At 46.3% G+C, this 542,468-nt stretch overlaps 4 protein-coding genes, 1 long non-coding RNA gene and 1 pseudogene across 46 annotated transcripts in view; 3 read left to right on the top strand and 3 right to left on the bottom strand.

The window, feature by feature from the left end:
- Positions 1–21,501, bottom strand: part of PTPN20 (protein tyrosine phosphatase non-receptor type 20) — a 66,580-nt gene extending 45,079 nt beyond the window's left edge. The window contains exons 1-3 of the mRNA XM_070519473.1: positions 21,460–21,501; positions 19,236–19,333; positions 16,331–16,440 (exon numbers count right to left, since the gene is read on the bottom strand). Of these exons, the coding sequence (XP_070375574.1) occupies positions 16,331–16,440; positions 19,236–19,333; positions 21,460–21,501 (250 nt within the window). The remainder of the gene's footprint in view (positions 1–16,330; positions 16,441–19,235; positions 19,334–21,459) is intronic.
- A 58,158-nt stretch (positions 21,502–79,659) lies between these two features.
- FRMPD2 (FERM and PDZ domain containing 2) lies at positions 79,660–198,883 on the bottom strand. Of its 2 annotated transcripts, XM_070493502.1 has the most exons (30): positions 198,592–198,883; positions 167,695–167,820; positions 165,938–166,095; positions 162,027–162,092; positions 159,766–159,957; positions 158,117–158,249; positions 157,032–157,119; positions 155,179–155,314; positions 154,113–154,184; positions 151,857–152,031; positions 148,730–148,880; positions 147,937–148,075; positions 139,483–139,638; positions 135,164–135,349; positions 129,719–129,866; positions 122,724–122,934; positions 117,716–117,816; positions 115,888–115,980; positions 115,090–115,197; positions 114,881–114,997; positions 111,761–111,966; positions 108,046–108,150; positions 106,897–106,990; positions 105,991–106,076; positions 104,019–104,166; positions 101,888–102,102; positions 100,872–100,970; positions 95,760–96,106; positions 89,110–89,387; positions 79,660–85,922 (listed from the first exon to the last, which is right to left on the bottom strand). In XM_070493502.1, the coding sequence occupies exons 1-30, from the start codon at positions 198,614–198,616 to the stop codon at positions 85,867–85,869; spliced, it is 4,215 nt and encodes a 1,404-aa protein (XP_070349603.1). In that variant the 5' UTR covers positions 198,617–198,883; the 3' UTR covers positions 79,660–85,866. The 2 variants fall into 2 exon arrangements, with proteins under 2 accessions (XP_070349603.1, XP_044615527.2); XM_044759592.2 differs by lacking the exon at positions 79,660–85,922 and having other exon boundaries at positions 89,252–90,344; positions 198,592–198,882.
- Positions 198,884–213,275: 14,392 nt separating this feature from the next.
- Positions 213,276–214,018, top strand: LOC106831400 (small ribosomal subunit protein eS6-like; annotated as a pseudogene).
- A 6,890-nt stretch (positions 214,019–220,908) lies between these two features.
- On the top strand, positions 220,909–320,985 carry MAPK8 (mitogen-activated protein kinase 8). 23 transcript variants are annotated; one of them, XM_070493406.1, is made up of 16 exons: positions 220,937–221,118; positions 238,739–238,811; positions 243,543–243,634; positions 259,511–259,605; positions 281,678–281,836; positions 283,256–283,426; positions 287,219–287,348; positions 291,608–291,666; positions 291,753–291,891; positions 303,665–303,830; positions 307,368–307,439; positions 308,764–308,946; positions 309,242–309,366; positions 309,931–309,994; positions 312,900–312,977; positions 316,452–317,973. In XM_070493406.1, exons 6-16 carry the CDS (start codon positions 283,305–283,307, stop codon positions 316,595–316,597), a joined length of 1,284 nt encoding a protein of 427 aa, XP_070349507.1. In that variant the 5' UTR covers positions 220,937–221,118; positions 238,739–238,811; positions 243,543–243,634; positions 259,511–259,605; positions 281,678–281,836; positions 283,256–283,304; the 3' UTR covers positions 316,598–317,973. The 23 variants fall into 23 exon arrangements, with proteins under 23 accessions (XP_070349551.1, XP_070349586.1, XP_044615498.1 ...); XM_044759535.2 differs by lacking the exon at positions 259,511–259,605; XM_070493422.1 differs by lacking the exon at positions 281,678–281,836 and having other exon boundaries at positions 259,528–259,605.
- Positions 320,986–331,865: 10,880 nt separating this feature from the next.
- ARHGAP22 (Rho GTPase activating protein 22) lies at positions 331,866–523,329 on the bottom strand. Of its 18 annotated transcripts, none has more exons than XM_044759462.2 (11): positions 523,208–523,328; positions 520,135–520,297; positions 458,349–458,548; positions 428,351–428,438; positions 361,357–361,533; positions 345,983–346,190; positions 340,428–340,560; positions 339,395–339,468; positions 338,742–338,863; positions 336,041–336,926; positions 331,866–332,403 (listed from the first exon to the last, which is right to left on the bottom strand). In XM_044759462.2, the coding sequence occupies exons 2-11, from the start codon at positions 520,184–520,186 to the stop codon at positions 332,175–332,177; spliced, it is 2,169 nt and encodes a 722-aa protein (XP_044615397.2). In that variant the 5' UTR covers positions 520,187–520,297; positions 523,208–523,328; the 3' UTR covers positions 331,866–332,174. The 18 variants fall into 18 exon arrangements, with proteins under 18 accessions (XP_044615397.2, XP_044615412.2, XP_070349405.1 ...); XM_044759477.2 differs by having other exon boundaries at positions 361,405–361,533; XM_070493304.1 differs by lacking the exon at positions 523,208–523,328 and adding an exon at positions 520,792–520,993.
- On the top strand, positions 346,222–361,350 carry LOC123281136 (uncharacterized). Of its 2 annotated transcripts, none has more exons than XR_011496594.1 (3): positions 346,222–349,134; positions 350,214–350,268; positions 352,556–361,350. It is a non-coding gene; the product is annotated as an uncharacterized lncRNA (long non-coding RNA). The 2 variants fall into 2 exon arrangements; XR_011496595.1 differs by lacking the exon at positions 346,222–349,134 and adding an exon at positions 349,567–349,691.
- Positions 523,330–542,468: the final 19,139 nt, after the last annotated feature.

Here is a 542,468-nt window from a genome sequence, read left to right as displayed (position 1 = left end):
ACATTCAGTTAAAAAGATCCAAGAGACGCAGAGCTATCCATGTTAGTTGACAAGATGGAAATAAAACATGAGATGCAGAAAAAGAAGAATAATGCAATATAATATGTAAAACATTTTTAATACACTATGAGTCAAACATAACCTAAATTGTAGCTCCATCATCTGTAGGAAGAAGTAATAAGAATATGAATTATTTTCAATAATAAAAATATCTCAAAAAGTGAGATAAAACAACAGAATGAGGTGAAAAATAAGTTTATAGGCCTAAGAAAATAAGGCCAAAAGTACATGATTATAGAGCTAATAATTAAATCAAACACTGCAAGAAACAAAGCAGACAGTTGAAAACGAACTGGTTCTTGGATAAAGACATGGATACATACATCAATGAGGAGAAGAAGAGGTTAAAAAACAAAAGCTAATGCACAGAAGGACCGCATCAGAAGCTCAGGAGAGAAACTGGAGACAAGGGGAGGAACTGAAGAACTCCGCCCTCGTGGTGCAAGCTTGCAGAGGGGAGCAGCAGCTTCTGCAGGAAAGGTATGAAGCCTGCCCGGCTCCTTTCTCCCTCTCTCCCCTAAGGATTAAAAGCATAGGAAGTTGGGAAAAGGGCAGCAAACTCTAATCCCCTCAAGACACAGGATAAGACCCACTAACACTGGAGATAGCGAGAGGAGGAAAGCATCCTGGGGTCAGACCGTAACACATCCCCCACCCCTGAAGAAAGGGCAGGATAACTGAGACCCAGGGACACTGCATCTGCCTGAGACTCAGGGCAAACAAGGACAACAGAGGATGCCATTCCCACCCCCAACCACGTTAGCAAGCAGCCAAATTACAAATGAGAGCACTCCACTGCTGGGGATTGGACAAGATCACAGAGAGGAACCTTCTCTGAGGTGCAGGCACAATGGGGGGAGCTAGTGCAGGGGGAAGGGCAGACACCGAGGTCAACCCTTGGCACACCCTTTTCCACTCCAAGCACAAGGTAACAACACAGGCACATGAAGCTGGCGGTGCACTGAGAGCAACCACAGCAACACCAAAACCCAAACTGTCCAATCCTCACAAACCGACTCAGCTCCTCACGCTGAAGCTCCCAAAGGAAGAGGCACGTCCATCCCTATCCACCTCAGTCTCCAGAACATGAGATCTGCAGACTGCAACCAAAAAACTATACAGTGACAGAGACGGAAGACAAAGGAAAAATAAAACAAAACTGTCAAGAGACAAAGCAATCAACAGAAGTAGACAGAGATATGACATAAATGTTAAAACTCTCAGACAATGAATTTAAAATAACTAAAAGCGATGCTGAAAGTTTAGTGGAAATAGTAGACAACATGCATGAACAAATAGGGGATTTCACCAGAGAGATGGAAAGCATAAGAATCAAGCAGAAATGCTAAAAACGAAAAATACTGTAATGGAAATAATGCCATCAATGGGCTCAATAGGCTTGATGTAGGCAAGAACAGAATCAGAAAACTTAAAAATAGGTCACTAGGCATTACCCAAACTGAAAGAGAGAAAAGAGTGGGGGTAGAAGAGACCATCCCAAAGCTACTTACCGGCCAGTATCAAACAGACCACATCATTCCTGTAAGTGGAATCCCGAGACAGAAGAGAGAGACAGAACTGGGCAGAAGAGATGTTTGAAATGATAATGGCTGGGAATTTTCCAAAATGAATGAAAGGCACCGAGCCACCTCAGAGCCAAAAGCTCATCATAGACAAGACAAGACAGAAGACGACCCAGAAACCTATAACCAACAAAAACATCTTTCAAAAAAATGGAGAAATAAACATTTCTACAGACAAACAAATACTGAGAGAGCTCATTAGCAGCAAACTTGCACTACAAGAAATGTTCAAGGAAGATCTTCAGGCAGAAGAACAAATATATTCCATAAATGTAGTTAAATATAAAAGTCTCTTTTTTATTAATTTCACTTCTCTGGAGAATAACTGGCTACCTAAAACAAAAATAATGAATACGCATTTCATGCTTATTATGTAAAATTAAAATGCTGGCAATAATTTCACAAAAGATGGTCAGGAGAAATTAGGAAGACACTATAAGGTCCTCACACCACATGTGAAGTGATATAATGTTATTTGCAGATAGGCAAGACATACTGTAAGAAATTAAAGATGCATATTGTAAATCCTAGGATAACCAAGAAAACGCTTGTTTGGTTTTTCATTTTCTTTCTTTCCTTGTTGTTTTTGGTGAGGAAGATTGGCCATGAGCTAATATCTATTGCCATTCTTCCTCTTTTTGCTTGAGAAGACTGGCCCTGGGCTAACATCTGTGCCAATCTTCCTCTGTTTCATATGTGGGATGCCGCCACAGCATGGCTTGATGAGCAGTGTGTAGGTCCATGCCTGGGATCCGAACTGGTGAACCCCAGGCTGCTGAAGTGGAGCATGCAAACTTAACCACTATGCCACTGGGCCTGCCCTAAGAAAATATTTTTAAAAGAGATATAGGAGGTCGGCCCAGTGGCGTAGTAGTTAAATTCATGCCTTCTGCTTCAGAGGCCCAGGGTTCACATGTTCGGATCCCAGGCACAGACCTAGCACCCCTCATCAAGCCATGCTGTGGCAGTGTCCCACATAAAATAGAGGAAGACTGGCACAGATGTTAGTTCAGTGATGATATTCCTCAAGCAAAAAGAGGAAGATTGGCAATAGATGCTCACTCAGGGCCAATCTTCTTCATCAGAAAAAAAAGAGGTATAAATAATAAGCCAATTGGGAACATAAAATGGAATCACAAAATAATCCAAGAGAAGGCAGAAAAATGGGGAAAATGATAAAGAATAGAAGGAATAAATAGAAAACAATTAGCAAGATGGTCGAGTTCAATCTAAGATGGTAGATATAAATGCAAACAGTCTACATACACCAATTAAAGGACAGAGATTGGGAGACTGGGTGAAAAAGCAAGGCCCAACTATAAAATGCCCTCGAGAAACCACTTTACATACAAAACACTGGCAAGTTAAAAGTAAAAGAATAGAAAAATACATACCATGGGAACACTCATCAAAAGAAAGTGGAGTGGCTACAGTAACATCTGAGAACATCTCGACAACAAAGTAGCCTTCAGACCGAGAACGCTACCAAGGACAGAAAGGTCATTAGCAGGCGAGGGAAGGATGAATAAGCAGGGCAAGAGGGATTCTAGGGCAGTGAAACTATTCTGCTTGACACTATGATGGTGGATACATGTCATTATACAACATTTTGTCCAAACCCACAGCATGTACAACACCAACATGAGCCCTCATGTAAACCATGGGCTCCGAGTGAAGACGTGTCACGCAGGCCCACCAAGTGTCACAAATATACCCCTCCAGTGGGGGATGTTGGTAGTGGGGGAGGCCGTGCATGTGCGGGGCAGGGGGCACATGGGAAATCTCAGTACCTTCCACTCAGTTTTGCTGTGAACATAAAACTGCTCTAAAAAATAAAATCTATTTTTACAAAAGATCATTACTAATGAAACAGGGATCAATTCACAGAGAAGACATAACAATGCTAAGTGTGTATGCTCCTAACAGAATTTCAAAATAACATGAAGTAAAAACTGATAGCGCTGAAGGGAGAAACAGAAAAATTCACAATCATAATTGAAGACGTCAATACTCTTCGCTCAGGAATCACTGGAACAAGTACAGAGAAAATCAGTAAGGACACAAAAGAACTGGACAACAGTTTGACCTAAGTGACCTTTATAAAACAGGCCTTCCAACAACAGAATAAAAATTCTTCTCAAGTGCACATGGAACCTTACCCAGATAGACCCTATACTAGGCCAAAACTCAAACCTTAATAAATTTAAAAGAATTGATATAAAGTATGCCCTTGGGGGCTAGCCCTAATGGTCTACTGGTTAAGTTTGGCGTGCTCTGCTTCAGCAGCCCAGGTTTGGTTCCCGGGCATGGACCTACACCACTTGTTTGTCAGTGACCATGCTACGGTGGTGCTCACATTCGAAAAAAAAAAAAAAAAAAAAAGAGGAAGATTGGCAGTAGATATTAGCAGGCAGTGGATATTAGCTCAGGGTGAATCTTCCTCAGCAAAAAATAAAAAAATAAAGAATGCCCCTGGACCATAATGGTATTAACTAAACATCAATATTTGGAAAGTAAAAAACATACTTCTAAGTAACCCAGGAATCAAAGAAGTCACAAGAGAAATTAAAGAACATTTTTAAAAAAGAGACTTCATTGTTTGGAACAGATTTATATTTACAAAAAAAATTAGTAGATAATACAGAGAATTCCCATACATCTGTTGCTACAGTTTCCTGTATTATTAACGTCTTACATTAGGATGGTCCATTTGTTCCAGTTAATGAACCAATATTAATACATTATCGTTAACTAAAGTCCACTCTTCATTCAGATTCCTTCAGTTTTCCTCACCATCTTTTACTGGTCCAGGATCCCATCTAGATTCCACAGTACTTTTAGCTCTCCCGTCTCCTTAGGTTCTTCTTGGCTGTGATGCCATCTCAGACTTTCCCTGTGTTTGACAACTTTGTCAGTTTGAGGAGGGCTGATCGGATATATTCCAGGATGCCCTGCTATTGGAATTTGATGTTTTTCCCATCATTAGCCTGGGGTTATGGGTTTTGGGGGAGGTCACAGAGGAAAGTGCCATATTCATCACATCATGTCAAGGGTACAAACTTGTCAACATGATTTGTGACTGCTGATGCTGGCCTCGAACTCCGGCTGCAGCCGTGCGTCAGGCTTCTCACCACACAGCTCTTCTCTATGTGCAGACCCTTTCCACGCTGCACTCTTTGGAGGAAAATCACTGTGAGCCCACACTTGAGGGTGGGAGTAGAGCTCCTGCTCCTTTAGAGTGGAGAATCCCCATCATTTATTTGGAATTCTTCTGCAGGGGAGATTTGTCTCTTCTCCCCATCTATTATTCTATCCAATAATATACTGATATCAGTATGAACTCACAGATATGTATTTTATACTTTGGGTTATAATCCAAGCCTACATTGTATTGTTGCTCCAATTCTTCCAGCTTTGGCCACTGAGAATGAGAAACATTTGGAACTGAATGTCAATAAAAACATGCAAAAGTCTGGAAAGCTGCTAAAGCAGTATCCACAGGAAGACTTGTTGTCTTATATTAGGAAAGAAGAAAGAACTCATATCAACGAAGAAATCAATGAAATTGAAAACAATAGGGAAAATAAATGACACTAAAAGCTAGTTCTTAGAAAGGATCAATAAAATTGATAAATCTCAAACCAAACTGGTCAAGAAACAAAGAGAAAAAACACAGTTTACCAAATCAAGAATAGAAGAGACGGCACCAATTCAGACATTACAAAGTTAATAAGGAAATATTATGAACAACTCCATTTCCATAAATTAGACAACTGATATGAATGGTACAAATGCATTTAAAGACACAAACTGCCAAAGCTCATTAAAGAAAGAGCTAACCTAACATTCCTATATCAATTAAAGACATTGAATAGTGTTATGGGCTGAACTGCATCTCCTCAAAATTGTATATGTTGAAGTCCTAACCTCAGTACAGTAGAATCTGACTGTATTTGGAGATAGGGTCTTTAAAGGGGTAATTACGTTAAAATGAGGTTATTAGGGTGTGCCCTGATCCAATATGACCAGAGTCCCTATGAGGAGAGGAGATTAGGACACAAATACACATAGAGGAAAGACCACTGAAGATTTAAGAAGAGACCACCTATAAGCCAAGGACAGAGGCCTCGGAAGAAACCAAAACTGCTCAAACCTTGATCTTGGACTTCTAGCCCCCCAGAAATGTGAGAAAATAAATTTCTGCTGTGTAAGCTACCCAGTTACGGAAGCCCTAGAAAATGAATACAAATATGTATTTTAAAACCTCACAAACACACTCTAGAACCAGATGGCTTCATTGGTGACTTCTACCAAACATTTAAGGGAGACATAACAGCAATTTTGTACAAACTCTTCCAGAATATAAAAGAGGAGGGAACACGTCCCAGCTCATTTTATGAGGACAGCATTACTCTGATACTCAAACCAGAAAAAGCCATCACAGAAAAGATAACTACAGATCAACGTCTATCATGAACACAAATGCAAAAAGCCTCAGCAAAATACTAGCAAATCAAATCAAGCTACATATTAAAAGGGTAATACACCACGCTGGGCTTATCCCAGGAATGCAAAGCAGGGTTAACATTTGAAAATCAACCACAGTAACTCACTACCTGCAGAGAAAAGAGAAAAAACTATATGATCATCTCAGTAGATGCAGAAAAAGCACTGCACAAAATTCAACATCAATTCATGATAAAAACGCGCAGCAAACTAAAAGCAGGGAGAATTTCCTCAATCTGATAAAAGGAATCCACAAAAATCCTACAGTTAACATTATATTTAATGATAAAAAACAGAATGCTTTCCCTAACATGGGATCCACTTGTGTATTCTTATTCAACATCCTAGCAAAGGTCCTAGCTAGTGCAATCAGTTAAGAAAAAGACATGAAAGGCATACACATTGGAAATGTAGAAAAACAAAACTTACTTCACAGACAATGTGAGTGTCTACATAGGAAAATTCCAAAGAAGAAACATATAAAAACACTCCCAGAATTAAGAGTGAATTTAACAATGTAAAAAGACAGGAGGGCAATATCCAAAAAACAATCATATTTCTATATACCAGCAATGAACAAGGGAAGTTAAAGTATTTTCTAAAAGTCCCATTGACAATAGCACCAAGACATATGAAATACTGAGATAAAAATCTAACAAAATACGTACAAGATCTGTACATTTAAAACTACAAAACACTAAATACCGAGGAAAGAAATCAAAGTACACCTAAACAGAAAAAGGAAAGCTTCCATCAGGGGACACGACAATGATCCCATCGAGATACATGCGGGGAACGCCACCAGGCCATTCTGGGCTCCTCACGCTACTGAATTAACGGGCAAAGGGGGTTACTGTAATGCATGATGTGGCTGACTCTAAATTTCAATGGGAAATTGGGTCTCTGCTGAACAATAGGAGTAAGAAACAGCGTGTCTAGAACGCAGGTGAGCTTCTAGAGGACTCCCAGGTGATTAAAGTGAATGGAAAACTACAACAATGTAATTTAGGCACGCCTGCTCTTAGCCCAGACCCTTCTGGAATGAAGGTTTGTGTCACTACCAGACAAGGAACAACGACCAACTGAGGTGCTTACTGAGATCAATGAGAATATGAAAGGGGTAGGAGAAGGGAGTTACAGACGCCAGATACAACCATGTGACAGGCTGCACAAACGAGCATGTAATAGTTACGAGTATTTCTTCCTTTTTCTATATGAATATCTGATATGTATATGTATCAGATAAAATATGCATACATAGCAGATATTCATATACATTCACATATATATATATATACACACACACCCCCCCCAGATCTTTTCATTTTCTTTCACAGGATATTGAAGGGGAGTGTGAATCAGCTGAAGAAGAAAGACCATCACTCAAAGACAAAAAAAGAGACTTTGCATCTTCCTTTGGGACAGGGTGAGTGTGTGTTTCCAGTTTCACGCAGGATAGTTGTTACTATCACAGATGGAAGCATAATTTTGTTTTTATTTGAAGATTAAGTGCAATTTAAAGAGATGTGTCTGGGTGCCAAGTTGACAAGGGATGAACTGTGGTGCCTTTGCAATATGTCAACACGGCTAGGCTGAGCTACTTTTCCCAGACCTCCATTTCCTGAATGTTTCCATTTAAGAAGGTCCACAAGAGAGGCTCTTGTGTGAGATGCAGAAGGAGAACGGGAAATAGCCATTTTGCAGACTGGACACACTGTGGCTGATCTTCTGACTCACCTCATTCTTTACACAGAGGGAAGAACTTAATATCATAAAAACGCCAATCCTTCCCAAATAAACAGACATGGCATGCCACTCTAGTCTGAATTTCACAGTGGATTCCACGGGAATGAACAAAATAATTTAAAATTACATAGCAATAACTTGCCCAAATAGCCTACAAATATTTATTTTTTTTAAGGTTTTATTTTTTTCCTTTTTCTCCCCAAAGCCCCCCGGTACATAGTTGTATATTCTTCATTGTGGGTCCTTCTAGTTGCGGCATGTGGGACGCTGCTTCAGCGTGGTCTGATGAGCAGTGCCATGTCCGCGCCCAGGATTCGAACCAACGAAACACTGGGCCGCCTGCAGCGGAGCGCACGAACTTAATCACTCGGCCACCCGGCCAGCCCCAGCCTACAAATATTTATTTGTAAAAAATCAGGGGGAGGATTTGCCTTTTTAGATATTGCTTAGAACTATGATAATCAAAACAGAATAAAATGTCCACAGGAACAAAAAAGTCAATCAGGGAAAAAGTGTGGGGAAGAGAAAGGGATCTAAACACTTTGGGGAACTTAATATGTGATAAAAGCAAATTTAAATTCAGTTGTGAAAGGTGGTTTATTTAGTGAATGGCGCTGGTATAACCGTCTGCTTTTCTACACTTCTGCCATATTTAGCAATTAACTGCCGATGGATTAGTGATCCAAGCAACGTGAGTAAATGAATGAATGAATGAAAATTCTGGGGAAAATTCAGGAGAGTATTTGTATATTCTTCCAGAAAAGAAGATCTTTTTAAACATTCTAGAAACCCAGAATGTTTTTGAAGGTTTCCCCTCTTAAGGTATGGAGTGGGAGCAGAATTTAAAATATATTTGTCAGACAGGCAAGGTGTTAAGATTTCAAACATGTGAAGAGTTCCTATAAATTAATAAGAAAAAATGGGCAAAGGATATAAATATGCAAATGAAAGAAGAGGCTAACAAACATAAAACAAGATACTTGCTCTCACTAGCAATCAGGACAAGGTGAATTAGAGTAATAAGGAAGTGTTACTTTCATACATCAAATTGGCAGACATTAGAGAATTATCCAGTGACGATAAGAATGTGGGAAATTGGAGCTGGCCTGGTGGCACAGCGGTTAAGTTCACACGTTCCGCTTCTCAGCAGCCTGGGGGTTCACCAGCTCGAATCCTGGGTGTGGACATAGCACTGCTTGGCTTGCCATGCTGTGGTAGGCGTCCCACATATAAAGTAGAGGAAGATGGGCACGGATGTTAGCTCAAGGCCTGGCTTCCTCAGCAAAAAAGAGGAGGGTGGGCAGCAGATGTTAGCTCAGGGTTAATCTTCCTCAAAAAAAAAAAAAAGAATGTGTGAAATTGGATGCTTCCAAACAGCTACAGCAAGAATAAATTGCTCTAACCTTTTGGAAAGAAATCTGATGTTATCTATTAAAATATAAGTTGAACATATACTTTGACTTAGTCATGCTACTTCAGGGAATCTAACCCAAATAAAAGCACCAGTACCTGGGAAATGATGTGTGGAAGAACATAGTGCAGGTGAGCAATGGGGAAAAGCCACATGGAGAATGGCTCAGTTTATTACAGGATTTCTACAAAATAGAATATTAGGCAGCCATTAATGTCATGTTAGAGTATGTGTTAACCTATATACATGATATAGTTTAAGTTTCAAAAAATAAGCTTGCAGAGTAACGTATAGCACAATTTTTATTTAAACTTTAAACAGAAAATCTATGTTTTTATACCCTTATGTGTTCAGAGAGAAACTATCAATATTGGTTACCTCTGAGTCAAGATTTCTGATGATGGGAAGAAATTACTAACTTTTTCTTTATATTTCCTTGCATTGATTTTTAATAATATAATAAGCATATATTAAGTATGTAGTTTAAATTTTTTTTAATTGGGACTTTTAAAATATTTTATCAAGGATTGAGTAGGTGAAAAGTAATACTTAAATATCTTTAAGGTATAAAAATAACAACAATCCAAATTAAAAGAGAACATTACTGGAGGGCGAGCACAGGGGGTGAAGGGGAGCACCTACGCGGTGACAGACAAGAAATAATGTACAACTGGAATTTCACAATGATGTACACTATTATGAATCTCAATTAAAAAAATAAAAATAAAATATAAGAGAGCATTACCATTGCCTCTGATGTCCCCACTTGCCCCCCACCCACTCGCTCCCTCAGGAATAACCACTCTTCTGGGTTGTGTTATCATTCCTTTGATCTTGTCTGTTTTGTTGACCACATATGCTCTTTTGCATATTTTGCAAATTTATGTAGATAGAATCATATTTTCTTTCAAATCTTGGCTTTTATGCTGAGATTACATCTAGATGAGTTTGTTCATTTTCAAATTAAATGAATATACTACAACTAATGCATCTATTCCTGCGTGAAGGACATCTGAGTTGTTTACACTTTAAGGCCATTACAAACAAGGGCAGAATGAAGACCTTTGCATACATCTTCTGGAGCAAAAGGGAAAGCTTTCTCTAAGCTAACAACTAGGAAAGGAACTGCTAGGGCACAGGGTGCACGCGTATTAGAAAATGCCAAGCTGCCTTCCATTGTGCCCCATACTCACCAATGTTGACTACCATCATGTTTTTAAATTTTTCACAATCTAGTCAGTGTAAATTGTTCTTCCACTGTGGTTCAATTTTCACTTCCCTGATTCAAAGTTAGGTTGCACGTCTTTTCATATTTCCTCTTCGGTGAAGTGCCTGTTGATGTCTGTCTTGGTCAGCTCCGGCTGCTATAACAAATGGCCGCAGACTAGGCAGGCCAGACAGCAAACATTTATTTCTCACAGTTCTGGAGGCTTGAAGTCTAAGGTCAGGACGCCAACATGGTCGGGTTCTTGGTGAATGGCCTCTTCCTGGTTTACAGATGGCTGCTTCCTTGCTGTACCTTCACATGGTGGAAAGAGAGAGCTCTAGTTCCCTCGTCCCTTATAAGGGCACCAATCCCGGCACAAGGGCTCCACCTTCATGACCTCATTCACACTCAATCACCTCCCAAAGGCGCCACCTCCAAATGCCTTCACACGAATTTGAGGGGGACACATTCAGTCCATAGCACTCCCCCTGGGCCCCCAAAGTTTATGTCTTTCTCACATGCAAAATACCTTCATTCCACCTCAACAGCTCCAGAAGTCTTAACTTGTTCAGCATCAGCTCTCAAGTCTAGAACCCAAAGTCTCATCTAACTATCACCTAAGGCGGATGCGGGTGAGACTGGAGGGACGCCTCGTCCTGGGGCAAAAGTCCTCTCCAGCTGTGGAACCAGATAACTCATGGGCTTCCAAAGATACAACAGTGGGACAGGCGAGGATAAACATTCCAATTTCAAAAGGGGAAATGGGAAGAGAAGGTGATTGTGGTCCCGAGTAAGTCCAAAGCCCAGCAGGGCAAACTCCATCAAACCTTAGGACTCAAGAACAACCCTCTTTGACTCGATTCTCTGCCCTCCAGTCTCACTAGGGCAGAGGCCCGTCCCTAGGACTCCCTGGGGCAGCAGTCCCACCTCCGTAGCTCTGCTGGGCAGTGGTGTTGGTCCTGCCACCATGGCTCTGGGCAGCCCCGCTGCACCCGACACCCCACAACAGTACGCTCTGGGCCTGTGGTGGGAGTGGCAGCCCCAATGGTCTCTGATTCACCCTGGCAGTCATTCTTTCTGGCCCTTGAAGAATAGCGCCTGGCTTCCTGTTGAGATGGCTGATCAGGTCCCTGGCTCATACCCATACTAATACCCCTATCAAACAGGCCACACTCCTCAAGTTCTCTTTTCTTGCAATATGGATCAGCTGAGAATTTTCCAAATCTTTAAGTTCTGGTTCCTTTTTGCTTAACAATTCCATCTTCAATTCATTTCTCTCTTTTCACATTTTACTATAAACAGCTGGGGGAACCAAGCCACTGATTCAATTTGCCAGAAATTCCCTCACAAGTTCTGTCTTCCACAGACACTAGAAGACAAACACGATTCAGCCAAGGCCTCTGTCACCTTATAGTAAGGACCAGCTTTCTCCACTGCCGTATAACACGTTCCCCACTTCCATCTGAGACTTCATCGGCCCTATTTCTGTCAATATTCTTAACATGATTACTCACCTCTTCTCTAAGAAGATGGACGCTTTCTCCACAGCTTTCCTCTTTCTCTTTTTGAGCTCTCACCAGAATCACCTTAAAAGTCTCTGCATGACAATATCAGCTTTTTCCAGCATGCGCCTCAAAACTCTCCCAGCCTCTCCCCATCACCCAGCTCCACCGCTGCTCCCACAGGCTCAGGCGTCTGTCGCCGCCGCACCCACTTCTCAGCACTAATTTCTGTCTTAGTCATGCTTCTGTAACAGACACCACAGACTGGGGGCTTCACGAACAGACACATTTCTCACAGCTCTGGAGCCTAGAAGCCAGAGATCAGGGTATCAGCACGGCCGGGCTCCTGGTGAGAAGCCTCTCCCTGATCTATAGATGGCCGCTTTCATGCTACATCCCCACATGGTGGAGGGAGCAAGCTCTGCTCCCCTTGCCCTCTCATAAGGGCACCACTTACTTGCGTTAGGAAGGCTCCACCCCCATGACCTCATTCAAACTCAGTCACCTCCCAAAGGCCCTGTCTCCAAATGCCACCACTTTGGGGATTAGGATTTCCGTGTACGGATTTTGGGGTGGCAGAAAAGCACAGTCCACAGCAACGTTTCTGCCCAGTTTTCTCTTGAGTTGTTTGTCTTTTACTTATTAATTTGCAGTTCTTTCTATTTTCTGGTCATTAATCCTCTGTTAAGGCAGATCTCAGTAACAGACCCCAGAGGAGCCCAACCATCACCCTAAAGGAAAGTGAAAAGCAGGGAGCTGCGAAAGAAGAGCAGCTGCTGTCTGCTTCCCCCGAGACCAGGCCTTGCTTCTAAGAGCTGGGCCACTGCGTGCTCCTGATGTACAGAAGCAAATGTCATTTGCCACCAACACTAGTTGTCACTAGGGGACCATACAAAGCCACACAAAACCATCTAGTTCTCATACCTAAACACAGATAGAACTCAAAAGAATAACCCTAGATATACCAACTGCAAGTTTCTTGTTCTTCTGTCACTCAGAATGTCACCTCTTTTCCTTTAAAACCCCTCAAAACCACTTGCTTGGCTGGCACTGATCTGAGACCACGGGCTTCCTGCTGCTGCTACAGCAGTAGCAGCTTCAATAAAGCTTTCCTTCTTTCTTTCAACTCAATCTAAGAACACGCCCAAAGACTTAGTTCCACGGACGTTTATCACATCAGCGTACAATATAATAATATTTTAACAAGAACTACCCAAGGTGAACAAGAAGAAGAGACTGACTATATAGATAATTGTGCATTCATACCATGGAATATTATTTGGCTTCTAAAAACTGTAGTGTAAATATATGCTTACTAAAAAGATATATTTACAAATGAATATGCTCTTGTTTTTATTCTAAAAATACATTTACATTCAAAATTCCACTTCTGCCTAAAATGTAGAAAGTTTGTATGAGCACTACTCATACACTAACAGCATACAGAAGTAAAAAAAAAAAAACAAAATAAAATTTTCAAACCCATCAGAGAGCTCTGGTTGCAGGGCAAGCAAGCAGTCTGAAAACTAAGGAAAGACAGACTCCTCTAAGGAGAGACAGGTCACGAACACTGGCTCACTCATGGCAGCTGGTGGGAGAAAGATGTCAGACACTATACAAGTGAGAAAGCAGTATTCCGATGAAAAGCTGAATATATTACTGAAGGCTGAAGGGGGGCTAGTGTGAAAGTATAGCTCCTCAGGAAGCCACAGATGCAAAGAGAGTATACACCCCTCGCAGACTCAACAGACCTGGAGCAAGTACTCAGAAGGAGGACTGGAGACAGGGTGGGAAATGGAAGGAATCCTCCGTTCAGTGGTGTGGGCGCGGAGCAGAGAGTCACTGCCCCTGTGGTGAGTGCACGAAGCCCCACTTGGACCCACCTCTGGCATGGAACAGAAGTCTAACTGCAGAGGAATAGCAGCCGAGCTTGCTGTGCACAGGTGAAGACCCACGTCAGTCGGGAAAAGGGCAACAGAAAAACCCTCTGCTCCTGGAGGAGGGGCAGGAAACAGTGAGCTCAGGATCCTTACCAATCCTATTCCGAGTCTCCTACCTCTAGGTGAGGGACAGGAACCCTCTCCCACAGTAGACCTGCTGCAAATAGAAGGCAGAGTGAGGAGGCCAGAGAGGAGGGCAGCATCACAGGAACCAGGGACAGAGGACCTGCCTGAGGCTGAGACTGGGCCAGGACAACAGAGAGCTGCCCTGCTCTCCTCTCCAGGCTGGCAAGCTCCAGTCTCCTGCTGGAGAAGGCACAAGTGTGGAGAAGACCCCTTCTAAAGCATGGGCACAGGGGGAAGGCTAAAGCCAAGGACAGAACTGGGATGTTAAGAGAAACTCTCTAGCGCTCCAGCTGCCACCCTAAGCACAAGCTAAATCTTGAGGGATTATAAGTCAATGGGTCATCGTAGGTAATGACAGTGACACAAAACCAAAATCCAACTCACGTCCTAATCATGCTAAATCAAGAACCAATACCAATGGCCTAGCAGAGGAACAGGTATGACTATTTCCAGGCATAAATTCTATTTACCTCAATCTCTACTTTTCTATGACCGACACCAACACTCTATCAAAACTTACGAGACACACAAAGAAGCAGCAGCAGCGACAACAACAAAAATCACTGTCAAAAAACAAAGCAATCAACAGAAAAAACTCAGAAATTACCCATCTGTTAGATTTATCAGAGAGGGAATTTTAAATAACTATGATTAATATGTTCAAGCTCTTGTGTAAAAGGTGAACAAAAATGCATGAACAGCTGAGGAATTTGAACGGAGACAGAAACCATAAGATAACGTCAAATGGATGCGTTAACAATAAAAACACTGTAAAGAGCTACAGAATGCTTTCAATGGGCTATTAGTAGATGCAACACAGCCCAGGGAAGAGTCAATCAGTGAAGACGGGTTGATAAAAATTACCTTAACTGAAACACAAAGAGAAAAAGGGGCTATGAGGGAAAAAAGTAAAAAGCCTATTGTTACAGCGTGTTTGGATAACGGTTTGACAGTGACATACTTATGAGTCAGAAATACACTTACGACTTATGACTCCCACTCCTACATATTCACCTTAAAGAAATGGAAACTTAGGTTTATACAAAACCAGGATGTGAATGTTTGCAGTGCTTTTATCCATAATTGCCCAAATCTGGAAACAGTCTGAATGTCCCTCAGCTGGTGAATGGAGAAACAAACTGGTGTAGCCACACAATGGAATACTGTTCAGCAAACAAGATTAAATACTGATAAACAGAATGGTGTGGATGAATGCCAACAGCACTACACTAAGTGAAAGAAGCTGGACTCAAAAGGGAACAAATTTATGCTCCCATTATAAGACACCTTGGAAAAGACAAAAGTAGAGAGAACAGAAATGGTACGGGTTGGCAGGTGCTGGTGGAGGGGTTAGAAGTTGACTGCAAAAGAGCACAGAGATAGCGGAGGGGTGAAGGAAACGCAGTGCATCCGGATGGCAGTGGAAGTCCTTGATCTAACCTCACAGAACTGTAGCTAGAAGGGTGAACTTTACCATATGTAAGATATACTTCAATATTTTAAGAGTAATTTTCTTGTAAACTCTTTCTGTGTGAGACCTCTATTTTAATAATTTCACAGGGTGATATTGCCTTAATTAGATTTGACATTTTTCAAATTAAAAAAAGTCCCTAGAGAAGATGATTCTGGCACATGACAGGAGGTTGAAATGGGGGATCTCTAAGGTCCTCTCTAGCTCCAAGGTCTTGAGGTATGTGATCCCCCAAACTCACACACCCAAATTATACATATACATACATATTCATGGTTATATTTATATTATATACAAATGTAAATACATATACATAGAAAAAATTTAGAACATTCTTCAGTATTATTTATTATACATATTTGTATTTTCCTTTTTCCCACAACCTGTGATTACGTGTAACCCCAAAAAAAGTTATTATTTAACTTAGAAAGAATATACTGTGCAACAAATTAAAATTAAGGAAATGAGGAAGCAGGTCATATTTAAGTCTATACAAACCTATAATCCCTAGTTTAAGAAAATAATAAGAACTCATTTTATTAAATTGGCATGTTTGATATAGTAAAATATTTAAAGAAAGGGTAGAAATTTGCCCTTATGCAAGTGGGGTGTGGAGCATATTCTTCATTTTCAAAAGAAAATCCTAGGAAACCATGTTTTCCCCACTTTACAAAGTTCCTCCGAGCTCTCGCCTGCATCTGTGTTAGAAATTCCCTTCTGCTCCCTCTGAAGGATGGCCTTTCCCAGAGTGTGCTCGTAGCCCAGCACCAAGCCCTACCGTGAAGCCGAGTGGAGGCAGGCTGGGACGGGCCCGCCAGCTCTTCCTCACTGCTCAACCTGTCCCGCAGGAAGGAGCTACTGGTTGACCACATGATGCGTTCACTCTCACTAGAAAAGAAATGGCTACATTGGTTCCTGGTTTCAGAGCATGTATACATTCAAGAAAGGATCCCTGAGAATCTAGACTAATTATTCAATTGACATTCGCCTCCATTTCAGTTCAGCCACCCACTTCCATTGTCAACACCTGGAACTGGTCCACTTCCAAAGAGAGAATTCCAAAGTCCCAATGTCTGCTCACAACTGCCTCCCACTTTCACCTGCCCTGCAAACTGGCCACCTTGAATGAATCCACCTACCCTCCTCTTCCCTCCTTTGCCTCGGCTGTGGGAGAAAAGCACAGGGGGCACTGGGGTTTCTGGCAACAGCAGAGAGGCATTTGGAAAACACGGGCAGGTACCTGTTGGCTTTGCCTAAACCCATTCCCCCACTGCAGCCAGTTCTGAACCAGCACCCTCATGCAGTCCCCACCTTAACTCTCTGCCCTGGTAACAACGTAGGCCCTTCTGGAAAAATGCAGCCAGAAAGCAGGAACTTCAGCTTCCTCTTTTACAGTGTATTCTTAGATGCATCAGCCTTCTTCACTACTCCTCGCTTTCTCCCGGTCCCGAATTAATCCCTCTACGTTCTCAACTCCACGCCTCCTGTCTCCTCTGAGACATTTTTCTAAAGTGCTCTTTTCTTACATATGTATAATTAATCTCCTATCTACAAACTCTTCCACTTTACAAGAAGACTCGATTCTCTCTCCTCTTCAAAATAGAAAACACTTTAAACTTTCTGTCTTCATCTAACTACTGTTCTAACTCCAACAGATTTTTAAAATAGTGGCCCACACTTGCTTTGTTTCTTTTTTAAAGATTTTATTTTTTTCCTTTTTCTCCCCAAAGCCCCCCAGTACATAGTTGTATATTCTTCGTTGTGGGTCCTTCTAGTTGTGGCATGTGGGACGCTGCCTCAGCGTGGTCTGACGAGCAGTGCCATGTCCACGCCCAGGATTCGAACCAACGAAACACTGGGCCGCCTGCCGCGGAGCGCGCGAACTTAACCACTCGGCCACGGGGCCAGCCCCTTGCTTTGTTTCTTTTGCAACCTCTCAGTACTCCACGCCCTCATTGATATGATCTGCTCAGCTCCTGTCGCACTTTCAATTGCAACCCCACTTAACAAAGCCTCCTCATTTGATTTCTGGGTCTAATCTCCAATGTCTGGAGAAAATTCGCCCTAAACTTCAAATTTAATTACACCTGCCCACCAACTTCAGGATGAAACAAGGCTCCTTACTGGACACTTACGTTTTGGACGTTAGCAACCTGGCTCCTGCCTACTTTTTCTTCGTCTCTCTACTAATTTCCTTCATGCACGTTATGCTTCAACCTTAACAAAATAAATGCCCTTTTTTGGTCTCTGTGGGTAATTTCAGGTTTCTTAACTCTTTCTCCTTTTCATCTTTTCTTGACTTACTATAAGTGTTGTTGTTCTCCATTTCCTACCAGCTAACTTTTACCTTGCTGCCAGCAATCTCCCTTCTAGATAATGGATAAAGATAGATAGTCACTAGACACGCACGAATAAAACAAAAAGACTCCGTCTGTGCTTCCTCACAGACAATAAAACGTATAGTCCTCGGTTTCACATATATTGAGACCCTTCACACCCTGGCCCACATTATAGTTTCAGCGCTCCCTCTCATCTTCTCAAGCTCCCTGACCTTCCAATTCACACATAACCTACAACTCCCAACACATAACACCTCTCACCGTTAATAAGGATTTTCACAACTCCTTACTTTTGCTCAAACTGTTCCTCGCATCTTGAAATTTTCTTTCCTCCCTTTTCACCTGCTAGATTTCTATTTATGTGAGACCCGAAATTCAACCAAGGTATCTTTTCTTCAAAGAAGCTGGTGAGGAGCTCCCCCCGTGCAGCTCTCTGCCTTCTGTACCCAGTCTGTGGACTTTGACTCTATAATAATATTTACTACACTGTATTTAAATTTGTTTTTCAACGTCTCTTTCCTTAATTAAACTGTAAACTAAAAGGCAAGAACTATGCAATATTTTGTATTTGTATACAATGCTTAGTATATAATTAGTATCTACTGATTATACTATAGTTTATACTATTAGCATAGAATAGGACCTCAAAATGCCCTCTGAGCCACTATTATTTGTTCATTTAATGCACTTCTGAAAGTTGTACAGACAAGTTTTATACTATACACATTATAATTCAGTGCTATCCCAGGACTGTGGTTAATATTACTTATAAATATCTAAGGAAATATGGCTCAATAAAATGTTTCCTTATTCGATATGTTTTTCATGTAGATCATAAATTTGAACATTTTATAAGCATGTAAGTTGCTGATCTATTATTATTCGAACGGAAATTTACTTTTCTCCTGATCCTTTAAATTTTTCCATATATAGAACCGAGAATTCACCATGCTAACAGTCCTACTGTTTCTAGGGCATTAGTTTCTCTCTGGAAACAGATATAATTTCTAATACCATTTCGCTGTGTACTGAGCTCTACCACATCTAGGTACCCCGCCCTCTCCAAGAGCTCCAACACGTGCAGAAGGCCACAGAACTGGGTAATGGTTGACATGACAGAGAAGTTGAATTCTTTAGGAAAATCTTTTTCTTGTGTTAATACCATACTTATGAGATCATAAATACATCCTAATTCTAGCCAAATCAGGCTGTACTTACTACAAAGAGCTGCATCTTGAACAGTTCATCGAACATTTGAGGGCCGTTATTGGCCGTCTCCGCTCAGAGGGCTGGCTCTGAACGTGAGCGCACGCAACACTCCCTCAAGCAGCACGGGAGTCATACCTGTCTTCAGCGTCTTCAAAAAGATCCTCATAATCTCTGTGGTGGAAATTCTGAAGAGAGACTCCTACTTTCTCTGGGCGAGCTTCATTTTCAAAAACCTACATGCATAAGAAAAAAACAAAATTATGGCCATGATTTTAGGAACATAAGAGTTTAAAGGAAATACGACTTCTCTAGCTTACGAAGAGCAATCAGGTCTTAATAATAGAATTAAAACCACAATCACAGTGTGATTTCTACTCCTGGAAACTCACTCAAAATGTGTAACTCCCTATTAAGTATTTTCCAATCTGTCAAAACAGAGTATAGAGGATGATACATACACAAGTGATTTTTATTGAATCACCCAAGTTATTTTCCAAAAGTTGGTAAAAATAACCTTCATTTTTCTTTAAAAACAACACCACATTATTACTGCAACCCAGAGGAAAGCTTATCACTTTTAGGGAGCCATGAATAGCAAGTTCCTAGCACGCTATTTATTCGTTATTTTAATACGTGTATAACCGATGCAGTGATTCTAGTCTGTCTCGACCGTGAGGTTTTGTCCTGCCCGAGGAACTTCCGTCCACTGTGTTGCACGTGCAGCCTTGTCCACAGCACCTGGCCCACTGGTAAGCAAAACTGAACACAATTAGAGGGGAAAAAATCACAGTCGAATAAAGATTTAGTAAGCGATATCTTAGCCCTCAATTCTGCTTCAATTAATCCATTCATTTGACAATTCTTTCCTGGGGGCCTAGTATGTACAGATACAGTTCTAAGTGCTACAGATAAAACACTGAACAAGAGAGGCGTGTGTCCTAGCCTCGTGGAGCACACATTTCTCATGAGAAGAGAGAAAACATGCAGCAAGCACATGGGAATTACAGCCGGCAAGAAGCATGAATGCAGTGACAGAGTATGCTGAGACACAGCTGCCAGGACTTGAGAGAGAAAAGGACAGCTGAGCAAGGAGACAGGGAAGCATCCTGAGCAAAAGGAACAGCAGGTCACCAGGCCAGGTAGCCTTCCGCGGTCTGGCCCCCATCTCATGCCTCTCTGTTTCTCAGGCAGCATCTCCAGACACAGCCTACGTCCTGTCTTTTCATCTTTTAAAAGTATCTTTTGATGACCTTGATCTTGTAAAACTTATTAATCTTTTCCCCTCTGGCTAATGTGTGTGTGTATGTGTTTTGCTTAATTCCATGAAACTTCCGAGACCTGGAATACCTCGTGTGGGTATATATACAGCTGTCATTCCAGAACAAAGACCCGAACACAATTTTAAAAACAAGCACGTTAATGGAAAGATGTAAACAACCACCCAGTACTCCTATCAAGCATATTCATTTTGCTGAACAAGGCAAAACATATAATTTGCTATATCTTTAGCCTAACATGAGTAAGCACTGTCTGAAATATAAGGTTAACTTATATTTTAGCAGTATGAATTTTAGAATACACTGAATTCTAATGGATTAGCTAGCTGCAATTTTGAATAATATATAAAACATACATTTAAAAAATTCTTTCCCAAGAGAGTAAGAAAAATAACAATTCTCACATATTTTTCTAAAATTTGTTAAGCTTTGCTTTTACTACTTGAGGATTTAACTCACCTAGAATCAATCTGAGTGTATAGCGTAATTTGCTCACTGTGTCCAACCACCACCAACGCTCCTGCTTTCACCTGGACACTCACAAGATCCAAAAGGCCACGCCTGGCGCCAGATGAGCTTTGCAGAAGGATATAAGGAGGGGCCACAACATGTCACCAGGACAGTCTTAGCCTTGCCCTCCTCCGGGCCCCAACAGCATTCGAGGGTCAGCTCAGGGGTAAGGCGGTCAGCTACGTGGGCAGGTACCTAAGGCCCCCTGGCTCAGAAGCTCAAGCTACACAGGAACCAGTATGTCTTGTAACAACCCATGAACCTAACCTCTGGGGATCACAGCAAGGACTTCCCAAATTCACCCCATCTGTACATTTGACCAGACGTTTATCGCCCTCGTCATAACGCTTCTGGTCCAGGAGTCATTTTTACCACAACCAATGCTGCCCAGTAACACAGCCGACATTCCACCTTTATCAGGTTTCCAGAGAAAGAGGGTGCTAGGCCAACGCAAGATTATTTTCTCATTGTGAAGGAAAAAAGGCTGTGTTGACCTTTCCTCACAGGTAGCAATGCAGCGTATTTTTCCTATTAGAACAACCGATTGTAGCAGCACCATTAAGTGAGCAGACTACTCCATCCACAGTACCACCCATCACACAAAGAGTTCCCATAATGCACGAGTCTTTTTCTGGACTCTCCATGCAGTTTCATTGGTCTTATCCGCCACTTCCCATACTATCACCACATTTCCTTAATTCCCACAGCTTTAGGATAAGACTTTTTTGTTTTAAAGATTGGCACTCAAGCTAACGTCTGTTGCCAATCTTCTATTTTTCTTCTTCTCCCCAAAGTCCCCAGTACATAGTTGTATATTCTAGTTGTAGGTCCTTGTGGTTGTGCTATGTGGGACGCTGCCTCAGCGTGCCCTAATGAGTGGTGCCATGTCCACGCCCAGGATCCAAACCAGCAAAATTCCAGGCTGCCCAAGCAGAGCTTGTGAACTTAACCACTCGGCCACGGGCCGGCCCCTAAGATAAGTCTTGATCACCTGCAGTGCCAGCTGCTCCCTCCTCCACACACACACTTTTCCTTCATTTCCTAATACTGTCTTGCCTATTCTTGGCCTTGTTTTCCCAAGTAAGTTTTTGAATCAGCTGATCAAATCTCACAAATATACACACACACACAAACTTTAAAATTTTAATTGAAATTAAATTAATTTTGTAGTTTAAATTAGGGATAACTGTTATCTCTGTTATACTGTCTTATTATCCATTAATATGAACAGTTATCCATCAAAACATTTTGTGATATTCTCGATAAATGCAATTCACACCTTTTCTTAGATTCACTCCCATGTGTGCTTATATATCAGTATCCTTGTAAATGTGACAGTATAGATTATACCATTATATTTGCTAACCACTGCATAATGAACAAACCACAGGTTTTTATACATAGTAATTTAGTATTTAATCTATTCTAAATCCTTTGACTGACTCTTATCGTTTCTTCTTTGATCCATGAGTTTAGAAGTATGTGCCTTTAAATTTCAAATGTATGTTTCATCTTTTTGTATGTTTCACCTTTTGTCTTTAAATTCCAAATGTATGTTTCATCTTTTTGTGACTTCTAACTGAATTTCTTTGTCAGAGACCACAGGCAGTACTAGAAAGATTATTTGACATTGGTTGAGGTATATTTTGATTTGGTACACAGTAAATTTTTATAAATGGTCTATGTATGCTTGAAAAAAATGTGTGTTCTCTAATTTTGGGATACAAGTTCTATATATGTTCGTTATATCTAGCTTGCTAATAGTGGGGGGTTTTTTTTGGTAATTTCTATACTCAACCATCTAATCTATTAATCTATTAATCAAAGAGATATTTTAAAATGGCTCACTATCATAGTGAATTTATCAATTCTGTCAAATACTGCTTTATATATTCAGAAGCTGTTATTAGGTACTTATAAACTTAGAATTTTATATCTTTCTTGTGAAATAAACCTTTCAGTATTATTTGGTGACCTCTTACTGGCCCATGCTTTTTGCTTTTAAGTCTCTTTTGTCTGATAGAACTATAGTTACACTAGCTCTCGTTCGTTAATGCTGCTCTGCGTATTTTAATTATTTAACTTTAAAACATCAAGGGAAAATGTCCCCCAAAGATTCCTTCTCATTAAACTACATGGATAACCAATAAATTAAATGAAATGTGTTCTACAGAGTTGATCTAGTCCTGAATATTAGTTTATCAACACTTATTGGTAAAACAAATCCTAAAAGTTAATTTCAGCAGAATTAAAATAGGAATGTGGAGATTGTGACTGAGATGGGATGGAGGAAAAGAATTTGGGTAGTGCTATCAAACCCACAACCCCTCCCATCTCCAATGAGATGGGTCTACAGCGCCATTTGCACGTAACTCATTTACCAAGAAAAAGTGCCCTCAGCTGAGTGAGAAGTCTGAGCGTAATTAAACCCGAGGTATATTTTAAGTCACGCTTCAAAATCCACTTGATTACATTTCTCAAAGAAGCAAACCATTCTAGACGGCTGCAATTCAAGTGAAAGGCTCCCTTGGGACTCGAATATGTCTGTGACTAAATGAAATGTGTTTTGGCTAACAATGTCAAGAAGGCACAGGAGAAATATACTAAATTATCAAGATGCCAGGTCTTTTTGGAGATTGTTCACTGAATCAAATTAATGTCAAATTAAAGAAAAGGCTGGATAAATTTTTCCGAGAAGCCTCAGTTAGCTTTTCTGCCCTGCATATGCCAAGGATTTTTGAGGACAAAGTGAAAACAGTAATACTAGGAGATAGGAGCCTGGTTCCCAGACTTTTCTCTGTGACTAAAGAGCTGTATGACTGCAGACAAATCATCTCAGCTCTCTGGGACTTAGTTTCTTCACCTCTCAAATGAGTGCTGGAATAAAAATTTCTTGATCTGTCTTCCAAATCTAACCATTCACAAGGCTATGAGTCTAGACAATTCCTAGGGACAGCATCATAAATGAAAGGGCATCAGTGGCCATAACATCAAATTAATTGAGCCAGGAAACATAAGAAAAGTAAATTCTGATAAAATCAGCTGATTTTCCCAACATACGCTAAAAATCATCCAGAAATGTTCCAAGATACTCTTTTCTAAAAGGAAACTTTAAAGCACACCAAAACTCACCCTAGATAGGTCAAGCCACAAAATACAGGGGGGAGAAAATCCCACCCCAAACCATAAAATGTACTCAGTTCTAGAAGGTACTCAAGTAAGGTTACATAAAGGATCTACTCAGGACATGCGATCAAGTTGCTCACTTCTAAAACGTCTCTCCTTCAAGTAGAAAATCATTCTGTTCAGAGAAGAGTATCAACAGTGGGGCTGCGAGCCCAGCAGGATGCTAAGAATTAGAGACTGCTGTGTCACAGAGGAACGGACAGCCTCCTGTATGACAGACAACAAACTACAATGTCATTTTTCAAAGCAGCAGCGTGACTGTCAGCCCTGGGGGTGGGGGCAGGGGCGGCGGGGTGGCAAGTGAACTGGGACGGTGGGGGAAGCAGTGCTTGTTTTGGGCACTGATTCCATCTTACTAATGCTGGAACTTACAGGAAGTGAGGATGAGGACAGCAACATGATGGAAGTCCCAAAGCTCCAGTAGATTAGATAAGAGAAAAGAATGGAAGGCACCCACCAGATGAAAATGCATTTCCCTTTTTGTGCTCTACTCTCCTTGTGGAGACAGTGCCAGGGGTAATGTGTCAAGGTGAGAGTTTTTGCTCTGGATTTTTTGCAACCCTCTCCTTTCCCACGGTTTGGAGACACTGCCCCATGCTGTCTCTACCCATTAAAAATTCCACCATCAGTATATCTAAAGGTCCTTCAAATTTTATGTGAAATTTATTTTTTATCTCTGTTAGTAGTACAAAATGAAATAGGTGCCAAAATAAGTAAAATTTCCCGAATAGCATCAAAAGGGGTTTTCTTTAGAGTTACAAACTGTTCCACTCTTTCAAATCCCTATTTTGGTCATCTTCAACATCAGAGTAACCCAGAACTGAGAATTCCTCGTGGTAAGGAGAGCAAAACAGACGCCTGTTCCTCGGAGAGCTTGGTCAGGGATCCAGGTATCAGCCAAATCGGGGATTAGTCAACCAGCAGAGGTCCCTCTTCTTCCAGTTTTACCTGCTGAGGCACTGTGCTCCGCGTCCTTTCCTGATTTGATGAAGACGAAGACACCCAGAAGCTCAGGTCGTCCTTGTCACGCTCATCTCGCTGATTCTGAGCTTTTCCTGAACAAAGAGAAGGAAAGAATGCATCAAAGGCAAAGGGATACACAGAAGGAAGGGCTGAGCCTTCCTGAGACAAGCAAAGCTACAGGAGGGAAATTTGCACTCACTTTCCCTGTTTTAGAGTCACTTCATCTTTATTTCCTATATTAATCACTGTTCTCCCTGCTTGGAAAAAATAACATAGCACACATGATCTTTCTTCCAGGACTATCCTCAGGAAGTTGATTTTTAAGCAATCTCTTTGTTCCTACTTACATGTTATTCAAGAAAGTACTCTTCAGGCAAATCCTAAATATACACTACCTATATATTTAAATATAGAGATATATAGTGCATATAGAACCTGTATACTGGGATCGACAGAATACAATTCTTCTGTGTTTCAGAGTCTACTTCTTGGATAAACCATAGTGTTACATGAGTCTCACTTTAACTCCTTGCATTAATAATAAACAAATCAGCAAAATGTTAACAAATGTAGAAAGTTGTTTTCGGCTCTACTGAAGAATGTAACATGAATCATTCCTAGGAAACGCACTGCTGGCTTTATTATAGAATTGATGCTAACTACTCTGTTAATTTCACTGCACAAAAGCTTTCAGGCAGAAGCCAAGGGAGATATTTTTCTCTAATTTTAGAATTGAGCATCAGTACTGTTTCCTGCATCATGGCAGCCTTGAATATTATAATTTAGAAATTTTGTGACATGCCATATTACAAAATCAACAATAAAAAATATAGTGAACAAGCACTTTAGAAACTAAAAAGTGCATTATTGAATGTGTTAAAAACGAAATCAAGTAGAAATTATGAACTATACATATGAATTAATTTTATAAGTACATATTAAGAAATATCAATGAAAGGACAACATATCGAAACTAATGTGAAGTGCCTAAAGCACTGTTTAAGGGGGAAATGTATGATATTAAATACATTAATCACAAAAAAATGACACAGATGAATTCTGTATTCAATCATAAAGGCCAAGAATAACTGAGGCAGCACCAAAAAAGTAGAAAGGAAGATACGAGAAAGAAAAATAGCAAATAGAAAATAAACTAAAACATTAGAATAATCAACAAAATCAAAGACTGGTTCTTTGAAAAAGACTTAAAAATATACAAACCACTTTCACTACTCAATTAGCAACATTAAAAATAAAAAAGGGCACAGCCACAGATCCTACTATCATTTTTAGAAATAATAAGCAAATATGAGCACCTTTAGACAAATCTGATGAAATGGAAACTTTCATAGAGAATTATAAATTATCAAAATCTACTCAAGAATACGTAGAAAGACTGAACAGTATAATAACCTTTAAAAACTTAAACCAATAATCGAAAATCTCACCCTCAGGAGGAAAAAGGCATCTGCGCCCCAACAGGTTTCCAGAGGAGATTCTATTAAACTTTCAATCAGCAAAAATCTCTTTCTTATGCAAATTGTTTTAGAGAACTTTTTAAAAAAGTACAGTCACCTAATTTATATAAAAAGGTTAGTAAACTCTTGACATGAAAACAAAATAAGTAAAATACAAGTAGGAAAAATTATAAGCCAAACTCAAAAATGAACATAGATGCAAAAGTCCTACATAAAATATTACTAAATGGTACAAAGAAAAAATGCATAGACTAAGATTTATCGCAGGAATTGAAATATCAATATGCTCAGTATCAGAAAAATCTATCAATGTAAATTGACATATTAAAAAATGTCAACAAAATAAAAGAGAGAAATCCCATTATCATTCGAACATATAAAGAAAAATCATTTGAAAACTTCAATAGTCTTTCAAGGAAGAACCAGAAGGGAATTGCTTTAACTTAGAGAAAAGGTTACCTATTCAGAATATTAAGCTGACATTATACCTCATGGTAACATTTAAGACATATTCTCAGAAATTTAAAGAAAACCTAAGAACACCTTCGGGGCTGGCCCGGTGGCACAGTGGTTAAGTGTGCATGTTCTGCTTCTGCGGCCCTGAGTTCACTGGTTCGGATCCTGGGTGCGGACATGGCACCGCTTGGCAGGCCATGCTGTGGTAGGCGTCCCACATATAAACCAGAAGAAGATGGGCACGGATGTTAGCTCAGGGCCAGTCTTCCTCAGCAAAAAGTGGAGGATTGGCAGATGTTAGCTCAGGGCTAATCTTCCTCAGAAAATAAAAAAAAAAAGAATGCCTGCTATCCCTACCCTTACTGACCATTACACGAGATACAGGGCCCAAGCAATGAAAAGAAAGAAAAAAGAAAAAAGAACCTCTAAGGACTGGAAACAATGCAAGAAAACTGTTGTTTGCAAATATTGTAACTGTCTACATAGAAAATCAAAGAGACTCTATCGTCAAACTATTGGAAATAATAAGAAAGATTGACAAGAGAGCTAATACAACATCAATAAATTAGAAACATTCCATATACCAACAATAACCAACCAGACATTGCAACAACAAGAACATGTCATTCACAATAGAAACAAAAATATAAGGTAACTAGAAATAAATTGAACCAAAAATATATAGTGGAAAATTGCAAAATTTTACTGAAGCTTACAAAAATAAAGATCCCACACTCATAAGGGAGAAAATTCAATAACCCAATAACGGCAAGTATCCTCTAAATTAATCCACAGATTCAATGCAAATCCAATCAAAACTGGAGCAGGATGTGTGGGTGGATGTGTGTGTGTGTATGTAAGTGTGCAGACAAACCAGACAGTACAAGTCTAAGAACAGCCAAGACAACTCCAGAAAAGGTGAACTGATTGGGGCATCTGCCCTATCGATATCAATACTTACTATAAGTCAAAGAAATCCAAAGAGTGTGAATTGGTGTAGGGATAGGAAAATAGATCAATAAAACAGACTCAAGCACGTAAGAGCATTTGCCATTTGACAGCGGTGGCACTGTAGAACAATGAAGAAAGTTCTAAGACACATGGGGTTGGGACAATTGCTTTTCCTACCAGAAGAGAAAAGGATTATATCCCTACCTTGCAGCATGGTAAGGTAAAAGGTCAAAATATGCAAAGCAAAGTAAAAGAGGCTATTATTATTATCTCAGGGAAAAAACGGATTTTTCAATTACAAAAGTACAACTTCTAGAAGAAAACATTGATAAATCTGAGCATTCAATTAAAAGATACTATGTGGGGCTGGCCCCGTGGCCGAGTGGTTAAGTTCGCACGCTCCGCTGCAGGCGGCCCAGTGTTTCGTTGGTTTGAATCCTGGGCGCGGACATGGCACTGCTCATCAAGCCACGCTGAGGCAGCGTCCCACATGCCACAACTAGAAGGACCCACAACAAAGAATATATAACTATGTACTGGAGGGCTTTGGGGAGAAAAAGGAAAAAAATAAAATCTTTAAAAAGATACTATCAACAAAGTTAAAAAAAATAAGCATTCACCAGAGAAAAGTGACATAACAGACAACAAAATCTATCCAGGATATATAAAGAATGCTTAAAATTCAATAAGAAGACAAGTCAACAGAAACAAATGAGTAAACCATCTTAAACCAGCTGATATGCTTAGTTGCAAGTAACAGCCACCAACTATTGCTGATTTGAGAACAAAGAAAATTGACCACATATCCTCTGGGCAACCCCTTTACCGTGAGAAAACCTACACAGTGAGGCCCGGCCCTGGATGCTGCAGGGTGGAGACCTAACACTCCTGACATTGAATGTGGACCTGGTGCCATGTCCCCCACAGCACTTGACACTGAGCATCACGGACTGTTGCCTCGTGCAAGGACACAAAAGACAGGGAACTCTGTAAACCTAAGAAGGAAGTTCCAATGCTAGGGAGGCAAATTAAAAGAAAAAAATAGACCATTAGAATTATACACAGGCAACAAGCAACTCAAAGAAGAAGGAAACTTACTTGCCACTAATACATTTTAAAAAGTCCAGTGTCACCTAACAAAAAAACAAAAATTAAAATAACCTACCACTGGCTTTTGCTTCTGCCCATGAGGGATTTACTGTGGCAGGATTTAATCACACCAGAAAATAGGACAAAACACATGAAACGACAATTTTCAGACGCTGCACAACAGACTGTGATCCCTGAGTGAGGGAAGACAAACAAGGGGAGGCCTATCATGGCCCCAGAGGAAGGCCTCAAGGAGTTTCCAGGCTAAGCTCAGGGAGGGGAGCCAAACAGAGTCCGTGACCCCACTGAGCTGAGGAGAAAGAGATCAAAGTTCAGAGAGGCTCAGGCAAAGTCTCAAAAAGGATTAAGTTACTTGAACTTCAAGTAACATAACTGCAAGGCAGAAAGTACCCAACATTTTTTAAAGGAATACCAAAAAAATCCAGCACCCAAAATCATGTAATTCACAATAGCCAGCATCCAGGAAATAATTAACAGGCATGCAAAGAAACAGGAAAATATAGCCCATAACCAGATAAGTCAATCAATGGAAATACACTTAGAAACAACAGATGATGCAATTCGTAAACAAGAACCTTTAACAAGCTATTATAAATTTTATAAGGGTGTTCAAAGAAATAAAAGAAAACACAATATAATGAGAAGAGAAATTAAAAATGTAAAAGTGAGGCCCAAATGGAACGTCTAGAGATGAAATACTGTCACGCACCACATAGATGTTTCGGACAACAATGAACTGCATATATACAACGGTGGTCCCGGAAGATTGGCACACACAGCCTGGGGATGCAGCAGGCTGTACTATCTAGGTTTGTGAGAATACATTCAATCATGTCCACACAATGACAAAATCACCTAAAATGCATTTCTCAGAACATGTCCCTATTGTTAAGCAATGCATGATTGTACGCAATATGTGAACTGGATGGAATTAATAGCAGATAAGATAGTAGAATAGAAAAGATCAGTGTATGTCAACACATAGCAATGGGAACTATCCAAAATGAAGCACAGAGGGAGGGAAAAGAGACCGGACAGAGATTGGGCAAACTTTAAAAGTAAAAGGAAGGAAATGAGACACCAGGCTAACACTAGTCAAAAGAAGTTGGAATAGCTAGATGAGTATCAGACAAAGTAGACTTCAGAAGGAAGAATGTTACCAGGAATAAAGACATTACACAACGACAAAGAGGGTAACATTAGAAACAATTCAAAATATATATACAACTCATGGCAAAACCTCAAATTACAATAAGTAAAAAACAAGAATTGAAAGGAGAAAGACACATATCCACAAAACTCTTTCAGAAATTGACAAAGAAAAAAAATCAGTAAAGATACAGAACACTGGAAACACTGTAATTCACATTGTCCTAATTTAAAAGTTTAGAACACTTCACTCGAAAACAACAGAACACACATTCAAGTGTCCATGGAACATTCGCATACACTGGGCCATACAATAATTCTCAATAAATTTATAAGCATGAAATTATAGAGATTTTATCATACAAATTATAAAAATATATAAATGCCCTCAGATCACGATGGAAATAAATTAGAAATCAATAATAATAAGATATATGAGAAATCTCCAAATATCTGGAAACCAAACAACAAATTTCAATTTAACCAATGAGTCAAAGAAGTCACAAGGTTAATCTAGAAAATATCTCAAACGTTGGCGGACATCCATCATCTGGTTTCTAGATTTATGATGCAGCTATAATAATCAAGATACTATGACACTGGAATAAGGATAGAACAATCTGAACAATAAAGTAAATAACACAACAACTGGACTACAATACCAAGTATAAATAAATACACATGAGTCCATACTGATATAAACAAGTGACTGAATAAATAAATAAGTAGGGGAGAAGAGATAAATCTTCTTTATAGAATAATCCCAAACAACGTGTACATACTCACCCCTCCAGGCGGGAGAGCTCAGTCCTTGCTCCCTTCCCCACCTAGGAGAGCGGGCTACACTTAGTGACTCACTTCCAAAGACAGGACTAAGGAAAGGGAAACACAGCACCTTCACAGCAGAGGAAACACCACCTCAACCAAAGGATGAGGAGGGCTAACATTATCAGAGATGTCATGTGCCCCCTGACATGATGTGACAAGAAGGGCACTTCACTTTGTGGTATTCCTCCCCAAACTGCTAACTCCAGTCTAATCAAAAGAAAAACATCAGACTAACCTAGATTGGGGTCCACTCTACATCTGGCCACTACTCCTCAGCCTGCTGAGGTCATGAAAAACAAGGAAAGATCAAGAAACTGTCACAGACCAGAAGAGACTGGGGAGACAGACACCTAAATACAATGTGATATCATGAATGGGATCCTAGAACAGAAAGAGAACATTAAGGGGAAAAATGGTAAAATTCAAATAAAGCCTGGAATCTAGTTAGTACTTATAGACAAAGGTCAGCTCCTTAAAGGTCAGTGTTGACAGACATCTCATTGTAATATAAGATGCTCACAACAGGGAAACTGGACGAGGGGACTGGAGATGCTCTGTACTACCTTTACAACTTGTCTATAAATCCAAAATTATTCCAAAGTTTTTTTAAACAAAAGAAAAAACAAATTTCCTTCATACGTTTGCCCTGCCATCTTCTAAAGTATAATTTGTGTAATTATTTGCCTTTGGTTTAGTAGTTTGCTAGTTTTTTTATTGAGATAACACTGGTTTACAACATTATATAGATTTCAGGTGCACACGACTATAATTAGACTTCTCTATATACTACATCGTGTTCACCACCAGAAATCTAGTTTCCGTCTGTCACTGTACACATGTGCCCCTTTACCCGTTTTGCTCTCCCCTTACCCCTTTTCCCTCTGGTAACCACTAATCTGTTCTCTGTATTTGTTTGTCGTCGTTGTTGTTTTTATCTTCCACATATGAGTGAAACCATATTTGAACGACAGTATTTGTCATTCTCCATCTGACTTATTATACTTATCATAATACCCTCAAGGTACATCCATATTGTCACAAATGGCAAGATTTCCTCTTTTTTATGCCTGAGTAGTACTCCATTGTGTATATATACCACATCTTCTTTATCCATACATCCACTGATGGACACTTAGGTTGCTTCCAAGTCTTGGCTATTGTGAACAACGCTGCAATGAATGTGGGGGTGTGTATATGTTTTTAAATTAGTGTGTTTGTATTCTTTGGATAAATACCCAGAAGTGGAATAGCCGGATCATATGGTATTTCTATTCTTAGTTTTTTGAGGAACCTCCATACTGTTTTCCATAGTGGCTGTACCAATTTACATTAGATTTTTTCTATTCTTTCAAAGAAATAGCTATTAGCTAATTTCTCTAGTTTTCTGTCTTTAAACTCATTTATATGATATTAATACCTTCAAATTCTTCATGCTTTTCCTAAATCTTGAGATAAATAGTTAATTTATTTTCTTTCTTATTTATTAGTAAAAGCATTTAAGGATACAGATTTACCTCCGAATATACCTTAAACTATATCACATACGTGGGATTCTTATTTTCATTATCTCCAAAATTGTCTGTTAACGTACTTTACCCATCTAATTGTTACATGAATGAATTTTATTTTTATTTATTTATTTTTACTTCTAAGTGGTCAGTTTTTCTTTTTTTGGTTTGGGGTGGTTGTCTTAAAACCTGAAACAAGCTCATTACCTTTGCTTCGCTTCATTACCCACCTGGCCAAACCTCAACACTGAATGAACTCATCAACCCACTTTCCCTGTGCCTTGGACCCAAGCATGAATCCACAGGGCAGCTTCAATTCATTAAAAATTCATGATCACTTTGGCAGACACAACTAATTATCCCAGGATAGCATTCTCTCCAGAGTTTTAGCTGGGCACATGGCCGCCTAGAATAAAGAGCATATTCCCAGCTTTCCTTGCACTTAAGAATGGTTTTATGACCAAGCTCTGGCCAGTGGGATGGAAGGAGAAGTATCCTAGAAGCTTCCAGGAAGCTTCCTTAAAAGACAGCTTGTACTTGCCCTTTACCCTTCTGATCTTCTGCTTCTATTATGCTTCTGGGAATTACAGATGTGCTGGCTACAGCCTCATTGGGACCACGAGGATGTGGACAACATCCTAAGGGTGATTAAGAGGAAAGCTGGAAGCAGCCTTGGTCCTCATACATCTTCAGAGGATTAGATAGATGTTGTTTAAGGGTACAAACTTGCAAGAAGAAGTAAATAAGCTGCAGAGATTTAACATACAGTGTAATGAATATAGACAATATTGAACTATAATCATCAAATTTGCTAAGAGACTAGAACTTAATTATTCCAACCATTAAAAAGAGGGGACAATTATGTAATGGGATAAGAGTGCTAAATATCGCTACAATGGCAATCATACTACAGTATATAAACATATCAAATTAACATGCCTACACGTTAATTTTACAATGTTATATGTCAAATATATTCAATAAAAAAAAAAACTTCTTAAAGCAGAGCTAACATTCTAGGCCTGGACTGTCTACTGCAGACTTTTACATGGGAGATAAATAAACTTACAACTTTTTAAAGCCATTGGTATTTTAGTTTTTGTGCTGTTCACAGCTGTACCTAATCCTGACCAATACACATCAACTGCTAATGGGCTTTCCATGTGGTCTAGTAGATGTGGGGATTAACTTCCTCTCCCACTCCTCCCAAAGTTCATTTCACATTCATTCCGATCCTCCTAAGCCTCCAACATTTCCATACCTCCCCCTCCCTCTCCGCAGATGACCAGCCTGCCCTTCACAGACAAAATAAAGCCATCAGGTAGAATTCTCTTGTATTCTTGCTACAGAACAGACCAATCCACCACCTCAGCACATCTGATCTTCTTTTCCTAGTGTGATAACACAGGAACCATTCCTTCCATTTGATACCGGCCCTGATGTCAGCTTCCCTACATTAAACCCAGCATATATGGGGTTAAAACCAAAGCACTCATTCCCTGCTTACTCCCTGGCTTCCTGGTTCCAGAATCCATTATCCTCCATGGAGGCAGACACCACCAAGGACAAGCACCTGGATTCATTATCTCCTCCTCGCAAAGTGATAGAGGCTGGTGGGAAAGCTGCTGACCAGCAAGGCCATATGCTCCCCCTCCCTACCTAAAACCCCAAATAAAAACCCTTACTTTTAGCTTTTCGGGGAGTTTGGGTTTCAGTGTTAGCTGCCCTTTCTTCTTGCTCAGCACTGTGCAATAACAAAATTCCTACTTTCTTCCACTACACCCAGTGTCAGAGATAGGCTTGCTGCGCAATGGGTGAGCAAACTCACTTCAGGTTCGATATCACATTTAGGCTTTGGATCCATATCCCGACCCTGTCCTTTCTCTTTCTAGCCTATTCAATTTCTCCCTCTCACATAGATCTCACTCACGTTTTAGAAAGTAATCCTTCATCCTCACAATCTCCTCGAGATGGCAGCCCATTTTCCTCTCTCTTCATAGAAGCATTTCTTGAAAGAGCTGTCTCAACCGTTTACTGTCTTCATTTCATCACCTCCCACTTACTCTTCATCCCACTCCAATCGAGATTCTGGCCCCAACACAGAAATAAAATGGTTCTCCCCAAAGTTACCAATGACCTCAGTGCCACTAAATCCAACTAGTTTTTTAAAAATTCCTTTTTTTATTATCTCTCAGAAGCAAGCAGATCACGCTGTTGACCAACACCTCCCTATTAAAATAGTCCCATCTTGGTTTCCATGGGACGCCACTCCTGGAGTTTCTCCAATCATCCCATAGCTCATTCTCTATCACCTTTGCCAGATCATCTTCCTCCACCTAGATATTAAATGCTGCAATTCTAAGAACTGTTCTCTCCTCAAGATGGACAATTTCCCCCTGGGTGATCTCATCCATACCCAAGTCTTCAACTATATTCATACACAAATGAACCACAAATGTATATCTCTGGCACAGACATGTCAACTATCTCCTGCAGAGAAAACTTCTTACCCTATAGCTCCACTTGGCTATCTCACAATCATCCCGACTTTATTATAACTAAATTTTAACTCATAATTCCCCTCCAACAACAACTGATCCTCTCCCGCTGTTCTTTCCTGAGTGAAAGGTCATGACACCAATATGCAGTTATGCAACTTGAGAACTAACTAATCTTCTTTTACATATGGCTCTCACTTATCCCTGATGTGTGACTCATCAGCAACCTCACTGTTTTGACCTCCTGATACCAGTTTCCTTTTCTACCACTGTCCAAGCTACCACCATGTGTCTTAATTACTGCCACAGCCTTTTCACAAGCCTCTCTATTTTCACTCTTATTATCCATCCAATATATTCTCGACACTCAAGCCAGAGAAACGACATGTAACACAAACAGACAGATAGGAGTTCCAGATATTGGCATTAACAGATAGAGACTTTAAAAGTTCTATGTTTAAAGCATAAAAAACAAATTGAAAATTTTGGAAAGGAACTGAATGAAAGACTTCTGTGATTAAAAAGGAACCCAATAGAAAGACTAATACTAAAAAATATAACTACTGAAACTAAGATATCAGTGGTGAGTTTAACAGCACATTGCATAGAGCTAAACAGAAAATTAGTTACCTGAAAAAAAGTCAGAAGAAACATGGAGTGACAAAAAATGGAAACTACAGAATAGAAAGGAAGAAATAGAGGATAGAGTAAGAAGGTCTATATGGGTAAAATTGGAATCTGAGAAGGAGAGGACAGAGACAAGACAGAAATAATACGTGAGTAGATAAAGACTGAGATTTTTTTCCCCCCAAAGAGGACAAATTACCTTTAAAGAAGCAACAATCAGACTGAAGTTGACCTCTCAATAGCAACAATGGAAACCAGAAGACACTGTTGAAATAAAATAACTGCCAAACTAGAATTCTACGCCCAGGGAAAATATCCTACAAGTACAAAGGTGAAAATATATATATATTTGTAGACACAGCAAAACTGAGAGACTTCATAAGAAGCAGGCCTGCCCTAAAGGAAACAGTAAAGGGTATTTTCAAGCAAAAGGAAAAAAAAACTCACATGAAAGGTCAAAGACGGCAAAAGGCATACAGAAAAACAAAAATGGTAAATACGTAGGTCAAGTCAATTAAATGTTGATAGTCTGAAAGAATGATAATAACAATATACATGTGGAATTAAGACAGCACATATACAGGGCATGAAAGTCAGAGGAATTTGGTGAAGAAAACAGAGTTAAAAGTTACCAAGGTGTGCACTGCCTGGGAGGAAGGTAAAAGAGGAGACTTCATACAGATCCTACAGACATTAAATGGACAGTGAAGAAATACTATCGAAGACTATGCTAACAAAATCAACAATTTAAGGAAATAAATTTCTTCAAAGACAAATTTTTTTTTGGATATAGGCATTTTAATAAAATACAGTCCTTCTGCCCTACTGTTTTTTGATTTTAACAGAATGCTCCTTATTTTAGTTTTATCTGAGGTCTTCTCACGAGTAAATTCAGGTTAGTCATTCTCAATTGGAGTACCACACAGGCGATATTCCTTTCTCAGGGTTTCACATCTAAAAGCTTTCACTGTCCATCTCTACCTCACTGGTGACAGGAATTTGGACCACTAATGGGAGGTGCTGTCCAACTTTTCTCCTATACAATCACTGTTTTGTTTCATTTTATCCTCTCTCACAATTAACAAGTAACTGTGGGGAGAGACATTCAACCATACACACTTCCTGCTCTTCATCAAAATTTCCACCTAGATTTAGCATCTATGGTTGCTTTTAGCCTGAGTCAGTCTTTTACCATGGATGCAAAATGATGATTTTCCAACAACAGTATTTGCTCCACAGTTTTTCTTTATTGTGGTAGTGGAGTGGAAGCCCTGACAGATTATTTTGTTCTTTCTAATACAAGTGCCTGACTTAAGCTTTGACTGTCCAGGCATCCACTTCAAAGAGGCATCCATTTCAGAGTGACGTCAGCATCACAGCAGCATGAGCTGTTCCCTTTGTCTCTCCCCTCTAAGCTACAACAAGTAAGACATCCATAGAACAATAAAGGTTCCTCTGCAGAGCACACCAAGAGTCCCAGCCAGAGCAATCAGGCAAGAAAAAGAAATACATAGCATCCAAACCAGAAAGGAAGAAGGACAACTGTCACTATTTGTGAGCAATATGGTTTTATATACAGAAAACCCTAAACACCCCACCAAAAACTGTTAGAAATAATAAATGAATACAGCATAGTTGCAGGGTACAAGACCAATATACAGAAATCTGTTGCATTCCTATACACTAACAACAAAATAGCAGAAAGAGTAATTTAAGACACAATGCCATTTACAATTGTAACAAAGAGAATAAAATAGCTCGGAATAAATTTAACCACTGAGGTCAAGGACCTGTACACTGAAAACTCTAAGATTTTACTGGAAGAAATTGAAGAAGACACAAAGAAATGGAAAGATATTCCATGCTCATGGGTTACCAGAATCAACATTGCTAAAATGTCCATAGTACTTAAAGCAATCTACAGATTCAATGCAATCCCTATCAAAATCCCAATGGCGCTTTTCACAGAAATAGAACAAAAAAATTCTCAAATTTGTATAGAACCACAAAAGACCCCAAATAGCCAAAGCGATCCTGATAGAAAAGAACAAAGCTGGAGGTACCACACTCTCTGATTTCAAACTATACCACAAAACTATAGTAATGAAAATAGTATGGTATTGGCAGAAAAACAGACACACAGATCAATGGAACAGAAATAAACCCACACTAATCTGTGACAGTTAATCTATGACAAAGGAACCAAGAACATACAACAGAGAAAGGAGAGTCTCTTCAATAAGCGGTGTTGGGAAAACTGGACAGCCACATGCAAAAGACTGGAAGTAGACCACTATCTTACACTATACACAAAAATTAACTTAAAATGGATGGAAGAGCCAGACCACCTCCCCCACAGAGGCTCCTTTGTTTTAGAGACCTTGGTTGAGTTTGATAACTATTTGAGACACTTTTTTCTCTTCTTGCACTTTAAATTCCCACTGCTTTGTTTTAAATTCAGCAATAAGGAGTGCGTTCGAAAAACCATAGGCTCCCACCCTCAACCCTGACACAAGCAGAGGCCCAGGCCTGTGCACTCTCTCTCTACATGCGACCTCACTGGGTGGTCCCAGGAGCGCTGTGTAATTTCCAGGTCCTGTAAGTAACAAACCTTTACTTTGCCAAAGTTTCCTGAAGGTTATTGTTAAAGGACGTCTTGCAGTCATAATAAGACCACAAGGGCCAGTACAACTACAACATGGGTTATCGATAGGCTGAGACCAGCACAAAGCAAGTAGAAAACATATAACATAAAACTTACCACCTGAACCATTTTTAAGTGTACAGTTCAGTCGTGTTAAGTATATGCACATTGCCGTGAAACAGATCTCCAGAACTTTTTCATCTTCAAATCTGATACTTTGTACCTAACTTCCCTTTTCCCCTCCCCCTACCCCCTGGGAGCTACCATTCTACTGTCTGCTTTTATGAAATTAACATTAGATGCCTCATACCAGTGGAATCCGACAGTATTTGTCCTTTGTGACTGGCTTATTTCACTGAGCACAATGTCCTCCAGGTGCATCCATGCTGTAGCAAGTGGCAGGATTTCCTTCCTTTTAAGGTTGAGCAATGTTCCATGGCATGGTATGCCACATTTTGTTTATCCATTCATCCATTGATCACATTTTCTCCAAGTTTTATTGAGACGTAATTGACACACAGCTCTGTGCATGTTTTTTTGATGCTAGCGATTCTGCGAGGCATGAGGTGCTATCTCACTGTAGTTTTGCTCTGCATTTCCCTAATGATTAGTGATGTTAAGCATCTTTTCAGGTGCCTGTTGGCCATTTGTATCTCTTCTTTGGAAAAATGTCTACTCAGGTCTTTTGCCCATTTTTTAATTGGATTATTTGGGTTTTTTGCTATTGTTTCCATGAGTTCTTTATACATTTTGCATATTAACCCCTTAGCAGATATATGGTTTGCAAAGAATTTTTCTCATTGCAAAGGTTATCTTTTCATTTTGTTGATCATTTCTTTTGCTGTGCAGAAGCTCTTTAGTTTGATGTGGTCCTACTTGTTTATTTTTTATTCTGTTGCTTGTGCTTTAGGTGTCATATCCAAAAAAAATCATTACCAAGATCCACGTCAGGGAGATTTTATACTATGTTTTCTTCTAGGAGTTTTAAGGTTTCCAGTCTTACATTTAAGTCTTTAATCCATTTCGAGTTAATTTTTGTGAGTGGTGTAAGATATGGGTCTTGTTTCATTCTTTTACATCTGAATATCCAATTTTCTCAGCAGCATTTATTGAAGGAACTGTCTTTTCTCCATTGAGTATTCTTGGCTCCCTTGTCAAATATTAGTTGATCATTTATGTGTGAGTTTATTTCTAGGCTCTCAATTCCATTCCATTGATCTATGTGTGTGTTTTTATGTCAGTATCATACTGTTTTGATTTATACTAGAGCTTGAAATAAGGAAGTGTGATGTCTCCTGCTTTGTTCTTCTTTTTCAGGATTGCTTCGGCTATTTAGGGACTTTTGTGGTTCCATATAAATTTTAGGATTGTATTTTCTACTTCTGTAAAAAGTGCCATGGGAACATTGATAGGGATTGCATTGAATTTATAGATTACTTTGGGTAACAGAGACATTTTAACAATATTAATCCTTCCAATCCATGAACATGGCATACCTTTCCACTTATTTGGGTCCCCTTTGATTTCTTTCATCAATGCAAACACACAAATTTTAAACACAGACACAACAATAAATAGAAAATCCAAATAAAGCAATTGAATTTGGATTGAAAATCTTGCAAGAGACATACAAATAACCTCCAGACCTATATGATTTCACATTTATACTAAACATTTCAGGAATAACGCCAATTCTACACAAACTATTTCAGAAAATAAAGGATAAAGAATACTTCTCAAAATATTTTATGACACCAGAATTATTCTGCTATCAAGAACAGACAAAAATATTAGAAGAAATGAATATCAATATGCCTCATGGGCCATAGTAGGGAGCAAAATGGTGGGGTGAGCTGACCCGGGATTCTCTCCCCTCCAAAATACAACAAAAGATTGGAAGAACTGAATCAGAGAATAAACATAAGGCCAGCTCGTTAGAGACCTACAATAACAAGAAGGCAGAGATCATAAACCTTGCAGACGGCCTCGGAGGCGCTGGAACGGTAGGAGAGAACATCGCTCCCTCCCCTAGAGTCTGCAGAGATCGCTGGGCAGGGGTCAGGAAGGAGAGGGGGAGGGGCCGCGCGACGGGGGATCATCCGGGACTCCTGCCGCTGATTCAGTGGAGACCCGCTGATGGGGGGAAAGCTTCTGTCCATGGGGACCCTATAAATCAAGGGCCTCGGGAGACCAGAGAACAGAACTGATCTGAACCCAGACCAGCGCGTGTGAGTAACAGCCCCTCCCCCACAGCAAAGCCAGTGGGCGCAGCCATCTTGCCCCAAGGCGGAGAACTAACACGCCACTCTCGACCCCCATCTAGTGGCGACAGGCTGTAACTGCAACTGAATTCTACCACCATGAGAAAAAACCGCTCCTCTACCATCCAGCAATTTATAAAAGCCCCAGACCAGAAGGAAAACAATAAAAACACAGAATTAAGTCCTGAGGACTTGGAATTAGGTAAACTAAATGAAAATGAGTTCAGAGCAGCTATAATCAAAAAACTCAATGAGGTAGAGAGAAAGATAGAGAAACAAGCCGAGTTCTGGAGTTACTTCACAAAAGAGATTGAAATCATAAAGAAGAATCAAACACAATTACTTGAGATGAAAAACACAATGGACCAGATAAAACAGAACATGGATTCCCTGAATGCCCGTGTAGACAACATAGAGGAGAAAATTAGCATAATCGAAGATAGGCTGAATGGCACCACACAGAGGAAGAAAGAGAACTAAGAATTTAAAAAAATGAGGAAAATCTCTGAGAGATGATGGATTCAATGAGGAGTAAGAACATAAGGATCATAGGAATTCCTGAGAATATGGAAAAGGAAAATGGAGCAGAAAGTGTGCTTAATGAAATTATTGAAGAGAACTTCCAAAATCTAGGGATCAACGGAGAAATGTGTGTAGAGGAGGGTTTTAGATCTCCTAGATTTGTCAATGTAAAAAGACCTACTGCAAGGCACATAATAGTAAAGTTGGCAAAAAGGGAAGATAAGGAAAGAATACTCAGGGAAGTAAGAAAAAAAAGAGAATAACCTATAAAGGAGCCCCTATCAGACTGTCAGCAGATTTCTCTACAGAAACCCTACAAGCTAGGAGAGAATGGAGTGACATATTCAAAGCTTTAAAGGATAAAAATCTTCAGCCAAGAAGACTCTAACCAGCAAGAATTTCCTTCAGATATGAGGGAGAAATTAAATCTTTTCCAGACAAACAAAAGTTAAGGGAATTTGTAACCAAAAGCCCTCCATTACAAGAAATCCTCAAGAAGGCTCTCATACCTGAAAAAAGAAAAAAGGGAGAAAGCGGACACAATCCACAGACTAGGGAGACCGATGGATAGAACCAGAACAGGATAGCAAATATTCAATTATAGCATTAGGATAAAGGTAAGGAAACTACCAAAACAAGGATGATCTTAGCACTCTAACTACCAATTAATAAGATGAGTTGGAATAAAAAATGAAAATAATTATTTAGGAGGGGAAGAGCAAAGGGTCTAAATCAGTACTGGTCAAGTAAGTAAGAGACCACTAGAGAATAGACTATATTATACACGAGATTCTAAATACAAACTTCAAGGTAGACACTAAAATAAAGTACAGAACAGAGTCACAAATCATAAATAAGGAAAAATCTAAGAAACCCAGCATAAGAAATTGCAGTATTAAATGGGTAGTCTAAAGCAAACAGGAAAAGAAACGCAGGAAAACAAGATAATGAGCGACAGATTAACAGCACTAAGTCCACATGCATCAATAATCACTCTCAGTGTGAACGGATTGAACTCTCCAATAAAAAGACACAGAGTGGCAAAATGGATTAAAGAACATGATCCAACAATTTGTTGCCTCCAGGAAACACACCTCAGCCCCAAGGACAAACACAGACTCAGGGTGAAGGGGTGGAGGACAATACTTCAAGCTAATAGCAAGGAAAAAAAGGCAGGTGTTGCAATTCTCATATCAGACCAAGTGGATTTCAAAATAAGACAGGTAAAGAGAGACACACAGGGACAATATATAACGATCAAAGGGACACTTCATCAAGAAGAAATACTGCTTATAAATATCTATGCACCCAACATAGGAGCACCAAGGTTCATAAAGCAACTATTAACAGACCTAAAGGAAGATGTTAAGAACAACACAATAATAGTAGGGGACCTCAACACCCCACTCACATCAATGGACAGATCATCCAGACAGAAAAATCAACAAGGAAATAGTGGGGCTAAATGAAAAACTAAAACAATTGGACTTAATAGACATACATAGATCACTTCACCCTAAAAAAACAGAATACACATTCTTCTCGAGTGCACATGGAACATTCTCTAGGATAGACCATATGTAGGGAAACAAGGCAAGCCTCTACAAATTTAAAAAAATTGAAATAATAACAAGCATCTTCTCAGATCATAGTGCTATAAGGCTAGAAATTAATTACAAGAAAAAAGCTGAGAAAGGCACAAAGATGTGGAGACTAAACAACACACTACTGAACAAGCAATGGATCATTGAAGAAATTAAAGAAGAAATAAAAAAAAAATACCTGGAAACAAATGAAAATGATAGCATGCCATACCAACTCATATGGGATACAGCAAAAGCTGTATTAAGAGGAAAATTCATCGCAATACAGGCACATCTTAACAAACAAGAAAAATCCCAAATAAGCAACCTTCAAGCACACCTAACTGAACTAGAGAAAAAAGAACAAATGAAGCCCAAAGTCAGCAGAAGGAGAGAAATAATAAAAATCAGAGCAGAAATAAATACTATCGAAACGAAAAAGGCAGTAGAAAGGATCAATGAGACAAAGAGCTGGTTTTTTGAGAAGATAAATAAAATTGACAAACCACTAGCCAGACTTACAAAGAAAAAAAGGGAGAAAGCTCAAATAAACAAAATCAGAAATGAGCGAGGAGAAATAACCACAGACTCTGCAGAAATACAACAGATTATAAGAGAATACTACAAAAAACTATATGCCAACAGACTGGATAACCTAGAGGAAATGGATAAATTCTTGGACTCCTACAATCTCCCAAAGCTTAGTCAAGAAGATGCAGACAATCTGAACAGACCAATCACAAGGAAAGAGATTGAAACAGCAATCAAAAACATCCCAAAGAGGGGCTGGCCCCGTGGCCGAGTGGTTAAGTTCGTGCGCCCTGCTGCAGGTGGCCCAGTGTTTCGTCGGTTCAAATCCTGGGCACGGACATGGCACTGCTCATCAAACCATGCTGAGGCAGCGTCCCATGTGCCACAACTAGAAGGACCCACAACAAAGAATATACAACTATGTACCGGGGGCTTTGGGAAGGAAAAAATAAAATCTTAAAAAAAAATCATAATAATAAAATAAACCTGTTTTTAAAAAAACAAACAAACAAACAAAAAACATCCAAAAGAATAAAACCCCAGGACCAGATGGCTTTCCTGGGGAATTCTACCAAACTTTCAGAGAGGATTTAATACCTATCCTTTTCAAGCTATTCCAAAAAATTAGGGAAGATGGAACACTGCCTAACATTCTATGAGGCCAACATCACGCTGATACCAAAACCTCACAAGGACACCACGAAAAAAGGGAACTACAGGCCAATATCACTGATGAACATAGATGCAAAAATTCTAAACAAAATTTTGGCAACCAGAATTCAGCAATTCATCAAAAGAATCATACATCAGGATCAGGTGGGATTCATACCAGGGACACAGGGATGGTTCAACATCCACAAATCAATCAACGTGATACACCACATCAACAAACTGAGGAATAAAAACCACATGATCATCTCAATAGATGCAGAGAAGGCATTTGACAAGATCCAACAGCCATTTATGATAAAAACTCTGAACAAAATGGGCATAGAAGGGAACTACCTCAACATAATAAAGGCCATATACGACAAACCCATAGCCAACATCATACTCAATGGGCAAAAACTGAACGCCATCCCCCTGAAAACAGGAATGAGACAAGGATGCCCTCTATCACCACTCTTATTTAACATAGTACTGGAGGTCCTGGCCAGAGCAATCAGGCAAGAAAAAGGAATAAAAGGAATCCAAATAGGGAGGGAAGAAGTGAAACTCTCACTGTTTGCAGACGACATGATCTTATATATAGAAAACCCCAAAGAATCCATTGGAAAACTCTTAGAAGTAATCAACAACTACAGCAAAGTTGCAGGGTATAAAATCAATTTGCATAAATCAGTAGCATTTCTATACTGCAGTAATGAACCAACAGAAAAAGAACTCAAGAATACAATACCATTCACAATCGCAACAAAAAGAATAAAATACCTTGGGGTAAATTTAACTAAGGAAGTGAAGGACCTATATAATGAAAATTACAAGGCCTTGCTGAGAGAATTGGATGACGACATAAGGAGATGGAAAGACATTCCATGTACATGGATTGGAAGAATAAACATAGTTAAAATGTCCGTTCTACCTAAAGCAATCTACAGATTCAATGCCATCCCAATCAGAATCCCAATGACATTCTTTACAGAATTAGAACAAAGAATCCTAAAATTCATATGGGGCAACAAAAGACCCCGAATTTCTAAAGCAATCCTGAGAAAAAAGAACAAAACGGGAGGCATCACAATCCCTGACTTCAAAACATACTACAAAGCTACAGTAATCAAAACAGCATGGTACTGGTACAAAAACAGGTGTACAGATCAATGGACCAGAATTGAAAGCCCAGAAATAAAACCACACACCTATGGACAGCTTATCTTTGCCAAAGGAGCTGAGGGCATACAATGGAGAAAAGAAAGTCTTTTCAACAAATGGTGCTGGGAAAACTGGAAAGCCACATGTAAAAGAATGAAAATTGACCAAAATAAACTCAAAATGGATCAAAGACCTAAAGGTGAGACCTGAAACCATAAGGCTTCTGGAAGAAAACGTAGGCAGTACACTCTTGGACATCAGTATTAAAAAGATCTTTTCGGACACCATGCCTTCTCAGAGAAGGGAAACAATAGAAAGAATAAACAAATAGGACTTCATCAGACTAAAGAGCTTCTTCAAGGCAAGTGAAAACAGGATTGAAACAAAAAAACAACCCACTAACTGGGAAAAAATATTTGCAAGTCATATATCTGACAAAGGCTTAATATCCGTAATATATAAAGAACTCTCACAACTCAACAACAAAAAATCAAACAACCCAATCAAAAAATGGGCTGGAGACATGAACAGACGTTTCTCCAAAGAAGATATACGGATGGCCAATAGGCACATGAAAAGATGCCCATCATCGCTGATCATCAGGGAAATGCAAATCAAAACTACACTAAGATATCACCTTATACCCGTTAGAATGACAAAAATATCTAAAACTAATAGCAACAAATGTTGGAGAGGTTGTGGAGAAAAAGGAACCCTCATACACTGCTGGTGGGAATGCAAACTGGTGTAGCCACTATGGAAAACAGTATGGAGATTCCTCAAAAAATTAAAAATAGAACTAGCATACGATCCAGCCATCCCACTACTGGGTATTTATCCAAAGAGCCTGAAGTCAGCAATTCCAAAAGTCCTATGCACCCCAATGTTTATTGCAGCACTGTTACAACAGCCAAGACATGGAAGCAACCTAAGTGTCCAGCAACAGACGAATGGATAAAGAAGATGTGGTACATATATACAATGGAATACTACTCAGCTGCAAAACAGAACAAAATCATTCCATTTGCAATAACATGGATGGACCTTGAGAGAATTATGTTAAGTGAAATAAGCCAGCGAGAGAAGGATAATCTGTGTATGACTCCACTCATATGAGGAATTTAAAACTATGGACCAAGAACAGTTTAGTGGATACCAGGGGAAAGGTGGGGTGGGGGGTGGGCACAAAGGGTGAAGTGGTGCACCTACAACATGACTGGCAAACATTAATGTACAACTGAAATCTCACAAGATTGTAACCTATCAAGAACTCAATAAAAAAAAAAAAAACAGCGCCATAGTAAAAAAAAAAAATATATGGCTCATGAATATACAATAAACAGTCTTTCAATATGTGGTGCTGGTTCAATTGGATATCCATAATCAAAACTGAATTCCAGAAAGATCATAGATGTAAATTTCAAAGGTTAAACGAGAAAGCTTTTAGGAGAAAATACAGGAAAATATCTTCATGACCTTCGAGAAAGTAAATATTTCTTAGATAAACGCTAGCCATAAAGGAAATATTGAAAAAGTGGACTCCCTTAAAATTAAGAATTTCTGTTCACCAAAAGACACCATTAAGAAAGTAAAAAGCCAGGGGCTGGCCCCATGGCCCAGTGGTTAAGTCCGTGCGCTCCGCTGCAGGCAGCCCAGTGTTTTGTTGGTTCGAATCCTGGACACGGACATGGCACTGCTCATCAAACCACGCTGAGGCAGCATCCCACATGCTACAACTAGAAGGACCCACAAGGAAGAATATACAACTATGTACTGGGGGGCTTTGGGGAGAAAAAAGGAAAAAATAAAATCTTTAAAAAAAAAAAAGAAAGTAAAAAGCCAAACCATAGAGTGGTAAAAGATATTTACAACACACATATCCTATAGCTGACTCATGTAAAGGATATATAAAGAACTTCTACACACGAGTAAGAAAAAAAAATCAGACTACTCAATAGAAAAAGTATTTGAACAGACAAAACAGAGAAAAGAACAGATAAAGAAGGATATCCAAGTGGCCAACACTCATATGAAAAAGTGATCAACTTCACCAGTCAACAGGGAAATAGAAATTAAAACCACAATGTAATACCACTACACAACCAGTAGACTGACTAAAATGAAAAATACAAATAATACCAAGTTTTGATGAGGATGTGGAGCAAAGGAAACTTTCAAATACTGCTGGTAGGTTAATCACTTTGGAAAATTACCAGGCAACATCTACTAAAGCTTACCAGATGCATACTTTTTGACCTAGCAATTCCACTCCTATGCATATCCCCAACCTAAATAAGTGCATATATTCACCAAGACACTTACAGGAATGTTCACGGCAGTACCATTTATAATAGCCAAAGACTAGTAACACTCTGTGTCCACCTAAAATAGAATGGATGAATAACCTGTAGTATATTCATTAAATAGAATATTACTCAGCCATAAGAATGAACAAATCGCAACTAGATACAGCAACATGTTTGAATCTCACAAACATAACCTTAAGCAAAAGAAGTCAGACTCAAAAGAGTACAATAAATATGATCCAATTTATATAAAGTCCAAAAGTATAGAAAACTAAACTATGGTATTAGAACTGAGGTCAGGAGTTATCCTTCAAGAAAGGGATATGATTGAAAGGGGACATGAACGGTATACTGGGATTCTGGTAATGTCCCGCTTCTTGATCTGGGTGCTGGTTACACAAGGTGCAGTCACTTTGCAAAAATCTCTTGAGCTTATAAACTTATGAGTACTTTATTACATGCATATAAAATAAACTATATTGGGACAGTATTTCAATAAAAATACAAAAAACAAAAAGACAAGCTAGAGCCTGGGAGAAGACCTTAGATTTATCAAAGATAAGATTATTAGCTATAATATATAGAACCTACAAATTAAAAAAAAAAGCAAACAATTCAATAAAAAATAAAGCAGAAGATATGAACAGAAAATTCAGATGAAATGGAATGGCCAATAAACAAAAAAGCAGACAACCTTGCTGGCATTCAGGAAAATGTACATTAAAACAATGGGATATCACTTTAACTCATCAGGTGGAAAAAACCATTAAAATGGATAAAATTCACTGTTGATGAGGGTTTAGGGAAATAGGCTAAAGACTATAAACTGAAATAGTTTCAATCCCTTTTAAACGTGCATAAACTGTAACCAGAAATTTCTCTTCTCGATATCTCTCATACAGAAATACACATGTAAAAACTGATCAAAGAACAAGGATGTTTATTGTAGTACTGTTTGGGACAATAAAAATGGGGGAAAAAAACAAAATGTCCTTCAATTATCAAACAGTGAATAAATTAAGGCATCTCCAGCAAGGGAAACAAAAGAAAGAATAAACAAATAGGACTACATCAAACTAAAAAGTTTCTGTACAGCAAAGGAAACCATCAACAAAATGAAATGACAACCTACAAATTGGGAGAAGATATTTGCTAACCATATATCTGATAAGAGGTTAATATCCAAAATATATCAAGAACTCACACAACTCAACAACAAAAAAACAACCCAATCAAAAAATGGGCAGAGGATATAAACAGACATTTTTTCCAAAGATATACCAATGGCCAACAGGCACATGAAAAGGTGTTCAACATCACTAATTATTAGGGAAATGCAAATCAAAAATGAGATATCACCTCATGCTCATCAGAATGGCTATTATTAAAAAGATAAGAAATAAAAAGTGCTAAAGAAGATATAGAGAAAAGGGAACCCTCAAACACTGCTGGTGGGAATATAAACTGGTGCAGCCACTATAGAAAACAGTAGGGAGATTCCTCAAAAAAATAAAAATAGAACTACCATATGATACAGCTATTCCACTTCTGGGTATTTATCCAAAAACATGAAAATACTAATTCAAAAAGACATATGTACCCTTATGTTCATTGCAGCATTATTCACAATAGCCAAGACTAGGAAGCAACCTAAGTGCCCATCAACTGATGAATAGATAAAGAAGATATGAGATAGACAGACAGACAGACAGGTAGATAGATGTATATACACACACACAATGGAATACTACTCAGCTATAAAAAAAGATGAAATCTTGCCATTTGCAATAACATGGATGGACCTTGAGGGTATTATGTTAAGTGAAATAAGTCAGACGGAAAAAGACAAATACCATTATGATTTCACTCATACGTGGAAGATAGACAAACACATAGATATCGAGAACTGACTGCTGGTTACCAGAGGGGAAGGGGGCGGAGGGAGGGAGAAGGGGTATGGTGACGGATGGAAACTAGACTTTTGGTGGTGAACACTACACAGTCTATACAGATGTCAAAATACGATGTACACCTGAAATTCATATAATAAGCCAATATACCTCAATAAAAAGATTAAAATTAATTAATTAGGGAACATCCATAAAATGGAATTCTAAGCAGCCTCCCAATAATTCTCTCATTCCAGCAGTCCATCTCTGCCTGTGTTCACCACTGACTCCTGTCCTAGATTTTCAGGGGCTACCCTATATCCCCTAATTTCTATCCTGATGCCCTTTCCAAGGCTTTCAAACTTGAAGAAGCTGTACCCAGTCAAAACAGCTGGTGAGGAACAACACAATTAGGTATAAACAATCTTTAAAGAACCAAAGTGGTGGGCCATATGTTTGTTAAGTTCTATCAGAAGTAAAGTTATTAATTTAATAATATCATTTTGTTAGGATGTCTGTGTGACAGAAAAGGTCACCGCTTCAATGCCCTGTAGAATATTCGTCAGTTTTATTTCTAATTGAGCAAACTTATTTCAGAACGCCTTTGCTAGTGGGTAATACATACTCTGTTCCTCAAAATGTTCTTTCAACCAGCTTTATCCTCTCACTGTTCCCTGATTATTTAATGACTTGAATAAACTATTTGAGACGGGTCCTTTCTACATTTGTATGGGTTTTCTCTAATATAATGTAGCTAAGTGAACTGACACTATAATGCAGAGTGATTTTTCAAGCATATACGATTTTAACCTTTAGAAAAAAAGGATTGCGTCTACTTGTCTATGATGCTTTTGAGAATTGTGTCAAATTTTAAGCTTTCAAAATTTGATCCGAGTAAATGAAGAACCCTCAAGTTTACTAGACGTTGCACTTTTTAAATAACCTACCTTCTCTAAAGGAAGGCAGGGCTCTGTTTAGAGTATTTTTTACTAAAACAAAAACTTGCCAGACTTACTGACCCTTTTTTTTTTTTGCTTATGCCAGACAGCTTCCTCTCTAGTAATTTATACAACAAAATGCTATTTATTATCATAATGGCATCGTATTGTCCTGTTAGATTTTGCATTAAATAGTCTAACAATCCCTCAAGAGATTTTCTTAGATAATTAAATTCAAAGCTGACAAGTTTGTATCGGACAATAATGACCATCAGGGAAGAGCAGAGGCCGCTAACAAGCTCAGACGGTCTCGCTCTGCATGCCGGATCCCACCTCTGCACTCTGGAGCACCACAGAACGGGTCCTTTCACCAGTGCTCTTGGCACGTTTGTACACAACTACAACATCCGCTGTTAGCTTCTCTTCCCCAGGGTAACCATCCCTCGTTCCTCATCCCCTCCCTTAGAGTCCTTACTTGCTCTACACTGAAAATCAACGTGACGGATTCACTTCATGTCTGGGAAATGCTTTATTCCAGCTTCCAGTGACATAGTTTGATAAACTGATAATTTGATGCTATTCTGATTCTAGAAAACATGTGACCTGTTTTATTCTCCCTCACTGGAAGCTTTAGGATCTTTTCCCTTGTTTGGAACTTTCAAAATAATGTGCGGTGTCTCTTTTTCCTTTCACTTTGTTGGATACTTCAACTTACTCTCAATCTAAAAACTCATTTCCTTCAGTCTGGGAATTTCTCTTTAATAATTAGCTCCTCAAAAAATAAAAAGCTCCAGGTTTCTTCTCCTCCACTCTGCAAAAGTCATTGTCCATCTGCTTTCCATTTCCCGAAATGGTGAGCCTTTTTCATCAGCTGCTGTCTCTTCTCCTACTAGGACGTTCTGCTGGGTTTACATCTCTTCATTCCTTCATTAGATTTGGAGAGGCAGCGCGCACTAAAGCACATGCTCGATCTGCCCCGTTTTAGTGCAAGGATCTCTTAGGTCCTTGTCTCCTGAATATACTTTAAGCACAGTTTACCTGGTCATATCCCTCTAGAGCTGAATTTTTAATATACAAACAAAAAGGTTTAATTTTATTCCTACTATATTTCACCTTGTTTAGTTCCCTTTCCAGATCTGCTGAGATTACTTTACTATAGCACTTTCCCCATAGGACTATTAAAGGATTACCATTTGTATTACAATTTACCTACATACAAACTTCCACAGTATATTGTAATCTCCTTGGAGAGACTATGCTTTATCTAATTCCCTATTCCCAACCCAGAATACAGTGCCCAGACCAGAACATGCACTAGATAAATGTCTATGAAATAATGAATTTTGTCATCAACAATCGCTGTGTGATCCATCGTACTATTTGCTTCTCTAGCAGTCAGAGTACTTTTCCCAGGTTTGGACAAATGCAAGGTGCTGGACAACGGGGAAAGCTTTTCTGTTATGTGGATGGGGAGTACCCTTCCATCATGGATTCTAGATTAATAGACTAGAATGAACAAGGTATTTTCTCAAAATCATGACAATCACTTGGCCAGAAGAAGAGTCCAAATCAGGATCAAAGAAGGAAAGTAACAGGTCAAAGCTGGAGATGGGGTGCTAAGCATCAGTTCAAGGAATGAAATATGAAGTGGAAAGCTAGGAGAGCAGGACTAAGTCATACAAGGTGTATAAGGCCATAAATTAATGGGATCCATGAAAAATGAAAAGACATCCAAGACTCGTGTTTATGTGTCCACATGTGTGGCTTAGAGGCAGACACGAAAGTTTAAAAGCACCAGTGTGGACAGAATAGTCCCTTCTCCCATCCTACTCATTCCTAGATCCCTTAGCCTTGGGAGAAGGCAAGGGTGTTCCATTTTTGCACAATCTGAGATCCTGCCCCCAAGAAATTCTCCTTGAGCCTCAAGTTCCTAAGAACTCCTCTGGTGTCTAGCCTTTCTCCTTGGCTCAGGCACTGAAGCAGCCTTGGTGCGGGCTCTTTTGGAGCATATCCCAAAGGTCCTGGCTGCATGGCAATGCCCCATGGGCTGGGTATGGTCATCAGGGGACAGTAAAGAACAGTGAAAGATAAGGAGAATGTTAACAGATGAAGTACTGGTTGTAGGAAGGTAGCAAACTTCATAACTTCAGTGATTTTGGAAGAACCCAGAAAGCAGTCTTCAAGTGTCCTGAAGGGTCTGGTGAAAGAGATTTCACTGGAGTTGAGTGAGTCTGGGTTGCCTACAGGATGCTTCCTACTGGTGAGCAATGCTGTACCAGTTGAGCCTAGTAGCAGCCCCTGGTGTGGTATCCAGTAAGTCTTTCTTGTGGATTGGGACTCCCTGACCAATGGCCAGAGTCAGGATGGCTCTAGATAGAGCACAGAACTAGGAGTGAAGGACATGACTGCCATGAAAGATGTGTGGGCTGATTGTGTACCTGTTGTACGTTAATACAGTATTTGGGAGCTAGGTGGCCTGTCACTTTGTCCACACAAGGCACAGTAGCAAAAGTATTTGCCAGTGAGTCCTTTAAATACCCCATCCAGCTTAGTGATAGGCAGACATGAACTTAGAGGGCCTTAAAAAGTACAAGACCCAAATGTGGCCCTCTTTCCAACACATGAGTGGGAAGGTCAGAAAGAAACATCCCTCAGGAAAAAGTGGGGTTTACTGGAAGAAGTAAAGATGAACCAGCACAAAGAACCTAGTGGCCTGTCCTGTCGTGGACATTTACTATGAGCATTGTGTTCTCTTCCAGGACACTCAGGAATTGACAGAGAGTAGCACAAACCCTGGGCTAGCTAGCTCAGGTCCTAATGGTTCTGTGTAATTCAGAATACCTGTCCTGATGCTGTAAGATCACCAGAAATTTCAAGTCATCATGGTTAAGTTTCAAAGGAGCCTGAAACATGAAGAAGGCTGAGGATGTTCATATACATGGACGTTGCCAAAGGCACATCTAGGTGACTAGTAAACTAGGTAAACTAGTAAATGAGTCCTCTGTGCATTCCACCATTTCAGAATCGTAAAAGGATGATTTCTGATTTCAGCAACCATTGCTAAGCTCAAGCACTTATTTTTCTGGTCTTGCAATAAGGTTCCAGGGGAGGCTTTGGGGCCACCAAGTGTTCCAAGCAAAGAATTCCCTGCGCTCTGGTGGTTTGGGTCATCCTAACCTTAGGGTGGCCAGGAAGAAGAGTGCCTACCCCGTCAGGATGAGGAGGGCTTCCTCACAATCCGGGGCTGCTCTAGCCAGCTCCAGTTAGAGGCTGGTTTAACCCGTCCTGTTCTTAGTGAAACTGTCAGTTCTTAAAGATCACTTCGTTCCTTCCTAAGGGCTCACAAACCATCTGTTTGGTAATAGAAATTTTCCGTAAGGCAAAACTGCTAATCTCTCTATTCTTAAAGGTCAACATATTGTAAAAACTACAGATGAGTAGCACCTCTTCTGTTCTCCCCCACCACTAAGAGCAGCTCTGAGATAATGTTCAACTCAACAGTTACTAAACATCTGCAACTACAAGTACTGAGCTTGCTCAAGCAAAGAGGCAGAAGGCACTTTTTTTTATCCTCACGGAGTCTGCAAGAAATAGAAAAATAGGGGCCAGCCCGGTGGCGCAGCGGTTAAGTTTGCACGTTCCGCTTCTTGGTGGCCCGGAGTTCGCTGGTTCGGATCCCGGATGTGGACATGGCACTGCTTGGCAAGTCATGCTGTGGCAGGCGTCCCACGTATAAACTAGAGGAAGATGGGCATGGATGTTAGCTCAGGGCCAGGCTTCCTCAGCAAAAAGAGGAGGACTGGCAGTAGTTAGCTGAGGGCTAATCTTCCTCAAAAAAAAAACAAAAAAAAAACAAAAAAAAAGAAATAGAAAAATAACTGTAATATGAGACAATAGACGAGCACTCTAATAAAGACATAAATAAAGTGTTGTGGGAGCCCAGACAAGAGAATACAATTCCAGCTGGAAGTGCATGAAAACTATAAATGCTTTTAATAAGTGATTTTGGAACTGCGTGGCTAAGAATTTTAATTCATTTAAAGTAATCTGGGGCTTGCTCTGTCTGTCTGTTTCTCTCTTATTTTAGATTTTAAATTCATCCATATAGCTAACTTTTCAATTTTGCAAAGCATTCTCTTTCCTTGAGAAAAGAGACCATTCACTAAGTGGCAATAAAGAACAAAACTATAAACTGCCGTAATACAATGTAGTACTTTTTGAATACAGAAAAATATATTTAGGATCTAAAAAGTTCTTCCAATAAAATACGAAAATTGCTACTTTCATTGCAATGTCTTATAAGGAAACCCATCCAGTTTGGCCACTTGCATATTAATTTGCGAGTGTCTAAAGAAAATGAGTGCCTCAACTATCTTTTTGTGTGCTGTTTTGATCCTTTTCACGGAAGCTAAAATAAAGGCATGGAGTGTTTAGGGCATAAAATAAGAAAGAAGCTGAGTCAAAATTATATTTTAGAAGACTCCAGTAAAATTTACAATTTCATCAGATTCTTGAGTAGAAAGTCAGACAATAATTAATTGACAGAACTGTTAGTGCACAGTTAGCTCAAAAAGGAAAAAGCGTCAAGCAGATTTCTTTAAAAATCAAGTTACACAAACAGAAATAAATAATCCTGGATAGTAACCAGAGAAATAAAAACTAAAGAAAGCTCAAGGCACCATTTCATAATGACTAAGTCAGCATCATTTCTTCCTGCCTCGAACTAAGTCAGCATCATTTCTTCCTGCCGCGATGATACCAGATGCCGGGGAGGTTACAGTGTAACTGGTACACTGCCTGGCGTGCTTAGCCTCTTCTGGAAAATAATACAGTAACAGAGAGTAAAAGTAACACAAAACTCAAACCCATTAGCTCTAGGATCCCAATCCTGAGAATTTGTCCCAAAGAAAGAATTCAACCAAAGCATAAGATCTACAAATAGTAACATCTTGTCAAGAGTAACGTCTATAATAGAAGGAAAAAAACCTGGAAGCAACACACGTGCTGTAGATAAGTAGCATCAGAGTGAGAAAGCAAGCTGCCTCCAGGCCTTGCAGAGCGAACACAGGACCAGGACTTCTGGAGTCGCAGTGCAGGCCAGAGAAGGAGCCTGGCTGAAACCTCCAGAGGAGGGAGCAACACTGATTACAAGGAGGGTAGGGGGACAAGGGACCAGGATGTGAGCACAACGGTATAAAAGAAACGTTGAAGAATGACGGCAAGCTGTTAATGCTTGAGGCAAGACAGTGACAATATGAGTCAGCTGGGAGACAGCCGGCATCTAATTAAAACACCCCATTAGCATTAAGTACCAAAAACCTTCTTCTCTGTATTTTGTGATTTCTAAACTCACCTCAATAAATATATATGACATTTATAATTGGAAAATAATGCTATTCGAAAAGAGCAAAATAAAACATGAGGCTGATCCTTGCTTCTCTAAGTGTGATGGTTTGTTGGAAATGCAGGGTCTTGGGCCCCGCCACGGACCCGGTGAACCCAAATCTGCAGGTCAGCAGATCCACAGGCAGTTCCCATGCAGTCTCTCAGTCTGAGGAGCACTGCTCCAGCTCCTTCTGTCCCCACAACCCCTGCTAGAGTGCGATGCTTGAGAACTTACTAGAGTCTGCTGCAGCTTTCCTGGGTGCAGACATGTTGTCCCCATGCCCGGAAGGGATGGCTAGAAGGCTTCCGCAGGTACTGAGCCTTGTGTCCTGGGAGTCAGGTAGAAGGTCTGATTAGTATCTCGGGGCCAGCACACAACTGCTGTTCACCTGGTCAAACACACAACGCAAAGGGATTTCTATTAGACAAACGGAGTCTTCACAGCTCTGACATATCATGACTCATTTATTCACTCACTGTCACCCAGTCACTCAATTCTGTTAATGCTACACTTCTGCTGGCTTAGGTACGGGGGCTTCAATATCAAATGGGTAAGAATTAACTACAGAGCCTGTCTTCAAAGAGTTCATGTTCAATCTACAGAAAGTCCTCCCATAGGATAAACAGTTTTTTTCTTTTCTAATCTTTGCCATAATAGGCCTGTAAGGTCATGTAACATTCCTCTCACTGGTTAAAACCTAGAGTATTTTTTATCTGGTCTTTCCATTAGCTACCTGCAAAAGAAATGGGCTTACCATAATCTGAATCTAAAAGTTAATGTTTTATATATTTTAAAGCTTTGAGATACAGGATGTTAGGAAAGATTATTTGAAACACAGAAGTAAGGCAGAAAGGTAGGTGGCATGTCCTTTCAATGTTATCTGAGGATGATATTTAACAGGCCCTCCCAAGGATTATTTATGTAGAGAAACTGTACTTTGTTCAAATCGTTGTTTAATGTTGATTAAAAGTCTTCGACTTAGTAAATTATGTGTTAATTTACATTTCCAGTCGTGATACAAATAATTTCTGTCTGATAGAAAAGGTAACACCAAAGATCCTCGTTATTGCCTGTCGGACACTAATCAGGCTCATTCAACCCAACCTAGGATTCTTACTCTATTGGTCCAAGATGCCCATAAAAATCTAGACCCCCAAAATGTTCTCTGAATGACCTTTGCCACCTTCCTGGTTCCTTCATTAATTAATAAGTCGAATAAAATCTTTGACATGGTTTCATGTTTTGAAAATTCTACTTTGACAAAGGGAAAAACATCTCTTTTTTAAGAGAAGGACAGCAGTGGCCTTGTGACTGGTACTGAGGTGACGGACGTCAGTGATGGAAGTAGACTTGAGAAGCTGAAGGCCTCACTGTTCACTGAGAACCACTAAGAATGACGCCCAAGCTTCTGCCTCCCAAACGCATGCTTGAAAATGTTTAAAGTGATACAATCCTAACTAAAGACAATTTAAATGAATTTCCTTTAGAAATGTTGTCAGATAATTCTGAGATACCCCTCAATAACTGAAGACATTCTTATTTATTTAAATATGCTATCACTGCATTCCACCAAGTAAACATGTGAATGGCCCTGCGCCCAAATGACCTATTCTCTTTATTAAACACACACACACACACACATCAGTAAGCTCTCCCCAGCACACAGATGAGTAGACTGAAATCCATATTAATCCCACCAACAGTCACCAGTCTCAAATCTTCCATAAAGCTCAGCAGTGCTGCCAGAGCAAAGAGCTTGGACCAAAAACAAAGACCATTTCTGGTCTTTGTCAGTACAGAGAGCTTGAGATAACCCTACAGAAACACAAAATCGAACTGGGTGAATTTCTCTTCTCTTACATTTTATCTAGTGTTATCATAGAACAAACAGAAAAAAGAATATCAATATTAAGCTGATTAACGTTGAATTCAGTTTCTGAGTTGTAGCCACTGTAGTAAATCAGTAATAGTGACAAAGGTAAATTATATAATAAAAACAGAATCTTCACTCACTATAAAGCAAAAGAAAACTCTTCAGGAAATACAGCGAAAGCTCCCGCTGTGTCACCCACCTCCACCCATGCCTGGCTGAGGAAGCCCCGTCACTGCTTCCCCTATAATTTCCGGTTTTTATAATGATTTCTGGACTTGTCTCCCATAGTTGGACCATAGGCATCTTGAGGGCAGGAATTGTAACTTTTTCATTTGTGCATCTTCAGTGACTAGCACAATCTAGACACTCAAGAAATGTTCAATGGATTAACTAGGTAGTTAATTCCACGAAAGATGTGCGCGCATCGCCAAGGAATCTGCACAACCATGGCAAGACCTCTAGGAAGTCGTGGAGGTCAGAACTCTAAATTAAAGGCTTCCCTCTGACTCCCGGGGAAGGGGCTGCATTGTAGAAAATCAGGGAATTAACTCTGAGGGGGGGAAACCGAAAAAAAGCATTACTTGTTTTGGGATACAGTGCTGAGGACAGAAAAATCTCCAATACGGCACAAAGCGGTCCCATCTGATCATAGGAGGAAGGAAACACAAGGACTTGGTTCGCCCAGGCCACAAAGGCAGGACACTTCTCTTCAGGGGTTACAGTGACATAAAGAAGAGCCAATTAATACTGCACACAGTCTCAAATTCTCAGTTGGGGTGGTATTTTCAGTCTCTCTCAAACTCTCTCAAAATCAAAGCAGATGCTAACAAAGACCATTTCTTGGACTTTATGTAGGATGCAAGATGCCAAAATAGAGAATTTGAAATGACAAGCTCAGGACCTTCCCTAGAAATTCTGACCTCTAGGCCTGAGGCTGTTTGCAACTCTTTTGCAAGTTCTCTCATGCCTCACTCTCTGAGACCCATGCTGGACAGGAGAGAAGGGAGTGAAAGAAACCCCAAATGCCCGACAGTGAGCAATCCTGCCCTACCTGAATCCACCTCAAGGAGAAGGGTTCCCTCCTGTGACATCAGTATTTCCTGTGGCTCCCAGTACAAGCTCCTTAGACTATTATTAATTATTTAGCATGTTTTACACCTTTTAAGAATTGTTGTCAGTTTCAAGCCAGCCCTGATGGCTGAGTGGTTAAAACTCAGCATGCTCTGCTTAGGTAGCCGGGGTTCAGTTCCCGGGTGCAGAACCACACCACTGTCTTGTCAGTAGCCATGCTGTCGCAGTGGCTCACACAGAAGAACGAGAAGAACTTACAACTATACGCAACTGTGTACTGGGGTTTTGGGGGAGGAAAGAAGAAACAAGGAGGAAGATCGGCAACAAATGTTAGCTTGGGGCAAATCTTTCCCTGCAAAAAAGAAAACGAAAAGAGTTTCTCTTCATCCTAAATGTTCTTCCATTAAAAAAAAAAAATTGTTGTTCGTTTACTTGTTTTTTAAAGGAATAGCGTCATTGCCTTTTCTGATTATAAAGATAACCAATATTCATGTAGAAAGTAAAGTTACCATTGAGAAATTACATTTTGATCAGTGGTTTATTGATCATTCTCTATAATATGTGTGTGTGAGGGCTGGAGGGTGTGAGGCAGGAGCAGTGAAGTGCTAAAGGGCTGCTTTAAGAGCCACTGGCAGTCCTGGCCCACACAATCAGGCAAGAAAAAAGGAAGAAAGGTATTCAGCTTGGGAAGAAAAGAATGAAACTGTTTTTATTCATGAGATTAAAATTTTTGTACATAATTATACTTCAATAAAGCTGATTTTTAAAAAGCCATAAAAAGATAAATAATCTACCTTAATAAAAGTAAAATGTAAAAACAATCAAGTTATTAATGAAAGTTTAAACATTAAAAAAATAGTTGCTACCCACCAACCATAGAAACGAGAGAGAGCTGTCACCCCTCACGGGTCCACATCATGCTGCTGGTGTTAAAAGCCTTGGAACCTACATCAACAATGCTTGTCACCCAAAGCCCAGGGGCCGACATAGTTACCATGAGCCACACTCTGAGCAAACGTTTTTTCAGTTAGTAGAACGGCATTAGTAAAAATAACTACTCGCTAAAAATATCGTCTTAAAAGGCTTCCATTTTCTGGATGCTTCTGCTATTTTGGTGCCAAGATAAACAACTGTCTACTGTTTGTTTCATTCATGACATAAATTGCTTTGGCATGTTCCCTCAAACCTCCTGAACGTCCATCTGTCTGTCCATCTGTCTTCTTCCTTTCTCCTTCCCTCCTACCTCCCTCTCTCTCTTTTGGAAGTATGCCAGTAAAGGCATGAGAGTCTTATTTCAAAATATACAGTTCTGTACCTCTACTCAGTAGGCCTTCGCTTGCATAACCTGAAGAATTACTTATCCATAGGGCAAACAGCTGAATCTTTCCCATAACTGAGATCACGTCGCTCAGGAACAAACGCACATTACATATGTGTGCAGACACGAGTAGACAAAGCAGGCCTATGAGCTTGCCACGCTCAGAAAGCCCCAGTTGCAAGGCTGACATCTGGGAACATGCCCAGTAAAACCTTTCCTAAATGATGTGAGTGGCTCACTGTGCCTAGACTGTGAAACAACGTGGCACATGCTGAACGCCTGCTTTCTTCTGGGCGTCTAGAACTTCAGGGACTGCCAGCAGTCACACAGGCTCTGTGGGCCTCCATGACTGACTCCCGAGAAAGACCCTGGACTCTTAGCCTCGGGTGAGTTCCCTGGTAGACAACACTTCACACAGGTTGTCACAACTTGTTGCCGGTGAGATTAAATGCATCCTGTGTGACCCCACTAAGAGAGGGCTCTGGGAAGCTTGCACTGGTTTCCTTCTGCAAAGGACTGAATGCTGCGTCGCTCCAAAGTCCATATGTTGAAACTCTAATCCCAGTGTGATGGCATTTGGAGGTGGGGCCTTTGGGAGGTAATTAGGTCATGAGGATGGAGCCCTCAAAAAGGGAATTAGCGCCCTTCTAAGAGGCCAGAGAGCTCGCCAGCTCTCTTTCTGCCATGTGAGGACACGACAAGATGACAGTAGTAGTGTGCAACCTGGAAGAGAGATCTCACCAAAACCTGGCCATGCTGGCACCTGATCTTGGACTTCTAGCCTCCAGAACTGTGAGAAATAAATGACTATTGTTTAAGCTACTCAGTTTATGATATTTTGTTACAGCAGCCCAAAGTGACTAAGACAAAAGTTGGTACTGAGGAGCCAGGCTGATGGCCTAGTGGTTAAAGTTCAGCACTCTCACCACTTCAGCAGCCTGGGTTCATTTCCCAGTCACAGAACCAGGCTACCTGTCTGTCAGTAGCCATGCTGTGGTGGCAGCTCACACAGAAGAATTAGAATGACTTCCAACTAGAATATGTAACTACATACTGGGGCTTTGGGGAGCAAAGAAAAAGAGGAAGACTGGCAATAGATGTTAACTCAGGGTGAACCTTTGCTGGAAAAAACTTCGTCCTGAGCAGTGGGGGTGCCGCTGTAACAAATACATGATGCAGAAGCAGCATGGAGCTGGGTGCCGGGAGGCTGGAAGAGCGTTGGGTGCATGCTGGAAAGGCCTAGATTGCTGTGAACACATTTAAAGGCAATTCTGGTGAGAGCTCAGAAAGAAACAAGGAGAGCTTTGGAGAAACCTCCCGTCTCTTAGAGAACGTGTAAGTAACCATGAACAGAACGTTGGTAGAAATATGGACGGTAAAGGCGATTCTGATGAGGTTTCAGACTGAAATGAAGAACATGTCACTGGACATTGGAAAGGATCAAGTACAAAAAGTGGACATATGCAAACATGTGGAGCATTTAAGAAGAGTGACAGAAACTACTTTAAAACGTCAAATGGAAATGCTAGGAATAAAAAATAATATCAGAGATGAAGAATTTCCTAGATGGGCCTATCTGAAGACTGAACACAGCTGAGGAAAGAGACTGTAAACTCGAAGATAGGTCAATAGAAATTATCCAAAATGAAACAAGCAGAAGATGGGTGAAAATCAGAAGATCATTCAAAAGTTATGGAACAATACCAACTGGCCTAATTTATGTATAATAAATAATAAATCAAAGAGATAATAAATAATACAAAGAGATAACTGAGAAATTTCCAAAATTAATCTATGATAAAAAATCACAAATCTAAGAAACATACAGAATCCCAAGCAGGGCCAAAAAAAACCCAAAAAATCCTACATACATCATAGTCCAAATGCTAAAAAACAAAGATTAAACAACTTAGGATTCTGTACCCAGTGAAATTATCCTTCCAATGTGAAAGAGAAATAAAGACTTTTTCAGACTAACAAAAACTGGGGGACTTTGTCACTGGCAGACCTGCCTTGAAGGAAATGTTATCAGAAGTTCTTCAGAGAAAAGGAAAATTCAGAAAATCTTGGTCAGAAACCAAGATCTACATAAATGAAGAATATCATAGAAGGAATAAATGAAGGTGCAATAGAATCTTTTATTTTTCTTATTCTTAACTGATCTAATAAATAACTTTTCAAAGTAATAGTAGAAACAATGTATTGGGTGATTATAGCATATGGATGAGTGAAATGAATGACAGCAATGTTGTACGGGACAGGAGGGAAAAAGTGGAACCCCTGCGTTATAAGGTAACTGCAGTACCCATGAAACAGCACAGCACTATTTGAAAGCGTACTTACACTAATTGTAAATATATACTGCAAAAACTAGGGTAACCAATAAAAAAATTAATAATTTTTTTAATTAAGAGGAGAGAAAATGATTTAATTGATTGTAAAAATAATCAATTAAATCAGTGAAGGCAGAAAAATGGGGGAATATAAAGAAACAAAGAACAAGTACAAGAAGTAGAAAACAGTTATAAATACAGTAGACATTAACCCAACTATGCTAATATCACTTTAAATGTGAATACTCTAAATATATTCATGTCAGAGTAGATTTTTTAAAAAGACCAAAATATAGTTGTCTATAAGAAGCCCACTTTAACTATAAATACAAATATAGATTAAAAGGTAAAGAAACAGATGTAGCATGGTAACACTAATCAAAGGAAAGCTAGCATGTCTATATTAACCTCAGGCAAAGCAAATTGTAGAACCAGGAAAATTACCAGGGGCAACAAATGGCATTACATAATGCTAAGTGATCCATTCTCCAAGATGACATAACAATCCTTCACATGTATGCACCCAAGAACAGAGCATCAAAACTTGTGAGGTCAAAAGCAAGAGAACTACAAAGAGAAATGAACAAACCCATTATTACAGCTGTAGACTTCAGCACCCATCTATCAGTAGTGGACAGATTTAGCAGGTGGAAAGTCAGTAATGACACAGCTGAAGTGATCAACACCAGCAATCAACTGTATCCAGTTGATGTTTATCAAATACTTCATCCCACAACAGCAGAATACACACTCTTCTCAAGCTTACATGGGACATCCACCAAGACAGGCCACATCTCAGGCCTTAAAGCACACTCTAACAAATTTTTAAAAAACAAAAATCATACAAAATATGATCTTAGACCAGAGTGAAATTAAACTAAAAATAAAAACAGAAGGATAGCTAGGGATTAAACAATGTGTGACTAAATAATACACAGCTCAAAGAAGTCCCAAGAGAAACTGAAAAATATTTTGAACTAAATGAAAATGGAAATACAACTTATCAAAATTTGTGAGGTGCAGCAGAAACAGGGCTTACAAAGAAATTTATAGCACTGAATGCATATATTAGAAAAAAGAAACATAAAAGCAACAACTAAGCTTCCACCTCAGAAAATTAAAGAGCAATGTAAGCATAAAGAAAGCAAAGAAAAGAAATAATAAAAATTAGAGCAGAAATAAATGAAATTGATAATAGAAAATCAATAGAGAAAATCAATGAAACCAAAGTCTGGTTCTTTGTAAAGATAAATATAATCAATAAACCAGGGAAACCAAGAAAAAAGTAAGACAACACAAATTACCAATATCAGAAATGAAAGAGAGTTCATCAGTACTGATTTCATGGACATTAAAAGGATAATTAAGGAATATTATGACGCCCCAACATTTAGTAACTTAGATTAAAGAGACCAATTCCTCCTAAGACAGAAACTACTAATACTCACAAAAGAAAAAGCAAATCATCTGAATAGGCCTATGTCTATTAAAGAAGTTGAATCAATAACTAATAACCTTCTAATATGAAAGCACCAGATCCAGACAGTTTCACTAGTGAATTTTACCATCATTTAAGGAAAAAAACATACCACCCCTCTCAAATCTCTTCTGGAAAATAGAACCACAGAGAACACTTTCTAACAATTCTATGAAGCCAGCATTGCCCTACCACCAAAACCAGAAAAAGACATTAGAAGAAAGAAAAACTACTGGCCAACATCACTCATGAATAGAGATACAAAAGTCTTCAAGAAAAAGATTAACGAATCCAGCAATGTATAAAAAGAATTACACACCATGACCCACAGACTTTATTACAGGGATGCGAGGTTAGTTCAACATTTGAAAATCAATAAAGGTAATGCAACAAAACAAAATAAAAATGAAAAATCATATTATCATATCGACATATGCAGAAAAAGCATTTGACAAAATCCAAATTCCATTCATGATAAAAAACTCTCAGAAAACTAGACTAGAGGAGAGGAGTTTCCTCAACTTGATACAGAATATCTACAAAAAATCTACAGGTAACTTAATGGTGATAAACTGGATGCTTTCCTCTAAGATGGGGAACAAGGCAAGGATGTCCTGTCTCACCACTCCTATTCAAGATCCTATTAGAAGTCCTACCTAATGTAGTAAGACAGGAAAAGGAAATAAAAGGCATATAGATGGGGAAGAAACAAAACTGTCTTTATTCTCAGATGACATGATTGTCTATGAAGAAAATCCCAAAGAATCAACAACAACAACAAAGACAAAGTACAACAACAAAGACTCCTGTAACTAATAAGCAACCACAGCAAGGTTGCAGGATACAAAGTCAATATACAAATCTCAATTCCCTTCCTATATACCAGCAATGAACAACTGAAACTAGAAATAAAAAAACACAGTACTATTACATTAGCTTCCTCTAAAATAACGTACATAGATATAAATCTAACAAAATACGTACAGGATATATATGAGGAACTCTACAAAACTGATGAAAGACAGCAAAGATCTAAATAAATGGAGAGAGATTCCATATTCCTGGAGAGACAGACTCAATATTACTAAGGTCTCAATTCTCCTCAATGTGATTTATAAAGTCAATGCAATCCCAATCAAAATCTCAGCAAGTTATTTTGCAGTTATCAATAAATTCATTCTAAACTGTATGTAGAAGGGCAAAAGATCCAGAATAGCCAGCACAACACTGAAGAAGAACAAACTTGGAACACTGACACTGTAAGATTTCAAGATTTACTACAAAGCTACAGTAATCAAGACAGCATGGTTCTGGTGAAAGAACAGATCAAGGGAACAGAATAGAGAGCCCAGAAACAGACCCACACATGTACAGTCAACTGATCTTTGACAAAGGAGCAAATGCAATTCAATGGAGAAAGAATATTCTTTTTGACAAATGGTATTGAAACAATTCAACATCCATATGCAAAAAAAAAAAATATATATATATATATATACACACACACATAAACATTATGCTTTCACAAAAATTAACTCAAAATTGGATCGCAGGCCTAAATATAAAACACAAAACTATAAAACTTTTAGAAGATAACTGTATCAGTGCCCAACAGCTACCATAACAAAGTATCACAAACTTCATGGCGTAAAAGCAAAGAACTCTTAAAGCTCAACAATTAGAAAAAAAAAAAAAACCTGATTTAAAAATGGAGCAAAGATCTAAACGGAAAAGAAATGGCAAACCAAATGGTTCACCAAAGAAATGGCAAACAAACATATGAAAAGATGCTGAACATCATATGTCATTAGAGGACAGCAAATTAAAACAATGAGATGTTACTAAATACCTATCAGAATAGCTAAACTCAAAAACACTGACAATACCAAATGCAGGTACGGATGTGGATTCATTGCTGGGAACACAAAATGGGACAGCCACTCTGGAAGACAGAGCAGCAGATTCTTACAAGTTAAACACAGCACAGCTCCAGCATCTGTACTGCTGGGTATGCACCCAATAGATGTGAAACTGATGTCCACACAAAAACCTGCATTCAAATGTGTACAGCTGCTTTATCCACAATCATCAAAAACTTGGGGGAAAAAAACTGGAAGCAACCAAGATCTACTTCAACAGTTGAACAGATAAACAAATTGCAGTATCCACACAAAGGAATATTACTCAGTGATAAAAAGAAAAGAGCTATCAAGCCATAAATAGATGTGGAGAAACCTTAAGTGAAAGGAGTCAGCCTAAGAATTGACCTGTACGAGTCCAACTTTATGACAAGTCTCTTATCAGATACATGTTCTGCAAACATTTTCTTCTGGTGTGCGGCTTGTCTTTACTCTCTTAACAGCATCTTTCACAGAACATAAATTTTTAATTTTAATAAAGACCAACATAAATTTTTTCTTTCATAGATCATCCTTTTGGTGTCGTATCTAAAACTCACTGCCAAAACCAAGGTCACCTAGATTTTCTCCTGTGTGATTACTGTGGGTCAATTCTGCACCGAAAAAGATATTTTGAAGTCCTAACCCCAGTACCTGTGGATGTGACCTTATTTGGAAAAAAGGTCTTTGCAGATGGAGCCAAGTTCAGATGAGGTCCTAATCCAATGACTGTTGTCCTTAGAAGACAAGGGAAATTGGGACAGAGGAAGAAATCCATGTGATATCAGAGGCAAAAACTGGAGTGACATGCCTCCAAGCCAAGGAACACCAAGGACGGCTGGCAACCACAGGAAGTTAGGAAGAGGCAAGGAAGGGTCCTTCCTGGACCCACCTCTGTTTTTTAAGCCATCCAGCTTGTACCTCTTGGCTATGGCAACCCTAGGAAACTAATACAATTTTTGGTGCAAGAAAGTATAGTGCTGCCCTAATAAATACCAAAAAAAGTGTGGAAGTGTCTTTGGAATGAGGTAATGGGTGAGGCTGGAAGAGTCTTTAGGCACATGATAGAAAAAGCCTAGATTGCCTTGAAAAGACTGTTGGCAGAAATATGGACGTTAAAGGCGTTTCTGGTGAGGGGTCAGAAAGAAAAGAGGGAAATGGTGGGAAAAGCATCTATGGTCTCAGAGAATACCTATACCATCAAGAACAGACTGTTGTCAGAAACATGAATGTTAAAGACTCATCTGGTGAGGCTTTAAAAGGAAACGATCACTGTCTCACTGAACACTGGAAGAAAAGCGATCAGTGCACTAACTTGGCTGAATTACTTTCTCTTATTGGGTAGAAAGTCAAACTTGTAAGTAATGAACTCAGATATTTAGGGGAGGAGATTTCGAAGCAAAGTGCAGAAGATGCAGCCATGGTTTCTCCCTGCTGCTTATAGGAAAATGCAAGATGAAAGAGATAAACTGAGGGAAGAACTGTTAAACAAAAAGGAACCAACACTTGATGATCTGGAAAATTCTCAACCTACCCAGGACGTGCTCTGGAAAAGGACTAAGGGTGTGGCTGGACAAACTTCAACCAAAGAGATTGTGTGTGTGACTCATGGATCCAGTCAGCCCTCAGGAGAAACACTGCCAGCTTGGACTGAAGGGGACAGAGCCAGGACGAAATGAAGGAAGGCCATCAGAGTTTTGGTATTGCTGTGTTTAGGACTTTCTTGGGAACTGTGACCCCCTTTATCTTTCCAATTTCCCCTTTTGGAAGAGGAATGTCTATCCTACCCCATACCATTGTATTAAAGACGGAGATAAAATGTTTTCTAGATTTCAAGAAAAACAGATGGCTATGAATTTTGCCCTAGTAGACACCATATCTATTTCTCATCATCTAATTTAGATGATTTAGAAGATGAGCTTTGGGACATTTTGAGTTGATATTTTGAAGAGATTTTGGACTCAGAGTTGATGCTGGAAGGGTCAAGACTCTGGAGGATGTTGAGATGGAGTACATGTACTCTGCACACGGCAAGAACGTGACTTTGGGGGGTGGAGGGAAGGCTGTTTTGGTTTGAATTGTGTCAACCAACTGAATTGTGACGCCAAGGACTGCCAGCAACCACCGAAAGATGGGACGAGGCGAGGAAGGACCCTCCCCATAGCTTTCAGAGAGAGCACAGCCCTGCTGACACCCAGATTTCAGACTCTAGCTTCCAAAAGTATGGAAGAAGACATATCTTAGCACACTAAGTGCTCAAACCACAAAAGAAAAAACTGGTAACTGGACTCATAAAAATTAAAAACTTCTGCTCTTCAAAAGATAGCATTAAAAAAACACAAAGACAAGCCACAGAATGGGAGAAAACATGTATCGGAAAAAGGACTTGTATCCCAAACATATAAGGACCCTTATAACTCAGACAGAAGAAAAACAACCCAATTTTTTTAATGGGCAAAAAGACTTGAAAGACACTAGATCAAAGAAGAAACACAAATAGTAAATAAATATATGAAAAGATGCTCAGCACCACTGGTCAACAGAAAATGCAGAAGAAAACAATAATGAGATATCACTACATACCTACTGTTGTTAGTGCCCTTGTGTTGACACCAACTCCTAGCGACCCTGTGCCCAGGAGAGCAGAGCCCTGCCCGGTCTTTCCGCACCATCCTCTCACCTTCTGGCGCTGCATCAGATAATGCTCCACTGCTGTTCACAGGGTTTTCACGGCCATTGATTTTGGAAGTGGGTGGCCAGGTCCTTCTTCCTAGTCTGTCTTAGTCTAGAAGGTCTGCTGAAACCTGTCCACCAGGGGTGACCCTGCTACTATTTGAAATACTGGTGGCAGAGCTTTCAGCATCACAGACCTATTAGAATGGCTAAAATGAAACACACACACACACACACAATACAAAGCGGTTCTGGCGAGGCTGTGGAGCAACTACAACTCTCAGGCATAGCTGTTAGGGTCACTCTACTCATTACCCTGCTTTATTTTTCTTAAAAGCACTTTTCACTACCTTCAAGTTTGCTTATGTATGTAAGTTCACATGTATCTGCTCCACTGCTCCATATGTACCCTTACTGTCGGTCTCCCTCAACATAAGTGCCATGAGGCTGGTGACTTGGTCCGTCTTGTCACCATCTGTCATCTCAGCACCAAGAAGAATGGCACAAAGTAGGCACTCGACACATATTTATAGTTAAATTTGAAGGCAGGAAGGAGCAGAAAGGACATTAAGATAATTGAGTATATGGAGGCAAGGAACCCACTCACCGCCCTCTACAGAGGGACAACCTGCTGTTGTAAAAGAAAATGAATTTCGACCACCAGGAGGCTGCATGGGGTAACGCAGGGAGTGCCCATTTCAGATGCACATCAGAATTACCTGGAGAGCTTCGCAAAGTCCTGATTCCAAGCCATACCACACCAACGAAGTCAGAATCTCTGAGAATGGGGCCCAAGCAGTGGTCCCTAAGGTCCCCCAGGTGATCCAGCTGTGCAGCCAAGGCTGAGAGCCACTGAGGAATGGAAACTGGGCCTCGAAGCTGTACACACCTGTGTGCAAATCTTGGGCAAGCTACTGACATCCCTCAGCCTGAAAATTCTCACCTACCAAGTGGGGATGATACACATCTCCCAGAGTTGCTGCATGGGAGGGAGGGAAATCTTTCTGATTATTCATACCAGTGACTCTCAAGCCTGGCTGCAGGGTAGACTCACCCAAGAAGCTTTTTAAAAAATACCAATACCGGGGCTGGCCCCGTGGCCGAGTGGTTAAGTTCGCGCGCTCCGCTGCAGGCGGCCCAGTGTTTCGTTGGTTCGAATCCTGGGCGCGGACATGGCACTGCTCGTCAGACCACGCTGAGGCAGCGTCCCACATGCCACAACTAGAGGAACCCACAACGAAGAATACACAACTATGTACCGGGGGGCTTTGGGGAGAAAAAGGAAAAAATAAAAAAAATAAAATAAAATCTTTAAAAAAAAAAAAAAGTCATTAAAAACTACCAATACCAAATATCCAGACCCTGCCCAGCCCAATTAAATCAGAGTCCCCGGGGTGGGTCCAGAGCATCAGTACTTTTTTAAAAGCTAACTGAACAGTCAGGGCTGAAAAGCACTGATTTGCACTAATGATAACCCACGCTAGCTGCTCATCCAAGCCACTCGGGGAGCTCCTAAAAAATAGATTGATTCCAGAACCCTGCCATGACTTATTGATCCAGAATCTGTGGAATTGGAGCCGGTCATTTTGCAAAGCTTCATAAAACTCATAAAACTCCCTCCTGGTGATTCAGCTGCAAACCCAGTGGGAACCACTCCTTTATACCATGCGTTTACTCTCCCTGTCCTGGATCATTAGAACTTCCACTGGCCTCCTGTGCCAAGTCTGTCCAGTGGCTTTTAATCAGTAACTGAAGCCACACATCACAGTACGTCTAAGTTTTACAGATCTTTTCAGAGCATCTTCACGTGCAGCCCACTGACCCACATCATTTACCATACGCTGTGCCCAGCCCCGGCTGTGTAGTTCATCGGCCTTTCTCCAAATACCTCCAAAGGGCTGCCGATTTGGGATTGGCAAAATGGTGTCACACTGCTCCCCAAACCTTATTTCCCTTTAAGTGGTAGGCAATGCCAGGGCTAATGAAATGAACCCCACTGGTCCAGTGACTCTGAATGAAGTCCCAGTTGTTTTCCGCACAGAGAAACAAATTGTTATGTTTGCTTCCCACAGAGAGAGAATAGAATTGAAGGAAACAAAAGTGACCCCTGAGTTAGGAGCATCCACAGAGCGCCATGCAATTCTCAAACTCTGCCCAGACACCGTGGCAGGACCCTCAGGGAATGATTTTAGGGGAGTCAATCAGTACACCGTACCACCACGGCTGCACTACCAGACAGCGGACAACAGCAGCACTGAAAGAACCAGGCTCTAGTTCAGGCTTACTGAGTCTATTAACTCATGGGATCTTCACAAGAACCCTAGCAGGCAGGACTGTTACTATTCCCATCTCACAGATAAAGAAACAAAGGCATACAGAGATTATACGATTTGCCCAAAGTCACATAGCTAGTAAGCGGCAGTTTTTGAACGCAGGCACTCTGCTTCCATTTGTTGCCTTATCTACTCCAGTAGAGTGCAGACGAGTGACAGCCAAGCAGTCTTTAAAAAAAACTTAAAGTCAGCAGCAGAAATTGGAGATCAGGCTATGCGTACCCTGGGCAAGTTACTTAACCTCTCTGAGCCTCTTTTTGCATCTGAAAAACAAGGATAATAATAGTGCCTGCCTCACAGAGTGGAGGTGAGGGTTAGACACAATTGTGCATGCGGGGCACTTTTAAGAGGTGTCACTGGGAGCCATTATTATTATTTGAATCATGACACAGCCCAACTGGTCAGGAAGAACTAATAACCTTTTAAACTGAAGATTTCCCCTAGTGATCTTAGATCTGTAGATTCACAGTACATCGGGTGCAATATGAAATGCGGTAATAAAAGATTTTCACGGAAACTCAAGAACTGCCACTATGACAAACCCCCCCTCCCCCCGCCCCAAGGCCATCCAGTCCAAGACTAGGAATTCGTCTGACAATGGAGAGTTCTATTTGCTATAGTTTGGCTCTTTTAGCAAACATCCTCGATTATCAAGCTGTATGAATGTAACCGCACAGGAGCCAGACTTCCCAGTAGCTGCAAACGGCAGCAGCCGAAGGTTTGACTGGAGAACACGTCACAGGAGATCCTGTCTAGCAGTAAATGTCAGCCCTCCGCACTGACATTTATACAAAAAAAAAAAGAGAGAGAGAGAATTCAAACAAAAATGGTAACATCCATCACGTGCTTGCCACCGTCTTAAATGTTTTCCATGCATGATCTCACTTAATCCTCAGGACACCCTTCCAAGCTTGAACATTCCCACAGAAAACCACACAACCCCCTGGCTGATCACGCTTTAAACTCATGATGACACATCCCACATGGGTAGTCCACACTGCCTGGCAATGCCACCCCATTCCCTAGTGAGTGCGCTTTCCCACTCTCCAGAAGGACTCTGTCACATGTCTCTCCTCCCAGTTCTCACAGCTCTTGTCCTCTCCCCCACTGTCCTTCCTCTCAGCCAGTGACTGCCTTCACAGACAGACGGTGCCTCTATCCCTGTCTGCCTCTGCACCCACTGACTCAGCTTCCCCGCTACTGACAACACAATAGGTATTCCTGCTCATTTCAAAGCCAGCTACCCTCCCGTTCTGGGGTCTCCTCCCCTCTCAGTTGTTCAAGGCCCTCCACCTACAATGCTTCCTCCTCTCATCTGCATTTCTCCCTTTCTATGAGTTCAATCCCCCTGGCATATAAACATATTCTAGTTTCCTCTATCATAAAAAAAAAATAATAATTCCACTTGACCTTAATGCCCTGCTACTCCATCAAAGTTGTTAAAATTATTAAAATCCTCCTAATTGCCAGATCCATCTTACACAGTAGCACTCACCACGGTGGCCCACGACTTCCGCCTTTTTTGGCTTCCCCTCCTCTTGTGTACACTCTCAACCAAGGTGGTTTCATCCAGACCCTTAGTTAAAATACCATCTCTGTGGTGATGATTCTAAAAACCAGCTGTAGCCCTCACATTGCCCAGATCTTCACACTCAAATTTCCGAAGGCCTACTTGACATCTCGACTTAAAAATCCACTAGGTGATTTCTGTCACGTATATTTTACCACAGTCAAAAAACAAATCTACCAGATGATTAACAGATGGAGACAGGGATGGAGAGAGGAACAGATATATGAAAACACAAGTGTAATTAAGCGTTAATGGAAGGATCCAGGTGGCGAGTGTAGAGTTAACTGTAAAATTCTTTCCAACTCTACTGTTCGTGAGTTGTGTGCTGGAAAAAAACCCACTAGGCATCTCAAACCTGACATATTCAAAACATAATTCCAGATTCCACCCCTTCCAAAAATGAAACCCACCCCCCAGCTCCGGTTTCCCCCTTCTCGTTAAAGGGCAAGGCAAAAGTCCAGGACTCAGCCCTGAATGGCCATCTCCCACCTGGAATATAAGTCCATGAAGGCCAGGACCTTGCCTATCTTGTTCATCGATATTTCCAACTTCTAGAACAGTACCTGGCACGTAGGAGGTGTTCAAAAACAGCTGTTGAATTAAATGAGGAATTAATGCTCTGTTTCTCTCTAGGCCTCTCAATCCTCACCGGTCCTGAGAACGGACTTCTCAGCCTCCAAGCCTCCCCAGCCCAGGCGAGGGGAGCCCACGTCTTAGGACCTGCTTACGGCTTCTTACCAATCATATCAGCTCCATGCTCCTCAACCAGAGTTCAAGGCCTTTCTTTACCACAGAGCCAAGGTGTTTCCTGTCCAGACCTGTCACACACAGGGACCACAACATATGTCACAGTACGGCCGGGCATCACACTGCCCAGGCCGAGTCTGCCCCCAGGCTTCAGCAGACTCCGGCCTCACTCCGCCCAGGGCTCGCCCGACCCCAGCCCAGGCAGGCCTCCTGATGTCCCGGGCCCCGGGCCACTCCTTCGTCCCCTGGGCATCAGCGGCATCTTCCTCTCGGGACCACTGCCCGGGCTGGGGTCAAGTCCGCCCTGTCACCCCGCAGCGCTCCCCTCCTCTGTCTCACCTGGCCGCTCCCCCGCCACCTGCCGGCCCGCCGGCCCCAACCGCCCATACCCGCCCGCCGCAGCCCACCTGGACAGTTGGGTCGTCCAGGGAGCCCGCAGGCCCGGCCAGCCGGCGCCGTCCAATCCCCGCGGGGCCCGAGAGCCTGCGCACTGCAGCTCTGCTTGTCCTCCGAGGCACCGCCCCACCCACTGCGGACCCAGAGGTGGAGCACATGTGGCCGCTGGTTCCCCGCCCTGTCCGTGCCCCTCTCCCAGGCCAGGCTCATAGTGCCCCCCACTCTCTGAGTCATGCCTAATCCTGAACCCCTGAGGACTGTGTCCTCTGGGGGTGATCACCTGGTTCACACGTGTCGCTAAGCCCCCTCCTGAGTCCCAGAGGTGCCGAGGTAGGAGATGGGTTTGCAGTGTCCGGGTAGAGTAGGCACTTTGGACAGGATAGACTTTTGCAGAAGGAGTCACTTGCCTGTGCCAGACTGTGAGGTCAGTTGGCTACCAGGTCCGTTGAGACAGTTTCAGCTAAGGTGGTCAGTGTAGGGGGATTCCAGGGGGTAGACATTGCCTCAGTACCTGAAGCCAGAATCTTTTTATCTCGACCAGCACGCCTCTCTTCATCTGGTCCTACCGGAACTACCCTGGTGGGTCCAGTTCCCTTGAAGGCATAATGAGACCTGCCTCACTCAGCCCACGGCCTTCCGTGTTGCTCCAAGGAGAGACCATATTCTTGAGCTGAACTGGAGCTGAGCACCACGCAACCCCAGGCCCATGCTCCTCAGTGCAGGCCTGGTCTCACTCTGGTCCTCCAGCCCAGGCTTCAGCTCTGCCTCTCCTTGTCCATCCTCCAGGCCCCCTTTCTAGCCCAGCTGAGGAGTCGCTCAGTGGTCCCCTCCTTGCTGACCCCAGACACCACCTCCTGGTGTCCTGTCTGGCCCTTCCCTCTCTGAAGATCCCTGGGGAAGCTCAAATGGGGAAGCAGAGTGACCAACACAGAGAAGTCAAGCTGATTCTGGAATCTCACGGTCTGCATCCCTGCCCCTGGTCTGTGCATCCAGCCTCCCTCTGGGATGGACCCTGAGGGCCAGGCAAATGCCTGCTCTCTGCTGAGGTGGGGCCCATCTGCCCCTTTTCAAGTGCGGGAATTTACTGCCAAAATGGCCCCTCATCCCAAGCCACGGGTCTTAGACACAATCAGAGAGGACTCATGAGGGCCTCCCAGACCCCAGTGGACAGCTCACACCCAGGATCTCAGGACCAAAGTCACTTCTTCACAATCCTCAAGGCCCATGATCAGTTCAGGGTTTTCTAAACCTGGCTTTGGGCCCGGGAAGAACAGATAACTAAGAACAAGAAACACTGACAGAAAGAAAAGAACCCCGTCAGTGACAGCACCCTTCCACAGGATCCACCATGGTATGGGCCTCTGTTTTGCAGCCCGGTTTATTTTTGGTTGGTGTTCTTCATGCCTGGCACCACCAAGTGCAAGTGGATAAGGACCGTGAGCTTAGAAGCAGCTGTGGGGCCTTTTCTGTGTGTTACTTTCTCTCTGCTCAGCTTTGAAACACTTCACATAAAAGACTCTATAAAAATAAATTGTGGAAAGTCAAAGGCCAATAAAAATCCCAGTGGAGGCCAAAAACTATTTTATTTAAAGAGCAGAAGGACATGCAATTACCTCGTTGTGAATTCCTGGCTCTCTAGTCCCTCGGCCTGGTACATGGTAGATGCCCAATAAATATGAATTGATTGGTCCATTTGCAGAGCTTCAACCAGCCCATCGCTCTGCATGGGCACACCACAAGAAGCAGACTCCTTAGCCTTCCATGGGAGAGTGCTGCTAAGTCGGCAGGAGAGCCTGCCACAAACTCTTGTGTGTGAATGTCCTGCCTTCCACTCCCAGCTCTGCTTATTAACAGTAAAATCATGAAGTGGCGGAAAGCGAACTGCAAACACTGCCAAATGCTAAGAGAGGAGCTGGATTCGTGCCTTTCAATCCTCCTGTATTACCAGTTGGTCTCTGCGAAGCCCTGGGTTTTGCAGCAAGAATACAGATGTGGCCATCTTATTGCGTCTGCATGCGGGAGATGACTTCTTTGTTTCGTTCCAATGCCCTTCAAACGCAATGCCCAGGTGCATTTTTTTCCTGGACCCTTGCATGTAAAATCTTGGACAGGTCCATAACTTTGAGCACCTGGAACAGTCTCATTTCAGTGTAAGACTCCCTCTGACTTCTTATCTAACTGTTAGGTTCTCTCGGCCTGGAGGCCAGGACTCCTTTGGGCTGGAAACAGGCACAGGAAATGGGCATGTCAGTTTCCCCTTTCTCACTGAGCATCACCCTCACATCCTACCCTCCAGACTCAGCGTCTGACACCTCTGCAATGGGAATCCAGTACTGGGCCCTCTGTGCTCGGCGAGTATTTCCAGCTGGCTGTTTGTCCTGAGAAAGGATCTTGTGGTTTCCCCAAGAATTCTCCTGGGAGAGGTCTCCAAGTGCAACCCCATTGCCTGGGTGATGTTGCCTCTGGCCAGCTGTTTACAATGCCCTCCTCTGCTCCTACCTTCCATGGGCCCACCCCAGGGTACCAATGTGTTTATGTAGTTTGGGTCATGAATAAAGGTTCCAGGCAAATGGGTAAGTGGAGGCCAAAATGCAGACTTGGTTTTGTGCCCCAATGAGGGGCTTCTCAAAGGGAAGAAGAGCCTTTTACCTTCTACCTCCCAACTCAACAAGGAACAATTACCTTCGTGTAATTCATTAGCCACGGGAAGGTGCCTATGTGTGATTCTCGCCAATGCATCCTCTGTGTGTGCTGAGGCTCTGGATCTCTCTCCCTGTGGGTCCACACCATCCCTGCTTGTTTTTGGGCGGCTCCAGGCTGTGCCCTGCCCATAGGTCCACCTGGCTATAAGAAAGGCTTACACGTCCTTACTCTACCAAGGGTGTCAGCAGTTCGCCCTTGGGGCAGTCCTCGTTCTCTCTGCTCTCCCACCAGGCATGTTGTTTCAGCCATCACCTCTCACCTTTAGATTGCTCAGCTACGGGTCAGACACCAAGCCCTTGTGTTCCCCACCACCACCGAATTGCAGGAGACACATGTCAAGCCTTATGAATTCTTCTCTTCAAGTTCGTCTCCTGTGGGCAGAAGTGAAGGAGAAGCATTACCCTCTCTCTCCCCTTCCCCCACCAACGAGGGGAAACAGGTGTGGAAGGGAAATACCGTGGCATTCCAACAACTCTTTTCAGAGGAATTCTCCATTCCTGGCTTCCTTACCCTCTAAACCCTTATAAGACCGTGGGTGGGTGATCACCAGTGCTGCTGGCTTGCCAGAGGAGGTGACTCTTAAAGCATGAGTAGATGTCAATTGAATGAAGACGGGAGAGTGTGCTACATGGATATGACTGGCACAGAGAAGCATAGGAGGGAACGTGAGAGAGCATGGCATGTTCTGGGGTCCTATAAGCCGCTCCAAAAGATGGCATGAGATAGAGTTTGAGGGATAGTCAAGAGATGGAATTGGAATTGGAGAACCGGGCTGTAGCCAGATCCTGGGGTGTTTTGTGTACTATGCTGTGGAATTTGAATGCTGTCTTATAGGATTAGCCATCAAAGGATATAAACAAGGGAGTCCATGTTTTTATTTGTCTCTTAGCATGCTGTCTTTGGGAGTGGTGTGGAGAGGCACGATGAAAGAGGAGACTTTTTTGGTGAGAGATAAGAACGTTGATATGCAATGTTTAGAGAATCTTCCAGAGTAAAAGAATTTCTCACTTTTTCTCGTCTCTCAAAGTCTTTCTAATACAATCTGGAAAGCCACTCATTCTCCCCATTCTGTCAAGTCCTTAAGGAGGCATCGTGACTGAGAGAGAAGGGCATGGGCTTGATTCCAGAGTGACCCGAGTTTCAGTATCACTATTGTGACCTCAGACAAATTACTGAATCCTCTCTGAGTCTCAGTTTCCTCATATATAAAAATGAACCTAATAATATGTGAGTCAGAATAAACCGGATTACGCTGCTAGGATAAATGAACCTCAAATCTTAGTCACTTAGAGCAGTAAAGGTTTGATTCTTGCTCTCAGGACATATCCGGTGCTGGTTGGCTAGAAGCTCTGCTCGCACCCCCTGACTTCAACTCGCAGGCTGGTGGGGCACCCAGATTCTCCCACATTGTGATCACTGTGGCCGATGGAAAGGGAGCTGGGAGGGCTCCACAGTTAAATGCCCCAGTCTGGAAGTGGCTCACATTACTTCTGCTCACAGCTGTTTGGTCAGAACAAGTCACATAGCCCCGCTCTACCACCAAGGAGCCCTGTGTGACCACCACAGATACCCAACCCACGGGGCTACGGTAGAGGGTAAACGTGGTTTACAAACACAAACTTCCTGGCACAGAGCTTGAAACCTAGCAGGTTCTGACAAAGCTCTTCCATCAAGAGTAGTCTCTACCCACAGGTATAGTTAAGACTCCCCGCTTCTCACTGAGCACTTTAGGAAAAGGATTGTATCCTCACTAACACAGGTGGACAGTCAGGCTTCTGGTTCAAAATGATAGAAGGAAATTTCAAAAATTCCAGTAAAGGCAAGCCTGGTAGGGAAACAGAAATGCAAAAAGATCGGGTTTGGTGAACGTCTCTGTCTTTGAGTCATAGACTTAGAGGGCCCCCAAGGATAGAATTGGGAGAAAGGCAGTTAATTTATATAAGTTAGGAGGTTTTGGCTGCAAGTCAGACCGGCTTAAACATGAGTAGATTGATGGCGTGAGAACGCCAAGTCCCACTGTAGGGTAGGGTTCCAGGTGGATCCATTCAGCAACTCAATTATGTCAATCAGGACCGAGACTCGTTCCATATTTTTGCCCTGTTATCCACAATGTTGATTTCATTTGGCTTCATCTTAAGACTGGTTCCTCTTGCAGTCAAGGTAAGGCTTTCAGAAACTATCCAGTGGAGTAGATAAATAACCGCTTTCTGGAAACTTTCCCAAAGATGCATGGGGAACTACTTGAAAGTTCCTGCAAAATATCTGCTTATATTTCACTGGCTTAAATTTAATCATCAGTTCTATCACTAGCAAAAAGAATTGCCTTTAATCCAACTGGGTCTTACCCTGGCAGAAAGGAAAGGATGCTGAATAAACAACTAATGGTCTACTCTGTATGCATCGAGAATAAGGAGGTTTGGTTTTAGGAACTGATTCGGAGATAGAAAACTTTGACTGCTGATCTCAGTAATTTCTTATCAAAGAGATGGGGCGTGGTGGTAGGGCGTGTCTGTCAATCAATGAGGAGTCTGATGAAGAAGGACAGAGGAGACACCACATCCTTCTCTCTCCTTCCCTCATCCATCCACACCCATGAGATGTGTCCATTTACACTTACCTTTAAACTGCCCCCCACCTGCTGCTCCCTTTATGTGTTAAGAGTTTCATAGCATAGCTGTCTTTAGGGTCCGTTTTGCAGAATCTCTCATATAGAGAGTCACACCTTAGCATTATTTTGAGTCCCCGTAACTGTACCCCTTGCAACGGAATTCAAGATGACCCTGCCTTACTGAAAATATCCCTCTGGAGTACCTCATATCCAGAGATGTCTCAAATTCAAAATATACAAAACCAAAGTGATCATCAAATGTGATACTCCTCGATAGTCCCCATTTCAGTCGATGGGCCCACCATTCCTTCTGATCTGGGAATCGGCTGTGGTCTCCAAGGTGACCTGATTACTTCTTGGCTCTCCCAGCCCCTAGACCAGACTAATCTTTCTGATGAGAGTTCTGATTACAACAAATACCTGCTGAAAAGCCAAGTTTAGTTCACACTCTGTGCCCATCCCATCTCTTGGCTCCTTCCTGCCTCTCTGCCGCCTGCTCACTCTGTCACACGGGGCCGTCTTCGTTGCCTCCTCCCCGTGCCCCTCAGTGCTTACACGACTCCTCTGAGAGGAAGGCCTTGATACCCCATCCCCATCCCTCCCCTCAGGCAGGATTAATGTTTCCTCCTGGGAAAAACCCCTATTTTCTCTACACCACTTACCTCTATACCATCATTACAGCATTCTTCCCATTGAGTATAGCGATGTGTTTGCAGTTTTCCTCCTTCACAGGTTGCAGGCTGCTGGGGGCAATCACCATCCACACCCATCCTATCCCCTGAGCCCCACCCAGAGCCTGCTGTGCAGTAAGTGCTCGGTGAATGGGTGTCAAACTGAAAACAGGGCAGAAGCATGTAGAGCTGTTCCAGTAGTCTTCTCGTTTTCTCCATGATGGACTCTGAAGCTGAGTTCTTCATTCTGCAGCAGAGACCTGTGTAGCTGAAGGACAGAGCTGTAATTTATGAAAAAATACTACAAGTGCCACGGTCGTGGCAGTGACTATGTAGATGGGCTGCCGTTCAGACACAGTGGGCAGCGGAGGCTGAGCACGCTCACTCTCGGTCAATGGTTGGGTCCCTTTCTGTAGACCCCGCCCTGCCAATGTGTGGAGCAGCCATGATGGTGGAAGCAGAGTACGGAGGACCATTTTTTTTAAATAAACTTTTTATTTTGAGATAATTATAGATTCACATGCAGTTATAAGAAATAATACAGATGACTCCCTGTCCCCTTTACCCAGTTTCTCCCAATGTAACATCTTACAAAACTAGTACAATACCACAACTGGGATACTGACATTGATGCAATCCCAGCCTCTTGTGCAGATTTTCTGTTTTACTTGTACTCGTGTGTGTGTATTAAGTTCTACACAATTTTATCACATGGGTATTCATGTATTAACCACCACAGTCAAGATACAGAACAGCTCCATCACCATCAGGATCCCTCCTGACGCCCTTTTATAACCACACCCACTTCCGTCCCACCTGCCCCCCCCCCCCCGCTACCCTGCTCGCTCCTTAAACCTACAGTAACCATGAACCTATTCTCCATTTCTATACCTTTGTCACTTTGACTTCCTTTGATTTCCCCTTTAGCATTTCAGACAAGTCACCAATATGTGAGCAACACAAGTCTATTAGGTATCTCCTTCTTTCATAGCCAATGGGGAGGGAGTATCAATTGGAAATTAGTTTTATGATCAAAGAAACATATACTATATAGTTTGGGTTTTTACAGTTTAAATCAATTTTATTGATATATGATTTACATGTAATAAAATACATTCACTTAAGTGTATTGTTAGGTAAGTTTTGACAAAGGGGTACCCGTGCAACTAGTAACCCAATCAAAATAAAGAAAATTTTCATCACCCCGAAACATTCACCTATGTCCCTTTGCTGTCATTCTCTCTCCACCCTCCATCAAAGGCAAATGTTATTCAGCTGTCACTATGTATGAATTTCTCCTGTTTTGAAATTTCATATAAATGAAATCATATAGCATGCACTCTTTTGTGTCTAGATTTTTAACTAAAAAATTAAAGTTTTGAAACGCCTCTTAGATTGATGTGCATAAGTAGCTCCTTCCTTATTATTACTGAGTAATTCCGATGTAGTTCCAATTTTACTAAAATTTGTTTATACATTTACCTGCTGATAGATTCTATTTCCAATTTTTGCCCATTATGAATAGAGTTGTTATTAACACTCATATTTAACTCTTTGTATGCATATATGTTTCATTTCTCTTGGGCAAATACCTAGATGTAGAATTGCTAGATTATATGCTAAGTGTATGTTTAACTTTATAAGAAACTACCGAATTGTTGTCCAAAGTGGGTGTGCCATTTTATATTCCCACCATGTATGAGAGTCTTGGCTGCTCAAAATCCTTGCAAACACTTGGTATGCCCACCTTTTGGAATGTTAGCCCTTCTAGTAGCTGTGTAGTAGTACTGCATTGTGTTTTAATTTGCAAGGCTCTAATAACCAGTGATCTTGCGTGTACTGTCATGTGTTTATTGGCCATTTGTAGATCTTTTGAGAAGTGTCTGTTCAAATAATTTGTCCATTTTTAAATTGGGTTGTTTGTCTTCTTCTTATTGAATGATAAGCATTTGAGATATAAGTTCTTTATCAGATATATGTATTGTGAATATTTTCTCCCAGTCTGTGGTTTGCTTTTTCATTTTATTAAAGGTGATTTTCAAAAAGCAGAAATTTTTGTTTTAATAACATTCAATGTATCACATTTTTTAATGACCAGAACTTTAGGAACTCCAGCTTAAGAAAATGCAAGCCTCAGCTTCAATGTTCTACCTGTCTGTTATTCACTTGAGATGCTTGAAAATTGCAGAATCGGGCTAGAATCTAGGCAAATCTTACAGAAGTCCATGAATGTGACAGCCACTTTTGTTTATATTAATAGCTATAATTTTGTGGGTATACTATGCAATAAGCAAGGTGATAAATACTTTATATACAGTCATGTATATAACGATGGGGACATATTCTGAGAAATGCATCATTAGGCGATCTCAACATTGTGCAAAAATCATAGAGTGCGCTTACACAAACCTAGATGGGATAGCCTACTACACACCTTGGCTATATGGTAGTAATCTTATGGGACCACCATCGTATATTCAGTCTGTAATTGACTGAAATGTTACACAGTGCATGACTGTGCGGTATTTCATTTAATCCTTATGAAAAGCCTTACTGAAGAGGAAACTTGAATTTAGTGTAATAAAATAAGTAGACTAAAGGCTTAAATATTATCAGTGCCAGAACTCGAGTCTACCCGACTCCAAAGCCCTTTGAATTTTAAAATCTAGGCAGTATCCTGTGTAAGAAATCTTTGTATTTGTCACAGTCATGAAGATATTTTCTTTTCTTCTAGAAGTATTATATTTTAGTTTTTACATTTGTGTTTGTGATCCATTTGAGTTCATTTTTATATATGGTATGAGGAAGCACTGAAATTCATTTTCCCCCTCTATGGATATCTAGTTGTTCCATCATAATTTGTTGAAAGGACTATCCTTTCCTCCACTGAAAAAAAAAAAAAAAAGAATGTTGTATAAATGGAACCATACTGTTCACACTTATGTGACTGACTTTTTCTCAGCATAACTCTCTAGAGATCCACCCACAGGGGTATTAAAGGTTCACTCCTCTAGATATGGACACACCACAGTTACCTTGTTGAAGGGCACCTGGACTGTTTCCGGTTTTTGGCTATTACAAGTAAAGCTGCGATGAACATTCAAGTACAGGTTTTTGTGTGAACATGTTCCCATTTCTCTGAGATGAATGCCTGCTATGCAACTGCTGAGTCCTGTGGTAATTGCACATTTACTTTTTCATAAGAAACTGCCAAACTTGTTTTTCCAGAGTGACTGTGCCATTTTACCTTCCTGCCAGCAATGTTTGAGTGGTCCACTTCATCCACATCCTCACCTGCATTTGCTCTTGTCACTGTTTTTTATTTTACCATTCTGATACATGTGTAGAGATAGCTTATTGTGGTTTGAGTTTGCATTTCCCTAAAACTAACAAAATTGAACCTCTTTTCATGTGCTTACTTGGCATCTGTGTATCATCCTCCATGAAATGTCTGTTCGTGTCTTTTGCCTGCTTTCTAATTGGATTTTAGGTTTCCTACTGTTGAGTTTTAAGAGTTCTTTATATATCTAGATATTACTCCTTCGTAGGGCATGTAGTTTACAAAAACTTTCTCTCAGTTTGAGGTCTGTCTTTCCATCCTCTTAATAGCATCTTTCACAGACCAAAAGACCAATGTATCAATTTTCACTTTTATGGATTATGTTTTTGCTGTCAAGTCTAAGGCTCTTTTCTTAGCCCTAGATTCCAAAGATTTTCTTTCCTTTTTTTTCCTACAAGTCTTGCAATTTTACATTTGCATTCAACTCCACGATCCATTTTGAGTTCATTTTTGTAAAGGGTGTGAAGTTTAGGTCCATTTTCATTTTTTTTTTGCCTACGGATGTCCAGCTGTGCCAGACCATTTGTTAAAAGGCTGTTCTTTCTCCATAAAATTTTTTCTGCACCTTGTCAAAAGATCAGTAGGGAATATCTGTGTGGGTCTTGTTCTGGGTTCTTTATTCTACTTCATTGATCTGTGTGTCTATCCCTCTGCCATGTTACCCGGTCTTCATTACAGTAGCTACATAGTAAGATTTAATATTAGGTACAGTGATTCCTCACACTTTATTCTAGTTTTCAAGATTTTTTAGCTATTCTAGGGCTTGTGCATTTTCCTGTAAATTTCAGGAATATTTTTATTTATATAAGGTAAATTATATTTAAATATTAAATAAAAATTATAAACTGAATTTTAGAATAATCTTGTCTATGTCTACAAAAGATCTCGCTGGGAATCTGATGGGAATTGCATTAGACCTAATTGTTATTAGACCAATTATTCTAATTGCATTAGAATAGTAAATTAATTTGGGGAGAACTGACATCTTTACTTCATTGAGTTGGGGAGCCCACTTTTGCTCTACAATTTAGTGGTGAACATGATTGTGTTTGAGCAACCCCATACAAAAAAATAGTGTGCTGGCACATAGTAGGAGCTTTGTAAATATTTATGGCAGAGAGGGAAGACAGGAAGGCCAAGCAAAGTCTTGAAGAGTCTGGATCAGTTATTCTCAAATCTGGCCTCACGTATAATTCTCTGCTGAGTTTGGTAAAAGCACAGATTTCTGGGCTTCCCCCCAGCCCTGCTGATTCAGGGCCTCCAAGGGTGATGTCAAGGAAACTGTATTTTTAACACCCTCCATAGCTGATTCTCAGGTACAGCCAGATTTGAGAATGTACGATGTGGAAGCCAGACACGGAAGCAGTTTGCAGGCGATGAGCCGAGTCCCTGAGGACTGCACAGTTCTTTCTGATATTTGCCCTGGAACAAAGCAAGTGGCAGCTGCAATCAAGGCCATCTAAGACAAATTAACATGCTCCAGATGACATATGGCTCAAAATGAGTAAGCAAGCCTGGAGGAGGGTGGGGGTCCTCTCCTATAAGGAGGAGGACTAGATTCATTTTGAACCTGCAGCCACCCATTTTTCTGCCAAAGAGCAAATAAGCAACCAGAGTTCAGCAGAGGGCAAGCAGTTCCGGAATTGTAAACACTGTTCTTTATTCACTTCATTGCCTACGTGATTAATTCCCTAACCTTGAGGCCCAGGAAATGGTGTAAGGGCACGCCAGGGGAGCTGGCTCCAGCCCTGACAGCATTTGGAACAAGACGGCTAGATGCCTGAAAACTTCTTTTTCATTACCAGCAGAACAAGCCAAATGACCTGTAAGACTTTTCTAGCGTAAAGAGACCAGGAAATTAGAAATACAAGCACACAGAGAAGAGCTCACAAAGTAGGTTTTAGAGCACAGGCTTCTTGAAAGCTTTGCCTTTGTTTTCCTTTCTTTATTGTTGCTTTCTTTCTTTCTTACTTTTTTTTTTTTTTGCTGTTTCAGTCTCTTTATTTTCAATATAAAATTCATTATTTAAGTAACAAATTTATAAAGAATTTTTAACAAAATAAAGTCTATTCTCCTAATCCTATCACCAAACCCTAGGTGATTTCTATTCCACTGCTGAGCATCCCCCTGTATTCATTGCACATCTCTGTGCACACACACTGTTCTGTTGCTGTGATCAGTGTACAACTTTGAGCTATTATATCAAACACTTTTCTAAGTTGTGATTTTTTTGTATTTATTTTATTGTTTTCTTGTCTGAATAATATTCCATTACGCTACTGCATCATAATTGTCTTTTTTTCACACCATGCTGTCTTTAATATTACCATATTTATTTTATTACTATTTCTATTCTACTCTATTAATTTTTTCACCATGTTGACATAATTGTCTTTAATATTACCATATTCTAAGGTGTTTTTAGCCATTTTCAATTTATTGTTTTTATCAAGAACACTGCAATGAACATCTTAAAATATACAAATTTTTTTCTTACTCTGAATTCTTTCTTTGGGATAAATTCTCAGGAATAGCATTGTTAGGTCATTGGGCATAAGCATTTTTGTGGCTTTTGATATTTCTGTGTATACTAACTTCAACAAAATTTTGCCAAAGTTGGATAGTATTTTTCAAAATTTTGCAAATCTGGTGAACACAAATTAGTACATTGACGTTATTTTGATTTGATGAAGTTTTTGTCCACCATTTGTATTTTTATTGTACACAATGTCTACTGAAATCCTTTATTAATCTATTATAAATTACAATGGGCTTTCTAAATATTATAGATATTAAACTTTACTCACAATTATATACATTTTTCCCAAACCATTGCTCCTCTTTTTACATTAATTTTGTTATTGTACGGAAGTTTTAACTTTTTCAATATTGTCAACTTCGTAATTCTTCTTTGCTGTGCTTTTTATCTATTGCTATGAGCCAGAGGAAGCTTATTTTTCCTCTATAGATATGATAAAACTAGAATCTCTTTTTTACCAGCTTTTCTCGGATGTGTTTTTTTTTTGTATTTAATCAATCTGTGTGTGAGTTTAGTAAGTGAAGTGAGCTTTGACTCTATATCATCTTTTCCAACTACCCCAGCTCTGGCTATGAAGTTGTCCCCTCTCCCCCATGTTGAGACACTCACTGCCATGTGACCCCCATTAAACAGCGCCGAGTGGGTTCCTTGGCTCACACTGTGGTCCATCCGGTCTATTTCCTTTGCACATTTGCTGATCCCACAAGGTTGTAGTTTTTTGTCATGGCGGTGGCTATGTGTCCTAAGATCTGGCAATGGTGGATCTACCACTTCACTCTTCCTTTTTTTTAGCTGTTTCCATCTTATTTTTCCTTAATATAATCTTTACAATCAGCTTGTTGAGTCCTAAAGGAAAATCCTTTTAAAAGAATGTATAGTCAAATGGAGTTGCATAAGAAGATCACAAAAAGATGTCAAAACACATTACTCCCATAGCCTTTGAGCCAAGTCCCTCAGCAGATTCCTTCGAGGGATCTGGGGGGCACTTTGAAAACCATGGAAACTCCTTCAACAAACGGAGATCTAAAAAGCGCAAACTGGAACAGTGCATCTGTCCCAGAAATTGTGCCCCAGTGCAGCAGCGAGACCCCACTCTGTCTGGTTTACCCTGATGTAGGAGGTTGGTTCTCAAATTCCTTCACCAGAGGAAGCCCCTCACCCCCCAGCCGTGAGTGCAAGGGTACGCACACACCCACACAAGCTTTACTGACATACACCCCAGAACTGAAGAGAGGTCATGGCTACTGTTCAAAATGAGTCTCAGAAGTGACAGGCATGATCTTTTTGAAGTTAGTTCTTAACAAGTGGGCCAGACCCTCCATCCCAGGTCACCTTTTCAGGGACCCACAGGCTTTTTTCCTGGAGGCAGAGCCTGTGGGTGCATTCTCTGGACCAGGGGCATCTAAAGGCGCTCCCACGTGATCACAGTCTAAAGGACATCCGTGCAGAAACCCTTGGGTTCTGCCTCTGGAGAATGTGTCCACCTAAAACAATAAATGGCTTTTATTGGGTCACCTCACCACTTGGCCAGCAGCCGTCCCTAAACAGACCAGTTGGATGGCCTTCTTAATCTCAGTGGACAGTGAGAGTTGTTTTAGCCTCATTAGAGAGAAATATTTTGTGAGGGGAAAAATGTAGGACTCATGACATGTGATGGAAGGACCTGTATGTTACACAAGTCCATGTGGAAAGACACACTGTAGGGGAAATGTAAAAATGCACCAAAAGTAGAATCAGACAGATGCCGTGTGAATCCGCCCCTCCTAGCTGTATGATCTTGGACAAATTTAAAAAACCCTCTAAAAGAGGAATAAGAATACCATTCAAAGTTGATGTGAGGATTAAATTAAATCATTTATAGAAACTACTTGCATACTATTACTGTCTTAATGTTTAAAATGACCAAATAAAATAATTTGTTATATAGATTTAAAGGATGCACCACTCCATCCATAAGCAAAGTCCTCTGCATACCCTCCGAGACTTCTCCCCGCTCCCAGGATGAAAGAGGGCAAATACACAACAGAGATCCTTAGCTTTGGGGGGGCTTGTGGAACTCTCAGAGAATTTAAAGAATGTCAAGAGCTGCTTTTTCCAAAAGAAGCATGCAAGTCAACGCTCTAGGTGTGGAGGTCCACGATGCCTCGAAGCACAGCTGCGGGCTGCTCCGTGGAGCCAGGCTAAGAACTCCCTCCTGAGTGCTCACACCTGCCACCCGCCTTCTACCATCAGGGAGGATAAGCGACTGTGACAGGTCTCTGTCTAACTGCATCCGAAGCCATCCTCCATAGCTGAGGGCCATTCGGTCCACCCCAGACCCGACACTCTTGCCATAAACCAGTAGTTCCCCCCACCCCACCCACCCCTCATGTTAGAGCCCAGGTCTGACAAAGTTGCTCAGCTCCTTTGTCTACATGGAAAAACCCAACAGGATTAAATGCTTTAAAAAGGCTGCATCATCTCACTGAAGTCATTTCTTCCTTTATGATTTATGATAAAAATAGCTAACGCCTCTTGAGTCCTTACTATGTGCCAGGCAGTCTGCTAAACACTCGACACACATTGTCCTCTAATTCTTGCGATAACAGCATGGGTGGGTTTCATCACTGCCATTTGGCAGTCAGTTAGCTGAGTCAGACGGTTGAAAAGCTATTTGCTGCAGGTCACCCAGCTAGTAAGTGGCAGAGGCAGGCTTGGAGCCTGAGCCCCTCCTACTGTAAAACCTTGTTTCATTACTCTGTTCTCTGCAGCCCCACTCCGCGACACTGCAGATCTCCTGGGACATTTCATAAGGACTGACACTCATGGTCCTTAGTTGCTTCCCTGTGGGTCCCTGAAGCATTGCTGAGCCTATCTTCTCTTAGCTCCCCAGCCCTGAGGAGCCCCCTCTGGGAAGATCGCCCTCCACATATAAGCCGCTGCCTGCTTGCTCCACACTTTTGCGAATCCATAATGCATCTTTCCCAAAGCTGTCAGCGTGTCCGACTTCCCCTGAAACGACTCGCACGGTCCCCAAAGCTTCCATGTCATCCCCTCTAGTAACTTGTTGCTTCCTATTTCAGATAAGAACCAGCCCGTTTTTTTTATATTTGAATTTAAAATATCCACCCACCTCATCAGCTCACCTGCCACTCTCCTCTAAGAATCCAGTTCAATTATTTGTGGGGAAACGTAGCTGAGACACGAGAGAATGAAAGTGAATGAGTGTGTTTCAGTTATTACTAAGTCTTCACAAGCCGATGCCGTGGTCAGTTTCAATTCTCCCTGAAAATGCGTTTATGTGAACGTTTCTTGAACATTCAGCCCTTTTTAAATACTGCAACTATGCATGTTGTAGGCACTTTAACAGAAAGTTGGGTGGCTCACCAACCCGTCAAGAGTTTCACCCACTCTATTTCCAGTCTGACGGTTTTTGTTTTCCCTACTCCTCTCACGTCTTCTTCAGTAGGACCCGACCCTAGCCTGGCGACCCAGTCCCAACTTCTGTGGCATCTTGTGTCAACAGTTTGACTTTCTTGAACAAGAAAGAGCTTACTGTGTGGAGCCACAGTGGCTCAAGAAGGGCGCCATTACATGATGCCATGAGTCGTCTCTGAAATATCAGATCTATCCCAGGGGTGGGCAGGGGCAGGCAAAACAGGAATCAGCACTTCACAAGCAGCCTGCCGAATGAGAGAGGCCCGAGGAGAGATGGTGTCCAGCCAAGTGCTGGAGGCAGCAGAGGAGAGCAGTGAACACGTGGTCTGTGGAGTGGGAGACCTGGGGTTGAATGCCAATTCTGTCGCTTACTCACTGTAGGACCCCCAGAAAGTCCCAAATGTGTCATCTGTAAAAGGGGGATGGTGATAACTCTATCTTATAGGGTTGTTATCATGGAACATGGACCATGGTAAGTGCTCAGCGAAAACGCCGGGTGTGATGATGTGTGACCCCTAGGGGGAAACGCATGATGCCCATGAACCATAACCTAGCCAAAGTGGCCTCTTGTGAGTCCCACTAGAGGAACTCAGCCCAGCCTCATTCCACCCAGACAGAGTGATACCCACCCGAGGCACCATCATCTGGGTCCACGACCTCCTCTAGATCTTGCCATTCGCTCTCACTATCAATGGACGCTTCCAGAGGCAAAGACTCCCAGAGAGCACCCCAAGAACAGAACTGTGGCAAGGGGATGGTCTCTGAATCTGCCTCCAAGCATTCTCCACAGGGTAGCCGGCCTTCTGACGCAGAGTTGATGGTAGGATACGCTTCATCCTCCGTGGTGGGAGAAGAGGCTTCAGGTGGATGGCACACGTCACCTTCATCATCCACGTCCACTTCTGGACTAGAAAACAGAAACCCGTGCATCTTCCAGCATCGATCAGAAATTCCTCTCCCCGCCTTCCCTTGCCTTTGAGGATGCTCATCATGACACACGATGAGAGCCAGCTAGGGTTCAAACAGTTCTTGCCAGAGACATCTCTGGGACCAGGAAATGAACAGTGGATAAGGCATGGCCCCTGTCCTTGAGGAGGCCCGATTCAGTGGGAAGAGCCAGCAGGGAACAAATGCAACAATCCAGGTAGTAAGTGCTATGGTTGAGGCAGCACAGCGTTATAGAAGCAGCGCGAGATCCTTACCAAGCCCAGGAGACTGTGGGGGACCTGTCAGAGGGCACAGCATCGAACCAGAGATATGACCCAGTTCTAGGACTCCCCTTCATGTGGGGAGTCGGTCAGACCTCGGGCAAGTTTCTTAACTTCTCTGGGAGCTCAGTTTTCTCATCTGAAAAAGGGGAGGGTCAAGAAACTAACAAGATTGCTGGGATGCTTAAATTAAATCATTCTGACACAGCCGTCCATGGCTCCTGGTGCAGGGTAAGTTCTCAGTAAGTAGGAGACGCCATCATTACCGCCATGATCATGATCAGCATTTCAACAGAAGAATTACATGGAAAGGGCTAGAGCAGGAGGTTGGGAGCAACTCAAGCAGGTGACCTTCACAGCACTTGGTGCAAATATCAGGTCCTTTTCTGAGCGCTGAAAAAGTGCCTGATTCGGAGAGACAGCCAGCTGGAGTGACATTTACTCCCTGTGTGGCACAGGAAGCAGATGAACAGCAAGGTTCCTCGTCTGGCGATGAAGATGCAGATGCCACAGCGACAAGATCAAGCCTTCCAGGGGCTGCCTGGAGGTCGTCACGCACGCGTTGATTGGAAAGAGCAGTCCATGTAGATGGCAGAGCATTTTGCACAGAGCTTCAAACATGCGGAGAAGGTGCTCAGAAAATATCTGTTGAGAGTCTGATTAGAGAGGATGAGCAGGAAAAGCTAAAAAAGTGCACATAGATGAAGCTTTTTACTAAACACCCAGATCCTTGATTATTAGCCTCTTCCCCACCCCCAGATCAATGGGCTGGCTTTGTTATGTGGCCCCTGCCCCCGACCCCCTTTCCTGAAATGCCTCTTTCCCTTAAAATCAACTCTGGCACCTCCCAAACCCCACACAGCCGGCCCTCTTCCTCAGTAGAGCCGAAGCACCTGTCCCAACTGAATTTTGCTGCAGAAGAAACATTATTTCTGCTCATGAGAGCCACAGGGTACGAGTAAATGTGCATTTCATGTAAATATACCAACACTCGTGCCAGTGAAAAGGAGACTGTACGCTCCAGGGACACTCACTTTAAGAAAAAAATATCTAAAAATTGCTAAGCACTTTGAAGGAAAATTGGTTTAAAACCTTAGAGCCGTTGACCGAATCATGTAGAAAGTGCGTTTTCTTATAGAGAGGGGAACACCGTGGAAGTTTTGTCAAAGAACCAGAAATCCAGCCTGTCGCCCAGGCCCACCTGCCCCCACCCCCGACCCCCAGCAGGAGCCTGTCCCTCCCTCCCTGCCAGGGAGAAGCAGGAGGCATCACGTGCAGTCCGCCAGGGCAGCCCCTGATGGTCCACGCCTCACCTCCCACCACCAAACTCCTCCGACCTTTCCAACGAGCTCCTTGCTCTCTGGGTTTGATTTGGGGCTCTGGCTACCCGCCCTGCCCACACAGAGACCCGTCAGCCTGAGAGGCAAGAGACAAGGGGCTCAGATGGTCTGAAGAGGGCTCAGTGGTCCCCACGGTGAAATCCTGGCCATCATCTCACCACAAGTCAGGGAGGACGGCCTAGGCATTCCTTCCACACATGCCCCCAGCTGCTCTTGGAGATCTGACCTGGAGTTTGACTGTGGGCGTGAGGAAAAGTGAGCAAGGAAAGAAGAGGTACCAGAAAGCCCCTGGGAATCCCCAGGCAGAACCTGCTTCATGGAAGGGGCAAGACTTGCAGATTTGGGGAATTTGATGAGGACAGTGGCATGGCTTTAGAGCAAGGCCAGATGTTGTGGCAGGTGGACACGCCAGGTAGAGAGGAAGAGTCCTTCACCAAGGGCTCAAGGCCAGCTCAGGGCTTCTGGGAATAATGCAGCAGGACTGCCATCTAAAGCCAGAAGGGGTCAGGCTGCTGGGAGCTCTCTGCTCGCCCCCAAGAACACTCAATGACCTCAGCTGCTCTCTGCCCTCATTCCCTCCCTCCCAAGCTATCTGACAAAAGGAGCCTTGTACAGACAGGTGGTACCCCGAGGAGACCCTGGAGACCCTACTCGGGCTCCCTGCCCAGCCGCCTCCCCAACACAAGCTGGCAGGGCCCCAGAACCAGGCCCCCCAAATCCTGCAACTCTGCAGCAACCGCTTTCAAGGAAGGAGCCAGGTCAGCTCTGAGGTCAGTGAAATCCTTGTGAAGCCTCTGCTTGCTCCAGGATATTAACTGAGGATGGAAGACCCTGTGCCAAACTTTCCTGGACATCTGTCCTTTAGGACTTGGGCCACCAAAATCATGTCCACCTCCAAGGAAGACAAGGCAAATGAGTAGATAGCCTTTCAGGCCTGAGCTGCTAGGTATTGTAACTGCCCTATTGACTGTGGGTAAACTCACAGCAAAGTTCAGGTTTTGTCTCCCTTCACGTGAGGCTCAGCCTTCTCCAGTTCCCCAGCATCAGGCCCCACCCGACGTCCCTGTCAGCCCCGGCCAGTGCAACCAGGAGCTGGGGGCCTGTGCTCCTGCCAGTGCCGAGTTGAGCATCTGGCAGGCCGAGTTTGCCGTCTCTCTAAGACATCAAGTAGAGAGGTCCAGTGGACTGTTGGGTTTGAAGCTCAAATGATAGTTCTGAGCTGGAGATCAATATTTAGGAGAGGTCAGAGTGGTGTGCCTGGCTAGATGTGTATTGGGGGGGAGGTTTCCCAAGGAGCCCACAGGCGTGCGGAGAGAACCATGCTAAAGATGGCGCCCAGGCCCCAGCCTGCTGCGGGCTCTGCTCTGCCACACTGACGACCATAGTGCCTGGCGGGCATCTGCCTCACACACTCCCCTCAGTCACGCTCCGACTTCAGGTGACCTCCCACCTGAGTGACAGCGCCACTCACCTGGCAGCCTCATGCCTCGCCCAGCTACTCTGATGTCGCAGCTGGTGGGCAGCTGCAGCTGAGTTAGACCCTTAGCCTCCTAATCATCCTTTGCTATTCCAGGAGCAGCGCCTCCCAGAAGGTCTGCAGTGACTTCGGTTTCCTTTCCAGGACTCCACCTTGGTTTTGCATTCTAAATAACCACAAAGACTTCTATCATCACTTTCACCAAATGCTACTTGCTGAAACTACACGTAATTTAATAACACAAATTTAACTGCATGTGCTAGTCAAAGAGAGAGAGAGAAATAACCTTAAAACTTCTGCAATGACTGACTTTCCACTCCATGAGTGTAAGTGGGAGACTTGACTCTGCCATCCCCTCATTCCAATGAGGCCAGTATTTAAACGTAAGCGTTTTGCAGACAGCATGGCCCATAAACGCAAACCACCAGACTTCATCTGAGGCTCAGCCAAAGAAAATGCGACCTGCTCCAAACCAGGGGTCAGAGAACATCACATCTTCCGAAGGGATGTCCGAGGGTCATGTGACTTGATGTGATTTCTGCTCTATGCCCTAACTTTAGAAACTAACCCTGCATAAGATGTCACTCAAGCCAAGTGCCAAGTCCTCCCTTTGGCAGGCACACAATCCCAGCATCCCTCCATGAGAAAGTACTGTACCACTTCATCATAACACACTTCATAAAGAGCTACTATTATATGGTACAGTCTCTAGATATGCAGTGTGGTAAGAGAAGAGACCAAGGAAGGAAAAGTGGCACTCATCTTCTCCGTGAACACTCCGGGTTTGCTGGGGTGCTGGCAGCCACCCGGCTTTGGGAGGTAGCCACCTGGCAGATGGCAAATTCTGGCAATTTGCTGGGAATTGCAATTCATGGGATCTGTCCTTTAGTTGGAAATAGCTCAGGAAAGGGAAAGAAACCTGACTTGTGTTGCATTCCTGCTGTGTGCCAGGCTCTGTGACAGCGCTCTGCACGTCATCGCTGTTGACCTGCACGGTGCCCTGTGGAATTGTTGGGGTCTTCGTTTACATTTGCGAAGCCTCCAGCTCAGGGAAGTCTACTCTCCAGGGACACTAGTAAATGGGAAAGCTGAAACCAAGGTTGTAGGATCAAGAAGTCCGTGTTCTTTTTGTTCCAAAGTGCAGAAAGAGAGCTTGACTCCCGGATGCGAGAAGCAAAGAGGCAATTGCCTGGGACAGCCACCTCAGAAGGGAGTTGCAGACACTTCTAAGGGAGGGTCTGCAAAGAGCCGCAACCCCACCAGGAATAGGGGGAACTGTGTTCAGAGATCGCTGGGCACGTGCTATGCGTTTCTTCCTGTAGGGGGCAGTCACCAACTATGTGTGATTAAGGGCAAGCTAACGTCCCGTTGGAGAAGATGCTAACATGGTTTGAGTCCTTCCTTCAGAGGAAAAAAAGGTTCCTGAGTAGGGGAGAGAAAATACAGCAAAAACGTAGCCCTGAGGACTCTTGTGTAATTCTAGGAGGGGGCAACCGCCTCCAAGGATGGCAGATTTGGGACAACTGGTCTACCCTTGAGAGTAGAGATATTAAGCCAAATTTAGTTTGATTCAGAAAAGTAAAATAATGTGATGTTTCTTGCAAAAAATAAGGGAATGACAAAAACGTCAGAGGAAACAGGGGTCTATTTACAAGTAGAAGACAGAGAAAGGCACATTTGACCTTCATATAAGGAAGTACTTTTTCTCAAGAACTCTGTGAGGATGAAACGGGCCACCATCAGAAGCAGCAAGTTCTGCACCCATGAAGGTACTCAAGCAAAAGCAGCCCCTACTTCGGGGATGTTACAAAGGAGATTCCACATGGGGTATGAGTTGGATTAGATCTCTTTTCTTATTGGATAACCCTGAGATTCTGTGAGTCCATGAATGAAACAGTGACTATCTATACTAATGATTAATATAATAATAATAATAATATTAACTATTGATCACCAAATTAGATTAAAGGCACATGACAAGTCAAACTCCGGGCTTGTACCTAAACCCAGAGTCACTTTACAACCCAGTATTCCGGGTCTCTGTCCGTCACCCCAAACTATCTGGCAGTAAAACCTTTAAAAATCTGAAAGAGTGGCCCCATGCCTACAGGGAAGCACCGCCCCTCTTATATTCCCTACAAGATCGCAGTAACAGTTGTCCTTGGATAAATCTCGGAGGGCTATTTCCTTTATCGTCTGATCAAGTATATCGATTATTGCCTCGAATGCATTGTAAGGAACTATAAATACACTGTGTTTATGCATTTTCAGACAATGAAAATGAATCGCACCCATGAACATGCTTGCCCATTCTCTTCTACTTGCAGCCTTGCTGGGTTTTGTTTGGCTGTGCAGTATTCTTTTCCAAATTCTATCTGAACACTTTTCAGGAACGTATGCCCGGCTCCCAGGTGTCACACATCTCATCCTGCCTAATTGCATTTCACTGGCTGCTTCCTCCTTCATGTCACATGCCAGTCCCTATAGATCTGCCCTTATCGGTCTCCTAGATGACCAACAAAAAAGGGCCATCTAATCTCAACGGGTTTTTATAGCGCCAAACACAAACCAGTGTTCTTGGTTATTGGCTGCTTTGTGCCCGGGCATCCAGGCAGCACACGCCTAGGAGCAGTATCTTACCCTCTCAGTATTGGTCCCCTGCTCTCTGCTCCTCACGGTGTCCACACACCTTGGGTGTGTGTAATAAATACTGCCAAATGGAATCGAAGAGTATGTTTTCCATCAGAAGAAGACTGAGAACTGAAAATACTTGGGTGGGGAGAGGGGGCACAAAAATGAGGCCAAGTTAAAAATAGCTATTAGAGTGAATGTTTCAGTCTGGTTTTGAAGATGCAGATGTGTTTTTTCTCTAAAGCTGATGCTGATTGTAAAGCATTGTATTAGCAGTAGAAATGAGGATGCATACAAGGGGACTTCTGTCTCACCACAATGCTTTGAGGGGCCATGCGGGGTGCAGGACAAAGGTTTGTGCGCTGGGAAAACCCCGAGGCCTGCCTGTAGGCTCGAGGGGCATCCGAAGACCACGGGGTGGGGTCTGCTTTCCCACAGGCTCACAAGCTGTGGTTACAGCAGCCCCAGACCTTACACTCCTCTTGTCTCCGCCTCCCCTCCCAGTGGCGAGAACAGTGCTGGGCCCAGGAAGCAGTGAGCGCCGTTACTGATTGCTCGATTGTAATTTCCAGCAATAAAATGCATACAGTTTACAAAATGTCTGCAAGCATGGTGATTCTTACCTTTCAAGTCTCCTGATATCACAAACGGAATAGCAATTTTGCCTCACGTCCTTTTCCAGAGAGGTAGGCAGAGCCGCTGCATCCAGTTCTTGGTGGAGTCTGCATAAGTGAGGGTGGGAGGCCTGAGGATGACGCGGCAAGGAAGTGGCCAAGGGTCTCTCTACATCTTGGTCCCATTGGGCCTCTCTGATGGCCTTTTGGAAAGACTCTGGCTTGAGACCCAGGCCTTCCCCTGTGTCCAGGGAGGCACTGTCCCTCTGGCTGTCCTCTTGATCCAGGCTGGGGCTCTGCTCTGAGTCAGTGCCTGCTGCCCTGGTGAATTCTTTGTCTGCTGAGAGCACGGGTATCTATTCAAAGAAATGCCAAGGATTACTGGATCCATGATGCACACCGAACAAGATGTAAAAATTGCTAGTTTAAAAAGTAATTTTTTTAATATGATTATACAGCAGAGCAGTTAAGAGATGGGCTCTGGGGTCAGTCCCCTCTCGGCAGGACCCCAGCTCCCACTGGGCCCTAAGCAACACACTTAACCATCGCCAAGCCCCTTAGCTTGGGGACATTAGAAGCTCTCAATAAACGTGAACATTATTTTTTTTAATAAAAAAAATTTGGAAAACTTAGAAAATATGAAAACAGAAGTAACAATGACTCTTTATGCCACTTTCCAATAGGGAATTCTTTTTAGTCTCAGTGTCTTCATCAGTCCCCATCCAAGATGGCCCATTTCCATAGCCCCGTCGCCCCTCCCATCATGATGCCCGGTCCTGGCTCTCCTCCTCACTTCTCCAGACATGACTTGATTCTCCTCAACTGCTGCCATCCCTGTTGGGCCTTTTAGGTTATGACTGATGGCCCGCTACGACGTGCTAATAATGCTCAACTTTTTACAGGAAAAAAAATCTATGCTTCTGTAGGAAACTGTGCACTGTCTACGGCACAACCTTCTGGTTATCTGCTTCTAGCTGCATTCATTCCTATTGCTTAACTCTGTAAAAATAAACACGTCATTCTTTGAAATCCCTTTTGAACCTGTTTTAACGTCTGCCTGGTTTCCTCGCTGAATGACTTGTATCAAATCATCAACATGCGTTCATTTTTACATCTACGTGAGAGTCAGGATCTTATCTTTTCCTGAGAGTTATCTTTTAGCACTTCCACTCCATGACCTACATCCCTGTGTAAGGGAGCGTGTGGACTTTCAAGCCGTCAGGGCTGAGCTCCCACCCCAGCCCTCACCTCTAAGAGGGGAACCTTTCTCTGCCACCCAGCACACAGGTCTCCTCACCTTTCTGATTGCTACTCCCTGCAATGAGAGGGGATGCACACCAAATAGGAACTTTTACTTAATTATAAACCATAAACACTTACAACGCTACTGATACACAGTGTACTTTATAAAGGGCATGCCAAAAATCAAAATTCAAAATGGATCAGGTAAAAAATCAACAGTAAGCACAGTTATATTTTCTCTTATGCTCCTTGGGAGACCTCCAAAATCTCACCTTTAATTATTCCTCTCCTTCGGGCTCATCATCCCCAGTACACACTCTCCAGCAATCCTGGACCTCTCCAAGGTTCCCGTCGATGGACCCGCCATGTTTTCACCATGCCTCCCCCTCCCCTACCACCAACGTCCTCCCTTTCCTTTCACTCTGCTGAGATTCCATGCTTCTGCCCCACCAACGCTCTCATAAAAACACTGGAAACTCTGAGCTCCCGCCTCTTGTCCCTGTCTGCCTCCATCATTTGTTACTCCCAGGCGCTGTATTTTAACTCCAACTCCTAGTGACAGTAGATGTGGACTTCACAGTGGCCCGCTTCTGAGCCACAGACTAATGTCAACTGTGTGAGCGCAGATGTCGAGTGGGCACTCGAGACTGCCAGATAATCTTTCTCTACTTCCTTAGTAAATTCGGCTTCCTGTTCTCTCTGCCCTCTAATTATCTCTCATCTTCTCTCTCCTCAAGTCTCCAACAATCGCCCCACCCCAGCCTTGCCTCTTACTTTACAGTGAGAGTGGACACATTCAGATAGAAGCCTTCACCTCCCCATAGCATTTCTACTGACCAGCCTGCATGCCCACCCCAACATCCTCCTCCAACTGCCAGCCACCCAATTTCTCTGCTCTTCATCTCCCCCTTTCTCCCTTGTGCCCACCCCAACCAGGCTTCTATCCCCATCATTCAACTGCAAGAGCTCTAATCAGGGTCTCCAATGACCTGCATCTTTCTAAAGCCAAAGGACAGTCATCCGTCCTCATCTCATTCAGCATAGTTGGTCCCTCCCTCTGTCTCGAGAGCATCCTTTACTCACTAACTCACTTAAGCATGGAGTTTACTCCAGACTCTGCCCTTGCCTGGTTTTCCTACCACTTCCCAGGCCCCTTGTTCTCAGTCTCATTTTCTGGCTCTTTGAACCAGACCTCCCCACGTTGGGGTGTCCCGCGGCTCACGTCTCAGCCCTCCTCTTGACTTTATCTGTACTCTTCCCCAAGATGATCTCCTCCATTGCATGGCTTTAAATGACGTTATTTGCTGGCAATTCCCAAATCCACTTTTTCCAGCCCTGACTTCATGCCAGTTCTCTGCAGACAACAGCCTGATGGACATCTCCATTGGCTGTTGCATAAACTTTCCGGGTTGGCGTGCTGTCAGGAACTCCTGCTTCTTCGTGGACTGTTCTAAACTGCGCCCTCCAAGCACGCCCTGTCTTGGTAAGTGGTACCGCCATTCCTCCAGTTGCTCGAGCCAAACTTGGATTGCTCTCTTTCCTCATACCCACATCTAATCCAAAAGTCATCCTATGGGCTCTGCTTCCAAGATCCAACTACTTCTTACCAACTATTTGTTACAACCTGAGTCCATGCCACAATAATATCTTGCCCAAATGGCTGCTGGCTAACTGGCTCCAGTCCATCTCCACCAGCAACCAGAGTGATCTTTCTAAAGTCTAGACCAGACGAGGGCACGTTCCTGCTAACCCCTCACCCTCCCACCCTTCCCAGCCCAATGGCTTCCCGTTGCAGCCAGGATAGAATCAGCATATTACCAAGGCCTACAAGGCCCTGCATGATGTGGCCCCTGACTCCCGCTACAACTTCCTCCCCTTCCGCGCTCCCCTTCAGTAACTGCAGTCCAGGCACATCTGTTATCTTCTGTCTCTCAACGTCCAGGCTCATTCCTGTCTCAAGAGTCTTTGCACTTGCGATTCCTTCTGCCTGGAATGACCTTACTCCAGGCATTTGCATGGCTGCCTCGTTCTCATAACTGTTCTTCTACTTATGAACTAAATGCCTCTTTCCTTGGTCTTCGATCTGACCTCTGGAGCCGCATGAATGAATGGCAATTCCTATTCCATGTGGTTGTCAGGTAGGAGGAGAGAGAAAGCAAGCTCATAGTACCTCAACCCAAGCCCTGCCCAGCAGGCTCTTCTGGGCTCTCCTGGGAGGAGCTATTCTCTAGGCCAGAAGGACAGCGTCCCTGGCCTTTCCCGTTGGCCCGATCTTCGGGTGTGTGAAACTTGACCTGCGCCCACCCTGTTCAGTTACTTAACACATCATCTACCTTCTTTTCCAAAGTGGCAGCTTCTGGATTTCCTTCCTATAGCTCTTTCCTCACCTAAGTCTGTATCAAATGAACTTTTCAAGTCCAAGAATTCAGAGGATCTAGGTCACCAAATCCCCTATGCCGTCTCCAGTGACTGTCACCCTCAGTGATGATAAGTGATTGATTTTATCCGCATCTTATACCTAAGGAATCATGAGGCCTAGAGACGGTAGACGTGTGCCCAGGGCCCAGCAAGCGAGTGGCAGAGCAGGTGCGGGTGATTCTGGGGTGCCCACAAAGACCCCTCTCCAGGACTGAGGCTCTCATCCGCCAGTTGCCAGGACAGCTCACAGCTAGCCCCTCCCACGGGGACCAAAGGCATGGGCTTTCTTGCCCCAGGTCAGGACAGCTCCCAGGGGCCATCCGAGCTCCAGAGCTCCCTGTGTCAGCCACAGCATCTGTGCAGCTGTGCCTCATTCACCTCCCTTCCACTCAGCCCTGCTCCCTGCTCCCGTCACCCTCCCCAGGTGCTCCCAACATCTGGCTCCACAAACTTCCTGTGCTTGAATCTCTGCAACAGAGTCTGTGTCCCGGGCACCCAACAGGTGGTACTGTGATGGTTAATTTTATGTGTCAACCTGGGCTAGGCCACAGTACCCAGATATTTTGTCAAACACTAGTCTAGATGTTTCTGCGTAGGTATCTTTTAGATGAGATTAACATTGAAATCAGACTTGGAGTAAAGCAGATCATCCTCCAAAATGTGGGTGGGTCACATCTAATCAGTTGAAGGCCTTAAGAGAAAAAGACTGAGATCTCCCAAAAAAGAACAAATTCTGCCTTCAGACTGTCTTAGGACTCACACTGCACCATACACACCTCTCTGGGTTTCCAGCCTGCCAGCCTAGCCTGCAGAATTTACATCAGCCAGCCCCCACAATCCCACAACCACATGAGCCAATCACTTAAAATCGTTCTCTCTATGTAGATAGAGATAGAGATACAGAGTTAGAGACCCTGTAGATACACATACACATTGCTCTGGATAACCTGACTAACACAGGCATCAAGGTAAACATCCTGAATTTTCCTGATTCTAAAGCCTCTTTTCTTTGCACCAGACCATGCGTGTCTAATTCATGCTTTGGGAGGGTGGCCATGCAGCCTGTTCTCCACTTCACTCCTCTCAATGGAAATTCCTACTTTCCCTCCCTCTGGTTTCACACCTACTCCCCTTGCTCTGGGTTTCCCCTCTCTGATCCTTGGGCTGCCAGGGAGCCTGGCTCTAGAAGTTTCACAGCCACGTTCTAAACATGTAACCATTTTCAGAAGACCCCAAGCTGGAAAGAGGCAGGAGCAAGAGGGGAAGGAGAAGACAGAGACAGGGCCTCAGGAACGGCCACAGACTGATGGAGGCTGGGGACCAGCTATTTCCCCCGCCCCAGCAGGCAGAGGTCGTGTTGAGCCCGAGCTAACGCCGAGCTGGGCTCCTCAGGACCCAGCAGACAAGAGCAGGGTGCCTGAGCACGAGGCGTGCTGAGAGAGCGGAGGGCGCCACCCTTACCTGCCATCCCTGGTCCATCTCAGGCAGCGCACCTGGGGGTGGGCGGCACAGCAGGAGTGTGACTTCCTTCGAGGGCCCTCGCAGTAAATGGAGCACCTCCTAGGAGAAACCACACTCTGCGGTTAGAGGTGGGGCGGGCCCAGCGCTGGGCTCCTCCTCTGTGCTCCCAGCTATCTCGTTGGCACTGGCCCCTCCACCCCTCACCTTGATCTGTTTCTCTGCTCCAGAGAACTTTGGAGAACACCACTGTGGGCCTGACCTCCCAACGTGCAAGGAGCCAAGGCCGCCGGCATGCAGCTCCCACAAAGGCGATGCACAGTGCTTGGCTGGAAATGGCAGGGTCTGCTCTGCCCAGCTCTCAGTTGCTGGGGTTGGCTAATTTCCCCTTCCCATACCCCTTTGGACTTGAGGGGCGTGCAGAACTGCAGCCACTGTTCCCAGCCCCAGGGCTCTACTCTCTCCCCGAGCTTCCCAACTACTGTCCCACACCTGTCTTAAACTCTCCTCAAATGACTCCACTTTCCGCCAGGACCCTGACTGATAACGTATAATATTTCATTGCGATTTTGTGCTATAAACATTGAGAAGTGCCCTTTTCGCTCTCTTTTTTTAATTATATTTTTTATCACACACAGGATAACCAGTGCAATACTATACATCAAAAGCTGTAAACTTAAACAGAGACGTGGGACGAAGGGCAGAGAGGGACCCACTGCAGTCCCTTCACCCTGTCAGCCCCCTCGGAATGTGTGTGAGGAGACCCTCAGCCGGCACAGAAGCCAGGGCCTCAGCTGCAGTTTCATTATGAACCGAATTAAAAGCAAAGCCCACTCAAGGTCAGACATTTAGGAAGTGGAATGGAAAATTAAATGAGAATATTCTGCCAATGGCATTCAAAGTCTAGGCTCCAAGTACAATTTTCAAGAACCTGGAGCATTCCCTGCGGGGCGAGAGCCTGGGTGCAGCATGGTTGACCTCAGCTTGCACACGGGGCTGCCTCCCTCCTGGCCCCCCACCTGGAAGACGAGGCCTTCCGTGGGCCTCCCGTTCACGGCCAGGATGATGTCGCCAGCCGCGATGGCCCCGTTCTCCTCAGCCGGCTGCCCCGGGAAGAGCCTGTTAATCCTCACGAGATCGTTCTTGAGATGGCTGCAGCGGGCTCTCTCCATCTGCGTGAAGCTGAAGCCCAGACCACTGGCGTTCTTTCTCAGCGTGACTTCAAACGTAGGACCTGTATCGTGCGGCGTGAACAAGATAAATCCTTCAGTCGATTACAAATGAAACGGATCAGCCTCCAAACGAAAACTTTCCAGTAGCTGAATTATTTCTGTTTTACATAAAGAGATTTCATGCTGCTAATTTTTATGACAGAGTCCGTTATACATGCTCTAGATCAGTGCCGTCCAGTAGAAATAGACTGTGAGCTACAAAGGCAAACCACACGTTTTAAATAGCCATGCTTTAAAAAGTCAGAGCAGGGGCCGGGCCGGTGGCTCAGTGGTTAAGTTCGCACATTCGGCTTCGGCGGCCCGGGCTTCGCTGGCCCGGATCCTGGGTGCGGACATGGCAGCCCGTGGCAAGCCATGCTGTGGTAGGCATCCCACATATGAAGTAGAGGAAGATGGACACAGATGTTAGCTCAGGGCCAGTCTTCCTCAAAAAATATAAATAAATAAAAATAAAATAAAAAGTCAGAGCAAACAGGCAAAGTAAACTGAATCTTATATTTTATTTAACCCCATATATCTAAAATATTACCATGTCAACATGTAATCAATATGAAAAAAATTATTGAGATATTTTACATTCTTCTTATGAACTAAGTCTTCAAACATCAAGTATGTGTTTTACCGATTTGGACTGGCCACATTTCAAATACTCAGTAGCCATGTGTGGCAAGTAGCTTCCACATTATAGGTAAGTGGACAAAGTTTACATGTAAAGATACAGTTTATAGACATACACGTTATGCCAGCATCATTTAGAAAAACTTGTATCACATATATTCCTATTACTCCTTTGCACCTCAATCATTTTTTTAGCATACTTGAAACAAAGTTTTGTTTGATTAGACCATGGAGACAATTATGGTCAACTCTGTGGAAACATTTTAGCTGCTGTTTGTTCAGCCGCATGAACTGACCATAAGACAAAGCGGCTGCCTCTGGGCACCAGAGATGGGCACAGCCTCAGGAACCTCGCTCATCCGACAGCCCAGGAGGCCTCCAGGGCCCCCGCTAGTCCGCCTTCACCAATTCAGTTGGCAATCAGTCAATAGAGGGACAGAGCCCTGATGTACACTTTGATTCAGGACAAGAACAAAAGTGTCAGAAGCTTTTAGGTCCTGCTGTGTCGTATGACCAGTTTCCCCATCGCTGTCATCTAGGCTTATTTTATAGTCAGTTGCCCAAAGGCCCTCACTGCAGTGAGCAGAAGAGCAATGAAATAGGAAACAGACTTGCTTTATGCACGTGTCCCTCCTCCACCCAACTCCGTCACTCGCCGTGGCATGTCACTTGCATTCTACCTGATTTACACCTTCAGGAAAATCTCTATAAAGACACTGAAAAATGGCTAAGCTCCAAATCATGATATGCTAAGGGAACAAAGGTTTTCCTAGCAGGAAGCAAAATCTCAGGGAGATGCAGAGAAGCACCCCATCAGGAGATGCACAATGACCCCCCATAAACAGACTGTAGGTTTGCTTTTTTGAATGAAGCTAATAATAAGCCTTATTTCTGAGCACCTTCCTCTCCCAAACTAGCCTCATCGGTCCTCGGATCTTTTGTTAGGAGTGTCTTGACTGGAATGTGGAGCTTTGCTCAAAAACCGCATGACACTTTCACTCTGATTTCATCCCTAAATACTTAAACAGAAACATTCTGGCAGCTGAGCAGAAAACTTCAGAAGGCTTGGGGGCAGAATGATGCCTGGTGATCATTTTAGGACAATGCATTTTTTTTTCCAGAGACATATTCCATTAGATTGACTTTGACCGTGTCAGAAAGGCGGCCACGTCACGACCACCACTGCTCACTATCCTTTGAGAACCCAGAGGAAGCCTTCCTGCTTCCCGTTTGACTTGACAATTCAAAAGGCGCGCAGGATGACACGACAATAGTAACACTCAATTCTCTCTTCTCTCACCATCTGTTGCCAAGACACAGCTTGCGGGCCTGCCAGGCAAGGCTGTTGCCAAGGAAACAGCCGTGCAGTCGTCTCCCATCCTGTCATTAGCAGAAGGACACTGCTGTGCGGTCCTGGGGCCTCTTCTCTCTAAGACCAGTCTTACCACCTAGAAGGATGAGTAGACAGACTCAATTTACACTTCATGGCAACGTGGAGGCTCTCCCTTCACCCAGTAAATGCTTCTTAATTTTCTGATACTTCCAGCAGCTGCTTCATTTGAATGTCTAATCAAAATCTCCAATCTAGCCTATTTTGGGGGATCCAGAGCTATATTTCCAACAGCCTGTTGGAGAAAGGCTCCTGGAAGTAACACATGTACCTCCACTTCAAATTCATCTTCTTCCTCTCTCTCGCCCTCACTTCCCCATCTTCTCCCCATCCTGCCTAAAACACTCCTACCTTGCATTTGCTCTCATAGAATATGGAACCACCCCTCAACTATCCTCCCAGGGGCCACACTTGCAGTGGTCCAGCTCTCCCCCTTCTGCCCTCCAAATACCATCTGGTTTCTAAGGCTTGCATGTTCTCCATCAGGAACGTCTCCCCAGGGCTCCCCCCTCCTCCGTTCCCTCATCTTCTGCCAGTGCCCAGCTGGACTGTGGCAAGCTGCAGCTAACTTTGCTTCTTGGACCTTATCTTCTCCTCCTTTGGTCCACTCCCCTCCTGGGTACCCGTGGATTGATCTCGGATACACATTGAACATGCAACACTCTTGATTAAAAGTCTCCAATATTTCCCACCACCTAAAGCCCACCGCCCTAGCATGGTACCCCAGGGCTGTGCCAAGCTGACCTCGCCCTTTCTTTTTGCTTTGATTTCCCATCCTTCTTCCCCACACACTGTACACTCTTGTTACCCAAAGCATGGTTCAACAACCAGTGGCTAGACATCAACTGGAAGCTTTTTAGGAATGCTCAGCTTTCATTCAGGGGACTTGGCCTTGTCAACATCCTTCTGCTGCAACTGTCATTCAGCACCAAGCCACCACCCCAGAGTGACAATTCCTACCTGTCATCACTGCCAGTGGGCTGGCCAAGGACCTTCTCTAACCATGTTCATTAGCAAAGGTCTAAAGAACAGAGAGGACTAATAAATTGTGACTCTGTTCTCAAGATACGTCAGTGAAGGTCACCAGCGTTAAGTAACTCCCACCACAAACCAGAAGACCGCTTTGGGAAAGAAAGCAAAAAGGGGCCCTTCCGCCCCTTGGTTTGCCAGAAGGCCTCCAGGAGTCCCTTCTGTCTCTGCCGACTTCCCTGTTACCAAGAGGGTGATGCTAGGCCTGTGGCTTAGGACACTGGGGCAAGTAAAGGCTCCCACCCCCGGGCAGAGGTCGGAAAACAGCATGATAACATCCAGAGGCTGCCTGGGCTGCACAGAACAGGGAGAACAGGATGGGTGAACGCCACTGGCTCTTGGCGTTTGAATTTCTACCTCACTGGGATATGAATCCCAGGACAGTGAGGCCTTAATCACACAGGGTGCTGGGAACGGCATGAACTGGGGGAGGGGTGGCAGCACGTGCAAAGGCAGCTGGGTGACGGGGCCTGGGAGCAGAAGGCAGCACTGGTCAGATGGGGCTGCAGCAGAGAGCATGAGCGGGCGGCCAGAGCCAGGCCAGAGAGGTCGCTTCCCTCCCTCAGCCCTGTGCAGCTGTCTGATTCCAGAATGCAGGCAAGTGACAAGTAAGCTCTTCAAGGCTATTTATAGAGGGTAAGGCTTTCTGCTTGGGACTATCTGCTTCCTCCCGCGTTCAACAGCCCCATAGAAAAGTGTTAGTAAAAGGAAGAAGGGAAAGAGAAGAAAACCAAGAAAAATCTTGTTTTGTTTCCCACCTACCTCCCCTTCTCCCCACCAGAGGCAACTGCAGTTCTGAAGTTGTTGGGAAATCTCTAGAAGGAAGAGCAGCTCCCGGGAACGGTGCACTCACCTGCCCAGAACCCTTGAGGCGCTGCACGGCCTGCCTGTGGGTGAGGCCGCACAGACTCACTCCGTCCACCTGCAAGAGCCGGTCACCTGGGAGGGGGACAGACGTCATGTCCCCGGGCTCCTGGGCTGCAGGAAGGACTCTCTCGGGAAGCCCCTGCCCAGCACCCCTCCGTGCAGCCCCGAGGAGAGGCAGGAAGCAGAGCTGCCAGGAGCCCTGCCTGGGCCTGAGGGCCAGGGCCTCTGGGAACCCCTTCACATGTCAGCTATCTAGAAGTCCCTCTATTCCTGGCTCACAGAGCGGTCGAGCCAGCTCTGTACAACCTCATCCTTTCTCCTGTTTGCCTGTGAAACCGTTTTTTCAAGTCGCTCAGGAATAATATTTATATCTCCAGGATCTCGTTATTTCACAAAGGTCCAGGAGACCTGGTTGATGCCAGGGACACTGGAATACTAGGGGAAACGGAGATAAGATCTTAGGTGCCCTTTTTAGCTCCATTCTGGCTGTTCTGGAAAAGAGTAAAAATAACCCCCTTCCTTCTGAGCAGTAGACATGAGGAAGGGCAGAGAGGAGGCTGGCGGTGTCGCCCCCACATACTAGTGGCGGCCACCGACGTGTGCTCTGTCCTCCACGGGAAGCACGACTTTCTCCCACAAAGGCCAAACAGCAACAAGCTTACTGAAACTCTCATATTTCTAAATCACCTTATGCTTCCCAGTGCGCCACGACAAACCTGTGATCCCCACGTTAACCTATCAAGGGGGCGGGCCGGGTCAAATCACCCTTCTCCAGGTGAGGAAACCAGGACCTGGAGAACCACCATTTGTCCGAGGTCTCAGGCTGCACCTCCCAGGCCAGGGCTCGTCACACCACAGAGCACAGAGTCCCCAGCGGGACGCCATGCCTCACCCCGCAGGATCTGCCCTTCCTTGGCAGCCGGGCCTCCAGGAACGATGGATTTCACGTAGATACCTCCATAGAGCACGCTTGTGTTAACGCCGCCCTGGAAAACACAGTGAAAAAGTCACCGCCCGTCTGTCCCGTCCTGGGAGGGCCACTCCCACCCGCCTGCCACTCCATCCATCTCCATGCGACACCATCTCATATATCCACTTCTTTGTTTGGGCCATATTATCCCCTGAGCAGGAAGGTTCGGTGCTCAGGAGAAGTATTAACAAAACGAGCTGGGCAGGGGAGCTGTGCCTTCTCAAACCCCAGCATGTGCCCGTGGCAGGTGCTCAGAAGGCAGAGTCACAGCAACGCACCACACCGTCTCTCCACAAGCAGTGACCAGCATTGGTGGATCCGGCCACAGGCCCAAAGGCTGCTGCCTGGCATGTCCTGTATGCTCATGTGTTGATTTGTGGCTACAAAAGTAGAATTAAACTACACAACATTCTGCCACTTCCTTCCTATTTTTTTTTCCTCTTAATAATAGATTGTGAACATCCCTACAGGTCACTAGATAAAGATCTCTATCTTCTGACTTCTAATTTCTTCATGCATGTATACACACAAAACTACAGATTTTTTACATTGGTGGGATTATATCGTTCTTGTACAGGGTTTTTCCTCCTTCCTCCAGGGTCTGCCAGATAGAGCTCAAAACCAAATGCAAAGTGTTCATCCTGAACGGAGGTCTTGCCAACCTGACCTTGTCCTGGTCTTGGAGGCATGAGCACCAGATTCCATGGTGACCGCGCTCGAGATGACCGTGGACTGCTCCACTCCCCTTCAGCCTCTGTCCCTGCAGCCCTGCTGCCCTCTCCCTGTTGTCCCTGGGAACCGCAGAGTGAGGACCCATCACCCAATCCCAGCCCCACTGCTTGCACTTCCTGCTCGTCCCACATTTGCCCTGTGTCTCCCAGTTTGTCTTTGGACTCCCATCTCCCATGCAGGCCCCCACTGCTTTTCCTGGTTCACCCACTTCCCACGTGCTGCTTGCACCCAGGGAGCACATTATCAAGAGGCTGTCACCATATGAGTGGCATGCCCACCAAGGCTCCAGTGAACGTCTTTTCAACTGTTTACTTTCCAAGCTCTCCTAACAACTCTTACAGTCACGCTGAATCCAAGCGTCCCGTCTTCTTTAATCAGTTCCACGAAGTAGATTTCACTGGCATTGGTTTCTGAAGGTGATGGAGGACAAGAAGAACCAGCACCCTGCCCCAAACAAACAAACAAAAGTAAGGAAGGCATAAAGGTACCCACTATGCCTTAGCAGACGGCTCCTCATAGCTCTCAGCTGCTCTCAGGAGCTGGGAGCATTGCACACCACAAGGCACATTACTTTGAGGGCTGGGCCAACAGCAGATTCATTCCCAGCTTTATCAGCTCCTCCCTGTGTGACCCTGGACCAGTCTTCTGGTCTCTCCAGCCTCAGTTTCCCAATCCACAGAACTAGAATGAGAGATCTCCTTCTAACTGTGGCTGTGAATGATGCCCAGCACACAACAGGGCTCAATAAATGGAGGTCCCCTCCTGTTTCCACTCAAGATGCAAATATCATCATGAGACATGAAGTCATCCAGGCACTTCCCGGTGGCTTCACACATGTCACCAGCCAAGTGATAGCATGCTGGACACCAGACACACAGCAGCTTCTTAATAAGAAGAAAACCTCAGGAAGACCTTCAACCACCCCTAGCAAGAGTAGCTGCACTGGGTTTCCACTTTCAGTGGTTGAAGGCTTGAGGGCAGGACAGAAGAGAAGAATTATCTACCACGTGCCAGGCATTTTGCTGTGAACTATGACAATAACCGTGTAGGATCTGTTTATTCATTCATCCAATCACGTGACAACGTTAGTTGAACACCTATTCTGTGGCAGGCACAGTGCATGTGCGGGAGATGGCAGTGGTAAGACAGACCTGCCCAGACTGACCCACTGTCTAGTGGGGGAGAGACTTTTAACGAGCTGTGCCCAGAAGATGCAGCCACCCATACTCCCAGCGTTGGGCCCTATCTGCCTTTGCTTAGCTGCTTCCTGGTCCACCATGTTGGAAAATACAATAACACACAGGAAAATAAACAGGCTAGAGGGAGCCAAAAAATTATCAACCCCACAGAAGAGGTTCCAAAGAGACCGGTGTAGTAACAGACAAGTCCCCGATTGTCCAGAGACACTCCACACCCACCGGCCGGGCAAGGTGTCTTGTCCAAATTTTAAATTTCAAAGAGTAAAGCAACCACTGAGGGTGAGGTCCCAAGTGTGAGTGTACACTGGGCTATGCCATCAAAGGTGACCTGCCCGCAAAGCGGCCACGTGCCCCAGCAGAGCCTGGATTGGACAGGTTCCGCATCCTGTGCCGTGGTCAGCTGTGACCTTAGAGTACCATTGTTCCCCTCAACTACCCATCAAAGACCAGCTCACAGGTGCGCTGCCCCAGAGGCCCCCACGCAAAGCCATCTGGGCCCTGATTCCTGCAAAGGGGGCCTTCTGAAGGGCCACCCTGGGGCGGAGGTTGCTGCGTGGAGTCCCACTCCTTGGGTTGGAATCCCAGCTCTGCCACTTACTCCCCGAGAGACCATGGGCATGTTCTTCTCCTCTCTGTGCCTCAGGACCCCACCTATGAAAAGGCTTGATGACAGTAATTATCTCAGAGGCTCGTAATGAAGCTTACATGATGTAACGCATACAAGCGCTCAGGACCCTGCCTGACACCCAGTTAATTACTCTATCAATGTCTGCTTTTAGCGTTATGCTCTTGCTGATCCCTCATCCGGCTCTTCCTGGGATGCACCATCCAGCTGAGCCCCGTGGCCAGTTAGAAAGGAACTAGCATTCATGGAGCCTTACTGCCAGCCAGGTGCTGGGCACTTGCATCTCCACAGGTCTGTGGACAGGCATGGTCACCTCTATTATAAAAGATAAAAATGAAGTCGAGCGAGGTTGGGTAACTTGCCTGTGTGAACCAGAGTCCCAGCAAGAAAGAGAAAGCGCACACAATCAACCTGGGGGGTGGAGGAGAGCTCGTGTGAGGCCTGATCTCAAGGGTGCTGGCAGCATTTAGAGAAACCAAGGAGGAGAGCCAAGTAGCCTAGGTCTAGAACAGTGGGTGGCTACCTCCTCTGAGCCTAAGGAGTGAGCGGAGGGAGGGGCCGATGCAACCCAGAGAGCAGTCCTACAGCAAAGAGCAGCTGATAGGGGCTCTGCTCTTCGAGAGAGGGACACCGCCAACCTGAGCACGGGGAGAGAGCAACAAGTCTGTCCCTGCTCGTCCCCCAACTTCAGGCTCCCACCAAGGTGTGAAATGATAGAAAATATATATATTGGCCTCTGCCCCCAGTCCTGGCACACGGCTCCTTAAACCCTTGTCATTTCCTCAGAACTAAGAGCACTGGGAGCATATTTTTTTCTAGTATTTGGTCTTTGACCATGGTGCCTGACACAGAGCTCCCAAATCCCTTGGAATTTCCTGAGTGATAGCAATGCCAGGAGCATCTTACACAGAGCTCCTCAATCTCTTGGAATTTCTTGGATAACAGGAGTGTTCTTTGTTCTAAGGAGACAACTTTTGGTGGGCTCCTCGACAGCTTCGGGATGGGGGCCAGTCACCAGGAAGATGAAGCCATGATTAGAAGCTTGGAACTTCAGCCCTCTTCCCCATCCTCTGGGGATGGAGTTAATGATCGCTCCTGCCTACATGATGAAATCTCCACGAAAATCCCAAAAGCAGAAGGTTCAGAGAGCTTCCTGGTTGGTGGACACATCTACGTGCCAGGAGGGTGGTGCACCCCAGCTCCACGGGGACAGAGGCTCCTGTGCTCAGGACCCTTCCAGACCTCGCCCTACAGCTCTCTTCATCTGGCTGTTCACTTGTACCCTCTAAAACATCCTTTGTAATGAACCAGCAATAACAAGTTTTCCGGAGTCTGTGAGCTGACCCAGGAAATCACCAAACCCAAGGAAGGGGTGTGGGAACCTCAATTTGTAGCCAAGTCAGAAGTGTGTGTCACCTGGGGACCTACCACCTGCAGTTGACATCTGAAGTGGGGGCAGTCTTGAGGGACTGAGCCCTTGCCCCGTGGGATCTGGCGCCGACTCGCGTCAGCTAGTGTCAGAATTGCTTGGCGAGGAAAGCCCACACATCTGGTGTCAGAAGTGCTGTGTGTGGGGTAGTCGTGTGAGAGGAAAGGAAAACAAGGAGTTTTTTCTAGGCACAGGGCTTCTGGGGGGCAGAGCCAATCAGAAGACAGAGAGCTGACACAGTCCACGAACATCAGCCTTCAGGGTCCCCAGGCAGAAAAAAGAAAGGTCTGAAGGGGCAAAAGGAGACCATTCCACCCCATGTCTAAGGAGACACAGCTGGAGGGGGACGGCCCGGGACTGAAGCACACAGCTCTCTGCACACCAAAGCCAGCCTCTGTCTTCTTCCTCCTCGGTCAACAGCAAAGCCATTGAGTTGCAGTCAAGGACCAACTAGATGCCAAGAATATGAGATGCCTGATTGTCCCTGCATTGCCCTGCAACCACAGTTATTACCAGTAATAATTGTAATCAGCTGGTAAGGATGCTGGAGGCTCAAACATGGAGGCCTGTGGCTGGGAGCCTGCCCTTTTCCCCTTGATGTTCTTCTCAACAACCATGCAGTGCAGGCCTTTACGTCCGTGTTTCAGACGAGAAAACTGAGGGCCAGAGGGGTTTAGTCCCCTCTATCCACCCGACATGGCAAAGAGAGAGCAAAGAGGGACTTCGATGCCAGGGTTCTTGGGCACCATGGTCTGTTCTCTCTCCTGCAGATTCTAGAAAGTGAACCAAGGGGAGGATTACCTTTAATGGCAGAGGGGAGAGCTGAGGGCTCCGCCCGGGCATCGAGCTCTGAGCCAGAGCTGTTTCTAGTTCTTCAGTATTTCTCTCCTGGTCTGGTGTGCGTGATGAACAGCCTCCCTGGTGCCCATTGGTCAGGCTGTCTGTAGAGAAGCCCCCAGAGTGGGCTGTGCTATTCTTCTCCTTGCTTGGGGTATTTCCACAAACACCTATAAAAACCACCAAGAAGAAGTCAACAGCTCAGAGAGGCTCACATCTCGGTGGCATCTCTCGGTGGGGCGCACTGTTTTCCTCCAGTGTTGCAGTGATCTTTTATAGCTGCTGGCGACGATGTGAACTTAGCCCCTCCTGAAGGATGACGCAATTAGAACAGAAGAACGGAAGATTCTGGATGTGATTTTGAAACTGAAATTGAGTTTGCACAACCCAATTATGAAAACACAGGAGCAATTACATGAGTTAATAATGCCAGTTCCCCTGTATTAAGTTCTTGCCATGTGATGGGCACCACACACATGCTCAGATACACATACACTCACACACCCAGAAACACACATATTCTCACACACACACAGCGATACAAATGCACATAAACACACATATATGTATCTTTCCATCTTTTCAACATACCCACCAGGAAGGTCTTATCCCAGTTCAAACATGAGAAAGCAGAGTCAAAAGGATGGAGATCCTGCCCAAATCCCACAACCAGCGCGTGGTGTTGCTCTTAAACTCAGCCTCTTCCAGAAACCCTGCTGAGCACGCCTGTAAACACCACAGCTCCAAAGACCAACATGTCAGGTCCTTCTGGGGTACCTGTCACTAACCAGACTGTGGACTCCTTGTGGGTGAAGGCTGGGCCACTGATCCCCATCAACCCTATGTCTGACCCTTGAGCTGGCACAGATCAGAGGAAAGAACATGAGGTCAGGGATCAATAGGGAAAGCCTTGGGAAAGGTAGTTAATATTTCTGGACCTCAATTTCCTTATATCTAAAAAAGAGATAGTATCAACTACCTTGTAGGGTTGGTAAGGATTAGAGATCATACAGAGAGAGATTTTTTATATAGGTAGAGAGAGAGAAAGATAAAGAGATTACAGTTTAGTAGAGAGTAGAGCCTCAATAAATATATTTACTGTTAATGTGTTAATATTAGCTGCTCAACAAGTGTACATGGGAAGAAGGCATAATAGTTAGATTTTCTTTAGATCTGGGAATATAAACACACGAGTAGGTTTACTACTTTTGATACAGATTCATTAGCACCCAGGTAAGTGCCCAACTCACATGTTGTGTGAACTTAATTTAATGAATTAGATTTGGAATTATTCAAACCTAAAGGTATTTAGTAGAGAGTGTTGAGGCCACTGTTCCGTAAGACCTTATTCATTTCACTCACAGATTCTACTGCCACTGTCCTTCCGGCAATGTTGTAAGTATCTGTTCATTTTCTCTCCCACAGCCTCCACGAGAGATGAGGATGGGGCTGGCTTACGATTGAATTAAAAAGTCAAGCTGTGCAACTTGTGTCCTGCCTAATGGAAATGCAAGCTAGGAGACCTTCCGTGGGTACTTAAAACTCCACCTATCATAGACAGTGATGGCTGCTCATGATGAGAATGTTATCTGTCTTCTCCCTGACCTCCAATCTAGATGGCCCGCCCAAACAGCAGCCTAACCAGATAGAAATTCATGGCGGTCAAGCCTCTGCCCACTGTGATCCAGCCAGCGTCACTGTGGAAATGACTTCCTCCAGCAACGGGAGCAGCTGTGTAAGGAACCCCAACTGTGATGAGGCAGCATTGTGAGAGGACACCTGATTTACAGGCATTGTGGGAAATCCATCATCTAAAATTCCAAAGTGAGACCGTGGTTTGAGTTTCGCAGAGCTTGGGTGCCAATTTTTGACATCCGCCATCACACAGGCCATCCTTGAACAACACTGAATTGATCCCAGCTCGGCTGTATTGTGTTTCCTGATGAAAACGGATGCTCCTTTCTGTCCTACCTGAGCCAAGTGTGGAGGAAAATGCAATAAGAGCTAAAATATTGTGGGAAGAACAGTGACAATGCTGGCAAACTCAACAGAGACAGTGCACAGGGGCTGGTGTTGCAAAGTGCTAGGGCAGGCCCCCAAATCAGTTCCAACCACAGGATGAAAGGTGTGTGGCTGAGGCCCCGGCTTTGCCATCTCCTATCTCCCCACGGCTTCTGGACCAGGGGCAACTACAACACATGGGAAAGCCATCTGGCGATGGCGTGCACATGTGAAAGAGTGCATGGTTTTCATCAGGCAAGGCAAATGGGGTGCCCACATTTAGGATCTAGAAAATGCTAGCTGGTGTGACGTGAAGCATTTCTATACATAAGGGGAAACTGTACAACAACCCTGGAGCGTGAAGAGGAAATCCACAAGCCTGGATTGCAGTAGTCTGCTGTTAAACACAGGATCATCCAGTCAAAAAGCAGTGGCGGTGCCCAGTAACTGGGAGGGAAGGGGAGGTTAACATGCCCAATCATCTCCATCAACCCCCTAATCCTGCCCCAAATAAGCATAATAATATTATGTTCTGATATAGGCGATTGTTGCTCTTATCTAAAGGATGAAAAAAAGCTTCTTAAAAAAAAAACACAGCTTTACTCTTAGTTGACCTTTCATGCCCTGTCTTAAGTAAGAAGAGCATGCTTGCTATGCGAGTTCAGCTCAAGAACACTAGCCTTGTCTCCTTCCCACCTGATTGCCACACCTAAGCCCTAGCTATTAGAAATGCTGGAGCGGTCACTTTCAAAAGGACTTGCATGACAAAGAGTGTCATGCAAGACATGTAGACAAGAAACAATACAACGGTTGCACTGGCCACGTCTAATCAAGAACCAGAGCAGGCTGCACCCATTCGGAAGGACAAGCAACGGGAGAGCCCACTGGCCCCTGAAATTGCTGAGCTTTCTGATCTTTGCCACGATACTGCTTCTCAGGAAGCCACCACCACGAGGAAAGCAATGCAAAGCCCTTCATGGACTTAAAAATCCATTACCCATCTTACCACTTAATCCAGGGGTAAAAATGCACCCCTGAAGATAAGGGAGACTCTCCAGCTTCTGAAACCAGGTTAGGACATACCTTTTGACTGAGAAATGATTAACTCTATGTTGTCAGGAGAATTCTGAATCATTCTAACAACCATGTCGAACGTGAAGCCCTCCAGGCTGATGCGATTCAAGGCTAGTATCTGCCCTCCTGGAAAAAGAAAACATCTCAACAATGCCATCAGGGAAATAAGAAAGAGCCGTTCCTCAAAGCAGTGTCTCTGGCAATTCAAAAAGATGTACCTGGTTTGATCTTTTTAGCTTTTTCAGCTGGTCCCCCAGGTATAATAGAAGATATAAAGATGCCAGGGTCAACTTCATCTGCATCTTCTCCCTCATTAATGACAAAACCTGTAATCCAATGATGTTTCATAAGATGGGAATGATTTCACAGCTCAGAGAGGTTAGGTTATTTGCTTGAGATCACACAGCTACGACGTGGCAGAGCTGATGTTTGTACTAGGCCCTCTGATCCTCTAACAGCTCTTTCTACTCCTCCATGACACACGGACAAAAATGGATTGCCCCCCATTAGTCAGGACAGTTAAGGCCAGGAACGCAGCCCATCAATGGGCACTGGAATTTTCTCTAGCAGATAATCAGAGATAGGAAAGGGTTAATTTTTAGTCACGTATCTTGTCTCAGTGTCTTTTTTTTATGTGTTTTTAAAAGTCTTCAAATGCAGTAAAGAGTAAGAAGTGAAAATATCGACTCCTCCTCTCCATCACTAAGAATCTAAAAATACTAAGGAAAGGGTATTACATGATACGAGGGGAAAAACATCTTTTTCTATCTTGTACTTACACTCTCAAGATATGCACCCCTGTTATCAGGTCTAAAAGGAAAACGTGGACCCCAAAGTCCCATTGTTCTTTGTGGACACGTAAAGGGAGGAAAAAGCAGAAGTGATCACTGAGAAAGACAAGTTGGGAGAAGTGAGGCAGGAAAGGGGAGTAGAAAAGTCGGCGGGAAGACAGCACACATACACCTGCCTCCCCCGCCGCAGGGAGAGGCTGGGGCTCACCTGCCGGGCCCTCTTACCAAAACCACGCCGCGGATCCCGGGTCAGGGTCACATGCACGATTTCTCCGTCCGGCTCTGCTGGGAAGCTCTTTCTCCTGTTATTCTGTGGCCCTGGAGGGAAACAACATCCTGCATTGTGCTTCTCCCCCAAATTGTCTGAGACCTGATACAAAAGGGGTGAACACTATGTCACACACACACACATGCATGCACAACCCTGGGGGTGGATCATGCACACATGCTTCTCGTGAGCCTCACTGGTCAGAGCTGGTCACGTTCGGGCTATGAGAGCAGCGGCAAGTGCAGGCGACAATGCTTGTTTTCTGACAACTTGCTACAGCCATTTTTTTCTGCATTGGTCTTGGGACAAGACAGAATTTGGGCAGAGAGGTACTTGCTGGCAGTGAAAACTAAAACCACAATTAGAGCACAGAGATGAGACAGCAAAGCCTTCTCCTCTAGGGTCTCCAATAACCAGAGAGTGATTTGGCCCCACAGCCCAGCACCGATGCCCGGAAGGGCTTCTCCCAGCTTGGGTCGTGGCGGAGACCCACAGCAGAGCCCTGAGGCTGTTCCAGGCCAGCTGGAGCCCTGGGGTGGGGCACTTCAATGCTGCTCATGGAGCTCATGGGAAAACCCAAAATGGTGACCCACTACCCAACACTTTCCACATTTCTCCTTCCCCCAGGACCATGGTGGAACTGGCAGACAGTGGATGGTAAAGAGCCACCCAGTGGTATTCCAGACCCAATGCCCAGGCTTAATGCTCCTCAAGTGTAAATATTTTCTCCAGTTCTGGAATCTCTTTGTCTTTCTGTTCCATTGGGGGCTTGCCTGGAGGATTAGGAGAGGGAAATGCTGCCACCGTGTTTTCTGGTGGTTACTGGGAGATGATATCTGGGCATGCATGAAGAGTTGTAACTAAAGTAGGTGATGCATTTTTTTAACTGTCACCAGACATGGACCCTAAGCCACTTCTCCTGTCCTGCCTAAACTCTAACCTCTGTGTTTGACCTAATTCTCTTGCCTTCTTGCAAGGTGCAGGCGTTCCTTTACTTAACACCTTGGGGCCTTGAGTTTATGCAGTTTCAGCTCTATTCCAGGAAGACGCTCTAAGCGACAACTGCCTAGCACCCAGATGCTCTGAAACTGACCAGACTGGCCCAGATCGCAACCACGAGACTGACACCTGCACAGACAGGTGGGGAGTTGGACTAAAGTAACCTGTGCTCATTAACATCATAACTTCCCCTCCTCTGGGACGGGGTAAGCAGCCATTTTTAGATCATGCGACATATGTAGAAGCATGATTTCCAACCACGCATGTGCAAGCTTACGCCTGCCTCTACATGCGACAATGAAACCTCCCCTTTGAATATTCATCCTTTACCCCGAATAAAGATACCCACCTCCCTGTGCTTGGGGGGCCATAGCTTTGTGAAATTATTCCCTACCATTTCCATTTTTCTTTGCTGCATGCTGCAAAGAAAAAATCTGCTTTGGGAAACAACTACTTCTGGTGCAGTTTGATTTAACTACCCAGAAGGGACCCACATCTGGTCCGGTAACATAATCACACTTCTGCACAGCAGGCATTCCTCATGCTGGATCAGAGCACTGGGAATCCCCACCAGCGCTGAAATATTTCAGATCCACATGCCCAGCCCAAGCTGAGGGTGCACTGTATGCACTCTTCCTGACCATAAGGAGTTTTGAAAATAACTTTAAAAACCAAAGGATTGTGAACACTATCAGGGAAACAAAATGAAGTGGTGGCAAAAGATTTAAAGCAGCATCACATGTAAGGTTTCCTTTACCCCACACCTGGCCCACAGCCTGGCCCCACCTGTGCACGTGCTCTGAACAGATGGCCCAGAGAGAGGGTCACAAGTCGTTGGCTTCTGGATCAAACAGATGCTCTCCAGCCGCTCCCAGCCAGTGCAGGGGCTGCAGGGAAAGGCGACAAGATGAGATAAGACGTCCCCTAAATGTCCTGGCATTTCTGAGTATGGATGGTGGCCTGTAGAAGGCAGCCCCAGGCCTGATCAGCCAGCAGACAGATCCCATGAAGGGCTGATCTGGTCATCAGGAGTGGATCAGGAAGAATGGCTTTGGGGTCTTTCTGCCTTCACAGGGACCCCGGAGTCAGCTGGGCCTCCTAGGAACCTCCCACTCTCTTTCCTTCGGGCTGAATATGTAGCCATTCAAAACCTCAATTTCCTTAACCATAAAATAGGAATAATATTCCTATTTCCCAGGCTTGTGACAGCACCAAAAGGAGGCAGAAAGTGTAAACATCGACACCTTTAGTGGGTCCTGGTTTTTCATTGTTTGCTTTTGATTTAGCTGGGCTGGGTATGCCCCAGAACCCCCACCTAAGCTGAGAACAAGAACCTTTCATGCAGGCATTCAAATGGTCATCTAATAAACAAAGAATGTTCTAGGCCCTAGGATAATAATCAATTAAGCAAGAACTCTGTCCCACCCCCAGGGTCAGCTCTGCACAAGATAAGCTACATTAGGGATGAGCAAAATAGGGAGTGAGAAGCAAGAAGCGATGCAAAGCCATGGGTGCTCAGAGCCCTGGAAAAAGTGGGCACCAGGTCTCCAGGGTGGCCAACCATTGGGACAGGTTCAGCTGCCCTTCGTTACCCAGGCTGTCCCCAACCTCAGTGTGCCCACATCCACCCCATTGCTTCAGGCATCAGGACCACGGCAGGGGATGCTGGCACGTGCCCCTTCCCACGGAGACTCTCGCTGTATCCCTGGATCGGTGATGCCAGTTGCTCTGGGTACGGAGCCTGGCACTGTTAGAGGGTCCAGAGCCAGAAAGGGAAGAACAGGAGCAATGGCGGAGGGAAGGCGGGTGCAGAGGCGAGGCGCGAGCACAGAGCCATTCTTTGGAGACTGGGGAAGCAGCCGCACTCTGACTTGGCTCCACTTTATACTGAGCACCTCAGAAGTTCAACCCAAGTTGACTGAGAACCCACTAAGTGTCAGGTCCCGGGCTGGCAAGGCTCTGAGGGTGAAGGTGGGGCAGAGGTGGGCCCCGCCTTCTGGGAGCTTCCAGCCCATTGTGGGATTTTGAGGGGTGGGAGGGTGCCATTTGCGCCATGCACAGCTGACCAAAGGAGAGGCGTTGGCAGAGCGCTCCAGGGTTCAAGGAAGGAGGTACCCCAGCAGTCCGGGAGGGGCCAAGAAAGGTGACGGAGACAAGTGGCATTTGGGTGGGCCTTTGGAGAGAAGGGAGGCCTTCCGTCTCAGGTTCCTACGGTCCATGTGATCTGGGCTACACATGCAACCCTTTATTGTTTAAAGAGGATAAGGACTGGCATTTACTGCAGTCACAAAAGGACAGACACTGAAGGATTCCACTCGTATGAGGTTCCTAAAGTAGGCAGATTCAGAGACAGGACGCAGGAGCGTGGTCATCAGGGACTCGGGGACCAGGAACGGGGAGCAGCTGTTTGATGGGTATAGTTTCAGCTTTGCAAGATGAAAAGTTCTGGAGACGGGCTGCACAGCAACATGAATACACTCAACACGACTGAACTGTACGCCCAAAAATGGTTACGATGGCAAATTTTATGTTGTATGTATTTTACCACAATTAACATAAGCTTTTGAAAAGCTAAAACAGAAAATGGCATATGCTGAAAGCCGCCACATGCTGGCCTCTGGCGTGTAGCTGTCCTTTGGAAGTTCGCTGTTTAACAGGACAGACAGATAAACGCATGGGGACGTTGGGGAGGAGGGGGCACAGGGGGCGCTGCTGTAAATGGAGTCAATGGCATCAAGGAGCCAGCCCTTTTCTGGGGCAGTCGGTGGCCAACTGCTCAGTGGAGGAGGGAAGGGCAGGGATTTCTATCAGGCCTAGCACCCCACTGGCACCCCTGTCCTGAGAGGTGCTGAGTAAAGAACCGCCCAGGAGTGACACTGGGGGTGCAGCCCCATCTCCTCAGTGTCAATGTCTGCGTGAGCTCCCACCCTTCCTGCCCTGGCTCTCAACCATCCAGTCACATGCCCTGGGCTCCAGGCCAACAGCACGACGTGCTCCTGCCCTCACAGGCCCTGTGCTTATCACCTCTGTGAGCACCAGGAGGCAGGGTCTGCCTGTCCTGCTCACCGCTGACTCCTCAGCACCCAGTTCAAGGCTGGGACACAGCAGCTGCTGAACTGATTGCTTTAGAAAGATGAACTGGGCCTTTCCATGGAGTTCCTCCCTCTCACCATGCCCACAGCCTGCTGGTGTCACCTCCCCCAGGCAGCCCTCCCCCCTCCCTTACTGGAAATAATAACCTCACCCTCAAGGGAGCCGCAACGCTGTGTCTGTGCCTGCCTTCAACATTGAACCCACTCTAGCCCCCTAACAAGGGTTGATACTCCTGCCCTAGAGACTAGGGGCGGGGGCACCAACATTGGGACACCCACCACAGACTCAGCCCAATTGGGGTGGGTATTACTGTTATCACCACTGGACAGACGAGGAAACTGAGGGACAGGCCTGTTACACAGCTTGCTCAAGATCACACAGCACTAGACAGCTGAGCAGGTATTGATCATGGACTTCAAGACCCGGGCTCACTCCGGAACCCTGTCTGAAGGGGATCCTGGGCTGCATCATCTTTGCCCCAGCCCCAGCAGAAAGGTCAAACATCGTATCCACGTCACAGAGATCAATGGAGCCCAGCGGACATTAGGCCGTGGCCCACCCCAGACTTGGCCACCGCGATGGTGGGTGGTTCCATGTGAGCCCAGGTTCAGTTCACGCTGAAAACATCCTGCCTCAAATTCAGTCCTCTTTCTGCCCTAGAGCTTCCTGTCCATGTGGGGTGCCCTGCAACCCCACTACCCTCACCTCCCCCAAAAGTATAGGAGAATTAGTATCTCCCACCAACAACCTTCCTCCAGGGGGATGGGAGCTGGTACCCGAGTGTCCACTCTACTGTCCTTCAGACGGACGATTCTGGAAGGCCTTCTACACACCTTTCATTGGAACTGAGCACTGATTTCCCAAAACACTTACCTTGAGGACAGCATCCCCCGTTTCTTTGACTTTCCCTCCTTCCCCGTCTCATCTCCCTGCTCACTACGCTTCCTGGCATCGCCTCAGCAAAAACCACCTGCACCCGAGTCGTTGTCCCAGGCTGTGCTTCTGGGAGCCTTCCAGACAACTAGAGACCCCAGACTCCCCTTTCTATATGAGGGTTACTAGTAACCCCTGAAGTGAGTTAGTGAGGTTGTGAAAATTGGGCAACCGTAAAGTAAAATTAGAGCAGAGCTTACTGAGCTCTCCAATTCAGCTTTCTATGGAGAAGGCTGGCCGCCAAGCAGTGCCGCAAAGCCCCCACTGTGCACGCCCAGTGGCAGGTCACGGGAGCCCCACCATCCTCAGGAGGGATATTCTGTAGTCAACATATTCTCAAGGTGGCCTTGAGTCAGTCACGGCTTTTAAATCATAAAGTACTCTAAGTTTGAATGACAGATCAAAGAGATGGTCACCAATCCTCTGACCCTCCTACATTGGGAGGTGGAGTCTGTTTCTGCTGCCATGGAATCTGTGCTGACCTGGGACGACTTTGACTAAGAGTATGGCAGATGTTGACGGTGTGCCAGCTCCAGGCCCGGTCTTTAAGAAGACTGGCAGCCTCCCCTCGTGCCCCTAGAGCCCTGAGCCGCCATGCAGAAGCCTAGCTACCTGCCTGGAGGCACCATGTGGAGAAGGCCAGAGACTACACAGGGAGTGGAGGAGCCCAGCTGAGCTCCCAGCCCAGCCGTCCCCACCAAGGGCCCAGGCACATGAATAATGCTGTCTTGGGGTCTCCAGACCAGACTTGCTGAGTGCCACCACACGACCCCACTCCATACCACATGAAGCAGAAGAATCACCCAGATAAGCCCTGGCTGAATTTCTCACCCAGAAAATTGTGAAAGAGAAAAACAGAATGGTTGTTGTTCCAAGCCACCGTGCTTTGGGGCAGTTACACAGCAAGAGACAATTTCGCTTCATCACTATTGACTGAGTCTGCAGTGTGTGCTGATACATATTTACATCAAAAGAACTTGAGGCAACGATCTTCTAAGAATTGCTTTAAGATACATAGATATCACAGTTCAAATGAGTCATCGTACCCTCTCATCAAAGCAGACGTATAACTCGCCCAAAAAACAGCTCCTTCAGCAGCCCTCACTGGTCACGTGTCATCTGTGAACCTGTGCTATTTATAGAACTTGCAGTGGAAGTGTAATCCCACTTCTAGGCTATTTTGAAATCTATGGATCATCGTGTGATAATGCAAAGTTGTATTTATAAGCTCGTTATTTTCACTTGCAAATTAAATTACAAGCACCCCATCAAGAGAGAAAGTAGCACAGTGTGGAGGTTAAGAGCAGGGGCTCCAGGGCCAGCAGCACACGTTCGAATCCCAAACCCTCCATTTCTTCCCATGCGGAACTGGGAGAACAGTAGAAGTACTTCCCAGGGATGTGAGAGTTAAATTAGTTGATGTGTGCAGGTGCTTAGGACAGTAACTGGGCTGTGATAAGACCAAACAGGCCTATCGCAACTTGTGTATTTTGTCCTCCTCAGTTTCGTGTTATCACCTAGTTCTTTCTCCACCAAAACATAGAAGCCACGTAGGAGCGAGACGGGAAGTCTGCCCTATAGCAGTTAGCAGAGATTTCACCCCTAGCTTGCCTTCAGGAAATCTCTGGAAATAGCTGATAGTTATCCAATGAATGTATACTTCCCTTAAAGACCTGACATCCTCTAAACCATTTCTTCAGGTACAGATGGCTCCAGAGCACCAAGTCCCTGGCGGTTTGGGCCCAGAGAGCAGATGTGTCAAACTCACCTGGCGCCAATTCCTCGCACCCCTGTCTCCTTGCTGGTTTCCACGGCGAAGTCATCCAGGGACGCACGCAACAGGCCTCCTGTGGCATCCTCCAGCCTGGGTGCAAAGAGTGTGTTCTCAGAGCGTGACAATCTCTGAATCCAAGAAAGAGGCTTAGGCTGGGCCAGGTGTGCAAGACTCAAGTTGGCCATTTGCACATGCTTATCATGGTCTGAAATTTGGGAGATGAGACAAACATAAATACACAGCCGAATGATGCTGGCTCCCTCGCTCTCATGGCAGCAACACATCACAGGCTCCCAGGCTCTGTTCTCGCTTTCCTTTCTCTGCCCTGAGAGGCCTGCTATTTTTCCTCCTGCTACCTCGTGGCGTTCCTGTGATTAGCCTGAGAACACAAGTCTTCCTAATTTGCACTCGCTAATGAAAGAAACCTCAGAAATACATGAAGGAAGAGACGAGATGCTCTCCCTCCGCCTGGAGCTGACAGCACTTGGAGGCAAGGTTGTGATGGTGCTAACCCAAGATAATTCCCGGGAATGTCACAGCGCCAGCACAGCCTTGTATAAAATTAACTGCCACCATCGGCTCTGCTCGCTGCCTTCACAAAACTGTCCTCGCAAATCCTCTGTAACACACGGGTCTGAAATTTCCAGGTCATGCTCTGCCCCGTGGAACACAATCTTTCCTCTCCACACAGCTTAGTTTCCCTGGTAATAATACTTAAGTTAAGGTCCAGTGTTCTGACATATCAAAATGTATCAGATGCCTGGAGTCCTCCAGCGTTGACGCTTCCCTCTCTCCCTTCATGCAGGAGACGTAATAAATGACTCTAACCCAGTCCCTAACTTGAGACTATGGACGTGAGTGACTCTCACCACTACTACCCATGTCGTTCATAAGAACTTGGGATCTGATGGAGTCTATAAATTAACTAGCTTTATACAAAGCCCAGTTTGCATTTTGAAGAAGGAAAATGATGACTATCTTGTGACCATCTGTTCCCTGCTAAAAGTGAGAAGGAAAGAATGCTCGGGCAATGGTGCCTGTGCGGCTGCAGATTTGTGTGTGTGTGTGTGCATGAGCATACATCCAAAGCGCGAGGAGCGTCTCCACTGCGAGCATGCCTGTGGGCATTTATTTCCTCAAGCAGACGCCCCCTCTCCTACCATGGTGGCTGGTTCATTGCCAAGGCTATGCCCACTGAAAAAGGTAGGCTTTAAAATACTTCTGAGATCTTTCTGCATCTATGAAGCATTTGGTATCATCACTCACATATGGTGGGCAAGGAAGTAAAGAGCATCTAAGGAATCTGAACACAACCCACAGCTTTTGCACAAATTCCACAGCATCTTACTCCAGAGCTTGGACCCGTTCAGACGCAGAGCAGCAGCAACGGTCACATCGACACTGATAGCTCATATGGACTGATGCTCATTAGGTGCCAGGCCATGGTAGGCACATTTTCTGCACTGTCTCATTTCATTCTCACAATAACACTGTGGAGTAGGTATTATTACACCCCCTTTATAGATGAGGAAACGTGAGGCTAAGAGAGAATTAATTTGCTCAGTGTCCCAGGGCTAGTGAGGGGTCCAGCAGGACTCACACTCAAGCCGGCTGACTCCACAGTCCACACCCGAAAATCAAGGTGCCAAGGACACGGAGACAAAGACAGCAGCACGGGAGATTCACCTGAGGCAGGCTCAGCCTTCTGATTGCCAGGGCCCCAAGGGACAGTGACCTTGCGCTTAATTAGGTGGATATTAATACCCACGGGGGACATTCTGGGGAGAGATGGCAGTGGCAGGGTCTCAGCTCAGAGAGGTTTAGTGGGTTCGAAGGAAGCCTTTGTTCAGAGGTTGGGGGAACAGAAAGAAGGAGCTGTCCCCAGGGGAGGGGGGCTCATGGAAGGTGGCAGGGGATGGAGAGCCCCAAGGGCCTGGGTTCCAGGCAGGACACTGTCCCCAGCAAGAAGCTGGAGGGCATCAGGGCTGTGAGGAGGAAGCCGTGTTAACAGGACAGGGGCCACCCGGCGAGGTCAGGTTATGAGGGCACAGATGTCAAGCACTTATGTCAGGCACTCAGCAGGGGGCTGGCCAGCCTGGTGGGGAGCGCCATCATCCTCATTAGGCCTCAGCTTAGTGGGCCTCAGCTGGGGGGACAAACAGTGATGGAAAGATCAATCAGCACGTAGGAGAGGCAAGAGTAGATAAGCTTTCAGGAAGGGAAGGAAGAGCTGCCAAGAATATCCCAAAGCCACTGACGCACTGAGGGCAGTGGATGGTTTCTGTCCACTGGCCATGGTGACTCACAGCATAGCTGCGGCTCTGGGGAGGTAGCTGACAAATGTCCGAATCGGTCTGGATGGCGAGGGCTAAAGTCTAAATTAGTTACAGCGTTTCAAGGGCACATGAGCATCCAGAGCCAAGGGCCGTGAGGAAAAGGAAAAGGGAACCAGGGGGAGACCGGGGCAGCCCACTGCAAAGCTGCAGAGTCTTACAGCTCATGGAAGGGCTGAAAGTGTTCCTATAGCCCTGGGCCGCCATCTGAAAGAGCCGAGCACTGGCCCCTGGGCCCCTCCCCAATGCTGACGGATCCTGCCTGGTTTAGTCCTGAAATTACGCACTGCTAAAAGCTCGGTGATTTTTCTCTCTCCCCAGGGAACCAAATATAACCATAAAGTAATATGTTTGTTGAGGCAATTCACAGAAGAATGACTAAGAAACATTTGGAAAATGTTCACCTTCTCAATGATAAAGAAATGCAAAATGAAACAACAGTGCAAAATCATTTTTATCTATCCAATGAACAAAGATAAACATGATATTATCTATCCCAGCAAGGAAGCACCGAGCCAGCAGGAGATCCTGGCATGTGAATGACGCTCAGGGAAATACAAGGGGCTTAAAAAACCCCAGCCTGTGTCCCAACAATGACATTTCTGAGATCCAGCATAAAAAAATAATACAGAATACCGAAACATTTTTTTCCAGTGACGCAAAATTATTTACAATGTTAAAAAATGAAAAGCAAACTTAAAACCAAAATAGGGGAATGATAAAGTAAATGACTGTATTTCCACACTAGTCATCCATTCATTCATTCAAAAGACATGTATCGATCACCTCTCATTCTTGCAGAATCAGGCTTATCTTGGTGGTCTGAGCCTGGAAAGGGACAGGAATAGCACTGCAGGCAGAGGCCACACTAAGCACAGGGGTCCCAGAACCTGAGCTGTCCTCATGTGTTCAGCAGCCTGCAAGCCAGCAGGCAGTGTAGCTGGAAGGCAGAGTGGAGGAGTCATAGCAAGAAGTAAGCCAGGGTTGGGGCCAGACGCGCCATCCTAAGAAGTCTGGGCCTGTCCCTGCAGACAGCAGAGAGCCACTAACACATCTTCAGTGTGGAAGAACATGAGTGTATCGGTGCTTCTGAAAGGTCACCGTGAAGGCTGAGAGCAGGGTGAGTTAGAGGGCACGTGACTCCCAGCAGCAAGCCCACTGGAGAGCATTTGGTGACAGCTGAGGTGGGCAAAGAGGGTGTAGGTTCACACTGTCCCAGGTTCTTGCGGGGGGGGGGGGTCTCAGTTGAACAGGCCAAAGATCATGGAGGAGGGAGTTATAAGAGAGGATGAGAGCAATCGTGGACATGCTGAGTTTGAGGACGTATAGGGCCATCAGATGGAGGTGGCCAGTTCTCAGCTGGATGCAATTACTAAAAATGGCATCTGCAAAGAGAGTTTGCAATATGAAGAAACTTTTTAAGAGGCAAAGAAAAATTGTCTAATTTTTCCAAAGAAGACATACAAATGGCCAACAAGTACATGAAAAGGTGCACAACGTCACTAGTCAAATGCAAATCAAAACCACAACAAGATACCTCACACCTGTTAGAATGGCTGTCATCAAGAAGACGAGTAACAAGCGTTGGTGAGGATGTGGAGGAAAGGGAACTTTTGTACACTGTTGGTAGGAATGTAAATTGGTGCAGCCACCATGGAAAACAGTTTGGAGGTTCCTCAAAAAGTTAAAAATGGAACTTCCATATGATCCAGCTATTCCACTTTTGGGTATTTATCCAAAGGAAATGAAAACACCACCCCAAAGAGATATCTGTACCCCCATGTTCTTTGCAACATTATTCACAACAGCCAAGACATGGAAACGATCTAAGCGTCTATCAACAGATGAACAGAAAATACACATATACACAATGGAATACTATTCAGCCACAAAAAAGAAGGAAACCCTACCATTCGAGACAACATGGTTGGCCCCTGAGGGTATTATGCTAAGTGGAATAAGTCAGACCGGGAAGACAAATACTGAAAGTTCTCACTTATATGTGGACTCTAAAAAAGCTGACCTCATAGAAAGAGAGAGTAGAGTGGTGGTTGGCAGGGGCTTGGGGAGGGGGAAATGGGGAGATGTGGGTCAAAGGGCACCGACTCCCAGCTGTAAGATGAATGAGTTCTGGGGATCTAACGTACAGCATACTCATCCTAGTTAACAGTACTGTATAATATACTTGAAAGTTGCTAAGAGAGTAGCTCTTAAATGTTCTCAGCACAAAAAAATACGGTAATTATGTGAGGGGATGGAGGTGTCAAATACCTTATTGGTAATCACTTTACAATATATAAGTGTATCAAATCATCACATTGGACACCTTAAACTGACATATTTTGTATGTCAATAATATTTTAATAAAGCTGGAAAAAATAAAATAGCATCAACCCAGCCAAAGAAAAATTGTCTAAAAGAATCCTTTTACTGGCAATGTTAGATGCCTGAAAATTCCTATAATGGTGGAATTTGCAGTGTGAGAAAACAGTATATTATGAGCAAAATAGGCTGAGAAGGACTAATTTCACAAGTGGGCCTGTGGAGTCTTTATAAATATTTTATGATCGCTGATAGCAGGCGATAAAAGCAATAGTGATGATGTTTCACACTATCTCGCCCATAGCAGGTAAGATATAGTTGATTTACATTTATCATCTCCAGCTCCCTGGAGACATCCTGGAACCGCCACCCTGAGGTTCAATGAAATATTTAGATACTAATTTGGTTTTACTGCAAATAATACGTCACCTTTATTTTCTGTGTTTGGTTCTGCATCCGAACGCTCAGAGATGTTGCTTCCTGGTTGAGGCCCCATCCGGGGACCCCACGTGAATTGGCTGCCATCAAACAAAACCCCCACCAGCAGGAGCTGCCGTGACTACTCACACCAAGCATCGAACGCCAGGCAGGGAGCTAGGAACATCACACACGCCGTCCCGCTGGAGCGCAGTGCACGGCCAGGGTGCTCAACGGAGGACACCAAGCTCAGAAAGGGCAAGTGAGTTGCTCAAAGTCACGCAGCAGGTAAGTGGCACTGTCCCAAGTCTATTGGACTCCAGGGGCCACATTCCAAGCCAAGGGTTCTCAAACTTTTATGTGCGACCAAATCACCTGCGTTCTTTTTCAAATGCAGCCTCTGGTTCAGTAGGTCTGAGATTCTGCATCTCTAGCAAGCCCCAGGTAACGTGCATGCAGAGACCGCTCTGTGAACACGAAGACTGAAACTGCTGTGTTATATTCTGCCCTTTTATAACCAAAGAAGATAGACTGCTTAGAGATCAACAGCCCGTGTGAGAAACCTAGCACTCAACGCCAAATCTCTCTGAAGATTTGGCGCATGTCCTAAAGCGCATGTTCCGGCAAGTTTCGGAAGGCGGTCCGCACGGGTGAAGGGCGCAGGCGCCCCGCCCACAGAGCTGCAGGTTCAAATCTCAGCCCCGCACCAACCCGCCAGCGCGTTACTTCTCCAAACTTCAGTTTGCTCCGCCCACTAATAAGGGTCCCTGCCTCCTTGGGCCGCAGGACAACTGCCGTGTGAGAAATCAGTATATCACGAACATAAATGAGATAATTTGCGTAAGGACTTGGTGTAACGCCTGGGAAGAGTACCAACAACAATGACAAATAGTTCCATAGCACTTTCTAAATACTCAAATCTTAACTCTCTTATGTAATGCATAGCCTCATTGTAACTAATAGTGTCTTTCCTAATTATATCAGTAATAGATGTTCACTGTTGAAAGTTTGATAAATACTGAAAAAATACACAGAAGAACACACAATCACCCTGGCACACCTAACTCACAAAGGTGGGAACAGACCCACAAAGGTGTTTTGTCTCCTTGTGATGCCCAGTCCTGGACCCGGTGTAGCTTATTTGCATATTCTTTCTTTCCTGTTTTATAACGTTAAAATTAACCAGATTGCTCTAATGGTGTCCATACTCGTGCTATCCAATGCAGGAGGTACATGTGGCCGTTTGTATTTAAATATGTTAATCAAAATTACAAATTTTGTTCCTCATCGGCACTTACCACCTTTCAAGGGCTCAGTAGCTACAGACCGGTAGGGACCCCACCCTGAGTGGGGTAGATATTTCCATCATCAAAGCCAGTTCTGTCAGATGGTGCTAGATATGGTTTCATCTCATGCTTTTCCTCACTTAGCACACCTTCATGTCATCATTCTCCAAAAACTGATTTGCATGTCTCAACTATATAGACGCACTGTGATTTATTTCACTAGTCCTCCTTTTGGATATTTATGTTGTTTCAAATGGTCACTGTTATAAATAATGTTCTAGTGAACACTCGTGAGCATAAACTTTTGTGTACTTCTCTATTTATGACCTTTGGATAAATCTCTCTCTACAAGTAAAATTAAAACCCAAAGGACATAGATTTTTTAAGGCTTTTGAGATATATGCCCAATTGCCCTCTAGAAAGATTGTATCAATTTGCCCTCTCAATATTTTTAGTTTAGCATTTACCAATCTAAGAAAAAATATATATTTCATTTTAATTGTATTTCTTTAGTCATTAGGGAGATTTAAAACTCTTTAAATGTGTCTGGGTCAATTATATCGATTTATACAAACTATTTCATGAAATAACCAACTTGCCACACTGGAGGTTGAGAATAATGTCTACTTACCAGCTACAACACGGGGCGAGCTCATCTTAGCATTGAACCCGTGCTGGGCAGAGCAGAGGCCCAGCAAATATTTACAGGTCTTGCCCGAGTCAGTGACAAACGTGTGCTTTTTCCCCGTGATGCTGCTTGTGATGGTGAACTTCTTTCGCTGAAAGAAACAAACACAGACTTTCCTGTTGAACGTCCATATCCATCCCGCTGCAGCACACACTCCAGAGAGAAAGCGAGTGCAGGAGCCCCAGTTCCATATCAATTACCAGGCATCCAGCAGTGTATGACAGATGTTGTCTGACTCTGGACCAATATTTTTTCTTAAAGAAGATCCCTCTTTTTATTTTTTCCTTCATTCATAAATTGAATGTTTGTTTACGGGGCAACTGCTATCTGGGAAGGAGTGTGCTGGGTGAAAAGAATATAAACTGAGTCAGGTGCACACTCGGCCCTCAGCAAGCAGTGACCAGAATCCTGTGTCATTTTGAAAGGCTCTTAAATATACCTATAGTTTTCAGTGTACAAATTCCCAGAAGTTGCAGACAAACCCTCAGCTGGCAGGGTTGTAGGACAGACAGAAGCACTGCATGTATACTCCCATTTCTTGCTATATGTGCCAGCACATAAGAGCTTTCTGGGTATTAATTCATTTCATCTTCAAAGCTACAGAATGAGGCATGTCCTGTCATCATCCTCATTCTGCAGATGAGGAAACAGACCAAGAGCTCTCAGAATACAGCAGGAACTGAGGTCACATCACCAAGAAATGCTTCCCACATTTATACCTCCCACATACACAGTGATAATATCTGTACAGCTCACCGGGATGAGCCAGAAATTACTGTCTCTATGGGGTTATCTATATGGAGCTTCATGGAAAAAGTCCATAACTTTTTGCCATATGTAATTCTAATAAGAACAATCAAATATAAAGTAATAGAGATGATATTAAATATGAATTTATTTATAACTTTCACATAAAATCTCTATTCTAGATATTCTAGATATTTCAATAAGAAACTTGAGCTTACTCCTATGAAGATCACTTTATAAATACAGGATTTATGCCTGAAACGCCTGATTTTCTTTAATGCTGATCCCTTTTAATTCGTGAACATCACCATTTCTAAGAAACTCCATTCACACAGTCAGATATTAACAAAAGGCAGCTAACCATTCACTGCTTTTCCTCTGAAAAACACCTTTTTACCATTAACCTAATTTTAGATAATTTGAGCATTCTCTAAATATTCTTTTCTTTTATTGACAAATGTAATGTTGAACTTCCTTCCACTAACCTAAACAGATCGTGGATCCAATTGAACTATACTATATCCAGCATTTTTTAAAATAATGTATTTTTTCAAACATTCATAGAAGCTACCTTACTAGCGTTAATAATTCTTCTTTAGTATTCAAAGTATAATAATGCCTGAACTCCACTATAGATCATTATATCCACCCATTTCTAAAGTTGAATGTTTGCTTGGAATCCATCCACTTTGTCAGTACACACTGATACGCTTTCATACAGTCTTGACAATTTCGTTCTAAGTTCACTCAGGTATTAAAAAATTTTAGATAAGTTTTTAAAAACCTGATAACTATTTTTTAACAAATCTTAAAAGAGAGAATCATTCACATACACACGCACATCCCAATCTTTCTTCCCGCTCATAAACTCTTGACAAAACTCTCCTTTTGGACACCAATGCTCTAAGGTATTAAAGGCCACAGAGAATGGAATTCTGATCCCATTTCTTGCCATGAAGCTGAAAACAGTGTTGACTGCAGTGGTTTCAATTTTTTTCCACTTTGATAACATCATTTAATGGGAAATTCGTATCCGCAGGCAAACTTTCCCATAGGCAAGCCACTCGGTGAATAAGACAATGCATAACCTGAATATCAGGGTTTTCAGCACAAACATGAAGAATTTATTTACATCTCTGATGTTATAGTACCAACACACTCAGTGCTTCTGGAACATCATGTTTGTTTCAAAGCATTGGTTTCCCACCTCAAATATTTCATCCCCAGTGGTTTTATCGTTGTTGTTGTTTGTTCACATGCTAATTTGTTGGTTTGGTTTGAAACATCTTTTTGCAGAACGATAATATTCTTCTACAGGCAGATTTGCCGTAAAGCTAATGAAGCTGAAGGGACTCTGGAAATGTCTTCACATGTTTTTATAAAATGTGGAAAGTAAGATGCTTAATCACTTAAGACCACTGACTCTTCTTTCCACTCCAACTCCTTCCCACTTCTTCTCACCATAGACAGTGTTGCATGATGTGGAAGCAGATCTCGCTAAGGAGAAGTTGAAATGGGGATACATTTAGTGTAGATTCAGTAGGGTTTATTTACGGGGTTTGAAGTCTCTTCTGTATTAGTTCCTCGCCAGCCATCCCAGAATACTCCGTCCATTGGGCCAATTCATCAAAGTCTCAGCATAAAGGTATAGGGCCAGTGGCCATAGGAAATTGACCATGCCTACAATACCTGGCACCAGGAGTACGTGGGGTCAGCGCTGGAGGGGAACAAGGTTTGAAACGTACAGAGCCAGAGGCCAGTCTGTGGGAAATTTCTTCAATCATCAAAAATGAAAAACTGTAATTTAATTCTCAAAAACACCCAGACAAGTGGAAGTTCTGTTCTAACACAGATATACTTTGTAATTGCACATACTGCATTATCAATGCACGATGCAATACCTGTCTTTTTCTTGTGGGAATCACACGAAATAGAATTTATTAGGTTTCCTGTGTTAGCAGCACGGAAACCTATAGGGTGCCACGAAGAGCAAGGATGTCTGTGCAAAGCTGTATGTTTTATGCATCTTATCAGTAATAAAAACAACTTTCAATCAGTCAGGCTAGAAGAAAGACTAAATCATATTTCTATCCTCTCTAGAGAAAATGATATTACAAAAGTGTCATCACATGAAAAAGTAATCAGAGCATACGCCACCAAAAATTTGAAAGGAAAAAAGGAATCATAGAGTTTATCAGGGAGTTAATTAATAAAAATACTTTTGCGGGTATTTGTGATTTCACAGTATTTGCTCAGCTTTTTAAAATTCACAAGTTGTGGTGATTTCCTTTCTCATCTTGAGTGAATATTCACTTGCAGGCTGCCGTTCATAATTGGAACTTTGTATTCTTTTCCTTAAAGAAAGCCATGCAGAGCCCCGCTTTCCCCCTTTGCTCCCCAGACATTTTTACTACTGCTAATAACCGAGAACAGTTGCTAACATGGGGGGGTTCATCTTTCAACAACGAACGCTTTCTCGATTAACTAATCTGAATTGATGTCGTCTCTGTTGCAGACAGGCTGCCGACGCATCTACAAATCACATTCTTTGAAGGTAGCATTCTTCTTCATTTCCTTTGCTGGTTCTCTCCAGGCTGGCAAGATGAATGTCTGCAATTGTTCAAAGCATTTTGGTTTCCGCTACTAATTAGGCAAATTGAACCCAGCTTTCCGAGCTTGCTCTTGTATCATTCACCGAGTTCCCCGTTTTCTGTTTGCAGAAGCATGACGAATTCAAGTCATTTTCTGTGTAAGATGCCTGGCTTGTTTTGTGGCAAGAAGCTGGTGACATTACTTCACATGATGACTTTTCCATAAAAAGAGACATTCATGCTGAGGAAGAGGATGGTCATGAGGGCATGGCAATCCTAATTAGTGACAAGGGTCTTTTTAAGTTTGTCTTATGAACATGATGACTTTCCAGCTTTAATCAAGAAATTGTCTGTGGTCGTGGGGAAAAAAATATCTGTAAAAATTAAACCAACTTAAACATAAAGTACTTACTTAAGGGGACTGTTAAACTTTATGGCTTCAAAGAATTCTCTTTTTCAAAATTACTTTTTAGGTTACCTGCATTTTTACAAACATTTTGAAACAAATTACTTTGGAAATTGTGAACAATTAAACATGAGATAAAGAAAATAGGAAGCAATGCAATAGTATTGAATAAATTCAATAACTAAAATTCTTCAAGTAATCTCAAATTGAATTCAAGTAATTTGAGCCATTAAAATTCTGAAAAATTCACAAATATCAATATCACTTACTTTAAGCTATGGTCAAAAATATTTGGGAAAACGTCAGTTTGCTAATATTATAAAGCCTATTTTAATGAACTCAATTAAATTATACTCACTTATTTTTAGATGCAAGCTTTTTTTTCTAAATACAAAAAACACTTTAATATGAAATTCTATCAAGAATCATACTTTAATAATATAACTTCAACAGCACAGATGGAAGAAACAAAAACATTGAGAAAATGAATAAAACCAATTATGTTCAACTTCAGAAATTCTAATATCAGATAGTGATAACAAAAACAGCCATCTAGTCAGTAGGAAACATTTTAAAACCATAAGAGAAAATTAAATAGAAAGAAAAACTAAGTTTTTTCCTGGGCCACAAGTTGAAGAACTGCATGTTTTATAATGAACTCGTTGCTGGAGTGATAGCTTCGTGCCTGCGATGGTCCACAGGACAGGCAGGCAATGGAGCTCCTAGTTACCACTCTCTGCAGTGGGGACACACACAATGTTTTGTTTTGGGTTGTTGTTTTGGTTTTTTTGGATTTTTTTTTTTTTTTTTTGCTGAGGAAGACTGGCCCTGAGCTAACATCTGTGCCCATCTTCCTCTACTTTATATGCAGGACACCTACCACAGCATGGCTTGCCAAGCAGTGCCATGTCTGCACCCGGGATCCCAACTGGCAAACCCCGGGCTGCCAAGAAGCAGAATATGAGCACTTAACTGCTGCACCACTGGGCCAGCCCCTGCACACAATATTTTTGATGCCAAATTTATTGTAACTAAATTCAGGAAGTATAAATACTCCAGGAAATAATGTTCCAATACAATTTCAAACACTGTACTTTAATAGGGATTTTTTTGTTGTTGTTTTTAAAAGGCTTTTAAACTTTCAACAGCTGTCAAAGGTTGGCGGTCCCCAGTGGCCCGTGGCTCACCTGAGGCCCATGGGAGACAGGCCAGATGCCTTGGCACACTGTGCACAAAGGGAAAATGAAAAAATATCAGGAAAATGTTTCCAAACCATGCAGACTCCACAGCACCTACAGTACGCTCTCCTCCCCCATTTCCCACTCTGACCTCGCTCTCAACTTCTGTGGCTTCTCCAAATTAAGAGAATTTTACCCAGAGAGAAGTGTAGCTCTCTAGAGTGATGGCTGTCCGTGGGAGTGTTGGGGGACTGCGCGAGGGATGGTTGAGAAGAAATGGCCTCCTGGGGACTCTCAAGTCCCCTGGTAGACTTCTTCCAAATACGCCACAGTGCATCGGAGTAGGCTAGCTGACGGGCTGTGAGCCTGTCTGGTTAGGAGGAGCTCTCCTGACTCATTGCTCTTTACAGGGGCAACAGATCAAAGGACAATGAAACACGGTCACTGATCAATGAGCTCCACTCACGCAAGTCGAAATCTTCCAGATTTCTCTCCACTGAAACCGCAAAGTTGTAATTCTGCTGTTGTTTTTCACCTCGTACACTATGACACCCTTGGCACAGATCCCCAGGGCCATCTCCCCTTCTGGCCTTGTCTTCTCTGGGAGAACTCGATGAACCAGCACACCGTACTCCGGGAGCTGCTGAGTGACCTGGAGCAAGAAAAAGGCCAGTTTAGAAAAGACTGGCACACTGGTCTGAAATAAAGGGCTTCAAACTATTCCATGAAAAATATCTTCAGCTGTTCTAAAAAAAAAAAAAAGAGTATAATTGCTAAATAAGTTTAAGAAACACTGAGCTACACAGATCTCCTTACTACAGAAATTCTTGGAATCTCTAATACAAGAGCATTTTTCTTTTTTTTTTTTTTGAGGAAGATTAGCCCTGAGCTAACATCTACCATCAATCCTCCTCTTTTTTGCTGAGGAAGACTGGCCCTGAGTGAACATCTGTGCCCATCTTCATCTACTTTATATGTGGGACACCTGCCACAGCGTGGCTTGATAAGCAGTGCGTAGGTCCCACACCTGGGATCCAAACCGGCAAACCTCGGGCCACCAAAGCAGAACATGTGAACTTAACCGCTGCACCACCAGGCAGACCCCATTTTTCTAATTTTTTAACCCAAGGAATCCTCTTTTCATGGAGTGCCTAAAACAACATCCAGAATACAGTTATTATGAATATGATGCAACAGCATAATAATATTGTGAACAAGTTTTTAGAGTTCAGACTCTTCTTGGTCATCTCAGTGTAAAGGCTTCCTTTTCCCAATCACGTCAATCAAAGTCTACTCCAATATTGTCAGGTCCACCCCTTCATTTTACAGATGGAAAAGGCCCAGGCACAGAAGGCAACCTTTCAGATGGTTAGCGTCACTGCTAAGTGAGATGAGCTGTGAACATCCTGCACAGAAAATGACCAATCACTGGCATTTCCTACCATGTGGCGGGGCCTCAGTGGTCCCCACAGCCCAAGGGCTGTCCTGAGCTTATCAGGTTAGGAGACTGAATTTTGTCAGGGGCCTGAGGGTCAATCAGAGTTGAGGACTGCATCAGGCCAACCAAATTCGTAAGAGAATATTGTATAAACCTAACACAAATGCTGTTATGTCTGGATGGTAGTCGCATCTCTATCTTGGTCTCCACCATCTTCATCTTCACCTGTAAGACGCCAGTCCTCATCAGAAGATTGAGGCCCTTGGACTCACAGCAGGAACATCTTGCTCTAGGCATCTGAAACCCTCTCAGAAGGGTTTCATTGGTGAGACCAGGTGTCCCATCTCTACACGTCCACGTCTCCATGCTCTGCTGGGGGCCTCCTGTGTCCCCCTCCTCCTCCATTCTCTGTAGCTGTTGCTGGTTTTCCTCTTGGAGGGTCACTTCCTCTCCAGGCTCTTAGGGCCATCTCCCCATTTTCCCTTCCCCCTGCATTGAGCAGCAAGGTTTAGACGGGACCCAGGCTTTGCCATCTTCCAGCCCACGCAGCACCCTCCCTGGACTGAAAACAGTTGCAACAAATGGCTGGTTTCTAGATATTCATCAAGAGGGTCACAACAATTCATATCCTTTGACCCTAAAATTCCTCTCCAGGGACTCTGTCCTACAAAAATACACTGAATAATCAAGACAGACCCTTCTCATAGTGACGTTCAGAGCAGATCACAGTGTTGGGTTGGGCGACTAGCCCCGGGAGGTAAATGATTTCCTAAAGTCAGTACCGTCTTAAAGGGGATTATCAGGAAGCCTTTACAAAGGGTATTTTCAAAGCATTTGTACTCATCTGGGGAATGCATATGTTATAATGCTAAGTGGGGAAAAATACCGGATACAACCAGTATGATTTCGACCACGAAAAAAAGAAAAGAAAATGTTTTGATAGAATAGCTCACCTCCTACTTATGTGGAAAAAATGGTTCCATGGTTGAGAAGTTTGGAAAACACTGAGTTAACCTGAACATGCTGTTCTGGGATTAATATGCTAATGTATTTATGAATCTTCCAGACAGAGTATGTTATTCAGCGTTACCCAAACTGGGTTTCTGCCAAGCCTCCATCTAGTGTGAGATGATGAACTAGCAAAATTAGTCATCAGTGAACCGCAGGCCAATGGGCACCATCTGATAACGACAAAGAGGAGCCAGGAGGAGCTATAATCAAATGATCCAGGGACTGTTTATGGAGTAACTGGGGTCTGTGATGGGGTCCAAGGATTCAGGGCCCTCCCGACATTTACAACCTAGTAGAGGGGACAAGGAATGTACAGAAATGACTATAACAGAGTGTTTTAGCAATCTGTGTCAACAACGCTTGAAATATTGCCACCTCTTCTCCCGGTAAATCCACTCATGAGATTCCATCCCCTAGGAATTCAGTAGAAACGCAGCTCAAGATTTGTGTAGAAAAAGTGCTAATCTCGGGATTGTTTAAAATAGTCCCACACTTAAAATAATTTATGTGCCAAACACCAGCGTATTGAGAAAAAATTTAGGGCACACCATGTGTTGATTTAAAATAAACTTTCAAAACTTTAGTGAGATGGGATTATAAAAATACACAAAACTGCATATATAATGTAAAGCCAGTTTTAAATCCCTATGCATATACACATGTGAATGCACAGAACAAAGAGAGGAGGATAAATACGCCAAAATGTAATTGGGCTATTTCTAGGAGGCAGAATCATGAGCAAACGGTTACTTTCTAATCACGGAAGAAAGGACTCTGTTTAAGGAACGCTCACCCTAACGAGAAGGGTCACAATGTGCTCTGGGGGTTTCCAAGCCCCCTCCAGTTCCTGTGTCTGTACCCCAGGCGGTACATAGCATTGGCAAGCCTGACCAGCCACCAAGAGGAACCGAAAGAGGAAACTGATAAGATTGCATGCAAATGAAATCAAATCTATTCAGTGTTCTCTGTCAAAGACTGAAAAAACGTCTCCTGCATTTTTGCTTATGAGATGGTGACTTCCTTTGCAATCACCATGGGAGGGAGGGATACTGTGAGCCTGGCACGCAAAGCAGGGCCCTGGGGAGAGGTGGGCAGGCACCATCAGCCCTGCCGGAGCTTCCAGGAGGGCCAGTGGGCCCCTCCACTGGCTCTGTGGTTCTGTGGCCACTCTCCATCACATGTGTGCTGATGGCTTTGAAGTTCCCACTTGTCCCTTGTCAAGGGGATGCTGCATTCTCTTGACAAGGAACACACGTGGCGGCTGCACTGTGGGATGCAGTGCGCACAGTTCTGCTGGGGCTTCTCAAATGACACGCTTGCAGGTTTATAGCGTGCTAGGTATTGCAGACAGTTCTAAGCTACCGACCGAAAGGAAAGGCAGACCTCGCCTTGGCAGTTCTGATTTCAAATGCCCGCCTCTAATAAAGACAAGAAAACATGGACGTAATATTTCTGTCTGTCTTGGGAGACTTTTGTACAGAGAAATGTATAAACCCCCGAGCTTCCTTTTCAAACTGTTCCCCAACTCTAAAGGCCAGCCGGGTATCCTGCCCTGGGGATGCTGGAGACGCCTCCAACCATGTGCCCCCAGTTCCATCTGCACGGGCAGAGCGGCCATTCCCTCCCGTCCTGATATAGAGTAACAGCACCATCCTGGTGTTATCATTCTCATCAGGCAGTTATCACTGTCTTACACACCTGTCTGTCCTCCCTGGGGGCAGGGAATTCGTCCTTTCTGTCTCCGATCCCCACAGTGCCTGGCCCACAGCTGGCGTAAGCTGTGGAGTGAGCAAAGTCTATCCATGGGGGCTCTGTGTGTGCCCACTAACATGGGGGACTGAAATGCCGCTGCTTTGCTCGAGGGTTGAAGAAAGAGTGGACCAGAGCTGGACCCACCCGCAGGGACCACACCATCTGTGCTGTGCCTGGATAGCTGCCCGGAAGCTGCAAACTTGGGGTCTCTCAGTGGCTTTGCCCTTGGCTCACGCCCCAGTTTTGTACTTCAGTTGTCCCATATGTCGTTTGTGAGAAATGTGGTCTCTCTACTCACAGAAAAGTAACTGTGAGCTTTAGGGTGGGAGAAAGGCCGGCCATACCCATGCTAGACCACTAACCCCTACCCGTCTTTAGGGATCATTTCCAATGCCACCTGCTTCCAGAAGCCTCTCCTTGCCCCTCAGGGCAATGGAGCTTCGTTCCTCCCCGAGCCTCAAGTCCCTCGCTCGTACCTCCTCACCGGTCTGAGCACATCCGACCCAGAGAGAAGGCTCTGGAGGGCACTGCTGACTACATCGCCTTGAACACCAACACCCCTCTCAAAGGTACGGAGGCCTCACCCTCAAGAACTCCAGCTCAGCATCCTCTCCCCAGAGCACGGGGCTCAGACGGTGCATCTCTGAGACTTCGACCTGGACCCGGAAAGCGGTCATCCTCTCAATCAGACTTGCTGGGACGTAATCTTCAACTCGAAAGTAGGCTTTACTCTCTCCCTGCTGGAAATAAGATGCAGAAGAGAAGGTGATGACCAAGATGCCTTCTGGAGAGCTCTGAGCAGAACAGAAGTCTGTGTGCTGTCAAAACTCAGGCTGGGGCCCCAGGGCAAAGATGCTCCTCTGAAGGGCCCACCCGGGATATCTTTTTCCACTAAATTAGAAGTTGGGCCAAACCACATGACATGAATAGGAGGGAGAGAAGAAAGGAGCCACCCATTTTTGAGACCCTTCTGTATGCCCACTGGTCATCAGGATACTCTTTTGATCCTCACAGTAATCCTACAAGGACAGCATTATTATTGCCATTGCCAAGAGAACAAGACAAATAAGGAAGGATGGCATTCAACAGAGCCAAGGTCACACTGCTTGTAAGTGACAGACACAAGATTTGGTCACCCAAAGCCCTCACACATTCTATGGTGCCACGCCACTTCCCAAAAGGTACAGAAAGCCCTGGCCCTAAAACTTTGTTTCTTTTTATTCCTTTAGCTTTCCTGTCTGCTTGTGCTCCTGGCACACTGTCCCCTCTGACCAGGGAGGTCTTGGCTGCGGGACCATTTCTCCATGAGAAGGTGATCAAGAAGTAGCCCCCTGAATGAGAGAAGATCTGACACCCCCACCCCGCCCCAGGCCTGAACCTTCACCAGGTCTGCTCTTCAGGGAACCGGAGGCTGTAGCCCCACCGGGAGCGGCTGGAAGATCAGCATCGCTCGCAGCCTGATGCCGGGTTCCCGGATGCAGGCTCTGGGGCAGAGAGAGGAATGCAGACATCTTGGAGGAGTGGCGTCAGGGTCACCTGTAAAGAATGAGAAAGGCAGCACTTGGCAGAGCGAGTAGCTGACCCTGCCCCATATTCCTGAATCAGCCCATCCCGGGCTCAGGCAGCCCCTCTTGGCCTAATCTCAGGCAAGACATTTCCCCACAGCTGAGGACAGCTGCCCACGAGAAAAGCAGCAGGGAGCCTGGAGCATCTGAACTTGTCAAGGCTTGGGGTGGGTCACTTGGCCTGAGGAAGGGATCTCAAGGGGACAGCACAGCATCCACTATATACCCACGCTCCTGGTGTGGCACAGGCCTGTCCCCATGTGGCTGTGGACTGAACTCCTCCAGCCTAAGGCTGGCCGGTGCCAGTTCTGAGCTCAGCTCAGAGACGCAGAGGGAAAGAAATTGCTCAGCAAGCTAGTACACAAAAATGCATTTAGTATGGCCAAAATCCAGAACACTGACAACACCAAGTGCTGATGGGGATGCGGAGCAACTGGAACTCTCATTCATTGCTGGTGAAACCAGCAACAAATTAGCCATTGATGATTAAGTAGCTAGGAACTGAAGGGTTTTTTTCCTTTTTGCAATTACTGATTACAGCTTTTAGCTGTTTAACTCACCCATTGTTAACTGTGCTGCTTAGGCAAAATGCTATCTGACTCCCAGTAGGCTCCTACAGAGAACATCTTCCTGGAGCCTGGGTCACCATGGTAATGGGTGTGTGAGCTGTTTTTCAGGAAATAGAACCCCTTTGTCCACTCCAGGCTGGCTGAGTCCACCAACTCATCAACCGGGCCAGTGCAGATGTCCAATAGGCAACCTTTTGACGTTGAGAGGCTAAAAATTTCACCTTCAGATCATACTCATGCTGCCATTTTGTGAGCATATGTCCTATGAAGAGGCATGAAGTCTGACTATGCTTGCACAGATCATCAATGACCTCACCTTCAATCCCCTCTCTCCACATTTCTGACCACCTTGCCCCTCATCCCATAAATATCCCTGAGTCCCTATTTTTGGGGAAGTGGATTTGAGGCTCATGCTCTCACTTTCCTGCATGGCTGCCTTGTGAGTAAACTCTCTCTCTGCTGCAATCTCGTCGTCTGGGTGTTTGGCTTTCCGGGCAGTGGGCAAAAATGAACCTGGCGCGGTAACACTGGTGGGACTGCAAAGTGGTACAGCCAGTTTGGAAGGCAGTGTGTCAGTTTCTTACAGAACTAAACTTACTCTTACCATACAATCCAGCAATCACACTTCTTGGTATCTACCCAAAGGAGCTGAAAACTTATGTCCACACGAAAACCTGCACACGGATATTTACAGCAGCTTTATTCCTAATTGCAAAAACTTGGAAATGAAAGATATCCTTCAGTAGGTGAGTGGGTAAATAAACTGTGGTACATCCAGACAACAGAATGTTACTCGGCGCTAAAAAGAAATGAGCCATGAAAAGACATGGAGGAAGCCTAAACGCACATTACTAAGTGAAAGAAGCCAATCTGAAAAAGCTATAAACTGTAAGAGTCCAACTCTATGACATTCCGAAAAGGGCAAAGCTATGAAGACAGTAAAAAAGATCAGTGCTTGCCAGGGGGTAGGGAGGCGGAGGGGTGAAGAGGTGGAGCACAGAGGGTCAGGACGGCAGTGAAACCACTCTGTATGATTCTATAACGGCGGGTACACATCATTGTACATTTGTCCAAACCCATAGCCTGTACAACACCAAGACTGAACCCTAATGTAAGCTGTAGACTCTGGGGGATAATGATGTGTCAATGCAGGTTCTTCAGTTGGAACAAAGTAGCCCTCTGGTGGGGGTGTTGATAATGGGGAGGCTATGCATGTGTGGGGCAGGGGTTATATGGGAAATCTCTGTACCTTCCCTTCAATTTTGCTGTGGACCTAAAATTACTCTAACAAAAAAGTCTATTTAAACATTTTTAAAAAGTATTTAGGACCTTTGAGCCAGCATCTCATTACTAGGAGTGTAGCCAAGAGAAGAAGTCAATGTCGGCCTAAAAAAGCTCCAGCGCAAACATTTATTTCCATGTCATTTATGAAAAGGAAAGATCAGAAGCAACCGGAACGATAATAATAGTAGTTACCACGTCCATGGCCCTTCTGGGAGATCCCGGACGCTGAGAGAACACACAAGTGAGGGAAGCTCCAGCCCTGCTCCAGCAAAACGCCTAGCCATCCCCAAAGATGGTTAGGAAGGCCGTGGGAAGACACAGACCATCAGTGAGAAGCAGAACGCGAACCGAAGGTGGCCACGTTTACAGCGGGGTAAGGCCGCGGGGGTGGGCAAAGGATGGAAGAGAATGCGCCCAGAAGAAAGTCGTCTGTTGCAATGATGTGATTAAGGATACTAACTTTATACCAAAATATCTTTGTCTCCCTTGTTAAACTGCAAATGTATTCACTTCCCTGCTTAGAATTCTTCAGTGGCTTCCAATCTTTCACTACAGTGGTTTCCAGATTCTTTTTCTGTTCAGCTCCAGAACCATTTATCACACCATATGTTAGCCCCTGAGGAGGGCACACGAAGCGCCTCCCGCATCCCACCAGCGTGCCCGCCCAGGCCGACAGCCGCTTTAGCCAGGGCTGCAAGGACACACCTGCAGCTCCCCGTACCGGCCGGTCCCCCTTCCTGCCACTCACCGACGCAGACGCAGGAGGGGCTCTCCTCTCGGAGCCTCCCCCATCGCCCTTTGACGTGCCCACCACCGCGCCTGGCACATAGCGAAGCAAAGCCTTAGATGTGAGTCCTGGCCGTGCTCTCATCAGCTCATCTAACCTCCCAGAGGCACCATTTTTCTCAAATGGAAATAACCCCGGCCCTGCAGAGTTGAGGCAAGGCTCAGACGAGGCCGAGCCTGGAGCAGGCCCTCCAGGAAGTAGGGCTGAGTGCGCGCATGCGCAGAGGAATCCGTTTGCGTAATCTGCCTTTACGCGCACACGGGGTAGAGGAAAGGTCGGCCTATGGGAGCAGCGGAGAGCATCTGGAAACCGCGCTGGTCCCCAGGGCAGTGGGAGAGGTTGAGGCTGGGCAGGACCTGGGGGAGGAGCTGGAGGTGGAGGATGAGGCCGGAGCTGGGTAAAGTGGGTCAGAAACTGGACAGGCAGCGGGTTGCCAGAATGGGGCGCCCAGACACACCTCTGGGCCCCTGGGGCTTTGGGGCAAATGATCCCACAGGAAGGAGTTGGAATGAGTAAGGGGTCTTACTCAGGCTCCCCAGCTGCCTTCAGTGGACCTGGCCTGCAGTTTCCCCTACTCTAAGCCCTAGTTAGGGTCTCAGGTGTAAGATCGTGTGTGCGAATCCGTAGACTGAAAGTTAGTCTTTGGGTCGTTTTATAATAGAGCACACTTCTAATCAGAATGGGGGAGGGGGAGGGAAGCCTGCAGAGAGCAGTTATCACGTGGGTGCCATACATATGTACATATGTTACCACCTTCCACCCTCATGGCAGCTTTGCAAGGAGCCTACTATTGTCTCCATTTTGAGGACAAAAAAGCCAAGGCTTAGAGAGATAATGTGCCCAAGGTCAAGCACAGAGCCACTGAAAGAGGCAGGGTTTGGACCCAGTTCTGTCTAACTCCAAAACTCAGGCTCACTCCTCTGCTCCATGGAGCCTGCCAAGGACAAACTAACACTGCCCCCAGAAGCCCCCCTACCCTGTCCACATGAGCCACACGCAGGATTGGACTAGAAACTGTAGCAAGGATGTCAACTGATGTGCCGGGGCACCTTAGAACACCCTCCAATGTCTTCTCCTCCAAGACCTTCAGAAGGAGCAGCACAAGAGCAAGAGAGAGCTGGCCCAGGCCAGGTAAGGCCCCCAGCCCTGGTGCCTGAGGAGACAGGAAGGAGCTCCCAGAAGCAGCAGCAGTGACTGGGCTGGAGGCCTGTCAAAGGGGCAAGGAGGAGGTTATGGGGCCAGACCAGCTCTAGGAGACTGCCCTCCCAAGCTGGGGTGCTGCCAGGAGGAGGTGGTAAAGTCCCAGGCCCCAGGAACTGAGGGAGGTGCAGGGGAGTGGGGGTGGGGGCGTTGGGATTTAACCCACTGTTCCGTGACAAGCAAGCTGCTGGCTTCCTGATGGGTGACTTTTATCCACGGTGTCATCCAGTCCAGAAGCCAGCGCTCCATTCATTCATCCATCCACTCCTGAGACCAACAGCTCTTGAGCAAACTCCCTGTATTTCAGGCACCACTTTGGTGCTGGGGAAATGACAGAACAAAACAGACAAACCTTTTCTCCTCAGGGGGATTCCATTCTCACAGAGAGGACAATAAGATTGATAAATAAATGAATATACTGTGCCAGGTGGTGAAAAATGCTGTGAAGAAAAACACAGCAGTGTGTGGGGATAAAGAGGGACTTTGAAGACTCCAGACATGGTGGCACCTTTTGAAGATCTCATGGGAAGAAAGCGAGATGATATTGGTATAGTCTGAAAAGCATTTTCCAAACTGAGGCCTGCAACCCATGAGTGACTATGAAATCAATTCTGTGGTTCACGGGCAGTATTTTTAAATTGACTAGAATAGAACAGGAAATACCAGTGTACGTCAAATATAGAAAGAGTGCATCTCACCTCCAGAAACTTCTCTTCAGTTCTGTAATATGTGCGTGTGTGTGTGCTGGTTATAATGTCTGTCACTTTTTATCATGAGTCATGGGACAAAACATTTGAAAGCCACTCTTCTCAAGAACCATTCTAACTCTTGAGCCTGTCCTTGCTCTTAAACTCAGATGGGGGGACAACACAGGCACTGTGACTGAGGCCACACCTTTGCCCTCTCCACCCTACACTGAGGATGAAGAACACAGCCCCCTCCAGACGTCCACACTCAGTGGGGACCACAGCTTCTCCTTCTCAGACTCAAGGGACATTAGTTTCCTGGGGCCGCCATAACAAAGGAGCACAGACAACGTGCTTTAAACAACAGAAATTTATTTTCTCACAATTCTGGCGCCTGGAAGTCCAAGATCAAGGTGTCAACAGGGTTGGTTTCTTCTGAGGCCGCTCTCCTTGGCTTGCGGGTGGCCACCTTCTCGCCGTGTCCTCATGCGGTCTTTCCCCTGTGCTCCTGCATCCCAGTGTCTGTCTGGGTGCCCCAACCCCCTCTTCTTATAAGCACTGCAGTCATATTGGATCAGGGCCCCCCCAGCCTGCCTCATTTTAATTTCATCACCTCCTTAAAGACTCTATCTCCAAATACAGTCACATTCTGAGGTACTGGGGTCAGGGCTCCAACACATGGATTTTGGAGGACACACTTCAACTCACAACACAAGGCCAGACCCAGATGACCCCAGCAGACTCAGAACTTCAGCCTAATACATCTCCTCCTAATACATCTCACCAAGGATGTAGCTTTACTGACCAATAAGTGCCCACTGGTGGGGGACATATATTTTTGGCCATGTGCAACTGTTCCCTTTCTTTCTGGAAATGGGAACCATCCCCACTCCCCCTCAGTCCCCCCTCAGTCAGCATTTTGCATAGTGTAAGTTCTACCTGTGGCTCCCAGGATGGACATGTGAGTCAAGTCCAACCAATCAGAACATGGCATTTCCCTGCACAGTGATTGGCGTAGTGTGGGCACACGACCCTATCAGAACCAAGGAGACAGGACCTCAGGATTTCCATGGCATTACTGAGAGGGTCTCTCCCTTTGGTGCTGGGGTGCAACTAGGAGGGTGGAATCCAGAAGCTGCTGAAGGCAAACCTGACTGAGGAGAGCACACAGCCTGGAGACGCAAGAAGCATAAGTCCTGCTGGTGTCTTTGAGCCCCTGCACCCAGCAAGCCTTAGGCACGGTTAGGATCCCAGCCCTGGGGGCCGAGGAGACAGGGAGAAGCCACAAAGAAAGCAATGACAGGCCCAGAGACTTGTCAAAGGGGCAGGGAGGGCCTAGACACTTCAGTTTTGCAAGCCAATAAATGACATGTTTTATCCAAGCCAATCTGAGCCCGCTTTTCTGTCACTCGCTATCAGGAGAGTGCTGAGTAATCACGTATTTTGGCCAAGGGATGTCGGGGAGACGTTCAAAGGGTTCAGAGGGTGGAGGGAGGGTTTCCTTCCATTTGCAGGGAGACCAGGAAAGCTGTGTGGTTGGGGTTGGTCTTGGAGGGTGGGTGAGATTGTGATGGACGTGCAGACACTGCTGGGAAAGCATTCAAAGGCCCAAGGACATATGGGTTAAGGCTTTCCATTTTTCCTTTGAGCAGTGGACTCCTTCACACAGCTCTCACGTCCTCTCTAGAGCATCTCTTCTCCAAGTTCAGCACTCCCTAGAGGCACCCAAGTTTTTGTCATATGACGGTGGCGATGCTCTCCAAGATAAAAGCCAGTGCACTGTCTGGGAGGTCACCTGGGAAGAAATCGTGGCACCCTCACCTCCCTGGCTCTTCCCTCTCTGCTTCTACTGATGCAGCCAGAGACGAACTCCGTACTTGGATGCCATGTCACACTGCTGGGTCACATTGCTCAGTCTCTGTTGAGGTCTGTTGCTAAGCCCCTGCCCCCTCATCTTGAACATGTGTCACGGGAGGTGCTCATGAACCTGAGAGCAAAGCGGCACTGCTCTCTGTCACAGCTCAACTGGTTGGTCCCGCCTTCCTGCCTGGCCTCCTCATTTTGAATCCTAATTAAGTAAATAAATATATTAGCATCATCTCTCCCTACTTTGATGCATCTGCAAATTAAATAACCAGTAGCCTCTACTAACTCCCCGGGGACTATAACAAAGGACCATCCCAGGCAAACCAAATTAAAGAAACTTACATGTGATTCTGGGGCAGGGACAAGGGCTTGGTCAACAAGCTTAGAGCTGCCATCTGAGAGGCAGTGTGTCCAGCAGAATCAGCACTGGCCTTGGAGTCAGACACACCTGGACTCAAATTTGGACTTACCATTTTCTAGCTACATGGGTCTCAGATCGCTTTTCTAGAAAATGTGAGCAATAGTATCAGCCTTGCAATGTTGCTGTGAGGGTCAAAGGAGTTAGCACTGTGGAAAATGTCTAGGTCAATGACAGGTACAGAGTGGTCTTTTAATAAAGATTGGCTATTACTATTGATGATGATGATGATAATGATAGGAACTCAACATATTAGTAAATTACTGTTTTTAGGAGGGATCTTAGACTAGAACTACCTTACAACATATAAACTTGATTGGTTCATCTTTGTACCCCCAGAGCCTAGCAAAGAGCACTCAATGAATGCTTGTTGGATGGATGGATGGATAGACAGATGGATGGATGGATAGATGGATGGATGGATGGATGGATGAATGAATGGATGGAAGGATGGATGGATAGATGGATGGATGGGTGGTTGGATGGATGGACGGACGGACGGATGGATGGATGGATGGATGGATGGGTGCAGTTTACCCCATCTCAGTGGTAGATGTTAACAGCACTTCTCAAAGGCTCACTCTCCACATTTCTGACAGATCCGCCTTGTCTCATGACTGCTTCTCCAGTGACCCCACCAAGGGCCCCAGGTTTCCACCCTACCTCCTCAGGGTAATTGCCAAACTCGGCCTGCAAGGCAAGGACCCCCAGCTGCAGCAGCATCTCATCGTTGCAGTACAGCTTCTCCTCCAGGATGTCCTTCCGAAGCTGTAGGTAAAATTGGTGTCTTGTCCGGCTCTGCCTGGGAAAGAAATGCAGGAATAAAGGCCACTGGAATGCTGAGGGGAAGGGAGGACGCCGAAGCCAGAGGGTTTTCTCAGTCTGGGAAGCAGGGAAAGGAGAGGAGACGGGATACGACCCAAAAGAACCCAGACGGCAATGCCAATAAGACAAGGGTGGTCTTTATCACACCATGCCTCCCACCCCTAGTGGAGGGCTGCTCTGTGCCACGCACTTCACCCAACGCCCACGGAGATGTTTGCTGCTGTGGTTCAAGGGAGAAAACTGAGATGCAGTTAGATGGTCCTTTTAGTGAGCAAAGGATTGAAGAGGCAGGGACCCCACTCTGAAGTCATGACCCCCTCTCTCCTCCAGACTCCTCACTGGGCTGCCGGGGGAGGGGCACATTGGGGTCAGCGGGAAGAGAACTTTGACCTCAAGTGGAGTATGTACCAAACAAAAGGGCAAGCTCTCATTTTGACCCGGGCATGCCCCCAAACACTGATTTTTCCCCCCTTTTCTGTCATATTGGAATCCAATCAACAAGATCAACCACAATAACTGTTGTTATTTACACATAATTTGCAGTTCTCCAAGCACTGGCCTATCTGTTGTCGCTAACTTCAACCTGCACACAGACAAAGGCCGAAGGAACAAAGGCATTTGCAGCACTCACTGGAGCAGCCCGCAGTGGCCCGCAAAGAACTTGATCCTCAGGAAGAGTGTGAAGGCGTCCGAAGACGTCTTCTTCCGGGGCTGCTCGCTCCAGCCTTCGGGGGCTATCTTGCACAGCCGGGTTTCAGGGTCCAGGAAAAAGAACTCTTTGCCTGAAATGGAAGTAGAGAGCGTTGGGAGGGAAAAGCAGCGGGGCAGGCGGCACCCCTCAGCCACACAGCCCTGAGCCCTGTCCAGAGGGTCAGACAGCAGCCCTGGGAGTACCGGAGGGAGCAGGAAGCAAGCCACCTGCATACCTGCCACCACAGCGTCTGAGGGGCCAAGAGCAGGAGGCAAAGAGGAGAAGGTGGAGGAAGAGAAACTCAGCACCAGAAGGAGAAAGTGTGGTTATTTATCTTAGAGAAGATATTACTTAGTATCTGCCTTCCAGCTCCCATCTTATGGAGATGAAATGAGAAACAAAGGGATGAGAACGTCGATCTTGCCATGGGCCAAGCGTTCTGCATCAAATGGACCATCCCAAGCCTCCCCAGGCACGGGCGTGTCAGGGACTGAATTCGTGCATTGACGCCCTAACACTCCCCCCCACCCCCCCCACCCCCCCGCCATGGGATGGTATTTGGAGGCAGGACCTTTGGGAGGTAAGCAAGTTTAGATGAGGTTAATGTGATGAGAAAAAGGAGAGACCAGAGCTTGCTCGCTCTGCTGTGTGAGGACTCAGTGAGAAGGTGGCTGTCTGCAAGCCGGGAGGAGAGCCCTCACCGAGAACCTGCCCATGCTCACCCTTGACCTTGGATTTCCCAGCCTCCAGAACTGTGAGAAAGAAATGTCTGTTGTTTAAACCACTCAGTCTATGGCATATGGTTAGAGCAGCCTGAGCAGACTGAGAAAGGGCACAAATGCATTCACCTTTGTCTTTGCACCTGCACGTTGCCCGCTTGAAAACTCCAACAACCCAAGCTCAGGACTTGAACTCCTGTTGAGTTTGTCTTCAAGCACCTCTGGGAGAGAGGCTGAACAAGCCCAGCCCCTGAAGGCACCACCTTCACGCCCTGCTCTCTTCAAGGTAGGGCTTGACCCCCTCCCCATCCTGTGTGGCCGCCCTTGGCCCTCTCCTGGGACCCCTGCACTCTGCCCCAGCCTTGCTCTCCCCACACCCCTCACCATGCTCCACCCTCGCAGCCCAGAGGCGCTCCATAGCAGGCTGCCTGGGCACAGGAGTCATGCCAAGTTTTGGAAGGCAGAGGTTTTACATGGGGAACCAGCCTTTTCTCCCAGAGGCATATGCAAGCTGGGGCGAGGGAAGGAGGTGTCCAGAGTGGTTCAAATGGGAGTCACCACATGGTGCCTGGACCTCTGCCCCCTGTGCCCTAAGCCCTTGCTGCTGAATCTGACTCCTCACACTGACTCACCTTTCGCTTAAGGTCACTTCTCCCCAGGGAATGGGCAGGTCCCCATGACAGTGTGACTGGCAAACCCTCCCACATGGGCCTATATTTAAACCCAAGACTGGTCACTTTTGAATGATTTACCCAGGATGCCCCAGCTAAGTGGCTCTAGAATGTCCACCCGGGAGGGGTCCGGGATGGGACCTGACCCGGAGGAGGCAGCAGGAGATAAGCCTTAAGCCTGTACTCCTAGAGTCGGCATACTGGTTTTATTTAGATTGCATGTTTTAGATCAATAAAAATACAATGTTTCCTAAGGATTCTTCTATTCACATTTTACAAAAGATGGAGCCAACATCCACTGACCACATCCAAGCAGATAATGCTTGTTCTTTCTACTTGGGAGAGAGCTCTTTCCGAGGTCTGCTGAGAACTATGGGGAGACAAGGACACCCCCAACCCCATGGCACACGGAATGATCCCACGATAGGCTTGTGAGCTTCTCCCATTGGAGATGGAAGAATAGAGGAAAAGCGAGATTATGACACCTAAGCAAGGTGGGCTGCGAGATCCAGGATTTAACCTGAAGGCCCGTGTGATCCCACCACGGCCTCCTTCCCATTACTCCTCACAGTGGCTAAAGACCACAGCAAAGAGATTCGCAGTAGACAGAAATACAGAGCCTTAACGGAAGGGCAAAGATGGAAAGAAGTTGTAGACCCACTTTCCTTCAGGATATTGGGAAGGGATTGTTAACTTAGGCTCCTGGGGTGGGGGTGCTGATTTCCCATTAGTCCTATGTGATTAGATGGAATTTTTTTTTTATTGCGGTAAAATACACATAACATAAAATTTACCATCTTAACCATTGTTAAGTGTATAGTTCAGTCGTGTTAAGTACATTCACGTTGTTGTGCAACCATCACCACCATCCATCTCCAGAGCTCTTTTCATCTTGCAAAATTGTAACTCTGTACCCATTCGACAGTCTCTCCCCTTCTTCCTCTCCCCAGCCCCTGGCAACCACCATTCTACTTTCTGTCTCTATAAATTTGACAACCCAGGTACCTTACATAGCGGAATCCTACAGTATTTGTCTTTTTGCAACAGGTTTATTTCACTTAGCACAATGTCCTCAAGGTTCATCCATGTTACAGCCTATGTCAGAATTTCCTTCCTTTTAAGGCTGAATAATATTCCATTGTATGTATATTCCACATTTTGCTTATCCATTCATCCGTCAATGGACATTTGGGTTGCTTCCACATTTTAGCTCCTATGAATAATGCTGCTACAAACAGGGGTATATAACCAAGATCCTGCTTTCAATTATTTGGGGTATGCATGCAAAAGTGCAGTTGCTGGATCATATGGCAAATCCACTTTTAGTTCTTTGAGGAACTGCCATACCGTCCACAGTGGCTGTACCATTTTACAGTCCCACCTAGATGGAACTGTTTTAAACATTTGCCTGTCTCACTTGAATGCACTGAGGTTGATCAACCAGACCCAGCAAGTCACAGAAGCCCACATCTTCCCCGCACTACTTCATGACAGTCTTCTGCGCCGACTTGACACTGTGCACATGACCATGAAGGCTTCACCACGCCAGTTTCCAAGAGTGGAGGGTGAGGTGTCCTAGCCTCGAGCAGTTTTCGTAGAAGGAATAGCACTCAGGTACCTGGAGACCTGGGTTACCTGAGGTACCAGGCCAGCCGTCACCTCCCCGGAGACACTTACCTTTCATGTAAGCCAAACCAAAGTAGGCGAGCTCCCCAAGGTTGGCGAAGGACACGACAGCGTTGAAGATGGCGCCCGCTGTCGACGTGACGTCACACTTCACCTCCAGACTCTGCCCGCTCAGCAGCACCACACAGAGGTCCCTGAGAGCCAGATAGGATTTCCCTTTCTTGGTCTGAAAACAACAATAAGAGTATCAATTATAACAATAACTACGAGACATGGCATCTTTACCCCGGGCTGGCTGCTATGCTAAACATTTTACATGCATTGTCTCATTTAACTGACAACCATCCCTCAAAGATAAGAACGTTTCTGATTCGTGTTCGGCAGAGGAGAAACAAGGCTCCGAGATGGTGAGGGACTTGCCCTCAGTTGCTGAGTTAGTAAGCGGTGGAACCGGACTCAAATCCTCACCCTCTGCCCGGCTCTGGGGGGCCAGGAGGGCTGGGAGGCAGGTGGAACGGACATCTTTCCCCTGCAGAAATCCCGGCTCTGTTTCCCAAGAGGACTAATCAGGGGCTTCGTCAGTGAATCCTCCACTCCCGGGGGGTGTTGGTCAAGCTGATGCTGTCCCGCCAGGCCCCCGCAGAGCACAGCGGAGAGAATTTGGGCTGGCACAGGTGACAGAGAGGGCTGCAGCCAAGGGGATTAACTCGTCCAGAAACAGACCCATGGCAGCCTGCCTCTGCCTCTTCCTCCTGCTCAGATTCATTCCAGATTCATCTCCACCCCAATCCCACCCCGACCACCACCACCTCCACTCGGCAGCCCAGACCGGCTCACCATTCCACCCCCTCACGGGTTCGTCTGCCTGTGTCTCTGCACGGCGCCCACTGCCTGGAAGGCTCTTACCCTCCTTCTCCGCACGGCAAAATCCTGAGAGCCTTCCAGGTGGGCTCAGGACCCTTGTCTGCGGCCACAGCACCTTGTGCCTCGAAGCCCAGCCTGGGGGCTGGCCCAGACCTCCCCAGGGAACTCCTCCTTAGATGACAGCCATGGATGGACACCGGTCACCAGTGTGTATGGTTTTACTGCCATCGAGGCCATGCCTGCAGCCATACGTTGGACACCAAGGGGCAGCCTTGCAGGGGCCCGTGCAGGTCTGAGGACCCTGTGGGAGGGGTTCCTGCAGGGTCCCTGGAGGAGCTGATCATGTGGCCTGCTCCAAGCCCCCTGGCTCCACCCCCGCTGTGTGCCTGCCCCCCCAAGGGGCTGTCTCACATGCAGTGTAGGGCCACTCCTGAGAGAGAGACAAGTGCAGGGGCCACCCCACGGGCTTTGAAGGGCCCTGTGCTTGGGTGTAATGCTCTGCAGTTGCCCTCTTAAAATTCTTAATACAGGAATTGCATCTTTGAATGTGTGTTTTCTAAGAGAGGTCCAGTGGGATAATGGAAAATGCACATGGGGCTTCAGCTCACAGTGGTCCTGCCTCCCCGTCTCTGGCCATGGGTTCTGGCTGCCAACTCCTCTGCTCCCAGGTGCTCCCCGCCCTTCCCCGCCTCCCTCTCCCCCTCCCTACCCTCGGACCTCTGCCTCCCTCTACCCAGGGCGGCCACCTGCTCCCAGTCCACAGTCATTCCCCTCCTCTGCAGGGGACTGGCTCAGGAGGGCCCCAGTCAGGCACACAGACATCCCAGAGCAGGGCCTGCAGTGGCTGCCCCCATGCTGGGCCAGCAGCACCAAAGCTCTTTCGGTGAACGGCTCAGAAGGGACAAGCCTGTCACTCACTCCCAACCCAGGTACCAAGTGCCTCTCCATAGACGGGTTGCACCCCGTGGGGGTCTGCAGCCTTCCTGGGCTGGGGCAGCAGGGCTAAGGGAAGGGAGAGTGACTTTTCCACCCCTGAAATCAGACAACTACACAAAGGCTAGAATGCAAGCTCCAGGGGAAGGGGGCTCTGCTTTGTTCACATGGCGGATCTGGGGTCTGGAGCAGTGCCTGGTGCCTACTTGATGCTTGAACAAGACTTCCTGACTGAATGAGGGGATGGGCTGAGCTGAGTCTGGAAGGACAAGCAGGATTTAGGCAGAGGTCACAGAGGGTTCCTCTTAAAGGCACAGGGAAGGGCTGAAGGACGTGAGTGGCACGTGACCCAGCAGAGGGCTCTGGCAGGGGTCTGCAGGGGGGAGAATGAGTGTCCCCAGGCCCTCCCAGCCTGAGAACCCAGTCAGAGCTCAGGCGGCCTCTGGGCCTGCTTACCTGGGCGGTTCCCTCGCCACCCTCCACCCCTGCCCAGTGTAGCCCAGCAGTTACCACAACGGATCCAGGCAGATGCAAAGTCACAGGGGCCTCTCTAGCCAGCAGGACGAACTCCGGCCTGGAGAACTGGGGAAACACTCAGAGTCACTCAGTAGAGAAGGGAAGTCACGTTCCATGGGGCTGGACCCCCAGCTTTGGGACTGGGCTTCCCCCACGGGCTCACCTCCCTCATCCCCGACCAGCACTCTGTCCCCAGAGCCAGCAGGAGACAGGTTTCAGCGAACGGGACATGAACTGGGCCCAGCTAGGGGGTCATCGCAAAGCAGAAGCCTTACAAGGGGTGTGGCGGTTTTGGCGTTGTTCTAGCTTTTAAGTTGGGTGTCTACTTCATGATGAGTTTCATAATTCACACATCTTTTGTATGCCTCAAAATTATAAAACACATTATATAGTACAAATACATATTTTATGCAATAAGATTTTTTAAAAATAAAACTACCGTTAGATTCAGATCAGATGAACCGTTTTTCTAGCTCTGGATGTTGAACCAATAGCGTGCATGGGCAGCTAGTGTCAATTTCACGATGCCCACGTTTGAGTCACACTTGTGACCAGGAATCCTGCCAGGAGCCGGGGGTCCCCGGAGGCATGTGCACACTGCAGGGGCCACCAGACATCGCCCCTCCTGTTAGCCAGACTTCACGGCCAGGCAGACTGGCCTGGCTCCTCCATAACTCACTCCTCACACCCCAAACCCGATGACCCTGAGTACCAGCGGGGATGGACCCTCTCCTCCCCGCCTGTCCCACCCACACATTTTCTCTGCATTCTGTCTGCTCTGAAGGCCCCTTCCGAGGACATGCAGCCTCATCAGCTCTCCCATCACCGCACACCAACCAGGCCTCTTCAATCTTCTATCCTGCACAGCATACAAGGCCACTCGATAAACACCCGCTGCGCTGAATTGCAATTTCCAGATTTATATTAGCCCAATTCTACAAACCTCAGCCCAGGGAGCCTAGACCTCCAATGGGTGCTGCCCATTTCAGCACCACGTCGGCCACCCCAGCTCCCCGCTCAAACCTCTCCTGGGGGTGTCCTTCGGTCCTGTTTTGCTCACCTTTCCCTTTCTCTGCACGAAAGCCCTTTGAGAAGGAGTTGCCAGCTGCGAGTTCTCTGCTGCCACAGAGGGAGCTGACCCGGAGCTGAGCCACCAGCCCTCCTGAAGGTTCTGGGGAGCTTCCGCCGGGAGAGTGCTGGCCAGCGGTCAGAGGAGCAGAGAAAGTGTTAACCGTGGAAGGGGCTCCCGTCCAGGAGAAGCCAGCGCCTGCAGGGGCTCAGCTGGATGGGGTGTACCCACCGCGGCATCTTCACCCCGTGCCTACGAGGGTGTTATCATACCCACTTTCCGAAGGAGGCAACTAAGGCCTCATGGCCACTGGGGGGCAGTGAGGGGATGCTTGAGGCAAGGCCACAGCGGCCTCTGCTCCACCAGGACCCTCTGCTCACCGTGCTCAGGACAGGCAGGTCCTGCGACCCCAGGTCCCCAACACCCCAGAGCAGCTGATGAGGTCACAGAGGGTTCTGATTTTCTTCCTTAGAATTTTACATAGTGTTCAAAACGGTTTTTTGGGGTTTTGGGGTGATTTTTGCTGAGGAAGTTTCACCCTGAGCTAACATCTGTTGCCAATTTTCCTTTATTTTATATGTGGGTGGCTGCCACAGCGTGGCCGGTGAGTGGTGTAGGTCCAGCTCAGGATCGGAACCCACGAACCAGGGTCGCCAAAGCGGAGTGCGCCAAACTCAACCGCTATGCCACCTGGCCGGCCCCTTGTTCGAAATGTCTTGACAATAAACATACATTGTTTATGGAATCAGAAAAAAAATTAAAGCTATATTCATTGGGAAAAATGGAAAACAGAAAATAGAGTTTTAAATGGCAGGAAAATCATTGTGAGGTGGACTGGCCAGCAGCCAGCAGAGGCCTCAGCTGTGTATTTGACCTCAAGTCTGGCCGCAGCCCTGGGCTGAACTGTGGAGGCACAGCCCTTAACAAGTCAACATGTAAATAAATAAATATCTGAGCTTCACAACGTCCAAGATTCCAGGACCAGGAAGATATGAGCCCATGTGGGTTTTGAGCAGATTTAAGCATCTAGTTAGACTGATTGCAAAAATAGCCACGGTTCTGCTCGCTGACCCGTGCCCTTTGCAGTTGACTTTGCCCCAGCTGCCTTCAGGAGATGGAGTCTATTCCCCTACCCCTGGAAGCTGAGCTGGCCTCCAGGCTTGATGTGGCCAGTGGAATGAGGTCCAAGTGGTGGAGGGCTAGTTCTGGAGGTTCTGTGCACGTCTCTCCCTCTCTCTCTGTCTCTGTCTCTCTCTCTCCATCTCTGTCTCGCTCTCTGTCTCCCTCTCTGCCACTGTCAGGGGCACAATCCCAGGCTAGCCTGCCGGTGGAGAAGAGCCAGGGCTCCCCCAGACAACAGCAGCCTCCCCCTAGAAGCGAGGGCGCCCAGGCAAGCTGAACTGATCACAGACGTGCAAGGGCACCCAGCAGAGTCCAGAAGAGCCCCGCAGCTGAGCACAGCTAAATTTCCAACACGCAGAATCGAGAGCTAAATCAAACACTGTTTCCAGCCGCTGGGTCTCGTGGGCGATTGTTACGCAGGCTCGTGTGGCAACAGATGCCCACGACAACACGGAAGCATGTTGTCATTCCATAGCTGAGCCTGGACCTGGTTCCCAGAGGAGACAGGACGCCCTGACCGCACAGCTGCCATCGGGCCCCTCGTCATCTTGGCTTCGTATGTCCTTAAATGTGGCTTTTTCATCTGCCAACGGAATAGGGTCAGCTTCTTCTGCAGAAGCAAGAGGCTACTCCTCCTCGGCAATAGTAAAGCAGCGGGATACAGAGGCCCCCACACCAATGTCCCACATCAAGTTCACAGCCCCATGCCCCTTGCTGGTTACCTGTTAACAGAGATGCTGCCGCGACTATGTGCTGAGGAGCTCAGACCGGGCTCCAGGGAGCTCTGAGTCTCTGTGCTTCTCTCTGAAACTAACCAAACAGCAGGGTGGAGGGCATGGGCAGAGGCAAAGGGCATGGCATTCTTGAATCAGGCAGCCTGGAAGGAGGATTTCAGCATCACGACTTACTAGCTGTGTGACCTTGGCAAAATTACTTAACCTCTCTGAGTCTGTTTCCTCATATAAGAAATGGAAACAAAATGACGGTTACAGAGGTTGAGGGAGGTCTTGGGGGGAAGATTAAGATTAACAGCAAAGAGTAACTTGTTTCAGGGACAACAAACCAACGTTAATTTTTTTAATCTCAGATTCAGTTGAAAAGTAGAGCACAGAAGATCTGAAGATTATTTTAAAAGTCAATCTGTTAACTCACCTGGAGCAACAACAAAAACCATCTTTTACAATTATTTTTCCTTTTGCTCCACCCAGAACCCCATCAAGAGAGATTTTTCTTTGCTGCTGTTTGCTTTATTTTGTTTTATCAGCGTGGACAGTGAACTGTCCAAGTTAGAACTCAACAAGAAAGAGTTCTCCTTGGATAGGAGTAACTGTTAGCTTAAAGCTTTCCTCAGAACGCAGAAGAGCCCTAAACTTGGCTCTCTGCGGGGCGTCTGGAAGAGCGGACTCTACGCGGGCTTCTCTGCCACTGCAGCACGGACCTCGGGCACACGGGGGGCGGGAAACAGTAGACAGCACCCTCCGCAGACCCGGGAACAATGCCGGGGCCCATGCCTCCCTCTGCAGGGACGCGAACCCCCAGGACAGTGCCTCCCTCTGCGGGGAGGAGGACCCCCCGGGACAGCGCCTCCCTCTGCGGGGACGAGGACCCCCCGGGACAGGGCCTCCCTCTGCGGGGACGAGGACCCCCGGGACAGGGCCTCCCTCTGTGGGGACGAGGACACCCCGGGACAGGGCCTCCCTCTGCGGGGACGAGGACCCCCGGGACAGCACCTCCCTCTGTGGGGATGCGGACCCCCCAGGGACAGGGCCTCCCTCTGCGGGACACAGACCCCTGGGGCCGTACTTACCTTTGGAGGGGTGCAGACCGTCCGAGGCCGGCGCCACCGAGCCCTCGCAGCTCGCCTGATGCAGCCTGTTCCTGAGCTGGCAGCTTCTGTCTTGCTGCACAGAGGAGCTTTCCTCCACCTCCTTCCTCCCCACCTGAGGGTCAGGTGCAGCACACAGCACATCCCCGTGTCAGGAGGGGCATTCGAACAGACACACACAGACTGTCCCTTCTAGTCAGTGTGGACCGTGTGTCCCACACAGGAAGAGCTCACACCATGTTCTCTAGAAGCCAGGGGGTGCTCTGTGCCCATTGTGCCCATGCACCCTGGGGTCCTCCATGCCCCCGAGATGCCTGCCTCTCCTGCCCATCTGTGTTTGCTCGTGCGCTCCCTCCACCGGCCAGGCTCTCCCTGTCAGGTCCTCTGGGCCCCAAGCCCCAGAGCCACATCCTCCTCACTTCCAGTCCTCTCAGCCTCTGCGCTCAAGGCAGACGCCAATGCCCCCCTCGCGGTTCCTCTCTCACCTCCCTCGGTGACACCACAGAACATGAGTCTGCTTCCTTGTCTGTCTCCTGGACCCCACTGTGCGTGTCATGCCCCATTGCAGCTCCCCCAGCTCAGGGCCTGGGTGAATGTCCAATGAGGGATCCAAATCTATGTTATGGGCTCCTAATGGAACGCTGCGGGTCAATGCCGTGTCCATCATGGGACAACGACACACCACTGGATCGTAGGCGCTAATGTCTTTCAAACAAATAGAATCCTCTGGATCAATGAACAGGAGCAACATGCTCACACACCAAGAGAGAAAGGGGACAGAACGGGAGAGGCATTTTCTGATTGACCGTTGGCAGCATCCCACAGCTGTCCCCTCCTCTCCATCCACACGGACCCTGAGTTAATCGTGGTCTCAGTTCTCCAACCTGCCCCTGGACAAGGGCAGCAGCCGCCCACCAGCCTCCAGCTGGCCCCCCTCTGGTTCCTCTGAAATGCAGACCTCCTCGCCTTTGGACCACGGGCACCGAGCTCACCATGGGATCAGGCTAAGGCTGTATCCACCTTGTACCCCATCCTGTCCTCCTTCCATCACGCCCTCTCTCCCAGGAGTGCTTCCCCAGTACGTGACTTGCATAAGCACCCTCGTCCCTGGCTTTGCTTCAAGGGAACCCAGCCTAAGTCAATGCCCACCACGTGCCAGGCCCCTCACTAGGCACCAGGGAGGGCACAGGGCAGCAAGCAGATAGTGTGACAAGCGCAACAAGGGGACCCTCTGCAGGCACAAGGTGGCAGAGGGGAGGGAGCGGCCAGGCACTGTGCAGGCACGGAGCTGAATTTTGAGAGGGGAACTGACACACGGGTTGTAGACACGACTGCTTTTATGTAGAGAGGCTCTTCCAAGATCCCAGGGGTCTTAGCCACATTAGAAATCGGGGCTTGCCCGAAGGTCTTCGCCAGCCCTGCCCAAGAGAACTGCACTGACAGGAATGTTCTAGATCTGACGTGTCTGATACGGTCATTACCAGCTCCCTGTGGCGACTGAGCACTTGAATAGAGGCAGGTGGGACTGAAGAATTGAATTTTTCATTTGATTTCATTTTCACTAACTATAATTTAGCTAAGTCAACAGTTTCCCACGGCTCCTGGGTTGGACAGCACGGATCCACACTGACCTGAGAGCCGGAGCCCAGAACCACGCTGACCAGCCGTCTCACATGCACATTGGCAGAGGCTGGGTAGATGGCCGCGTCGTCCTGGTGCAGCCGGCAAGCTTCCAGAACGGCCGGCAGCGGCAGCCGCCTGCTGGGCTGGTCCTCACACATGGTCAGCAGCAGCGAGTGCAGCGGCTCCCGGAGCTGCAGAGGCTGGGGACAGGGGCGGGCGGGAGGCACAGGGCTCAGCCCCTGGGCCAGCGCCTCGGCAGAGCGCAGTGGGCTGACCGAAATGGGCGTCCTCGTCCCCACTAGACGGATGCCTGCTCCTCCCCGAGAGTTAGGGACAGGCGGAAGACAGATCACCGGGGCCTCAAGATGCAGAGCAATTATCTGCACCTGCTGTGTCGTTTGCTGCTGTCTAAGCTGGAGCATCCTTTGTGCACAGAGAGCCCCAACATGTGCTTGGGATACTCCCGAAAAATACATCCTCCGCACCACGGATTTCCACCTACGCCGAGCGCCCCAGATCAACCCAGGGGTTAGCCTGTCGCTCACATTCACCTGGGCGGCCTGTCACTTTGCCAAATTATTTAGGTGGGTCACATGGGCCCTTTTTCCCTGGACTGTGAGCTCCAGGAACACACCGACTGTGGCTTTTGTCGGCCCAAGTGCTCAGTAATCTTGGCTGAACTTGACGTAACGTGTGCACATCAAGCAAAAGAGAAAATCGATGTTTTCTTGAGCATGACTCTCATGTGTTTAAGTGGCCACCATCTATATCGGGAAGAGCTCAAAGTCAGACTCAAAATCCGGCTTTTTCTCACACCCACCCATACTGAAGGCCCTTTTCCGGGTCAAGGCCGCACTACCATGTCTGGCCATGGAGCATCAGCTGTGAATTCCTCTCTTGGCATGTGACCAGGCCAATGAGTCCTGCCCTGAACAGCAGTGCCCTTACGTGCCCGGGACTGCCCAGCTCCTGGGACAGGGGTGGGAGACAGGCCCACCTTCGGGAAGTTCACAGTCTGCTAGGAAAGGCGGTCACTTAAAGAGACAAGGACAGGACAGGGTGATAAGTGCTCTGGTCTCGGGAAGCACAAGACATGGAAATAACACAAAGGAAGGAGCCTAACCCAGGCTGGGGAGGGAGGGAGGAGCTTGGACTGTATTTCAAAAAGTATGCTGGGGTTAACAAGGAGAAAGGTGGAGGAGCGGGCCTCAGGTGGAGGGAGAAATGTGCAAAGGTGGGCGTATGTCTGAAAGGACGTGGCCCATGGGCAGGAGTGGGGCCCCTTGTTCAAGATTGAGAAGGATTTCAAGACGGTGACAGCAGAGCATTAAATCAAGCATGGGGCCCTTGTAAGTGCAGGCCCCGTGCTGTTACACAGGCCACATGCCCATGAAACCAGGCCTGATACAGCAGAGGGCCAGAGAGAGACCAGCCCCACAGGGAGGAGCCCAGCTCTGGGCTCCAGGTGTGTCCTGCTGAGGAGTGGGAAGTAACCTCGTGGGTCTAGGGGAGCTGAGGAAGAAGTCACAGGAGGAGGAACATGAGCAGGTGTCTGTGTTAGAAGGAGCACAGAGAAGCATTGGGATGTTACATTGGAGAGAGCAAGGGTGGGAAGGAAGGAAAAGAGGAAGACAGGGAGGGAGGAAGGAAGGGAGAGAGGGAGGAAGGGAGGCAGGGAGGAAGATGGGCAGGCCAGGCAGGTCTCCAGCGTGTGCTCGTGTTTCACTGGTTTCTAAGGAATTCGTACAGCATCAGATGAAAATTTTGCACACATATTCTGTCGTCAAAAATTTTGTAAAATACCATGATAAAGTTTAAACCTTTCTGTGCTTCAAGCCTTCCCAGCGTCTCTAAGAAAACCCTCTGAAAGATCTCAGAGAGGAAGATATCCAGGGAGCGCTGTCCCGAATCGATGGGGCACCAGACCCTCTTCCGGGAGGCTTCCCACTGCAGGAAGGGGCGTCACCCGCTGTCTGACTCGCGTCGTCAGCATCTGTAAAACTCTCCTGCTCGCTAGTCTCTGAGCGGGAGTGGCAGATACGTCATCTCTCGCTTGCCAATCCCAGATCGTGGCTGCCTAGGGTGCCACGTGGATGGATTCGGAGGTTCCTCCTGGACTGGGCAGAAGGAGGTCTGGCATCGGTTGGCAGTGCTTTCCCAGAACCCGGGAGCATGGAGCGGAGGCCCAGAGTTCCCCTGCCCCGGCCAAAACCGCTAAACCAAGCCACAGGCACCACCTGGCGAGGCGGCGAGGATCGTGGGTACAGACCTGGTTTGGAGGAACATGGAAGCCCGCTGACCAGTAGAGGGTCATTCCTAGAGAATAGACGTGCATCTGCCCGAGAGAAAAGCATCTGATTAGACTCCAGTCACCTCTGCTGCTCCACCATCCCGCAGACGACATATGACGCAATTCCCATGTGGGATAATTCCCATGCAATTCCCACTGCTGGCTGGCTAGCTCAACAGCCATCTGCAGCTCCCTGAAACTTTGCTGCCTCCGACTCTAGAGGCTGAAGACCCCAGTCACCATGACACCCAATTTTGGCGAAAGACATCTGAGAAGTCTGTTAGGGGACTTCTGAGAAACCTTTTGCTTCACTGGCAATAGGAGCACATGGGACTGGTCCCATGCTCTCCCCCTTGTTCCTGCCTTGAACACTGATGTGATACCTGGAATCATGGCAGCCATCTTGTGACCAGGAGGCAACAAGTCTAAGGACAAAAAGGCAGCAGCTAATGAGAGTAGAATGGAAATATACACCTGGAACCTTGATGACATTTACTGAGCTGCTGACCAATCCTTAAACCTCTCATTAAGTAAATAATAATTATATCTGTGGTTCCAGCCACCATGTTCTAGGCTATCTTCTTCTTGATACACTGTTATTCAACCTGATTAAAAAGCATCGTATGTTGTCACAAAGCAACATGGTGTCATAGAAGAGCACTGACTTCTCTGAGCTTCAGTTTCCTCATCTTTGAAGTGAGTATTCTGCCTGAAAACTTAGGACGATTGAGTAAAAAGTACCTAAAGATGGTATTAATAATAATAAGTGTTATCATTATTATTGGACATGGAGCTCTTATAATATACCCAGGCTTGCCCTACGTCTTTCACTAATATTAACTTATTTTCCTCACCACAGTCCTGGGAGGCAAGTATTTTAATCGTCCCCAATTTACAAAGAAGGAAACTAAAGCAAAGGCAAGTTAGGGAACTGGCCCAAAGAAGACATAAAGTCTAGACTTGAACACGGAGCCAGAGCCCCTGCCCTGAGCCACTGGGCTGTGTCGCCTCTGGGCTACACGCCGTCCTCACTAAATGTCAGTGTGTATTATCGTGAGGTTTCTATTATAACCGACCAGGCACAGCCCCCTGAGGTCTCTCTCCAGACCTTAAGGCTTGTGGGGCTCTGGAAGGAAGAGGCTGGATTAACAAGCACGGTATGTAAACCACGCAGTCACTTGGGCCACCTGTGGAGTTCAACACAAGCGGGCTTGGTTCCGGCGTTCACATCTCTAGATCAGGGGCTCGTGTCCCGAGCCCCATGCGCCCGTTAGGCCTCTTCTTCGTCTGAGACTGTGCCCCTGAACCAGTCAGTCCCCCATCTGGGTGACACCTGCAGGAAGGCTCGCAAGCTGCACCCTCATCTGGAGAAATGACCCCGCAACTGGACGTCCTGAGCCCCACCAGAGGCATCATCTATACCTAGGCACCTACCTGGGTTCCCAGGGCTCTAAAAGTGTCCCAGAGCAAAGCCCAGGGCCACAAGACAGCAGGCTTCACCCCAAATCCCAAATCTAGCCCATTGGTGGACACTGCCTGGAGAAGGGTGGTCAGAAGGATTTTGAAGGCCACTCCTGGCTCAGTGGGAAAGAAGCCATGATCGATTGGTGATGTCTGCCATGAGCATGGGGTGGGTGACAGTGGAATGAATGACTTGTAGTTAGAGACCAGCCCACACCTTCCCCTGCACCTGGGCCTAACATCCCAAGGAGTGGGGGAAATGTCTTAATTTCCCCCGTGTTGGCCCGAGGAGAGGTGTCAAGATGCACCCTCCAAACCTCAGAATGGGGCCCAGGGCCGGGGAGGCTCCTGAGCACAGCCTCTCCTGGGACCACCTTCCTGATCCTCCAACCCCCACCCCCCCACCACGGGACCTGAGCCAAGTGAGACAAAGAGAGGAGCCTGCGATGAACAGAAGGGAACGATAATTAATGGAACTGAGGGGCAGGGAGGCTGTAAGAGAGAGAACGGCCAGGTAACCCTGCCCTCCGGCTGCAGGAACAGGGCCCAAGGCTGGCGGCTGCGCCCCTTAAGCCACACCCCCACAACACGCCTCCCCAGTTGTTAGCTCAGCCTATTCCTTCACCCTAAGAACTCCTGGAGCCCTCATTCCTCTGCATGGAGGAACATGTGCAGGAGGATGTTTTCCTCCCGCTCAGCTCAGCTCAAGGATGCTCTGAGGAGAGGAGCCACTAGGCCTTCACAAGACACTCAGTGGAGGCCAGGTTGAAGCCAGGAGGGCAATGTCTGTTCCTCACCAGGGATGCTGGGAGGGACGGGGAAGGACCCCAGGGGCACTCAAGATCTGTCTTAGTTCAAGTCCTGTAGAAAGCAGAGCCTGAGGCAAGGATTAAGTACTGATACTTCATTCAGGGGCTATAAACTCAGGGCAATGAGGGTGAAGAGAAAAGGGGAAGGGAATCAAAGCAGATGTGATGGCTGGGGTCACCATGCTGGCCATCTCCTTGCAACAAGCCACAGAGCACAGCAGGAAGGACAGCAGACCTAGCTTCCTAGCACTCAGAACTCCTCTGGAAGCTTTTGAGACTCACCCATCTCGAAGCAGTTCAGAAGGAAAGATATAGGGGAGAATTAATCTTCTCAGTTCCCTCCCAACTCTCATTTGCCATTGGTTAAGGCTCACCCCCTGGGAAACTAGGTCCCCTGCCCTTTCACGCTGCACCAGCAGGCCCCTCAGGTGGTGGCTCAGAAAGTCAGATCCCATGGCTCAGGATGTGGCATCTTATCTGAGTCCAGAGAGTAGGAGGCAACTTGGTGTGAGTGGAACTTCACCAGAGAGGCCTGAACAGAGGGTATCTGAGAGGCACCCAGTCTGCACCCAACACAGGAGCCCCGGGATCCTGGCCGTGAGGAAAGGGTGCATGGGCCAGGAGTCCCGGGGAGGGGGGGAGGGGGGGTGATGGAGCCGGGGCCACTGCAACTGGGACTCCAATGCTTTCTCTATTGTCATCCGACTTGGAGACACGTGGGCCCAGACCGACCAAACCTGGAAGCCCCTGGTGCCCTATTCTCCCATGAAATGACAAGGAAAAAAGGAACAGAATGCACCGAGGAAATGCCTACCGTGCGCCTGCCCTCCACCCTTCTCTCCTTGGAGTTCCTTCTCTATCAAATTGAAAATAATGTTTACTAGAACTTTCTGCTATTCAGAAGCAAAACATGTCCATGGAAAAAACAAAATTCGCCACTGATGTTGCCATCCAGAAATAATCACTCAGACACCTTGGTGCGTATATTTTTAGAACTTCCGCTCTCTCTCTCCCTCTGTGTGTGTTTACACAACTAGGATCACATCGTAAATGCATATATTTAATTTCTTTTCAGGTTATTCAACAAGCTTCTACAGCCTCATTTTAACACTGTCTTGTTTCACATCCACTCTCATTGAACATGTAGTTGGTTTCCAATTTATCACCAATGTCAACAATTCAACAATAAACATTGCTGCAGCTAAATCAATCTTTACTCATGCCTTTGGATAAATTCCTAGTTGAGGGCTTTTTGGGTCCTTTTGAGGGGTTTTGCTACATGTTGCCAATGGAACCAATGTGCCAGACCATCTACCCACAGCTTTCCCAACACCTCTTCTTGAATGTTAACAACAAGCTCGTGGATTAGGTCATATTAACCCCACTTAAAAGATGCAGAAATTAGGGCTCAGAGAAGTTGACTTGTCCTCATCTAAGAGCTAATAAGTTACTGGCAAGACAGTCTGGGAATAAAATTCTTTAAAACTCATTCTGTCCGGTGTTCCTCTGGGCTGAGCTGGGAGCAAGGGGATGCCACCCCCAGGACAGGTCCGAGGTCCTAGACACAGGCCTTCCTGGAGGTGGGGCCGGAGGCCGCTGCAGAGACGCCACACGCCTTACCCGAGACGCATCCGGCCGCTCCTCGTCACTCTGTCCCTGAAGCAGTTCAGGGGCCTTGAAAGGAGCAGCCTCTCCGTGGGAACTACGGTCTTGGAAAGAAAGACTTCCGGCCGCAGAAAGCAGGGTCGACCAGGGGCAGACCACATAGTCCGAGGAATCTGAAACCAAGGCAGTGATGGGGGAGTAGAGACAGGCGGCTGTCTGGAGGGCCAGCATGGGACCATGCCTGGGGTTGGGGTGGGGGGGGCCCTGCAGGATCCTCCTCTGGGAGGGACAGCGAGCAAGACCCGGGGAACCACAGAGCGGAACAAACTCAGCCCTGATGCGTGTGTGCCAGAAGCAGGTGTTACAGAAGTTGGGTGCAGAGGTGGCCGGGATAACCACACCTGCATCAGAGGTCATCAGGGGCCAAGAGTCCCAAAGTAAAATGTAAAGAGGTCAGATCCACCTGGAAATTAGCACAAGTCTGAGCGGCCTGGGGCCAAGCCAGGGACCAAGACAGCTGGTCTTCTGGGCACACTGTAGCTGTTCATCGGAACCTCCAGGGCGGGGAAGAGGGCGTGAAGGCTCAGGGAGGAGATGGAGCTGTAGGTAAGGGTGCGCAGCCTCCCTTGTCTCCCCAGCTAGACCCTCACCCTGACTGCGCATGTGTGGTCTCACATGGGGGGAGCACGCGTGACTTCTGAGCTGACCTCTGAGTATGAGCACCCAGTGTTTGTTCCAGTTATAGATTTAATGCCTCGCAGCTCCATCTTTCAGTACCTGCTCCCCCCTCAGCATCTCTCCTTCTCAGCGAGCGCGATGCTCAGCTTTCTCAGTAGAGGGCGCCGGAGAGACACCGCGGGGGGCGGGCTCTCCCGCCGTTTCTGGGGGGATTAGCGGTGTGTGCTGGGGACACCGGGTGACGCTCCGCCTCGACACACGTCCAGGACGCGTGATCCCTCAGCCAAGCGATCGCCTTCTTGCGACCCCGTCTACACAGACGCTGCGGGCTCCAGGCCTCCCGCGCGCCCCGGCTCCGGAGCTGGGGCTCACCTGTGTTGGCCTGTGCCCGCCTGCGCCCGGCTCCACCCAGAGTAACCCCGCCCCTATTGGCGATCGCCTGCGCCCGGCTTGTCCAGTGCCTGCAGACCACCATGGCCAGGCAGAGCAGCTGTCATCACGGGCTGCAAACACAGCAACTCCGGCACATCTGAACCCCAACCTGGGGAGGGGGCTTCCCTTCAAAGTTTTTCACTCATTGGGTACAGCCCTCAGCCCTGGGGGACCATGTGGACTTTTCTTATATCTTACAGTTATTCTTCGGTCGGAGTTTAAGAATTCTTTATATTAACACACGCTCATCTCGTTTAGACCACTGAGTGTGCAGGTTCTCTCCTGATGGGACTCAAGCTGGCGCAGCATCTCACGGAGGACAGTATGGGGTGTCCGCTGATCCCGTGGCTACCTGCTGCCTCCCATCTCTGGTTATGCGCAGACTGTCCAGGTGGTGGGAGAGGCCCACGGAGCTGCCCCCACTCTCTCCCTAGTGACCAGGCCTAGACATGTAATCTCAAGGCAGAACGAGGCCACTCTTTCAACTCTGGGTCCAAGAGACGGGCCCGCCCTCCCAGCACAGCTCCATGGTGGGTGTCATTTGCCTACTTGCCCTAACACTTTGGACTGATAACAGATGGAGAAGCAGCAGCCAGAAATGTGCTTGTTTGAGAAGCTTCGCATCATCCCCCGTGACTCAACGGCCGCAAACACTCTCTTACCATCACGGAGGTCCTCCAGGAGCCTCTCAGCAGCCAGGGACAAGAGGGCCCAGATCTCCTCCTCAGACAGAGCTTCGCCCCTGACCTGCAGGGCACTGGCCAGAGTCACAGAGGTCGGGCTCATGCCTGCAAAGACACGCGTGTGGCAGAGCCCCTGCTATGTCCAGGAGCGTGCCAGGGCCAGCACTCGCCGCTCTGGCCCACAACCGGTCCAGCCTCCTCCGCAGCACAGCGGCACCGTGTTTTTATCACTTGTGTCCCCAGGGCTGGGCACCGGGCCAGGTACACAAGAGAAGCTACAGAAATATTCACTGGGGGGCTGGCTGGGCCAGCTGGTTGGTCCCCAGTGAAGGTGCAAATAAGTAAATAAACTCCCAAATGTAGGGTTAAGGGAATCAATGAAGAAACGAACAAATGAACCGCGAGAATGGCACTGCCCTCAGTGCTGGGCATGCGCTGTTGCGAAGAGCTGCCTACACCTGCTGGGGTCCCTTGACTGCCCTCCTCCTATGTCTGGGAAAGTAGATTAAGAACCTTCTATGCTTCCAAGACATGATTCGCGTCTTTCCCTCTCTGACTGCTGCCTCCAGCGCTGCATTTGGGGCCAGCACCTGCCCCATCTCTCAGGGCCACCACACCTGCCTGCAGAGCGAGGCTCCTTAGAAGGAAGAGTTAAGGCGCCAGTTTGGAGAGGGTTCGGACGCACGGGAAAGCACGGGACTGATTTGCTGGAGGAGGCGGGGAGGAAGGCTTATCTTCTCTTCCCTCTCATCTTAGACCCGCTCCTTTAAACGAAAGCTGACATTTAAATGTCTGTCCCCTGGCAAAGCTGTCACCCACTAATCTCCAAGGCGGAGAGCCCCAGGTGCGGGGGCAGCAGGAAGAGGCCAGGCAGACTTTTCCTAATCCCCTACGTCACTGATCTCCTCTACAGCCAGGGCTCCCAGAGGCGGATGCGCTGTGTGGGGGGCGGGGTGGGGAGCACATTATGGCACCCCCATCCCTGCATCCTACATAATTAATCTCCGGCCTCAGAAGGAGAGACAGACCCCCCGGAGAAAGACCTTTGCTCTTCCATCCATCCCCTGGGGACCAGAAGCGTGCTGCAGCCGGCCGGACCTGGACCGGAAGCTGTATGCGTGGGATGTTACTATCGCAAGGCGTCTGTGGAGAAGGGACTGTGGTTCCCATTTACAGACAGGGAAGCAGACGGAGGCAACGCAGGTAAAAAGTGACCAAATACAAGCGGAAGTCCAGGCCCTCTCTTGTTTTTCTTTTCTTTTTTTTTCTCCTGCTTCTTTTTTCAAACTCTGCTTGAGGTTTCTGGATGAGGCATTCTCCTTCTGCCACATTTTTCTAAATCTCTATGACCACAATAAAAGGCTACTTATTGAAGCAAAAACAAAGGGACGAGATTATGATTCTTGAGTAGGAAATCTCTGAATTTCAAAGTAAAATATCTCACCAAAAAAATGAAAGGTAAGGGTTTTTCCAGTCACTTTATGACTAGAAAAAAAGTGGCACTAAAATCTTCTAGGCTGGTGTGGCTGGCTGAGGCCATCATTTCTGTATAATAGTTCGATGAAGGAGGGACACCCTTTTCAACAAATAGTGCTGTATCCATTATGAAAAAAACCTCACACCTTGTTCAAAAATTAACTCAAAATGGATCCTAGATTTAATGTAGAACATAAAACTATAAGTTTTTTGGGAAAAAGTGGGAGAAAATATTTGGGATCTGGGATCCAGGACTAGGTAAAGTGCTGTTAGGCCTGACACCAAAAGCACAATCTATAAAAGAAAAACCCAACAAATTGGACCTCATCAAAATTAAAGACTTTTGCTCTGAGAAAGATGCTGTTAAAAAGATGAAAAGACAAGCTAAAGACTGGGAGAAGATATTGGAAAACCACATATCTGACAAAGTACACTTATATAGAGTATTTATAAAGAAATCTCAAAACTCATCAATAAGAAAACAATGCAATTTGAAAATGGGCGAATGATGCAAACAGACATTTCACCAAAGAGAATATACAAATGACAGAGAAATACAGGAAAAGATGTTTAACATCACCAGCCACTAGAAAAATGTGAATTAACATCATCATAAGATGTCACTACACACCTACCAGAATGACTAAAATAAAAAATTGAATGGATATAAAAATGTGGTATACGCATGTCACAGAATATTATTTGGCTATGAAAAAGAATAAAGTACTGCTACTTACTGCAAGGAGATTGAATCTTTTTTTTAACCACTTTATTAAGGTATGATTGACATACAAAAATCTGTGCATAGTTAGGGCTGGCCCTGTGGCCTAGTGGTTAAGTTCAGCGTGCTCCACTTGAGTGGCCCAGGTTCAGTTCCTGGCATGGACCTCCACCACTCACCAGCAGCCATGCTATAGCAGCAATCCACATACAAAATAGAGGAAGATTGGCACAGATGTTAATTCAGGGTAAATCTTCCTTGGAAAAAAAAAAATCTGTACATATTTAATGCATACAACTTGATGAGGGTGCAGATAAGTATATACCTGTGAAACCATCACCACAATCTATGCCATACAAGATTGATGAGTCTTGAAAATGTTATGCTAAGTGAAAGAAGCCAGTCACTAAAGAACACACATTGTATGATTTCATTTATATGAAATTTCCAGAATAGGAAAATCAATAGAGACAGAAAGTAGATTAATAGTTGGCAGGGGTTTAGGGGAGAGTGGAGTGGGGAATGACTGCTAATGGGAATAGGATTTCTTTTGGGGGTGACGACAATATTCTGGAATTAGTGGTGATGATTATGCAACATTATGAACGTACTAAAAACTTCTGAACTGTAGACTTTAAAAAAGATGAATTTTACGGTATGTGAATTGTATCTCAGTAATTTTTTTAAAGAAAGAAAGAGATGAAGGGAACTTGTAATTAAAAGACATATCAATTTTTTTAAAATGAGCAAAACTAGATATAGTGTCTAGAGATGTATATCTGAGGGATAAAACTATAATGAAACAAAAAGAAGGAGTGACTCTAAAAGTCAGGATAATGGTTACCTCTGAGGAAGTAAGGGGACTGTGAGAACAGATTGAGGGGGTTCTGGAACCAGGGGAAAAGTTCCATTTCTTGGCCTCAGTGATGGTCACAAAGGTATGAGCTTCATAATGACTCATCAAGCTACACATTGGCTGTAACGGTTCTCTGTGTCTGTTCTTTCACAATAAAAAGTTTTAAGCAATTTCAAGCATTGCTCCGTTAGAAATATTTTTAAGCAAATCCAAAAAGAACGTATTCCATTTCTACCTCCTTTCTTGAAATATGATGCCAACAACTTTCATGGGTTGTTAGACTCGTCTGAAGAGAGTTATGCAGAAATCCTGCCCACAAATGCTAACAGTTGAAAGTCCCAAGCATCATTTCCTTCTTCCCAGGGTAGATAAGGGAGCATCCAACATCTAGAAAACGATGTAACTGACCAGGATGGCCATCAAGGACCCCTTGGCTGTCAGAGCCAAGAGCTCCCTAAGACCTAAAGTTGCCATTCTCATTGTTCAGAGTGTCAGGATCACAGCTTCCACATGGAATGCAACCTGAACTCACAAGCGTGTGGCAGCAAACTCTTCATCACCCTTTCCATTAACAAACAAATAAACAATTGTCACACTTGTCCCAGTGCACACGCATGATCCTACTGCAGAAAGAAAGGTGTACCTTCCACTTTTTTGTACAAACTCCCTTCCTGACTGGCCCCAGTGTCAAAGCTGAATGTCATGATCTGCCAACAGGGTTGAGTTGGTGCCTGGGAACCAAGCATGAGGGGTTTTGAATTTCTCTGGCGGCCCTAGGCACACCCCTCCACTCAGATGGGGAATAGCCTACTTGGATCGTTCCGGGGACTTCTCTCCAGCCCACTAGCCCTCAAGAAGCAAGTGGGCTCGGCATTAACATTGTTCTCTCTGTGTAATACTGCGAATTCCATTTCACAGCGGAGTGATAGTTTCTCCGATAACAACACAAGCTCCATGGCGTTTACTGTGTGCCAGGCACTGTTCCAGGGCCTCACGTGCATTAACTCAGGCTATGAAGCAGCCATCATCAGCCCTTCACCAGCATGCCGTGATGCCTCTGGGCTTCTCTCCAAGCAGTGGGCGAGGTACTGCTGTACCCTGGACTAAAAAGGGAATCGTTAACTATCTAAAGGATGGAGGGATCCCACTGCACAGATAAACCTGGTCCTCCCGCTACTGAGGATGCTTAGGGAAAGTGTGCAGCCAGTGGACACGCCTTTTGGGGGCAGCTCGTTGACACACCCTTGAAGATCTCTCATGCACCTTTCCGGGTCTCACCTCCATGGCCCGAATCCTCCGTATTGACTCCCTTCTCTGAAGGCTTCTGTGGTCATGTAATAACCTAAGAGTCTCCTTTTCCATCTGAGGCCCCATTGCACACTCAGGGGTTTCCTCAGGCTCCCTTCCATAAGCCCCCAGGCTGCGGTGCATCCTGTCTGCCAGGGACCCTCACCTATTGACCTCTGGCATCCGGCAGCCACTCACCCAGGTCTGGCTCCGCCTACAAGCTCCGCCCACACTCTTGCTCCTTAATGCTTCTGCTTGAACCGCCCTCTCAGTGGGCCACATGGCAGCTGCCCTGAGCTTTATCCCTGAGGTTGTCCCCACACGCTTTCCTCAACCTTCCCTTTATTTACGATACTTATCAAGGACTTAGTATATGTTAAGCTCTGGGCTACAAATAGAACGGAGAACAATGTAACATCCTACACTTGTGAGGCTTACATTCCAGTGGGGACAGGCAGAGGGGGACAGACAACGAACAGCTAAACAGATAAACACAATAATCCGACAGAGAGAGAGACTATGAAGACCAAGGAGACACCGCGATGCGCTACAACACGCCTTTGGAGTGGGGGCCACTTGAGCTGGGGAGGTCAGGGAAGGTGCCCCCAGGAGGTGACACTTGAGTTGAGACTTGAAGGTTCAGAAGGTGTCAGCCGTGCGAAAAGCTTTCCAGGAAGAGGGAACAGCAGGCACAACTCCCTGGGGTTGGCTGATTCCAAGAATAGAGAGGAGCCAGAGGGGGCAGGAGCATGGTGAGGGAGACGAGAAAAGGGGCATAGAGGTGTTGGGCGGAGTCCCACAGCCCAGCAGGGGACCATCTGCCATGCCTCTTGCAGAGGAACGGAGTTCGCATTTTTGCCTAGGAGCAATAGGAAACTTAGCCTACCTGCCAGATGCAGAAGAAATGCGCCCACACCGTGCACAGCGGGCAAAAGGCTTTTTGACAGTCCCTCTGCTGAGATGGAGCCAAGAGGGAGCAATGGTGCTGGAGGGCTGGCGGGCTAGCCCTTCTCTCACTGAACCCCTCACCAGTCCTGTACGGGGAGATGGTCTTTATCAAGGACCAGGCTCACGTCTACCCCCGCCCCCTCGGGAAGAACCGTGTCATGTCCCCCGGTCAGCTGCTGAGTGACAGTCACCAAGCGCCCACTGGTGGATCAGGCTACCTCCCGGAGGGCACGCCACGTGCATTTGTCGCCCTGATACTTTACAGGCTTTGTCAGGTGCTGGCTTCTAGAGAAGCGAGTGTCTCTGCTGGTTCTGACCGTCTCTTGACTGACTATCTGATGGCTTTTGAACTGTGAGGTTTTGGTCACGTTCCAGTATTTTGCCCTCATTTACCTCCCCTTTCTCTCCCTCCACCGAGGCACCGTTGATGGTCTTTGGCCTTAAACTGTGGGTGGTTAGTGTGGTTTATATCCCTTTGGAACACCCTACGAAACGCCCCTGCATTGGGACAGAATTTGGACCCAGGTCTCTGGGGCCTCCCAGGCTCTCCTTGGCTCGGGAGTTCAAGGTGCTGCTGCCCAGGAATAGAAGGCGTGAACGTGGGATCCAGGGACGCGGAGGAGGCCTGTGGTGGGGACAACACACACAGACCCTGGTCCCTCGGACAGGCCAGCAGGCAACTGCTTCCTCCTTGAAACACTCCTTGTTACTTCAGACTCCCGGTCCCCCCAACTTCCTCGGTATTCTCTCTCCCTCTCACAGTCCTTGAAATGTTATCCCCCAGGCTCCTATCTCAGGCCTTGTAAGAGTTTCCTGCAGCTGCTGTAACAAATACCACAAACTTGGTGGCTTACAATGTGTTCTCTCGGAGAAAACAGTCTCGCTGGGCTGAAATCAGGGTGTGGGGGGCCGCACTCCCTCCAGAGGCTCTGGGGAGACTCCATGCCTTGTCTCTTCCAGTTTCTAGTGGCTGCCAGCATTCCTTGGCTTGTGGCCATGTCACTCCAATCTCTGCGTCTGTCATCACATCACCGTGTCTTCCTCTGTCTGTTTTAATCTCCCTCTGCCTGCCTCTGATGATTGCATCTTGCCATTCAAGACTTAATCGCATCTGCAGAGTCTTTTTTGCCATAGGAGATAATATTCAGATCAGGATGTGGGTATCTCTTTGGGGGCGGGGGACACCATTCAGCCTACCACAGTCTCTATCTGTTGGATAAAAAAAGACAAGAGCTTTGGGAAGTTGAATCCCCAATCCTTACCTTCCTGGCTGTGTGAGCATGGGTACAGGGCACATATGTCACCTCTCTCAGCCTCAGTTTTGTCATCTGGGAAGTAGGGTTCGTCACAGCGGCTGCCTCACAGAACTGTTGGCAGATTATATTAAAGCGCTCGGTATGTAAAAGGTACCAAGCATATCTTGCCTCCCTTCTCTTTCTCTGCTCCAACCACCCAGAGAGAGAGTTTTAAGCATCAGGCCTACTGAGCAGCTTCCCACATCGAGATTTTTAAGACATGGTGTTAATTGTTTCCATCTGTCTGTCAGGACTGAGATGCTATAAACTTCCCACTTTCAACCTTAACAAAATGCCTAGAATATCTCAATATCCCAAAAATAGGCACCCTGGGGAGCAACCAGGGAAGGAGGAGCTCCCAAGGAATCAGAGCTCTCAGAACGATCCTTTTTGCCTCCTCCTTTGGTTCCTTCTGTCTGCCTTCACTTCCTCTCCATTTGGACATCCATTAAAAACCATCTGGGGGCCAGCCCGGTGGCACAGCGGTTAAGTTCGCACGTTCCGCTTCGGTGGCCTGGGGTTTGCTGGTTCAGATCCTGGGTGCAGACATGGCACCACTTGACAAGCCATGCTGTGGTAGGCGTCCCATGTATAAAGTAGAGGAAGATGGGCATGGATGTTAGCTCAGGGCCAGTCTTCCTCAGCAAAAAGAGGAGGATTGGTAGCAGTTAGCTCAGGGCTAATCTTCCTCAAAAAAAAAAAAAACCCACCATCTGCCTACACTCAGACAAAACTCTGGTCAAGACTCTCCAGAAGGCAGACAGCATCCTTCTCCTCAGGAGGAAACGACAGCTTCTTCCTTATCTTGGCCTTGATTAAAGAGGTAAAGATGTCAGAGTCTTACCTTCCAGAACTCTCCCCCAGTGAGACCTGCCCCGAATGACCTCAGATGGGTAGCGGACGAAATTGCACCACTGCCGAATTCTCCACACAGACCCTGCCCCACTGCCCGATTGAAATCCTGGCTGGAGCACTGACATGGTATGTCCTTAAACAAGTAAACTGTCAAAACCTCGTTTTCTCCGTCTATAACATGGAGGGGCTGTGAGAAGCAGAATAAGCTACTGGGAGAAAGGCGACTAGCAGAAGGCCTGCCCTTCTTCAGTCCTCCAAAGGGGAAGTCGTGCATTTCTGGATGAGAAAATGGATACTAATGTACAGGGAAATATTCAGAGTATTTCAGAGGAGGATTCCTCCCATCTTCAATCTTTTACGTACCATTTTCCCAATATTGGTCACATTCCTATATTACCCACACTAATAAGGCAAGTCTTTTTATTTAAGTGCATTCATTTTAAAAGGAAACTGTATGTCGTCATAGTAAAGGGAATATTAGTAGTATTGGATACAAATAGAAGGTAACTATAACTCATTTTTTTCAATCATTGAATTCTTGCCGGATAATATTGCCTTCCAAGAGCCCTGAGCCCGAGTCCGGATCTGTCCTTGCGAAAGGAGCGGCTGGTTTGAGAAATGTGCAAAGGCCATGGTTCTGAGCAGACTTCTTGACGTCAGCTGAAGAATTGAAGTAAAAGGTCAAAAACGTAATTCAATGTTATTAACGCAATTCTTCGTGATCCACCTTTGTTCCGTGGTCCTGCCTGTCCTTTGGAAAGCATGGTTCCGTCCTTTATTAAGGCCCTGGGGCCAGTTATAATTTAATGCGCACTCAGAGCAGATTGACGGAATCCTCGCCAGCTACACGCTAACGTCTTCTAAGGAGACTAGCCCCTTACAGTGTCCAGAGTCTTCATAAATTTTTGTGATTCCCACAAAGATCTTTCAAAGCAGGCAAGGCAAAAATGACCCCCATTTCTAGACGAAGAAGCTGAGAATTTAACTGACTTAAGGTCACAAAAGCCACATGGCTAGTAAGTGTCATTTAAGTCTCTAAATGGGGGCGGGGCAAGATTGTAAGCTAACAAAACCAATTAACTCTACCTGTGTAGAGTATTTGACTTATTAAAGTTGTGACTTTAGAAAGCTGCTTCGTCTTGACCTTTTATATTCATCCCTAAAGTATTATGCTCCATCAATCTAGTGATTTCTATACAAAAAGAACCATTTCACGTGATATTTGATTAATGTTCGAGTAATTCATGATATATCTGACAGGGACTTCTCCAGAGAAACAGAACCGGTGCGGGGAGAGGGGGGGAATATATATATATATATAATATATATATAAGCCAAGAATTGGCTTGTGTGACTGTCGGGGCTGGCAAGTCTGGATTTCACGGGACAGACTAGCGAGCTGGAAACTCTGGAGCAGGAGCTGATGCTGCAGTCTTGAAGCACAATTTCTTCTTCCTCAGGGAAGGCTGCTTTGCTCTTAAGGTCTTTCAACTGATTAGATGAGGCCCATCCACATTATTAAGGATCATCTCCTTACTTAATGCCAACTGATTGTAGATGTCAATCCCATCTACAAAACACCTTCATGGCAACACTCAGATTCATGTTTTATGGAAGAACTGGGTTCTAGAGCCTATCCAAGTTGACACATGTAACTACCCATGACAGCCCAGCCCTTGTTAACTTGGCCCTCATACCTATCTCCTTAAACCATACTTAATGTCCAGATAAAGACAATGACTAAGTCATCCCTCTGCTTAAAATGACACTGCTGTCCTGCATACACCTGACAACACGCTCCCTATCCGCAGAGGAGGAGGCCGAGTTCTCGCGTGATGTTCACGCTCCTTGACAGCGTCAAACTGAAATCCCATCATGTCAAGTTAACTAGTATTAACACATCATATCTTCGGGGATGAGAGAGGCAAGAAAAAAGATACTTGCCTGATTCAAGCATCTCCATAATAAACTAAAGAAGAAACACTCATCTCAATTACAGTCCTTATTTCTGCAGCTGGTCATGTGGTCATGGGTGGTATTTGTAACTCCCTTCTTCAACTACCCATTTCCTATTTCTTTTGCCCTCAGCAAGCGCCTGGCTGGTGGTAGTTCTTTGCCTGGTGGGGTCACAGAAACCTTCCTTCCTGAAGAGTCTGGGCCATTAGTAGTCCTGCCTGACTTGGGTTGTTGTAGTTTCCCATTGAATTCGATCACAGGTCCTGCTAGTACTAAGAGACACCCTGAGGGATCTCCTGTATTCCAGACATACTATTCCTTCCCTCCATTGTGCGGGAGCAGCCCAATTTCACCTTGGTAATCAGGCTCAGTAACTCTCTACTTTGCCTGTTGAGTTAGAGGCCCGAGTGGCCTGGAAGCAGTCTTAACTTCCAGTTCAACAGAATCCTGTTATGTCTCCTGTTGGAAGTATTCCTCCCTCTGGAACTGAGACCTCTGGACCAGCAGAGTGTAAGGTCACAGAGATAGGAAGCAAAAATTTTGCAAATGGATCACTGCGGGTAACAATGACTGATCATGCTCCCATTTCCAGTCCTTGATTCCTGGACTCATGAATCCTGGCTACAGGAGAAAGAGCACCATACATTGGACACTGATTTGGAGCATACACAACTTCCTAGAGAACATGCAGGATCCCTGTGAGGTACTGCCAATGAGCTAGCACTGTACTGAGTCTTTGAAAGGTCATTCAACAATTCTATCAAGCCAGCTGCTTCAGGATGATGAGAAATAGGTTAAGACCAGTGAATTTCATGAGCATTGGACCATTGCCTCAAATCATTTATACCAAAGTGAGTTTCTTGATCAGAAGCGATGCTGTAAGGGCCACCATGACAGTGGATAAGGCATTCTATAGGTCCACAAATGGTAGATTTGGCAGAAGCATGGCATGCAGGGGAGGCAAATCCATTTCCAGAGTAAGTAACAATTTCAGTAAGAACGCAGTGCTTCCCCTTCCGTAGTGGAAGTGGTCCGATGTAACCGACCTGCCACCAGGCTGATCACCCAAGGGAACGGTGCCATATCAGGGACTCAGTGTTAGTCTGTGGTGCTGGCAGGTGGGACACTCAGCAGTGACTGTAGCCAAGTCAACCTTGTTGAGTGGAAGCCTGTGAATGACCTCCATCCCTGCCACCATGGCCACTTTGTCCATGAGACAACTGGGCAATGACATTCTGTCAAGGCTCGGGAAAGAGGCTGACTGATATCTACAGAATGGGTTATCTATCCACTTGATTATTAAAACTCTCCTCTGCTTATGTCACAATGTGGTGAGTGTTCACATGAGACACAAATTTTGCCCATTCAGAGACGTCTGTCCACATACCACTTGCCCAGACCAACTGGTGACTAAGTATCCAATCATATTTCTTCTAAGTCCCTGACCATCCAGCTAAACCACTGGCCACAGCCCACGAATCAGTATATATTTGACCTCTGGCCATCTCTCCTTCCAAGCAAAATGAACAACAAGGTACACTGCTTGACATTCGGCCCACGTGGCGGATTTCCCCTGACCACTGTGCAAGGATGTCCCGGGGAGGAGCTGTAGAGTTTGCGGCTGTTCCCTTTCATGGGGTGCCTGCATATCATGCAGAACCATCTATAAATCACCCTCAAATTTTCTCTTCTTCAGCCGACTACTTGTAGGGAACTCCTCATGAGGCCATAGATGCAGAGAGTGAGAGAGATGGTAGTGTAGCAGGAGTGGGGGCCATGGCATTATGGGCCACTTCCTCGTGTAAATTACTTGTGCCTTCAGGGGCTGCTGGAGCCTGATCTCATAGCTACCACTTCCTGTGCATGACCAACTTTATAAATAAAGTTATTGAATTCTAGTTAATGATATGAATGTTGAAGTGTTTAGGGATAACGTCTGCAACTTTCTTTGAAACGCATCGAAAAATATGCTGGATTGATGCATGATAGAGGGATGACTAAAGGATCAATTTGCAATCAAGCAAATATAAGAACTATTATTTGTAGAATCTAAGTGGTAGGTTATGGGTGTTCACCGTATAATTCTTTCAAATTTTCTGAATGTTTGAAAATTCTTACAATAAAATAATAGAGGAAACATAAAAATCTAGTCTGTCTAGCTCTTAAGCATACTTTTTACTAGACTGTGCTTCCCTGAATATAAGATGATTGTGTTGAATTATGTGATCTCTCTGTACACAAATTTAAAATAAGAGATTGATGGAACTCACACACAGTCGACGGAACTGAAGTCACAGACATTCAGAAGACCATCAGATTACCAGCCAAAAGGCATTTTAAAGTAACTTGAATCTTTATTGTAGATTCTTTCAAAAATATCAAACCAGGGGGTGTGATAAAGGCCAGAAAAAATCCTCAGCATTCTCCCCTATTTCTCACATTCTTGGTACCTTTCACGTTTCATAGCTAATGTCCTCTCTCATCCAACCTGTAAAGGCACTGTCTCCTCTAAACCCTTTTCCCTTTTCTGCTTACTCTATTATGTTTTCTTATTATCTTCTTCTCCCCTTTGATAATCCTTGTAAGAAAAAATAATTCCAGACCTATTGAGACTTAAAAATCCTTCAGAGGGATTATCTCATATCAAACCAACCCTCCCACCCAAAATAACTAAAAATACTGAGTAAAATTTTAGAAATCTATTCGAAGGCATCAAAGAGCAAATGATACAGTAATGACTTAGGAACAGCAAAACTTAAAAAGACGGATAATTCCTAGTACCGGTAAGAATGTTCGGTTGCTGGAAATCTTACACACTGCTGGTACATGGGTAAACTGGTACAACCACAGTACAACACTAGTTTTCATTCTCCACTAAAGCTGATAAACACATGTGCTATGACCCAGTGATTCCACTCTTGGCTTAGACTCAATCAAAATACGTATGTATGCACCAAATGATGCATACAAGCATGTTTAAGTAGCACTATTTGGAATGGCCTCAAAATGAGAAACAACACAAATAGCCATCAATTGTAGAATGGGTCAACTGTCATCTCTAACAATAAAATACTATGCGGCAAAGAAAGTCAACTACTACAGCTGCAGGCAACAACATGGATAAATCTTATAAACATATTGTTAAGGGAAAGTATCGAGACAGAAAATAATGTGTGATTCCATTTATACAAAGTTTGAAAAGTAATCTAGGTGCTAGAGGTCAAAATTGTGGTTACTTTTGGGGGAGGGGTATATTGACTTGGAGGGAACATAGGAGGTAATTCTTGGATACTGTTAATCTTCTATTGGTTGATTGGCTTGGTAGTGACATGACTGTGCTCACTGTATGTTATACTTCAACTAAAAGTTTATTAAAATACCAAGAGAATACCAAATCCAGCTTAATTATGTCGTTCATTCAGCTCGTGAACATTGGTTGAACATGACTTACGTGTAGGGCGCTGAGGATATAACAAATCCTGTTCCTCAGGAAGCTTATGTTCCAGCAGGGAAGACACTAAATAAATGAACAAATAAACGACAAGCTACAAAAATGGAGACAGGGAAGTGCTCTGCAAAGAATTAAGATCAACGCATGACAGAGAACAGCTAATTACTTTACAGAGAAACTTCTCTAAGGAGGTGATGTCCAAGCTGAGATCTGAACAAGAAAGAATTGGCCTTGCAAAGATGGAGGAAGAGAATTACTGAGGTAAAGCTTCATGGTCATGATTTGAGTTGGTATTTGAGGCATTGGGGGCGAGGAAGAGATTATACTATCTTGATTCAGCCTTACTAAAAATTGCAATTGAAATCATGACAATATCAATGGTACTTAATGAAAGACTTTGATTAAAGAAATTGTTAACACAAGTGTTTGAAAGCTCAGGGTTAAAAAGATAAGGAAGAAGATCGGTGAAAATTTACTTATGAGGTATTGTAAAATTTAAGTTAAACCTATCTATGCTATATCTTATTGTAATTGAGGTTCCAACAAATAAGTATTTGTTTATTTGCTTTAATAGTTTACAATCTCTGTGACTTGCAGCCTTGAAACTATGTGTATTTGGGACTGTAAACCACAGTTGTTAGAAACTTACTACTGCCCAGTGGTGCAGCGGTTAAATGCGCACGTTCCGCTTCTTGGCGGCCTGGGGTTCGCCAGTTCAGATCCCGGGTGTGGACATGGCACGGCTGGGCAAGCCATGCTGTGGTAGGCATCCCACATATAAAGTAAAGGAAGATGGGTACGGATGTGAGCTCAAGGCCAGGCTTCCTCAGCAAAAAGAGGAGGATTGGCAGCAGTTAGCTCAGGGCTAATCTTCCTCAAAAAAAAAAAAAAAAACTTACCGTACAGAAGCATGTTTATTTCACCTAAAGCAGTCAACAAGGTTTGCCGTAGTAAGTTTGGTCTGTCCAATCCTGTAATGACTCATTCACTGTGACTGGACTGCTTCTTTGTACTTTGTGATGCCTGTGTATCTATTAAAAACATATTCACATAGATTCTTTGAAAGGTAAAAATGTAAACTAAAGGTTTTGTCTTTATGAAATTTGCTTTCGGAAATAATATAAGTGATGCTAACAAATTCCTTTAAAACACTATCCAAGCTCTCATTCCTCCACAGATCTCCAAGGTGTGGTTGGGTTCCCAAGACCATCCCAGGTTCAATGATTCAGTAGGAGGACTCAAAAGACTCAGCATATAGTTATATTCATGGTTATTACTTATGACAGAGAAAAGATACAAAGCAAAATCGGCCAAAAGAAAAGGTATACAGGGCAAATTCGGGGAAAACCAGGCATGAGCTTTCCAGAGTTCTCTTCCAGTTGAGTTACACAGGATGGGCTTAATTCACCCAACAATGGGTTGTGACAACATGAATGAAATATTGCCTACTGGCAAAGCTCATTAGATTCAGCATCCAGGGTTTCTACTGGGGGCTGGTCACCCTCTGCATAGTCTGTACCAAAATTCCAGACTCCCAGAAGGAAAACATGTATTCAGCATAAACCATATTGTTTGCACAAACAGTGTAGGCACAGAGAGCCACTCATGTCAGTTAGGGTGGGGGAACTCTCCAAAAACTAAATTCCCAGGCACCAGCCAAAGGCCATACTTTTAAGTAGACCTTTCAAAGGATGGCAGTCGGGCCTGCTGTGTTGTCTTTTCTGCACAGAAAGTTAACATGGCTAGTGCATGGTGAGGGAGAGGAAGATGGAACAAGATGAGACTGAGGAGGTAAACAGAGGTCAGATCACAGGGGAGTGTGGAGGCCACGGTGAGGCATTTGGAATTTGTTCCGGATAAAGTCATAAATCAATGAAGAGTGCATCTGTCAGGGTTTAACCAGGAAATAGGAACTACTTTAAGTTTCTCAAAAGGAAGAAACTTAATACAGGAAATTGATTGTACAGGTTATGGAAGAGCAGGGAAGCCCAGACAGAAGGTGGTAAGGAAACTGTGCAGCACATGACCAACACGATGGGATTCATATTTTCGAAAGGCCACTCTGGCTGCAGGGTGCATGGTAGAACTGAAAGGCTCCAACATTCTTCTAGTGGAAGTTCCAGAAGAGGGTGGAGGGATAAGTGGGTGGAGGGATAAGAGGGAAGGAATATTTGAAGAAATAAATAATTACTGAGGGTTTTCCGGGACTAAAGGAACATGAGTCTTTAGATCCAAAGTACATTCAAGTACTGAGCAGGAGAAATGAAAATAAATTCACACCTAGCCACATTGCAGCAACACTGAAGGACATCAGACATGAAGAGAACATCTTCACATTACCGGATATAAAGACAGATTACATAGAAAGCGATGACAAACATCTGACAAATGATATCTTAGCAGCACATAGCTAAAAAAAATTAGGGCAATCATTTCAAAAGTAGAAATCCAATCTAAAGTTTCCAAATCAGTAGGGGATTATAAAAAGAATATTAAAACTTTCTCAATTCAACAGAAGGCAGGAAAAGGGGAAGAATAAGAAAAATAGTGGTAACCAAAACACAAAAAATAAGGTGGTATAACTAAGACCAAATACGTCATTAACACATGAGAAATTAATCAACGCAATCAGATTAAATGCTCCTATTAAAAGACTGAATTTACTCTGTTTAGCAAAAGACATCATTAAAAGCAAAATGACAACCCAGAAGAGGAGGATACATATAGCCAAAAAAGGACCCCTATCCAGAATATATTTTTAAAATAACTAATCAATTTTAAAAGAACAGACCCAATAGAAAAACTGGGCAAAAACTTGAACATCACATCACAAAGAGAATATCTAAATAGCCAATAAACATAGAAAAAGGTGCTCAAGTTTATCAGTTATCTGAGAATTTGAATTGAAATCACAATGAGATACCACTACACACCCACCGGAAGGACTAACGTGAAAAAGATAGAAAATACCAAGTGTTGGTGAAGATACAGAACAACTGGTACTCTCATACCTCGCTGGTAGAAGTGTAAATCGGCACAACCGCTTTCGAAAGCTGTCTGGCAGCGTCCGCTAACGCTAAGCACTGGCCTGCTCCGTGAGCCGGCAGTTCTACACTTTGTTCTATACCCCACAGAAATCCCTCCACATGTCCACAAAAGGCATGTACAAAACGGTCATAGCAGCATTATTCACAGTGTCACCGAATTGGAAACTGCTCAAATGCCCATAAACAGTGGGACAGATCAATATAGTATATACACGACCCAATAAAAGACTATACAGCAATCAGACTGAACAAACTATGACTAAACGCATCTGATAAATAGAATGCGGAGCAAAATAAGCCATGCGCAAGACTATATTCAGTCTGATTCCATTTATTTAAAGTCAAAAAAAATAGGTGAAACTAACCTTTCCTGTTAGAAGTCAGGATAATGGTTACCCTTTTTTGTGTGTGTGAAAATTCATCAAGACGCACACTTATGATTTTTGCAATTCTCTTTGTGTATACTTTATGTCAATAAAAAGCTTTTTATAAATGGAGTTCATCAGATTAGAGGAAAACCCAAATCCTACTGAGTCTGCTTAAAAGAAACCATCTAAACAAAAAGATATAAAAGAATTGAGAAGAAGAAATTGAGGATAGGAGCACCATGGAAGCACAACCAAAAGAAAGCTGCATAGCAATATTAACAAAAGACAAAATCAACTTTTCTGTCAAAATAATAATGACAAAGAAAACCCTCAAGAAAATCACCAGCATGAACTTAAATACACCAAAAATAGAGCCACAAACTCTATAAAGAAAAATTGACAGTATTACCAGGAGAAATTGACCAACTGGCAATCATAGTAAGAGATGATAGCACACTTTTCTTAGAAATTGATTTGCCAGATAACATAATAAGGATATTGAAGACTTGAACAATAACATTAACATATTTTTTCTAATAAATCTAAGATCAAGAAATGTATGTTTTTGTTACATGAAATATTTCTTACATGATTGGTAAATAGGGGAGTGAAGTCAATACAAGATGGAAGTCACATGGGTTACCATTTAATGAGTGTTTTTCTTAGAACAGAGATGTTTTGCACTACCAAGTAACAGGAAATGAACACCAAGTTGAACTGAATTCAGCAAGCCACAGAGACATGGGGACTGAGCTTTCCCCATTCACTCCCCGTGCTTCATCTTCATCCAGAAAGTTCTTTTACTCTCCTTTGGAAATATTCTGTCTTAAAGTTTTCTCTGATCTTTGTGCATTTAGCCAAACATTAGATTCCAAATAAATGAATGCAAATTGACTTGAAAGCGCCACAGAAGCATGCCATGAAAAATTTCATCCAGCAAGTGTAAAAGAAGACACGTTTTAACAATGAAAGACAAGCATTAAATTATAAAGCATTTAGAAAAAATAAAAGAACGTGGGCCATCCCTTGAGCAAAGGAATCAAGGGCATCACCATTATTTGCACAATTAGAGACAGTGCTAAAAATAAAAGAGAGTTATCCAGCTGGAACAGCTGACTGCCAGTTCAAAACAGAATCTGAATGAAGGCGGGAAACAAGAAAATAAAGGCAATGGAAAGACTGAAGACTGAACACAGACATCATCAGGGGAAAACTTTTCCACAATTTAAGAAAAAGCCTTGCCAATCTATAGAGACCTTTTTTAAAAGCTAAAATTCTTCACGTATGTCATTCTTTGATGTTCACAGTGGCTGGTTCAGTGGCTTCGAGACGTGGTATGTTTTCTGCAACGTTTAACTCTCTGTTGAAGCCAAAAGCACAAATGGAGAAGCTGTAAAGACTTTTGATGTGGTGTTAAAACAAAAAATAATTGTATTATAAAACCCTTATGAATAAAACAGTGTGCTATTGGCGTATGAACAGACTAATGAAACAGAATAGAAAATGCAGAAGTAGATTAAATTGAATAGGAAATGTAGTAATTTAAATCAGTGGGGAAAATGCATTGATTAATGCATGGCATTGGGACAACAGTTCTCCATTCGGCAAAAAATAAATTTGGGTTCCTACTTAACACCACAGAAAATTTAAGATTGATTAAAGTGCTAAATATTATATATCTATATAGGAGAGGGAGAGAGCAGGCAAAGAAAGCAAGAGTGAGAGGGAGAAAGACTTCGCATATAATAATATTGAATTTATTTATAACTGAAATGGTGAAAGACTTCTTCAGCAAGCTAAAAGATTCAAAATCCACAAAAGAAAGTGATATTTTGGACCACATTAAAAAAAATTAAAGTGCCGTATGACATTCATCATGAATAAAGTTTAAAAATATGTCACAGGCAGACTTCCAGTTTCCGCTCCAACTTGTAAAGAGTTTGGGCATCGTCACCCCCTTCCTCACAAAAAGATAAAATGTAAAATAAACTGCAAATCCAGTACCGTTCTTAGCTCTATCAGAGAACTGAGATCACAGGAAAAATTGACGCCTGCAAACCGGAGAGATGGGCGAATACAGAGCCACAGTCTACCATGAGGAGAAGTGGCTAGAGTCCGTTCCAGGGAGGAAAACTTAGACTGCAACTGACTAACTGCAGAGATTGGGTGTGGACCAGCCTACCATGAGGAGAAGTGGCTAGAGTCCGTTCCAGGGAGGAAAACTTAGACTGCAATTGACTAACTGCAGAGGTTGGGTGTGGACTAGCTTAACAGGTAAAACTTCCTGGGGGCCTAGTCTTAGGGGGATCCCACACTTCTGTGAGTTTTACTTCCAGCAGTCCCACCACGTTCTCATGGGGAAGATCTGAGACAATCCCCTCATGATTTCCATCAGGGGAAGAAAAACAAGTAACCATCTTGAAGTAAGCCAAGAGTATTCTGTTCTCCCCCCGCCCTCAAGGGACACTACTTTCCCGAAGTCTAACCAATGTGAGGAAAGCAAAATGCCCAAATCCAGGGCTTCTAGCCTTCCTGTCTCACTTCAGGGGAGAAGGAAGCTGAGAAGCACATGTGAAGGTCACAGCCCAAGGGAGCAGCCTCACTAAGAGGCAGAGACGTTGCCATGGGATTACAGAACACAGCTTCTCTCCCGACACCTGACCACCACACCGACAGGACGCTGTGTAATAACAGAGGACGACAGCTCAAAGAACGGCAAGGGGTCTGTGGAAGAAGGAGTTCCTAGAGAAATCCAAAGACAAAAACAAGGACACTAGAGGAAATTGAAGCCTCAGACACCTACAGCTACAGCAAACAGTAAATCCCAGCCATATAATCACAGAGGTTCCCACCAAAGGCCTATTTATCTCAGTTCCTAGTACCCAACACATGATGTCTGGCTTCCAACAAAAAATTACAAGTCACATATAAAAGCAAGAAAAACAGTCTGAAGAGACAAAGCCAGTGACAGAACCAGATTCAGACGTGGCAGAAATTTTGAAATTATTACACTGGGAATTTAAAATAACTATGATTAATATGCAAATTGCTCTAATTTTAAAAAGTGGACAACATGCAAAAATAGATTGGTAATGTAAGCAGAAAGATGGAAATTCTAAAAAAAATAATCAAAAAGAAATGTTAGAGGGACCAGCCCCGTGGCCAAGCGGTTAAGTTCACGTGTTCTGCTTCGGTGGCCCAGGGTTTCACCAGTTCGGATCCTGGGTGCGGACATGGCACCGCTCATCAGGCCAGGCTGAGGCGGTGTCCCACATGGCACAACCAGAAGGACCCACAACTAGAATATACACTATGTACTGGGGGGCTTTGGGGAGAAGAAGAAGGAAAGAAAAAATAAAAGAAGATGGGCAACAGATGTTAGCTCAAGCACCAATCTTTGAAAAAAAAAGAAAAGGAAATGTTAGAAAGCAAAACTATTGTAAGAGAAATAAGAATGCCTTTGATGGGCTCATTAGTAGACTGTACACATTTGAGAAAAAAAATCAGTGAGCTTGAAGATAGATCAATAGACATTTCTAAAACTGAAATGCAAAGAGAAAAAGAATGAAAAAAATGGAACAGACTATCCAAGAACTGTGGGACGATCACAAAAAGTGTAACACACGAGTAATGGCAACACCAGAAGGAGAAGAAAGAGAGAAAGGAATAGAAAAAAAATACTTGAAGTAATAATGGCTGAGGATTTTCCAAAATTGATATCAGACATCAAACCACAAATCCAGGAAGCTCAGAAAACACTAAGCGGGATAAATACTAAAAAACCAACACCTAAGCTTATCATATTCAAACTCCAGAAAACCAAGCATGAAGAGAAAATCTTGGAAGAAGCCAGAGAAAAAATATAACTTACCTATAGAGGAAAAAAGCTAAGAATTACATTAGACTTCTCTTCACAAACTCTTCAAGCAAGAAGATAGTGGGGTGAAATATTTAAAGTGTTGAAATAAAAAAACACTTATCTAGAATTCTGTATTCAGCAAAATTATCTTTTAAAAATAAGGAGAAATAAAAACTTTCTCAGACAAACAAAAACTGAGGAAATTGGTTGTCAATAGGCCTCCCTTGCAAGAAATGTTTAAAAAGTTCTTCAGAGAGAAGGAAAATTATATAGATCAGAAAATCAGATAGACATAAAGAAAAGAAGAGCATCCGAGAAGAAATAAATGAAGGAAAAGTTAAATCTTTTATTTCCCTTATTCTTAATTGATCTAATAGGTAACAGTTTGCTCAAATGATAATAGCAACAATGCATTGGGTGATTATGCCTTATGAACAAATGAAATGAATGACAGCTAGTCATAAAGGATGGGAGAGACAAATTGGAATTACCCCACTGTAGGTACCTACACTACACATGAAGTGGGATTGTGTTATTTGAAAGCAGACTTAGGTTAGTTGTAAATGTATTCTGCAAACTCTATGGTAACCACTAAAAATATTTTTTTAAAAAAGAAGTATAACTGATACACTGAGATAGAAAAGAAAATAGAATCATATAAAATGGTTGATGAAAACTTGAGAGGGCAGAAAAATTGAAGGAAGATTTAAAAAAGAAACAAAGAACAGGGTCCGGCCCCATGGCCTGGTGGTTAAAGTTCCGTGTGCTCCACTTTGGCAGCCTGGGGTTCGCAGGTTCAGATCCCGGGTGCAGACCTACTCTGCTCATCAGCCATGCCGTGGAGGCGTGCCACATACAAAGTAGAGGAAGACTGGCACAGATGCTAGCATGGGGAAAATCTTCCTCAAACACACAGACACGTACACACACATACAAAAAGAAACCTGACCAGAAAAACATTTTAAAAAAAAGGAAACAAAGAACAAATAGAAAATAGTGATAGATATGGTAGCCATTCATTCAACTATATCAATAATCACTTTAAATGTAAACATTTTAAAGATACCAACTAAAAGACAGAAACTGAGAGTGCAGATTAAAAAACAAAACTCAACTGTGTTGTCTACAAGAAATCCACTTTAAATATAAAGGCACAGATTGACTAAGAGTAAAGGGGTGGAGAATGATGGACCATACTAACACAAATCAGAAGAAAGTCAGAGTGATTATCTTAATTTCAGACAAAGCAGGCTCCTGAACAAAGAAAACTACCAGGGATAAAGAGGGGCATTACATAATGATAAAGGAGTCAACATCCAAGAAGGCATAGCAATCCTTAATGTGTATCCACTTAACAACAAAACATCAAAATACCTGAGGCCACAACTGGTAGACCTGTAAGGAGAAATAAACAAATTCGCTTTTAAAGTTAGCAATTTCAACACACCTCTGTCAGTGATTAACAAATCCAGCAGGCACAAAATCAGTAAGAACGTAGTCAAACTGAGCACACCATCAATCGACCGGATCTAAATGACATCTACAGTCTACTTTATCCAACAACAGAATACACATTCCCCTCAGGCTCACATGGAACACTCACAAAGATGTACCACATTCTGAGCCATAAAATAAGGCCAAGAAAATTGTCCAAGGTCATTTAACTTTCCTACAAAGATTCTCCAAGTTAGTGGAGGACAATAGAGCTGTCACAAGGTTGAAGGAGTGGGGGACATTTTCCCTGAGAAAGAGAAGACTCATGAGTGCATGTCCCGTGTGCCCAGGGAATAGCTGACCCCCATGGGTGGAAGCTAAAAGGAGGCACATTCAATTCAAATATAGTCAACTGATCTTTGACAACTGGAATTTGAAGTTATAAATACAATATCAACTGCATTAGCACCAAAAATTATGGAATGCTTAGGAATAAATCTAGGAAAATATGTATAAGATCCTTACAAGGAAAAACACTAAATTCTGATGAAATAAATTTTTTTAATCTAAATAAAGGGAGAGGTATTCCATGTTTATAGATAAGAAGACTCAATAGTGTTAAGATGTTAATTTTCCCCAAATTGATCTAAAGATTTAATGCAATCCCAATCGAAATCCCAGCAATTTATTTTGTGAGTATCCACAATTAATTCTAAAAGTTATATGAAAAAACAAAAAACAAGAATACACAACACAATACTGAAGAAGAAAATAAAGTTGGAAGACTGACACTACCAGGCTTCAAAAGTGATTATAAAGCTACATTAGTCAAAAGAGTGTGGTATTGGTGAAAGAACAGACAAATAAATTAGTGGAACAGAATAGAGAGCCCTAAAATAGACCCTTACAAATGTAGTCAGCTGATCTTCGACAAAGGAACAAAGGCGATACAATGGAGCAAAGATAGTCTTTTCAACAAATTGTGATGAAACAAGTGGACATCCACATGCAAAAAAATGATTCTAGACACAGACCTTACACCTTTCATAAAAATTAATGTAAAATGGATCACAGACCCAAATGTAAAACTCATAGGAGATAACACAGAAGAAAACCTAGAGGACCTTGGGTATGGTGATGACTTTTTAGAAACAACACCAAAGACATGACCCATGAAAGAAATCATGGATGAGCCAGAGCTCATTAAAATGAAAAACTTCTGCTCTGCCAAAAACAATGTCAAGAGAATGAGAAGGCAAGCCACAGACTGGGAGAAGATATTTGCAAAAGACACATCTAATTAAAAACTGATGCAAAATATACAAAGAACTCATAAAATTCAACAATAAGAAAACAAACAACCCAATTGAAAAACAGCCAAGGACCTTAACAGACACTTCACCAAAGAAGATATACAATGGCAAATAAGCACGTGAAAAGAGGACATCATATGTCCTGAGGGGAATACAAATTAAAGCAACGAGATACCACTATATATTTATTAAACTCACCAAAATCCAGAACACTGACAACACCAAGTGCTGACAGAGATGGGGAACAACAGGAGCTCTCAATCACTGCTGGTGGGAATGCAAAATGGTACAGCCCACTTCGGAAGACAGATTGGCAGTTACTTACGAAACTAAACATACTCTTACCATGAGATCCAGCAATCATGCTCCCTGGTATTTACCCAAAGGAGTTGAAACCCTATGTCCACACAAAAACCTGCACATGGATGTTTATGGTCGTTCTGTTCATAATCGCCAAAACCTGGAAGCAACTAAGATGTCCTTTAGAAGGTGAATGGATAAATAAGCAGTGGGACATCCAGAGAGTGGAATATTATTCAGTGCTGAAAAGAAATGAGCTACTAAGCCGTGAAAAGACATGGAGGATCCTTAATTGCATTTACTAAGTGAAAAAAAAATCTGAAAAGGCTACGTACTGTAAGATTCCAACTATAGGACATTCTCGAAAAGGCAAAACTATGAAGACAGTAACAAGATCAGTGGTTGGCAAAGGTTGTGGGATGAAGGGTTGAGGGATGAACAGGCCGAACACAGGGGATTTTTAGGGCAGTGAAACTATTCTGTATGACACTGTCATGGAGGATACACATCATCACACATTTGTCCAAATCTTTAGAATATACAACACTGAGTGAATCCTAATATAACCTTGGACTCTGGGTGATAATGATGTGTCCACGTAGGTTCATTGATTGTAACAAATATACCAGTCTGGTGGAGGATGTTGATAATGGGTGAGACTATGCATGAGTAGGGGCAGGGGGTACATGGGAAATCTCTGTACCTTCCACTCAGTTTTGCCGTGAATATAAAACTGCTCTAAAATTACGATGTACTTAAAAAAAAATTTAGTGAGCAAAAGACATGAAGAGACATTTCATTTCACTGAAGTAGATATACGCATGCAAATAAGCACATGAAAAGTGTTCAACATCACCATCCATTAAGAGGAAGGGAAATTAAGGTTACAATGGATATCACTGTCCACCAATCACAACAGAAAAAAAAGTAGTAATACTAAATGCTGGTAAAGATGCAGAGAAACTGGATCTCTTACACATTGCTGCTGGGAAAGTAAATGGTACCGTCATCCTGGAAAATAGTTTGTCAGTTTCTTAGAAAACTAAACACACTCTTACTATAAGACCCAGCAGTTACACTCCTGGGCACTTATCCCAGAGAAATGAAGACTTACGTCCATGCAAAAAGTTGTACACAAATGTTCATGCTTGATTTGTAGTAACCAAAAACTGTTAACAATCAAAATGTTCTTAATCTGGGGAACAGTTAAACAAATCGTGGTATATCTATACCGTGGAATAATACTCAGCAATGAAAAAACAAGCTACTGATACCTGCAACAGCTTGGCTGGATCTCAAGGGCCTTATGCTGAGTGCTCTAAAAAGAAAGTCTATGAAAATAAAACATAAAATAAGCTAAAAATTAATACTAAAAGTTCCTGGAATGGGCATTAGCAAGCTAGGTTTCTGGTCTTGGTTCCTCCAGACATTTGCTTTGGTTGGAAAGATTGCACAGGACCTTGCATCTAAACTCAACCATTTCTGCCTGACAACCCAAGATGAAGCATTCATGCCTCCTGCTGGTTGCATCGCCCAGTCGGAGAGAGGAAATGTGAAACAGAGACAGGTGGGTGTATTGGGTAAAATGGTCTGTGAAGGCCAGTTATCGAGAAGAGGTCTGCTGCCTCCAGAGGGGTCCAGGAGCCACACGGGCCTGGGAGGGCCCCTCTTTACAGAGAGCTTAATCCACTCTTATCCTGCAGCAACAGCTAGGGGATAATCCTCTGCTAGAGGGGACCGGGCAGGGCAAGGCCTTAGAGGGTCCCCAGCCTAATGAAGGGTGAGAAGTGGCTCAACTCTGTCACCAACCCCACAGATCGAATACTCTGTTTAAAAATTTCCTCTAGAGGTGAAGCTGTGTCATCCAGTCAAATTTATCCATCTGGAGCAGGTCATTTAAAATAATGGCCAGAGAAGAGAAGGTCCTCAACCATCTGTGTCAAGCTTAACTGATCCAAGAGACCTCGCATTAGCAAAACAAAGAAACAGGGTTGGAGAAGTGAAGGCATTTCCTCACAAGACGAGCCCAGTGGTTTTAGGGAGAGAACTAGTCTCAAGCTCCTTGCCTGGGCTTCACTGACCAGATTCCCCTTCTAGGTTTCTCAGTTTAGAAATTGCTTCCCACCGTGACATTTAGAAACTGCAATACAATGAGCTGGGATAAGGGATGAAGATCAAGCTGAAAGCGACTATTTCTGTCTAAAGAGAGAGAAAAAAAATCCTGTGGTTCCCAGCCCTGGTAGATACGTGGAAAGTGAGATTGAGAAAAATCATAAAAGAAACTGCAACTCATTATTAAAGTGTATGGAAAGCTGTCCACCCATCCATGTAGCCAAAGAGATTCAAATGGAAACCATGAGGAGGCCCGTTTTTCATCCATCAAGTTGGCTTCAACGCTGAGCATGTTCGGTGCTTGGGAGGTTGCAATGACACTGTTCTTCTCAGAGACCTTACTTAGGGTGTGGCCAGTTTGAGACAGCTGATCCATAAAGCAGTTTAGCAAGAGTTATCAGGAGCCAAGGGATGTCCACCCCTGTCATCAAGCTATTCCTCTTCTGGGAATTTACAGTAGGATATCACTGGGAAAGCTGCATACTCAAAGAGATTTGCCACGGCATTATACAGAACAATGAACAAAGGAAATGCCAAATGGTAGTGGTCTTCGAGGTGCTTTCTGCCCCGGCCTCTCTCCTTGAATCACTCTGCACAAGTACCAGCTCTCAACACATCACCTCCAGCAGTGTCTCCAGCTCATACTTCTCTCCTGAGCTTGGTGTTCCCAGCTGCCTACTAGACAATGCCACTTGGCTGCTCAACACTGAAACCGTCTCTCCAACTCCTCCTCCTCCAACTCCCTATCCAGATAAATCATACTACCACCCACCCAACTGCTCGGGCCAGACCTCCAGGTGCCATTCTCGTCTCCTGTCCTTCAACTCCCCATCCTCTTAATCACCACCCCCAAATCTCTCTGAAATCCATGCATTTCTTTCCAGCCCCCCGACACTGGCCTGGTCTGAGCTACCAGCGTCCCCCTCCACCTGAATGACCACTTATTCTCCCCAATAGTTTCCTCACTCCAGTCTTACCACCACTCCAATCCATCCTCCGTCCTACAGAGGCCTCTTCCTAAAACACAAATCTGCCTGTGTTACCCCTCCACATTTAAACCTTCAGTGACTTTCTATTGTCCATAGGATCATCTCAGGCTCCAAACTCCTGAACATAGCTATTGAGACCTTCAGTCCACCCCTCCGGACTGATCTCCAGCCACTTCCACTTGCCCTCATAGCCTTTCTCCATGCTTCAGATGCACCACACCCCTCACCCCCAGTCCTTCCCACAGGCTGTGTTGGGACACTCCCACCTGGAGCTCCTTCTTCTCCATGGGCTGAATGACTAAGTAAATCAGTGAGTAAGTTGGAAGCTACCTGTCGTCAGTGGCGCATCATGCAGAAATGATACTGACACAAGAAATAAAATACTCGGATGACACTTTAATGCCCAACACATTTCCTACCAGCCAGACACTTTCTTACACCTCTTTGATCTATGGAAGAGTAAGTTCTGACAGCTTAGTCTCAGAATCTACCCCTTGACTGGCACGAGCCCACTCTGAACTGGTCCTTACCCACCGTTCTGCAGGTTTCCTTCCTGCCTTCCTTCACTACCTACTCACTTTGCTTCACCACCTAATTTCCAGTGACAATGGGCTATTACAACCATTTTAACTCTTGGAAATATAGGGGAAAAGAGCTGTACAGCCAAGGCAAGAAAAAAAAAAGGCAATTCACAATAGAGCTGCCAGTGACCAAGAACAAAATGAAGACCAAGTCTAGGGGAAGGGAGTTAGCCAGACAGGCTCAGGGAGGAGAGGTCTGTGGGGAGCACAGCTAAAACCACTGAGCTCGGGGCCAATAAAACTCAGAAGGAAAATGTGAATAGCAAAGCATAGTGGTTGAGAGGGCAGGTCCTGAGGTCAGAGTTAGACTAACTCTACCCACCATGGGCAAGTTGTTTTTTTCTCTTTACTCATCTGTGACATGAGTCATTGTGTCTGACTCACAGTAGCGTCTCAATAAATGCCAGCTAGTCATACGATTAATGCTGAGCATTTCTTGAGGGCAGGGGATAGGGTAGGGACAAACCCACAAAACATGGCTTCACGGATGGGGCTGCGGGTGGCGTTGGCCTACTCTGTACCCTCCAGTCCTTTCCACTCAGAGGGTGGTCCCCTGGATAAGCCACATTGGCATCACCTGGGAGCTTGTTAGAAATGGAGACTCAGGCCCTCCCCAGGCCTCCTGAGTCAGAATCTGCATTTTACCAGGATCGCCGGGGGGTCCACCTGCACATTCTGAGCTACAGATGGTGCTGCCCTAGACCCCATTGGCTCCTTTGGGAGAACCAGTTACAGGCAGGCAATTGCCACAGCCAATTAGAATTTGGAGGTAGAATTGCTGTGTTAGGTAACTAGGGAGACCCCTAACTAGGGCTCATCAACACTCCAGGAGACTTGGGTAACTACTCTCTGAGATCAGAGGGGAGGAATTTGGTGGAGGACTCATCAGAAGATGAACTGAGGCCATAACCCAGGACCAGATGTCTGCTGTCAGCCTGTGTCGCCCGAATACAGAGGCTGTGAGTGGAAGGGACCTGCGGAAGGGGATGAGGTGGTGGGGAGGAGTCAGCACTGGGGCCAGAGACTAGGAAGATGGAAAGGGGGAGAAATGGTCAGCAGTGCTGCTTTCACACATGCTCTCATTCAGGCTGTGTGCCTGGCCCACCTTGAACACTCCCTTGGTTCATGGCCCCTCTGAGCAGGCCTCCTCCTTCCTCCATAACCTCAAGTCCAATGAGCGTGACCGACGGAGAGACAGCATGGTAGCGGACAGCACCCAAGAGTCTCTCCAGGAAGGTTGACATTGCTTTCCAGTTATTCCCTAAGGCTTAAAGCACACTTTGTAGAAAGTAGCATTACATTCATTTCATAGAAAGGCAAAGCAAACAGTACTTTAAAAATGAAAGGATTAATACAGAATAATTTAACTAAAATAAATTCCATTGAGCACCGATGTGCTGGGCCTGGGGGTTTTGACACTGGGAATTCAAAGAATAGGATCCCGCCTCGACCCCACAGGGGCTTACTGCCAGGAGTGAGCACCGTGTCTGCAGGCATCTGAAGAAATCCAGCGACTTCTCTTGAAGCCTGCAAACAGCATTCAGCCTTCTCTGTTCTGTATTTAAATTCATAATTCTCTTCTCACATTGATCTTTTCAAAGAGCCCAGCACTGACGTGCACCCCGGAGTCCAACCCTGTATTTCCTGTTTTGGTGAGGGATATATTTGTCCACAGAGAAAAGCGAGTATTCTTCTTAATTCCTTTCTTTGTCCCCCTTTCTCTCATCCCCACTAATCATACTCCCATCCCCATGGATTGTGCCTCTTTAAACTCTCTCGGATCCTGTGATGTGCTGAAGAAGGCTCCTACGGACCAGCGAGAGCCAATCATTAAATCTCCAGGAATTTCCCAAACTGGTTGTTAAACATAGCCATGGCAAAAAATTGTTATAGGAATTTCCAGTTAAAGAAATTGTATTAACAGAATATTCAAGACTCACTATTTCCTAATTATTTCACTACGTTTTACTGTTGTCTGTGACCTTAGGCTTTTTTAAAGCAATCACATGTGTGCGGTGGAAATGCCATCCAATGGTGTGCTGGTGCGTATCTCTTCCAACTTTGTGTTCAGTGATATCACACTGAGGGCTCAGAATTGGCCACAGTGGGAGCATTTACACCATAGAAATTGGCAAAAGAGTTAAAATCAGGGCTTGGTTTGCTTTCCGTTGACTGTCTACACTTAAAGTGATGGAAAAAAGGTTAATAATGCAGATTAAACCTAAAAGTGTATCATGTCTGTAGCTGTTACACTGAGAATAGCACAAAAATTGAGGAAATATCCTTCCAGAGTTCAAAAGCTGTTATCCAGTTCAGCAAAGAAGTCACTCATGTCATTGACAGACAAGTGAAGCTAAGACATCCACCTTCATGGCTTAACTTTCTTCTTACTTGTCAGCGTAAGCAAAAATATCAGCCAGCACTCATGTTGGAACCACATTCCTTGATCAATTGCAAACATGGGCAGACTAAGGATACAGCAGTTCAGCAAAAATCAACTAATGCGTTCTCTGTGAGTCAATCGGTTATACGGAATTTGCAGTAAAGACTATTATATATTTTATTACTTGTAGACTGTGAATACACATCCTTTGTATCAAAAATATTCATAATGAACTTATGTACGTATATATACAGGTTTGGTTTATTTCACAGCCTTGGCAGCACCTGCTTGGAGGCCCTCTATGTCCCCACTGTCGTTTCCTTAGGTTGGGCCATCCATCACCGTTCCAGGCTTCATCCCCTCCAATCCCATACCCATACTGCTACCAAAATAATCTTCCTAATATTTAAATGCAATCATAACATCCCCCTCATTAAAATTATCAGTGGCTCTCCGGGACCTTCTGAACGAAATGCAAGCTGTAGAAGGCCATCCTTGCTCTGCCCTGTTCACCTCTGCAGCCTCCTTTCTTATCAGACTCCCACACTCACGTTTCATTGAAGTTATGCCAAACTTCCTGCTGTTCCCAGAGTGTGCCTTATTTATTCATGCCACTGGGCCTTTGCATGTGCTTTTTTCTGCCTGGGATGCCTTTCTCCAACTCCTCCCCTCCCACCTCCTGCTAGTGCCTACCTAGCATTCAAACTGTGCTCAGATATCATCCCTTCCAGGAGCCTGTGCCATTTCAGCACTTGCTCCCACCACAATTTGTCATGCAGGTCTGCCTCTCTGGCTCCCTCACTCACCTGGAAGATCCTCTGAGCAGAGAGATGTCCCCAGCACCTAGCACCTCACTTGGCACCCAGGAGATACCCAGCAGGTGCTTGTTGAACTGAGGAACTAACTGATTAGTTTCAGCTACAGCCTATAGCGAACCACAGGATGTAGCCCAGAGAAATAGACACATCTCATCTCTGAATTCAATTGCTGCTTAAAAAAAAGTTGTTTAAAGTATTGAAAAGCTCAGGTGAGTTTTTTCTTTCCTTTAAAGATACATATAAAGCCAGGTGAATCACTGACACTTTTTTTTTTCCATTGTTTTCCGGAAGTCAACTAAACATGGCCTGAGACTCTATCTTAAGCCACTGACCTTCTTTAAGCAACAACTTTCATGTCTGAAAGATGGTGACAGCTATCACTTTTGGGGCTAGTCTTATGCTCCAAGCACATGCTAAGTGCCTTACATATGGCACCCCATGCATCCTCAGCAATGCCGTAATGTGGGTCCTATTATCCCCATTTTACAGATGAGAAAACTGAGTCTCAAGCAAGTTAAAACGTTTGTTTGAATTTGAACAGATGCCGAATAGCAAAGCAATGATTCAAACAAGCGTTGGCCTGACCCTAAACCCCATGTTTTCTCCGCTGAACCCGTGTTTTACTGCTGAAAAACAAATGCACCGTCTGAACCAGGCCCTACCAGTAGCCTGGGACAAATAAAAGTCTGAAAAATACTGCAAAGACTCATTCACACAGGTCCTAGCCCAGCCGTGGTATCCTTGTTCCCGATACCCAGACCCCTGAATGGGTTTGCCCTTCCCTGGTCCAGATTGACAGGAGGAAAGGGAATGATGCCAAGGAGTACCTGTGTCCTGTGTCAAAGGCCGCATCCGAGTCTCCCGGACCTGATCTAGGGCTTCATCATGAAGGACTTTCCAACCACGAGCAGGGACCTCTTGCTCGTCTCTCTCCTGAGCTGCCACTGTCGCCAGTGCCGCTGCCTTTGTTTACAGTTTGTTACTAAGCACTTGGCCGCCCAGGATGGAGCCAGCAAGGGCCCTTCCCTGTCCTGTGGCTTGCTCACAGGCCCTGAGCCCTGCGCAGTCTCTGACCTTTCAGAGGCAGAGCCCCCTCCGCAGCTTGCGTCCTCAAAGCCGGTGACCCGTGAGAGAGCCCGTAAGAGCTCAGTGGATTAGGGGCCACCGAACGCAATGGGATTGCAGCTCAGCCAGGGCTTTGACACTGATGTCACTTCATCTCCTGGTCCAATCAAAAGAAGAGTCCTGCAAGGGACCGGGGCTGGCCACGAGTCGAGCCTTCTTTTCAGTAACTCAATGGCCTCCACGCCCTTTAATGGAGTCAGGCTTTGTGCCTGCACCCGACAGAACAGAGAAACATGCAAGATTGTAGTGAGGAACGATGACCTGGAGCTGCCCGTGGGAAGGCAAGAGGAGCGTGGCTGTGAGCCATACACACACACAAAATTCAGAATAATAATGAAGAGGGCAGGGAGAAACGTTTGGAGGTGATGGATATGTTTGTGGCATAGACTGTGGTGATGGTCTCACAGGCATATAGTCATCGCCAAGCTCATCAGGTTGTAGACATTAAATATATCCAGCTCTTGTATGTCAATTATACCTCAATAAAATATGTTGTTTTTCTTTTTTTTAATAGAAGAGGAATGTGGTTGGAGAAAGCGGAAAAGGAATTCTCATACCCTCTGGTTCTCGGGTTCAGAGAGGAGCCAGCGGAGAGGGGAACAGCAAGAATCAGATCATAGCTCTCTAGGGCGGGGGGTGGAAGGACAGAACTTTGGTGCCCTTTAAATCAGCAGCAGTTTCAAAACTGAGAGACTTATGAAAGGAAATATGTATCTTACTTCATATATTGACCATTTAATAAAATGCCATTTGATGAAACCCAGTGCTGGAGAGGGCGTGGGGAATGAGCAGTCCCACACGCCAGTAGTGGGACTGTGGGATCGCGCAGCCTCTCTGTGGGGCGTTTGGTAACATTCATTAAAATTTTAAATGCACATATCCTCTGCGAACCCAACTGCGGGGAACTGACCTCACGGACATTCTTGCAAAAGTTTGCACAAGCATATGAAAAAGGATGCTCGTTGCAGCATTTGTTTTTGTAATAGTGAAAAACTGAAAGGCACCAGTGTCCATCAGTAGTGGACAGAGAAATAAATTCAGGTTCCCACACAGTGGAAAACCAACTACACAGCTGCGCACAGGAGGGAGGTCGACCCCTGTGGGCTGGTGTTCAAAAACTGCCAAGAAGATTTTTTTTTTTTTTTTGGAGGAAGATTAGCCCTGAGCTAACTACTGTCCATCCTCCTCTTTTTGCTGAGGAAGACTGGCTCTGAGCTAACATCCATGCCCATCTTCCTCTACTTTATACGTGGGACGCCTACCACAGCATGGCTTTTGCCCAGCGGAGCCATGTCCGCACCCGGGATCCAAACCAGCGAACCCCGGGCCGCCGAGAAGCCAAATGTGTGAACTTAACCACTGCACCACCGGGCTGGCCCAAAGATCTTAAATAAAAGGCATAGAATCACCCTGTATCACCCCTCTTAGTCTAAACAGATATGTAAAGAATATATATCTATTTTTATGTTATAAGTACTTGTATTATATATGTTATATATTCTTACATATATATTCTTTATCTACAAGGAATCACTAGAAACTTGATATTTATTATTATTCTTTAATCATTAATTAGCTGTTATTATTTAGTCAAGGAAATTATTGTCGATTTTTGGGTTTTCTGTCCTCTTATACCCTTGTGTTATATTGCTTTAAAAAAACTAATAAACATCATACAATATTTTACATCTATCTTTTTCCTGCCTAAAGCTACTAGCATTCCACACTAGCCGGTAAAGCATTTTACAATAATTGCAACCATCTTGTGCTGTTTCTCCCAAATTTGTACTCATCAGATTCAAACTGGACCTCCATAAGACGTAGGTTCCCAGCTCCACCCCAGCCCCGCTGAGGCTGAATCTCTGGGGAGAGAGCCATGGGCATCTGCCTCTTAGCAAGGGCCCAGGTCATTTTTATTTAGTAATTTGTTCAGGCTAAGCATGTACAACTAAAGAAACTGAGGCCACGAGGGAGAAAGTGAACTCGTCGGGATGTGTGGCTGGTTCATAGGAGAACAGAGAGCAACGCCTGAGTCTCTGATGCCCAGAGCCGTGCGGGTCCCCTTAAAGTCATCACTGCCCTCACCTTGTTTGTTACAAATGTCAGCACACAGCAGCAAGCCCCTTCTGTAGTCATCTCTGCTAAGATTTCATTCATTCAAATGAAAGCAAGGAAAAATCCTAATTTAGCATTGAAATTTTCCAATTTGAATCTTTTAAGTAATCGTAATTGTTTCTCTTTCAAGAACCACGTTTATTCATATTTACATACAGCTCTTGAAAGGAGGATATATAATCAAGTAGAACGCAGCACAAAAACCAATCCCCAGTCACGCCCCTTATTTCGTGCTTTATACCAAGGATGTGTCTAATGTTTAAACTGTCATAAATTGCAAAGGAATTAAATCTAAAACAACAAAGTTTTATTATTCTAAACAGAAGCCAGGACTTCTCAGACTTGGCTGGGGAGAATATAAAAATGGCGCACACAGCCACCCTGGGAAAGTTTGACAGTTCCTTTGAAAACTAAACGTATCTTTGCCAGGAATTGAACTCCTGGGCATTTATCCCAGAGGAACGAAAACGTCTGTCCACACAAAAACTTGTCCACGGTTCTTTGTCAGCCTTATTTACAGCAGTCCAAAACTGTTAACAACCAAATCGTCCTCCGGTAGGTGAGTGGTTCAACCAACTGTGGCACATCCACACCATGGAATCCTACCCAGCGATAAAAATGAATGAGCTGGTGGCACACATAACACTTGGATGGATCAAGGACACTACAGTGAGTGGAAGAAGCCAGTTTCAAATGGTCACATATAGTGTGACGCTATTTATATGGCATTCTTGAAATGGCAAAATTATACAGAGGGAAAGCAGATTAGTGGCTGCCAGAGGTCAGGGATGCCAGGGGTGGGGTGGGGTGACTATGAAGGCAGATCTTTGTGGTGATGCAATAGTTCCTTCTCTGGCTCGAGGTGGCGTTTATGTGAATCAAGTGATATGACACAAGTGACACAATGGCATAGACTTACACGCACACGTTGTACCAACGTGAAGTTTCTTGTTTTGCTATTGTATTGCACTTGGGTAAGATGCAACCCTTGGGGGAAACCCCTTTCTGCACTACTTTGGCATAATTGGGACTTATTTTGAAATAAAAAGTTACACAATACATAGACTCCACGGGAGAGCGGGTGACTTCCTGCTCTGACTACCTGCCTGTAGGACTGAATGGCAGCAGCCTGGGCGCTGGCCCAACAGTCACGAAATGTGCCCGGCCCTGCAGGAGTGCAAAGATGAATGAGGCACAGGTCACAGCCCTCAAGGGGCCTCCAGGGCGGATCCCGATGACCCGGGGCGGTGACTCTGCTTCTGTGGTGTCTCGCACAGATATAAGCCCTCTGACAAATCAGCAGGGTCTGATTCCAAACTACCCAGGAAGAAAGGTAAGACCTGGGAAATATGCCAGGCAGGGCCGACGCCAGAGGAGGAAGTATAAGCGTGCTGGATTCTGGCACAGAACATGGATGTGCAGCTCCGTCCATCCCCAAACCCCTCATCTGAGGCTATCTCCCATGGCCTCGGCTCACCTGGCTGCCTCCACACAGTCCAGGAGGCTTCTTTCTTGCTCTTCTTTTTTTTGGTGAGGAAGATTATCCCTGAGCCAACATCTGTGCCAGTCTTCCTCTATTTGTATACGGGACACCGCCACAACATGACTTGATGAGCGGTGTGTAGGTCCATGCTCGGGATACAAACCCATAAAGCCAGGGCCGCAAAAGCAGAGCACAGGAACTTTAACCACTACACCACGGGGCCAGCCTCTCTTTCATGCTCTTCTAACCATTTCTCTGACATTCTCCCTCCAAACCTGGGCCTCCTTGAGACACATGACAAGATGCCATCCCATTCTTTCCACCATCACCTACTGACCCCTTAGAAGTGCCCCCCTCAGACCCAGGCAACAAGGCCCTCTCTGCCCTCTTCCCAAGGCACCTCTCCCAGTGGGTGAGAAGTCCACGGGCCAAGGATTCATGCTGACCCAGCCCCTGTGTCCCTCTTCTGGGCATTGTTCCAGGTGCCCTGCCCAACCAGAGCTGAGCCTGCTCCAGGGCCTGCACAGGGCTCTCCCCTGGGTCGGTCCTCCCAGTGTGGGTGTGGCTGGAACTTAGACGTGAGGACCACAGTGTGGGGCAGAGCCGGAAGAAGAGCGGCCACAGCCTGGGGCTGGAAGTCCAGGGCAGTTGTTCATAAAATCCTGACTCAGAAGTTTCATTTCAGATTTAGTCTTGTAGAAAGTTACAAAGGAACCTCTGTCCAGATAAGAAGATAGACATACTTTTTGAGGAAGATTAGCCCTGAGCTAACATCTGCTGCCAATCCTCCTCTTTTTGCTGAAGAAGACTGGCCCTGAGCTAACATCCGTGCCCATCTTCCTCTACTTTATATGTGGGATGCCTGCCCAGCACGGCTTGCCAAGTGGTGCCATGTCCACACCCAGGATCCAAACTGGCAAACCCCAGGCCGCTGAAGCGGAATGTGTGAACTTAACCACTGCACCACCGGGCTGGCCCCTTGACCTATAACTTTTAAATACTTAGACTTTATTTAAATAAAGTTAATTAAAAATTAACTTTTAAATAATTATTGAAAATATTTAGTTTTAAATATTTAGAACTTTTAAATAATGTTAAATACTATTAAGGAGTGGGGTCTCCATTTGTCTTCTTGCCCTGGGCCCTACAGCAGGCAGGCCTGCTCCTATTCATTGCCCGTGTCAATTCTGGGCTCCCTGGGGTCTCTCCCGCCATCTTCTCTATGACCTCAATACATCCTTGACCACCTCACTTCACCTTCCTCACCCCATCTCAGCCGGCTACCCCTGTGTTCACACCTTAGCCTTTGTCATTACAAGTAACTGCCTCACCTCCAAAATTTACATTTCAAACATCCTAGGCTCAGACAACACACCAGTTCCTCTTTTTCCAGCTTATTCCTTCAAGTGACCCAACTCAACTTTTTGTGCCCATCAAGATCTCCTATTCACGGACCCTGCCAGTTTTTCACTGTTCATCATCCACCCCCTATACTTCTTTCCCTCATTATCTAGCTTAGAGTCTGTGGGCCATGTGGCAGAAACTGCTGCTAGCCATCCACCAAAATCTCTTCTCCTCTTCCTCCTTGGCATACATCCAGACTACACTTCCCAGCCTCCTTTGTGGCTGGGTGGAGCCATGTGACAGAGTTCTAGCCGATGGAACGCGAGTGGACAGGACGTGTGCACCCCACAGGAAGGGGTGAAGAATGACAGTGAAGATGACCTCGCAGGGACCTTGGAAGTCACATATAGATAGCAGAGCTCCCTTCAGCCTGGGACCACAGCTTCCACTTACCTAGAACATTTTCTCTGGACTGTTAAGTAAGAAAGAAAAAAGCAATCTATGTTGTCTGAGCCATTGCATTTTGTCACATCAGTTACAGTGGTACAGCTGATCACTAAAATCGCTCACCTGCACATAAGTGGGAGTGGGAGCTACAGCATAGCATAGTGGTCAAGAGCAGGATTATTGAGCCAAGACCACGTAGCTTCAAATCCTGGCTCTGCCACATACTGACTTTGCTACCTGAGCAAGTTACTTCCCTCTCCGTGTCGTGTCTCCACATCCGTGAAATGCAGTTAATAACACCTACTCACAGGCTGTTTGAGAGTGAAGGAAGTTAACACACATAAAGGGCGGAGGACAACGAGACCACTGCCTGTTGCCGTGAGCACTTCGCATCTGCTGCCATTGCATATACCCCTCCGCCTCATAATTACCTGAGAAACCCCCATCCTGGGTAAATTCAATTTCCCACCCACTGTCCCCTTACAGCCAAGCAACCGAGCCAGACTGGAGAACAGCACAAACCTGCACTAACTGATCCCGCTCTACATTCGTGGCCACGCATCTCAAGCGGCTTTCACAGAGCCCAGCAATCCCTCTACATTACCCTGGTCAAGTCGCCCCTAACTCTCCCCACGCTCAGCTGATAACGTCAATCTCCACCAAGCGGGGAGAAGGCATCCAGGCAGAAGCGCTCTGGGGGCCCAGCGTCCAACCTGCCCGCCTCTGCTCTCTGCGATTTCTTTCCTCAACCTTCTCAAGTCAAGCTTTGCCCCCCAAGAGCCCTGAAAGGCTGTTTTTCAAAGGCCAAATCCAAGGGTCAGGTCTCAACGCTCATCTTACTTGACCCGCAGCAGCATTGGACCTGGAACAGCCCCTCTCCCTTGAGATGCTTAATTCCCTTGGATTCCAGAACGAACCCTGCTGACTCCCCTTAAATCTTGCTGGCCACTTCTTCCTCAGTCTCCGTGCCCGCTTCTCCCCCTTCTACTGACCTCCAGATGCTGGAATGCCTGGGGATTTCCTCCTCAGGCCCCTGCTCTCCTTCTACACTCATTCCTCACATAAAACTCAACTCCCATGGCTTCACCTACCTTCTATAGGCTGATGAATCCCTAATTCCTATTTCTGAAGAGCCCAGACCTCACCAATAAACTAGATTCTTTTATCCAACTACCCACACATCTCCACTTTGAGGTCTAACAGGTAACTCAGATTTAAGCTGATCTGAAAGAGGATTGCTGATTCCTAAGTCCCCTTCTCCCCACAATAGACCCTTCCTCCCTCCTCAGTAGAAGTATGTCAGTAAATGCCGCCACCACGCACCCAATTGCCCAGGCCAAAAAACTGAGTTACCTTCCATTCCCCGGGTCCTTCACATCCTGTATCTCATCAATCAGCAGGCCTTGTTTAAAACAAATGCAGGATCTGAGAGCTCCTCACCACCTCCGCCCCACCCTCCACTGGAACTACCATCCTCTCTCACCTGGACCACTGACTAGCTCCCTGGCTAGTCCTACTCCAACAACTGGCCCTCCCACCATGGTCTCCCATTCGCAGTCACAGTTGTCCTTTTAAGCCAAAGACAGAGCATGTCGTGATGGTTCAACATCTTCCTATGTATTCCCATCACACCAATCCCATAAAATCTGAGCATCTTTCCGTGGCCACAACGCGCCGTCTAATGCTGGCACCTCACTCTCCTCTCGATTTCTTGTACTCTGGTCAGACATTGGCTGTTTTTGCCATTTTTCAAACTGGTCCAGCTTGTTCCCGAGCCAAGGTCTTTCACATGCTGATTCCTCTGCCTGGAATGTTCTTCCCCCAGATCTTCAGATACTTACTTCATTCAGGTCTCTGTTCAAGGGTCGCCTTCTGGGAAAGGCTGTCTCTTAAATAGCATGCCTTCATCATTCTGGATCTCCTTGCCTTCTTTAGTTCTCTTTACAGCAATTATCATGTTTTTCTTTAATATTCTGGATTTATTTGTTGACTTGTTTACTTTCTATCTCCCCAGTGATAGATATAAGCTATAGGTGGGCAGGGACTGTATCTGTCTTTCCTACTGCTTGCAGGATGTTTTCAAGTGCATGTGACAAAGGAAACAATGAAAAGTGACTCAGACAACCAAGGACACCTGTGTTCCCACAGAAATGTGCATTCAGCAGTTCAATAACATCAGAGCCCTGGGGTGACATTTCTATTCTTCTCACGTTGAAGGGTGGCTGCTGCAGCTCCAGCCCTCATGTCCTGACCCAGTCGTGTCAGAAGGGAGAAAAAGGGCTTTATCCTTTCATGTCTCTTTGGAACCTTCTTCAGAATCCTAGCTAGCTTCCCCTTTTATATCGTTGTCCAGATGAGATCATGGGCCCACCCCTAAATTGAAGTAGAATAGGATGACAGTAATTGGCTCTGATCAGTCATGATTTCTCCCTGGAGAGGAGCATCAGCCCATCTTTCTGGAGTACCTGCTTCCTGATGTATGCACAAACTGGGGCCCTGACATCAAGGAAGAAAGAGGTGTGTGTCTATTGGATGAACAGTGAAGAATGTCTGCCATGATGCTGCACCCCCGGAACCTAGAAGGGGGCCAGTTCAGAGCAGAGGCTCAATAAACACATGCTGATTGAATGATGGAGTATTTGTGCCTTTATAGACTAAAAGCGACACAGACCCAGGACCCAGACAGCACCCACGAGGACACTGTGGACATGTGCTTTCTCTGGCCTAGTCTCGCTTCTCTCTCACAGCGGCCCTGTGAAGTCAATGCCTTTTTCCTACTTTTCAAAGAAGAAGATTAGAGCTCAGAGAGGTTGACTGAATTAGTCAAGGTCACCCAGCCAGGAAGCATATAAGGTGATCAAACCCGAGGAGAAGTTCTGAAAGTGGCAGAAATTGCATTCAGGAGCAAAGGAATGATTGACACTGAGAGGTCCCACAGGGAGCAGCACCAGGCACCACTTGCTCTAATGAGGGCCTACTGTGTGTCAAGGCTTTTCACACATAGTATATGATCCCATATGCCCACACACTAGGAAGTGGGGAGTGTTATCCTCATTTTACAGATTAGGAAACTGAGGCTCAGAGAAGCCAAATAATTTGCCCAAGGACACACAGCTATAACAGAGAGTAGAGTTAGGATCTGAATCCAAAACAGGCAGACTTGAAAACCTGTGTTCCTTCCACTAGAAGAACTAACACAAGGGAAAGCCTTAGAGAGGTGGTTCTTTCTTTGGGGTGGGAGAGAGAGAGAAAGGATGAGAGAAAGGGTGTAGAAATTTTGAAGCCAATGGGGAGAATTTGAAAAACCTCATGTCAGGTGGCCTCAACCTTTTCAGGAAAGTGGCACTCAAAATTATCTGCATGATGAGGTTCAGGCTTAAAAAAGGAAATGATCTGGAGGGAACACTGCGAAGACTGAGACGGTGATCGGTTTGAGGGGAACAGCGAAGAGGATGAGCAGCACGTGGGCTCAAGGGGCGGGGGCAGCGCAGAGGGTCAGAGAATCAGGAAGGCCAGAGGGAGGCCCAGTGCGGGAGAGGGTAATAGGGACGAGGCAGGGACAAATGCCGAAGGCTGGCTCCGTGCCTGATCCTGCGTGTCCTGTTGATGGCCAGGGCAGGGATTTTCAAAGACCAGACACCCAGGTTTCTAATCTGGAGCAGATGGTGCCTGGGTAGTTTTTGAAGATTGAGCAGAAAGGGGGCTTTGTAGACAAAGGAAGGAGGGTCCTGGGAAATATCAAAGGAGGGGCTGTTCCAGAGCCTGGTGGTGCTGAGCAGGGCAGGGCCAGGCTGGACTGGATCTGGATGTGACCAGAAAGCACAGAGAGGGCAGGACGCTGGAGGAGGGGGACAGAGCCGGCTGAGGCTGGCAGATCAGCCAGACATGTCAGGGCAGGGCCTGGGACCTGCCTCAGGGCTGCAGTTTCCACTTCACCAAGCTTCCCTGTCAGGTGCACGGGCATGTGACAGATGTGAGTGATTTGGAACGACCCACCTTGGTTAGTGTGGCTACCACGGCTTAGATAAAATCTGGGCCATAACTGAAAGGAAGGCACACACTTTACTAAGATTCCCATGGCAAGGTCCTCTGGTCCAACCCTGAGAGTCCTGAAGAGGAGGCAGAGGGAGGGTCCTCAGGGCCCGAGCAGGACCACCCAAGTCAAGATCAGATGCTGTGCATGCAGACACCATTCCCCACCCATGTCGGCTTGCGTGGCTCTCTTTTTAGGTGCAAGAACTCACTGGAACACTCTAGCCCAGGTGGAAAAGAAGACAAGTCTGCTACGCAGAGACAAAGCAACAGGGCGTTGGGGTCAGAAGCCACGGAAGCCAGGTCTGCAGACAGAGGAGGAACAACCAAGGCCCTCAGGATGCAGAGCAGAGGGAGATGAATACAGGTCGGGACCACCAGGGGGAAGCTTGAAGACACGGAGCTCTTGTGTCTGTTCTTCTCGTGGCAACATATTCCAGTTCCTGGCAAGGTGCTGGGAAGAGACAAACACCCTCTTAAGTGCTCAACTGAGAAAGGAAGCGTGAAATCCAGGAAAGGGACCCACTCTTTGATGGTCTGCCCATTAATACAGGGGCCGGACACGTTACCTTCCCACCATTTCTCCCTCGAGCATTTTCCCTGATGAGCATGACAGCTTTAACCCATTAATGCCCCACGATGGCTTGGGCTCACACTCATCCCGTGCTGGGAGTGCTGCTCTCGGGTCTTTAGATAGGAAGGTGGTGCTTTGTCACCTTGCCTTGCTCCGGTGCTCTCAGCCACACACAGCCACACCCCCACCCTGACACTCCTTCCTCTGCCTTTCATAGCCTGCCCACCTGGGGAAGAGAAATTCGGCCTCTCCAGGTCTTCCCTCAGCTCCTGCTTTGGCCTCCATTCTGCCTGAGTTTTCCATTCCGACTGAGGCCTGGCCTGAAAGCACATGACAACAACGAAGCTTGTCTCCATCGCTCGCTCACTCATTCATCCGTCTCTCCCACCACTCAAAGGCCATGGGCACTTGGAATGGAACGATTGTGAAAATTAAATGAGCAAATACATGGAAATCCCCGGTATGTTTTATGTGCTCAATAACGTAAATCATTATTGTTATTATTGTTTACATTATCAACTTTATGACCATTTATTCTAATATTTACTGAAATCAACTCTGTGGCAGGAAGAATGCTAAACGAGACCCGTGTTTAAACAGCTTAGCACTGGAGGGGTCTGCAACACCAACCCTCTGTATCTACCTCTATGGTCCATGACTTGTAAAACATCTTTTTAAATAAAGCATTTTCTTTTAGAAATCTAGGAATTATTTATACTCTCTTGAGTCATGAGCTCTACATCAATATTAATACTTGCCCTGGCCTAAAGGGTTCATACATAGGTGGGAGGAAGCCGTAAGGAAAGAAGAAATGGTGTGCATTGTCTGGGATGTTTTCTTTGCCCTTGTCAAGTTGCTGCAAAGCCAGACTCTCCAAGAACAATGGCAGGGCAGTCCCATTGCAACAACGTTGACCCAGCAGGCTGTGACCGTGACACCTGGTGGCCACCACTGGACTTACACCCAACCTCCCAGATAGTGAAATGCCAGAGTTCCTTGTCAGCGTGGCCGTGAGGATTGCTAGCTGAGCAACACATGGCCACCTCTCTGGAACTGTTGGTACCTGTCACCAGCACATCCCCAGGCCCTCTGGCCACTGGATTCAGCATCATTAATAAACAGTCCACTCAAACACAAGCCCCCTCCTTGCTTGGGTCCTTGAAAGTTGATGTCTCCCACACATTTCTGGGACTGCCGAAGACAGTCTCCGTGTGCCCACAAATCAGTCCTGACATGACTCCCCAGTACCATCACAGCTGGAGGGTGCCGCTTTCCAGGAGGGTAGGCATGGGAGTTTCAAGGCCTCTTGAAGCCTAGAGTCAGAAGTCATACAATGTCACTTCTGCATTCTTATTGGTCAAGGCAAGTCACACGAACAGCTCAGATTCAAAGGAAATAAACTCCTGGGCTAAGAGCAAAGAGACATCTCAAAGAAGCATGCACACAGGGATGGGGGACGTTTGCAGCCATCTTTGCAAACAGCCTACCACGCAGTTGCAGGTTTGTTTGCTTTTACTCCTACAGCAGTTGGCCCCTCATCCTTTGTGGAAATCAGTAGATACAAGTTAACACTCAGGGGCGGAGGAGGGGAAGGACTTTAGCACCAAAACCACCTTTCGACTTCTTTTGCCCTCCTCATTGCTTGACCTTGTCCTATTTCTGCCCCATTTCCTGCAAGCGTGTGCTTCTTAGACCCTTCTTTCTCCTCTTAGCCATAAGGACAATCATTTCTAAGCCAAAGGCACTGTCTCCATCTCTCTGAGAACCTCCCTCCATCTCTCCAGGGGCCAAGAATCAATTTGACAGGAGCAGGGACTGGACGTGCCATGGTGGCCGAGTGATGGCAAAGAGATAACAGATGTGGGAGACAACAGAAAGGAGAGGAATCCTGTTTGTGCGAGGGAGGGAGTCTTTCAAAGGTGTTTAAGACACCTTATCTGTTGGACAGAAGGTAAAAGAAAGATGGGAAGAACCTGAGGCCAAGGCAGAATACTGGGTTCTAGTCCTATTGAACAATTTGATAGTGATTACATTAAGTCTTTAGATAAATCCAGGGGGAAGTGACATCTTTGCAATACTGAGTCTCCCAATTCACAAACGTGGTATATCTCTATGTTTTTAAGTCTTCTTTACTGTCTTTCAGTCAATTTCGTAATTTTTTCCATAGAGTCCTTTTCATAATTTGTTAAATTTATACCTGAATCTTCATATTTTTATACTATTTTTAAATACCTTTTAACTCATTTAGTATCTATTATCTGTTGCTGGCATATATAGAAATGTAATTAATTTTTGTGTATTCATTACTTTGCTAAATTTGCTTATTAGTTACAATAATTTATCTGTAGAATCTTGTGGATTATCTACATACATCATCTTATAGCTTCTGATTCATTTCCAATTCTTATACGTTTTATTTCTTATCCTGAAGTTAGGAAGTTTGACATAATATCGATTAGAAATGGAGGTAGGCTTCCTCATTTGGTTTCTAAATTCAAGGGAGAAAGTTTTCAACATTTTGCAGTTAAGGGTGATATTTGTTGTTTTGACTAGATACATCATAATACTTGAGGGAATTCTCTTCTATTCAGAATTACCTCAGAGTTTTTACTATGAATGGGTTTTGAAAAATCAAGCACTTTTACAGAATCCATTGAGATGATCATATGATTTTTTTCCTTTCATCCGTTACTGTAGTTAATTTTTTTTGATTTTCTAATGTAAAGCCAGCATTCCTGAGAATGCTCAACTTGGTCCTGATGAATTATCCTTTTTATATATTACTGGATTCTGTTTGCCAATATTTTAGAAATTCTGTGTTTATATTTATGTGAGGTTAGCTTATAATTTTCTTTATTAACCTTCTAAATTATAAAGGTTACACTAGCCTCATAAAATGAGTTAGCAATGTAATGTAAGAACTATTGGTTTCCTGAATTTTAGATAGAACTTGCTGATAAAGCTTTCTGGGTCTGCTAAAGGTTTATGGAAATATTATTTTTTGATTTATTCAATTTCTTTAGGTTTAAGATTATTTAGATTTCATCTTTCTTGAATTAATTTTGATGTTATATATTTTTAGGAATTTGTCTCTTTTACTTAATTTATTTTTAATAGCATTGCATCTGAAATTGTGTAACTTTCAAAAAAAAATTCTGACATTTATTATTCATCCTCCCAATCTTCCTCTATCTCTCTCTCTGTTTTTTCTTTCATTATTTAACTTTTGTTTCTATATTTATTCCTGTCCTTCTACTTCCCTTGGAATTATCTTGCTGTTCTTTTTCTAACATCTTGGGGAGGATGCTTAACTTGTTTGTTGCAATAATAAGTCTTCCAATCCATGAACATAGCATATCTTCCCCTGTATTTGTGGGAACTTCTTTAATGTCTCTCAACCAAGTTTTGTCACCTCCTCCTTTTGAATTTAAGGCATTTGAGGCTATAACATTTTTTCCTCTAAATACGGCTTTGATTTCGTCTCACAAGTGTTATGTGTTTATTTTTATTCTTATTCAGTTTATAATGTTTTCTTATTTCTGTTATGATTATCTGACTCAATAGATTATTTACAAATGTGTTTCTTAATTTCCAAATATAAGAAAATCTTCTAGTTGTCTTTCTGTTATTGATTTCTTATTTAATAGCAGTGTGTCAGAGAACATGCTCTGTATTACTTAGTCATTTGAAAGTTTTTAAGATTTGCTTTATGGATCATTTTTATAAATGTTTCTCTGCATATGAAAAGAATGTGACCTCTGCAGTAATGGCGAGCAGTGTTCCAAATATGGCCATTTGGTCAAGTTATTTATATTTTATATACTACTGGAATTTTTGGTGTTATTACTCTATGAATTGCTGAGGATAGTATTAAAATCTCCCACCAGAATTTTTTTTCTTTTCAACCTTTTTAAGATAAGTTTATCAATTATAAATGGTTTGTAGCTGTTTTTCTGTTTCAATTAAATTTGATAATTCTTGGTTATAACTGGAGCTTTTGTTTTCTTACATTTAAAAAAATATTGACATACACAGATATATTAAATCCACCACCTTAGTTTGTGCTTTCTATTCATCCAGCCTAGTTAACATTCCTTTTTCTATCCTTTTTGGCCTTAGTTTTTATTTGTTATTTTTTATCATTTTTTTAGTCTTGTAGTTTGAAAAGTATATACCCTTATATACCCTAGTTTTATTCTTTTCCTGGTTAACCTATGAATTGTGACATAAATACTGACGTTATCAAAGCATAAAACTAATCAATACCTTTGCCTTCCTTCCATTCAAAACAGGGACCTCAGAACACAAAGTCAGCAGTAGAAACAACAGACGAAGAAGAAGACACACAAAGCTGTTTTTTGTGGTGACTCAGAGGCAATCAGCTGCTTCAGATGAAGCTGAACACCTTCTTGCAAACCAGTGGCTGCCAGAAACTCATCGAAGTGGACGATGAATGCAAATTCCCGACCTTTTATGAGAAGTGTATGGCCGCAGAAGTTGGCGCTGGTGGTCTGAGTGAAGAGTGGAAGGCATATGGGGTCCAAACCAACAATGGGAATGACGAACAAGCTTTCCTCATGATGGATGGCCAGGTCTGCTTGCTCCTGAGCAGGGGATGCTCCTTCCTGTTACAGACCAAGGAAGACGGGAGAAAGCAAGCACAGGTCTGTGTGGGGTTGCATTGTGCATGTCAACCTGAGTATTCTCAACTTGGTTATTGTGAAAAAAAAGTTAGGGGCAGGGGGAGATTTCTGGATGGATTGATGCTGCCATGCCTGTGGCCTGAGGCCCAAAAGAGCTGGAAGAATCTGCAAACTTTCAATCTCCTAAATAAGATGATGCCCACCAGTGTGTTGTGAGAAAGCCCCTGAACAAAGAAGGTAAGAAACCCAGAACCAAAGCGCCCAAGATTCAGTGTCCTGTTACTCCACCTGTCCTGCAACACACATGTTAGCATATTGCCCTGAAGAAACAGCATACTCAGAAAAATAAAGAAGGGCACACAAAATATGCTAAACTTTAGGCCAAGAGAATGAAGGAGGCCAAAGAAAAATGCCAGGAGCAGATTGCCAAGAGATGGAGGCTGTCGTCTCTGAGAGCTTCCGCCTCTGAGTCTGAGTGCGGTCAAAAATAAGATTTTCTAAGAGTAATCAATAAATAAGATTAGATGTCAAAAGAGAGAGAGAGAGAGAGGGAGAGAGAGAGAGAAGGAGAGAGCATGCCTCATAAAGATTTCAGATATTGGAATTCTCAGGTATTGATTATAAAATTCTTTCTTTCTTTCTTTCTTTCTTTTTTTTTTGCTGAGGAAGATTGCCCTGAGCTAACATCTGTGCCACTCTTCCTGTATTTTTTTTTTGGTATGTGGGACACCTCCACAGCATGGCTGATGAGTGGAGTAGGTCTGTGCCTAGGATCCAAACCCCTGAACCCGGGCCGCCGAAGCAGAGCACATGGAACTTCAACCACTTGGCTACCAGGTCAGGGCCTAAAATGATCTTTTTATTTGATTTAAGTAAATTAAAGACAACTTAAAAGTATCTACAGGGAACAGTAAACTATTTAAATTTCTTCGTAAATTTGAAAAAGAAACAAACAAAAGGTCTAAAAATTTTAATAATGCAATAATTGAGCACATATGCTGGAGTTCGAATGTGAACAGTGTCCCTAACACAGCTGTGTAACGTGGTTACCCTAATGGAGCCTGGTACGAGGCCCATGACTTCATCCACCTCCAAAGGAAGCTTTCCACTCTGCACCCTGTCGCTTGCCCTGTAGTTGGGGTGAGGGACAATCGTCCGTATGGACTGCATCATTGGGCTCCCTGGCCTTCTGCTTGTGGCTGTGTTTGGCCAATGGCAGGCAATGAGCAACGGCAGGAGACAGAAGGATGGGAGGTCAGGGTATTTACTCCCTCCCTGCCTATTTGTTGAGGGCTATGTCCTTCCAACACTGACCACAGGTCCTGACGCCCCACCCTGCTGTGAGGGCAGAATGAGCCAAGTATTTGAATCCATGCCCGCTGGTGTGGTACCATCTTCTCTAAGTACATGCGTGTGTATGTGCCCTCACAAGGGGATCCCAACGAGACGGTCCACATTTCTACATGGGCACTCCCCTGCTTGATAGATCTTGCTTGATTGCTTGGTGATAGACGAACCTCATGCCAAGGCCCTACCTTTGAGAAGACGATATTTGTGACATCCCTGTTATTACTGCTGACTCCAAGGGAAGTCTTGCTCTCTGCTCTGCATATGCTGACAGTTACCAACCACACTTTGGCTTTCCAAGGAAATAGAACGCGGCAAGGGGCATGGGGAGGGGTGCACTGGGGTCTGGGTTTGAGACCTTACCCAGTCTTCACCCCTGGAAATGAATTTCTCCTCTCTTTCCCCTGGATTTTTTATCCCTCAAGCACCACTTGGAGTGTGGACTGCCTTGGGTTCGGGAAGGAATGCTCACTTTCTCCCCTGTGTAGTTGTCCTTCACATAGGAGGACCACACCTTGTAGAGTTATGGCACTTCCTTCTGCCTTTTCCCAAGTATTGAAACCCTACTCTCCTCTGCCCTCATTCTCAGTCCCACAACAAGCCCCCAGCTGGCCAGGCTGATGCAGCTGTGTCAGCTCTCAGCTGAGAATCAATCCTGCTGGGTTTTGGCAATAGGGGCAATGCAACTTACCCTCAAAAGCAATGCTGTCTTTGTCTGGAAATCTGCTTCAGGAACAGGATAGAGAGACTGTTGGAGGTAGAGATGGAGGTGGAGATGGAGATGGAGGTGGAAATGGAGATGGAGGTAGAGATGGAGGTGGAGATGAAGATGGAGGTGGAGATGGAGGTGGAGGTGGAGATGGAGGTGGAGGTAGAGAGAGAGATGGAGATGAAGCTGGAGGTGGAGATGGAGATGGAGGTAGAGATGGAAATGGAAGTAGAGATGGAGGTGGAGATGAAGATGGAGGTGGAGATGGAGATGGAGGTAGAGATGGAGGTGGAGGTGGAGAAGGAGGTGGAGGTAGAGATGGAGGTGGAGATGAAGATGGAGGTGGAGATGGAGATGGAGGTAGAGATGGAGGTGGAGGTGGAGATGGAGATGGAGGTAGAGATGGTGGTGGAGGTAGAGATGGAGATGGAGGTAGAGATGGAGATGGAGGTGGAGGTAGACATGGAGGTGGAGATGAGATGGAGAAGGATCCTCCCTAAAGCTACTAAGGGCGAGGAACCAGTAATGAGGAGCTGTCTTCTTTCACCACAGGGCCTGGAAAAGTGTTCTGTAGTACAGGAGTTGTAAATGGAAAATTCCACTGGGCTGGAAAGAATTGTAGGCAAAGGAATTGTAAATGGGGCAGAGCATCCATGCTGAGATGTCTGGTGGAAAGTCTTCTTCCTAAATACACATTTATTTAAAACAACAATAAGGATTTTATTTATTGCTTACAGGACTTCAACAACTTATTCTTTACCTCTCATTCAATTCCCTGCATCTTTTCCTCCAGAGGATAAATAATGAATATCTTCAATATCTGGGTGTGGATGGAAAGAGGACAATTTAGCCGAGGTATCTCTAAGCTGTGGGAGGGTGGGGGCAGAATATTAGAATAAAAAGCCAGTAACGAAAGGAAAGATTAAGAGAGAACTTGAAACACAAAAGCTAGTGGGGGGCAGGTTGTCCTGTACCGTTTGCTCTGAGACTTTAAAGAACAGACAATATGCTGAATTTCTTAGGACACTGCTCTCCATCTGGGCTGCACACCAAAATCACCTGAGGAGTTTTTAAAACACTACAGAAGCCTGGCTCCACCCCAGCCCTCTGAAGAAGGATTACCAGAAGTGGAGCCCAGGTACGGATAGTTCTGAAAGCTCCCCAGGTGATTCGGATAAGCAGGTGGCCTTGCGAACTAGTGTCTTCGGGCAGTGGTTCTCAAACTTGAGTGAGCATCAGAAATACTTGGAGGGCGTATTAAAACACAGATTGTCGGGCCCTTCCCTCAGGGCTTTTAATTCAGCAGGTCTGAAGTGATTTTGAGAATTTGCATTTCCCATCAGTTCCCAGGTGATGCTGATGTTGCTGTTCTGGGGACCACAATTTGAGAACCATCATTTTAGAAGAATAAATGCTGACCATTTTTTTCATGAAAACATGTGTGTGTACTCAATCTAAAGGCTTGAATAGCTGGGTTGTCTCTCTTGCATGTACCCAGAAGCCATGTGTACACAAGGGAGCGGAGGAAAAGAGGAAACCCAAGAGAAGAGGCGGGTACTACTTATAAGTTCAAATTAGAGTACCACCCACTTGTCTCTCCACTTTGTTGTGTTCAAGTCGTGACTGAGCAACTCTGCTCATTTTTGGTCCCGTCCTATCCCCGAGAAAATAAGCCACAGTTCTTGCAGTTGGAGACATCAATTTGCAATATGAACACTCATCTCTCCTTTACTCGTCCTACCAGAGCCTGAGCCGCCCCCTCTGCAGCCAGCAGGCTCTCCTTTGACAGAGCTTCAAAGAGCATCCTAGAGTCAGGGGGTGACTGACGGAGGTGCTGAACCTCTTCCCCCTGTGGAGGGGGCCGTTGACTTGACTAAGGGCATGGTTGGGAAACCAAACTGGGGGGCTGGAAAGCAAAGCTAAAGGAGAAGGGCTGTGGAGATGGGGTCACGAGTGAGGGGGTGTCCCTAGAGATGTCCTTCTGCAGGCCTTAGTCAATAAGCCCCCTCCCCCCAACTCCTCACACCTGCAGCGAGGTCAGGGGACTAGGAAGTGACATCAAGGCTCAACTTTCAGTTTCGGTGCCCTTGAATAGCTTGGTGAGGTTCACCCGACACCTTAGCCAAAGGCCCAACTCCATCACAATCCAGCATGTGTGTGTGGGCCAGGGAGAATGACAAAGAAAGAGGTTGTCTGGACAGGCTGCAACTTCTTTCTGACCATTTCTCAGGGCTCCCACGGAGGCTGGATTTAAGGGGCCTGCAGCCTCCCCTTCCTTCCTTCTCCCATCCCAGTCCCAGAGAGACCCAAGGACCCGCTGTCTCCAAGACAACTCCCCTGGGACAAGAGGCAATAAACCTGAGTTCCTTCGCTCTTTGTCTTTTTCTGAGTCAGCCCCCAATAGGTTCACAAGGAACCATAATAGATTAACAAGGAAAAATGCATTGAGAAGAAGGAGGCCCAGAGCCACATCTGGGTTACAAAAAGCATTTTGAATTTGCAGAATATCAGAGATGACTACATTCAATACAAGTAATGAAGTCACACATGCTCACATATACAACACGCAGGGCGTCCTTTCTAGGTAGAGATAATTGGAAGCTGACAGTGGCAGGCTGTGCTAATAAATCACAAGTTTTCCCTGTGGAATGAAAGAGAGACTGTTAAAGTATTAAAGAGAATAGGGCACAAAACTCTGGAGCTCTGTTCCGGCAACATCCTTCACTTGACAACTACTCTGATTATATTGTCTTTTGTTACCTCTAGGTCTTTAATTTGTCTGGTGAGGAGTAGGGGGTACCTGCCAGTGCTTCCACCTGTGTGTCCAATGAACCCTCCCCTCACCCCGCTCTCTTAGAAAACTTACACTCATGTTTATTCCCTTGATTCCACCTCTTCCTCTCAACGGTCTTCCTACCATATGTAAATCATTCTGGTGCCCTTCTTCACTGCCTGACCCATCGTTATCCACCACCTCCATTTTCTCATCTCCTATTCATTCCTCAGCCCACTGTAATCCACTTTTGGCTTTAACTATTCCAAGATTTCAAGCCTCTTCTTATATTTGATATTATTGATCACTCCTTTCTTCTCGAATCCCTCTTTCCTTCTACCTCCCTGGCGTGTCATTTTCAGGCTCATCCTCTTCATGGCCATTCATTGCTGAAGTTCCTCAAGGCTGGTTCCCGGCCCTCTTCTCTTCTCACTCACTACCCTCTCTCTCTCAGGCCTAGGCTCATCTGTACCCAAGACTTCAAGTCATCATTATCTGTCAATGATTCACCTCTTAACTCCCTGAGCCCAGCTCTGTATATCCAAATGCCAACTTGGCATCTCTTTTGGGCAGATCAAAAGCCTTCAAACTACCAGCTCTCATAATCTTTCCACTCAAGCTTTGTCCTCTTCCAAGATTCTCATTTCGGTGAACCAACACCAACATCTATCCTTGGCCACAAGCCAGAAACCTATGAGTTTTCCTTGATATCTCCCTTTCCTCCACTGCCCACATAATCCATCATCAACTTCTGTGCTTTGGATCTCCTAAAGGGTCCTCAGATCTTTCCCCTTACTGTTTTCATGACCATCACCATAGATCAAGCCTCCGCCGTCTGCTATCTAGACTATTCCTAGACCATTCTAGATGTAGGAATAGTCTACTTGGCCTCCTTCCAATAAGGAATCTTCAAGATGCCATTCTGACCATGCCCCCCACCTTTGCTGAAACACGTCAGGGGCTTCCCATTGCCCTTAGGATAAAGACAAGATTTTCAACATGGGTAGTATGACTGCACTAGGTTTGGTCCCTTTCCAGTCTTCCCAACCTCATCTCATAGCTCCTTCTTCCTTGTTCTTCCAGTGGCACTGGCTTTTCCTCAGTTTGTCCAACTCTGCCTGCTCCCTCTCACTCCAGGACCCTTACATTCTGAGTTGCTTCTGTCCAAAATACTTTTAAATCTATTCTCAGTTCAAGAGGCAGTTCCTCAAGGAAGCCTTTCCTGGCTTTACTAATTCTATCAATTGGTTTCATAATACTGTGTGGCCACATCAACCTGTATTATAATGCGGTGATCATTTTGCATTTGTTTACTGTTACTATTTCCATATTACAGTGATTAAGTCTGTAAGCTCCATTGTACTATTGCCAGTGCTAGCACAGTGCCTGGCACAGAATGGGCATGCAATAAATATTTATTAGAGAAATGAAGGAAGGAAATAAAGAAGCCTGTGAGGGAGGGAGGGAACCAGGAGAGAATGAAGGAATGAATGAATACTCACACTTATGTTCCATTTCAGAACCACCGGAAACAGGCCAACCCACGCTGTTCCCAACATGACATGGGAAGATAGCCTACCTGAATTCACTCATTTATTCAACAAATATTTATGCATTCATTATTAAAGTAATGTATTTTTTTCTGATATGAACATAACTGTTCCATTTGGAAACAACAGAAAAATACCCAAAGTATAAAAGAGAACCAGTTCACCCTTCATTCCACAGTCTAATGATGAACTACCGTTAAAATAATTTGGCATATTTCTTTCCAGGTTTTTTCTATGTATATATAGTATATAAGTAGGATCATTCTCTATATATAGACTTCTTTTTCTTAATAACGTATTATGAATATTTTCCCGTGTCGTTAAGAATTCCTTCAACATATGGCATTTAAATTGCTAAAAAGTATTCCATCGCAAAGACGTATTTAACTTAGACACCCTTCCACCCATTGTTGGATATTTAAGGACTTGTCAATTCCATAACATTCACGCTTTGTGGGGTCCAGAAATAAACAGCATAATACCTGGAATCTGGTAGGGGGTGGATTTTGGGAAAACAAGAGGCAGCTTTTTCCAGGTGGCCTAAGAGAACATTTGTTTGTTGTGGGTTGCTGGGCCCACGGCAGGTGTCCTCGGAATGGAACGTATTGTCGGTCAGGGTATTGAGTTCTTCGTCTGTGAGGCGTGTCCCCGGGCCGGGACGCCTGGTCCCCGGGCGAGTTGGGTCTAAGCGCAGATCTCCTTCCACCTCCGCGTCGAGGAGCCCCCCGACTTTTGGCTAGTACTAGCGGACCGCTCCGGGCCAGACGCCGGGCGCTCACGCCACGCGCCGCCACGTGCCAGGGCCAGGGCCAGGGCCAGGGCCCCGCCCCCTCCGGCTCCCGGCCACGCCCCTCGCACGCCGCCCTCTGCGCTCGCGCCGCAGGTCCGCCTCCAGGCGACCTCCGCCAGTCCTCCGGGTCCATAAGTAGCCCCGCCCCCGGACGGCGGGCCCCGCCCCCGCAATCCGGGCCCCGGGGCTGCCCCGCCCCTCGGGCCGCCGGCGAGGCGTGGGGGCGGGGCCCTGCGCGATGACGTGAGCGGGCGTGCGCCGTGACGGCCCGCGTCCCTGTTACTCAGCGGAGCGGCCGAGGCCGGACGACGCGGCCCGGATCGCGGAGCCGCCGGCGACGCTGGGTAACGGCCGCGGCGACCGCCCGGACGGCGCCGGTCCCCGCCGGCGGGCTCTCCCGTCGCCGTTCGCCGCGCGGCCGGGTGAGTGCGGCGGTCGCCGCGGGGCGGGCGGCCGGCGCGCCGCCGTGTTTATGTTATTGTGCCGCCGCCGCCGCCGCCGCCTCAGCCGTGCCCCCTCCCGTGGGGGCGGGGGCGCGGAAACAATAGCGGCCCGGGCGGCGGGGTCGCGGGGCTGCGGGCGGCCGGGCCCCCTGCTCGCCTGGGTCCCGCGTCCGGGTCGGCGGGGAGCGCGGCGGGGGGCGAGTTGGGAGGCGCTTCGGCGGAGGTCGCGCGGGGCCCGGGCCGCCCGCCGCGCCCTGCTGCCTCCCCGGCGGTGCACCCGCGGCGAGCGCCCGGGCCCGTCCCGCGCCTGCGGGGGCCGCCTTTTCTCTCTCGCCGGCTTCTTTGTGCTGACGTTCTGGGCGAGCGCGGCGGCGGCGCCAGCACCGGGGCTGGGGCGGCCTGCGGCTCCGGGCTGCGACCGACCGCCGGGCCCGGGGCTCGGGTGACGGGGGCCGTCGGGCTCGGCGCGAGCGTGGGGGTCCGCGGGCGCGTCTCTGGAGGGTCCTTAGGCGGTGACCTTTGGACTCTCTCCCCGCACCCTCCCATCTCTTTGTCTTGCACTTGTGTTCCTAGTCCTTGGGTGGTAGAACCGAGTCCATTTTAAAGTACTGCGATGAGCACTTTTTGTTTTGATTTCTGGAAGTTCCCCATCAGACGTTTGCTGTGGACTTGATAACATGTTGCCTGCGTGGTATCGGACAGTGTTGGGTGGTTACTATTTTTACCTCCGAAATTCAGTAATCGTTACAGTAGCGTTCTGGTGTGTCAGTCCATTGTGTTTTGAGATAAGCGTCCGCAAGTACCTCCTCTGCAGTTAGGGCATCTGTTTATTTCATTCATTTGTTCATTCATTCATTCGTTCAGCAGCTGTTCCGTGCGTGTTGTACTCAGATGGAGAGTTGGAACGTAAAGAGGAATATCCTTTAATGGAAGAGGATGCTTTGAGTGAAATATGGTAGATATGTCTTTAAATGAGAAGATTATATAAGTGATGTGTGTTAAAGGAGGTGTAGGTATTCTCTGGGTCATTTTAATGTTTTTTAGCGGTACATCTGGAACTTAGAGTGTAATGTTAGGTTAGGAAGTAGACTTAGAATTGGTCTAAATGTACAACAGCTTTTATTTGTTTCCACCTTTAGTTTTTCGGTCTTACGGCCTTATAGTCCTTTGTAGTGTTTACCTCCTCTTCGCCTGCGGTGGGTTAAGCCCAGGAGGTCAGATGCTGGAAGGGACGTGTTTAGTGCTGGGCCTGACAAAAGCAAGCGGTCAAAATGGGACTTCCTTGAGGCCAGACCTGTGTTGCATCTGCGTCTCTGGCACCTAGCCTGGGATATGGCAGGTGTTCAGTAAAAGTCAGATTGATGAAAAGCTCTTTACAATTGATAGTATTTAAAATCAAGCCTTAAAAAAAAGTTTAATGTTCTCTGTAAAGTTTCGAAAGCCTCATGCAAACTGTCACTTCCAGATGGCTAAATGATCAGTTCATATGTATTATCTGTCACAACAGTAGGAGCTTTTGAATCACTTCAGTATCAGTTTTTTTTTTTTAAATCACTTCTATGCTTATCACTATCCTAAAATAAAACCTTGCCTAAAATGTCTTTTTAATGTATGTGTGTATCTGTGTGCGATGTATGTATATCATATGTATACATATATGTATTGCACACAGACACAGAATGATAATTCATTAGGGGTCTAAAATGATTGCATTTATCCTTTTGTGAATATTAATTGAAAAGTTTCTGACGACTCCTTCATTTTAAGTGGAAAGGCTAGAACAAAGAAAACAAGTTGCATAAAAGTTAGTGCGGCCGGCCGATGGCGTAGTGGTTAAGGTCGTTCATTCCACTTCCGCAGCCCTTCACACCGCTCCTCAAACCATGCTGTGGCGGCGTCCCACACACATAATAGAGGAAGATTGGCACAGATGTTAGCTCAGCAAACAGTCTTCCTCAAAAAAAAAAAGTTTGGGGCCAGCCCCGTGGCCGAGCGTAAAGTTCATGTGCTCCCCTTCAGCAGCCCAGGGTTTTACGGGTTCGAATCCTGGGCACCTTCATGGCACCACGCATCAGGCCATGTTGAGGTGGTGTCCCACATGCCACAACTAGAAGGACCCACAACTAAAAGTATACAGCTATCTACTGAGGGGGATTTGGGGAGAAAAAAGGAAAAAGAGATTGGCAAGTTGTTAGCTCAGGTGCCAATCTTTAAAAAAAAAAAAGTTTTATTGGAAATGTTTGATTTCTAATAACATTTTAGAAATGTTTGGAAATGTTTAATTTTAAATCTTCATTGTACTAATACTACTGATGAAGCATATGGGCCTAAAACTCAAAATAATATTGATTTATCCAAGTTACATCTCTTTTCCACTCACTGCTTGACGAATTTTGGCTTTTGTTTTAGATGTGAAAGGCTTTGAGGTGAGCTCAGTATTATCTGACCTAGAGTACAAATAAATAAAAGCGTGATATTTTATTGAAATGAGGGATGAAAATCTTGAGATACCAAACTTTTATTGCTTTACCCAGTTAATTAAGGTCTGTCAGATTCTAGGAAGGGTTCCTGACACAAAAAATCCTTGGATCGTAGCTCACTGTCAGGCTACCTGTCAAACCAGAGTTTTTTTGTTTTGTTTTCTAGATTATGTTGGTTTTTAAAAATAACAGCTTTATCGAGATGTAATTGATATACCATAAAATTTACCGTTAGATGTGCATCAGTGGGTTTTTAATTTATTCACAAATTTGTGCATTGATCAGCACTGTCTAATTCCAGAACATTTTCATCAGCCCAAGAAGATGCCCCATACCCATTAGCAGTCACTCCACATTCCACTCTAAATTATGTTTAAAGGAAGAGAGAGCACTGAGTCTGTTAGTAAGAACTATATTATTCCATTAATGAGTTTGAAAAGGGCTCCCTTTAAGTGTCCTGGAGAATAGGAAACTGTCCCCTTCATACTACTTCAGATCCTAGGAGAAAGGTCACTTGGAAAGGAAATTAGCTTAAGAATAAATCTACCAAAATTCATGAGGTTAGACTCTTAACTATTTGCTCAATGCTTAATATTATGGAAATGACCTTGGGAAGATATTCACTGCTCAGTGAAACAACTTGAAGTAATTTGTTGTTAAGTGACTAGACACACCTATCCTGGTGGTTCTTAAGAGGTGGTTGAATAGAAGCCTGACTTTTGTTAGTCTGCTTTGCCAGTGAGTTGTTTGACACATTTGAGTCATCTAGATAGTTGAGATGCTTTGTTGCACGTGTAGAAGTATAAAATGTCTGACACTGAGATGCCAGCTCTCTCGAAGTCTCTGGTCAAGTAGTAGCTTTTCTGATTCATGTAGTGCAAGGAAGTCATTGTAACCACATAACTTTAGATATGAGTCGTTTGCCTATTTCAGTGAGCTGTGATGCTTACTGTCTTAGTCATGAGCTCTTTACATGAACATTTAGAAGCTTTGCCTTCTTACTCTAATGCAGATTAACTTGAACTTTGATTTCAGAAATGAGTTTTGAGTCAGCAGACTTCACTACCTGGAAGGTGACAGAAATATTGAAATAAGAGCTGTCATATCCTTTGGGGCTGCAGGTGGAACTAGACTGTCCAGCAGTCAGACCTAGGTTCACTTCTCACTTCTGTCATCTGGGCTTTGTCATCAGCAAGCTCTAGAGCCTTGGACCAGTTGCTTAACCGTTTTGGATTTAGAACTGTAAACTGAGGCTGTTGGAACCCTTTTTATAGAAAGCTTGTTCCCCAGGCAGGTGCTTCTTCAGAAAACTTAGTGGGACAAAAAGAGTCCTTCTTGGGTGATAATCAGAATCCTCTGTCAAGAACAGCAATGAAAGTTAGACTTGTAATTTTCAGAAGCAGAGAAAATTGTTGGGAGTCAAATATTTTCTGTAATACCCATACTTATAAAACAAAAAGCTTCACGTAAGCTAGGAGTTCTCTGAATGGTAGATTTTATTTATTCCCCAGCACTGTGATTACTAAGGAGGTTCTGTGCTCTCAGAGACAGTGGAAGATGTGAAAATGAAGTTTGTTAGCTTCAAGAAGCTTATGATCGGGGATGGGATATCTAAACTGTAATTTACGTTCTTCTGAAAGATTTATGAGAGGGCTTCCCCCAAAGAAGCAAAAGCCCATCCCAGATCTCTGGGCAGGCCAAATTTCATTGAAATCCAGTTTTTAAAGTTACATGTGAGAGTGTATGTGTATAATGCCTTTTAGAAAACTTATTAGCTGCCATTCTTTTTCAAGGTGATAGGTTATATCACAAATACACGTTTGTGTCTCCTGTTACCCAGTAGTAGTACATCAGGTTTGATTAAAATCTGCCGACTCTTTAGAAAGTTAAGGAGCCCAAACTTACTAGTGGTTGCTAGCATGGGCTTTAGGGTCAACCCTGAGTTCTAATCCATGCTCCAAATCTGACTATATGGCATGGGCTAGTTCAGGTTATGTAACAGCTTTGGGCCTGTTTTATTATCTGTCAAATGAGAATAATCTCATAATAGCACATAACCTCCTAGGGCTGTGAGGTTTAAGTAATATACAGCATATAAAGTGCCTGGCGCTCTAGTACAGTGCCTGGGACACCGGATGTAAATATTCAGGAAATTTTAGCTATTGTTGTCACTTATTATTTTTAACTTGGAGCAAATGCAAAACACCAAGTTAATTTAAAACCAATTTGATATACAGTGTACATTCAAATTCTCCAAAATACGCCTGTTGTTTCCCTCTGCATCTCTGGGGGGTTTATTTAAAATTCGATTGTCTCATCTAAAGTTGATTGACTGAAATGATTTAACATTTGGACTAGTAATCTCCTCTGCCTTAAAATTTGGAAATATTCCAGAAGCAAATGTTAAAGGGAAGTCATTTTCCACATTCTCTGATACAAAGTTGTTTTACCACGGTCACGTTTCCCACTGTAGAGAATTGCCTAAGCTTTTATTTTGACAGATATCTAAAAGAGTAGGAATTCAGTAGCTGGGAATAGCTTTATCATATACCCATAATTGAAGAAAATGGAATGCTGTCAAATCTTTAATGTTATTGAGATCTTTGACTCTATGTGATGATGGCAAATTTGTCAGAGACCGGGTAACCACAATGTTCATTAAACATTTTTAACGGTCTCTAGCAAAATGAGGGAGGTTATTTAATATTAGTAGCATCTGGAAATACTGTCTTTTCTAAGTTTTCTATGTAGTGTTTCTGTGGTTATATTGGTACGTCAAATTTCTTCCTCCTTCTTGAAGACAGCAACTCTGAGATGACGCTGGTTTTGCATAGGTTTGCATTTCTTGAGAAGCCGCTCTGTTCCAGTCCAGGTATTAAGTGATGTGGGAGCCACAGGAAGTAGAAATCAGTCTCTTCTTTCAGTGAATAGAAGGCAAACCATAGTCACCTCGAATCCATTTTGGAACACAAGAGGGTATCAAAATAAGTATAAGGAAAATATGAAAAGCAGATAGTAAAAAAGATGCTACTCAAATGGTAACCAGAATCCTCAAACTCTTCTGTATTGAGCTGTGAAGACTTAAGGCTAGATCTGTGCTAGGAGCACTTTCTTAAGTCTTTTCTAATACTGAGAAGTGTGGGCTTCACTGCTTCCTGTTGGAGAGAGGCCCCGGCCCCAGCGTGTTTCTGGGGATACCAGAAGAAAGCAGCCACGTATACCTGCTATGCTTGGCACGAGGCATGGCAAACATCGCGAAGTTGCTGTTTCCTAAAAGCTGTCAAGGGCAGTGGATATACTCTGTTCCCTGACTTGCTTCTGAGAGGGTGAAGCTCTGACTGTCAGATGCCATTTGAGTCAACTAAAAGTGAGATAAAGGAAAGCCACCGCTGTATGGATTCCCCTGTGACTTAAGAAAAGGTCACTTTTCAGTCAAAACAAAACCAAAACATCTGGCTTTGTCTGTTACTATTGAGAATTAAAAAGTTTTAGTAATTTTATTTACATTTTGTTTATATTTTGACTAAGTACTGTATTCACTTTGATTCAAAATTCCAAAGATAGAAAAAGATGTACAGTAGAAAGTCTCCTTTTCACTTGGTGCCCCCACCTAGTTCCTCTACATTGGAAATAGTGTTAGTTTCCTTTGAATCCTTCCAAAGATAGTTTACGTATGTGCAAGTAAATACAGACTTATAATTCCTTGTCCAGACCCCTTGATCCAGATGTATTTCAGAATCAAGGCTTGATTTTTTTGTGGGAGAGTGTAGAAAGGCAATACAGTACATCTGCTGTATTATCCCAAATCCCTAGCAGGAGGTGTGGTAGCATCCCATAATCAAACATTAATATTTCTGTATCAAAGGCCTAAATAGTACAGTAAGAATAAACACAAATTATAGAAAGCCTTATGGAAATTTTTGTCAGATTTTGACATCAGATAGGTTTGTGCTAAACTTATAAAAGCTTTTTATTTTTCAGAGCTTTATGGATTTCAGAATTGCCAATGAGGGATTGTGTGTTTTGCGTATATAATGTGTGTCCTCTGCCCTACCCCCTTTTTTATTTAAGTTATTGCATACTGTGCACATTACCCTTTACCTTTTGGTTCAACTTCACACTGTAGTTTGGAGATGATTTCCTATTAGTCATGTCAGTACAGAAATAGCATACGTTTTTTTTCTTTTTACCACCTTCCTGGTATACCATTTGTCTTAGTCAACTTGGCCTGCTGTAACAAAATACCATAGACTGGGCGGCTTTACCAACATTTATTTCTCTCAGTTCTAGAGGCTGGGAAGCGCATGACTAAGGTGCTGAGAGATTTGGTCCTCCTCTCCCTCCCTTGCAGACGTCTCTGTGTCCTCAGTGGAAAGAGAGAGGGCTCTGCTCTCTCTTCCTCTTTGTCCCATCGTGCGGGCCCCATCCTCATTACCTCTTGTAAACCTAATTACTTCCCACAGTCCTAACTCCAAATACCAGGGGTTAGGGTTTCAGCATATGAATTTTGGGGGGACACAGAAATTCAGTCCATCATTATAACAGATGTAACATTCATTAAGCCCCTTTTTGATGTACATTTAGGTTGTTTTCAGTCTTTTGCTATCAAAAGCCATGGTGCAATGTATTACCTTGTACATACATTGTTTCATACTTGTATAGAAGTGTATAGGGTACATTCCCAGAAGTGGAATTGCTAGGTCAGAGTCTCTGTGCATTTATTTTTAATAAGGTATTGCCAAAGTGCCATATGTAGAGGTTGTTCCAACTTGCACTCTATCAGCACTGTGTGAGGATACCTGCTTCTGTCCTCAGCACCATCAGGAGTGAGATTAAACATCTTTCATCTTTGAAGGACTGTTTCTACTTTTTTTATTCTGAACTCTTCATATCCTTGCTTGGTTTTCTATGGCTTTGTTACTCATTTTCTTAGATTTGTAGGATTTATTTTTATATTATGGAAAAAAGCTCTGCTGTTTTTTGGAAATATTTTCCCCAATTTGCTGTTTGCCCTTTATGTTTGTTCATAGTGGTTTTGTCATGCTGAGTTTGTTTTCAGTAGTTAAGCTTACCAATTTTTCCTGACTTCTAAGTTGTATGTCACAGTTAGGAAGTCTTTCACTAATTCAAGATTATACCAGAATTCTCAAATGTTGTTTCACTAATACTTTGATGCCTTCTTTGTTCTTCTCTCTCTCTGTGTTTTTAATTCTTTTACTTGTTTAGAACTTATTTACCCATTTCTGAGATAAGGTATGATGTATGGGTCCAACCTTATTTTTTTCACTGGATGACCATCCAGTTGTCCCGACATCATTTCTTAAATAATCCATTTTTGTTTTACAGAGCTGAAATGCCACTTTTGTAATTTATTGAATTTGTGTGTATTTGGGGCCATTTCTGGTCCACTGATCCTTCTGCCTATTTGGAAACCAAACCATCCTGTTTTAATTATTGTATTTTATACTGTGTTTTCTGTTAGGGCTAATTCCCTTTCATTTCTCTTCTGGTTTTTTTTTTTTGTTTGTTTTTTGTTTTTTTGTTTTTTGGCGAGAAAGATGACCCTGAGCTAACATCTGTTGCCAGTCCTCCTCTTTTTGCTTGAGGTAGATTATCGCTGGGCTAACATCTGTGTTACTTGTCTTCTATTTTGTATGTGGGATGCCTCCATGACATGGCTTGATGAGCAGTGTGCAGGTCTGCACCCAGGATCCTAACCCGCAGACCCCAGGCCACTGAAACAGAGCGTGCTAAACCTAACCACTTCACTGCCAGGCCAGCCCCCTCATTTCTTTTTCAGAATCTTCTCTGGCTTTTATCTTGTTAGTTTTATATGAACTTTTAGAATCAACCCTTGTAGTCTAGTTCCCATTTCTGTTGGGGTGAATTAATTTTTTATTTTATTGAGGTAAAATTCACATACAGTGAGATGCACAGACCTTAAGTGTACAGCCAATGAATGTTTACCTCTGTATACACTTGTGTAACCCCAGATCAAACTGTAGAACATTACCGTCGCCCAGAAAGTTTCTTCATGCCGTTTTCAAGTTAATATCTCCTTCTCCCCACCCCCACCTTGATTATCACAAAGATTCAGTTTGCCATTAGGATTTTCTTTTTATTTATGGGGTAATTGACAGCTTTATGGTGTTGTGTCTTTCTAGTCAAGAATATGGAAAACTGAGGGGCTGGCCCCGTGGCCGAGTGGTTAAGTTCGCGCACTCCGCTGCAGGCGGCCCAGTGTTTTGTTGGTTCGAATCCTGGGCGTGGACATGGCACTGCTCATCAGACCACGCTGAGGCGGCGTCCCACATGCCACAACTAGAAGAACCCACAACGAAGAATACGCAACTATGTACCAGGGGGCTTTGGGGAGAAAAAGGGAAAAATAAAAAAAATCTTTAAAAAAAAAAAAAGAATATGGAAAACTGAACCTTTTCATTTCTTCAACTCTTCTTTTGGGTTCCTAATAGAATTTTTAAGTTTTTGCATTAATTTTATATGTTTGTTTTTCTATTACTTATTTTTCTTTCTGTTAGAAATAGCATCTTTTCTTCCATTTTATGTTCTACCTGGTATATAAAAAACTGTTTATTTTGCATATTAGTTAATATTTGTATGTAAATAAACCTCTTTTAAAATTTTCTGATTACTTGTAATCATTCTGTAGTTGAATTTTTTATTTTTCACATATAAATGATGCCATCCTTTTTTTTTTACTGCCTCCCATTTTTACCTCCCCTCTCTCAGCTTTTACACCTCTAGTTTTTTGTCTTATTGCATTGATAGTAGTGATGTTTAAAACATTATGGTTTTCCTCCACAATGTGTAAAACAGGACCCAAAATATCTGTATATCTGCTGAGTATTTAAAAGATACGAATAATAGGTGAAATTGGGGAGATATAATGGGAGTAGTGAGAGTAGTGTGAAGTTTCATCTCTAATGTTAATGTAAATAAACTTGAATTGTTGTTTTCAAAATGTGGAATAGACAAGTTAGTGATCATTTGACAGTGAATGCAGAATTAGTAATTAACTTCCTTGTCTCTGATTTGATAATACATATAGATTGCTGTCTGTGTGTTTAGTATCCAGAGGCAATTCCCAGAAATATAACTTAGTCTGCTCCCTGGAAGCATATAATCAAGGTAGAGGGTTAAGCTATATAGGAGTGAGAAGTGAGTGAATCTGGACAGGAAGGACTTATGCTTAGAAGAATGATATTGGCAAAAATCTTCAGGTCAAGAAAGCATGGGGCTAGGTGAGGGAGTAGGGGAGTGAGTTTGGTTTGGCTGTTGGGTTTAAGGTAGTTCATCCTTATGAAATTATGTGGTAATTGATTGAAGAGACTTGGCTGAAGTTCAGTAGGGATCTCATTGTTTAGTGGAGATTTTGTAGTTTATTTTTTATTTTCAGCCACATCTCCGTGCCCCCCAAAATTTGAGGCAGTTTACTACTCCAGAACTCACACACACATTGCTGAATAAACTAGAAATAAAAAATCAGAACCAAGGGCAAAGAAGATCCAGAATATCCTAATAATTTAATAGCTACTAACTTATTAAGTGCTTATCATATACCAGGCACTGTTCTAGTGCTTTCCATATATTAAATTGTTTAAGCATCACACAGCAACCCTACAAGGTTGGCACTGTTACACTGTTATCTGCATTTTATAGATGAAGAAGCAGGCACAGATAGATTATGTGGGAAATTGTTCGTGACCTTGATGAGTTTTATTAAAGTGAAGAGAAAGAAGCCAGATTGAAGTTGGTTAGAAAACACTGAATGAAAAATTTTTGAAAAGAGTGAATGAGAAATGAGCCAATGCAGACACAGTGTATGAAGACAACTTTTTAAAGACTAGCTGTGAAGTAGAACAGAGAAGTGGGTTGGTAGGTAAAGGAAAATGGGGGATCCAGCGAGTGAAAAGGAGACTGTGGGAAAGGGGATGGGGGGCACAAGTGGAGAGATTGGCCTTTGTTAGAGATCCGGCCTCGGTCAAGCAGGAGGGAATGCAGAGAGCTGTGGCTCTTGGGAGGAAGTGTGGTGGCTGGGAGATGAAGGCCTCTTCTCCTGGCTTTCGTCTCGTGGTTTCTCTTTTCTTCCTCAAGTACGAGATTGGTATGGGCAGAGGGGGACTGGAAATGGGGGAAGTTGGAAGCAGTTTGCCAAGAAGTATTGATTGTTCTTTTACAGTTTGAAATCTTGAATTTAAAGTGCTATCAGTCAGCCTGGTTTTGTGATTCTTTTTCCCCCAGCGTTATTTAACTGGTTAGATACAAGCACAGATAAGGCCCATGGTTGGATTCCTCTGGGGTGAGGTTTTGCCAGATGTGTGAGAGTTCTCCAGAGAGACAGAATCAGTAGGAGATATATATGTAGGTATGTGTATATAAAGACTTTTCAAGGAATTTGCTTACACAGTTATGGGGGCTGACAAATCTAAATGGCAGGAGCTGATCCTGCAGTCTTAAAGCACTATTTCTTCCTCAGGGAAGGCTGTTTTGCTCTTAAGGCCTTTTAACTGATTGGATGAGGCCCATCCACATTATTGAGGATAATCTTACTTAAAGTCGACTGTGAGTGTTAACCACATGTAGAAAATACCTTCACAGCAACACTTAGACTAGTATTTAATTGAGTAACAGGACTGTAGCCCAGCCAAGTTGACACATTAAACTAGGTCAGTATAATAGAAGGAAGAAGGACAAGGGAAATGAGGGCTTTTTAAAGGGAGTGGTTAGAGGAGTGGTGATGAATTGTGAAATCTGACATGAACAAGAAAGGAGCTGAAGTCAGGATGAATAGTAAGGAAGTGGTAACATCAGTGTATTGGAAATTTCAGTCAGAATTGTTGCAGGGGAGGTGGAGTGGGATGAAGTAAGTGAACTAGAAGGGTTGAATGTGGTGGTCAGAGTGCGATGCTTGAAATAGATTTGACAGGTGTAATAGTTTCTGGCAATGATACCACCCAGGCTTGGCCTTGGGAGTGGGCAGCTGACATAGAATTGAGGGAAAAGTGTGTAGATGAGGATGCCAATGAATTAAAGAGGCTGAGGTATTAAAAGGGTCAGTGTGTCTGCATGAATGGTGAAGTGAGCAAATCGTGAGGGGAGTGAGGGTACATACTGTGAACCAGTTGCTAACGTCCTTACTCAATGAGGGAGAACGATAGGGACGGTAGATGATGAGGAGGAACAGTAAAGGTAGTATAAGTGGCCAAGTGTGCTTGTCACCAAGTCAGAATTTCAGAAGGCCCAGTGAAGGACTTAGGAGGGCTCAGGAATTGAGTAAAAGGGAGGATGTACACAGAGTGTGGCCGTGAGAACTCAGGGAATAATAGATGGCCAGGAGGAGTTGGACTTTTTCTGGGATGTGAGGTGTGATGGAACTAATCCTGAGAATAGGAGAACGTGGGTATCAGTTCTCCTGTTAGAGGACTTCATGGCAGTGTTTTTCAAATTGCCAGTCATGACCCATTAGTGGGTTGTGGAATGAATTTAGGACATCACGACTAGTGTTGTATGTTTAAATGAAATGAAATAGAAAATATCAGAGTATATCACAAGTAATAAGGGGCTAAGAATTTAACAGTTTTGTTGAGATTTAATTCACATGCCGTTGCAGTTCTCCTATTTGAAGTATACAATTCAGAGGTTTTTTTTAGCATATTCATAGAGTAATGCAACGAGCACCACAATCTAATTTTAGAACATTTTTGTTACTGTAGAGAGAAACTCCATACTCATTAGTAGTCTCTCCCCATTCCTGTATATTCTTCCAGTCCTGCCCCAAACAACTACTTATCTTCTCCTTTCTGTCTTTGTAGATTTGCTGTTCTGGGCATTTTGTGTAAATGGAATCATACAGTATATAGTTTTTTGTGACTGGCTTATTTCACTTAGCATAGTGTTTTTAAGGTTCATTCATCTTGTAGCATTTGCCAATACTTCATTTCTTTTTATGGTCTAATAATATTCCATTGTACAGATATACCACATTTTGTTTATCTACTCTTCAGTTGATGGGCCTTTGGCTATAATAAGTAATGCTGTCATGAACATTCCTGCACAAGTTTCTGTATGACATAGGTTTTCAGTTTTCTTGGGTGTATAGCCAGGATTGGAATTGCTGGTCACATGGGTAATTCCCCATGTTTAACATTTTGAGGAACTGCCAAACTGTTTTTCAAAGTAACTGCACCATTTTACAGTCCCACCAACAAGATATGAAGGTTCTGGTTTCTCTACATGCCGTCAACTCTTGTTATTGTCTTTCTTTTGATATAGCCATCTTAGTGGGTGTGAAGTAGTATCTCATTGTGGTTTTGATTTGCATTTCTCTGATGGCTGATGATGTTGATCATTGTTTCGTGTGCTTATTGAGCATTCGTATATCTTAGGAGAAATGTTTATTCAGAACCTTTGCCCATTAAAAAAATGGGTTATTAGGGCTAGCCCCTGTGGCCTAGTGGTTAAGTTTAGCGCACTCTGCTTCAGCAGCCTGGGTTTGGTTACTGGGCGAGGACCTACACCACTTGTTAGTGGCCGTGATTTGGCGGCTCACCTCCAAAAAGAGGAAGATTGTGAATCTTGCTTGGCAAAAAAACAAAGAAAAAAGAAAAAAATGGGTTATTTATCTTTTTATTATTAAGTTGTGTTTTTTATGTAGTCTAGATACAAGTCTCTCATCAGATGTGATTTAGAAGTATTTTCTATTTTGCAGGTTGTCTTTTCAATTTCTTTCTTTCTTTTTTTTTGGTGAGGAAGATTGGCCCTGTTGCCATCTTTGCCAACATCTGTTGCCAATCTTCCTCCTTTTGCTTGAGGAAGATTCACTCTGAGCTAACATCTGGGCCATTCTTCCTTGTTTTGTATATGAGATGCTGCCACAGCATGGCTTGATGAGCAGTGTGTAGGTCCGTGTCCAGGATTCAGACCTGTAAACCCTGGGCCACTGAAGCAGAGCATGCAAACCTAACCACTACACCACCAGGCTGGCCCCTTCAATCTTGATAGTATTGTGGCAGCACAAAAGATTTTGATTTTAATGAAATAGAATTTATCTGTTTTTTCTTTGTTGCTTGTGCTTTTGGTGTTGTATGTAAGAAACCATTGCCTGACTCAAGGTCATGAAGATCACTCTGTTTTCTTCTAAGAGTTTTATAGTTTTAGCTCTTACAGTTAGGTCTGTGATCCATTTTGAGTTAATTTTTTTGTGTATGATAGGGAAGGGATCTGACTTTAGTCTTTTGCATATGGATATGCAGTTGTTCTAACACTGTTGAAAATACTGTGCTTTCTTATCAAACTGTCTTGTCATTCTTGTTAAAAAAAGAAAAAAAGAATGTTTTTTTTCTGGACTCTTATTCCATTAATCTATATGTCTATCCTTATGCCAGCCACCCTGTCTTGATTACTATAGCTAAGAATTGTTTTTTGAAATTTGTGTTTCAATTAAATTGAGTGTGCTTATGTATAGATAGACACAGTGTATGTATGCTGTATACATACACTATATAGATGTAGTGTATGTAATGGGTTATGATGTAAAATGCTTGGAAACCTTTGATTTGAGTTCTGGTGGCTCCCTGCAACAGTTCACTCTCGTGGCAGCTTCATGGAGTGTGTTTCCTCTCAGGGAATGGACCAGTAAGGCTATCAGAGGGCATGTCTCTTAGTGTGTGAATCCTTTTAGATTGAGTGACTGGTTTTTCTTACTTTAGTGGGTGAAGTGTTCTCTTTGGGTGTACGTGGACCGAAAGGGAGTAAGGAGGTTTTAGACTAGCTGTAGGAATTCCTAAGGAATCAGTCAGAGATTGATTTAAAGATTAGGAAGTGAAGTATGATTTGGAATTTTAAAGTTAGTAAGGTTTGGTATGGGACCAGTCTTTCTTGACTCTCAATTTTTAAAACAAATTTCTTTGAATATATTAAGCATGTCTATATTGGATAACTTCATTTCATTATCTTGATCCACTGTAGCTATTTTCTTGTAGGTTTTGAGTCACTTAATTTTTTTTTTCTCATGTTGTCTTAGTCTCGTATACCTGGATTTTTTTTTTTTAAAGATTGGCACCTGAGCTAACAAGTGTTGCCAATCTACTTTTTTCCTGTTTTTTCCCCCTGCTTTTTCTCCCCAAGTCCTCCCAGTACATAGTTGTATATTTTAGTTGTGGGTCCTTCTAGTTGTGACATGTGGGATGTCACCTCAGCATGGCCTGACGAGCGGTACCATGTCCACGCTCAGGATCCGAACCAACGAGACCCTGGGCTGCCCAAGCGGAGCTCGTGCACTTAACCACTTGGCCACAGGGCTGGCCCTACCTGGATATTTTTTATTAAGACGTTATATATGAAAAATTATAGATAGAATTTAAAGTTTAGAAATATCTCCTTCCCGAAAGGATTTTTCTTTACAGTCGTGTGCCACATATGACGTTTCCGTCAACAGTGGACAGCATATATGACAGTGGTCCCATAAAATTAGTACCAGATAGCCTAGGTGTGTAGTAGGCTATACCATTTAAGTTTGTGTAAGTGCACTCTGTGATGTTCGCACAATGATGAAGTTGCCTAAGGACTGATTTCTCAGAATGTATCCCATCCTCAAGGGACACATGGCTGTGCTTTTGGTAGCAGGCTAGCTAGTGACACTAGCAATCCTGGATCACCTTAATCCAGTCAGACACTAACATGTTTCAGAACTGGGCTCCAGAGTCTGCAGAGGCTGGTCTAGTGTACGTTTTCTTTACTCCTACGATATGAGTGTTTGGGGTCCCAACATAAAACCAGGGGTATCAGACCCCCATTTCCCTACCCCGGTATTGTGTTGGTCCCTTATCTCCAGTATTTAAACCTCACAGCCTTGTGGATCTTTGAAAAGTTCAGCCCAGCTTCTCAGCCACCTTTATGGAATTGGCACATGCCCCCTGGGAAAAATGGCCCCAGAGGCCCAGCTCACTTCTGAGGATTTCCTTACCCTCCCAGATGTTAGCCTCCATACCTTTTTACTGCCTTGTTAGCACTCTGATGCCCTCAAGGAGGTGTTTTTTGTTTGTTTGTTTCTTTCTAATTTTGCCTGGGCAAGGTGGGGGGGGGGGGGGTCCAGTTTTCTGGTTACTGTCAGTGTTGGTCTGAATTACCTAGTTCACCATTATAAGGGAAAGTAGTTTAACTTGATGAAGGCTTATCTCGTAAGAGTCCCCAATTTGAAATTTTAGTGTACATAGTTTTAGTGTTTCCTTAGGGTGAGATTTTGAGTACCAGGATCATCATATACAATATACATTCATTTTATATGCATAATAGCAATTATTAGAAAAAAGGAAACAGGATTACGAGTAGACAAGGGAGGAAACAAATGGCAGAGAAAACAATATTTTTGCAGAGTTTAGGGGAAAGATACGGTAACATTTTCATGTCTATCAGGAGTCTTAGAAAGGGCAGTCATATATGAAAAGAACTGATGTATTTGTTGGCATGATAATTGTCATAGTTATAAGGCTGTAGAATCCTAGATATTGTGGAAGAGGCATCGAGAATTATCTACTGAGTTATGTTGAGAAACTCCAGGATAGCTTTCTAAGTCATTAAATGGAGGGGTTGACTTTGGGGCTGGCCTTAGGGTTGTGTCTTAGAGCAGTATATGTCTACAGCACAGCCGCTAGTATAGTAAGGGATTGCAGGGAGCTGAGTGCGGTGAAACCCAATGTTAATATAAGATAGAAGAAATGTGACTGACGTTGATTTAGTGTGCTATCTTCATATGTGTATGTGAATTAATTTATGATCTTCATGAGTTCATTTATGTTCTTGACCCTCCAACTAATTCCTATATTTCTGAAATTTCAAAATTGCAAAAGTTTCTGTCAGTCTTCAACCAATGCAATGAAAAGCAAAAATGACCTCTCTTTTGTAGCCCCTTGTTTCTTCTCCTGAAAAAATGAGAGATATTAGAGATGTTCTGTCTTGGGTGATTTTACCAGCAGAGTTTTGGTTCATATTTTAAACTTTTGGAAGATAGGAATTGTTGCTTAAACTGATTCCCTCTCTTTCATGCCCCTACCTTCTTGATGTTTATGCAGTGTATGTGTTATGGGAGACCAGTTTAAAATCCGCATGTTTCTTTGTCACACCTCTCCATAGAATCTTCTATTACTGTTTTCTGGTGCTTTACAACTCATCATTTGACTGGCTTTTTTTTTTTTTTAATGATGTCATTCTTCCACACCACCCCCAACTTTTTACTGAGAATGTTCAAACCTACAGGCAAATTGAAAGAATAGTACAGTGAACACCTATATACCTCTACTGCTTGGGTACAACAATTGTTAACATTTTGTTACATTTGTTTATATCTCTCTTAATACTCTTTTTTTTTCCTGCACTTGACTCCTAAATGCTGCAGCAAGTGTCTGCTAAAATACATTCTCCTAGAAGTGTCATACTTCCAAAAAATGTAAACATTTTAAAAAATTTAATATTTAGTCTGTATTGAAGTTTCTCCACTTGTAGCTGGTTTTCTCAAATCATGGTTCAGTCAAAGTTCAAGTATTACATTTGCTTGTTGTTGGTTTAGACTCTTCTAATGTACTACAGTTGTCCCCACCTCCACTTTTTCCCCCATGCTGTTGACTTTTTGACGAGATGAGGCCGGTTGTCTTGTAGAATGTTCCCACGTTCTGGATTTGTCTGATTGTGTCCTTACGGTATTTAACTTGTATCTCCAGCCACTGTGTTCCCTAAAAACAGAAGCATGGATCTAAAGGCTGGATTATATTTAGGTGTTTTGGCTTAGATGCTCCTGTGTACATTATGTTGATTCATAACACACAGCATATAAAATCAGGTTGTCTGCCTCAAGTGTGGTCGTTTGGTTAAGGTGGTATTTAACAGATCTATTCATTATAAAGATGGGTTTTTTTCCCTCCTGTGCAATTAGCAGTTGATCACTGAAATGATATTTTGGTTTCCTGGAAGTGTTCTGTTTCCCAGCAGCCTTTTGCCTGATGTTTCTAGCATCTGTTGGTGAGCCTTGTGTAAATCAGTTATTTCATTTGGGCTCACAAAATAGTACTTTTTCTAACCCTGTCATCCTTCTGGATCTATTCTAGCCAACTGTTCTCCGTTAAAAAGACCTTTCCTTTGTCAACTGGGATGAACTACAGTTCTTCCAAAAAAGATGAGGTAACTGCTTATTTTCCTTTGATATATCTACTCTTTAACTCTGAAAACTCTTTAAACTCTGAAAATGACTTCAACTCCAAAAGTTCATTACTAGTCTTCTTCAGTGGTGGCAAATAACTTTATTTCTCTCTCTCTCTTTTGATATCACAGAGATTTTTGTTTTTTCAGTGTTTTTATAGTCAGTTTAGTCACTATTCCTTTTTTTAGTCGATTTTACTTTTTATAAATTTTACATGTGCAGAAAAAATGAGAACGTGTTATAGTGTTACCATATATCCTGCACCCAGTTTCTCCTATTATCAACATCCTACTTAGTATGGTACATTTATTACAATTAGTGAACTAATGTAATATTGATACGTTATTATTAACTAAAGTCCATAGTTTATCCAGCTTGCCTTAGTTTTTACCTAATGTCCTTTTTCTGTTCCAGGTATCCCATCTGGGATACTACATTACATTTAGTTGTCATGTCTCCTTAGGATCTTCTTGGCTTTGAGTTTCTCAGATGTTCCTTAAATGTTTTTGATGACCTTGACAGTTTTGAGGAGCACTGGTCAGGTATTTTGTAAGATTTCCCTTTATTGGAATTTGCCTGATGTTTTTCTCGTTTTTAGACTGGGGTTATGGGTTTTGGGGAGGAAGATCCCAGAGGTAAAGTGTCGTTTTCATCACATCCTATCAAGGGTACATGGTGTTAACATAATTTATGACTGTTGATGTTGAGCTTGGTGACCTGGCTGAGGTAGTGCTTGTCAGATTTCTCCACTATAAAGTTAGTCTTACTCCACACCCCTTTCCCTAGTGTGGTATTTGGAAGAAGTCACTATGTGCAGCCCAGACTTAAAGAGTGAGGAGTTATGCTCCCCGTCCTTGAGAGTGGCGTACATAAATTATTTGGAGTCCTTCTGTGTAAGAGATTTGTCTCTTCTCCCACTTACTAATTTATCTAATCATTTATATCACTATAGCTTCATGGATATTTATTTTATTCTTTGGGTTATAATTCAATACTACTTTACTTTGTTGCTCAATTGTTCGCACTTTGGCCACTGAGAGATCTTTCACTTGGCTCCTGTGCCCCTTTGACATACCTCCGTCAAAGTGGGTGTTTTTGTTTTTGAGGACTTCCTTACTACTTTCTGGCACTACAGGTTGCTCCCAGCTCATCTTGTGTATTTTCTGCCTCAGTCCAGAATCAGCCACTTCTCCAAGGAACCCTTTTTCCTTTTATTGGAGAATGGTGTTAGAAACCAAGATCTGGGTGCTAGCTGTGCTTGTTGCTACTGGGATGTGGTTTCTTTTAGGCACCCTCAGCAGACAAAGCAAAGAAAGGAATGTGTCCGTATTAATAGACATGTCCATAATTATTTTTCTGTGTAACCGTCTGTGTCTATATTAAGCTAAGTATGAGTTTTTAGTCTTCAGCTCTAACCCGTTAACCACGTGGATCATTCTGGCGTTCTCCCCCTACTGAAAGTAAATTTCCTCCAACAGTGAGAAACCTGCCTCCCACCATATGTGATCCATTTACTTAATTGTTCAATTCCAGTATGTATACATGACATCTAGCAGTATCAGAATTGCTAACCCATACCCAAATGGAAACTGTATCAACTAAGAGGTTGGTTTTGTTGATTCCTTGGAAATTTCAACATACATAATCATGTCGTCTGCAAACAAAAAGTTGTGTTTCTTCTTTCAAATTTTTATTTTCTTTTGTCATCTTACTGCAATAGCTAGAGCTTCCAGTATGGTATCGCATAGGAGTGGTGAGAGCAGACGTCCTTGCCTTGTTCCTGAGCTTAGAGGAAAAGTATCCGGTTTCTCACCATTAGGTATAATGTTAACTGTGGGGTGTTTTATGGGGTTTTTTTGGGTAAATTTTCTTTATCAAATTGAGGAAATTCTCCCGTTTCCGGTTTGCTGAGAATTTTTATCATGAATGGGCGTTAGATGTTGTTGAATGCTTTTTCTTTTTCCATTGATATGATCGTGTGATTTTTCTTCTTTAGCTTGTTGGTGGTGGCTTACATTAATAGATTTTAGAACCAGCCTTGCATACCCAGAATAAATCGCCCTTGGTTGTGGTTTAGAAATCTTTTTATACGTTGTTAGATTTGATTGCTAATATTTTGTTGAGGATTTTTGCATCTGTGTTCATGAGAGATACTGTTCTGTAGCTTTCCTTTCTCGTGGTATCTTTATCTGATTTTGGTATTAGATAATGCTGCCCTCAGAGAATGAGTTAGGGAGTGCTTCTGGAAGAGATTGTAGAGAATTGCTGTCATTTTTTTTTCCCTTAAATCTTTGGTAGAATTCACCAGTGAAACCATTTGGACTCGGTGCTTTCAGTTTGGGAAGGTTAATAACTATTGATTCAGTTTCTTTAATAGATATAGGCCTATTCAGATTATCTGTTTCTCTTTGTCTGAATTTTGGTAGATTGTGTCTTTGACAGAATTGGTCCATTTCATCTTAGTTACCAAATTTGTGAGTATAGGATTTCCCATAATATTCCTTTATTATATACTTACCATCACTAGTGATGACCCCCCCTTCTTTTATTAGGAATTTGTGTCTTCTCTCTTTTTTTCCTTGCTTAGTCTGGCTAGAGGTTTATCAATTTTTTATTTTCAGAAAAACAGCTTTCCTTTTTGATTTTTTTCTATTTTCCTGTTTTCAATTTTATTGATTTCTGCTCTAATTCCTATTATTTTTTTCCTTCTGCTTGCGTTAGGTGTCATTATTCTCTTTGATGCTCAGATTGTCCCATATTTGGCCATTGGGGCTTTCTCAAGGTGACTGCTCTATCATTTTGATCTGACCTGGTTGGTTGTTGAGTACTTCCTTGTTTTGTGGCAGAACAAGATGTCTGTGTTTCAAATTTTACTTACCCTGCTTCATCCTGGAATGTTCCATTTCTTTAGGAAGTTGATTTCAGTCTTAATTTTACATGATAGTTCATTTCTTTCATTCAAAGTTTGAAGAGGTTTGCCACACAGGATCAGCCTTTTTGCTTCTCTTTGGTAGTCTACAGAGCAACTGAGGCCTCCTGTCCGTGCTAGAATTTAATGTATCCTTCCTTATAAAAACAGAACATTTTCTTGTTCAGTTTACGTGGGCATAAAGACATGTGAAATTACACATAGCCGCACTTCTGTGAAGTCCCTGAAAGTGATTTGTACTTGGGCAGTTTGGACTTCTGCTGTGTTAAGAGAGAATCGAACCCCACATGGCTCTCTATACCTTTTTTAAAAGCTAGAAAATTGAGTTTGCAGTATTCTGGATTATCTGATTTGGTTTTTCTGCATCTCTACAATTATTTCATCATTTAAGTATTTGAACTTTAGGGTTTTTGTTTCTTTTTCTTTAACAAATATTTATTATGTGCCAGAACTTTATAAATATTAACACATTTAATCCTTCTGTCAACCTTGTAGGTAGATATTATTTATTATTCTACCCTCTCTTCCATTTTATAGATGTGGAAACTGAGGCAGATGAAGTATTAGTTACTCAAGGTGGTAGGGCTGAATCTGAATCCAGATAATCTGCCCCCGAGTTTGAGTTTTCACCGCTGCTTTGTGCCACCTGTCCTCTGCTGGTTAAGGGGAAGGGTGGTTTGTGAGTCAGCATCATGTTCTTCCCTTCTCTTCATGTTAATTACGGTGTAATGGGTGGCACTTGTGCTACCATAATGGCTTGCTGTGGCATTGCAGGCACTGGTTATTTAAGCCGTAGAGTTTTGAGATCCCAAATTGGGAGAATTCAGAGCCTCATATTTCATTGCTTTTGAGTTATTGGCCCCTTGCTGCAGTTCTTTTTGGCCAGAAGACATTTTCATGAATAGTGATAATCTCCAAAAAGATTGAGGCCTCCTTTGAAAAAAAAGTTTATTAAATGCATATGAATTTTAAAGTACTGTATTCTGTGATGATATAAGAGCAGAGGAGAATAAGTGAAAATACTTCAGAAAGTACAGAGAGCTAAATATTTGTAGCAAGTTTATTAGTGTATGTAGTTCCTGCTGGCACTGTATAAGAAGGATCATTATTTTATGAGAAGAATATACTTTACGGGAAATCTTAGATTCTTGGATCAGAATTCTAAGTTTCAGTTCTTTGATATGTTAACACGGGGTCCACTGCATCCTATTTCCTGGTGTAGTTTTCTTATTCTCTGCCTCCTTGTCCTTACTAAGCCCTGCGGGTTCCCTAAAGTCAGGGCATACTCTTTTTGAAAAGAATGTTATCCAGTCTTAATGAGAGGAAGAGAATAGTGGAAAACATTTTTTTATTTATTTTTAAAAAATTAAGTGCAAATAGCTATATAATATGGGGAAAATAAAATAAAGATAAAAAGATAAAAACTACCCTTAATCTTGCTAATAATATTTTGACATATTTTTTCCATGTATTTTGTGCATGTGTGAGACATACGTGTGACGTTTATAAGGGATCCAAAAGTAGTATTAGCAGATATTAATTGGGGACTAGAGTAGTGATGACTGCTTTGATTTGATTAGGGATGAAGCCTAAAAAAATGGATTTTGCTTAAAAGAAACGTGTCCTTAAAGTAAGAATTTTTATAAAATAAGAGAAGATTTGTAGCATTGATTGTACCTTAGCAGTGGAAAATATAGAAGGGGTTTCAAGGGTTCTATGAAGTCAAAACTGTTTTCATAGTAATACTAAGATGTTATTTGCCTTTTTCATGCTTGTTCTCAAGAGTTTTCCAGAGGCCATGTGACCTGACCTGTGATGTGGCAAGAGTGAATGCAGAAGCATCTAAGAGAACCCATCTGTCTGGAATTAAGCCAGGTAGGAAAGGGATTGATAAAAATATAGAGCAGTGGCACTCTTCTCACTAAAGTTTTAAAAAAATAGTTATTTTCCATCAAAATGCTAGTTATAAGTTTATTTTAAAATAAGCTTAAAATTTTTTAAATGCTCGGTTTTTAATAGCTAATATAGTAAATATTGATAGGCATAATCCACATAAATAAAAGTACTTTGGGATCCTCAATAATTTTAGAGTATAAAGGGATCCTGAGACCAAAAAGTTTAAGAGCTGTTGCATTATACGATATCAAAAAATCATTAGTTAATGTCACTATCTAGCTTATCAGAAAAATCTTGGGAAGCTTCCAAGGTTCACAGGGACAGGTATACATTTACCAGAATTTTAATTTTCACTTGAAAAATTTGAATTTTATTATTGGCAGTAAATATTGTCATTTATTTTCCTTGAAGTAATAAGCTTACTTTGTTAATTTTCAAGAAAATGTCTTCCAAATACTACCCTAGTCCAAATAATAGTAAATGATGTTCCGTGAAAAAGTGGCTCACAACTCAAATAGTTAGAGTGCTTTTCTTTGAGACAACAGTTAGTTTTCAGTATGCAGCAGAAGTGCTTACTGTGTCCTTCCCATTTCATCATACAGATAATTTGGAATAGTCCTCTTTTATACTACATCAGAATTCAACAATTTAAATGCAATGTGAGATCTGAAACTGTATAAATAAGTTTTTCATGCCTTGTTATATTAAAATCCATTGGTCTATCTTAACATTTAAATGAATCTTTTGCCCACACAAAATACTGATGCAGTGAGGTGTGCAGATCTTTTAAATGTTGATTTAAAAGCAGGCAGTTAAATGTTGATTTATTTTATTATACCGACATAGTGTGTTATGAGACTCAGAGGGCCATCACCAAAAGCCCATCTGTGTCAAGTATTTGAGAGTCGAAATTTATACAACTAATAGTTTTTGGGGAAAAAAAGCAGTAAAATTCTTATCTCTAGCCAGACTGATCAATACGAAAAAAGAGAAGTGAGAAATTGTCAATTTCTAGAGTGAAAGAGGGACATGACAACATATCCTACAGACTAAGGAAATGAAATAAACAAGTATATACTAATAGTTAAACAACTTAGATGAAACAGACAGGTTCTTTTTAAAGATGTGTATCACCCAGACTGACATAACAAGAAAGCTGTGTATTTATTAGGGAAATTGAATTTGTAATGAAAAACTTTCCCTCAGGCTCTGTGGCATCACTGGGGAACACTAATTCACGGGGGCCACTATTGCTTAAGTGGTGATTCTCAAAGTCTTTGGTCTTAGGATGTCTTTACACTCCTGCTAATTATTGAGGATCTCAAAGAGGTTTTCTTTATGTAGGCAATAGCTGTTGAAATTTACCTTATAAGAAGTTAAAATTAACTTTTAAAAAATATTTATCAGTTTATTTACAAAATAAACCAATTACAAGTTAACATAACTTTTTTATGAAAAATAACTATTTTCCATAAGAAAAATAATATGGTCTGTTGTGATATCACAGGTCTCTGAACCTCTGGGAAACTCCTGTACATTTTTGAGAGAATGAAAGAGAAAAAGGCTAATGATGTGCATTTCTGGATTGACAGTTTTGTCTTTCAACACTTTGAAGTTGTAGTTTTCCTTGTCTCTGACTTGCACGGTTTCAGAACAGAAGCCTGTGGTCATTTTTCTCCCCGTTTCTGAATGAGTTCTGGGAATCGTTCGTCTTTCAGCTCCCTGGCAGTTGTCCTTTGCTTTGGACTTGTGGAGTTTTCCTCATACATGTGTAGACTGGTGTTCAAACGAAGACTCACGAGGACTCGCTGGTGATTTCTGGACCTCTTTCTCCTCTGAGTGGCTCTCTTCTCTCTACCCCACCTTCAAGATTCCAGACACCTTTGCCTTCCTGATCTGGCTCCTCAACTCAGTGAAGCTGCCATGCTGGGTTTGCTGTGGGCCTTGCTGCACTGTGGTCTGGAAAAGGCCCCCAGGCAGGATGGCAGGGCAGTTACAGGGCTTACCTAATTTGTTTTCCTCTTTTCAGGGGTTGCAGACCTCGTCTCTCTGTTGTCCAGTGTCTGATAACAGTATCATATTTTCTCCACTTTCTAGTTACTGAAAGAGGGTCAGTCTGTTTCCACTACTCCACCATGCCAGAAGCAGAAGTTGGCTTTATTAATTTTTATTTTTAGAGTTGCTTCAAGAACTATTGTTTTAAAAGAACTGAACTATATTTAATATATAATGGGTGATGCTTGACAAAGGGGTATGTTTTTCTTTAGAAAAATCAAAAAGCTGTGGATCTGGGTTAAAACCTGTTAACAGCCTCAGCACCAAATGGAAAAAGTAAAGAAAGAAAGCTTAGGCAGCTTCTAGGACATTCTTAATTTTAGTAATAGATCCCATTTTTCAGTTGTTATTTGACAAATATTATTTTGTATTTTCTGTATGCCAGGCACTATGCTTAGGCTTTCAGGCTAGAGAGTGAATAAAACAAGCATCCTCTGCCTTCTTGGAGTTTATAGTATAGTGGAGAAGAGAATTAATCACAAAAATAAGTGAACAGTTAGAACTCTGATAAAAACAGTGAAGGAGAAGAACGTGATGTCATGAAAGTGTTTCAGGACACCCAGTTTAGATTGGAGAGTCAGGGAAAGATCTGAGAAGGTGGCAGCTGAGCTGAAATTTGAGATTTGAGAGATGAGCAGGAGCTCAATGGTAAGGAGAGGAAGTAGGCTGAGCAGAAGTTGTGCAGAGAAATCTAGACTGAGAGAACGTATATGCAGAAGCTATCAGGAGAGAGTCTTGCATAGTCCAAAGAACTGAGGGAAGGCTAATATGGAGTTTGGAGAGCAGAGTACCATTTGCCGAGACAAGGAACGCTGGAAGAGGACCAGGTTTAGTTTTTGGAGATGTTGAATTGGAGGTGCCTTTGGAACATCCAAATGGAAATACCATGGAGGCGATTGGGTTTGAAATCAGAGGAGAGATCCGAGTTGAAAATAGAAAGTACAGATTTGGATCTGTTGTATCAATGTGGTAATTGCTGTGGCTGTGAATAAAATTAACCAGAGCAAAGGAATATAGAAAAAGAAGAGAAATCCTAGCCTTTGAAGAATTCCCTTTTTTAAATGTCCAGGTAGGGAAGATGATACCCGGCCCTGGTGGTCTAGTGTTTAAAATTCAGCTCTCTCACTCCTGCAACCTGGGTTCATTTCCTGATCAGGAAACCACACCACACATCTGTTGACTGTCATACGGGGGCAGCTGCGTGTTGCTATGATGCTGAAAGCTGTGCCACCAGTATCTCGAATACCAGCAGGGTCACCCGTGGTACACAGGTTTCAGCAGAGCTTCTAGACCAAAACAGACTAGGAAGAAGGGCCTGGCCACCCATTTCCAGAAAAATGGTCATGAAAACTCTATGAATAGCAGTGGAGCATTGTCTGATATAGTGCAGGAAGGTGAGAGGATGGTACAAAAAGACCAGGCGGAGTTCTGCTCTGCTGTACACGGGGTTGCTGGGAGTTGCAGTTGACTCAGTGGTACTAACAACAAAGAGAAGATGATGAATCATTAAAGAAGGCGAAGAATTGATTTCAGCAAACCAGGACAGTGAGTTATTAAAGAAGCTACAAGGTATTAGTATTCTATGGCTGCTTTAACAAATTACCACAAACTTAGTGGCTTGAACCAACAGAAATTTGTATTCTCTCATAGTTCTGGAGGTCAGAAATCTGAAATCAGTATTATTGGACTGAAATCAAGGTGTTGGCAGGCCCATGCTCCCTCTAAAGGCTCTTCCAGCTTCTGGTGGCTGCCAGCATTCCTCAACTTGTGGCCACACCACTCAGTCACTACCTCTGTGGTCACACTGCTGCCTCCTTTTCTGTGTGTCTCATCTCCTTCTGCCTTATAAGGACATTTGTGATGGCATTTAGGGTCCACCTGTATAAATCTCACCTCGAGATCCATTACATCTACCAAAACTTTACACTGTCCTGTTTAGCCACACAGCACTTCTCACCCCAAATATGTGGTTTTCCCCTCGTACCAACCAGTTCTCCAACTCTCCAGACAGCAACTGGGTGTCCTACAATTTAATGCTGATGCTAACTACTGGAGTTAGTGCAGCCTCACAAGATAAGGGCTCAGTCCCATGAGATTGCCCCTACTTCAGATGCCAATTGCAAGTCTGGGCCACCGATACTTCTGACCAAATGGCTGTGAAGTTGGGGTGGGGGTCGTTTCACAGCCCCTTCCTTCAGCTTTGATAATTTGCTAGAAAAGGCTCACAGAACTCAGAAAAGCACTTTACCTATTACTGGTTTATTGTAAAGGGTGCAGCTCAGGAACAGCCAGATGGAAGAGATGCAGAGGACAAGGCATGGGGAGGAGGGGTGTGCAGAACTCCCATGCCCTCTCCAGGTGCATTACCCTCCCAGCTCCTCAGTGTGTTCACCAACCCAGAAGCTCTCTGAACTCCGTTTTAGGGTTTTTGTGGAGGTTTCATTCTGAAGGTGTGGTTGATTAAATCGTTGGCCATTGGTGATTAACTCAGTCTCCCTGGAGGTTGGAGGGTGGGGCTGAAAGTTCCAACCCTCTAATCATGCTTTGTTCTTTCTGGCAGCCAGCACCCGTCCTCAAGCTACCTATGGGCCCCCCAGCCACAAGTCATCTCATTAGCACGTGAAAGACACTCTTACCACTCCAGAGATCCCAAGAGTTTTAGGAGCTGTGTGCCAGGAACCAGGGACTAAATCAAATATGTATTTCTTATTGGGTTGCATTCAACATATGACATTCACAGGTTCCCAGAACTAGAACCTGATATCTTTAGGAGAGCATTTTTCAGTCTATCACACAAGGGAAGAGAATGCTTCAAGGATTCAAGTAATCAACTATGTCAGGTACTTCTGAAAGATTAACTTAAATGTGGATTGAAAAAATGTGCCATTGGTAGTCTCAGAGACCTGCTGATGGAGGCAGAAGCCAGATTGAAGAGTGTTAAGTGTATAGGGTGTTTGACAGCCAGAAGTTGCAAGTATTCTTGTTTGATATCTTCTCTTGTGTGAAAAGAAGGATATGTTGTGGATTAGAAGTTGGAAGAGAATGGAGAAAATTTGAAATAAATGTAGAGAATGGAAAGCAATTTTAACAGAGAAAAAAGTGTTATTGTACACTCATTGAAGTTGATCGTGACATGATAGTTGTATCTATCTGTTCTGTTGTGTTAAACTTTTTCTGTTTGCCCTTGAGCATAAGTATGGAAAAATCAGATGGCAGGATTCATCTGGGCTTGGGATTTGTAAGACAGGACTGTAAGGAGCTTAGGGTATTCATAAGAGTATTTTTAATAGGATGGAGTATGGAATTTAAGTTGCCTAAGATAATAAATGAATATGGTAAAAGGAAGATAGATGGGGAGAAGGTAGAAAGTTAAGGTACTAGAAGGCTGTCTGGCATCAAAGAATGTTCATAGTGAGGGTGGTTTATAAGCAAGCTACCAGGAGAAGAGATTGTGGTTAGAGTGGGGTACCTGAACTATGTTTTCTACAAGTGGGTCGGTTTCAATTGATGACTAGATCCAGGTAGTGACTGTGGGAATAGGTGGCTAGGGTTAGGTGGAAAGGTAGGTTACTGTAGATGAGGATGTCAAAGAATTGAACTGTCATAGTTCTGGAGAGTTTGGTCTCAGGGATGTTGATGTCACCCAGGATAATAGCAGGGCTTAGGGTAAGGGAAAGACTCCAACTAGATGTGAAAGTCCTCAGTGCATGTAGGGGGTGACTGGGAGGCTGATAGATCATAGCAACAAAGAGGGCACTTGGTGTTATAGCCGAGTAACATGAGCTTCAAAGGAGCAAGTTTTTCTGTGTGTGTCTTATAAGAGAGTTTGGGAATGATGTTAGCAGAAAGGAACAAGCCATATATCTATGCCACCATTTGAGAGAGCAGTTTGAGAAGTGGTGTTCTGAGACAAGATTTCATTCAAGGCAAAGAAGCAAATCACATGCTTTGAAGAAAGATTGAGGTTATAGGGGAATTTAGAGCTGCAGTTTCTAGAGGCTCTGGAAAGGTTTGGGAGTGTTGAGTAGAGGCCTTGGTTAAGGTCAGGGAGGTGTAAAACTCTGGGGGGGCTGATGGTGGGCCTTTAGTTGGGCATTAAGGTGTTTGTTTTTTTGATAAAATGAAGAATGAGAGCCATGATAAATTCTGTCTCTTTTCTTTGAGATGGTGGGCACTAGCCCAAGTTCCCAAAATAATGGACTGAGTTGACCTGACATGAAAGCTTCAGTTGATTGCAGTCTTGACTTGCCTCACAAGGCAGGCACTGCAGCTTTTGTAGGTTTTTGTTTCTGCTGTTTTCAAGAGAAGACAGTAGAGGAGGTCAGGGAGCCAGAAGTGAAGGAAACAGAGAAAAGATGATAGTACCATGCATAAAAATATATGGAAATGTTTGCTATAAATTTATCAGTTACAAACCTAGACTGTTTGATTTGTGGTTTGTAGTATTTGAATCCAAGACTGATTACCCTCTGAACATGGCACATTTCTGGTATACCCCCAGTCTCTTCCATTTAGCTAGCATACATTTAAGAAATGCAAATTAAATCATTAGTAAAATAGAGCAATATCAGAGTAGATAAAGATCAAGCTCCTAATTGTGGGTTCTCTCAGTGACCAAAGATAATTAAGAAGCAGCTATAGTTGGTCACCTTTGAAACTTATAATTATGAGTAGATATGGTTCAGATGAAGCTTAGAAAGTTTAGGGTAACAGATTTGCTTCTCTGTATACATTTTTAAAACTGCACAGATTTTCTGAGCTACTTTTGAGTTTACAGATTCTGGTACTATTTATAACACCCTGTTGTCTTTATTCCTAAAGAGCTACCCCTGTTTAAGATTGTTGCCAGATTGACCATCTGCTGTTTTTCCCACTAGTCATTAGTTTTTCATCATGTACTTAACCAAAGCAATCCCTCTGTTCATTACTGCTTTGGGGAGTTTCACGGCAGGTCACTGTGCAGAAGCTGATTAATATCTTGTTAGTGACCATTCTCCAGCATCCATTTCTCAGCTGGCAGACTGTTTGCTTATTGCTAGGATCTCATTGTTGATATATTCTCCAGCCTCACACTGCTGCAAGAAGAATCTTCCAGGTTAATTTAAGTTCAAAATATATTTGTGAAATATCTTCTATAAACCAGACAGTGTGCTAAGTACTTTGGGAAACTTTTAAAAAATTTTCTGCCCTCCAAATGCCTCCAGTCCATGGAGAGAGAGCGTGTATGTAAATATGCCAAAATGATGTAGTTATAATTGCTCTGAGACAAGTAAAGTTAAAATGCAGTAGGAGTTCAGGAATTCTAGGCAAGATTGTGATATGATCATGCATGTCTGTCTGTTTTCCGCTGTGCCCACTGAAATCCAGATAGAGTCTGAAAACAAAATCTAGGTAGATACTTTCTTAAGGAAAATCATCTAAAACAAAGTGATACAGAAGGGTTAAAAACAATTCATGAATTTTTTTTTAAAGCTTATGAAATTATAAAGGAAATCAAGAATAATGTATCAGATGTGGTAGAATTCTAGGCATAAAACATTAAACAGAACAGAAAGGGTCTTTTTTTTAATGGATAGATCATAGTGGGAGACTTTACCATACTTATCTCTGAGAGTAAAGTGTGCAGAGAATAAACAAGACCATAGGAAATATTAGAGATTTAGATAAACTTGTTCAGAATGTCCAGTTTCAGGGCTTGATCCAATATTTCTGTGAATTTATGTCCTTATGGTTGACTCTCTCTCTTAATTGCTGGGTTTCTTCTCAGTTTGGCTTTGAGTCAGCCGGGATACAAGCCTTGGGTTCTTTATTATTTTCTGCTAGAAAACCAATCCTAAATATTTTGTGAAATGAGTAAAATTACCAAGTGTTTGTAGAGTCATATGAATGAAATGAATTAGAAACATTTCTTTGAGTCCAAGATCTGATTTTTTTAACACACACACCTAGACACCCCACATTCCAACACATAGACACACACCTCTCCCTACCAAGCCTAACCCTGAGAAAAATCTAAATGTAAACTTGAATGATGCAGCATAGACTTCCGTTTCTGAAAAAGTTGAATAGATATACTTTTCCCTTTTCCTCTTGCTGAGTACAGCTAAAAGCCCTGAACATTATGTGTACAACAAATACAAGACTCTGAAAAGTGGAGAGAAGGTGGGTTGGCTTAGGACCTCAGCATCCAAATAGCATGATGGTAGAAATCCTGGGTTTTCTTATTGCTTTATATATTCTAGAATGGGTGTGGAGAAGCTGGCAACCCAGAAATGTTGGGTACAAACAAAAGCCCCAAGAAAAGTCTGTCATCTTTAGTCAAGGACCAAGAAGGGGATAGCCTAGAAACTTTTAGACAGTAACCACTCCACTCCAGCCAAATACACAGAAAAAATAACCCTGATTAGCAAAAGCCAAATGGGGACCTGGGTTTTCACCCTCTTCAGGCATAACAAGGCAATCCTTCCCCCAGTGGTGTTAGTGGAGGTGATGTGGGGAGCAATAAAAGCATACTCCTTCCAGCCGGAGCCGTGTTAGTGAGGATCCTAAACTCTCAGCTTCACCCAGTATAACGAGGAGTGCCACCTTCCCTTCTCCACCACCTGTGGTCAACACAAACCTAGGGAGGAACCTGCACTTCTCCCCCTGCCAGATAATATGCTGTGTGCTTCCGCCACCAGAGCAGTGTCTGCTACAACAGAATATTTAAAATCCAGAGTCTCATAACATAGTACTCCAAATATCCAGGTTTCAATTGAAAATACCTTCTATCAAAAACCAGAAATGTCTCAACTTGAATTAGAAAAGACAATTAATACATACCACACCAAGATACACAGATGTCAGAATTAACTGACAAGGATTTTAAAGCAGCATCAGGAAAATGTTTCACCAAGCAATTACAAACACACTTGGAACAAATGAAAAATAGAAATTCTCAACAAAGATAGAGTAAATCTCAGGAACTTCGATGAAATGAATCAGTTGCTCAGAAAGCACAAGCTACCACAGCTCACACGGTATGATCTAATTTGAACAACCCTGTAACTATTAAGGAAATTAAATTTGTAATTTTAAAATGAAAACCACACTGAGGTGGTTTCACTGGAGGATTCTACCAAATGCTTGAAGAGGAATTCACACTTTTTCTACACAATCTCTACCAGGAAATAACGAGATGAAGGAACCCTTCCAAATTTGTTTTGTGAAACTGGTATTAACCTTGCTACCGAACTGAGACAAAGACAGTATGAAAAAAAGAAAACTATACACCAATATCCGTTATAAGTATAGATGCAAAAATTCCTTAGCAAAATATAAGTAAATACAATTCAGCAATATATGAAAAATTATACATTGTGACCAAGGGGACTTCATTCCAGGGATGCAGGTTTGGCTCAGTATTTGGAAATCAGTCAGTGTAATCACACACATTAACAGGATAATGAAGAAAACACAAGATCATATCAGTTGTGGCAAAAAGGCATTTGACAAAGTTGAACCATTCATGACTAAAACTCTCAGAAAACTAGAAATAGGGGAGAACTTCCTCAACTTGATAAAGAACATGTACAGAAAACATAGAGTTAACATTATACTTGATGAAAGAATGAATGTGTTCCCTCTATGATTGGGAGCGACATGGCAAGGATGCCCATTCTCACTACTCTTATTCAGCATGGTATTGGAAGTTACAGCCAGCACAATAAGGCAAGGAAAAAGAAGGCATACAGACTGGAGAAGGAGAAATGAAACTGTTTATATTTGCCTATAGTATGATCGTATGTGTAGAAAATCCCAAGTAATTTGCAAAAAAACGTGTAGAACTAATAAGTGAGTTTGGCAGGATCACAGGATACAAAACCAATATAAAAAATCAGTTTCTATACTCTAGCAATGAACATGTGGAAACAAATTAAAAATACAGTACCATTTGTAGTTGCTCAAAAAAATGAAACAGTTATGATTCTAACAAAACCTGTATAGGACTTGTGTACTGAAAACTATAAGATGCTGATGAAGGAAATCTTAAGACCTGAATAAATGGAGAGACATGCTTTGCTAACAGTTTGGAAGACTCAACATACTGTAGAAGTCTATTTTCCCAAAATGGGTATACAAGTTTAACAAAATCCCTCTCAAAGTCTCAGCAAGATATTTTCTAGGTATAGACAGAATTATCCTAAAATTTATATGGGAGAGCAAAGGAACTACAGTAGCTAAAAACAGTTTTCAAAAAAGAAAAGTGGAAAGTATCACTGTACTCGATTTCAATACTTATTATATAGCTAGAATAATCAAGACAGTGTAGTATTGGCTGGCAGACAGATCTGTAGGTCAGTGGAACAGATTGGAAACCCAGAAACAGCTCCATACAAGTAAGTCCAATTGATTTGTGATAGAGGTACAAAAGAGAATGGAGAAGAATGATCTTTACAACAAATGATGTTGGCACAATTGGATATCCATGGGCAACCAAATGAACTTCAACCTAAATCTCACACCTTATACAAAAATTAACTGAAAATGGATCATAGATTTAACTATAACTCTACAACCATAAGACTTTTAAACGAAAACATAGGGGAAAAATCTCTGGGACCTAGGGCTTGGTGAAGAGTTCTTGGAAATGACCCCGAAAGTACAACTTCTGTAAGAAGAAAAAATGAATGAATTGTCCTTCACTAAAATTAAAAGTAGTTACTTTGTGAAAGATCCTGTTAAAAGGATGAAAAGACAAGCTACATCCTGGGAGAAAATATTAGCAAACTGCCTATCTGACAAAGGATTCATAAATAAAGAATTCTTAAAACTCAACAGTAAAAAAGCAATCCAGTTAGAAAATGGGCAAAGACAGGAAGACACATTTTACTGAAGAGGATGTATGAATGGCACACACATAGGCACATGAAAAGATGTTCAACATCACCAGCCATCAGGGGAATGCAAATTAACATTATAATGAGATATCTCTATACACCTATCAGAACCATTAAAGTGAAAAACTGACAGTACCAAATGCTAGCAAGAATGCAGAGAACCTGGATCTCTCATATATTGCTGGTAGGAATGTAAAATATATACAGCCACTCTGGAAAGCAGTTTGGCATTTTCTTAAAAAGTTTATCTTATGACACAGCCTCACACTCCTGGGCATTTATCCTAGACTAAGGAAAACTGTCCACACAAAAACCTGTACATGATTTTTCACAGCAGCTTTATTTGTAACAGCCAGAAACTGTTAACTAAAATGTCCTACAGTAGGTGAACGATTAATTTATGGTGCATCCATACCTTGGAATCCTACTCAGCAATCAAAAAGGAATGTGATATATGCAACAACTTGGATAGATCTTAAAGGCATTTATGCTGAGTGGGAAACGCCTGCCTCAAAAAGTAATTGTGTGATTCCATTCATATTACATTCTTGAAAGGACAAAATTATAGAAATATAGAACAGATAACAAGTTGTTGCCAGAGATTAGGAGTCAGGGATGGGGGTGGAGAAGGAGGTGGATGTGGCTATAAAGGGGGCTAGTCTTTGTGATGATGGAATAGCTTTGTGTCCTGATTGTGGTGGTGGTAGTTGCACAAATCTACACACGTGATAACATGATGTAGAACTATACACACACATTGTATCAATGTCACTTTCCTAGTTTTGATTTTATAGTTCAGTAAGATGTAACTTTTGGGGAAACTGGGTGCAGGGTACATGAGACCTCTTTCTACTACCTTTACAACTTCCTAAGAATCTATAATAATTCCAAAATAAGTTAAAAGGAAATCCTTGCTAAAGCATCAAGTAAAAACTTCTCAGAGAAAAAAAACAAAGTGAAGGCACAGGATCTCTGAGAAGTTGTGTGTGACGTTTAAACTGACTTTCATCCAGAGGGCATTTGTGAAACCTGTTTAACTTGAGTTTTCCTTTCCTCAGCCTCAGGCAGCATTGAGGAACTTGAGGAGATAATAAGGTTTTGTTGAGGTGACGAGTCTGATAAGTCATCCTCTTCCCCTTAAAGCTGAGTCTCAGAGGGCTAAACTAGAAAGCCTTATCAAACCCACCGTCCTTCAAGACTGCAAGGGAAATTGATTTTCTCTAATGCTTCACAGTTGTATATGCAGCAGAATCACCTGCAGGGCTTTTTCAAGCACAGAGTGCTAGGTGACTCCCCAGAGTTTATGATTCAGTGCATAGGGGGTGAAGTCTGACATTTTACATTTCTAGCAAGTTCCCAAGTGATGCTGATTTTGCTGATTGGGGACTACACTTTGAGAACCATTAATCTGGGTATGTGGGGACAAGATCATTGCTGAGAATTTTGAGCAACCAGCTGATGCTCATGTGATTTGCAGTTGAAATTTAACACCACCTAGATGGTCTAAAAAAATTACCCTAAGATAATTTAATTTGGATTTATTCCCATAATGGCAATGAGTATCTCCAGGCTTTTGGTAGAAGCAAGTACTAGTTCTCATTGGAGAAATGCATCTCTATCCCAGGGCTGAAAGTTTTCCCAAATAAAATTCCAAGTAAGTAGAGCAACGGACAGTCAAAAATAAAAACATAAGGAAACCAGGAACCGTGAGCAGGAGTCTGCAGCAGACCTGATAGAAAACGGGAATGATCAGACATAGAATATAAAATAACTGCTTACTAAGTTTAAACAAAAGACATGTTGAAAATGTATTCCAAGGTTAAGAAATTATAAAGAACATCCGAAACGATTTTCTTAAAAACCAGCTAGAACTTATAGAATTGAAAATTGTACTAATTAAAACTTTAAAAAAAATCTTCAATGGATAGATTTAACTGCAGATTATGTAAGTTTGAAGAAGGGAATAATGAACTGAAAGATACATCTGAAGAAATTATCCAGCATATATTCAAGGGAAGCAGATGAAAATTATGAAAGAAAAGTTGAGACCTAAGAATGTCTAAACGTTGACTTGAGTGGCCTTTCGTAAGAGGGGCTGGGGAATAGACAATAGAGAACGAAGAGAGAGATACCTTCAATGGTGTCACACCCAGAAGACATTGGAACATAATCTTAAGTAAAAAGAAAAAACAATCTAGAGTTCTTCACCAAAGAAAAAAAGTGAGGGGAAATTCAGACACTTTACACAGACAGAATGTTTGCAGTTAGGAAGTCTTTGCTAAAGGAGATTTTGAAGAATGTACTCTAGGCAGGAGGAAAGTGATTCCAGATGGAAGGCCTGAAATGGAAGAATAAGTGGAAGCACGACAAGTAGTGAACAGCTTGGCAAATCGAAACCAGCCATGCTTTGTATAAACAGTAATTGTCTCGTAGGCTTTTAAAAATGTTAATACATATGCCAGTAATAGCATGTAAGTCAAACAGGGATAAACGGAGTTAGTGTTCTAAGGTACTTGTTGATGAAGAGAGTAAAGATGTGACGTTTCAGAATCTGGTCAGCATGTATGTTATAATAAAGAATAGCAATTAAAAGAAATGGAAGGGAATAAGGAAAAGTATGAAATCCAAAAGAAGAAAAAACAGGCAAAGATATAGTTCACAGAATAAGTAGAAGACATAAAATGGTGGACATAGATCTAAATATATTAGTAACTGTTAAATATAAAATAGACTAAGCCCCAAATAATTTGAGTGTCAGACTGGAGTTTTAAAAATTCAACTATGCAGTTTACCAAGAAAAGCTTAAAAATTTATAAGTTAAGAGGCTAGAAAAAGATACATCATGCAAATACTAATATAGATTTGTAAGGCACAAAGCTTCACTCTAGAGATAAATTGGGTTGTTTCACAGTGATAAAAGATATAATTTAATAGGAAAGTAAACAGTACTAAATTTTACATGCCTAATACTGTGACCCCAAAATATGTAAAGAAAAAACAAGGATAAAACACATCCATAAGCATAGTTCAAGACTTTTCACCTTTCTCTTATTAACTGATAGAACAAGCAGACAAAACGTTGACGTAAAACTTGTTTATAATATCCTTTTATCTGTTTCATAACTCTAGCATCTGTAGTCACATCCCTTTTTTCACCATTCATAATGGGGAGTTTGTGCTGCTTTTTACTTTTTGCTTGGTCTCTCCAGAAGTTCATCAATCTTCTGTCCTTTTTTATTTCCATTTTTTTAATTTTTAAAATATGCATAACATAAAATTTGCCACTAGTCACATTAAGTATATTTACAGTGTTGTGCAACCATCACCACTGTATAGTTCCAGAACATTTTCGTCACTCCAGAAGGAAACCTTGAACCTGTTAAGTAGTCACTCCTCATTTCCCCTATTCCAGCCCCTGGCAACCAGAAACTACTTTTTGTCTCTATGGATTTCTGTTCTGGATATTTCACATAAATGGAATCATACAGTATGTGGCCTTTTATGCCTGGTTTCTTTTCGCTTACCAGTGTGTTTTCAATTCAGGCCGTTCATGTTGTAGCACATATCAGTACTTCATTCCTTTTAATGTCAGAATAATGTTCCATTGTGTGTATGTACCGCATTTTGTTTATTTGTTCATCACTTGGTGGACATTTGGCTTGTGTCCACTTTTTGGCTGTTGTGAGTAATGCTGTTACGAACGTTCACGTACAAGTTTTTGTTTGAGTACCTATTTTCAGTTCTTTTGGATATATGCCCAGGGCTGACATTGCTGGGTCATATGTTAATTCTGTGTTTAACTTATTGAGACCCCCACCACCTGCTTTCCACAGCACTTGCACCACTTTACATCCCTACCAGCAATATGCAAGGGTTCTAATTTCTCCATATCCTCGCCAGTGCTTGTTATTGTCTGTCTTTCTGATAAGCCATCCTAGTGGATATGAAGTGGTGTCTCCTGGTTTTGATTTGCATTTGCCTGGTGGTTAATGATGTTAAATATCTTTTCATTTGCTTACTGACCATTTGTTTGTATATCTTCTTTGGAGAATTGTTTTTGCCCATTTTTTAATTAGGTTGTTTGTCTTTTTGTTTTTGAATTGTAAGAGTTTTTTTTATATATTCTGAATTCTAGACCTTTGTCAGATATGTGAGTTACAAATATTTTCTCCTGTTCTGTGGATTGTCTTTTTACTTTTTTGATAGTGTCCTTTGATGTACAAAGTTTTTAATTTTGGTGAAGTCCACTTCGTCTGTTCTTTTGTTTCTTGTGGTTTTGGTGTCATATCTAAAAAAGCTATTGCCAAATTCAGGGTCATGAAGATTTACTCCCCTATTTCTTCTTCTAAGAATTTTGGCTTTTAAATTTAGATCTTTGATACATTTTGTGTTAATTTTTTTAATATAGTATAGGTAGGAATCCAATTTATTCTTTTCCATGTGGTTATCTAGTTGTCTAGCACCGTTTGTTGAAGAGACTCTTCTTCACCTATTGAATTTCTCTTTGCACTTTTGTTGAAAATCAGTTGACCCTTGATGTATGGGTTTATTTCCGTACTCTGATCTGTATGTACAGTACTATACTGTTTCGATTACTGCAATTTTGTGATAAGTTTTGAAATCAGGAAGTGTGAGTCCTCTAACTTTATCTTTTGAAAAATCTGACTTCTGGTTTTAGCTGATCCCTGTACTGTTTGTTTTGTTTCATTAATTTGTGCTCTCATCTTCATTATTTCTTCCCCTTTACTGTATTCCTTGAGTTTATTTTGTTGTTCTTTTTCTAGCTTTCCTGGATTGACATTGGCTTATTTTCCCTTTTTTAAAAGTATGCCTTTCTATCAATATACTGCATTAATTTATCTCACAATTTTTTGTTATTAATTCAGTTCCAACTGTCACTTTAGTAGTTTTCTGTTTATAGTCTACTGTTCCATGCAGATATTTTCAGTTTTGTCATTTTGACATCACAACCACAAATCAACTGGGAAAAGGCTTCAAAAAGAGGAAAACTAAAAGGTAAGTAAACGTGAAAAGATGCGCGGTCTCATTAGTATTTAAAGAAGTACAAACTAAGTGAAATATTCTTAGTTTATGTTGAAAATTCTATTTCGAGAGTTGGTGTTAGCACTTTGGAAAATAATTTGGTGTCCCGTAGTAAAGCTGAACATGTGCTTATCCTATGACCCAGCAGTTCAGCGCCTAGGTAGATACCCTCGAAAGGCATAAGCACACGTGTGTGGGTGAGATCTACAAGAATGTTCATAGCAGTGTTACCAAGCCCTAAGAGACTGGTGACTGCAATGGGTCTTGTTGCCTGAGGTTGCTCACGCCAATAGAACGAGACTGGGTTTGGAACAGGAGAGCAGAAACTCTAATCACTGGTCAAGGAATGGAGAAGGGAGAGCTCGTGCTCTAAAACACCTTCTCCCTGAAGGGAAGGTGAGCAGGGTTCTCATGGGATGTGAAGTCGGGAGAGGTCTCCGCATCATCACGTGGGGCCGGGGACGCTCAGGGCATGTGCGGATCTTCCCTTCTTGTGCATGGCACCTTTTGCACACGTTCCTTTTGTGCACGGCACCCCATTGCCATCTTGCGCCTTTCTGGTTTGGGCCAGTTCTGCGGTTTCGCCGTCTGGCAGTGTTCTGCCTTGATTCCTGTAAGCAAGCACCACTTAAAAACAACATTAGACGTGGGAAATGTTTTCAGGGACTTCTCTGGGTGACGGCAACACTTTTCATCATAGGTCAGAAGTGGAAACAATCTAAATATCCATCAGCAGTAGATTGGATAAATAAACGGTGGGATTCATACAGTGGAATACCTTTCCACAGGGACAGTTAATGGACTACAGCTGCACACGCTTGCTCTCTCATGTCATAGTTACAATAGCAAATGGAAGAAGCAATCCTCAGAAGAATATACGCACCATGATTTCTTTTCTATGAAGTTTAGTAAGAGGCAAAACTAAAAAATATGACTAGGATAAATGCCTAGATTGTGAAGCTGTAAAGAAAAATAAGTGAATCATTGTCAGAAACTTTAAGATAAATGGTTACCTCTTGTCGGGGAGAGAGGGAGAAGGTGTTGGGGAGGAATTTCAAGGTACTGGCGGGTGGTTTCAGGATACTGGGGGGTTTTACACTGAAGTTCACTTTATTCTTTCTTAAAGCGTATTTATATACTTAATACATTTTTTTCTTCTTTCTTTCCTTCCTTCCTTCCTCCCTCCCTCCCTCCTTTCCTCTTTCCTCCCCTCCCTCTCTCTCTCTTTCTTTCTTTCTTTCTAAAAGATTAGTGCTGAGCTAACATCTGCCACCAATCCTCCTCTTTTTGCTGAGGAAGGTTGGCCCTGAGCTAACGTCTGTGCCCATCTTCTTCTATGTTACTGTGTTATAGATGGGATGCCTGCCACAGCATGGCTTGATAAGTGGTGCTAGGTCTGCACCCAGGATCCGAACCGGGGAACCCCAGGCCACCAAAGTGGAGCACGTGAATTTAACCACTACACCACTGGGCTGGCTCCATTAATGCATTTTTTGATATATTATAAATTTCACAAGATGAATTCTTTGTACACTTCTACACCAGTAAATCTATAATCTTGATGAAATGTTTGATTTTTTTTTTTTAATTGGTCAAAGGTTAACCCTTCCCAGCTTCTTTTTTAACTTTTTTGGTTAGGAAGATTGGCCCTGAGCTAACATATGTTGCCAATCTTCCTCTTTTCTTTTTTCTCCCCAAAGCCCCAGTATATCCTAGTTGTAAGTTGATTTTTTTTTTTTAAGGAAAATATCAATAACCAAAATGGGGACAAAAGAAGTGAAAGACCTGAATTGATCAATATTATGGAAATGGTATCAGGCTAGCTGCTTTTATATGTGAAATGGAAACCTGACCCACTTTTTAGAGTTCCACTTCTGTATTTCTGCAGCTCTGTTAGATGACACCACCTGATCACATTACTAAGATCTCAAAAGTGTCATGTCTAAAACAATCTTTTCATCTCTCTGCTTTTCCGGTGTTGTAAGTCTCTGTTTATTCTGGTTGACTCCCCTTAGTTGCCTTTGGATCACTACTGCACTTATTTTTATAATGCTTTCATTTATAAAAAATGCCTTTTTATAAAAGAAAGGAAGTTTTCACCTCAATGAGGTCACGACAGAGCCTCATGTCGTTTTTCAATGCCAAAACAGAAGCCACTGAGCATAAGTCCTCTTAACCTACCTTTCCTAGGCTTAAATGCTTCCATATTGCTTATAGAATAATGCTTATACTTTTCGAAAAGGATGCATATTATAGATATCACCACTTTCCCTTTTATGTCCCTTTCCGTTTTCAACCCAGTATAGTTTTTGCCACTGCACACGAACATTACTCTCTTGTGGTATTATACTTCTCCAAGTTTTCCTTCTTACCTTGATTGCTGTTGTCATTTCTTCCTTCCTCCTTCTCTCTCTCCCTCCCTCCTTTCCTTTCTTCCTTAAGTTTCTCTTTTGAAAAAAAAAAAGAAAACTTAAATTTAGATCTTCCCTAAGATGCTCTCCTTAGCCTGCATCTTTGGTCTTATGAATTCATATGTAAAACAATAACTTACATGACGTAATAATTATGTTTTCTACTTGGGTTAATAATATCACTCTCCGTCCTGGCACATAGACTAGAATGTCTTCAGGTCTAGCTTCTTGTTCATCACCTGTATACCCAGCTGGTTCACAAATCCTGTTGATTCTCTTTTTAGTACTTGTCACGTCCTCCCTCACTTCACTGAACCCACCCAGGTTCCTTTGTCTTGCTTGCAGTCCTCAGATGATTCCTCATGGTCTGTGGTGCAAAAATACGTTCATCCTGCCTTTCTAGCCTTATTTCCAGCAACAGGTCCTTCGTGAGGCTGGATGCCCAGCAAAATGAGCCGTTGTTTACTCTTTCTTGGCGGTTGCTAGTTTTATCTTTTGTTTTGTGTTTGTTTTTTCCCTTGCTTCCTACTGTGCCTTCTCTTCACCCACATTCCCATCCCCTCCCCCTCCTCTCCCTCCCTACGTAGTGAATCTCAGAAAGAATGGCACATACTGATAGGTAAGCAAGTCTTTTTTCAGGCTAAATTCTTAGCCTCAAAGATTTCTGTAGCATCGCATTTGTATCTTTTGTGACCCTTGTTTCTGCCTTGGTTAAAATGAACTTGAGCGAGTGTCTTATTCTGCTGGCTAGTGTCTCTGCTTCTTGGGGTCAGGGAGTCATCTTTATTTCTTCTTTGGAGCTTCCAGCATGGTATCTATTGTTTACGTGAATTAACGGGAAAAAGATACCAACCCTAAAACCACGTGTTTTTTTTTGTTAACCTCTTTATTTGGGGAGGGACACCTAAAAAACCATTAAATTTTAGAGTTAAAAGTGGTCTTTCCACTAATTTCTTCCAAGAGCATAATTTTATGGTTGAGAAAAATGTACTTCTAAAATTTAAGTGAATTGTCCAGTATCACACTACTCAAGTAATTTGTGGCTTCTGAAATTTTTAAATTGCACATTCTGACTTTCAGAAGCAATGCTGTTGATTTGAGGGCTGTGAAGAGTTACATCTTCTTATCCTTCCTCAGGCTGGAATTTGTCTTCTGCGTTCTCCCAGGCCCTCCTGCTCTGCTAGGAGTGGGGGTGGTGGCGAGTGAGAGGAGATCCTAAGTGAGCTGGGTTGTCATAACCCTCACTGGATGGGAATCCCCAGGTAGAAGGGTGGCGTCATCACTTTCTTTAGTCCAGTAGAAGTTCACTGCGTCCCCAGTTCCCTTCTTTCTGACCAGAGGCTGCCACCTTGTTTCACTGCCTCTAGACCTTCCTCAGACCTTTGCAGCCGGTAGGAAACCTTTCTTATTTTCTGTAATGTCATTTACAAACTTACATGTAGTCCGATCCTTATATGATTTTAAGAAAAATATCAGGAGGAGTGTTCGTGTTTGTTATTCATCTTTAATTATCCATAAAATCTGAATTCCATCCAAATTTGTCACCACTTTATTCTTCATCTTTCCTCAGTACCTACTTCTTAGTTCTCTACTGTCTTTATAGATTGTAATTTACTATTCTGAAAAACATACACCTTATTATTTTCAGAGAGGAGAATTGGAACAATAGGACATTTTTTTTTTTTACAGAATTAAACTTTTTTCGCTTACCCACTAGATGGCTCAAGTACACCACTTCAGCAGCTGATGTCGACATTTGCCTACTTTGCCTGTGATTTCTGTGTTCTGAATACTGCTTACTTTTAAGTTGTCTAGATGAACTCTTATCAGGACCAGTTATTCCATTGTTCACAAACGTCTGAAAAGCAGCTGAAGTCTTCTGCCTAAAAAGTAAAGATGTTGTGTTACAATGCTTAGAAAATTTTTATTCTTTGCTTTCAAGAGCTGTTTTGGACTTGAGTTCACTTGCCAATAAGCTATATAAAGATTCCCTCAAACTGGACAGATCATCCTTTTCTTTCCGACTCATGGTCATTTTGAGTCACTTTGCAGAATGTGGTGGTATTTTAGGAGTTTTTGAGGCACGTTGGGACTGTTTGCTTCAGTTCAGTAGCAATATGTATTGAGTGTTTGTGTGTTTGGCACTGTACTAACCAGTGGGGGAGAACAGCAGATGAATAAGCAGGACATGTGTATCTGTAGGGAGCCGACTGCGTTAAGTTTTTTCTTTGAGTTTGTGAGGACAAGTAATAGGAAGAATGAAATGGCCAATGGAGGTTATGTTTGTAATCAGTGATGTGGACAGCATGAGGAGAATTTTATCTCTTTTTAACATTGTCCCTTATGAAAATAAGAAGTTTTAAAAATTGTATTCTTTAGAAATATTTTACACTCATGGTTGGTTGTTGTGTTCATAAGTAGAAAGGAAAGGGAGCTGAGATTGGTTGAATGCCGGTTTCTTCTATCATATGCCAGTTTCTTACTTAATATACATTATTTAATTGATTCTCCCAATAACCTGAAAGGCAAATACAAATATCTCCATTTTACAGATGAAGAAACTGAGGAATCAAATGGGTTAATAAGTCAGTTGTCCAGGATCAAACAATTAGTAAGTGAAGAGGCAAAAGTGGAGAGACCTCCTTCAAAGCTCTCATTTGCTCTAGGCATCCCTGTGGTCAGTCTCTTGGGAAGATGGTGCTTGTGTATCCAAAAGGGTAATGTGGGCCTCTTTGGGATATCAAGGGTTGCTTTTATTCTTTTGACCAAGAGAGAACCATTATTTCCATTAAGTCTCAGAAGAATTCTTAATAATTATTTTAACTGGTTGGACATTTCCGTATTCTAAAGACACTAAACTCCAAACAGTGGTTGGATTGCCTTTGACAATTGATTTTTTTTTTTAAAGCCCTTTGATATTATAAACCAGTGTTCTTGGCAAACTAGAACAGTCAGATACTTAGCATGATAGTAAACTTAGGTAAGAACTGGTTTATTCAGAGAAGTTGTTTGCACCCAACCTTATTCTTCAGGCATTGTGTATGTGTATGTATGTATTTAGTACCCATGGTAATAACTCTGAATTCCATCAGTTTGAAAATATTTGATTTAAAGGAAAATGACAAGTTATTGATTAAAAATACACAAGATATTAACAGTATTGTAAGTAGATAATTTGTTTCTTTTCATAAAACTGCCTTGTGTTCTCTATTGTTTAAGGGTCCTGTAGCTAAACTGTATATATAGGAAATATAGTTGCTATCCAAGGATCTTAAGGAAGCAAGACTGAAATAAGGTGAAACAAACAATTGAAAAAAACATTTAAAAGGGGTGCTTAACTTCTCTGTGGCTGTGGTATAATTTGTCTTGGCTCTGTAGTCTTTGTCCTTTTTCACCATGTTAGTAAACAGTCATTAGGTACTTATCCTTCAGAGTTTTGAAAGTTGATATTGTACCTTCACAACAAAAATAATCAGTACTGCCGACTTAAACTCACTGATGTCGTTTTGTGTCATCAGATTTCAGTTAAACAATGTCATCCTCCCATGACCATGAGTAAATTTATAGCTCTCATGTCACCTTATTAATTATCCCACACATTGCCTAGATATACTGAGATCTTTATTCTTTTTAATGTATTATTGGATATTGACAGTGTTATTACCATATTTACAAAATGTTGCTTTGTATGGAAATTCCAAAGCTTTGTCAATTCTTGATAACCAAGATAATGATAAACTAAGGAGATTGTTATTCCATCTTTTGAGGGAAATGTAAAATTATTCATCTGTCTGTAAAGGTTTTTTTCAAGTGTTAAATTCCTAGCCATTTTATTATTGATAGTTATGTATCTGAATGATATTTTACGTATCTGAATATTTTACATGGGAGAATGGGGAAGGAACTCTCCGTGTCAAGGAATAAGCATGTTCAGTGAGTTACAAATGTGGTATGACAATTGGATAACAATTATATCTTGCTGAATCAACTTCCTCTAAACCTTAATTGCATATTGTATTGTTTAGTCACTTCCTGATTCAATGAGAAGTCACAATATGTAATAATCTAATAGCTAGCATATTCTGTTTCATAGTTTGCAGAATGTCCTTGGCAAATAAAGAAAAGTCCACAAGAAATCAAAAACAAATGAGCATTCTTTTAGAATACAACTTATCTAGTCTGTTTCCTGTAACTTGAAGTGACTGTGAATGAATGTCTTTATGTAATAATAGAACCCTAGGGATATTTAAATATTTAACCCACTATAACTTACTGTTAGTTGGAAATGAAGCAGGTTTTTTAAAAAAGAATATTTTTCAGTGTGTATTTTAATTCCCTGTGTCTTGTAAATATCATTGGTTTGCTATTTTGACCAGTCCATAGGAAAGAATAACTTTTATAGTATGCGGTACACACTCTGTGTTTGTGTGTGAAAATAGACAAAAGTTCCACAAATACTTATTAACCCATGAGCTGCATTCTGATATTCTCTATTCTATTTCATTTTAAAAAAAGTTCTAATCCACTAAATTGATTTCATGATCCATCAGTGGGTTGGGATTCATAGGATTGAAAAGTAAATTGCTTACCCTAAGCATTAGCAGCTGACTTGTTCTGGAGCAGCTTGGATATTTGGAAAGCTTTATTATTGCAGTGTAATAGCTGGCTTCAAAAAAAAAATCTTCTTTAAATCTTCTCTGCTGCATGATCACCAAATGTTATTTTACTTTTGTTTTCCGGACTTTTATTTAACTGAATGATTAGAACATGTTAGACCAAGAACCACCTGAAGTACCATGGGCCACAAAGGAAAGTTTAACATTGATTGAGATACCTTGGTTATTTGTGCACCTTTACAAGCAGGACATTTTAGTTAATAGAAAATAAGTTTCAAGTTAATTGTTTAAAGGGATGTCATTAACCAGGACAGAGCATCCAGTAATAAGAATATTCTAAATGTGAAAAGTCTATATTGTAGAAAAATGCAATTTTATTAATTATAAGTAACCATAATTATTATTATGTTTGGAAACAATAACTCAAGTCACATCATTTATGTGGAATTGCTTTACATGTTTTATCTTTGCATAACCAAGAAATTTCACATTTCTTGGTTGACATAAAAGTTTATACTTAGGTAACTTTTAGTACGATATAAGAAATATTGTGTCATGAGAAGTATAGATAAAATTCAGATGAATAGTACCGTTTCCTGGCCTTATACGATGGCTTGTATTTGAACACTTAGAAATGGTGGAGAAGGGCACTTCACAAGAGGAAACAGAGGCATAAAGACAGAAGTTTGATATCTTCAAGCAGTAAAAAGTCCATTTGGATAGATTTCGTTCTAAGGGCAGTTTTTAAGCAGAGGAGAAAACTAACATCTCTTGCAATACCTACTTGCTACAAGAGATAGTAGGATGAATTTGAATGGGGTGAAGTTAGGCAGAGAGATGAGATAAATATTGTTGAAATAGTTTAGAGAAAAAGAAATGAGATTGAGTAGGATACTATCAACGGAAATAGAAAATTTTATCAAGATACCAGTAAAATCAACATGATTCGGAAACTGATTAGATAATTTGTTCAGAAATATTTGGGTCTCTGTTGTGCAGTTCTGGGAACGCAGCTGTGAACAAAACACATTTCCCTTTGCCCTTACAGAATTTTTAGTCCAATGGGAATTTTAGACATTTACAATTCAGGGTAATCCATATGCTGCCATAGAAGAAAGCTAGTATGCCTTGGGAGCAAGTGCCCTGAGCGCTAAACTTGAAGCCTTATAGATGAGTAGGTCTTGACCAGGGAAGTGAGTAGGGAGAAGTATGTTGCAAGTAAAGGGAAACCGTGTGTCAGCTCAGAGGTCAGAGGGGTTGTGGTCCATGGGGGAACTACAAGAAGTTCCTTGTGGCTGTATCCTGTGATGGGAGAGGAGGCCAGGGCCAAATCGTCCAGAGCCCCACTACACCTAATGAAAGGTTTGGGCTTTATCATCTGAGCAGAAGGGAGCAAAGAAGATTCAGGATCAAATGGGCATTGTAGGAGGATTTTAGTGGAAGATGTTTTAGTTATAAGTAAGAAACTTAAGCAAAAGAGAAAGAAAGTGATCCAAGGAAGTTTGGCACATGCAGGGGTAGGAAGTGCAGCTGGGCCTCACAAAGGCCGGGAACCAGACGTGGTCATCAGTTACTGTGAGGCCCTCTTGCTCTCCCTCTGCCTCACCACAAGATGTCTTGTATCTAGCTTCTCCTTCATTGTTCTTTCTTTGTATACTGGCCTCTCTGCTTCTCTAATTACAAAGCTAACCCACAGCCTCTTAGTTTTGCTCCCAATTCCAAATCCCCTGGAGAGAATCTGGTTGGCTCATTAAGTCAGTTGTCTCCCCTTGGTCTAATCAGCTATGGCCAGGAGAGCATATAGCCTAAGATGACTGCTTCAAAGCCCACCCCTCTCATAATTAAGGGGATGCAGTGAGTGCTGGGCTGGGCAGATTTCTCAGAAGGAACCAACTTCAGGAGATCACTCTGGCATCAGACGGAAGAATTGGGGCAGGGGGACTAGTGGCTCCCTTTAGGAGAATACAGTAATCCAGGCAATAGTTAGCCTGAGTTAGCGTGGTGAGTAAGAAGAGAATGAATTTATGGTAGATTAAAGATTGAATCTCCAGAATTGCATGGTAAGTTGGGTATGGGAGGATGAAGAATCAAGGATAATGTCTGTGTTTCTGGCAGAAATAACTGAGTGGATGGTGATAGCAGTCCCTGAGATGGAAGAACATAGGAGAAGCAGATTTGGTGGTGATTGAAGGAGATGGAATGAATTCTTCAGTTTTGTACGTGCAGAGTTTGAGGTAGCTTTAAGATATCTAATTGGAGATGTCTCAAAGACCATTGAATATCTGCATCTACAGCAGAGGAAAAAGCTCAGTGGTAGATAAATGTTTGAAAGCTGGTTGTAAGTATTAATTGAAGCCATGAGAGTGGATGAGATTGCCCTGGGAAAGTATAACAAGAGAGGAGAGCCAGGACAGCCCTGAAAAGAATCATATCTGAGGGCTGGTGAGGGAAAAGGAGCCTACAAGGGTAGACTGAGAAGGAACAGAAGGTGAGAAAAATCAGGAGTATGCAGTGTTTTAGGAACACAAGGAAAGAGAGTGCTTCACAGGAGACTGGTGAACAGTGCTAGATGCTGCTCAGCAGCATAAGAGTGAGTCAAATTTTGTTGGGTTTCAGAGCGAGGAGCTTGTTGATGACCTTGGTGAATGAGTTTAATGGAAATGGTCAAAATGGAAGCAGAGTTGAGGACTCTGGGAGGTGAAGAGATTGAAATAGCAAATATAAACAATGCTTGAGAAATTTGGCTGTGAGATGACAGAGAAAGAGGAGCTTATGGCTGGAGATTGTTATTGACAGTGAAATAGGGTTTTTAAGTGTGTGTGTGTGTGTCTTTTTAAAATTGCAGGGTCTTAATCATATTTGAGTGCTAGGAGAAAGAGTGATAATTATTTGAACAAGGTCAGGAGAGTTATTCAGAGAGCTGTTACATTGTCATGGTGAAGAATGAAGCAAAAATAAATATGTGAACACTGGTTTAGTAAAAGGAAATTGAGGTATTTCCTGACTTTTATTTTCTCTAGAGGGATTGGTATTATCTACAGGTAAGGTAGGGTTGAAGATTTAAGGAGCCGGGGGACTATTTGAAATAGATAGTGTAGAAGTCAGAGAAGATACCTAAGTAGGGAAACCTAGGATTTTCTTCCTGGCTTAGATTGGAGGCCTTGAATTTAAAAGCAGCACCAACATGCACCATTGTGTTTTTTTGTTCAGCAGCCTAGATATAGGCTCCAAAGGAGGAGACAGCTGGTTTGGTCCGTACTGTGCATCAGGACAGAGCAGAGCAGGGATATCGGCTTAGTGATGGTTAACTAATGGACCATGGATTGTAAGCTGAGGGCAGAAAGAAGTAAAAGTGTGAGAAGACTAATGGGAAAATAAGGTTGTTAAATGCCTGGGGGTCCTCATGTGCACAGAATAAGGGAGAACAATTCAGTGTGAGAGATTGATCTTATGATGAAGGTGACGCTAAAGGAAAACGAACCACTAGTTTTTTGGAGAATGGTAGTGCTGATAAAAGAAATAGATATGGAAGGAAGGAGTGAATCTGGGAAGGAAGAAAAGTTCTGTTTTCACTATGTAGAGTTTGAATACCTAAGGAACACCCAGACTCAGATGACCAAGAAGCAGTTGAAAATACAGAAGAGAGGTCAGAGCTGGAAACCAAATAGGGAGATCATAATTGAAGCCATGAATTTACCAAGAAAGGGAAATATCTAGAGTTATAAGGTCTTCTTAGGTACTGTGTACATTTAAGGAGTGGGAAGTAGCAGTAGAGAAAAGTTGCTTGCAAGGTTTGAGCAATTTGCAAAGAAATTCGAGAGGTTAAAGAGGACTTGACTGAGCAGGCCACTGGATCTGGGAACTTGTGAGTGGCTCTCCAGAGAATTCAAGAAGGAGTGTTGCATGCAAGTAGAGTGTAAGGATTTGAGTGACTTTTTTGCAACATGTTTATTGCCGATGAATGATGTGTATTATATGTGATTTTTTTTATCTCCCCAATATACCAACATTCAAAAAATGTAACTTTGATTAGCTTCTTTATAAAAATGTATTAGCCAGGTTCTGGCTTTCCGAAATGGAATACACTAGGCATTTCATTTCTTAATGCCTCGGGAGTATCATAACAATTGATTTATTACTCAGGGCTGTCATGCTGCTGGGGCCTTTTGAGCACTGTTGGGATCATTCGTTCTCGTACTGAGTGGTTCCCGCAAGCTGTGTTTTTCTAGCCTTCCTCTGTGTCATTTGTTGCATTAAATCATTTGACATTATTATTCAAGGATCTTTTTCCTTCAAAGAACTTCACTATGTTATGGTTTAAAATTGTTAGAGGCCCCTTTAGGAACAAATAAATACATTTAAGTTAGCACTGTTGACATTTGTGAGACAAAAAATCCAAAGAAGAAAAAAACACGCCATTTTAACACTTCTGCCACTTGGACTGTTGGATGCCCGTGTTATGTTTAAATTGTCTTTTAAGTGATTTCATGAGCTTTTTCTATATATAGGTTATTGAACTACTCCAGAAAGCCATAAATCTTTTTTGAGGGTGTGAGGAGGGAGAGGATTAGTGGAGAAACACTTAATATATCTGCTATATATTTTTACAGGAAAAAAAGTCTGTGTCTTTAGTCTCTGGTCTTTGTTGCTATTGGTATGTTGGTAGTAAAAAAAGAGATTTTTATGCCACAAGCTATAGGTCTTATCAAGTGAAGGCAACATGAAGATGAGATAGAGCTTCATATTGGAGCTGTTTCTGAGTGATTGATTATTGGTTTGCAACTGGACAATTAAACCTTTTTCCTAGTCTTTCAAGTCTTCAACTTAGATTTGTCATATCTAGTTATTGCAATCAAATTGAAATGCTCTTTTTCTCTCCATATTGCTGAGCTTTCAGATTCTGAAACATGGTGTAATTTACTCTGAAATTCAGTGATTATTTTATTTCTTCTGGGAGTGGGCACGTTTAATTACAGAAAGCTGTTTGTCATGGAATAATTTTCTTCTAATATCTACCTAGCACTTTTTAAAAATTCTCATAATTATGTTGCTGGCGAGATAAACTAGTGGTAATTATATGTGGAATTAACTAATATGAATACAATTCCCTGTAAGATGCATCTGGGACGCTTCCCATTTGCTATTCCCAATTTGTGGTTTTAGGAAGTGTCTCTGGTAGTGATTGAATGTCATCAGCATTTTCTTCTCTTGTGAGCCTGAGAATCTTATTGCTAAATGACTTGACAAAAGTTATTATTAGAAAATGTTTGGCATTTAAATCTTCCTCAAGGAATGAGATATTTTGTATCATCAATTTTTTAGATAGGAGAAGAGTTAACCCAAAGTGCTGCATTGTACGAAGGTGCCCTTAAAGTGAGGTGTTCCTTCTCACATAAGAACTCATTAAAATTTTATAGGAATTTACAAGTATGAATTTTTCTTAGCTTTATAATGAAAATATCCTTTGGGTGCCTTGGAAATAGTATATTCTTACAAATTAGATTACTTATTTTTATTGAATTGAATGTCACTGAGAAAATTGGCATTGCATTTTAGCCACTAACATTAATAATCTAGGTACTGTTGAGCAACCCAGAAGCAGCTTTTTAATATTTTGTGATTTTTGCTATTTCAACTGCAAAGTATTTTAAGATCTTGGATACCAACTAAAATGTTAATGATAATAGCATGCTCATATTGGGTTCCGTTGCTTAAAGTTTGTCATCTTTGTTCTTTAAAAAGTAGCCAGAAGCACATTACTTTATTGCTGAGGACCCTGCTATAAAGTCCTGAGATCTTTGAATAAATAACTGGAATGTCTGAAGTCTTGGAAACTAGTTCTGAGGCTTACGGTGTTCATGTGGCTGCCACTGTTTTAGTTAAAGGCAGCATCCTCAAAATAGAGAAAGTGTAAAGGGACACCTGTCTTATCATTGTTTTGTGGTTGAAATGTAATAAACCTCAACCAAGCTCAACTAAGAATTAAATGGGGGGCCCGGCGCGGTGGTTAAGTTCACACGTTCTGCTTCTCTGCGGCCTGGGGTTCGCCGGTTCAGATCCCGGGTGCAGACGTGGCACCACTTGGCATGCCATGCTGTGGCAGGCATCCCATGTATAAAGTAGAGGAGGATGGGCACGGATGTTAGCTCAGGGCCAGTCTTCCTCAGCAAAAAAAGGATGATTGGCAGCAGTTAGCTCAGGGCTAATCTTACTCAAAAAAAAAAAGAATTAAATTGGTTTTATGAATAGATCCTACAAAACCCAATTGCACAAGTACAAACCAGGCCTTCTTCCTCCCATCCCCTTTGTGGTGGGGGTCAGATTTTCCTAGAAAAGAGCGAATACTGGGCGTGATTGGTGTACGTAGTAGGAAGAATCGATGATGGCCCAGGCACCGCGGTTATCTCTAGGCTGGAATAATTCCTTTCTGCACTGATGGGTACTAAAGAAACATGCTGATTATACTTAGGTTTAAAGGATTTGCCCTCTACTTTTTTTACAGAGAATCTGTGGGAGTAGATTCTAACCTCCTCTTTATAAGAGAGTAGTACAGAGAAGGAAGAGAAAGAAGAGTCAAATTTAGAGAGGCATTATTTCAGCCCCCATCTCGGCTCATTTAGGCTCTTTAATAAAGTGTAATTCAGATGAATTAATTTTTATAAGATTCTAACTTCTTCCTAGAAGCTTCATTATTTTAATGCTTATGGTAGTAACATTTTGTCTTACATGACTTTAACTTTTGAATATTCAGCTATGCTTGTCTTGCAGACAAATAAAATGAGAGAATGACCATTTAAATAGTATAGACAATTCTGCCTATCCCAGTGAGCTTATGCCCTTGGAGACAGGAATCTGCTGTTCTCTCAATCTTATTGGTTCTTATATGTCTCCCATAGGCTGAGCATCTCATATTTAGTGGGGCACTATGTGTTACTATACTAAATGTTATTCTATTTTATGATTTAAGGAATTTTCCGGAATGATTTTGACTGCAAGTTTTATGGATCATTTAGAAGAATGGAATCTTGTGCTCACTGGAGTTAGAGTCTAAAGTCAGTGTGTAGAGCCAAACTCAAAATCACTCTTTCAAGTTCCTTAACTTGTAAAAAGACAACATAAATAAATCTTTTGTGTGCTCACACATGCTCCTGAACATTAGTTCTTATACACAATTATATTGTCCTAAGTAAAAGATAAAGAGGGAAAAGGCAGCATGGAGCCACCATGAGGTAGTAGAGGCCAAGAGTTAGACAGAAGAAATATTTAGAGCAAAGAGTGAGATGGTTTATTAGTCAGGGTTCTATAGAAAAACAGAACCAACACAATGGATGGATAGCTAGATTTGTTATGGGGAATTGGCTCCCATGATTATGGAGACTAAGTCCCAGATCTGCAGCTGGCGTGCTGGAGACCCAGGACAGCTGATGATATAGTTCCAGTCCAAGTCTAAAGGCCGCCAGACTCGAGACCCGGGAAAAGTCAATATTTCAGTTTTGGTCTGAAGGCAGGAAAAAGCCAATATCCCAGTCTGAAGGCGCTCAGGCAGGAGGAGCTCCTTTCTACTTGCAGGTGAGTTGTCAGCCTTTTTGTTTTATTCAGGCTTTCTGTTGATTGGAGGAGGCCCACCCACATTAGGGGCAGCAATCTGCTCTACTCAGTATATTGATTTAAAATGTTAGTCATCCAAAAACACCCTTACCGAAATACCCAGGATAATGTTTGACCAAATCTCTGGGTACCCCGTGGCCCGGTCAAATTGACACATAAAATTAACTATCCGAGATGGGGTGTGTTGGTAGCCACAAAAACAGGATGAGTAAAGATAGATGGGCTACAGATCGTGCCAGTGACTTATTGCCAAGATCACTTGATGATTAGAGCCGTCTCGAATTCTGAGTCTTGTTGTAGAGCCTGAGTTATTATCTTTTGTCTGTCAGGCTTGGTTGTCTGGCTGCATTGAGCTCACTCTTTTTTTCCCAGAGTACTTTTTATATAATTATTTGGTTTAACTTGTTTGTCTCCATCCTCAGGTTCACCAGACCAACCATTTTATGGGGGCCAGCCTGATAGCAGTAGTCTTGTTCCTTGTATAGACGTCACAGAAATAAGCCCTGAGTTATAAAAACCCAATTCAGTCACTTTTTTTTCCTGCTAATGAAGGAAAACACTGGTGAATATAAATAGAACAATTTATTAGGTAATTTGTGACTTTACGAAGATTTACATTCTTGGTTAACCTTTTTAGCAGTTATTTATTAAATTATAACTCTGAAGAGCTGACTTGTGTTGGGAATCTGGAGATGTAGGAGACACAGTTCTTGCCCTCAAACAGACCACAGTCTGGTAGTAAAGTCTGCATGTTTAGGTATACAGCAAGGTAGTATAGGTGAGAAATTAGGTTCCAGCTGGCTTGAGTGGAAAAGGCTTCATGAAGATCATGTTTAATAAAAGAGGTGAAAATATGTCACAAAAAAGAAAGAGAAATGGGCAAATCAGGTGCGTGAGTTTTGGGGGGTGATAAGTTAGCCATGTTGATATGAGTGTAGTTTTCTTGCCAGAGGAATGTTGAGAGGTGAAATTTGAAAGCTAGAGCTAAACCACAATATTTCCACGACATTCAGTTGCATATTAACTCCTTTGAGCCTCAGTTTGCTCCTCTATTAAAAATGCCTGTCTTTTCTCTTATTCCTGTGGGTCCCGTAACCAGTTACATCTAAATTCTGTAGCTGTAGTTGATTTGTTTTTAATCCAAGAAGAGGCCTTTCTCAGTAGGGAAATGAATCATCAGGTCCATACCATTTTCTTCTCACACTCTTGCTGTTCCAGCTTCTTCACTGAGAGAACAGAACAGCAAGTGCATCCTCCATACATCGTATCAGTGTCCTTCCTTCCCTTGTCTTGGAAATTGCTCCTTCTGTCTCAGTCTCTTGCTGGTATTTTCTGATGGCAATGCTACACCAATACCTCCATCTGTATGGCCACACATGCTCTGGATCCCATTGCTTTCTACCTTTTCAGAGATATTATACTATCTGAAACCTCTCTTTTCTTTTTCACTCCCCTATTTTCACGCTTTTCCTCTTTATTGGACCCTTCTCTTAGTAGGTAAGTATGTTCAGGTTGTCTCTATGTTATCTATGCTATGCTATGCTATACCATGTTATATATCATGTATAATGTAATTATCCTCTCATGACCATTTACCTTACTCCATCAATTTCCTCTCATCTTCTTTGCTAAGCTTCTCAAAAGAGGTAGCTACACCCTCTTATCCTGTTTCTAAAATCCTGTCCTACTCACACCTCAGCCCATTCCAGTCTAGTTTCTGTCCCCTATCACTTTACTCAAATGACTTATTTGATAGTTCTTTACCATCCGATACTATTGACCACTCTCTTTAAAACTCTTCTTTTGGTTTCTTCAATCTGTTCTCTTCATTTTATGTGTCTCTGGCTATATCTTCTCTGACTTCTTTGTTGGCTTATCTTTCTCTAATTGCTCATTGTATGTGGGTCTTCACAAAGCTGAATCTTAGGTCTGTCTTTCCTTACTACTACACTCCTCGAGTCATGTCATTCTCTCTTGTTGCTTCAATTAACAACTCTTAAATTTGTATCTTTCTCCCAAACTTCTCCTCTGAGGTCCAGTTCCGTATCTAGCTACCAATTTGATATTTCCATTTGAGTGTCTTGGAGATATCTCAGACTCAGCATGTTTATAACTTTTCCTCTTCCTCCATATCCTCTTTAACACTAAGATTTGCTTTATTTTGGACTCAATATAGTGTACGAATGAAAGACTCAAATCTTCACTCTACCTCTTACTAACTTTGTAACCATAGGCAGTCCTTTTCTAAGACTTAATTGCATCATCTCTAAGATGGGAAAACAATAGTTCGTATCTTAACATAGGGAAACATCAGACAAAATGATATATATGGGACTTATACTTCAGCCAAGGTGTAGTAACAGGTACTGAATTTACTCTCTAGCCTAAAACAACTAAAAAACCCTTATAAGACTACTGTGAGGATTGAAAGAGTGTTTACAAAGCACTTGAAACAAGACTTAGCAGAAAGTAAGCTCTATATAAGTGTTTACTTTTATTATTATTAAATATGGTTATGATAAAAAATTGTGGGATGAAACTTAAGTGGTACTTAAAGAGTAAATTACACTATTAAGTGCTTATATTATAAAAAGCAGTTCTCAGATCAGTACTCCTAAGCTTCTGTTTTAAGAAGCTACAAGAGGGGCCAGCCCTGTGGCTGAGTCATTAAGTTCATGCACTCTGCTTTAGCGGCCCAGGTTTCCTCCAGTTCAGATCCTGGGCACGAACATGGCACTGACATGGCACTGCTCACCAAGCCATGCTGAGGTGGTGTCCCCACATAGTGCAACTAGAATGTACAACTATGTACTGGGGAGCTTTGGGGAGAAGAAGAAGAAGGGGAAAAAAAACAAAGAAGATTGGCAACAGCTGTTAGCTCAGTTGCCAATCTTAAAAAAAAAAAGAAAAGAAAGAAACTAGAAGAGAAGAGCAGTCCCAAGATGAGCAAAAGGAAGGAAATAAAGACAAGAGTACAAACCAGTGAAAGAGAAAACTACAAAACAGTTGAAAAAATCAAAAATTAAAATCCAGTTTTCTGAATGTTCAATAATAGTGATAAAATTCTGACTAGACTGATCAGGAAAAAAAGAAAGATGGCACAGGTTACAATAACAGGAATGAAAGAGGACACATGACTGCAGTTCCTGTAGACATTACATTGGACACCTTAGATAAAGTGAACAAATTCCTTAAAAACACAAACTACCAAAGCTAATTTAGAAGAAATAGTTAACCTGAAGAGCCTTATACATACATATAAAAAAAAAACTTTTTAATTTGCGATTGAAACCTTTCCTCAAACGAACTTGTCCTAGGACGCTTCACGGAGGTGTTCTGTCAAACATTCAAAATAAAGTTTTATCAGTTCTGCACAAAGTCTTTCAGAAAATAAAAGAGGAGGGAACACTTCCCAACTCATTTTATGAAGTCACTATTACCCCATCATGAGAGAAAACTACAGACCAACATCCCTCATATAAAAATAGATGAAAAAACTTTTAGTGAAATTTTAGCCAACTGAGTCAATAATAGTATATAAAAAGGATAATACTTTTGACCAAGTGGGATTCATTACAGGAATTCAAGGTTGGTTTAACATTGGAAGATCAGTGTACTTTATCATATGAACTAAGAAAGCAAAACTATACTGTCTCCTCACTAGACTCAGAAAAATCACTTGACAAAATTCAATACTCGTTAATGATAAAAACTCTCAGTAAACTAGGACTTGAAGAGGACATTCTCAACCTGTTGAAGGGCATCTAGTAAAATCCTTTAATTTACAACATACTTAGTAGTGAAACACTGAATGCCTTTCCACTAAGATCATGAACAAGAGAATGATGTTTGTTCTTACCACTTCTATTCAGGATTGTATGAAATTATAGCTAGTGCAATGGGGCAAGAAAAGGAATTCAAAGGCATCCAAATTGGAAATGAAGAAATGAAATTGCTGTGTGAGTAGAATCTCAAAGAATCCACAAAAGAAGCTATGAGACTAATAAATGAGCTTAGTACAAAGTTATTTAACAAAAAAATTATACTTCTGTGTATACTAGCAATTAACAATTGAAAATATAAATAAAAATAAATTAACATAAAAAAATTTACAATAGCATCCAGAATATCACTGCATCCAGAGAAGTTGAACAGATTTTGCCTGTATATTGGAAACTGTAAAACATTGCTGAGAGAACTTAAAGGAGAACCAAGTAAATGGAAATGAATATCATGTACATGGATCAGAAAACGGGCAAAACACATGAACAGACAAATCATCTAAGAGCATCTCCAGATGGCAGAAAAGCACATGAAAAGATGGGTTCAGCACCATCAGCTATTAGAGGAGTACAAGTTTAAAGCCATGCTCAGGTACTGCGCACCTGCTAGAATGGCCAAGCCAAAGATACTGGCCTGAACAGGTGTTGATAAGGATGAGGAGGAACTGGCTCTTTCCTACACTGCTGGTGGGAATGCAAACTGATAACAGCCACTCTACGAAACAGTTTACCAGCTTCTTAGAAAGTTAGACATGCCTTCATCAAATCCCATCCTGGAGATTTACCCTAAAGAAATGAAAACTTATTTTCACACAAAAAATCTATACACAAAGGATCATAATAGTTTTATTTGTAATAGCCAAAACAACATGTGAATGGATAAAGAAACTGCTGTACATTCATACAATGGAATAATAATTGGCAAGAAAAAGAATGACCTATTGATTTATATAGCATTTTATAAATGAAAAAAATTATAGTGATGGGAAAAGATCATAGTTGTCGGGTAGGCTTGGTGGGAGGGTGTGATTATATAAGGGGATAGCACGAGAGGTTTTTCTCCGGTAAGATGAAACAGCTCTGTATCCTGATTGTGGTGGAGATTGCACTCATATATGTATATAATAAATTTACATAGAACTATACATACACACACACAAAATTGGTGTGTGTAAAAACTGATACTATTTTTGCATCTTCAATGTGAGTCTAAAATTATTTCAAAGTAAAAAGTTTTGCTTTTTTACAGTCATACTTTTTAAATGAGCAAAATAATTAATTATTTACTTCACCAAAAAAAGATATATGAGTAGCATATAATCCCATGAAAGATGTTCAGCATCATTAGTTATTAGGAAATGCAAATGTAAACCACAATGAAATACCACTGTACTCCTACTAGTATATGTAAAATTAAAAGCACAAGAACGTGGGGCAAGTGGAACTCTCCTACATTGCTGGTAGGAATGAAAAATGGTACTGCCACTTTGGGAAACAGTTTGGCAATTTCTTATAAAGTTAAACATAGAACTCAGAGATCCCCCTCCTACGTATTTACCCAAGATGAATGAAAGAAAAATGTGTGTGACTATTTATAGTAGCATCATTTATAATAACCCCAAAACTGGAAACAATCCAAATGTCCAAATGATAGATCCATACAATGGAATACCACTCAGTAATAAAAAAGAATGCAGCTTAGATAAATCTTAAAAGCATTAGGGCAAATGCAAGAAGCCAAACACAAAAATTATATATCCTGTATGATTTCATTTATGTGAAGATCTAGAAAAGGCACAACTAAGCGGTTCATTGGTTGCCAAGGGCAGGCCGAGGGTAGAGGGCAGGGATTAACTGTACAGGAAACATTTTGTGGTGATGGAAATATTCTATATTATGATTTTGGTGGTGGTTACAGGGTCGTATACATTTATCAGAACTCATCAAATTGTACAGTTTAAGTTGGTGAATTTTTTAGGACTTTTGCATGTACTGTTTTCTTCTTCCTAGAAAGCTCCCTTCTCTCCCTGCATAGTTAACTCTCAGTGTTCAGTAGCATCCTGCCCTCTTCCTTCCTTGCTCTTAGCACAGCCGTAGTTATGGTCAGGTGGGTACTACACAATGTAAGGTTTCTTTTTCTGTCTTAACTGCAGACTCCATGAGGGGCCAGATGCTGGTTACTATTGCTTTCATAGTGCCTAGCATAGAACTTAACCCAGGTACTCCAGTAAATAGCGCACCACTGAGCATCAGTAAATAGTGCACCACTGAGCGTGAGTCGAGTGCTCCGTTTGCTCTTTGTAGGAGTGGTAGCTGTGGCTTCTGCAGAGGGTGCCACTGGCTCGGGCTGCCTACTTAACCTTGGGTCCTCTGTCTGCTGCCCCTGCACTGTTCCTGGGCAGTTGTGATGGCTGTTGCTGCTCAGCTGCTACCACAGCTTCATCCAGACTTCCCTGTGGGTACAGTGGGACCCTACTCCTGCTGCTGGGCCACTCTGTTCCGAAATAGAGAGAAGCCTTTCCTTGCTGTTATTGTTTTAGCAGAAAGGGAAACCTGTCCTTTGTATGTTCCTGGATCTGTTCGGCTTTTTCTTTGATTTGCAACAAGTTGGGAAACTGAAACACAGCTTTTTTGTCACCTGGTTTGGTAGCAGTAAGTAAACTCCTGTGAAGCATCACAGAGTACCCCTTTCTCTCCTGATCCTGCGTCTTCCTAAGGAGTAGAATATCAGCCCTCTCAGTAAGCTTAGGAAGTTGCATCTGCAGACGCAGTTTGACTACCTGAGGTGCAAACACTGTCGCCTCTGTGCTCAGCCTCTGAGCACACGTGCAGGTTACCAGAGACCATTATTGTCTGCAGGCCCTGTGCAGACTCAGTTTCTAGGATAAATGTGTAGAATATTTGATGAGGACCTGACACCTAACACTTCCCTTTCTTCCTCTTCCCACTTCTCCTCTTCCCTATTTCCGTAGTCTGGTAGGCAAGAGGAAGTTCAAGTTAAGGTAGGACATTGGTCTGGATGTGTATTTGATCATCCTTTGAGCGTAGCTGAGTGTTTAAATCATTACCAAACTCTTTTCTTTCTTTCTTTCTTTCTTTTTGTGAGGAAGATTGTCCCTGAGCTAACATCTCTGCCAGTCTTCCTCTGTTTTGTATATGGGACGCCGCCACAGCATGATTTGATGAGTGATGCATAGGTCCACACCCGGGATCCAAAGCCGTGAACCCCAGGCCGCCAAAGCGGAGCATACAGACTTAACCATTACACCACCCACCCGGCCCCACTCTTTTCGTTAACTTACTGTGGTCTATCCACTTAGGCAAAATCAATGAGACTTGTCATTCAGACAGTCCTCTTTGGAGTATTACGTGACTAGTTTAGTTACTATTTTGGAAATGTTTCCCTGGGCCTTTCTTCAATTTATCCAAATCATTTCTGTAACTCTTCAGTTGCTTCCAGTTTATTTGTCTTCTCTTTTAAAGCCTATACTATTTGGAGTTTTTGTCTAGTTTTTAACTCCATCACACCTAAGAATTCTCATTAATTTTAATTTTGTCGCTGTCATCTGAATTACTAGAATAGCTCACTACTTTTTCTGTTCTAACTCTTGCTCCCCTCCTCTTGCAGTATAATCTCTAAGTAGCAACCAGGGACCTGGTCAAGGCACTCTCTTGCTCTCCATTGTCCACTGGCTTCCATCCTCCTCTAAGAATTCAGCTCTCAGAATCCAGTTCGTGAGCCTCTGTATGATCTGGCCCCGGGGCACAGCACAGTACCTGGCACATGGTAGGCACTTAATATTTGTTGAATTAATTCTTTGTGTTTTCAGTCTTATCAAGATTTTGTTTTTTATTTTTTTAAAAACTTAACATTTCTTTGTGTGTGCCTGTGCTGGTTTTTTTTGTTTTGTTTTGTTTTGGTTTTTGATGAGGAAGGTTGGCCCTGAGCTAACATCTGTTGCCAATCTTCCTCTTTTTTTTTCCTCCCCAAAGCCCCAGGGCATAGTTGTATATCCTAGTTGTAGTCCTTCTGGTTCTTCTATGTGGGATGCCGCCACAGCATGACCTGATGAGCGGTGTATAGGTCTACACCCAGGATCTGAACTGGTGGACCCTGGGCTGCCGAAGCAGAGCATGCAGACTTAACCACTCAGCCACAGGGCCAACCCCTTGTTTTTGTTTTTGTTTTTGTTAGTGCTGTGTTACAGCCAGACACACGAAAAACAGTAATTCTTTAAACCTAACTGATTTCTCGGTTAACTGCAGAATGTGGGGAGCAGATTGGAGCTGTCTTGCATGCATTTCAAATAGGCCACTTTCATCTAGTAAGGATGGATAATAGATTTGTTAATAACCAATTCTCAGATGAGCAGAAGAAGACTGCCTTGGCTTTCAATCAGATGGGTGGTAAAGAGCTGTGGTCAGAACTTAGGTCAGGCGTTGAGGCCCCAAACACTTCACAACAGTATTGTTTTGTTTCCTATCCTGAAATACTAAATGCCTCTCTCTTATATTTTCTTATTTTTTTTAAATAACTTTATCTTATATCTTCTTATTTTATCTTATATTTTCTACCCTGCTTCTCATTCTTTCAACCTTTACAACCTCAACATAAGCATTCCACCCAGATCAAGTTGCTGCTGGGGGTCTGAGTGACAGTCCTGTGCTGCGCTCTGTTTGTTAGGTAGGGGTGGTGTGTGCTAAGCAGCTTACTGGCCTGTCAGTTTTTTGTTCCTTCCGTGTGACACTAACTGAGATTGTGAATTATTTTTGAGTGAAAGTTTATCAGTTTCTTACAAGAATTAAGGTTTCTATACTCTATAATAAACATATAAAAAGGACTGGTTTTAATTTTAAACTATGGAAGTGACCTTGAAAACATGTTTAGTTATCATTATTTGCTTTTTTTTTTCTTCACTGTCTTCCAGTAAGTTTAGACATGTATGTGTTAATATCAGTTCTGTTCTTACTTTGGAGAAACTGTTTACCCTAGTAAAAATTTTGTTTTTAAACTGTCGGTCATTTCCTTAAGTATGGAAGATGCTACCCAGGCTCTGTGGTATTTTTCTTTCTAATTGTGTTTTTAATGAAGCAGCTCTTTTAACATGATCTAGCAATCTGTGTTACTATCAGTGAACAGAGTGAGGATGCAAATTTTAAGATTGAACCAATTCATTTTGTTAACATCACATTTTCCATTTTGCAGCTTCGTGGTGAATTTTTGGATGAAGCCATTAAATTAATTGCTTGCCATCATGAGCAGAAGCAAACGTGACAGCAATTTTTATAGTGTAGAGATTGGAGATTCTACATTCACAGTCCTGAAACGATATCAGAATTTAAAGCCTATAGGCTCAGGAGCTCAAGGAATAGTATGGTAAGTGTTTACTTCCAAATATTAAGCATAGAATCACTAACCGCTGTCTTTTCTCCTTTCATGGTATAGATACCTTGGTAAATAGTTAACTTGCCTCAAAACATTAAAATAAAACTATAAAATTTAAAGCTATAACAGTAAATTGTTTTGTTCTAGGATTAATGGTCTTTATTATTATTTATAAAACATAACTATAAATCAGCACTGCCATCTTTAAGTATAAATTATGATTAAATACTTGGTCTTAAGCCATATAAGATAAATACCTATATCAGGAAAAAATAAATGGCTTGCTTGTTAATTCCTCGTATATATCTATTCCCATAGCTAATTGTTTAATAAAAAGCTCCACTTAGTCATCACTTTCATACTATGATGAAACTCGGGAAGTTCAGAAATCTCATTTTACACTGGGGATTGAAGTCAGCTAATATCATTTCACTATGTATGTTTCAAAACTCAACTATATCTTTAAAATTGATTTACAAGCTAATTTCTACAAAAGACCTAGGCTTTTATAGATCAGCATAATTCCTCATACACCGAAATGCAAAACATTCTTTGGGACAGTTATACTAATGATTTTAGATTACTAAGTTAGCATAATAAGCTAGTGTTTTAGGAAATTCTAAGCCTCATTCAAGCATGATTATATCTTTGTTACCTCTTCTTGAACCAGATTTGTTTCGGAATCTATTAAAAGATTGTAAGTGTTTACCATTCTACAATTCTCCCAGGTTCTAGAAAAAAATATTGCACATGTATGCAAAGAGACTATACATAGGGCTATTCTTTGCAGCACTATCTGTAATAGCAAAATTGGTAACAGCATCAAATCTATCAGTAGGAGAATAAAAAATTGTCATATATTCATATGATAAAATACAATATACAACATTTAAAATGAAGTGGAGCCAAATGTATCAACAAGGATAATCTCAGAAATGTAGTGTTGAGTTTTAAAAGCAAGATGCAGAATATACAAACATTACCATTTATATATAGTTTAAAATATGAAAACAATACTCTATATTTATAGATTCATACGTATGTAGAAAAGTATAAAAACATTCATAAACACCAAACTCAGGATAGTGCTTACCTTTGAGAATATAGAGAAGGAAGGGGGCTTTACCTCTGACAATAAATTTCTTTTAAAAAAAACTCAGAGCAATTATGGTAAAATATTAAAAATCTAACAGATTTATCTAATGGGAACAATAGCATTTGTTTGCTTCTGTATTCTTGAAGTGATTTACAATATTAAAAATTACAGAAGTTGCATTGTTTTATAAGCATTATTGGCTGGCTGGTTGTCATTTTAACCAACGACAGATTAAATTTAGAGAAAATAATGTGGCAAAGTCAATATGGAAAAGATTCTGAAAGCCAGCGTTTGGTTCAGAGTCCAGCTCTTTGATTGACTAACTTTGTGACTCATGGCAAATTAACACTTCTAAGCCTGTTTTTTCACTTAATTTACCTGGTGGTTTTGAGGGATATGTTGTTTATAAAATACTTAATAGTGTTTAAAAATATGTTAATGTTCCTGTACCTTCACTTATCCTCAGGTAAGTGCATTTTGAAGTGTGTATAACAGAATTTAAAAAAAAACTACTTTGCAAGGGACCTTAAGCCATCTTAACCAGCCCCAGGATTAAGGAATAAATATCTTCAAATTTTTGGCTTTTCTTTCATAATCGACTACTATGAAATGACTACTATGAAATAGACAAATATTAAACAAAAAAATTTTTAAACTCAGCATTGTGTTACTATCCATATCAACTGAAGAACTTAATTTTTTTAAGAAAGGCATTATTTTGGGCCCCAATCATAGTTAATAAGATTCACTGGGTCTGGGGGCCAGCCCTGGTGGCCTAGTGGTTAAGTTCAGCGTGCTCTGCTTCAGCAGCCCAGGTTCAGTTCCTGGGCATGGACCTCCACCACTCTTTTAGCTGTCATGCTGTGCTGGCGGCCCACATGCTGAAAAAGAGAGGAAGATTGGCATGGATGTTAGCTTCATTGGGTCTGGATTGTGGTCTCTGAATCCAAAAACAAAACACGTATTTCTAATATATGTACATTTAAGAATCAATAATTAGAAGTCTAAATAACTTGGATACAAAATACTGTAACCTACTCAGATACTTTTGAACTTTTAGTTGAAATATTACTTTGATTTAGCTAAAAGGAATGAATTTAATGGTTAAAAATTAAACGTAATTGGGGCTGGCCTGGTGGTGTGGTGGTTAAATTTGTGTGTCCTGCTTCGGCGGCCTGGGATTTGCCGGTTCGGATCCTGGGCACAGACCTACACCACTTGTCAGCCATGCTGTGGCAGCAACCCACGTATGAAATAGAGAAAGATTGGCACAGCTTTTACCTCAGGGCCAGTCTTCCTCACCAAAAAAACAAGCAAAACAAAACAAAAATAAAATAAAATAAACATAACTCATCTGAAACAGTCAAAACTTCTAATCATTTTGCATGACTCCTAATGTTTTTGGGCTTTGGTTTTTTTTTTTTTTTAATTTGGGAAGGATATATCTGTAAATATGGCATTTTCTAAGTAAAGGTTATAGTATATAAATATATATATATTTCAGTATGTATATGTGTGTATATAGGGAGTAGTTAGTAGTATATATAGAATATGTAGATGTGTCCATTTGTGCCGATTCAGTACCAGTTTCTTAGTACATATATTTCTTCGCTACATTTGATATAGTGAGATAGCTACAAAACAAACTTAAGCGTCTAGTTTGGTGAGAGAATCATTTTAATCAATATGCTAACTGTCCAAATATTACATGAACAGAAATAATCTTTTATAGTATGTTAGGTGGTCCAGTATGAAAAGCATGGCCTCATGTCTTAGTCTTCTAGTCTCAGCTGTGCTTTGTCTGGTTCACCTTGGGCAGATTACCCAACCTCTGGCTCTGTATCAGTCAGTGGTGAGTCCAAGTGATTTTTAAAATCTCTTTCAGTCATAATACTCTATAATTTTAAGACATTTTACCTTATTCGTGCTTTACTTTCTCTGACCTGTCGTTTGCAAAAGGTGCCATTTGGTCAACATCGTACAGTAGAGGAAGATATGAAGAGTGATGAGTATAATGACCTATTTCCCGGAATTATAGGTGTTTCATTCACAGTTATGAAGCAGCTTTTGATGTCCTGAAATCTAGCATTCATGTTTATAAACACCTCGATTTTTAATTCCTCCTCCACAACAAATTTTTAAGTGCTTACTTTTCATATTATAAAGTAATCTTTCATGTTGATACCTCTGTATGTACCTTCCTCTTTCTGTATTGGTTTTGTCGTATCCAAAGAGGGTGGAAGTGACGTACTTACGTAGAATTCTTCAGCAAATATTTTGAGTAGAATGTACGACCACCTGTATTCTTTATCTTGTCTTCATTGGTATAGGTGCAGGGTGAAGGACTCCTTTAAGCTTTAAGCTATCTGTTGGCTCCGGATACTCATTAAACGTCTGCATTGAGTGCCCGTTGAGTGCTAGGTGAATCTTGGAGGCACCCAGTGAACAAGCAGAGTCTGTGTCCTCACAGTCCGTAGTCGCTTGGATCCATTAGCATTTTAAGAAACAGTTAACATTGTTGGAATATGCTGTAATGGGTATGGAAGAAACATGTTGAACATCAAAGACTGAAGGTGATCCAATTGCATTTATCTTTGGAGAAACTGAGGCATCTGCATGAATGTTCATAAATTTAGTTTTGCAGATTTTTAAGGTTTTTTTTGTTGTTTTTGAATTTCTTATTGCAGTGCAGCTTATGATGCCATTCTTGAAAGAAATGTTGCAATCAAGAAACTAAGCCGGCCATTTCAGAATCAGACTCATGCTAAGCGGGCTTACAGAGAGCTAGTTCTTATGAAATGTGTTAATCACAAAAATGTAAGTCAACATTTCAGAAAATTTCTTAAGTATAGATGAAATCAAGATTTGTTCATGATATATGAATATCAAAACCTTTTAAAATATTAAAATTGTTTTATACAATTAAAATACTTAGATTGTTCTTCTGGATTAAAATATTGTTAAAATGGGATATATACCTACAGTGTGAGTTTTTTTTCAGCTTTATTAAATTATATTAAAAGAAAAATGGCTTCTGAAATTTAGATTGTGTAATTTTCTGACACTTAATTTGCTAAAGAAGTTTTAAAGACTTAAGAACTTTATTTAGGCTTGATCTCATCTTCTACTTTTTGTTTTCTGTCAGGCTCACAGAGATGAAATTGTTCCCATTATACTTTGACACTGGAACTTTATTTGATAATATTGGATGTAAGATTCAAATCATTTCCTCCTACCCCACTCCCTCCTCTTTGAGTGATGCCAATATTCACTGGTCACTTTCTGTTGAGGATAGCGTAAGAAAAGGCATGGAGATAAGGATTAAAGTCAGTCAGTGAGGGGAAGAAGTCGGCTCAGCCGTTCTTGTTCTAGATAGGAGCCAGGCATGTTGCTTATGCTGGTTTTGCTGGTGGCCTCCTGCCCCCACGTAAAGCTGCTCATGCCCTTTGTAGCCTGTTTCATAACGATGGTGGGAATTTTGCATTGAGGAGATGGCCAGTGACTCCTACCTCCTGAGCCTGGGTGACTGCAAGGATAGATGGTTTCATTGACTAATTGGAGGGCGTGGAAAGCTTGTTTAACGTGCTTTTAATCCTCTAGTCAGGGTGGGCACAGATCCATCGAAGGACTATGCTTGGCATGTAGAAGAGTGCTGGCACAGAGTAGGTGCTCAAAACGTATTTGTTCAGTGAATGAATGTAACGTATAGGGAAACCAGGATTGGTAATGGAAATTTTCCGCTCCCTGACGGATGGATGTTTTTGTAATTTCTCACCTTTTCAGGTTTTGTGTTCTGCACAGATCATCTGTTCATTGGTCTTAAATATCTTTGTTTTTTCTCACTGTCTTTTTTTTTATTGTAGTAAAACATACGTAACATAAAACTTAGTATCTTAACTATTTTTAAGTGCACGGTTCAGTGGTACTAAAGTACGTTTATATTGTTTTGTGGTTCCCACTCTTTTCATAGATAGTTTTGAGTTTCTTTTTCACCTCGGTCCCTTATCTCTGAATGCACTTAGATCTGTCACCTAGCACACAGTGCTGCGTGTCTCACTGAATCCTGTGAGAGGAACTGAGACATGTCATGTCTTCTTAACTGTGGACATTATAATCCTATTTGGAAATCAGGTCACCATTTGACTCACATTGTCTAAGCAAGTTTTTCCTTGTCACAGGCCTACTCACAGGCCACGTCTTTCCCATCCTTTAGTTTTTCTTTTTCTTTACGTTTTGGAGAATAAGTACAGTACTTTGTATTTCTCCCTATTAAATTTCACATTTGAAATTTTGTTCCCCTTCCTGAGCTGTTGGGGATTGCTTTTTTCTTCTTTGTTCTGATTTTTCCCTTGTGGGCTTCTCTTCTCGTTTTCCTCAGGATACCTTCATAATACCTGGATTAGTTCGTTAGCAACCTTTGAGTATACTGCAGAAATTACATGTCTAACTAGAAAAATTATCCAGCTCTCCCCAGTTCTTCTTCATGTGGATATTACTACTTTTTGAAATCTTCATATACTATTATATCTGGTTGCATTTCTCTGATCTGCTGCTGCTGTTCATTGTTATAATTTTCTTCACCAAAGGAAGTAAAGTTCCCAATGAATTTTCACCTGTTCCTAGTAATTGTTTCTTCTTTCAGAGTAGTCATACACCACCCTCTCATTCAGTCCTTGACATTTTTTTTGGTTGTCCAGTCTATGAATGATATAATTTCCTTTATTTCCCTTTTTGGGAAATAAGACGGATGTCTGTTTTAGTCTCTTTTTATAACAGCTTTATTGAGATACAAGTCATGTACCATACAATTCACCCATTTAATGTGTACAATTCAATGGTTGTTAGTGTATTCACTGATATGTGTGACTGTCATCACAGTCAGTTCTAGAATATTTTCATAACTTCAGAAAGAAACTATATCCTTTAGCTCTCATTCCATCATCTTCCATTATTCTCAACTCTAAGCAACCACTAATCTCCTTTCTGTCTCTATCTGTCTTTCATCTTTAATACCACTCTTCTACACTAGGATTCCCCAGATAGTAAAGAGAACAGTTTTACTGTTTCTCCAAATCTCTAAGTGTACAGTTCGTCTGGTTAGGAGATATGAATCCATTTAGAGCAGCTGGGTGCTTGTTTTATTATCACTTCCTCTATCTTAAACAAACTTGTTTTACTCTTTCAGGTCTGTAAATTATTTTTCTGAATTTATTCACTGAATAAATATTTGAATGTCTCCGATAAGCAAAGTTTTGTGCTTAAATTAATAACATACATTCTGCCTCATGAATTTTAAGTGTAAAAAACATTCCCATCCATAAGTATAATTGTTAACAAACATTTTAAAAATGTATGTCAGTATCTTCCTATATGCCAGTGCTGTAAAAGGAAGTAAGACATCACACTTCTTTCTAATAAGGATTCTGGTGTGGTTGGGACAAGGCTGTTACGAAAATGAGACTATACTACAGTGTGTTAAATGCCATAATCACATGTAAGATACAGTGGGGACAAAGTAGAGAGAACATTCAGCTCTGTCAAGGACTAGGGGTTGTCAGCCTCTACAAAAGAGGTCTATTTTGAAGGTAACTGAATTCATTAGGTAAATGACAAGCATAGGGAATAGTATGTTTAAAGACATTGAGAGTCTTTAAAAACATTCTTTAAACTGATTTAGTATGGCTGAAGTATCAAGTTTAATAGAGGGCTTAGCAGGAGCTGAAGTGGGTTGATGTTCTGCAAAGAAGTTTGGGAATCTTTTCGTTGGCATTAAGTTTTTGAGGAAGTGAGTAATATGATCAAGTCTTTGTTGTACCATATTATAGGCAGTAAAATGGTAGCTAGATTTGCAGAAAACCATTGTTAGGGAACCTAATGTTAGCAGTAATTATAGCACGAACAGTCCAGATGAGATGTTCGAATCCTCAACACATATAGTAGCACAGGGAAAGGAAAGAAGAGGTTGAAGTTCAGACTGACGATAGAATGGGATAGCATTCTTTTAAATGGCTGTTATGCTGCAAATGCTGAAAAAGGAGTCAGAAATCACTCTGAGCCTGCTATTGTAAAAGAGAAGGCACTCTGGAAAAGTAAGGGGTTTGAGTGGCAATGATAATGAGTTCCGTTTTATATTTGTGAGACTTCCATGTGAGGTGACAGTGTATGTCTGAGACTCATAGGCTAAGCAAGGACTTTTAATGCATATTTGGAAATTACCCACATAGAGATATTTGAAGAAAAAGACATACATAATATCATCCATGGAAAGGGTGCAGATGGAGAAAAGCAGAGGATTAAAGACAGAGTGGTGGAAAGAGGGCATGCCTGGGGACGAGCCAGTGATATGCTGGAAATGAGGAAAACTGGGAAAGGGCAGTGTTGTGACAAACCGGGGGGGAAGAGCTGAGATTATACAGGCCTGTTGAGTTGGATAAGAACCGGCAGAAGCTATGTAAGATTTGCTTACAAGTTATGTAGAGGATTGTTTGATATAGGTCCTTGATAATTGAGTATTCATAAATGGAATGGATTGTGTAGAGCTCTTCTGTTGATAGTGTTGTTTGTTTTAAGGTTTTATTTTTTTAGAGGAGTTTTAGGGTCACAGCAAAATTGAGAGGAAGTTACAGAGATGGTTCATATGCCCTCTGCCCCTATACGTGCATAGCCTCCTCCGTTATCAACATCCTCCACCAGAGTGGTACGTTTGTGACAATCAGTGGACCTATATTGACACATTCTTGCCACCCAAAGTCCGTAGTTTACATCAGGGTTCCTTCTTGGTGGTGTACATTCTATGGGTTTGGACAGGTATATAATTACGTATAGCTATCATTATAGTATACAGGCTATTTTCACTGCCCTGAAGATCCTCTGTGCTCTGCTTTCCTCCCTCCCCCCAACCCTTGGCTGTAAAGTTTTAATATATGAAATAAAAGTGACTACTTGAGCTTAGAACATAAAATTTGAAAAATTTTACACTCATTGTGGATTCTTTGTAAACCCATGTATTTGCAGTTCCCAAATGAAAGTATTATTGAGCAGTTTTTAATTTTTCTCTCTCTCTGCTTTTGCCATAGATAATTGGCCTTTTGAATGTTTTCACACCACAGAAGTCCCTAGAAGAATTTCAGGATGTGTAAGTGTGACAATTAAAATGTTATTCTACATTATTCTGAGATTGTTGCTGTACACTTTAGCTGTCATCTTTTTTCACCCATGAAGTTACATAGTCATGGAGCTCATGGATGCAAATCTTTGCCAAGTGATTCAGATGGAACTAGATCATGAAAGAATGTCCTACCTTCTCTATCAGATGCTGTGTGGAATCAAGCACCTTCACTCTGCTGGAATTATTCATCGGGTTAGTAAAAAGAACTATGATCATATTCTTTTTTTAATAATTCATGTAACATAAAATTAACCATCTTAAAGCGTATAATTCAATGACATTTAGTGCATTCACAACATTGTACAACCACCACTGATATCAAATTTCAAAATATTTTCATTGCCCCGAAAGAAACCTCATACCCATTAAGCAGTCACTCCCCATTCACCTCCCTTCCGAGCCTCTGGCATCATACCAGTCTGCTTTCTGTGTCTGTGGGTTTCTCTCTTCTGGATATTTCATATAAATGAAATCAAATAGTATGTAATCTTTTGTGTCTGGCTGCTTTAACTTACCATAGTGTTTTCAAGTTCCTTCATGTTGTAGCATGTATCAATAATTCATTTCTTTTTTGTGACTGAATAATATTCTGTTATATATATTTACCACATTTTGTTTATCCATTCATTTGTCAATAGACATTTGGGTTATTTCCACCTTTTAGCTTTTTGGATACTGCTGCTATTAACATTCATATTCAAGTGTTTGTTTGAGTTCCTATTTTCAGTTCTTTTGGGGGTCAACCTAGGAGTGGAATTGCTGGGTCATGTGGTAATTCTGTATTTAACTTTTTGAGGAACCACCAAACTGTTTTCCACAGTGGCTACACCATTTTACATTCCCAGCAGCAGTGTACGAAGATGCCAGTTTCTCTGAATCTTTGCCAATAGTTAGTGACTTTCTCATTCTAGTCATCCTAGTGAGTATGAAGAGATATCTCCATGTGGTTTTGATTCTCATTTCCCTAATGACTAATGATATTGAGCATCTTTTCATGTGCTTATTGGCCATTTATATATCTTCTTGGGAGAAATGTCTATTCAAGCCCTTTGCCCATTCTTTAATTAGGTTTTTTTTTCTTTTTCTTGTTGAGTTGTAGGAGTTCTTTATATATTCTGGATACTAGACCCTTATCAGATAGATAATTTGTAAATATTTTCTCCCATTTTGTATGTTGTCTTTCTTGATATCCTTGGGTGCACAAAAGTTTTTAATTATCATGAAATTCAGTTTATTTTTTCTTTGGTTGCTTGTGCATTTGTTGTCATGTGTAAGAATCTACTGTTAAATCCAAGGGCATTAAGATTTACCCTTATGTTTTCTTCTCAGAGTTTTATAGTTTTAGCTCTTACATTTAGGTATTTGACCCATTTTGAGTTAATTTTTGTATATAGTGTGAGAGAAAGTTCCAACTTCATTGTTTTGCTTGTGGAAATTCACTTGTCCCAGAACCATTTATTAGAGAGACTATTATTTCCCAATTGAATGTCAAGGCACCCTTATTGAAAATCAGTTGGCCATAGATATATGGTTTTATTTCTGGACTCTTATTAGTTCTATTCCATTGGTCTGTCCTTATACCAGTACCACGTTATTTTGATCACTCTAGCTTTTGGTAAGTTTTGAAGTAGGGAAGTCTGAGTCTTCCAACTTGATTCTTCTTTTTTCAATATCGTTTTCACTCTTTAGGGTCCCTTGTGATTCTGTATGAATTTGAGTATCAGCTTTTCCATTTCTATGGAAAAGGCCATTGGGATTTTAATAAGGATTTCATTGAATCTGTGGATTGCTTGGGTAGTTTTGCCATCGTAACCATATATAGTATTCCTATGCATGAGCACAGGATGTCTTTCTACTTCCTTAGGTTGTGTTAGTCTGCTTGGCCACTATAATAAATAGACTTGGGTGACTTAACGCAACAGAAATTTATTTTTTCAGAGTTTTGGAGTCTAGAAGTCCAGCACCAAGGTGACAGCAAGTTCCTTTTTGGGTGAGACCTCTCTTCCTGTCTGCGGGAAGCCACCTTCTCTCTGTGTCCTCATGTGTCCTTTCCTCTGTGCATGAGCGGGGAGAGAGAGAGAGAGAGAGAGGTCTGGTGTCTCTTTGTCTTCCAAGAACGCTAGTTCTTTTGCATTAGGACCTCACCTTAGGAGCTCATTTAACCTTAATTACCTCCATCAGGGCCCTGTCTCCAAACAGTCACATTGAGGGTCAGGGCTTCCACATATGGATTTGGGTGGGAGGGACTCACGGCAGTCTAGAATATAGATCTTCTTTAATTTCTTTCAGTGATGTTTCATAGTTTTCAGTGTGCAAATCTTTCACTTCCTTAGATAAAATTTTTCCCTAGGTATTTTATTTTTTTGGAAACTATTATAAATGGAATTGTTTTCTTAGTATCCCTTTCAGATTGTTCACTGCTAGGATATAGAAACACAACTGATTTTTGTGTGTTAATCTTATATCTTCCAACTTCGCTCAGTTTATTCTAATAGGTTTTTGTTTTGTTTTGGGTTTTTTTGCCATTTTCTGTATATAAGATCATACCATCTGCACGATAGTTTTATTTCTTCCTTTCCCTTGGGTGTCATTTATTTCTTTTTTTGTTTTTTTTTGGCCCAGTTGCTCTGGCTATAACTTGCAGTAGAATGTTGAATAGAAGTGGCATAGGTGGACAGAAGAGGTTTTCAGTCTTTCACCATTGAGTATGATCTTACCTGTGAGGTTTTTCATGAATGTTCTTTGTCTGCTTGAGGAAGTCCCTTCTGCGTTGGAGTGAGTCACTTTGTACAGGCAGGGGGCACAGACCCGGCAAGACTGCCCTCACTTCAGATACCAACCGCAAGGTGCCCAAGACTACCCTCACTTCAGACCAGCTGGCTACAAATTTGGGTTCCCCACAGCCACCCTCAGGATCAATAATTCACTTGAATGACTCACAGAACTTCGAAAAGCACTATGCTTAAAATTATAGTTTTATTACAGCAAAAGGATACAAATTAGAACCAACCAAAGGAAGAGATACGTAGGGCAAAATCTCAGAGAGACCCAACATGGCGATTTCAATCAGTCGTCCTCTCTCAGCCACAAAGTATGAAAATGCACACAGAGTATTACCAACCAAGACAGCTCACCCAGGCCTTTGGTGTCCACAGTTTTTCTTTCTGCTCAATCACGTACTGCTTGCCTGGCTAACCTTTAGTCTCCAGCTCTTAAGGTTCACACTAGTACCTTTAGTCTCCAGTTTCTCCAGAAGTTGAAACTGACGTGTGTCTCTAAGCCCCAGTCATAAATCACATTGTTAGGCTGGACTGTGGCCAAAACCCCCAGCAAACAAAGACACTGCTGTCAGTCAGGACGTTCCAGGGGCCTAGAGGTCACCTGTAGCTGAGGGCAAAAGCCACACTTCTCTTTACATAAGATTAATTTTTCACCACATACCTTCTATTCCTAGTTAATTGTTTTTATCATGGAAAGGTGTTGGATTTTGTTAAGCACATTTCTGCATCAATTGAGATGATCATGTTTGTTTTTCCTTGATTCAGTTAATGTGGTATATTACACTGATTGATTTTTGTATGTTGAAGCATCTTTGCATTTCTGGGATAAGTCCTACTTGGTCATATTGTATAATCCTTTTAATATACTATTGGAATTGCTTTGCTAGTACTTTGTTGAGAATTTTTGCATCTCTGTTTATAAGTGATATCGATCTGTAGTTTATTTTCTTGTGATGTCTTTGTCTGGATTTGGCATCAAGGTAATGCTGGCCTCAGAATGAGTTAGGAAGTAGTCCTCTCCTGTTTTTAGGAAGAGTTTGAGAAGGGTTGGAGTTAATCTTATTTAAATGATTGGTAGAATTTGCCACTGAAGCCATGAGCTTTTCTTTTTTGGAAGATTTTGATTATGATTCATTCTATTATTGTAGGTATGTTCAGGTTTTCTGTTTCTTGAGTCAGTTTTGGTAATATAGTTTGTTTCTAGGAACTTGTCTGTTTCATCTAGGTTATCTAATTTGTTGGCATACAATTTTTCATAGTATTCTCTTATTAATCCTTTTTGTTTGTATAAACTCCATGGTGATGTCCTCACTTTCATTTCTGATTTTAGTTATTTGCATCTTCTCTCTTCTTTTTCTTAGTCTAGGTAAAGGTTTGTCAATATTGTTGATCTTTCAAAGAACGAACTTTTGGTTTTGTTGATTTTCTCTATTGTTTTCCTCTTCTCTATTTTGTTAATCTCTACTTTAATCTTTCTTATTTCCTGACATCTTGCTTTGGAATTAGTTTGCTCTTCTCTTTCTAGTTTCTTAAGGCAGAATGTTAGGTTATTGATTTGATATCTTCTTTTTTAATGTAGGTGTTAATAGCTATAAAACTGCCCTCTGAGCTCTGCTTTTTCTGCATTCCCTAAATTTTGGAGTGTTGTATTTTCATTTTCATTTATCTCAAAGTATTTTCTAATTTCCCTTGTGAATTGTTCTCTGATTTATTGCTTGTTTAAGAGTATGTTGTTTAATTTCCACAAATTTCTGGATTTTCCAGTTTTCCTTTTTCTTGATTTCTAGCTTCATTGCATCGTTATCAGAGAAGATATTTTCTATGATTTCACTCTTTTAAAATTTATTGAGACTTGGTCTGTGGCCTAACATATAGTCTGTCCTGGAGAATGTTCCATGTACACTTGGGGAGAGTATGTATTCTGCTGTTTTGGAGGGAGTATTCCACATATATCTATTAAGCCTAGTTGACTGATGGTGGTATTGACATTCTCTCTTTTCTTACTGATTGTCTATTTGGTTATTTTGTCCATTAATGAAAGTAAGGTATAGAAGTCTTCAACTATTATTGTATAACTGTCTGTTTCTCCCTTCAGTTATGTCAGTTTGTGCTTCCTGTATTTTGTGTCTTTGTTGTTAGGAATGTATATGTTTATAATTGCTATATCTTCCTGATGGAGTGACCCTTTTATCAGTATTTATTGTCTTCCTTTGCCCCTTATAACAATTTTTGACTTATAATCTGTTTTGTCTGATATTAGTATAGCTGGTCCACCTCTTTGTGTTTCTATTTGCACAAAATACCTTTTTCCATTCTTTCACTTTCAACCTGTTGTGCCTTTGAATTTAAAGAGAGTCTCATAAATAGGCTATAGTAGGATCATGTTTTTTTCTTTCTTTCTTTTTTTTGCTGAGGAAGACTAGCCCTGAGTTAACATCTGTTGCCAATCTTCCTCTTTGTTTGCTTGAGAAAAATTGTCCCTGAGCTAACATCTGTGCCAGTCTTCCTCTATTTTGTATGTGGGTTGCCGCCACAGCATGGCTGATGAGTGGTGTAGGTCCCTGCCCGGGATCCGAACCTGTGAACGTGGGCTGCCAAAGCCAGGCATGCCAAACTTTAACCACTGCACCACAGGGCCAGCCCCAGGATCATGTTTCCTTTAACCCTTCTGTCATTCTCTGACTTTTAGTTAAGAGTTTAATCCATTATGTGTAAAGTGACTACAGATAAGGAAGAAGTAACTTCTACTGTAGTGCTGTTTGTTTTCTGTGTCGTATCTTCTTGTCCCTCAGTTCCTCCACTACTGCCTTTTTTTGTGTTTAATTGCTTTTTTTGTGCTGTGCTATTTGATTCTTTTCTCCTTTCCTTTTCTGTATAGTTTTCAGTCTTTTTCTTAAAGGTTACCTTGGGGATTACAAGTAACCTCTTAAATTTATAACAGTATGTTTTGAGTTATTACCACCTTAGCTTTAATAGTAAACAAAAACTCTGCTCATATACAATCTGTCCTTCCCCCTTTATCTTGTTGTCGCAAATTACATATTTATATGCTGTGTGCCCATTTAGATAGATTTGTAATTACTGTTTAATGTATTTATGTTTTAAATCATATTGGAAAAAAATAGGAGTTAGAAACCCAAAATACAATAATACTGACCTTTGTATTTACTTAAGTAATTACTTTTACCAGTATTCTTTATTATTTTTTATATGGCTTCAAGTTACTGTCTAGTGTCCTTTTATTTTCACCTAAAGGACTCCCTTTAGCATTTCTTATAGGGCAGGTGTACTAGCAACAAACTCCTGTAACTGTTATTTATCTTAAAATGTCTTAATTTCTTCTTTATTTTTGAAGGGTGGTTTTGCTGGATATAGAATTTTTGTTTGGTGTTTTTTTTCTTTCAGCACTTAAAATGTGTAATTTCACTGCCTTTTGGCCTCCATGATTTCTTTTGAGAAGTCAGCAGTTAATATCATTGAGGATCTCTTGTGAACAAGCTGCTTCTCCCTTAACGCTCTCGATTCTCTTTTTGTCTTTGGCTTTTGACAGTTTGATTATAAGGAGTGTCAGTGCACATCTCTTTGCTCTTCTGTTTTCTACAGAAGAATTTCACAAACACAATAATACTGGGATAGTCTAACATACTCCCTTAGTGTAGATAGATAAAGTGGTAAAAATACAGTGTAACTATGGAAAGTTTACATGGTAAGTTTGAGCTAATAAGAGACATACTAGGGTCTGTTACCTATGATGAATAATATGGCTTTATCTTAGGTCAGCCTATCTGGGAAACAAACTCGGATGCAGATATACGTGTTAGAAGTTTACTGGGGAGTCTCCTCAGGATCACCATCTGGGGGGGAGTAAAGGAAGTAAAAATGGACAAAGGAAGAAACTGAATTAGGTGCAGTCACTCCAGAGGCATCAGCTGGTGACTCCACCAGACTTTTGCCCTGGGGAGCAGCATGACCTTGGAAAAGGTGGCTCGCTGTAGCTGAGGGCAGTTCCTAGAGAGAGATTTGTCAGCAACCAACACTGCCAGCAGCTGGAAGAATGAGTGCCTCAGTCCCCAACAAGGAATTAGAGCAGGCCTCACAGCCCCCACTAGAGCATCCCTGGTGCTCCTTGTTCCTGCTTCCTGGACACAGTAAGTTCTGGAGACTCTTCCTCCAGGATTTTATTTGATGTCTGTTCCACGAGTTAACTTAGAAGAAGTTTAATGGGATAAACTATAGCACCCACTTCTGCAGCTGGTCTTGAGGCCACAATTGTTACTCAGCTCTGCTGCTCCTTCTAAGCTAATCTCTCTGTTGGTCTGAGATGGCCGCTTGGTAAAATACCCGCAACTTTCCTCCCTTAGGGGGTCACTGCAAGTCCTGGTGGGGGGTGGAGTTCTACATAGTTACTCAGTGACCCAGCTGAGTGAGGCTCCACTGTCTAGATCATTGCTGGCCACGGTGTCAGAGGAAGAGAAAGCTGGGTGGTGTGGACTGGCTCCTCTGAGCTTTGGCCTGGAGGGGACATGCATCCCTTCTGCTCTAAGCCCATTGGCAGAGCTAGTCAAGGACCTGCCTCATTGCAGGGGAACTGGGAAACAAGAGGAGGTTGACTTCAGAGTGGTGGTGAGCACCTGGCTCTGCCACGGTCTCCCTTTTTGGTTATTAGCCGTTCCTGCACTCCTTTTATTCCACACCTACTACATAGTCACCCCTCCTTAGGGGGGATAACTCCAAGTCCTTGTCCGTCAAGGTATGGAGCTCGAAGTAATACATAGTAATCTCTACATCAAATCCAGACGTTGTTCCTTTTCATCCCAAAACATTGGAACTACAGTGACCAAATTATCTGCCCCCCGCCACCCATCTCTTTCCCTTGCACCCATCCCCCAGATGTGGTGATCAGATAGGGCCAGGGTAATCGCAACAAGCAATCCTATTTGGGAAATTGAAAAATACAGTCACTGGTTATTTATGATTTGCACTTTTATTGGGCAGATGTTGTGAGCATCCCCTGCCCTGGGGCTGGAGAATATTCCTTGGTGAGGCCCCGAATCTGATCTCTGCAGGAGCACTCTGTCCACTGTTCTCTGTGGGACCGGCCGCCCCTGTGGAGAGCCTTTCTTTCCCACTCTCCTCCTTGAATATGTCTGAAGTAGGTAGTAGAAAATGTGTTCTCCTTGGGGGCTGCTCAGCTTTCTCAGCTTCCTATCTGAAAAAGACTGGGGGCCCAAGTGTCATTTCAAGGCAGTCCTTCTCAACCTGGACACTATTGACATTTTGGATGAATAATTCTTTCTTTTGAGGGGCTGTCCTGTGCATCGTAGAATGTTTAGCAGTATTCTTGGCCTCTACCCACTGGATGCCAGCAGGCTTCCCCAGTTGCGACAACCAAAAATGGCTCCAGACATTACCAAATATCTCCCAGGGGCAAAATTGCCCTGAATTGAGAACCACTGGTTTAAGGCTAGAACAGTCGCAGAATTAAGATAGTACGGCGCTCTTAGAAACTATGGAGGCTTCTTATCTTTTTAATCACAGTTCTTTTCCAAACACATTTGTTAGCCCACTGGCTATATAGTCTTGGACTCAATGTCTGCCTTTAAGCTTTCAGGCTTCTAGTGGCAAGTCTGAGGCATTGTCATTAATTGAAAGAGTCTGCAGGTTTTTTTCCCTCAAAGGCTTTCAGAATTATGATGTGAAAATGATGCATAAGAAACAAGTCCAAGGTATCAGTGGCTTAAAACAGCATTTATTGCTCACTCGGGGTCTGCAGCTTGGCTCTGTGGTACTGCTGCAGATCATGGAGTCCGGTTCAGGGTTTGCTCCGTGTTCAGGATTTGGCATGCAGGCTGAAGGAGTACCTGCCTGGGGTGCATCCTTTCCTCACGGTGAAAGAGAAGAGCAAGAGCCAGGCCAAATCAAGCAGCACCTTTAAAACGTCTCTTCAGGTTCGGTGAACTCGCGTTCCCTCACATTTCATTGGCCGAAACAAGTCATCTGACCAGGCCCATCATAGGCCCATCAATACGGTGAAGGAGTGTACTGCGCTGGGAGGGGGAGATATTGCTGAACAATCCATCTGGTTTTTTTGAAGGGTCTAGTAGCATTTAGCTTTCCCAGAATGGCAAGGCCCCGAAATTCTAGACTCTCTGTTCCCTTTCATTTCTTCTTTTAAAGTGGCCAGTTCTTTCAAATGCAGCCAGTAGCCACCAACACACTACTAAAGTTTTGCTTTACAGTCTCTTCTGTGATCCTGTGTTTATAATAGTAACACCCCACTCTTGGCACCAATTTTGGTGGTCAGGATAGACTAGTGTAAAGGAAAAACATTCCTATGTGTCTTCTTTACTGTCACACTACTACCGTATTACTTCTGACACCAGGTGTGTGATGGTTTTTCACATACTGAACAATTCTCAGATTCTCTGGGCACCAACTGTGTGTCCTACAATTTAACTCAATTCTGACACTGTCTCCCTTGAGATAGCATCAGATCCCACACGGGAAGGGCTCAGTCCCACAAGACTGCCCCCACTTCAGATGCCAATCACAAGAGCAGGTTGTTACCTGTGTTTCTGACCTACTGGCTATAATTCAGGTCCCATGACCCTCTTCTCAGGTTTAATTAATTTGCTATAGTGGCTCATAGAACTCAGGAAAACATTTTACTTACTAGAGTACTGGTTTTATTACAAAGGACTTAACTCAGGAACAGCCAGATGGAGAGATGCGTAGGGCAAGGTATGTGGGAAGGGAAGGGGCACGGAGCTTCCATGCCCTCCCTCTCTGGACGTGCCACACTCCCAGCACCTCCATGTGTTCACCAACCTGGAGGCTCTCCAGACCAGTCCTTCCAGGTTTTTATGGAGGCTTCATCACGTGGGCATGATTGATTAAATCGTTGGCCATTGGTGATTGAACTTAATCTCTAGCGCCTCTCCCCACCAAGGGAGGAAGTCTGGGCTCAGCAGTGGCACGGAAAAGTTCTAACCCTCTAATTACTCTGTTGGTTCCTCTGGCAACCAGCCCCCCATCCTTTGGGGCTCTCCAAAAGTTAACTTATTAACGTAAACTCAGTTGTAGTTGAAAGGGACTTCTTATGAATAACAAAAGGCTCTCCTATCACCTATATTGCTCTTATTAGGAAATTCCAAGGGTTCTAGGAGCTCTGTGGCAGTACTTGGACAAAGACCAAGTATATATTTCTTATTATAAATCACAATATCACAGCTAGGCCATGCCAAGGTAACAGATAAACCCTAAATTCTCAGTGGCTTAACACAACTAAGGTTTATTTCCCACACTGCATGTCCAGTGCAGGTCATGGTGGGTTGAGGACTCTGCTTGACAAGGATGCTCAGCAGCCAAGGCTGACAGAGAGTCCAGTGTCTAGAATGTTACTAATCCCCAAAGCAGGAGAGGAGACAGCAGGGCCCACTCATACCCCATTGACTAGAACTAAGGCTGGAAAAATGGGGGAGAGAGGATGGCCTATTAGGTAAGTTCCACTGCCTCTGCCACAAATTCATACAAATTCGATTTTTCGCCTCTTATATAGTTAGCAGTGTTACTAACATCTGTAGAAAGGTGTATCTTGATATATAAGGATGAATGTCAGGTAATATTCTTTGAGGCAGTTTTTGACAATTTGTTTTTTCTTAGCAAAAAATACCTACTCCTAAAAAAAATTGCTTTTGCTCTTGATTTTTCCAAAATAACATGTTTAAACTTGGAATCTTTATTTCTAGACTAGAATGCAGTAGTATGAAGAGCCCTTAATCTTTAACCATCACTGTAGACATTGAAGTAGTGTCAGAGCTTTTGATGGTTATTCTTGAACATGAAGAGTTACTTTGTATTTTAGAAATGGTGGCGACGTTGTATTTGCAGAATGGCAATAATGAAAATTTTAATCTTCTCTTTCACTAAGCCTTTTTCTTTTTTTTTTTTGAGGAAGATTACCCCTCAGCTAACTACTGCCAATCCTCCTCTTTTTGCTGAGGAAGCCTGGCCCAGAGCTAACATCCGTGCCCATCTTCCTCTACTTTATACATGGGATGCCTACCTTGTCCATGTCCATACCTGGGATCTGAACCGGTGAACCCCGGGCTGCCAAGAAGCAGAACATGCAAACTTAACCGCTGAGCCACCGAGCCGACCCCTCACTAAGCCTCTTGATATCTATTTTTAATTTGATAAAGCCCTTAGATTACGTATCTTCTAAAGCCACCCATGATTGCCTATCAAAATACGCTCAAGACAATATACATGCATTCTGAATATAGATGTTACAAAAGTAATCATTGTTTCAGGCCAGCCTTTTTTTCTTTTGTATTAATCACTGGTATTCAGTGTATGTACTGCACATCAGTACCAGTAATGGACTGTATGTGTGTTGTGGACATATGCTTGCTTTCCTTGGTCTCTTGGTTCATAATAGGATTCGGCAGAGCTAACAGGCAAAGTATGTTGAACGTGCAGCCATATGCTGCTGTCTTCCTTTTAATGATCCAATAGCAGAGATCCTTAAGGTCAGGGTTAAGTGGAAAATTCTTCACAAAGACATTATTTAGTAGCATCAAAAGTAAGTAATCGTGTGGATTTGTGGCGACAAGACTAGGGTGTCCTATCTCTACTGCAGACAAAAATTTTATGAACAAATTTGCGTGATTTTGTGTGGGAGATCAGTGATGGAAAGATTGATGGTGACTATTTCGGTCTTTTAGAATTGAATGTCTGCCCATTTCAAAGGTCAAATGCCATTTGCTTGGATGGACATAGAATGGCCCATTGTTGATTTGTAATAGCTATATAAAGCTCATTGTGACTTTAAAATGAGATTTTTTAAATGCTGATAATTCAGTATACAAGTGAATATAAATGCTAACTTAGGATTCTCTTTCTTTTGCCATAATAGTTATTACCAAAAATTTCTAGCTAATCATAATTTCTAGCAGGTAAAACATTACTAACTTGTCTGATAACTGTGTATATTCATAAATTTAAAATGCCATAAGCTAATTTGTCAGTTTTGCCTATTATGATGTTTCTGTGTAGTGATACCAGTTCTAGTGAGGGAAATGAACACTTAGCATGAATTGTTTTGCTGGTGATCTGATAACTTGTGAACTGCAAAATACTTACATGTATCATAGCAGTGATTTTTTATTTTTACTTTTTTGAAGGACTTAAAGCCCAGTAATATAGTAGTAAAATCAGACTGCACTTTGAAGATTCTTGACTTTGGACTGGCCAGGACTGCAGGAACTAGTTTTATGATGACACCTTACGTAGTGACTCGCTACTACAGAGCACCTGAGGTCATCCTAGGCATGGGCTACAAAGAAAACGGTCAGCAAACACTATTTACTTGAAATACTGTTCTGATTTATTTGCTTTTATCAGATTTCTTATGTAAATATTTAAGCTGAAGTGCGTAGAGTTAAACGTGTATCACTGTTTGAAATGTTTATCAAGAGGTTGAAAGTATGAATTTTGTCATAAATCTTTGGAAAAGCTTGAGGCCCCTGTTTGTTTAAGTACAGATACGTAACCATCAATAGTACCTTTGGATAAAGAATTTGTTGCCATGGCCCCTGAGCCAAAATATATGCCATTTGCTTGCCTGTAACTTGAAAATGAGCATTTCTAGCATGGGTTCAAGGAAGTTTATACTGGACTGACAGTTGATCTTTAGTAGTAATCCTAGTTTGCCTTAGTGGTATTTGCACATATTTCCAAACTCATGAAACTAAAGTTAATAGCAGTAGCACTTAGTGTAAACTCTAAGAGCTACTATAAGGCCCCTCTGCAAAGCTGATGGATAGTTAATTAAGGTGCCCTTTTGGAGGAAAAAGTGTTTCATCAAAGCATTGTGTCCAGCCTTAAAGAAACGATATTATGTGTGAGTATATTTACATATATCAGCTTTAGAGTTAAGCTTGAAGAAAATTACCAGGCATGCATTTCATGAATTTAAAAAACTTTTATACTTACATATGTTTATACTTAATTTAAGAAATTTTGTTCGATCTCAGACATTTAGGAAGTGAATAAGTCTGCATAGGATTTTGTTGACTTAAACTATAACTTTTTAAGTGCAGTAACTTTATTCAAAATACTCCCTGAAAAAAGACCTAGACGTTTTTTTCCACAAGGAATGTGGAGCAGCACTTCACTCTGAGTCAGGAAACTGTATTAAGTCAACTTGCAGGATTTTTTGATAAAATATAGCATTGAGGATTTTAGCTTAATTTCCTTTTCTGAGCTAATTAAAAAAAATGCTTTAAATATTTACTATCATTCTTCTTAAATAAACATGCTGTTCTTTTTTCTTACTCTACCTAAAAACGTCTTATACCCTGTAGAATCCAGTAGGTTGGATTTAGTATTAGATGCATTCTTTTTCTTTGAGAATTGATACTTCAGGTGACCAGCAGGAAGGTTACTTTTGCATTTGCTGTGAAACCACTTATTGTCACAGATACTGTATAGTGTCACTCAGTGTCCCATAAATGTGATCTTGGGAGATAGCTCTCTACCAGAAATTAGCACAAAGAAAAACTGTCATATATAAAGAATTGACATGCTTTCCTGTCTTAGGTAAGAATTACGTAGATCACCTTAGTGCCTTTTTTCTTTGCCCCAGGAAACTGAGTCAATTGTCCTACTTCGTCACGATAACTCCATTAGCCAGTGAGGTTAAACATAAGAACTTTTAGTGACACACCCCACACCCCCAGCTCCTCCCCACCCCCACCTGCTTTAACACTTTGTTTTATCTATCTTTTATTACAAGCTCCCTCAAAGCTTTTTGGAAAGTGTGATATAACAGAATATATTTAAAGTGCATAGACTGAACAGTTAGACCTTCTGAAGCTAGTTTCGTGTATGAATCAGGCTCATTGTGTTCCGAGAAAGTCTTCACTGACCCAGACAGGATCTTCTCTTGTGCTTGCAGCTTTCAAAATCTGTTTAAAAATAGGTTTTTTGTAAGGTTACCTGCGTAAGTTGTGTCCTGGATTTAACTAAAGCTCTCTATAACATCTCTAGGGAAAATTATTGTATTAGAGTTTTGCCAAAAATGAAAACCCTGGAAAAAACTTTTCTCTGAATCGATTTATGAATATTAACTTTTCCTCTAAAATTTTGTCTTTGAAAATTGTCATACCATAATATAAAAAGATTTGTATGTATTTTAATATGACATTTTAGAGAAAATTTAGTTCCAAAGGATTTCCAAAAATATATTCCCAATTTAGCTCCTAAGATTCTCTAATGAACTGGCAGTCTCCTTGTGAGCGTATTAGAAAGTACAGGCTTTAATTTCCTAAGTCCTTCAGCATGGATAAAGGGTGTATCTCTCTCTCCAGCATCCATTCCTGCCCTTTTCCTCTTTTGCTCTTAAAGAATTAGGGCCTTCAAACTTCAAAAACAAATTAAGTTTCTAAGGCTTTCCTTTCGAATTGCTCATCCTTCCCCTCGTCCATGAAACTGCAAGCCTCCTCTTATCTGATTTTCAAACCCAAAGATACAAAACGTTAGGGTGTGTGTTAGTTTTAATGAAACAGGTGGGGATCCCCAAATCGCCTGGTTCTGTGTCTAGCAGATTCTTTTCAGCATTGATTAGAGCTCCCATTTAAAGTTGATGAAGTCAGTAAATAAGACTCTTTGTAGATAAGAAATCTGTGGGCGTTTTCATCCTGTCTCCAGCCAAAACTAACTTCTTAAACCAAAAGCACTTGGTTTTATGGGCTTAATAAACTTTAGGTGGAAAACATCTGAAAATAGATCTTTCAGTAAGTTTTCTTCATTGAGTGTTGGTTTGCTCTGTATGCATTTGTTCATTTTGGATTAGTTGGGTAAATGTAGTGTGACGTTGCCAAGAAAATAACGGGCTTTCAATTCAGAAGAAACAACACTTCTCGAATCAGTTTATGAAATCCAGTTTGAAAATTTCTGAAGAGCTTCAGATTAGCTTTTTAACTGTAATTATTCATAGAAACATATTCTGTTAAATATTTTAATATACTAAATTGTTTCTGCTCATGCTTTTTTCTTTTATTTGACTTAAAGAGAGGGTATAATGCACAGTTGAACCTCAAAATAGTATCAAGATTTTATTTCTTAAATTGTGCTACCTCGTATACATTTTCCCTCTTATTTACAAAGTTTGTGTTTGATTCTATTTCATGTTTTATAAACAAATTTTCAGTGACAAAATGTATAGGTTTTTAAATTATGTGATTTCTGTGCATAGCTCTCACTTTAAAATTAGATATGTAGTTAAAAGGCCACACTTCACGTTTGCTTTTGTGAATCAAGCCTTTTGAAAAATATTTTGTTTTAAATTATTCCATTAGCTAAAGTTCAAATCACTTTTTTCTTTTTGTGTATATAATGCAGTCATATTATGCTTCTTTGATTTTAACGACCTTTTGCTTTGCTTTTCCTTTTGTGCTGCAAACATAGTGGATTTATGGTCTGTGGGGTGCATTATGGGAGAAATGGTTTGCCACAAAATCCTCTTTCCAGGAAGGGACTGTATCCTTGTGCTGCTGCAGCGGTTTGACAGCCAGCTGCTGCGCTTCCGCGTGCCCTCTAAGGAAACGAGTGTGCTGCGTTCACACATGCGGGTTTCTTTGTGGCTGTTAGAGTCCAAAATTGCTGAGATAAGAAGCTGAACTATCCGTAGGCTGCATCTGGCAGTAGGACATACAGTCTCTGCTGGTAGTTAGAGCACATTCACTGTCACTCATCTTTATTTTATACTGCTTTCTATAATTTTAAAGCATACATGGTGTGCGTTTTTTTTTTTTTTTGATGTTTATATATTTTTTTTATTTTAACCAAAATCTTTATGTTAATGTCATTGCATTTTGTTTTCAGTTGACATTTGGTCAGTTGGGTGCATCATGGGAGAAATGATCAAAGGTGGTGTTTTGTTCCCAGGTACAGATCGTATCCTTATCTTTGGCCTAAAATGTAGTTTCTGAAGGTCAAAAAATGTATGAAAGCACTTCAGCTTGGTCAGGTATAATGTATTTTGTCTCTCCCTAATAATATGTATTATTGTTAAATTACTCTTTCAAAATACCACCTGCTATTTGACATAGACTTGCCTTTCCCTCATTTATTGATTGTTTCATATGTTAATTCTGACAGCTGCTGAAGCTCATTATTTGCAATTACTTGCTGGCTTTGAGTTGATTTATTTAACCTAAATCAAACATCATGGCTTGCATTAAAAATTTCTAATAATTATTCACTTGAGTAAGTCTAGAAGTACTTAGGACTTAATATGAATTTTGGAATTGTTTGTTGCTTCTGGTCATCCTTTTGTTTTGTCCCCCCACCTCCTTTTTTGTTAATGTTCTGTGTATTTTCTGTCTTTTGGTTGTTGTCTCATTACTCGACATAACATACTCATCTGAGAATTTCAGCAGTTAATAGTTTTATATGGTGATGAATAGATTTGGGTTCATGCTTTTTGTTCGTCTGACTGTTTTTAATATTTACATTAGTGTGACCTGTCATGTGTGTATCAGTCAGTAACGCTGAGAAGTGTTGGAGGAGGAGTGGGGAAGCCATGTTCACTGGGTGGCCGTAAGGAAGTTTGAGATCTCAATCTGCAGGGAAGACTTGGAGCGTAAAGTCCAGGAGGAAGGAGACCAGGGAATCCTAACCTTACAACTTACAGCAATACGGGATCATTTTCCTAAAAGGTTCAGAACCTTAAAAAAATCTTATTAACCTAAGCTAAACAAAGAATAGCGAAAGAAAAGCCATCATTTTTATTGCTACTACTTATTTTCCGTTAGTATAGAAAGCTCAAAAAAGCAGGGCAGATTATAAGAAATATTTCTTAGCCTCTAGGAAATGCATTTACATTTTCTGATAAGCTGGGAAAAAAGGTTAAGTTTGTATTCTAGAATTGTGTACAGTTTACGTTTAGAGTCCCTATGGGTAGTAATTGTCATTATTGTTTGAGTCACTTATCATTTGTATTTACAATTTGTGACTTTAAGCTTCTATTTTTATGATAAAATCAGTATTAGCAGACACACACACACAATAAGCAAGATTAACAAAGTTTGTTTATTGATCCTTTCTGTCCACCTACAGTCATTGCCTTTTGCAAGGTGCCTGTAAGATACAAGATTTATAGCTGCCACATTCCTTCTTAGGATTTTTTAAATTGCCATTTTCTTATTATTTTAATATGAACGTGACTAATGTGTTGAACATTAGATACAGAGTATTTTTCTTAGCTACTTGCTATTAGATATTGATCAGTGGAATAAAGTTATCGAACAGCTTGGAACACCATGTCCTGAATTCATGAAGAAACTACAGCCAACAGTAAGGACTTATGTCGAAAACAGACCTAAATATGCTGGATATAGCTTTGAGAAACTCTTCCCTGATGTACTTTTCCCAGCTGACTCAGAACACAACAAACTTAAAGGTACTTTTTATAAATATATATATTTAACTCCATTTGGTGTGTGTGCGTATGTGTCCATGTTCTTATGAAACATAACCCAAAGTTATCTCTGGGTGGCGGAACGAAGTGAGGTTTTAGTTATTTTTTTCTGTAATTTTATGTTTTTTAATCATATATATGACCTGATTTTATAGCAAAATCTGTTTTTCTTGAAACATATACTTTTTAGTAAATGATAATTTCAAGTTTCTAAAATTTGTTAATAATTTGAAAACCTTCGTGAAATGCGTGCACATTAACGTCATTATTTTTGCAGCCAGTCAGGCAAGGGATTTATTATCCAAAATGCTGGTGATTGACGCGTCTAAAAGGATCTCTGTGGATGAAGCGCTCCAGCACCCGTATATCAATGTCTGGTATGACCCTTCGGAAGCAGAAGCTGTAAGTTCTTTTCTTAATGTTTGAAGAATGTATTGTACTCTCAGAGTTAGAATCAAAGTTAGGTTTTGGAGGCAGCTTTTTAATTTTAAATTAAAATATAGATAAATGATGATGGCCTTTCACTGTTTTTACATGAAAAGTACCTTAAGTTCATGAGCACATCTAAGCACCTTTGATACAAAATAAAATTACCTCCCACTGTTTCTTGCCTTCTTTCCTTGATAGCTGATCTGATGAGCTACAGTGTGGAGTGCTTTCAGAAAACATCCTAATTTAGCTATAAAACAAATTAGTGTGTCCAATGCATAGCACAATTCTGTGATACAAACAAAATGTGGCAATTTCAAAAACTGGAAGAAAAGAAAGACAAACTTAAAGTCTTTTTTCTGTCATGAAGGAATCTTTCAAAACTCATCTCTCTACGTAAGAAGATGGTTGATGATGGATCAGTCTTGGTCTACGCTGTATTTTTACAAGCCTTCTGTCTGGCTAATATTTCAGATAATTATGAGAGTTTATAGACTGCCAGTACACTGACAATTCTTGTTGCCTTATGTTTTTCAGCCACCACCAAAGATACCTGACAAGCAGTTAGATGAAAGGGAACACACGATAGAAGAGTGGAAAGGTAACACTTACCAGCTTCTTAGAGGGGAAGCTGAAAGAGCTTCTGGGTTTTTATGTGGATTTATTCATCATTTTAGGGAAATTATAGATATTTCCTATTATTCGTAAGTGATGTTTGGTAATGTGATTGTTAATATTTTTACAAAAGTAGAAATTAAGTCTCCTTCCCTCCCTGACTTAATCCTGATCTCTCATGTTCCCCACCCCAGACACAGACACATTTAGCGCTTTCTGGAATTTTTATGTTCTTCCATAGTCTACAAGTATACAAGTGTGTTTAGTGTCTCTCCCTTGTCCCCTCCCACCCTGTTTTAATCACAAATGGTTTTATACTGTGCACACTTGCTCTGTTGGTATAATCACGTCTTAGAGATTCTTCTCTCTCTCTCCACGTATCTGGCTCATTTGTTTAATAGCTGGTTAGTGTTCTGTTGTGTGGCTGTGTCACAGGATCTATATCCAGTTCCCTCTTGAAGAGCGTTTAAGTTGTGTCCAGTCTCTTATTGTTACAAGCAACTCTATAATGTTCTTGTGCATGTGTGAGAACATGCCTGTAAGAACAACCCTACAAGAAGATTTGCCAGGCCGAAGGATATTTTTAAATTATTTCCTAACTACTCTTAAAAGAAATTCTAGCAGTTTACACTGCCCATCAGCATTGTGTAGGAATGTCTCCGTTACCCCTACCCTCACCAACAGAGTGAGTTAAGTTTTAATCTTTGCAAATCTAATATAGTAGTTTTATTTTATTTTGAGAATGTGGTTGAACATTAATAATGCTTGGATAGTCATGGAAATGTTAAAATATCTCTTTCTTTAGAAGATTCCCTGGGACATTTGGGCCAGGTAATTTTTAGGTTCTGTTTACCTCCATTTGTGGTATTGTCATTTAGTGTTTTGACCACTTTTGTAGCTATGTGACTTTGGGCAAGTCACTTGACCCCCTTGTTCACCTAATCTTAAAATGGAGAGAAGGCATGTTATTAAGAGCTAGGTGCCTAAATACTTGGAAGGCTGGTGAGCTATAAACCTGAACAGATAATCCATCTGTAAATTTAATGGGAGGAATGAATTTGATTCTTTCTTCTGAGGGGTAACCTGAGATCAGTTTTCTCTGAGTTGACTTTGGAAGACATATAGTTAGATTCTGTGGAGCCCACCGGAATGATAGGACTGGCAAGAACCTAGTGCATCTGTATATGTAATAAGTAACATACAAGGGTATTATTACTGAGAACCAGAGTATGTATTAACATATCTAACCTGATATTTTTATATATCATTACGTTTACAATAGACAGTTATGGTGTTTCATGAACTCTTAAAAGGCCACCAATTGTAAAACACATCATTATGTACCACTAAGAGAAAACACTGCCAGTTACACTGCGTGATTGATAAGATGCAGCCCAATTTCAGATACTAAACTGTGAAAAAAGCACATCTTAAAGTCAGTGAAACATAGTATTTTCCTTTGTATAAGGATAGATAGATCTGAGATTTTTGGTTACTCTGAACATGTTTACCTTTATTCTGTATCTTTTTCTCCTAGCCCCAAGTGCAGTTCAGTAATCACCCACAAACTGCCTTTTACAAGATCTGCTTAAGAGTTTTATCATAACAGAAAGAAAAATCCATTGCCAAAGCCATTAGCTACAGATTACTTTGTCTAGTTAGTTCTCCTAATTAGCTTTGGTTCTTCTGCCTTAATCCCTTTTCACAAAGGGGTGCTGTTTTCTCTCTTCTCTTTTTTTTAGTCCTCCTATCTGCAATGCCTATCATTCCGTTTTGTTTCTTTGAAGAAAAACATCTCCCATTCTCTCCTCCATCAAGACTTCCTGTTTCTCCTTCCAAGCCCAAGGAGGTTACCATAGCAAGCAAACTTAGGTGTCTCTAGTTCCTGTTCATTCCAACATATCCACTTGTCTACCTTATTGCCTTCGTCGATGTTGTCATCCCCTGTAATCAGAGACTCTATCAGAAGTTTGAAGAATACGCAGACTTCTTGACATTCTGCACAACATTTTTTTCTTGTACCTTTTTTCTCAGAGGAGGGTTCGTTGCTTTTATGCAATTCTCAGAGAATTCCATGACTGAAAGAAGATGAATAATGACGATGTAGTATCCACTAGAAGGTTCTTCTCGAGTAGACATTCAGACTCACAAGGTGCATCACACTTTACGTTAGATCACTTAGAAGAATATGAGGCAGGAGCGCATGCTCCAGCGGGGCAGCCCCTGGGCTGTCTCTTCAGTTGGAACAGTCCTCACAGCAGGCCCCCCACTGTCCAGAAGCCTAGTCAAAGAGTAGGGTTCCCATGGAGAAAGCTTGACAGTGACAGCATGTCATGCTTCAATTTATAAGGAGTTGAAGCTTCCTTTAATAAAAATGTATTTGTATTCCATTCTGATTAAAGAAGCTTCCACACACTCTTGCACTTAAATCTTTTAACAGGTATCTAAGTAATAAGCACCTGCGATGTACCAGGTACTATGTTAGGGCTTAGGAAATAGGAGTTAATAAGACAGATGTGACTCATGCCCTCACTGAGACAAAATTAAGCAAGCGTTTGTGGTACAGAATGATGTGTGGTGTGATAGGGCGTAGTACAAAGTGCTGGTGAAGTCAGAAGGTAAAGCTAACTGTTACCAGCTCTGTCCTTAGTCTGACTTTAGGAACATTGGTTACAGCAGAGATTTTGTTTCGTTCAATGTATCATTCATGGTTGAGGATCAAGGAATTATTATTAGCACCTTGAATCTTAGGCTGACACTTAAGGACCCTCTGCCATTGTAAGGACACTATTCAAAGTAATGTGTGTAAAAATGTTTTACTTAAAACATCTGTATCTCGTGAGATTGGCTGTCAGACTTTGAAAAGTTTGTTTTGTGCACCTCTTTTTCAGAATTGATATACAAGGAAGTTATGGACTTGGAGGAGAGAACCAAGAATGGAGTTATACGGGGGCAGCCCTCTCCTTTAGGTTGGTTACAATATGAGCTTGGTTAAGGTTGCGGTTGACTTCTTGTGTTATAATCTTCAGTGGCCTGAACCCTGCAGTTCTTGCCATGTTTATTACCATTATTATTCAAAGTTTACTGAGTGTAAGGAATACAATTTGGGTGGTTAAGTTTGAAAGCACTGGTACACTGTTGTACCCGTACGTCATGCTAATATTTCAGGAACTGACATCATAAAACACACATCTTTTCTTATGATGCTCACATGCCATTGAAGAACAGAAATTTAAAACCTTTTTCTGTTGGCGTTGTGTTTAAAGAAGAAATTTCTCAGTTTAATATACTTACCTTCTATGATTTTAATAGTCTTTACTTTGAATAAATAAAGTTTCATTGCAAAATCCAGGTTACCATCTTTCTCACTTTGGTATTTTTTGATTTGTTGAACTAAGGCAGTAACATTAAAACTGCCATTAGAAAGTGTTCTGTCTCTAAGAAGAAAACTGGTTTGCGGGAGATAAACGTTTTCTTATATGATAAGCTCATGTTATGTTTAATTTTAGTACTTGTAAAAGCATAAAGAATTGAGGGGCAAAGTTGAATGGCAGGTACATGTACATATGAAGTAGACGCTGCATGACAGACACTGGTGGTTTAGGCACTTGTAGTCACTTCAGAGGGCGTGGTTTCCCAGCATCTCGTGGAGGCCTCTGGCTGGCGCAGACTTGTGGCTTCAGAGCTTAAGACACTTGGATGGCAGAGGTGAAATAGGAACTGAGCCTTGAAGGCTGAGTAGTGTTTCAACAAATAGGTCTTGAAATTTGAGTAAAACTGTGTCATTTTAATTATTTCTTTAAAACTTTTCTATAGTCTAAGAAAAAAATTGGATATATCTAACATCTTGTTCATGGGTAAGATTTTAACTGTAGTTTCAGATGCCCATTTTGTTGTACTATAATCATATATTTGTTTAGATAATTTTTGTAGCTTCCTGTGACTTTTTGGGTTATATTTTAGAAATTTAAATTTTTTTGTTTTTTAAATTTTTGATTAGGAATGCAGTCTTCCAAATTATGTAGATCCTGTTGAAAATATAAATTGATCTCAACAGCTTTTACCTACAATTTAGTTGGGAAAAAAGCTGTATTATAAATGCGTTAATAACTGAATAATTAATGAGCTTTGTGTTGCTGTACAGCAGTAGGATAGCTGAATTGTTCATGATAGAGGCTGGAGTGGCATTTGAGAAGTCCCTTATTTGGGAGAGTTTCATACTTGAGCATACTGTCTAGGGAGTGGCACCTTCTGAGTGTCCAGTGTTTGAGTAAACTTAATAAGCTCCTGAGATAGATAGAGCAGCAGGATTTGTTCTTAATTTATAAGTGAAAAATTTGGATCCCAAACAACATTTGACTACGGTTACAAAATAATTCAGTGGAAAGGATAGGACTGCAGATTTCTAGACATTTTCTGGGTTCTCACTTATAGCTTACAAAGAAGAGTATTAGTAAATTAAGCTGTTAAAGAAATACTCAGTTCTTGATTATATGCAAAAACAAAGGAGCAGTCTTTGACAAATCAAAATATCAGATCATCGCAATACCATTTTGACTTGATTTTAAAAAATAAAATATATTATTTTTCCTACGAATTGCCTTCCTATCTTTATTTTGGTTTGGCTAGTATCAAAATGACTTTGCATGCCTTTGAGTGTGTAGAGACTCACGTGAGACGGAGGTGACCCGTATACCTGAAATTAAGGATTTTTTTATTATATTATTGGTCATTCAGATATTTGCGAATTTGCCATGTTGCTTTCAAGTTCAGAAAAATCAAGTGTTTTCTTAGGTATTTGATTTTCAGATTAAAAAGTTAACTATGTAATTATGGTACATTTAAAAGCTAATTTCTATCAGATTAAGAAATCTGGAGAAAATGAAATTTGGATTAAAAACTAGACGCATGAGAAAGTATATATGGCGGAACCCTTTCATGATTTGAATGTTTCACTGCAGGTCTTTGAGTCTAGCCATGGTATCATACGATCAAGACAGGCATATTCTATATGGGTTGAACTTAAGAAAGTGTAGTATCTTCGTTTCCCTTCGTCTGGGAGCCTGCAGGACCTTTCCTGGGTCTAGAAGGTCGATTTCCTTTCTCCTTGTCCTCCCTCCTGTCAGTCTTGAAGGGCTCAGTCTGCTTTCCTTTCCCATTTCACCTCCCATCGCCTGCTCTATTTCTGGTGGTTTCTTTCCTTTCTGTCTCCCAGGGCCCTCCCCAGTGCCCTGAAGATTTGCCTGTTCCCACTGCCCCGGCTGTTTTCCTTGTTGCCTCTGAAGGCAGGCTCTCAGAGGACCTTTTATTCTGTAGTGTTTTTATTGCTCGTCATGGGACAGAAGGGAGGGGGAGTTTCAGATGCTGAGATGCTGGGTTCTGGAGCAGTGGCTTTCAGCCTGCTTAGTTTTCGCTCTGATGGATACCTGAAACTCACCCCAGACATTCTTTTTGCTCAGTTTGGAAACCATTGTTCTGTAAATGTGTTCTTAAGAACTTTTGTATAACTTGCGTTATTTAACATACTCAAATTTGGATTCACCCTTAATGTAGTGATTAAGTAGTTCATGAATCACCTAGTGCCTGAATCACCTGTAACATCTCCGCCTCTCCCACTCCCCATGTCATTCCCTCCCCCTTCCTGGTCCGACCCCGTGAGAGGATTTCTCTGTAGGTTAAGGAGTCCTGTTACTTTTTAAAATCCAGGAAATGTTTGTTAGGCTGTACTTCGAGTAAGGGATACAGTCTTCCCCTACTTTATCTGTTTAATAAATCCATACTTACCTTATCAAGTATTTATTAGAATAGAAATAACAAGACCTCTGTTTACCTAACTAGGACACTTGTGTGACTGTGGCAAGTCCTGTAACCTATGTAAACTGGGGCCCTTGAACTGAAGGCTCTTCCAATTAAAATGACTTTGTCTTTGTTTTGGCTTTTACTTTAAAGCAAGTGTACCAGAAGTATTGTTTGGACTTTACCTTGAGAAGATATCACAAATCTGTTTTTATTAGGGCAGTAGTTTTTAACTTTTTGAATTATACATCCCTTTTGAGATTCTCTCTCCAACAAGATGCAATACAGGTAGTTTTGCATGTTTTATCAGTATTATTCACACACAACCTGAACTCAATTCATGAATCTTGCGGTAGGACCATTTCTAAGTGTGTCTTGAACTTAACAGTTCTTGTCTTGAACTGAAAAACAAATTCGTGGAAGGGTAGCACTCCAGGTTTCCAGACGTTTTCTGAATTCTCTTTATCATAACTTGCAATGAAAAGTGTTTGTGAATTAGTGTTGCCTATCACTTGTGATTATTATTGGTGAGGCTTTCAAAGCCAAGAGAAAAATTATTGACCACTGAGGGTAGTCAGTACAGTACCAGTAGCTCGGTCTGCAACTCTGTCTGCAACTGATTTGCTGTTTTGTTTCTCATAGCACAGGTGCAGCAGTGATCAATGGCTCTCAGCATCCATCGTCATCATCGTCTGTCAATGATGTGTCTTCAATGTCGACAGATCCAACTTTGGCCTCGGATACAGACAGCAGTCTTGAAGCATCTGCTGGACCTCTGGGCTGCTGTAGATGACTACTTGGGCCTTGGGGGGTGGGAGGGGTGGGGAGTCGTTTAGTCATTGATAGAACTTCTTTGAAAACAATTCAGTGGTCTTATTTTTGAGTGATTTTTCAAAAATGTAGAATTCATTTTGTAGTAAATAGTTTATTTTTTTTTAATTTCAAGTGATGTAATTTAAAACTTAAGTTGTGTTTTAAAACAAAACTGTATTGTATTTTTGCTGTAATTAACTGTATAATGTAAACCTAATTATTTTATCATGGTTTAAAATTTTTGCATATTTGCTTTATCTTATGCTGCTGATTTTTTTTTTACTGAATTTGTAAGATTTTGTTTATCAAAGCAACTATTATGTGGTGACTTGCCTATATCATGAATTATTTAAGACTTTTATAGTTTTTTTATTAGAATTTATTTCAGATGTTTTGTTCATGATGCTATCCTTCAGGGTTATGTGCTTATCAATGAAATAACCCCAGAGGAGTGAGGGAAAATAACCCATAGCCAGTTATATTCAGGAATAACTACTGTAAATGATGAACGTGTTAAAAAACCTCCAATATTTGCTACTTGCCAATCCTAATTTAGTTATAACAATTAGTAGGTAATCCTACCTGAATTTTGGCAAAGCCCCATCGTCTAAATGGCAGAATAACTCAGAGCATGTCTTTGAGGATGCTGGGTGTCTACCACCACCCTCCCATCCCCCCCACAAAAAAAGTAAAGTAAAAACAATCTGGTGTTTTCTGCAGTTTGTGGCATGCTCAAAGCTTACGATCACATAAGGTCAAGAGGATTCTTCATGAATAATACATTTCAATGCAAATAAACAGATGGTTCACTTCTACTAGCCATGAGCCTGTTTTTGTACACACTGAGTTAATCTAGGCTGCAGGTCCCAGCAGTGGTCTAGAGTCTGGTCTTTCCCTTTCCTGCAGCCTCCGGCCCTCAAACCTTTCTGGTTTCCTATTAGAGTGTCAGCTGAGCACCAGTTCTCAAGGTGTTTCTGGCCATTTTGTCTTACCTGTAGCATAGTCCTATTCACACTAGCTGTCGGGAGGTTTCAAAGCCTACTTCGATTTCTGTAGGTGATTATCAAATGAGCAATATACCGTTCATCTGAAAATAGTAGCACACAGCCATATATAGGATATCATTTTCTAAGGACTGTTTCTTCACATTGAGCAGAGCAGGCATAAGTGATGGTTATTTAGTCGGAGTCTTTTGTTTTTTATATCTGATTTTCGATAAAACATGCACTGTGGATGTTGAGTAGGGTAAGAATGGTGCTGCTCCTGACAAGTGTATGTTAACTGTTTACATTTTATATCTGCAGAATTATTTCTCTATAACTGAATCTTTCTTAAGTAAAATGTCATTGAAGTCTCCTTATCTCTGAAATATATTGTCTGTAATGCCCCAGGCACCTTTTGTTATTTTTGGAACAAGAGGGATTCCATGTAATGAACTGGGAAATGCATACTTAAATAATAAGCGACAAGGTTCCAGGCAGAGAGCCCGCTGGAACTAACGACCAACAGGAGCAAGAGCTGGCGCAGCTCGACATGCAGTGTCTGAAAGTTTGCTTGGCATGTTGTTTGTATATTTAGTGCGAAGTTCCTTTTGAGTAAGATACTTTAGGTCATTGTTAATGTGCAATATTTAGGATTAGAATACATTAACCTTTTTATATGCTTTGAAATCGCAAGTTTGTTTTTGATGGTTTAAAGTCACGATTTCTAGCCTCTTTGAAAGTTGTCGGCCTTTTTACCAAGCCCTTTTCTACTCGTACAACATGATGTGTTAATTTTGGGCAAATTAGAGTTTTGAGACGGTCACACCTCTTGAATTATAGAAACAAGATTGGGTTTATGATTTCAGCAGAAATTTGAGCATGAGCGTGTTCCTAGTTTATATTAGTTTGACAGTTAATTAGCTTTATTTTCCCCAGGATAGATTATTTCACCATTGCACTTTAACAACTGACGTGCTTTCAGGAGATTCCCATATTTTATGTTTGATTGCAGATAAGCCGTCTCTATTGATACAGATTTCGGTTAAGCAAGGAAAAGCAGATGTTCTTACTGTATGGTTTGTTGTAAATGCCAGCTCCCACTTGCCAACCAGCATGTTTCAGTTGATTCAGATAAAACAAACTCTTATTAATGTAGACTAAAATACTTAACAAATTATATCCTGAAAACAAAGTCTGTTTGTTAAATGTCGCGTGCCCTTGGCTTTTAAAATGCAGTATCTAAGTACAACTTTCTCTCTTCTCTTAAATCTGTTAAGCTAAAGATATACTAGTTCTTGTTATTTTAGAAGCTTTTTGAACCTTTAAGACATCTTAAACATTTGTGTTTTCTTTTTTAAAGAGAAATTACAAGTAAGATTTCTGTCAAGCAGTACTTATGTAAAGCCATCTGCTTATCTTAGAACTTTGGTTTTTCAACTTTCTATGCTTAATATACCCATTGTCTTACTGTTAGAAAATTATTTTGACCAAGATTTATTATTCAACTTAATAGATTAGGAAAGAGACACTAATTCCTTATACATATTTCTTCCTGGTTACTATTCTGTTACCCTCTAGTGTGTACTGACCATTTGTGAAATGATCGTGTTGTTGGGATTGCTTAATTATAATATACATAAATGGAGCATCTCAACTCTTGCATACTGTTTGCTGAACATTTCTCATTTTGTCACACGCCCGCGGCTGCTGGTTGTTCCGGGTATGCACTCTTGCAAGTTGATAAAGACACTGTGCATTCACGCCAGACTTCCTGAGAGAAATGCCAGCCTCTTAAATGAGAAGGCTGCCACACAGCCCCCTTAACAAGACGGAGAAGCGTGATTGTATGTAGTGCAGCACGCTTTCCTGTACGCCCTTTTGTTATTCTCTCCATGCCAGTCCTGCTGTGTTTTCTAAAAAGATAAAGGTGAAGAGGCCATCCGTGTCTGATAGTGATGTAGTGAGGTGAGCAGCAGGCGGTGCAGCTGTTTTGGGGTTGCAGAGAAGGTTTGGTCTACACTATCGGCCAGTGTGTGCTACACATGTGAAGACCTAACTACTCAGTGTTGCCTAGGCACAAGCCTGCACAACACTTTGAGGTAAAGACATAGTCTCTTTTCAAAAGTACTGTTGTAGTTTGTTTGTGGGTGTTGTCCATTAGCCACTCATTAGCTGTAGAGTGAATGCATGAAGCCCCATGACCCCAGTAAACTTCTCTTACCGGTAGAAAAACCAGACACCACCGTTCTGTCATTAGCGGCCCTCCCAAATGTGGCCTCCGTGTCCTTTACATGTTAGTATGTGTTGTCCTTCTCCTGATCTCGCTTAGGTTTTTCCTGAGTCAGAGGAAACTCATTTTTCCTTAGTAGCAAGAAAGATGAAGAGGTAAAGGGCATTGAAGCAGGAATGTGTAGTTTGGGGTATGATTGGAAAACTTAAGGAAAACAAACGTCCTGATGAATTTCAAACTAACTGCTCTTAGTGAAGTGCTCTTAAGGAGAGTCTAGTAAGAGTCACACTTTCTGGCTGTTTCTGGTTTAGATTCTCTTCGTTACTGAAACTTTTGAGAACTGTTACCTGTGGATTAGTTTTGCACAATGTTCTGTTCTCACAGTAACTGACAAATTAAACTAGGTTTTTATTGAACTACCTCACACTAATTTTCTATGCTTTCCCAAGTGAGCTGTTGCCCTTCCTGTTAGATCTTTACTGAGTGTGAATTATAAATGTGTGTTCAATACTTTATAGCCACTGTCGACACAATACCGGAAAGTATGTAAAAGAAACCCCTTGCCTCGGTAAGAGAGACTCACATGGAAACTCTGTCAGTATATATCTGGGAAAATTGTGTTAGCTGTGCTCGTTGCACATTATTACTGTCTGTTTTTGTAAGTAGGAACCTGCTCATGATATCAGTCCATTCTTTACATTTTGCAAAAGGAATAAATCTTAGTAAATTTTACGAAGAAATAAATTACTTTTGTAGGCCCGATATTTGGTATATTTTTGAGAAGCTCTTAATCTTTTAGCCGAATGATGAAGTTAAACTGAACTAGCTGTCTTCCTGGACTGTGACATCTCCTTTCTCATTGCAGTTCAATAGGTTTTAAACCCTGAAACCCTCAGGATGAGAGTTGACGTTTGCTTTTCTCCTTGTGACGCCGTTCCTCCTCCGTCCCTGTCCCCGTCCTGTGTTTTGTCCCCCTCTCCTCTCCTCTAGACAAAACGAAATGGGGCACTTCGTAGGGAATGCTGAGATCATTACTGTGGTTTTCAATCATTCATGCCCTAGTCATTAAACACACACCACTGGAATGTAAACAATGTTATCTAGTATGTTCATGGTTATAATATTTTAAATAAAAAAGAAAAAAGTGGTATGAAATTAAGAGTTTCTTATTGAAAACAAAACGTAAATTTGTGGTGAACTTTTCTGCAGGCGTTTCTAAGATTTCCCACGGATTGGGAGTAGAACTAGGCAGGTTTCTTAGGTTTGGGTTTTACACTAATTGTGAAGAGCCTAAACTGTTGCCCCGGTTTTCTGGTTTATCTAGTCTCGCTCCTCTGGTGTTTGAAGTCACTAGAGAAACTTTTTTCTAAAAAGGAAGTTTTCTTCAATGGCCTTAACCTAGTTCTTGGTAGCCATATGAGCGGCTGTCACGGCCACTTGGCAAAAATAAATATTTAGAAAAGATCTGTTTCAAAACAAAGCGGGCATTTCGGCTTTGAGCGTGTTCCCGGCTTTTGCCCTGCGTATATTCTCTTTGCCCGTAGTGGGCAGGCTGCCCGCCGGGTGTCAGGGTCACTCGCTGCGTGTGTCCAGCCTTCGTGTGATGACATTCCTCTGTTTTGCTCAACTCTTGCTCCAGGTAAGCTTACGTGCCCACCGTCCCCACCCTTACCTGCACTCATCCTTCTGTGCTCTGAGGAGCGGACGGGACCCAGCCAGGTCTTCACCTGACCACTGCGCCATCAGCCGAGGTGCTTGCCGGCCCACAGCGTCCTGCTGCATCGTGGTGTGGGAGAGGCCACCAGGCAGAGACGGCGTGGCCAGAGCAGACAATGTGGGGTTAGTCTCCACCCAGTCGTAATACCCCAGTGATACCGAATAAAACGGAGTAATTTGGTCTTGTCTAGATAGTGCACTTATTTCAGTATTGTTCCTTAAAAGGTCCTTTATTACTCTATATAAATGAATGTTGATTTGTTGGATTTTGTGGTTTAAAAAATTCTTTTTAGCTTTTTTAGTTAATACACCAGTATGTCTCTGGAATTCATTTGAAACTGAAAGATACTTCAAATATGCTTTCTAAATGTTAGGCTTCTAACATCTTTCATTTAATTTCATCAGTTAATGAGCGTATCTATGTCTAAGATGCTGTGTTGGAAGCTGGGAGTGAGGAGAGAAAAGTGCATGGCGTGGTCAAGTCAGCCCAATGGAAATAAGTGTAGTGTGGAAGAGCAAGGACCACGCTGAAGGGACACGGGCAGGAGGGATGAGAGAGGAAAGGAGGAAGATTTTGCAGAGGAGGCCTTTTTTGAGCCTTGGAATAAGAAGCTTTGGAGAGGAAGGGTGTTCCCAGGATAGGGGGAAGGCAAGGAGGTTCAAAAGTGTGTGCCTGGGCAAGGGACGAGGAATGGCCTGGCGTGGGTGTGGGACTACCAGAAAGAGGAGGATGGGAACTAAACATGGAGGGATTGTCTTCGTTTTAAAGGCAGTGGGAGCTCATCTGTGAGGAAGAGGCGTAATATGACCAGACCTGTGTTTAGGAGGGTCACTGACAGTGGGAGCAAGTCTGGTTAGACTGGAGGAGTGGACATCGGTGACTGGGAAGCTAAAGATACTCATGAGAGAGATGAGAGAGCTGAGGTCCTTTTTGCACGGAGAGAATGGGAAACGGGACTCAGGTTGCCATCACAGAGGCCACGTTGCCATTTGGGGCTGCGAGAAGGTTTCAGCCCCAATGATTGGGCAGCACACAAGAAGTTGTGCAGGGGAAGTGCATCCCATGTGTGTTCCCCTTTGTCCATTCCAGTGTGATGAGTCTGTGACAGAACATGTCAGGTATGGCATCAGCTTGCCGCTTAGCGTTGCAGGCGTCGGGGGAAAGGCTTGATTGCTCCCTGACTGCCTGTGGCCCTCTCTGGCGTAGGCGCCTCCCTCACGAGGTCTGTGTCATCCGCTTGTGTGGCCCTTGCACCGTTTCCCTTAGTGTCATTTTGTGGACAGAGGAAAGAGACGGGATTCCAGTTGGATGTAATGTATGTAAGACTTTCAGAGAGAATTACCTGGGCAGGTGAGGGCGTAGTTCTGACTGCTAAGGACTGAGTGAGTGGTGGAGCGGTAGTAAAAAGTACTCTTGAAAAGTTGGCAGGAAATCATGATGATGTCTTGGGAGAAAAGGGGGAGGCCAAGGGGTCAGAACAGGTTAGAAGGGAGAAACTGAAAGCACACGTGCCTTGGCAAGACCAGGTCCCAGGGAGGGTGCCATCTGCTGACTCCTCTGGACATGAGTCGGCCTGAGCTCAGGATGGGAGTTTGGGTCATCTTGGGCAAGTGTCCACTTTGCTGAGCCTGGAGCTGCTTCATCTGTCACACAGGGATGGGAGATCGTCTCTCGCAGGGCTGCTGTCATGGTTGACGTCATGAACTTTTATAGAAATAATCAGTGTAAAGCTAATGTAATTGCTAACTTTAGCCTTGGAAAAGAATAGAAATGATTTAAGATGGGGAGGAATTCTGTGTGGTCTCACGTCTGAGAACTTGGGTACCCTCTGACCCCCAAGCCATCTCCTCCATTCCCAGTAGTCCCGATCTTCATGTAGTTGGTAAGTAAGAAGAATTCTCCATTTGAGAGAAATGCCTCAAAGCCAGTACTGAATTTCTTTTGGGAATGAGAGCAGTGAAGCATTCTGTTTCGTGGATCATCCTGCCGTTCAGCCCGTTGTAGCTGAGCCTCCCCCATGGCACATACTTCACATGTTTGTGCACAGCTTGGGTTGATTACTCCCGCCTTTGCCTGTTTGAAGTCCATTGCTCAAGGCCCAGCTCAGATAGCTCTTCCTCTGATCAGCCTTCCCTCCAGGGCCTTTGTCCTTCCTGTGTGTGCTGCACGGTTGCTCACTCCCTGTGTTCCTTTGTTCGCTCCCTCTGCACTTCCTTCCACGGCGGGCGTTGCGCAGCAGCGTGTGGTGTTCCTCTTCGTGCTCTGTGAGCGCATCCGTATGCTTCCCCTACTACGCCTTTGCTCCGGAATCCCTGGGATGGGAGAACTGGCTTACTCCCAGTTAACAGTGCCGGGAAGGAGGCCTTCCATGCGTGTTGGGCTGGGTGAGCTAGACCGATCTTCTCCACTGTGACTGTCCTCTCAAGTGCAGTGTTCGCGGCCCTCAGTGTGGTACGAGGGCACTGCATGCCGCGCTCTGAATGGTTGGAGTCCAGGAGCGCAAGCTCTGACACCAGAGACCTACAGCAGAATCCTGGCTTCACACGTGGTCCCTCGCCTGCAGCAAGATGCCCAAACTCTGCGTGGCTCTGTCTTCTCAGAAGGGGTTAGAGGGAGAAAGTGATTCTGACACAGAATTAGAGCCATGAGGAGGCTGGTTTTCTTGCTATGCCTCCTCCATTCGTTATCAGCTGCCTTAGAGAGCTAAGTACCCAACTGCAAGCAGTGATGAATAGGGAGCTGGGTGCAACAAAGAATGAGGTAGGCTGAGCTCCACTTGTTACTAAGAAGAGAACCAGGTAGACCACAGGAGATGGCTAGTGGAGGCCAGCAAGGGATGAGGAAGTAGAAGAGGGGCACATGGTGCAGCCCTGGCCCCCACGCTTCCTGAAACCCTTCAAAGACTGAGTATCTGGTAACATTTCCCCAAGTTCATCGCACAGAACGCTAGTTCTGAGTTGAATTAGTGACAGCATTCATTGAGCGCTCCCTATGCCGGGCACTAAGTGTTCTGCCTGTATGAGCTCACAGAGCCTTAATGACGACTTGACGAGGAAGGACTGGTACTCTCCCCTCTTATCAGGTCATCAAACTGAGGCACAGAGGAGCTGAGTGACTTGCTCAGGGCTACGTGACCGACACGGGGTGGGGCCAGGCTCTGAATCCGGGAGGTCTCACTCCAGTCCTCACTTTGTAACCAGTGCTCTACTGCCTGAGAAGGTTGATGTGAATAAAGGGTTTTGTGTTCAGCTAAGGTTGGGGCTCCTTAAAGTAAGCTTGCCCATCATTTCTCAGGACATCTCTAAGATGTTGGTGGGCATTTCCATAGACCTGCTGCAGCTCTGTCCCTGTCTGCTCTTCTCTCTGAAGCCAAGCCTTCCACTTTGTCTTGTCTTTTTTCAGAGTTGCCCTCTTTTCTTCATCACCATCTCTCCCTTTCTACTGGATCATTCTTAGCAGCATACAAACATTCTCTAGTAATTCCCGTCTTTGTAAAAAGCTCTCCCTTGCCCCTTTCGCTCTATCATCCTATTTCTCCGCTCCCACCCACATTGGGAGAGCTTGATCTGGGCACAGTGTCTTCCCTTCTTTGGCCCCAAGTCTTCAGCCTATTCCTGTCTGGCTTCTGGCCTGTCGCTCTCCTACACGTGGCTCGGACCACAGGGATAGCTCCCTGACTAGTTTCCCTACGGCCACTTTGTCGCCCTGTCCTCCCCCGACAGTTCATCTGCTCTCCACCAGTGGCCACAGGAGCCTTGTTGAAATGCAAGCCAATTCATGTCTGTTTTGAAGCTCTCGAATGCTTTCCTGTCTCCCTTAGAGTAAAACTAACTCCTTACCATGCGTGACAGGGCCCCAGAGTGCCTGGCCCCTGCCTGGCCCCGCCCATGTCCGTCTGCCACCATGCCCATAAGGGTGCTGGCACTCACGTACTTCCATAGCTCTCCCCTTTCTGCCTGCAGCTGGCTGGTTGCATGGCTGCCCCGTCCTGTCCGTCAGTCTCAGTTTAAATGGCACCTCCGCGGAGAGGACTTTCTCACCAACTTGTCTAAAACATGCCCCCAGGATCACCTCTTTCAGAGCACTTACTAACAGTCTGAATGTATCTTGTTTATGTTTACTTCTGTTAAAAAACACAATTCAGGGGCCAGCCCAGTGGCATACCGGTTAAGTTAGTATGCCCCGCTTCTGCGGCCCGAGGTTCGCCTGTTCGGGGATCCCTGGCAAAGACCTTTGCACCGCTTATCAAGCCATGCTGTGGCAGGCGTCCTACATATAAAGTAAAGGAAGATGGGCCCACATGTTAGCTCAGGGCCAGTCTTCCTCAGCAAAAAGAGGAGGATTGGCAGTGGATGTTAGCTCAGGGCCAATCGTCCTCAAAAAAATATTCAACTGAGTAAATTTTTACGATCTTATTGGCTTCATTCAATGATTCATGAATTGGGCATCCTCCAATCTAGCAGATAGAAAGGAGCTCCAAGGAGCTGTACAAAATGAAAAACTTTTATAGGCCAAAGGGAGCAGAACAAGGAAGTTATACTAGGCAAAAAGCAGGTCGGTTACTGCGAGGTTACGTTCCTATAGGGCGTGGCAGGGGTTTTACAAACACATTACAGGCCTACCTCCTTCCATTGCACTTGACTTTATTGCGTGTTGCAGATACTGTGTGTTTTACAAATTGAAGGTTTGTGGTACCCCTGCACTGAGCAAGTCTATCAGCACCATTTTTCCATTAGCATCTGCTCACTTCGTGTCTCTGTGTCACATTTTGGTAATTCTTGCAATATTTCAAACTTTTTCATTATTACTATCTTTGTGATGGTGACCTGTGATCAGTGGTCTTTGATGTTACTATTCTAATTGTTTTAGGGCACCGCAAATCGTGCCATATAAGACGGCACACTTAATGAATGTGTGTGTTCTGACTGCTCCACTGTTTGGCCATTCCCCGTCTCTCTCCCTCTCCTCGGGCCTCTCTATTCCCTGAGACACACCAATATTGAAACTAGGCCAGTGCATAACCCTCCAATGGCCTCTAAGTATTCAAGAGAATGGAAGAGTCAACGTCTCTCACCTTAAATCAAAAGCTAGAAGCGATGGAGCTCAGTGAGGGAGGCGTGTCGAGAGCCGAGACAGGCTGAAAGCTGGGCCTCTTATGCCAAACAGTTAGCCAAGTTGTGAATGCAAGGGAGAAGTTCTTGAAGGAAATTAAAAGTGCCGCTCCAGTGAACACACGAATGAGAAGAAAACAAAACAGCCTCATTGCTGATAGGGAGACAGTTGTAGTGGTCTGGACTGACGATCAAACCAGCAACCACATTCCCTTAAGCCAAAGCCTCATCCCGAGCCAGGCCCTCACTCTCCTCAATTCTGTGAAGGCTGAGAGAGGGGAGGAAGCTGCAGAAGAGAAGCCTGAAGCCAGCAGAGGTCGGCTCATGCGGTTTAAGGAAAGCAGCGTCTCCACAGCATAAAAGTGCAGGTGAAGCAGCAGATGCTGATGCAGAGGCTGCGGCAAGTTCTCCAGAAGCTCCAGCTGAGATGGTAATGAAGGGGCTGCACTGAACAACAGACTTCCAACGCAGATGAAACAGCGTTCTATCAGAAGATGCCATCTAGGACTTTCATAGCTAGAGAGGAGAAGTCAGTGCCTGGCTTCAAACTTCAAAGGGCAGGCTGACTATCTGGTTAGGGGCTAATGCAGCTGGTGACTTTCAGTTGAAGCCAACGCTCACTTACCATTCTGAGAATCCTAGGGCCCTTAAGAATTACACTAAATCTCCTCTGCCTGTCCTTCATAAATGGAACCACAAAGCCTGGATGACAGCACATCTGTCTACATGGTTTACTGAATATTTGAAGCCCACTGTTGAGACCTACTGCTCAGAGAAAAGATTCCTTTCCAAATATTATTGCTCATCAACAGCCCACCTGGTCACCGAGGAGCTCTGATGGAGATGTACGAGGTTAATGTTGTTTTCATGCCCGCTAACACGACATCCACTCTGCAGCCCATGGATGAGGAGTAATTTCAACTTTCAAGTCTTATTATTTAAGAAATATGTTTTGTAAGGCTATAGCTGCCATAGATAGTGACTCCTCTGATGGATCTGGGCAAAGTCAATTGAAAACCTCTAGAAAGGATTCACCATTCTAGATGCCATTAAGAATATTCGTGATTCATGGGAAGAGGTCAAAATACCAACATTAACAGGAGTTTGGAAGAAGTTGATTCCAACCCTCATGGATGACTTGAAGGAGTTCAAGACTTCAGTGGAGGAAAAACTGCAGATGTGGTGGAAAAAACAAGAAACCTAGATTTAGAAGTGGAGCCTGAAGATGTGACTGAGTTGCTGCCATCTCATGATAAAACTTTAATGAATGAGGAGTTGCTTCTTATGGAGGAGCAAAGAAAGGGGTTTCTTGGGATGGACTTTACTGGTGAAGATGCTGTGACGATTGTTGAAATGACAACACAGGATTTAGAATATGACATAAACTTAGTTGATAAAGCAGCGGCAGGGTGAGAGAGGACTGACTCCAATTTTGAAGGAAGTTCTACTGTGGGTGAAATGCCATCAAACAGCATCGCATGTTACAGAGAAATCATTCATGAAAGGAAGAGTCATGATGCTGTGAACTTCATTGTTGTTATTTTAGAACTTGCCACAGCCACCCCAGCCTTCAGCAACCACACCCTGATCAGTCAGCAGCCACCAGCATCGAGGCAAGACCCTCCACCAGCAAAAGATGATGACTTGCTGCAGGCCCAGATAATGGTTAGCATGTTTTAGCAATAATGTATTTTTTAATTAAGGTATGGACATTGTTGTTTTAGACAGAATGCTATTGCCTACTTAATAGACTACAATATAGTCTAAACGTAGCTTTTATACACACTGGGAAATCAAAAATTTGGGGTGGTTTGCTTTATTGCGATGTGCTCTTTATTGCTGTGGTCTGGAACCGAATGCAGTTTCTCCGAGGCGGGCCTGCACTTGACTCGTGCTGACTCCTCCAGTGAGGTGACTCCTCACTGACTGGTGCAAGATTCCATTTCTGGGAGAATTAGAGCAGAAACCGTAATGAAGCCTCAGTTTGGTGACATGGGGCTTAGCATAAGCAACTCTGTTTTGGGCCTGTTGTCTTAACACTTCTTTATGGTCTCTCTCACTCCACTAGAATGTGCATTCTGTACAAGCCATGACTATGGTCCTGTTTCCTCTATCGTCACATGAATGGAGAGCTGTCAATGTGGACAGTGGACATAACATGCGGTGGGGAAACCCTGTCCAAAAGCATAAAGGTTAACAGCATATTCCGCCCTCCACGACTGGGTCCTTGCCTCCTCTGGCCTCCATCTCCTCTCTCTCTCTCTCTCTCTCTCTTTATGTCTCTCCCTCTCTCTCTCTCTCTCTCTCTCTCACACACACACACAAACACACACACACACACACACACACACCCCTCTTGCTGTAGCTACACACATCAGCATATGAAACCGAGTTTAGGTGTTACCATCTAGCCAGGAGCCTTCCCGGAGCCCTGCCCTCTGCTGATTTCGAGTTCCCTTTTACACTCATTTTGCACCCTGTGCACAACCTCCATTAAAGCATGACTGGGGCAATGTTTTAAAAGTAGCAAACCAGCGTCTTTCCAACGCAGACTAATAGTTAAGAATACAGGCTCCGAAATTAAGATGCCCTAAGTAATATTCAGTGATGGCAGCCTGACGCCTCCCCTGACTTGTGTATGCTGTGACCAGGTCCTTAACTTCTCTGCAATTCCAAGTGCTCGGCTGCAAAGTGCAGAACAAGGCGCCCTGCACCCTGAGGGCTACGTGAGACACACACGCGGGGCGCTGAGACCCGCGGGTACCACCACTGTCTGTGAGGCTGTCCCCACTCCAGACGCGGGGGACCTGGGGCCCACAGAGCTGCACACCCCAGGGTCTGACAGCCGGGGCGGAGCGAGCCCAAGCTCCTGGCTCTATGCACAAAGCTCTCTGCGGCGTTCTCCCACTGCGTTCCCACAGACAATGCAATTCCGGCACCTCGTGGGCCCAGCTGTCGCAGGGCGTGGCCGGCGCGGAGGCAGCAGCGATGTGCCCGGCAGGCGGGTCAGCGGGTCCTGGGGGAGGCGGTGGCTCTTGGTGGATCCCTGAGTCTGGAGAGGCGGCAGCAGCGGTGGGGGGCCGAGCTGCTCAGCTGTGAGCTTGTACAGCCAGGACCCCGCACCTTCGTGACACAACTACGGAGGACCCTGCGGGGACTCCCCAGGGCCTGGGGCCCTGCGTCAAAAGGAGTGGGAGTCTGTGAAACACGTGGTCGTTACCGTCTCCATTTGTGACCCACGGGCCGGGGAACACAGAAAACACTTCGGAAGTACTCTGAGAGCAGAATCTTAGATTTTTACCCATTTCCCACTACTGCACGGTTCTTTCATCCATCGCTTGACAGATATCTTTAGCAACTTGCCTTTCCTGAGTCTTTCTAGAGCATTTGGTTAGGTTTTTGAAAAACTCATTCCCTGCCTTTTCACATTCATAATTCATTGGTTTATTTCCCATTAAATGAGGTCATTACAATAACAGGTACAACTTGAATCCTCGGGTTCGGGAACTGGTTCCGTGAATGTGACTCAGCGGGAGAGACCCCAAGCGGACGGGACGGGTGCGGGGCCGGAGCCGCCAGCCTGGGTGCTGAGCTGCCTCACAGGCGGATGGAGGGAGCGGCTTAAACCGAAATCGGACAGGACTTATGCTGAACGTCGCCGACTCATTTTCAGAGAAAAAGGGCACTTGCAGATCCTGGTTTTGCCAGCAGGTGGCAGAGGAGGCCCATGAGCGGGTTTTGGCCAAAGACGTCGCTGGAAGCTGAGCCCATATTCCTGGCTGAGAGAGGACGGACGACCTCACTTCCATCACTCGAAACCACTTTGGTCTTTTTTGCTCCTTTCCTAGCCTGGTGGCATCTTCTCTCCAGGTCAAAATCGGCAGAATTCCAGGGCTGTGGGGAGGGAGCTCAGGACATAGAATACACTGGTGTTCCCACCCGGCCTCTCCTAGCCTCAGTTTCTCCTCTGAATGGGGAGTGTGGGGCCAATTCCGATCTTACTGGGTTGTTGTCAGGAATCGGTCACTTCATATTCTTTTCTCTTTCTCCTTGAATAGACAGGAGGGCACTATTTCACCTTCTGGGAAAGCCGGTCACCCAGACAGCCCACTGTGATGGCAGAGGGCCTGAGAGCAGGTTCAGGGGTTGCTCTCCCCTGACGGCCTCCTCTGAGCCCCTCAGCAGAAGTCTCACTGCTGAGGCTGTGGAGGGCCCTGGCAGGCACCCAGCCTCCTCGCCAGTGAGGCTGGCAGCGTCCTGCAACCAGTCATCGGTCAGCCTGCCTCACCACCGTGGGAGTGACCCTGTCTGCTGGGGCGTGTGGGCCCGCGCTTCCTGGGAGCACCGAGACCCTGGCACTTAGAGCATTGGCACAAGAGTTTATACCTGACTCTAGGGAGATGGGTGTTTGGGCCTGAATGACTTCTCCGGAGATAGTGGCCAGAAATTGGGGCACTTTGGTGACCCCCCACTCCCTAAAAACCTATTGCAGGTTACCACTCGGGGTAGAAGGACACTATGAGCAGGAGTAAGTGAAGGGACACTGGTGCTGGCATTGCCTGTGCCCCAGAGGCCAGTCCTCACTGCTCAGAAGTGGCTTCTCTGGTGCCCCTTAAGGCCCATCCGGAGGAGCTCTGGCCCAGGCCTGGGCTGTGTGTGGTGGTGGCCGGGGAAAGCCTTTCCCTGAGGGATCTGCCCCAATGGATGAGCTGGAGGAGGAAGGGGAACAGGCCTGGAAGGGAGAGGGGTCAGCCAGCTCGAGGGTGCTGGAAGGGGAAGGGCACAGCTGGAGGACAGAGAGTGGGCACTTCCCACCACCTCTCCCTCAGACACACGCGCAGGGCCCAGAGACAGGGAGGGCAGCATCCTGCTGGGCCCTGGGGCAGAGCTGGGGCCAAGTAAAGGAAAGCAGGTTATGGCGGAACAGGTGGCCTGCCCCACAGGCCAGGGTGGCTCAGGGGGGAAGGAAGGAGAAGGAAAACTGTCCTGCCTTGGGCACAGGGATGATAGCGCTGAACACACAGATTTGCATATATCCAGCTCCAGTGACCATGACCATAGCTGGGGAGCTATATACCCCACTTCTGAGGGCCCCAGGCCATTCCACCCATGGGATACCTTGCAGACTCTGAGCCCTGACAGAACCAGTAGAGGTCACTCGGTCACCCCCATTTCACATGACCATAAAGGAGCCAGGCATCCAGGCATCAGGCTTTCAGAGCAAATTTAATAAAGAATGCAAAATGTTCCTGAGGGCTACTTGGATCCAAGGTGCCATGTTTTGGTGGCCATGGGACTGTCCCCACCAGGCCCTGCACTGTCAGAGGAACACCCGGATCCTGTGTGGGGCTCAGGCCTCCAGCAGGACCCTGGGGTGTCAGGATGTCTCTCCAGCTGGCTCTGGAGCTCCAGGGCCCTGGTCCAGGCTGCAGGGGCGGCTGGCTCCTCCAAGGCCGGCGGCCATCCCCACTGAGAGCCAGCGAGCAACGCGGTGGAAGGGAGTGCTTCCCACCCGTTTACTTGGGGGCTCGGGTGGCTCTGGTCCCCACGGTCAGGCTCCCCAGGGTTGAGAAGAACTCCTCCATCTCCTTCTGCAGCAGCTGGTTCCTCCTCTCCGCGTCCTCCCGCGCCCGCTCCGAGTTCCTCAGCTTGATTTCTAGCATCGTATACTTTTTCTTCTCCTGGTCCAGCTCTTCTTCTAGCCGTGACATCTGTTTCCTCAGGTCAGCACTACCTTCTTCAAGTCTGAAAAATCAGGAAGACACTGTGTTAGACGTCGGTGCTCTGGGGGTGCCCAGCGTGCTCCATTTGGGGCGGATGAGGCCTGGTGCACTCAGCATGGGGGACAGGGTGGCCGGGCCCCTGGAAGCTCAGATCTGGCTCAGAGCAGCCCCCTCGACCTCACCGGCTCCGCCCAGATCCTGGCACTTCTCCGGGGGCCAACGGGTGCAGCCCCAGAGGACGTGATCGTCCCCAGCAGGTCACATTGCTATTCGTCCCACAGAGCTACCCCACGGGGTCCTGTGGATGCTGACCCCACACAGTACACAGGTCGGCACATCCCTGTTCTCGACCAGATCACCAGCTCCTGGACAGCCTGAGAAACGTGCTGAGGCCGGCCCCTGGGAACCGACATGCTCGAGTTTGAGGCCCGGTCTGGCGACCTATGAGGTCCCTGAACGCAGGCAGGACGCCAGCTGCGCTGAGCCCTGATGTCCCCTTCTGAAAACTGCAGGGCACAACCTTCCCCCAGCACTGCAGCTACAAGGGGCAGAGAAGACCCCGCGTGCGCGGCACAGCGCCTGGTGCATGAGACATGGAGCGAATGCAGTCCCCCGCCCACCCAGGACGGCCACCTTCACTCCAACTGCTGGACCCACAGCTCGGAGAAGGGGGAAACCCCCCTCAACCCGGCCCCCCAGCTGAGGAGCACGGACATCCTGGCCTGGCAAGGAGACCTCCCCCAAGGTGGGTGACGGCGGGGCCCCCACGCCCCCTCACTGCTTCTCCTCGGGGCCTGGGCCCCTCTTTGAGGGTTCCTCCTCGCCCTCTGGTGCTCCCAAGCTCAGGCCTGGGACCCCTCCCCTCTTCGCCGCACCCTGAGGGACCTCCTCCAGCCACCAGGCTCAAAGCATCCTCTACGTGCCGACGACCCCTCAACTGACGTCCCCCTCGACTCCCCGCAGAAACTTCGCGGCTGACCTCCTGACCCTCTGTCCCCAAACCGCTCCACCTGTAGCCTGTTTCCCTCTCCGCGAACACCTCTTCCAGCTGCTCGGCCCAAACAAAAACGTCCCTTTCGTCAGTTCTTCTTCTCACGCCCACATCTGATCAACCAGCAAAACCCTTCCATAAACATGTTGAGAATTCGGCTGCTTCTCCCACCTCACTGCTGCCCATGAGGTCCATGCTACCCGCAAGTCTGGCCTGGAACCCCGGGCCTCCCTGGTGAGCTCTCCTCCGCACAGCAGCCTGGGTCGCCATCAAAGCCATCCAAGCACTCGCGGCCTCCGGCCACTTAGTTTCCTGGGCGTAAAATCCACAGCAACCTCTGGCTCAAAGGCCCCGACCCGCCTCCTTTCCCACACTTTGCCCCGCCCCAACCCCACTCCTTCCTCTGCCCCGATACAGCGCCTGCTTCTCCAGCGCCCCCGAGCTTTTGGCTTCTCCACATGGCCCTTTCCTCGGCCTGCAATACTGACTCTGAGCTCTTCCCCTCCTCCCAGCAGTGCCTTCCAACCCTCTGTCCCCAAGTTCCCCTTCCTTCCACCCTGTTTTATTGTTCTCCTCCTTTATCTACCCTTCTAACGTACCATATATTTTTAAAAGTCTATCTTGTTTATGGTCTCTCTGTCCCCTCCCACTCTCACCAAATGAAGGCAGAGATTTTGATCAGTTTGGTCATAGCTGTGTCGCCAACCCTGGCACGGTGTCGGGCACATCACAGACACGCGAGGTATTCTCTTCGGGGAATGCAGGAATCAGGGCGCAGGCGAGGGGTTCTGCATCACAGGAAGCTAGTCTCCTCTGCACCCCCAGCCCAGAGCCAGTGCATGCTCCACATGGGCAGACATGCTCCCCAAAGGCCTGCTGGGCGGGGCGCCCATCCCTTCCTGTGCTCAGAGACCTTCCTCACCCTAGGCCACCCCTCCAACCAGGACGACAGCCTGGACCGCTCTGCTGGTGGGAGTACCACAAGGCTGCTGTCCCTCTGCCTCTGGGAGCCTTATCTTACCTCCAACCCACCCAGGAGAAGGTGATACAAAACATAAAGGCTTCCTGAGCATCCTGGATACGCAGGCTCTGTGCTGAGCATCCCATCCCTCATGTCACTTCATCCTCATGACAAACGAGGGAGGTCACCCAAGCCCAGATGGACACTCAGCCAATACACACGGGTCCGGTCCGAGAGCCTGCCTGGGACACTCAGCCAACACACAGCAGGGCAGTCTGACCCAGACCCAGAACCCATCACAGAACAACACTGCGCTTTCCCCTGAGAAACCATGTGTCTGAGAAGGTGGGAGCACTAGAAGCTCAAGTTGGCTCCACCAGCAGCCGGGGAGGTGACAGTGTGACTCTGCCCTCCTCTCCACATGGTACTCCTTCCCTAGATTCTACAGTCTTGTCTGTGAGCTCATCTTCAGCGGGAAGCATCTTCTTCTGTCTCTGTAGGGGGCTTCTTCTGTCACCTCTGCCTGGTAAATTACCCAGACTCCCATTGGTGGAGTTTTCCCCACCGTCTATACCTCGGAGCTCTACTGCTGCTGGGTCCTTTCTCCTCCTTGCTCAGCTCGATCCTGTTGGTCATCAAGTCCCAGCTCAGACACTGCCTACCTGCTGTGACCCTCCCTGACCTCCCCCACGGCAGGGCCTCTTCCCACTGAGAACACAGCGCCTGCACACACCTGCCACCCCCTGGTCGCCAGGGAGACGCTACCAGCAGGGCAAAAGGGCCCAATGCTGCCATTCCGGCTCCCTGAGGCAATGCCAGGCTCAGAATTAGGAGGAGGAACCCCTTCCACCTCCACTGCCTCTGATGGACAAAGGAGGCCCTCGGAATCTGCTGACGCCCTCTGCTGGTGGATGGGACCCGGTTTGTGGGTCAGACAGCTGACCCAGGGCCTGGGGAGAGCAGGGCTCAGGGGCCTGAGATGCTGATGGCAGCACCGTGCTGTCCGCTGCAGGCTCAGCTGACGACCTTAATGGGAGGACTCAGCCTCTCATGCTGGAAAACACTGTCCCCACAGGGAGCCTGGGAGGGTCGAGCTGGGGCCCATTTGTGAGCAGGCTCGCAAGGCTCAGAACGCAGCCTGTGACATCCTCCTGTGACTAGAGCAGGCGGGAGCCAGTGCCCTCCCAGAGGAAAGCAGATTCTGATCCTGGAAGTCCTCCCTCCATGTCAGGCCTGACCACAGTCAGCCAACCAGGCTGGCCTGGGGACTTCCCTGCACGTGGGCACTGCCCTGTGCTCACGCACACCTTCGGGGCCTGCCCCCTCCCTGGCTGAGGGCCAGATAGGGACCCCCACTCTGAGCACCTCCATCAAAGGCATCTCTGAGCAGCTTGGGTTGAGATTCTGACTCACTCATCTGTTCAGCAGGTATTTATGGAGCTCCAACTGCATGCTGGGCCCCACAATTCCTGAGCTTTCCCAGACACAGGACCCAAGCCCTCCATTCCCACCCCTGTCCTGGGGGCATTCTTGCAGAAAGGCAGCTTCTAGGGGCTGGCTGCTCTGAGCTCAGCCTCCAGGTGTCTTTCTCTCGGAGCCAGAGGCCAGAGGCAGACCATCCGGGCTGGTGCCCGGTGAGCAGCTGGCCACGAGGGCTCTGCCAGTCAGGGGGCCGGCCTGTGCTTGCCCAGCGGCTGCAGCCTTTACCTTCTCAGACTCGTCTGGTACTCAGTCCGCTGCCGGCACAGCTCAGCCCGCAGCTCCGTGACCAGGCCCTGCAGAGCCTCGGAGCGGTGGGCACGGTCCCGCACGGGGCTGCCTGTGTCACTGGGCTCGCTGCTGCTGATGCAGGGCCCTGCCCCGTCCAGGCCGCGGCCCAGGTCCGCACATCTGTGGTCCTCACTGCTGCTGGGGAACGGGGAGGGCTCGAGGGAGCTGCAGGCAGATGAGTCGCTGGCCCTGCAGGCAGTGCAGCTGCTGAGTGAGGCCCTGACGGAGGCGTCGCCAGAGGAGGCTCCGGACCCTGTCGTGCTGGCCCTGCTGGGCGTGCTGGCACCCGGGCCAGCCGGGGGCACGTTGTCATATGTGGAGAGTCTCTGTGCAGAGCCCGGGTCCTTGAGCCGGTCCCCCGACGAGGCCCGGCGGTGGCCACGCAGGGAGGACAGCCCGTTCATGAGCCAGTTCCCGCTGGAGGAGGTGTCGGGCACCTCCAGGGCCGAGCTGCCCGCTTTCGGGCTCCCTGATCGCGACCCTGGCTGCCGGAAGGAGGACTTCCAGTTGGGCAGAGTCTGTACCCTCTTCCCAGGGCTGGTGGCAGCCGGGCTGCAGTGGCTGCCCAGGCCCTTGGGAGAGGTTCTAGAAAGCGCTGCCACAGTGGCCCCGTCCAGAGATGAGGTCCTGTGTGAGGGCAGGCCGGGGGTGGTGGGGCTGCTGGGCTCTGCCTGGCTGTCCTTCGTGACCTCCTCGGAGCCCCATCCCACGGCGCACGGGGGGCCCCCGCGTGGGGAGGCTGGCCCTTCGGCAGCCCTCGCTGTGAAGAGCTGGCTGTGTTTGCGGATCAGGACGGTCATCAGGTGCTGCACCAGGGACGTGCCTGCCAAGAAGATGGGACGAGAAAGGCCTGGCTGTGCATCATGCCCAGTCCAGGCTCTCCAGACGGGTGGCGGGGTGCTGCGGCTCGGACCCAGGGCACCTGGCCCTGCTTGCAGCCGAGGACCAGGCTGCCCCACAAGAGAGGACTCAACAGCAGCTGGCTATCAGCTGCCCCGAAGGAAAGGACGGTCACCACAGCCTCCAAACCTAGGCACGGACAGCAGAATCCTGCCCAAGAACCCCCTCCTTGGATAGACATAGGGCCTGGAGCCCAGGGGAGGCACTGTGCCCCCGAGCGCCCCCCATCCAGCGGCATGGGGGAGAGGGCAGGCATGATGCCCACTGAGGTTGCGGGGTGAGCGAGTGGCAGGCTGGGACTGGAAACCAGGCCCTGGACATCAGCGTCCTCTTGGCTGCCCCGTGTCACTCCCCTGTGCTGCCAATGACGGAGTGCCTGACTGTCCACGCTCTGGGGGGCCCAGGGCTCTGGACGGGGAATAGAGATATCTTACAGGGGCATGCAGGCACACACACACACAGTCATACACACACGAATGCATATAGCCCCCCCAACAGGCACAACTCCATACACACACACACACAATCCCCCTTCTCCAGCCACAGCCCCTGAGATGCAGACTGTGGCATCTGTGGGGGACTCGGTTCCTGAGGCTGTGGGGTGGGGGCTGGGAGCAGTGGCTGGGGGAGGATCGGGGTGTCTATCTGCCTGCCTCGTTCCCTCCTGTTACCCTCAGCCCAACACAGAGCAGACTGGGGAGGCCCCTGGGTGATAAGGAAGGTGCAGTGCCTGAGTGGCCCCCTCCTGCTAGAGGTAACTTAGAGTCCTGGGAAAAATGAAAGAATCCTTAGCCCAGAAATCTGGGGGCAGCAGGAACTCAGCAAGGTCACCTTCAGGCATTCATGGAACCTGGCGGGCGTGAGCCTGGGGCCTCCCACACCCAGCCAGGCAGGCCGGGGGGACCTGATCAAGGGAGCCATCCCCAAGGGCCACACCCCACCCTGCCCCAGGTCACACAGAGCAAGGAATGGCAACTCTGCTCTCAGCTCGCCGGGTGCCAGGGCCGCGGCTCCTGCTGGCCTTGTGACTGCGTGCATCCTGCTCGGCCCCTGTCCTCCTCCGCCGGACAGGCTGCAGGCTCCTGTCTGTGAGCAGTAGGACTCTCACACTGACCCCTCCAGACAGTCATCCAGGGGTCTCCGCAAGTGGGCTCTCTGCCACGCCAGCCTGCACCTGTGCCCTTCTGTATGACGGTGAGTCCCCTCGCCTCCCCGGCCTCAGTTGCCTCATCTGTAGAGTGGGGGCAGTAACCAAGCAAGGGCCGCTTGTGTGGATTACAGTGAGGGGACACGGTAAGCACTTTGGAGAGGCCGTGGTGTATTGAAAGCAGCTGTTATTTTTATCATTTTATGGTTATTATTTGCTATAGAACAAAATTCCCTACGGTTTGCAAAGGTGTGACACACCCAGAGGGCTGTGACAATTTGTTATTAGAAAATTACTTAAGTAAGGCAAAAACGTGTGTGTGCATGACCAGGACGCTGACCCTTCCATCCTCCGCCTCTCCTACCATTCTAACTGCACCCGATGACTTCCAGCGGGCAAAGGTCCTGCTCCTTTTACAGCCGGACCCCAGGGGAGAGAGGGAAGGGGGGAGGTCCTGAGAGGCTCTGCCTCATCCCCAGGGATGGGGCCACCCCTCCCGCTGGCCCGGCATGATGGTTCGGAGGACCTGCCCAGGACCACGGCGAGCCCAGCCCCCAGCCGCCCAGCTCTGCCGCGAGCCTCCCCCGTTACCCTCCATGATGGTCACTGGGTCTTCGATCTGTGGCCGAAGTATGTTAGGTCCAAAAACAGTTGCCAGGTTCTGGACACTCATCTTGTTGACATTTGAGTGGGACTGAACTTCATCCAGAAACCTGCCAGGGAACGGAGGTAGGTGGTGGAGGAGGAAATCCTGTTGCCAGGTCTGCTGGGAGCTGCCAGGCCCCCAGGCCCAGCCATGCCCCCAGGTCTCCACGGCTGCTCCCGCCAGGCTCAGAAGAGGGCAGAGCTTCCCACTGGGGTCTGTGAGGGCCAGCAGAAGCAGAGGTCAGTGGACATGGGCCCATCATCGGTGTGCAAAGACACACGACTTCTGTCGGCAGTCGGGGCAAATGCCCAGGCCCCCAGGCAAGGGGCTGGGCAAGGCCTGAGCCTTGGTCGCGGTCAGGAGGCAGAGCCCTGGGGTAGGGGACGGGGAAAGGTACCCCAAGGAGGCAGAAGGGACAGAGGGTGTGTCCCTTTCCTTCAGGAATGATCCACACGGGGCTTTTTAGCATCGCCCACTCCCAGGGGCACAGTCAGCTGCGTGAGTGCGGGGACTGTGTTCTCTCATAGCCCCCAGCAGCTCAGCCTGTGCTCGGGGAGGAGTATGGGGTGGGAGGGGACCAGCATCCCCAGCCACTTACTTGCAGATATATCGGAGCAGGTTGTAATTGGCAAGGGGAAGGCTGTGCACTTGTTTAGCCAACTCGAGAGTCCCCTTGGGATTGAAAGAGGAAAACAACATGTCATAGAGCAGCAATGAGATGGGGGCCCTTCCCTTACTGAGGGAGGGTGGGAGAGGCGGAGGGAGGTGGGCTGGGGGGCTGGAAGCAACCAGAGGCCAGACCTCCAGCCACGACCCATGCGGCCAGGCCCCAGGGGACCAGAGGGCACTGCCACCTCCATCTCCCTTCCAGGAGCGGCGGGGCCAGGCCTGAGGCCTCCTGGGGAAGCGCATTTACTGTGGGGAGCTGGTGTGAGGGATGCGCCTCTCCAGGGCCACAGAGGAATGTCAGGACCTGCGCTCAGCTCACTTATCGAGACACAAATATTTGCCAGATAAAGACCCCTCATCTCCCACAGGGCCACAGGGAGGGCAAACAGTCCTTCCACAGCCGGGAGCCAGCCCAGGGCTGCAGGCAGGCACCTGCGGGGTGAGGGGGGACCCTCTGTCCCCAGAGCGGTCTCAAATTCTTTCGGGAGGAGGCAGGCTGTAAATAGATGAGAGGGCTGGTTGTCTCTGAGCCCCACAGCCAGCCTGGGTGGCCTGAGAGGGGTGTGGGAGCCAGCAGTGGAGCAGGAGGGCCTACTGTGTGGGGGCCCAGAGCTGGGCAGTGACTGCAACACGGCCTGCTGTGGGACGGACCTGTCCCGCCCTGAGACCAAGCCCTGCACATAGGGCGGACCCTCCACAGGGGGGACGCTCCAGGGCCTCACAAGAGTACCGTCCCCCACACACATCAGGATGACCCCAACCCCCCCAGAGAGGAGGGTTCCAGGCCTGCCCCCTCAATAGAGCAGGCTGCTCCAGGACTCGCCCCTCCACACACAGAGCAGGCTGCAGGCCAGGATCTCTGTGCCATGAATAGTCATGGAAATTTTGTGCCCTGACTCCACACACCCCTCCCACCACCTAACAGGCCGTCCTCCCAGGATGGGTCCCTGCGAGCCACTCACCTCCCGCTCGTCCTTGGTGAGCAGCTGGGCACAGCTGAGAAAGTCCTCGTACCTGGCGAAGGGGACCACGGGCTCAGGCAGCTCGCGCAGGTAGAGCTTCAGCAGCGAGGCCACCGTGTGCACATCCGTCGTGCTGCCGGCCAGGGACACGCATGAGGCCTGGTGCCAGGGCACTGCGGCAGTGACCAGTACTCGCCCTCCGCCCCCAGGGGCAGCCTCTGCTCTCGCATCTTGCAGTGTGTGTGCATGCACGTGCGTGTGTAAGGCAGGGGCGAGAGAGGAAGGCTGCAGGGGCACCCACTGCTCCTGGTCAAGGAAGGGCCCCGGCTGCTCCAGCAGCAGTACACAGGGGCTGGAGGCGGGTGGGGACCGGAGTGCCAGCTCAGCGACAACCCAGCAGCCTGCACCTGCTCAGAAGCCCCATGCCTCACGGTGGGGTCAGTCCTTGGCCGGCAGTGTCTCCCTCACAGATAGAGTGGGGCTGAAGGGGCGAATGTCCACTCCACAGCTGCAAAAGCCACAGGGCCCTGCAGGGCACAACTGCTGCCCCACAGAGGCTGCTGTGGGTGGGAGGAAGCACAGGTGACCAGGCCAGCTCACACCGGGCTGGAGGGGTGCCTGTGACAGCCTGCCAGGCAACCAGAAGGAGGGCAAGTTCCCCTTCTGCGGGCCTAGGGCTGCACCAGGGTGACTGGGAGCCACACTGCCCCTGGGGGGTTGGGGGGAGCCAGGGGCACAGCCTGCACTTGCTCCCCCAGCCCCACGTCACCCAGGGGCCAGGCAGGTCAGAGGTCAGGCCTTGCCCCTGGCCTCTGGCTCCTAGTACACTACTGCCGCCTGAGCGTCTAGGCTCATCACCCCAGTTCAGGCTCCCCAGCACCCCGTCTGTCCACTCTCAGTCCTCAGTCTCCTGCACTCAGCTCCGAGCTGCCCGGGCGGAAGCGGGCCCCTGTGGGGGGCAGAGGCCCGAGGCCTGTTTGGGCTCTGGGTTCAGGTGCTGGACTGCAGCCCCTGCACCTCCTCCAAGCTCGCCTTCCAGGCCGGGCCTGAGCCCCGGGCACTCCGTCTGCTTTTCTAGGGCCCCGGATTTCAACCCCGGACTGCGTTTCCTTCGTGAGAGGCACTGAGGAAAGATGGGCCAGGGGCCAGGAGAACGGGGCTGTGCCACTGAGGTGCCACCTGGCCCTGGCTGTCCAGGGCTGGTCTCACTGAGATAGGCCCTGGGGTCCCCTCTGGCCCTGACATTTGGGATTCTGGGGTGCCATATGCCAACATGCACCTAAAACCCACATACCCGGGGCCCCTCCCTGCCTCAGGCCTGGTGAGTCCTGGGCTGCCAACTGAGAAGCCTCTGTCCCTGCCCTGCCTCCCCTCTCCAGCCAGGCAGGCTGCTGCCCACGCCCTCCACTGCCTTCCCCCGGCCAGCCCCTCTGCCCACACCCTCCACTTCCTTGGGATTTAGAGCCCCAGCAGGAACCCAGGCTTGAGCCCAGTGGCCTCTCCCCACTGGAGCCCCAGGAGGATGGGAAGGAGGGTACAGGAAGCAGGAAGGACTAGCAGCCTTGCCCTTTGGAAGGACATGGGCAGCGAAAGCAAAGCAGTATGGACAAGGGCCAGCCATGATGTCCCCCCAGGTGGGGGAGGTGGAAGCATTTCTGTCCTCGGCAAGTTGCCCTTCCACTCTGCAGACGCCCCCAGCTGCGTCCCTGCCTGAAGCCCCAGCCTGGTATCCCATCCCCCCCTTCCTTCCTGGCTCCCTGGAAACGGACTTCCCCACCCCTCACCCCACCCTCCCTACTCACCACTGAGCCTTCTCCTTCAACAGGTGGGCTCAAGGCTGTTTCCTGCCACTTTTTCCTAATTACCCTCCCCCCCCCACACAGAACACCAGCCCTGAATCCCGCGCCCCCCCAGCACCTAAGGAGAGCGGTCCACAGGCCCCACACCATGGGGTCCCCCAGCCTGTGAGCCCCTCCAGGGCTGGTGCTGTCACTTGTCCTTCTCCCTGGCCCCAGACCAGGCTCACAGCAAGTGGTGGGGGGGCTGGGCGCAGGGCAGGGAGGGCAAAAGCCGGCAACAAGGGGATCCGCCTGCGGCCCAAACCAGCTTCTGCTCTGTCAGGGCGATGGAGCGGTGTGCTGATAACCCAAGAGCCTCAGTTTCTCCATCTGCAGGATGGATGGGCTGTGCCTCCACTCCTTCGCATCTCTTCCTCCCCCTCTGGCCCCCCCAGCACCAGCGCCCTTCAGCCCAGAACACGGCTGTGTCTCCCACCCATCCCCTTGCACCTCTCTCCCCTGCCATGCATGCTCCTCGCGGCAGCTGACCCCAGTTCTCACTCCAGACCCTCTGAGGGCTTCCACCCCAAGCCCACCTCCCAGGGGTGGGGGTGGCCCGGCGCCCAGGTGACCTGCCTCCCTGGCCTCCTCTGGAGCCAGGAGCACATGTTCCAGTGGAGGTGGGGGGAGGTGGATGGGAGCCAGCGCTGGTTCCCTGAGTGCGGTGACTCGTTTGTCACCTGCCCCGGCAGCCGTGTGCCTGCAGGACCTTCTCTGTCCTGTTCACGTTTGTACCCCCACGCCTACCGAGTGCTCTCAGTTGATGGAGGGGTGCTGAGGGAAGGAAGAGAGGGCTGCGGCCAGAGTCACTGGAGTCTGGCCCAGAGGAGACCCTCCTGGATGCTTGGCAACCACATGAACAGGGCTGGGAGGGCTGCTCCAGGCCCAGGGGCCGGGGCCAGGGTTGTGGGAAGGATGGGTACGGGACAGCCCTGGTGACTGGCTTCCAGGCCTGGTGGGGCTCTTTATGGAGGAGGGGCCCAGGGCCTGGGGCCGGGCTCCTGGTGGTGCAGAGCATGGTCTAGGGAGTGAGCGAGCTCTACCCTGAAATGCCTCTGTTGGCAGGTGGGCGAGAGGAGGAGCCCGGGGACCCCTGAGTCAGCAGGTGGACACAGCTGCAGGGCCAGAGGAGTGCCACGGAGATGGAGATGGTGGGACATGGGAAAGGATGGGGTCAGCTGCCCCAGGGAGGAGTTTCCGGAGGGGAAAGCACCCAAAGCCTGGGGCAGCCATGGGGTGAGGGGAGCAATGGTGAGGAGGGCCCTGTTAAGGCGAGTGCAGGAGCCTAGACCTCAGGGCTGAGGCCAGGACGTGGGCAAGGGTGGGTGTGGGAGGGCAGGCCTGCGGGAGGGGCCATCCGGTGATGGGAGGGAGAAACAGGATGGCCGGTTCCAGAGGGCAGAGCGGGTGAGGGAGAGACTTTTCTGGAAGTGGGGGGATGCAGGTGGAGAGGAAGGGGCTCCAGGAGAGGCCAGGATTCCAGCTGGGCAACGCCCACCTCTGGGCATCTTGGGCGAGTTACACAGGGTCTCCCAGCCTTGGGTCCTAATCCATAAAATGGACATGTGACCATTTAAGGAAACACCTGTAAACACACAGAGGCCAGGTCAAGTGTGGGGTGCTCCGGACAGGAGCAGGGGGTCAGGGCATGAGGGGAGGGGGAGGGTGAGGGGGCGAAGGGAGGGGAGGACAGAGGGAGCCTGTACCTGCCCCCACCCATCCCACTCACCTGGCTCGGGCCCCCACCCCAGGGAGGAGGGGCTCCCCCTCAGCCACTGACTCACTGGGGGCTTTCAAACTCACAGCTTTCAGCCCCTTGCCCCTGGAGTCTGCTTCCACGGGAAGGGGAGGGCAGGGCCCGGCAACCTGGACTTTTAGAAGCTCCCCAGGCCTGAGCTGCACTGCCCTGGTGCCTGCTGCCACCCAGGGGATTTCTGCAAACACAGATCAGATCTCACCACAGCCCCACCCAAACTCTGCCAGGCTCCCTGGCCTCGGGACTGACCCAGCTCCCTGGAGTGGCCAGGGCGGCCCATGCCTCTCTCTGCCTTGTCTCCAGGGCGGCACAGATACCATCCCAAGCTGTGGCTCCTCAAGTCCTCGGCCTGGATCTTTCCCTCCGGGCCGCCTGCTGAACACCCCCAGGACCAGCAGCTGACCATCCCAGAGCCCAGCAGATGCAGCACCTCACAGACCTGACTCAGCAGTGTGGGGCGGGCCTTCCCCGGGGTCCTGGATGCCCTCTCTCCTGGCTTCCGGCTCCCTCTCTGGCCACTTGTACAGCTCTTCCTGGGGTCACCTGGGCCCATCCTCCGAGGACGTGCCCCTCTTCCCCTCACATTCCCCCAGGTGCGCTCACATGCCCCCACGCCCTATTGTCGTCCTGCTGAACAGATGACGCCCAGCCCCACATCTACCCCCAGAATCCTCTCCTAGGTTCTGGATCTGAGGGTCTTTGTGGCTACTGATCACCTCCTTCAGATGTCCCACCAGCACACCATATTCGGCTCCTCAGCACCTTTCTGGTGAAAGGAAGGTAGAGAAAGGGGAGGCTGTGGTCATCCACAGCCAGAGGAACACTCAGGGAGGGGGTCAGTGGCAAGCAGGGCCCTGGCCCCTTCTCTGAAAAGCCCCAAGGTCAAAAGTAAGTTTCCAGGAACCACAGAAGGGGCATTATTTCAAGCAATCTCCAACCCTGGGCCACATACACACAGGATGGAGGAGGCCTGGCTGACAGAGGTTCAGAATGGACCACAAGCTCAGTGAGATTGTAAATGCTGGACCACAAGCTCAGAGTATTGGGACGGAGTTTCACAAGGCTCTAGGCGAAGGGTCCCCTGTGTCCCCCTGGGCAGACCTCTTCTGGGGAATGGTGGTCCCTCCTAGGCTCCACATCTAAAGGAAGGAACTGACGACTCTCCTGGCTGCTGTGATGGGTGTGGGCAGAAGCTGGGGGGCTGACAGTGTTCTGCCCTGAGACCAGAAGACTTGGGAAGGCCAGGTTGGGCATCTCCTGGGGCTCAGGGGGGCCTCGTGTAGGAGGGCAGATCCGAGAAGAAAGGGCAGAAGCTCCGTGAAGCCAGGGTTGGCTTGATGCAGAACTTTCTATGAAAAATGCGCCATAATGTCGAGAGAAGAGGCCCCTGAACAGCCCACCTCCAAGGGCTTACCTCAGCCCCGGAGCCCCAAGTGAGGCTGACTCCCCCGACCCCCACCCTGAGATGCAGCGCAGACCTGCTCAGGCCCAGTGCTGGGGAGGGTGGGCGCTGCCCGGCGACACGTGAAGGAGACTTGCTCCAGGACCCTGGAACCCGAGAGGATGCAGGCAGAGCTGCCGCTCCATCTGGGCCCAGAAGGAGCCTGGGCAGGGGCACCTGAGGAAGCAGAGCCCAGAGGCAGATCCCGCAGAAGGTCAGGGGTCCGGAAGGGACCTGTGGGAGCCCTTCTCTCCTGCCTGGGCGGGGTTTCTGAGCATCCTCCGTGGAAAGGGCCCACGTGGATGAGGGCCGGATACGTCCCAAGAGGGGACCCAGGGCTGCTGGGTGATCTGGTGCCCTGCGCCCTGCCCACGGGAAGGGCAGGTGGAACCCCAGGTGCGGACGTGGGGACCACGTTGCCCAGCGTCCTGCTTCCAGACTCCCTTGCCCGTGGAGCCGGCGTCCCGGAGGAGCCCCTGCAGAAGGAATGGGCAGGCCCCGGCTGCACCCCGGAGCTCACCTGTCAAACAGCGGCTTCTCCCCGCAGTCGAAGGAGTCCTGCAGGTCCCGCACCAGGTTGGCCTGGCCGGGCAGGCGGAAGAGGCCCTCCTCGGTGAGGCCGCGCTCGCGGATGAAGTCCACGCACTGCTCCACCAGCAGGGGCGCCAGGCGCGGGCCGTACTTGCGCTCATGGTGGACCGTGTCCTCCAGGCGCTGCCCGAAGATGCCTGGGCACAGAGAGGAGCCGTCACCCCCTCGGTCACCCCAGCAACGGGGGGGGGAGGGTGGGGGGGGTGGGGGGTGGGGGTGGGCGGGCACTTGGGGCAACGGAGGGCAGGGGCGCTGCCAGGGCCAAAGGCGGCTCCTCCTGAAGAAGCAAATTAGAAACTGGGCGGGCGCACACCAGGGGGCTAGACACCCTCTCGGGCCGTGGAGCCCCCGACAGCAAGGAGAGCTGAGGAGGCACAGCTCACGCAACAGGACAGACGACACACTGATGTGAAAACGTAATCATGACGACATCGCCAGTCATCAGGGAAACACAAACCAAAAGCACAGTGAGATCCCCCCCACGCCCACCAGGAGGGCCACGACCAAAAGCAAAAACAGCAGGTGCTGGCGAGGACGTGGAGAAACCGGAAGGCTTGTGTGCTGTTGGTCGGAATGCAAAACGGTGCAGCCACAGTGGAACACAGTATGGAGACTTCTCAAAAAAATTTAAAACAGAATCACCATGCCACCCAGCAATTCCACTTCTGCGTCTATTCCCAAAGGAACTGAAAGCAGGGCGTCAAAGAGATGTGTGTACACTCACGTTCACAATAGTCAAAAGGTAGAAGCAACCATACACAAAATGTGGCTCATCCATACAATGGAATATTATTCCGTCTTAAAAAGTAAGGAAATTCTGACAGATGCTACTGTATGGATGAACCTTGAGGTCATTATGCTCAGTGAAATAAGCCAGTCACAAAAAAAATACTGTAGGAGTCCACTCCTATGAGGTACCTAAGTTTTGACTACTACTGGTCAAAATCATAGCGACAGGAAGCAGAAAGGTGGTTGGCAGGGGCTGGAGGATGGCAGACGGAGAGTTAGTGTTTACTTGGTACAGAGACAGCCAGAGTTCTGGCGATGGATGGTGGCAAGGTTGCACATTATGAATGTACTTAATGCTGCTCAACTGTGTGCTTAAAAATGGTTAAGATGTTAAATTTTATGTTAGGTCTACTTTACCAAAATTTTTTAAAATTAAAATAAATGTTGTGAGCAGAAGCCAGATCCAGAGAACACACTGTACAACTCCATCTATGTGAACTACAAAACCAGGTCAGGACACGTTGTGCTGGTGGGTTAGTGACCGGAAGGGGACTGCGGGGTGTCTGGGGTGCTGGTAATGCCGTTTCTGGACCTGGGCACTGCTTTCCCAGCCGTGTTCACCCTGAGAAAATTCACTGAACTGTACACTTGTGGTTTGTACACTTTTCTGTATGCTACATTTCAATAACACTTGCAAAAAAAAAAAAATCAGAAAGCAAAAGATCCAAAACATTTAATAAAGGACAAGAAAGCGATGAGGGAGAGGGAGAGAGGAAGAAGGCAGAGGAACTGCCCACTGAGAAACCCTGTGAGCACTGCATGGACACTGGGCTGAGACTGCCCACGTGCCAGGGGCAGGATGGGTGCGTACAGATGCGTGTGGATTCATGAGTGTGAGCATGTGCGGGTGTGCATGCGTGTGGGCTTATGCACGTGTGCTTGCATGCACGTGTGTGTGGACTTGTGGGCTGGGCAAGAAGGAGGGTGGTCGGGGTCAGGACACAGGCGGTAGGCGATGGTCAAGTCCAAAGGCCATAAAGACAGAGATTTTGAGCCTTAGCCTGCACCGGTCTGGGTGAGCATCCTGGCTACGCCATTAAGGAGACGAGTGGTCCCCTTTCCAGGGCCTCAGTTTCTCCATCTAGAAAACGGGGATGATCACACTTGTCTCTAGGGGCTGCCCCGGGGCCCTGACCCCAGGTCCCCCAGGCCCCGGGCTGACCCCACATCCCCAGCAGGGCTGCACGGAGCCTGGCCCGGGATCCTGTGCAGGCTGCAGGGGGGGCTGCCCTCCCACCGTCTGCAGAAAGCCGCCCTGGGGAGCCCCAAGGGAAAGCATTCTTCCAGCTCTGCTGCCCAGGGCCTCCTTCCCAGCCGTCCTCCTGCTGGAGCGCCCCTGCACCCAGGCTACAGGGCCTGGCCTCCATGCCCAGGGGCCCCTGCCCTCTCCCCTTGCCCAGGTCTCTCCGCCAGAGCCTGGCAGGGCCTGGAACATCCACGCTGAACTCCCTCAGCCCTCCTGGCACGACTCGGAGGGGGAGCCTTGCCAAGAACCAGTTCCAGCAGGTTTGTCAGATCCCTGGAAACCCAGCCAGCGTGCGGGTTCCTCGAGGTCCCAGCCCACGCACTCCACAAAGTACCGGCTCTGCCACCAGAGAGGAAGCTGGCAGAGGCTGCTTGCCTCTGGATGAACCTGCTGATGGCTCAGAGCTGGCTCAGAGCTGGGCCGGGCCTGCTCTCCTGCCAGCTGCTCCCTGACAAAGCGGGGCCCTCACTCTCCTCTCCCCAGAATCCCCTGCAGTAGCAGAAAGCCACAGGTCCGGGGGTCAGCTGGCTCAGATCCCTGTCCTGAGTGACCTTGGGCACAGTGCTCAACCTCTGAGCCTGTGTCTCTGTCACTTTACCGGGCTGTGAGCAGCCGTGGGAGAGCCTTGCACACCAGGCACATGGAAACAGGTGCTTGACAAATGTGGCCCTTCCTGCCCCAGGGGGTGGGCTCTGCTGACCCCAGGGCCCCAGCAAGAAAGAGAGACCACTGGGACTCCCTCTTGGGCTGATCCCTGAGAGGAGACCTCTGGGCCTGCTCTGGCCACACTCGGACTCTGCCCAGTTCGGGAGGAGGGAAGCCACTATCATGGAAGAAACGCGATGAGGAAAAGAATTCCTAAAGTCTCTCAGAGAATCACAAGCTTGGGGTAACACCCCCTTCCCCCCCCCCCCCCCCCCCCCCCGCCCCGCGCATTTCGGCTCCCCCTCACCACGGCCTGCGCATCCTCCTTGCACGCACCCACGGGGGTAAACCTACCCTGCCATCACTCCGCGCTCGTGCCCGTGTACTCGGTCCTGCTCTAGGTACTGGGGGGGGGGGGGCTCAGAGCTGCCCTCTCCCAACAGGCTGAACTCGGCGCGGGAGGCACAGAGAGGCATCCATCATGGGCGGGGGCGGGGGGTGGGGGTGCCTAGGGCGAGCCGGGCCCCAGGGAAGCAGTGCCCCGCCTCCGGGTGTCCGGTGGCCTTCCTGAGGCCCAGGGAGGCAAACGTGGGGCAAGCACTGGGCTTGGAGTTCACAGCCCGGGGCTCGCATCCCGCTCGGTCCCCTCTGCAGCGGAGCCGGCGGGCCGATTCTTTGCAAGACCGCGCGCCCTGCCAGACTCAGTTTCCTCCTCTGTGCGTGCGGGCCGCCCACCCCCGGGGCTGGAGACTGCTCTCCGCCCGCCGCGCGCGCCCCGCGCCCCGGCCCTACCCTCCCCCGGGCCCGGGCCGAGCGTACCTGGGGCGGCGGGCGCGCAGCAGGCGGGCAGGCGGCAGGGCGGCGGCGGGCAGGCGCGGCAGCCGGCGGAGGCCCGCGCGGCCGGCATCAGGCCCATGGCGCGCCCGGGCGGCGGCAGGAATGCCCGGCACGCGCGCAGGTAGCGTCTTGCCCGCCGCCCGCCCCGGGCCTGGAGGAGGGAGGAGAGAGGGATGCAGGGATGCGGGGATGCGGGGAGGGCCCGGCCTGGCGAGTCCCCGAAACCCCGCGCCTGAAGTGAGCCCCGTGGAGGCACTCGTGTCTCCAGCATCTGAGCCCCTTTTCCGGATGCTCGATGTTATTAGGCGCCGCAGAAGTACGGGCCGCTCCCGGGGATGGGTCCCTCCCGCCTTGCGGGGGACTCGCTTTAGGGGTTCCCGTCCAGTCCACAGACTGGGAGGCAGGTGTTCCAGGTGAGGCGATGGAGGCCCATTAAGGTCAGGTGTCTCGGTCGGGGTCACCCAGCCAGCAGAGCGCCAAGCCCAGATCTAGAGCTGGCCTGCCAGCTTCAGAGCCGGCGCTCAGGGCTCCAGCCCTCTGCCCGGACGCGGGCCATGGACAGCCATGCCAGGGAATGTGGTTAGGACTTATAGGGTGTCTTGTGCAGCCCTGAGAGGTAAGTATTAATGTCCCCATTTTACAGACAAAGCAGCTGAGGCTCAGAGAGGTGATGCAGTTTGCCTAAGGTCACACAGCAGGTAAGTGACAAGTCTCCAGTTCAAACCTAAATGATATTTCTGCAAAGTCTATGTCCTTCCCAGGGTAGGACTCTGTCCCAGGGAAAATAACCCACAATCCCATGCTTCCAAAGTGTGAAGGCCTGGGCGGGGTGGGGGATGGGGGTGGGCACACAGCCTCAGGCACACACCAGGAGGGCAGGTGGACAGAGTAGCACAGCTGGGGCTGTGCGATAGCAGACAGGAGGGAGGGTGGTCCACAGGGGCCTGGGGGGAGAATCCTGTAAGGGAGGGGCTTGGGGGGGTGTCATCTGACAGCTGAGTGTACAGTGGGGTCCTCTTCTTGCTCTTCCTAAGCACTTGCCACAAGGGCAAAATTTAAGGGGGTAACTTCGGTAACTAAGATAAATATTTTATGGCAATAGTTAAAAAAATACAAATTAATGCCAAAAATCCATGATGAACAAACTATCACAATTTTAAATAAAGATAGGGTCCAACCCTCTCCTTGCAGGGCTCTGAGTGCGAGGGCCTCACCCTAATGCCGCCCGGGGGCCCCGTCTTTCTTTACAAGTTTGATATTTTGCTCATCATGGATGTGAGAGACTGAATAATGGCTCCCCAAGGATGTCCCCGTCCCGATGCCTGGAACCTGTGACGATGTCCCCTTGCCTAGTAACAGGGACTCTGTAGATGTGATGACATGAAGGATGGAGAGAGTGCGCTGGACCATCCTGGCCGGCTTTGTAGGAGAGAGGCAGGGGGCAGTGTGACTACGGATGTAAGGAAGCAGAGTGTGGCATGAGGAGGCCACACCCAAGAACGTGGGCAGCCTCCAGACGGTGAGAGAGGAGAGAACAGGGGGTCCCCTGGAGCCCGCAGCAGGAACCAGCCCACCGACACCCCAATTTCAGCCTCATAAGGCTCAGTGCTGACCTCCGACCTCCAGACTGGCAGTGAATAGATTTGTGTTGTTTTAAGTCACTAAATTTGTGGCTATTTGTTAGAGCAGCCATAGAAAACTAACACCGTGGGTTTTTTTCATTAAAAAATATTACAATAAAATATGTATCCTGGTTACCGAGTTTTTTGGTGTCCCCATGAATGAGCAAGCGAGCCAGCGAGGGCCCTAGACTAGTGTGGGGGTAGGGCTGGAGCCCGGGTGGGTGGGGGTGTGTGTGTGAGGGGGCTCGGTGTGCCCCCTTCCCAGAGTTCAGGCCGACATGCGGGTGGGAAGGGCACTTCATGGTGCTGGGGGCCATAGGCAAGCAATGCCTTGCCCTAAACCCAGCACAATAGGCCTGGGGCTGGGCTGGCCTAGTGGTGCAGCGGTTAAGTTCACATGTTCCGCTTCGGCAGCCTGGGGTTTGCCGGTTCGGATCCTGGGTGCGGACATGGTACCGCTTGGCAAGCCATGCTATGGCAGGCGTCCCACGTATAAAGTAGAGGAAGATGGGCACGGATGTTAGCTCAGGGCCAGGCTTCCTCAGCAAAGAGAGGCTTGGCAGCAGTTAGCTCAGGGCTAATCTTCCTCAAAAAAAAAAAAAGGCCTGGGGCCCCTGGGTCCAAGCAACTCTGTCCACGTTAAAGAGAGGGATCCGAGGGCTCAGTCGAGGCACCTACTCTGGGGGCAGGTGCTGACTTGCTTTCTTCTCTCCGAGCCTCAGTTTCCCCGCCTGTGCAGTCATCACATTAGACCTGCTAGTCTCTACCCTTCCACCTCCAGCCAGATTCCGCTGACATGGAAGTCTGCAGCTGCCCCCATTTTGCAGGCTCTGGACTCTGGTGGCACTGCTACCACGAGCTCTAGGTTAAGCCCTGGTCAGGCCGACACCCACCCCAGCTTGGAGTGGGTATGCAGAAGTCGTCACGAAACTGCCCTCCTGGGGCAGGGCCAGTTTGCTGAGAGGCTGAGGGTCTGTCCTCTCACATGAGCACCTGGTGACAAGGGAGCTCTTCAGCTGGCATGGCCCTTGTCCCTGAGCTCTGTGTCCTACAGGCCCTGGGCGGGGGCTGGGTCCAGGACCTCAGGGACTGCCTCTGTCCCCAGTCTGGGCTCCCTTGAACCCCATTAAGATAACTCAGGTCCAGAGGCTCTGATGCTCTGAAGCTCGCCTGGCAACAGCATCCTCGGATGGGCTCACCATGGAGGTGGGCTGCCTCTGCTCCCAGCCCTGCTGTGTGCTATTAGGCAAGCTGCTGAACCTCTCTGGGCCCCTCTGTCCCCCTCTACAATATAATTTTGATACAACAAACCCCTGGCAAGAGTAGCACATGGCAAGCATGTGATCCCTCCCTCTTTCCTCAGACCGATGTGGAGGACCAAGGCTGCCTGGAAGAAGCAGAGAGCCAGAGAACCTGACCGTAGGAGCCCCGGAGGCCACTGGCCTCCAGCACGGGGGCTCAGAGCTGCAGCAGACATGGGAGAATGCGGGTTTCCTGCATCCTCCTCTGTGCCCTGAACAGATCACGTGGGCCCCACTGCTGCCCAGTCTCCTGCCTGAAAGGGGCTGTGGTGGGACTGTTCTCATCCGGTGAGGGTCAGTCGGTACGTGGAGCACGGCACAGGGACACGCTGAGCAAACATGAGCTGTTCTGGTGAGTCGCTACCTCTGCCCAACTCTCCCCTTGTGGCCGGGGTCACGGGGCAGCGCACAGCGTTGCTGGCACACACCCTCCACTGGCCGCGTCTGTATAACGAACACGACAAGCTCTTCCGGCCCTGGGATCTGAGCTCTACTCAGCAAAGACTGAAGCCAGGCCACCACGCTGATGGTGCATTTCTCGTCACAGCTGCTGGGAGGGAAGGAGGACTGAAGGGTCCAGCGAGGTGGTCAAAGACCACTGAACAGCTAGTGGCCTGAGTTTTGCAGGAAGCAGTGGGGAGCGGCCCCCTTGCTGGCTGCCTGGCTCCCTAAGAGAAGGCAGCTGCCCCTCCCCTCCGTTCGCCTGGCCAGGGGCCCCAGGCTCGCTGGCCACCCTGTCCCTGGGGTCTGTGGCTGCAGCTATTTCCCTTGCCTTGGGGATCCAAGCTCACAGGCTCATGGGGCACTGCAGGGAGAAGCCTTGGGGCCCGCCAGGGGTGCTGTGAACTGACCCAGATGTCCCAAAGAGGCCAGATGTGCCCTCTGTGAGCCTGGGGCCTGGACAGGGTCCAAGGCCCCTGGGGGCATCTCCTCCACCACCCGCATGTGGACCCTCAGGGCCCATGAGAATGCACCAAGGCACCAGAATCAGGCTCAAGGGCTCCTTCTGCTGGCATAGGGACCAGAGCCCAGCCCAGGTCAGCAACAGCCCTTTCTCTCCTCTTTTGAAAGGGCCACTGGGAAAGGCCTGAGCCTGCCAGCCTGGCAGGTCAACTTTCAGGGGATCTGGAAATAAGACTCTCTCTTCTTGAATCTCCCAGAAGAGCTGAGATACGGAGCAAGCAGCACTGGGGAGAAGTGGTCCCCTAGGACCCCGGGCTCCACCACTGCAGCCCGGGCTGGGGCCAGGGACCTTTCCTTCTGAAACTGACTGTCGCTTGAGGGCTTGGAGATGTCATGCCAGTGAACAATGACAGCGCCCAGCTGGCCTGACAAGGTTGCTTTGTGTTCCTGCAAGTTGTCCCGAGGCTAGGGTTTTCTCCATGTCAAGTGTCCTGCCCTGTGGCCTCTGGAAGCTGCATTCGTCCCCCCGCCCTCCTTCCCCCCATGATTTCTTAGGAACGTGAGGGCAGGAGAGCTGACTCCAGGGGGTCAGAGGAAAGTCCAGAAGCCTGTGAGAGCCACACCCCCAGACTGGGGCAGCAAGGCACTGAGGACAACAGCAGGCCAGCCGCCTGGCCCTTCACATCCCTCCCAGCACAGGGCGGTCACTCTGGGACACCATTCCCAGGCCTGGCTCCTTGCCGGGGATGGCTGCTCTGTGCTGCTGCGTGTCAGGCTGGGACGAACAGCCTGCGGGCTTTGCTGGGCTGTGCCAGGGCTGGCAGGGAGGGTAGTTACTGAGCACGAACCCCAGCCCCGCAGCCGCCTGGACTCCTGCACAGCTGCCCACTCAGCAGCTGGGCTGGTTCATGGACTAACAGGCATCTCAACCCACTCGGGTTCAGACCGAGCTACGGTGTGGCCACAGTCTCCAACCCCCCATCCCACCCTGCGCTGAGACTTCCCCTCCTGGTGAATGACAAGTCTGTCCTTCGGTTGCTCAGCCAGACCCACTGGAGTCCCTTCACTGCTCCCTCTCTCTCACCCCCACATCCAGCAACCTTGTGGGTCCTCCTCTCACAACACATTTGGAATCTGACCACTTTCGACTCCCCACCCAACAGTGAAAGTGCCCTGTCTCCTCCTGGATTGCTGTAGACACGGCTCCTGTCCCTCTCTGGTCAGCAGTCAGAGGGTCCTTTTAACAAATCCCTCCAGTGCCCCTCCCCCTTCACCGAGGAGTAAAGTCCCAAGTCCCGACAGGGCCCACGAGGCCTCTTCCATCGGCTCCTTCCCGCCTCACCTGGTCCCTCACTCCCCCCAGACCCCCTGCCTCTGTGCTGGCTCAGGACCACATCAGAGGCTCTCTGCCTTTGCTGGCCCGGCACGCCTCCACCGGACCTCCTCCTGGCTCCCTCTCTCCTTCTTCAAGCCTTGGTCTGGAGGTCCCTCTCTCGTCGGGCCTGCCCTCACTACTATATTGCAAACTGCTCTACTGTTTTTCTTCCAGGAACGCTCACCACCTCCTAAAGCACAGTGGTTCTCAAAACGTGAGGCCTAGCCCAGTGGCGGCAGCAGCAGCACCTGGGAACTCACGGTGAGAAATACACATTCCAGGGCCCCATCGGAGGGAGCTGGACACCCCATGCGTGGAGCCAGCGGGCTCTCTTACAACCCTTCCTCTGCAGGATGCCGATGCCAGCGGACGTCTGAGAACACTGCTCCACGCCTCACGATTGACTTTCCGTGCTGTTGTCTGTCTTGGGGAGTAGGATGGCAGCTCTGGCTGTTCTCTTTTCTTCCCTGCGCCCTGCCTGCACGTGGCCCATGCTCCATAGTGTTTGTTGAATGAATGAGGACTGTTTAGTACTGAGAGAGGGCTGAGCCCTCTGCACCCATTTTCTCTCTTAATTCTCATGACAGTCCTGCAAAGAAGATATTCATATTCCTATTTTGCAAACAAGGACACAGAATGGGTACGTAGGGTGCCCAGCATCACACAGCAAGCAAGGGGCAGAGCCATATCACACCCAGACCACAGGCTGGTGGCGAAACCTGTGCTCACTCTATTCAAAATCCTCTCACACTTCAACGCAACTGGCTTTGTTACGCACCTTCTTGTGAACATGAAACCCACCTTCCAGGGCTTGCAGGCTTTTCAGAATATCAAGTCTTCTGGTCCATGAACATGGGATGTCTTTCCATTTATTTACGTCTTTTTAAATTTCTTTCCACAATGTTTTGTCAATTTTCAGAGTATTAAGTTTTGTACTTCCTTTGCTAAATTCATTCCTAAGCCTTTTATTCTTTTGGGTGCTGTGCTAGATGAAGTCTGCCTAATTTCATCTTCCATTTGCACGTTGCCAACTGAAAGACTGTATGGAAATACAACTGGCTGTGAATACTGACCTTGTCTCCTGCAATCTTGTTGAATTTTTTACTAGTTCTAGTAGTTTTCTAGTGGATTTCTTAAGGTTTTCTATATGTGAGATCATGTCATCTGCAAACAGAGATCCTATCACTTCTTTCTTCCTTCCCAGTCTGGATGTGTTTATTTCATTTTCTTGTCTAATTGCTCTGGCTAGAACCTCCAGTACAATGTTGAATAGAGCCAGTGAAAGTAAGCATCCTTGTCTTCTTCCCATCCTGGAGGAAAAGCATCCAGTCTTTCTCTACCAGTGTGATGTCGTCTCTCGGTTGTGTGTAGATGCCCTTTAGCAGGTTAAGGAAGTTTCTTTCTATCCCTAGACTGCTGAGTGTTTTTATCAGGAAAAGGTGCAGATTTTATCAAATGCCTTTTCTGAGTCTATGGAGATGGTCATGTGGTTTTTGTCCTCTATTCTACTGAGATGTTACATTATGTGATTTCAGATGTTAAACCACCCTTACATTCCTGGGATAAATCTCATTTGGTCATGGTCTATAATACTTTTATACATTGCCGGATTCAATTTGTTAGTATTCTGTGGGGAATTTTTGCATCTATATCCACAAGAGATATTGGTGCTCCAGCAACTCTCTTTCTCTCAATCTTTTACATTGCTGTTTTGTCTCCCAACTTAAAAAAAAAATAAACAAATCCCTCTCTTACCCCACCTCCCCATCCAGCTACTGTCCCATTTCTCTCTCTCTTGACAGCAAACTTCCTGAAAGGGTTGGCCATCCCCATACTCCAGTTCCCCTCCTCTTACACACTATTTTCAGGCTTTCTCCCCAGCACTTCAAAACCAGCCAGTGCAAGTCACCAGTGAACCGCACTCAGCATCCATTCTCCTCTGGTTGGCCCCTCGGCAGTGCACGCGCAGCTCATCACTACCCTTCTTCCTTACACGCTCTCTCCGCTCGGCTCAGAGGCCCCACTTGTCCTGCTCCCCTCCCTCACTGGCTCTCCCTCTCAGCCCCCTGCGCTGGCTCCTCCTCTGCACCCTGACACTTGCTGGGGAGCAGCTTGGGGCTTCGCCCTGGTCCTCTGCTGTCCCTGCACGTGCTCTGTGGTGCCCCATCCAGCCTCGTGGCTTCAACCCCATCTATATGTCGATGGCCCCCAAATTCTCTCTCCAACCCAGTCCCCTCCCTAATCTCTGGACTGAAATGTCTGACTGGCTGCTTGACATCTAAGCTTGAGCCTCCAACAGGTATCTCAGACCAAGCCCCAGAGGGAACTCTGTCTTCCTTCCAAGCAAGTGCACTTGCTCTAGTCTTTCTCATGTTCGTTAACGGCTAACCCATCCTTCCAGGGGCTGAGATCAAACCTCTTGGACTTACCCGTGACTTCCCTCATCCTCGTACACCTTCCTTCCACTCCAGTGGGGAAACACTACTGGCTCTATCTTCAAAATACACCAAGAATTCAATTACTTCTCATCCTCAACCCCATCCTGGGCCAAGCCGCCCTCAGCTCTCACCTGCATTGCTGTCTGCTGAGCTCCTAACTGGCTTCCTGTTTCCGTCCTTGCCCTCTTTCATCTATTCTCAACGTTGCAGCCGGAGGGATCCTGTTAGAACCAGAGTCAGGCTCTGTTGCTTTATTCAAAACCCGCCAAGAGAACACCTCACTGGGAGGAAAAGCCGGTCATCACGGAGACAAGGCCCTCTCCCTCTACCACTGGTTCCCTCTCTGACCTGCTTGCCCTCCCCCTTCACAGACAGCTCTGCTCCGGCCCAGATATCTGTGTAATCCACCCTTTCGTCTCCTTGACTCCAATGTCACTACCTTGGACCCCCATCACTCCCACTGCCCTGCCCCCCTTGTCTTTCTCCAGTGAGCTCATCACCACCTACCCTACGATGGGCTTACCGATCTTGTTTGTGATTCATCTCCTCCACTAGAAAGTGTGCCCCATGAGGGCAGAGACCTCGTCCATCCTGCTCACGGCTGCAAGCCAGCCCCTAGGACACATTCTTGAGTGAACGACTGCCTGGCTCAATGAATGAATGAATGAATGCCCAGACAAGAGGCCCTCTGGGCAGGCCATCCCTGGGCAGGCCATCAGCAGCAGGCTCCCTGACGGCCGGCCTGGCCCGTTTTCTTTGTGGGGATGGCGGGCTCCCCCAGGACTGCAGTGGGCACACTGCCTGGTTGTGTCTGTTGGAGGTGGCCTGCTCTCTGCCAGAACAAACAAGGCTGAAAGTGCTGGCAGGCTTGTTATTCAGCAGTGAGAGAAGGACGGATTCTCCAGGGCTCCTTTCCAGGGGACCCCGGATAATACCAGCGTTGCCAGGAACCCTGCAGCGGCCAGCAGAGCCACCTGCGAGTGCCCGGGCTTGCCCCAACACGCCTGCCCCGCTAACCCCAAATGGCTGTGTTTCCTCTGCACCTCTGGTGGGAGGGAGATAAGAGCCTTTTGCCTTTGATGATGGTTCCTGTGTTAATTCCTGCAAGTTCCTCTGCACACAGCACACAGCCTGAGAAGTTCGATAAATGCTGGGGGGGCCCGGGGGAGGGGCGAAGCTGAGTTCTACCTGGGATGCTGGAGGGAGGGTGGGAGGGAGACACAGATGGATGTGTGGGCCAGCTCACTGAGTGCAGACAGACCGCGTGCGACAGTGCCCTGCAGGGGCTGGGACAAAGCGCGGCCTTTGGGATCAGAACAACCGCCTGTGTTTCTCAGCTTGGCTCCCTGACTAGCTGTGCCAGCTTGGGCAAAGTACTTAGCTTCTTTGACCTTTAGTTTCTCTTCTTTCTTTTATTTACTTTTTATCTTTTATATAGTGACATATGCACACATCCAGAAAAGTACTTAAGGCCCATACGTACAGATGAACTCCTTACTGTAAAACAAACACCCGTGTAACTGTGACTACAGCCCTGATTTTCATGGCCTTCATTTCTTCGCTTGTCTTTATATTTCTGCTGCCTAATTATCCATCCATAAGGAATATAGTTTCCTTCTGCCCCGTTCCTCAACTTTATATAAATGAAATCATCTAGCATTTTATTGGGCTACCCTAGTCCCACAATATGTTTTTGGGAATCGTGCATGCTGTTGGGTGAGCTGTGGTTAATTCATTCTCACTGTCGTAGAGTTTTCTGTTGCACGAATGAATCGTATTTATTTATCCATTGCTAAATGCTTGGTTAGTGTCAGGCCATTGTAAATAAGGCTGCTGTGAACATCCGACAGGAACGAGTCCTCTGGCGTACCTGTGCGCACGTTTCTATCTGGAGGCCGCTGGGACACAGCATCGACTTTTGCAGATGCCGTCAAACAACTTCCCCGGCCATATATGCACGTGTCTATAGCCTTCTATCCTCGCCACCACTTGGAACCATCGGTCGTTTCATTTAGTCATGCTGGTGGGTGAATAGAAGTATTGCGTTGTGATTTAATTTGCATTCCCCTGATTCCTAATGATGTTGAACACCACTGCCCATGTTCGCTGAGCATTTCTTCTTTGGCAAAGTGCCTGTTGAAGGCTCTGGCCCATGTTTCTCCTGGTCTGTCTGTCTTTGCCTTCCTGATCTGCGGGAGTTTGAGGAGGCAGTCCTGTAATGGTTCTACGTGATCCAAAGACCTTCTCCAATCTATAGCTTGTCTTTTCATTTTCTTAATCTATCCTTTAAAGAACAGATGCTCTTCATTTTCTTAGTACAACTGCATCAATCTTTTCCTAAAAGATGAGTGCTTTTTGCAACTCATTTAAGGCATCTTTCTCCACCCCAAGATGTCGATGATGTTCTCCATTCCCCGGTGCTCAAGGTGCCACCTGTCATAAACTAGAGTCCAGATGCATGGGAGCCTGCTCCGGGCTCTGTTCTGTTCCGTCGCTTCACCTGCCAACACCTTGCACCAAAGGAAGCCCTTGGAGGCTGCAGAAATCCCTGGGTGGGCTCGGGTCTTCCAAGGCCATTAAGTTGGGGCCGTGTGTCAAAGCTGCTGCAACCATCAAGGGGTAGAGAGGCCACGGTTAACAGTGTGAGGCCATTTATGAAGCCCAGGAGAAAATTCCGACTTTCAAAGTTACATTGACCTTCGACATGAGGGATTTATGGTTCTACGAAGGGTGGTCAGGCGGGCCACAGCCAGGAATGGGATAGGAGAGCCGGCGAGGGGAGGGGTGGCGGAAGGGACGCAGCCTGCGGGGGAGGCAGGATCCAGAAATGGGCTCTGAGCCCCCAGAGCTGAGGGCCTGCCCCTGCCTAGAAGACACGCCAGTCCAACACTGCATGGGGAGAGGGAGGACATCACGGCCATGTGGACAGAACCTGGCCAGTCTGAAGGTCCCTGGTGTCCACTATCCACAGGGACTTGGTGGCCCTGGCCCAACCAGCATGGTGATCCCTCCTGAAAGCTCTTTTCGTGATGATTTCACACGGACACCAACCTACAGAGATGGCAACCGCGCACGCTGCTGCGAGTCATCGTTCCTTTCTCTGGCGCCCGTGTCTACACCGTCAGCAAAGCCCAGCAGCTCTGCCTTCAGAACACACCTGCAGCTGACCACTCTGCACCACCACCTCCTCCACCCCCACGCCAGCTTCCACCCCCTCACCTCTTGTTGCACGACTGCCCCAGCCTGCTGCGTCCACTCCTGTCTCTCCACGGTCCACCCCTCACGTGGTGGCTAGAGGATCTTTTTATAAATCTAAGTCAGACTGTGTCTGTCTCCTGTTTGGTCTTCCCTGGTGCTCCACAAATTTAGAAAAAAGTCTGAAATGCCCCCATGTCGGCGACTGCTCTCACCTCAGCTCCTCCACTCTCCTGTCCTCAATCCCTCAGAGACACTGGCCTTCCTGAGATTCCTCATGTTCCCATCACTCATCCCCACCTCAGGGCTTTTGCACCTGTTGGTCCCTTTGCCTGCTGCTCTTCCCAGCATTCCCCTGGCTCCCATGACTGGTTTCTCACTACTGGACATCACATGACACCTTTACTTGCCTCTCTTGTCTCCCGCAGGACAATGGAGGGGAGGCCTAGGCATCCTCTTTTGTTTACCACTGAATTCCTCGCACCTGGGATACAAGCTGGTACACTTTAGGCGCCCAGTAAGTGCTTCGAATAAAGCAGAAGTGAGTGAACAGCAACCGTTCTTTCTGATCAGGGACCGGGCGTGGGTTCTGAAGGCAGGGCTGTGGCAAGGCACAGCAGAGGGTGGGACATGGTCTCTAGAGGACTGATATGACCCCCTAGAGCATGTGGCCCATGTCTGGCCACTGTGCAGACCACCTTGCACAAACCCAGTGTCCAGCAGGGGTCTGGACGCAGGGAGGCAAGTACACAGAGACGACAGGACTCTGGTGGGAGGAGGGCATATTTTTGAAAAGCCCCGATGCCCCTGCCAGGGTCTGCTTGGGGACCTGGAGGGCTGGCAGGCGACGAGGACGACACTGCCAGCCTGCGGGAAGCAGCAGGGGACACGGCCAGTGAGTCTCGAGGGAGAGGGGTCGTGCGGCTCAGAGGGGGGCAGAGGGCATGATTACCTGAAGGCAAGGGTTCTAGAGGGTGAGCATGCGAGCTACGGGCAGTACCTCCGCCAAACGGGGCCCAGATGACCCGGCGGATGGCCTGCACCCAGTCCTCCATGTCACGCTGGGAGCTGGCCATGAGCAGCAGCGCCTCGGGGCTGGCCGGCACCTTCTCCCGCTCCCCGGTACCACCTGCAAGACAGGGAGACACAGGCTTACTGTGGGTTCCCGGTCGGCCTCCGGCCAGGCCCACCCCACCCCAGGGGCTCCCCACCGCGCCCCTGCCCAGTGAGAGGCCACAGCCTGCTGTTTGGTTCTGTCTTTGCAGCCCACCCCTCACAGCACGCACGTCTGTCTTTGGACCCTTCCTGGTTTTCTCTTTTCTCCCTTAGTCTTGCTTTCTTTTTTCTGTATCAAAACAGAAATCATTAAAAGCATCCTGGGGCACTAGGAGAACCATGGCATGCAGATCTGAGGCCAGGTCGGAGAAGTTTGGTACCCAGGGTAGCCCCGCTGTGTGTTTTGTTTTCAATCGATACATCTTGAGGGTGCAGTTCAATGTCACTGGGTTTTTAACTCAGGCTCTGACCGTGCAGCCTGCCCTCCCCAGCCTAGAGACGAGAGCCCATTCTCCATAGGTATTCATGTTACAGAGGCTTGATATTAAACCAGGATGGAGCAAATGCTCCAGAATTCTCCACCTGTCCCCGCTCACAGCTAGACGCTTAATTAATCTTTGGGATGTACATAAAACCATTTATACTGAACTTTATAGGCAACTTAAGGGATTTTCAAGAATGATCTTGTCTTTACTCCCCCCTCCCAACATCCCTTAATATGTAATTCACCTACGTCCTTGCCTAAGGTCCCATAGCTTCAGACCGTAACCCAGGGCCATCTGCTGGTGGGCTGTGGGCCCAGGGACCCGTGTTCCCAGGGGGGTGGGACGGCAGTGAGGGACAACTGTGGGACCCAGACCTGCAGCCCAGCCATGGAGACCCGACAGGAACAAGTGCTTACTGAGTGCCTGGTACCTGCCTGGGACTCTTCTAGAAGCTGGTGATGCTTAAATGAACAAAGCTGACAGACACACCTGCCCTCTTAGAAGTCTTTCATCTGGGCTCTGACCATTCCACACTCCCATCACCCCCACAAACGAGGCTGGTCCATCTGACAGTGGTCACAGCAAGGCCACTGAAACTGAGGAGGCTCGGCAGGCTGGCGCATGGAGAGCAAGGAGACAAGACTGCAGGCCCTTGTGGAGTCCCTCGCTACACACACAGCCCTGCTCCTTTGGGCCCACGTGGCTACTGGGAGAAAGGGGGCATGGGGCTGCTGACAGCAAAGGCTGGCTCAGCTGCCGTGATCATTCACGGGGTGTGGGCGCTGCCACCAAGCAGGACAGTGGCTCTGCATCCTTAGGGCCCCAGACCACAAGGGCTCTCAGGCTGGGATCCCTGAGTGCTACAGGTGGGCAGAGGAAGCCGGATGCCACCAAGAAGCTTCTCTGGGTAAGCTTTCTTGAATCTCAAGATGACTCAGAAGAGACCTGGCGACCCCTGGCTCCAAGAATTTGTCATGGATACTCGTTTGTCCTAAATACTCACTTCTGTACCTAGTATGAATTTCTCATTTTTGAATTCTTTTTTCTAAAGAGGGGCCCCTCAAGTCATATAAGCTGCATATAAGTTTCCCACCAAACTTGGATCCGCCATGCCCAGAGGCTGGCGGACGCCCTCACGTCCAGCTGTGCCCCTGCCTAGTCCTGCCCTCCTGGGGCTCTGAGCCTGTACGTTGAGCTTTTTAGTATTTTCATGTACGTATACTTTTATATATTATGTTTAACTCCTTAAGAAACTGCCTCAAACTGTTTTCCAAAGTGTTTGCACCACGTTGCATCCCCAGCGGGAGCGTCTGAGGGTTCCAGCTCCTCCTCTTCCTCGCCAACACTTGGTGGGGTCAGTCTTTTTACCTTAGCCATTCCAGTGGGTGGGCAAGGGGACAGCACTGTGTTTCACTTTGCATTTCCCAAACGACTAACGACGTTGGACATCTTTTTATGTACTTAATTGCCATCTGCGTATCTTCTCGGTGAAATATCTGTTGAAACCTTGTGTTCATCTCTGAAATGGGGTGTTCATTTTTTTCATATTGAGTTTGAGAGTTTTTTGCTTATTCTGGATACAAGCCCTGTATCAGATATATGCTTTGCAAGTCTGTGCCTTTGCTCTTCATTCTCTTAACAGCATATTTCCACTGTTTTTAATTTCCAGAAGTCTTTAATCTTGCTGAAGCCCAATTTATCGATTTTTTTCTTTTATTGAGCGTGCTTCTGGTGTTCTAAGAAATCTCTGCTTACCCCAAAGTCATAAAAGTTTTCTCCTAGGTTTTCTTTTAGAAGTTTCATAGTTTCAGGATTTACATTTAGGTCTATGAGTGAGCTTTTGGATACGATGCAAGGTGTGGATAGAAGTTCCTCCTTTTGCATACGGATGCCCAGTTGTTCCAGCACCATTTGTTGGACAGACTATCCTTTCTCCACTGACTTGCTGGTGTATTTACATAGGCAATCATGCCGTCTGCAAATAAACACCATTTTACTTCTTCCGTTCCAATCTGGGTGACTGTTCTTTCTTTTCTCATCAGTTGCACTGACTAGAGCCTCAAATACAAGGTTGAACAGAAGTGGTGAGAGTGGACATCCTCGTCTTGTTCTTGATCTTGGGGCAAAAGAATTCAGTTTTTCACCGTTAAGTATACCTGCTGTAGGTTTTTTGTAGATGTCCGTTCTCGGGCTGAGGACGTTCTCTTCTATTCCCAGTTTGCTGAGGGTTTTTATCAGAAACAGATTTTGTCAAATGCTTTTTCTGTATCTATCGAGATTATCACCTGATTTTTTTTTTTTTTTTTTTAGTTTGTTAATATGATGAACTATGTTGATGGATTTTCAAATACTAAACCAACCTTGCATTTCTGGGATAAATTCCACTTGGCTATGACGTAGTATCCTTCTTATGTATTGTTGGATTCAACTTGCTAAAATTTTGTTGAGAATTTTTCATCTCTATTCATGAAGGATACTGGTCTACAGTTTTCTCCTCCTATAATGTCTTTGTCTGGTCTTCGAATCAGGGTAATGCTGGCCTCACAGAATAAGTTGGTAAGTATTCCCTCCTTTTCAATATTTTTAGAAGAGTTTGTGTGGAATTGCTATTATTCCTTCCTTAAATATTTGGTAGAATTCACCAGTGAACCCACCTAGGCCTGGAGTTTTCTTTGTAGGAAGGTTTTGAATAACAAATTCAAATTTCTTTAATATATATGTCTATTTCTTCTTTAGTGAGCTTTGGTAGTTTGTATCTTTCAAAGAATTTGTCTCTTTCACCTACTTGTCAAATTTATTGGCGTAAAGTTGTTCGTAATATTTTCTTATCATCCTTTTAATAGATGAAGAATCTATAGTGATGTCACCTCTCTCATTTCTGATTTTGGTAATTTATGTCTTCTCTCTTCTTTTCCTGATCTGTCCTTGCCAGAGGCTTACCAACTTTAATAATCACAAAAAAACCAGCTTTTTATTTTAATGACCTAGTCTATTGTTTTTCTGGTTAGCAAAATTTTTTTAAAGGGCTAGAGAGTAAATATGTTAGGTTTTCAGGCCATATGGTCTCTGCCACAACTACCCACTCTGCTGTTGCAGCCAGAAAGCAGCCATAGGCGATATGCAAATGAAAGAGCAAGGCTGTGTTTGTGTAAAACTTCATTTACAAACAGAGGGGGCCAGCCACAGGTCACGGTTTGCCAGCTTGTGTTCTATTTCATTGATTTCCACTCTGATCTTTGTGATTTCTTTTCATATGCTTAACTAGGGTTTAATTTGCTCTTTTTCTAGTTTCTTAGTGTTTAGTCTACAATTGTCCCCTAAAAGTCCTGCTTTAGGGCATTCCCCCATATTTTGGTATGTTGTATTTTCATTTTAATTCAGCTCAAAAGCTGTTCTAATTTCACTCTGGATTTCTTCTTTGACCTATAGGATATTCAGAATTGTGTTAGTTTCTAAACTTGGGGGAATTTTCCAAAATTTCCCAAAAGTCTTTCTGTTTTTGATTTCTAATTTAATTCCACTGTGGCCAGAAAACATATGTGGTATGATTTGAAGCCTTTTAAATTTATTAAGACTTGCTTTTGGCCTAGGATATGGTCTATCTTGGTAAGTGTTCTGTGTGCACTGAGAAAAATTATTCTGCTTTGGTTACACGGAGTGTTTTCTAAAGTAGGTCTAGTGGGTGATAGAGTTGTCCAAATTTTCTACATTCTTACTGATTTTCTGTCTACTTGTTCTATCAGCTATTGAGAGATTATTGAAATCTCCAATGATAAGTGTAGATTTGTCTATTTCTCCTTGCATTTCTATCAGTTTTTGCTTCACCTAATCTAAAGCCCTGTTATTAGGAGAGGAAATATTTAGGATTATGTCCTCTTGATGAATGGACCCCTTTACTATGAAATGACCTCTTTATCACTAGTAATATTCTTTGCTCTGAACATAGGGAGATTACCCTGGATTGTCTGGATGGGCCCAATGTAATCATGAGAGTTATTAAAACAGAGGAAGGAGAGTCAGAGAGAAATGTAACAATAACGGTAGGACTGATGTGGTGGGAGAAGGCCTTGATCTACCATTTTTGGCCTTGAAGATGGATGAAGGGGGCCAGGAGCTGAGGAAGGCAGGTAGCTGCTAGATGCTGGAAAAGTCAAGAGAATGTATTCCCCCCTCCAGAAAGGAACTTAGCCCTGCTGACACCTTGATGTGAGCTCACTGAGACCTATGTCAGATTCTAACCTACAGAACAATGAGATAATAAATTGTGTTGTTCAAGCCACTAAGTGCGCGGTAGTTTGTTACAGCAGCAATAGAAAACTAATACATGATTTTTGTTGCCACATCCTCAAGTTTACTGATCTTTTCATCTTCTCTGTCTAACCTGCCATTAATCCTATCCAGTGTATTTTTCATCTCATCCATTATAGATTTGATCTCTAGAAGTTTGATTTGGGTCCTTTTCTTTAATCTTTCATGTCTCTACTTAATTTTTTGAACATATGGAATACAGTTATAAAACTTTTCATGTCTCTTTCTGCTAATTCTAACATCTGTGTCATTTCTGGGTTGGTTTCAGTTGACTGATTTTTCTCCACATTATGGGTCATATTTTCCTGCTTCTTTGCATTCCTGATATTTTTGATTAGGCGCCAGACATTGTGATTTTTAAATGGTTGGGTGCTGGATATTTTTGTAATCCTGTAAGTATTCTTGAGCCATTTTCTGGGATGAAGTTGGGTTACTTGGAAAAAGTTTGATCCTTACAGATTTTGCTCCTAAGATTTATTAGGTGGTCCAGAGTGCTCAGTATAGAGCTAATTATTCCCCTGCTGTGTATTCTTTGCAATGCCCTATGAGTCATGAGGTTTTCCTTACGGCAAGTGAGAAAAGGCACGGTTCCCAGGCCTGTGTCACAGTGGGCACTGCTGCCTCTATTCCTTTCTAGTGATTTCTTCCTCAGCCTCAGGGAATTTCCTCACATGCATGTGATGATGAGTTCTCCAGGGAGTTTCCTTTCTGAGCTGCTCTTTTCTCCTTGGTATTCTATCCTGAAAACTCTAGATGCTCTGGTCTCCCTGTCTCTCAGCTTTGTCTCCTTAACTCATGGAGTCCAATGGGCTCCGCCTGGCTTTCCCCTTCCTCCATCACAGCCTGGAAACTTTCTCAAAGCAGTAAGCTGGGGCCTGTGTAGGGTTCACCTCATTTATTTCCCATCTCTTGAGGGTCACACTTCTTCATTGCCTAATGCCTAGGACCTTGAAAAACACTGTTTCATATTATTTGTCTTTTTTTTTTTGGCTGTTTCAGGCAGGAAAGTAAATTGGTCTCTATTGCTCCATCTTGTCCAGAAGTAAAAGTCCTACTACCAATTCTAAGAGCCTACTGTGTGGGAAACACGGTGCAAGATGCTTAACACGCACAGTCACATTGTGTCCTCATAAACACTCCAGGAAGGGATGTCATCGACCCCATTTTACAGATGAAGAAACTGAGGCTTGGAGAAGTTAAAAATTTAGCTCACAAACCAACAAGTGGAGGGGCCAGGATTCAAACCCAGGTTTGCTCACCTCTAAACTGGTTCTCTTTTTGCAATATGAAACCTCTTCTGCGGCAGAGGAGGGGAATGCAAGGAAGACAAAATGGGTCATTAAGACAAGTTTTGGGATTTCTGCAGCCTTCAATTGTTTATGCTTGCCTTTTTCTCTGTTACTTACGAAGGATGAGTATTAGCTTCAGTTAAAGAAAAAAATTATAACAGCAACTATTTCAGAATGAAATTTATCATGAAACATGAAGGTCTCTTGCTACTCTTTCTGGTTTTTTCCCTCTTCTCTTTTTAACCAGTCTGTGTGGCCACTGGGTTTCTGTCCCATCCCGCCACATATCACAGCATTGGAGGCCCTCTTGAACAGTGCTTACAGCCCAACCTGGGGTCAACCCTCAGCTCCACCAGGGGGAGCACAGTGACTTAACTTCCCCAAATGTCAGAGTCACACCCCTTAGCGTGAAGAAAATGAAGGAACCCACCTTCCTGGGAGAATGAAATGAGATATTCCCTCAGCTCAGCGCCCGGCATCTAGCCAGCACTCTCTCCATGTTTGCTTTTATTATCACACTCAATTAAACAAAGCATAGAGCAGAGTTTCCCAACCTCAGTACTATCGACATTTGGGGCCAGATAATTCTTCATTGCGGTGGGGTAGGGGGCTGTCTTGCACATAGAAGGATCTTCAGCAGCATCCCTGGCCTCTCCCCACTAGATGTCAGCAGCAGCCTCTCCCTCCCTCCCAGGTTTTGACAACCAAAAATGTCTCCATACATTGCCAAGTGTCCCTGGGGGGGGCAAAACTGCCCCCAGCTGAGAACCATTGATACAGAACCACCACATCTATACTGCCCATGGGTCTCAATGACCTTCAGAATCCCATAGTTGTGTGACGTCCCACAGGCACAACACGGCTTATCTGAAAATCATCACCACCTTGTCTACCACACCAGCGTCCTCCTGGGTTCCCGTCCTGGTGCTGGGCAGCCAGGGGCCCAAGACAGACAGCTGGGAGCCACCTGGCCTTCCCTCCCCTCGGCCCCACATTGATCCACACTCTTCTCGGGTGAGCTCAGCCAGTCTCCAGGCTTTAACTGCCACCCACATGCCGATGGTTTCCAAATTCACTGCCCCTGGTCCTCCAGACCCGTCTATTCACTGCCCACCCAACAGCTCCAGTGAGCGGTCTCCAGGCATCTCACACTCACCAAATACAGAATCCATCTCCAGATCCGCCACTCCTTTCCCTTCTCAGGTGGGGACACCTCCATCTTCTAGTTACTCCGTGGAAACCAGACACATCCTCAGCTCCACTGTCTCACAGCTCATATCCACCCCTATCAGCAATAGGAAGGGCTCCTCTTCCAAATATCTTCAGAATCTGACCACTTTTCAGCGTTCCACCTGTCCAAGCCACCACGATTTCTCATCTGGATCACCGGCAAGGCCTCGGGGCTCCCTCTCTCGCCCCCTACAGGCTATCCTCAATATGGCAGCCACAGTGACCCAGTTAAGACCCAAATCAAGTCACATGCCTCTGCTTAAAATTCTTCAGCGGCCCCCTCTCGGCCAAGTCCTTGCAATGGTCTTCCAGGCCCCTTGCCCGCTCCTCTCTTGACCTCGCTGCTGTTCTCTACTTTGCTCTTTGTCATTCCTCCAACAACCAGGCATGTGGGCATTCGGGTCTTTGCACCTACAGTCCTTTTGCCTGGAAAGCTGTTCTTCCAGACACAGGCATGACTTTCTCCCTCAGCTCCTTTTGGTCTTTCCTCAAATGTTGCCTTCTTGGGGAATCTTTCCTGACCACTCTATTTAAACTTCACCTTGCATCACAAACCGTGACCCATGCTCCTTCCCGGTCTTAATTTTTCCATAGAACTTATCACCACCAGTACACATATATTTTATGTGTTTCCATGACATGCTTATTTATACTGTTTATTCTCAGCCCGCTCCCACTTTGTCTGTTTCATCAGCAACTCCAGCACACCAAGCAGTGCCTGGTGTGGGGAGGGCAGGCACAGACTCTGTGAGGAATGGAAGATTAATGACAGCAGCCGAACCAAGATGGCGGCACACACAAAGCACTCACTCTAAGGCAGGCGTGATGGTGGGGAACTGATGATGTCTAAACACTCACAAGGGAAATGGTGTCCTTATCCCCATCTTAAATGAAAGGAAACTGAGCCTCAGGGATGTTTAGAGACATGTGCAAGCTGTAGAATCAGTGAACTATGACCCCAGACACTCTGACCCCACTCTGCTCACTACTTCAGCCTATAGCTTGTTCAAGGGGACCAGCCCCAAAGTGATGAGCTGGGACCCTAGCCCAGCGTTTCCTGTTCCCAGCTGGGCTTTCTTTCCCTCTGAACTCCTGAATTTAAGGACTTCCTTTTGTTCTTGCATCTCTCTTTCCACCCACCCAAGGGGCTATGGGGGAGAAGGTGTGACTCCAAAATGCAGCAGATCCTGGCAGGGGGTCCAGGACAAGAACTCCTATCTTTCAACTTTTTCAGATAAAATTTTCATAATAAAAAGAAAAAAGAGTAAGTGATATTTGTGAAAGCATTTTGTAAACCAAGTAGCCATGGGATTTATTCTATTACGCCTAGGTGAAAAAGCTGTCCTTCTGATGTAATTAATCAAATGATTTCTGAATTAGCCCAGGAATTATGGCAGATAATTAAAAACTAAAAGAAGTCACTATTTAAAGGTGACAGCAGCTGCAATGTATACTTGTCACAGGGCCTGTCATCATTCTCCTGGCTGTCCAGGGGAGCAGGGAGCCCCAGGGGCCCCAACGGCTGGATTCCCAGGGGCAAAGGCCAAGTGTGGGGACACAGCTATCTGGGGCAATGTGGTCCAGCGGAAACATAAGGCGAGCCACATGTACAATTTTAAATGTTTTTGTAGTTATATTAAAAAAAGTAAAAAGAAAATGTAAAATTATTTTGAATCATATATTTATCCCAATACATCCAAAATAGTATCATGCATTTCAACACATAATCAGAAAATACTGAGATATTATATATAAACTTTTTGTACGAAGTCTTCAAAGTCTAGTGTGTATTTTGTACTAAGGGCACATCCCGACTAGGCACATTTCAAGCGCTCAGGGAGCTGGTGGCTACAGGACCGGACAGCTTGTAGATGCCTAGACTAGGGCTGGAGGTGAGCCGAAGGACCCGCTACCCTCAGACTTCCTGAGACTGAGTGTGTGTGTGTTTGGTGTGTGCACGTGTGTGTGCACATGTGTGCGCAGGCGCGTGTGGCCAGCTCTGAGCATGCCTAGGGGCCAGCTGAGCTTTTCTGCAGTCTACAGAGGCTGTATCGCTCGCTGCCCATCCCGGTCAGACGACCCCAGGCTGAACCCCAGCAAGCGTCAAGCCGCCCGCGCGTCCCTGCGCTCTGCCATCACTCATTTCCCTTGACCCGCTTCCAGCCTCCAAATGCCACTTGCCCTTCAAGGGTTAATCATCCCCCGATCTGGTGTCCCGGCTGCCCACTCACCCCTGGGCAGACGCCTGCTCCTCTTCAGCTGCCTGGCGGGGCAGAAGGGCATGGTGCGAGGCGGGGCTGGGCGGGAGGAGCGACCCCAGGCGCGGCTGGCTCGGGGCGCTCGCTCGCTCGCTCGCTCGCTCGCGGCGGACGCTGTGCGGTGCGCTCTGCCCCTGCGCGCTGGGCCAGGCCCCCTTTGTGTCTCCTGGGGAACTTCTGCCCTTCTCAGCGCCTTAGGGCCGGGACTGCCCGGGAAGGGAGGGAGGAACGAGCCGGGATCCCCGCGGGGCCCTCCCGCTGCTGCACGCTCGGTCCCCTGTTCCTACAAGGGAAATCCCATGGCTGTCCCCGCCTGCCACCTCGGGCACTCCCTCCCCTGCGCGCAAACAGGACAGCCTGGGGGCCGCGGGGTCCACCCGATTACCCCGGCACGGGAGAGCTGAGAACAGGGCGTGACCCCCCGCCCCAACAGCTTTGTGCCTCGGGGTCCTCCTCTCCAAGAGCAGCCTCAGGGTTGGGGGAGAGTAAATGGATGTCTGGGAGAAGCCTGATAAATTAAGTGCTTACTGGCCACATAATCTTTCTCTGTTTCCATTTCTTCATGAGCAAAATGAGGCCAATAACTGGACCCGCCTCTGAGGCTCTGGTGAGGACTGAGAGAGACAAGGAAGACATGGGCTGGGCACTGCGTGCACAAGCCTCATCAGTGCCATCACACCCCCTCTAGTCATTGTCATCCCTTTGTTCCAGGCAGAGGCAGGAGCTCCCGAGCTTCCAGTAGCCCAGGGAGGCCCGGCTGGGAAATGGCACAGCCAGGGCGTGAACTTAGCTGTTTGGGATTCTGTCCATGAAATCAGCTGCCACCCTCATGGTGGCAAAGAGAGCCCAGGCCAGCCCCCTTGCCCAGCCTGGCCGCCTCTCCTCCAGCGTCACTCCCTCCTCCCAGGACACGGTGTGTCGGTGTCGGGAGCCTGGACCACAGGCAGCTCTGAAGGCATTTCTGAAAGGGCTGGAGCTGGAAGTGGGCACCAAACTCTGGTGAGAGCGTACAGGACAAGAGGCTGTGCTGGTGGTGATGCCACTCATTTACTGCCCATCTCCCCATGTGTCTGTCCATCCATCCATCCATCCATCCATCCATCCCTTCCACAAAGAGAAGCAGCCAATTAAGAACAACACACATCTGCTTAAAATTCTTTGGAGAGCCCCCTGTTCTTAGAATAAAATGCAACTTTGATGTGACCTTGGGCGTCCAGGTCCCTGACCACATCTCCTTCCACGTGCCCACGCTTACTGCCATTGGCCATCTTGGTCCCCTTGCTCTTCGTCAAGCTTAACCTCTTCCAACTAGAAGCCTGGTGCTTTCAGGTGCTCCAAAGGTCATTCTTGTAGCTCCTCGCATGGCAGCTCCCTCTCACCTTCAGACCTCAGCTCAAACGTCAACTCAAGAAACTTTCCCTGGTGAGAACCTTGGTCAAGTAGCTGTCCCTCCTCTCTCCCACTCCTTTCATGCTCTCACACTCCTTTCTCTCCAGAACTTAGCACATTGGGAAATCAGCTTATGTATCCACATGCTTGCTTACTGTGCCTCTGCTGAAGGCATGTTAAGTTTCACGAAAGCAGACCTTGCCTCCCTTGGTCTCCCTGGTACGCCCAGAGACTGGGCCAGCGCCTGGAAAAGGGTGGGAGTTCTATGAGTGGCGGTGGTTGTTGTGGGGACCCCTGGAGAGCTCTGTGGAAGTCACAAGCAATCTCTTGTAACAAAAATCTTTTGCAACTTTCGTTGGGTGTTTACCACGTGCTGGGCACCATTCTAAGAGCTTTGCATCTTTTGGCTGACTATCCTCAGAACAACTGTATAAGGTGGTACAACGATGACACCCATTTTACAGATGAGAAAACAGAGACTGAGGGAGGTTCAGGAATTGGTCTGAGGTCACATGACTAGTTAGAATGGAGTTTCCCAACTGGCCCCGGTCAGCAAGGGGGAATTATTTGTCAACTGGTCTCTTGAAGTATTGGCCACTCACGACCCACTCTTGAGGGCTGAAGATCTGAACTCAGGCAGTCTGGCTGCAGAATTTGGGCTCCTGGCTCCATCTCTGTGGCAGGTGGCCTCTAAGATGGCTCCCAATGAACCCTGCTCGCTGCTATTCACACTCTTGTATAATCATCCCCTTGGATGTGGGCTGGACCTAGTGACTTGATTTTAATGAATGCAAGATGGCAAAAAGTGACAGGATGTGACTTCTGAATTAGGTTACAAAGAGACTGTGGCTTGCATCCTGCACGCCCTCCACCGCTCTCTTCCTTACTTGTCCTGCTGGAAGCCTGCTGCCGTGCTGTAAGCTGCCCTGTGGGGAGGCCCATGTGGCAAGGAACTAAGAGAAGCCTCTGGCCAAGAACCAGCAAGGCACCATGGCCCTCAGTCCAACAGCACTCAAGGAGCCTTCCTTACCAATATCCACATGAGTGAGCCTGAAGCAGTGCCTCCCTCAGTCAGGCCTTCAGATGAGACCACAGCCCCTGTCAACACCTGCATGCAGCCTGTGAGAGACCCTGAGCCAGAGGACCCCGCTAAGCCACTCCAGATTCCTGACTGTCAGACACAGTGAGGTGACATGTTTGTGTTTCAGGCCACTAAGTTTTGGGGTACTTTGTCATACAGCAACAGATAAAAAACACAACCCCCATCTTGTCAAAATACAGTGTGAAGCACGACCCTCCCCTACGTGGCCTGCTGCCTCAGTGGGCCTAGACAGTTGGAATCTGATGTTACCTATCCTTACATCTCTTTTAATAATGATGATGATATGGATGATAATAATTATAATAACAGAAGCAGCAGCTGCCTACTATGTGCCAGGTAATTACATACACTATGGCATTTTATCTTCTTATGACTTGTAAGGTAGGTGTTATGATCCTTGCTATATAGGTAAAGAAACTGAGGCTCAGGCAAATGGAATCGTTTGCCCATGTGACACAGGGAAGAACTGGGAAGGCCAGAATTCCCAGCCTAGAGCTGCTGTCTCCAGGCCTGCCTGTTCTGGCCACTCTTTCCACCTCTGTTGCTGGGACCTGACCTCCTTCTCCATCTCTGTACTTGACCCCTAAACTCTCACCTGGTGCCTGCCAGAATCTTTGCAAGAAGACAACTAAGATCACTAGATGATGTAACCTATGCGGAAGCGTCAGGGGTTGCTACTTTATGGATCCCCTCTCTAGGTCAGAGCAATAATTGCGGGGGGGGGGTCTACCTGTGCCCTGCCCTAAGGCTTTTACAAAGATGGGGGGGGCTGTAGTTGTGTAGTGCCCCTCTGGGGATGGGGGCTGGGAGAATCAAGGTGACTCATATACACTGGACTGTAAAGCTGCTCCCACTTAGCTTTGCCCAGACCCCTGCTCAGAGCGAGCTGGCTGTATCTTATCACATGAGGCTGGGTGACCTCTCCAGTGGGCCCTGGGTGGGTGAGACAAACTACATGCCACCCAGTCTCCTAGGGTGTTGGCCACCTTAGACCCAACCTTCAAGGGGGCATGATCTGGGGACCTGAGCTGCGTGCATAGACAGGCCTGGGGCCTCCCACAGAGAAATCAGCAAAAGACAAGGTGTGCGCTCTCAGCTGAAAATCTGAGGCCCCCCCCTGCAGGAGGGCAGCAAGAGGCCGACCTGGTCTACCTTGGGCAAGCCTCAGGGCCACGAACAGGGGCTGGCTCCCAGGTCACCTCTTGGCCTCCTTTGGATGCATCAACAGTGGGGTGGGGTCCTTAGGGGGCGCTGGGCCTTCTGCTCCCTGCTTCCCTTCTCGGGGCTCCTGTGAGCAGCAGCCCCCAGCCAGGGACAACCCACCTCTGCATTTCTAGAAAGCCTTTTTATTGTCACAAATGCAGAGAGAGAAAAGAGACAGGGGAAGGAGGAAAGAGGACACAAAGCAGGAGATAGTGCTGGGCTGTCATCTGACTTTGGGGACTGGAAGCAAGTCGTGAAAGGTGGTCTCGTGGCCTAAATATGTGCCCAACATAAGTCTGAACAGATAGGGAGAAAAGGAACCCCAGGGAAAACTGGATACGGAAGTAAGGCACAGAGAACTGCTGGAACCCCGGGAAGGAAGTGAAGGCAGCCTGGGGTCCACCACCAGACAGACCCTCCCCACTGACCACTCAGGCAACTGCAGGGCCCAGGGTTTCCCGAACGCTCCCCCGCCACCACCCTGCTCCATCCCCAGGGCAGCACTGCAGAGGGCCCAGGGTGCCCCAGCTGTCACCCTCTGTCACACGCCCTCCCAGGGGCCCTCCTAGGGGAGGGGGTGGAGGGCAGAGGGTCAGGAGGGGAGGTGCTGGGGCTGTGAGAAGCAGAAACTTCAGGTCCCCAAGGTTCCTTCAGGGCTGTCTTGAATCTGTCGCTTAGGGTTGCTGTATGTGCACTGAGGGAAGAGGATGCGGTCCCCAGGGCAGGTACACAGCCTCACCATGCAGGGACCATCTGCCTAGGACCACATGCTCTGTTTTCTGAGAAGGAAGACAAGATCCTGTGAAGAAGGGAGGCAGCCACTGAGCAGGACAGGGATGGGTGGGGTCCCCAGTCCCTGCACAGACTCCACCCAATGTCACTACACTGGGGCACATGGAAACCTTATGTGGGCCTCTCTCCCCCTTGGGATGTGCTAGCTGAGAAGACTTCTTTGATCTCCAACAGTGAACAGGGTGTGTCAGGCGCCCGCCCATCTGTCCTCAGGGCCTCTAGACATTCCACATCCAGGCCCTCACTGGCCCCCTTCCCCTGGGGCCGGGACAGTCAAGGAAATCACAGACACATTGAGAAAGCAAGTCCCAACACCCCCCAGGTCTCGGGCAGACAGTTAGAGCCCCCAATGCCCCAAATAGTGCGCAGTGGGCCCCCCGGGGTCTCCCCATGGCCTTGCGCCCCATCCTTTGTGGGTCCTCGTACTCGCTCTGGGCTTTCAATCACATCTCTGATGGGCTGGAACCAAAAGTGAAGTTCTCGTTTGCCCGAGAAAGGCAGTGGCCACAGAGCCCACCCTGTTTCAGATCTCAGAAGGCCCAGTCAAAGAAGCAGCGACACACCCGGTGAGATGTCGTGAGCACCGTGACGCCCAAAATGGGAAAGGCTAGGTGGGGTGGGGCGCACAACTGTGATGGGATCACATGTAGCCATTACCCATGAGCGCTTGTGGGACACGAAGTACGATTTTTAAAGAAATGAAAACGAGTTACACTTTACAGGCCGTCCTAAGACCGGAGACACAGCCTCAGGGACACAGGGGCTCCTCGAAGGGGCTTCTGAGACAGGCTTCCTGACTTCAAAGAAGGACCCCACCAAGAGACCCCTCTCCATCAAAGGGACGTGTCGTGCCTGTGAGACGCGTGGTGGTCATCTTACGACCACGCTGAGCAGCGGGTAAAGCCAACAGGCCAAGGAGGGCAGAGGGGAGGCAGGCATCCAGGTCCTCGCTGACTCTCTTGAGCCCCCAAGTCACCAACCCAGTTACTGGCCACCTCTGGGTTTCTCGGTCTGTAGGAATAACACCTCCTTTAATTTAACCCAGTTAGGGGAGCTTTTCTGCTTCCTGCAGCTGAAAGCATCTGGGACAGAGACCCTGGGCGCCACCAGGCAGTCCCTCATTGCTTCATCGGCAACTGCAGGAGGTATCAGGGCTAGCGGGGCACGCTGTGGACCCACAGCCTGGGTCTGGGGAGAAACCCTGGAAGGCACTTGACAACATTTAACATCCATTTTGATAAAAATTCTACGTTAGACAGGAATAGACAGATCCTTCCTCAACATGAATACACAAAAGCCAAATCTACTTAGTAGACAGACAGTAGTGACATTCCCATCAAAGCCGGGGACAATACAAGCGCGTCCACCAGCACCACTGCGACTGTGCATTCTCCTGGAACTATTCGCCGGTGCAATTAGATTAGAGAGAGAACACAAAACTATGAAAGCTGGAGGGGGCTGGAGGCCTGCTGTTATTATTATTGCTGTTATTATTTATATATGCGGAAAACCTAAGTCAACAAACTGAAAAACCATTGCAAGCACTAAGGGAATTCCGTAAGGTAGCCAGACACAGAATTAACACACAGAAATCACAATAACACACAGAAATCACAATCTGTTTATAAATTAGGAGAAACAGAAATGCATAGCATCATATAAGAAGGAAAACTCAAGCTAACAGAGATGCCAATTTCACCTAATTTAGTCTGTAAATTTAACACCATAAAACGCTAATAACATTTCTTTTTACATTAGACAAGTTGATTCTCAAGTTCATATGCAAAGACAGCAAATGCATTTTTGAAAAAAGAATAATGAAGGCAGACCAGCCCCACCAATTATTAAAATAGCAGAGCATACAGCTACAATACAAAAACAGTACATACTGCATAGCACGAACAGAGAGACGCAAACGCATTTTGGGAGTCTGATTAAATTAAGGAGTTATTTCAAATGGGTGAGGACAAAATGGATTATTTTATAAATGGAATAGGGACAACTAGATGAAAATTATCAAGGTGGATCCTTATGTCATACCATATAACAGAATAAAAATTCATGATGGATCAGAGTTAAAGATGAAAAACGAAACCCACGAAAGTCCCCGAATCACTCATGGGAGAAATTTCTCATTACCTCAAAGTGGGAAAGGCCTTTCTAAATATGACACCAAAACCAGAGACCACAGAAAGAAAATGCCACCACGCAAAAGTTAAAAATATTTGCATGGCAAAGAAAAGAAACTGAAATGACAATGATGAGAAGGAAGCAGAGGGATTCATATTCATAAAATATGATGCTTTGTAGGTACTAGAAAGAAGGAAGATGCAATTTCTGCCCAGATTTGAAATGTTCTCTGCTAGATGCTGTTATGTGGAAAAAGCAATGACATGTTATCATGTTTGCAAAGGAAGGGAAGGAGGGAGGAAGAACAAAAGATGCACTTGTTTGTTTGAATATGTGCAAAATATTTCTGGAAAGAGACAGAAGACACTGGGCATGGCTCTTCTTCTGAGGAGGGCAGCGGGTGGCTGGAGGAAAAGGGTGCCGGGAGACTGGCTTTGTCCCTTCTCATATTTGAACCATGTTACCTATTTTAAAAATGAAACGAAAGCAGAATTTACTATAAAGTGACAAGTGAAACGTCCTCACATCACATGGGGGTGGTGGGGACAGTGAATGGCGGGCTGCAGGCTGTGCCTTCCGGGGTGACCAACCATGTGGGCTTATTGGCACCTGGGAGCCACTCAGAGCCGAGCTGAGCCTAGGGACCGGCTCACCAGGGGGTGGGAGGGGCTCGAAGCTGGACCCCAACCTGAGAGGAGGGCAGTGAGGAAAGTGGGCAGACCCTCACCATGTTGGTAGAAGTAGGTTTTTGCAAACCTCTTTGGGGAATTATGTGACAAAATCTGTCAAAATTTCAACTGAGCCAGCAATCTCTTCCTTGGGAATTTACTCTGCAGAGACATTTACACGTGTGCACAAGGAGGCAGTAAGAATAAACGGCAAAAAGTGAACCGTCCATCAAGTTAAATAAATGATGTGCTGGCTAAATAAATTATGTACATCCAGAAAGAGAAGGTGGTGGAACTATGTGACATGGGATAATACATTATTGTGTGGAAAAAGCAAGATACAGCACAAAGGATACACTGGCATCTGTGTAAGAGTGGCGTGTACACACAGGGGCATGGTCGTGCATGCCTATTTCTGAAAGGACAAGCAGGACGCAGGGACCTGGGCTTGCTTCAAAGAGGAGGCAACAGGCTCAAGAACAAGAATTACTTCTCACTGTAGACTCCTGAAGTGTGTGTGAGTGTGTTATCAGGGACACAGATTACTGTCCTGAATAACAATCGTTTCTCTTCACTTGAGAGAGGTGTCAGCTCCCAGGTTTGGCCCCGGAGAAGTTAGACGTGCCCTGCACTTTTGAGTACTTTTTTTTTTCCCCTGAGGAAGATTGGCCCTGAGCTAACATCTGTGCCCATCTTCCTCCATTTTTTTATATGTGGGACGCCTGCCATAGCACGGCTTGATCAGCGGTGCATAGGTCCACGCCCAGGATCCCAACCAGCAAACCCCGGGCTGCAGAAGCAGAGTGCACAAACTTAACAGCTGTGCCATGGGGCAGCCCCCTTGAGTACTTTTAATTTAGGAAAATGCACCCACTGTCCCCAAAATGGTTTGAGCTCCAACTTCCCCTTTCACCAGTCTGTCCCTCTAGCAGAGTTTCATTTCTCAAAACCAGCACCTCCATGGAAAATCTTCTGTGGTTCTGGGGACGTTTGGGTAGACCTTGCCCTGGGCAGCGCCCGTGGGAGAACGTGGGCCGTGATTTTTCTCACGGGGACAATTGCAGAAGTGAAGGAGGAATGTGGGGCCAGCTGGAAATGCCTGAGCTCGGCCTGAGGGTCCTCTCTGAAAGGCAAGTCAGGTGTCTTCCTTCCCGGTGAGAATTCCATACCACAGCCTCTCCCCTCTGCCTTCAGGACACGTCCCAGTTCACTGCTTCCCACTGGGGCTCCTCTGTGTGATCAGCCCAGGGTCCCTTTCAGCCGGGCCAGCTACTCCCCTATCTCACCGGATACTCCAGGCTCTCTGCCCTACTTCCTGTACCTGGGATAAACCATGTACTCAGGCCTCACTGTCTTTGCACATGCTGTTCCCTCTTCTTTGGATGCCTTTCCCACCGTGTCCACCTGGTAAACTCCTCCTCATTCATCCAGCCCCAGCTCAAATAAATCCACTTCTCCTTCAGCTCCCCTAACTGTGCCCCACCCACTCCCAGCTTTCCTTATCCCATTCTCCCTCCCACCAATACCTACTGAAGGTCTACCCCGTGCCAGGCATGGTGCCGTGTGCTGGGACACAGCAGTGACAAACGCCTGTTGGAGAAGGCAGCCTGGCTGGGGAGACAGGCCTGACTTACAATCACAAACGAACGCAAAACTAGTGTTTGAGAGATAGGAAGGGGTCCAGAGGTCTGGGCGTGGGGCTGAGTCCACACTGTGAGAACGGCATCCGCAGGGCCACCTCCCCCAACAGCTTGGGCTCTGGGCCTGGCGTCGGGCCACTTGTCTCCTGACCTCCCATAGACACCGCATGGCCGGCCGAGACTGGAAAACACCACTGACTGTAAGGCCAGAGCCCCCCGGGGTTAAAAGTAACTTTTGTGCAGAAAAAAATAAGTTGAAAATAGCAACATATTAACATAGAATACGCCACTGTCAGATGGAGAGCAGGTCTGGACTGTTCAAGGGCAGGGGGCTGTTGGGGGGATGGGGTGGGGGCCTTGCAATTAGAATCGAAACAAATGTGATTTATGCTGAGCGTCCCGGAGGGAATATGGCTTCAGTCGTCAAGTCTAAGGCAGGGAGAGGGAACCCACGCTGCTGAAGCACCTACTCAGCGCCAGCTTCCTCAGACATGGCCAGAATCGACCCCTCCAAGGACCATGCTGGCATTTATTTCTACAATGTTACAGTGTGGGTTGCAGAGGTCCCAAGGCGGCGGCTGCTGTCTTTACTGTCCTGCTGCCCCCTCCCCCACCAATGCTGGCAGAGTCTGGCGCTCCTCCCAGCAACTCTAGCAAGAAAGTGCTATGACCACATCACCATCCCTACTATGAGCAGGAGGAGCTGCAGCCAGGGGGTAAGTTCCCCAAGCCCCATGATCTAGTGGGGAGGGAACCTTGGTTTGCATCCAAGACCCCTCCTTGGTCCACACCCAGCCCCTGACCCCTCCCCACCCCAGGTCCTTGCCACCCTGGTCGGCCTTCTGGGCCTCCTGGGGTGTGATGCACCCTGGTGCCTCTCCTAGAGCACTAACAGAGTGCTCTGCTCCAGGTGGCAGCTCCATCATCTCCTGCTAGATGAATGACTAATGGACGGTGGGTGAGTACACACCCCTCACTAACTGGCAGTACCTCGTGCCTTTCGCTGCTTCACGTCACTATGCTAAGGTGAATATTTCTCCCCACTGACACTGCAGCCACTACTACCATGCATCTTAGCTTGGGTTCCCCCCAATCAAAGCCCGAGACAGGCTCGTGTGCGGGCCGTGGGTTTTGGAAGCTCTCCCAGGGAGGCAAGCAGGCCAGGGAATGAAACATCCATGGTGGGCCTGGAGCTTTCACCCCCCGCGTTCCCCCACCTGCTCTGGGGCTTGGCACATCAGCGGGCTGGAGGGGGGGGCAGGAGGAACAGCACAGCCCAGCCCTGCCCCCCGGGCGCTGACTCCTGGCGGGGAACGGACACAGGACGAGGGAGCAAAAGAAGGAAGGAGGTGAGCTGAGATGGGCGACTGGGGCAAGGATGGGGTGGGGTGCTCCTTGGGCAGGGCGTCAGGAAGTCTGCAGAGGGGCCCCTGAGCTGAGATCTGTGACCAGAGGGGCTGGCTGTCTTGCACAGATCCGGGCGTGGGGAGGAGGGGCCGCAGTTGCAAAGGTGGGAGAAGTCCCGAGGCCCTCTGTGTGGATCGGCGCAGCTGGGAGGGCGTGAGTGGGTCGGAGGTCGACAGGAAGTTCCGGCAGGTGTCCAGGAGGAGGTGGACACGCAAGGGCCAGGCAAGGAGGTGTGGAGAGGGTGACGAGGCCTGGGTTCAGCATCTGTCTGGGTCTCAGAGCTTGCTCATACATTAGGGGGTGGGTGGAGCTGGGACAGGAAGGGTCCAGGTGGTGACCCAGGGGAAGTGCAAGTGATGCGGGGTCGGTGAGCCGAGGAGTCGAAAGAAAGATTTCTTAGACTCTCAAGATCTGGCAGTAGTGCTCTTTTATTTAGAGAATAGTGTGGAATAGCATGGGGACAGGACCCATGGGCAGTCAGAGCTTCTGCTGCCGCCGCTGGCATGGGGACAGAGCCCATGGGCAGGCAGAGCCGCTGCTGCTGCCCCCGCTGGCATGGGGACAGGACCCATGGGCAGGCAGAGCTGGTGCGTGGGGACAGGACCCACGGGCAGTCAGAGCTCCTGCTGCTGCCGCTTCTGCTGCCCCCGCTGGCATGGGGACAGGACCCATGGGCAGGCAGAGCTGGTGCGTGGGGACAGGACCCACGGGCAGTCAGAGCTCCTGCTGCTGCCCTGAGTTGAGGGTTAGGGCTAAATTTAAGGCATAGGTATGTGAGTCATCTCTTTACAAGACAAAGGAAAAAAAAGTTAAAATGGTACCAGTGCCGGTAGGGTCCGGCCATGGGGCGGTCCCACAACTTTTAGATAAGAATCAAACTGGATTGAGTAAATGGCAGAAGTCACCGCTCAAATATTATCTTCAGCTAAAGACAAAGGAGGATTTTGGGGTGGGGGGTCAGTTACATGAGGTTGCCAGACAGTAAACAACTTAAGTTCTTGCCTTCCCCATTAAGAGTTTCCAGAGATAAAGCCATCCCCCCTTCCTCCTGGCGCAGAGAGGGAGGCATGGAGATTTCCTTCACAAATGCAATTGTCTCTGATCAAAGGGCAAACAAATTCCACTCCTCGGAGCCTGCTTCTTATCTGTAGTTTTAAAAGTAACCAGCCTAAAAATCCTCATCATAAACTGTTTTAAAATTAAGCAGCCTAAAAATCCTCATCACAAGAACAAGGACCAGCCTCTGAGGCTCCAAGCCCCCTCCCACGCGGGGGCATGAGCAGAGCTGGGACAGGCACTGGGGCCCAGTGCTGGTGGGAGGGGGGGCGTATCCCAAGTCCCACCACGCTCTGCTCACTGTCTCCAGAAACTGCTCATTTGAGACTAAACATAAGAAATAAAAGTCATTTTGTAATGAATTTATTCAAAAAGCATTAATTCAACAAATGCTGGTGGCATCCCCTCTTACCCCCTCCCAACTGATTCCCACCTTGGGCTCAAGCCCAGCTGGTTGACACGCACGCACGGACCAGGGATCCCTGGCCTGGAGTCCCTTTTCCTGGCTGTCAGCTCCCTGTGCCTGGCCCCCCCAGCCTGGCATCACAGGGGAAGGCCCAGGGCTGGGGCAGGGGCTGACCATCACCCAAGGACCTGACTAGATTCTTCCTGACACCACGAGGCGACAGCCAGCCAGCCCATGGCCCCCATCTCTGTTCTCCCTTGACCAGGAGGAAGTCCTTGTTTGCCCCACGTGGCCGTTTCAGAACCGCTGCCCCGAGGACACTCTCTGCTCCTACCATCTCAGGACCTCCAAGTGCTGCCAGAAACCATGCTAGGAAACGGGGACACAAAGGCGAAGCAGACGCTGCCCCGGTCCTCAGGGAGCCAAGGGCGAGCGGGGTCAGCCGCAGGCTGGGAAGCAACCCAAGAAGCCAAATTAGCAACAACAAAGACGTCTGCTCTGGACTGAGTTGGGGAGGATGCAGGTTGGAGGCCCGAGGCTCCCCGTCTGCCTCCCTGCTCTTTGTTATGGAGATGGCGGAGCCCCTCCCCAGTTCTGCACCACAAAACCTCAGCACCACAGGATCTCTTCGTGCTGGGGAGGGGGAAGCCTGGCCGGCAGCTCCCGGTTGGTCCAGCAGCTTGGAGGAGTCGCGGAGGCAGAATTCCTAGGTGTAAAGGGTTTTCACCTCCCCCAGAAGCAAGTTCGGCCTCCTCACCAGGCCACGGTGAAGAGAGGAATCTGGAGGGCTTCATGGAGGCGGAAGGCAGCAGACAGGGCCAAAGGCCTGTAAGGAGTTCAGCTGACTGCAGAGAAGGGCTCTGAGTGCAGAGGCTGAGGCAGGTGACTTGCCACGTGGCAGAGCAGCGCCAGGCGCCTGTGGGGGTCCACGCCCCCTGTCTGCCCAGCCAGTGCCACACACTCACCCCTCGCCCCAGGGCCTTTCTGCCTCCTCTAGCTGGTCACACGGACACCTGTTGAGCCACAAAATCTATGTTGGGCACAAGAAATTTCCTTGACTCCATAGGGATGCCATGGATCTCTCGCTGATGCTCTGTTCCTCTTTGCAAGGGTTCCAGGGAGGTCAAGCCGAAAGAACGTGGCCCACCCCCAGCAGGTGCTGGGACCTCAGAGCTGTAGCTAATGTCCTCCCCATGCTCTTTTTCACCCAAATTCTTCAGGTTCTTAACAAAACAACACACTAGTTTACAAGCTGGCTCCCTCCTGGAGGCCAAACAGACAAATAAGAAGTCTTGCTAGTGCCAGGATGGAAGCATACCATGTTCACTGTTAACCAGCACCACTTCCCAGCACAACTCCAGGACGCAGCCATTCACTTTCACAATCTAAGTGCATGGAATCCTCTGGAGGCAGCCATTCACCTTACAGCTTTAATAAATGGCACCTCTGGAGGCTGATATTCACATTGCAGTCTAAGTGCCTGCCCCATCCCAGGGCAGTCAATCTCATTGTAGTCTAAATGAATAGCACCCTCTGGAGGCACCAACTCGCATTGTAGCTTGTGTGAACCCCCTCCTGGAGTTATGCAACCTGGCTGCCTAGATCAAGACCTTGAGGAAGGTCTGTCTTTCCACTTTCTACAGAAGAAAACTGCCTAAGCCCTCCCAGCCAGAGGGCCAGAGCCAAGATTTTATGCCTCATCCCTCTGACGTCCAGAGATCTCCCCCTCAACAGAGCTGGCAGGGCTGGGGAGCAAAACCCCAGCTCCTCCAGCCTCTCTGTTCCTCCTGCCCCTCAGTCCTGCCTGCAAGGTGGACCTGGGAAAATACTTTGTTTGCTGGGGTCTTCATCACCTTAGCCTTTCTCACTTGAAGAGTCAACTTGCATGGACAGAAAACCACCACACCCAGGGTAACTGCCTGTCCCTCCAGGCCTAGGGTATTACAGAAACACCTCGTTTATCCAGAAATCACCTACTGGCAACCTCACCCATCCGGAGTCTGGGGACAAGTGAAAGAATGAAAGGGAGGCTCAAACAGGCTTCAAAACACTAAGAGCCGCACAGCTGGCCCCCCCAGGACCTTACTCAGGGCTCGCTTACTCTTGTTTTACACACATTTCTAACAGGCATGCCTCGCTGGCTCCATGGTCCCCGGATGGTGGTTAAAAAGGACTGGGAGAGCGGATATAGGCAGCCATAGTGACAACATCATGAAGTTACAGGTGACGGCAACGGAAGAAACAGAGGACACGAAAACTCAGAATTCTGAAAGATTAGTGTCTTGGGCAAAGGGCGAACAGCATCAACAAACTCAACCTTCAGACATTCCCACAATGACGTCAGCCTCCCTCTCCTCCGAGTCCTTGGTGTGCAGGACCCTCTCTGTACAGCAGCACCTCTCACCAGCTTCCTCCACCTCCTTGTAGGACAGCCACGCATGTGTGGGTGAGCCTAGGACAGGAGGATGACACGCAGGCCACTGCTGTCCTCAGGGAGCTCAGAGCCCCAGTGGGCGTGAGCACAGGCTATGGAAACCGCAAAATCTCCCATTTCTCTGGTAACTCACTTATGGATAGGACGCTGCCAGGAACAAGGCCGACCTGGGCCAGCTCCTCTAATCCTCACAGCAAACCCCAGCCTAGGCCTCGCGGATCCTGTTTCACTGATGGGGAAACTGAGGCACAGAACTCCAAAGTCCCCTGCCAGAAGTCCTGCAGCCGGTGAGTGATGTGGGCCTCCTCGTCTCAGAGAGGGCCCACTCCCCGGGGCGGCCTGCCTTCCCCCAGGATGCTCAGATTCCCGTTCAGCTGTCAGGGCTCACACGTTGGGACGGCCACTGTCCACACTGAGGCGGCTGTTGCTCTTTACACGGTGGTGCTTTGTGAATCCCAGATCCATCCTTGGTGTGGACACCCCGCCCTTGCCCCAGACAGATCCACACTGTGGGGCAGGGCCCTCATCAGAGATCACACTTCGTGCTGTGGCTGTATATGACAACCTGCCACTGCTCAGGGCGTGGCCCAGGGTGCTTCCTGACCAGCTGTTACCAGAGGCTTATCGGGGGCCTGCCGGAGTTTACAAACCCACCTTGGGGGACCGGACGTCAGTGCTGGCTGGCACAGCGGCTCAATGAGGGAGCTGCTGGGCCCTGGCTGCCAAGCCTTCCCAGGCAGCGAGGGGGTCCCACTGGCCATTCCCAGTCACACAGCAGGGCCCACCGCAGGCTCTTAGCTGCAGGACAGCTCAGCTCCCTCCTTTTGGAGGAACGCCTGATTTTCTCTGCAATGGTTAGGTGCCAATGGGGGACAACAAAAATTGGGAAGTCATCAAACCTTTGAACAGATGAGCACATCGCCTGGGGCTCCAGCCACACCCTCATCCTGGAGGGGACACAGGAAGGTCCAGCTAGAGCATCGCTGTCCAGCCAGCAGCTCCAGGCGGAAGCCCCGCCATCAGCATGATAAAGGTCCAACAGCAGAAAACCCTCAGCTCCTCCGGGTACCACAAAACACCTTGCTGATGTGACTCTTATCAACATCCCAAGAGGAAGTGCTCCTGAGAAGGCACTGTGGGGACTGCTGAAGTGGGGCGGAGCAATGCACTTGGCGAGGACACCACTGTGATGACACCGTGTCCCTGGAAACGAGAATGCCAGAGTTTCTGATTCTGGACACGATGGGTTTTATCCTCCCGGGTCCCTCCCTGATGAGCCCTTACTGATTTGTTGTTCTCGTCCTTCCATCCAGCTGTGACTGAGCAAGTCTGCGTGCGGCCTGCTGATGGGGGGCTGAGGGTGGGGGTATGGAGACCTCTGCCTAATGGGGATGGCCACATGGAGGCCACCATCTCGTTTACAGAGCTGGGCGCCATCCTGCACTCCCTCTGCTGGCCAGCCTGACCCAGGGCATGCTCCGGGCCAGTGTCGGGGGACCAGAGTCTGGGCTGGACCCCACGGGGCCTCGCTCTGGAGTACCCAGGACAGGGCGAGCGCCAGCACCCCCATCGGTGGGGTGGAGGGGTGCCCTCCGGCAGAGGCTAGAACGGGATGCCGAGCACAGGGAAGCTTTGTTCCGACCTCCACCATCGACTGCCAGGCAGACGCTCCGTGAATGGCACTGTTGTGGTATTTTAAGAAGATTCTACAAATAGCGCGAACTCACTCAGAATGGGCCTTAGAGCCAGCTTGTGAATGCTGCAGTGGTGAGGGCGGGCCAGCCGGGAGCTGGAGCCAGGACAATGGGGCCTCACAGGGGAGACAGGGCAGGATGCTGGGTGACCCAAGCCTTTTCCGGGGCTCCGTGGCCTCATTTCCCCCAGACTCACCCCCCTCCCTTCGCCCAGCCCTAGTCAGTGGCTTCCCAGGAGTTTATGGGGAAGGAGCGGGTCCCCGGTTTCTCTGAATAAAGGGAAGGGGCTGCGACATCCTTTGGGTGCCTGCTCCTCCCCGGTTTCCAGGGATTTCCAAGCTCTGATGATGTCCTGTGGGTCCCAGAGGAGTGGGGCACAGGAAGGAAGCACGTCCTTAGGTTTCCATCAGAAATCACTTTATTAGGTAGCCAGAGAAACGTCAAAGCCCCGCAGTCCTAGCAGCCAAGGACTATCAACTGGGATCTTCCCAGAAGAGTCCATTCTTGAGACTTGAAAGACAGCCGGGAGAAGAGAACACAGATTTGGGAGGCATTCCGAGCTCGGTTCAAACTTCGCTTGACCGGGGACATCTGGGTGGCCGGGGGAGAGTGGTTTACCTCTCAGAGCCTCAATGTCTTCATCTCTAAAACTGACACTATCGTACCCACCCCGAGGGGAGGCTGGAGAAATCGGAGGCCCAGCTGGCGCTGCCCTTGGCACAGTAAATGCCCAGCACATGTGAGCTCCTCTTCCTTCCCAAATGAAAGACCGTTTATTTAAGGCAGGAGAGCATTCTCTGTATAAAAGGTTCCTTGACTATGGCTGAGAAACACGTCAGGCACCAAGAGCCCCTCTCAACCCTGGGAATCCACCAAGATATCAGGGCTGTGGAGTCAATGCAAATGCACAAGGCAGGACGACAGGGAGGGCTGGGGCCTGTGGCAAAGCAGAGAAGCTCAAGTCTAAGCCCATTTTGTCCCTTCTGGTACTTGGAGATGTCTCAGGACAACAGAGGAAGGATTATTTTTGATAGAGTTGGCCTGACCTTCTCCAGCACATTCGGAGCAGGGCTCATGCATGGCATCCAGCTGTCAGAGGTGGCATGAGAGAACGGAGCCCCGAACCCTCACGCATGCCTTGAGTAACCTTCCACCCATTAACCGGTTGGGTAAGGAAGGCGACACCAGCTCTGTAAGTGGCGGGCACAGCTCTGTGCACAGAACCTGCCCTCGATTCATGTGGACTAAACTAGAACAAAGTGAGGTAGCCTTCCAGAGTCAAGAGACAGGAGGTCCCAGACAAGGGACCGTGGGTGGGGTTCCAGCTGGGCCACAGACGTGCTGTGTGGCCTTAGGCAAGTCACCTCCTCTCTTCTGGGCTTTTAAAATAAACTCTTCTGGAAAATGTGAAGGCCGGGCTGGGTGGCCTCCGAGGACCCCCCAGCTCACCCCCTCCGAGCCCGTGTGTGACATCTGTAGGTCCAGACCACTGATCATTAGCAAGGTGGGATTCAGAGTGTGAATGGCGGATGGTCTCCTTCACCCTCCCGAGAGGCCTTCACTGGGAAAGAGCTTGCTCATTCCAGAGGTTGGACTAGGACGAGGTAGGTAGTGGCCCGTCTGCAGGCAGGTGGCCCTGGACATGGCCGCTGGGGCCCCGCTAAGTTAGAAGGTGTCGGAGTCTCCGCAGCCCCGGCTGTCAGGGGAGGACAGCGTTTGGGGCTGGGGGGCACTCACCCCACACAAGTCGTCCTGCTCCATACCCACACTGTCTCGCGGCAGCCCGGTGACACATCATTCTCCTGACCGTGTGACCGAGGCCAGAGCCCAGGCGCACGCCCAGGGGCTCAGGAGGTCAAAGTGGAGTCAGGACTTGAGCCCAGGGCAGCCGGACTCCAAGGCCATTCATGCTGCCGCCCATCTGCATCCTCCACCTACCAGAGGACAGGCCTCTCTCCGTCCGCCTCGCCTCATGAGAAAACCGAGGACGTGGACACAATCCAGTCTCGAAGCTCCCTCCTCACTCCCCAGTTCAGGGCTCTGTGCCTCCAGAAGTTGCTGATGCAGACTGGCTGGTATGCAAAGCTCAGCACGGCTCGGCCGGACCATGAGCACAGCAGCAGGTCATAAGCCCGTCCCCAGCCGCAGGTGGCTGTGCTGGGCAGGCATGGAGCTTCAGGCACCAGACAGTGAGGAGGCCACGGGGCCCTAGGGAGGCTGCCGGCAGCGACGATCTGCTAACTGGTACAGAGATATTTGAGCGCTTTACAAACATCCTGGCTGTTCTGGTGAGCGCCACCTGAATACCTGCCATGGCTGCAGACCTCCTGGGCAGGAGGGTCGGTGAGTGCCGGCCACTTAGGGCCCTCCTTTGGGGAGGCTGGAGAGCAGGCGCTGGGGGCGCCGCCCCAGCTCTCCATCCACACCTCATGCTCTGCACTTGCAGAGACAGTCACATGGTGGGCAGCGGCCACTGTGACATCACTGATTGTGACAGGGCCCAACTGAGTCATAGAAGACGGAACGGAACCCATGGGGGTGCTGGCTCCTCCTACACGGCCCTGGTGAGTTAAGGTGGGTGCCAAGCAATTAAACATCCCTCCTGTGCTGGCGCTGTGGGCTCCTGGTGGCCCCTGGGGAGCTGGCGGGAGTGGCTGACACGCAGCGCCCCCTACTGGCCCTCAGGCTGTGAGCCCCTCTGAGCCGGTTCAAGGAGGGGCTGCGCTCAGCGCAGCACCAGCTCCAGGGGGCCGCATCTGCTTCCCCGCACCCCAAGAGGAACTCCGACCGGGGACAGGTCCTGTGTGTGACTGATCCCCAGAGAGGAACCTGGCCCGGCCGAAGCCACAAAGGAGAAGCTGCCAGTTTGGTTTGTGACTGACATTCGACTCTTTCCAAATTGGATGTGACTAGGGAGAGTCCAGTCTGTCCGTCCCAAGTTTCACTAGTAAAGGGCATACGCCGCTTTTGGTTTTAGTTGTGTTCTCCATGGCTGGTTGGAAAAGACAACGTCCGGTGTTAAGTTGTGTTGTATTAAAACGAAAGAAACACGGAGTGTAGGTTGGGAGTGTGCATTCTGGCACAAAAGAGCCCGGGGGGAGTGCCAGTGCTGAGTGGCCTTGGGTGGAAACTCTAGGCCTCAGTCCCCTCATCTCTAAGATGAGACGAATAGAATCCACTTTAGGGTTATTGTGAGGATTAAACGAATTCCTATACAGAAAGTGCTTAGGACAGGGCTTGGCACATAGTGAGTGTTATAAGTGCTTTTATTTCAACAAAACAACACTGGCCTCATTATTTTTTGGAGTCTTACCCTAAGCCTCAAGCCAAATAATAATCATTTCCATTATTAGGCATTTTTCGGTGTGCCAGCAACCTTATTAAAGAGGCCAATTTAATTCTTCTCTTGACACAACCTGGTGAGGTTGCTGGTATCCCAGTGTACAGACAAAGGTATGCCTCTTCGGCTTAGAGAGGTAACTTGCCCCCAAGGCTGCACAGACAGTAGGTGGCAGAGCCAGAATTCAAAACCAGGTCTGCCCAACTCCAAGCTTCATGACCTTCCAACATTGCACACTGCCTCCTTGAGACCAAGCTCTTAGGCACCTTAACTCACCTCCAAGTCACCACATAGCGTCTAGGTAAAGTTTAGGTAAGAAGGACAAGACCTCGACCAGAGATGACCTAGTACCCACTCACATACCTTGGCATGAATTAGCATCTCAGTAAGTCCCATCCCCAGAGGACTGTCACTATGTGACCTGTCTTGCAGCTTCCTGAAAAAGCCCCATTCACAGAGCATTGTCATCACTTGACCTGACTCATTCTGTGGAAAAGCCCAATCTCCATGGCATTTGTCAAAAACAATCAGTGGTAATTCTTTAACATTATGGCTGCCTAAAGCTGTGATCCTAATTGGGGCAAATGACAGCGGGCCAAAAGGAAGATCTGGGGAGGGAGAAATGCACTGGGGGCTTTGAAAAGCTCTGACGTATTTCTGGAGATCTAGAAGGGCATGCACATGTGTAGATGTGTGCCTACGAGCAGGGAGGACCTGAGAGGTCCCCAGCCTCTCACCTCTAGCTGACTTTGGTCCCTGTGCAAGCAGGAAGTGAAGACTAAGGCAGAGTTATAAACTATCTAAGCATTAAAGGTGTGCTCCCACACACACACACACTCAGCAAAGGGTAGAAGACTTATTGGTTCAAGGCATCTAATCATAGCTCGGGCAAATCATTAGCTGACCACCAAACTAACCAAGGGCAGACTTTCATGACTGCATACTCCAGATTTTACATATTTAGTCAAGGAAAGTCACTAAACAGCTCCAACAAAAACAACAACAAAACCTGGAAAGGGAAGGAGAATCTGATTTGCAGACTCACCACATTATATTATCTACAATGGCCACTTTTCAAGAAAAAAATGACAAGACACAAAAAGAGAAACAACGTATGGCCCATACACAGGAAAAAAGCAGTCAATGGAAACTGTCTTAATCTAGAATTAGACTTACTAGGCAAGGGCTTCAGATCAGCTATGATAAATATGTTCAAAGAACCAAAGAAAACCATGTCTAAAGAGTTAAAGGTAAGTACAACAACCATGTCTCAACAAATAGAAAATATTAATAAAGGAACAGAAACTGTAAAAAGAACCAAATTGAAATTTTGGAGTTTAAAAGTGCAACAACTGAAATGAAAAATTCACTATAGGGACTCACCAGCAGATCTAAGTGGACAGAAGAAAGAATCAATAAACTTGAAGATAGGTCAACTGCTATTATCCAGTCTGAGGAGCAGAAAGGAAAAAAGAATGAAGAAAAATGAACAGAGGCTCAGAGGCCACCTGAGTGAGACACCATCAAGTGTGCCCACATATACATAAGGGCAGCCCTAGGAGAGGAGAGAGGGGAAAAAGGGGTGGAAAGAATATCAGAGGGAATAATGACTGAAAACTTGCAAAATTTGTTGAAAATATTATAAATTCAAGAATCTCAATGAACTCCAAATAGGATAAACTCAGAGATTCACACCTAGACACATCCTAGTCAAACCGTCCAAAGACAGAGAACCTTGAAAGAAGCAAAAGAAAAATGACTCATCATATATGAGGGGTTCTCAAATAATGAATGGGTGACTTTCCTCAGAAACCACGGCAGCCACAGGCAGTGGGATGACATTTTCAAAATGCTGAAAGAAAAAGACTGTCAACCAAGAATTCTATATCCAGCAAAACTATCCTTCAAAAAACAAAGGAGAAATTAAGACATTCTCAGATAAACACATACTGAGAGAATTCAGTTCTTTGTCCTAGCAGATCTATACCACAAGAAATTCTAAAGAGAGTCCTTTGGGAGAAATGAAAAGACATTAGATGGTTACTCAAATCTACTGATAAAGGTACCTATACAGTTAAATATAAAAGACGGTATAAATGCATTATTTGTAGCTCTTTTCTTCTATCTGATTTAAAAGAATACTGCATGAAGCAATACTTACAAAACTGTGTTGATGGGCTTATAATGCATAAAGACATAATTAGTAAGGCAAAAATGGCACAAAGGAAGGGGAGGGAACAGTTATATTGGAAAGAAGTTTCTGTACACTATTGAAGTTAAGACAGTATTCATATGAACTAGATTACTTTAAATTAAGAGGCTAATTATAATCCCCAGGACAACCACTAAGAAAGTAACTAAACAAATACTATAAATAAATAATAAGGAAATCAAATGCTATGACAGAAGATATCTATTTAACACAAAAAGGAGGCAGTAGGGAGGAATGAAAAAGGACAAGAGACGAATAGAAAACAATTAGCAAAATGGCTGACATAAATCTACCTCATCAGCAATCACATTAAACATAAGTGAATTAAATACTCCAACAAAAGGCAAAGACTGACAGAGTGGATTTAAAAAACAAACTGAATTCTGTCTACAAGATACACATTTAGATTTACAAACAAATAGGTTGAAAGTGAAAGGATGGAAAAAGATACACCGTGCAAACAATACCCAAAAGAGAGCCGGAGCAGCTAAACAAATATCAGACAAAATAGACTTTAAAACAGAAATGCTACTGGAGACAAAGAGGAACATTTTATAATGATAATAGAAACAACAGGAAGATATAACGATGATAAACATATAGTCCCCTAACAACAGAGCTCTGTAATTCATGGAATAAAAACGGGCAGAATTGAAGCGAGATTCAATGACAATAGTTGGAGACTTCAGTATTCCACTTGCCATAACGGATGGAACAATGAGGCAGAAAATCAACAAGGAAACAGAAGATGAACAACACAAGGAACCAGGTAGGTCTGACAGACATCTACAGTACACTCCACCCAATAACAGAAGATTACACATTCTTCCCAAGTGCACGTGGCACGTTTTCCAGGATGAACCTCATACGAGATCATAAAGCAAGCCTTAAACATTTAAAAGGACCAAATAAAACAAAACACAAAAGGATGGTCACTGACTACAGAGGAATGAAATTAGAAAAGGAAATTGGGAGAATTCATAAACATGGGAAAATTAACTCAGTCCTAAATAACCAAAGAAGAAATCAAAACAGAAATTTAAAAAACACTTTGAGATGAATGAAAACAAAAACACAACATATCAAAACTTAAGGGATGCAGCATGCTTAGAGGGAAACATAGCTGTAAACGCCCACATTATCAAAGAGGAAAGATCTCAAATCAATTACCTAACCCTACACCTTAAGAAACTAGAAAAAGAACAAATCAACCGATGGAAGGAAATAATTAAGATCAGAGTGGAAATAAATAAAGACTAGAAAAACAATAGAGAAGATCAATAAAAACAAAAGCTCATTCTTTGAAAAGTTCACCACATTTGACAAACTTTAGCTAGACTGACCAAAAAATAAAAAGAGTCAAATTATTAAAAACAGGAATGAAAGAGGAGACATCGCTGCCATCCTTATGGAAATAAAAAGAACTAGAAGGGAATCATATGAAAAACTGCATGCCAACAAATTAGATCACTTAGATGAAATAGATAAATTCCTCGCAAGACAAATTACCAAATTCAAACTCAAGAAGAAACAGAAAACCTAAATAAATAAGCCTATAACAAGAGACCAAATTCAGAGCTTAAACATTCCCCAAAATGTTTCACTGGTGACTGAATCATTTATGTCATCACTGAATCATTTAAAGAAGAATTAATACCAGACAGTTTCACTGGTGAATTCTCCCAATTAATACCAATTGTTCAGAAACTCTTCCAAAAAACAGAAGAGGATAGAAGTGTTCCCAACACCTGAGCAGCTAGTATTCCCCTAATGACAAAACTAAGACACCACAAGAAAACAACGACATTGCAAGAAAACAACAGACCAACGTCCCTTACGAATACACACAAAAATCTTCCACAAAATACTAGAAACATAAAACCCAAATGCTCATCGACTGACAAATGGATACACCAAATGTGGCAGACCCATCCTCTGAAGCCATGCTATTCAGCCATAAAAAGCAACGTAGGACTGACGCACGCTACACCATGGGCAAACCTTGAAAACATTACGCGAAGAAGCCATTTGCAAAAGCCCACACATTGTATGAAAGTAGTTTAGTGGATGCAAGGGGAGAGGCGGTCTTGGGAAAGCAAAGTGACTGCTAAGGGGCATGAGGTTTCTTTATGAGGTAATGAAAATATCCTAAACTTAGATTACAGCGGTAGTTGCGTAACTCTGCAAATACACCAAAAACTACCGAGTGGTACAGTCTAAGTGGATGAATTCTGTGATATGGGAAATGTATCTCAATAAAGCCGTTTAAGAGTCTGGTGATGGGGTGTTTTGGGGAGGTGCCCAGCAAAAGCTGCAGGTCAGGCAGGATATGTGTTAGCTACAAAGCCGAGTTGGGGCAGGTCAGATAAGAAGAACTATTTTAGGGTTTCACTTCATTTAGATGCTCCTCATTTTGGCCCCAGGATTCCTTAAGGGGAGTCCCCTTACAAGGCCCCCAGACCAACAAGATGCGCAAACAGACCGCCAGGCATTTCCTTCCCCCTCTTCAGGACCCCAGGACTCTCGAGCTCTCTGGGAGGCCAGCTGCCCTAAAGGCCGAGGTCAGGGGCTTCAGGCCTCCCCAGGACTGGTCCTCTCTAGGGCCTTAAGTCCACTCCCCTCAAACCCCAGGGCCAGCAGTGTTGGCCATGGCTATGTGCTGGTTAAACAGACCTTCCCTTGAACTTTGTCCAAGGGGGGCCGCTGGCCTCTCCTCGCTGTCTCACATCCCCTCAGCCAGGTGACGGCTGGCGGAGCCTCTCTCTGAGTAGGGGGGCAAAGACGTCTGGCCTGCCAATGCCATGCTGCTAGGAGCACAGAGCTGTTCTGAGTTTCCTCAGAGAATTGTGATTCAATCTGATGGGGGCCTCAGAGATCATCCAGTCTTGCCTGCTTCCCTTTTGAGAGATGAGGAAACTGAGGTTCTGAGTGGTAACCCAGCCAGAAAGGGGCAGAGCTAGGACTGTCACCGGGCCTTCTGATAACCCGTGAGGTCAGCATGCCTGTCCCTGTTTACAGGCCAGGATGCAGAGGCTCAGAGGTGAAGGGTGGCCTGCGGTGGCCTGGGGAGGAAATGGAACCAAACCCGCCGCGTGAGGCTGGTTCCCTTTTTGAAAAACCCACAGGGCTGCTGTCCAAGACAACTGAATAAGGAAGAGGTAACAAAGAGAGACACTTCTCAGAAACAGAGTGGGACCCATGCAAACTCTGAGCTACAGGCCGGACGCCTCGGGGCTCTGGCCCACGAGCACAGTCTCTGGAGCACAAGACTCTACCATCGCGACCTGTCCTTCTGTCTCACGTCCGTCCTTGTCAGCGCTCCACTGTCTTCAAGGTCGAGTCAGACCGGAGCGCTCCCACACGGCCTGGCTGCTGCCAGCCTTCCCAGCGACAAGCAAACGGCAGAGCCTGGCCTGCCTTCAGGGAGCTTGTGGCTCCCTTGGCGAGGGGACAGTTTGCAAACTGACACTTTTATAGTTATGCATTGTGATATGTTTTAAAGGAAAAGTACAGGATACCAAGTGGGCAACTAACTCGTCAGGGATGGCCTCTCAGGAGAGACTGACACTTGGGCCCAGACAAACCTGAGGGTCACCAGGTTAAGAGCAGGGCAAGGTGACTCCCGGCCGAGAGAAGAGCATGGGTGACGCACAGGTGGGACAGCACCTGGGGGCACGAGGGTGTGAAAGCAGGCCAGGGTGAGTGGGGAGGCTGGCGACCACGCGGGCCCCTGTGAAGGGCACTGAGTTCACTGTGAATGCCACTGGAGGCACTGACATCTGTGAGCAGGGGGCGATGAGATCCTGCAGGCACCCTGACTGGTCCCTGGCCACCGCTGGAGACTGGACTGGAGTGGGGAGGGTCCAAGACATGGGGCTACTGCAGTGGTCTGGGCACCATGCCGGTGGCTGGGCTCAGCGTGCTGGCCTGGGATGCAGACGAGCAGAGGGATTCAAATGCAATTTGGAAAGACACCTGGCGGGAGCTGGTGATGGCACATGGGAGCAGCAGGACAGGATCAAGAGTTTGGGTTGTGCTTGCTTAGCTTTGGCGACTCTCTGGTCCAGAAGACACCCAAAGAAGGTGCCAAGGGGGTCTGGAGCTCAGGGCAGGGCCTGGGCTGGGGCAAAGGCTGCCGACTCTCAAGAGTGTGCCAAGTGTGGGGGCAGAGGTCAGCCCAAGGAGCATTTGCTGGGGCAGGGCCCTGGAAGCAGGTGGCACAGAGGGCACCGCAGGGACCGAGGAGCCCTGTGCTGGCCAAAGGCTGCCATTCCCCATCACCTTGGTCCTAGCACACCTCCATTGGCCTGGCAGGCCCTTCTCTGTGCTCTCCGCTGGGCTGGCGGCTCCTCCTACTAGACCCAGCTCGGGCACCACCTGGTCAGGGCATTTGCTGAACCTCCAGGCTAGGTGGGACCCCAGAGCACCCAGGCTGGCTGCTCCCCCTACATCTCTTCTCAGCCTGCAGCATCGCCGTCTCTTTCCTGGGTCTCCACGGGGCCAGGCTATGAGCACGTTGGCAAGTCGGGAGCAAACACTGCATCATGCCCAACCCTCCACCCTCAAGCCGAGGATGAGGCCTGGCGTGGAGTGGGTGCCAACAAGTGGTTATTAAAGGAACACACATAATCCTGGGTGGCAGCTGCCTGTTGGCAATCTTGGAAGACTTTGAAAAATGGAACCTTCTTCAGAAGGTGGGCTCAGAGGCTGTCCAGGAGTTCACACGGCAGAATCAGTTCTTTCACCTCCAACCAGTGACGGCCACGCCTCCCTCCATCTCTCTCCAGGACGCAGCCGGGGTCCTCTGTCAGCCCAGCTTACCCTGTGCCCAGCACCAGGAGCATTGTTGCTGCCCGTCCCACCGGCCTCTGCACACTGGCTGCCGGGCACCCCGCAAGCTCTTTGTCCACGAGGACAGGGGCATGGAGTCCACGCCGAGTGTCCCAGTCTATCACAGTGGAGTGATCATGCGCCCAGTGGGGCTGGACCCTCCCAGCTGGCCTGGCACTGGGATTCCCTGGGCGACAGGTGACATGAACGGCGAAGATGAGCACAACCATCTCCCTCGTCTCTGCTCCACGCACCGCCCCCTCGCCAACGTCCCCTGAGCATGGACTCTCTGCCGAGCATGGGGCCACCTCACAGAGGTGACTCAGACCAACCAGGCCCTGGAGAGAATGAAATGAACTAGGCCTGGGGCAGGGGTTCAGAGATGGTTCCAGGTACAGGCCACTTTCCCCGGGGCTGGACCCCTCTCAGGCCCCACTCAAGGTGGCACCGTGAGAGGGCGTGGGGTGTGCAGGGACCAAAGAGGGCCAGGCTGTATGGTGCGGGGGGGTTGGGAGGGGCTGGCGGAGGAACATGCAATGCCGGCAAGGCTAAGAAGCTGGGCCTTCTCCTGGAGGTACTCTGGGCCCAGGCAGAGCCTGAGGAGAGACATAATGTGCTGGGAGCCGTGCATGGGACACTGGCTTGGGCACTGGACTAGAAGAGGCAAAGGTGAAGCTGGGATGACCAGAGCAGTCAAGATGATGAAGATCTGCACAGGCAGCGCAGTGGCCTTGGAGGCAGGAATGGGGACACTGCCCTGGGCAGGATGACAGGAGCTGCCAGCCTTTGGTCTTGGGAAATGAAGCCATGGGCAGGGCTGAGAGCCAGGACACCGGGGGAAGGGGCAGGTGGGGCGCAGGACCGGAGATGAGCATTGCAGAGGTGGGGGGCAGAGGATTTGGGGGACTGCTTGCTTAGAGGCGATCGCAATGATCAGGGCCCAGGGGAGACTTACAGACAGAGCTCAAAAGGTCAGACAAAGAGAATTCACAGACCACTTGGTGTATTAAAGGGGGCAAGAGGGGGAGAAGGGAGGAGAAGGGCTGGGCAGGGGTGGGGCGGGCCGTCAGGTGCTCAGAGCATCAGGCCTGTTCGCCTGTTTGCCAGGTCCAGCAAGGCGACAGGGGTAAGTGCAGGAGCAGGAGAAGGGGGAGGCGGGGCCAGCAGACTGCGCGCCTGGAGGCGAGAGACTGGCTTTGAAAAACCTTCTGATGAGCAACTCAGGCAGGTGTGCAGGCTGACAAGGAGCCCGCAGAAGGGAGGACGAGGGTGTTGGGGAGAGAAGGGACATGACGGGACAAGATTCTGGAAGACAGATGGGGGATCCTGGTGCTGAGACCAGAAGGAAGCGTGAGGGGTTAGGAGCCCCAGAAGCATCGTCTGTGATGAAGCAGCAGCAGGCCCAGGGCACCAGAGGTCAGAGGTCTCCGGGGCCCACCAGTCTGCCCTTGTCCCCTCCCTGGGCTGGAACCAAAGCCGCCTCAACGCGGCACTCCTGTACTGCTTCTTCCTCAAGCTGAAGAAAATGACATTTGCCCCCAAACAGACCCACCACAGAACTCTCCATAGCAGAAGCATCTGGAAACACCACCTAGAAACAATGCAGTGAGACAGCGTCCCCAGAGTTCAGAGCAAGCCCGTCTGCCCTCTGCTTCTGGGAGGGTGTAACCCTTCTCTACACATCAGATCCCGCTCACTGACCTTCCCGCCTCTTCACGAGCACTGGGACCCGGGATGCGCCGTTTCAGCCATCTGTCTCGTCTACGATGGGAAGTGCGATTGACATCCCCGCACATGGGGCCTCGAAAAGCGCCTGCAGCGATCCCTGGCCTGGTCCACGAGGCCCACCTGCAGTTCCGTGCAGCTAGTGGGGGAGCAGGCGTCCCCTGGAGAGAGCGCCAGGCTTTGCACCCTAAAGGCAGGATGACGGGATCCACTATGGTGACCCTGGCGCGTGATGTATATTCGCTGCTCTCTTCACGGGATTTATCGTTTGAGCTTTTCTGCTTTATCAAGTACACTTTTGCACGGGGATCATATGGTCAAATACTCTGAAGTTTGGATTCAGAAATACCCAAGAATGAAATCCGTAACAACAGCTGTTGTCTTGAAAAAATTTAAGTGACATCAGTGACTAACGGACTCTCTTTTGATCTCTTCCTAAATAAAACACACATACACACACACATTTCTAGTCTGGAAAGTCAGAAAGCTCGTTCCACAGGTAGTTTGCAACTGCTCAACATACACACACACATGCACCCTGGGAAGAGATGGACTGTGTCATTGCCATGACAACTGAACTCAGTTTCGTGAGTTAAGAAGCATTTCCCAAAGTGTGTCCAAAGATACCGGTGCCCCGTGAAATGCAGGTTCCCTGGGCAGAGGTTTGGAAACTGTACCTACAAGTCACGTGACTTGGAGACGCACAGCTGCACCAATGCATTAAAGGCTCTGAGAAGTCCTGCTGTGCCAAACATTCCAAACTTTGCTAACTCACGATTTCTAAGGTTATTTGACCGAGGAACCCCTTCCACCCTGTTTATGGCAGAACTCATTTTGAACAGTGGTCCAAACTGTCCGTCACCTAGCTAGAATGGCCACAAGGGTTCAAATTTGTTAAATGAGGCAAGAATATTTAAACATTTGGAGATACGACGTGAAAAAGCTAGGGGCCGGCCCAATGGTATAGTGGTTAAGTTCACGTGCTCTGCTCCGGCGGCCTGGGGTTCGTGGTTTTGGATCTGGGGTGCAGACCTATGCACCACTCGTCACGCCGTGCGGTGGTGGTGTTGCATGTATAGAACAGAGGAAGGTTAGCACAGATGTTAGCTTAGTGACAATCTTCCCCAAGCAAAAAGAGGAAGATTGGCAACAGATGTTAGCGCAGGGCCAATCTTCCTCACACACACACACAAAAAAAAGCCAAATGTCTGCCTTCCTTGAACCATAGACCATATTTCCTGCCTGGCAGTGGCCACCCACTCTAGACAGGGCAGGCACACTCTAGCGTCACAATGCTCCCCACCTCCTCGCCCCAGACTTGGCCAGCTTTGCAATTTACATGGGCTGCAGGACGTTACGGGCCCTTCAGACAGGGTCCCTGCTCCCAGGCTGCTGTGGCCAGCTGTGTCTTGGGGTGGATGGGAAGGTGGGGGCAAGTGAGGAAACACTCCTACGCCAGGCCCCTTCCTCACCTGGATCGCTGTAGCCCGGGTGTCCACAGCCCCGGAGGACAGAGCTAGCAGGAGATGTGCCCGGCTCCCTTCTGGCGCTCCTAGTTGAGTGCACACCCTCCCTAACCGACGCCTTGCAAATCCACCCTTGCTTCTGGGACGCAGGCTCCCTGCCAAGTTTACTGAGGAAAGGGTCATGAAAAGCTGCTCCAGCCTGGCCAGCCCCAGTGAAACCCTTCCTGCTCTGGGCTCCCACCTGCCCTGAGTCCTTCTGCTGCCCTGGCTACTGGGACCGCCAAGACCCGCCCCCTTTCAGTCCCCTCCTCCGAACACAAGCCCCACACGCAAAACTCTTTTTTTCTTTTTTAAAACTGTTGCTCTGCGGCAATGAGAACCATGCAACGATTCCCATTTCCTTTTTGGTCTGGGCTGCAAAAAGGCTCCAACACAGACAGTAGCTGGCGGCCGGAGTAACCGGGCTCTTCTCTACGTCCTGTTTAAACGTACAGTCCTGTGTAGTTCTCTTGTATTTATTCGTTCTACACGTTATAATCCACCTCAAACCCTTGGTGAAACAAACCTGTACATCTGTGGCATCATTATCATCAACTGGACAAGAGTCCTTCAAGCTGCGTGACACACTCATACCTTTGCTTTATCTGGATCCACAACATACTTTTCAAGGAACCGGGACCTGGCGCGCATTCTGGTGAAGCCTGTGCTACCCACCTTCCCTGGTCATGGCAGTCGCCTGGGGAAGTCCTTAAACACACAGCTTCGCAGACCACTCCCATCCGGCAGGTCAGGGTGGGGCCCGGGCATCTGCACGTTTAATAAGCGAGGGCAGGGGAGATCGGGAAGCGCTGCCCTAAAGGGGCGCCCCACCACGTTGCCGACGATCCACTGGGCTCTCGTCTCAGCCCGTCAAGAGTTAAGTCGGAAGGGCCAGTGCCCGAGGGAGGCCTGACCCCGGGCGGCCGCCGACGTCCCCAGCCCGGGTCTCGGCTGGGAGCCCTCTCCAAGCCCGCCGCATTCCACAAGCAGCCCCCCTCGCAAGTCCCGCCGCGACTTCTGGAAAACCCTGAGTCAGGGCCCTCGGATCCAAGTTTGTGCCAGCGGCGCACCGGGAGAATGAATGGCCCCCTCGCTCCCGGCGGTTAAGCCGCAGCGGCGGGCGAGGCGCGGGCGGGTCCCTCCTCCCGGGAGCCGCGGGCGGCCCGGGAGCTCCTCCGCCCGCCGTGCACTTGGCCGCCCCGCGCCGCACCCACCGGCCGCTCGGGGCCCCGCAGCGGGCGCCCCCAGCCGCTCTGCTACCCTCCCGCCCTGGGGCCCGAGCCCAGCGCCCAGCCGCGATCGGCGGAGCAGGAGGAGCCCTGGACGCGCGCTCCAAACTTCCCGAGGCGCTGGGGGAGTTGCAGCCACACCTGAGCCCTTTCCAAGGCTGAGGATGGGGGCGGGTGCCCAAGTCCCCGAGGCGGGGAGGGCGACCCCCCGCAGCAGCCGAAGGCAGCGGCGGCGCGCGCCCAGTCCGGAGCGCGGAGGTCCCGAGCCCGCGGCGCACGTGCGCGCCCGAGAGTTACCTTTGGGCGCTGGCAGGTGTCCCCTCCAGTCCTTGCAGCAGCACAGCCCCATGGCAGCCGCTCGGCTCCGCCGCCCGCCGCGCCGCCTGCTGCTGGCACCCGCGGGCGGGGAGCGCCCAGCCGTGCGCGGGGCTGCGTGCGGGGCCGCCGGCCCGGCTGCCTCCTCGGCCTCACGCCCGGCCCCGGCCCCGGCCCCGCGCCGCGGGCATCCCGGCCTCCGGGCAGACCCTGCTAATCAATAGGAGAACGCGCAGATCGCGCGGCCGGGCCGCTTTTATCTCCGCGCCGGGGCGGCCCCGCGCCGGCTCCCTGCCCTCGCGGGCGCCCTCCCCGCGGCCCGTTACTCGCCCCGGGCGCCAGCGGCGCGCTCGCCGGGGGCCGCCAGGGGGCGCTGTGCGGGCGGCGCGGCCTCGGGCTCCCTCCTGCTCCCCTGGGGAGCTGAGGAGGGGTGGGGGCGACCCTGGCCTGACCTCTGGGCGGCGCAGACAGGAAGGAAAGGTGCCCTCGCTGTGCAAGGGTGGCGCGTCCCCTCCCCCAGCATCCTCTAAGCAGTCCCCTCGTGAGCCACTTGGGGGGCGCGTGCGTACTAGGGCCACCCCCTCCCATCTTCCCAGCTCGCCTGAACGATACAACTGGGCAACAGAGGGAAAAGAGTGTTCGCCCGGGCCACCCCCAAACCTGGCTGGGCTGCCTATGGACTGTGTGACTTTGGGTAAGTCACTTCCCCTCTGAGACTTTCTTCATCTGGAAAGTGAAGGAAATGACATCATTGCAGACCTCTTTGCGCACGAGTGAAAGGTTTGATAGCGTCAAGTTATTTAAACACTTTGTGCTCAGTTTTCCCATCTATAAGATGGAGAGAATGAGAGAAGAGCTTCACTGGATTCTTCCGAGGATTAACGCGTGGAGACATATACACATAACTTAGAAGACACTGGTGTGTTCCTCGGCGCTCTGTAAGTGGGAGCTATCATCGCCATAAGTGTTGGTGCGGATTTGGGCAAACGGGTACTCTTGCCCTGAGGGTGCCTTTCGGTGCAATCACTTTGGAAAGCAACATGTGAGCTGCTTATTAAAACTAAATATACTAATACCCGGGGAGGATGCAATTCCATTTCTCCGTGTGCACTCCCCAGAAAAGCTTGCCCACACACCTGGGAAAACCCGCACAGGGCTGGGCACTGCAGCTTTGGTGGTAATTGCAAAAAATTGGAGCCAACAATATGTTTGTTGGTAAAGGGATTATCAGGTACATTGGCATTTTCATAAAATGGAATGCTGTATCGAAGGACAGAGCTGGGACCGAGTGGTCAAGAAGGATGGATTCATGGCACTTACGTAAAACACACACCACAGGTCCTTACTGTAGTTCTCGCTCCGGGAGGGCACTGGTCTGTGCGGGCCTGGAAAAAGACACCGGAGGGAGAAAACCAAGAGTGGTTCCCTCTGGGGAGAGGGCGAGTGACGGGAATAGACTGAAAGTCGGTGTCAAGAGAATTTAGGGTTTTTCTAAAAAGGAAGGCATATTTACATATTGTGTAATTAAACAATAAAATGAGAGACATTATTTCAAGTGTCTGGCACAGAGTAGGGTTCTTAATACCAGCCTCTTTTGCCCCCCTCCAGTTCCCGGGATCTCTTCCTGCCTCTGAAACCTCTGATGGCTTTGGCCTCACTGGCATTTTCTGCCTTCCACCCCACCCCCCTCCCATCTTGGGAAAACGGAGGTGGTCCAGGCAGAGAGGAGAGGCCAGGCCTGGCCGGAGGCTGAGCTGCCTGAGGCCTGGAGCAGAAGAGTTAAATGCAGTGGTGGGAGGAAAGGAGGAAAGAAAGACTTGGAGCAGGCAAGAGGTTTTCCCAGGAGTTAAGTCTTATTCAAAGGAGAGATTAACAACAGTGGGCACATCTCGGCCTCCCTCTCCTTTAATTCTCCGGAGACACCAGGGTGAGGCTTCTTCGGGGAGGGAGGAGGGGTGCCCTGCACTCGATCTGGAAAGAAAGATGTTTTCACTTCGTGACATGTAGGCGGGGGTTACAAAGCGGGAGTAACTGAGAAAAAGCAGAGAGACCTGACTTCTGGTTGCTGCCAAGTCATTTTAAACAGTTTTAGCACCAAGCAAGATCACTTAGTCACAGCGGGCTTAATGAGGCCCCAGGAATTCCAAGCTGGAGCTCCCTGCATTCAGGGAGAGCATGTGTGGGGAGCGAGCCCCCGGGTGATTGTCCAACGGCCAAGTCCTACATTTGGAAAGCAGGATTTAAAAGAAAACATCACAGCGGCCATTGTGGGCTGCTTGTTTATCTTTCTAAGAGGAAGTAGCAAAGCAGGATCATTTCAAACGAGCCTATTATAGAGGGTCAGCATCCCCATTGAACAGTTCAAATATATTTTGGGATACTCGACTTTTCAAAGTGGCTTTAAATATCAACTCCCAGGGCAGCTTAGGAGACAGAACAAGGCAAGAGCTTCTAGTGTGATTGCTTTTGGGTCCACACACTTTTTAAATTCCTGATTATACGTTGTCTTTTTATAGTTTTCTAGTTGTGTGTCTATACCTCAAAAGGGAAGGAGAATAACAGTCACTCTGTGCTTCCCACCATGAGCCAGGCAATTCACAAGTGCTATTATCTCAGTTAACCACAGGTCATCCCCACCAGACAGATGCCATTAGATGCAGTTTAGAGAGGAAGAAGCTAAAATTGAGGGAGGTGAAGAGACTTGCGCGAGACCAGTGAAGTGGTAAGTGGCAGAGCCAAGACGGATGGATGGATGGATGGATGGATGGATGGATGGATGGATGTGTGGATGGATGGATGTGTGGATGGATGGATGGATGGATGTGTGGGTGGATGGATGGATGGATGGATGTGTGGGTGGATGGATGGATGAGTGGGTGGATGAGTGCGTGGATGGGTGGGTGGGTGGATGGGTGGGTGGGTGGATGGAAGAGTGGGTGGATAGGTGGGTGGATGGATGAGTGGGTGGATGGGTGGATGGATGGACGAATAGATGGATGTGTGGGTGGGTGGATGGGTGGATGGATGGATGGATGGGTGGGTGGATGGGTGGATGGATGGATGGGTGGGTGGGTGGGTGGGTGGACGGGTGGATGAATAGATAGATGGATATATGGCATTTCCCCAGTTAGGTGTCGAGTTGTGGGCTGCAACTGGGAAAGCACATACTAAGCATGGACTTTGCCTGAAAAATCTAACTCCTTGAACCCAGCTCTGCCCCTTGGATTGCTCATGACCCCAAACCATCTTGAACTGAGCCCAATGGTAGGATCACTCAGTGCCACGAGGCTCGAGCTCAGCGCAAGCCGCCCCACTCCAGAAGGGTGAGCAGGGAGGTGGGGGCCTCTGAGGCTTCTTCCCAGGCTGGGAAGCGGACATCCTGCACGTCACAGGAGGCGGAGCCAGAACAGGGCTGAGTATCCAGCGAGGGCAATGGACCCTGGGAGGAGAGATGGAGCTGGTTTGGGAGGACAAAGGCTCTGGGGGGCTGGGCTCCCCCATCCACCCGGGGCCCCACCTCCTGCTGCTTTATTCCATTCTCTGCGAGACCCAGAGCTCGGTACTAAGGACATGAGGTTGTCTCTAGGGAGGCTGCTGCTGCTGCTGGGATCCTGACCATATGCAGCCTGAGCCCCTGGTTCCCCATGTGCCCCAGGCCATCCAGGGATTGGTCTGGGGACTCAGACCTGGCCTTCGTACCCTTCTACAGGAGTCTGGTGGCTCCTCCTGACATCCCCCATCCTGGTACTATCTCAAGGTGTGAGCTCAGCCCTGGGAAGCTCAGGAAAAGGTAGCAATGGGGACGGGGCATCTTAGTCACAGGTGTAGCTCTGGGGGGGCTATGATCATCATTCATTCATTCTCTCATTCATTTATTCATCCATGTACCAAACGGTGACTGAACACAACTGAACACCCGAGAAAGACAGCCCAGGGCCTGAGCTCTGGGGAGGCCGGGAGCTCTGGGGGGACAGTGACCCAGTCTGCTGCTGGGGGTCAGGAAAGGCTCTCCAGAAGAGAGGTCTTTGAGGTGAGAGCTGAGCCACGAGGGGGAGTCCAGCAGCTCAGAGGAGGGTGTGAGGATGGTACTCCGGTGGGCAGTGTCACCAGGTGAAGGAGCTGGGTTCTGCGTCGGCTAGAGCGGGGCAGGGCACGGAGGGCAGGGGAACAGGATGCAGCCTGTGATTCTGAGTGTCCGCCTGGCGCTGGAGTGAATTTGGGCCCAGAAGGGGCGACAGGGAGCAGGCAGAAAGCTGAGAAGCCAAAGGCATGGACCTGGTGGGAGAAGTCGGGGGGGGGGGGGATGGAGGCCAGGCGGGCTGCGTGCTGGCAGGTGGCCTGCGACCCCGCCTCCCTGCTCTCGCGCCCTCTCTGCTCCTGTCCCCTTGAATCTGGGCTGCCCTGTGACCTGCTTTAACCAACAGGAGGTGACAGCAGTGACTCTGGACCAGTTCTGGGCCTAAGTCCTAAGGAGGCTGGGCGGCTTCTGCTGGTGTCCTTGTGAGCAGTGGGGCTGTCCTGAAGCCGCCATGGTCCAGGAAGCCCAAGCCAGCCGTACAGAGAGGCTGCACAAAGCACTGTGGTCAGGACCAGCAACCGCGGCTTCCAGCCACAGGACCGAGGCGCCCTGGATGTGGGTCCTCCGGTGGATACAGGACAGCAGACAAGCTGTCCCTGCTGAACCCCACCAACTGCACAGCCGTGAGCAAATAAAAGGGTCAAGTCACTAAGCTTTGGGGTAGCATGTTCCGCAGTCACAACCGAAACACTGGGACTAAGACCTAACCCTAACAGCTACCACTGCCTGGCCCCAATGGCAGGCCGGGCTAAGGGCGTGACCTTCCATTAGAATTCGAGCAATCCTATATATTCGTATTGGCATCATTTCCACTTTAAAGAGGGCGACACTGAGGCACAGAGAGGTGAAGAATTTTCACAAGCTCACACAGCTCATCACTGGCTGAGCTCAGACTAGAACCCAACCCGGCTTGCTTCGGAGCCTGTGCTCTTTATGACTCTCTGGCGGATGTTTTGGAGGAAGGGACCGCACTTGGTGATGAATTCAGTGCCCCAGGGCTCTAAGGCCCATCTGCAGGTGAGACTTGCAGTAAAAGAGACAGTGTCAGTGGCGTGCTGGACGGGGTCTGGTGGGAAGGGCACGTGAGCTCAGCTCACTGCTCTGTTAGCTTTTCAGAATGACGTCTGCTTCCTGGCGGCCTGGGCACGTGGCACAGGGAGTTTCTTGAAGATGAAAGCACTTTGTAGGCCGCTTATTACAAAACCCCCCGACACCACTGGTGCTAGGAGCTCATAGACAGGGTCTCGCTTACTTTTCACAGCGGCCCCGTGATGGCCATACGTTATCACACTCATTTACAAGTGAGAATGTGGACACCTGCCCTGGGTATGCAAGCTCTCAGGGTCACACGGTTCATGGGAGCCTGGACTGGAATCTGGGCTGTCTGACCAGCCCCCTGCCCCCTACAGCTGAGGGTCTCCACCTGGGCCTGCCTCCCCTTCTCTCATCCTCTCCTCCATCATCGTTCTCATCTGTGTCAGGGGTTGGGCCGAAATCCAGCGTGCCCACGCCATATGAACACCGCCATCGGCTCATGGACATCCTGGAGTTGGAAGGGACCTCACATGTTAACACAGCCTCCTTGTCGTTCATGGGAGATCAGAGGTCCAGCAAGGCTGGATCCACTTCACATCAAGCGTTTCTTGAGGGCCTACTATGTGCCAGGCACTGAAAGGTGAGTCAGTGACAAGTTTGGGCTACCCACCGTCAACTTCAGCTTCTGCTCTGTTTCAGTTTCTGAAACGAGAAGCAGAAACGGGGCCTCTCAAGCCCCGTCTCTCAAAATATGTCCTGTGCGCTTTCCCCACAGTGCATGGAAGCCAACTAATTTGGATTTAGATGTCTGGTTAAACATGTTAACTAGCACCCTTCTCCCCATATTATCCCTCATCAATAGCACTGCTATTGTTATTCACTTTACAGACTCATTGTTCTGGTTTCTTTTTTTTTTTTTTAAATAAAGTGTGTGACTCTGGGGAAGGTAGATTCTGTTTGAAGCAAGCCTACACTGTTTTGTACTAGAAAAGGCTATGGATTCTATAAGGACTGCTATGCTTTTTCTTTTCTCTTAATGAGACTTAAGTTTTATTTCTCTTTTTCCTTTGGCTGCCAGGGAGCTCAGGGAAAATTTAAAGTTTGGCTTTGGCAAGTACGAAGGCCCTAAAGCAGGCCTTCCCATTTCTGCTTTTGTTTCCTAATTTGGCTTTTCTACTTTTATTTGCATTTTCTCAGGTCCTTAATTTTAAACGATTAAAATTTTAAAAGATTATTACCATTGTGTTCTTTATTTTATTCTAAGTGATCTCCTTAGAGGCTACTTCCAATCCTTTGTGGAATAACACAGGAGTATAAGTGAATAAGTGAATGTAACACATTCTATTTTAAACCAGGAGTCGGTAAACCTTTTCTAAGGAGCAGATCATAAACGTATTTGAGCTTTGCATGCCACATGGTCTCCACAGCAACTACTCAACTCTGCCCTTGCAGCATGAAATCAGCTATAGACAATACGTAAATGAATGGGTGTGGCTGTGTTTCAATAAAACTTTATTTACAGAAGCAGGTGGTAAGCCAGATTGGGCCTGGGGCCTTTCTGTAGTTTGCAGCCCTCTGTTTTAAAAGAATTTCAGAGCATTGGGAAGTTGTTCCCTCTGCAGCTGGGAAGAACTTGGCTTAGAAAAGAAGTGAATTTCCATCTCCGGGAGGTGGGAATCCTGTCCAAGATGTCTGGTTTCCACTTCTGGGTGATGGATGTGGGAAGAGCAGCCGCACACGCTGTCTGGACAGTGGGCTCTCGAGAGGGGCTGGCGGTGCCCGGGAGGGGTCAGGCCCCGACGGCGCGGGCTCTGAAGACTGCCAGCGCGAGCCTCCTGTCCTGCCCACTCGCGGTGCATGCTCCCTGGGGGGGAGGGGGTGCTGGGGGCAGGACCCCGGAGGTGCACGGCCGGCCGGTTCCCTTGCTCGGGCCAATGGGCCTCGGGCTGCCGCGGACGTGGTTCATGGAAGGAATGTGTCTGCAGTTCCAAATTCCCACAGAGAAAGACAAGGGGGACCGTTGGGGAGAAATTCCTGGGCCACATTTTTCTTGCTGCTCATGTGGCCTGAAGCCATTGAACTTGGCCAGACTGCCCAGAGAGGGAGTTTACAAAGCCCATTGTCCTTTGCTGAGCCTCACCCCCGCCCCTGCTCCCACCTGCTCTTTCTGTCTTCCTTTCTTTCCTCTCCCACCCCCAGGAGAAGTGCAGCATGGGAAAGAGCAGGCGGCCCCAGCATGGGCTTCCACTCCCTGCCCCAGACCGAGGCCAGAACCCTATTACAATGCCCATTTTCCTGCTGGGGAAACTGAGGCACAGAGCTGCTCAGTGACTTACCTGGGGCCCCGCAGCTAGTAAGTGGAAGAGACAGGATTTGGATTGAGGTGTCTGGCTCCAGCGCGACCCTTACCTGTCACTCTCGGTGCGTGACCCCTCAGCTCAGCATCCCATTTACAGATAAAGCCCTAAGGGCGTGTCACCGCAGTTCAGTTCCAGCAACAATTGAGGGGACAAAGCATTTGCACAGATAGGCCCTGCACCCTGTGGAGGCTCCCAGCACCCCTGAGTGCCACAGAAGCCCAGCCCCTCCACCGGGAGCTAGGCCCGCTTAGCTGGGAGCACAGCACTGTGAGCTGGGGGTAACCAGTCCCCCTTGCTGTTGTCGCCATTGCTGCCGCAGCTGCGGACAGTCCAAGGGGGGGACCTCAATACCGGGGAGCCTTTGAGAGTTTGCACAGTGCCAGCCCCTCGGCTTGGCGACTTACGTGCACTATGTGTCACTGACATGACAACCCTGGGAGGGGGTGTTGACAAGCCTGTGTCACAGGGAAGAAAACCGGCACATTAACAGGCTGATGGATGCTCGCTGCTGTGATGCAGGGCAAATCTCAGTGGCTTAACCCTATAAACACTTTCTTGCTCAGGTCACCACCTCTTGTGGGCCAGCACGAAAGGGAGGAGGGAGGGGGCTCTGCTCCATGTGCTCACTCAGGGACTCAGGCTCCTTCTAGGATAGCAGCGTCCTCCCCTGGCTCCCTCCCGTCTGCTTGTCAGAGGAGGGCAATGGGAGCAGGAGAGGTCAGGGGGTTTGCGGGGCTGCGAGCGGCCTGTGTCGCCGTCCCACTCACATTCCACTTTCCAGAGGGCAGTCACGTGGCTGTCTTCCTGCGGGGGAGGCTGGGATGCAGAGTCTGTCTGCAGGGCCCTAGGAAAAGGCAGGGGGTTTGGCTGCCACCCTGGGCTTCAGAGCAGTGAGGTGCCGTGAGGGGCTGTGGAGACGTTTGATGCCCAAGCTTGTGTTTTGCCACCAGGCTGCCTTGACTGGAATGGATGCTGAGCTGTCTGCAGTGAATTCCAGCTTCCAGCATCTTGAAAGACCCTCGGTCCTTCCACGGGGCAGGGGATGGGGCTGAAGGTCCCGAGGGCTGTGAGGATGAGCTGGGACATGAAGAGCTTGACCCGGTAAATGCCCCACAGGCTGTCCCTCCTAGCGCTGCTGCAGCCAGCAGTGCTGGGCATGGGGAGGGCTGGACTGAGAGGATTTCAGCCCTGAGGAGAGAGGTGGGGGCGGCTGAGTCCACAGGAAGGAGTTCCAGCACGTGGTGCTTGCTGCTGCCAGCTGGGTGGGAAGGAGAAGGCGCAGGACCACCCGCTTCCCATGGCTGGTTCTGGGGGGAAGTGTCCAGGCCACTTCTGTCCGTCTCGATGCCCAGCAGGCAGCTGAGCAGAAGCTGGCCGTGACCATGTGTCTAAAGCATGGACACAGGGATGGGTGAAGCTCCTGTCCCCCAGGGTTTTGCTGTGGAAGCAGCAACTCCTCCAGGATGTTCTGCCCAGGCCTTGACATCCTGCTCAGTCCGGAGGGCTCTCTGCCACGTAAGGCAGAGCCTCTGGGTACACTGTGGATTCCTGTACCTAGTTACTCCCACAGGACGCTGGGATGCCCGGGACGATGGGCATGGGGTGGGCCCCCTCTAGCTGGCCTTGGCGGTGGCAATGAGATTCCAGCTGGACGGGGATGTGCTGCTGAGCTCGACAGAAGTGCCCCCATGGGAGGGAGAGGCCTGGCAGTCTCTCCAGAGACACATAGGACCTCTGGCACAGGACCGGCTGCTGAGGGACAGGGTCCACAAGCTCCTAGTGCCATCCTCTGCCAGGTCACACACAGGCGCACACACACACACACACACACAGAGACATACACAATTTCCAGGGGCCAGTTGGTTTCCGATGGCTGGGTCAGACCCAGTTCTAGTGTCTGATAACTCCCCAGGACCACTGCTCCTCACCTCCTAATTACTCAGTACCAGCTGGGGCTCAGTCACCCTCAAAGCCCCTCCTTCTGTGGCCTCCACACCCTTCCTGCACCCAGGTCTGGGTCCACCCAACAGATTTCCTGAACACCGAACCCTGGAAGCATTTTTCACACGATGGACTCCAACCATTCGAGGGTCATGAAATCAAAGCAGTGGGTCTTGACCAGTATTTTTAAAAGGGAGATAGACTCCCATAGAACAGACAGTGCCAATGGGCACTGCATGTAGGAACGGCCCTGCTTCGTGACACCCTTGTCTCAGCGTGCGCTGGGCCCTGCGGTGCCATATCATGTTTATTTCTCATTATCAAAAAAAGTGTCAAAACACTGTGTTGGCATGTTCATCTCATTTCTTCCAGAAAACTGGGGCTCTTTGTGCAAATTAGTCCACAAATTTCTCCTCCTCCTTTATCTCTGCCGCCAGCTCCCCGTCTGCTGCATGCCAAAGATGGGCACAGTCTTGGCCAAGCCACTCAAAAACAAAAAACTGGACCCACCACCAACAGGCACTAAAGGTCCTGTTATGAGCCCACCCCAGGACTCTGGCTGCTTATTTGTCTGTCATTTGCACACCCAACAGGGCCACTTAAGTGACGCTTCACGGGACAAAGAAGATCAGCTTCTCCCAATTTAAAGAACAGAGCAGAACAGAGAGAACCCTCGGCCCTGGACATTCCTTCCGTGCTGGCTCCTGCACAGTGGGCTGGGCGGACAGCACTTTCTCCAACATATTCCTTCAACAGTTATTTGTGGCGCGCCACTCTGTGCCAGACACAGGAAACCAAGCCAGAGGCCCTGCCCCCGATGCCCCTTCTCAGCCCAGGCCCGAGTAGGTGTGATGAGGACCCACGGCTCCCGCCTGCCTCTCCAGGCCTCTTCCTCCCAGAGGAAGGTGCTGCCCGCTGTGGGTGTGTTCCGGCCGGCCCCACGTGCTCCAGCTCCGCCCCCAGCCTGCCAGGAGAGGCCTGGTTCTCCAGGATGCTGGGATCCTCGACCAGTCTTACACTGCGGGGAGGGGAGGTCCTCAAGGGTATTGAGCACCTGCTGTGTACCAGGCACTGCTGTATCCTGCCATCCCCGCCAAGGCCCATCAAGGTCATTATTACCACCATCCCACGAGGCTCAGGGAGGTGAGGGGGCTTTCCTACGCGGTGCTCACAGCCCGGAAAAGCCAGTTCTTTCCTGGGTCTCTCGGACTCTCGCCTCTCTGCTCTTCCCAGAGGGGCTGCAGGAAGAGGGGCAACCCACGGGGGCGGAGGGGAGGAAGGCGAGCCAGGTCTTGTGGGTTCGGGCCCCAGGAGCGTGGGCTGGATTCCTGAGGTCAGTGGAAGCAGGGTCCTACCGAGAAGGGCCAGTGGCTCTGGCAGCTTCACGGCTGTATTAGTTGCCCAGGGCTGCCGTGACAAATTGCCACGGACGGGTGGCCTACAACAACAGGAATTTGTTCTCTCAGCGTTCTGGAGGCTACAAGTCCAAAATCACGGTGTTGGCAGGGCCGCGTTCCCTCCGAAGGCTGAGGGAAGGATCTTTTCTGTGCCTTTCTAGTAGCTTCTGATGTTCCCAGGCAATCCCCGGCTTTCCTTGGCTGGTAGCCCCATCACTCCAGTCTCCGTCTCCATCTTCGCATGACCTCTTCCTCGCGTGTCTGTGTGTTCACATCTCCTTCTCCTTCTTTCTTTTCCCAGCTTTATTGAGGTATAATTGGCAAATAAAATTCTAAGATATTTAAAGTGTCTATACGTGTACATTAGGAAAGGATTCGCCCCATCTAGTCAGTTAACGCACTCATCGCCTCACAGGTATCTTTTTTTTGGTGAGAACATTTACATTCTACTCTCATCCCATTTCAATTATACGATCCAATTATAGTTGTCACCTGTAGTCACCACGCTTCCCGTCAGATCCTCAGAACTCATTCACCTTATAGCTGACAAATTTCCCTCTTCTTATAAGGACACAGGTATTGAATTTGGGGCCCACCCTACTCCGGTATGACCTCATCTTAACAAATTGCATCAGCGAAGAAGCTATTTACAAATAAGGCCACATTCTGAGGTTTTGGGTGGACATGAATTTTTTAGGGGTAACAATGACCTCGCGCTTTCCCAGGCGTGGCCTCCCCAGCTGTTTCCCGCTAGTCCAGTCTGCAGGACAGTGTTGGGGACAGCTGTGAGCTCAGAACCCAGGGGGCATCTCTGACCTTCAGAAGGACTTCCAATTCAGGTGTTTTCTAGTGACTGTAACCCCAGTTTTTAACATTCTGGTACTCCAGAAGAATGTGACTTTAAAAAATGCTGAGCTACAGGTGTTTTAGTGATATATCTTTTAAAAATCGGAAACGTTTATGCTCCCAGATATGCTGCAGTGGAAGTTTGGATCCAGTAAAGGCAAACTTGTCTAGAAAGTCGTCTTCTCTTCCTCCAAAATCCACGGAGGAGGAAGAGAACCACTAAGTCCTTATTCTGGTTCAAAGGCTTCCCAGACCAGTGGCATTCAAACACAACGGCCTGGAAATTGCTCCAGCGACCGTCCACACCTCCACCTCTCCAGGGGAACGCTGGGGAAGACAGAGACAAACTGGGAACTCTTCCTTTGAGTTAAAACTAGAGCTCGTGATCAATTCAAAAATGGAGTTCCTGCCAACAACAAAAAGAAGAAGTGAAAAAAAAAATCTCTAAAGTATCGACTAAGAAATAGGATTATTCGAAGACGAAGAGCTCAAAAAATAAGATTTGTAGGGGCCGGCCTGGTGGCACATCGGTTAAGTTCGCACGTTCTGCTTCCCAGCGGCCAGGGGTTCGCCGGTTCAGATCCCAAGTACGGACATGGCACCACTTGGCAAAAGCCATGCTGTGGCAGGCGTCCAACATGTAAAGTAGAGGAAGATGGGCAGGGATGTTAGCTCAGGGCCAGTCTTCCTCAGCAAAAAGAGGAGGATTGGCAGTAGATAGCTCAGGGCTAGTCTTCCTCGGAAAAAAAAAAAAAGATTTGTAGTTTGCTTGAAATTTAGCTTAGAACAATCTTCTCACCAGTGCAGAGTAAAAGGTTTTTTAGCAGCTGGCAAAAATGGGCAGAAAAATACACTCATGATTCAAAAATAACATCAAACAGTATGATTTCAAGTGTTCGTTATTATTAAAATTTTCTTTATTTTGTATGGCTTGGTTTGTAATTTTCTTTTAAAGCTAAGTAGTTCCTCCTCACTTTCTTTTTTTTTTAATTTTTAATTTTTTTTTTAAAGATCTTATTTTTTTCCTTTTTCTCCCTAAAGCCCCCCAGTACATAGTTGTATATTCTTCACTGTGGGTGGGTCCTTCTAGTTGTGGCATGTGGGACGCTGCCTCAGTGTGGTTTGATGAGCAGTGCCATGTCCGCACCCAGGATTTGAACCAATGAAACACTGGGTCACCTGCAGCGGAGCGTGCGAACCTAACCACTTGGCCACGGGGCCAGCCCCTTGGTTTGTTATTTTTGAATAGTATTTTATTAATTTCATCCGCTAGCAATTTTATTAGAAGGGTAATATTTTTCATGTTTATATTTCGTAGGTTTATGTTTTCACCTAATGTTTTAATATGTAAATGTTTTTAATTTGAAATGGATAAAATATTTAGCTTCACTGAATTTTAAAATTTTATGTATTCTGTATACCACTTTATGGAAGATATTGATAATTAACGTTGATATGTTAGAAATAGAGGGAATAAATACCTGCCTTCCTGTGTGTCACTTTGCTGCGGCGACTGCAATTAGTTGTCTTACTAATTAGCCACCGCTAACCATGTGCCAGACATGGCGCTTAATGCTCTATACGGAGCTGCTTTTGTTATTTGAGGCCATTTGACAGATAAAGAGCCTGAAGTTTAAGGGGTTATGTGACTCGCTCAGGACCCCAGACCTGGGGAGAGGTTGGGCCAGAATTGAAAATCAGACAGTGTGACTGAACACCTGGCCTTAACCACAGCCCCACATGGCAAATAACTGGGGGTGTCAAATGAGTCAGCCAATACACAATAACTATCATTTCCTAGCTATCTTTAATTTTGAGTGTTTATTATCTACACTAGGGCTCACAGACTTAAACCCTTAGAGAGATCAGGCAGACAAGACGAACTGAAAAAACAGGTGTGGAGGGCAATAGGGAGTGGTGGGGATTCTGGCCAACTCATGAATACTTTATCTAAAAGGGGCAGTTGTTATTGAGCTCCTGCCAATTGTTTATATGGAGAAAGCAGGCCCAAATTTACCCTATAGAAATCTCTATTCTTTATGGGTAAAATCTTTTCCTTTTAAAAATATTTCATGAGCCAGACAAAATATGTCGAAGGGCCAGAATCAGCCCAAGGGTCATCAGCCCTGGTTTGCCGCATGAGGACTAGACTCATGTCATTGTTCTTGTCATTGTCTAGTTCATGTCATTGTTTGCCTCCCTCTTCCATCACTTTCAGCTCTCTTCCTGATTTTGAGTTATTGCTCCTTCATTGATTTAGTTTATCAAGCCCCTTTAAGAGTCAGGCACCACGCTCCGAGGGCACAGATGTAGTCCCCTCCTTCCGGAGCTCAGAGTCCAGCGTTGGGTAGCATGGATGTTTTGCTCCAGAGCAGCACTTCTCACATTTGAATATGCACACAAATCACGCGGGACTTGCTATAACACAGGTCCTGTTGCAGTAGTTCCAAGTGGGGCGCTAGAGTCTGTATTCCCATCAAGCTCCCAGGGGATGAGGATGCAGGTGGTCCATGGACCAAACCCTGAGTAGGAAAGACCTGGACTAACGAACAGCCTTGTGTCTAAGAAGGTCCCTGAGCTGACAGCTCTCCTCTGTACCTGGGCTTCCCAGAAGTGACCTGGGTCGTCCAACCCCCCACCCGCTAATCCCCTGCCACATTCCTCCCCACATCCTAATTTATCTAGAGATTTAGTCTAGCTGAGATCACTCATAAAGAATTTTATCTACATCTTTGTTCTGAGCTGGCCCTGAGCGTGCCTCCTCCAGCACATCACCTCTTTCCTATCTGGTGCTCACGTCTCTATCTGAGGAATTTCTGTCTATGCCTTTCTGTGTCTCAGAGCCGAGGTGCCCAGCACCCGCCTGGGCTCCTGCTAAGAGTGAGACCCCGGAGTGGGACTCACGTGGATGGACGGTGGACTCCACCTTGAACTAATCATGCGACTTCACACAAGTTACCCCTCTGTGCCTTGGTTTCCACATCTGTCAAACAGGGTGTAATGTCCACTCACCGGGGTGTCAGGAAGATTGAGCCAATACAGTTTAGAGCACCCTTCCCATTTCCTTTTCTAAAAAGAAACTCAACAAACGACTTTAAGAATCTCCTGTTTCTTGTGTCCTGCAGAAAATGTTAATATAGGGAACTCATTTCTATTGCTGTCCCAGGCACGTGGCCAACTGCTCTGGGAGGAATGAGCAGCTTTCCTTTGGTGAGTGGCCCCTCATTCTGTCAGTCAGCAAACAGGTGCCTGGGGTGGACGTGTGAGGTAAGAGGGGCAAGCCATACAGAAGGCGGCAGACAGATGACAGTCACCATAGGTGGGTGAGTGCCACACACGCGTGTCTGCAAAGTCAGGAAATGTAAAAACATTATATAGCAGGTTTGCCAAATTTTTCAATAATATTCTCAACGTGTTTTCAGGCGAAACACCTCTAAGAAACAATGGACCCAGTTGTCAATCAATAAATACACCACGCAGTGTCCAAAAAGTCACGAGATTTAGATAAAGTCCTATATTTGTTTTACTTTTTAAAAGATAAACAACTGAGGGCCAGCCCCATGGCTGAGTGGTTAGAGTTCTGTGCACTCTGCTTCAGCAGCCTGGGTTTGTGGGTTTGGCTCCTGAACGCGGACCTACACCACTCATCAGCCATGCTGTGGAGGCATCCCACACACAAAATGGAGAAAGATGGGCACAGAGGTTAGCTCAGGGCTAATCTTCCTCAAAAAAAAAAAAGAAAAAGAGGAAGGTTGGCAATGGATTTAGTTCAGGGCGAATCTTCCTCACCAAAAAAAAAAAAAAAAGGTAAAATAACTGGACCCAGTGCTTTAAATTTAGAGGCATTTTATCTGAAAAGGTGTCTGGAGGTTGAAGAAAAGCACACCAAGCAGATTATTTGACAAGGTTACTAACACACTTTTTAAAAATGGTCCTGTTTCTCGATTTTGCAGACAACCTGTTATACTACTTGCTCACGTTATTGAATACTTAACCCAGGCCAGGTGTTGTCCTAAGATAGGTTCATAATGTCACAACAACACTATGGGGCAGGTACTTTTAAAAAAGTTTTGATTTTGAAATAATTCTAGATTCACAGGAAGTTGCAAGGAAATGTACAGGGACGTCCCATGCACCCCTCCCCCAGCCTCCCCCAGCGTTCACATCTTGCACAACTGTTGCACGGTATCGCGACCAGGAAGCTGACCTTGGTACGATCCACAGAGCTGACTCAGGTTTCGCCAGTTCCACACGGTCTCCTGTGTGTGTGCATGAGGGGGGGCTCTATGCAATTTTATCACATGTCACGAAACCATCACCACAGTCAAGATACTTAACGGCACCATCATCAGAATGCGTCAAGCCAGGTTTCCCCGCTGCCAGCCTGGGCTTCTGTGCTCTCACAGTGACCCAGTCATCTTTATCCCCAAAGTGCCTCTCTTCCTCCGCATCCTTTCTTAGTTGCCCAGCAACCTGGCAGGGATCCTGGGTTCCACCTCCAGCATCCGGTCCCTCACTGGGTCAGGCTGTTCTGCCTCTCAGCCATCCCCCTATCCTCCTGGCCCCTTACTTACGAGCCTTTGGTGGCTCCTCATTGCTTGTAAGATTGTCCAGATTCCTGAGCCTGAGACACAAGGCTTTTGGGGCTCTGACTCAGGCTGGCTCTCCTGCTAATCCAGCCACATTGCTCTCCCACCTGACACTGCACGTGCAGCGCCACACTGAATGAGGGCAGTCAAGCTGCCTCATGCCCCAGGACATTTGCACAACTGTGTGCATCTCTTCCTGTGCTCCTCCTCTGAGCCAGGCACTGAGCACTGGGCTGAAGCTGTAGCTATGAATCAGTCATGGACCCTTCCCTCAAGAAGCCCTAAGTCTAATGAGAGAAATGTTAACTGCCCCCGCAAAGAAAAGAAGGTGAAAAACCACGAGGTCCTTTCAACAGTGTGTGAAAGGGGTGGCCACAGAAGCAAGTGCAGGTTCGAATGAGAACGCCTGAGGTGGGAGAAGGCGGGATGAGGATGAGCAGCAGCAAGTCTGGATCCATGTGCCCGCCCCCGTGCAGGTAGGACACCTCCTGGAGCCCCCACAGCCACAGAGGTGGCCCCCACCGTGCAGCAGAAGGCTGTGGGGTCAGGGAGTCAGGCAGAGTGTCATACCTGCCGAGGGGAGACTGAGCCAGCTCACTGGGCTAAGGACCATGTTATACTGGCCCCGTGGGCAGCCCCGGGTGGCCCAGTAAAGGCTCTTTCTGATGGGCCTCATTCAAGAAGGATGGCTTCAGTTAGATCACCTAATGGACCACGGGCTCTGTCTGCAAGGATGCAGGGCAGGCCACGCACCCCAGGAAACATTCTAGTCACCGTCTGTGGGTGGGGGGAGTTCCACCTAATGGCTCCTCTGCCTTAGTGGCTTAGGATGTGGGAGACGCGGAGACTCCGGGCAAGCAGTCTCGGCAGCAGATGCAGGAGTGTTTCTAACAACAGGACCGATGGAGAGGACAGAGGGCAGGGGTGACTTCGGGCCCAGGGCCTGGTGCTGGACAGCCGAGGGTGTGATGGGTCGAGCATGCTCAGCCCTTGGAGAAGCCACATCCCCTGTCTGGGTGCCAGATTTGTGAACGGGATAAGAACATTGATAAGATGTGGACCGAATTCATTCATGACTTGAAGCTCCGAGAGCCAGCGAATTTGCAAGGAGAGATCAATGAGGGGTGCTAGCCGGCTCCATTCACATGCTGGAGCCTAGGACAAGAGAACAGGGTCAAGTCCTGCGTTCACAACCAGAAGCCCACAGCCAGCGCCGGCTGCACGGGCCCATGATGGGGGCAGGTGCACAGGGCCCCCACTCAGGAGAGCCTACATGAGGACCCAAATGCGCTGTGACTGCTGTCTTGAAATTCTGGATAATTTTGTCTTTCAGTCTGTGTTTTGTAGAGAAGTCTGAAGGGCCAGTGGCACATGTGCCGGGGTTTGGAACCTCAGCTCTCCTGTGGTGCTGCATCCTGCAGCCACCTGTCACTAGGGATGCTCCGCCACCTCCTGTCTTCTGGTGCCCCGCACGGCTGTTAACCCTCTCCCCAGCTCTGCCCGGTGACTCCTGTCACCCACTTTCTGGTGCCTGGTGGAGGCCTCGGCAGGCAGGAGCTGGGGGCACGTACATGAAAGAGTCTCAGGATGGAGCAGGGAGGTGACGGTCCGTGCCCTGGGTTGGCAGCACCAGTGGCAAGGGTGGGGCCGCAGGCTGTAGGAAAGGAGTTGCCTGGCTAGACTCCCTCACCCAGGATGGGGCACAGCGTCTTGGTCCAGTGGCTGGCAGGAGGGAGACCTGGCAGCTGGTGGGGGTGTGCACAGCAACTTAGGGGCCCCTGAGTGCCTGAGAGGGTCTCCTCTTGTCCCATGAGGGAGAGGGCACCATTTAAATAGCAAACAAAAACCACCATGCCTGCTCCTCCCCGGAGACCCACACAAAGTACGGCTACACCTGCTCCCGCATCACAGCACTTCACATCCATTCGTGCGGCCCCCAAGCCCCTCGGTGACCTCTTCCCAACACAGGGGAGCAGCTCAGACCCGCAGGGAAGTGGCTCCAGCCTCCTCACCCTGCTGGTGCTGGAGACAGCCCCATCTGCGTCTGCGTCGGTCCCTCCCAGCACAGTGTCAGAACTTATCACGGCCCAGGATCGCCACCTTCGTTCCAGACTCAGGTGTCCGTGAACACAGCCTTTGAGCTCCTTACTTCCATAGTTGCTCCTCTGCTGTGCTCTGGACCAGCTACACCATTTGTGGGGCCCAGTGCAAAATAAAAATGCAGGGCTCCGTTTTCAAAAAGCAGGAAAAAAGTGTCATCGAAGGTATTAAATATAAAGCTTTTTCCTTTCTTCTGCGAGCACTCTTTCAACCTATCAAAGTGTGGCTCCTGGACCAGCCAGGTCAGCATCACCTGGGAGCGCGTCAGAAATGCAGATTCTCAGGCCTTGCCCCAGAGCGCTGGGTTCAGTAACTTTGGGGATGAGCCCAGCCGTCTGGGTTTTAACAAGCCCTCCGGGGGATCCTGATACACAGGAAAGTTTGAGAACCACTGCTGTGGAGCTAGGATTCGTTTTTTTTTTTTAAAGCAACAGACTAAAGAAATTTGAAGTCTGATTTGAAGCTCGTTAGACATGGCAGATAAAAAGGGAGTCGAAAGAGAGAGAGAGGAAGGAAGGAAGGGGAGAGGGAGGGAGGGAGGAAAAGAACTCTGTGCTTCCACACATCTTAGTTCACACGACGGTCACAGCTGTCTGGCCAAGGAAGTAGTTTTCTTTCTATTATCAGATGATGAAAAGGAGACTCAGAAAATTTAAGTTATTGGTCCAAGTTCTCACGATTAGCGAGTGGCAGAGCTGAAGTGTGAATCTAGGTCTGTCTGACCCCAAAGTCTAGGCTTTCCCTCAGTTGCCCCCTGGCCCCATATTAAGGGGACTTGCTGAGCACTTGCTCTACGTCAGGCCGTGCACTGAGCCGGCCCCCGCATTGAGGCCTGCGCTGGGCAGTCCTGTCCCTCCAGACACAGGCGGCTGCTGAGCCCTGGAAGTGTGGTGGGCATAACTGAGTAGTGGAATTGTTCACTTCATCACAGATGTGGCTTCCGTTCCATCCCTGTTGAACAGAGCTGCTCCAGAACGTGATTCTGGCCAAAGGAATGAGCTGCATGCTCCTCCTCAGGGGCATCTATTTCCAGGGACATGAGTGGGAGGATCCCTCCTCTGGTCCTGTGTTTGGTTGAGAAAGGGGAGGTTAGGGTGGGCCAGACCACAAAGCAGGGAGTTCCAAGCGGCCGCTCTAGTGCCTGCAGACTCCCCTCCTCTGGGGGGTGGGGAGCTCTGGTGAGCTTCTCATCTAACTTCATTTCTACTCATTCCCATCATCTGGCGCTCTGCAGGCAAACTCGGTGGGGCCGCCTGAGGTCAGGCTGATAGGCAGGCTGGCTGGTACCAGGTGCCGAGACAGGCCGAGATCGGCATCCGCTCAGGAGGTGGCTAATGAGATGAGCGATGCTCTGTGGATGTCAGGGGCGCCGCATCAGTCTCCTTCCACCGAGGAATCTGTGTGTGCTGGCTGCGCTTCAAGGTCAGGCCTCGGAGACAGCAGGCAGCACTTCCATCTGCTCCAAGCTGTAGGCGGACAAGGAGCGGGAGCTGCAAGCTCAGTGCCCGAGCGTGGCTGCAAGAACCCAGCGCAGCCACAAGAAAACTGCTGGAACCCACTCTTTCTGGGTGACGCCTTGGAGGCCACCAGGGCCCGCCCTTTTATCTTACAGATCGGGAAACTGAGACCCAGAGAAGTGAGGAAATCTCATCTAGTTCCCCCTGGTTAGGGGCTGAGCTGGGTCTGGAACCCACTTGAATAGGCCCCAAAGGCGCAGAAGTTGTGCATGATCAGAGCCCCTTGCTTGAGAACTTGGCACATGAGCTGGTAGCTGCACAGAATCAGGGCTCGGCTTTGAGTGGCCAGGCTTCTGAGTCGCCTTGGCCAGGGGTCCCTGTGAGCAGGGCCTCTTGTCTGGTTCCTCCCGTGGCAGAGGGCTCTTGTGTGTGGACACTGGCCGGGGTGAGGGTGGGGTGGTGAAGATGAGCGGCAGTGCCCCCTCACCTCCCGCCCGGTCTTTGCCACCCGCCATCATTAACCCCAGTGCTCTTTCTAACATACGGTGTTGCTTCTCAGCATCCCTCCTGCCAGCAGAAGACTTTCAACGACTGAAAGTCTGTCCAGCATCGGAGGCCCTCCCGGACCTGGCTTTCCAGCTTGGTCCTCCACCCCATGGGTCTCAATACACTGTACTTCTCCAGGTCTCTGTGCCTTTGGGAGCTCTACCCTTCCTCTTGGACGTCTCTGGGGATGTCCTTCTCCTGTTTGCCCATCTGGATAATTTTTACTTTACCGTTGAGCCTTAGCTTGAGTGAAACCTTCCCTAACCACCCAGCCAACGCCCCCTCCCTACTCCGGGCTCTTGGCCATGGGGACGCCTCTATCAGAGCACTTATCACCCAGCACTGAGATTGTTTACTTACAGGTACCAGCTCAGCAGTAACGGTGTTGTTATTATTAATAAGGATAAACAGAGATTGTAGGGAGGAGGGGAGAGTATAAAAGCATCAGGCCCCGACTGCAAGCCAGACACTGCATCCTCACTGAACCCATCGCTGGGCTGCATTATTGTCCACGCCTTATAAGTGATGCAACAGAAGCATGGGGACACTCAGTGACTTGTCCAAACCCACAAAGGGCCTGGGTGGCAGGGCCGGGCTTCTGTGCGGGTCTCCCTGACTCCTGGAGAGACAGGCAGTTGGACACCAGCTAGCGCCAGATGCTTCTGGATGGGCAGGCCCTGCTGGGCGAGTGCAGAAGACAGGTGCCAAAGGGAGATGGTGCCTGGGCTGGGCCTCCCACCTCTCCCCTGGAAGCTTCCTTTCTGCCTGTGGATGCTGGTCCACCCCTGGGGAGCATCTGTGCCCCTGGCACACTTGGGTACAACTCCCCCCACCTCCCTGAGTTCCATGGGGAGCTATTGCTCCTACCTCAGCCCCTATCTCCCGGTTGGTACTGCAAACCTGACCTCAAAGCTATCTGCCTGAGGTTCTACTGCCCACACGTGCCCACCCAGTGTTTGTGGGGGAGGGAGCGGCCCGGGAGCCTGTGGGAGAGAGAGTGCCCGCAGGCCTTGGAACCAGAGGCTTCCACTGGAGCCTCCAGCACTTTCTCTTGAGAAATATGGTCTGCGGGCCTTAAGCAGACAGGCTTCTGAGATGGGAACGGGCCACCAGTTTATAGGCTTCACGTCTTCCTGCTGCTCACCAAGACAGCACTCCCCAGCTCCTCTCCTCCTTCCCACTCGGGCTGAAAGCCCTGAACGCTGGCAGTCCCAGGAGGAAACACGCCTCGAAGGGCACCCCGTCCCGGGCCCGGGGTGGCTCTGTGGAAGGGGCCAAGGACAGCGATGTGACAGCCCCACAAAAACAGAACCACGGACTGTGTCTGGTGTGGTGCACATTTGAGACAGCCACCGGTCACCTCCCTCCCTCCCAGAAGGCTCCTGAGACCTCTTGGGACTCGTTGCTCCCACTGTTTGAAGCCTTGCTGAGAGGGTCTGTCCAGCACTGGAGTGGACAGCCTTTCCTCACCCCTCCAGTGTTGCCAGAGCCCTAAATACAGCCGCCAAGAATTCAGCCTTGAGCTAGCGACACCAGGAAGGAGAAGTCTGCCGGGATTCAGCTTTCCCAGCACAGAGCACTGACCCACTGTCCGCTCCTGCCTCCGGGACCCCCAAGCAGCCCTACTGCCTGCCCCTTCCACGCAGCTCTCCAGCTTCCAGATGATTCTGTGTGCCCCCATAGCCTCTGGCCAATTCCGCCTTCACCTGAGCTGGCCAGAGCTGGCTTCTGCTACCTGCAATCGAGACTCTGGAAAGACACTCCCAGCAACGGAGGAGACGTCATAGTCCTGTGGTTACTGGCCAGAAAGACTAGGGCTCCAGTCTCAATCCCTCTAGCCAACTGACCTGCCTCCCTTTGGTAGCATGATGCTAAAACCAGAAGAAGGATGTTGGCAATGAGTTATGCTGCTTTATTGGTTACTAATCAATAAAGGTAGGATGGGATGCTTGTCCCACCAAACACGAGCATCTCATGGGTTTAGCAGCTATTTTTGTCCAGAGCGCCAGCGCAGGCCCCTCCACTCCTTGCCCACCCCTGTGGCTTTAGAGGGAGGCCTCAGCACCGCCTGGGGCCGGATGCCTGCATTGCCAAGGAGTGAGGGTCTCAGAGGCCAACAGAATCAAGTCTTTGAGGGGCAGTTGCAAAGAGCTGGGAGGGGGCGGGTTTGCCAGGGAAAATTCTGGTCACCATTACAATGCGTGTGGGGCTTTCCCACACCACCAAGCAATTCTCGGACAATAGCTGGGGTCCTACAATTTAACTCGATTTTGACACCATCTACTGGGAGATAGCATGAGACCCCACAGGTTAAGTGCTCAGTCCTCCAAGACGGCCCCCCGGCCCCGCCAGATGTCAACGGCAAGTCCAGGTTGTCATCTGTGCTTCTGACCAACCAGCTATAGATCGGAGGGTCCAACAACCGCCCCCTCCCTGGGTTCGATGACTTTGCTAGAGCAGGTCACAGAACTCAGGGAAATATTTTGCTTTCCAGATAACCAACTTATTATAAAAGGCTATAACTCAGGAACAGCCAGATGGAAGAGATGCACAAGGCAAGGTACGTGGGGAGGGACTCAAAACCCCGTGTCCTCTTCGAGCACGACACTCTGCCTGAACCTCCACAGGTTCACCGGCTCAGAAGCTCTCTGAACCCTGATCAGTGGATCAATCGATGAAATCATTGGCCATTGGCGAATGAATCGACCTCCAGCCCCTCTCCCCTGCCCGGAGGTCTGGGGGGTGGGACCGAAAGTTTCGACCCTCTAATCACATGCTTAGCACCACTGGCAACCAGCCCCCATCCTTAGGTGTGGTCCAAAAGCCACCTCATTAACATGACAAAAGACACCTTGATCGCTCTCATCGTTTAGGAAATTCCAAGGGTTTTAGAAGCTCTGCGCAGGAAATAGGGACAAAGACCAAATATCTATTTCTTCTTATAAATCACAATATCGCACCAGGCAGCGAACTGCCCCGACAGGAGAAGAGGTCCAGGTGGGAAGGAGGCCCAGTGTCCTTGAGTCCCAGCCCCTTCCTGAGGCCTGGCTGCCTCCGGCCTATTGGGAACCAGCCTCAGCGTGCTGGTGGAGAGTGCGGCTCCGGGGTCAGAGCTGGCTCAAGCTGCAGCCGCCTGACTTGGGGGCTGTGGGAGCCCAGCAAGAATCAGAGGTGTGGCGGGGCTGCGATGGCAGGAGTGCAGCACGGCCTGTCGAGGGACTGGCAGGGCTCCCCACTAGGTGGCACTCACAGTATAATTCTTCCTCATAGGTTTAATTCTATCCTGATTAGAAATTGTGATTTTTTCCACTGTTGAAGAGCACAACCAGAGCAATGACTCCAAATTCATGCAGCTGACCTTATGCATTATCATACGTGGGTTTCTATCACGTTTCCGGGCGTTGTCAAGTTTCCCCTCTCTGGGTACTGGTGTGGCAGACATGCGCCCCCACCTGGCCTCCTGGGTCAGAAAGATGCGTCCAGGAGAGGCGAGTGAGTCTCCACAGGCTGACTGAACCCGTCACTGCCTGCCCCAGACCCGCTTTCCCTGAGCAGCCTCACACCTGCCGGCCCCCCGCCCCCTGCCCCCCACGACCTTCAGGAGCGGCTACACTTGCAAAAGCAAGAGGACAGGGATGGCAGCTCTGGGGGCCTGTGCGGATCTGGTGGTCAGACCTCTGCTGCGCTTGGGGTAAAGGGGTGCAGGGAGCTTTCCTTCTTGTAACTGTGTCCCTAACCCTCCAGGGCCCAGTGGGGAAGATGCTAGAACCTGCACGCGGTGCCTGTGTGGGAGGGCCGCTGGAGTGTGTGGCTGTGGAAGTCAGACCGCCTGGGTACAGGCCTGACCCTACTACTGTCTAGCTAAGTGTCCTTGGACAAGTCCTCTCCTTTCTAACCCCCAGTGAACCTTTTTTATAAAACAGGCGTAAAAGTACCCCCTACCTTAGAGGGATGTTTTGAGTATGGCTGTAGGCAGAGTAATGGCCCCACAAAGACGTCTTGGTCCTAATCTCCGAACCTGCGAATATGCTACCCAACATGGGTCTTCTTTCCCCCAGAGTCAGGAAATCCTTGCAAATAGCCCTGACCCACACAAAGAGAATGCACACTGGTGATTCTCCCCGTCTGGTCCTCGAGGCAGGTGCTCAGAGCCTTTCTGGGTTGATGGCTAGGGCGTGTTGACCTTCACCTTTCAGTTCTGGCCTCGCCTCACGCCTCCCCAACTCCTGGGACCGGGGACCCTGGCCTCACCCCCAGTGCTTCCTTCCACTGCCCAGCTCACCTTCCCGCAGATGCAGGGCCTGTCTCCCTCACTGCCCTTCTTCATTTCTTCCCTACCTTCTTCGCAGAAGCCTTTACTCCTGCTCCATAGTCAACCAGGCCTCCATTTCCCCTCTATACCCTGGGAGCCCTCTGCTGCCACCTTCTACGTACTTTGAGTACCAAGATTCTTGCATCGATAAAGTAGCTAAGTAGGAAACACCCAAATGAAGCCATGGGGACTGACTTTGCATGTGGGGCACGGAGTTGGGAGGGTCTCCCTGCATTCATCTTCCGCCTGTGCTTCCTGGAATTGCCAGTATGGACAGAGCAAAAGCGAACACAGCCCTGCCCCAGGGCATTTGCTCGCTCCCACTCCCAATGGGCGGCTGCTTGCTGACCTGAGCCTGGACTGCTCCATGCCTCAGGGTACAGCCGATAACCAGGTCACCTGGTCATCACATCATCTGAGGCTGCACCTACTGGCTCCCAGACCCCAGGGACGCCCGAGCACGCTCAGTTCACAGCCACCACCTTCCCTATGGAACTCTAAATGTGGCCAGCACACTGGTAGGACGCACGACCAGCTGCCTGTAGCCGACACTCTTGGGGCCCTGCCCAGACCCCGTGGGCACTCCCTGTTCTCACTCACGCCCACCACGGCCTCTTTCCTCCAGCACCTGCACATCTCCCCGGAGGCCATCTTCGTCTGCAGGGTGCTTGGCCATGGCAGGGCAGGCGGGAGATGCGAGTCAGCGCCCCAGGGAGCAGATCTCAAGTAATGGCTGGCAGAAGTGGGTGGGTACCTCCAGCCTCCTCGATCCTTGGTGAGACACCCCTGAAGCCTGTTCCTCACATTCTCCAGAAGTCCCCACTGGAAATGAGCCCTAGGGCCACAGCAGCAGCCAGCTCAGGAGCTCACCCTGACCAGCTCTCTTCCCTTCCCCCTGCTTCGATTTTCGGGAATCACCTCCGTATGTGTAAACTGCTCAGATCCTTGTCTCAGGCTCTGCTTTGGGGGCAGGTCAAGCTTATAAAACACCCCCTGACCGCAGAAGCTGGCCCTTCTCTACGCAGACTGGCTCACCTGCATAAGACACAGTCACTTAATTCAATGACGATCACATTTGAAAACTGGGAACCGTACCAAAGTTTTTTGTAACTGCTAACATGATAGTGGTTCTTTGGCTTAAATTATTTCCCTTCCTCCCACCACATTGCAGTTCTCTGTTTGGGGCTTCGTGATGAAGCTGATTTTGATGCTGTCAATCTGCGCTAGCGGTTTCCTCTGGATATGCTGGCATGTGACCCAGACGCTGTGTTTGGACCTTCACCCTGAGGCGTCCCCATTGATTGGTTTCTTCCGCGGTGTTATTGTGAATTTAAAAATCCACATTTGCCTCTCACCAAAAAGCTAACTACGTGGATAATTGATTGCATTTTCTAATCTCCCCCCAAATTTGCAATATCCTCTAGATTTGGACCAAATTCTAGAATTGCGCTTTGAGATAGTGCTGGCGGCCCTGCAGGGAGGAGTGTCCTGAAGGAGCCTTGCCCTTCCCAGGCCAGAGGCACGGTGATGCCTCTGGCAGGGAGCCCAGGCCAACCCCAGAGCTGACAGGTGCTCAGCCTACCTGGGCTGATCTCGAAGCGGTGCTTTCCTGGGTCCTCAGGGCCCGGAAGGAGTTCGGTCACCTGGGTCCCTTGTAGAGAAATAAATCCCTAAGTGGAGAAACAAACACAGGGGCATGAGATGGCTGGGAAAGGGCTCTTGGGATCAGGCTCCTGCAGAGCAGAGGGTGGGGCGGTGGGGTCAGCGGCCCAGCCCCCCAGGCCCTGGCTGGGCAGGGTGGATGCCCAGGAGCAGGGCAGGCCTCCTGTCCACAGCAGGGGCCAGGTGCAGACGAGGCCCTGCATGGGGTCCCTGGTGGAGGGGGCAGCACTGTGGTCTGTGCACATGGCTGGAGGAGCTCTGCCTACGGGCGATGCCAAGATGCCCAGAGTTAAGGTGTGGAAATGCAAGTCTGGAGCAGACGGAAAGGTTGTCATCATTCAGGGTCCCCCCCCGTTCCAACGCGCCCATCTGCAGCCTTTTTGGGGCACAAGTTTTGGCTGTAGACTGTCAGGGAGAGGACGGCTGGCACTCCGGGGCTGGTTTCCCAGGTATAACTGTCCCTGAGGCCACCCAGGGGAAACGATCAACAGATCTGTGTGAGTCCAGTTCTGGCCCCTCCTGGCTGGGTGGGATTTCATCTCTTTACCTGTTAAATGGGAGTCACCTCCTACACAGGAGGTACCCAGCATGGATCGTGCCATGTGCCTTGTATACCTGCGTGTGTACAGCTGTGTTGTAACCATGGGCCCATTAGAGCCAGTTCGAAAAGGCCCCATCCCTTATCAACAGAATGATTAAGAATTGTCTTTCAGAAAATTTGCAAAGTCACGCAGCCAGAGCGTGCGCAGAGGAAGAAATCGTGAACTGAAATGATGGCGGAACCACAGGGTGTCCTCCCCACGGAACCAAAGGACCAGGACAGGACCGGGACTTAAAAGTCAGGTTCATATCGGCAGCGAGGGGCCCGCCATCCAGGAAGATCTGTGTTCAGAGTCCTTCCCCACCTTGCCATAAGTGTTTAGAACCCCATCCTAAACGTTCAGAGCCTCACCAGACATGCTTGGAGCTCACCAATCACAACCAGGCCTGCCAGCCTTTCCGTGTGCCAGCCTGTTCTCCCTACCCTCTTACATTTTGCCCCAAATCCTGAATCAGGGAGGCAGATCTGAGCAGGTATGCCCCTGTCTTCTAGCAGATGGATCTCGCAAAAGAAAGCTACATTTCTGCTCCCAAAAGCTGATGCCATAATAACTGGCTTTTCTTATGTGTATTGGGAAGGAGAAAGCTATCTGTGCGGTAACTATGTGTCGCTTAGCGACCGGATCACGTTCCAAGAAACATTGTCAGGTGATTTCATCATTGTGCAAACATAGAGTGCCCTTACACAAACCGAGATGGTATAGCCCACTACACACCTAGGCTCTGTGGTACTGATATGGGACCACCGTTGTGTATGTCGTCTGACCTTGATGCAAACGTTGTTATGTGGCACATGAGCATACATGACAGAAGGTGGGCCCTACCTGCTCTCTAATGCTGAAATCTGGCCTGGAGTGTAAAGTGCAGCAAAAGAGGATGGAATGTAAGGATGGACAGACTGGCTTTGAGTCCCAGCCTTGCACTTCCACGCTGTGTGACCTCAGGCAAACCACTTAACGTCTCTGAATCTCAGTTTCCACATCTGTACAATGGGGCAGAAAATCCCACTTGTCAGGGGCACTGAGATGCCAGATTCCTGCTCTAGATGAGGTGCTGTCATAACCACCTTGACTCACCCTTTCCCCACCCATCAGGCTAGGCAGGGGCTCCTTTGTCCCCCTTCAGTGTTAGGGACTGATCTCTACTGATCCCTTCTTCATTTTGTTCATGCTCAGATTTGCTCAACTTGGACTGTTTGTGGCTCTGACTACACATTTTTGGTTCTTATCATGGGAAACCCATTTTAAACTCCATCCTTACTGCCTAACTGCTTGGGTTCAAATCCTAGCTCAGCTCCTTACTGGCTGTGTGACCTTAGGCAAATTGCTTAACCTCTCTGTACAAACTCCTGAGTTCCCTACCGGTGAAATAGGAAAAATAATAGTACTTGGTGGGGCTCTCGCGAGCAGTAAATGAATTAGTACTTGGGAAGTCCTTAGAGCATGCCTTGCACACAACGAAACCTGTGTGTTTGCCACGCTGGGTGGGGGAACAGCATCCCTGCATCTGCCCTCGCCCAGGTGAGGGGTGTGGTCATCTGCTTTATCCACATGGCCTCCAGCCCCCCATCCATGAATGCTCACGAGCGCTCCTCTCCCCACCTCCATCTTTTCCAGGCAATTCCTAGCTTTGACAGGGTGACGGAAGCCTCCACCTGGCTGCTGGGGTCCTGTGGTGCAAGGACCCTGGAAATGCCTTTTCTCATTTAAGCAACATAAAGGCAGAGCGATGTCTTTACCCACAGATGCTTGCTTTAGAGAAATTACAGCAACAAACCAGAACCAGCTGGTAATCGTAACTGAATTAACAGTTACTTCCTCCCAGGGAAGCTGGAGTTTCGGGGAATAAATCAGGAAAACAGCCGTGGGATGGGGACCATGCTCGCTGGAAGGCGTGGACGAGATCCTTCACTGGCTAATGGGATGGGTCCCTGGTGTTTGCTATTTGGGTAACTTCTCTGCGTAATTCTGGATACTTTGCTTTTCTCCTCTGTGCCTCAATATCTATCATCCATAAAATGGGAGTAACAAAAGTGACACCGTCATTACTTTCTACTCCAGCTAAATGGCAAAACAGTTACTGTTTATGGAGCTTGTACCATATTCCTGGCTCTTTGTCTAAATCATTGGATTTAATCTTTCTAGAGGCCCCATGGGAGTAGCTACTACTATTCCCATCTTCCTGGATGAGCAGCTGGAGGTCAGAGAGGTGAAGCCACCAGCCTGTTGGCCCACTGCTAGCCAGGGGATCTGGGATGTGCACCCGGGTGTGCCTGATGCCGGAGCACTTTGTCCCGCCATGTGTGTGACAGCAGTTGCCAGCTGAATTTGTGTGCCAGAAGCTGCTGCGGACAGCCAGGCTGGGACTCTGGGACCCATGGCCCACCTCTCACTCAGGGGAATCCAGTGTGGCCCCCACCACTGCAGGGGGCCCTCCGAACTGGCTTTCGGCTGCCCAGATCTGTCCTGCCTCCCACGGGTCAAGAGCACAGTTTTGATCTCAGCATTTTGCTCAGGCAGAGGGGTGGGGTGGTTGTGGGGGAGGGTGTTTGGGGGCTGGGGGAGCGGGAGAGGGGAGAGAAGGGCAGGGGAGCAGAGAGAGTCTGCTCTCCCATTCCCCATAGGACATTTGTTAAGGCTGTGATGAAAAAAACATGCATGAAGCATCCGGCTGAAGCACTTGGTTCAACCTCAAGTGGGCTTCAGCATCATCCCAGGGCTGTTTACACACGGAGCACTGGTCCGGGGGTGTGGTGGGTAAAGGTTAACAACAGGCTCTGTGAAAACAATAAGGCTGTCTGGTTTGTAGTGTTTGCCAACTTCTGTGATATAAACACCCGCCATTGCTGATTTCACAAAGCCATCGAACTTGGAGCTGGGAAGAAACACACCATCGTGCTTCCACCACACAGATCCGACGGAGGTCAATAACCTCAAGAGCACAGGTAAAGGAAGACAGTCAGGGAATGATACCTTCTGAGTACTCATTACCTTTGTTTTTAATATAATTTATTTAATTGTAGGTTTGTATGATTTAATTTCTCATAATGGAAGTGTTTAATAACTGGCTGGCCAGCATAGCACTGGACTCACCCCTGATTCTATTGGTCTGGAGAAAGTAGGAGAATTTGCAATTCTGCCCGGTTTTCTGATGCTGCTGGCCCTGGGGAATACACTTTGAGAACCACTGGTCTAGGGGTACTTAGAGAAAGTGGACAAAGGCGAGTGCCTTTTCCATGAGCTTACTCAGCATCTCCGTTCCATCAAGTGTAAAGTGAGGATAATAATCGTATCTACATCACGACACTGATGTGAGCATTAAACGATTCTGTATCTGCCTACTGGCCTTGGAGAGCCAGGTCTTGGCTGAGCTGCCGTGCCTTGGATGCACACAGGTCAGAAGGACGAGGAGTACTCGCCTCCAGCCCCTCAGACAGTGTCCTAGACTAGGGAGTCTGGGATTTCCTGGGGAAGCCCAAAGTGAGTGTTAGCACTCTAGAGGGAGCCGGCTGGCCTCCTGGCTGCGGTGCCTGGGGAGGGACCAGGCACACCATTTGCACCTAGAACTGCAGAGATGGGCACCTGTGTGCAGAGAGTGTGCCAACCCCAGGCACCCAACAGGTTCTTACAAAGGTTGGTCCCCTCCCTCCTCCCTGTAGGTCTGAGCTCATGTGCATTTGCTCTGTTTTGCTATTTACTCAGGCTGCACATCTAAGTTTGTCCTGAGAGGCTGCAGCTGACTTAATTGATCGCTAGCTCCACACCAGTGCTGTCCATTGGTGGGTAAGGGACATGCCATTCTGTCTGCATGTAGCATGGACTCCATTCCTGGGCCTGCTGCCGTCTCACCATAGCTCCCTGCCTGACCATTGTGAATGTGCCAGCCAGTGGGGGTCCAAGGGCAGCAGGTAGAGCCCCCAGCCCCAAGCTCCAGAAACTCCTTTGCTCAGAGAGCAAACCTCTGGGAGATGAGTAAGGCATGCCCAGATCTCTCTTGGGAGAGAGTATATTTCTTATATTAGTGTCAAATTAGGAGGTTTATTCAAAAAGGATAATTTCTAAAGCATATTAAAAATGCAGGCTCTAGGAATGCTGCAGGCAGAGTGGAAGCAGCCTCGTGGTGAGCCTTGCTCCGTCTGGCTTGTCTAAGTCCAGCAACGGGGAACCAAGGATGCAGTGCAACCCTCAGAGGCTGGGGAAGATGCTCAGAATCCAGAGAGCTCCTGAGGTCAGATTCTGTATGCATTAGTTACCTATGGCTACATAATGAATTACCCCCAAATTTAGCGGCTTAAGACAACAATAAACATTCCTTCTCTTACAGGGTTTCTGTAGGTCAGGAATTCTGGAGTAGCTTAGTGAGGTGTTTCTATCTTGGGGTCTTTTAGGAAGTGACAGTTAAAACGTTGAGGGGGCTACAGATATCCAACAGCTTGAGTGAGGCCACAGGATATGCTCCCTCAATGGCCTCCTAGATGGCTCCCTCAATGGAGGATGGAAAAAAAGACCCAAACCAAACTTCTAGAGATGAAAAGTACAATGTGTGAATGAAAAATACAGTGGACAGTATTAACAGCAGGTTTGACACTGCAGATGAAAAGATTAGAGAGCTTGAAAACATAGTGAGAGAAATGACTCAAAATGAAGCACACAGAGAAAAGAGAATTAAAAAAAATGAATGGAGCATCAGTGAGATGTGGGGCAACTTCAAGTAGCCTAATATATGTTGGAGTCCCTGTAAAAGGTAAGAGGGACTGAAAAATACTTGGAGAAGTAATGGCTGAAAGTTTTCCAAATTTATGAACATAAATAAACCCACAGAACCAAGAAGCCTAATGAGCCCCAAGCACCAAGAAACATGAAGAAACGTACATGAAGCCATATCAGAATCAAATGACTCAAACCCAATTATGGAAAGAAACCCTTAAAAGTAGCCCAGGGAAAATGATACACCATATATAGAGGAGCAAAGGTGAGGATGACAGCAGATTTCTTGTTAGAAACAATGCTAGGGAGAAGATGGTGGAGCAGCATCTCTAAAGTATAGGAAGAAAAATCTGTCAACCCAGTATTCTGAATCCAGTGAAAATATTCCTCAAGAATGAGGGCTAAGGAGAGTCCTTTCAAGATATACAAAAGCTAACATAATGCGTCAGCAGCAGACACACACTACAAGAACCGTTAACGATAATCAGGCAGAAGGCAAATGATATTAGATTGAAATAAGGATTTACCCAAAGGAATGACGATTACTCAAAGTTGTAACTTATGAACAAATAGATAAGATTTTAAATTACTAAGTGTCTTTCAAAAATAATTGACTACGTGAAAAGAATAGTAGTATAGTGTGCGGCTTATGCCATTGACATGTGTATCAATGATAGCACAAAGGATAGGAGGGGACAAATGGAAGTATACTGTTGTAACTTTCTTACACCACACACGAGATGACATGATCTCTTTTGAAGGTAGACCATGAAAACTTAAAGCTGTATACTAAAACCCCAAAGCAACCCCTAAAATCATGAAATAAAATGTTAAAGCTGATAAGCCAGCAAAGAAGATAAAATGGAATAAAAAAATTTTGATTAATACAAAAGAAGGCAGAAAAAGAGAGGAAAAAAGATAAGACAAATAGGAAACAAATAGCAAGATGATATAAACTTACCCATATTAACAATTACATTAAATGAAAATGATCTAAATATCCCCAATTAAAAGGCAGAGATTGCCATTCTGAACGAAAAAACTAAAGCTGAAGTGGTTATATTAATATCAGAAAAAAGAGATTTTAGGCCAAAGAATATCACCAGTGATACAGAAGACCATTTCATAACAATAAAGGGTCAATTAATTAAAAGAACACAGTGTTCTTAAAAGTTTATGCACCTAACAACAGAGCTCCAAAATACGTGAGTCAAAAACTGATAGAACTTCAAGGAGAGATAGAAGATAAACAATTACAGTAAGAAAAATTTCAATATCTCTTCATCAATAACTGATAGAACAAGAAGATAAAAAAATCAGCAAGGATACAGATGACCTGAAAAAGTACTATCAACTGACTTGACCTACTGCTCCCCCTGCAACCGCAGAATATACACTCTCTCCAAATGTGCCCGAAACCTTTACTAAGAGGGCCAGAAACAAGGCTCAATAAATGGAAAAGAATTCAGATACAACATTCGTTCTCTGACCACAATGGAATTAAGTTGGAAATCAAGAACAAAGGTTTCTGGAAAATCCCCAAATATTTGGAAACCAATCAACACCCTTGTAAATAATCCATAGATCAAAGAAGACATCAAAAAGAAAAAAGTAAAAAGTTCTTTGAAATGGATAAAAATGAAAACACAACATGTAAAATTATGTGAGATGCTTCTAAAGGAGTAGTGTGGGGGTAAATTATAGACGCAGTGCTGACATTAGAAAAGAAGAAAGCAGAGGACGTGAACTGACATTTTTCCAAAGAAGATATACAGATGGCCAATAGGCACATGAAAAGACATTCAACATCACTGATCATCAGGGAAATGCAAATCAAAACTATGCTAAGATATCACCTTACACCTGTTAGAATGGCTACAATCCTCAAGACAAAAAAGAACTAATGTTGGAGAAGATGTGGAAAAAAGGGAACCCTCATATACTGCTGGTGGAAAGGCAAACTGGTGCAGACACTATGGAAAACAGTATGGAGGTTCCTCAAAAAATTAAAAATAGAAATGCCACATGCCCCAGCTTCTTACTACTGGGTATTTATCCAAAGAACTTGAAATCAGCAATTCAAAGAGACTCATGCACCCCTATGTTCATTGCAGCATTATTCACAATAGCCAAGACATGGAAGTAACCCAAGTGCCCATGAACTGATGAGTGGATAAAGAAGATGTGGTGTACATATATAATGGAATACTATTCGGCCATAAAAAAGACAAAATCATCCCATTTGCAACAACATGGATGGAACTTGAGGGTATTATATTAAGCAAAATAAGCCAGACAGAGAAAGACAAACACTGTATCATTTCACTCATATATGGAAGATAAACAAATACACAGAGAGAACTGTTTAGTAGTTACCAGGGGGTGGGGGTTGGGGGATGGGCATAAGGGGTGAAAGGGAGCACTTATATGGTGACTGACAAATAATAATATACAATGGAAACTTCACAATGTTATAAACTATATGACCTCATAAAAACAAAAAAGAAAACAAGAGGGGCCAGCCTGGTGGCACAGCAGTTAAATGCGCACATTCTGCTTCTTGGTGGCCCGGGGTTCACCAGTTTGGATCCCATGTGTGGACACAGCACTGCTTGGCAAGCCATGCTGTGGTAGGCGTCCCACATATAAAGTAGAGGAAGATGGGCACGGATGTTAGCTCAGGGCCAGTCTTCCTCAGCAAAAACAGGAGGATTGGCAGCAGTTAGCTCAGGGCTAATCTTCCTCAAAAAAAAAAAAAAAAAAGAGAAAAGAAAACAAGAAAGGCCTCGAATCAGGGACCTCAGCTTCCACCTTAAGAAACTACACAAAGAAGAGCAAGTAAAACTCAAAGAAAAAGAAAGAAAAAATAAAGACCAGAGCAGCTATAAATACAATGGAAAATTAAAAAATAATAGAGAAAGATCAATGAAACCAAAAGCTGCTTCTTTGAGAAGATCAATAAAATTGATAAGCCTCTAGCCAGGCTAATGAGGGAAAAAAGAGAGATGATAAATTACCAATATCAGAAATGAGACAGATGACATCACTACTGAGTCTTCAGACATTAAAAGAATAAGAAGAACAACATTATGCTGGTAAATTTGGCAACTTAGATGAAATGGACGAAAAGACACAAATTCCGAAAGCTCACGCAAGAAGAAATAACTAAATAGCCCTACATCTAATAAAGAAACGGAATTTGTGGCTAAAAACCTTCCCACAAAGAAAACTCCAGGCTCAGATGGTTTCACTGTTAATTCTACCAAATATTCAAGGAAGAAATAATACCAATAATCCACAAACTCTTCTTTAAACTGAAAAAGAGGGCATACTTTCCAGTGCTTTTTATGAGACCAGCATTATCCGGATACAAAACCAGCCAGCCAAAGACACTACAAGAAAAAGACACTATAGACCAACATCTCTGAGGAACATAGATTCAAAAATTCTCAGCAAAATTTTAGCAAACTTGAATTCAACAATATATGAAAAGGAAAATACATAGTGACCAACTGGGGTTTACGGCAAGGTTAGTTTAACATTTGGAAATCATTCAATGTAATTTACCACATTAATAAACTAAAAAAGAGAAGAGATAAGCTTGTCTCAGTAGATGCAGAAAAAGCACTTGACAAAACTGAAGGTCCGCTCACGATAAAAAATCTCAGCAAAAGAGACGTAGAAGAGAACCTGCTACACTTGTAAGACTAAAAGCTAATATCATACTAAAAACTTTACCACTAAGACCAGGATCAAGACACTGATGTTTATTCTCTCCACTTCTATTAAACGTTGTACTGGAGTCCTAAATGCTGTAATAAGGCAAGAAAAAGAAATAAAAGTTATTCAGATTGGAAAGGAAGAAGTAAAAGTCTTTCCACAGATGACATAATTATCTATGTAGAAAATCTGGTGAAACCCTACAGAAAAAAAACAGCTACTAGAACTAATCAATGAGTTGGGTAAGGTTGCAGGGTACAAGATAAATGCACAAAACAAAGTCATATCTCTATGTGCTAAGAATGAACAATCGGAAATGGAAAATCAAGACCATTGTTAATTGCATCAAAAGTAGGAAATACTTAGGGATAGCCATGACAAAAGATGCTCAAGATTTGTGTACTAAAAACTATAAATTATTGCTGGGAGAAATGAAAGTGATCTAAATAAACGGAGCAATATACTGTGTTCATTGGTCAGAAGACTCGCTATTGTTAAGGTGTCAAGTCTCCCCAAATTGGGATATAGAATCAATGCAACCCTGACCAAAACCCCAGCAGATGTTTTGTAGAAATTGACCAGCTGATTCTAAAATTCATATAGAAACGTAAAGGGCCTACAATGGCCAGATGACTTTGAAGCAGAATAACAAAGTTGGAGATCTAATACCACCAGGTTTCAAGACATATATATATCCATATATATGGATAATTGATTTTTGACAAAAGTACAATGGCAAGTCAATGGAGGAAGGATAGTATTTTCAGCAAATGGTGCTGGAACAACTCTATATTCATGTGCAAAAAAATGAACTTTGATCCGTGCCTCCCATCTAATACAAAAGTATACTCAAAATGAATCATATCTGAAGACTAAAACTTCTGGTAGAAAACCTTTCTGACTTTGGCTTAGGCTAAGATTTCTTAGCTACAACATCAGAAGCACAATTCATAAAAGAACTAATTGCTAATTTGACTTATTTATGTTAAAAAACCCTATTCTCCTAAAGAAAGGATTTAAGAGAATGAAAATACAAGTTACATACTGGGAGAAGATAACTGAAAATCACACATCTTGTAAAAGACTTGTACCCAAAGCACTCTCTAAATTTAATAATAAGGAAACAAACCAACTCAATTAAAAAAATAGGCAAAAGATTTGAACAGATGCTTCACTAGAGAAGATATCGGGATGGCAAATAAGCTCATAGAAAGATCCTCCACACCATTAGTCATTGGGGAAGGGCAAATTAAAAGCACAATGTGATACCACTACAGATCTATCAGAATAGATAAAATTTCAGAGACTGACCACACCGAGTGTTGGTGCCAGTGTGGAGGACCTAGGACTCTCGTACCTGCCGGTGGGAATGTAAAATGGTACAATGAATTCAGAAAACAGTCCAGCAGTTTCTTAAAAAGCTAAACATCGACCTAGGATATGATCCAGCCATTCCCCTCCTACATATTTACCCAAAGAAATGAAAGCATCTTTCCGTTCAGGGATTTATACGTGAATGTTCATAGCAGCTTTATTTTTAATATCCAAAAACTGACCATCAACAGGTGAATGGATAAACAAACTGTAGTACAGCCATGCAATGGAATACTACTCAGCAATAAAAATGCACGGATGAATCTCTAAATAATTATACTGAGCGAAAGAAGCCAGAGTGTGCACTGTATTATTCCATTTATGCAAAATTCTAGAAAACGCATACCAAGCTGACCAGTGGTTACCTGGGGTCAGGAGTCAGAAGCGGCAGAAGGGAGCGGGGGAAGGAGAAATTACAAAAGGCTACAAGGAAACTCTTGGGAGTAACAGATAAGCTCGTTGTCTTGATTGTGGGGATGATTTCACAGGTGTATACAGATATTAAAATTTATCATAGTGTACATGTTAAATATGTACTGTTTATTGCATGACAATTATACCTCAATAAAGCTGTTGAGGAGAACTGACACATGATTCAGCTGTTGGAAAAGTTTTAAGTTTGTATATGCGTTAGTTTCCTAACAGATTACTGCAAATTTAGCGGCTTAAAACAATAGAAACTTATTTTCTTACAGTTCTCGAGGTCAGAAGTCTAAAGTGGGGCTTCCTGGGTTGGCAGGGCTGTGTTCCATCTGGCGCCTCAGGGAGAATGGGTTTCTCTGCTCTTTCCAGCTTCTGGAGGCTGCCTGCATTCTTTGGATCCTGGCCCCTTCCTCCATCCTCAGAGCCAGCAGGCTTGCATCCTGAAATTGCCTTCTGGCTCTGACCTCCTCTCCTGTCTCGCTTTTCCACTATAGAGCACCCTTGTGATTATATTGGGTCCTCCAGATAACCCAGAATAAGGACTTTTTCAGGGTAAGGTCAGCTGATTACCAGCCTTGGTCCCATCAGCAACCTTAATTCCTCCTTGACACAGGTCCCCAGGACACGGACATCTTTTGGGTCCTACCACAGTATATTCGGGGCAATTTGAGAATGTGAACCTACTTCTTCAAAGGTAAGTTTTGTGAATCTAAATACAGACCAAGTATTTTTGATGAAAACTTAGTGTCCAAATTGAGATATGCTGTAAGTGGATTCCAAAGACATCGTATAAAATAAAAATGTAAAATATTTCATTAATAATTTCATATTGATTACACATTGAAACGATAATGTTTGGCTACGTTGGGTTAAGTAAAATGTATTATTAAAAGACAAAAAGCCCAGTAGAAAAATGGGCAAAGTTTGTTAACAAGAAATTAATAGAAGAAAGAAAACAAATGGTCAGTAAACGTGTCACAAGATTCATAATTTAAAAGGAGTGCTAGATCTAATATTGGGGAGAGCATGAGAGCATTCTCACACATGTGATGGGATGGTAATGAGATAAAGCCTTTTTGAAAGCAATTTGCAGTGTCTAAAATAATTTGACGGGCTGGCCTCATGGCCGAGTGGTTAGGTTCGCGCGCTCTGCTTCCGTGGCCCAGGGTTTCGTGGGTTCGGATCCTGGGCACGGACATAGCACTGCTCGTCAGGCCACGCTGAGGCGGCGTCCCACATGCCACAACTATAAGGACCCACATCTAAAAGTATACAACTATGTACTGGGGGGCTTTGGAGAGAAAAAGGAAAAATAAAAAAATCTTTAAAATAATTTGAAAATGAAATCTCTTTTAATCTAGTGTTAAATTTTGAGAATTTGTTCCAAGGACAGACAAATGCACAGAGACATATGTATAATAATGCTCACTGTAGCATTTTCTCTACCAGAAAAAATGGGAAACAACTTACTCATCCATCAATAGGAGAGCGGTTAAGTAATTTCTGGTACGGCCATATCAGAACGAGGTAAATACAGAAGACTGCTAAGCTGAATTGCTCAATTCAAAAAACGAGTGGAAGGAAAATAATTTAGTAGGATCCCATCCCAATTTCCGCTACTGCCCCTTCTCAAGAACCCACAAGTTACATGTAAAGATACAGAAATGACACAGATGCTTACACTCTGAGAGCAAGTGGTGGGAGTGGTGAGACACCTTTTATGTTTGGCCCTGTAATGTTTGCATCAAAATAGGAAAACTTAAGAACAAAAAAGAGCCACCAGATAATTCAGGGGGTGCGGCCCGCGCCTGAGCAATGGGCCACCCTTCCACCGTCACTCCCTGCCTGAATGCTCCCCCACTTCACAAGCCGAGGGCCAGGCCAGCCCGTCCAGCACTTGTGCAGCCTGGCAGGTCCATCTGTCATCCCCGGCAGAGGAGCGAGACTGTCCCTCTCTCCCCCCGCTGAGAACATTTGGAGTGGCAGGGCTCTCCACCTGCCTAGGACTAAAATGTAGTGACAATTACTCTCCACGTCTTCCAGCCAGAGTCTGCACAAGCCCCGGCCCACCTGGAGGCCGCCAAAGCTTGTGTGGCAGAGAACGGTCCCTCTTGGGAACAGCTCGCAGGGCACCTGATGGTCCCAAGGCCTCAGCTCCGTCCACGGGAATGAATGAGAGCGACAACAGCAACGACGTCACAGATTTCTGTTCACCCGTCTCTGTTCAGATGTCTCATGCCCAGAACATACCCAAGTAGTGAAAAGATAAGCAACAATTACATTTTCAATCTGAGATGGTGTGGGACAGTCATGGAGACCGCAGAGGTACTAGCTCCAGACAGATCTGGTTTCGTCCTGACACCACTGCCTTTTTTTGTTGTTGTTGAGGAAGATTAGCCCTGAGCTAACATCTGCTGCCAATCCCCCTCTTTTTGCTGAGGAAGACTGGCCCTGAGCGAACATCTGTGCCCATCTTCCTCTATTGTATATGTGGGATGCCTGCCACAGCATGGCTTGATAAGCAGTGCTAGGTCCATACCCAGGATTTGAACTGACGAACCCTGGGCCGCCAAAGTGGTGTGTGTGAACTTAACCTGTAAGGCACCAGGCCAGCCCCTGACACCACTGCTTTTTGACAGTGAGCTTGGACAAGTTTGCCTCGCCCAGCTGCAGTTTCCCTCTCTGTTCAGTGGGTTCTCTGGGAAGCAAATGGGATGGAGTGAGCAGAGGACCTGGAATGGGGCTGGGCTGTAGCAGGCACCCAGGAAGGCTGCACGGTGGAGGCGTCATTAGTGACAGCTTATGACGAGGGCTTGGGCTCAGACTGGGCCTCCATAGCTAATGTCTGTGCAACTGGGTGAGCCTCAGTTTCCTTCTCCTCAATGTGGGGTGTTTTGAGGATTTCATGAGCTAGTTTCAGGGCCTGGCTAGCATAAGTGCTGTTATGGTGATTCATGAACTATTCCATAGCCAGGGAGTAGAGTCTACTTACAACCATTTTACGGGAGGCGGAATATACATAAACATTTGGAAATAATTATAGGGGTTTGTAATTATTGTGACATTGCCACTTAGGTGGGACTCAAGCAGGTCCAGGGCTGAGGCTTGGTCTTCTTATCTGTAAAAATGAGGATATTAACCTCTGTCCTCCGCTCCTGACGAGGCTGCCAGAGCTGGTGTTTTGTAAGCACTGACGGCTGAAAGAATGGGAGTACTTGTCATGATTATCATTTTAAAACCGATTTGGGCCACTATATCGGTTTATTTGGTTTGTTTCCAGGAACAACCCCCTCCCCCAATAAGACCATTGCTTGAGCCTCAAAATAAGGGATGATGTAGATCCGGGAGTCCCAGGGGGGTGGTGGGCAGGGTTCCTCCTTCATAGTTTGCAGTGACAGTCCTGTGGGGACCTCCCGCAGGGCCTGGATGTCTGCCCTTCTCCCACTGGTTTGAGTTTTGGGGTTCAAGATCTTCATGCTGAATTCAGCTCTCTCTCCAACCTGATGAAGGGCTGGCCTCTGGGAAGCCTTCATTTTTCACCTTGTCTAGAGGGAGACCTGTCTGGAGAAGCAACTTCTGAAATGCTGCTTAGCAAGTTGCCTGATAAGATTTTCCGCCGGCAGCCTCTTGGAAAATCGCAGACACATTTTCAAAAGCCATCGCTCAGGGTTCCTTATCTCCTGTAATTCTGATTGCCGCCTCAGATCAATCTTAAAAAGGTTTAGCCTCCGACACTTAACCAGGAACTGAAACACTCCAAATTTTAAATAACACAGATCAGAACAAAGTTCTGTGCCAAGTAGGGAAAGATCCTCCCTCTTTCTTATCACACGAGCCTGAAACCACGGTCCATTACTGTCCAAAAGGCAGAGAGTGAAAAAAGGCAATCTAAAAGTCGGAGACAAATTGCTCCTTGGCTGAGCCACTGCCCTTCCCTAAGGAGGTGAGATGAGTCACTTGTCCAGCCTCATTCTTTTCTCAGGACTTTGTCCTGAAGCTTCTCCCAACAGGTTCCAGAGTGACCCCGCCTCTGTGCACCCACATGCACTTGGTGTGTGCCCCCGCGTCCCACGCTCTGCTCCACCACCGTGTCTGGCTACACCTGGTCTCCCTAGGGAACCTGTCAGCACGTGAGGCGTGCCCCTCGGGCAGAGTGTCAGAGGGACAGCCCTTTGCTCTGCAGAATGCAGGGGCTTTGGAGTCCAAGCGTCAGCTCACTGCACCTTCCCATCCCGCCTAGCCGGCCACAGTCCCTGATGTCCTCAACTGCAGGGACTGCCCAGCCCCACCCTTAGCCCATGGAAGTCCAGCTGGATCCGAGGGTGGGCCTGGGACCTGGGACCTGGGACCAACTGGGCCTGGGGTCTGGGTGGAGCCCTCGGGAACCCTCTGGCCTCAGAGCTAATAGCCTCTCCCAGCCCCTGAGGGAGTGCCCTCTCTTTCCAGGGTGGGTGGGTTCCCTTCCCGAGGTTTTCCCTGCTGTTAGTCTGTCCCACTCCAGGACCCTGATCTACGCTCTGCCCCAAATCGTGTAACCCTGCCTCACCCTGAGTCATTCCTGGGGGCTATTTCGTTGGGCGGCCCTGTCTCACCGGATTCCTGGGCCTCACGGAAGGCTGTGGGATCGAGGTGGTGCTAGTGGTCCTAGCACTGTGAAACCCCAGCTCCACCCGGGCCAGGGGTCCCAGCACGTTGCTAGGGCTCAGCCTCCCACCCCCCCGGCCCTTGTCATCAATGCAGGAGTTCTAACACCCACCATCAGGTTCATGACAACGAGATGCGATGCCATATTGGAAAGTGTGCAGAGGCAGCACTCACTGGATTTCGTGTCCTGGCCTCGCTGTGTCACGGTGGGAGGCCCCATGCTGGGCTGCCGGGTAGGTTACTGGGGGCACAAGGGAATTAGTGTTTGTGACCAGTGGACTAGAATGCTTACGTGGGGGCTTTCCTGAATCCACTGGGGGGACAGGGCTCTGGCCAGGGGGACTGGGCTAGAGGGACATCAACCACTTCCAGGCCTGGTCCTTTACAAACTGCTGTGACCTCCCAGGCATCTCCCCTCCCTCCCTCGCCGGGTCATCCTTGGTGACCAAGAGAGGCAGCCTTGTCTGACCCCGGGTCTGCAGCAGCCTTGCTGCGGCAAGAGGTGACCTTTTATTGTTTTTAGGTACTAGGATTCCAGGAACGTTTAGCATTGCTTATTTGAACTAATTAGATGTTATTTTGAGAAAATAAACTGTAGATAATTTTTTCCTGAACTGCTCACCCGCCTATAAAAAAATAAAAAGTTTTAAAAATCACAGGACTACTTAAACATCGTGTTTCTATGCAGGTAAAGCCGTTGAACTACTACTAATGCTGATTGTCTCGCTCCTCCGATTGGATGTTCGGGGAGAAGCGATGAGGGGTTATTGTGATACGGTGTTGGGGGGCACGAGGGAGCCGCCTTGCTCTCATGGGCAGAAGTGCTGAGCAGGGCACGGTGGAAGGTCTGGGTTCTGGCCTTGAGATGCAAAAGCCTGACCCTTTGGACAAGGAGCACTGGAAGGAGCCCAGAAGGACATGGGTCACTTCCTGGAGGGGTCATGACTCCCTCACTGTCCCTGGCCAGATGCCCAGCCTAAGAAGGCTCTCCTCTGGGCAGTGAGAGTTCCTGAGAGCAAGAAAATGACCCCTGTTTCTCTTTGGCTCACTGGACCAGATGGTGGGCCTCTTTGCCTCCTTAAAATACCTGGTCTTTCAGACGGAAGTGTTAGGGAGAGACTGAGATATGCCAGCCCCTCTGGCGCCCATGGCATTTGGTAGCGTGTCAGTCACTGCAGTTGACGGCAGGTGCATTCGGAAGCCATCAGAGGGCACTGTGCTCTGAGCTCCCTAGAGGGGAGGGGATCTTCACTGTCCATCCACTTTTTTCCAGTATTTTCTTAGAGCCAGGACTCAGGTAGATGTGGTGTCAATTTCTGCCCCCTCTCGAGGCTCACCCTGCCCTCCGCTCTTCAGAGCCCACTTGGCAAGTTTGGAAAAGCCTCTGCTGTTCATTCAGAACCAGAGCCCTTGGGAGGTGGCGCTGCCTGGCCCCCACCCCACACCGTGAGGAGCCCAGGGAGACACCCTCTCCATAGCCCGGGGTCCGTGGCACTGAACCGCAGGCCTACTCTTCTAGGCAGCTGTCCCTGCCATGTTCCTGGCGCTGCACAGCCTCCAGCCTTCTCCCCCGATGATGAACAGGCTGTCCCAGAGGCTGACCCTGTCTGCTTAAGCTGGGTCCCAGCCTCGGAGCACATTCCCTCGGAAGTTTAGTCCTACTTGGAATACACCCTGTTGGCACGTGTTGATGCTGGGTCCAGAGGCTGGCCTTGGATAGGAGGGGCCCTTCCTTGGCTGGAAATGGTTTGGTTCTGTCTTATTGCTGCGGGGCCTTCAACTGGTGCCATTCTCTGGGGTATATGGTGCATCGGGGAGAGGGGCCGCTACACCGTTCCACTGAGAACAGCTTAGTCTGAGAATCATCGTCTAGATTGTTTTGTGATGACCTGTACCAGGCTGAACTGCAGAGCCCACTGCTGCTAAGGGGCACGTGCTGAGTTCTGTGGGGAAGCACGCCTCCTCCAGATTCTCTGCAAAGGCTGCCATTCATTCAGGAAACGTACCAGCGTCCTCGGCCGACCAGGACAGGCAGCGGTCCCACGGCAGCCGCTCCACGTCACCTCCATTTTGCTGATAAACGGTAACTCAATCTTCTCCTCATGCACTAAGGAGCTAGAATGCCCCAAATATAATTAAAAGTAAGTTATGTTCGTCCAAACAATGAATAAAATACGTTTTCCATGCTGCTTCAATGCCATTCGATTCATTTTTCTGCCTGGTAATGGACAGAACTAGTAATTTACCCCTCAGTCTTCCAGCTGTTACTGTAAATTAACTGGGTTCAACTGAAAGCCAAAGAAGTGATCTATTCTAAGTGGAAGAGGTTTAAATACTGTAAGCTCATATCTGTGCTGACTTAAATTAGCAGACTCTGAGAGAAGGTCACTACATTTACTCACACAGCCAGCAACATGGAAGGAAACCTGGAAGTCAGCTTTAGAAGGTGAAGATCCATCTCACCGCCAGTGTCACTCTGGATGCAAAAGAATTCGGAGCAACTGAGATGCCTGTCACTTGTGAATTATACTCTCTTGAGTGTGTCCTCAGGTGTCTTAGCAACTTGGTTTTCTTTCTCTACAACAGTGGCAAAATATTGCCAAATAATTCTTAGTCATAAGCACTCATACAGTATTCCTGATGTTGCTGTTCCAAGGGCCACTTTCAGAACCACTGTTGTCTGGTGCAAGGCAAGCTTTTTTTTTTTTTGAGGAAGATTAGTCCTGAGCTAACTACTGCCAATCCTCCTCTTTTTGCTGAGGAAGACTGGCCCTGAGCTAACATCCGTGCCCATCTTCCTCTACTTTATATGTGGGACGCCTACCACAGCATGGCTTTTGCCAAGTGGTGCCATGTCCGCACCCGGGATCTGAACCGGCGAACCCTGGGCCCCCGAGAAGTGGAACGTGCGGACTTAAGCGCTGCACCACCAGGCCGGCCCCCAAGACAAGCTTTAAAACACGTGTTTTGGGATGATGGCGTCAGTCTTAGATTTTTTTTCCTTGACATGCCACATGCAGAAAAATTGTTTGAACTAAATATTGTTTAAAAATTGTTTCAAAACAAGTTGGCTGCTACGGCCAATTTGAATTTAGTCAATGAATTTCTATTTGATTTGAAATAATTCATTTGACTAGAATTTTCATTTTCATTTTCATCCATTTAATAGTAGGGAGTTGTATTTCTCAACTCTCAAATAGTTGCAGAAATATAAAATATCTGTTAAAATAAGCCACACATTTTGATATTTGAACCTAAATAAGTGATGACTCTCTCTCTTTTTATAAGACTCCAGTGAGTAATTCTTCACAAAAACAGCATTTGAAGTTGTCCCCCAGGGCATTTTAAACGAGGGAACATTGATGTAATTTTTCTTCAGCAGCACTAATGACAATGCGAACATCCACGTGAATTAGCTCACAGTGGTTTCTGCTGTGCTGTGGAGGACGTCCGCTCCGGGGCTGCTGAGCCATCCTGAGACGGCGAGCAGGCTGGTGTGGCACCTTCCCGCATGCTCACGCATGTTCCTTCCAAGCGCATCTAGACCGACCGGAAATTGCTGTGCCAAGATCTACGGAAGCAGCTGGGGATGTAATTAGTTGCTTGTTCTGTGGACAGAAATCAGCAAGTGGAAAGAATGAAGGAGGAAGTGAGAGCAGGCTCTTCAGGATTTCTCAGGAGTCAGCGGCAAGTTCACTAAGCCAGATGGGACTGGTTGGAGACACCAGCTGCAAAGGCCTCCTGGCACCGAGGTCTGTATCCATCAGTTCTCTTGCTGCCAGTGATGTCCCCACAACTACCTTTGCCAGGTGCCACAGTTGAGTTCTGCACAAGATGGCCACCAAAGTCCGCAAAGGGCACCAACAGTAGGAATTCTGGGTAATTGTCCTATGCTGGCCAGACCCCCGGAGCTCAGCATGCTTCTTTGACCTCTTTTTTCACTCGTCCAGAATGCAACTTCTGAAAACCGCGATGGTTTGGCCAACTCTAGTCAGTGTTCCTCCATTCCTCTCTGCTTTACAAGGTCTCCACTGACCTCTTGGCTTTGAGAGTTAAAAGGGTACCCAGAGATCATCTCCGGCCAACTTCCCACCCAATGGCCGACTCTCCTCGAAGTTGCTTAGTCAGGTGATGATCTGGCCTCGGCTTGCCCAGCGCCAAGACGGGAGCTCACCCCTGTCCAGCAGACCCCTCCACTGGAATGGAGAGTCCTTCACATATGGGGGCATGGTGGCCTCCGTGCAATCCCATTTGTCCTGGGCGTGACTTCTCGAGGGTCACAGAATAAACACAGCCTTGTTCACATGAGGATGCAGGGCTGATCCAGTGCCCTTCCCAAGATTTCTCTTCTCTAGATGATTTATTCAGTTTGTCCCTCATATAGGGAGGGGTTCAGACCCCTCACCATCCTGGCTGCCCTGTTCCTGAAAATGCAGTGCCTTCAGGGGACTGTCCTTCTCCACTTGTGACCTGGTCTGACCATGGCCGAGCTCAGCGGGGTTCCCCTCTCGTTCTAATTTCTATGCATCTCAATACAATCCAGGGTCCTCTGTAGAATTCGGGCAACTACATTTCACTGTTAGTCTATATCGAGGTTTCAACTAGTTAAAACTTTGTGCCTCATTCGACCTATTCTTCAGTCTAGGTCTCTCCACTCTGTGAAATCAAGTGACTTTTTGAACCAAAGGGAAGACTTTATATTGTTTCTTAACGATTTCCCATGAAACCAGCCTGTCCTGATTATTTGAATCTCAGTGCTCTTTTCCACCTTTGCTGTCCCTCCCACTCTGTAAATTCACTACCTGTGTTTTTGGATTTTTGACGTCATCAAAAACAACACACAGTAGCATAATGATTAAGAGAGTGGATTCTGGGGTCAGATTGTTGAGTTTTGGGTTTTGGCCCTAAGCATGCACTTACAAGCTTTATGTGATCTCAAGCAAGTCACTTAACCTCTCTGTGCCTCAGTTTCCTCATTTGGACAGTGGGGAAAACAGTCATTCCTAAATCATTTCAGTCATCTATGGCTGCATAACAAACCACTCCAAAACTTAGTGGCTTAAAAAACAGTGATGTTTTTCCTTATTTCTCATGACTCTGTGGCCCAGGAATTCCCACAGGGCTCAGCTGTCAGTTCTTCTGCTCCACCTGGTATGGCCCAGCGTCACTTACTTGGTTGTATTCAGCTGGTGTTTGGAATGGGCTGGAAGGTTCAAGAAGGCCTCGCTTGTCTGCTGGACCATGTGGTCTCTCCTCCATGTTTCCTCATCATTCTGTTGTCCACTTGAGCATCCCCAGCATGGTGATGGCTTCCCGCCATGAAACCGCTTAGTGTCTCCAGGGCTGAACCGACAACTTGGAGAGCATCACTTGTCTCATTCTATCGGTCAAACAGTCACAAGGGCAGCTCAGGTGTAGAGGAGGGAAATAGACTCCACTTCTTGTTGGGAGGAGGGGCGTACACATGGGGAGGGGAGGGATGGGTGGTGGCCATCCTTGGGGACTGTCTACCACATACCTTGTAGAGTTGCTGTGAGAATGAAAGCAAGTTAATCCATGCCAAGCACTTAGAACCGCGCCTGGTTCACAATGCATGTGTGTCAGCTTTATTTAGCTTCACACCCAGGAAGGAAGGCAGAGCCGAGATCAGTGCCGTGCTGCGTGCCACTGGACTCCTCTTGCTTGACTGAGCTGGAAGATTTGCTGAATCGTCGCTGGGTACAGTTCCACCCCGGGGAGAAGACCACCAGTAGGGTATTCCTTATATATTTCATCCTACTCTCACGGCTCCCTGTAACGTAGGTGTGGCCATTCCCATCTCACAAAGAGGAAACTGAGCCTCAGAGAGGGACATAGCTTCTCTGGTTACTATCTGGCAAGCCGTGAAGCCAAAACGCAGAAATCTGTCATCCTTCTCTATCACACGGGATTCCCTAAAAGGACTTGCTGAGGTCCAGACACCAGGTGTCCCCGGCAGTCCTGACACCCACTGTTGGATTCCTAATTGAAAAAGGCGATGCTGACGATGCTCGGGGGTGCTCCAGCGAGCCTCGTGGGTTCAGGTGATCCCTGCTTTCTGGATCTTCACCTGCTTTTCACATTTCATTTTAGAAGCCTTCTTATGCTTCTTGGAGGTCTTCTGTTTTAGATCCCATTCTAAGGACTATACGAATCTTGTCTCTGAGTGTTAAGGCAGCATTGACAACACCACCACCTCCAACTTCCATTTGTCCAAACCCTCGTGCAGCCGGAGCTCTAGACCACCACACTGAAAGTGAAGCAGGAGGGGCTGGTAGGTGGTATAAATGGGATTCACACCCAGCTTCTCTAATTCCCAATACTCTTTTCCTTCCATTATAGCATGCAAGCTTCCATCCCACCTTTCTGAGCATGACATTTTCCATCTGTACAGTGGAAATTAATTGTCTCTGCTCTTGTAAGGTTGCTGTGAGGCTCAAAGGAAATTGTGAATGTTTATTCAACAAGCACTTATCGGGTTTCTCCTATGCTCTGGACGCTGAGGACACAGAGGGCAACAAAACAGACAGAATCCCGACCTTGGTGAGCTCACAATTCTAATAGTGGAAGACAGTCTGATAAGCCCCTTGCCAACCATCAGGCACTTTACAAAAACAACGAAATATTTCCCACTGAAGATCTGACGCAAGGCTGGGTCAGTGTTCATTCATTCATTCAATTTACCTATTTCTTCATTCATTCATTCAATTATTTATGTAGGCATCAAAAGTTACTGAGCATTAATGATATGTCAGGCACTGGGCTGGGTGGTGAGAAAAGAGAAGTGATAAGATAGACTGAGGCCCTGCCTGAGTGAAGTCTACAGTCTAGAATGGAGAACAGGCCTTCAAACAAGGAAGTGCTAGAAAATAACAGTAGCGATATCAACCACAGCAATAATAATAATGATGATGATGCTGATGCTGATGCTGACCTCTTGGCTGGTCTGAGGAACAGCTGACAACCTACGAAGGATGCTCAGTCAGCCTTTGCTAAACCAACTCCAGCTGAGCGGAACTTACGGGGTCTAGATCTGAAAGAGCGTCTGATGCACAGGCTGCGTTGTGACTTGCTATGAGCGTGCGATGGGCTCTGACCAGCCTTAATTGTGCACCCCAGATGGTGCTGATAAGCGCCACGGTGGGGAGGATCTGACACAGCCAAAGTTGTGAGATTCTGCGGGCAGACATTAAGCAGAACAGCAAACAACTGCTTCCTAGCAGCCTTACTGTGCTCAGCCAGACTTCAGGTGCTCTTGCAGCGCACCCATTAACCTACGCCTGATGCCAGCCCCCCACTTCCCTCATTCGAAAAACACAGACAACCCAGGCACCTCCAGCAGGGGCGAGGACCCAAGGAACCGGCTCCTGACAGCACCGTTTTTTCTTTGATGTACAAGCTTGGTAAACAGCGGCCAAAGAAAAGGGATGACTGGCTACAGGCTGGAACGTTCCCGGTGACCTCCAAGCTCTAGGGTCAGCTGGTCACTCTTTCTTCCCCTGAGGTTTCCTCTTTTCTTAAAGATTTCTGCTTTCTGATTGTCCAGTATTAACGCTCCCTCCTGGAAGGGCCTCTGCTTTCCCATCCATCTTGTCTCGCCTCCTCCCAATTCCAAGCTTTTACTCTAAATTAAATCAAACTTGAAATCAATCTTCTTTCCCACTGCCGAGCTTGTCCTCCTGGAGAAAAACAAAACAGAACCCAGCCTGCCCTCAAAGTGATGTTTGACTGGCCTCTGCCAGAACCTACCGCTGCCCCAGCCCCAGGGGCGTAGATCTGAGCCCCCGCCACCCAGGGTTGCAGGCGTCGCCTGGTCTGCCATCTCCTTTGCTGCTTCTGAGGCTCCCACTCCCTGCTCCAGCACGTAGCAGTTTTCTAGGCCACACTGGATGTTAGGACAACAGCCCCCTCTGAATGGTCTTTCCACTGTGAGCCTGGCCCCCTCCCAACCCCTGCCTGTGCTGTTGCTGGATGACTTCCCTCTCGGATGGAGCTTTGAAGGCCAAGTCTGAGCCCCTGAAGCTCACAGCCCCCCAACACTGCCAACAGAATAAGGACCCAGCTCCCGGGTACAGCATCCAAGCCCCTCTCCGTCCAGCTTTTGGGACCACGTTCCAATTTGCATTCCTGCCTCATGGATGCGACTCACACTTAAGCTTCAGAGACTCGGCTCTTCCTCAGACATGAGGCCTCCCCAAAGTTGATTTTAAACATATTTTCTGAGCACCTCCAACATGGCAGGGCGAGCACTGCAGAGGCCGCTGGGCTGGGCGGCTCTGTCGAGAAAAGGGAGACCTCTGTCTGACCCCACACCTGATGCCCTTCCTGGTTACCTGAAGAAGAGCTCTCTAGAACTGTGCCCTTGTCACTTTCCTTTTTAAGTTTTAGTTTTCCTTTTCTTGTTTAAATGAAAAATATTTTAAAATAATGCACTTAAACGAATATAGTCTCACCGTGAGAAATGAAAAGGATTCAGATAAATCTCAAGTTTCCTGATCACCACCTCGCTCTCCAGGCCCCCGCCACAGCCCTACCCTGCAGCTCTGAACGATAGTAGTTGTATTCTGAAAATTCCAAAAATAAATTCTCTCAGTTTTATTTCACTTACTTTTAGTGAGAAATATTTGTTATTCTTCATTTATTTTTTTAAAGTTATATCTCAACATAGTTTACAGAATCAAATAGTTCTGCAAGGCGACGAGTCTTCCTTTTCAACCATTGCCCGGATCTCAGGCACCACTTTCAACTCTTTTAGATGAGGGTTTTTTTTTTTTTTTGGTTCTTATGTTTGTTTCTAAATAATCATGCTTATATTACCACGTGTTGATTTGAAATTGGAGGCATTATCTAAGGAATTTCTGGCACAGAAGGTTGAGATGTTGCCTGTGTGCTCCTCCAGCACCCCCATGTGACTTCCTGACCCTCCCTGGTTTCCATGGTAACTCTGGTTCCATCAGTCAGGACTCAGTGTGTACCTCCCACTCCGGGAAATTTAACTTAATTGAAGCATTACTCGAAGGATTCTTTTCTTTTCTCTTTCTAGAACTTGTGTCTTTCTAGAGCTCCTTCTATTTAGACGTTGGGTTGTCTCTCCTTTTTTACACTCGGTTGTTCTTCTCTTCTTTCTGAGACATTGTGTCAAGTTTTTCCTCCAGCCCTTCCTTGGAGGTTTTGTTTCTGATATCTTATTTCTGAAACCTGGGAGCGGGTTTGTTTCCCGACCATCCATTTTTATAGTCTCTCTCTGAGGAGGTTAAAGATCATTTTATGTAAAAGTTTTCCCTCTCTCACATAGATTTGGTTGCCTCCATCTTGCCTCCTTTTCTCTCCCGTGACTGTGTTGTCCTTCGCATGAGACTCTTTCCTTGCTGTCCGGTGACCTGAGCTCCTTACTCCGACATAGGCACGGTGCTTTAAGCAGCTGACTGGCAGCTGGATGAGGGGAGGCTGGGAACTGTTCACACGGCAGCCAACAGACAGCCATTGGCCTGGGCTGTATCACTGGGGAACCCCTGCTGTCAGTGTACTTTGTGGTTTTCTTCTTGGCCTGTCAGATGCTCCAGTGAAAATTCTTCCTTTCCTTCCTTGGGGCTATTCCTGGCTGTGGGGGTCTGGGAGCCAAACGTGGGATGAAGTAACCAGTCTGCTCATCGGCTGCCGTCTAACTCTCCTGTTCTCCGTGTGGCCCTCCCACCAACGAGTGGGCCAGCGCCCTCGCTCTCAAGTGCCTCTCTCTGATCCTTCCCGGAGAACAAACTCCAGTGTTCCACCCGAGGCGGGGAGGGCAGTCACAGCTTTGCATTATGTTGTTTGGGAGATCGGGGATCTCACTGCTTTTTAAACTGACTTCCAACCACTTCTCCTGTTTTCAGCTCCTCTTCTATCCTTATTTCCAGTGATATTGGGTCCTGCAAATTCCTGAGTCTTTGGTGGGGGTCGGGGGTCTTCTCCGCATATCTGATGGATTTTTGTGCTCTCCCTTGTGCTGGCTTGGAATTCAGCTCTCTCTGTCTGCTAAATCAGCTGCCTCTTGCCCATCTGCTTTCCAGCATCCAGAATACTGTCTCTCTCCTGTCCTTTCCATCTACGTGTGTTTACACCTTCAAAACCACGCCTTTAGTGCTCTTTACTGGAGTTTGGGTGTTTTTAAATGCCATCCTTAACTAGAAGTTACACTTTAAGTTTCGATTTTCTTATTAATTTGGGAGGTATTATGAAGTGTGTGTTTAATTTCCATGTGTGTAGGTTTCTCTCTCTCTCTTGCATACACACCCTCACTCACTATCATTTTGTCCTTAATTTCTGTCTTTTTTCACTGCTATTGTCAGTGAATGTGTTTTTATGATTCAAATTTTTGAAAAAAGTGAAGAACAATGAATATTATTTTTCTTTGTTTACGTATCCTTCAAAGCTATATGATTAAGAGCATAAAAGTTCATAGCTCCACTATTTTCTTGGTAGGACGTTATTTATATTATTATGAAATATTTCTCTTTGTTCCCTTTTGCTCTTATCAACTTGAATTTTATTTTATTTTGATGTGGCTAAATCTGCTTTCTTTTTGCTCACATCTGCTGGCTTATCTTTTTCTATTGTTTTGTTTTTCAATCTTTTCGTTTATTGCTCTCTCTCTCTTTCTCTCTCTCTCTTTTTTTTTGTGAGGAAGATTGGCCCTGAGCTAACATCTGTTGCCAATCTTCCTTTTGTGCTTGAGAAAGATCACCGCTGAGCTAACATCTGTGCCAGTCTTCCTCTATTTTATGTGGGATGCCACCACAGCACAGCTTGACAAACGGTGCTAGGTCTGTGCCTGGGATCCAAACCTGTGAACTCTGGGCCGCTGAAGTAAAGTGCTCAAACTTAACCACTACACCATTGGGCCGGCCCTGCTCTCTCTTTTTTAAAGACAATCTTCCACTTTCCGTCCTTTAAGAGACGGATGAATCTGACGTACTCACATTTATCATGAAAACCGAAATGTTTGCATCTCTTCCTTGCCATCTTCTTTCTTTCTTTTTTGTTTTCTATTTACCTTTCTTTCTTGTTTTTTTTCCTTCCCCCCATTTTCTGCCCATTTGTTGAACTGATTACATTTAATTTGCTACATTTTTTCCATCTTATGTTTTGCAAGTTATGCTTTCCATTTCTATTCAAAGCCAAGAAACCCACAAGCAAACGATCGGGATAACCAGACTGAAAGTGAGTCAGTCCTCAAACAGTGGAGATGACCAGGCTGATCAACAAAGGATGCGGCCGGAGTTTTCACGGCTCAGGAAACTCCTCAAGCAGAAGCTAAAACCATTGCATGAAAAACTCTGGAATCTTCTATAGTGACAGTGTACGCCTGTCTGCTGAAACTGTCAGGGACAATATTGGGAAAGGCTGGAGGAACAGGGCCACCCCTGCAGGTTCTGTTTTAAAGTGGCTTTGCCTATTCTTTCCATCTGAGCTTGAGCAAACCACTTCTTCCTCCATCGTCCTCCAGTTTCCCCATCTCTAGGCTCTCCGCCCTCTGTGGACCCTCCACCAATGAGAAGGGGACGGGGGAAGAGACACGGCTCTGGAGGGACAACAGAGGTGAACCTCACCAAGCGTCACATGCTCTGGGCAGCACCAAGGGGAGCTGACCATCCCTCCTCTCGACAATGACGTCCGCTAGATGGGTGACAGCCCACCTGTCAGGACGGCGCTTGCTACCTGGGCACTCCTGTCACGGTAAACAGGGAGCAGGGTGCATTTTTGCAGGAACCAGACATTGGGAATTAGCCTATTACATGTAGTTCATGCAATTAAGCGGAAATTTGTGGGCTTTTTACCAGCAGGCATGCAGGTTTGAGCTCATACTGTGTAGTAAGATAACTGAGTCAAATTTGACCAATCGTCTTCTTGGGACTGGGAGCCTGTGCTATGGGGTTGCCACAGCAGTCAGGCTTCACTGGGGAGGGGGCATTGTGGGAAGGAATAATGTCCCAAGAGGATTTGGAAGTGTCAGCCAGGCTCAGAGAGGCCAGACGGGAGCCCTGGGTGTGATGCTGCATCTCTTAGGAGATGCTAAGAGATGCTCCTTTCGGGGATATAATGGCTCCTGGCGATGAATGCCCTGGTTTAGTTCGGGTTGGGCCTGAGGGCTCCTCCTGCATCCAGGCTGGTGATTGGGGATGTCAATGCTTCCCTTTGTAAGCTGCTTCTACCGGCAGCCTTTGAAGTCTGGAAACGGTGGCAGATGAGGGAGACGAATGTCTGGTTCAGGAACTCTGGGAGATGGACGTCCCTTATGGAGTTGCAGCCCATGGTTGAGAACCATCTAGGGCTCGCCATGAGGAATACGCGGGGAAGCCTGTGGCACGGGTCCACACATACCCTGGGTGACCTTGGTATGTTACTTGAGTCCGCTGGGCTCACCCAGCATCACGATGCAGTTCTCTCAGGAGATGGTGCCGTGGGCTGGACCAGGAGGGGGATGATGGGAGGGGCCATAGGCAGGGCTCTGAGTGGCTGAGGACCCTGGCAACCTTAGTCACAGTCATCGGAGTGACATGTCACCAAGAGGTCAGCCAGGAAAGCAGCAGGCAAGATAGAGGCGTGGTGCCCAATCTGGGGAGTAGGCTCTGGGGTAGGGGCTGGGGAGGGGGAAGCAAGGCAAAGATGGGGCGGAGGGAGCATGAGGGTACCCAGACTTCAGTACCCCACGTGCTAGGATTTGTGCTCAGTTATATACAAGTTCTACTTAATCCTTAGCGCATCTCCATGACATTGGTAATGATTCTCCACTTTAGCAATGATAAAACGGAAAGGAAAAAAAATTTAAGTGACTTGTTCCAAGTCATACAGCTAGCATGTCTGGGAGCTATTTTCCTTCCTTATAAAACCAGGGAGGCCGGATGAGATCAGGGTCTCCTAAACTTGGGTTTAGATCCACTTCCACGGTTTTTGTTGCATCCACCTCTCATCTGTACTATTATTTATGTAAAAGTTCTCCTTAAGCGATCTCATGCATTATTTCTTATTTTATTGTGGTAAAATATACATAACATATAATTTACCATTTCAACCACTTTTAAGTGTATAGTTCAGTGGCACTAAGTGCATTCACATAGCCGCGCAACACTTCTTGTTTCCACCTTAAATATATTTTAGAAAGGAAAGCGTAATATCAAGAACGGAAACCAGTATTACTTTCCAAAAACAGAAGTTAACATTTAGAATAAATGCAGTGAAGACAGAAAGTGATTAAGTCGCAGCTAGTTACTGTTGCCACCGATTTTCTTGCTGTGATGCTGACACAATCCTGAGCTGTGCCCTGGTACCTCTTTGCAGCCCGCCCATCACTGAGCACCCTCCCTGCCTTGCTGTGATGTTGACCTGATCCCGAGCTGTGCCCTTGTACCTCCTTGCAGCCTGCCCATCACCGAGCACCCTCCCTGCCTTGCTGTGATGTCGACGCGATCCTGAGCTGTGCCCTGGTACCTCCTTGCAGCCCACCCATCACTGAGCACGCTCCCTGCGGCCCAGCCCCTGGGCACCCTGCAGGAACTGCTGAGATGCACACAGGCTCCCGCCTGCCAAGGCTCTGTGACTCCTGAGCCCCAACAAGGGCATCTCCCTTTTTTTTCTGACTTGGAGCAATGACTAGGAGCACAGCCTTCGGGACAAGTCCTTTAAGTTCCTGTCCCCATTTTTCCCGAGAGAAAGGAGGGTACCTCCCAGATGTCCTTTCTCTCTCTGAATCCCGTAAGAAGGATTAGATCGCCCAAGTCCTGCGTGACCAGCTGTCTGGCAGGGCAGCATAGGACCACTTCGTCATTACGTTTGCATGGTCCAGCCGCGACCAGGCTACACCACGGTGGGACAAGACTACTAGTTGCTCTGAGTGAGTGAACTTGGTGCAATGTGGGTGGAAAGGCAGAAGTGGTAAGTAGCTGGGGTGGGTCTTGCAGTGCTGGTGGAAAACAGAAGCAGCCACCGAGAGGCAGGGGCATCCAACATAAGGGTTTCACAGTGAGCCAGATTTCAGTTTGAAGTTAGATTTTTCTGGGTACCACTTCCTTGGACAGTGGGAGTGATGAAATGGGTGCACCTGTGTCCTCCTTGGAAGCAGTAAGAGGCTGAAAAGAACCCAGGGAAGAGTGTTTTCCTAAGCTGTGTGGAGATGCTCTCTACCGACATTGGAAGGAAACATTTTCAGTACTGAGGCTGTGGGTGCGTTTCAGTAAAGCAAGCTGGGACACCAGGAACATAGGGGCTGAGAAGAAAAATCGCTTTGGAAATCCTGGTGAAATGTCACACTGAGTGCAGTCAGTGCCTTGGGTGCTCAAGGGGTGGAGGGCTTGACAAGAGGGTCTCTCTGCCTGTCCCCCTCTCTCCTGGGCACAGGTGACCCTCCCTTGGAGCTCCCCCATCATGCCCGATGGACGCAGGACACGGGCTTCTCACCTGGGGCTTGGTCTCGTCCTTGTCCTTGTAGTAGAGCAGCTGGTCCCCACGCAGCACGAACCAGCGCTGCTGCCAGTTCTTCATGATGCTCCTCTGCTTCTTCAGCCAGCCCGCCTTCAGCACGGGGCCCAGCCGGTGGGCGCAAGGCAGCTGGCCAGGACTCCGGCTCTGCTCGCCCATCACCAGGCTTTTGGAGCGGGCTGGAAGCCAAGAACACACACAGTGAGTGTGAAGGACGGCATGCCTGTTGTCAGTCCTTGCCCCAGCCTGGCATCCTAGCTGCCCTGCGACCAGGCCATGGAAGCTCAGTCCAGCAGGGCACGATCATGCTTGGCCTATTGCCCCCTCGGGTTCAAAGGGGCATGGACGGGAGCAACTCAGCTGCAGCTGCCCAAAGTTATCCACCAGGTGTAGGTACACAGCCTGCCTGCCTGGTTAGTTCTGTTATGTGTCTGGGATCCTAGGTTCTTCATTTCCCCAGGTTTGTTCATCCATCCATGCACCCGTGCATCCATGCATGCATCCACCCACGCACCCACACATCCATCCATGCATCTGTCCATGCATACATCCGTGGATCCACCCACCCTTCCATTTGTTCAATGGTTCATTCATTTATTCGTTCAGCAACTATTTATTGGGTACCTACTATAGCCCAGTCATTGTTCTAGATGCTGGCAATAAAGCAGTGAAACAAAAATCGTAAAAATCTGGATTCTGCTGGAGCTCACATTCTAGCAGGATCCTGTTATTCAGGCCCCGAGGGAGCTGGCCCCCTCCAGAGCCTCTCCCTGATTTCTGCATGGCACCCCTCCTCTGGAGGCATCAGACCTGAGTGTAATGCCCAGACCCCCAAAGCCACCTTGCCGCCTCCCTGGGACCATCCTGGCAGGGTGAGCCTGACTGCTGGGCCTCTGCTGCAGCTCTTTGTTGTCACCTGTTGATGGCTCCTTGACAGGGCAGAGGGGCCGTCTCTCCTACCTCAGAGCCTCTGAGTGCCCATGAGCCCTTCCACCCTGCAGGCCTCTCCTTCTGCCCAAGTGACTCGTCGACCAGAGCTGGCCAGGGTTAGTACTGCCCTTCACTGTGGTGACGGAGGTCTTGTCCCCTCCTCGCCCTGCCAATCTTTCCCCTCCCTCTCTCTCCTCTGTCCCGGGGGATGCTCCTCTCTGCTCTCTGGCCAGTGTCAAGAATATCACTGCAGTGGTCACTAGGAGAGCCATCCTGGACTTTGGAGGAACAATCCTGAGTCCTAGTGTAATCGCACTTGTAATTCTCAGACCACGGATCCTAACTTCTGATCGGAACACGTGGTCCCTGCGACCCATGGTTGTGTGTACCTGTGATTCTGTGTGTTTGTGTACGTGTGTGTGTGTGTGTGTGTGAGTTCCTCCTGTTACACTAGTGACCGCAGTTTCCTAAGCCTGGTCTGCCCTCTGCCCACGCTGTCTACTAACCTGAACCTTCCTTCCAGCCCTTTCCCACTCAGCCCCTGGCTTTGGCTGCATGCTGAGCTTCTACTCATCCTTCACGATCCAACTCCACGGAACCTTCCTTCTGCATCTCCGGCAGTCACTCCCTCCCCAACCAGGACATGTGGTCCATGGCTGGTAATTCCTGAGTGGTTGCCTCTCCGCCCCTCTGGACTGAGGGGCAGGGATGTGAGGACACGATGTCTTATCTGGTTCTACTTGTGTGGCCCCCATCACTGTACCAGGCGGATGTACGTCATGATGGTCACATTTCACAGGCTACTTCAGCGTGCCCTCATTGCTAGGTATGTCTGTGCATTAACGTGACACTGAACATAACACGACACTCGGCTGGTATCTGATGCGGCCGTGTAGTCTGGTGGTTCCCGGCTTTGCTTCGAGGATCATACAGGCCTGGGATATAAGCCTAAATCCACCACTTTTACATGAGTGAAAAATAACAGGGCCATCCCGTGGGCCCTGATCTGGAGAGGTCAGCTCTCTGACGGTAGGAGGATTAAGTGGGAGCATCATCTCCTGGCACTCTGACCAGCTGTGATGGCTCCATGGGCACCATCAGTCTCACAAGTCAAGCCATGTGGGTCCTTGTCTGCCCGGCCTTGATCCCCTGCTGCCATCCCTCGGCTGTGGTAAGGCCGGTGTTCAATGTTCCAGCCTTGTTGTCACTGTGATTTGGCCCAGAGAGGACACGGGGCTCTCCCCAGCGCACTGAAGGGGACTGGCGATCCCTGAGGGCAGTGGGTTTTTTCTGGCGGCTGAAGGGAAGGCCAATCAGAGGAGTCAAGTCTGGGCGGCCTGGCCGGGCTCCTCCTCCAGGAGAGCTGCCGCCTCTGAGTCCTCAGGGCCCCGCCCCTGAGGCTGAGCTTCACTTGTCCTTGCATTTCCCGGCCCACCTACATCTTCGCTCCCCGCCTTTCTGCTGGTCCTGGTCCCCATGCTTATTGACGTGGACCAGATGAAAGTGTACCTCTCTTCTTTATTTCTGTGGCTCTTTACTCTCCCTGTGAATTACCTAAAGATTCCGTCACTGCTGGGCCCGTGGATTCCTTCCAATGTTAGTTATTTGATTAGAGAGACAATGGGGTCCAGCTGAAGAAATACAGGCTTGGGTTCACACGGCTTTCCACGGTGAGCTCACGGGGCAGAAGGCACAGACCTTCAGCTCTTTAGGTGTGGCTACACGCTTCCTTCTAAAAATGGTGTGTGGATATATTACAACACAAAATTTCAGTAGGGGCCACTTTCTCCATAGCCATCAACGTGAACTCTCATAATCTGAATATTCCTTCTCCATAATTTAGTAGGTATAAAATGATGCTTATTTATTGTCTTAGCTCACCATGTTTTTGGATTACTTATCAGGGAACATCTTTGCACCGGCTTCTACTAACTGTAAGAAGGATCTGCTTGCCCGCTTGTCCACTTAACTGATTGCCCCTGGTGGGAAAGGCAGCCTAGGAGCGGAGGGAGGGAGGGAGGGATATGGCTGGGGTCCCCACAGGTCTGTGGGTTACTTGAGTCGTCTTCCCTGCCTCCCACAAGCCTCAGCCCTTGCTTGGAAATCTTCCTGCAGCCCTGGAAAGACTGCCCTTTGATCTCCAGGTGCCTGTGGCCCCACTGCTGTGCAACCTCAGCAGCCTGCCATCAAGGGAGAAATGCCCTGCCCGGGGGATGCTGGGCTGAGCCACTGGAGGCAGGTCAGGGCTGTGCCCAAGGGGGCAGAAAGGCATCAGGAGGGCCCTTCGGCTTCTAGGGGTACACCTGCCTCTCTGTCCCTCCTCCCATGTCAAGCTGTCGAGGGGCTGGGGCAGGCCTGGATTCAACACACTTACTGATCCCCTTCCAGGGTCTGGGGCTGTGTCGGGCCCTGGGGACATGGAGACGAGGGTTACCACGACCCCAGTGTTCTGGGGGGGGGGTGTCTTACAGAGGACTGAGGAGAGAAAGGGGACAGGTGTGTCCCTTTGGTTATGGAGTTTTCTTCTCTGGGTCTCAGTTTTCTCATCTCTAAAATTCCTCTAATGGCTCAAGACTCGATAGTAAAATTAAGTCACTGGGGCCTAGGCTTTTGTTTTTAATTACTTGAGATTTCTAACATGAGCCTTGGCAGGAGCTGGTCGTGACTGGCACATAGTTCCCTCAACGTGGCACGACAAAGAAATGGGGGGCATTTTCTGCCCTGATCCCCAGGCCCTGGGACCACGTTCCTGAGGGCTGTGGGTATGGAGGGAGCAGGCAAGTGGGAGCCCTGTTCACCAGGGCAAGGAGGCTGGGCCCGTCCTGGGGCAGGGAGCTATGGCTGGTCTTGGTTTCAGCAGATGCGGGCGTCCCACCCGCCCTGCCCCGGCTCCATGGAGGAGAGGAAAGGCCAGCTCCTGTCCCCCTCAGGTCCCCAGGGGCACACAGCCTGCAGATGCTACTTAGGCTGCCAAACCAGCCCAGGTTTTCCCCAGCTGATCAATCACACAGATATTGCTTATAAGGCCAATTAAGCATCTTGAAAGGAAAATAATCATTGTTATGATTTATTAATAACCACTGTTGCTGTCTTCAGCACTTCCTTGAATCAACTTATTCACTTCTGGAAATACTTAAGCCAAGGTTTCAGGTCAAACAGCTCTGCCATTCTAAGCTCTGGAACTGACAGGAGTTTCTCGAGAGGGCCCAGGAGTGGACCCAGGGCAAGCTGTGACCTGGAGGTCGGGGGGAGTGCCCTTTGCCCTCCTCAAAGTCAGGCTCTTCTGCTCACAAGCACGATCATTCATTCATTCACTCACTCACTCATTCCTGCATTCCAAATCTACAGCACTCCTCCGGGTACAGTGCATAACCCTGAGTCATTCGTGGTCCCCTGGGGTCCCCAGTCTGGCGGGGGAAATAAGTCACAAAGAGCAACCACACAGAGATGACAGAGCACCGCCACGTGGACAGAAAGTGCTGCAGATGCTCACGTGAAGGTGCAGACCTCTCCGCTGTGGACATCTGGGAGCCACCCACAGGAGGGAGCACTGGGCTGAACTTGGAAGGGGGACTAGAATTTGGGCCTGCCTCCGGGGAGGCAGGGCTCCGACTGGGGAGGAACAACCAAGCGTGGCAGTCACTACCTCTAGGCTCAAATCAGTGCACAGGCCAGGCGGACACCAACCTCCTCTTGCTGACAAGCATCTCTTGAGAAGGTGGTCCCCATTCCCAGCCTCTCCTTCCTCGCTCCCCAGGCCCTGCCAACCCCTTGCATTTGGAGATTCTGTTCTCTCCTGATGCAGCTCTGGTCCAATCCAACAGTCTGGCTCTGGGTCTCAGCCTCCAAGACCCTTGGTGCTCAGAGACTGTTGCTCACCCTCGTCTTCTCGAAGCTCTTCCCTCCTCCTGCTCGTCCCTCCCTGCCCGCCCAGCCTGTTCCGGCCTCCACTTCCTCTGTTCTCCCTGAAAGTCCTGCGGTGGCCCGGGCTGCCCAGCCACCCTCCATCCCATCCTGAGTCCCAGGTGTTTATTTCCGTCTGCATCTTGCTCCAGACCTTCAGGCTCAAGTGTCAAACCCTCCACAGGACATCTCCATAGGGCTGGTTCAGGGTCTCCCAAGCCCACGTCCAAACTGATGGCTCGTCTCTCTTGAACCTGCTTCCCCTCCCCCTTCTCACCGAGGGCTCACGACCAACCAGACTCAACAGCTTGGAGTTAGTTGTTTGGACAAATCCTCCCCTGTCAAGCCCTCCTGGCAGTTTCCACATTGTGAAGACTCTCTCTCCTTTTCACTTCTCTTTTACTGAATCCATTCAAGTTCTTTTTTTTTTTTTGGTAAAGATTGGCTCTGAGCTATCATCTGCCAATCTTTTTTCGTTATTCTTCTCCCCAAATCCTCCCAGTACATAGTTACATATTTTTAGTTGTGGGTCCTCCTAGCTGTGGCATGTGGAATGCCACCTCAGCATAGCTTGATGAGCGGTGCGATGTCCGTGCCCAGGATCCGAACCAGTGAAAGCCTGGGCCGCTGAAGCGGAGCGCGCAAACTTAACCACTCCGCCACGGGGCAGCCCCCTCCATTCAAGTTCTTATCATCGTTGCCTGGACTCCTTCCTCTTACCTCCTGCCCTCCACAGGAGTCTCTGACAGAGACATTCAGCTGCCAAGGGAATCCTTCTGAACACGGTACAATCACTTCACTGCTCTCCTCACGAGCGGCCATGGTACTGACCAACCACGGACCCAGGAAAGCCCACCCCCGGCCCGGCAGTCACCATCCGTTCCTGGGACAGCACCATCCTGGCTTAATCACACACCTCCCCATCCTCCCAGGCTCGTGGCTGCCGAAGGTGTGTGCCTATGACATCTTCCTGGGAACCTTAGCAACACCCATCTCCAGATGTGCTGAATCACAGCTTCTGCAGGAAGGACCAGGAACCCGGACTGTGGAGCAGCGCCCATGTTCTGATGATCACGCCCTGTGCTCTGATCACACCAGACCACTTCCCTTCGTAATGCCCTCCCCTCATCCTCACTGGCAAAGGCCTACCTTCTGGTCAAGTGGTTCCAGTTCCGCTCCATCCATGCGCCCTCCCAGATTCACACCACTGAAACAGTCTTTCTTTTCACTTCAATTTCACCTTTAAAATAGCACGAATAATAGCCTAGCATAGAAGAGTGTTGTCTGCAGTGTGTATGTCTACCTCTCCCTAAGATTGACGACCGTGGAGAGCCAGGGGACCCACTCCCTCCTGGGGAACTCTGTGCATGTGTGTGCATGCGTGTGTGAGTGTTGTGTGTGTGCATGCATGCATGCATGAGTGTGTATATGTTTGCAAGTGTGTATGTATGTTTAAGAGAGTGTGTACACGTGTGAGTATGAGAAAGTATGTGCATGTGTGTGAGAATGTGTATTTGTGAGTGTGTGTATGCATCAGTGTGTGTTTGCAGGCATGTGTATGTTTGTGAATGTGTGTGGGAGTGTATCTATGCATACATGAGTGTGCAAGTGTGTGCATGCATGAGCATGTGACTGTGAGTGCACAAGTATGAAAGGATATATTTGTATGTAAGTCCGCAAGTGTGTGTGAGTGTGTGCATGAGTGCATGTGTGTGAGCCTGCACACGTGCACCTGTTTGGAGCAATGCTAAGTTTGGAATCTGAGGTCTTGTTCCAGGCAGTCGACCAGAATCAGACTGCTGGATTTCGATCAGAGCGGTCTCAGGAGGGGACAAAATCTCCGAGGAGGGAGAGCCTGCACCCAGGGTCTGCAGACCCATCCAGAAGCCCTGGAGGCCTGGGATACTCACATGGAAGCCAGGCTGTTGGGAAACTGGGCACCAAGCCCGGGGAGGAGAGGAGAGAGTAGAGGGTGGGGGCGCATCTCTGGTTGGGCAGAGAGCAGGGGCCTCCTTGAGAGACAGTCAGGAGGGGGGGTTGATGATCAATGGTAGATAGGGGAAGGGGGAAGAGGGGGACAAGCCCGTGGTCAAGGAGGATGGTGCAGGGCAATGATGCGTTCAACTAGTACATGCTGGGTTTCTGCGTCTCTTTGACATCCAAGAGGATATGCCCAGGAGGAGGCTGGATGTAGACCCCAGAGTGTGAGACAGAGAGCTGGGCTCAGGAAAGAGGTGGCTACAGACCAGAACCGGGATTCAAAGCCCGGGTGGCCCTGGTCTCTACGGATGCTCCAATCCTCCCCAAGCAGGATGGAGCCTGAGTGGGCCCTACATGCTCCAGATCAGAGCTACCAGAGAGCGAGGAGAAAAAGCAGCCCGACCAGCAGAGTGCTCAAGTGTTGGAACAATGACAGCTGGGTTTCTGTCTGTCCAGGGGCTGGCGGGAGTGAGAACACCAGGCAACTCAAACCCCAGAGGTCAGAACCCTGGGTGGAGGAAACGGAATTCAAGTACCCGGGCTCATTCATTAGGACAGAAGGGCAGAAGGCTGGGCAGCATCCAGGCGTTGCTGGGGCAACACGAGGTGCGGGGCCAGCAGAGCAGGCCCTGACTCATGCTGTTCTATCAAGGTGGGGGAGGTGTCTTTCATTGAAGAAATTAGTGCAGAGATAATGTACAGAAGAGAAAATCCAGATGGCCAGGAAAGATGCGTGGAGATGCTGAACTTCAGCTGTAATGGGGGAAATGCAAATCATAGCCAGAACACGACACAGCACTGTGTACCCTGTGGGTGGGTACATTTGTCACGTTTGGTAAAATCATGTGTTGGTGAGGTTGTGGGCACATATAAGCCACTGTAGAGAGAGCGACTGGGCTGTATTTCTTCAAGTTAAAAAATGCCCAGTCTACAACTCAGCAATTCTGCTTCTCGCCTCGCCCTGCAGAAAGGACCCCAGTGCACAGGCAGTGGGACACAAGGATGCCCTGGAGCACTCTTTGTGATCCCTAAAAACGAGATAAACCCAAAGAAAGGCCCAACAATAGGAAAATAGCCAAATAAACTGGGCGATATTCACATTGTAGGATGCATTGCAGGGTTAAAAGAATGGGATGAATGTATATGAGCTAACATGGTTACTCCCCTTCTTAACAAACACCTCAGAAGAGGTGTCTTCATTCCCTTTCTCCAGTTTCTCTCCTATTCTCTTTTTTTTATTGTAGTAAAATATACTTAACATAAAATTTAACATTTTAACCATTTTAAGTGTACAATTCAGTGGCATTAAGTATATTCACATTGCTATGCAACCATTACCATCATTCATCTCCATCCATCCATCCATCCATCCATGCATCCACCCATCCATCCATTCATTCATCCATCCATCCACCCACCCACCCATCCACCCACCCGTCCATCCATCCATGCGTCCATCCATCCATCCATCCACCCACCCACCCATCCATCCATCCACCCATCCACCCACCTGTCTGTCCATCCATCCATCCATCCACCCATCCATCCGTCCATCCATCCATCTGTCCATCCATCCATCCATCCACCCATCCATCCATCCACCCACCTGTTCATCCATCCATCCACCCATCCATCCATCCATCCACCCATCCATCCATCCACCCACCTGTTCATCCATCCATCCACCCATCCACCCACCCGTCTGTTCATCCATCCATCCATCCATCCATCCATTCATCCATCAGTCCACCCATCCACCCATCCATCCGTCCATCCATCCATCTGTCCATCCATCCATCCATCCATCCATCTATCTTTCCGTCATCCCCAGCTGTTTCCTGTTCTCTTTTGAACCCACTCAGTCAGGCTTCCTTTATCTCTGTCCCACCCAAACTGCTCTTATCAAGGCCACCAATGACCCTCATGTTGCTCAATCCAAGGGTCAAGTCAATCTACCCATTCCCCTTTCAGCCTTGACCCAGGTGGTCCCTCCCTCCTCCAGGGCCATTTCTCCCCTTGGGTTCCAAGACCGCCCTCTCCTGCCTCTCTCCTCCTTCACTGGTCGCCATCCCCTGTCCCCTCATATTCCCCACCTCTTGGCATCCAGTGCCCAGGGCTAGTCCTTGGACCCTATTTCTATCCACACTCATTGTCTTGGTGGTCTCTTCCTGAACCTGAGACCCAGGATGTCACTCTGTCCACCTGACACCTCCAACGTCATGTGTCCAAAGGTGAACTCTGGGTCTTTTCCTACCCTGAAGCCTACTCCTCCCACAGTCTCCCCGATCTCCATCAGTGGAAACACCATCCTCAGGCCTGCCTGTTCCCAGCCGCCATTATCTCTCACCCGAATGACTGCTATAGCCCCTTCTCCAGTCTCCCACTTGGCCATCAGAGCAGCCGGAGTTTTTAAAGATGGGCGTTAGATCATGTTGCTTCCTATGAAAACCCTGCAGGACTCCCCTCTCACTCAGAGTAAAAGTCGGAGCCATCACTACAGCCCACAGGGGTCCTCAGGACCGGCCAGGGGACCTCTCGGACCACCCCACGCTTCCCCAGTCCTGGCCACACTGGCCTCTGCTGTTCCTCAAACAGGCTAGCCCTGCACCTGCCGCCTGGCTCTGCACCTGCCATCTCTGTCCCCAGGGCCTCCTCTCGGCCCCCGCGCTCTTTACCCAAATGCGATTTTCTCTACGCGGCCTTTCCTGACGGCCTTTTACAAATGTATCTCAACTTCCCATGTCCCCTTTTCTGCTTCATTTTAACTTTTACTTAAATTCTATCATAGCAGTGAAAAAAAGCAAGTTGCAGAGCAAGACAAAGTATGAAACAAACAAAATACAAAATGGGAAGGAAAACACAACCTGCAAACAAAAGACATCACCACGTATTTTTGGTGGGTACGCATATTTGCGCAGAAGGAAGACGGTGCGCCTGTATTGGTGATTATGTTCCTGAAGGGCGGACGGAGGTTTTGGACGTGCATTTTATTTGAGGAAGGAATGTGTATGTTGCTTACATAAATTAAAATAAAAACTTTAAAAGGAAAGAGCTCTTTTGGAATGGAGCTAGATCCCCTTGGGAGATCTATAATAGCAATTAAAATATCAGGAATTTGACTAACATTTATGAGTATTTATCTTCGACCAGCACCACGGTGGGCTGCGGACCACGACATAAACACCCGAGGCCTCGCCTCCCTCTGCCTGCTCGGAGCTCCCAGGCTGAGCAGACTGTGCTTCACGGAAGCAGGGCCCTGTTCCCTTCCGGGGGACCAGGTCAGGGGCCCATCTCGGTAGGTGAGCCCCTCTGGTGGGCCTGGGTCCACCCCAGCCTGTCTGCTCCACCCCATCTCACATAAGGAGGGGCTCTGTGAGGGCGGGCGGGTCATTCAGCACCCAGCAGTGCGACACTAAGAGGACCTGGAGCTGCTGAAGCTTCGAAATAGCTGAGAACAAAATCAAGGACGCCTTACACAGTGGATCAGGTCTGAGCTCTGCCCATATTCTCTTGGATCCTTTTCCCCTGTTTTTATGCCCCTCTCTGGGCGCCCCGGCTCCCGCCCCCCTTTACTTCCAATAACTCACCCCGGCGTGGTTTTTCAGGACTGCGGCTGTTTTGGAAGACTGCCCTTGGGCCCTTGGAGCCCATTTAGAGCGGGCACTGGGAGAAGTAGCAATTTACATCCTTCTCTACCCCACTAGCCCTTCGAAAGACTCCTGGGCTGGGAGCCTGAAGGACCCTGAAGCCTCGTATCTGGCTGGAAACCACTCAGAGGGGGAAAGAGGTGTAATTCACATTTCTAAGTTGCCCCGGGGCTCGGGCTGAGACCTCCCTTTCTTGGGCTTCACACCCCAGCTTGGCTCTCCTCTTCCCCCTCCTGTTCCTCCAGCACCTCCTTACTGTCCCTGGGGGGCGCTGCTTTAAGAAATTGCTGCATGAAAATCCTCATGTCGGGGTCTGTGTAGGAGAAGCCCACCTAACGCACCTGATGGTTTTTAGGGCCTTTTGACCAGGCTCGTGGCAGCATTGGCCTGGGGCCGCTGCTGGGGCATCTGGCTCTCCAGGGCGCTCGCTCACTGGGGTTAGGCCCCCCGCAGCGGGCCAGGGGTCTTCTTCCATCTGCAGCTCTGTAAGTGCAGCCCCAGAGCGTGGAGGTCTGGCTGTGCATGACTAAAACCCAATTGATTTATAAAAGTCAATGGGATCTTAAAGCCGGGCTGGGGAAATAGCAAGATGGCTCTTGGAGCTGAATGATTTAAAGGATTGAGGCCAAAAGATGGATGGGGAAGAGGGAGGTGAGGTAATGGAAGGGGCACTCTGCAGGGGCTGGACAAGATGGTTTCATAAAGTTAATGCGATTTGCAGCCAAGGGCGAGCGGGCCCCGGCAGGTTCCCCTGCTGTCCTGGGAATACCACACCGGCCTTGGATGATTTATTGCGTGATGCTTCCTGAGTGCCCCTACCTTTGTTTATTTATTTTTTTTGACTTGTTACTTAGCTTCTTCCTGGGCTCCATTTGGGCCTCTGTTCTTTGCTAGGTCCCCCAGCTGAGGTTTTCTACAGAACCAGGCAGGCCTTCCTAATGGGTCCCATTTCAGGGCCTGGAGGACGAAAGACAACAGGAGACACGGTCCTCTCCCCTCTCAGTGAAAAGCACTGATTTGAAAATAGCACAGAGGGAGTCTAGACCGTTGGGATTTTTTTTCCAAATGATTATTTTAGCGATTTAAAAACATCAATATAAAGGATCACATCCTTCAGAGTTATTTTTATTGGCTCTTCCCGGGTCTGCCTCCTGGCTCAGCCAGTGCTGGTCTTCAGGATGGGGTGCAGGAGGCAGGCCGACCCCCAAACTGCCTGACCTGAACGTCCATGCAATGTACACCCCAGATTCAGCTGGATCTAGGTTCACTCAGCCGCTCATGGAGTTGATGGGGCCTCCTGCATGTCCACCCTTTGCTGGCCCTGGGGTGTGCAGATGAAAGCCCGTGCCTGCCTTGGCAGAGGTAAAGGGGACGGGGACCCCCACATGCAAGTCTCACTGCACTGAGGCACGGATGAGGGGAAACGGGAGCGCGAGGCAGTGGTGAGGGAGTCAGGATGGGAGGCTGGGAGGCCAGTGGCGAGGCTGAGACTGGATGAAAGGATGGGGTGAGCCATCAGAGGGGTCAGGTTCTGCCACCCCACACTATGCCACTTTGGCACATTGATCATTTTGAACTGAAGTCGATTGAGAAACAGCAAACACAGAGGAGTTCTCTTCCTTCCTGTTTCTGCCTGAAAGCAGGGCATCAATTTCCCCTGGGAAGGGCATCCCACTCCTGGACCAGGAAGAGGAAGGGTGACTGGAGTCTGCATAACAAATCTTATCACACCACCTTTATCTACCACACATTTCCTAGCCACCTTCCCACAGTTTACTGTCCCTCCATGTAGCTGCCTCTTTGGGCTTTCACCGCTTTTCTGTGAAGGGCCCCTCTCACACACAGGTAAAACTCTCCATAAAATTCACATGCCTTTCCTCCTGTTAATCTATCTTTTATCACTTTAATTAGCATGCCCCAGGCCTAGAACTTAAGAGGGTAGAGGAAAAGTTTTTCCTCTCCTACAGTATGCAAGGCTAGGGGGAGAAGAGGTGTGCTTAGCAGGGGGAACAGGAAGACGTGCAGGGCGAGAGAGCAGGGGTCAAATTGGGGAAGTTTGGCTCCCAGGCTCTTAGCCCTGACTCACACAAGATCTGTGGCCCTGCCCTAAAATAGACCATCCCCACCCCTCCCCCACAAGGCTAATGAAAAACCGCTACCTCTGAGAAAGACAAGCCTGATGGACCTCCTCTAACCCCCATCCACAGGCTGGACCTCCACCCATCACCCCTCGCTGGGGTCCCTCTTGCAGCACCCCCTTTGAAGAGGCTGTGCCCCCTTTGAAGAGGTGGAGACACTTTGGCCCTTGTTGACATGGGTATGAAGTCGAGACGACAAGAGGCCTCTGCCAGCCAGTGTGCAGCCAGGGCTCCAGCTTCACCTCCCGCTCATGCTACACACCTCACTCCTTGCAAACCAACAACCGGTCCCCACACAGGCCATTCTGTGCCATACCCTGACCCTCTGGGCTGGTCAGCCTGAGGAGCCCTGGCTCACTCCTGAAGCTCCAGGGCCACTGTCTGCTGCTGTGTGAAGCCTCCTTGAGGAGGTCCGCTGAGCAGAGGGGTCCTTTCCATCCGTTACACCACCCAGTAGCTGGCACGCACCTCTGGCAGGACACATACCCCTCTAGGCTGTATTGATCTGCCAGCTTCTCACGACGAGGGAAGGTGCCCTCCTCGTGCTGGGTCCCTAGACTGTAGTACAGACCCCGTCAGTGAATGCTTGCTGCATGAATGAACGAACACGAGACAGGAAGCCTCGAGTTCAAGGAAGACGGGAAAGACCAAACCCGTGAGACCTTGTGCCTCTGTAAACTACCTTCTTGGTTTGGAAGAAATCTGCCAACAGGATTTCTCCTACCCACAGCCTGTATTCTACAAGAGGACAAGGTTAAAGGGCCGGAGATCACTGACTCCAGTCCTGGGATCAGAGAAGTGTCGAGCAGGAGAATCGAAACACAGAAGCACCGTTCTCCTTCGTTTCCTGGTTTGGCGGTGGGTGCAGAGAGGCTGCGTGAGGTCACGGAAGGGGCATAGCATTTGAAGGCCCGAGGCCCTTTAGCCTCTTGGAGCCCCAGGTTTCCATCTATAAAATGGGAGCAAACTATAAATCCTGCTCGCTTCCTAGATTGTGGTGAGGATGGAATGAATGGCGTTTTGAATGTGCTTTGGAACTGGAGAAGCGCTGAGTGGTCCATGGTGCATACGGCTTCTTCTTGCCCCGGGCTGAGCCCCTTGGAAGCATCTCTCCCATCTCTGGACCTTGTCCCCAGCTGCCTCCACTCTTGTTCACATCAGTGGGCCATTCGCCAGGAGCCTGGGATCGGTGGAGTCGATGCAATTCAATATCGATTTAAATTTCATTTTCTGCTTGCCCACGAGCCATCAGCTTAGATCAATACTTTCTTCACCTTTGGCTAAGTAATCATTGAGGCTGTTGATGATTTCGGCAGAGGCAGAGGCAGGTCTGCGGCTGTCTGTGGGGGGATCCCAAGGCAGCCTCCGGGAGGGAGGACGGAGGGCTCACAGAGCATCTCTCCAGGACACAAACTGCCACCATCACCTTCTGGCATGTGGGCCTCACGCAGCAACAGACACACTGGCAGTCTAGGGGCTTGGCAGGGTCCAGAAGCCCAGGAACCTGGCTTGCAGCAGCTGAGTGCTCTCTGAAGATGGGCTCTGACAATGACCGTGCAGACGGCAGATGGGAAACACCATGCCTCCCACAGCATTAACTGGACATCCGCCCTCAGGGTCACTTCCCCGCAGAGCCACTGCCCCCACTGCAGCCAGCATCATTGTCTAATGCTCTGTCCAGCCATGTCACTCCCCTGTTTAAAGCCCTACCTGCATGTGGGATGGGTCTATTCCCCTGGCCACATCTCCTTGTCCCCCCACTGACGTCCTGCATCACAGGCCCACCCAGGGGCTCACAGCCTGCCCAGCGCATGTGCCTCTGGGTCTTGACACATGTGGCTTTCCCCACCTGGCACGGCTCTCCTCTACTGCTGCCCGGATAGGGCCTGGTGCGTAAATAAGGGAGCACACCGTGGTGTTCAAGGGCCTTCGGGTTTCGAATCTCAGCGCTGCTGCTCCTGGCTGGGTACCCTTCCTGGCTGGCAAGTTCTTTAATCTCTCTGGGACTCAGTTTCCTCATCTGAAAAATAGGGCAACAGGGGTCTCTCTCTCAGTAGGGGTCTTCTGAGGATTAAAGGAGATTACACACATGGTAGGTCTAACAGGACATTAAGATGCAAGCTCTGACAGGGCGCCAAGACAAGAGAGATGCAACTTTCTCATTCAAGGCCCAGACCAAGAAGCGTGCTCCCAAAGGGGTGGGTGACAATCGGTCATGCAGCCCTGGGACGGACGTGGAAATACAGAACTGGTCTTGCATTTGCAAATGAAAGCGACTTTAGGGCATTTCATTATCCAGGAGTGCTCAGAGTTGTCACGGGGTCTGGCCACGCAGGGGCGGGGAAGGCCTGGCCCCCGCGGGACAGCGGAGGGCACGAATAAAGCTGTTTCTTCATGAGTTGTGCTGGTTCGGCAGCACGGTTACATCAGTCCAATAGACAGGCGCTCTGGTTGTTATTAACCATTTGGTCTGTGTGTGAGCGATTACACGTGTACCTGATTCCTAATGCAAGCATGGAGCTGAGGGTATCGGAGTCTACACTATTTGAGCTGGCTAATTTTATCAGAAACACGGCAAGTTGAAATAAAATGCCAGGGAAAGCTGGGATTCCTCAGCCTCACCAGGTGGCTGGGGCCAGGCCTGCCTGAGCCCACCACACTCCTCTGCGCCCAAGGCCAGCGCTGCTGGCACCCACTCGCGAGGGCACCTCCGCAGCATGCCCATCCTCCTCGTCCTGCCTAATCCCGCCTCCCACCCCTCTCCCACTAGTCTGCTGCTTGGCCAGGCTGCCTTCCAGCTGAGCAAATCTGAGATGGGCCAGGACAGAGCAGGCAGCATGACCCCACCGTCTGTTTTCACCCCTGCCCCTGGCGATAGCATTGTGAACACCTGCCCACGGGAACAGGTGCTCGCGGGGGCTCGGACATCCTCGCATTGCTGGGGCCTCAGCTGCTCAGTGACACCATCTGGCCTCCCCTAGGCTCGGGACGGGGGGCTACATTTGGGGAGGAGAGTTTCTTGGCTCTCAGAATCTTATGTTTAAGCTGCTTCTGATCCTATTAGTGGTGTGATTTCGAGCACCTCACTTAAATGATTCTGCCTCCATTTCTCCGTTGACTCATAGGGTCAGTATAAGACACATCCTAGGCAGTCCGCAGGTACTTCCTCTCTTTCCTTCCTTCCCTAAAGAAGCCGGTGGAAGGACCACCTGTGCCTTCAATGTGTTAGTAACCAGAGCCATACCCTATGTTCCATTTACGTGAAATTTAAGAACAGGGAAAACCACTCAACGGTGATAGAAATTAGAAGAGAGTCAGTCTGGTTGTGAGGAGGGACTGGCGAGAGACAGAAGAAAACTTCCTGGGGGTAAAGGAAATGCTCCACACCTTGATCTGGGTCGTGGACGTTGAGCTGGACGCTTACGATGTGTCCATTTTACTGGACGCACATTACGCCTCGATTAAACAAACGAGGAAAAAAATATTAGAAATGAACAGTGAAAATCCTAGAATAAACAGTATTCCAAAAATCAGGCCGCAATGTACTTTGAGGTCACTGTTGCTCAAAGATCCCAAATCGGGGGTTTTTATTCCCTCTAATCAGGTCCCTGGAATTGTCCTAGAACTTTTGTTGATCTAAGGGCCTCTGCAGCTCCATTTCGGTTCTGAGCAAACTTCTGGAAGGGACAGATAGGAGCGAGCTCCATCCTCCGTGTGGGGTAGAGGCCCGGCCAGTGGTGGAGGATGTCCAGGCTTGGGCACCACAGCCCTCGGGAAGGTACCAGGTCTGAGCAGCGGTGCCAGGGCCTGGCCCGGAATAAGGAGGTCTCTGGGGGAGTCTCCCGTGACCCTCCTTCTCCACCGCAGGCTCCTGTCTAGGAGGTCTCCAGGGCCTGGCTGAGCTCCGGCCCAGATGCTAGTTGCACCCTCCCAGAACTGCCCTTATATACCGCCTCCGTGGCACACCTCACTCACCCCTCTGCTAGCGCTTCATCCTCTCCCTGAGTCTCAGGCGAGACAGATGCCCCATCACCTGATGAGGTACTGTCCCTTTGCTGCCCCACTCTCAGGCCCTGGAGGTGGTCTGTCTTAGGGAGCCCTCAGAGCACCCGAGAAGCCTGCGCAGAAGGCAGCATGCAGTCACCACGGGCATATCCTGCAAGCCCACACCGTTCAGAACCAAGCTGTCAGAGGCCTGCGACCCCCTCAGTCACCCCTGAAGAGCAGAAACTTCCCTCTGACCAATCCTCCGGTTGGACCTGGTATGAGGTCAGGTGACCTCCAGGCTGTCACTCCTCAACCACATCTCAGGTGGTCCTGTGCGCCCTGGGGTGAAACCCAGCAGTCTCGGGTCCTTCCAGCCCCTCCATTCCCCACCCCCCAGAGGCAGCCACTGTCAGCCTTTCCAGTTGGTTCCTTTGGTATTTACCTCTGTATTTCTAAATAGTATTTATTTATTACCACTTCTTTTGAACCCTTGTTTCCCCCCATCTAGTTAATTAACACATCCATCACCTCACATATTTGCCTTTTTTTTTTTTTTGATGAGAACACTTAACTTCTACTTTCTTAGCAAATTTCAATTATACAACACAATGTTATCAACTATGGTCACCATGTTTTACATTACATCCTCAGACCTTACGCATCTTATAGTTCAAATCTTGTACCCTCTTACCAATTTAAATTTTTTTTCCAGATTCCACATATAAGTGATAATATGCAATATTTATCTTTCTCTGTCTGGCTTATTTCACTTAGCATAACGCCCTCAAGTTCCATCCACGTTGTCAAAAATGGCAGGATTCCCTTCTTCCTTACGGCTGAACAATATTCCACTATATATATATATATCTCACATCTTCCTTACCCATTCATCCCATTGATGGACACTAGGTAGTTTCCATATCTTGGCTATTGTGAATAATGCTGCAACGAACACAGGGGTGCATCTCTTGGATTTCCTATCTTCATCTCCTTTGGATACAGACCCAGAAATGAGATGGCTGAATCATATGGTAGTTCTGTTTTTAATTTTTTGTGGAAGCTCCATACTGGTTTCTATAGTGGCTGCACCAATTTACATTCCAACCAACAGGGTACAAGGATTCCCTTTGTTCCACATCCTCGCCAATGCCTGTTATCTCTCGCCTTTTTGACGTAGTCATTCTAACAGGTGTGAGGAGTATCTCATCGTGATTTTGTTTCACATTTCTTGATGATGAGTGATGTTGAGCACCTTTTCAGGGACCTGTTGGCCATCCGTATGTCCTCCTTGGAAAAACGTCTATTCAGTTCCTCTGCCCATTTTTAAATCACATTTTTTTTTTGGCTATTAAGTTATGTGAGTTCTTTATATATTTTGATTAGTAACCCCTTATCAGATATACGATTTGCAATTATTCTCTCCAATTCGGTAGGTTGCTTTTCCATTTTGTTGATGGTTTCCTTTGCCACGCAGAAGCTTTTTAGTTTGATGTCCTTTCACTTGTTTATTTTTGCTTTGGTTACTTTTGCTTTTGGTGTCAGATCCAAAAGTCATCATCAAGACCAAAGTCAAGGAGCTTACACTCTACATTTTTTTCTAGAAGTTTTATGGTTTCAAGTCTTCAATCCATTTTGAGTTAATTTTTGTGTAGGGTATAAAATACGGGTCCCGTTTCATTCTTCGGCAGGTGGCTGTCCAGTTTCCCAACCTCATTTATTGAAGAGACTGTCCTTTACCCATCGTGTATTCTTGGTTCCTTTGTTGTCGTTTAAGTGACCATATATGCACGGGTTAATTTCTGGGCTTGTCTCTATTCTGTTTCATTGATCTGTGTGCCTGTTTTTTATGCCAAATTACTTCCTGATTTTTCCCTTTTGTCTGTTGATTTCTCACTATGAAAGATGAGTATTTTCTTTTACTCCACCATCCCTACCACACATGAGCCCCTGCCCCATCCTCCCAATATAGTTATACTGTAGCTTTGGTTGATCAATATTCATAATTTGCATTGCTAGTATCATTGCTGGTTCCCGTTGAGCTACGCATCACTTTTTGCTTTCCTTGGAGTTTATAATTGCCTCGTTTTCTCATTTGCTTAGTTTTCTACTACATGTTAATAATTCAACCTTAAGTATTCCAACAGTTGTCTAAATCTAGTCTCCTTAAAAACATCACTGCATCTTATTAGCAAAGAATCAATAGCTGCCTTGGAGGCTTGCACGGCCGGCCGCCGGCAGTGCTCTTTGGATAGTTTGAATCCCCGCGCTGGGTGAGGGAGAGAGGTCAGAGGCCTCAGCGTCGGACAGACATGGATATGAATCCCACCACTTGTTGGCAGGGCCCCCATGATTCTCCACGCACGTCTGTTAAAACGCAAATGCCGACGCCTTGTCGTAGTGGAGTTATGAGAATTAAATAAGCATAGTGGGAATACCTGAGCACGGAGGGCACTCAAGAAATGTTGGCTTACTTTCTCGTGGGGAAATCAAGAGCGATAAAGCCACTGAAAGCACTTCATCTCACTCGGAGAGCTTTCTCTCTCCATCCTCGAAGTACTGAGCAGGCTCTGCACATTCATCAAGGCTCCCGAGACACGGATCCTCGCGCTGAGAGAGACAGCCAAAGCTGCTGCAGCTTCGCCCATCGGGCTAACGATCGCCTCGAAAAGAGGGAGCCTCCTTCACGGCAATAGCCATTTTATTTTGAAATATGTATTCTAAACAGAGGCAGAAATTCTAAAGGAAAATACTGATAGATTGACAACATAAAAATTAAAAACTTATTGCACATCTGGGGAAAAAACCCCTAATATAAAAGCAAAAGGCAAGTAACCAATTGGGAAAATACGTGCAACATGTAAGTCAGTCAAGGGAGGGGCCGACTTTCCTAAGGACCCTGACCAGTTAGGGCAGAGGCAGTACTTCAGCCTTCCAGGCCAACACTTTCCCCACTATCCATTCATTCATTCATCATTCATTCATTCAACATATGCATACTGAGTGCCCACCAGGTGCCCGTCCTTGAAGTATAATGATATTAAAAACCAGAAATGGTCCCTGCCCTCCTGGAGCTCCCAATCCAGTGGAGTGACAGATATTCACCAGATAATCCCACTCTGGAGGGTACAGCTATAGTTAATCCAAGGTAAATGCTGCTAAGAAAAGGAGAGCCTGCAGCAGAGGGCCCAGCTTACCCTGGGGTGTGTGGGAGGACTTCCCCACTGGTGACACCTGAGCTGATAGCTGGAGGGTGAGTAGGAGTTAAGGAGTATGCGTGTGTGTGTGCGTGTGTGTGTGTGTATGTGTGTGTGTGTGAGACAGAGAGAGAGAGAGAAAGAGGCATTCCAGGCAGGGAAACGGGTGTGCTAAGGCCCTGTGGTAGGAGCCCATGGGACAGCAGAGGAGCAGGAAGAAGGCCAGTGTGCCGGGAGCTTGGAGAGTGGGAGGAGGCTGGAGGCTTGGCAGTGGCTGGATGGTGAGGGGGCCCTTGTGGACCACGGTAAGGGCTTTAGCTTTTAACCCAAAGAGCAATGGGAAAGCCACTGAAGGATTCCAAGTTGGGGCTGGAGGAGGAGGCTGGAGGCAGGTGAACGGCTGGATTCACATTTGAAAAGATGGCTCTGATTTTGGAGTGGAGAGCGGATGGGAGTGGTGGTGGGGACAGAGCATTATTGCCATGGTCTAGGTTAGAGATGGTAATGGCTGCAGGAGGATGAGGACACGAAGCTGAGTAAAACAGCAGAGTCAAGAGCTCTTTGGAGGTAAAACAAAAGGGCGGCCCCAATACCTCACCCTTGTGGACCAGGACAAGGCCAGGGCAATAAACCTTCATGCCGGGCAGTGCTAACGGCACAGAGGAGACCTCCAGTAAGACTGGAGGAATAAACAAATCTTTGAAGAAACAAGCCCTGTGACAGCGGGATTTCAGAAAGGGGAGCAATCCCAACCAGCTGGAACCCCATCAGGGTGAAGTATTTGGGGCTCCGTTCTAACTACGGCCTGGAGAGACGGAGATGAACCGCACTCAGTTCTAACCAGATGCCCCAGGGGCGGCGTGAGCAGAAGAGGCGTGGAGGGCACAGCACCGGCAGAACGTGGTGGCGGCACCAGGGTATGGCCCTGGGCTCCGCTGCCTGTCCTCACCCTGGAACTCTATCCAGGTCGCACCCAGGAGAAAGTACACCTATCTTATGTTTTCACTTACTATCTCGAAAAACCAATTGCAATTTTTAAAGCGTCACAGAGCACAGAGGCTTGTGCCTCGCTCCACTGTATATGTAATAGATTCACAGAGTTTTAGTGAATTTATCCTATTTTTCTTCTGGGAAAACCAGCAGGGGTGTGAGCCGTCTCATCCATTCCCGCTCTGGGAATATGGCCATGGGGCTCAGGGAGGGGAGAGCTCGCAGGGGCATGGCGTCAGGAAAGGCTCCCTGGAGGGGGCCCTGGGGAGCTCAGTAGGGCAGGGCCAGCCACACCTGGTTCCAAATGGCCTGGCCCGGCTTCCACAGGCTGTGAGCTGGGATGGGTCTAAACTGGTCCTAGGGAGGCAAGAGCAAGCTAGAATCACAGAATCAGTGACCAGTTTGAGCCGGCTGAACTAACAGGTGCTGGTTCGAACCAACGTGGCCCACTTTCCTGAAATCAGTTGGAAGTGTGTGATGCACTTAAAACCAAGCACATTGTTTGAATTTATTGGCCCATTTTGAGCCGTCTCAAGCTGGTTTGGATGCCTCTCTACTCTTTTGAAGTATTATCGTCCTCCTGTGTGTGTGTGTGCACGCGTGCATGTGCGTTCGTGTGTGTCCATGTGTGCGTGTGCGTGTGCGTGTGTGTGTGTGTGTGTGTGTGTTGACAGCATCCGCCTCTAACTACTTCTTGGAAGTTGAGCTCAGCCAGGACACGACAGTTGACTAAAGTTAGCTCTATCTGCAGGCGAGTGACAGTTGGGTTTTCCCTGGGAGGGTCTCCATCCTGGCACCTCCCCCTCCCTGGGAAGCAGACATGAGGATGTGACAGCAGCCTTTGGCCGCTCGCTCAGGCTGGATGGGGACCTTCCAGGAAGCTAACAGCCAACATGACCAGGGAAGGATCTCTGGGAAGCCCCGATCTGCAGAGCAGCCTTTTGGCTGGACCCCAGAGGCTTCTGAGCCGGCTGACTGAGGCTGATTTTATTAACGATCCCAGAAAGTGATCCCAGCTTTTTTCATGCGGCCCAGTGCATTTACATAGTGGCGTAGTCTAGAAGTGTTTCCCGAATATGGCCAGTCTGGAGCAGTCTGGACAAGAGCCCCATTTCTTTAAGGCACGGGTATATAATTTTGGTCTGTGTTGCTGCAGAATTGTCCCTAGGGAGAGTTATTCCTTAACCAGCTGCGAGCCTGACCCTGCATGATCCAATTCCTGCCCGGGTCTCCAGCCGTGCCCGCTGCCCCTTGCTGCCCCCAGCTCCAGCCTCCTGGCCCTGCGCACCCCTCCCCTCCCATGGCACCTGCCCAGGCTGTTCCCTGCCTGGAATCGGCCTCCCCCCAAGACCATCCCTTTGTCTAGATAGCTCCCGCCATTCTTCAGCTTACAGCTCAAGCACCACTCACTCCCCTGGACCCTTCATTTGCAGTGTATGCTCTTAGAATGCTTCTTGTCATGGTTTATGATCATACATTTTTGTGGGTAAGTGATTATCTTTTTAATATCTGATGAATAGCACCATAAACCTCAACTTTTAACACATCTTACCAGATAATATCATCTACTAGAGGCTTTCCGCTGTACAGCACTACTGACATCTGGGGCCAGATAATTCTTGGTTGTGGGGCTGTCCTCTGAATTGTGGGATGTCTGGAAGCATCCCGGGCCTCTACACACTAGATGCCAGTAGCGCCCCTCGGCGGGAACAACCAAAAATGTCTCCAGACAATGCCAGATGTCCCCTGGGGGGCAAAACGGCTCCTGCTTGAGAACCACCGATCTAGAACATCTGTTTGCAAGAAGTTTGGGATTTCAAAGGCGGCCTTCCTGAGAGCCCCCTTGCTGACGCACTGGTCATGCTAGGCCAGCACCGTCTGAGAGAAATATAATGTGAGCCACATACGTAATTATGAATGTTCTAGTAGCTGCATTAAAAGAGAGTGAAAGAAAAAAACAGGTGAAATTAATTTTAAGAATATATTTTATTTAACCCAGTATCTCCAAAATATTGTCATTTTAGCATGTAATCAATATAAAATAATTATTAATGAGATATTTGACATTCTTTTTTTTTTTCCTGCCATGTCATCACCTGTGTGTGTGCCCGGTCAGAATCTAGTGTGCCTTTTGCTCAGTTTGGACTAGCCACACGTCAAGTGCTCAACAGCCACGTGAGGCCAGTGGTTGGCACGTTACACAGGACTGGGAGGGCAGACCCAGGCTCTCTCTAAGGGTCTGGCCTGAGTGGTCACCAGATTGCACCCCATCCCTCAGCAGAGCCAGGCACAGCCTTCCTCTGCCCACTTTTCAGTCTATCCGGAGCACCCCACAGAGGGGTCCTGACGGCTCTGACCACACTCCAGAGGGCTGGCCCCCTGGGAAAGTGATCCAAGTGCCTGAGGAGCACTAACGAGATGGATGTGCTGCCTGTGAGTCCACAGGAGGCTGGAGGGTCCCTGCCACACACACTGGGCGAGACTCACACTATTTCCAAGCTCTCCAGCAGATGCTCCACCCACCACCAAACCAGCGTCCCCAGGCTCAGCGCTCACAAGGGAAGTTCAGCTCCACAAACACCGGCTGTCTGAAGAGACCCCTTCTATTTTCTTAAAAGATAGATGTTGTCTAAAATGATACTTGCCCTGGCCAAGAAGTTGCTGTCCAGGGGAATGCTGTCCCTCGCCCCGGGGCATGTCCTGAGTCTCGGGGCCAGTCTACAGGGACACAGGGTGGCTGGGGTGCTAGCCCAGTGCTGCAGGATCACCCCTTTAAGGCTCTCCCAACTCCCATCTCTTATCTCTGGATCTGCTCCCCCGCAGCTTCCCAGGAGCGCCTGGCTGCCTCCAGCCCGCCTGAGGAAATGCTTCCTGCAGCCCAGCTGTGGCAGCTCCTGCAGGCTCTGCTGAGCAGCCTCCCGGGAGGCTGGAACAGGATCCTCACGCGGACCCCGCTGTCTGATAAGCCAGGGCATTGCCCTTCTAGTGACCGCCACTTTGTCTAGCCTGCTGGGGCAAATTTTGAGCGTTTCTCTTTTACTAAAAGAACAAAGTTTCCCCAAAGTTGTCATCGGGTCACTCTGAGCAACCCAGGGACTCTGTAGAACATGGAATACAGGGTGAAGCCTGCCAACCCACTGGGCCACTAAGCCAGCCATCGCCCTTTTGCAGTCTCAGGTCTGACCCCCACCGACTCCGGAGGAGCCTCAGCGAAAGGGACGTCGCTCACCAGGCTGCCTCCAGAACACCGGCTCCCTCTGTCCCGCAGCGTGGCAGCCGGCTAAGTGTCCCCACACGTCCCGTAGCCAGGAGAAGCACACGATCCGCCCCGGGGAGTTGGACTTACCCCTCCTGGCCTGCCTGATCTTTGGGCTCAGCATGTTCCAGCCGCCGCCCGGCCAGAGTCGCTGGGCAGATCATGCTGTCGTCCACTTCCCTTTTCTCTTCCTCTGGCTCCGTTGCCCCTCACGCCCCGCTCGCGCCCCCATGGTCGCTGGTGTCACCGGCAAGGCTCCGTGGGCTCCCTCTCCTGGCTCCGGACCGACGGCTTGCCTTGGACTACGCAATCCTCAATGCATTATTTATCCATCCCAGAACGAATTCCCATCCAAGCGAACCATTAGGAGGCTCAGGAACCGCTGCTGATCAATCCCTGGGCCCGGGCGGGGCGGCCCCGCGGTCCCTCCAGCGCGCCCGGGAGCGCGCGGCACTGTCCATCCCCGATCCGGCGGCCGGCGGAGGGCGGGGCGCGCTCATGGGCCCGGGAGCCGGTCCGCCCTCGGTCGGGGAGCGCGCCGCCAGCCCGAGAGCACGAGAGCCCGCAGGAGACGCACACCCCGCAAGGCCCGGGGGAGAGCGCTCTTGGCGGGAGGGTGGCCGAGGACCCCTCTAGGCCCCTCCAATGGGACCCGCTCTGCCTGATGCTTCCTGCCCAGAGGGCCCCGGGGGCGGTTTCGGAGCGCACCGTTCCAACCGTGGAAAGACAGGTGTGTGTTAGAAGGAGCCTGCAGCCTGCAGCCTTCAGCTCCTCGGGGGACCCGACCAGCAGGAAGATGCCTGTTAGGGATGTTCACTTTTGCTGCCGCCGGAATAAGGTGACAGGAATAAGGATGCTTGTGAAGTACTCAGTTCCGGGGGCCGCAAGCGGTGGGACCTCAAAACCTACACTGAGAAGTGAATCTTTCTGCTAATTGCCGTGTTTCTGTTTAACATCAGCACCATTCTAAAGAGGGGAGAGTGGGGCTTTTGGGGTTTCAGCCTCAAGATCTTAAAAATTGCCCAAGAAATGCAATCACAGTAATAGCTATCATTGATTAGGCGCCCACTATGTGTCCTTGAGGTTGGTGCTTTGTTCAATATCTCATTGAATTCTCAAATTCCCTGAGGCAGGCACTAGGATCACGGCTTTTCCGAGGAAGAAAACAAGGCACAGAAATGTTCAATAACTTGCCCAGAGTCGCCCAACTCTCCTGTCAGGGCCGGGAGCTGAACTTGGGGCTGTCTCTACAGCTCATGCTTTTCTGTGCAGCGGTCTCTTTAAATACCCAAATTCCCAACCACCTCCTGTGAACCGGTCCTGGAGTGAATTCCCTCAGTGAACTTGCTGATGGTGAGGGCTAGCCTTGGTGCCCCTGGAATAGCCCCATGTGCCTTGTTAGGCATTTGCGCCCGGGGCCGGGTTTTTCAGGCTTGGGTACCACTCAATCCTCTCAGTAGCTGGAAGATGAGAGAGTTGAACAATGACCTCTCTGCTTCGAATGGCGGTGCTCCCTGCCTAATCCTCATGGTGCCCCTATGTCCACGGATCCCCAAATATTGTATTGATGTGTAATCAACTCTAGCAGCTGGGAGGGAAGAGGGTCTGGAGGCTTGGGGTCCACGGGGAGCCCACTGCAGCAGTCCCTGTTAGAGATGGCAGGGTCTGGACCTTGGAGAGTAGGGGAGGGTGGGAGAGGAAAAGAGTCACCAGGATGTGGTCGCTCAAATGGCCAGGAGGAAGCGGGAGAGAGCATTGTCCTTAGAGACAAAGCTGTCTTACTTAGCATCAAGTCACTTATTCTGGCCCTTGGCCACTCCTCAGAAGGGATGAAGAAGTATTTTGATATAACATTGAAGGCCTTTCACAGTACTGTGCAGGCCTTCCTCTGAGACCTATCTCTTGCTTATGCTGCACACAACCATAGGCCCGTGCAGCCCCTGCTCTGGTGTGCCTCTGTACCTTTGCATGCACAGCCCCTGCTCCGGTGCACCTCTGTGAGTTTGCAAGCACAGCCCCTGCTCCTGTGTGCCTCTGTGCCTTTGCATGCACAGCCCCTGCTCTGGTGCACCGCTGTGCCTTTGCACCTACAGCGCCTGCTCCTGTGTGCCTCTCTGCCTTTGCACGCACAGCCCCTGCTCCGGTGTGCCTCTGTGCCTTTGCACGAGCAGTTCCCTATCTCTGGAATGCCCTTTCCCACAAGTGTTTCAGCCACGTGAGCCTGATCATTCTGAGCAAGTCCCCTGTGAAATGTCCTGATTCTACCACCAGAAGGAGCCACTAAGCACTTCCCCAGGGCTCTCATCTGTGTCCCTTAGAGGGCCCAATGCCCCTCCTGCACGCCTTGCCCCAAGCCTCAGGCTGGGCTCAGGCGGGGAACCCCATGAGGCATATTGACTTGATGGGCAGATCCAAGCAACAGCACCGAAAGACAGAATCATTCTCCTTTTCCTTTCGGGCCAGGTAGAGGCTGGGTCAGGCTGGGACAGCGGCCACCCAGGAGGTGGAGGATACAGAGCTGGGAAATCTCATGTCAACATCCGGGTCACAGAGCCAGGTCCTGTGGCCAGTGACAATGTCTTGAGCAATCGTGAAGCCCTCTGAGTAATGTAGCCTGGACCACTTCCTCCCAGCCAGAGGCAGGAAAATGCCCTGAGGACCTAGTCTGGGTCCAGTCACACTTGTTTTGGTTAAGAAACCATGCCCGGGGCGTTTTTCTTGTGCAGCTGTTTACCCCCCATGACATTAGGTCACTGTGCTTACCCCCTGCTTTTCGGGGGATCAGCGTTGGAACTGGACAAAACCACAGAGGCTCTGGGCTCCAACCCAGAAGTAAGCTGGGAAGAGGGCAGGAGCTGGTCCCAACTCTGCACCCGAGAATCGGGGGGGCCGGAGGAAAGTAGCGCTTTCCTTCTCTCTGCCTGCAGACCACGTTCCAAGTGCTTCTCTGGATGAAGAGATCCATGGGGTCCAGTTGGAAGGGACTTCAGCATCCCCTCCTTCCTGAAGTTTACAAACCCTGCAGTGCAGGACCGGGGGAGTCCTCTAGGTACCTTGGGCACTGCAGGGAGGGAGCGGGGGGTGGGGACAAGAGCCGGGCAAGGCCATCTCTTGAGCTTGCTGGCTTTTGTTTGAAAAAAGAGCCCCACTCCCCTCACTTACCGGTGGGAAACCAAGACCGAGGAGGGGAGACCCAGGTCTCACTCTGCAGCAGAGTGACCCCTTTCCCACTGACTGCGCCTACCCGCAGTGGTCCTGTGTCCCTCGCTGGTCTCCTGCCTTGGGTCATTTCAGCCTTTTTTTTAAGGGCTGCTCTGGGCCAGGCACCGTGACGCACTGAAGGGTGGGTAGAGAGGATGGAGAGGACAGAACTCTCCAGAAGGCGTCTGCTGAAACACATGCCTCCTGGTGGGAATGGTCACCCACCAGTGTCATTGGCCAGAGCCAGAATGGCCTCACATTAGTGGTTCTCAACCTTGGCTGCACAGTGGAGAGCCTGGAAAACTAATTTCTGTGTTCTACCCCCAGCGGCTCCGATTTAGCTGGTCTGGCATGCAGCCGGTCATCAGAGATGTAAAAGTTGCTCCCGGGATCCAATGTACGGCCAGGCTGACAACCACTGCTTTAGAAAATGACTGCATGTCCTCGAGCCCGGGGCCACCGGAGGCCGTCTTTGCCTGCTATCACCCCGAGGGAGGCTCCTTCTCAGAGAGGGGCACATTTGCCAGTCTCCCAGTCAGAAAGTGGAAAGGGGCCTCCACCCCAAGCCTCAACAGGAGACAGCTCCATTCCATGCAGTCAAGGTACCTTGTACGGCCTGTGCACTGCACAAAGGTGTCCAGTAGAGGGGGCAGTGGGGCTGGGTTTGGGCTGGGCTGGCAAAGCCATGCGTTCTGGCAGGGTGAGCGGAATCTGCCACCAGGAGGTGAGCCTTTCTCTAATGTTTGCTAAGATGTCATATAGGTAGCAGAGCCCTGCTTCCCTGTTCCAGAAGCTGCAGGGTGGACAGAGCGGGCTGTTTCTGAAGCAGAGGAGGGAAACACTGCTACCCTGAGTTGGAGATGACTGCGCAGTGGTCACCAGAATCAGTGTCCCCTGACTTCCCGCTTACAGTGCGCTCTATCCTTGTCGCCAGGCAGCTGATGCTCCAGATCCCTAGCAGGTCACTTCTGTCCATCCCAGTGGTGTGCTGGACTAGCTGGTACCACTCTGCATGCCCCTGTCACGCGACTGCCTGCTGTGGGCAGAGGATGTGAGCTCTCCACTCACACCTGTTCTCCTTGCTTCCTGGGGACACGCAGATGCTCTCCATGGTCCAGCCTCCTTGCGGTTCCGTGTGACTGTGTCCTGGCTGTTGGTTATGAGCCAATGCCATATGGCCACTTGCAGGTCTGGCCCAGAGGACTCCTCCCCACCCCCCGGCCCTCCTCCACGCTTGTTGCCCTTTTCTGGGGCCATCTTGGAAGTCCCATGCAGAAGATGGCAGAGGCCCTCACGTCTGGTTCCCCACACGGCTGAGTGGAGTGGAGCCCCCACTGTCAACCTGGAAACATCTCGGATGGTCATGACAGGAAGGGCCATTACACAGTCGGTCCTCTGTTACTGCAGCGACCTTCCCTCCCTTATCTACCAGACTTTAACACATCCTTCTAGACCCTGTCCCAGTGTCACCTCCCTGCTCAGTGCCCCAAGGTTAGAGCTCTCACCTTTAATAGCTCCCTTATCACTCACAAACGAGGCCACAGGAACCTTCTAAAATGCCTCCCGCCAGACCCGATTAAGACCTCACTCGTAATTTAAATATAGAAAAATTTAAATGGTCCATAATTATTACCCACAATTAGCCCATCATTTAAAAATTAACCCATAATCGAAATATTATAACTCACAATTTAAATATAAACTACAAACAAGACTTACAGGATGCTGAATTTAAAACATTCTTTTCAGATGTTTTAATTATGAAGTTGTGCGGGATTCATCACAGGTGAACTTTGCAGCCACTTTGGTGGCCCTACTTTGCTGGTACTCCGAGCGTATCCTTGGTTTCACCATGGGGCGCTTGAGTGCCACCAGCTGCTCTGTCCCAGAGGGCAGGGCCTCCCTCCTGGGCCGCTGTCCCTGGCTTCAGTCCTGTTGCCTGAGACCTAAGTCCGTCACTGCCCCGTGGCCCAATGCCTCCTCCAGACACTTAGCTTGACTCTTCATTTCGGTCTTGTCCACGCACTGCAGTCCATTGTATGCTCCTCCATCCGTGGTCCAGGCCCCCAGGAGGGGTGTAGAGCTCTGGACGCCTCCTCTTCTGGGTCTTAGGTGTCCCAGGATCCCGGGCAGAGAGTGAGAAGACAGAGATGCAGAATCCAGGATTGGGCATTGGAAAACCACCAGCCACACCAGGCCCGACCACAACAGGGAAGCTTCACCTGGAAAGGCCCTCAGTCCTGACCTGTAGCCTCGGGCGTGTTTTCTTGAGTCTTGCACCCCTTGTGGCACGGGGGTGGCTTAGGGCTACCAACCCAGTTCAGACTCCCTAACTTTTTGTTCCATCCTCCACTGTGGCACTTGCCACACACCCGCTTGTAACTCTGCAGTAGCAAACGTCTAGGCGGCTGATGTCCAGGGTACATAGTGTGTGTGGGTGGATGAATGAGTGGTGCACCAGCTGGGTTCTCTGGTGGCAGATGCTGAGCTGAGAGTTTTACTAGGGATTAACACCTGTTCGAGGAAAGACGGGGACGCAGGACTTGGGGGGGGGGGCGGTGGCGAGGCGTGTGAGAGGGCGAGCAAACCTGATGGTGTCTCTGCCAGCCCCCTGGGGAGCTCCCAAGGCGAGGGCCCAGAGGAGGGGTCTGGCTTTGGGTGGTGGTGCTCAGGCCTGTGTGCTTTGCCTTCCGCAGTCATTGGCTGGGGGTCTCCTGGAGAAGAGCGTGACCTGGGCCGCCGCTGCACAGTCATTGGCTGGGGGCCACCCGAGAACAGCGTGAAGTTAGCTCGAAAGCGGAGGCTGACCCTGGAAGATGGAACAGCTGGCGGTTGTCAGCTGACTCCACTCCTCGCAGCTGGACAGCGAGTCCCTTCTTGAAGGGGAACCTAAACAGCTCAGCTGTGTCGACCGCATGGGGTTTCTATGGAGCTCACAGGCCTCATTTTTAAGCCTCTGTGAACCCTGGGTTCAGATAAATACTACTCACTAGATTCTCTGCCCCACTTGGTCAACTGTCTGGGCTGCCCATTTAACTGGACAGCTTGCGGATAAAGATTTTATTTGGCTGCGAGGTCTCACTGTGGGTTTCTCAGAAGGAAAAGCTTCTATCTGAGAGTGGGTGGACGGGACAGTGGTCCAGGCCCTGCCGTGAGCGCGTGGGGCTCCCTCCAGGCACCGTGGGAGGTGACAGGAAGACCCCAGCCCGGGGGCCACCAGGGGCCCCTGTGGAGCTCCTGCCTCTGGCAGTCAGAGGCTGAGAGGAAAGAGGGAAATGTGACCTCACTAGTGGGTTTCTGGGAACAGGATGCGTTGAGGTTCCAGGGAGCTGTCACCCTTCCTCTGAAGCAGGGGCAGGGGACCCAGGGGTGGGGTGACGCCAGCCTCGGCCTGCCCAGGCTGGAATGGCAACCGCTGTCCTCACATGGCTCCAACAAGGAAGCAGGTCTGAACTGATTTCCCCTGCCCGAAAGAGGCAGATTTTAGCAAATGATGAATCTCCACTTTGGCCGGTTTTGCGTTATTGCAAAATAAGTGAGCTCCCTAGTGCAAACACCTGCTTGCTGTGGGAAGGCAGGGATGGGAGCGGAGGGAAAGAACGGAAACTTCCCAGGCGTCTTCTCTAACTCCACCCTCTCCCCAAGGTCAGGAGTCCTGCCCCGCTCCGCCAGCCCTCCCCCTGGGCACAGAGTAACCTCCATCTGCTCTTCCAGTCATTTCCCCTCCATTTGTGTCTTTAATCCTCCCTCCCTCACGGGCTCTCTTCTCCAAGTTGACAAACACACTCACGTCTCCCCTGCTCTCAGAATTACACCCTCCCTTCACCTCATTTGTTGTAGCGGAATGGAGCTCGTTTGGGGCTGTACGTCATCTAGCCCCTTCCTGTTTTGGAGGGATCCCCACCCAACCTCATCGTCCTCTTTGGAAGCCAGAAGGAAGAGACCTGCTCTGGCCCTGCAGGCAGTGGGCTGAGGCCATGGGACCTAGGCTCGGCCCATCCGATACCCCTGCCTGGCTTTGATCTAATGTTAAGTGTGTCAGGAAAAGACTGAGAGATCATTAGAGTGGGCTTCCCAGCACTGGCGGCAGTGACAATGTCCTGCGGTGACGATGATGCCTCCCAGCACAGTGGAGGTGCCCTGTAGGGGTGTCCTGACTACACTATTCCCGTGAAAAGATGATCGTTGTGCTTCTTCCTTTTAGGGCCTCTGGCACTATCATCCTTCTTGTCCATTTTTGAAGCCTGGTTCTCCAGCTCCCAAAAGATTTTGTAAATCTCTGATATACTTCCACTAGATTCCCTTGTCCGGCTTCTGCTGGTTTGGGCTGCCTTCCAGCCTTCCATAGCCTGAGGTCCTGGGTGAGGTTCTTGTTGGTCACGATGGCCGATAATCTCAGCACACGCAGAAGGTGCTGCTGGATGTGGCCCTCCCACTCTGGCAGACACTTCTCTCCTTCCATCCTTTATTTCATCCTCATCTGTTTCAAAATCCAACTCCTGTCCAGGTGTCCACTGCTGCCCTTTGAGTATCTGGTGCACTCCTACTGCCATACTTCAGCCTGCGGTGGGATGCCATACTCAGAGTGCCGAAAGAAAGACTGTCGACCAAAAGTTCAATACCTGGCAAAACTAACCCTCCAAAATAAAGCAGCAATTAACACATTCTCAGATAAACAAAAATTGAGATGGTCAACTGCTACAGATCTGCTCCACATGAAATGTTAAAGGGAGTCCGTCAGGCTGAAATGAAAGGACACTAGAGAGTAACACAAATGTGCACGAAGAAATACAGAACACCAGTAAAAGGAATGGTCTAGGTAAATTAAGATAGTATTAATGTATTTTTCTTTACAACTTCTCCTTTCTTTTATCTCATTTAAAAGATAACTGCATAAAACAACAATGATAAATGTACATTGACGAGCACACGATGTATGAAGATGTACTGGGTGATGATAACAACATAAGTGGGGGGGGAGATATTAAGAAAAGTTTTTATATACTATTGATATTATCTTGGTATTAATCCAGGCTAGATTGTTATAAATCGAGATGCAATCTCCAAGGCAACCACCAAAATAATAACCCAAAAATTCTATAGTAAAAGAAACAAGGAAAAGAGTATGCCAGAAAATATTTATTTAACACAAAAGCAATCAGTAATTGAAGATTTGAGGAAAAAGAAGAATATATGACACACAGAAAAAAAAGCAAAATAGCAGAAGTCATTCCTTATCAGTAATTACATTAAATGTAAATGGATTAAACTCTCTAATTGAAAGGCAGAGGTGGGCAGAATGTATAAAAACAGCAACACGCTGTCTAAAGAGATTCACTTTAGATTCAACACACAAATAGACTGAAAGTGGAACAATTGAAAAAGATATTCCATATAAACAGAAATCAAAAGAGAGCTGGAATGGCTGCACTACAATCAGACAAAATAGACTTTAAGACAAAAATTATTACAAGAGAGAAAGAAGGACAATATACACGAATAAGAGGGTCAATCCATCAAGAAGGTATAGCAATTATAGACAGATTAAACCTAACAATAGAGCACCAAAGTCCATGAAACAGAAGTAGACTTCAGAGAGAAATAGACAGTGCAAAAATAGTAATTGGAAACTCCAATATCCTGCTTTCAATAATGGATAGAACATCAATAGGGAAATAGAGGACTTGCTCAATACTATAAACCAAGTAGACCTAACAGACATCTGTAGTACTCCTCGCCCAACAACAGCAGAATATACATTCTTCTCAAGTGCACACAGGACACACTCCAGGACAGACCAAATGCTAGGGCACCAAACACGTCTCAACAGACTTAGAAGGATATTTGCTCTCACCACTTCTAGTCAACGTTGTGCTGGAGGTTCTAGCCAGGGAAACTAGGCAAGAAAGAGAAATAAAGGCACCCAGACTGGAAAGGAAGAAGTAAACGATCTCTATTCATGGATGACATGATCTTGTATATGGAACATTCTAAGGAATCCACTAAAAAAACTTAGAATTAATAAATGAGTTCAGCAACGTTGCAGGGTATAAGATCAATATACAAAAATCAATTGTATTTTTACATACTTGCTATGAATAATCTGAAAACGAAATTAAAAAAGAAAGCAATTTCATGCACAATAGCACCAAATAGAATAAAATATACAGGAATAAATTTAATAAAACAAGTGCAAAACTTATACTCTAAAAACTACAAAATGTTGTTGAGAGAAATTTAAAAAGATCTCAATAAATGGGAAAACATCCTACAATCATGAATTGGAAGATTTAACATTGTGAAGATGTCAATACTCCCCACGAAGATCTACAGATTTAACACAATCCCTAGCAGAATCCCAGATGACTTCTTTGTAGAAACTGACAAGCTGATTCTAAAATTTATATGGAATTGCAAAGGACCCCAGAATAGCCAAAATATGTAGCCTGGGCATCAAGCCCCAGCACAGTGGCAGTTCCGGCCAGCACCCCAGGGGGACGCCTTGTCATGGACGTTGACGTCAATGTGAGACTTGGTCCTAGATGTCTGTCTGGGGGCAGAGGGGTGACTCCCTACTCTGCGCCCTACCCACTTGGTTCTGTACTTCTGTGGGAGAATCAACACTTCCTCTCTTCATCCACAGCCTCTGGGTTTGTCCATCTTCTACACCAGAGCCCAGCTTATGGCCAGCGTGGCCCCAGAGCAGCGCAAGGTGGCTCTGTCAAGGGTATTGGAGGCTGAGAATTGAATAGAAGGGTTGGGATGGTCTAGGCAGGAGAGGATCAAGACCCCAGCTGAAGCAAAATAGAAGTGATCGCCCCAGCCAGGTGAAAACAGCCCTGAGTATCGCATGGTGGGAAGCTGAGTGGATGAAGAGCAAGAGACTTGAGTCTGACTCCTGGCTCTACCAGTCTGGATCATGAGTTACCTTGAGCAAGTCCCTTAACATCTCTGAGCCTGTTCCTCCACCCATCAAACGGAGATGATAATTTCTGCCCTACCTATCCCAAAGGGCAATGCAGAGGTGGGAAGGCCGTGCCTGTGAAAGCTCCTTGCAAACTGCCAAGCACTATATAAGGACATGTACAAGAGTGAGCATAAGCACGGCAACTCCATGGCTCACGATGAGCAGGAACCAGCTGTGCACTGACAACCCAATCAACCCTGGGAAGAACCACCGCTGGTTCATTCTTTCCCAAGATTTGGGGGCAGAAGCCTGCATTGTCATACGGATAGGGAAAGAGACATTCTTGCAATAGTTCACATCCTCAGGAAGAGCTGTACAGCAATCTGCGCCCTTACAGATGAAGGTAAGACTCAGTTGCACGCATATCCGCAGAGTCGCCTCCCGGGCTTGCAGGTTGCTCGGGCCTCCTCAGCACACGACGCTTGTGTGTTGGCCAAAGATTCCACACCTTTCCAAACACTGCTTCTCTGTTTACTGCTCTGCCTAACTCACTCGACAGTCAGTCTCTTGGAACGAATACAATAGGGAGCAGAGGTGGGAGGTGACTTCAGAGGAAGTGAGATGGCCTCACCGAGGCCGCTGCTCACCATGTGCAGCTGCTACAGTTTGGGACACACCAAAGACCAGTGCCCAGGGTGCACAGCTCCCATCAACCCTCTGCCGATCCAAACACTCTGATTACCTTCTACCATCTAGTTAATTTTTGTCTTTCTTGGCTCCTGTTTGCCATATTATGGGAAGGGGTGTGATAGCACGAACAGGCCTGGGCTTTAGAATCAGACAGGCCTGGGATCAAAATCCGGCACCACCAGGCACTGGTTGAAAGGATTGGACAAGCCACGCCGTCTCTTGATGCCTCAGTCACCTCGGCTATTAAAATGGGGACAGTCATAGCCACTTCCCAGGGTTGCTATGGCAATTAAACGAGATCAGGAATTTAAAGCGTATGGCAGGATGCTTGGGACATTTTTGACCCTCCACCAAACGCAGGGCTGTGCCTTCCTTTATGCCCGTTATTAAACAGATAAAACAGATAAGTCTACCGCTTTGAAGAGCCTATGGTCCAGTGAGACAGGGGAGGCAGACGTAGGAGACTGCTAAGGTAACACACGTGCACACACACATGCTTTCTCAGGCACATGATCACACTCAGGTTCAGACACGGGCTCACACTCCCCCATGAACTTGGCCCCACCCACATGTGGTGTGATGTGCAGTTTGACATGCCCATGGGCTGGCCCTCACACACGCATGCCCACCATCACAGCCGCAGGCCACGAGGCCCGGGAAATCACTCTAGCCCTGCCGACCACGAGCCCCACTCCCCTGCCACAGTCTGCTGCTGCCCGATGTGGGGAGCTGCACCCACGGGGTAGGCTCCTCGTCACCACCAGTGGCACATCTCCCTGCGCTTCCCCATCCTCAACGTTTATTCTCATATTTTTTTTCTCTGGTCAATAATAAAGTCTAGTCAACATGTCAGCCCCCTCTTTAAGAGCAAAAGCCTCTGGTCCAGGGTGGCTACTCACAAAATGTGCCTCTCTGGCCTCCCAGGGACCGCCAGACCGCTGACCTAGCCTGGCCACCTGTGGCAACTGCCCTGTCTGTCTGGTCCTCCTGCAACATGCTCTGCCTTCCCTTCCCACCTTCAACCAGCCTGCAGCGGACTGCCCTGGCCGCTTCTGTGCCCAGGGGCCTTAGAAGTGCCTGCTGCTCCCTCCGGCCCCGAGCTGGTCACCAGCACTGGCCAGAGCAGACTGGGCTCTCTGCGTGGCAACGTGAGGGAAGGCTGCCTGCACAGTAGCAGGTTGATTCTATCTTCTAGTATGTCTTAACTCTCCTACTGGTTCTTCCAGAAAGCGCATCATCCTTGGTACAGCTTTGTGTCTTGAAGGACCTTAATAACCATCCGTGGCATGAAGGATTGAGCCATCTAGGGCAAATTTGCAATGGTGTCTCAGTTGAATGTTGGGATTGGGAGGGGTTGTGAAGAGAAGGTGTATCACTTCTGTCCCAAACACAGTAAAGTGATAGCTTCTTTCCATGACCGAATGACAGACTGCTTACCGGGCCCCTCATTCATCCAGGTCAGGGGACACCTCTATCCTTCGGAATGCTTTGGAGCAAAGCAGTGACCCCGATGCTAAAGAAATCTGGACCCATCACCAAGTTCCTGGTTCAGGGGAGCCCAATCCAGTCTCCAGGGAGGGCTGGGGGTTGACACCGAAACTGCCACAGCAAGAACGTTTCGGGGGGACATCCCAAAAAGAGGAACCTGGCACAGAGGGTCATGGTGACTCATTTGCTCTCACATTTCTCAACGGGAAGTCAAATTGATAGCAAAATACCACTTCCTGAATTTACTAGTGGTTAGGATGTTTTTTTCTCCATGCGAAATAAAATTCCTCCATATTGGGATTGGCGCGTGCATTTTTCAGTTACTCTTCTTGAATCAGCCTCTGCAGTCACACTTCGCTCCCAGTGTCAGCTTGGCCACAGCCCAGGAGCTTGACCTGGGACAAATCTGTCAATCTCTCCACGCCTCTGTTCCCTCTTCCTTAAAATGTGGACATCTGACAAGGACAGTTGCGAGGACTGAATGAGAGGGTATATGGACATCTCTTGGATAGTCCAGGAAAATGTAGGCGTTAAACACTTGGGCCCTGAAATTTGGGCCCCATCCCAACATTCTGAGTCCCATTCAACCAGGGTGCTTCCCCTCCATAGATCAGCTCCTGTTCCGGAAAATGTGGCGATAGGATGAGATAACTTCCATGGCATCTTTCAGATCTGAGAGTGTGTGACTGGATCAACAGAAAGAGAGCTGTTTTGAGCCAACTCGGAGAAAGATGAGTCTTCATGTCACCGAGAAGGAAGCACGTTGAGTAGCTTGCTTAGGGTGAAAGGATTCCAGCACGTTCTAACTCTAACAGGAGGCCCTGTTCCTCACAACAGTTGTCATTCTCTGGAAATAAGGCTGATTCTCTGGATAATGACACCGAAGCCCAATGTTGAGTGAAGAGTAGATGAAATGTCTATCAAAGCACATGGGGATGCCTTGTGACATATGCTCCTGTGGTATCTGGTGACAGGGGGCCTTTTAGAAAGAGTCAATCCAGGGAGGCCTGGGGGCATGGAGGGTACTTAGACTGTGGGGCCCACGAGACTGGAGTTCGAGTCCTTCACCAGCCTATGGGTAGCTCGGAGAACATGGGAAGTGGCTTGTCTCTGAGCCTCAGCTCCCTCATATGTAAAGTAGGGACAACAATTCCCGCAGGGCTGTTGGGAAATGAGTGTCATGGAGGAAGTCCCCACTAATGAGCTTTCCCGTGACACGTTCCTAACAGCAGGGGTGGAGATTTAGGTTGTTATCAAATCACATTTATTGAACACACACTGTGGAGCAGGGACTCTGAGTTCGATGTGATCGGGACCTCAGATCCCGTGGCTGAGGGGCTGGCGAGCCTTACCGAGTCACGTGGGAATCAGGGCGGGGCTGGGAATTGAATCCAGGCCCATCTGTCTCCAGGACTTCCATCCCAATCATAACATGACTCTGCTCCAGGACACATCGCAATACACGAGATGGCTTCAAAAACACACTCTTGATATTTACAATATGCTCAAGTTAAGGGCCATTCCTTCCGGTGCTGTTATTTTGCATTTCCACTGTGAAGCGCTTTCCTACAGCTTAAAGATGGCTGATTCTAGCAGGAACTAGACCAGATGGTGCCCATATTGCCCCTTTCTGCAAAGGAGGGGCTTCCCCCCAACGCTCACACTTGGACACCTGTTTTTGTTTTTTTTTTGAAGAAAATTAGCCCTGAGCTAACATCTGCTGCCAATCCTCTTCTTTTTGCTGAGGAAGACTGGCCCTGAGCTCACATCCATGCCCATCTTCCTCTACTTTATATGTGGGACGCCTGCCACAGCATGGCTTGCCAAGCGGTGCCATGTCCACACCTGGGATCCGAACCGACAAACCCCAGGCCACCAAAGTGGAACATGAGAACTTAACCACTGCGCCACCAGGCTGGCCACATAGACACCTGTTTTGCGGGGCTCTCCTTCTAGCTCAGGCAAAACCAGGGGGAGGAAAGCTCTGATGGTGTCTCAGCCTTGAGGTTCCGGGAGATAGTCTCTGGCTCTACACCCACCCACACTCAGCCACCCCAGGGTCCCAGCAAAGGAGTGGACTCATATGTGCACAGCGTGCCACCTAGAACAGAAAGTGCTTCCCCAAAAGCTTAGCTTACCACCAGGAGATCCAGCCCCAAGACAGACCTGGGCAAAGGCGCCTGGATTCTTAAAAGCAGCCATGTCCCCTCCATGGTAGATTGATTGCAAAAATGCCTCTTTGCATTCATGAAAGACACATGGCTCCTTCAACCCAGTTTCTGCCCCAGCTGACAGCTAGCAACCATCACAAATGTGAGCGAGAACCTCCTCACCAGCCCCCCGGCATCATGCCAACCGATCGCAGAAGACTGCGTGAGCACAGGAGAGAACGCTGCTTACTACGTGAAGCCGCTGAGATATAAGGTGGCTTTTTATCCTGCCAGAGCCAGCCCCACCCCACCCCCAAATCCTATCCAGTTATAACAGAGACTGTCCCTGCCCGGCCTTGCTGGTTCTGTCTTTCTCAGGTCCTGATTCCAGCCCAGGAGCCCAGCATGGAGACCCAACAGGGTGTTGGCAAGAAACAGGTTAGGTCTGAATCCCGATGCCCTCAGAATCTTAGCCTCTCAGGGCCTCATCAGGACTAAGGAGAGCTACTCCTGGGTCCATTGTAAAGACTTGTGAAAAACAGACGATGCTGCTAAGAGGTACTGAAACCGAGTAGCTTTTCAATAAGTGGTGGCTGCTGGGAAGGGCTACATTGACGCTTGCTGAGGTTTCGCCTTCAGAATTGAAGCTCTGTTCCAAACCCATGGCTACATCACCGGGCCTTCGTGGAAGGTGGCAGGTATTCCATCCCTTCCTCTCCGTGCATGTTTATTAATAACCAGTGCTATACAAAGCCCAGCACTGAGCACTGTGGAAGGACCCAACTCGGGAGAAACACAGTCCTCAGCTCTAGGACACTCGCATGAGAGTGTGTGTAATGGGAAATACGCAATTGGCCTTTGTGCCTGGTTCCTGGCACACAGCTCCTAAACCTCCTGGAATTTCCTGAGTGATAGGAGCATCTTTAGTTATTCCTAACAAGACCCTTTCAACCGTAGCTGAGTCTGCTACTGAGGTGACTCTTGGCAGCCCCTAGACAGCTTCAGGATTGGGGCTGGCGTCGAGAAGGACCAAGGCATGATTACAGGGCTGGAACTAGTGTCTGAAGTGGGGGTAGTCCTGTGAGCCTGAGCCCTTAACCCTCAGGGTCTACCCTAATTCTGGATGGCTAGTGTCCCAATTGAATTGAATTGAATTGAATTGAATTGTTGGACACCCAGTTGGTATGGGGGGACCAGAGAGGGTAAGATAGATGTCCAAGACTGTCTGTCTCCCTCTAGATGTGAGCCCTCAAGTGTTGGGCCTGTCGTATTCCCTCTGGGCCCACGTCCAGGACGGGTTTGGGAGAGAGCAGGTAACAAGGGACTGCACAGGCTCCCTGGTCTGTCCCAGGGCAGGGCACGGGGGCAGCTCAGTTCTGTGCCCATGGCATCTTGCTCCTCTTTCCAAATTTTCAGCTTTGAATTTTGGTCTCCACCATACCCCAAATGGGATATTGCAAAAGATCTCAACCCAATAATTTGGGGCACAGACTGGGAGGGACCCTTGGTGGCGCTGGGCATTGGGGGCCTTGCTGACAGCATGCCCAGCTGAAGAGAGGTGGGGGGCTTCCTTCAGACCGTGCTCTGTTAACAAGCTGTAGGCTCTGGGCCTGGAGCTCAGCCTGGAATAAGGGGCACCTTTGTCATTGCAGAGAGGCACTGTCTAGAATCAGGGCCTGGCATTGCCTGGAGAATGACCCCCAAGGCAAAGGCCAGAACACAGTCCTCTGCGATTCAAAGAAAGTGGGGTGATGACCAGGAATGGCAGCATGGGACTGATATTAGGCCTTGCAGGGGGCGTGTGAATCCGGCCTCGGGTTCCCCAGGGTGCCTGAGTGGCCCCTCTCTATTCAGGGTGGCCCTACCTTCCCAGCCCCGCACTCAGGCAGTCTCAGAACATGGCAGGGAACACCCTGTGCCCTGGAGGCAGTGTCTTCCCCTAGTGTAGTTGTGACAACCATGACTTTAAGTGTTCCCACTGCTGAGACACACCGTGCGCCAGGCCCCGTTGTCACGTTTCGCACACATCGCTGCCCAAAGATGCTTCCTTAATTCCTGTTTTATGATGAGAGCGAGGCTCAGTGAGGTGAGTGATACGTGCCAGGTCACCAGCTAGCAGGGACTAAGCTGGCATCTCAACCTCAGCCTGCTGGGGTGTGTTACCCCAGGTGGCCCCTGTCCATTTCAATAGCAAGGATGTGGGCACAGGTGTCTACCATATGGTATCTGCATGATGGAGCTGACCTACCTGTTCTGTCACCTCCACCCCCCACCCCCGAGACCCCCAAACCGCTGATAGGCTTAGAAATTTGCTTTAAAGGCATTTGATTCCTCTTGGTGACTCTTGTTAGCAAACTTAAAGGCTGAAGACTTTTTGAAAGTCATCAAGTCCTGGCCTCAGTAATATATGTTGAAGCACATTCATAACCCACAGGCTTTCATCACAAAATGGGCCTAAACCCTTTCCCACTCTCCATGCGGTCCCTCGGAGTTAATTTCTTTGGTGCAGGTGGGACGTGGGGGCAACAGTGACATGTTCACAGGGAAGGGACAAAGTTTGCCTTTCCATCCATCAGCCCAGGGGGTCTGAGCAGAGAGAGGAATGCCACCCTCCAGAGGCAGCCGTGGCTGGGTGATGGAGTGGCTGCTGCCAGGACGAAGGGAGGAATGCAGTGCACGCCCCGACCCAGCCAGGCAGGGCTGTGTCTTGCAGACACGTTGTCTTGCAGAGAAAGGCACGTTCACGGCTTGTTTGGAACAGTAAAAACCTAGAGACGGTCTGCAGTGGGCTCTGCTGTGCCACCCAGACGCCCCAGGCCTGAAAGGTCTAGTCCCCCAGCTGCTGACACGTAGCCCTCACCTCTGCCTGCACTGGAGATTCCCTCACCTAAGGTACACTCCCTTCTCGGGGGCAGCCACCAGCGATGGCTGGTCATTGTGGGGCACAGAGGCCTGGTCTTCTTGCCAAGTTATCACAGCCCTGAAGGCCCACCCCAGCCTCAGCAGAGTGGGGAGCCGACTGAGGCCATTGGTGTGACTGCATCACTGTCCAAACTCTCCCTTTGTTCAGTCCTGCTTCCTGGCTTCCCACAGGTGTCTCTCCCTGGGAAATGTACTCCATGCGGATCTCCATCTCAGAGTCAGCTTCCGGTCTCCAACACACTTAAAGGCTGATCTGTGGGGTATTACGAAATAACGAATGGTATAATCATAAAGCGGACATCATCCAGCTTTAAGAGCCAGTTGTTAAACTGTATGCATGTTCCAGTTCCACCTGTGTTCTTATCAAAAGGAAAGATGCAGGTATGGGTCAAATATTTTGGTGGAAACAGTAGTTATCTCTGTAGAGTAGGAATGGGAGTTCGGAGTCATTTGCGTTCTGCTTGGCACTTTTCTATGTTGTTTGAATTCTTTCCGTGAGTATGCAATAATTTCTATAGTGAGAATTCAAAAAGAAGGATGGATCCAGTGGTTGAGGGCTTGGGAAGCAGTGAAATGTAGAGTTAGGGGAGTTAGAGAGAGGAAGGCGAGCAGTGTTTGGTCAAGCCCTGTCTAGCTGTAGGGTGACCAAAATCCCAGTTTGCCCGAGATGATCCTGGTGTTAGCATAAAAAGTCCTGCATCCTGAGGAACCCTTCAGCACTGGAATAGAGTCAAGAGTTCAGAAATAAACACCCATATTTATGATCAACTGATCTTAAACAGGGTGCCAAGACAATTCAATGGGGGCAAGAAGAGTCCTTTCAACAAAACGTGCTGGGACAATTCATATCCATCTGCAAAAGAATGAAGTTGGACCCCTTCCCTCACACCATATACAAAAATTAATTCGGAATGTATCAAACACATAAATGTAAGAGCTATAGCTATAAAACCCTTAGAAGAAAACATAGGTGTAAATCTTTCTAACCCCAGATTAGGCAATGGTTTCTTAGGTAGGACAACAAAAGCATGAGCAGTATAAGAAAAAAATAGATAAACTGGATATAATCAAAATGAAAAACTTTTATGCTTCAAAGGACACTTTCAAGAAAATGAAAAGACAATCTACTGAACGGGAGAAAATTTGTGCAAATCATGCATCTGATAAGCGACTTGTATCTAGATATACAAAGAATGCCACAACTCAAAAATAAAAATGTGCTTTGCAAATATTTTATCCCAGTCTGTGGCATGACTTTTCATTCTCTTAACAATGGCTTTCTCAAAGCAGAAGTTTCAAATTTTAGTGAAGTTTTCTTTTTTTTCATGGAACATCCTTTCGGTGTTGTATCTAAAAACTCATTGCTAACCCAAAGTCAGCTAGATTTTCTCCTATGTTTTCTTCTATAAATTTTATATCTTGTGTTTTACATTTAGGTCTAGCATCCATTTTGAGTTAGCTTTTGGTGAAGGGATAAAGTCTGTGTCAAGGCTCACGTTTTTTTGCACACGGACATACAACAGTTCCAGCCACAGCTGATGACAACACTATCCTTTCTCCATTGAATTACTTGTGCTTCTTGGTCAGAGATCAGTTGACTGTATTCGTATGGGTCCATTTCCTGGCTCTGTATTTGATTCCATTCATCTATGTGTCTATCCTTTTGCCAATGCCACTCTGTCTTGGTTCCTATAACTTTAAAATAAATCTTGAATTTGGAATTGTGGTTCCTCTGACTAGTTATTCTCCCTGAGTTCTCTTGGCTACTCTAGGTCATTTGCTTTTCCATACAAACTTCAGAATCAGTGTACTGATACCCACAGAATAGCCTGCCAGGATTCCGATGGAAATTGTGTTATATCTATAGATCAAGTTGAGAACTGACACCTTAGTAGTATTGTCTTCCAATCCATGAACACAGACTATCTCTTCCTTTATGTAGATCCTCTTTGATTTCTTTCATCAAAGTCTTACAGCTTTCTGCATACAGATCTTGTACATATTTTGTTAGATTTATATGAATTTAATTTTTTACACCAATACAAATGGCATTGTCTTTTTACTTTCAGTTCCACTTGCTCATTTTAAACAAGTATAAAGGAGAGCAACTGACTTTTGTATATTAACCTTGTCTCCTGTGACCTTGCTATAATTGCGTATTAGTTCCAGAGTTGGTTTTTTTTGTAAATGCTTTGTGACTTTCTGCATAGATAATCCTGTCATCTGTAAACAAAGTCAGTTTTATTCCTTACTTCCCAATCTGGATAACTTTTTTTTAACCTTTCTGGCTTTTTATTGAGGTAAAATTGGCGTATAACATTCTATAATTTTCAGATGTATATTATAGTTCAACATCTGTATACACTACAAAGTGATCACCACCATAAGTCTGCTTATAATCCATCACCATACAATTGAACCCCTTCGTCCACACCCCAGTCCCCTTCCCCTCTGGTTATCACCAATCTGTTTTCTGTAACTATGAGTTTGTTTTTGTTTTATTTATTTATTTATTTATCTTCCACATATGAGTGAAACCATACGGTATTCGTCTTTCTTTGTCTGACTTATTTCACTTAGCACAGTACCCTCAAGGTCCATCCATGTTGTCGCAAATTTCAAGATTTCATACTTTTTTATGGCTGAGTAGTATTCCACTGTGTGATTGATATATATATACATCTACACGCATGCACATGCACCACATCTTCTTTATCCATTCATCCACTGATGGACACTTACGTTGTTTCCATGTCTTGGCTATTGTGAATAATGCTGCAGTGAACATAGGGGTGCATATATCTTTTCAAATTAGAGTTTTCATATTCTTAGGATAAATACCCAGAAGTAGAATAGTCAGATGGTATGGTAGTTCTATTCTTAATTTTTTGAAGAACCTCAATACTGTTTTACATGGTGGTTGTATCGATTTGCATTCCCACCAACAGTGCACAAGGGTTTCCTTCACATCCTCTACAACACTTGATGGTTCTTGTTTTTTTGATAATAGCCATTCTAACAGGTGTGAGGTGCTATCTCATTGTGGTTTTGATTTGCATTTCCCTGGTGATTAGTGATGTTGAACACCTTTTCATGTGCCTGTTGGACATCACTATGTCTTCTTTGAAAAAATGTCTGTTTAGTTCCTCTGCCCATTTTTAAATTAGGTTGTTTGCTTTTTTGTTGTTGAGTTGTATGAGTTCTTTATATATTTTGGATGTTAACTTGTTGGATATATGATTTGCAAATATCTTTTCCAATTCAGTAGGTTGCCTTTTGTTTTTGTTGATGGTTTCCTTCACTGTGCAGAAGTTTTTTAGTTTACGGTAGACCCATTTGTGTATTTTTGCTTTTGTTCCCCTTACTTTTGGAATCAGATCCACAAAAACATTGCTAAGACCTGTGTCAAGGAGTTTACTCCCTTTGTTTTCTTCTAGGAATTTTTTGGTTTTAGGTCTTATATTCAAGTCTTTAATCTACTTTGAATTAATTTTTGTATATTAATTTTTGTGTAAGATAATGGTCTAGTTTCATTCTTTTTCATGAGGCTATCCAGTTTTCCCAACACCATTTATTTAAGAGACTGTCCTTTCTCTATTGTATGTTCTTGTATAACTTTTATTTACTTTTCTTGTCTTATCGCATTAGCTAGGACTTACAGTACAATGTTGAATTGGGAATGGTGAGAGGGAAGATCCTCACCTTGTTCCCAATATAGGAGGAAAACATCCAGTTTCTCATCACTAAGAATGATGCTAGCTGTAGGTTTTTTTGAGACATTCTTTGTCAAGTTGAGGAGGTCCTCCTCTATTCCTAGTTTGCTGAGAATTTTTATCATGAATAGGTGTTGGATTTGTAAAGTGTTTTTTCTGTATCAATTCATTTGATCAAAAGATTTTTCTTCTTTTGCCTGTTGACGTGGTGGGTTACATTAATAGTTTTTCAAATGTTCAACAAGCCTTGCCCACCTAGACTAAGCCCCACTTGGTTGTGGTATATAATTCTTTTTTCACTTTGTTGGATTAATTTTGCTAATATTTTGTTGAGGACTTTTGCATCTATATTCATAGGAGATATTGGTCTGTAGCTTTCCTTTCTTGTTTTTACCCAGTTTGGGAATTAGTAATGCTAGCCCCATAGAATGAGTTAGGAAGTGTTCCCTCTGCTTTTATTTTATAGAAGAGATTGTAGAGAATTGGTATCATTTCTTCCTTAAAGGTTTGGTAAAATACACCAGTGGAACCATTTGGGCCTGGTGCTTTCTTTTAAGGATAATTGTTAATTATTGACTCAATTTATTTAATAGTAATAGGCTTATTCAGATTATCTATTTCCCCTTGGCATATCAATTAAACTTTTAAAAAAATTATGGCTGCCCTGGAGTTTGCAATATATGTTTACAGTTAATTTAAGTCCACTCAGTAACACTAAATTACTGTCACAAATAGTGCAAGTTCCTTATAACAGAGCATTCCCAATTCCTCCATCCTGTTCCTTATGACGTTGCTGTAATTAGTTTCAACTATCCACATACTATATACCCAATATATTGTTACTATTGTTACTTTGCACAGTTATCCATTAGATCAATTAAGAATAAGAAAAAGATTTTATTTTCCATTCATTTATATTTTCTGATACTCTTTCTTTATGCATATCTGAATTTCTGACCTAGACCATTTTCTTTCTCTCTGCAGAACTTCTTTGAACATTTCTTACAGAACAGATCCACTAGCAATGAATACCCTCAATTTGTTTGTCTGAGAAAGTCTTCATTTCGCCTTTACTTTGAAGATAATTTCACTAGATATAGAACCCTACAATGCTGGGAATTTTTTTCAACATCTTAAGGGTTTCACTCCACTGTCATCTTGCTTGCATGGTTTCTAATGAGAAGTCTGATGTAATTCTTATCCTTGTTCCTCAAAGGTTAGGCGATCCTCCTACTCTTGGCTTCTTTCAAGATTTTCTCTTTGTCTTTTGTTTTCTGCAGTTTGAATATGATATGCCATATATAAGAATATGATATGCCATATATAGATATAGATATAATTTTATACTACATGCTGTTCTCTGAGCTTCCTGAATCTGTGGTTCGTTTACCCAGAATTGGCCAAACTGCAAAGTTTAGAGTCAGCTATCAAGTTTGAGGGCACTCAGTCCTCCATAAGACCATGTTCACTTCTGAAACCAAGTGCAAGTTTGGAGGTGCCCCCCAAACCACCCTCAGGTTCAATGATTTGCTGGAGGGACTCATAGAACTCACTGAAAGCTATTAAATTCACGGTTACGGTTTCTTCCAGGGAAAGAATACAAATTAAAAGCAAGCAAGGAAGAGATGAATAGGGCAGAGTCTGGGAAGGTTCCAAACGAGCAGTTTCCGTTGTTCTCTCTTATAGAGTCAGGGCATATCACCCACCCAGCATCAATGTGTGATGATATGCACAGAGCACTGCCAACCAGGAAGCTTGCCAGAGCCTCAGTTTCCAGAGTTTTTATTTGGACTCTATTACATAGGTATGATTGATTATCCTCTTAGTTGATCTCAGCCCCCAGGTTGACTGATACCACAAGACCCAAAGCTGCCACCATAAATCATATGGATGGTCTTTGGGGGATGGGAAGCCTCTACTCTAAGACTATCAGGTTTGGTTAGCAACACTATGATCTGGTGTAGCCAACCCTTGCCCTAAGTGAAGACACTCCTAACAGATATGATGGAGATTACCTCCCAGAAGCCGAGTGAAAGGCCAGCCCTCTTTTTTGGCATTTTTAAATTCTGTGCTACACAGTCATTAATTCTGGAAAATTCTCAGCCATTATTGCTTCAACTATTTCTTCTGTTCCTTTCTCTCTTTTCTCTTCTGGTGTTCCAATCATGCATTTATTATACCTTTTGACACTGTCTCACATTCTTAGATATTCTGTTCTGCTTTTTTGTTCTTTTTTCTCTTTGCATTTCAGTTTGGAATTTTCTATTGACATATCTTCAAGCTCACTGACTCTTTCCTCAGCTGTGTCTGGTCTACTGACAAGCCCATCAGAGGCATTGCAGTGTTTTTGATTTCTAGCATTTCTTTTTGGTTCTTCATTAGAGTTTCTATCCCTCTGCTTACATTAGCCATCTGTTCTTACACGTTGTTTACTTCTTCTATTACAATTCTTAACATACTAGTCATAGCTATTTTAAGGTCTCTATCCGATAATTCCACAATCTCTGACGTATCTAAGTCTGGTTCTGATGCTTGGCTAGAGTGGGCTGGAGTTGGGTGTTTCCCTTCCCCCAGCTCAGTTAGGCTCTGATAATACTCCAGAGCAGGCTAGGTTCTGGTTAACTAGTTTCCCTTCAGGGCAGTTCTTCTGTTAAGAAGAAGAGAGTGCTCTGATTTACTTCAAAATGGTTCCTTTTCCCCTCCCCCTGCAGGAAGCATGAGGGGGCTTTTCTCTGATATTTCCTGTGGGTACCTGGTTGAGCTCCTGGAGGTAAATCTCATGATATTGTGGGGTTCCCTTATGACCGGGTTGTCCACATTGAGCCTCCACCAATTTTTCAATTACAATTCAGATTTCTTGACCCTAGTACTGGTTCCCACAATGGTTTCCACTCAGGAGTGTCTGCACCAGTAAGTCCTGACACCTGTACTTGCGTGTCTGTCTCCAATCTTAGATGCAGTGGTTTACCTGCGTCTTCCCCTCTCTTATAGATCCTAAAAGAGCTGCTGATTTTTCGGTCTGTTCAGCTCTGTACATTTCATTAGGATGGAGTAGTGACTTTGAAGCTCCTTATGGGTGGAACTATCTAAAGCTGTTTAGCTCTTCAGGCTGTATTTTTTCTTGCCTTTTAGCATGTTTTGTAAATTTTTTTGGAAGCCATACATAATGTATCAGGTAACAGGAACTGAGGTAAATAGGTCTTAGTTTGAGTTTTTACGTTGATCCAGCTAGGAGCTATGCTGTGTTAATATTTATTGTGTCTGTAGGTGCCAGAGGCTTCAGTTTTCTCTAGGATCTTTGTTTTGTTCTCCTCTGTTGTCTTTGGGTTTCTCTAAGGACTCCTTCTTAAATAGAGTCTGTGCCTTGCAGCTCTTTGAGTTGCGATCCATTATTATAGCCCTGCTGATGTGGTGGTAAGGTGTGAGGAGGGGAAGCATTCTACAGTCTCATAATCAGTGATCAGTCTTCTTCTGGGCCTGAGTGCCTGGGCTATGACCCTCAGAAGTAGCCTTTTTCTTTCTACTCTTAGGAGAGAAGTCTAGAGGAAGCTGGAGTTGGCTAACTGCCCTTCTGCCAGGTGGTTAGGGCTCTGGTAAGATGTTCTACTTGGAAAGTAGGCCTTTGTTATGGAGAACACTGTTCATAGTTCAAAATGGTTACTTCTCCCTTTCCTCTGTTCAGAACACATGGGGATTTTTCTTGATGCTTCATCTTGAGAATCTGGTAGAGCTCCTGGCAGGAAAACCCATGAAGTTGTGGGGGCTTCCTCTGTCATACAGGGCCCCAGGAGTTCTCACTCTCAAGCTAATCCACACTCAGCCCCCAGCAGTTAGTCCAATTTACCATTTAAGCGTCTTTATCAGTTGATGGTACCAGTGCCTCTGCTTCAGGTAAACTGATCTTGGCTGTTGTTTTCCGAATTCTCCTGTCTCTCTTGATTTGGGGTGTTGGCTTGCCCTGTGACCTCAGTTCTCTGTTGGGTCTAAGAAATGTCATAGATTTTAAGTTCGTTTAGTTTTCTTCTTTTTGTATGGTTGGGAGCGACAATTTCTAAGCTTTTTACATGTCAAAGACGAGACTAGAAGGTGGGGTCTTTAAATTTTTACAGCTTCTGCATAATGACTATTCTTTTTTGAACAACGCCTACTGCACCTCCCGCCCCACCTACCCTTAGAAGATCCTGATTCACCTCCCAGAGGCCCACAACCCACATGGAAGACCTCAGAGAACAGCTTCCTTCAGATCCCTCCATTAGATTATGATGAGTGATGAAGGGGAACTCCAGGAAGCAGGGATTTTTAGCAGTTTTGTTACTTGCTGTGTCCCTAGTGCCTTGAATAGTGCCTGGTACAACAAATGTGTGTTGAGTGACCAAAGAAATTATTAATCCCTCATTAGGGAACCACTGAGTCAACTTCCCAGGCCTGGCCACTTTTAATGGCCCCAGCAAGCTCTCATCGCTATGACTGTCCACCTCACTCAGGGACGCTCCGTTGACTGGTCTTGGGTTTGCATTCTCTGAACAGTGGAGAAGTAAGACTGGGTGCCTGGCTCCAAGTATAGGGTCCCTGTGTCCCTATGCAGAGGCTCCATCAGAAGCAAACCTATCATTACACTTTCTTTCCAAAATTTCCCAATGGCAACAGTTCACAGCCAGAAATTAAGAGTAGGATCCAATGGTTTGTCTGGAAGGGGCTTCCTATTCACTCAGGAATTACCCTGTTCCCTTTCTTGAACTCTGTTTTTTATTAGATATATAATCCTTATAACAGTTCTATGACATGTGGCCTGTCATGATCTCCCTTTTACAGTGAGGAACCCGAGTGGAAAGATCATATCACCTGAATAAGACCACGGAGTAAACACGTGGTGGAACTAGGATCCCCACCCATACCTGCATTTCTCTAAAGACTCTTTTTATCTTTTCAGAACTGGCAAAATGATGTTAGCAGCAGGCTTGGAGGGCTGACTTTCCCTGTGCGCTGGAAAGTTAACAGGAACTGGATCAAGAGGAGGAGGGAGCAGAGAGCTGGGTAGAGGAAGGAGCATCCTTTCTTCACTGAACACTGGGCTGAGATGGTTTTCAGGATACCCTGACTGTTAGAGGGCATTTAGGGCAAGTATCTGAAAGTCAATGCCACGGCATCTACGTCTCCAGGTTCATCCTCACCTTCCTCCTAGGCCACCAGGATGCTGCTGCCTTCCATCCTTGTTTCTATGGTAACTGGCTGGTGGTCTTACCTGCCAACCATCTAACACATTGAGAGAATCCCATTTGTACCACTCACCCAGTGATCCCATGGCAAGCTGGATGGGTGCACATTCCAGATTTGGGTGGGGGATTTGATGGCTATGGCCAAGGGTGTAGCTGATGTCCCTAAAGGCAGAGGAGCAGCTGTGAATGAGCAGTAGAAGTGGGTCAGCGCAGATCTGGGTTGAGTCCTGCCTCTGCCACTCACTAGTTGGGAGTCAACAGACTTTCTGAGTCTCAGCTCCCTTATCTGGTCAACAGGGAGAGCAGCTCCACCCCAACAGAGCTGGGGCAGCATTAAATGAGATCGCATGGGAGGGTGAGCTGCAGAGCACAGAAAGGCCGGGAGCCCTCCCTGTGGTCTGCCATTTCGCAATCATTCTTGGGGTCAAGTCATTTCTCCCAGATGTGCAGGAACAGAAGTCATGGGAGGAAAATGGTTCCCTGAGGAAAACCCCTGACTCAGCTCCTATTGGCTCAGCTGCTTGGGGCGGGTGAGAGTGGGCTTCCGCTTGGCTCCCCGGGGGGCCGTGTGTCTGGCAGAGCTTCTGTGTAGACACTTGCTGAGGGCTCTGTCCAGCCTCTCTCAGCCTCCTTGTTCTCGGGGCACAGACACCTCGCTGGTCCTCAGGGCAGACAGCTCAGAGCCCAGGAAAGCAAGAGGGCTCTCCTGGGCTGTCATGGCTGGACTGTGTCCCCCCAAATTCATACAGTGCAGACCTACCCCCCAGCACCTCAGAACGTGACTGTATTTGGACATAGCATCTTTAAAGAGGTAATTAAGGTAAAAGAGGTCCTTAGGGTGGGCTCTAATCCAATATGACTGTTGTCCTTATAAGAAGAGGGGATTCAGACACACACAGATGGAAGACCATGTGAGGACACGGGGAGAAGATGGCCATCCACCAGCCAAGGAGGGGACCCAGAAGGCTCCAACCCTGCCGACATCTTGATCTCAGACTTCAAGTCTCCAGAATTATGAGAAAATAAATTTCTGTTGTTTAAGCTGCCCAGGCTGTGGAACTCTGTTACAGGGGCAGCCGAGCCGACTCACACCTGCCCTTCCTCCTCACCGTGAGTGAGAGAATTCCAGGTCCCCAGGGGCCCGTGGAGGCAGGGACCACCACAAATGGACACTTCATCTTGTTCCTGGTCCCCTCTGTCTCTCATTGTCCGTCCGCCACCCACCCCTGCACCTCTGCCCTGGGCCTCTGGGGACCCCAACGCCATGTCTCCCCAGGGCTGTGCAGCTCACACACTCCCCCCAGCTTGGGAAGAGAGAATTACTGGGGCCTTGGCCGCAGCTTGTAGCCCGGCTTTGGGAGCCCACGTCCCATTCCTGTGGCAGCTCTGATTCCAGTCACAGGTGTGATAAAGAGTTCCCACCCCCGATGGGCTCCCTCTCCAGGCTCTCAGCCTTGGGGGGCCTTCTCTAAAGTCCCAGGGACCCTGTAGCCCTGGTGCCAATGAACGAAGTCCGGAAGTGCTGGGCATCCACAGCCTGGGGGCAGCCTTCAGCTGAGGGAGAAAGAAAGCAGGACAATCCCCAGCCTCCATCCTTCTAGGACCATCCTGGGAGGCATTCCGCCATCTTCTCAGTTCCTGAGGAAGTCAATGTTATTGAAAGCTGCAGTCTTGATATGATAATGCCCCTCACACTGGCCTGCCCTGTCTCCCTCTCCTCCCTCCCCCGCCCCATTTCCGCTTCCTGGCATCACTTCCCAAATAAAACACCTGTACCCCAGCCCTTGTCTTGGGCTCTGCTGTTGGGGAACCCAAACTTAGACACAGTGTTACCACTTCCTGGCTGGGGGAGCAGGACGGAATGACTTCACTTTCCTCCTTTGTAAAAAGGGAACACGAAAATCGCACAGGCTGGCTGAGCAGTTGAATTAGATGGCCACGTTGAAGTGGAAACTGCAGGGTGATCTCAAGGCTATTCCTTATTATTGTTAGTTTGGTGGTAGCATTTGGTCCATCCTCCATTGCTCTTTTCATTAATAAAATGGAAGAACACTCTACCTGCCATCTCATTTACCTGGGGACCTGTGCTGCCAGGGGCAGGTGAACTCCCGGGGAGGAACGGGCACTCAGGGGCTGCCCCTGCTCCACCCCTGCCTTCCCCAAACAGCATGGCGCTTATCAATGGGCTTCTACAAAGAACACTGCAGGAGACACGGGAGTGGCTGGGTCTTTCCAGCCCAGCCTGCGTCAGTGCTGCCTGGGGGTCACAGGATGAGCTTGGTGCTTGAGCAGGGAGCCTGGGGATGAGCAGGATGGAGCTCTCAGAGAACCTTTGCAGCCCTGGACCTCTTCCAGGTATGCTCGCTGTGGTCCGCCTACGTGGCTGCTCCTGCCCTCACTCCAGGGGCTGACTAGGCTGCTCCCTGCTCAAGGACCCTGCTCCGACCCCCTCGGCAGCATGAAGACTCTCCTCCTGGTTCATGCTGTCCTTGTACACCTTCCACCAGAGCCCTGTCCTTCTGTAGACCAACATCTCCTTGAGAGAAGGGGCTGTATCTCTATATTCAAGCATCTAGAAGAGTGTCTGTCAGCCAACAGTACAGGCTCAATAAACATTTGTAGACCTATGGCTGAGTCATGCCTGGTGGGACAGTGGGAGGCACGCAGGGAGTCCTCACTCAAGGTAACCGCCAAGAGGCCAGTGGAGTGGGCAGGCACGGCCAACCCTGGCTGGCACGCAAAGACCAGAGTTCTGGGAGGGAAGTCAGAAGGTGCCGGAGCAGGGGTCCAGGGATGGAGTTGCTCATAGAGTTGAGATGTGAGGGTTAAAGGCAACATCCCAGGATGGAGCGTCAGAGTGGGTAGGAGTCTAAAGGGCTTCCTCCTGTTGTCTGGGTCTTTCACATAATTCTGAGAGCTCCTCCAGTGTGAAGGGCCAGAGTGGGTGGGTGGGACAGTCAGAGAAGCTGCCCCCTACACACACTTTGCCATCAGCCCTACCAGATCAGTCCCCAAGAAGTTGATCCCCTCAGAAACTGACCAGGTCTCTGGATGAATGCTGCCAAGAGTCCCCTGCCCTGGGAAGCAGCAGTTCTGAGTCTGCAGATGGAGACAGGCCCTGGTGCAGTATCTATAGTGTTGGGCGGGGGTCAGGTGCCATGGACAATGGCTTGTGTGAAGCTGGGCAGTGGGCATCACTCTTCAGTCACAGAGCTGTTGCCCAGAGCAGCCCACAGGGGATGGATGGTGGATGGATGGATGGATGGATGGTGTTGGGGTTGGTGAGATGGGATGGAGAGAGGACAGAGCCAGCTGGAAGGGTTGCTGAGGATGCGCACCAAGCAGTCCTTCCAATACCTGTTTCTCCTCCTGAATCCCTTCCAACAATGGCACCTCTACTCTCCCACCTGCCCAAACCAGAAGTCTGGGCCTCAACTTTCCTCCTTTCTCCCTCCCCTTCCACAGGCAGCCAGACATCAAGCTCTGTGCATTCCACTTTCTTTGTTCTGTCTCTACCACCACTGTCTTGGCCTAGCTTCTTATCAGCCCTTCCTTGGACTATTGAAATGGGCTTCTACCTGTGGATCTCCCTATCCTGGCCTCTTCTCCCCCCTCCTAGAGCCATTCTCCTGGAATCTTAGAATGGCCTCGCATCTTCCATTGGTTTCCTGTAACCAGAACCAGAGAACAAGGACCGGTGACGGCTATGTAACAGAGCTTGGCTGGGCTGAAGGGAACTTCCCAAGATTCCCTTTCTTGTATGTTTCCCATTAGGCTGGGCCACAGGGAGATTCCTGGGAGATCTGGGAGATGGAAGGGCAGCAGCAGCCACTTTGCGACACATACACATAGTTGCCGATCAGCTGGTTCACCTCATCGGGGTGCAGCAGCGGCTGGGCCTGCCACTGCCCCCCTTCCCATGAAATCTCCTTAGAGGCTTACCCGGCTTGAAACCCCAGCCATCCTTAATGCCTCCCTTGTCCAGCACTGCCAAGTGTTATCCATCTTTCCTCCCCAATATCTCTTGAACCTGCCGTCCTCTCTATATTCTTGCTGACTCAGGTACTCAGCATGGCCACTTGCCATCCATTAGTCCGCTCTCCATGCTATTCATTCATTCATTCATTCTCTCAACAAACAGTTATTAAGCAAATACTATGTGTCAGGCATCATTCTAGGTACTGTGAAAACAGCTCTTAACCTTCACCCTTCCCCTCCTTATTCTAAGTGACCAAGGGATGATGACAACAAAGCCTGCAGGATAGAACCTATATCTTAATAGGAGAGGGGAGACAGATAATAGGTGGAAATGAATAAGTAGGAGGAAGGATTTCCAGTTACATCTGAGAGATGAGGTCAGCAAATCTTCGTCCCAAAATGTAACTATAAATCTGGACAAAATTGACACAAATAACCATTTCCATACTCTGGAAAGGGACCAAAGGCATGCAACAATCTGAAAAGCACTTATGCTTGAAAAAAATGCTGTACTGTAGGTAAGAACAGCAGGAGTCTGTGGTGTTCTTGCCCAGGGGTACTTCCATCCCACTTCCCCCAGCTCAGTCCTCACAGAGGTTCTGCCAGGGTGGGCACATCATCAGGACCAGCAACTTTGCTGATGAAGTCCAAAGTGGCTCATTCAATTTTGAGTGGTGGGCGATGCCCATACCTAGAGGCATTGTCAGTGGCATAGACAATCCTGGCAGCAGGTGGATGGGGAGAATGAATGCTCTGTGTGAGGCTACAGTCATTGTTGGGCAAACACGCTCCTGGCTTAGGCTACAGCATGCACAGTGGAGCCCAGAGAGGGCTCAGGGTACCCACACACTCCTGCCAACCCTAAGACTGTGGGCAAGTGCAGAGGTAATGCAAAGGGTCCAGCAGAAAGTAAGATCCAGGGCAAGCTTGAGAACAGCCTGAACTTGAGAGCCTTTCCCTGCCTCACACAGATCTATCAGCAGAGAATGGAAGCTGTACTGGCTCAAGGTTTGAACACAACATCTGTCCAATTATTGGATGATCCCTGAATTACACAGAAACAGGGGTGACCCCTAGGAAGCCAGGCTTAAAAATGAAAGGAAGAATAAAGAACAAATATAAGCAGAGATATTAGTGGTTGCATAGTGAGTAGTGTGGTGGTGGTGGTGGGGACAGAATTAACAGACTTATCCCAGGCAAGTGACCAAACAAACAAGTCAGCAACAACATTATTTAGACAGGTAAATCAGAACCCGGTGTTCCCACAATATGTTATCTAAAATGTCCAGTTTTTAGCAAAAAAGTTATGAGATGTACAAAGGAAAAGGAAAGTGTGACTCATTCTCAGGAGAAAAGTCAATAGAAACTCTCTGAGTATTCCCAGATTTTGTATTCAGCAGGCAAATACTTTAAAAAACTATGTAAAGGGGTCAGCCCTGTGGCCAAGTGGTTAAGTTTGTGAGCTCTGATTGCGTGGCCCAGGGTTTTGCTGGTTCAGATCCTGGGCACGGACCTGCCACTGCTCATCAGGCCACGCTGAGGCAGCATCCCACATAGCAGAGCTAGAAGGACCTGCAACTAGAATATACAACAATGTACTGGGGGACTTTGGGGAGACGAAGAAGAAGAAGAAGAAGAAAAGATTGGCAACAGATGTTAGCTCAGGTGTCAATCTTTAAAAAAAAGAAAAAATAATTTAAAAAAACTATGTAAATGTGTTTAAAGAATTAAAGGAAACACGTTTAAAGAATTAAAGGGATGCATGATAATAAAGAATAAACCAATAGAGAACCTCAGTGAGATAGAAAATACAAAATGACAAATGGAAATTCTTGCGATGAAAGTCTAAAAACTGAAATGAAAAATTCACTAGAGGGGCTCAACAGAAGATTTGAAATGGTAGAAGAAAGAATGTGTGAACTTGAAGATGGAGCTATAGAAATTATCCAATCTGAAGAACATAGAGAAACACAGAACAAAACACTTGAAGAAAAAAGAACAGACTCTCAGAGACCTGTAAAGCAACATTAAGCACACCAATACATGTGCAATGCAAGTCTTAGAAGGAGACAGACAGAAAGGGACAGAAAAATCATTTGAAAAAAATAGTGGCTAAAAACTTCCCAAATTTGATGAAAAATATTAGTTGTCACATATAACAAGCTTGAAAAACCCTCAGCAGGGTAAATACAAAGAGATTCAATATATTACACAAAATAAAAAGTTAACCAAGTGTTCTACATCCAATAGCTATGCTTCAAAAATGAAGACAAAATAAAGACATTCCTAGATAAACGAAGCCTGAGAGAATTCCTTGCTGGCAGACCTGTCTTATAAGAAACACTAAAGGAAGTTCTTCAGGCTGAAAGGAAATGACAGCAGGCACTAACCCAAGTTTCCAGGAAGAAATGAAACACACAGGAAGAGACAAATATGTGGGTTAACAGGAAAAACACTATAAATATATTTTTTTCTCATTTCTTCTCTTCACATCTTTTAAAGACATAAGAGTGTGTAAAACAATAATTATAACAGTGTATTTTGGGGCTTATAATATATAGATGTAATATGTACATGACAATAAGAACACAAAGGAGGAGGAAGGAAAAGAAACTACCTTGGAGCAAAGTTTTAATATTTGAATGGAATAAAGTATTAATCTGAAGTAGATTAAGATAAAATGCATATTGTAATCCCAAAGCAAACATTATGAAAATAACACAAAAATATAGGAAAAGCAATCAATTAAAATGAAACGGCATACTAGAAAATATCTGTCTAATACAAAGAAGGTGGAAAAGGAGGAACAGAGGAACAAAGATAGAGGAGACATATAAAAAACAAACTATAAAATGCCAAATGTAAATCCAGCCATGTCAATAATTACATTAAATGTGAATGGTCTAAATATCCCAACCAAAAGGCAAAGATTGTCCTCACGAAATAGCAAGATCCAACTATGTGCTGTCTATCAGAGACACACTGTAGGTTGAATGACACAAAGTGGTTGAAAGGAAAAAGTTGGAAAAAGATATGAGGTGTAACAGTAGCCACAACAGTGGCTATGTTGATACAAGATAAAATAGACTTGAAGAAAAGAAACATTACAACAAAGAGGGACATTTCACAACGACAGAAGGGTGAATGCATCAGGAAGCTATAACAATTATAAATAAACACAGACTTAACAAGAGAGCTTCAAAACACATGGAACAAAACCTGGCAGCAGACAATTGAATAACGAGGGTTGGAGATTTCCGTATCTCAATCTCAATAATTGATCGAATAACTAGACAGGATATCAGCAATGATATAGAAGGCTTGGACAACACTATCAACCAACTTGACCTAATTGACACTCCTTACAGTGACTGCAGAATATACATTTTTTTTTACGTACATATGGAAGATTCCTCAGTACAGACCATATGCTAAGCCATAAAACAATAAATCAACTGGTGACTGGATAAACGAAATGCACATCCACACAATGGAGTATTATTCGGCTAAAAAGGAACAAACTACTGATACACACAAGAACACGAATGAACCTCAGAAACCTTATGCTACGTGAAAGAAGCCTGACACAAAAGACAACAGAATATATGATTCTATTTACATGAAAGATCTAGAAAAGGCAAATTTATAAAGACAGAAAGCAGATCAGTGGGGATGGAAGACGGAAGGGGAGATGAATTGCAAATGGGCACAGGGGAACTTTTCCGGGTGATAGAAATGTCCTCAAACTGGATTATGGTGATGGTTGTACAACTCTACAAATTTGCTAAAAGTCGTTGACTTGTACACTTAGAACAGGTGAGTTTTATCACATGGAACCTACACTTGATAAAGCTGTTAAAATATATAAATATATGAGATAAGAATAAATGCTATGATAAAGCTGTTAAAATACATAAATATATGAGATAAGAGCAAGTGCTATGGAGGAAAATGAAGGAGGGAAGAGGAGAAGGATATCGGCATGGTGCTCCAGCTGGCACAGTCATTAGTGAGCTTTGCCAAATTCCTCCAGTCCTCCCCTTCTAGGCACGTGGTTGGATCCTACTTCTTGGAGCCCTTGCGGATAGCTGGGGCGATGAACTGCATGTGGCGTGTGACAAGCGTGACTTCCAGGCTGAGGATTTCATTGCTGGCACGAGACCATTCTAGAGCTCCATGTCTCCCTTGGCGCTCTGGTCTGGCCGGCAGCACCACTTGAGGTATTGGTTGTTCCATTGTCCTGGGTCTTTGAGTCACTATGATGGGCAGTTGACCTGTGGCCCAGCTACTGCATAACCTGTCCCACTGTGACACACACAGGCAGTCAGTGAAGGCCTCAGAAGAAGGTGGCGCTTGAGTAAAAGTCTGAAGGAGGTGAGTTGTGAGCCATGGGTATTCCGAGGGGAAGGGTGTTCCCGAGAGAGGGCAGAGCACCTGCAAAGACCTGGCACATCCGAGGAATGGCAAGGAAGTGGTGCTGCTGGCACTAAGGACATGGAGGATGCAGAAGGAGATGACATGGTAGGTAACGGTGGGCTTGATGGAGGAGTGACATGGGAATCCATTGGGATATGTTGAGCGAGTGATAGATCTCATTAGATTTACGTGGTAACAGCCTTACTCCAGGTGCAATTTTGAGAAGCTATGGAAGGGCCACCGGTAGAATCAGGAAGACCAGTGGGTAGGTCTTTGTAAGAATCTAGGAGAGGGCTGACTTCATACCCTGCTGCCACATGATTTTTCCTACAAGCAGTTCTGATCCAATCAATCCTATGCTTACAGCTTTCAAAAGCTCCCTACTGCCCATGAGAAAAGAGTCCAAGTTTCTCAACATGATATCAACCTACCCGTCCTCTCTTATCACCCACCATTCTCCTTCCTATGACTTCACTTCCCCTCTCTCTGAGGCTCCTGTTCTTCCAGGATACACTCTTGCCTTCCTACCTGGCATCTCATGGTCCCTTCGCATCCCTGCCATCCATGGCAAGGAAGGGAGAGGGGATGCCCTGGAGAAAGGCCAAGTGAGCAAAGCCACAGAGTTGGGAGGTCATGGGGGGTGGTGTGACAGAGGATGCCCAGTCCAAGCTGCCCCCTGCCCTTGGTTCTGAAGGTTAGCTGTGGGTCAGGGAGCTGGGGGCCTGACAGAGGGCTGGATTCAGAGCTGCTCTCTCCTTTCTAGACTCTCTGGCCCAGTGTGGACGGAGGCCACCATCTTTCTTCCCACTGTGATTCAGACGTGCAGTGGCTACTCGTGGTGGGGTGTGCCAGGAGGGCTGGCTACAGGGAGAGGCCACCAGTCCTTGGGAGAGAACCTGGCAGGCCAGTGAGCAGACGTTAGGGAAGCTGGTGAGCCAGGAGGCTGCAGCTGGTCTGAACGGGCAGGACGGTGCCACAGGAAAAGCCTACAAGGGGTGGAGCCGAGGGCGGTGCCAGGGCTGGGTGAGAGCTTCAGCAGAGGCCCCCTGAATGAGACACCCTGACCCGGGCTGGCCTCTGGCTTCCTGCTGCACAGCAGGGCCTCGGCTCGGCAAAATTGTGGGTGGAGTGAAGAAGTAAAGTGCAGCAGCGCAACTTAACCCCAAAGAATCTTCCATCTGCCCCAATTACCCGAAAACTTCCGTTAAAAGCAAGTTCCAGGTTCCCAGTAGTCTCCTCCAGAATCTATGGGGAGAGAGAGAGACAGAGAGAGAAGAAGGAGAAGAAGAAGAGGAGGATGAGGGGGAGGAGGGGTGGGGAGGGGAGAGAGAGAGGGAGGGTCAGAGAGAAAGAGACAGACAGATAGAGACAGATGGAGAGACAGAGAGAGAAACGGAGAGACAGAGAAGAAGGAGAAGAAGAAGAGGGGGAGGAGGGGATGGGAGGGGAGGGAGAGAGGGACAGAGAGAGGGAGAGAGAGGGAGAAGAGACTGAAGGGCTGACCCCGAGAGACCAAGGATGGAGAGGAGAGACAGCTTCCCCAGTGCCCAAGGCCTCTCCTTTGCTTTCCAAAGCCGTCCACAGAATGGCATGGCTGGTCCTTTTTCACAAAGCTGCCAAGCTGTCTGTGGTCAGATAAGGCTTTAAGAATTAATTCAGCCTAAAGTAATGAGGCGCAGATGCATCTGCAATGTGGATGAACCTCAAAGATATGACTCAGTCCAAGAAGCCAGTCACAGAAGGACACATGTATGCTTCCGTCCACATGCAACATCCAGAGCAGGTAAGTCCATGGGGACAGAAAGATGAGCGATGCCAGGGTTGGGGGCAGCGGGGAGCAACTGCTTACTGGGTTTGGGGTTTTCTTTTGGGGTGACGAGAACATCTGGAGCGGAAAGAGGTGGTGGTCTCACAGCATTGTGAATGTGCGAATCGCTACTGAATTAAACATTCGTGTCTAAATGGTTAATTTTGTTACGTGAATTTCACTGCAATAAAAAGATAATCTAATCAAATTCTTCAAACTCAGGCGTCTCATGCAATATCTCATTTGTCCTTTTCTCAAAGGACTAGCATCTGTGCTCTGAAGCCGGGGGACTTGGAAATCTGGTGGCTGGAACCTTTCACAAAGACAAGTGACTTTTCCTTCCAAGCCAAATGATGTTATAAACCCAGCTCAGAGGAAAATAGCTAGAGATTTTACAGACCCCCAAGGTGTTAGGTTAGGACCGACCAGAGTTCAAGGCCAGTCTCAGCCTCTCCCCAGCCTGTTGTAGGCAGCGAGACCCAGAGAGGTTAACAGCGTGAGAAGCAACCCACAGCCCATGTCCACCGCAGAGTCGGGTCCGGGAGTCCTGGCTTTGTAAACACTGAGTTTGACACCCCCGTCCCTACAAATACCCGCTCAGACCACAGCAAAGGCTGCTGTGTGCAGTCTGAGGCCCCCTGGGCTCCGTCTGCTGGCTCCTGGCCCCAGCTGCACGCTAGGTTCACCTGGGAGTTAAAAAACAGGCTGATGCCTGGGACCCACCTCAGACCAACTAAACCCGAATCTCCAGTGTTTAAAAATACCTGGGGATTTTTAAGAGCTCCCTCATGATTCAGACAGAGAGAAAGGTTGAGCACCACTGACTTCGTTTCTCCCACTAGCGTCTGGGAGCTCAGGCATCATCTGAAGGTGTCCAGGTCTAGAGAACACGCAACGTCATTGTACAACGTCCCAGCTTGCACCTGTGTGACCCACGCAGCAGCCACCTACGTGATCACTCAGCCAGCACCTGTGTGACCCCCACAAGCATCTGCACAACCACCCACATAGCACTTGCACGGGACCCATCCAGAGGGTTGTCCCACTTGGTCCAAGTTACCCCCGGGCACTTTACTGGGGGCTCCTGAAGTTTGGGGGTGAGGGCTGTGGCCAGTGCATAGACGCCCCTCGGTGCTCTCAGCCCACAAGACCGAGACGGCTCCTCTGGAGGCCTCGGGTGGCCCCCTTCCTTCAGCAAGAAGCCAAGTGCAAAGGCAATCCTAGTCCCCATCGAATAAAATGAAACTCTTACCGAAATATCTGGCTGCAAGCGTTCTTCTCTTGCTGGGAGCTGTCGGCAGCATAACGAAGCTGGCAGACTGCGCAAATTACTTGTGCATCCTTTTTATAAAGAACCAGCCACATCCTCAAGCAGACAAGCTAATTCCTGTTTTCCAGTAACGGGAGATCCGCATCTATAGAAAAGAAATATATTTAGAATGCCCTTTCTCTGGTGTGTTCTTGGATTTCCAACAAGCTCCCTGTGAGGAATTAGCCCATGAAATGCAAATGTTCCCCCAGGGTCTTGCAAATGGCCTGGGGCAAGTCTGGGGGCCTCTGGGTCTCGGTTCCTCAAGTCTGTAAAATGGGAACCATGAAAACAACTACCCCTGGGGGGAACAGAAGGTCGATGAGACGGTGGGAGCCCTTCACACATGCCAGATGCGCCTCTGATCTTACAATCAGCTGACCTGGATTGGAAAGGTGCTGTATTTTCCAGAAAGCCTCAAAAACAGCTACAAACAAGAACATGCCAGCATGCAGCGTGACTCCCAGGACGCTATTTAGGACCCTCGTCTGGTGTCCGCAGCAGTCCCATTAGTGGAGAGACTGGGGATGCGGTCCCCAGACCCGGATGGAGAGAACAAGCCCCAGGGGCGCCCAGGGGTAGACCCTCCCCATGGCGCACCTGCTGCTAATGGCGCGGCTTCCCCTGCCATTTCTGGAAATTTGGCATCCCTGGAGAATAATTTAAAGTTGTGGAAAATCGAAACGAAAACTCTCGATTATGAAACAGTCAAGTGACACTCCTGCAGCCATCAACGTCACTGACGTAGAGGTCTGGGCAACCTATGGGAAAGGCCGCTCCAGGGGCGGGTCCTGCACTATGTCAGGGAGTTCACTGGGGAGTGACAGGAGGAAGCCCATCCCATCACCTGCTGTAGTGGGGGCTTTAGAATTAAAAACTCTGGGTCCATATCCAGGGTTTCATCCAGGGAGCTGAGTGGAGTTGGCCTCCACAAGGCACCTGGGCTGGGATAGGAAAGAGGCAGATGCCAGACTAGATGCCAGGGCACTGTGACCGAGGGGAGGGGAGATGCTCTGGAAATCCAGTGCCCACTGAACGGTGCTCTATGGACAAGAGAAGGAGCCTGACCCCTGGGGGCGTGTGATGAGGTTAGCCCTTCGCTCTGGACTTTCTCCTTTCTCTATTAGTGTGAATTTGGACATGCTCCTGAAATAGGGTTTCCTGATTTAGCAAATAAAAATACAGGATGAACAGTTATTGGTTTTTAGTATGAATGTGTCCCCAAAATTGCATGAGACATAACATCAACTTAAAAGGTATTCATCGTTGATCCGAAATTCAGATTTAATTGAGTGTCCTGTATTTTATCTGGTTACCTTATACTTATACCTTCTGAGTATCCATTTTATCATTGGTCAAAAGAGGATAATTACGCAAGATCTTTCAGGTGCTGGAAACAAAACAACAATTACAATTGGTTTAAAATATAAGGGGGGCACTTATTGTCTCCTTTTGTGGGAAAACCCTTATAATATGAACTTCAGGCATGGCTGGATCCAGCAGTTTGACAATGTTAACCAAGTCCTTTTTTTTCTTTTCCCCCCAGTTCTCCTGTTTGCTTCCTGAAGTGTCTGCTTCATCCTCAGCTAGGTTACCTTATTAAAAAATTCTGGGCACCAGCTTCAGGAGCTAATATTTCTTCCATGTCTAACGAGAAGACAGAGCATACCTTCTAGCGTCTCTCTCAGAAGTGCTGGGAAGCTTCTGCTCCCTACTCTCCCAAATATCTCCTCTTGCCGCATGATGGCCTTTTGATTGGGTCCCCAATCCAACCCTGAGCCAATCCTGGCAGCTGGGGAATGAGATGTGTTGATTGGCTAAAGCAACCTGGTTTCATCCAGGGAGCTGGGTGGAGTTGGCCTCCACAAGGCACCTGGGCTGGGATAGGAAAGAGGCAGATGCCAGACTAGATGCCAGGGCACTGTGACCGAGGGGAGGGGAGAGGCTCCGGAAATCCAGTGCCCACTGAACGGTGCTCTATGGACAAGAGAAGGAGCCTGACCCCTGGGGGCGTGTGATGAGGTTAGCCCTTCGCTCTGGACTTGTGGATGGCCCTTTCTTTCCCAGCCTCTCCCAGCCCCTCCCCTGCTCCTGGCAGGTCATGACCCAATCTCAGCTCTGCTATCACAAAGCAAAGAGGCCCCCGTGGGAGACAGCCAGCTGAGCCTCTGTCCTGATGTGCCCTGGGTGGGGCCCCGCCCTCACCGGCCCCCATCTACATCATGGGTGTGTATGTGTGTGTGTCTAGGGGGCACGCCTGGACCAGGAGGGCTCTGGTTGGAGGAGCGACCTTCACAGACCTTGGCTTGCAGTGGAGATGACAAGGACCTGGGGCGTGGGCACTGTGTTGTGGAGAACACATGTGGAGGGCAGGTCTGGCAGGGCTCTGCCTCGGGGGCGGAGGACACAGTAGAACTGCTCTCCAGTCACCCGCCAGCCCTGCCTTCCCCTCACCCACCTCTCCTGGCATCGGTGCTCAAGATCGGGCCCCAGGCTGGCCCCTCTCCTGGGCTGGGAGAGCCAGCTGGGGATGACTCAGCCAGGAGCGGCTCTGGCACCAGCCACACAGCTCACTGTGGGGGGAGGATGCTGGGAATACCAGATCCTCCTGGACTCAGGCCAGTATGCTCTGCACCGCCCCCCCCCCCCCCCCATTATTCATAATGACAGCTAGCACCTAGTAGTCACCAACTGTGGACCAAACTCATCACCCTGTAGCACCCTGGGGTGGGGGGGGGGGTAGCACAGGGGAGCTGTGAGTCCCCCTAAGTCACGCAGTGTAACCTGCCAGAGGTGGGGGAATTCAGGCCTAGGGTGCTCCAGCGCTCACTGCCACCCCATCCCTCAAGCGTGGACAGCCGGGCCCGCCCGTCCTGGACTGGCCTGGCCACCGTGTTGCCCCAATGGCTCCTCCTCCATCTCCCACGGGCCCTGCTGGGAGCGTGCGTGAGCTCAGGGTACCGAGCACCCCCTCGCCGGGGGTCCCTCTGGGGATGGCCCCGCAGGGGCTGCTCACCTGGTACCCGGGAGCCGACGCCTCCGTCTTGCAGCCCGGAGCCTGCTTCCTTCGGGCACCGCCTGGAGGGAGCGCTCGGGGTCCCCGCCCCTTCTCCCCCCGCGCCCCGGCCGTGGCCTTGGCCCTGCCCCCGCCCCATGTGACCTGGCAGGCAGGGGACGCGGGCAAGACCCGGAGGAAGCCGCCCGGCTGAACATCATCGGTGAGATTCGGGGGCCCCGGCTGCTCGGTGCCCCGCGGGGGAGGGGGGGGGGTCCGCGCTGGTCCGCTGAACGGCCGCCCCAGCCCGGCCTCGGTTTCCCGGGTGAGACTGGCCTGCGCCGGAGGGGCCGCCGGCGCTGGGTGCAGAGCGCCCCCTGGCGGGCTCCCGCAGCGCTGCCTCCCGCGACCCTGGACCACAGCATCCTTCGCTGCCCCATCTCCGCATCCCGCGCCCAACCTCTGGACCCACAAACTCGGAGTCGCCCCGCCCTCACCTGGAAGGCGTCACCTTCCCTGGGGCCACGGGTGGCTGGCAGGGCGAGTGGGGCTTTCGACACCGAGTCTTCCTGGGAGAGGGGATTCCGGGCAGCTGGCCCGTTCTGTGTCTTTGGCACCAGGGAGGGAGTTGGGGCTGGAGAAATCAATAGCAGAGGAGGGGCCCTCAGGTTGCAGAGGGGCGATCTGAGCCACTTCCCAAGGCTCCAGCATCGCCCAAGTCTCCCCACGTAGCAGATTGGGAAACTGAGGTCAGAGAGGTTCTGCGAATCTCTCAAGGGGACAGATTAGAAATAGTACTGCTGAGATACGAAACCAAGGCCAGCTGCTTCAAGAGTTCTTGAAAGTCAGGGCCAAGGAGGGAAGCAGACGGGTGGCCCTTCCCTACCTGGCCTTCCAGTGGGGCTCCAGGGGGCAGAGAAGCCTGTTCCCCGAGGGCGAGCCAGCCTCCCTCTCACCGAGGTTCGGTGTGGCCCCTTGCTCTTGTCCTTCCTGACCGGGCCAGGGGTGGCTGGCCGAGGGCTGGGATGGAGGCTCAGTCCAGCCTGAGGGAGGTGGTGGTGGCAGAGGCAGGTCACCCACCCTAAGCACTGTGGTACCCTCGCCAGCCCTTGGAGGCGTCTGGGAGTGGGCGGGGCGGGCCCTGGTGGAGAGGAGTTGCTGGCACAGGTGAGGAGGTGCAGGTCCTGCTGCAAGGCCAGAGCTCAGGGCTTCTGAGGAGCCGGACAGAGTGTCTTGCTCTCAGACCCTGTCATCCCCGCTCCCAGTGGGGACCTGACTGGAAAACCGTGTGCATGCAGCAAGGAGGGCGACCTCTCTGTCCAGGCCTGCCGGGGGCGGCCGGGGCGCTTCGGTGGAAGGAATGAGAGCGTCGGAGTCAGGCAGAGGCGAGTTCGACTCCTGCTCTGGACCCTTCTTAGCTGGGCCGCTGGGTAAGTCTCGTTGCGTCTCTGAGCTCCGCTCCCCATGTGTAGATAAGAAAGCTGCTGACCCCAGTGCGCAGTCTGTGTGAGGACTGGGTGAGTGCGTCACGCAGAGAACTCAGCTACGTGCCCTGTGCCTGCCCTCGTGGCCCTGGTGCCGTGGGGCTCCAGGCCGCCCAGCCACTGCCCCATCCTCCACCTTCCTCCGTCTCAGCTGCTGCGTCCGCCAGGCCAGCGTTTGGTTCTCAAACGGGGTTTCCTGCACAATTTAATGAATTCTGCCTTCTAATTTACGTGATAAATGGAAAAGTAGCCCGTTTTTATAAGACAGGATTACCACCTTAGAATCAAACGCTCTCAGGTGATTTCAGCTCCTGAGTTTGCATCTATGTTTAAAATCGAGGTGGCAGCAAGTGGCAGAGGACGTGTCTATGTGGAACGTTGGGATGTTGGGCCCTGGTGAGGTGGGTCCCCAGGAGAGCCAGCGGGCAGATAGTGGCTGCCTCTTGGAAGCCTTTTTGGGGCCTGCCATGTGACTGGGTGGGGACCTACATCCTTAGCCAGAATCTGTCACCATCAGTGGGCTGACTGGCTTCCATGAAATTAGGGTCCTGTGTAGGGGACCCTCCCTCAGGGATCCTGGAAGCCCCCAGAAATCAGGGCGGTTAACACGATCCTCTGGAGGCCTCTGCTTAGGAGCCATTGAACCCCGGGAGCCAGGACCCCACTGTGACACAGTTAATCAGGAGTTCTTGGGGACGTCTGGTTTTTACCTGGCAAAGGTGTTTTGTTTTTCCTAGTTGTTATAGGTTATAAACATTGGAAGCCTATATAGTGTTTTATGTCTGTAAACACTTGGGTCAATGCTGGAGCCCAGGGACTGTTTCCCCCTTCTTTGGAAAAGAGCTTCCCATTTTTGGGAAGAAGAAACACGGAACTAATTAAAATAGGTACTGAGCAATCCTGACTGTAATTGGCAATTCTGGCCACAAGATGCCGCGCGCAGCACACTGCTTATGGCGTCGATGGGTTTTTCCAGCCCCGCTGTCACCAGGCTGAGCAGGTGCCGCTGAGGAGGAGGAGGAGGGGGTGGTGGAGGAGGAGGGGGTCGAGGAGGAGGAGGGGGAAGGAGAGGAGGAGGGGCTCTGTTGGTCTCAGGAGGCTCAGGGGAATCAGCTGCATGGCACTCATGGGAAATACATAATTCTGGGGGGTTCAGGGCTGGGATGAGAGCGAGGCAAGTGAGGCATCTAGGGTGCACATTTTAAAGACGTGGTGAGTGCCTCCCTTGTCTCCCCTGGGGCCTGGCCTGGGCTTCTGAGCTGGATGTGTCTGTGAGGAGTGGCAGGAGTACTGGGAATGGCCCCCTAAGGCCTTAGGAGGGAGGAAGATGCTTTGATCACAGCCCTGGTCAGATAAGGCCCCCATAGCAGGGGCACTAGGGCCTTTAGCCTGCCCTAGAGGGGGTGGCCGGATAACTAGATGTCCTTTCTGGAGGGGATTAAGAGGAAGCAACAAGGCGCCACCTCCAATCCTACTTGGCATCAGAGGTGGGCATGAAGATAGCAGCCAGCTACAGAGAGGGCAGCAGGGTGTGGACGACAGCAGAGCGGTCCTGGAGGCACCTCTCCTGCCTGTAGCTCACGCCCACCCCGCCCTTTGTGGCTCCTGCACGTGGCAGCTCCCACTGAGGTGAGGAGGAGCAGCTGTCCCCAGGAGAGGCACTGAGGCCCTGGCACCTGCTGCGGGTGGGTCTCTCCCCAGGGCCTGGATCCTCGGTGTCACTAGTGACACAGAGAGTCAGCCTGCATCGTGGCCGTGGAAGTTGGAAGAAGAGAGCTGAACTATGAAGGTGTGGGATGCCAGGTGTGGAGGGGGATGAAGAAATCGGCCAACATTTTGGTAAATCTAAATCACCATTGTGTATAAAAGAAATAGAGTGATGCATTAAGGTGGGGGTGTGAAGAACAAGGTGGAACCAATATTGCAGACGATACAGTAACTAACACCAAGTACAATAACCTGGAAGAGCAGGGTGGGGAGAATCAGAGCGTCAAGACTCCTGGGCATTTGGAGCTTTCACTCTAGGTGAGCACTGTCCAGTAGAGATGCAACATGAGCCACACGTGATGAAACTTTTTGCAGTAGCCACATTAGAAAAGAAGCAGGTGAAATTAGTTTAATAATATATTTTATTTAACTCAATGTATGCAAAATATTATCATTTCAACATACAATCAATATAAATATTATTATTGAAGCATTTTATATTCTTTTTATGTTTCAAATCTAGTGTGTATTTTATGTTTATAGCACATCCCAATTTGTACACTAAATTTCCATTGGAAATACTTAATCTATATTTAGATTTCACAAAATTTAGAGTTGAAAAAGAAGATTCACTGAACCGAACTGTTCAAAACATAGTAAAAGCTTTTCAATAATTGTATTGTTTATCAGTTTTTAAATTAAAATTAATTAGAATAAAAAATTGAATTGTTCAGTTTATCCCATTTCAAATGTTCAATGGCCACATGTGGCTAGTGGCCCTACTCTATTGCACAGTGCAGAGCTAAACTTTTTAAAGTCAAGTATGCATGTTAAAAATTTAAGAGTAACAAGTAAAGAATAGAAGTAGAATATTTAACTTCCAAACCAGCAGAGGGAGATAAAGACAAAAAGAAAATACTGAATAAAATCAACAGAAGGAAGACAGGAAGAAAAAAACATAAAAGAGAAATCGTGGTAAACAGAAACACAAAAGAAGGTAAAAATAGGTACAAATATATTAGTAATCATAGTAAATATAAACAGATTAAGCTCACATATTAACAGATAGAGTCACTTAGGTTGAATTAAAAAAAACAACTATAACTGTTTGGCAAGAGACATATCTAAAACATAAGATGACAGAAATATTGAAAACAAATGAATTGAAAAAGAGCTACCAGCCAAATATCAGCTAAAAGAAAAGTGGTGTGGCATCGTAATATTAACACGAGATAAGATAGACTGAAGACAAAGCTTTAATGAGGACAAAGATTGTTGTTACAAGATGATCAAAGGAACAGTTCCCAGAGATGCAAAAGTCTTGAACCTATAAACACCTAATAACAAAGCTTGAAACGAAGAAAATGAGCAAACACAAACCTGAGACATAACGAGGAGAATTTGACTAATTCATAATTTTAGTGAAAATTTTATGACCCTCTCAGAAACTGATAGAACAAGCAAAACAATTACAAGAAAAAATTAGTGGAGAAATGAAGCTTTTAAACAACACAATCAGTAAGCTTGATGTAATAGACACAGAAGGCTTTGCCCATGGAATGTTTCTAGAAATTGAGCATGTGTGTCAAGAGCATAAAATGTCAGAAAGAAAGGTTCCACCAATAAGCAGCAAAGGATCAATGGTATTCAAAGTTCTCTAATTCCAATGCAATAAAATTAGATATCGATAACAAAAAAGACAGCTAAAAATAAAGGACAGACATCTAAACACTGAACACCATATTGTAAATTTATGTCTCAAAGGAGATATTGGAATGGAAATGACAAAATAGTTAGAATTGCGTGCCATGCAAACAACACATTTCAAAACTTACCGAATGCAGCCAACATGGTTCCTCAAAAGAAATTCATGGCATTGCATGTGCATATTAGGAAACAAAAATGGTCGAAATTAATTAAGCGTCCACTAAAGAAGTTAAGGAAAAGGTAGCGTGTGATGACAGTTTTTAATTTCCAAGTTTAGCTTTGAAGGGGCTCAGAGAAATGGGTTCTCCATGCTCTATTCAGATTTCTAAGTGCTGGAGGTCTCCGGGGCTCAGGCCTGGGCCCTTTCTTGCACACTCTCCCAGGTCATCTTATCCATTTCTGCACTTTTTAAGTATCATCTGATGAGTCCCAAATTGACATCCTCAGACTGGGTCTTACCCCTAAGCTACAGGCTTCGCTTTCTCACTGCCCCTTCCGGGTTGGCGTCTCAAACCTAACATGTCCCAAACTGGTGCCCCAACCCATCCCCAGCTTGTTCCTCTTCTCCACGTCAGTCAATATGACTGCCCACACTAACTTTAAGTAAAAAACCTAAAGGTCATTTTTGATTTTACCTTCTGACCTATCCCATAAGTAAGTCTTACAATTACTTCTATTTCCAAGATATATCCCAAATCCATCCTTTTTTGTCTCCATCTCCGCTATTGTCACCCTGGACAGGCCACTGACATTTCTTGCCTGGCCTTCTACAGGAACTTCTTCATTGGCTTCCATACATGTTCCATTTTCCTCAGGCCATTCTCCACACAGCAGTAAAAAGCAAATTGCAGCATGCCATTTCCTTGCTTAAAACACTCCTGTGACTTTCCATCATACAAATCTCAAGTCCGAACTCTCCTCCAGATCTTGGAAGGTCCTCCCTGAGGGGTCCTTGCCTGTTTCTCCACTTCCTCTTGTCCCCACTCTGGAAATTCTGGTCACTTAACTCCTTTCCTGCCCCAGGGCCTTTGCACCTGCTTTCCCTGCTTCTTAAAATTCTCTCTCAATAAATACTTTTAGTTTGTTGAATGAACAAATACATTCTAACCCATTAACATAGGGATTTTTTTAAATCTTTATTTCATAGCTGAGGACCATGAAGCCAGAGGGATTGAGTGTATTTTTCAAGGCATTTTTCATTATGAGAACATAAATCTAATGGTTCCAGCAAAACACTTGAGACAATCTCTGACTGGATCATAGTGGGCCACATGCACAGCCCCCCATACATCACTGTGACCAGGGCAGAAAATAATCTCACCTGAGGGACCTTGGTCCTGTGTCCATCCCACTGTCAAGGGGTGAGACCAGCTCCAGACGTGGAGTAAGAATGGCTGAGGCAAGGTTCCCCAGTGCAGCTATCTTTGTAACAGCCCCAAACAGAAAACATCCAAAGTGGTTAAATGGCAGATAGTTAAACAGAGCGTGGTACATCCACATCATGGACTCCTACTCAGCAAGAAAAAGGGACAAACGATTGATACACAGGACAATGTAGATGGATCTCAAGGGTATTATGCTGAGAGAAAAAAGCCAGTCTCAAAAGTCAGGTCCGGTATGATTCTATTTATATAACTTTCTCAAAATGACTGACAAGAGTGTGTACACTGACAGCAGACTAGTGGTTGCCGAGGGTTAGGGGTCACGGGGCAGGAGGTGGGTGTGGTCAGAAAGGGGTGAGGCAGGGGAGGTGGTGGTGGTGATGGAGCACTCCGTATCCCTGTGGTTACAGACATCTATAGCCGTCCAGTGTCAGAGGATGATACACTTCGTACCCGAGTCCGTTTCCTGTTTTTGATGTTGCGCTGTAGTTACTTAAGATGTCACCGTTGGGGAGACTGGGTAAAGGGTACATGAGACCTCTTTGTACCATTTTTGCAACTTTCTGGGAATCTATAGTCATTTGAAAATAAAAAGTTTAAAATGTAGCATACAAAATAGTGAACAGTCACTAATAGCAACTATTTACATTCCTAACCTATTATGTAAACACATAGATCTTCATAAGATGTTAAAACTTTGCTAATGTATTTTATTATTACACTTTTAAAGCTTTCTTTAAAAGATCAAAAGGCGAAATGTGTATGATAATGAATGAATATAAAAAATTGGAATAAAAACTATTTGAACAAAATGAAATTTTTATTGTGATTTAAAAAATATGAAATAAATGTGAAAATTAAACTGTTGGCAATTCTGGTGTTCATTTTGCATCAAGTGGCCAGTGTGAAGGATCAGTGGCAGATTTTATGCATGTTATGTCTGGAAGTACATATATGCACTTAGGAGTGAGTGAATGGTTTCATGGTGTAAAGCACTTCCAGGCTGCTGTGTAGAACCATTGTGAATATTGCCCTGATGTCTAAGTACCTATGGGACTGTGAATTTGAACTCTAAGAGAAGCGAGAAAATGGATGCTTGGCACTATCGGGAAATGAGATTTTGTTATGGAGAACGTCCTACTTTCAAGTGATCTAAGAGGAAGGATTTGAAAAGTTAATTTGATTTTTTTCTGTTTTCGTATTCAGTTCCTCCCCATACGCTGAAGCAGTGTCCGCGCTGGCCATGGCACAGCCTATAAACCTAAACCTGAGCCTCCAAACCAAATCCATGACATTTGGATGTCTACACAAGCTGTATAGTATGTTACTTTAAAGGCTTGTAAGATTAAACCCTTCAGATGATTTCCCACAGACAGAGAGCAGCTTTCCGCACAAAGGTTTGCTTTGGGATTTATGCATGCCCCACATCATTCAAAAAAGGATTGGAGGCAGATATAGAAAAAGCCTTTTCTGAATATCGGGTTGTTTCCTTAGGATCGATTCATAAGAGGGTAAACAAAACACTTGAAGTTTGGGGTTTCCTGCAAGAAACGTCTGGAAGAAAAAGGCAATCAATCTCCGTGGGTGATAGGTACCTCCACCCATATGCAGAGCAATTATTCCCACATTTCATAGTCTTCCGGAAGCACAGAGAGGTACTTCTGCAGAGGCCCCAGCCATAATGAGTTATAACGAAACTGCCTGTAAATTTTCCCTCAAAACTTGAAGTGAACCTGTGGCTGAGGTTTGAGAAGTCAAATGTGCTCCCTGGGCTAGCACCTCAGCAGGTGTGAGCAGAAAGCAGAAGTGGCCTCGCCCGCCTGCCCTTTCCCCATCCTTCAGCACCAAGCCAGCCCCCGCAGCGGCTCCCGTGCTGGCAGCTTCCCGGGGGCTCTGGGGAAGCCCCTGCGGTGGGTGACCGTGAGCTGTTTGAGCCGCAGGTTCTGCTGGTGATTGGTGGGGGGCTGGGGGCCCCCCTCTGAAGGAGCAGGTAATGCCCCTGGGCCTGCACATCCTCACAGCCAGGATGTGGTCTCCAGTCTGGCAACCGCCCCATGAGGGCAGAGGAGGGATCCGCAGCCCCTTTTTAGAGATGGGTGGGGGAGGGCTCGGAGCAGTGACCTGCTCTTCGGCCCCACTGTTTCCCAGCTCTTGCTTCCCCATTCTAGATGTTCTCATTATCCTTCTGATGAGTCGTATAGCCCCGGGACCATGCTGGCCCTGGAGCATGGGCGGAGAAGGCGTTTCTCTTCTTTTCCTCCTAATTTCTTATGTGATCAGCAAGCTTCTGAGACAGTGGTGTGCTGGTAAACGCTTAACAACCAGCTCTCAAAAAATGCATCTATCTATCAAGTTTATTATAAATTTTACTGATAGAAAGTACATGGAGCACATAATTTACAAATATTAATAAAATATACAATTCTCTACTGCAAATTCCACATGGCCAATTGATTCTTACAGAATGCTTTCATAACTTTTTGCCAAACTTTTGAATCCATAGCCAACCCATGGTCTCAATTAAACCACGGTGTGACAAATGGGATTGCACCCTGATCTACAAAGCTTTACTCAATAATGTACAGTCATTAAATCTGTTGGTCACCGTTCAACTATTTCTCATCCTCATATTCACCAAACTGAAGCCACTTTCAGCTTGAGCACTATGTATGTCAGAGCTTTACTCAGTCGTCCATGGCATGAGGGACTCTATCAAATTGGCTAATGGTTTTCAATCACTGGAAAAATATTTCCTCAATGTTTTGTGCTGTTCCCAATGTAAAGGCTATAGACACAACACAATATAAACTTAATCCACATTATTAATATTTTCTCCACCACTTTCTTCAGTCTAATCAACAAACAAGAAAAGTCCTTGTTTGTAGCATATTCCAGTTTCTGTGGTGTAAATTCTTCCATTGAGGCCAATTTTAAAACACCAACATGACGTCACTAAACACAGACACGGGAGATGTGTGGTTGAGCATCATTATTAAGCGTTTCCACCACACGGATATGGTAGATGCTGGCAACCTCAATAGCACAGGAGTAAAATCTGACAAAATGAGAAGTATCTACTACCTTTGTTTTTAGTATAATTTATTTAAAGATGAGTTTATATAATTTATGCAATTTAACATTAAAATTTTAATGACACAAGAATATTTTCCTTCTCTCCAGGTCAATCATGCTTCTTGGTTCTAAAGAGAATGTTTTGTTTGAACCCACAATATTGTCAATGCCATTTATTAGTTTTCTAGTTTTTGGAGTCAGCCTATCAACAAAGCAAGTAAGAGACTTGTAGCGGGCTAGCACGAATATTTTAAACGACGGTGATATGAAAAAAGTAAGAAACAAAAATAGGGGGAGGAGAGAGGAAGGAAGAAGAACTATAATAGTGTCCCTATCTTTCATGGCAGCAAATACTGTCTTAACTCAGTACACAGAAGAGAGAATACACTATTTAAAGTCATGAAGGCAATTACTAGGAGGAGATATAAAAATATAATGAATAGAATTGGAAAGACAACATTTAAAAGAATAAAATAAAGACATAATTACAAATCAAGAATGAGTATGGGAGAGGAAGAAGAGAATAGTGTAAGCATGCTAATTTTCTTATTTTTCATGTCTGAAAGTGTAAAGCTACTGTATAAAATTATTCCTGGGGCCTGCCCAGTGGCCTAGTGGTTAAGTTTGTGTGCTCTGCTTGGGTGGCTCAGGGTTCTCAGGTTCAGATCACCAGCCAGCACCTATATACCGTTGGTCAAGCCATGCTGTGGTGGAGTCCTACATACAAAATAGAGGAGGACTGGCACAGATGTTAGCTCAGGGCCAATCGTCCTCACCAAAAAAAAAAAATTATTCCTAAAAGAGGAGTATCAGTTAAAGTTGTAATGGTAAGCATCAGAAGATCTAGCGATTATTCGGGCAAAGAGGAAAATGATCATGGGCAAAAGGGGAGCTACTTTTTATGTTCTTATAAACTGCACTTTGCTTCCGTGTGCAAGTATACTTTTATAAGTGAAAAAAAGAACATAACTGCTATTTAAAAGACGACTTCTGCTTCCTCCAGCCTGGCCCACATGCATACTTTGTAGTAATCCTGTTTACAGTATGTTTTGCTTTCTCCCATGTCCACAAACATCCTGCAAGGACTGAGCTGCCTTTGGTCCCCGTTTCCAGGTCCGCCGGCCCTCCCCCTTCCTCCTGCCAGCCAGGGGGGTTCTCTGGTCCACAGGGGAGCGGTCACATTTTGTGCTTGTCTACACCCCAAATATTCACAATGTGCTAAACATTGCACTTTGCCATGCGGTGCATTCCTATTTTTAAAGCCTCATCACCCTAAGTTTATGCACATGACAAGGACGGCTCAGGGCCTTCGACGTCCCGGCGTTAGCGTCTTCACCTGGCCGGGTCCTTTCTCTGCAGTGAAGGATTGAGATAGTTAAACCAGTATTGGCCAGGGCATCGTGCCCCCAGGAGATGCGGTGTCCCCAACTAAGCAGTCACTGCCTCAGGCTCCCACCTCAGAGATCCTCACGTCTCAGAGGCCCCTTCAATGGTGGTGGTGGGGGGGGTGGGGTGGGGGGAGTGGGCAGGCGGTCTGCGGGCTACAGAGGGGGCTTCCTTCCCAGCAATTCAGGGGCAGGGCGGGAGGCGGGAAGGCATTTCCCTTGTCTGTCCCTTGAGGCTCCTTGAACTGTACTTTGCAGAAAGTCACTGATGTGTCCCCAAGCATGGCTGTGGTGAGAAGAGGGGGACGCCCTGATCCGCCCTCTTTAGGCGCTTATTCTAGTTCACTCTCGGAAGAACAAAATCTGTAGGAAACGGCTGTAATTTTCTTGATTTTCAGAGGAGGAAAGAGTCTTGGTGCAGGTGAGGACGGGGCCCGGGACCAGCCTTGCCTCTTGCCCCTCCCCGGCAAGGGGTGGCGGGTCCTCGAGCCGTCCCTTCCTCCCCGGGCCCCATCCTGCTGGGCATGGTGCTCTCGGGAGGGAGGAGGGCAGGCATCCTCTCCCACCGCATGGGCTCGGTGCCACTGGTGGGAACAGCGGCGGGCCTGCTCCCAGTGAAGTCCGGAGCTGACGTTGACCCGGGCGCTGTCTTTTTCCGCAGGGCGTGTCCGGGAGCCACGCCTGAGCTGAGGCGCACAGGGGCCGCGGGCCAGCTGGCGAGGTGGCTCCCGGAGCGTGGCGCCCGCGCGGTCTGCCGCGCCCCGCTGCTTCCCCTGTAACCCAAAGCCGCTGTCCCCAGAGGGGTGTACAGAAGGGCAGAGGCCCCCAGGATGGCTGCAGAGGAGGGGGCCCTGCACCCCGCGCCAAAAGATGCAGAACCCGAAGCGCCGCCCTGCGACACGGAGGAAGACGCTTCTCTTCCTCTGCATCATCTCACTCCATCTTGGCAGGAGCTGGGAGGGGGCCTCCTCCACAGAGAGGCGTCCAATCTTGGCCAAGCTCACACATCCAGGAACGGAAGCCAGGCCCTCCGCTGTTTCTGCTCCAGCGCTCTGCCTCTCTGTGCTGTCCCCCGGGGAGCATTACCAACCTCGCTTAGCTCGTCCGAACCCACCCTCCTACCCCAGCCCTTGGCCTTGGCTTCCTTCTCCCGTCCTCCAGAGTCAAACATGGCAGCATCTCCTTCAACACACCCTCGTTGCTTTCCATCTCCTTCGCCTCAAGGAGTGGATGTGCTTAGCTGTCTGGCAGAGGCTGGCTGCGAGGTGACCTCTGCGGGGCATGAGCATCTGGCTGGGTCTGAGGCTGTAAGGAGCGCAGATGAGACAGCCTTCTCTGTCCCCCTCCCCCAGCCCCCCATGGGGCTGCAGCCAGGACAGCCAGGTTCACTCAAGGTGGGTAGGGCACATGCCCGGCCACCAGCAATGGTTATGGTTGGAGGGGCCCAGCCACAGTGACTCACAGTGGCCTGATCACAGTCACCTCCCAGGTCCCATCCAGGCCACATTTGGTTGGTCCAGGTAATTCAAAGGGAGATAGAAGAGTAGACAGCGTCTCTCTCTAGAAGGCTGGGCCTCGTGTGAGAGAGGACACTCAGGAACCATGCAGGGCGGCGTTCTGCCGCGGGTGCTGTGGATTGGGGAGGAGTCAGAAGAGACCAACAGGTGCAATGACGCAGAATGGGAAGCAGGGACCAGAGAAACAGCACGTCCTGCTTGCTTTGACGAAGCCAGTCACTCCTTTTCTGCGCCTCTGACCAAAAGCCAACCCAGCGAGGCATAGGAAGAAGCACGAAGTCCCATCTAGACCCTTCCTTAGGGTTCCCTAAGGACAGTGCAGAAAAGTCTTGTCTCCAGAAACTGGGTCTCCATTCTCTGCCCAAGCTCCCTCCAAGATGTCGGTGAAGCCACCTTGCCCAGACACCCCTGCCAGTATGTGGCTGCCCTCATTCGGTGCTCGTCCAGGAAACAGATCTGGGTCTCAGCCAGGCTCTGAGGGTGCATATCAGACCCTGGGTGCCACTCTCCCTACTCCATCTTCCTGCGTACAGGCCGGAAGAGCAGAGCTCAGCTCCACCCAGCCCTTCCCAGGCCCTGCCTGAGCCTGGAACTCAGGCCACCCGCACGTTCCTAGTTGGCCTCCAACCCACCTGCCTCAGGAAGTCTCCATCTTCCTGCCCCTCTGCTTCCTGTGGCCCCTACAGCATCATCTCCCAGCACTCTCCAGCCTCTCTGCCGTGGGGGAAGGTGTTGCCAACTGTCTTCATGGTGCTTGATGCTTTTGCTCTTGCCTTTCTTCAACCTGAAGGTAAATTCTTCTCCCCCAGGCCCTCCCTGTGGGGGAGTTCTCTGTACGTAGGAAGTGTTGAATACGGCCTTTGGAGGTGAAAAAGCAGCCCCTCCTGGGTTAGAAAGAATTTCAGAAGGGTCACTGTCCGAAAGTCTTGACCCCTCTGCCCTGTGGCCTTGCCACGCCGTCCTTGCTGCCATCTTTGTCCAAGACTGCGTTGGGCCTGCTCTGGTTGTCTGGGTCTTTCACAAATGCGGTATGCTCGTCTCCTCCTGCTCCCTCTCCCCTTTCTTCCTCCTCATCCTCACCAGGCAGCTGCTGCAGCTGCGGCTGACCTCGTGTGGCGACCAGAAGGCAGCCCACTCCTTCCACGGCGTGGACCCGTGCATTTGTGAAATGAACTCGTGTGTCGCCTGGTTTCCCCCAGGTCCGTGAGCAGCCTCTGTGGCCGCATGCCCCGCTGCTCAGCTGTGTCTGCTGCTGCTGGAACCACCTGGCTTCTGCTCGCCAAGCCGGCCTGTCCTGGGGCTCTCACTCAAGGTCTGGCTCCCGGCTTTGAGCCTGGCATCTCCCTGGGACTGACCTGCTTGGTGGTCACTTTCCCAGAACTCTGTCCCCACGGGTACCTACTGGATGCTATGCAAATCCTCGTTATTTTTTTCTTTAGCATTTGTTTAATTTTGTTTTTTACCTGGCAAAATGGGTTAATTTGGCTTTACTGAGTTGTGGGAAATGATCATTTTATTTTTCATATATCTATCTATCTGATGATCCTAACACCACTCATTGACAGTCCATCTTTCCCCAGGGATTTGAGGTGTCACCTTTGAGTATCCTCAATTTGCATATGTGATTGAGGCTATTTCTGGATCTTCTGTTCTGTTCCATTGTTCTCTCTGTTTGTCCGTGTGAACACTGTTTCCATGACAGAAGATTTAGAGTATATTTTAATTTCTGGTAAACCTAGCCTTCCTTTCTTGCTCTCTCTTTCTCTTTTAAGGAAGTTTTATTACAGAAAAAATTTGAACATATATAAAGTAAACATAATAGTATAATGAACGCATGTACTCATGCTCCGACTTCAACCGTGATCAGCATTTTGCCATTTTTGTTTCATTTTTACCTCCACTCATTCCCCACTTAATTACTTTTATAGTTTTCTAACGTAAAATTTTATGTATGTTTAAATATACAAATCTTAACTGCACCATTTAAAAAAATTGCTTCACCTGTGTCACCCACACCTCCATGAAGACATAAAATATTTTCATCATGTCAAAAAATTCCTTTGGGCCTCTTTCCAGTCAATGCCTCCTTCCCAGAGGCAACCTAAGTTCTGAGTTTTTTCACTATAGATTAATTTTGCCTGTTCGAGCATTTCATATACTAAATCTAAATTTGGTATACTAAGTTTCATATACTAAATTATGATCGGGTGCAAACTGGTGCAGCCACTATGGAAAACAATATGGAGACTCCTCAGAAAATTAAGAATAGAAATATCATATGATCCAGCTATGTCACTGCTGGGTATTTATCCAAAGAACATGAAAACATGAATGCATAAAGATACATGCACCCCTATGTTCATCGCAGCATTATTCACAATAGCCAAGACTTGGAAGCAACATAGGCACCCATCAAGGGATGAATGGATAAAGAAGATGTGGTATTTATACGCAATGGAACACTACTCAGCCATAAGAAATGGTGAAATCCGGCCATTTGTGACAACATTGACAGACCTTGAGGGTATTATGCTAAGTGAAATAAGTCAGATACCACAGAATCTCACTCATAAATAGAAGATAAAAATAACAGCAAACAATCACATAGAGACAGAGATTGGATTAATGGGTACCAGAGGGGAAGGGGGGAGGGAGGAGGGTGAAAGGGGTGATTAAGATCATGTGTGTGGTCATGGATTATGATTAGTCTTTGGGTGGTGAACATGATGTAATCTACGCAGGAATCAAAATACATAACGCAATATACCTGAAATTTATATAATGTTATAAACCAATGTTACCACAATAAAAAAATAAAAAAGAACTGTGAAGCTATTATGAATACTCATGCACAACCTTTGTGTGGACACGTGTTTTCATTTATCTGGCTAAGTACGCGGGAGTGGAATTGCTAGGTCACGTGGTTAGCGTATATTTAACTTTATAAGAAACAGCAAAGCTGCTTACAAAAGTAATTGTATCATCATACATTCTTATTAGCAATGCAGGAGCATTCCGGTTGCTTCACATCCTTATCAATTGGTGTTGATAATCTTTTTAATTTTTTAGCCATTCTGGTGGGTGTGCTGAGGTGTCTCAATGTGGTTTTAATTTGTACTTACCTCATAATTAACAGTACTGAGCATCTTTTCATCTACTTTTTGGCCATTTGTATTTATATTTAAATATATATACAAATATTTTTTTTGGTGTCTAAGTCTTTTGTCTGGTTTTTATTGGCTTGTTTATCTCTTGATTATTGATTTGTTGGAGTTCTTTATACATTCTGGATACTTCCTTGGTCAGATATATGCTTTGTGACTATTTTATCCCCGATTGTGACTTGCCTTTTCATTCCCTAACAGTGTCTTTTGATTAGAAGAGATTTTTAATTTTGATAAAGTCTAATTTATCAGTCTTTTTCTTTATGGTTATTCCCTTCTGTGTCCTTTCCGAGAAAGCTCCCCAGGCTGCGTAGATATTCTCCTATGTTCTCTCCTAGGAGCATTATAGCTTTAGCATCTTCATTTTGGTCTAAGAAACATCTTGATTTTTTGTTTTTTGGTATATGGTGTGAGGTAGGGGTCGAGATTGATTTATTTTCATCATGGACATTCATGTTGTTCCAGCACCATTTCTTGAACAGGCTTTTGTTTCCCAAGGATCTTTTTTCAAAACATTCCCTCACATTCCTTATTGCCACGACCTGCACCCCTCTCCCCTTCCCAGCCTACTCCTCACTGATATCCTCAGTCTGCTCCCATGAGAACTCCCCCAAAGTCAAGAGTCTTTAGGGGGACCTAATTTCTGTCAATGCCATGTAAATGGTGTGAGGGTAAACAGGAGCTCAGAGTTACACTGAAGTCTCAGCTGTCTATTCCTACTTCCCCAAAATAAAACCGTTTTGGCACAACAGATGTGTGGCTGTGTACAGTGGCTGAGATCTGCATGGTGTGAATGATGTTCATGAACTCCTCAAAGACAGACTGGATCTTACCACCCCAGGCATCTCACGCCGTGTCAGTCATATGATGGTGCTGAGGAGATGGCAGTGGAATAAATGGAAGTGTCAATCATGAGAGGCCTATCCAATGACCTATTGAAGCTCACATCCATAGTGTTGCCAGCATTGTTTCATCCACACAGATAAATGAGCATTTAACTGAATGGCAGCTTATGGTTCTTCTGTATCTTCTCAATGGGCTCCTTTTGAGTTTTGTGTCAATACTACTAAAGTGGAGTTGTAGATTCTACCTTCCATCTATTACTGTTGAAAATTAGGAAAGTATTTTCCTGCTTACAGTTTTCCAATCCCTACTCCCTTCTCTAAGTGTCATGTACAACGTAGGAAACTTGCAACAGTGTGCTTATGTTTACCCCCTCATCTTTCGTGCAATTGTTGTCTATATCTCATCGACATATGGTATGGACTCCAAAGTACAGTGTTACAATTTTGCTTTAAATAGCCATAATTTTAAAGAAATTAAGACTAGAAGAAGTACGTAATTTGTTCTATTTGCTCACATGTTAGCCATTAATAGTACTATTCTTTCCTTTCTGTAGATCTAAGTTTCCATCTGATGTCATCTCCTTTCAGCCTCAAAAACTTTCTTTAGAATTTCTTGTAGTGCAAGTCTCCCAGAGAGGAATAATTTCAGCTGTCATGATCTGAAAATAACTTTATTTTATCCTCCTTTCTTCAAGGATATCATTGGGGAAAGAATTATAGATTAGCAATTTTTGTTTTGTTTTTGTTAGAGATGTGTTTCCATGGTCTCACAACTTCCATTGAATCGGATAAAACATCTGCCTGAGGTTGTGCTTTTGTCCCCCTATATGTAATATTTCTTTTCTCTGACTGCTTTTAAGAAAATCTTTTTGTTTTTAATTTTCAGGACTTTGACTGTGATGCGCCTAAGTGTGGTTTTCTTTCTATTTTTTTCCTGCTTGGGGTTTATTAAACCTATTGCATCTGCAATTTGCTGTTTTTCCAACAAACTTTGCAAATTTCAAACATTATTTCCTCAAGTATTTTTTCCTGCTCTCTTCTCTCTCTTCTTTCTCTCTGGGACTCACGTCACACATATATTATACCATTTGATATTGTCCCAAAGACAATTGAATGCATGCTTATTTTTCTTCAATCTTTTTTCTCTTCATCCTTCATGTTGAGTAATTTCTATTGATCTTTATGTTCATTAAACTGTTTTTTTTTTGCAGTCACCAATCTGCTGTTGACCCATCAGTAAAATTTTTATTTCAAATATACTTTTCAGTTCTATAATTTACTTTTAAATCTTCTTATGTTTTCCATTTATTTACTGTAATTTTACACCTTTCAATTATTATGGCTATCTTTTCTTTAAAGAAAATCCTTGAATATATATTTCTTATATATATATATATATATATATATATATATGTCCTTGAATATATATTTCTAACAGTTGCTTCAAAGTCCTTGTGTGATCATTTCAATGTCTGGTTCACATCGGGGTCTGTTTCTATTGATAGTTATTTTTCTTGTTATGGGTCACATTTTTCTGTTTCTTCAGATTTCTACTCATTTCAGTTGTATGCTGGACAGGGTGGATGTTACACTGAAAGGATGTTGCATTATGTTTTCTTCCTTTAAAGGATGATGTTTTGTTCTGGTTAGCAGTTAATTTACTGGAATATCCTTTCAGTTCTGCCAGACTTGCTTTTATTCTTTCTAAGGACTTTTCTATTTCAATCTTGAACTTGTTCCTAGTTCGTGGCTCCCATTCTAGGGGGTGGTTCTTATTTCTCAGGTGGAGCTTTCTAGGTGTAAGATAAAATCCCAGGCTGCTCAGTGAGGGCTCTCCATTCTGGATGGGATGGAACTCCAGCATCCTTAATACTGCCCAACCTCTGTTACCTCCACTCCATTCTCAGCTGTGGAGCAGGTCTCTTGGAGTCTTATCCTGTGATGCACAGGCCAAGAACACACACAACAAATTCCCACAAAACACACTCTTCTTAGGACCCCATCCTGGAAATTCCAGTCCCTTCAGAAGCCTAGAACTCTCTGACTTACACCTTTTCAGTTCAGAGAGACTATTGCCCCTGGGGCTCCACTTTCCTGCAGCACAGTGGGAAAGTACCTATAGGAAGAAAACCAGGGCAATGGTGGGGCTCATCCTATGTACTTTTCTCATCCCAAGGATCACAGACTCGTGCTGCTTGCTATCCAATGCCTAAAAACAGTTGTCTTATATTTTTCTCCTATTTTAGAGTTACTTTCAATGGAGAGGTATGTTGTGTACTAGTTATGCTGTGATAAGCGGAAGCAGAAGTATAAATGCTATTTTTGGACATCTAAAAAAAAATCACAGAATCTCACATTTCCCCTAAACAAAAATACACATTTACGTGAGCAGTTCATAGCCGCCCTGGTGGCTTCAGTCTCTTAGCACTGGCAACTCTCTCAATAACAACAACCCACATTGTCCAGCCCCTTTTAGTGTTTAAAAACCCTCTTGCAAATATTACCTTATTTGTTCCTTACAATGTTGCATTAGTTCCATTCCACACATAAGAGGCAGGTTTTCTTAAGTTTGAAGATGTTAATTGTCTTAGTACAGTACTGAGAATTTCAACCCAGATTTTCAACCTAGGATCCAGCCTCAACTAACCTATCATCCTTAGTCAACAAAAACAGGTCTCTTTCTAGGAAAGAGTCTTGTACCAGCTGCCAAGAAAATTAACATTTTCTCCCATAATGGGACACATTCTATAGCACAAGGGATCTCAGAAATAGTACAACCATGGATTTTAAATCATTGCTTTAAAAGAAATTGGAGGGAGCTGGCCATGGGGCATAGTGATTGAGTTTGCGCACTCTGCTTCAGCGGCCTGGGGTTCACGGGTTTGGATCCTGGACACTGCCCTACACACTGCTCATCAAGCCATGCTGTGGTAGTGTCCCACATAAAAGGACTAGAATAACTTACAACCATGATATACAACTATGTACTGGGGCTTTGGGGAGAAAAAAAAAAGGAAAC

Source organism: Equus asinus, chromosome 2, assembly GCF_041296235.1.
Source record: "Equus asinus isolate D_3611 breed Donkey chromosome 2, EquAss-T2T_v2, whole genome shotgun sequence".
NCBI lineage: Eukaryota > Metazoa > Chordata > Mammalia > Perissodactyla > Equidae > Equus > Equus asinus.
This window is presented reverse-complemented; position numbering and strand designations above follow the sequence as displayed.

Bases quoted from the DNA above. Each gene is read 5' to 3' on its own strand.
- FRMPD2 (XM_070493502.1), bottom strand. From the start codon at position 198,616: ATGCGGCCTTTGACACAGGACACAG. The intron at 158,250-159,765 runs GTCAGTGTGGAT...CCTGACCCTCAG, and splicing joins TTCTGGGCTCCGGCTCTCAG to GTGGGGAGGAAGGAGGTGGA. The intron at 148,881-151,856 runs GTAAGTGTCTCC...CTTCCATTTCAG, and splicing joins TGGTTTGGCTTACATGAAAG to GCAAAGAGTTCTTTTTCCTG.
- MAPK8 (XM_044759534.2), top strand. From the start codon at position 283,305: ATGAGCAGAAGCAAACGTGACAGCAATTTTTATAGTGTAGAGATTGGA. The intron at 287,349-291,607 runs GTAAGTCAACAT...CTTTTGCCATAG, and splicing joins AATGTGTTAATCACAAAAAT to ATAATTGGCCTTTTGAATGT. The intron at 308,947-309,241 runs GTACTTTTTATA...TTATTTTTGCAG, and splicing joins AGAACACAACAAACTTAAAG to CCAGTCAGGCAAGGGATTTA.
- ARHGAP22 (XM_044759462.2), bottom strand. From the start codon at position 520,186: ATGCTGCCGACAGCTCCCAGCAAGAGAAGAACGCTTGCAGCCAGATAT. The intron at 346,191-361,356 runs GTAATCATGCCC...CTCTGTGCCCAG, and splicing joins TCTAGAACCCTTGCCTTCAG to GCATCTTCGGGCAGCGCCTG. The intron at 338,864-339,394 runs GTAAGTGGCTGG...GTTCCCTGGCAG, and splicing joins CTGCTCCGATATATCTGCAA to GTTTCTGGATGAAGTTCAGT.